The sequence below is a fragment of the Schistocerca gregaria genome, chromosome 6 (assembly GCF_023897955.1).
Source record: "Schistocerca gregaria isolate iqSchGreg1 chromosome 6, iqSchGreg1.2, whole genome shotgun sequence".
Classification (NCBI taxonomy): domain Eukaryota; kingdom Metazoa; phylum Arthropoda; class Insecta; order Orthoptera; family Acrididae; genus Schistocerca; species Schistocerca gregaria.
Genome location: NC_064925.1, coordinates 487,876,111 through 488,452,826, shown reverse-complemented (window position 1 = coordinate 488,452,826; position 576,716 = coordinate 487,876,111). Strand labels below are relative to the sequence as shown.

General features: G+C 42.1%; 1 protein-coding gene across 1 annotated transcript; it reads right to left on the bottom strand.

Moving 5' to 3' along the window:
- Positions 1-303,011: 303,011 nt before the first annotated feature.
- On the bottom strand, positions 303,012-575,326 carry LOC126278585 (dipeptidase 1-like). The gene is made up of 12 exons (XM_049978797.1): positions 575,248-575,326; positions 531,443-531,560; positions 517,844-517,997; positions 482,216-482,348; positions 473,332-473,482; positions 434,673-434,742; positions 431,880-432,056; positions 366,882-366,969; positions 357,555-357,630; positions 332,839-332,989; positions 312,312-312,433; positions 303,012-303,186 (listed from the first exon to the last, which is right to left on the bottom strand). Exons 1-11 carry the CDS (start codon positions 575,249-575,251, stop codon positions 312,338-312,340), a joined length of 1,218 nt encoding a protein of 405 aa, XP_049834754.1. The 5' UTR covers positions 575,252-575,326; the 3' UTR covers positions 303,012-303,186; positions 312,312-312,337.
- Positions 575,327-576,716: the final 1,390 nt, after the last annotated feature.

Genomic DNA, 576,716 nt, shown 5'->3' with positions numbered 1-576,716 from the left:
AAAAAACATGACAGAAAGCTACTGCAGGAGCACAGAAAAAGGCAAGTATAATTTAGACGAACGCAAAATCTCGATGATTGCGAAGTTTTACTGAGGCTAGAAATTTGGTGCGGATTTCAATGCGAGATGCATTTCCACAACAAAAATCTCTCTAGACATGTGGCGGAAAATCCAAAGAGATTCTGGTTCTATGTTACGTAAATCTTTGGAAAGGCTCAGCAAGCGATGGGGAGGAGGAAGAGGAGGAGGAGGGGTAGACAAGGGACCCAACCCCGCAAAGCAGGTAAAATCGTGGGAAATGTCCGGCGTGGCTAATGTCCGCACACCACATCCACCGGGCCGCTGCAAAGCCGTTATGTTACCGGGGTGAATGTCTGGTGTGGGTTATCTTTTAGGGGTTTTATTGGGACCTTCTTTGACGACACAGTTACCAGTGAGGCGTACCTAAAGAAGCTCGAGGCCTCCATTTTGCACGCCATCCGTTTGTTGTATGGGACGAAAGGTTTTACTTAAGATGGCCCATCACCCTGCTATTAGAAACGTGTCAGGGAATAACTCAACGAGAATCTATCTGCACGATGAGGCGCTGCCAACAATGCAGACCTAAGGCTACGGCCACGCTTGGGTTTCTTGAAGCTGGACCCCCAGTGTCACATGAAGTAGTTTTAAAATTGGTCTGTTGCTGGCTACACACTAGTAGCTTCTTTCAGTGCAATGCGTCCTGCCGTCCAAAGACGTGAATGTGGCCATGTCTGGCTCAGTAGCATTTCATACATGTCTGGATGACATGGCAGCATTGAAATATAGAAATGAATGTATTAAGTAAACGATCTGCAACAATTATGTGTGGTGCATTGTTGCTCATTCGACAGAGACGACGTAGTCAAAGAATTGAGAACAGATCAGAGAGAGGAAAATTCAATCCACTACTCAGCAGACTTAAAGAAAACCCTGAAAAGTTTTTTGATTACTATAGGATGTCTGTTAAGTCATACGAAACTCTGCTATGTAGTGTGTAGAGCACTACTAGTGGAAGGAGTACTCGACTGTTGTGATTGTGTAAGGGCTGAAGGAAAGCTGTCAATTACTACTCTGGGACAAGTGAAGTCTTATTACTTACTTTATCATTTGTTTACAATGGAAAAACGGACAACTGAGTCTTCTGATTCTCCCTCAAAGCCCATTGTAAGTGTGCTGCTTGTGGAATGAGATGATCTTCGGTCACATGCAGATGTAATTCTAGACGGCTGTACATGTGTGTCGGACTGAACCATTCGGAAATACTGTATTTCAACTGAAAATCCATCTTGTCAGCTGGGAAAATTCTGAATAAGGAACATTTGCAAAAGTAAGAACGTTTTATCTGGATTGTCTGTTCTAGGTTCCTTTGACTGTTGTTGTTGCAAACTCGTTTGCAGAACGCCTAACAAACTTGTTTTAAACTGGACCCGCTTCCATTTCTTCAGACACGGACTTACTTTCTCCATTTGCTCTTTGCGACCAGGGGGAGAGGTCTTGGATGTAGAATGTCTTATTGCAGGTGTCGGGGTGTTTACTTCTTCTTGTGCAGTGTTGTTGTCAGCGTCTCGCGTACTTTATGTTAGATCAACAGCTGTAGTCCCTGGCGTTCTGTGGTAGAAAGGGAAAACTGTAATAGTCCACAATAGGATTTTATAATTTTTTTACGATATATATATATATATATATATATTTACACACACACACACACACACACACACACACACACACACACACACACACACACACACACACATATATATATATATATATATATATATATATATATATATGTGTGTGTGTGTGTGTGTGTGTGTGTGTAAAGTATATAAGCTTACATATATCCCACACTGTTACCATGGCAGCCATAGGTGCAGCCAGGATCTGATTTGGGGAAGGGGGAAGGGGGGACGGAGGGTTCAACAGATGCACTCTGTATTACAGTAGACCTCTAGTGGAATACAATGACAGTAATGTACCATCCCTGGCATAGTGTATTAGGAAACCACGGGAGTAGACTAGAAGATCGCTTTGCTCCTCCTTTTTTTCTTTAAGATTCGGGGGAGAGCAGGGTACCCACAACCCTCCAACACCCCACCCACCTTGGCTACGTCCATGCAACCGCCACTACGTTCCATGACAACCACTACCAAGACAACTAAAACCGAAGGACATATGCAAAGACGTTATCAAGATCTTGAGATCTTAGCCACTAGGCAAACTATCAACTGGTTTTTTTAGATTCGCTATTTGGTTCAAATGGCTCTGAGCACTATGGGAATCAACATCTGAGGTCATCAGTCTGCTAGAACTGAGAACTACTTAAACCTAACTAACCTAAGGACATCACACACATCCATGCCCGAGGCAGGATTCGAACCTGCGACTGTAACGGTCGTGCGGTTCCAGACTGAAGCGCCTAGAACCACACGGCCAGCAGCGGCCGGCATTCGTTATTTAATAAAGATTCGTGTTGAATTATCTATTTATAACGACGCTATACCTTATTATTTCTGACAATAATTTTCGTTTCAAATTATGCTTTTCATAAAAGCTATGCAATATACTTTTACACGAGAGGCAAAATTTGCTTCATCATTTGACTTCCTCTACAGTCCTCTGTACTGCGTCCCTTTGTTAACCTACTCGAATTTCCACCGTTTTTAATGGCATCCATTATTTCAGGTCTTCATTTTTTATGAGTTCCAACCAAAATGTGTTTTCATTCTTATGTTTCCCATTAGTCATCTTTGCATTCCTATTTTTTGATGTACTTCTTCATTCGTCATTCCGTCAGTCAATTTCAAATTCAGATTTCTCTCCACAATCACATTTCAGATCTATGGGACATTTATACTACTTCTGCATCGATTTTGGCCTTAGTTAATTGGTGTGAATTTTCATATTTTTGCGGCGCAAATACTAATCCATAAAATTTCGGGGGTGCAACTGCATAAATTTGACTTCTTAGACAAATATTCCCCCCATGAACCATGGACCTTGCCGTTGGTGGGGAGGCTTGCGTGCCTCAGCGATACAGATGGCCGTACCGTAGGTGCAACCACAACGGAGGGGTATCTGTTGAGAGGCCAGACAAACGTGTGGTTCCTGAAGAGGGGCAGCAGCCTTGTCAGTAGTTGCAGGGGCAACAGTCTGGATGATTGACTGATCTGGCCTTGCAACATTAACCAAAACGGCCTTGCTGTGCTGGTACTGCGAACGGCTGAAAGCAAGGGGAAACTACAGCCGTAATTTTTCCCGAGGACATGCAGCTTTACTGTATGATTAAATGATGATGGCATCCTCTTGGGTAAAATATTCCGGAAGTAAAATAGTCCCCCATTCGGATCTCCGGGCGGGGACTACTCAGGAGGATGTCGTTATCAGGAGAAAGAAAACTGGCGTTCTACGGATCAGAGCGTGGAATGTCAGATCCCTTAATCGGGCAGGTAGGTTAGAAAATTTAAAAAGGGAAATGGATAGGTTAAAGTTAGATATAGTGGGAATTAGTGAAGTTCGGTGGCAGGAGGAATAAGACTTCTGGTCAGGTGACTACAGGGTTATAAACACAAAATCAAATAGGGGTAATGCAGGAGTAGGTTTAATAATGAATAGGAAAATAGGAATGCAGGTAAGCTACTACAAACAGCATAGTGAACGCATTATTGTGGCGAAGATAGATACGAAGCCCACACCTACTACAGTAGTACAAGTTTATATGCCAACTAGCTCTGCAGATGATGAAGAAATTGAAGAAATGTACGATGAAATAAAAGAAATTATTCAGATAGTGAAGGGAGACGAAAATTTAATAGTAATGGGTGACTGGAATTCGAGTGTAGGAAAAGGGAGAGAAGGAAACATAGTAGGTGAATATGGATTGGGGCTAAGAAATGAAAGAGGAAGCCGCCTAGTAGAATTTTGCACAGAGCACAACTTAATCATAGCTAACACTTGGTTTAAGAATCATGAAAGAAGGTTGTATACGTGGAAGAACCCTGGAGATACTAAAAGGTATCAGATAGATTATATAATGGTAAGACAGAGATTTAGGAACCAGGTTTTAAGTTGTAAGACATTTCCAGGGGCAGATGTGGACTCTGACCACAATCTATTGGTTATGACCTGTAGATTAAAACTGAAGAAACTGCAAAAATGTGGGAAATTAAGGAGATGGGACCTGGATAAACTGAAAGAACCAGAGGTTGTACAGAGTTTCAGGGAGAGCATAAGGGAACAATTGACAGGAATAGGGGAAAAAAAACAGTAGAAGAAGAATGGGTAGCTCTGAGGGATGTAGTAGTGAAGGCAGCAGAGGATAAAGTAGGTACAAAGACGAGGGCTGCTAGAAATCCTTGGGTAACAGAAGAAATATTGAATTTAATTGATGAAAGGAGAAAATATAAAAATGCAGTAAATGAAGCAGGCAAAAAGGAATACAAACGTCTCAAAAATGAGATCGACAGGAAGTGCAAAATGGCTAAACAGGGATGGCTAGAGGACAAATGTAAGGATGTAGAAGCTTATCTCACTAGGGGTAAGATAGATACTGCCTACAGGAAAATTAAAGAGACCTTTGGAGAGAAGAGAACCACGTGTATGAATATCAAGAGCTCAGATGGCAGCCCAGTTCTAAGCAAAGAAGGGAAGGCAGAAAGGTGGAAGGAGTATAAAGAAGGTTTATACAAGGGCGATGTCTTGAGGACAATGTTATGGAAATGGAAGAGGATGTAGATGAAGACGAAATGGGAGATACGATACTGCGTGAAGAGTTTGACAGAGCACTGAAAGACCTGAGTCGAAACAAGGCCCCCGGAGTAGACAATATTCCATTAGAACTACTGACGGTCTTGGGACAACCAGTCCTGACAAAACTCTACCAGCTGGTGAGCAAGATGTATGAGACAGGCGAAATACCCTCAGAGTTCAAGAAGAATATAATAATTCCAATCCCAAAGAAAGCAGGTGCTGACAGATGTGAAAATTACCGAACTATCAGTTTAATAAGCCACGGCTGCAAAATACTAACGCGAATTCTTTACAGACGAATGGAAAAACTGGTAGATGCGGACCTCGGGGAGGATCAGTTTGGATTCCGTCGAAATGTTGGAACACGTGAGGCAATACTGACCTTACGACTTATCTTAGAAGAAAGATTAAGAAAAGGCAAACCTACGTTTCTAGCATTTGTAGACTTAGAGAAAGCTTTTGACAATGTTGACTGGAATAATCTTTTTCAAATTCTAAAGGTGGCAGGGGTAAAATACAGGGAGCGAAAGGCTATTTATAATTTGTACAAAAACCAGATGGCAGTCATAAGAGTCGAGGGGCATGAAAGGGAAGCAGTGGTTGGGAAAGGAGTGAGACAGGGTTGTAGCCTCTCCCTGATGTTATTCAATCTGTATATTGAGCAAGCAGTAAAGGAAACAAAAGAAAAATTTGGAGTAGGTATTAAAATTCATGGAGACGAAGTAAAAACTTTGAGGTTCGCCGATGACATTGTAATTCTGTCAGAGACGGCAAAGGACTTGGAAGAGCAGTTGAACGGAATGGACAGTGTCTTGAAAGGAGGATATAAGATGAACATTAACAAAAGCAAAACGAGGATAATGGAATGTAGTCAAATTAAATCGGGTGATGCTGAGGGAATTAGATTAGGAAATGAGACACTTAAAGTAGTAAAGGAGTTTTGCTATTTAGGAAGTAAAATAACTGATGATGTTCGAAGTAGAGAGGATATAAAATGTAGACTGGCAATGGCAAGGAAAGCGTTTCTGAAGAAGAGAAATTTGTTAACATCGAATATAGATTTATGTATCAGGAAGTCGTTTCTGAAAGTTTTTGTTTGGAGTGTAGCCATGTATGGAAGTGAAACATGGACGATAACTAGTTTGGACAAGAAGAGAATAGAAGCTTTCGAAATGTGGTGCTACAGAAGAATACTGAAGATACGGTGGATAGAGCACGTAACTAATGAGGAGGTATTGAATAGGATTGGGGAGAAGAGAAGTTTGTGTCACAACCTGACTAGAAGAAGGGATCGGTTGGTAGGACATGTTTTGAGGCATCAAGGGGTCACAAATTTAGCATTGGAGGACAGCGTGGAGGGTAAAAATCGTAGAGGGAGACCGAGAGATGAGTACACTAAGCAGATTCAGAAGGATGTAGGTTGCAGTAGGTACTGGGAGATGAAGCAGCTTGCACAGGATAGAGTAGCATGGAGAGCTGTATCAAACCAGTCTCAGGACTGAAGACAACAACAACAACAACAGACAAATATTTCGGCTGAATACCGTCCAGCCATCTTCAGAGTGAGCCGAGGTGACTGACGCTCCAATTTTTTTTCTTTATTGTTATTTTAACACCTTATACAAAGGTAGGCCGGCAGCGGCAAATATTACGCCGCTCTTCGGCCGCAGTTAATACAATGCAGAAACAAGGAAGACACAAAAACAAAACATAATGGATAAAAACAGTAGACACATCAGTGAGAAACACGGAGCCGTTCACAGGCGTAGTAAAATAATAAAAAAAAAAAACGTTCAGCACTTGTACACGAACACTGATGACTGAAATGACGCAAGTGAACGATGGAGGGTGAGCGGCGAAACACTAAAGCACTAACTCGACGGCACACACAAAGAACCGATGGCGATCATCTCCGGCGCGCAAATGTTCACTGTACGTGTCTAAGTCCTTGACGCTCCAACCTATTTTTTTTTTATTTATTGAATTTCGATTCCCCCCATAAGGGGGCGGGCTGGCAGCAGTTTAGTACGCTGCTCTGCAGCCTACAGACTTTTTAAAACGTAAGAAGAAGATAAGAAACAATAAAAGCAGGCGATAAAACGGTGGCACAGGAAGCAGACAGGTAACATAGTAGACAGACAACTAAAAAAAATGGTGACAGTCTGGTTTCAGTTTGCAAGAGATATATAAATCACACCCAGCGACAGTATGATGTCCGTTTGCAACACTTCGGAAAAGACCCACAACACTGAACACTCACCGTAAACACCACACTAAAATGTCAGCACAAATATGACACACCATAGCCAAGGACAGATGGAGGATGGGGGGGACCTGGACAGATGAGGGGGAAAACAAGGAGGGAGGAGAGGAAAAACCAAAGAGGGGGGGAACCGAAGGAGGTAGAGGACTTGTAAGGAGGGGGGAGGGGCAGGGCAGACGTGAGAGGGAATGGGAAAAGGTAGAGGAGGGAAATGCAAAAGGACTCGGGGGAGAGAAGGGTACAGACAGATGGTAGGTGGGGAAGAAAAAGGATGGAAGGGGGTAGTGGGAGCCCAGGAAAAGGATGGAGGAAAGGAGGGGGGTGAGGATCAGAGTTGATAGGAGGGATAAATGAAGGGAGAGAGGGCATCATCCGGGAGGGGGAGTTGATGGAAGCCACCTTGGGAAAGGAGATGAAGTATGTAGACATAGAGGGTAGGGGGGACACAACAGTGAAGACATGGCAGGGGGCGGGGATGGGAGAGGAGAGGAGAAACCAGGGGCCAGGGGGTGAGGGGGATCAAGGCGGCGGGGGGTGTAGAGTATGTGGATATGTTCAAGGGATAGGAGCAGATGGGGGAAGGGAATGAGGTCATAGAGGATCAGCGTGGGGGACGGGAGGCATATACGGAAGGCAAGGTGGAGTGCATGACGCTCTAGGATCTGGAGGGAATTTGGGGGGGGGGGGCGCAGATACCCAGGCGGGACTGGAATAACAGAGGATGGGACGGATTAAGAATTTGTAGGTGTGGAGGATGGTAGGGGGGTGCAACCCCCATGTCCGGCCAGAGAGGAGTTTGAGGAGTCGGAGGCGGTTGTGGGCTTTGGACTGGATGGAGCGGAGATGAGGGATCCATGTGAGGTGACGGTCAGTGGTGAGGTGAAGCTCCAACTCTTGCTCCGTCCTTTTAAACCTGTGGACCGCACCACTGCGCATGTGGCCACAGATACACAAGGCACCAGGGACGTTAATCGGCGGCAAAGACGTACGGCATATACCGCCGATTAACATCGCTCACTCTGAAGATGGCTGGACGGTATTCAGCCGAAATATTAGAAGAAGACGTCAAATTTTTGCGGCTGTACCCCCGCAATTTTATGGATCATAGTTAATTGGTATTCGTAATATAATTAATTAATTTCATCACTTCTGAATATTTGTTCTGTCATGTAATAACTGTCCATTAATGTTTATGATTCTGTAAGTGTCAACTTTTACTTTTATTTGGACAGTGTTTCGACACTCCCCTTGCACGCCCGCAATTTTATGGATCATAGTTAATTGGTATTCGTAATATAATTAATTAATTTCATCACTTCTGAATATTTGTTCTGTCATGTAATAACTGTCCATTAATGTTTATGATTCTGTAAGTGTCAACTTTTACTTTTATTTGGACAGTGTTTCGACACTCCCCTTGCATTAGCAAGACTGGTTACAGAAGCTATTGGTGATAAATCGTCTGAACTGAGCGATGTTGCCGGTGGAGACACGAATGTCCATCATACCTCACTGTAAGTACATGAAATGCCCTGAGATGCGTCTTGCAGGGGACGATGTCAGCACAGGAGAAGCGCTGGTCATGGAGTCGTCGGACTCAGTATCTAGATGAATTATGTGAAGTCTGACAGGAGTTAGTGATGGAATAATCGTGTGCACGTTTCTTGAAGGGATGGCATTTTCAATTTTAGTAAATTCCTTTGTGGTGGTTTACAAAACACGTTTACACAATCATTTATCATCCATCTGCGCCGTATGCAGATTACAATGGTTTTACACTCGCGTCTTACGTCAAAACAATGAAAGTTACATTTAACGAGCTCTAAACAGAATCACAGTTTAGCTGATAAGGCACATTCTACCATGATCAGCGAGATCTACGCCTGACACGCAAACGCTCATTTCCGCCGTCCTTTCTCGACTGACGCTTTGTTTCCTTGACACTGATTAGGAAAGTGCTTCCTTTTGTTTTGTGCCAGTCAGAGACCTCCGTTTTGTTGCATATACATATGTTACCAATGGCCGTCTTCTTACCTCATTGATGTAATTCCACGCTACACAGGACACTTACTGTCTCCCAGTTTATTTACCCTCTCTGTCACACAATCCAGTGGAATCATATAGCCCAACATGGAGTAATTTTATGTATCTTAGCAGATAGGCGGAAAGAATACACTAAATGCCTCTGTGAGGGGGAATGCTTGTCTGAAGACATGGCAGAAGAAGAAACAGGAATCGATATAGAAGAAATAGGGGATACTGTTTTAGAATCAGAATTTCAAAGAGCTATGGAAGACTTAAGATCGAGTAAGGAAGAACAGATGGATAACAATCCATCAGAGTTTCTAAAATCGTTGGGGAAAGTGGTAACAAAACGATTTTCATTGATGTGTTTAGAATGTATGAATATATAGATATAACATCAGACTTTTGGATAAACGTCATCGACACAACTCCGAAGATAGCAGAAGCCGACGAGGGCGAGAATTATCGCACAATCTTCTTAACAGCTCAAGCATCAAAGTTACTGTCAAGAATAATATACAGAAGAATGGAAAAGGAAATTGAGGAGGTTTTAGATGACGATCAGTTTGGCTTTAGGAAAGGTAAAGGCACCAGTGAGGCAGTTCTCCCGCGGTGTAGCCATACGTTCTAAGGCGCCTTGCCACGACCCACGCGGATGTCTCAGTCGGAGATTCGAGTCCTCCCTAGGGCATGGGTGTTGTAAGTAGGCTGTTTAGGTTTTTTTTATTGGTAACGCCGTTGCCACGTAGCGCTCTGTATAAAAATCACTGGCTGTGCCGTGTGCAGTCTGTGGTTGGTTGGCATTGTTGTAATACTCGCCATTGTAGTGTTGGGCAGCGGCAGCTGGATGCTAACAGCGCGTAGCGTTGGCAGTTGGAGGTGAGCCACCAGCAGTGGTGGACCTGGGGAGAGAGATGGCGGAGTTTTGAAATTTCTAAGAATTGGTGTCATGAACTGATATATATACACTCCTGGAAATGGAAAAAAGGACACATTGACACCGGTGTGTCAGACCCACCATACTTGCTCCGGACACTGCGAGAGGGCTGTACAAGCAATGATCACATGCACGGCACAGCGGACACACCAGGAACCGCGGTGTTGGCCGTCGAATGGCGCTAGCTGCGCAGCATTTGTGCACCGCCACCGTCAGTGTCAGCCAGTTTGCAGTGGCATACGGAGCTCCATCGCAGTCTTTGACACTGGTAGCATGCCGCGACAGCGTGGACGTGAACCGTATGTGCAGTTGACGGACTTTGAGCGAGGGCGTATAGTGGGCATGCGGGAGGCCGGGTGGACGTACCGCCGAATTGCTCAACACGTGGGGCGTGAGGTCTCCACAGTACATCGATGTTGTCGCCAGTGGTCGGCGGAAGGTGCACGTGCCCGTCGACCTGGGACAGGACCGCAGCGACGCACGGATGCACGCCAAGACCGTAGGATCCCACGCAGTGCCGTAGGGGACCGCACCGCCACTTCGCAGCAAATTAGGGACACTGTTGCTCCTGGGGTATCGGCGAGGACCATTCGCAACCGTCTCCATGAAGCTGGGCTACGGTCCCGCACACCGTTAGGCCGTCTTCCGCTCACGCCCCAACATCGTGCAGCCCGCCTCCAGTGGTGTAGCGACAGGCGTGAATGGAGGGACGAATGGAGACGTGTCGTCTTCAGCGATGAGAGTCGCTTCTGCCTTGGTGCCAATGATGGTCGTATGCGTGTTTGGCGCCGTGCAGGTGAGCGCCACAATCAGGACTGCATACGACCGAGGCACACAGGGCCAACACCCGGCATCATGGTGTGGGGAGCGATCTCCTACACTGGCCGTACACCTCTGGTGATCGTCGAGGGGACACTGAATAGTGCACGGTACATCCAAACCGTCATCGAACCCATCGTTCTACCACTCCTAGCCCGGCAAGGGAACTTGCTGTTCCAACAGGACGTCCGCATGTATCCCGTGCCACTTAACGTGCTCTAGAAGGTGTAAGTCAACTACCCTGGCCAGCAAGATCTCCGGATCTGTCCCCCATTGAGCATGTTTGGGACTGGATGAAGCGTCGTCTCACGTGGTCTGCACGTCCAGCACGAACGCTGGTCCAACTGAGGCGCCAGGTGGAAATGGCATGGCAAGCCGTTCTACAGGACTACATCCAGCATCTCTACGATCGTCTCCATGGGAGAATAGCAGCCTGCATTGCTGCGAAAGGTGGATATACACTGTACTAGTGCCGACATTGTGCATGCTCTGTTGCCTGTGTCTATGTGCCTGTGGTTCTGTCAGTGTGATCATGTGATGTATCTGACCCCAGGAATGTGTCAATAAAGTTTCCCCTTCCTGGAACAATGAATTCACGGTGTTCTTATTTCAATTTCCAGGAGTGTGTGTCTATATATATATATATATATATATATATATATATATATATATATTTTATGACTATAAAGGTAAATACATTGTTTGTTCTCTATTAAAATCATTCATTTGCTAACTGTGCCTATCAGTAGTTAGTGACTTCTGTAGTTTGAATCTTTTAGATAGCTGGCAGTAGTGGCGCTCGCTGTATTGCAGTAGTTCGAGTAACGAAGATTTTTGTGAGGTAAGTGATTTGTGAAACATATAGGTTAATGTTAGTCAGGGCCATTCTCTTGTAGGGATTATTGAAAGTGAGATTGCGTTGCGCTAAAAACTATTGAGTGTCAGTTTAAGGAAAATCTTGTATAATTTTTCAAAGGGGACGTTTCATATGTCGACCTTTAGCCGAGGATACCTCACTGGAATCTTCTGGGTTTTTTTTCTTGTAGTTTGTGTAATTAGTGTAGCTTTTGTTTATTGATAACGCGTAATTGTAGAGAGAATTTCCTTTGTAGTTGCAGTCTTTCATTGTTGTACAGTAAAACAGTTGTGGCATGCATGTAGATCTCCACCAAGTATTTCGCAGCTTCGCTTGCAATTAACTAGATATTATTTTCAGTGCTATGTTATTGTGTTCTCTTATTTTGCTCTTCAAATTGTGCTTTTATGTGTTATCGTGTGAAATATTGTGACAATAATGGCGTGTGAAAAACGTAACACTAGGCTCCAAAGTAAACTGAGAAATAATAGTGACGACGAGCGACGCTTATCAGCACCACTGTGTAGTGAATTAACAGACATTCGAAGTAGTAATCTGGTAATTGTCCATAGGGAAATGGAGCGGGCGGCAAATAATGGTGTAGACAGCTCGCCGCAGGAATCCGAAATGACAGAACACAATATTGCAAATACTGTAGACTTAGGTTATGGGTCCTCACCGTTTTCTCAAATGAGTCAAGACACATTTTCTGCCTGTCAAAATGTAAATGTTGCCGGTGAAAATGCACTGCCAAAAAGCATAGAAAAACAGATTCCAGACACTAATACATTATTATTGAAATTAATGCAACAAATGAAACAAAATCAGAGACAAACACAGCAAAAGCTTCAAATGTTAGACACAATGGAACAAAATAAGAGACAAACACAGCAAAAGCTTGAAAAGATAGACGCAATGGAACAAAAGCTTCAAAAGTTAGACTCAGTGGAACATACACTTGTACAAACACGTGAAGATTTAACTACTGAATTACATAAAATCGAATCGAAATGTCAAAAAGTCTGTAATGACGTAAAAACACAAATTTGTGAGCATTTCCAACCTATTTCTTCGCGGCATGAAAATGCATTACAGAATCACGAAGCAGCCATAAAAGAACTGCAAACTATTGTTCATGAAAATCATGAGACCTTGCAAGCTAAAATTGACTCAGTTGCATCTACCGATTCGGTTACGCAACTTGCAAAAACTCATGCGACCTTAAAGGACACAGTAGATTCGATTTCAACACAAATGGACACTCTGAAACTTGGTTCAGAAAAACACACTGAGGAAATGTGTTCACTATCGGAGAAAGTAGCCGAACTTTCAGATCAGTTCATTAACTTATCTATAAAGGTAGACGATGATCTGAATGACACAGAAGAGTGCGAACAAATTAGGAAATTCAAACAAAATCAGAATCAAATTAATACACAACACCAAAGAGAAATCCGGGAAGTGCAAGATCAGCTCACACAGATAATACAAGAATTACGTATTTCAGAGGATACTCGCACTCCAATACGGGAAGAGGGACATAGAAATACGGAACTGCCACAAAATAATAACACAGGGCACTTCGGAGATTATGAAAGAAATTGGCAAGGTGCACCGAATTTTGAGATGGAACCGCCGACACGACTTAAGAATGACCGATATGCTACCCACGGACACAATGATTTTTACTATAAGTTGTTCATTACTACACGTAAATTCAAAACATTTAAGAATTCTGGCAACGACGTTCATCCACAAGCGTGGCTCCATCAATTCTCTCATTGTTTTCCTCCCAACTGGTCACTAGAGCACAGATTAGAATTTATGTGTGGCTACTTAAATGAACCAGCTGTAAGAATGCGATCGGTCATTCACGATTGCCATAGTGAAGGAGAATTTTACCATGCCTTCCTCTCAGCATATTGGTCCCAAGCCACACAAGACCGAGTAAAACATGGCATCATGATGATGAAACATTTCGAACAATCTGAATTTTCCAGTCTTGTGAAATATTTTGAAGACATGTTGCACAAGAATCAGTACCTGTCAAACCCATACAGCCCGTCAGAACTCATCCGCATTTGCTTAATCAAATTGCCTGAAAATTTACGGCATATTATTTTGGCAGGCCGTTGCAAAGACGACATTGAAGCTTTTCAGGGACTCTTACAAGAATTAGAAATTGACACTGACAATCGCGGAACGCGAAAACAGGAACACAACAATTACAGGTCACATCCGTCGCAATTCCGCGATGAAAGAAATAATAACTGGACACGACAAGGCTATTCTCACAATACAAATCGTGACCAAAACAGACACCACCCGTATGACAACCGTTGGCAGAGTAGTAATAATTACAGGGAAAGGTCACCTCTCCGCGGTAGTGACTATCACAGAGACAGTCAGAGAAACAGACAATATGGGAACCAAAATAATTACTATCAAGGGAGACAGAATAACTTTAGACGCAACGGTCCAGCGCGCAGTTACGATTCAGAGAGAAATTCTCCACCACGTGACCGACAACAAAGAAACTATGGAATCTACCGACATGACGACAGACGATATGATCGTAACGACAGACCTGAATTCCATCAGAAATGGCGGGATTCAAACAGAGCAGGGCCCTCTCGAGATGCTGAATTTGTAGAAGTTACGTCTCCTAATCCCAATAACGACGCGCGCCAGCAAAGAAACAGACAATGACTCGTACCGCAGGCAGCCACGTGCGCCCGCTGGCTCCGAGAAAAATAACATAAGACGCTAGCCTTGAGAAAAATTTTAGCTTTCCTTACCGACGTATACGACATGATAATTGCTTTTCAGTTGACAGTCTGCGTACTAGGAACAGTAAAAGATTGCACCACATTTCACATGTAAAACCGTTTATTGAACGATAATCTGCTTTTTAACTTTGTCTTTGCCATAAAACATTTCACTTCACATTTCTAGTTTGCTTTGTCACACTGAGAAACTGTTAACGTGCAACAATGTTTTGAAGTTAACTATAAAGTCTAGAACCTAGGGAACATTTTTAAACAGAAATTACGAATGCATTGTTATAGTGAACAGACGACACAGTGTTGTTATTTGTACATTCTTGCTTGTTAGTTGCACGATTACGTAACGACTATAAGGCTTACATACTTAGAACATATACTGTTAATGAGGTTTTAATGCAACATTTTGGTTTAGTTGAAAAGACATTCTTTATTTGAAGTACTTTCTGTGAGATTAAAGATGACTTGGCATTTAGTTTCTTTGATAGCTACACGATTATATCACGACGCTACTAATGTGTGACACAATTTACATTGTGCTTTTGCGGTGTATCTGTTTTATATCTGCACAGTTTTTCTGAATTCTTCTGGAAAGGAAAACATGTTTTAGTAGTAACTTTGTGGTATAGCTACAATTAGACAGCCTTTTCCATAGCACAGCAATACATTACAGCACAGTACTTTCTTCATCACGGCAATAAGCGTAATAACTAAGATATTTATACGCAAAGCAATTCACTTCGTCTATTACGAGGTAAGTACATTGACTTCAGCAGAACTTTGCTTACAGAGGACGATAACTACGACACTTCCACATAATTATCTTACAACAAGACGCACAGTTTATCGCTACAGTACACGTATTTGAGTGATTAATTTTGTACTTAAAACATTTATTTTTAAAAATATTTGAAGTACAATGATACAAAGGTTTTCCGTGATACATTTCATTCCATTGCTGTAATCTGTAACACCTGAGGATATACACTCCTGGAAATTGAAATAAGAACACCGTGAATTCATTGTCCCAGGAAGGGGAAACTTTATTGACACATTCCTGGGGTCAGATACACCACATGATCACACTGACAGAACCACAGGCACATAGACACAGGCAACAGAGCATGCACAATGTCGGCACTAATACAGTGTATATCCACCTTTCGCAGCAATGCAGGCTGCTATTCTCCCATGGAGACGATCGTAGAGATGCTGGATGTAGTCCTGTGGAACGGCTTGCCATGCCATTTCCACCTGGCGCCTCAGTTGGACCAGCGTTCGTGCTGGACGTGCAGACCACGTGAGACGACGCTTCATCCAGTCCCAAACATGCTCAATGGGGGACAGATCCGGAGATCGTGCTGGCCAGGGTAGTTGACTTACACCTTCTAGAGCACGTTGGGTGGCACGGGATACATGCGGACGTGCATTGTCCTGTTGGAACAGCAAGTTCCCTTGCCGGTCTAGGAATGGTAGAACGATGGGTTCGATGACGGTTTGGATGTACCGTGCACTATTCAGTGTCCCCTCGACGATCACCAGAGGTGTACGGCCAGTGTAGGAGATCGCTCCCCACACCATGATGCCGGGTGTTGGCCCTGTGTGCCTCGGTCGTATGCAGTCCTGATTGTGGCGCTCACCTGCACGGCGCCAAACACGCATACGACCATCATTAGCACCAAGCCAGAAGCGACTCTCATCGCTGAAGACGACACGTCTCCATTCGTCCCTCCATTCACGCCTGTCGCGACACCACTGGAGGCGGGCTGCACGATGTTGGGGCGTGAGCGGAAGACAGCCTAACGGTGTGCAGGACCGTAGCCCAGCTTCATGGAGACGGTTGCGAATGGTCCTCGCCGATACCCCAGGAGCAACAGTGTCCCTAATTTGCTGGGAAGTGGCGGTGCGGTCCCCTACGGCACTGCGTAGGATCCTACGGTCTTGGCGTGCATCCGTGCGTCGCTGCGGTCCGGTCCCAAGTCGACGGGCACGTGCACCTTCCGCCGACCACTGGCGACAACATCGATGTACTGTGGAGACCTCACGCCCCACGTGTTGAGCTATTCGGCGGTACGTCCACCCGGCCTCCCGCATGCCCACTATACGCCCTCGCTCAAAGTCCGTCAACTGCACATACGGTTCACGTCCACGCTGCCGCGGCATGCTACCAGTGTTAAAGACTGCAATGGAGCTCCGTATGCCACGGCAAACTGGCTGACACTGACGGCGGCGGTGCACAAATGCTGCGGAGCTACAGCCATTCGACGGCCAACACCGCGGTTCCTGGTGTGTCCGCTGTGCCGTGCGTGTGATCATTGCTTGTACAGTCCTCTCGCAGTGTCCGGAGCAAGTATGGTGGGTCTGACACACCGGTGCCAATGTGTTCTTTTTTCCATTTCCAGGAGTGTAATTACATTAATCCTCAGGGGGTACACGCTTACTTTGTGTATCATGTGTTTGGCAAGCACAAGGAGCCCTAGCTAATATGGTATTTGCTTATACAACTTTACACATCGGTACCATATTTCTCTAACACATAAATTACACAGCTATCTGATCATTTAACTGAGAGATAAACATTTTTTTTACATCATCAGTGACACATGTTTACGCAATTACACAGTTGGATGATTTAACACCTATGAAATTGTATTTTGTCTGTACTTTGAGAACTGTTCATTTTTTTTTTTTTTTTTTGGAACCATTGTGATACTATGAGAGCTTTGAATGATGTGTTTGGTATGGGGTCATGATTTTAAAGTACGTTTGAGGTAGATGACACTTTTGAAGTGAGCAGAGATTTTTTTTTTTTAGGTTTTGAAATTATTGCAGAAAGCTATGACGTTTATGAGAATTTGACAGAGGTGTTATGATGTTATTATTACGACGACGATGTGAATTATGCTGTTGCGGTATGTTTATGATCAATAAGCTGATGCTATATGAGTTATTTGATTATGCTACGTATGTGTTATGATGAAATATTGAAGAAGTGTCGACAAATAAGGTAAGGAATAATGAGTAGCGGTTAGGGACTCTGGTTTGTGAAAAAGGTGGTTGGAAACCAAGAATCGTACTTTAAGAGTTATGAAATGTATGTAAATGCGTGAATGTATTACAATGCCGACGAAAATTTTTTGGACACTGTTATATTTATAGGATTTTATTTTCTACACATTTGTAACGCAAATTCTCAACCTTTGAAAATATTTTTATATGAGACTGTCACTGTAGCGGAAACTGCTGTCGTAAATATTTCGGTAAGAAAGGTAAGTGAGCGTGACGTAATGCGTTGTGAGCGGCCAGGTGTGCAGGCGCCTTGAGAAAAAGTTATTAGTGTGTGCCTTTCAGAGGCACAGGTGGAGAAAAAAGGAGGCTATTAACCTCGCTATTGACATTCCTTTGTAAAAAGCATAGGAAATACGACACGCCCAAACTTGAAAACAAATGATTACACTGTGAAGCTCTTAATTTATGATATTTACTGAAATGAAATGATGAGAAACATTTTATATCTATTGTCTTTCTAGCTGAGAGATTGCTCATTTTGTTTAATATCCAGTTTCTATCTGCACTGCAGCATTGGTTAAAATAAAATTTAATAGATGTACTAATATCACTTTTTTCTGTCTACAGACCCAGTAAAGAATCATTTTATGATGTACTTTCTTGGAAAAGAGAGCACAAATAGACATTTCCCTTCACAGGAATTGCAAAAATAATTTTTTTTGCGATTTGGTAACTTATCTGCTAGCGTATGTTCTCGTGATGCATCACTCTAGTGTTAAGATGTGACATAGGTATTAAACATTTTTACTGTAATATTTTTTCTGCTTCAGCTTTGTCATGTTTAGATATAAGTTATTACATTTATTGCTGCTTGCTTTGCTTACTTGCATTTTTTGTCATTGCTGTTTGTATTTATTGTTTTGTGCTGCTGCATTGCCTCGTCCCTTAGTTTAGCATCTGAGCTCAGTAGGTTTAAGTTAGCGTAAGAGGGGGTAGACTATATAAGAAACTAACTATGATCAATTAGAAGAAAAGCATTGAGAAGCTATAAGAAAATGGTTTGGCCAAAAAAGTAATGTACAGTGGAGAAAAACTATTTTTGAAAGAGGATGAGAACAGAATACAGAAAGCATGCTTGGATAGGATTTTTTTTTTTTTTTTTGGTTGGAGCAAATGTTGAAATAAGAGAGACGATCTATGGAATGAAGTTTTGGGTTGGACTGCAGTACCAAATGTTACACTGAAAACAAACCCTGTCCTTTCCTTTTGTGTTAGCCCACTATGTGTTTGTGTACCCTTGTGTATTTATTTTCTTCCTGTCTCTGTGTACTGTTTCATAGAATTTTTTCTCTTCCAATACTAAGCTACATTCACTATGATGAGGAATACTGTTATCCTCAAATATAATTTGTATTAATAACATGTTATTTACTTCGTAAAGATGTTTACACATTATTTATTCTGTTTTGTTCTAATGCTCATGTGTGAAATTGATGTTTCAAAAGTTATTCTAATCTTTTATGTATGTACTTATGTCGTAATTTTTGTAACACTGATGTATTTATTATTTCGATTCTTCTGTAAAGCCTGTATTACTGCAAATGTTATCTGTATTGTTATGTTCTTTAATGATGTATTTTGTACCTTTGTTATTGTATTCTTATGTTATAAAATTATAATTGACACCAGTTCATCAAATTAAGTAACTTGTAAGTTACATTTCACTGCACACGTTTCTGTTGGTCGTAGTATATGGACAATATGTGAGGAGTAGGGACTGATTGTATTTACACGTGTGTTACTAATTCAGCAAGGGACTGGATAACAGCATTGCTGGTGCTAAGGACAATGCCAAAAACTTTGTGAGTACACAAGTGGTGGTTTATGGACTTGCTATATTCTCCGCAAGACTCTTCGATGGTGATTGTGCACCTGCACAGTTGCAACAGATGGCTGCTGGCTATCTCTACAAGGACTGAAGTGGGTCTACACCTCTGATGACTCACCAATACCATTATTTCTACAAGGACTGCAGTGGGTCTGCACCTCTGGTGGCCCACCAATACAGTAATCTCTACCAGGACTACAATGGGTCTACTCTGTGACGACCTACCTACCAATATTCTTTAAAACTGCGACTGACTCTGCTGTGGGTTTGCTCTGTTGTGGCCCATTACCTGTCTGCATGTCGAGAGTCAGCACTTTCTTTCGTTGAAAGGACAACACTACTTCTTCAAGACTGCATGGAAATCCATTACTTTCGTGTGCATTTTTGTTGATTGCACTTGTACTAGCAGTCAATCAGGCGTAGTTACGCAGTATTAATGGTACTCGAAACAGAAACTTTGTTACCGGCACTAAGAATCAGTCACTTCCGTGGTACGGCACCTACAACGCTATAAATAAATTATTTATTGAGAATGAAATTTTCGCTCTGCAGCGGGGTGTGCGCTGATCTGAAACTTTCTGGCAGATTAAAACAGCATACCGGACCGAGACTCGAAGTCGGGACGCTACCTTCCGTGGCAAGTGCTGAACTGGCTGAGATATCTCAATGCGTGTGTTGGGTAGCTTTCTTGAAGCCGGCACGGTAGCTCAGAATGTTTGGTCAGACGCCTGGTTATTCTGTATAGTAATAATAATAAAAAAAAATAGTGAAAGGATCAACGATGAACTTGAACGGGTGTCGTATGACGTCAGTCCTGAACAAATGCAACGAACAATACTTAACAAAATCGAAAAGAAGGCTCGGTTGAGCCCCTTTCTCATGAAAGACAATGTCACGAGTTCGAGTCTAGGTCTAGCACACGGGTTTAATCTGCCAGGAAATTTCAGATTATTTATTTTCTAATGTGTTTCATTATTTTTTACAAAGATGAGGCGAGGAAAATATTTCTGTGGTACCAGAATTTGTATCAGAATTTATTCTCATTTTTTTGATACACCTAAGTTCTGTGCAAAAATAGATACGATTTTTGACTCGCCTGACTGTGAGATTTGGCGCTTAGAACGTTTGGCAATTCCACTCCTCCATTTTCCTCTTAATGATACCAGAGCGCCTCTCTTGTGTCTGCCATTGGAGTTGCATGAGCATCTCTGTAGCCCTTTCTCACTTGCTACACTAACCTATAAATAAACTTATCATTATTCTTTGAATCTCTCTATTTCCTTAATTGAAGTTGTCTGGTAAATGTTCCACACTGACGAGTAATAATAACTGATCCAACGAGTGTTTTGTAAATCTGTTGTTTCCTACGGCACATTAAAAAGAATATATCATAAGTAGGCTTAATCAATATATGCCACACATCAGTTCCAGTGGAAGAAAAGACGGTATCGGAAGATAAGCTCATAACGCATAATCATTCGTTACAAATTTAGAGCCGGCCGCTGTGGCCGAGCGGTTCTAGGCGCTTCAGTCTGGAATCGCGCTCCTGCTACGGTCGCAGGTTCGAATCCTGCCTCGGGCATGGATGTGTGTGATGTTCTTAGGTTAGTTAGGTTTAAGTAGTTCTAAGTCTAGGGGACTGATGACCTCAGATATAAGTCCCACAGTGCTTAGATGCATTTCAAACACTTTTTTTACATTTAGTCATGCCTCTGAAGCATTAATGTGCGCAATTTGAATTCATTTTATAAATCTTTTCAACATGTCAAGCTCTTTTGCTTATGTAAAACGTATCACAATCCCAGTTTTAGAATTCAGCACGGGTACGTGTAATATCAAACGAAGTGTGATTTTGTGTAACTAACTCTACGAACTGTGTTGAGTGTAAAAGGTACAAAAGTTTGTTTCACAGGGCCAAGAACATTCTGCGTCATCTGCGGCTCACTTCTGGCCATGAAACGAGGTTGAGATTTGGTCGCAACACTTGATGTAATCATGGGGAGCAACTTCACTTCATTTCCTACCGCAAAGTTGGAGTCATGGAGTTTTGCAAGTTTAAATTACGTCTGAGACCAGCCAGGTTAGACTTGCTCACTGGGCCTCAGTTTTCCCTGCAGAAACGGCCGTGACGGTGCGACGTCGCCATTTCCCGGGAACTGAAACAGTACTTTTCACTCCCTCGGAATCAGTCCCTGCATTGTTCTTATCTTCGGAAGCTAAAAACAGGTTAAGGCATGATTTCAAAGAGTCCTGGTGCATAGTACTATAACTAAGGGACAAGAAGAGAATTTCTCTGGCCGAAAAAGAGCAAAGTTTCTTGTAAATGAAATTTTATTTTAATTATAAATGACTTCGTCGTCACGAATTTGTTGTATAAAATAACGTATTGCATTTAATCCGTCTAAGATTGTAAGCTATCAGCGACCGGCGTATAATCAAATTTTTGCATTTGAAGTACCCTGTCAGATGTGCGCCTGGATACGTGATTTTCTGCCTGAAAAGTAAAAGTTTGTAGTAATTGGCGGTAAGTAACTGAGTAAACCAAACGTGATATATGGGGGTCCCCAAGAAAGCGTTACATGTCCTCTGCGGTTTGTAACCTACATAAAAGATATAGGACACAGTCTGAGCAACCATCATAGGCAGACTGCAGATGATACTGTCGTCTACTGCCTAGTAATCATAAGATTACAGTGAATTCCAAAATGATTTAGGCAGTATATAACTTTTGTAGAAAAAAGCGTCGATTGGCCCTAAAGAATCAATGTGTGAGGTCCTCCACATGTGTACTAAAAAAGAGAAAAAAAGAACAAATCCGTTATATTTCTGATACAGGGCATATACATAAATTTTACAGATTATCTAGTCGACATCTCGGGATTATAATCATGAACACCTTAATTTGGAAACAGCGTACAGAAAATTTTGTGGGGTAGGCGAACCAAAGACTGTGTTTTATTTTTCAGAACTGTTATAAGGTGCTACCAATCTACTAAAGAGATTCCCTTCATTACTCTGGTATGTCCTGCGGAGTACTACTGCGTGATCTGAGATCCTTACCAATAAGACAGATATCGAGAAAGTTCAAATAGGGGTGGCTTATTTTGTATAATTGCGAAATAAAGGAGAGATTTCCACGGATATGATAAGGCGAGTTGGGGTGGTAATCACAAAAACAAGCGAATATTGTCACGAAATTTCAACCACTAACTTTATCTTCCGAATGTGAAAATATTTCGTTGACTGTCGAAATAAAAGAAGAGGAATCAGAGCTCGAACGGAACTATTTAGGTGTTCATTTTATCCTCTTGGTATTCGAGAGTAAAATGGCCGACATATGTTCTGAAAGTGGTATGGGGTTTGTCATCATCATCTAAGCGCAAAAAAAACAAAAAAAACTCTCCCAGCGAAAATGTCATATGCACATTACATTTTTCACTCGAGTGTGAATTGAGGAGTAGTTATGTATATGTAGAATATACACTATTATCTTCGCAGCAGACCCACTGACTGTCAATGATATGAGGAATTTTACAAACGTAAATTATTTTTATTTCTTTATATGGACAGATTTGTTCAAGTTAGACAATGAATGAGTGAAACATTTTATAGAAGTGTTTTTGGCCAACCAGGATACATTTTGATTGAAATAATAAGAAAATAGGAGCTGAACGGCAAGTACACCATGGACGTGAAGATTTCGTTTGAACAATTATTCGGTACAACAGCAAGAAAAGGTGACAGGCAACAAAATATTGTTTTTAAGTAACAGTGATGGAAGTGATTAGCACCGTTCTGAAACAATGTTTACTCTAAAATAACATTTGCTCTTGAAATCGTTGCTAGTATAATTCCCATTGGTAACTGCTAGAATATCTTCTCGGCTTTTAAAATTTACGGAAAGTCCTTATTAAAAGCACGGTCGGTCAATGAGAGCAGAATACGAGCACTAGAGGGAAATTATAATTTCAGTCCGCAAAGCTTTTGCAGAAAAAGTCACCTGTTCCTAAGTCATTTTGGGCTTGCAAACAGTATCTGATAATATCAGGTTCTGTAGAGTCGGTGCAGTTACAGTATGACGATGGAGTGATTCCTGTGCGGTGAAGGAGCGACGGGAGACGTCATCCATGGTTATACATAATTACATTTGTTTCCATGGATACTTGAAGGATGATGTTTTTGTGCAGCTTTTACCTTTTGTCTTTAAACTATTTCTTGTTTTGTTGTGGAAATTATCGACGGAAATTGCTTAGAGCTAGCTTTAGGCATGGTACTAACTGTTACCTGGGGCATTTTTCCCATTCAGTAATCGGATTCCAGAATCTTTCTGAAGTAGCTACATGGCTACAGGGTTCTGTTATTAACTGTGGCGTAGTGACGTATATATTCTCGTCTCCCTACTCAGGGCAAGGCTGGAACCCCTTGTTTAGAATGATTCAGTACTGTTGCAAAGTTTAATAAGGGTTTCTGAGTAGGTGTGTAGGGCATTGTTTATTTGTTTTTTATTTTTTGGCTTCCTCTCCTGTGCCAGCCTCTTCGTTCAGGTTCAAATGGCTCTGAGCACTATGGGACTTAACATCTATGGTCATCAGTCCCCTAGAACTTAAAACTACTTAAACCTAACTAACCTAAGGACATCACACAACACCCAGTCGTCACGAGGCAGAGAATCTTCGTTCAGGCTGAGAACTGAGGTGACATGGTACAAACTCAACATCAGGAAATGGTGTTCAGCAGTCGAGATGGAGTTCGCTGGAATGGTGACCCACGACATCTGCTGGTCTGCAGGAACTTTTCAAATACCTTTACTACTGCTGATCTTGCTCAGTTACCCAAACAGCAGTCAAAACTACAGAATACAGAGCTCTTCGCAGAACATGGAGAGAATTATCTTGCTGTTTGTTCGTTCGTTTGTTTTTCATAATCTCCTCATCTGTATTTCAGAAATTCTTGTTGTACATATATAGATCTCTGAAACAGATACTCTGTATGCAAGTAATCTCTGTACGTTATTAAGCGTTATAAATAGTGTGTTAATTTGATGTCCTGGGCACGTAAAATAAGCAAATAAATTCATCTCAGAATAGCAGCTGATCCTAAATCCTCAGTTATTTGCTGGATATATTCCAAGATATGTCTTGCTTAACAGTTTTTGTCCTATACAGTAACCTCGAGTACCATGGATACTATTCTCGTATGTTTTAACACATACTCTATCATACTGTCCCTTCTTCTTGTCAGGGTTTTCCGTATGTTTCTATTTTCCTCGTTTCTCTTACTTGATTTTCCAGAGAATCATCTTATATCACAACATATCAAATTCTTCGGTTCTTCTCTTCTTAACTTCCACATAGCTGTGTGCCCCAGTCACACATACTAAGGAATTTATTCCTGAAAATATGTCAGTTTTCTGACACTAATAGACTTCTTTTGGCCAGAAACGTTTCATTGTGCTTGTGCTTTTCCTAGCATCCTTGCTTCGTCCATCATGCAATGCTTTCGAGGTAGCGGAAGTCCTTTACTTCACCTAATTCATAGTCCACAACTTGGATGTCATTTTCATCACTAATCTTATATTTGAAACTTCCTGGCAGATGAAAACTATGTGCAGACCGAGACTCGAACTCGCAACCTCTGCCTTTCGTGGGCAAGTGCTCTACCATCTGAGCCACCCAAACACAACTAATGACACAACCTCTCAACTGTAATTTCACCAATTCCTAGTCTCTGCAATATCCTTCCTTTTGGGATTGCTAGTCCTGCAAGGTCTACAGGAGACCTTCTGTAAAGTTGGGGAGATTGGAGAAGAGATACAGGTAGAGGCAGCTGAATCACTCTGTGTAGAGCAGGGTGTATCTGTCTATGTCAAGGATCTTTTCCAAAACCCATGGATCGATTTCAGCCAAATTTCGCACGGAAACAATAGGCCTCATAAGTATCAGCACTTCGGGATTTATAACCTCCTAGCTCCAGGAAGAGCAGTGAAATCGGCAAAAACGTGTTTCCGCGAGTCCTGGCGTATAGGCAGCTCTGCACAACAGGCATGTTGTGTGGGAATAGTACTGGCCTGCCAAATCAAACTTCTCTGCAGGGCAGTCTACAACTCTGGGGCAAGAAACGATTTCTCTGGGCCTCATCATGTAGGCTCTCCTGCATGAGCTGTGTGTTGTGTTGGAGTAATTTTGGTCTGTTTTATTGGCCTGCTTTGCATAGAGATCTGTCTGTCAGGGGCCTCTGATGTGTAGCCTAACTTATACGACAAGCATATTGTGGGAGCGGTATCCTTCTGCTTCCTTGAACTGTATTACAGGGGCTACAAATGCCAATTGGAATTGCTAGGGATAGGGCCAGATGGGTGGAGGACAGGATGGACAGAGTGGCAAAAGAAAGGGAGATGGGTTTAACATCCCATTGACATTGAAGTCATTATAGATGGAGCACAAGCTCATATTGTGCCAACGAAAGGGAAGAAATCGGCCATGCTCTTTCAAAGAGAAACTTGTAGCATTTGCCTAGACTGATTTAGAGGAAACACAGAAAAACAAGATCTGGATGGCTGGAAATGGGTTCGAACCAATACTCCCCTGAATGCAAATCCAGTGTTCTAACTGACAGACTGAGAGGGAGGATTAGATGAACAGAGAGGGAAGGGAAGACAGAGGATACATGAGGCAGGAGGAAGGTGTAGAGGGGTAGTGGCAGGTGGAAAAGGAAGAAGGGGGACATGGCATGAGAATCAGGGAGGTGGATGTGTTCAGAGGGAGAGAGGAAGATATGGTCAAAGAGAGTGGTTGGAGCAAATGGACAAAGAGAAGAGGAGATGAAAATATAGAGAATGTGAGCAGGAGAAGATAGAGAGATAAAGGTGGGAGGGTGGGGTGGACAGGTGGAGGGAGGAAGACGTATACACAGAGAAGGGGAGGAGGAGATGTTTCCAATATATGTGTTGAACGCTTTCGTAGGCGAGAAAGTGGGGAAAAGGCCAGTTATACGAGAGATAAAGGAGAAACAAACACTGAAAACATAGTACAAAAAATTAGTATCAACACACGAGAACTTAATTCATAAAGGAGTCGCAAACTGAATTTTACTGAGATAGAAGAGCTCATTTTGCTAAGTGGCAAACGGCTAGGTAGGATATGCATGATTTGCAAACATTACAAGTGAAAAAATATGGCTCATATCCATAATATAAGAGCACTGGACAAAACTTATAGTCTGCCAGTAAATGATCGTTTTGATAAATCAAAATAGCACTTTATTTTTGGATATAATCTCTGAGAATACTCTTCCACCAGATTCTGCTTCAGTTTAGGAGTGTATGTAGGGATTTAGTTTGGAACGGCCACATAAAATGAACATCAGATGAGGTGGATGCGAGATTGAGATACATTGGAAGAATCTTCAGGAGATGTAGTCCTTCAACAAAGGTGGTAGCGTGCAGAACTCGAGTTGGTCCTGTACTTGAATATTGCTCGGTAACCTGGGATGGAGGAAATAGAAAAGATCCAAAGAAGAGCAGGTCGTTTCGTCACAGGTTCGTTTACTAAGCGCGAAAGAGTTACGAAGATGCTCAGCGAACTCCAATGGTAGACGCTGCAAGAGAGGCGTTCTGCATCACGATGTAGTTTTCTATTTAAGTTCTGAGAGAGCAGATTCCTTAAAGAGCCAGTTAAATATATTACTTCTTCCTATAAATACCCCACGGAAAGATCATGATGATAAAATTAGAGAGATCGAGCCAGTCGTTCTTCCCTCAGACCATTCGATATTGGAATAAAAAACGAGGGAAGTGACTGGCGGAAGTGACAGTGGTGTAAAAAAGACCCTACGCCACTCAGGTTGTTCGCAGAGAATAGATGTTGTAAGTAGGCTGTTTAGGTTTTTTTATTGGTAACGCCACATAGCGCTCTGTATGAAAAATCACTGGCTGTGCTGTGTGCAGTCAGTGGCTGGTTGGCATTGTTGTAATACTCGCCATTGTAGTGTTGGGCAGATGGATGTGAACAGCGCGTAGAGTTGCGGCAGTTGGAGGAGGTGAGCCGCCAGAAGTGGTGGATGTGGGAAGAGAGATGGCGGAGTTGTGAAATTTGTAAGACTGGATGTCATGACTATTAAGGTAAATACATTGTTTGTTCTCTATCAAAATCTTTCATTTGCTAACTATGCCTATCAGTAGTTAGTGCCTTCAGTAGTTTGAATCTTTTATTTAGTTGGCAGTACTGGCGCTCTCTGTATTGCAGTGGTTCGAGTAATGAAGATTTTTGGTGAGGTAAGTGATTTGTGAAAGGTATAGATTAATATTAGTCAGGGCCATTCTTTTGTAGGCATTTTTGAAAGTCAGATTACGTTGCGCTATAAAAATAATATGTGTCAGTTTAAGCACAGTTATGTATAATTTTTCTAAGGGGACGTTTCAATGTATACGTCGAAATTAACTAATAGCTCCAAAAAAAATGGCTCTGAGCACTATGGGACTTAACATCGGAGGTCATCAGTCCCCTAGAACTTAGAACTACTTAAACCTAAGGACATCACAAACATCCATGCCCAAGGCAGGATACGAACCTGCGACCGTAGCAGCAGCGCGGTTCCAGACTGTAGCGCCTAGAACCGCTCGGCCACTCCGGCCGGCTACTAGTAGCTCATTTCTCATTAATACCAATCTGTGTGGTTCTCTGAAATCAGTGTATCTTAACGGTAGACAAATTAACATTACTCTACGATCCCTCAGTAAGAATATTTGCTAATGTTAATCAAAATATGACAGACATGTTCTGCATCAAGAGTAGCAGTTCGACCCTATTTGAAGGTTTGAAGAACAATACTGGGATCGTCAAGCAATTTCACAGCAGCAAATAGGCGGAGATAGCAAACAAGTCTATTATCTGCGACGTTGCAATGCCTGTGTTATTCCTAATTACGATTTAATGGTCCTTTGAACATGCATGGGTGTCGGAAGTGCAAGCATCACGGTGGCTACAGCCCTCATGAAAAACATGAAATGTATTCGCAGTTGCGAATATGGACAACCATCAGCTGTAGAATAGAATGAAAACAATGAAAATTTGTGCCGGACCGGGACTCGAACACGAAATTGCCGCTAACCACGAATGTTCGCCTTACCATTTGGCTGTCCAAGCATGACTTACTTGAAAGTAAAATGTCTTCCCTGTGCAACGTCGCGAGTCAATATGCAATAGCATTTATAGCACTACTTCGCATTACGGGTCGTAGTTTTGGAGCCGTTGGCGGTGATACAAACAGCCGCTTATATCTTAACACGACTCTTTCGCACTTGTCGCTAGCCTAACCGTAGGAAGCGGTACCTGTGTCAATTCGAGCGACAGAATATTCAAGCCCTTAAGAATCTAAATAAACTATATTAAATGTTATTGGTTGAAAATGGCTCTGAGCACTATGGGGCTCAACTGCTCTGATCATTAGTCCCCTAGAACTTAGAACTACTTAAACCTAACTAACCTAAGGACATCACACACATCCATGCCCGAGGCAGGATTCGAACCTGCGACCGTAGCAGTCGCACGGTTCCGGACTGCGCCCCTAGAACCGCGAGACCACCGCGGCCGGCTAAATGTTATTCAATATAGTTAAAAGTCAATATACTGCTATTTGTTATTAAAAACAAGATTGTGTTAAAATCTCAACTTTCTAGCTGGCATACTATCAAAGTTAGAGAAAATTATGTAAAACACCCGAAACTGACACTTGTAAGCTTAAAGTCAGTTAGGATTCAGAACAGTTTGTCTGTTAGTATCATTTGGAATCATTACTGAATTCATTTTCGTAATACATTATTCAGAAAAGATCAGTATTTATTTAATGTGTTGTTGTGTGAGTAAATGAGAATGGGTGAGAGTGTGTATGTGGGACATACGAAAAAATTCAACATTATCTCAGGTTAAACATTACGTTACTGTGTCATGAGAAAGCGTTAAGCAAGCAAGTTGCAATGAAAAATGTAATTACTCCACCTTGCTAGTGACGTATGTCTACGGGTACTTGCTTTTGTAAGAAGGCAGCCAGAATAGCAGTTTACAGAATAATAGTTTTCTAAAGTTATTTCAAGATTAGTTTTCTTTTCGATTGGTTTTATTAAACATATTTACATGATGAAGTGACGTACATCATCTGTGAATGTTGATTGGCTTAAGACAGTTTTAGCGCAAGAAAGAACTCGGAGGATTGTTTTGTTTGGCTGGTCATTTTGAACAACCAATCAGCGTTAAGCATTTCCCGCGCATTGCAAATAGTTACAGGTCCTGGAAGCAACGGCAGTGAGTGAGTCGCTGGCTGGCTATGGGACGTGCAGGTCATGTTGGACGTGGCCGTCTAAATTATGAGTAAAATGAAGAAGTTACTGGTTTATCGCGTCCGGATTGTATTGGCGTGAAAGCAGTTGCATTTACGGACAGATTGTGAAAATCTGAGCTTTTTGGAGTGACCTGTTGGAAAGATATACGCTTGTGAACTTTCGGCCTTTGTTGAATTCCGAGTGGCAGATTTCATACCCGTTTATGGAATAATTGGCCAGCAAATTTCTGTTAATAGAAATCCACTGAAAAGGACCGAAAGTGAAACTCATATATTGTAGCAGAATATTGACTGTAGATGGCGCAATTATTCGGACTGGAGTTAAGTACATTCCTGGCTGCCTTGTGTGTGTACTGGGTTACATGAACTGTGAGCTGAGGACAGTGATGTTATTCGTTAATTAAATGCGGGCTGATGGCAAGTGTTTAATTTTGAACCTAAAGAAATAAAGGAACTCGCTGCAGAATTTTGTCATTTTTCTAAAGAAATGAAGCAATCACCTTCCAACAAAAAATTGTGTTATAAGATATTACTGGGTGGCTTGCCGCCACAGTTTGCGCGAACTTTGCAAACGTAAATATTGAAGGTGTTTTTCTTCAACGCTACTTTTAACATCGTCTGGACAGTATCTACGTATGCAGAGAAACTGGCTGGTGATCTGACGCCGTACTTAGGTATGTGGAACTTTTGTAGTGAACAGTACGACGAGAGACAGTGAACAAACACAGATGACGCATTTCTAACCCGCCCCTCCGCACTTGTGCGGGAATTTACATAATGGAAGTACGAGTACAGGTTGTAGACACATGGTTGAAACATATGGAAATTTGCGTCTGGCAGTAAGTCATGCTCGGATAGCCAAATGGTAAGGCAAGAAATTCGGCCTCGAGTTACTGTCCGGCACAAATTTTCATTGAAGTCATTACATTATGCAGCTGACGGTAGTGCATATTCTCAACTACAAATACATTCCGTGTAATCTATTACTTGGACTTGTTATGTAAGCGATTTCATGGAGAGAGGAATCCTGGTAAAAATCACATTCTTTCTCCATGAATTTCTTATGAACAAGCTCCAAAGATATTAATTTCTGGACGCACCCGTATGTTCACTGTTCGCTTTTGAGGACGCTATAGCCCTTTTTCAGGGAACGAGAGCTTTTGTTTGAGGACGACAACTGTATAATCAACCTGGATTTAACACTAAAAAAGAAAGACACAAACACGAATTTAGGATATTTAGGAAAATTCATTTATGGGTAGGGTTGCTAACGACCGCTAGTGGCATCCTCTACTACAGAAGTGGGCATTTTTTAAAGCACATCGTCTATGGGGATGCCACCGTGCCAGCATAAACGTGAAAGAGTGGTGAGTGTTTTTAAGTAAGTGGCCTTGGAGAATGGATTCGGAGCTAAGGACGTGGTGAAAATCTCTAACTAGATAAAGAAAATCAACTGAAACACGTAATTGATGGTCACGTAACAGTTAAGAATAACGACAACAAATAGGTTGGTAGTTTGGGGATGTAGACCAAACAGGGAAGTCATCGGTCTTATCCGATTAGGGAAGGATGGGGAAGGAAGTTGGCCGTGCCCTTTCGAAGGAACCATCGCAGCATTTGCCTGGAGTGATTTAGGGAAAGCAAGGAAAACCTAAATCAGGATGGCCGGACGACAACAAATAATACGTGGCAGTTGACCTACGGCGGAAAGAGTTCAGAGAAAATCGAAAGATGCTTCTGCATAGCAAAGGTAAAAACGGATTTTCGTGCAAGTGGCATGTAATGATGCAGGCTCCGCCATAAAATCTGTAAAGCTGGGAAGAGTTCCAGGATTCAGGTATGTATAGATCAAGTGCAATGCGTGCAATAAACAGCACATGTCGTAACCGGGTCGGAGCTTCGAAAACGCTATTCTGGGAATTTATACTCTCTCAAAACAAAACGTTTGGTTCACATATGGCATTGTATCACGAACAGTGATCATAATTAGGACATTGTGCACAGAGCTCATGAGGGACGATTGCTTAAAGTCTTAGACCAACAAGAAATTTATAGTCAGATTCGAATCAAATTTTAAGTATGAGAGAATTCAATCACAACGTCTGTTTTAACATTTATAAGGATTCATTTTTTCAATTCATTTGAACTGCGTACTGAGTTATTCATAACTGCAATATCTCTAGCCTCGAGAACTTCAAGGGTATCTACTCGTTCCTTAGTATCTCCGTACCCCAGTTATTTGCGCATTGATAAGTCTCTTAAACTACAACCTGCTCATCATGATTACTAAATGGTGACCTGAATACACCTCCGGTCGTATTAAATCAGGGGAGGTAGCATTAAGAGTGCAATGGGAGCTCCACTGTTAAATGCAGAGGAAACAGTGGATAGGTAAAAAGAGTACAGTGAAGGCCTCTAAGAGAGGGATGACTTGTCTGAAGACGTGGTAGGAGAAGAAACAGGAGACGAAAGGGAAGGGATAGGGAATCCAGTATAAGTATCAGAATTTAAAACAGCTTTGGAAGATTCAAGATCTAGTAAATCGGAAGGGATAGATAACATTCGCCCGGAATTTCAAATATAAAATGACAAGAGAACTACTATTCACGTTGGCGTGTAGAATGTATGAGACGGGCGATATGCCATCTGATTTCCGTTAAAGCACCATCCACACAATTTCGAAAACTGCAAGTGCCTACAAATACGATAATTATCGCACAATCAACTTAACAGCTCATTCACAAAAGTTACTACAAGAGTAATATACAAAATTATGGAAAAGAAAATTGAGGATCTCTTAGATGATGATCACCTGGGCTTTAGGAAAGGTAAAGGCACCAGAGAGGCAGTTCTGACATTGCGGTTGATACTGGATGTAAGACTGAAGAAAAGACACGTTTGCAGATTTCGTCGCTCTGGAAAGAGCGTATGACAATATAAAACGGTGCAAGATCTTCGACATTCTGAGGGAAATATGGGTAAGCTACAGGGGAAGATGGGTAATATACAATAAGTACAAGAACCAAGTGGGAACAATAAGAGTGGAAGACCAAGAACGAAGTGCTCGGATTAAAAAGGATGTAACACAGGGATATAGTCTTCCGCTGATTCTCTTCAATCTATACATCGAAGAAGTAATGACGAAAAAAAATGTTTTAGAGAGGAATTGTAATTCAAGGTGAAAGGGTATCAATAGATACCTATCCTCAGTGAAAGAGAGAAAGCATTGAAAGGTATATACACAGTGTACGATTTTTTAAGAAAATGTTATATTGAGCCAGAGATGGTCAAATGTAGTGTCGAATGTGTAGTAGCATCGCTTCTCACCAGTGATCGCTGGTTGAAGGTGTTATGGTAATTTGTTAGAGTAACTTTAGTTAGAGAGAAGCATGGATGACTCTCAAGTGTAAAGACGTTTTAGTTAGAGTAACTTTCTTGTAGAACAAAGTGGCAATTATATCAATACGTTAGAAACAGTCAGAATCTATATGCAGCAGCCCATTACAAACGGTATTGTAAGGTGCTTAAAAATGTTATTAGGAAGGCAAAAAGTATGTGGTATGCAGATAGTATAACTAAGTCTCAGGATAAAATTAAAACCATATGGTCAGTCGTAAAGGAAGTGGCTGGTCTGCAGAGGCAGGTCGAGGATATAGAATCAGTGCGTAGTGGGAATGGCCGTGTTACTGATAAGTCGCATATATGTACAGTATTTAATAATCACTTTCTGAATATAGCAGGTGAACTAAATAGAAACCAAGTCCCAACAGGGAATCATATAGCGCTCTTAGAAAAAAGTGTTCCGAGACTATTATCTGAAATGCTCCTCGATGATACTGATAAGAGGGAGGTTGACTTAATAATGAAATCACTAAAGACCAAGAACTCTCATTGATATGACGGAGTATCTAGCAGAATACTGAAGTATTGTTCTATGTATGTTAGCTCAGTACTTAGCTACATATCTGTATCTTTTCCTTTAGGAGTGGTCGGTTTCCTGACCGGTTAAAGTACTCGGTAGTGAAGCCACTTTATAAAAAGGGAGACAGGGATAATGTTGACAATTATAAACCTATTTCTATGCCATCGGTGTTTGCTAAAGTTATCGAGAAGGTTGTATATACAAGGTTACTGGAGCATTTAAATTCACATAATTTGCTGTCAAATGTTCAGTTTGGTTTTAGAAATGGTTTAACAACTGAAAATACTATATTCTCTTTTCTCTGTGAGGTTTTGGACGGATTAAATAAAAGGTTGCGAACGCTCGGAGTTTTCTTTGATTTAACGAAGGCTTTTGACTGTGTTGACCACAAAATATTACTGCAGAAGTTGGACCATTATGGAGTAAGGGGAGTAGCTTACAATTGGTTCTCCTCTTACTTTAAGAACAGAAAGCAGAATGTAATACTCCGCAATATTGGCAGTGGTAGTGATGTTCAGTCCCAATGGGGCACTGTTAAGTGGGGCGTTCCCCAAAGGTCGGTGCTGGGGCCACTGCTGTTTCTTATTTATATAAATGATATGCCTTCTAGTATTACAGGTGATTCAAAAATATTTCTGTTTGCTGATGACACCAGCTTGGTAGTGAAGGATCTTGTGTGTAATGCTGAAACAGTATCAAATAATGTAGTTCATGAAATAAGTTCATGGCTTGTGGAAAATAATTTGATGTTAAATCACAGTAAGACTCAGTTTTTACAGTTTCTAACACACAATTCAACAAGAACCGATATTTTGATGAGACAGAATGGGCATATTATAAGCGAGATGGAACAGTTCAAGTTCCTAGGCATTCGGATAGATAGAAAGCTGTTGTGGAAAGCCCATGTCCAGGATCTTGTTCAGAAACTAAATTCTGCTTTATTTACCATTAGAACAGTATCTGGAATAAGTGACGCTTCAACACGAAAAGTAGTATACTTCGCATATTTTCATACGCTTATGTCGTATGGTATTATTTTTTGGGGTAATTCTTCTGATTCAAAAAGGGTATTTTTGGCTCAAAAACGGGCTGTTCGAGCTATATGTGGTGTAAATTCAAGAACCTCTTGTCGACCCCTATTCAATAGTCTGGGAATTCTGACATTGCCCTCACAGTATATATTTTCTCTAATGTCGTTTGTTGTTTGCAATATTAGCATATTCCCAAGAGTTTGCAGCTTTCACTCAGTTAATACTAGGCAGAAATCCAATCTGCATGTGGAATGCACTTCCTTGACTCTTGTGTAGAAAGGAGTGCTGTATTCTGCTGCATCCATTTTCAATAAGCTACCACAAGAACTCAAAAATCTTGGCAGTAGCCCAAACTCTTTTAAGTCTAAACTGAAGAGTTTCCTCATGGCTCGCTCCTTCTATTCTGTCGAGGAGCTCCTGGAAGATATAAAAAATTAAGCAAATTCCTGTGTTACATTGTTGATTTTCTTTATTTAAACTTACTTGTCACCTGAATATGTTTTTTTATATTTCATTTTATCTGTTTCAAATATCGTGTTATAATTTCATGTATTGACTTGTTCCATGACCATGGAGACTTCTCCTTAATTTGGTCCCACGGAACAGTAAATAAATAAATAAATAACATGTAGACAGTAAATTTAGACCAGCGCTCTCAAGTGTACAGACGTGTTCGTTAGAGTAAGTAAATATATATTAAGCAGACTGAACAGGATCCCCCTGAACACTTCTGATTACCAAAAAGAGCTAGCTGTTATAAAACAAACAGCATTGGAAAATGGACACAAAGAAACAATGGTAGACAAAATAAACAGAAAAATAAAGAGACAAATAACGGAAAAAGCTAACCAAACCACACCAGCATGCACTGCTACAAAAAAAGCGTACAGTGACCTACCACAACAAATTCACACATGAAATAGGTAACATATTCGAAAAACAAGGCATAAATATTTCTTACAAAAGAAACAAAGCAACAAAAGAAAATCCCAAACCTGAAATTAAAACCAGACAGATGCCAACAGTCTGGTGTCTATCAGCCCAGTTCCAGAGATTGTGAAAAGATGATACATTCGAATGACTAGCAGGACATTAGACACAAGACATAAGGAACACGCCAGAGCATGTAAATACGGTAAAATCCATTCAACATTTACAGATCATCTAAAACAAGAATACCATGGATCAAGTGATACTGAAAAAGATAACTATCTTAAGAATCAGGAAAGACAGTCATCTCCTTCCTTTCCAAGAAAATTTCCACATACACAAAGCATTGACAGAAAATAAACAGTTGCTCAATGACCAAATAAATATTGGAAACCAGACTCTATAACTATATACACTCCTGGAAATTGAAATAAGAACACCGTGAATTCATTGTCCCAGGAAGGGGAAACTTTATTGACACATTCCTGGGGTCAGATACATCACATGATCACACTGGCAGAACCACAGGCACATAGACACAGGCAACAGAGCATGCACAATGTCGGCACTAGTACAGTGTATATCCACCTTTCGCAGCAATGCAGGCTGCTATTCTCCCATGGAGACGATCGTAGAGATGCTGGATGTAGTCCTGTGGAACGGCTTGCGATGCCATTTCCACCTGGCGCCTCAGTTGGACCAGCGTTCGTGCTGGACGTGCAGACCGCGTGAGACGACGCTTCATCCAGGCCCAAACATGCTCAATGGGGGACAGATCCGGAGATCTTGCTGGCCAGGGTAGTTGACTTACACCTTCTAGAGCACGTTGGGTGGCACGGGATACATGCGGACGTGCATTGTCCTGTTGGAACAGCAAGTTCCCTTGCCGGTCTAGGAATGGTAGAACGATGGGTTCAATGACTGTTTGGATGTACCGTGCACTATTCAGTGTCCCCTCGACGATCACCAGAGGTGTACGGCCAGTGTAGGAGATCGCTCCCCACACCATGATGCCGGGTGTTGGCCCTGTGTGCCTCGGTCGTATGCAGTCCTGATTGTGGCGCTCACCTGCACGACGCCAAACACGCATACGACCATCATTGGCACCAAGGCAGAAGCGACTCTCATCGCTGAAGACGACACGTCTCCATTCGTCCCTCTATTCACGCCTGTCGCGACACCACTGGAGCCGGGCTGCACGATGTTGGGGCGTGAGCGGAAGACGGCCTAACGGTGTGCGGGACCGTAGCCCAGCTTGATGGAGACGGTTGCGAATGGTCCTCGCCGATACCCCAGGAGCAACAATGTCCCTAATTTGCTGGGAAGTGGCGGTGCGGTCCCCTACGGCACTGCGTAGGATCCTACTTTCTTGGCGTGCATCCGTGCGTCGCTGCGGTCCAGTCCCAGGTCGACGGGCACGTGCACCTTCCGCCGACCACTGGCGACAACATCGATGTACTGTGGAGACCTCACGCCCCACGTGTTGAGCAATTCGGCGGTACGTCCACCCGGCCTCCCGCATGCCCACTATACGCCCTCGCTCAAAGTCCGTCAAGTGCACATACGGTTCACGTCCACGCTGTCGCGGCATGCTACCAGTGTTAAAGACTGCGATGGAGCTCCGTATGCCCCGGCAAACTGGCTCACACTGACGGCGGCGGTGCACAAATGCTGCGCAGCTAGCGCCATTCGACGGCCAACACCGCGGTTCCTGGTGTGTCCGCTGTGCCATGCGTGTGATCATTGCTTGTATAGCCGTCTCGCAGTGTCCGGAGCAAGTATGGTGGGTCTGACACACCGGTGTCAATGTGTTCTTTTTTCCATTTCCAGGAGTGTATAAAATAATTGATGAAATTACATGGAAAAGAAACGTGCCTTTTCCATCCTTCAACCCCTCCCACTCCCCCACCCAACCCCCCTCCCCCTTCCAATTTCATTTCACTTCTTGCTCCTCATCTTCTCCTCCAACTCACACTACTATAAACTGATGTCCACTCGTCATGGTTTTTCTCTCCCCCGCCCAAAAAACAACTCCATCACTATTCATTCCCTGCTCTTACACAGTATTTAAATACACAGCAACATAATTAAATAGAATTACACCCACACACTAACTAAAAAAAAAGATTGTAGGTCAAAAACAAACTAGTGGCAACGTTATTTGGCAGCACTACAAAACACAAACCACAACATATACTTAGAAGTATAAAACAAACAGCAAACATTGGTGTGCCTAAAAGTGTGATGTGAAAAACATAAGAACCACACAGTGCTGCAGAACAGCTAGAAATTAGACTACAACTATCAGTGTCTAATGGAGAAAAACATCAACGATCTGCTAGCAGACATCTCCCGACGTGCCGGCCCGGGTGGCAGAGCGGTTGTAGGGGCTACAGTCTGGAACCGCGAGACCGCTACGGTCGCAGGTTCGAATCCTGCCTCGGACTTGGATGTGTGTGATGTCCTTAGGTTAGTTAGGTTTAAGTAGTTCTAAGTTCTAGGGGACTGATGACCTCAGGAGTTAAGTCCCATAGTGCTCAGAGCCATTTGAACCATTTCCCGACGTAAGCAAGAAATCAATCGAAAATCACTGTAAATACCAACCAGTATATTGTTAACGAACTATTTTCAGATCTTAACGCAAACTAAAATGTAAGTAACTTATAGACCGCTGATGATACCTTACCTCAATAAAGCGAAACGCGTCTGTCAAAAAAACACGCTTTTTTGTAATTTCGAAGACAGAACAAAAGTACCCTCAAAAATTGTAAAGCAACTACTGATAACATGGCCACATAAGTTATTAATTCAGTGTGAGTATATATTATTTCATTCACATGTGACATATGTACCAGACGCCACCTATTGGTAGTTGCCTTGCGGGCTACATGAATAACGTAGATTTTATCCAACCACTATCTTATCCTGTGACATAGCATGTAAACTTTACAAACAGATTGGACGGGTTACTCTTACGACAGATACAATTAAGTACGTTCTGGTAAATTTTATGATTGATTGTATAGTACAATAACAAGGCAGTATTATGTAAAGTATTTGTTGATTAGTTATTTTGCATTTATTTGCAGATCTGATGATATATCATGTTGAACTGAAACCGGTGATTCAAGGAAATTAAAGCAGTCAGGACAGACAGTAGAAAAATCTGTTTTACAACTGTTAATTGCGGATTTTCTCCGAGTAAATTTTGTCAATTTTTACAAAGTACTGTCAGAAGATGAGTTAGACACCTAAAAACAGGCATATACATACAAATTTCATCTAAACTCTGGTCTGGACAAGGAATACTGTTGGTGTGATCACTGGCCAACAGTGGATGATTTTTCTTGCCAGTAATATAACGTGTCAATAACATTCAGTGTCAGAACTAAAAATGCGTAAAATACAAGTAGTACCTCTGTATTGGAATTGGAAGCGATTGTTTTGTGCTCTTTTCACAAAATGTGTAGTAAGGTAGTACAAAAGTTATAAACTTCTTGTGATAATTACATTTTGTGTCATATGAAGTGTGTAATATTTTTCTAACATCTCTATGACGGAAAAGTAAAATAACAACAAGTTGTTCTTCATTACTGTCCCTCATAATACGCAATATATTGCAGTAAGTCAGAGGACAAACTTGCCCTGCGCACTCGTGCTAGCTCTGCTCCCGTTAAATTTTTTAGTGAAAGAAAATTTTAATTTTTAATGCTTTTGGTTCATTGTTTAATATGCTAAAATATTCAGAAACCTCAACTTGATTTACCATTACCTTGAAAAAAAAAGTGTGTAGAAACGAGTAAGACAGTATCTCCAAATTTCCTATGTCTGCTGTGCCCAGCAAATTTCACGAGGGCTTATTTTCACTTCTAGTACGCTATCTCGGATTATTCATCCTGCTAGTAGAATTATTTGTTAGCACCTCTTATTGCTCTGCAGTTACACCAAATTTTATCTTAGAAATCGTATAGTGCTTTATATTTTTACTCTTGTTTTGTTTTTAGTCTTGTCTTTCTATGTTCAATAATAGTTTGTTGCGGACTCTTGTAAAAAGTATTCCAGAGAAATGGTTGCTTTCCCAGTATTTCTACTAGAATTTGCAGATTCCACTCAGTCTAAATACCTTGTATTCAGGATCGTGCATTCGTCACTATCGCTGACCCTGCGGGAGAAACAAGTGACAGTTTCTTCAGCTGGAATGGCATTTGGGAAGGCTCTCTGCCCTGAGGTCTCACGTTCTGGTGAAATGTTTTCGTTCTTGTGTCTTCCGTTTGCTCTTGTTGAGACAAACCATACTATTTTACATTGTAACAGCCCATGTTGTTTCTCAACGTTTTCTAATGCTACGTGGATTATACAGTCATTGATTAATGTGATTACGTACGGAACAATATAAGATCAGCGAATCTCTTCCCTTCGTATGTTGTCTGGAGCTGGAGCCTCGATTATTCTAGTCTACTAGTTTTTAGGAAGGAAGAATACTTCTTAAAGTAGTAGCTTTTGCCCATACGTTCTCATAATCTGCATATATTTCAAAAAGTACATAGTTTCATTTAATGTGTTTAAGATAAATTTGACTGCGATGTCTTCTCGTTTTAGAAAGTAGTCTGATGAATTAATTACCTCAGTGGCCAATTTAATAGATAATTCATTTCTAGGGAAACGAATGCACATCCTGTGCTAAAGAGTTTATAGAAATCCTTCGCTAATTCTTGCCCGACGGTGAATTCTTTCACTCACAATTGATTTCGACTGTTACGGCCCTGTCGGTAAGATACTGAGTATGTTCATAAGGAAGAGATGTCTTGCAACGAACACTTTGTCGTCAGTCTGAGAGACAGGTGTTGATTTTATGATGTTTTTTATGCTTAGACGCATTCTCTGAAATGCTTCTCCTTACAAACTGTTTCAACAGGTTAAAGAGCGTTTTACGAGTTCGGCCGATGTTACCCCACTTTTCTACCCATAAACAGGCACTTAGGGCAAGCCGGCCGCGGTGGTCTAGCGGTTCTAGGCGCGCAGTCCAGAACCGCGTGACTGCTACGGTCGGAGGTTCGAATCCTGCCTCGGTCATGGATGTGTGTGATGTCCATAGGTTAGTTAGGTTTAAGTAGTTCTAAGTTCTAGGGGACTGATGACCACAGATGTTAAGTCCCATAGTGCTCAGAGCCATTTGAACTTCGGGCAATCTACTTCCAGGTGTTCAAAAATGGTTCATATGGCTCTGAGCACTATTGGGCTTAACATCTGAGGTCATCATTCCCTTAGGACGTAAACCTAACTAACGTAATGACATAACACACATCCATGCCAGAGGCAAGATTCGAACCTGCGACCGTAGGTAGCAGTCGCGCGGTTTCGGACTGAAGCGCCTAGAACCGCTTTGCTCGTGTGGGTGTCACATTGCCGTGCTGGAATGCCCAAGTCCGTCGGAATGCATGGATAGATGCAGGTGATCATCCTGGATACTTACGTTCGCGTCTCGTGTCAGAGTCGTATAAAGATGTGTAAGGGTCCCATATCACTCCAACTGCACACGCCCCGCAGCATTACAGAGCCTCCACCAGCTCGAACAGTCCCCTGTTGACACGCTGGGTCTGTGGATTCATGAAATTGTCTCCGTACCAGTACACGTCCATCCGCTCGATACAATCTGAAACGAGACTCGTCCGACCAGACAACACGTTTCCAGTCATCAACAATCCAATGTCAGTGTTGACGGGCTCAGACGGGGCGTAAAGCTTTGTGTCATGCAGTCATCAAGGGTACACGAGTGGACCTTCAGCTCGGTATATCATTGATGTTTCGTCAAATGGTTGATGTCCCAGCATTGAAATCTGCAGCAATTCTTCGGAAGGATTGCACTTCTGTCACGTTGAACGATTCTCTTCATTCGTTGTTGGTCCCGTTCTTGCAGGATATTTCTCCGCCCGCAGCGATGCCGGATATTTGATGTTATACCGGATTCCTGATATTCACGGTGCACTCGTGAAATGGTCGTACGGGAAACTCCCCAAATATCGCTACATCGGAGGTGCTGTGTCCCTTCGCTGTTGTGACGACTCTAACACCACTTTCAAACTCATATAAATCTTGATAACCTGTCATTGTAGCAGCGGTAACCGATCTAACAACTGCTCCAGACACTTGTCTTATACAGGCGTTGCCGACCGCAGTTCCCGTATAGTGTCTGTTTACATACCTCTGTATTTGAATACGCATGCCTATACCAGTTTCCTTGGCACTTCAGTGTATATGGTACTATCATAGAACACAAAGATAACTGTTATGGTACTGAATGACAGTCAAATATCACTGTCCAATTAACATTATTTTCCATCAGCCTTCTCACTAGTTTGGTACTGCCCGTCACGAATTCATATCCTTGAACCTACTACCTCAGTCATCTGCTGAATGTATTCCAATTTCCGCCTTCCTCTACAGTTTTTACCCTCTACAGCTCCCTCTAGTTTCGTGGAGGTTATTCCCTGATGTCTTAACAGTTGTCCTGTCATCCTGTTCGTTCTTCTGGTCAGAGATTTCCATATATTCCTACGCTCAGCATTCTGTATAGAACCTCATTCCGTATCTTATCTGTCCATCAAATTTTCAACATTCTTCTGTAGCACCACTTCTTAAATGCTTCGATTCTCATCTGTTCCTGTTCTTCCGCTGTCCATGTTTGACTCCACACAATGCTGTGCTAAAAACGTAAATTCTCAGAGTTATCTTCAGTTTTGGCCAATGGTTGACACTAGCAGACTTTTCTTGATCAGGAAAGCCCGCTTTGCCAGTGCTGGTCTACTTTTTTTGTCCTCCTTCCTCCATCCATCATGGCTTATTTTGCTGCCTAGGTATTAAACTTCCTTAACTTCAGCTTCTTCATGATCTGATTATAAGTTTCTTGCTATTATCATTTCTGTTACTTCTCATTACTGTCGTCTGTTTTCGATTTACCCTCAATCCATTTTCTTTACTCATTAGACTGATACTTCTGTTCATAAGATCCTGTAATTGTTCTTCACTTTCACTGAGGACAGTAATGTCATCAGCGAATCTAATTGATATCCTTTCACCTTGTATTATAATTTCACTTTTGAACATTTCTTTTGTTTTCTTCGTTGCTTCTTTGATGTACAGACTGAAGAGAATCGACGAAAGACTACATTCCTGTCTTATATCCTTTTTAATCCGACCACTTCGTTCTTTGTCTTCTAGTCTTATTGTTCCCTATTTATTCTGGGACGTATAGTATATTACCCGTCTTTCCCTATAGCTCATCCCTATTTTGCTCAGCTTCCCGAACATGTTCCACTGATTGACATGGTCGAACGCCTCTTCCAGGTCGACAAATCTATGAGAGTATCTTGATTTTTCTTCGGTCTTGCTTCTATTATCAATCGCAACGTGAGAACTGCACATCTGTTGCCTTTACCTTTTCTAAAGCCAAACACATCCTCAATTTTCTTTTACATGTTTCTGTATATTATTCTTGTCAGCATCTTGGATACATGAGCTGTTAAACTGGTTGTGCGATATTTCTTGCACTTGTCGAGTCTTGCAATCTTAGGAGCTGTGTGGATGATTTTTTCCCTAAAGTCAGATGGTATAGTGCCAGACTCATACAGTCTACAAACCAAGGTGAATAATACTTTAAAGATGAACACAAAGAGTCCTGACCTCAAAAAAAAAAAAAAAAAATATTTTGTTTTTACCACTTTCGGTCAGTTTTGACATTATTCAGACCTTCTTATTGAAATTTGAAATACATCATATATAACAATTATTGAAAGAAGAAATTAGCTGCTGATGGTAGGCGGTTGCGGTGAATGGAGCAACTGCAGGACTGTCAACTGGTGAGTAGAACAATTGAGCTGTTGCTTAAAGACACGATGCTCCGCCCACTGCATACCGAATTAACGTCAGCGATAGCCAATGAGACATACAGGATGTAAAACAGTTATTACAATAAGATGTGTACAGAATGGTTACAAGAAAGCTAACAACAAATGCAGGAATAGGTATGCTACTTTATATAAAGTAACAGCTGCAAACAGCATTTGGTCAATATTTGATGAAAATATATATAAAACAGGTAACCAGTCATAATCTGTTGTGAGAACCCTGATAGTCATTTTTGGTGGTTTATTGCACACCCATGGATTGTATGTCAGGAAAGGTAATGGTTAAGTGAGGCCAATGGTTCCCATGGAGACGGCGTGGTCATCTTGATAAGCGCCACTCGGCAGAAGAAATTTCAGTGGTGCGATAGCGGCTAGATGTTAAATAAGTACTGGCATGCAGGTCCACATGTAAGAATGTGTACTGGTATTGCAGACTGCTCCTGGTCATAAAGCCAGTGAATAGTAGATTTTTTGGTCACTTATGCGACTGATTTTAGAAGTTATGATGGAATGTGATCTATCCCTTCTGCCATATTCGATAATATTTTAGATTATGATTCTAACACTGGATCCCCTGTCAAAGAAAGGGGTGAATAGCACTGCTCCCTGATGTAAGTGACACTTACAGCAGCGGTGGAGTATTGAACCTCTTGAGGTCGTGTCTTCGTCGACGCATCTCTTTCTTAGTTGCATCTGACAGAGGTTGTCTTTAGCTTGTGGTTTGTGGTTCCACAGTGAGTGTCAACTTCACTATGAAAGCTCACTCTTCGGACGATACCACATGGTGATTTTCTTGTCACAGTGTTCCGAAAATGTTGAGTGGCTGCTGATATACTTCCATGTTCTTTTATGCTCCGTCTGTCTTACTGTTCTGTCCAAAGTTCAAAACATCACAGCTGTTACATCACTCCACACAGAATTTTTTAAAGACAAAGGATGACACCGACATATCTGAAAGAAACTGGTATTTGTTAGTTCTAATGTTACAGCTGTGATGCTTCAACTGTGTATTCTTCAGTACACGGGCGGTCGCAATGAAGGCGCAAGGCGGTCGCAATGAAGGCGCAACCCCTCACGTACGTCCCGCGTGGGTTGTGACTATAAAGCGGTAGCGAAACTTGGCAGATACCGTATACTAACGCGTTAGTACGGAACCAATATATGCTGGAAAAAATTAGTTTCAAATTTGACTGCCGCATGGTCTGAGGCGTATTGTCACGGTCTGCGCGGCTCCCCCAGTCGGAGGTTCGAATCCTCCCTCGGGCATGGGTGTGTGTGTTATCCTGAGCGTAAGTTAGTTTAAGTTGGATTAAGTAGTGCGTAAGCTTAAGGACTGATGACCTCCGCAGTTTGGTCCCATAAGAACCTACCACAAATTTCCAAATTTTCCAACTTTGACTACCAGGTGCAAATTTGACATTGTACACCATCTCGTAAATATCTCCGGAGCTCATATTGAACAAATTGTATAAGTGGTAGTGGTTAATGATAATATCAACATTATACCGCCGCGCGGTAGCCGAGCGGCCTCAGGCGTCTTGTCATGGTTCGTGCGGCTCCTCCCGTCGGAGGCTCGAGTCCTCCCTCGGGCATGGGTGTGAATGTAAGTTAGTTTAAGTTAGTTTAATTAGTGTGTAAGCCTAGGGACCGATGACCTCAGCAGTTTGGTCCCGTAGTCCTTACCACAATTTTTTTTCAACATTATACCTTTCTCACTTGTTTGTCCTTTTCTACCCACGTTATTTCCTAATCCATTATACATAGAAATATTTCTTTGTGTCTTTCTTGCATTCGCAGCACCAGATTTGCACATGGTGGCCAAAATTGTTGCTAATTTTTTCCAGCGTAAACCAATTCTGCATTAACGTATTACAATACCTACGAAGTTTTGTTGCCGTGGAATAAATGCAGTCCACTCTGACCTATGTGAGGAGTTGCACTTTTAATTACAAACACGCGAAAATAATACAGTTTGAATCAGCGCCTTATATTTCACTGGCTGTCAGTAATGATTTATTTGAAACTGAGTCTAAAACATTGTGGGAAGCCACAATTCTTTCTCAACTTGATTTTGGTGTATTGTGTTTTGTGTTAAGACTGGAGGCCGAAATGCACGCGTTTTAGCTCACGCAGGCTGGCGTGAGGAAGGAAGAACTATACTGACGTGAGGTCTGGAACATGACAAGGAATGAGAATTCAGAAAGCGGACGTAATTAGTTTGATGCTTAACTTTAATCCATTAATGATGAACGTAGCTCTTGACGGTAGATGATTCACAATATTATATGTTCAGAATACATTCTTGAAGATAGTAATTGTAGTAACTGAATATGATACCTTGCTAGGTCGTAGCAAATGACGTAGTTGAAGGCTATGCTAAACTGTCGTCTCTGCAAATGAGAGCGTATGTAGACAGTGAACCATCGCTAGCAAAGTCGGCTGTACAACTGGGGCGAGTGCTAGGGAGTCTCTCTAGACTAGACCTGCCGTGTGGCGGCGCTCGGTCAGCAATCACTGAAAGTGGCGACACTCGGGTCCGACGTATACTAACGGAGCGCGACTGATTTCAAGGCTACCACCTAGCAAGTGGTGACACCACATTGTGATTCATTCTTTCCGAGAGGGTGCTCGTTCATTTAAGTTTAAATGCGAAACCACAGTTTTTATCTGCACAGGTACTGTGTTAACTGTGACCTTTGTATGTTTCAGGCTAGTTGCTTGCTTAACTTCTGGGCAAGGGCGATGCGCCTGCAGCTATACGAATATCTTTGGCTCGGTGACCTGTCTTGGTGCCAGAGAGTGTGGAACTGCATGTTGCGTTAACTGTGAGCACAAGTTCAAATGAACTATACGTTTGAATTTACGTTGACAAGCAAGTAAGTACTGTTGCAGGAGTTTGTAATGAATGTGCAGTTTAATTAACAGAGTGCGCCACGCCGCCTGGGACTTCAGGTTTTATGACGCTAGTTTATGCGCCGACAGGGCAAGCGGAATACGCGACACCCTTTGCTGCGAAGCACCGAAGTAAATGCAGGAGATCGAAATTTAACTTCTTGTTTAATATGAGAACTAGAAAATGGAGAAGTGTGTTATACAGAATGTCATCTACGTAAAAAGGGCGAGAGCCATTGACCATGCAAAGAGCAGAGTACTTCGTGCCGTTGTTAGGCGAAAAGCGGCTAGCGGTAATGGCAGTCTGTATGCCCCTGTAAATGTACTAATCTCTCTGAGCATACTGGGCGGAATAGTCGGATGTAAAGTTCCTTTCTGGAGCGCCCCAAGGGAGTTTTGTAGTACCGTGCCTCTTTGCGATACACGTAAACGATCCGCTGGGTAAAGTCGGGAGCTGTGTGATGTTTTTCACGGGTGGTGCTCATGTATAATGCAACGCCAGAACACTGTAGCAAAATGCGGGAAGGCCTGAAGAGGATCGTTGGTTAGCGTTGGGTCCTGCAGCTGACAATCAACCTAAATAAATTTGATGTGCTGTGAATAAATAAATGGGAAGATCGATTACTATTAGGTTCTACTTTTTGTGTTAAATCACTGCTCACAGTAACAACCGTAAAATTTCTATAAAAAGCTGACCAAACCGATCTAAAGTGGCATGTTCCTGGCATTCAGTTGGTGAAACAGAGGCCGGTATTGAACCAGATCTAAAGTTGAATGAACAAACAAAACAAGTTTTTTGAAAAACTGAGATTCATTTTAAGAACTCTAAAGAAATTTTAATTACCCACGAAACAAATGGCAGACAAAATATTCGTTCGACCCATTACTGGTCTCGGAGGCAGGACTAAGGGAGGGAATAGCAATAACGCGCTTTTCTTCTCTGCTTCGCTTAGTGAACGCGCGAGCGTTATTGAGATGCTTATAAAACTCTAGTGCCAGAAACTGCATGAGAGACATTATGAGCTACAGACAGGTTCTTTGTTAAAATTTCGGGAGCGTACGTTGCAAGGAAAATCACGTAACATTCAGAAATTTGTAACACAAATACTTTTCAAACTGAGTATGACGGAAGAATGATAGAAACTGAAGCACGTACTGTGACTTACCAAAATTTTTTATTCCAGGTCGCCATTCATAAGTGGAAACGGAAACGGAGTGTTATCACAAGTAACCCGTAAGTTTAGGTTGTAGGCGTAGCTGCATCTTCTTCGCGCGCTTCTCGAAAGAAATGTGTGACGTACAACTTTTACACATTGCACTTTTCTACTTTTAACTTTTTCGTTGTATCTGCACTTCTGTTACATAGTATCAAAGAGCATAGTAAGATCGGGAGAAGTGCAAATATCTCAACCTGTCACTGGAAGGCTACGTTTTAGATAATGAATGCACTTTGAAGCAAAGCAAGCGCTGTATCATGTATAAGATACAGAGGCGAGCGAGTGCACGGGACTTACCCTAGTTCACTGCTAGTAGCGTCACGTCATCGTAACGCGCCTGCATATAGTATTGCACCACATTTAACATAAAAGTAAAAATTAAGATTTGTGTGTAAAACTTTGTTAAAGTATAGTTCTATGTAATAATGTTTCAGGTAACAAATCTTAATGTTATAAAATTAGTAGTTTACGTAAAATTCACGTTTTGAAAGAAAAATAGGAGGCGCTAAATAATGACGATAGGAAGCCAAAATTTGGTGAGAAGGTGCAGTAAGAAGTCATTAATGAGTGGTGCTGGTTTCCAAAACCATAAAACTAAAATTGACTCCAGAATCCGCGTTTTTCGGAAAAATCTGAGGCGCGAAATAATAGAGCTACAATATTGAAAATTGGTAGGATGCTTCAGTTCACCCTAATAATAATAATGGAAATACCACAATCAGTTACCTCTTCTAGTTTTTTAGTAATTTAGTAAAAACTACTTTTGTGAGTAAAATGTACATAAGCATTATAGATTAAGTACTTTAAATTTTAATGATAAAACAAATTCTTAAAGACCAATGTTCAGATAGGACAATTAACAAAGCTACACCAAGTTTTAGTCTTGTAGCATAATTAACAGCTGATACAAGTCTTGATAAAGCTATGGTTCAGAGGTAACAGTCTACCGTTAGTTCCATTGTAAAAATTCTAGAGAGTAAAGTTTTAATTTTAGCGGGCTGAGATTTTCTACGTGCTTCTGTACTGCTCAGATGTATGTATACAAAAATTGAGAAGTTTGTAAAGCTATTATTAAATGTGATATTTAAGATTATGTGCCTGAGATAGCGATCATTTGGAGGCTGCAGGCATCTGCATAGGAACGGAAAGAACAGATGCTCTCTTGGCGGTACGCGCCGGAGCTATATAAAAAGAGCGGCAGAGGCAGTAGTAAGATCACTCCGCATTAGACCAACGCCTAGTCCACGCGAGCTTAACGTCCGATCGCGCCTCGCCTCGGGTGACGTCATAGCGGGCTGTGACATGCGCGTACTTAGCAATGTAAACGGACATTGAAAATCGCGAGGACTGTACACCGTCCTGGATCGTTTAGACTTCGGTAACAAACTGTTATTGTGCCGTCCGTGTGTAGTATAATTCCGCGTGGCAAGTGGTGACTAACTCCACTTTTAAGGCGAGCATTAATCTTTTTTTTTAACATTATTGCGAACTATTAATAGAGCACCGTTAGTTAGAGTAATGAACTATTCGGGAGGAACTTGCTGTAGAAGTCGCCTCTGAACTATTAAACGATTGGCTGAATTAACAATATTTAATGTCTTTAGCATTTTCAGAAGTTTCGAGTAATTTGTGTGAGCCTTTAAGATAATAAAATCTTGTTTGGAACTTTAAATTTTATTGAAGCAGCCCTAATCCCGTGAAGAACTATGGATATTTTTCGTTTAGCTGGGCTGTACAGGAATGTGGCCGTGCAGACTGGGAACTAAGGTCAGTAAGTTTCCCTTCGCTTTCTGACTGGCCACCAAATTAGTTGCCAGGCTCGCGTGATTTAAGGTGCAATGTTCAACTTTCATTCAACATTAAACAACGACTTCTTCGCCGTCCCACATATGTTGCATCGGCAATAGTCTGTTACGTGAAATGAACATTCAAACAACTCTTTCGACAACTTCTTCGCCGCCCCACATATGGTGCTGATCGGCCGGGAAAACTGAATTAAAAGCAAATAAAAGTGCTCGATGTGTGAAAGCGATTGGTATAAATTAACGAACTCGGTAGGCAATAACAGGACACTGAATTGAACTAGTGTGGGAACAGTGTTACCAGTAAAGGCGGGTGTAGTGTATAAACAATAAGTGTCTACCGCTGTACGTTGGTTAGTGACGATGGTGAGGAAGGCGACGATGCTGGATCGCGGCTGCCGACGGCGCTGAGACTAAAGGAAGACGGTGCGTCATCGCGGAGCTGCGCTGATCTGCGAGACAGCTGCCGGCTGCGCCGAGCGGTCAACGGTGCCTTGCTGCCCCCCCCCCCCCCCCCCTGGAGCTATTGCAGTAGGCGATTCCTGTGGCGGTACTCGACGCTACAGCTGCTGCTGCTGCCTTCAATACGTCGCGACGCGTCGCATCACGATTGCTGGTACACCGCGACGACATCATTCGTCGAAATCAAGCATTTAAGTTAAGTCAAAGACTTTTAAAATATTTATTAACTGCTGCTAACAAACTAAAAGATATGGAAAGTAGTGTACATTTCAGAAGGGAACCGGTCTCTGACCAAGAATCCTCAGGATCAGGAATTGAGTTTAATGAGGATGGTTCCATTAATCCCTCAAATATTGAACTAGAACGTAATTTGTCACCAGCAAATTATGACTTTAATTTAAATGAGAGTGCAGGGATGCAATCAATAAGTGAAATAGAAGTCAAAAGGGAGCCAGTAGAGTTGCTAACTTTGTCAGGTAGTGAAACTGAGCTCAATATATCTCCAGCTCAGTCAAGTCAAGAGATACAAAGTATCAAGGTAGAAGCTCCAGATTGGATGCAAATACTGTTTGCCAAACTCGAATCAAACCAAAATAAAATTGAGGCTAAAATTGAAAATAGTAATAAAGAGTTGGAGAATAAAATTGAGGTTAGTAATAAAGGGTTGGAAAATAAAATTGAGGCTAAAATTGAGGATAGTAATAAAGAACTAAAAGAAGAACTGCAATCAAAATGGAATAGTTTGAATTATAAGATAGATGCTATTCATCATGACATTCAAGTAAAAGTAGGGCAACAGTTAACTAAAATGCATAGTACTTTCAAATGTGAAATAGATCAAATTCAAAAAAATTATCAAGAGGCAGATGAACTTTTGGAAGTGAGGTTGTCCGAAAGATTGAGCAACGAGTCCAAACTTTGCTCTGACAAAGTTAAAGAGGTACAAATTAAAGTAGATACTTGTCAGAAAAACATTGAGAAAGTAAAAGAAACCTGTACCGAAATTCGTGGTGCAGTGGAACAAAGATGTTCTGCCAGGATAGAAGCAGTAGAGTCACAAGTAGAGGAATTAAATACTAACATTGCTAACCTAGAAAATAGAGTAACCTCTGTTAATTCTAGTCATTCTACTGTACAGCATGTGACTTCAGTTGACGCCGCTTTTATAGGGTGTCGACAGTTTTTGCGCTTTGATCCTGATAAGTACATTCACCCTCTTGAATTTTGGAATGACTTTGAGGATGTTCTCCCCAACACTTGGTCAGAAAGAGAAAAAATTTCATTTATAAGAAGTCATTTGTCAGGTGATGCTTTGCGATGGTCAGCGGATGTAATGATCAAATGTAAAACTTTATCTGAATTTAAGTCTGCATTTCTCAACGAATACTGGTCACATAACAAACAAAATGATGTGTTAAGGGAATTCTGGAGTGGTAAGAAGTTTTTCCCAGGGCGTGAATCAGTAAAGGATTTCGCTAGGAAGTGGGTTTCAAGACTGTCACATTTGACAGAAAAGATGAAGCCAGATATGATCATTATGGGTTTAGAAGGTAAGCTGCCGTGGTACTGGCAGAAGAGGATCATTTCCGCCCCTAGAGATAATATAGACAAATTTATTGAATATCTGGAAAGAGTGGGAAGAGTAGCTGCTGCTGAGGAGCAGGTGCAGCAGAATAACAAATCTTCTAACAATCACTTACAAAATAATGGAAACGTGAACGTTAGAAATATGGAAGTTAGGCACACCAAAACAAACTATCGAAACCAAAGCCGTGGCAGAGGAAGAGGGGGTAGATACTCACCACGCTTTCGTAACAACTACTATGACGAAAGTGGAGAAGTAAATACTATGCCATTAAGACAAGAAGGGAGTCATGATGCTACTATATCTAGTGGTGTCACAGATGAACACAACAGGCCGCGTGTGGGAAACTAAATCCCGTCTATGAGGTAACTGGCGCTCACCAGGCGGTAACAGTAACACAGCCAGTAACGGAAACACAGACAATCAGCCAACATACACAGACAGACAACATGGATGACGAAATAAATACAGATAATACCAGTGATGTGTTAAGCCACTCTCACAAAATAGTGGATAGTATTTTGGATACACTAGAAACATGGGTCAAGGAAGAACAGGAACTCAAGGTAGATAATGGGGAAGAAATAGATAATGGGTTTGAGTCTGATGGGAATAATGATGAAGTAAAAGCTTACATCTTCGATGAAAATGGCAATCTAAAAGCTGAAGTAGAAGTAGCAGAAGTAGAATCAGTACTGCAAAACTTTAGAGAGGAGGAAATGATGAATGAAGGGGGTAGAAATAGTAACGAGGTGAAAGAATCTAGTAGCTGTGTAAACGTGCCACAAATGGTTGAAGGTGACGACATTCTTATGAACAGCAATATTGCGCAGGGACGCAGTTGCTCAGAGGTAGAGGATAGTTTGGTTGATGTGCAGCAAACAAAAGTAGAAAAAGTCGTCAGATGCTTCGATTTGAAGTTAGTGGACAGATTAGAGAAAGCAGCTAAGATTATAGAGCATGATGAGCCCCAGGATGTAAATGTAAATGTAATTGCAACTGATCAGAATTACTTTAGCTGGAAGAACATAGAACGAGATTTATTAGACGAGGTGTGTGAGCAACCTGTTCAATGTAAAATAACTCACCCTGTTATCAAAGTAAACATATCAGGAGTCACTGTGCGTTGTCTGCTTGACAGTGGCAGTGAAGCAAGTGCTTTATCACAAACATTTTTTGACACCATACCCAATAAAGAGAAGTTAACAGTTATGAAAGTAAGTGGCTTAAAGATTATAGGTGCTACTGGAAAAGTCTCTAGACCAGTTCAACACGAAGCTTTGATACCCATTGGTATAAATGACGTAGTAATAGATCATCCTTGTTTGATTGTGCTAGGCTTAAGTGTTGATATGTTGATTGGTACTGATTTCTTATCAAAGTACCAGGGAAAGGTCAATTTTGATCAGAACAACTTAATTTTAACTTTACCTGACTCTAAAGTGATAAGAGAGTCTTTTATAGGAAGTCATATAGGCGGTAGTAATGAAACTTGGGAACTGCCTATTAGAGTAATAAAGAATAAAGGATACTTGCAGGAAAATTTGGTTTTCAGTGAGAATGAGGAAAGTGCTAAGGTTGAAGAGAGACACATCCTAAAGGAAATAGAGGAAAAGGTACAATCAACAAAGCAAATTGCTGACGAACAAAGATCAGAGTTAAAGAGTGTGTTAACTAAGCATAGTAATGTATTCTCAAACGCACCTGGTGAAGTTAAAGGTTATGAATGCCATTTGAATATCAAGCCTGGGAAGGTATTTTTTAAGAAGCCTTATCCGATACATGTTGCAAGGAAACAAGCAGTGCGAAATGAAATTAAACGTATGTTGGCATGGGGTGTCATAGAGCAAGCAATTAGTGAATACAATAGTCCTCTTGTTGTAGTGCCTAAGCGTGATGGAAGTGTTAGATTAGTATTGGATGCACGCTGGTTAAATGAAATTGTCATCAGAGAAAGTGATCGTCCTCAAAATATGGATGAGTTAATTCAATAGTTCCGAGGGGTTAAGTACTTTACTTCCATGGACATAACATGTGGTTACTGGAATTTGCCGCTGGCTAAGGAATCACGTAAGTATACAGCATTTTTGTATGAAGGAGTATGCTACCAGTATAAAGTAGTTCCGTTCGGATTGAATATTTCAGTGTGTGCCTTTGTAAGAGTTATGGCTCATGTATTAGGACAGGAATTATTAGATCAAGTAACCATTTACGTAGACGATATTCTGTTGGCAACTCCCACATGGGAAGAACATATCAGTCTGTTGGACAGGGTACTAGAAGCTCTTGAAAATGGAGGTATGAAATTAAAGTTAGAAAAGACTGAATGTGTAAAGGACAGAATAAAATTCCTGGGCCATGAAATTAGCAGAGAGGGTATATTACCTGATCCATCCAAATTATCATGTATTGAAAAGTTTGAAGCGCCCCGAAATAAAAAGCAACTCAGGTCAATGTTCGGTTTGTTTGGATTCTACCGACGTTTTGTTAAAGATCATTTATTTAATGATCCATGTTTACTCAACCTGCTAAAAAAGAATACCCCATGGGTTTGGACTCCAGAATGCCAGTCTGCTTTTGAGGGATTAAAAGATTGTTTGATTAATAGTCCGCTCTTGCACCATCCCGATTTTACAAGACCCTTTTGCATGTCAGTGGATGCAAGTGGTTATGGGATTGCTGTAGAATTGTTTCAGCTAGAAACAGAAGGCGACCAGGAGGTTCATAAAACTATTGCTTTTGCAAGTCGTTCATTACAATCTGCTGAGCGAAATTATGCTATCTCAGAATTAGAGGCACTAGCCATAGTATTTGGTATGCAGAAGTTTGAGCACTATTTGTTAGGACAGAAGGTAATTATCTATAGTGATCACAAAGCACTTACATTTTTGAAGACTTGTAAACTAAGGCATCCAAGGTTGACAAGATGGGCCATGTACCTTCAGCAGTTTGATCTTGAAATTAATTATATACAGGGAAAGAGCAATTTGGTAGCAGATGGGCTATCAAGAAGTGCTGAATTATGGAATGAATCAGAACTTCCTTTGGCAGAAAGGAATGAGGTAAGTATGTTGACAGTACATGAGCTCAGAGAGGAGAGTGCCTTAAAGAAAGTATTTAAGAATTTAAGACGAGAACAGAATGAGGATGATCAATTGAAGCTAGTTAAAAGCTATTTAGGGGACCCTAATTATCCAAAGGTAGCACAATATTACTGTCTACACAAAGGAATTTTGTTCCGTAGGAGGAAGGTAACTTTAGCAGAATGGAAAGTGTGTTTTCCTTCACAGCACGTAGATCTGCTAATAGATTATGTACATCTAAGGTATGGTCATTATGGTACAAAAAAGTGCATTGCTAAACTAAATGAGAAAGTCATCTTTGATAACATGCATCGTAGAGTTGCAGAAAGGTTAGCATCCTGTGTTATTTGTCAAAAGGTAAGAGCAGTAAATAAAATAGTGCAAGGGGATATGCATCACGTAGACCCAAGTGAACCCTTAGAGTTATGTGCAGTTGATCTTTTTGGACCTCTCCCGACATCTAAAGGAGGATGTACGCATGTTTTTGTGGTGATTGATGGGTTTAGTAAATATGTTAAACTGTATCCGATTAAGAGAGCCAATGCCAAAACACTTGTAGATAAATTGGAGAAAGATTATTTTGTGAAAATTGGCAAGCCAAAGAACCTATTGTCAGATAATGGTCCTCAATTTGTATCAGAAAAATTTAAGTTGTGTCTTGAAAGGAGCGGAACTCGGCATATAAGGATTTCAGCATACTTTCCGCAAGGAAATATGAGTGAAAGGGTTATGCGAGAACTGAATAGACTATGTAGAACCTACTGTGCTAGGAAGCATTCAACATGGGCTGATCATATTAAGTATTTTGAAGAGATAATTAATAATCTGAAACACGATGCCACAGGTTTTGCTCCATGTGAGCTGATGTTCAATCAGGAACCACATAATATCATTCCGAGTATGATTGACTTTCCAGTTCTAAGTCAGAGTACATTGGATGAGAAGAAAGCACAGGCCAGAGCAAATATACGCAAAAGAGCTTTAGATAGGAAAAAGAGGCATGATGCAAGGGCTTCCCCCACTAGTTTTAAAATTGGTGAGCTAGTGCTGGTCAAAACAAAAGAAAAATCAAAGAAAATTTCTGCAGAAACTAAAAAGTTTATGCATGTATATCATGGACCATTTAGAATAGTAAGTAAACCTCATGCAAATGCCTATCGTTTGGAATATCCAAAGAGTAAGAGAGAACTAGGTCTAAGAAATATTGTGGATCTAAAGGAATTTAAAATTAACAGTAATTAATTACTGTAGGGAGTCTGCCACTCTTTGGCGGATACACGGTTTGGCGTACCGTGCAGTCCCAGCTGGGTGAAACTTTATTTCCTTTTCAAGTTTCATTCCCTTCTTCTGGTCTATCATAACAGGTAAGAATCACATATGTCTTCATGTTGTATATATGCTATTAGGTTTTAAGTATTCTTAGTAAGGATCTACCTAGTGAATGGCAAAACAAAAGTCTGAGTACCAATAAGAGGCAAACATGGCTAAAATAAATAAATTAAAATATTTCATGTAATTGTAAAGGGTTAGAAACTACAACTAAGAGAGACACTTTGCAGTATACGAAGTACGGTATGAATATGAATAATCCATGAGATTATGCAGAAGGTAGTATGTTGCTAGAAATAAGGTTGTCTGAAGGAAAACAGCGTAAGAAGGTAATGCTCATAGAGGCAAGCGATGGCGTTTTAGAATTAAATAAATGGAGATGTGTGGAAGTGGTGTGAGGATCGCACCAAATATATAGAAACAGGACGTCAATAGGCTGACAAAAGGAAAAGGGAGAAAGAAGTGGAGAAATGAAGTATTTTGAATCTGGAAGAAAAGGGAGAAAATGAATAAGGTGAAGAAGTGAAGTAAGTAAATTGAAGTAAATGATGTAGGATTAAAGAATAATTCCCTCACGTCTCGTGAAATGGTGAAAAACGCTAAATCTTGCTTGAGGCAAATAAATAGTTAAACAGACAACAGAAACACACAAATATTGGAAAATGCAGAAATTTGGAATCGGTATACTGAAAATAACTAATTTCTTTAGTAATTCATACAATAAAGCAAAGTGCTGGTCAGCAAATGACTTCTTTGATGAACTAATCCATACGATAATTAAGCCAGAGTACATTAAAACTAAAAGGTTACTCAATTTTCTAAGTTGAAGCAAGATCTTAATATATTAATTTGCTAAAAGAATTTTCACTATTTAGGAACCTAAAAGATTATTTATGAAAGAAGAAAGTAGGAGCTATTGTATCAGATACGACTTAGTGCTAAATGTCTTTCTGACAACTTAACAATTAGTAAAATAGTGCCAGAATATAAACTATAAAATGTACTTTGTCCTACCTTAGATATAAGTTGAAAACAGAAACTTAGACTGTATTGTCTGTTTCTCAGGGACATGCAGGCTGCATGAATGACTGACAACAAGCGGTAGGGAGATTGGAAGTAGAGACGCAAACCACAGTGAATACAATTTCCTCCCATAATTGGGTCAATCAGTGAAATTAAATGAGTGTTACAATAGGACACCCACCACAGTGCCGAGTATTATAGTAAAAGAAAAATGTGAGTGTGTTGCAGTGATAAAATTCGTGTGTATTTTCTTTTTCAGGAAGAGACTGATTTTAAAGAAAAAAAAATAACTATTTTGTAACCATTGAAAAATTTATATTTCCATGTAAATGTATGTAAATAATTTGTGAATGTCTTCTGTACTAGGTTTTCCATGTGTATATGAGTATGGTTATTTTGTGTATGTAGTAATAAGGAATTTCCTAAGAAGAAGCAACTTAAGTTGAAAGAGGTATACTAAAGTAATCCATCGCTTGTTTGTTCTTTTAGAAATTTAATTTTGTTCAAAAATAGATTTTCACGAAAATTAAAAAGGGGGTGATGAAGCAAAGCAAGCGCTGTATCATGTATAAGATACAGAGGCGAGCGAGTGCACGGGACTTACCCTAGTTCACTGCTAGTAGCGTCACGTCATCGTAACGCGCCTGCATATAGTATTGCACCACATTTAACATAAAAGTAAAAATTAAGATTTGTGTGTAAAACTTTGTTAAAGTATAGTTCTATGTAATAATGTTTCAGGTAACAAATCTTAATGTTATAAAATTAGTAGTTTACGTAAAATTCACGTTTTGAAAGAAAAATAGGAGGCGCTAAATAATGACGCTAGGAAGCCAAAATTTGGTGAGAAGGTGCAGTAAGAAGTCATTAATGAGTGGTGCTGGTTTCCAAAACCATAAAACTAAAATTGACTCCAGAATCCGCGTTTTTCGGAAAAATCTGAGGCGCGAAATAATAGAGCTACAATATTGAAAATTGGTAGGATGCTTCAGTTCACCCTAATAATAATAATGGAAATACCACAATCAGTTACCTCTTCTAGTTTTTTAGTAATTTAGTAAAAACTACTTTTGTGAGTAAAATGTACATAAGCATTATAGATTAAGTACTTTAAATTTTAATGATAAAACAAATTCTTAAAGACCAATGTTCAGATAGGACAATTAACAAAGCTACACCAAGTTTTAGTCTTGTAGCATAATTAACAGCTGATACAAGTCTTGATAAAGCTATGGTTCAGAGGTAACAGTCTACCGTTAGTTCCATTGTAAAAATTCTAGAGAGTAAAGTTTTAATTTTAGCGGGCTGAGATTTTCTACGTGCTTCTGTACTGCTCAGATGTATGTATACAAAAATTGAGAAGTTTGTAAAGCTATTATTAAATGTGATATTTAAGATTATGTGCCTGAGATAGCGATCATTTGGAGGCTGCAGGCATCTGCATAGGAACGGAAAGAACAGATGCTCTCTTGGCGGTACGCGCCGGAGCTATATAAAAAGAGCGGCAGAGGCAGTAGTAAGCTCACTCCGCATTAGACCAACGCCTAGTCCACGCGAGCTTAACGTCCGATCGCGCCTCGCCTCGGGTGACGTCATAGCGGGCTGTGACATGCGCGTACTTAGCAATGTAAACGGACATTGAAAATCGCGAGGACTGTACACCGTCCTGGATCGTTTAGACTTCGGTAACAAACTGTTATTGTGCCGTCCGTGTGTAGTATAATTCCGCGTGGCAAGTGGTGACTAACTCCACTTTTAAGGCGAGCATTAATCTTTTTTTTTAACATTATTGCGAACTATTAATAGAGCACCGTTAGTTAGAGTAATGAACTATTCGGGAGGAACTTGCTGTAGAAGTCGCCTCTGAACTATTAAACGATTGGCTGAATTAACAATATTTAATGTCTTTAGCATTTTCAGAAGTTTCGAGTAATTTGTGTGAGCCTTTAAGATAATAAAATCTTGTTTGGAACTTTAAATTTTATTGAAGCAGCCCTAATCCCGTGAAGAACTATGGATATTTTTCGTTTAGCTGGGCTGTACAGGAATGTGGCCGTGCAGACTGGGAACTAAGGTCAGTAAGTTTCCCTTCGCTTTCTGACTGGCCACCAAATTAGTTGCCAGGCTCGCGTGATTTAAGGTGGCAATGTTCAACTTTCATTCAACATTAAACAACGACTTCTTCGCCGTCCCACATATGTTGCATCGGCAATAGTCTGTTACGTGAAATGAACATTCAAACAACTCTTTCGACAACTTCTTCGCCGTCCCACAACTTGTCTTACTTAGTAGGTTCCTTTTAGGAGAAGATGCAGGGTGTCTCAAAAGGTATACTACAATTCATTGTGTTATAGCACCCAAACTGAGTAAGAAATTCACACAATGTTTGGCTTACGGGGCAGGAAAACTCACAAAGATTTGTTTTTGTGTATTCCAGGTTGTCGAGAGTGAGGCATAATGATAACTGTACAGGAAAAGGCTCAGCATGTTGAATGGTTTATTCGCACCAAAGTTGTAATTAACATTAGAACACAGTATGGGAAGCATCCGCCTCCGTGGACGTCGATAAGCCAGTACCAGGAATTTAATGGAAGCAGAAAGAGGTGATGTGAAGCTTCGTACTGGGCACCTGCAGCAAGCCACACTACTGGCCGTTAAAATTGCTACACAAAGAAGAAATGCAGATGATAAACGGGTATTCATTGTACAAATATATTATACTAGAACTGACATGTGATTACATTTCCACGCAATTTGGGTCCATAGATCCTGAGAACAACCACCTCAGGCCGTAATAACGGCCTTGATATCCCTGGGCATTGATTTATACAGAGCTTGGATGGCGTGTACAGGTACAGCTGCCCATGCAGCTTCAACACGATACCACGGTTCATCAACAGTAGTGACTGGCGTATCGTGACGAGCCAGTTGCCCGGCCATCATTCACCAGACGTTTTCAGTTGGCGAGAGATCTGGAGACTGTGCTGGCCAAGGAAGCAGTCGAACATTTTCTGTATCCAGAAATCCCCGTACAGGACCTGCAACATGCAGTCGTGCATTATCCTGCTGAAATGTAGGGTTTCGTAGGGATCGAATGAAGGGTAGAGCCACGGGTCGCAACATATCTGAAATGTAACGTTCACTGTTCAAAGTACCGTCAATGAGAACAAGAGGCGACCGAGACGTGTAACCAATGGCATCCCATACCATCACACCGGGTGATATGCCAGTATGGCGATGACGAACACGCGCTTCCAATGTGCATTCACCGCGATGTCGCGAAACACGGATGCGACCATCATGATGGTGTAAACAGAACCTGGATTCATTCGAAAAAAATGACGTTTTGCGATTCGTGCACCCAGGTTCGTCGTTGAGTACACCATCGCAGGCGCTCCTGTCTGTGATGCAGCGTCAAGGGTAACCGCAGCCATGGTCTCCGAGCTGATAGTCCATGCTGATGCAACCGTCGTCGAACTGTTCGTGCAAATAGTTGTTGTCTTGTAAACTTCCCCATCTGTTGACTCAGGGATCGAGACGTGGCTGCACGATCCGTTACAGACATGTGCATAAGATGAATGTCATCTCGACTGCTAGTAATACGAGGCCATTGGGATCCAGCACGGCGTTCCATATTAACCTCCTGAACCCACCGATTTTATATTCTGCTACGAGTCATTGGATCTAGACCAACGCGAGCAGCAATGTCGCGATGCGGTAAGTCGTAATCGCGATAGGCTACAATCTGCCCATTATCAAAGTCGGAAACGTGATGGTACTCATTTCTCCTCCTTACAAGAGGCATCACAACAACGTTTCACCAGGCAACGCCGGTCAGCTGCTGTTTTTGTATGAGAAATCGGTTGGAAACTTTCCTCATGTCAGCACGTTGTAGTTGTCGCCACCGGTGCCAACCTTGTGTGAATAGTCGGAAAATGTCATCATTTGCATATCACAATATCTTCTTCTTGTCGGTTAAATTTCGCGTCTGTAACACGTCATCTTCATGGTGTACCAATTTTATTGGCCAGTAGCGTATTTTCATGAGTGGCGCATAATACACGAGTGATAGGTAACTAGCTCCACGATGTACACTGACACCCAGAACCTAATTGCCGATGTTTCCACCTTTGGCACGGGTAACAACGGCTACGCGTCGTGACATGGAAGCAATGAGGCCTTGCCAGGTCGCTGGATAGAATTCGCATCAGATCTGCACTTAATTCCACTAAATTCCGGGGAGGGTGCCGATGAGGTTTGACGCCGCATTCACTCACATTCCAGATGTGTTCGATTGGGTTCGGGTCAGGTGGCCTGGGGACAGGGGCAGCACATCACTTGGAATTCGACACTGTGTTCCTGGAACCACTGCATGACACACCTGGCCTTGTGACGTGGGGCATATTTTGATGAAAAGTGCTGTAGCCATCGGGAAACGTGATCGTCACGAAGTGATGGACGTGGTCTGTAACCAGTTTGCGATACTCCTATGCCGTCATGGTGCCTCGCTTAAGCTCGACTGGGCCCTTGGATGCAAACGTGAATGTCCTCCAGAGCATAATGGAGCCGCCGCCATCTTGTCTCCGTCCCCATCGGCATGAAGAAGAAGGTATGGGGATTCATCAGTCCACCCAACGTGCTGGTACTACGCTATCGTCTTGAGCCGATGGTTACATGCCCATTTCACTCGTAGCAGTCGATGCCGTTGTGTTAACATTGGCACTTGTATGGGTCGTCGACTGCAGAAGTACCACAGTGCACTGTGTGTTCAGACGCAACTGTACCCCGCCCAGCATTAAAGTCAAATGTTAGTTCCGCCTGTCCTGCTTTACCAGCTGCCCAGCCTATGGCGTCCGACATCTGTAATGAGGGGTGACCGCCCAACCCCACGTTGGGCGTGGCTTCGCCTCGGTTTCGTCCCGTGTAGAAGACACTCACCACAGCACTCATCGAACACTCTATAAGTCGTGCAGTTTGCATCGCAGCCTGACCTCCGTTGACCTTAGACAGATCGCGCACCTTCCCCATTCTATACATGGACAGTGTGCTGACTGATACTACATGCACCGTGTGTGTATCTGGCTAGCAGTCACTCCTCGCCAGATGACGCTGTTATCGCTTGGATGGCTTTACATCCATAGTAGGTCAGTGGTCATAATGTTCGGGCAATCATACTTCTTTGTAGTTTCTGTCTTTTAAGTGTAATGTGTTAGTTTATTGACGCTGAGCCGTGGCGTCATTTAATTAGTAGACTGTTCTGTCTGGGGCTACTGGCTCAGGTGCAGTATCGACTATCCCTCTTGCGGCCCCACTGCCAATATCTATGATGATGAGTTGGTATCTGAGGGTTGTGTCCTTAGAAGGTCTTTGCTTGCCGATATATACAGGGTGTTACAAAAAGGTACGGCCAAACTTTCAGGAAACATACCTCACACACAAATAAAGAAAATATGTTATGTGGACATGTGTCCGGAAGAGCTTAATTTCATTGTTAGAGCTCATTTTAGTTTCGTCAGTATGTACTGTACTTCCTCGATTCACCGCCAGTTGACCCAATTGAAGGGAGGCAATGTTGACTTCGGTGCTTGTGTTGACATGCGACTCGTTGCTCTACACTGCTAGTATCAAGCACATCAGTATGTAGCATCAACAGGTTAGTGTTCATCCCGAACGTGGTTTTGCAGTCAGTGCAATGTTTACAAATGCGGAGTTGGCAGAAGCCCATTTGATGTATGGATTAGCATGGGGCATTAGCCGTGGCACGGTACGTTTGTATCGAGACAGATTTCCAAAACGAAGGTTTCCCGACAGGATGACGTTTGAAGCTATTGATTGGCGTCTTAGGGAGCACGGAACATTCCAGCCTATGACTCGCGAATGCGGAAGACCTAGAACGACGAGAACACCTGCAATGGACGAGGCAATTCTTCGTGAAGTTGATGATAATCCTAATGTCAGCGTCAGAGAAGTTGCTTCTGTACAAGGTAACGTGGACCACATCACTGTATGGAGAGTGCTACGGGAGAACCAGTTGTTTCCGTACCATGTACAGCGTGTGCAGGCACTATCAGCAGCTGATTGGCCTCCACAGGTACACTTCTGCGAATGGTTCATCCAAAAATGTGTCAATCCTCATTTCAGTGAAAATGTTCTCTTTACGGATGAGGCTCCATTCCAACGTGATCAAATTGTAAATTTTCACAATCAACATGTGTAGGCTGACGATAATCCGCACGCAGTTGTGCAATCACGTCATCAACACAGATTTTCTGTGAACGTTTGGGCAGGCATTGTTGGTGATGTCTTGATTGGGCCCCATGTTCTTCCACCTACGCTCAATGGAGCACGTTATGATTTCATACGGGATACTCTACGTGTGCTGCTAGAACATGTTTCTTTACGACACAACATGTGGTTCATACACGATGGAGCTGCTGCACATTTCAGTCGAAGTGTTCCTACGCTTCTCAACAACAGATTCAGTGACCGATGGATTGGTAGAGGCGGACCAATTTCATGGCCTCCACGCTCTCCTGACCTCAACCCTCTTTCTTGTCTACGCAACCCCGGTACCAAATGAAGAGACTCTTCGTGCTCGTATTGTGGACGGCTGTGATACAATCCGCCATTCTCCAGGGCTGCATCAGCGCATCAGGGATTCCATACGACGGAGGGTGGATGCATGTATCCTCGCTAACGGAGGACATTTTAAACATTTCCTGTAGCAAAGTGTTTGAAGTCACACTGGTACGTTCTCTTGCTGTGTGTTTCCATTCCATGATTAATGTGTTTCGAAGAGCAGTAATAAAATGAGCTCTAACATGGAAAGTAAGCGTTTCCGGAAACATGTCGACATAACATATTTTCTTTCTTTGTGTGTGAGGAATGTTTCCTGAATGTTTGGCCGTACCTTTTTGTAACACCCTGTATTCAGGGTTCGCTGACCCGAGAGGCGTTTGAAATGATGTGATGTCAGTTTCCACCAACAGGAGAGTGGCGGAAAATTGGGACAGCAATGGACTCGGGCAGCTTGTTTGTGTTGTTTTGTGACATTCTGTTAAGCCTTTTACTTTTATAGCTACTATTTTAAACATTTGTCATTGCATTTGATTGTATCATAAGTTTTGGTGCCAAGGTGTGTAAATGATGCCTTTAATTTTACTTGTCGAATACCTCATTGATTAGTAACCCAGAAGTCTCTTACTTAAAGAGTCGCTTAAATCTACATCTACATCTACATGGATACTTTGTAAATCACACTTAAGTGCCTGGCAGAGGGTTCATCGAACTACCTTTACAAAAATTCTCTATTCTGCTCTCGAAAAGCGGGTGGAAAAAACGAACACACATGTCTCTCCGTGAGAGCTCTGATTTCCTTATTTTATTATGATGGTAGTTTCTCCCTATGTAGGTCAGCATCAACAAAATATTTCCGCATTCAGAGGAGAAAGTTGGTGATTGAAATTTCGTGTGAAGGTGCCGCCGCAACGAACAACGCATTCGTTTTAATGACATCCACCCCAAATCCTGTACAATATCCGTGACACTCTCTCTCCCCTATTTTTTGATAATACAAAACGTGCTGCTCTTCTTTGAACTTTCTCGATGTACTCCATTAATACTATCTGGTAGGAAAGGATCCCACACCACGCAGCAGTACACCAAAAAGAGGATGGGAAAGCGTAATGTAGACTGTCTCTTTAATAGATCTCATTCTTCTTCTAAGTGTTCTGCCAATACATCGCAGTCTTCGGTTCGCCTTCCCCACAATATTTTCAATGTGCTGTTTCCCATTTAAGTTGTTTATAATTGTCAGTCCTAGATAATTAGTGGAATTTACGACCCTTAGAGTTGGCTGATTTATCGTGTAGCCCTCGTATGGATGATCTCTCATTTTTCATTATTTAGGGTCAATTGCCAATTTTCGCACCATACAGATCTTTTTGTAAATCGTTTTTCAATATATTTTGATCTTCTGACGAACTTACTCGGCGGTAAAAACAGCATCATCTGCAAACAAGACTGCTGCTCAGATTGTCTCCTTATTCGTTTATATAGATAAGGAACAGCAGATGGCCTGTAACACTACCTTTGGTAACGCCAGAAATCACTTCTGTATTACTCGATGACTTTCCACCAGTTACTACGAACTGTGACCTGTCTGATAGGAAATCACGAATCCAGTCGCATAACTAAGGCGATATTGCATAAGCACGCAAATTGATTACAAGCCCCTTGTGAGGAACAACTTACAGTTTCAAAAGCCTTCTGGAAATTTTGAAATACGGAATCAATTTGAAATCCCTCATCGATAGTACCCGACATTTCGTGTCAGTAAAGAGCAAGTTGTGTTTAACAAGAACAATGTTTTCTAAATCAGTGTTGACTGTGTACCGACGGACCGACCTCTTCAAGGTAATTCACGATGTTCTAACTCAATATATGTTTCAAAATCGTGCTATATATCGACGTTAATGATATGCACCTGTAATTTAGTGGGTTACTCCTATTGCCTTTCTTGAATATTGCTGTGGCCTGGGCAACTTTCCACTCTTTAGGTACGGATCTATCGTCGAGCGAGCGGTTGTATATGACTGTTAAGTATGGAACTATTGCAACAGCATCCTCTGTAAGGAAGCTAATTGATTTGCAGTCTGGACTGGAAGACTTGCATTCATTAAGTGATTTAAGTTGATTCACTACTCCGAGAATATCTACTTCTAAGGTACTCATGTTGGCTGCTGTTGTTGATTAGAATTCTGGAATACTTACTTCGTCTTCTTTGGTGAAGGAATTTCTGAAGGCTGTGTTTAGTAACTCTGCTTTAGAAACTTTTTATCGACAGTATTTCCATTGTCATCTCGCAGAGAGGCACTGATTATCTCTTTATGATTGCATACTTTACATACGACCAGAATCTCCTTACATTTTCTGCCAGGTTTCGAGACAAAGTTTCGCTGTGGCAACAATTAAAAGCATCTCGCATTGAAGCTAGAGCTAAATTTCGAGCTACTGCAAAACATCGCTGATCTTTGGGATTTGGCTTTCGTTTAAATTTGGCATGATGTTTTCGTTGTTGCTGCAATAGTGTTGTGACCTGTTTTGTAAACCAAAGGGGGGGGGGGGGGAGTTAGGGAGGGGGGGCGTCGGCACTAACGTTTGTTAATTTGGTGTAAATCTCTCAAGTGCTGTCGATACTATTTCTTTGAATTCAAGCTACATCTGGACTACACTTACATTGTTAATTTGGAAGTAGTGGAGATTGTCTTTCAGGAACGCATCAAGAGAATTTTTATCTGCTGTTTTGAACAGGTACGTATTTCGTTTATTTATGGAGGATTTGGGAGTTACAGTACTTAGTCTTTCCACGACAACCCTGTGTTTATTACTCCCTGTATCCACTTTGAAGTTATTTACTAGCTCAGAATTATTTGTTACTAATAGGTCAAGTGTGTTTTAAAAACCGTTTACAATTCGAGTGGGGTCATGGTTTCCTACGATTAAAAAAGAAGGGTTTGTCTTAAATTAGTATCTTGAGAATTTGGAAATTTTATTTAATTCCACGTTTTTTTTCTTCCATTTGGATGTAAAAATTCAGAATAGTGCAATAATAAGTGTTTAAAAGTGTTAGCCTGCCTTTTGGCACCCAGTCGTCCCTCCACATACTACTTGGTTCACAGTCAAAAAGTTTGATTACAATATGTACACGTAATAACTGCGATCTAGGTAACATTGTGTAATTATGTAATAGGCGTATTTAAACTGTTTTAGCATGTAATTATCTGAACTGTTTCTTATTTAAATTGTTTTGTTAATTAAATTGCATTGTGTATTATTGAGAAAGAGCGGGAAACCGCGCATAGATACATTTTGAGAAAGAGCGGGAAACAGCGCGCAGTAATACATCTGTAATGGTAGCAGGGATTGTCTGCACCAAAAACCATTGTTGACGGCGAGACCGCACTTTTGTAGCATTGAGCGTTGGAAGCGAGCAGTTGCGAGTAAGATGTGAGACGAGGCAGTCGTAGCTAGCGAGACATGAGAGGAGGTCGCTGTAAGCGAGGTATGAATTAACACTTTGAAAGAAGCGGTGTGCTCGCCAGCCACTCGCTATATGTAGCGCAATGCTAGTTTTTAAGAATTTTTGTAAAGAACTATGCCCCTTGTAATTGTTTGTCAAGATCGTTCTCAGAATATAGTTATGTAATTTTGATGGAAAATTAGGTATGTAGCGCAACGCTACTTTTTAAGAATTTTTGTAAAGAACTATACCCCTTGTAATTGTTTGTCAAGATCGTTCTCAGAATATAGTTAACTTCTACCAGATTAAATGCATTAAGAATTTTCTATCCCAAAATCATTCACGTAAATGCTTTACGGACTTTATTGTTATCTTAAAAGAAAAGTCTAAACTGAGCTTCAGCTTTTATCAAATCTAAATTAACTTCAACTTAAAGAATTCCAGTCACAAAGTATTATGAAACTCCACCAGCAGCTTATAATTATGTTAAAGAGAAGTAAGTATATTCATTCCACAGTTTGCTGTAGCAGTCAGATGGCGATCCAGTATAAATAATTAAAGGTAAGAATCAGTCTTAATAATTTCAGGTAACGACTGAGGGCCACGGCGACACACATTTTATGTTTCGTCGTAATAATCAGCAGGTAGTCTTGACAGAGCAGCAGTTAAAAGATTTTAAGAGACGCAGCGTTCAGTCAGCAAGCAAACGTTCATCCAATATTAGACGGGAAGGTTTCACTTGGCGATATCCATTCAGTACGACATTTTAGTGAATCTACTGTGGATATGAATATACTGACTTTGATAATAGTGTGAATAAGTTACTGTTAAGTGGCGCAACGCATATACTAAAGTGTATAACTTTTATTCACAGGTCATCGGCAATTCTGTTTGCTTTATTGATTCGGCGTTGAAAAGTGTTTGTTCAGTGTTGAATCCGCTTTGAACAGTGATATATTTTGTTGCGTGTGATGATTATAGACAATGTCCCGCAGAATAATTACTCGTTCTCAAACTGATAAAACTTTTTGTTGCGAGTGATGATTATAGACAATGTCCCGCAGAATAATTACTCGTTCTCAAACTGATAAAACTGTACAAAATACTGACGAGAGATTCTTTTCTGGAATAGGCAGTAATAATACGTGTGAAAACCCTGATTCTGAAACGTTAGGTGAACAGACATTTAATAACTGTAACAATATGGAAGCGTTTAACGAACAAGTAACTTCAGAAATGCCCACAGACAATGAAACGGTAGTGCAAAATAATTTGCCATTAAATGCAACAGACGGTACACAGTCACAAATTCCGCATAGTAGACATAACAGTTTCAGTAACGAAACCACTACAATGCAGTCAGACAGAGAGACTCCATTAAGCACTGATTTAGATTCAAACGGTACACAGCTACACAACCTGCGTAGCAGATCCAACAGTTCTCATGACCAAAATTCCGAAATTACGGAAAACGTGACGCAGTCACAATCATCTGAGGATGTTCACATGAACACAGATCTACAGCCTTTAACAACGAATACAAATACACACAGAAGTCAATCCGAAACGGATCCAATAATGGCATTTTTGCTACAAATGAGACAAGACATGAATCAAAACTTTAACAGAGGGTCACAAGAATTAGAAAAAAGGTCACAAGATCTAAAAAACGAAATTAAGGCAGAACACGCACACACAGATCAGAAATTAGACAACATGTACCAAAATCTAAAACACGAAATCAAAGTAGAAATTCAAACAGTCGCTGAAAAATGTTCACAATCAACACAAGAATTACGCGACAAAATTCAAGAAATATCCGATAACCAAGCAACATTTGCAGTTAGTATACGGGAAACAATGACAGAAAACTTTGCTAAACAAAACGCTCAGATTGATGAACGTTTTAACAATCACACAGAAAACTGTTTGATACGTCACCGTAAACTGGTGCGATCGCAGGATAAAGAACGAAAAGAATTACTACAAACAATCACTAAACAGCGTCAGGACGACAAAAAGAAAGTGTTTGCCCAGGGCAAAACATATGTAGACAATCACATACAGTCGATCTCGGAAGAAATCGAAACGGTCAAAGAAACAAATAATCAAATACAAGACAGGCTTACAGAAATCCAAACACAGACAATCGATGTGAAAACTTCTACAGACACTGAAATCCAGAATGTTAAAGATAAATTAACAGAGGACGTTCAGACACTAACTGACAAAATAGAACACATAGAAATTAACCATGACACAGAAAATTTAAAGGCAGATTTTAAGAAAGTCACCAAAAGCAACCGTAAATTACGAAACGAACTGACAGAAAAGATCAATGAACTCACTACAAGAATAGATCTTTTAGATACTAACAATGACGAGAGATCAGACGACACTGCACCAGTCCCAGTGCAACAGAACTCTAATAGTAATAACACGCCATTGACAAATATACAACAAACTATCACAGATCTAAAATCGCGTAATGATTCATTGCATCAGCAAATAAATTCTCTACAGCAAGAGATAGCGGACGCACAAGAAACCGCCGCACATAATCATTTTCAACAGAACACACACCGTTACGAAATGCCTCAGATCCATAATACATATAATGTTGGTAGACTTCAGAGAGTAAGAGATTTTACCCAGGAAGAAAGACACCCGAATCCATATTCAAGACAATACGACAACACTTACACACACAGACATGACAGTTTTGATCACAAACATTTTCTTTCAGTTAGAAAGTTTAAAACATTTAAAAACGTCAGGGCGCAAATACATCCGTTGGATTTTATCCAACAGTTCAGGGGAGCACTTCCACCATCATGGCCAGTACAACATAAGTTAGAATTTATTGTCAGTTTTCTTGAAGGAGAACCAGCACGACGAATGCGACCAATTGCTAGACAATGTTTTTCCGTAGAAGCATTTGTGGAAGCATTTTTATCAGCATATTGGTCTGACACTACACAAAACAGCATCAAAGATCGGCTACTTAGTTTGCCAAACTTTGAAAATTCTACCTTTCCAACAATCACACAATTTTTCGAGTACATGGTGGAACAGAACCAGTACCTCAACGAGCCATACAGTCAATCGGCATTAATACAGCTTTGCATTTCAAAACTGCCCAGAGCTTTGAAAGTGTCATTACTGACAGGGCAACAAAAGGACAATGTATCCGCTTTTAGAGACATCTTACAACTATTAGAAGCACACCAGGCAGACTACGCATTTGTTAACAAAAATTTTTCACGACAGAACGGAAAACAAACAAACTCAGCTACTTTTGAACAAACACGATTTGGTAATAACAATCCGAGTAAACGCTTTCGCAGCGAAAATGACAACGAAAACAGGAGTAATGAAAAACATTATACTGACACGGTAAATTTATATTCAGGACAGCAACAGAATCCGAGACTTAACACGCAACCGAATAGGTCAAATTTCCATATGAATCATCGCTCAGATAATGCGACCGGGGAAGGCCATTACGCGGGTCGACCGCAAAATGAACAAAAACAAACGTTTCTACGGGGTGCAGGTGGGCTGCCGTACAGTCACAGTTATAACGACAGGAGAAAAGAAAAAGGACACAGACCGCCGAGGACGTTCCACAATGACAATTTTAACGGAAACTACAACAGGGCCCAACAGCTGCGTTACCGTATGAATGTACCAGACACCAGATTTCATCCACCAGACACTGCTAATAATCAAAACGGCAGAACTGTACAGTTGATAGAACACATACCAAACTCCCAAGCTGAAAATCACATATCGGAAGAATTATGACTAGAGAAAACCTGCAATGAATCTCTTAATGTTGATACTATGAAATCACACAGAGAAAACATAACGACCGAAAATGCCATTACATTTGACGACGTGAGAGACACATTGTTACAGGAAAAACCAATCCTACAGAAAACAATATATCACCCAATAATAGAGATAAATTTACAGTCGCACAATATTTTAGCGATAATTGATTCAGGTTCACCTATGTGCGTAATTAACGAAGACACATTTAACAGATGCAATAGCAATAATGATTACCCAGTATTTCCTTTAAACAGAACGAAGGTCAAGGGAGCTTTTGCAGGAAAAGGCATTGAAGTTAAAAGACAGACACAATTAACATTTGTTTTTGCAGGGGAAACGTTCCACAATGATTGTTGGATAGTTCCGAATTTAACAACAGACATGATATTAGGAATAAATTTTCTTGTTCAGTACGATGCGAAGATTGACTTCAAATCGTCATACCTCACACTACAAAAGGAAAACAGGGAAGTGATCGTAAGATTTCAAAACACAGTATCCTCCGAAGAACAAAATATGCACAGGATCGAGATTATTACTGATTCTCAAGATAACGATTGTTATATCGCACTATACACGAACACACTTAATAATGACATGGTAGAGGAACAGGAGTACAATATGTTCGAGACAATTACACGCAAGGTAGACAATAGTGTAGCAAAATGCGACGCAGAACGCACAGAACTTGAAAATATTCTGGTACAACACAAAGCAGTTTTTGCCAATGTTCCAGGAACAATGACAGGATTTATGTACGAATTTCAGGTGAAACCACACGAGACTTTCAAAGCAAAGCATTATCCAATCCCACACATACACACAGAAGCAGTTAAGAAAGAATTCCGAGCAATGATCGACCAAGGAATAATAGAACCAGCAGCCAGCCAATATATAAATCCACTACACATTGTTGAAAAGAAGGATGGATCACTACGTTTAGTTTTAGATTCACGTCAAGTTAATAAAATAATCATTACAGAAACCGACCGACCACAGACGTTAGAAGAGTTACTGCAAAAATTTCATGGCACCTCCATTTATACTACACTCGACCTCAAATCAGGGTTTTGGCATATCCAACTACACCCAAATTGCCGAAAATATACGGCATTCCTTTGCTTTGGGGAATGCTATCAATTTTGTAAACTTCCGTTTGGACTAACGATTTCGTCTGCCGCCTTTATACGAGGCATGAATACTATTCTACCACAAGATCTGAAAAACAAAATTACTACATATGTCGATGACATTTTAATTGCAGCAGAAAACTGGGAACAACACAATCATACTCTTCAACAATTACTGAATACATTCGTGCAGAATGGTATAACTATAAACTTGCGTAAATCTGAATTTGGTAAAGCGTCAATAAAATTTCTAGGGCACATTATCTCACAAACAGGTATCGCACCAGACCCTGACAAATTGCAAGCACTGAAAGACATCGACGTGCCAACAAACAAAAAGGAACTTCGGAGCTTTTTAGGTCTTATCAATTATTTTAGAAAATTTATCCACTACAAAGCATTAGACACGGCCTTGCTATACCAGCATACAAGTAAAAACACACTTTGGTCATGGAATGAAGACGTTGAAGCTGAATTCGAGAACTTGAAAGAAGCATTATTAAAAGCACCTTTGTTATCACACCCTGACCCAACACAAAACTTTTCCGTTGCAACAGATAGTTCAACCACAGCACTAGGAGTACATATTTTCCAAGAAATAAAGGAAGAAGATAAGACAGTCGTGAAACACATTGCTTTTGCAAGCAGGATACTTTCTCCAGCAGAGCGCAATTATTCTGTAACAGAATTAGAGACACTATGTGTAATTTACGCTTTTAAGCGATTCCGTCATTTTCTATATGGCCGACATACAACAATATATACCGATCACCGAGCAATCCAGTTTTTATTGTCAGCAAAACTTACGCACGATAGATTAAGCCGCTGGAAATTATACTTACAAGAGTTTGATTTTACCATTATACACATTCCAGGCACGCAGAATACTGTTGCCGACGCATTGTCGAGGTCCATTCATAATAAACGCATGGAGAAAGAAAATACCTTTTGCTACAACAACCATAGTATTATGTATATTAAACAAGTAGCTTTCGAAAACTTTATATCAGCAGCATTACAGGATATAGAGAGAGAACAGCAGAAAGATGAAACACTGAAAGAGATTGTTACGCTTTGGAAAGACAGAAGTAACGCTAAAGTCAGACTTCATTACACTGTACATCAAAATATACTCTTTATTCGATCATACCGAGACGGTAATAATTGGCTTTTATGCATTCCGGAAGGGATCGTAAATAAACTGATATGGTATACACATCTAAGTTATGGACACTACGGAGCGAGGAAATGCTTTCTGATTCTGCGACAAAATTGCCACTTTAATAACATGGAAAAACACATAAGAAAAGTAATAGCATCATGCAAGATATGTCAAAAAGCTAAATCATCAACAGTGTCACACATTCCACCATTGTATCCCATCATACCGGTTAAGTTAAGACACATGGCAGCAGTGGATCTTTTCGGTCCAATCCCCAGAACAAATAATGGTTATAGTTATATTTTTGTAGCTGTAGAACTAACATCCAAATTTGTAACATTTTCTCCACTAAGGAAAGCAACAGCAAGAACAGTATCAAGAGCGTTTGTAAGAGATTTTCTATCAGTAGTAGGACGTGTACAGAAGGTTATTTCGGATAACGGTCCGCAGTTTAGGTCAGACGTATGGAAGAAAATGTTAGAAAGTAAGAACATAACACCTATTTACATATCAAGATATCACAGTTCTTCCAACCTATCAGAAAGAATAATGAAAGAGATCGGGAAGTTATGCAGAATTTATTGTCATAAAAGACATACAACATGGGATAAATATATTTTACAGTTTCAAGAAGTGATAAATGCAATACCCAATGAATCTACGATGCTATCACCAACCGTAATACTGACAAATAAAGACCCACCGAACAAAATTACCGAACTAATTACTTTTCCTAAGACGCGTAGGCTTCGACATTGTGAAATAATAGACACAGCATTAGCAAAGACTAAAAGAGCTGCAGATCGGCGGAAGAAACAACAGAAGCAGGTAAGTCGACTACAGAAGTACGAGATTGGCGACAAAGTACTGATTCGCACTCATTTTCTTTCCAACAAAGGTAAGCACAGATGCCGTAAATTCGAACTTCTGTATGCAGGCCCTTACAGAGTTCGTAATATTCCACACGCTAATGTAGTGCATGTGGAAACGCTACGTAAGAAGAAATCATTAGGGAATCATCATGTATCCAACGTGAAACATTTCTTGACTTAAATTTTTGCATTTCAGCTGACGAAAGGACGGCGTGACACGTAAGTATGCAACAATGGTAGTTTCAGCGCGCTTCAGTAACAAACAAAGCCGCGACACGCAGCGGGCTGCTAATATTTCACCGTACCTTAAAGAACACAGCAGTACTTAATGATGCTACGCCAGCCAAGACAAATAAAAACACGAGAAACATTTCCTAACTTAAAGAGAACATGCAGACAACGACACGACGTATGAATTTGTGCACTGAGAGCTCATAAATGAAAGAAATTTTTTTTATAACGTGACATAATTACTTAAGAAAATGTCGATTTTTGCAATAGCTAAACTGATAATATAGATCGTTCATTAATCAATTATTTTAGTGGTAACATTAACATGTACTCTTTATTCCAGAATGCAGCATTGTTGTCACACGTCATCAAAATGAAACGTAGTTTTAGTTAGAATAAGGATGTGAATCTTTAGGTCACGCAGATAGCTGACGCTAATTGTCATTACAGAAATTTTATAGGTCATGCCGGGAGCTGACGTGATTTTGCAGCAGTTAATATTATGATAAAGTGTTTTATAGGTCATGCCAGGAGCGGACGAGAAGTACCAGAAGATGTTTATTGAAGTCATGCCGTGCACTGACGATAATTAATACTGAATGTTTTATAATAAGTCATGCCGTGCGCTGACGTTAATTAATGCTGAATGTTTATAACAGGTTATGCAGAGAGTTGACACAGATGCAGAAGAAGAATGTGTATGTTATGTTAGTATATAAGAAATGTATAATGTTAAGAAATAATTTTGCTAGCATGTGACACATTGCAACACTATGGATGGGGACCACACATTACAATGTCTAACCAGAATAATGTTTACCTTAATTTTCAGCTGCAAAAGAATACTTTAAATAATTTTATGATAGTAATTTTATTGTATATTATGACCTGACATTTGACGACTCATAACTGACGACTACACCCCTGAATGGAAGATAAAATTTTAGGACAGTAAGTCAAGAAATGCATTGTCAACAAAATTTATAATTAATGATGCAAGAAACTAAGATATGTAAATACAGAATAAGTAATAATGTACTTGTCTATAACAAATCTGTATACTATCAAATACTGAATAAGTAGGAACTTTTATGTCTTTTATATATGGGAATAATTTTCTGGAAGAATTCTTAAATTAAAACTACATATTGTTACAAATTACGACACAACATATTTTGTCATAGGGAAAATTATTTGGTAATCAAATTATGGTACCAACAATGTCCGTGAACCCATTGCCAAAACAATTTTACCCGTACCTTAATTCCTGTGCATCCCTATGGTTATTGAGCACAGAATCAGTGAATTGTGAAACACGTGACTTCAACCAATGATGTTCTCGACGAGGTGTTTGCATACCTAGATGCACACCACAGCCCGATGTATGTCAATTGGTGCCTGCATACCTAGATACACACCACAGTATGATGTATGACAATAGGTGTTTGCATACCAAGATACACACCACCAACCTTAATGGACCATTGGAGATGGAACTTAATCCTGATGTGGCTGCGGCAACTCAGGCTATTCGACGACGTACTTAGTGTTTGGTTACACTAAAACTATGGAGCAAGGCGATGATGGAACCACATGGCGAAACCTGGTGTTGTGCTATGTGAGGGAAAGGAACAGACTTTTGAGTGCATTCACAGACAGTTGCCAGTGCTTTGACCATGCTATCCAATTCCTTTTGTACCTTCCTTAATTGTGGTACTAAGAGATGCCAATTTGAATTAAATGTTTCATAATGTAAACTTTCAATTGCTTCATATGATCTGTATATTGATTTTCACATTTACTCTTATTCTTGTTGTTAAATTTAAGGGAACCAAATTTTACTTGATGTACAATTCCTACTAAAACCCTTTCTATTTACATATTCTCTTTATTAGAGATAGACAAATCATTTCGTATGACAGCATTTGTGTATACACTTTGTTCAAACTATTTTCTATAATCAAATTTTATACTTATGTTGAGTCCATATGACTCAACAACGTAGTAAAATTTTAAGAAAGCCGAGTAGCGGCATATGTAATTATGTAATAGGCGTATTTAAACTGTTTTAGCATGTAATTATCTGAACTGTTTCTTATTTAAATTGTTTTGTTAATTAAATTGCATTGTGTATTATTGAGAAAGAGCGGGAAACCGCGCATAGATACATTTTGAGAAAGAGCGGGAAACAGCGCGCAGTAATACATCTGTAATGGTAGCAGGGATTGTCTGCACCAAAAACCATTGTTGGCGGCGAGACCGCACTTTTGTAGCATTGAGCGTTGGAAGCGAGCAGTTGCGAGTAAGATGTGAGACGAGGCAGTCGTAGCTAGCGAGACATGAGAGGAGGTCGCTGTAAGCGAGGTATGAATTAACACTTTGAAAGAAGCGGTGTGCTCGCCAGCCACTCGCTATATGTAGCGCAATGCTAGTTTTTAAGAATTTTTGTAAAGAACTATGCCCCTTGTAATTGTTTGTCAAGATCGTTCTCAGAATATAGTTATGTAATTTTGATGGAAAATTAGGTATGTAGCGCAACGCTACTTTTTAAGAATTTTTGTAAAGAACTATACCCCTTGTAATTGTTTGTCAAGATCGTTCTCAGAATATAGTTAACTTCTACCAGATTAAATGCATTAAGAATTTTCTATCCCAAAATCATTCACGTAAATGCTTTACGGAATTTATTGTTATCTTAAAAGAAAAGTCTAAACTGAGCTTCAGCTTTTATCAAATCTAAATTAACTTCAACTTAAAGAATTCCAGTCACAAAGTATTATGAAACTCCACCAGCAGCTTATAATTATGTTAAAGAGAAGTAAGTATATTCACTCCACAGTTTGCTGTAGCAGTCAGATGGCGATCCAGTATAAATAATTAAAGGTAAGAATCAGTCTTAATAATTTCAGGTAACGACTGAGGGCCACGGCGACAACACATTTTATGTTTCGTCGTAATAATCAGCAGGTAGTCTTGACAGAGCAGCAGTTAAAAGATTTTAAGAGACGCAGCGTTCAGTCAGCAAGCAAACGTTCATCCAATATTAGACGGGCAATTGTATAGCTGTAGGTTCTTCTGCGGCCTGAGGTATGTACATTGAGAGTAATGTTACTGATAGAAGCAGCCTTGGATGCTGACACACTCTGATAAGTCACTGCAGTAACACGTAGTAATATTTGGCAGTGTCGTGCTACATCGATATAATTTCCTCACTGCGGACTTCTGTACTAATGTTGATAAGTATGTAAGTTCACTGAATCTGGGGGGGGGGGGGGAGAATTTTTGAATGTGGCTGCCTGATAAGACACACCGATCAATCAGTGTCGCAGGCGGGGAGGTCTGTCAATTTCGCGTTCCCTAGTGGCGTGTCTGTGTTGCACCATCCATTAGAGAACTACAAGTGATGGAAAAGCGATTTCGTTCTGATGTTTAAGTAGGTATCTCGTCTCCCGCTTAGCAACCTGAGGTGTGTGGCTCGCCTGGTAAGGTCGATGAAGACGTCGTAGATACCGCAGTGAGAATAGTGACTAGGCTTGAATTTACGAAACAACCTTACACATCGGAAGCACGTCCCGATCTCATGAACGGAACATATCTTATCTTCACACATAACGTAGTATGGATAAATTTAACACAAAATATGATGAAATTAACTTGAAAAATGATGCAGTAATCCGATCCTCGATACTGATAATCTCTCGTAAACTGCATCACTGCCTATAAGTACACTTTCGTGAGGAGTGGTGCGCTGAGTGATGAAAAATCGAGACCTGTCATTTTCACTAACACAACAATATAGACTTGGCCACAGTAAATTAATTTTGAGTTGTCTTACCGACAGACGTACTGTACAGTTATTCAGCATCATGGCTAGCTCTAAGGCAAACAAGATCCTAAAAGCAATATGGTCTTCCAAGAATGGCTCCAGTACAAAGAATGTCTCTTCATTCCAAGCAATACCAGTCGATTCTGCTAGAAGGAGAAGAAAATAATGGCTCACTTCTGTTTCGAACCAGAAGCACGTAGTACACGCTATTGCCAAGTCCTGTGATTGGCTAATTGTGGGACACAACAGAACACCAAACACCAAGTTTCCGATGCTGTGGTCATGCAAAGAGTTCATGAACATAACAGAATCGATACGGAATGAAGGTGAGTAGCTTAATATCTCAGGTACATTTGTGAGATAAAGTAGATGGTGAGAAAATGAAAGCGCCAACAGCAGGTATCAGTATTCTATCATTGGTATGACTGCAATTGCACATACGTCCAGCACCTCCTAAAACAGAGAAAATCTGTCCACACAGTTCGTGACATAACAACATTGCGTCGTACGTAGGCAACAGGCAATTCGTGAGAGTAGTGATTTGCGTGATTTGACATGCATTCTTTTTATTTACTTTGTGTGCATTAGAATCGACGATTTATGTGTGTTCTATCAACCTATGATCTTTTTATTTCCGAAATGCCGTTTCGTTGTTCTGTGCCGATTTATAGAAGAAATTAGGAGGAGGCCAAAAAGTTTCGGTATTCAAATTTCTGGAATGTGCAACAATGTGGAAGAAATGATTTTTAAAATTTCATAGGAAGAACTTCACTCCTTATTTAAGTTCAAGTGTGAGTTTTTGTTTAACTTCTTAAAAGAGGGTAATTTTAATGAAGAATACAGTTTATCACGATTGCAATTGAATATCATGAAAATGCTTCTTCGACGACGTTAGTTTTCTTGCATCCATGTGGCACTACATTTCCTCTTTAGTATTTGTTGCCAGTAATACATATCGGTCAGACTGTAGTATTCAGTTCTGTTTCAAAAATTATTGATAAGCTGCCTGTTGAAAAACGACAAGAATTTCGTATAGTTGTACCCAGTAAACAAGAACTAAATTAAGAGTAGCTACCAACAGGCTAACTACAATGTATTGCTTTAAAAATATCAATACAATTCCAAAAAGGGAAAAATATCTGACTAGTTGAATACAGCAAATGTAAACACAGAAACGTTTTTAATTTCAGGGATTCATAGTCCTTCACCAAATATAGCTATAAAAATGTATGAATATATTTGTAAGAAGTTATAAGCGTATTTTATCAGCTCCTGCAAACTCTCTCACTTCCTGGGTCTGAATTTCGGGTACGTGTAAGTGCCTCTCACGTTCGTCTGTGAGAACAAAATTGTTTAAAAATAGCTGTGTGCATGTATTTCGGCTAATATGCCGTATATAGGTGGCAATGTTTTAGCGTTCTTAATAGTGTCAGTTATGGTATGTGAATTAAGGTAGCGACTATGAAATAATAGTTGAAGCACAGAGATACAGAAAACAGCCTCATGAACAGTCCATGAAAGGCACTAAACTCTTCATTGTTAAGCAGAATGCTCAAACGTTTTGGCAGCTTCATAAATCCACTACTTTTACTGATAACGTTAGCCGTGTGTGTGTGTGTGTGTGTGTGCCAGAAAGTCTCTTTTTCTCTCTCTAGTAAATTTATAGTTATGCAGGTAGCCCCCGATAGATTTGTAAGTTTACTATTACAAAACCATACACATTAGGTTCACCACTGCTATTAATTTCTAATATTTGGACATTTATCAATACCAAAAATCTTCGTTTTACTATGAGACAAGCTACCTTTATTCCTCTTCCAGTTATTTACAGTTGTTCTGTTGAATTTATTGCCATGATACGACAATTTGTAAAATTCTGTTGTTTCATAGAGCAGGTGTTCCTTGTCCATGTTTCATATTTGAGTAGCTTGCCAAAAATGACTGGTTGTGCATTTCCCATTGTTTGTTAATTTTTGTTGACAGGTATGGAGTACCCACCTTCAAAATGATGCTGTTCTTTAGAAAACAAAAATCTGGCATGGAAGGACAGACCAGTTACAAAATGTTGCCCTCCAAAAAAACTTTTGAAGCCAGGTGCAGTTCTATTGGTATTCCCAAATTGTCCTTCCTTATTTCTAAAGAACAGATTTGAAGTGCCAGAGGAGAAAAGCTGCTGCCTGAAAATGAACAGCCATCATGAGCATAACGGTACAGTTTCTCTACTGAACAAGACTATGACGATGCTTTCAGCTTCAGTTCTGGAGCAAAGAAACAATTCTATGTCAAGATATTTCTTGTATGTAATTAGTACAGATTGATAAATAAACCATTAATTTGCAATTTTAATGTTTCCTGCCTGCATATGTTTCAGGGTCTTCATTTTACATTGGTTTTGTGTTACAGTATTTAACAACTTTGAATTATATTTTTAATGTTAAGAAACTCATCACCTTGCAGTTCTGAATAACGTTTTGATAATATAAACGTCTCCTACAAAAAAAAATAATCTTTAGGTTCCTATTTACTAGGAAAAGTTATTTATGCACAAAAAACCAATGCAAATGGGCCTCAAAGATGTTGCTGTATATTTAATATAGTTCTTTTCGTTGAGCTGGCTTTTTTCAGAATCATTAGAAATTTCTTCCCCACATTTCATTTTTACTTCTTTCATGATGTGTCTATTACATGTGTTGTTTGCACTTTCATTTTGATTCTATGTTCAGCAACAGATGCACATCTGTAAAACGTGTGTCGGACAGATCTCAGAAAAATGGCTTTCTGATGTGCATATCAGCCCATGGTCTCGATATTTAGTTTACTTTTTTATTTATTTAGTAAGCATTCATTCAAGAAATACTGTGTACATCAGTACAGTTTTAAATGCATGTTACACAACACTAACATTAATTCAATAACAAATAATTTTAAGCACGTAATGCAGTACAGCCAATCATTAAATATTATACATTAAAATGACAGTGCAATCAGATACACGGTACAATAGATGACAAAATCAATTTTAGATACATAATACAAAAAAGGAACTAATTTAAATTATGTCAAGAGATATTCATTTACAGTGTAATAGCACCTATCTAGCAAATAGATTTACAGAGCTACTTTGAATTTTTGAATTTCTTTTAGTGTCATGAAGTGGTGCGGCATTTTATTTTAAGGTTTTCTGCTAGTTTGCAGTTGTCCATTTTGTCTGACAGTTATGCTTGCATACTCGAAGTGAAGGTCCTGTTTTTCCTGGTTTGTGCATACTAAGCTGTTTTTAGCCTCTGAAAGTTTCTTTGCGTAAGTAATTATCTCAGGAATGTACAGGTGTAGGAGTGGTAGATATGGAGTGCGTCGAAAAGGAGTCTCTGGGTGTGGTGTTTTCAGTTGCCCAGATTTATGAAATTCCTTGAAATCACTAATATTCTTCCGCAAACTGCATTTATAGCCCATTTGTCTCACGAATTTTTAGCAAAAATTGAATGCCTATGTGATTAGCCATTTCCTATAAAAACATATTTAGTTTGTCCATTGTCATTTATTTGGACACCGCACTCTATCAAGAATTGAATAACACTGCCGACAATCACAATTTATATTTAATTTTTGAAAAGGAATGCATTTAAAGACCTGTAAGTTTTGAATTTTTGATCAGTGCATTTCAAATCAAATGCCAAATGTAGATAAGTATTCGCTTTCTTAACCATAATTTCGCTAACCCTTCATTATTGTGCTGAGGTTTCACACAAGCACCAGTCGATGTCTTTCTCAATGTTGTCATGAGATGGCGCACAGTTCGTAAGCGGAATATTCCAGTAGCTTACTTTTACAATTTATAGATGGCAGTATTGTAGTTAATACCAGTCTATTTTCATATGAAGAGGAAGATGGATTCATCGTTTTCTGAATCTACATATCCGTTTCAGGTTTTATAGTTAAAATGTTTTTAAGTTTTGAAGTATGATACGAACACAAATATTAGGCTACTCTGTAGCATTTACATTTGTCGGATTTCAACCTAACATAGACCTCGGTCTACGCCACAACCAAGATTCTTGGGGGTGATATCAGTGCTGCTGCTATTTAAAACACCACACGTAAAATTTTTCTTACAACGGTTTAGCTACTTGGTCATTCTTTCGACCACATGTAGATTATACGTTCACAGAAGCTCTTATAATGAAGTACGAGCGTCGGTCAACAAATGGCACACGGCGTTGAATGTTGAATGCTTAATATTACTTTTAGTTGCTACTCGTGACCTAGTTGTGACTGAAAACGCAGTCACATGCTGTGAAGTTGTTATTTTGAAAACTGCATGTATTTTGTAAGAGATACGTGATCTACTGCCCACCTCTAGTAGGAAAGGTTTCAGTAATGAAGAAGACACTGAATGGACATTGTTTGTTCCAAATATTACGTTTGGGCAAACGATACAAGTAAAATTAGGAAAATATAACTCTACTCATTATTTCTCTCACTTTTGACAATGTGAGAATGAAGAAAAAGAAAACATTCTTTCCTCGTAACTAGTCCAGCTAGAGTACCAAAATTCTTATTAATAACACATAATTATTGTTGATAACATTTGGAGCTATTGACCGAAACGCAGCTTACAGACAAAATCTAATTTCACGAAATTTATAAATTGGGTATGGCACAAACTTATGGAAGTCTTAAACAAGGGCGACATTTCAATGGGAAGGCTGTACAAGCAGTGAAGAACAATCACTTCATCATTAACAATTATTAATCTATTTTCCCTTCTTACGCTTACTGCAGTTTAAAAGAAAATTTTCACCCGATGCGTTAGGCTTGTATTAATAAAAAAACCTTCTGTGTTCAATGGTTTTTTTTACCGTTTATCTCTCTTAAACTCCACTGTTCCTTCGTTATTAGCGTAGCTTGGTGTCGAAAAAAAATACGGTTGCACATGTAACTTTCGCTATTCCCCGGCTTTTACAAACTCGCTTTCTGTTTCCTAGCGATTGTGATTTTTTGCTCTGAACTTCACTTTTGCAGACTACGTAAAAGTTGTTTTCACAGAAATGGAACTCTAGTTTCGCCTGTTCCACACTCAGCAATAGTGCAAACATCGACTCCAACCTCCACTGGTAACGAAAGCTAAACATTGGACTATAAAACGTGTAATGAAGAGGAGAAGACACAAATGACTACAAAAGATGCATCTGATGAAAAGCTTATATTAAATTGCAGTAACCTTAAGGCGAGAAAAAACAATAAGTGTAAATTTACAAATAAAAGCAAAACTAGTGTGCTGAAAATCTTCTCTTTAATTGCAGTAAGCTTGAGAGGGGCAAAACAATAATTTATATATAACATCTGCTGCGAAAGATTGCCACGCAAATAAACATAATTTTGTTTCGAAACCATTGAAATGTACTGTGCAGTATGTTACAAATAACACAATTATGTCACTTCACAGAGGAAGTAGTCCAGTGAAACTGTCAGAAAAAAAGCCTGTACCTTGCAAAAGGTGGGATATAAGATTTTATTTTTTTATCTAGTTCATATTTTTGGAAAGGATAGAAAACCAAGTTTTACCAACAAAATTTCTCTTGGGAAAACTTTCTGCAGTCAAAAAACTTCGAAAATTTCGGACTTTTTTCAGTTTTTTCAAAATATTTCAGTTTCATTTGCTCCTATCGCTTTAACGTCTGTTTTCTTTTTTAAAGAGCACAAAATTCTCTACGAATTTGATTCTTACCATTTTTTTCTACTCCCAGTATATAAAGCGCTACAGAGCGCCAAAAAATACCAAATTTTCAAATTTCGAGCAAAAAATAGTTGGTGACAATTTCCACGATGCAAAGTTCCGTAGAAAAGATAAAGTTGTGACTCTCCTTTCTGCGTTCAATTCTGTAAAACCTGGGAGCACTAAAATTACTCCTGTTGATCCTTTAACTCTTTTGCAAAGGATATGTTTAATGAAACAAAGTGAAGAAGAGTTTAAAGCCTTTCTGAAATATGAACTTGCTCGTTACCCAATGTCCCTATTCTCAGAAAAAGGAAAAAGGAACCAAATCTTCATTCTACAATGCCTTCGTTCCAGTGGAAGATGTGAAGTCAGGTGGCCCGAGTAAATTTTTTGTCATTGATGGAGGGTACCTTATCCACAAAATGACTTGGACTCGAAATGTTTGCTTCAAGTCAATATCCCAAAGCTATGTTTCTTACCTGCAACGTCATTTTGGATCTCAAATTGCTATTGTATTTGATGGTTATCCATGCGAGGGAGACAAATGCAGCACAAAGAGTGCTGAGAGTATTCGTAGGTCCAAACAACATTCTTCGGTTGACGTTGTGGTTGAATCAGAGATGGTGAACCAAGTCCCGCAGGACAAGTTCTTGTACAACGAACGAAACAAGATGTGTTTGATCACACTTCTTAAAATGGAATTTCTGGAGTGTAGCATTGAAGTGCACCAGGCACAAGAAGATGCTGACGTTATAATTGTAACATCTGCCATTTCAAGAACCAAAGATTTTGGAAGTGTTGTCATTGTAGGAGAAGATGTTGACCTGCTTGTGCTCATGACTGGTTCGGGGCAAGGCATTGAAAACTTATTTTTCTTAAAGCCAGAAAGAGGAAATGCACAAGACAAGTGGTTTTCCACTGCATCTTACAAGTTTGACAGTGAATATATTCTGTTCACTCACTCCTTTAGCGAACGTGATACAACATCTACTTCTTTGGTCAAGGAAAAATTAAGTGCTGCAATATTGTTGTGAAAAATGAACACCTAACCTCAGCGCTTTGCACGTTCAATAAACCACATGCTACCCGTGAAGAAATAATAACTGCAGGAGAACAGGTTACTATCGCATCGTATAGTGGAAGTGTCAGCAGTTCCCACACACTAGACCATTTGCGGTACCAGCTATTCGCCAAGTCTGCCACAAAAAGCAAACTGAATCTTGCATGGTTGCCACCTACACAAGATGTTGCACAACATCATTCGTTGCGGACTTAGCAGCAAGTCCAAAGTTGGATAGGAAACTGGGATCCTCCTGAGAAATGGGTCTGGAATCACAGTGACCACGGTCCAATACCCGTTATAATGAGCCAAGATCCAGCACGCGAAGCACTTCTTCACATTATTTCATGCTCATGCAAGCTGAACTGCTGTGCAGCGTGCTCCTGCAGAAAAGCGGGTTTGAAATGTTATTCAATTTGCAAGAAATGTATTGGAGCAACTGTGAAAAGATGTTTTGTAGGATGTTGAGGAAACCGCTGACGAAATCAACGAAATTGCTGAGGCTGACTCGCTGTTTAAAGAAGAGGTCAATCTGGGATCACCTCTACGTGCAGACCCTGAATCCGTAACTCAAGGTAATTCTGGTGACACCGAGGAACCTGGCCCATCAAAACGTTGGAAGTGGTGCTCATATCTGTCTCAGGTGCACTAAAATGAGATATTACAAGTATTACACTCCCAGAACTGTCAACATTTTTTATTAACTGACAATGGATTTTAATTGCAATAAAGCTACTTATTTTTAATGTCAGCTGTGTGGCTTTTATACACAAGAATAATTAACTACCTAACAGCTAATAATAGTTCAGTTTCCCGAGACAATTTATTTTGTGTGCGTGTGCGTGTGCGTGTTTGTGTGTGTGTGTGTGTGTGTGTGTGTGTGTGTGTGTGTGTGTGTTTATGTCTCTTAATGATGTATTTTTATATTTATAGTTTTACAAATACCAGGGCTGAGGTGGCCCATAGTGAACTTCAGGTAGTGATGTAAGAATCACAATAGTTGGGTGTCCCGCAATCCTCATGTTGCATACAGAGAAATTGAATACCTGAAAGTGCGGTGGTAAATTCCAACTTATAACATGATGTATAATGTATTTATACTACACAAACAGAAAATGAAAAAATAGTGTTAAAAAATAAGGTATCTTGCCCCAATGCTCAAAATTTGAAAAATTGCTATTTTTTGAGGCGCTGTAGCGCCTTAGATATTGGGAGTAGAAAAAAATGGCGAGAATCAAATTTATAGAGGATTTTGTGCTCTTTAAAAAAGAAAATAGACGTTAAAGCGATAGGAGTAAAAAACTGAGATATTTTGAAAAAAACTGAGAAAAGTCCGAAATTTTCAAAGTTTTTTGACTGCAGAAAGTTTTCCCAAGCGAAATTTTGTTGGCAAAACTCGGTTTTCTAACCTTTCCACCCATATGAACGAGTTGAAAAAATAAACTCTTCTACCCCACCTTTTGCAAGGTATATCTACTATTTGACTGGACTAAAATGTTGCCGTTCCATAAATCATCAAAGTCTGGCCGTTGTGGCCGAGCGGTTCTAGGCACTTCAGTCCGGAACCTAGCTGCTGCTACGGTCGCAGGTTCGAATCCTGCCTCGGGCATGGATATGTGTGATGTCCTTAGGTTAGTTAGGTTTAGGTAGTTCTAAGTCTAGGGGACTGATGACATCAGATGTTAAGTCCCATAGTGCTTAGAGCCAACTAAATCATCAAAAAGTTCAAATCCAATCTTTCACGAACTTTTTACTCCCGGGTCCGTTAACCGAATGGACGCGCTGCCTTCGGGCTACGCACTTGACATCACAACGTTGGGTTCCAGGTTCGAACACAGCCACTGGTTAAATTTTGAACGTAAATAATCAGCAATGGCGGCTGATGATTGCGGCATAAGAAGTCGCCCTCGTACTGCCACAGGCGTCGTCAAAGAGGACGGACGAGTGGACGGAGGCTCAAGGTACTGTTATACGTATCAGAAATAGATAGTTAATATGTAAATTTATTACTGTCCAAGGAAATATTATTTGTGTGGCTTATTTTAGCTTTTCCGATATTGGGCCGTAATTAGGAAAAAATTTGAAAAATTAACAACAATTACTCTTTTGCCCTTAGGGTGTGAAAATGTACCTAAAATACATAAGAATCAGCAATGCTCAGCTGCATGCTGGTGTAGAGGGCAATGAAAACCACTGTAGCCACAGGATAAGTGACCTATAACTGAAAAAGTGTCACGAGGCTCTCACTACTGCCAAAAGATTCCGGTTTAGTCCTCCATTCAGATTACAGGAAGGGAACCACCAAGGGCGATGTGACCATGACAGAAAGATGGACTAATTAACGACTTGATAACATAAGTCGGCAGTCTGAACTTATAAAATATGAAATATGAAAAGTGTGATGTAAAGGTTCAAACTAGACCTATATCTTTGCCTTCAATGTTTGCTAAAATTATTGAAAATGCTGTGTATGTAAGGATATTTGATCATTTCGTTTGACATAATTTGCTGTCAAATGTACAGTTTGGTTTTAGAAGCGGTTTAACAACTGAATGCTATATTATCTTTTCTCTGTGAGGTAGTGGCTGGGTTAAACAAAAGATTTTTAACCCTAGGCGTCTGTTTTGATTTAACTAAGGCGTTTGACTGTGATGATCACAAAATATTGCTCCAGAAGTTGGACCACTATGAAAAACCGGAAGTAGCTCACAACTAGTTCCTCTATACTTTAAGAACTGACAGCAAAAGGCCATTCTTCACAACACTAAGAATGGGTATGATGTGCGGTCCGAGTGGGGCAGGGGTAAATGGGAGGTGCCCCAGGGATCAGTGCTGGGGCCACACTTGTTCCTTATTTATATAAATGATATGCGTTCTAGTATTATAAGTGATTCTAAAATATTTCTGTTTGCTGATGCCACTAGCTCGGTAGTATAGGAAGTTGTGTGTAATGGTGGCACTGTTTCCAATAGGGCAGTTCAAAACGTAAGTTCATGGCCAGTGGAAAATAAGTCACAGCAAGACTCAATTTTTACAGCTTCCAACACAAAATTAAACAAAACTGACCTTTTAGTTATGCAGAATGAGCGTGTGATTAGTGAGATTGAACAGTTCAAATTTCTAGGTGTTCATGTAGATAGTAAAGTCTTGTGGAAAGTCCATGTTCAGGATTTTGTCCGAAGACTTAATGCTGCCATTTATATTATTAGAACAGTATCCGAAATAAGTGATAGTTCGCTTATGACGTTTTGTATTACATTTTGGGGTAACTCTATCCATTCTCAAAGAGTACTTTTGGCTCAGAAACGGGCGGTTCGGGCAATAAGTGGTGCAAGTTCGCGAACCTCTTGTCAACACCTGTTCATTAGTCTGGGTATTCAGACATCGGTTTCTCAAAATATATATTCTTTACTGTCGTTTCTTGTTGACAATATCAACTTATTTCCAAGATTTAGCAGTTTTTACTCATGAAATACTAGGCATAAATCCAATATGTATGTGCTATTTGGGTCGCACTTCCTTGACTCTTGTCCAGAAAGGAGTGCACTATTCTGCTTAATACATTTTCAATCAGTTACCACAAAAATTCAAAATCCTTAGCAGTAATCCACCCGCTTTCAAATCTAAGCTGAAGAATTTCCTCATGGATCATTACTTCTGTTCTGTCTAGGAGTTCCTTGAAAACTTAAGCTTATTCCTGTGTTATACAGTTGGCAGTGTTTACATAAACTCATAGCTGGACGTCTTTTTAGGATTCATAAACATTTTATTTTATCTCTTACTACTTTTCTGTTATAATTTCATTCACTGACGCGTTCCATGAACATGGAGATTTGCTCCTCAGTTTAGTTCAACGGAATTAGACCTGTAAAATAAATAAATAAAATAAAATGGGTGTCAGTCAGGCCAAATGAAAAGAAGATGAAGACTTCTGGTAACACAATATAAGGTAATGTCAGCAACAATAGAAAATGGTATAAGGAGAGTAGGTTTCGTTTTTCGTTACGAATATAAAACTAGGGCGCAGCTTGAGATACCATGTACAGGTGAGTGGTAAGGTTGCTCTTCTCAGGTTAGACAGTAAATCAACGTCGACAGCAATAGTTCAGGTATACATACCAACGTCACAAGGAGAAGGTGAAGAGGCAGAGAAAGTGTAAAGGGAGATGATAATCTAATAATCAGATGGACTAAAAAGTGATTGTAGGAGAAGGAATAGAAGAAAGGGTTACTAAGGAATATGGGCTTGGCAGTAGGAACGAGAGAGAAGGAAGGCTAATTGGTTCTGCAGTTGATTTCAACTAGTAATAGCGAATACTCTGTTCAAGAATGACCAGAGGGGAAGGTGCACTTGAAAAAGAACCGGGAATACGGGAAGATTTCAGCTGAATTACAACATAGTCAGATTTCGAAATCAGATATTCGAATGTTAGACGTTCACAGGAGCAGATACAGACTCAGATCACAATATAGTAGTGACGAAGAGTAGAGAGAAGCTGAAGAAAATCGTCTGGAACAATTAGTGTAAAAGGAAGTGGGATACTGAATTAGTCAAGAACGATGAGATGCGTCTGAAGTTCGCTAATGACGTGGTTGACGCGCTGAAGAATACCAGGATAGTCAGTTCACTTGAAAAAGGAGGGACACTTCTAAAAAGGGAATTCGCAGAAGTTGGACAGTCAGACATAGGTACAAGGAAAGTAACAACTAAAAAAATAGCTAACAGAAGTTGAATGAAGAAAGAAGGGTGTACGAAACTGTTCAGGGAAAGACAGGATATAGCAGTTTAAATCCATTAAGGATGAAATAAACAGGAAGTGTGGGGTAGCTAAGGCGAAATGGCACTGGGAAGGGTGTGAAGAAATCGAGAAACAAATGACTGTCGGAAGGCCTGACTCAGTATACAGAAAAGCCAAAATAATTTTCAGTTAATTGAAATCAAGGGAGGTAACATTAACAGTGTAATAGGAATACTGTTGTTAAACGCAGAGAAGAGAGCGGATAGGTGGAAAGAGTACAATGAAGGGGAAGGAATTGTCTGATGCAGAAATTGCTGTAGGTATGAACTACACAGGGAATCCAGCATTACAGTCGGAATTTGAAAGAGCTCTGCAAGACTTGATATCAAATAATGCAGAAGGGCTGGGGAGAGGTGGCAACCAAACGACTATTCATTTTGGTGAGCAGAATCTATGAGACTGGCGACGTATCTTTAGACTTGCGGACTCAATTTTAAAGATTGCAAGAGAAGATAAGTACGAGAACTATTCCACAATCAGCTTGACAGCTCATGCAACGCCGGCCGCGGTGGTCTCGCGGTTAAGGCGCGGAGTCCGGAACCGCGTGACTGCTACTGTCGCAGGTTCGAATCCTGCCTGGATGTGTGTGATGTCCTTAGGTTAGTTAGGTTTAAGTAGTTATAAGTTCTAGGGGACTGATGACCACAGATGTTAAGTCCCATAGTGCTCAGAGCCATTTGAACCATTTTTGAGCTCATGCAACAAAGTTACTGACAACAATAATATACAGAAGAAAGGAAAAGATGACGATCAGTTTGGCTATAGGAATGACGAAGACACCAGAAAGGCACTTCTGACGTTGCATTTGATATTGGAAGAAAGACGAGAGAAAACTCAAGATACGTTCATAGGATTCTTTGACCTAGAAAGAGCGTTCAGGTACGTAAAATGGTGCAAGACGTTCGGACTTCTGAGGAAAATAAGATGTAAGCTCTTGGGAGAGATGGTTAGTGTACAACATGTACAAGAACCAAGAGGGAACAATAAGAGTGGCAGACTAAGAACAAAGTGGTCGATTTAAAAAGGCGTAAGATAACCATGTAGTCTTTCACTGCTTCTGTTCAATCGACGTATCGAGAAGGGAATGACGTAAATAAAAGGAAAGTTCAGCAGCGGGATTAAAATTAAAGGTGAAAGGGTATCAGTGACAAGGTTCGCTGGTGACTCTGTCACCCTCAGTGAAAGTGAGGAAGAGTTACAGGATCTGATGAACTGAATGAACAGCCTATTGAGTAGAGAATACGGACTGAGAATAAATCGAAGAAGATGAAACTGATGAGAAGTAGCAGGAAAGAGAATAGCGAGAAGCATAACAACAAAATTGATGAGCATGAAGTGGAGGAAGTTAAAGAATTCTGTTACCTTGGATGCAAAATAAACCGTGACGGACGAAGGAAGGAAGACGTAAGAAGTCTGACAGAGGCAAGGAGAGTATTTTTAGCCAATAGAAGTCTATTGGTGTCAAACGTGGGCCTTAATTTGAGGAAAGACATTCTGAGAACGAACGTTTTGAGCGCAGCACTGTGTGGTAGAGAGCCATGGACGGCGGGAAAACAGGTACAGAGGAGAATAGATGTATTTGAGATGTGGTAGGTACTACAGAAAAATGTCAAAAATTAGGTGTACTGATGAGGTGTAGAATGAGGAGGTTCTCTGCAGAATTGGTGAAGAAAGGAACTAGAAAACACAAGAAGAAGGGTCAGAATGACAGGACATGTGTTGAGACATCAGGGAGTAAATTTCTTGGCTCTAGCGGGAGGAGTAGAGGGTAAAAACGGGGAAGAGAGAGATCTGAATATATCCAGCAAATAGTTGAGGGCGTAGGATGCAAGAGCTTCTGTAATTTATCTTATGCGTTCCTTCAGAAAATGAAGCATAGTCGTAAGCGCTAATCCTGTCTCTCGGACGAGATCGAAAATCGTTGGAGTCCCTCGCTGAAAGCCTTTACCCACTTTGACTTTGTTCTGTAAGGCAATTTAGAATCCACGCTGGCCTTTTGAACATCTTGCTGACGCTATTGTGATGTACGTCGTCTGACACGTTCAATATTACACAAGTGTGCTATTCTTGTTTCGAAAACATCGTGACAGCACTACATTGGACCATTAACAACATGAGGCACAGTTCTTTTCGTAACAGCACACATGGGTGATGTGGAACAGGAGAGGATATCTGCGCTGTAACTAATACATCTTAAAAGCGACATCATTTGATTTCGTTGTGTTGTGTGTCTACGATAGTGTTACCGCTATGACAGTTACAATCCACGTAGAAATTGAAAATCAACGGTGGCAATGAGCGAGTCTGCCTCACACCTTTCCTGATTTTGATCTCTTTTTTTTTTAGATCAATGCGGATTACTCCAGTCCTCATTCCATAAAAGAAAGTATCCTATCTCTTCATACTGAATTAAGAAGCAGGCAGTTTGCTTGCGTGATTCACACTGGAATTTAAAAAACAAGGTGTAAGTGGTAGTTAACGGGAGCGAAAGAGCCTAGTTACACTGTTCGTATTGCCCATATTTTGTTCAATATCGGGTGCGCTACAAAAACTCCCAATTCGGAGGAATAAACACATTCATTTGAAACGCAGTAAATAAAACAAAACGGCGAACACAAACTTTTTATCATACGCAAAAGCGTTCCAATGTTCCAATTTATTTTAATAATTTTTTATACTGACCATATTCTTTTCAAAAAATTAACAAAAATAACTGTTTCGAGACAGCTCATTCCACATTCTGAAGGCCAATAATAATAATAATCAGATGAAAGAAGGAAGTATCTTTTATTAAAACAAAACATAACTGTTTCGAGAGAGATCATTCCACATTCTGAAGGCCAGTAATAATAATAATCAGATGAAAGAAGGAAGTATCTTTTATTAAAACAAAACATGTTTTATGAAATGTTTGCCAATTACTTTAAAAGATAACAGTGCTCATGTGCCATCTGTTTGCTTTTACACGCATGCTGCTTGTGAAGAGCTGGAATTTGATCTGTGTAGCACCGTAAACAAATGAAACATTCAGTTAGTGAGGCAGGTAATCATCATAAGCAGTAATTATGTAGCTGCAGTCTAGCAATCTGGTGTTCTACAAGCGAGTGTGTGATCTGGAAAAGAAATCATATAACGTAGTTCGTACAATAATCTACATAACATATTTCGTGCAGCCATGCAAAAAATGTCCTTGCATTATGTGGCGCTTCTGCTCTGTGCAGTATTGCCTGCCACTTAGTGCGAAACTAACTGTGGTGAACTGTTTACGTGCTTCCGTAACGTTCGTATAGCAACTACTCAACAATTAAACAGCTAATCTTTGCGACAGAAATCCTCTTCTCACGTTGTCCACAAGATGTGTAATCCGGGAGGACGGATCCTGTGGCTGGATGAGCCAGCCTTTTGGTTTCACGGAAGTAAATAATGACCCCAAAATCGGCCATCCTTATAATGGTTTACTTCCTCTAGCTAGCCTTCCGCGGAGAATGTAATCCTTACAGAATCATCTACGTACAGTTATTAAGTCATTATTAAGATACAAGCGTAATTATTGTTACCACAGAAACGTCGAGTGAGTTAGTGGTTGTACTGAAAACGAGGGAATCTGAGCCGTATTCATAAAATACCTATCTATTTGATTTATCACGTTGTTTCTTCCTTTTTGTTTATTAAATTCTGAAACTCATTCATGACAGAAATACGGTATTAAATCTTTCTGAATGAATAGCTTTGAATTTTTTTCCTATTTCAACATCGAAACTGGGATCAATGGTCGTATGGAACTTGGAGCAACAACGGTTACCAAAGTAACTAAAGTAAACAGAAAGATTTATTTATGTGTACAGTAAACTAGATAAAGGGACAGTAGTTTCATATATCAAGGAAGCATTTATATCTGGACAAGAGCACATAGACGACCTGGGCTCAACTTTAGGAGAGTAATTGACGACGCACTGGAGAGATACTTATGTAGCAAAACAATGTAAGTATGCTAAAAGGTTCCCTCCATGACACAATCTTTGTAAAGAAATTTCTAAGGAACCTGCAACTACTGTATAGTAGGTTTAAAACAAAGCATAAGGCTGTAGAGAGAGAGATACTAAATGGAACACATTTCGTCAAGCCTTGAACGACTACTGTAGCAGAATCCTATCGAACGAGCTTTCACCAAACTCAAAGTCTGACCATACATAATTTGTCCAAAAAATGGTGGATAAGCGATGTCTTTCCATGGATTATAGTGACAGCTTGAACTAAATGTACACAACAGATGTTGATTCGACCAGTCAGCTGTGAGGAGACAGTGTTAAGTAGAGGACATGCAGCCGTAGCATGTCTATGTTGACATGTTACAAACCGCTGTGGATCAGCGTTAGGGGAATTCAGGTGCTCAAGACATTCTCCAAAAGAGAAAAGTGTTTGCAAAGTTTGTCCCGCACTCCTTGACTCTCGAACAAAAACAGCGGCAACAGGACGCCTACCGCTATGTAACTAAAATTCAACCGCGGTCAATTCGTTTCTGAAATAAAATCATTGCGGGTGACGTGACTTAGTATTATAATACGAACCTACTACAAAATGACGAAGAGCAGAAATTCACATGAAGAGGCAAAGCTTTGACGACACAAATGACATTCAAGCCAAAGTGATGCGCGAGTTGTCCAACAGCCGAAAGGAGCGTTTTGCTGACGGTTTCATATGGTTGTACAATCGTTAAGTGCATTGTACTTAACTGGGGGAGGGGGGGGGGGACTATGAGACTACGTAGAACGCCTGAAGCATTAGAACCACCATATTAAATTTTCTCTAGTTTCTCACTAATCCAGTCCCAAAACTTTTGGAATGATGGGGTACTTAAATTAGTCGCTTCAAAGTTAGTGTTGAGACACTCATGAATAGCACAGAAAATGGAACTGAGGGTAGCAAAGCTAATGCCGAAATGATGAACTGCGTTTTAATACGTTCTTTTACAAAGCTATACTGTTCGCAGTCGGAGTCTCGCACCACACCAGAAATGACTAATACGTATATTAGTGCTAGTGGCTTTGTAAAACAGCTGAAGTCGTTCAAATTGAACAAGGCTCATATGTCAAATGAAATCTCTGTCAGATTGTATACAGCATTGGCAGCTGTATTAGCCCCCATTTTAACCTAACATAATGAAGGTTCCTCCAACAAAACCTGTGCCCCAATGGTGAAAAAAAAAAAACCACAGGAAGTTTGGCAGAAGAGATCCCCAAAACCACTACACAGTAACAATGGTATTCATTTGTTCTAGAATCTGAGATCTTATGAAGGACTTCTAACAACCATACCACAACAAAGGTAAAAAATTAATTATGAATGTGGTGTTGCTCACGATGCTAAATACTGCATTTTCGGGCAACAACAACGTTATATTATGTGGCAGGTGTGATTAGAGCACAGTTAATAAAGTCATTTCATGAAATAATGGATAAACTAGGCACTGATCTTTTCGTGTTTCCCACACTGGTCTCGTTGTAAAATCATGGCTCAATCGTCGAAAATCTAGGTAGTGATGATTCCAAGCTCGGATGCAAAGAGGCATAGGTGTTATTATGCGATATTCAAAAGTTTTATAGATGTGTTCATAAACCATTCTTGAAGATTAAACTTTCTCAAGTTAAGACAATGGTGATGTAAAAAAATAATCAGCACTCCGAATTTAAGTTACACTTTTTTTTTATTGCTTTTGTTGCAGTATACGTAACACACAAAATCACTTCACAATATAAAACATACTTGAAAATATCTTCCTCACTGTTAAAGTTCACATTTTATAAACTGACTACAAGTTGCGTATTTTCAACATGACGACCAAGACTTGACTCTCTAATAACCGCTTAAGTGCCCAAAAATCGGAGTTACAAGTACGGCAAAGGTCATAGTGACAAAAGAAAGAATTCACATAAGAATAATATCATTGCAACATAAACATATCGATATATCAAAGTACCTCTACATTAATGAAATCAAATGTAAATGTTGTCTCAGAAATATGTTAACTACTTTACAGAAACACAGTAGAATATTGTTGGTATCGAGAGGTTGAGGTGAGGTGCCGTAATGGTTACGTAATCAAGTTCCATTACAGACTGGAACGTAGCGAGACGTCGCAATCAATATAACTTTTTCTTGTCAACCAGTATGGATCGCTTAGACATCGGTCATGCGAAACCGAACATTAAATTTTTTACATAACACACTGAAAGCCATGGCTCAAGGCAATCAAGTGGCCGCAGTTCTGTATAGCACCTTTTACAAAAGAATATGCAATGATATGGAGTATCAAACAAAATTTGTGACTGGGTTTAGGATTTCTTGATAAGGGGGACGCAGAATGTAATCTTGACTGGAGAGCCAGCGACAGGTGACATAATTTCAGCCCTGCTCCAGGGAAGGAGTTGAGACTCTTGCTGCTCATGTTGCGTATTAATGTTCTGACAACAGTGTCGGTGGTAATCTTAACATTTTATAGATGATGCAGTTATCTATAGTAAAGTACTGAAGAAGTCTAATTAAATATTCGAATCTTGAGAAGTTTTTCAATTGGTGCAAAGACTGGTAGGTTCCATTAAATGTGGAATCAGTCAGCTCATGCATATATGTGGGTGAATGAAACAATATGTGGAGATACGAAGTGGTACAGGTACGTAGGCTCGGTTGTAGGTAAAGCAGGTGACAGAAAACTTCATTGGCAAGAAACTATGAAAATGCTGTTAGTATATAAGAAAGACGGCTCAAAAGTTAATTGTGCGTCCCATCTTAGAATATTGCTCACTTGTGTGGGATAAGCTTGATAGGGGTAATTTAAAGTACATAAAGAAGGACAGCACGAATGGTCACAGGTTGGTTTGACTCGCAGAAGAACGTCACAGAAATATTGACAGACCTGCACTGTCAAATGATTCAAAGTAGACGTCAACTATACCACGAGAGTCTACTAACGAAGTCTGAAGAGCCAATATTTATCATGGAACCTAGGCATATACCGAAGTCCCTACGGGTAGCTCCTATAGGGATCGCGAAAACAGCATCACAGTAGTTACAGCACGCACAGATGCATATAAAGAGGCGTTCCGACCACGCCCAAAACACCAATGGAACGAGAGGAAACACTAATGTGTGATACATTAGGAACTACCCTCTGCAGTGCACTTCGCAGTCGTGTGGAGAATATGGATGTAGATGTAGAAGTGTATAATACTAAGTGGGCCTAAGAAAATGTCACAACTAGTAGATGACTTGGAACCGCACGCATGAAACAAAGAAATACTATTTTGATGCCGGCCGTGCTAGCCGAGTGGTTCTAGGCGCTTCAGTCCGGAACCACGCGGCTGCTACGGTCGCAGGTTCGAATCCTGCCTCGGGCATGGATGTGTGTGATGTCCGTAGGTTATTTAGGTTTAGTAGTTCTAAGTTTAGGGGACTGATGACCTCAGATGTTAAGTCCCAAAGTACTTAGAGCCATTTTTTGATTTTCATTTTAATGACATAAGAAAATCAATCAACTATTTAGCACATTACAGAGTCTCTTGCCAGGATGGGATACTTATTGTACGTAACTTATACCATTTGTTACCCGAATGAAGTTGCATCAGTAGATTACAAATGTTCCTCTAGCTTGAAGCCAATGGCCCCGATGGAAAAACCCATCGTAAAACTGAATCAGCTGATCGCCCCGGCACTCTGTACATCATTGCATCGCAACAAGTCAGCAAAACACTCGGCGCATTTCTACCATAAGCCACCCCGAATGAGTCTGTAAACAAGCGGTGAGGAACATTAGTCAGACAATAAGCTAAAGACAACTTCTTGAATGTGCAGCCCATCTCAGTGTCTCGACCTCCCCATTCTTTAGTGTCCCCTGAGACACGAGTTTTGCTCTGATTATACAATAGGTCGGATAGTTCAGTATTCAGATTTGTAGGGCATTCGGATATGACTGTGGCCCAATGTTGTACTGTGTGTAAATGTGAGTTCACGCATAGTCGTCAAGGTTCCCGGTCGATCACGTGCGACCACCACAAGAGAAGAATGTCCTTCAACGCACAAATCACGTCATAACGGTTTCACACCTGCGAATGTCATTCGAGAACAAGTAATGGATTCTGTGCCAAATTCTGTGTCGTCCTGAACCACTGGTTGGAGACAACCAGCAGCCGAACTAGGGAATTACCATCCTATGCTTTGGCTCCCGTTATCACAAAACAGCTACATTTGGAATGGTGATCGGGAAAGCATGGATCGCTGATGAATACCGTCACATTGAGTACAGCCATGAATCGCAGTTCTGTCCTACCACAGTTTGGTGTGGCCGCGAAATGGGGAGGGTCCCATTGCTCTAAAGCTTTGAAGAGGCACAGCGATGTTGCTCCTAGCGTCATCGGTATGACTCCATGTCGTGGCTGGTAGTGACTTGAGGGACTCTGATGGTAGAGCGCTATGTGACGAATATCTTGCATCCTCACGTGTTACCTACCATGCGACAGTATGGCAGTGCCATCCGTCAGCTGGACAATGCTTGTTCAAATATGATACTTGGCTTTGAGATGTTGAGGTACTCCTATATCCAGAGAGATACCCAGATGTGTCCGCGATAGATGGGTGGGACTAACTGAGACTACAATTCTGATCCACTGTCAGTATCCAGGACATCAAGCACCAGTTACTACAGTTGTGGGGCACTTTGACTCAGGAGAGGGTGCAAAGGGATTATGACACCCTTCCCAACCGAATCAGTGCAATGGATCCCGGCCACAGAGAGTGCAACAAGTAACATGACAAGGCTAGAGAGAAAGACTCAGGCTACCGTTGAGAGCTATTTCTTAAAGCTGTAGAGAACCAGGTAAGGTTCCACTGCTGCGGGAATGCCCCGAAGCGTGCACAATAACTGACGTCCATAACAAGTGCTGTGAAAACGCCGGAGCTGTGAAAGGGCATAACAATTTGCTTAATCTCTTCAAGAACGCTAGTTGTTATATGTATATTCTTCAGTCATATATTATATATTGTTTACCATCTTTTGGATTTTGGGAACAGGATCCCTAGAAATTGCCAGATGCAGCTAAAACAGCTCACTGCGCTGGGGAAGTAGAGTTAACTGGTAAAAAGCGCGATTACGGCAAGATGTTTTGACTGAAATGTCTTTGAAGCTCCCAGAAAAGTCAAAAAACTAGTTCCCTACATTTACATCCGTAACTCTGCCCAGGACACATTCGCTTCTTTTTAGACAATCAAAGAACCATTTTTCATTCTGGCTCCCAACTACCATGATTTTGACATTAGACTGGAATCCGATGTAGATTTTTGTTGACACGGGTGACGACTGATCCGGTATAGGATTTTTTTTTATCTTTCGACCCACGTCGCTTTTTTCATGGTAACGAACAGAAAAAGCTTTCACAAAATAACAAGACGACCATTGATTACATGTGTTTGTCTACTTTCTCACAAAAGTTGTACTGATTCGCACAAGTTCGAAACACAGAGCTGGCGTGCGTAAAAAATGTTGGCGAAAACATATTTTAGCACGTAAAATCCGAACGCATCTAACTTTGGAAAGCAAGTTTTCAATTTTGTCATAAGAATGTATTTTTATCTATTTGATTCTCTTTATACTATTCCCGGGCATTCTCGCGAGAATGAATTTTACGTGCAACATTTGCCTCTACTTGAAAGTGTCGTCTCTAGACAAATAGATAAAAATAATTGGTTAAACAATTCGTTTTGACTTTATCCATTTCTTTATCGTCATCCACAGTTTGAACCGATTCGTACTTCAATACTTTAAAAAGAAGCACACTTCGAAAACTTCGCAGAAAAACGTGTTTTTCGTACATAAAATCGAAATGAAGCAATGTATCTTCAAACGATTAAAACATATTTTAGATCAAGATTCGTTCCACTGGTGGACCAAATTTGAAGCATAACGTCCACTAATTTCACCCAGTTAAAATCGTTTGCAATTGGAATAATCCGATTCGCATAATTTGCCTGAATATCAGCTTCAGTTCATAGTTTAAACCTTGCTTAAGACACTGTGACGTAGCTACAGACGAACAGATGTTCAAATGACTATACAAATGGCATCTGGTGCAGGCTAAACTTTTTATCTCATAGTACCAGCTCACTAGAATAAGTCACACAATGCTGTAAGTTTCCCACTACGTGCTTCTGTACGAAATTTAGCGCAAAACGAGTCTCGTTTAAAATGGTATCGAGCGGATAGACGTGTACTGGTATGGAGACAATCTCATGAATCCATGGACCCTGCATATCAACAGGAGACTGGTCAGGCTGGTCGATGATCTGTAATAGTGTGGGGCGTGTACAGTTGGAATGATATGGAGCTCCTGATACGTCTAGAGACGACTCTGTCAGGTGACACGTACGTAAACATCCTATCTGATCACCACCATCCATTCAAGTCCATTGTGCATGCAGACGGACTTGGGCAACTCCAGCAGGACAATGCGAAACACACACGTCGAGGATTGCTGCAGAGTGGCTTCAGGAATATTCTTCTGAGTTTAAGCACTACCGCTGGCCACCAAATTCTCCAGACACGAACACTATTAAGCGTATCTGGGATGCCTCGCAACATGCTGTTCAGAAGACATCTCCACCCCTCGTACTCTTACGGATTTATGGACAGCCCTGCAGAATTCTTGGCGTCAGTTCCCTCCAGCACTACTTCAGACATTAGTTGCGTCGATGCCACGTCGTGTTGTGGCACTTCGTGTTTCTTCGCAGGGGTCCTACATCATATTAGGCAGGTGTTCCGGTTTCTGTGACTCTTCAGTGTATAATGCACGTGCTGCGTTCAACGTATTTAAAATTAAGGTGCTGGGTTTCACTCGTTTGTAGCTAAAACGTTATCCTTCTGTAACAGCTGCGACGTTCTTTGTGTTCTGTTAACTTCTGTGCGGGAAAAGATTGGTTGGAACGTATGGTGTGATAACTGAAGATCTGTCAATAACTTTCCAGTTTCACAGTCGTGATTTATTTATAGGTTTAGGTCCCCTCCTATGGGCGAAATTCTGGGAGTGCAACGGTGATCGATGTTGAGCTTTGCGTAGTGGCTTAACGACTTTGTAAGAGAGGAAGAAGAAATGCCCAACCCGCAACCATCCTTCTTTACTTCCTGCGCTGCTTTTCGTCTAAGCCTGAAAGATCTCTCCCGTCGTCAACCATACATTTCGTCCTACTGCACCTGAGTATCAGTCTGTTTGCCGTACGTTCCGGCTTTTTTCTCATTTCTTGTGAGAGAGCGGGAGTCTATAATATAAATTTGGAATTTTTCACTTTCTCGTTACATTCTTTACAAGAATAAAACTAGAGACAATATCAATTATTACAAAAGAAATGGTATTACGAAGTGTATTAAGAAAAGAGTAAATGATAGTGCCCTACACATCTCTGAAGCTATTTCGATTCAAGAAGGAACATTAAGATTCTGTAGTGGAAACGGTTTAGCAGTGAAACAATTTTTTTTTAAAAAAAACGAAGACTGTAGAGACATCTAACTTCCACAGATTTTCGAAAAGGATTCTGTTGACAGGAGGAACTTATGGCAAGTATTGTGAAAACCAGGTTATACATGAATATCCAACAATTCAGAGACTTTTATACCATTTTTAGAATTACCCTAGACTGTGGAAAGAGATAGAATAAGCTTAGGCTGGGATTCGGTATATCTTCTTCGCTATTTAGCATGTACAGTGGGGACCTTATAAGAACATAGATAGATGTCAGCGTTCCTTTAGCATTCAAATTAGAAAGCTAACAAAATGAAACCTTACCCTTTCCTGATGATAATTTAGTTATTCAAGAAAGTGAAGACAAACTTGAGAGTGTTGACTGTAGATGACATCACTTTAGTTCTGCATATAATTTAAAGTTGTCAAAAACTTAAACATATGCTCTCCTAGGAAATTTATCAGTATGCTCAAAATATATATCAAAGGTAAAACTTTGTAGCAAGTTACGCATTTCCAGTATATCGGCTGTGATATAGCCCATGGACATACAAAGAAACTAACGCGTATCGGAGTGCGAAAACTGCAAGAACTCGCAATAGATTAAGTGAGGAAATACGAAGAAACACTCAGAAGAGGTGGAGGAAACAAAATAAAACTTCATGTGTTGAAGGGAATTACAGAATCTGGTCAAATTTGCAGCTTGGTGGTATGAACCCACTGATCAGTATGACACTACAAATCCTATGGCTTGAATGCATACACTGATTCAGTTGGGTAAAATGTCCACTGATTCGGTTGGGTAAGCTGTCACAAAGCTGTCGTTTCCTCTCCTGAGTCACGCTGACTCCCAGGCTGTTCTCACACAAGATCTATAGACATATCGGGTGCATATCTATTGATACTGATGGCCTCCTGAGTAACTCTGCATTATGCAGACACTTCATAGCCACACGTTCCAAGTCCTGTAGACAATGGCAATGCGTGCAATCTGTCTGCAGGTGACGGAAAATTAGGTAAACATGTTGTGACATAACTGTTCTTCAGGAATAATTATGCAACTATTATTCAACACGAATTTCAATTAAAATTTCGGTCTTTAGTGAACCATTACGGTCGCACGCAAGTGTAATTTAAATGCATGTGCAGCGTAACAACATAGATATATCAGCCAATTTCGACGATGGATAGCCCTGTTAATTCGAACTGATCACTCTCTGATAATCAAATGATAAGCTGAACTCTGAATTAATGCCCTATAACGCTGAAACCTATGTAGCTTTCCCCAAACTATTCAGTAACTGAAACATACATTCACACACATTATTACACAGATTGTAATCAAAGAAAAATGAAAATGGTACTTGCAATAAACAATGTACCAGCAACAACGGAAGTTCCATAATGCACTTTTTACGACACGAGAAGGTAAATGAAATTTTCATTACCAACAATAAACAGTATTCTCACTCAGGCTTCGATCAACACAAGAAGTTGTGATTTGTGCTGGATCTAATGACATATACAGCAATAATGCAGCCACAGTGTTAAAGAATTATCTAAGACTATTACTTCTCCCAATCAGCACAAATGTTATTGTAATTAATTATAGAAAGAGACACGATTTATCTGAGTGGTCGTATGTGAACAAGGAAATTGATAGAATTAATAATAAGCTTCAAAAATTTTGTACAAAGATCTCAAATGTTAAATTAGTTGATATAAGCATGGTTGATAGGCCATGTTTTACAACCTATGGTCTTCACATGAACAAAAAGGGAAGATCCAAATTAGCACACTTAGTAAATGAACAAATTTGTCCTCAGTCTCACACCCTTTCTAAAGAACTAGTATGGAACGACAGGAATAATGTGCTTGTTACTGAAGACAGGGTTTTTCGTGAGAGCCAAGCTGGTCGGAACAATATAGTAGTGTAGCATATTGGAAACAAGCCCTGAAACTAATGCATATAAATATCCAGTACTACAGAAATAAGCTAGACGTTTTACAAGTTTTGTGACAGATCATGGCCTCCACGTCATTGTGATTACTGAACATGGTATTAAAGCTGAGGACTTAAAATTTGTAAGTTAGAGGGTTATATTCTCGCTAACAGCTACTGTAAACAGCTACTTAAAGGTGGTGAAGTGGTGATTTTTATCACAAATCACTAATTACTACTACAATGTCATTCTTGGATAAACACAGTACTGAAAAAAGTCTAGAAATTAATGGAATTACTCTGAAATTGAAGGGAGAGGTTAGTAATTAAACAAAGCACAAAGTAATAGGAATTTATCACCCACCAAATGCAGATGCGTCTCACTTTTTTAATAGTTTCAGATCAGTTGTTAGTATAAGTGGCCCTAGTAACCTTACTATACTTGGGAATTTCAATATTATGCAAACTCTCACGACATGCCTAGCTTGAGGCTGACGGATATACTGAATTCATATAACCTTGGAAACATAATACACAAATAGAAAGAAACCAAAGCTGAAACTACTAAGTAGTTTGATTAAACTGAAGCAGAATGTTCATGACCTCTTCTTTCTTTATAAATCAAAAGAGGACCTCATCCTTAAGGAAATGTATTGTAAAGCCAAGAAAATGTTCAAGGCAGAGCTTTCGAATTTCAGGAAGAAGGTGCACAGTGATATCGTCATTAAATCTGACAATGTGAGTGAAGCATCTTGGAAGCTCATCAATCAGTACTGGAACGCACCATCAAATGTGAATACAAAAGAAATAAGCATATTGCATGAGGGAAAATTATTAGAAGATCCGAGAGCAATCTGTGACATTTTTAGTAAATATTTCATGACTCCATGTAGCATTCCAACTCAACCTGTTGACCAAAACAGCAAGATAAACATTTGCTCACCCCAGTGTACCAACTTTGAATTCAGAACTGTGAGTGAACATGAAATAAGTCGAATAATCTGCACATTAAAGACCAAGCACTAAGCTGGATGGAATGAGATATCTAGTGCCCTAGTTAAAAAGTGCAACAAAGAATTAATTGTTTATTACCCATCTCATTAACTGCTGTGTTAGGAAAACACCTACACAGACTCATAAAAAATGAGTGTAGTAAAACCAGTATATAAGAAAGGATCTAAAAAACAGGTTGAAAAATATAATTTATCCTCATATTTAGCAAAATCTTGTAGTGGAATGAATTTCAGCATTTCTTTGCTATATTGGTAGTTGTTGCGACAGCAGTTACACGATAAAAAGCTGTATCTATTCGAGATTCATTATTTGTGGAGAACTTTGAGGGAGCGTGAGGAATTAGATAAGGTATCACCATCAAACTAGCCATCCCATTTATGTGGGGCACACTGCACAATATCACTTCTTTTCTTCACTAACTTCAGATTCAATGGAAGCGAATAGAGGTAGAGATCCTTCTTGCGCACTATCTTCAGTTCAATCTGCTTCATCCTCAGTCTCCTCCAAAATTTACTGCGCGATAGTATCAGAAGTTTACGTCTTTTGATCATCGTATTCATACTGAAAAGGACACAATCACAACTTACTATTATGACAGATAAAAGAACTATGTTATGGTCGGAGTCCGTATTACTGTTGAACTGCCTATGATAATATAGCAGACGGAAAACGTACCAAAAGTAAGCACTTTGAGACATAGATAACTACTGGATCCAAAGCGGAAAAACAATATATTGGATGAGGCCAGAGCAGAAGGGATATGCGTTTACTCTGTGAGGCTCCAGAAGAGATACGACACAAATGATACGTTATGAAATATAGTGGAATTAGTTCAGTGACTGATGATAAAAGTTTAAAACCTAGAAGTTGGCTATACTGCCTTCTAACCACATACTTTTCTTAGCGAAAACTTTCCATATAAGCATATCTTAAACTGTCACTTCTAGATTCCATATAAGGGATAAAAACTATTAATGGAAACATCGCCACGAGAATAAAAATTTTTAAAGCATCTCGAAAACACTGTCGAATTTCCACCACGCTGGATGTTTTTCTACTCGGGCAACACAAATGGTATGGGAAACGAGTGACAGATTTAATTAAATTATCTTCCATTGCGTTGTAATCAAGTAAACATATGTGTAACGTAATTACATAATCACGTACAAACGAGCAATTGTTAATTACTTTTCTTTATTTCTACATGTTTTTTGCATTGTAGTAATTGACCATAAACGTTAATTTTAATATAAATGACTTTGTCGAATCGAATCACTCATTGGTCGTACAACAACTGGAATTATACTCATGGGTAATGGTGACACAGCCATCTGGTTTGGTTTACTCCATTGTATCTGATATTAACCCTTTAAGTGACAAAAGGTTTTTTCCAAGCCTAACAAAGCAATTAGTGACAATATGTACTCTTTGGGAATAGTAATGAAGAAACCTGTTCAATTTATTATACTTTTTAATTCTATCATGTTGTTGGGAAAGGAATGAAGGAAACAATATTGATATTACGTCAAATTTTGGTGAGAAGATTAGAAGTAAACAGTAAAAAACGTATACAACATTATTGACCTACAAAAGGCATTTCATATGGTTCATTGGAAGTTATTATTCAAGGCAAGTCGTAAAGCATGAGTTGAGTGGAACGACAGGTGACTAATTATGAATATACACTAAAATTAAAGTAGGGATGTAGTATTTAACAGTAACTAGACAGAAGGAAAATCAGAAGGAGAGTGAGACTCCACCTTACCTATTTAATATATTCATTGAGGAGGCAATAAAAACAATGAATGGTAAGATAAAAAGACAACTGTAATCCAAATCGATAATACGACATATTCATTGCATCAGATTTGCTGATGACTTTGCAATAGTGACAGACTCAGAGAAGGAACTAAATAATTATACTTAAGGTCATAAATCAAGAGATACCAAAAGTAAAACTAAAAATAATCACCAAGAAGGCAAAAATCATGATCACAGACAAGAAAGGAGGTAGAGGAAAGACTGACCTCAGAAAAGGCAGTGATCAACAGGAAAAAGTAAGCGAGTTTCACCATCTCGATAGCATTGTGGAGAAAAATATGACTGTCTCAAGGAAATCAAATTAAGAATATCACTGGCCAGGAGCGCTTTCCGAAATAAGAAGCACCTTCTGCCTAACAAGCATATCAGCCTCAACACTGAGAAAATACTTGTGAATACCTTGGTATGGAATGTTGACTTTAGCAAAGCAGGAGAAAGTTGCAGAATTGTAGAAATGTTGTCGTGGAAGGGAATTACGAGAACTAGCTGGACTGTCAGAGAAACGAATGAGATGATTTTTGAAGAAATAGAAGAAAAGAAAGAACTAATGAAAGTTACAGGTCAACGCTAAGTAAAGCTCAGTGGACAACTAGAAACAATATTCTTTTCTAAACATCTTGGAAGCGAAGATCTTAGGGAAAAAATGAGCGAATCACTGAGAAATCTTACTTTAAAAATGTGTTTAGTTAGATGGGATGTTCTTTACGCATGGAGGTGAATAGAACTGGTGAAGAGAGAAAGTAGCTAATGAAGAGACAAGGCCTTGAATTTTGGAAGATAATGATGAGACAACTCATACTAGTCAAGAGGAAAACAGTACATAGTAATTCTAGATGTTCACCAGTGGTATATATGTTTACCAGTCGTATATATACTTACCATTGTCACTTAAAGGGCTGTAGTGAACGTGATTCCAGATCTGGGCGAGGAAGTGGCCGACACACATCTGAAAATCTCCCATCTAGCGAGAAAATAGCGTATGAGAACGTAACACTGTTATTCACTGTTGGGGAAAATGGTGGCAGTCCTGAAATTAGCGCTAGTGAATACATGGGTACATTTTGTGGTTTCTGTTCTAATAAGCACAACTTCATAACTACAGTAAAACTATTGCTAATTAGCACAGATTCTTTATAATAACGAAGAGAACCGACAGGCTGCAATCCACCCACTCTACATTGTAATTTCTCCAACACCTTCCTTCTTCCATCAATTGTTCACATTAAACAACGCCCAGTCAAAGTAATTAATAGGCAAAGTCTTATATGAAGATTTGAGAGGAGCGAAGATTACAATAAACTTTCAAGTTTACTTAGCCTGTCAATTTTGAGATGGCTCTAGTTCTTCTTGTCTTGGGGTCTAATTCTTGAAGCTGAAAATCTAACATCAGGTTTGAATTACATAAACTGGAAGATTGTTGTTGCTGAAATTTTTATGCAAATATATTTTACATTGATTTTCTCACATTTTAATATACCATACAATATTTTGATTTTTCACATTAACATTGCCGAAATTACAGTGTTCGCACCTATTATACCAAAATATGTCTGATCACATTAGAGGCAAGCATACGACTCTCACACACTGCAGAAATAACAATATTACAGAGGGTGCAATTTTTCTTAGCAAATGAATTCCTACTAGTTCGTTATGTTAGTAATTTCGATTATTATTTCATAAAGCAATCCAGAAATAAACATAGTAAACAGTAAAGGACTGCATAATTAATAACCGAAATTTTAAGTGTGTAAATAATTCGTAATTTCTTAACAAATGAATTCCTACTAGTTCAATACATTATTAATTTCGATTATTATTTCATAAATGAATCCAGAAATAAACACTGTAAACAGTAAAAGATTGCGTAATTAATAATAGAAATTTTAAGTGTGCAAAAAATTCGTAATTTCAAATATTTCTAAAAGGATAATTTTAACTGTACATGAGGAACTAGTACTTATCGATTATAACATCGTAACTCCAACATTTTATAAAGTAATTCCTTTTCATAACTTTTAGCTTGAAATTTAACACACTGTCTATAAAATTATATGAAAGTTTGCAGAACAGCAACTGTGATACTATTGAACTGTCCAAAATTCGAAAAACAATACTGGTGTCGACAACTATTGTTGAGTAAAAGTAATGCTAGAGGAGGATGTCCTGTTACAACATGGATAATACTGCTGAGCGTGTGAGTATTGAAACGGACCGCTGTATTTCGCTGATATTAGCGATATAATTATTTTTGTCGAGTGCAAAGTTAACTTTATAATTAATATCTCGTTCTAATTTTCGATTGTGCATTGTTTTAGAAAAAGTGAAGTACACAGAGTCGTCTTCTTTCTTCTGCCTGCAAGAAGCGCCATGCGATATGGTCTTGTGTAAAAAAATGCATGTAATTTAAAGTGAAGTAATAACTGATTTGAGCTTAAAATGTTCTTACTTCATAGTACTGTGTTTAATCGCATTTACTATTAATGTTTAAATCTTTTGTGTATTTTTCAGCCTGTTACATATATTGGAAGTTCTCTGTTTGTTGATACATTGATCGCACACCAAGAGTGCGCTATCGTTTACGCTTTTCAACATTTATAAGTCGCGACTGCAATCTATGTTTTTAAGGAAGTCCGGTTCACCAAGCTCCCTGCTCATCAATGATGACTTCTAGGACTCAACCAATCAATGGCATGGTGGGAAACCAGTCAACGCAATAAAATCGGCCCGACAATAGAGGAGACGTTTCATTTAAAGATACTATTGCTGTTGTCTGTTAATGCTGGCTACCGTGATCAGTATTTTACTCTCATGCTTTAAACACTCTGAAGACACTACAATCACTTGACAAAAGGAAGATGGTATTACGATGGCGGCCTGGTTTCAGGATACTTATTTGATTAATATTCTGTGTGTGTAATATTATTGTAATTGCACGGTTACCAATTTTATTACCGTCCGTTGCTCGTGGTCTCGCGGTAACGTTCTCGCTTCCCGAACACAGGGTCCCAGTTTCGATTCCCGGCGGGTCAAGGATTTTTCCTGCCTCGAGATGACTGGGTGTTGTGTCGTCTTCATCATCATCATAATCATTCATCCCCATTACTGTCGGAGGAAGGCAATTGCAAACTACCTCCGCTAGGACCTTGCCTAGTAAGGCGGTGCGGGTCTCCCGCATCGTTCCTCTACGCTCCATTACGGAGTATGGGACTTCATCATCATCATCATCATTTCAATTACAGTGCAAATGGTGAATAACAGAAGAAAACAAAGTTGAAGCTGGACAATAATTAAACTCGAAGGAATGTTATTAACTAGAAAGTACAACTGGAAAGCATTTGACTAATGTAACATTTTGGAAATAATATAAACGACCTTCATTACAGTGATAAATACAACATTATCTAGTCTCCTTTGCCAGTGCATACTGTGTTAATGGCACATAAAATTAAATCATACATGACCCATTTATTATCTGAAATTTAATTATTTGGATTTTTATAATTACGTGTAATAATCACTGAAAGGGATTGTACAAGATGGCTGACTTTGCATCGTAAGCACGCAGAATGGTACTTTCTTTTCAATAAATTAATGTCTTTCAAGAAAGTTCACGTTCAGTTTTGTTATTTGTGTGCTGGTATCAAATTCAAGTGTGTGATTTTACATACACAAATTCAGCCGTCTTTTATGTTATGGTAGAAATAGCGAATCCCACGAAAGAGGACTCTGAAAATTCTAACGTGGTAGAATTTTCAATGCCAGGGATTACAAGTTCGCTGATGCGACCACAGAAAATTCTGAAGCTTTAGTTGATAAGACTGAATTCTGAGAGCAAGGAAATTAACCCAACCGCCAGTCTCCTACAATATTAATTTACAGCCCAGTATCACAGTTTGGAGATTATGTCAAAAACAAAGGACGAACATTTGTCATTAAAACAACATACAATGTCATCTAAATGAAGTGACATGTGAACAAGCAAAATGATAATTCGCCAAATGCAACGAGGTTTTCAACTAATGTGACAACTTTAACATTACATCAAAGTGCAAGTCATCCAAGTTGACAAAATTGTCATCACAACAGGATGCGTCAACAACTGAAATCATGGAACTGGTAACTGCATGCCAGTCCCTTCCTGATGCGTTACAGCAATTAACTAATGAACAAACCCAACTAAAATGATCTATCAGTAATCTGAATGAAAAGATAGATAATTGTGCATCTGAACAGAAAGTTAAAATGAAGGAAGAAGTTTATGCACAGAGAGAAAGTTTTTCCCAGGATTTTTCGCAGTGGATTTCAAATAAAGACACATAAATAAATGACATGTTAGATTCCGAACTTGGGGTTGTTAATCAACGATCTGCCACTGAAATCTTGTCTTAGAAAAGATCTGCAGAACTGCATTATCTTAATGCGTCTGTTAGGCACGTTAACATGGGGCTGGAGAGGGCGCTGATGGCAGAGGACATGTGTCACATTTCAGTAGTGCCTTTTGGGTTTATCAGTAGATCGGGATTTACTAGGCATGGCTTGCAGCTTGAAGTCATCTGATAGGTATACCTGCTTAAAGGTAGTCCCTCTAACTTAGGGATCACCTTCAGAGGATGTCATGTTTCCAAGCAGAGAAGGAATTAGCTTACTTCATTGAAATGTAAGAGGTATTAGAGGTAAAGTTAGTGAACTGGTAATAGATGTTAACACTGAAATTTTTGGTGTATCGGACCACCACGTAAATAATTTGACAATTCAGAGGCTTCCTTTACCAGGGTACAGATTATCTGGCTGTTTTTCGAGGAGTTCCCTGCAGGGTGGGGGAGTGGCTATGTATGTAAAAAGCAGTATTCCATTTGAGTCCATAGACGTATCACGGCACTGCACTGAACAGATATTTGAACGTTGTTGTTGATAGGTCCCCTAACTCTCGTCTAGGTAGATTAGGTTCTTGATTCACTTTGTAGGAAGTGCCAGAAATTACTTATATGTGGTGACTTCAATATAAATTTTGTATATGATGGTGCAAGAAAAACGATGTTGGTAGATCTCCTAAATTCATATTATTTGATGCAGACTGTAATTTTTCCAACTAGGGTGCAGGGAAATAGTAGCACAGCCATTGACAGTATTTGCATACATTCTTCATTACTAGATAGGCATTCTGTTAGTAAAAGGGTGAATGGCCTTTCAGAATATGATGCACCAATTTTAACACTAAAAGGATTTTGTACTCAAACAAATGTTACATATAATTCCAAACTATGTAGGAAAGTTAATCCAAGAGCAATAGATAATTTTTTAAACCTTGTCAAGGAATAAGAATGTCAGGATGTTAATAGTGTGCATAACATAGATGATAAATATAATGCTTTCCTTAACGCATTTCTTATGCTCTTTGAGAGTTGCTTTCCATTAGAACGTTCTAAACGGGGTAACAGTAATAATAGGCAGCCTGGGTTGCTGACTTGCTGACTAGTGGGATAAGGATATCATCTAGAAAGAAGTGGGAATTACATCAAAATGTTAGAAGTAGTTACAATCAAGAGACAGTAGCCCATTACAAACAGTATTGTAAGGTGCATAAAAATGTTATTAACAAGGCAAAGAGTATGTGGTATGCAAATACAATAGCTGATTCACAGTATAAGATTAAAACCGTATGGTCAGTCGTGAAGGAAGTGTCTGGTCAGCAGCACAAGATCGACGATATCAAGTCAGTTCGTAGTAAATTACTTCTGATAGTAATAAATCATATACATGTACAGTTTTTAACAATCATTTTTTGAGCATTGCTGGTGATGTTAATCTGGGTGTATTATTTTCTTGAGCCTATAAAGCCACCTAGTCTGCAGGAGTCTCAATGTGACACATCACGTACAGGTTTAATTTTTGATACTGCGGCGTTGAGCGGTAAACTGGCGCTTAGCAAACTTATTTTGGTCATTTGCGTCATCACAAGAAACAAACTAAGTGACGAAGTCATGGGGAAGTGTGCTCCTCTAATTATATTGTTCATATCGTCTGTAAAAATCAGAACGCTGGGTCATCTTATGCCGGTTTTGAAATTGATGTCTAATTTTTTTTTCCTAAAGACTTGGTCATCTTGGTGCTTTGGTGTCGTCGCCGTTCGTTTGTCTTTGCCAGAGTGGCGCTTTCACCTAGACTGTGTTTCTTTGGAGTCGATTTCGTGTCTTCGCCATGGACACGTATCTGACTTGAAGTAAGCTGAGGAATTTGGTCCCCGCTAATTCAGCGCAGGGACCCCTTTTTCTGGTTTGAACGATTCACCCGTCCTTCACCTACAGCTCACCCTCATACATTCAGTTCAGCGAGAGTATCTCCAAAAGTCAAGCGAGAAAGTAAAGTTCATGATGTCATGTCATGTGTGATTCCTAGAGCATCAATCACTTGACAATTAGGTTTTTCTTTCCTTTACGAAGTGCAGATGTCATCATATAAGCCCTGTTGGTTTTTTGTGATTGACAATGAGATTTCCCTTCATATGCTATGTTGCTGTATATTTATCCTATAGTATGCTGGTGTTATACAGGATGACTTTTTCCATCTCTAGTGATTGATCGATGAGAGGATACGGAACAAAAAAGGTCTAATAAATTTATGTCTGGAAATGGATGGTTTCCACGCTTGAGACCTTATATTCCCTCATACAATGTTAGAGGGATTGCAGTCTAATACGCACTGTACCGTGCGGCCACAGTTGCGGTGTGGTCTCCATCTGCCTCAAGACATGCATGTACGCGGGATTTTCTCTCACAAATTCACATCGGCCAGGCTGCTTTTTAAACAGTGCCAAAGGTAGCAAGAATACTCTGCTCCAGTATCTTCACATCTGGGAATGGACACTGTATAAAATATAATTTTGAGATGGCCCCATAATCAGAAATCGCACGGACTGAGATTCGGTGAACGACCAGGCCATGCGACTGGACCCCCTCCTCCGATCCATCGACAAGGGAAGACACGACTGAGATGCGTGCGGACGTTAACGGCGAAGAGTTGGACGTTAATGGCGAAGTGGTCTGGACGCCATCATGTAGCAGCCACATGACTCTTCCTATCATCAATGGCACTTCTTCCAGCAGGGGAGGCAAAGTCACCAGCAAGATACGCCGATAGTTCCGGCCTGTTAGGCTACGTGGAAGGAAGACTGATCCCAAAATACGGTCGCCAATTATCCCGGCCCACAGATCGGGCTGCACCGATGCTGATGATTCGCTGTCACCATACCATGGGGATACTGCATACTATCCCAAATATGAAGTTGAACATACTGCTCCGTGTGAAGATGAAATAGGATAGACAACGCAAATCCTAGAATCGTGGTTGCCTGGTGAAGAGACCAGTGAGAAAGCAGCTCCCGATGTGGAAAATCTGTCGCTAGTAACCCCAAAACACGCTGTTAGTGATAAAGATAGTAACAGTTGTCATAAAGAATATTTCACATGGTCGTCTGGCTTAAACTGTACTGGCAAGCCAACTGCCTCGTACTGACATGGCAGTCGCCTTCCACAGTATTAATAACATTTTCCTCCAAGTGTGGCGTCCGAACATTTCTGGTACGCCCTTCATGATATCCTGCCTCCTGAAACGGCGAAACACTGTTGCAGACATCGAATGCTGCGGTTATTTTCTGCAGGTACAGGTCTCCTAATTCAACCTTGCTGCCCGTCGCCTGTTGCCATTTGTCTTTCCATAAGTAAACACTATGTCGCCAAGGTCTCGGTTCATATGCGGAACCACTGTGTACAGCGCTTTATTACATCGACTACGTAGTGAGCAGCAAGAGAAGTGAATCGGCCACAACAGTATCATTGACTATGTCACGAGAGGGCGGTACGTCATGACGTATGAAGAACAATACCATCCTTTAGACGGAAACCATGCATGCTGTAACTGTGGTTGCCTGGTTCAATCCATATTAGACTGCAGTCTTTGTAACAATGTATGATAGAATAAATGGTGTGTAACATGGAAACCATGCATTTGACATAAGTTCATTAGACCATTTTTGTACCGTGCCCTCTCATCGATCAATCGCTAGAGTTTGTACAAGGTGAGAAAAATAACCTTGCTTATGCCTGAGTTATTTGTAATGACATAATTATAAGTATACAACATTCACAGTTGACGTATCGAAATATTTTTGGTGACTCATTTTTGCACGTTGTTAGTCAACGAACTGGCTGTTGATATACTTTTCGGGATGTGAGGTCGTGGTCCAAGTACTTTTCTGCTCCTTACGTTTCGTCCAGGACTGCGCTGGACTTCCTCAGAGGCGCTGCTCCGCTGAGTGTTGCCGACTCCAGCGCAGTCCTGGACGAAACGTAAGGAGCAGAAAAGTTCTTGGACCACGACCTCACATCCCGAAAAGTATATCAACAGCCATGTCACCCGGTCATGAAAGCCTTCATTCTACAGTCAACGAACTGTTATCGAATAAATTTTGGTCCTGTTCAGTGTCATTATAATAAATGCTGCCACTGTTAAAAAATGTTGATGCCTACTGATACTAGATGCTTCGACATCTGTTACAATACTGGTATTTTGACCATGGGTAGTGTACTCGTCGCGCACTGTGCCATATGGCAGAGTATTCCTCAGTGCTATATTTTCAATCTATGTACAATAATGACAGTTAAACTTGTCACTCATATTCCAGCTTACACGCAGTTATTTGTGTGCCCATGCTATTAATTTCTTTGATCCCTTTACAAAATAATATATGTCCTGTGTTACACACTGTGCTTTTTATTTTTCGTTTACGTGGACACATTTCAAAATGGTTCAAATGGCTCTGAGTACTATGGGACTTAACACCTGAGGTCATCAGTCCCCTAGAACTTAGAACTACTTAAACCTAACTAACCTAAGGACATCACACACATCCATGCCCAAGGCAGGATTCGAACCTGCGACCGTAGCAGTCACGCGGTTCCGGACTGAAACGCCTAGAACCGCTCGGCCACCGCTGCCAGCTGACACACTTCAAACTATTTATGGAATTTGTTCCATGTATCAGTGTCACTGTTCAAGGAATTGTAAAATTCTTGGACAGTCAGTCATTTCAAATCCTTACTTATAAGACAGAGAGACCACAGTTTTGATGAGGAACAGAAGTGGTTTAGTATGCTCTCTTATTTATATTAAAACCGTTTTTCACGCTGTCCTCAGTTAGTTGAAATCGGTTTTCTTTATTTTACTGGGAATTTTTTCTTTATTTTTGTAATTGTTCAGTTGTGTTGGCAATGGCTTCAGGGACCATCGGGTCCAATATAACAACGTTAGCAACATAGAACATGGCCTGAAGCCTGATCTCCACCATTAATTAAAGTAACAATACATGCAACTAGCTTTCGGTACCCATAAGAGTATTTCTGTGTTGAGTATTAAGTATATATGCGTTTCCTCTTCTCTGTTGAGTCTGAAAAGGTTAGTTTCACCCTTTTATGCATCTCTAATAATTCATTTATAGTCATTTGTGCTTGTCCAAGCCCCATTAAGATTTTTTAAGTACAACTTTCCAAAGACACTTTTTTTTTTTTTTTTTTTTTTTTTTTTTTTTTTTTTTTTTTTTTTGCACATGGAGGGTCATGAAATGTGTCCAGTCCCTTTCTGGTCACCTCTCTTTCAAGTATCTGATGTCAGTTACGGTTCACACCCAGATTAGGGCACTAGTGCCTCAAAAAGGAGACACAGTGACCTTAGTGACTATGGGACATCCTTGCATCGCAATTCAGAATAAGACAATCTCTGCCATATCGTATTTATCCGCCGACACAGAGCAAGCGACTTTCAAGTAAAATGCGAATACATATCTTGTGATTGGCAAAAGAGGGTCTGCCGGTCTGTTGAAAGGAGGCGGTAGCGGGCTTAAAAATAATACGCTACAGGCGAAAAAGACAGTTTACGGCTCGTCATTGGCGGATCGTGATTTTTGAAGCAACATGAAAGGCCCTTAGCAGAGCAAACTAGAGGATTCGTCTTTTGGGTTTGTGAGGAAAGGACGAGAGTTGTTATTAGACTACGAGAAAGGAGCCATAATCAAACTGTTGGAATTGTAGGTGTTATTTGGCAGCCGCAAGGCCTCCATTATATTCTGGGTTAGGAGGAAGGTATTGTATTGTATGTCAATAGAGGGCCAAGAAACGACGGAGAGGCTCCGTCCACGCCACAGCCGCAGTGCTCCACAACTCCACAACGACTACCGCAGTCCACTTCACCCCTCCGCCGCCCCTCACCGAACTCAGGGTTATTGTGCGGTTCGGCCCCCGGTGGACCCCCCCCCCCCCCCCCCCCCCCCCACCGCCACCCCACAGGGAACGTCTCACACCAGACGAGTGTAGCTCCTATGTTTGCGTGGTAGAGTAATGGTGGTGTACGCGTACGTGGAGAACATGTTTGAGCAGCAATCGTCGACATAGTGTTAACTGAGGCGGAATAAGGGGAACCAGCCCGCATTCGCCGAGGCAGATGGAAAACCGCCTAAAAACCATCCACGGACTGGCCGGTTCACCGGACCTCGACACAAATCCGCCGGGCGGATTCGTGCCGGGGACCAGGCGCACCTTCCCGCCTGGAAAGCCGTGCGTTAGATCGCATGGCCAACCGGGCGGGCCTAGGTGCGAGGTATCTCAGGGAAATTTTTGGTTTGCTGCCAAATCTGAGAGAACTTTCTAACGCTAGGGTCTTGGATGGCGAGGCACTACAGTTTCTTGTTCGGTTTGGAGACGCAGCTGTGGGCCCAGTATCGAGCAGCACAGACCGCGGTACGTAAGTTTAGACAGTGCTGTAGCGCATTGTTCACTGCAGAGCAGAGTAAGAATTATTCTGCTCTGTCTCGATTGGAATACTGGAGGTGAATTGCTCACTGCGTACGGCGTTAGCCCCTCCAGACAGCAGCAGTCAAATGGAGGACGGGCACGTGTGTGGCGCATCAGCATGTAGTTTACAGTTTACAGTCTCTGTCAGTCCTGTGAACAATAGCCATATTGCGTTATGCACATTCCAAGCAGGAACTGTGGTGTAGCACTGCACCATCACCGACTTTATCAGCTGCTCTGCAGCAATTTTCACGTTTTTTCTAATTACGTGTTAGTGTGTTGGCTCATCGTATATCACTCTTGGATCTTCACGACCATGTACCTATGTAAGCATGCTCAAAATCTTTATTTGAGTAGAAATCAGAACCTAGAGACATTCTTCAAACGAATTATTTGGGAGATCGTTGAAGTAGTGGGGAATCTATTACAGTTTGTCTACTTCGGCTTCACTATTAGGGCTGCAATATTAATAAATAAAAGTCTGATCTCGGTTTCACATACACTACTGGCCATTAAAATTGATACACCACGAAGATGACGTGCTACAGACTCGAAATTTAACCGTTAGGAAGAAGATGCTGTGAAATGTAAATGATGAGCTTTTCTGAGCGTTCACACAAAGTTGGCGCCGGTGGCGACACCTATAACGTGCTCACATGAGGAAAGTTTCTAACCGATTTCTCATACACAAACAGCAATTGACCGGCGTTTCCTGGTGAAACATTGTTGTCATGCCTCGTGTAAGGAGGAGAAATGCGTAACATCACGTTTCCGCTTTTGATAAAGGTAGGATTGTAGCCTACAGTGATTGCGCTTTATCGTATCGCGACATTGCTGCTCGCGTTGGTCGATATCCAATGGCTGAATCGGTGGGTTCAGGAGGGTAATACGGAACGCCGTGCTGGATCCCAACGGCCTCATATCACTAGCAGCCGAGGTGACAGGCATGTTATCCGCATGGCTGTAACGGATCGTGCAGCCACGTCTCCATCCCTGAGTCAACAGATGAGGACGTTCGCAAGACAACAACCATCTGTACGAACAGTTCGAAGTTTGCAGCAGCATGGCTATCGGCTCAGGGACTATAACGGTGGTTACCCTTGACGCTGCATCAGAAACAGAAACGCCTGCGATAGTGTACTCAACGACGAAGCTGGGTGCACGAATGGCAAAACGTCATTTTTTCGGATGAACCCAGGTTCTGTTTACAGCATCATGATGGTCGCATCCGTGTTTGGCGACATCGCGGTGAACGCACATTGGAAGCTTGTATTCGTCACCGCCATACTGCCGTATCATTGGCGATGGTATTGGTTATAAGTCTCGGTGACCTTTTGTTCGCACTGACGGCACTTTGAACTGTGGACGTTACATTTCAGATATGTTACGATCCGTGGCTCTACCCTTCATTCGATCCCTCTGAAACCCTACATTTCAGCAGGATAATGCACGACGGCATGTTGCAGATCCTTTCTGGATACACAAATTGTTCGACTGCTGCCCTGGCCAATACATTCTCCAGATATCTCACCAATTGATAACGTATGGTCCATGGTGGCCTAGCAACTGGCTCGTCACTACTCTTGATGAACTGTGGTATCGTGTTGAAGCTGTATGGGCAGCTGTACCTGTACACGCCATCCGATCTCTTTTTGACTCAACGCCCAGGCGTATCAAGGCCGTTATTACGGCCAGAGGTGGTAGTTCTGGGTACTGCTTTCTCAGGATCTATGCACCCAAATTGCGGAAAATGTAATCACATGTCAGTTCTAGTATAATATATTTGTCCAATGGATACCCGTTTATCATCTGTATTTATTCGTGGTGTAGCAATTTTAATGGCCAGTAGTGTAGTTTGGTCTTGCGGTAGCGTTCTCACTTCTCGGCGGTGTCAGGGATTTTCTCTGCCTCGAGATGAGTGGGCGTTGTGTGTCTTTCATCATCATTTCATCCTCATTCACTCGCAAGTCGCCGTAGTGGCGCTAAAGAGCGGTGGCCGAACCGCCCCGCGAGGAGTCTCTCGGCCACCAATGGCATACGCTTATTATTATTATTACTGCGGTGTTGCTGAAGAGTGACTCTCATATAGAGTACTACCTGACATATTGAAATAAGGACTTGTATCCCACATACCAAAATCACCTCACATCACGTATCAAGCTGGTATCTGTACAGAGACCATTAGTGATCTTGCAGCTATCGAAGAATGAAATTACAATGATATCAGACAGGCGCTGATCAATATCCACGGGAACAGCTGAAAATGTGTGCCCCGACATGTCCGAAAGAACAGATACCATCTTTATATAAGTAAGGCTTACCGGCCAATGATCTTCTTCAGTGCAGATGCACTCACATTGCTCAAACTCTTACGGATATCAGCGGATTGACTGCCGCGAATAGTGAGTGTGATGGCAGGTGCACTAAAAATGTAGTGTGTGGACACAAAGTTGGAAAGTGTGGGTCTCAAGGGGAGCGTGACAGAGGTGGGTCTCTGCAGTCGAACTATTGCCTGCGTCCTCGGTGGCTCTGTCGGACAGAGCGTCTGCCATGTAAGCAGGAGGTTCTGGGTTCGAGTCCCGGTCTGCATATACATTTTTCAACTGTTCCCATTGATGTTTATCAACGCCTGTAATTATCTAAAGTCTGGATTTCATTATAGTTTCACATCATGTAAGTTTTCAAAAATCGCCATGAGCATTGAAACAATCGTCCCACTGATGAACCAGTTTGAAAATGCCATTCTGGTAAAATACTGTGTCCTGCTACGTGAAGAAGTCTGTAACAGCCGACTGTGCATCCTCCTCCATTTTCTAAGGGACCGAAGGTGTGATAAACGTATGGAGAGAGAACAGGACTATAGGGCGGGTGCTCGAGTGCCTCCTAGTCAAACTGGCGTGACTTCTGGTTTATGACAGTTGCGACATGAGGAATTGCATTATAATGAAGCAGTAGCATCCCTTGTTGCACACCATTCGACAATGTCGGGTTTCGGCAGACATGCTGCACCATTCACATTCTTCATTATCTGATGGATTTCTACTGGCGTTTGTCCTTCGGCATCCAAGAAAAGAATAACAGCGCGTTGGTCCTGTTTAGATGCATTTGGCAATAAAGTCGCCATATCTCACGTCTCAGCAATTATTGCACCCACTTTAGAAAGACATGAATGCCGCAGTAATTCCTTGCCGACATATTGGTGCTTATAAGCCACTCTGGTTCATGCTCCGTTGCTTATGCACTACAGCAACGTCCTGAAACGGAAACTTTCTGATTACCCCTTATAACATGTCCCAGTATAAATGAAATATACTGTCAGAATACACACTTCATCCCACGGACAGAGAAAATATAGCAAATAATCGAGTGGAGGACTACAGAACCCACAAAAAAGGATTGTACTTACATCATGATCTCAAAAAGTATCTAAAGTGATGATCTCATTGATAACGTAATTTGTCGTCTCTTATATATTGCATAACTCTGATTCTTGGAGAAAGATCGTAGTAATAATGTTTACACATGGAATACAGATAACGTGGAAGATATTTATGTAAATAATGTCATTTATATGTTAACTACTTGTGCTTAGGTTAAGTAACCTCTGCCACACAATATGCGTTTACTAGAGAGACACAATACTGGACATCGATAATAAAATCCACTATAGTTGTAAAAATTACTTAACTCTAAAATAAAAGCATGACCAAATTTCAGGATCTGTGTATCATCTTCACGAGCAATTAATATCATAAATCAATGATAATGCCTTTCCACATTATTAGCATAAATAGCTAAAGAGGACCAAAATAAGTTCTAGAAATAACACCCTTAAGTACATTAAAATACGAGTCCATAAAGCATGCATATGTGAGGTAAAATAGATTACAATATGTTAAAATAGTTCGGGCATGTTTACTGATTTATAATTTTGCAGATGCATCTGAAGAAAAGACACAGCTCTTGACACAGGATTTAGCTTTCTTTCTTTTTTTTCTTTTTTTTAGAAATAAATAATTTTAAAGCTGTAGCGGATTTTATCATTGATGATGAATATCATCAACAGATGTGGATGCCCCATCAAGAGAAAGTCTGAATATTGGGCACTGCTCTGAATGTGTCAAAAAATGGGTACCTGCAATGTATACGTGTATTATGTGTATAGGAATTATTAGAGACACAGGAAAAGAAATCCTTTTAGTGTTAATTGACTTCATCTATAGACTGAGATATACGAAATTGACGGCTACATGTTGTGTTACTCCATAAACTCATGTACTGAAGCGTAAATGAACGAGGAGTTACACTAGCTCTGGTTGTTAACATGATGCTATCCTATTGAGATGGCTATGCCTGTGTTTAAAAGGGTAAGAAAAGATATTTGTATACATAAAGCAAGATGTTTTACTACACAAGCGGACTAGTATATCCTGGTTTATAACACTAACTGTCTAGTTCCACGAAATATCAATTTTAAATGACACTTCCGCTTCAAGTGAAATCGAAGATTGGCATATATAAGAGGTGCAATCGTTACTGATTATTTAAAAACGCTTAACTTGTTGCTATGATATGAATATAAACGTTTGAGTATCTGTTAATAGAACTCGAAAAAATGTGAATAATTGCTTAATATGTACAGGCGGGCTTCGAATGATTATAATTTATTTGGCACTTCGCAAATTCTACTCCAAAAATTCTGCTTAGCTTTGAGCTTGTTTACTGTCTTTTACCGAGTGTTCGTGTATGATCTGACTTACTGCAAATACACACTGGCTAATTTTATCCTATGAATTGAAAAGTGATGTTGTCCTGGTCTTCACAAGTAATGAAATGTTAAAGAATTTTGAGGTTTCAGTAGTCCAGGCCAAAGTCTTAAAAAAATATGTTATTGTATGGAATGCACTGCTGTTACGAAATGGGACTAGACCCGTTCAGATTTATACTTAATTATCATGCAAATATTTTGTTTGTGTTCCTCTAGAAAATACTGAGTTTCGTGGGGATGACACAAACGCAAAAATTGTAAATAATAATATTGGAAGACTTTGGTACAGAGAACTCAATTTAGAAAATGTTATTATGTTAGTACTGACGCGATAAAACTATAAGTTGCTGATGAACAGATATGATGCTAGTGTGTGTATGTACAGAAGGACAACCAAAACTTTATCACCAAGGGAAGTTCTGTGAAATACTTTGCCGCGCGAAGTGAGAGCGTGGTTTGAGGCGCAGAATCACAGATTGCGCGGCCCCTCCTGCCGGTGGTTCAAGTCCTCTCTCGGGCATGGGTATGTGTGTTATTCTTAGCATAAGTTAGTTTAAGTAGTATGTAAGATTAGGATCGCATCCGTGGTTTAGGGGTAGCACCTTTGATTATTAATCAAAATGTCCTAGGTCCCGGGTATGAACCCCGTCGCTGCTTAAATTTTCATTAATAATCAGCATTGGTGGCCGAATACTTCCGGCATAAGAAATCACCCTTGTTCTGCAAACGGCCTTGTCAAAAACGGCGGAGGAGCGGACAGAGGTTCAGGGCACTCTCATGTCCTGGGGGTGGGAAACTGCCCCTAAAGGCGGAAGAATCTGCAATGATCAACGGCATGAGGACGCAGAAGGCAGTGGAAACCACTGCATTAAAGACACGTAACGTGTATCCGCAGGACATGTGGCCTGTAATTGAAAAGTGTCATGATGATCTCTTCATTGGCAAAAGATTCCGGTACAGTCGCCCATTCGGATCTCCGGAAGGGGACTGCCATGGGGGACGTGACAATGAGAAAAAAACTGAACAATCAACGAAAGGAAAACGTTCTACGAAACGTGTGTGTGGAATGTCAGAAGCTTGAACATAGTAGGGAAACTAGAAAATCTGAAAAGGGAAATGAAAAGTCTCAAAAACTAGATATAGTAGTGGTCAATGAAGAAAAATGGAAAGAAGTCAAGGGTTTCTGGTCAGATGAGTATAGGCTAATATGAACAGCAGCAGAAGATGTATGACGGAAGTAGGATCCGTTATGAATAGGAAGGAAGGGCAGAGAGTGCGTTACTGTGAACAGTTCAGTGATAGGGTTGTTCTTATCAGATTCGACAGCAAACCAACACCGACAACGATAGTTCAGGTATATATGCCGACGTCGCAAGCTGAAGATGAAGAGATAGAGAAAGTATGTGAGGATATTGAAAGGGTAATACAGTACGTAAAGGGAGACGAAAATCTAATAGCCACGGGAAACTGGAATGCAGTTGTAGGGGAATGAGTAGAAGAGAAAGTTACAAGAGAATATTAGCTTGGGACAAGCAATGAGAGAGGAGAAAGACTAATTGAATTATGTAACAAGTTTCAGCTTTTAATAGCGAATACTCTGCTCAGGAATCACACGAGGAGCAGGTATACTTTGAAAAGGCGGGCTGATACTGGAAGATTTCAGTTAGACTACATCATGATGAGACAGAGATTCCGAAATCAGAGACTGGTTTGTATCGCGCACCAAGGAACAGATATAGACTCAGATCACAATACAGTGGTGACGATGCGTAGGCTGAAGTTTAAGACATTAGTCAGAAAGACTCAATACGCAAAGAATTGGGGTACAGAAGTATTAAGGAATGACGAGACGATTGAAGTTCTCTATGGCTATAGATACAGAAATAAGGAATAGCTCAGTTGGAGAGGAATGAACATCTCTAAAAAGGTCCATCACTGAAGATGTAAAGAAAAAACATAGGTAGAAAGAAGATAACTACGAAGAAACCATGGGTAACAGAAGAAATACTTCATTTGATCGATAAAAAAAAAGGAAGTACAAAAATGTTCCGGGAAATTCAGGTGTATAGAAATACAGGCCGCTGAGGAAAGAAATAAATGGGAAGTGCAGAGAAACTAAGGTGAAATAGCTGCATGAGAAACGCGAAGAAATTTAAAGAGAAATGATTGTCGAAAGGGCAGAATCGCCATATGGGAAAGTCAAAACAAGCTTCGGTGACATTAAAAGCAAGTGTGGTAACATTAAGAGTGGAACGGGAATTCCACTGCTAAATGTAGAGGAGAGAGCGGGTAGGTGGAAAGAATACATTGAAAGCCTCTATGATGGGGAAGGTTTGTATGATGTGACAGAAGAGGAAACATGAGTCGTTTTAGAAGAGATAGGAGACCCAGTATTAGAATCAGAATTTAAAAGAGCTTTGGAGGACTAAAGATCAGATAAGGTAGAAGTGATGGATAGCATTCCATCAGAATTCCGTAAATCATTGGGGGAATTTCCAACAAGACGACTACTCACGTTGATATGCAGAATGTGTACGTCTGGCGAAATACCATCTTACTATCCGAAAAATATCATCTAGACAATTCCGAAGAGTGCAAGAGCTGACAAGTGCGAGAATTGTAGCACAATCAGCTTAACAGCTCATGCATCCAAGATAATGACAAGAATAACATACAGAAGAATGGAAAAGAAAATTGACGGTGTGTAGATGACGATCAGTTTGGCTTTAGAAAAGGTAAAGACACGAGAGAGGCAATTCTGGCGTTAGGGTTGATAATGGAAGCAAGACTAAAGAAAAATCAAGACACGTTCGTAGGATTTGTCGACCTGGAAAAAGCGTTCGAGAGTGTAAAATGGTGCAATATGATCGAAATTCTGAGAAAAATAGGGGTGAGCTGTAGGGAAAGACGGGTAATATACAATATGTACAAGAACCAAGAGGGAAAATAAGAGTGGACGACCAACAACGAAATGCTTGTGTTAAAACGGGTGTAAGACAGGGATGTAGTCTTTCCTCCCAACTGTTTAATCTGTACATCGAAGAAGCAATGATGGAAATAAAAGAAAGAATCGGGAGTGGAGATAAAATTCAAGGTGGAAGGATATTAATGATACGATTCGCTGATGACATTGCTATCCTGAGTGAAAGTGAAGAAGTATTACATAATCTGCTAAAGTGAATAAACAATCTCATGAGTACAGAATTTGGACTGAGAGTAAATCGAAGAAAGACGAAAGTAATGAGATGCAGGAGAAATGAAAACAGCAAGAAGCTTAACATCGGGGTTCACGGTCACGAAGTAGATGAAGTTAAGGAATTTTGCTACCTAGGCAGTAAAATCACCAATGGCGGACGTAGCAAGTAGGACATGAAAAGCAGACTAGTAATGGCAAAAAGGGCATTTTTGGGCAAGAGAAGTCTACTTGTATCATAGGCCTGAATATAAGGAAGAAATTTCTAAGAACATACGTCTGGAGTACAGCGTCGTATGGTAGTGAAACATGGACTGTAGGAAAACCGCATCAGAAGAGAATCGAAGCATTTGAGATGTGGTGCTACAGACGAATGTTTAAAATTAGGTGGACTGATAAGGTAAGGAATGAGGAGGTACTGTGCGGAATCAGAGAGGAAAGGAATATGTGGAAAACACTGATAAGGAGAAGGGTCAGGATGATAGGACATCTGTTAGGACATGGGGGAATGGCTTCCATGGTACTAGAAGGAACTATAGGGGGCAAAAACTGTAGAGGGAAGCAGAGATTGGAATGCATACAGCATCTAATTGAGGATCTAGGTTGCAAGTGCTACTCTGAGACGAAGAGTTTGGTACAGGAAAATAAAAAGAAAAAAAATCGAGGCACCGATGCCCTCAGCAGTTTGGTCCCTTAGGAATTCATACATATTTGAAGATTTTTATGAAATGCTTTAATGCTTTGCACTTACCTGAGCTGTACCCAGCGATTTACTTATGATGCTAAAGCCAATGTGAAGGCTTTCTTCGATTGGTACGGAACGATTTTCTGTGCACTCACGCTGACCATGTATAGAGACGACCCCTAATGCGCACTAGATTCCGACTTAGCAGGGCCGACAATTCTGTCTGCCTGCCGCAAACCTAACTATCCTTGTGAAGAAATACGTGCGCTGTCATTATTAGTTTAAAACTGCGCGGTAAACATAAATAAAGAAAACTCCCGACAAAGACACTCTCTCTGAGTTTGTTGTTGACATTTACTACACAAGACTGTCTTTAATCTCTGAGATAATTTCAAGTGGAAGTTAATGATTAAAGTCGCATTGTACTGGACAATAAACTGTGCTTTAAAAATGAATCTATATAAAATCTGTCCCCCCCCCCCCCAAAAAAAAGCTAATAAAGGATCTGTTTCACTTACTTAAAACAGGTTATTCTTTATTATTTCCAACTTTGTGAAAAAATAATTATATATTTACAAACATTTTCTTCGAGCACAAGCTGTACAGTAGAGCATCATGTACACTCATGCTCATAAATTATAGATAATTGCAGAATGTGGTGACGCACAACGTGGCACTACACAAAACTGGCGCTAATAGCATAGGAACATAGGGAACACACACGACACAGAGCTGTAAGTCCACGGTATTGGTCAGAAGTTGAGGAAACCTCCTCGAAACATATGTGCTACAAAACACCACTTTTTCTTGCGCATGCACCCCGACATCAATATGCGATATGATCACCATGCACACGTGCACAGGCCACACAACAGGTTGGCATACTCTGGATCAGGTGGTCGAGCAGCTGCTGGGGTATAGCCTCCCATTCTTGCACCAGTGCCTGTCGGAGCTCCTGAAATGTCGTAGGGGTTTGAAGAAGTGCAGCGATACGTCGACCGAGAGCATCCCAGACGTGCTCGATGGGGTTTAGGTCTGGAGAACAGGCAGGCCACTCCATTCACCTGGTATCTTCTGACTGAAGGTACTCCTCCACAATGGCAGCTCGATTGGACCGTGCGTTATCACCCATCAGGAGGAAGGTGTGATCCACTGCAACCCTGAAAAGGCGGACATACTATACATCTGACCTGTTACAGTTCCTCTGTCAAAGACATTCAGGGGTGTAATTATACCAATCATAATCCCACCCCACACCATAAAACCACGACCTCCATACAAGTCCCTTTTTAGGACATAAAGGGATTGGTATCTGGTTCCTGGTTCACGCCAGATGAAAACCTGGCGATAATCACTGTTCAGACTATACCTGGACTCGTCCGTGGACATAACCTGGGACCACTGTTCCAATGACCATGTACTGCGTTCTTAACACCAGGCTTTGCGGGATCTCCTGTGACCAGGGGTCAGTGAAATGCACCTTGTAGGTCTCCAGGCGAATAAATCATGTCTGTTCAGTCGTCTGTAGACTGTATGTCTTGAGACAACTGTTCCGTTTAAATATTAATTTAAATATTCCTGAGCCTAGAGATAATTCCAGACATCACCAATGAGTCATGAAATCTATCCTTTGTTGCAAAACTATAAGCAGTCTGTTATAATTGAATCACTTGCAAGAAGGTAATGACAAGGTTTCGTACCAATTACAAAATAATATAATTCAACTGTAAAATAACAATCGTTTAACAAAGCCACTGCTTATTCAGTTACGTATAAGAATGTGATTACTGACGTCATTACGCTATGACAAACAAAGATGCCCTAAATGATGTAATATTGTGAAATTGGGCAGCTATGGGGGAGCTGTGAGCTATGAGGTGCCGGGAACTAAAATTGACAATTTCAGCAGAAAGGACATTTATTTGAAAACATCAGTTACAATTAATTGCCATAAAAATTAAGATATTCCACTTTGCTTTTTATTACAAAATGCCTGCTTATGGCAGCAGAATGAATGACTCTTGCAGCTCAATAATAAAAAAAAAATTGAAAGTTTGAGAATGCTGATTATTGATTACTAATAACTTAAAAAAACTTCTCTATTGAACAGTAGTGATGCAAATGAGTAATAGTTCAAAAAGATTGAGATATTAATAATATAGTTATGGGATGTACGTGGTTCGCAAGTGCCATTGTGTCTTCAATTACTACTACAGGTCCAGTGCAAGCGCAGGGGAACGTCTCCCATAAAACTGCTCACACGAGCCTGTGTCCGAGGCGCGTTGCACGTTTCGAGCCGCCGTTCACCTCGACTGCGGCGCTTGTGGAGACGACCATCAACCTAGTGTAGCAGAAATGTGATTCACCTGAAGTGCCGACAGTTTTTCATACATCGATGATTGAATGTACATGGTCCCACGCCCACAGCAGTCGTAATTGACGATATCGTTGGGTCAACATGTGAACATGTAGGAGTGGTGCGCTGCGAGGCTCCATGTTCAACAGTGTGCGATGAACTGTGTGCTCCGAAATACTTCTGCGTGTACCAGCATCGTGATCTTTCGGCAAAGGTGCTTCAGATCACCATCTGTCCGACATTGTACAGTAGACAAGCCTCCGCCCCCCCATGTTTTTTGAAGAGTAGTGGACGTCCAACCGTATAGGCATAGGGGTAGTTCCACTACCCTCCTACCTCTTTCCGTAGATGCTCACAACAGTAGCACGTGAACATTCGACCAGCTTCGCCATTTTGCAGATACTCGTACACAGGCTCTGCGGTACAATAATCTGCCCTTTGTCAAAGTCGCTTATCTCAAGGGATTTGCCCATTTGTTGTCCATATCTTCACCAGAGGGATCTCCCATCCGTGTCTGCTCCACTTTCATACTTTTGTTACCGCGTCATGTGTCCGCAACGTCATCAGGCGACATCCACATTCGCAGACGGCAGTGGTAATAATGTTTGGCTTATAAGTGTGAGTAAGATTAAGATGATGGGGCCTTCCCTGTTGCACGAACAAGTGTCCTCAAAATACCAAACTTTAAACAAAGCTCACACTACACATTCAAGAATATCTTTTCAATAATCATACCCTCGAAGTAAATGCTCACATTATACCAACAATCTTTTTAAAGAAAGCGATTTTTGGACAAATAAATTTTTACGCTAAAATGATTTTTTAAATTAAACAATGTATAAATAAATGAACAACAGATTGAAAAAGACTGAAAAAGACTTACGAAATGTCCCCTTAGAAAAATTAATGAAATGACTGTGCTGATAAACCTCTTACACTATTTGCTTTTCAAATAGCTGAGCAAAACTGAACGTACTAAGACATTACTCTCTTTACTTATTCTGATCATCACTAAACTGACACACAATAGTTTTAGCGCAACGCAGTCTGACTTTTAAAAATCCCTACAAAAGAGGGGCCCTGACTAACAATAACCTATACCTTTCATGAATCACTTACCTCAGAAAAATCTTCGTTACTCGAACTACTGCAATACAGCGAGCGCCATTACTGCCAGCTAAATAAAAGATTCTAACTACTGAAGGCACTAACTACTGATAGTCATAGTTAGCAAATGAAAGATTTTGATGAAGAACAAAGTATTTACCTTAATAGTGTTCAAAAGACATAATATACAGGGTGTTTCAAAAATGACCGGTATATTTGAAACGGCAATACAAACTAAACGAGCAGCGATAGAAATACACCGTTCGTTGCAATATGCTTGGGACAACAGTACATTTTCAGGCAGACAAACTTTCGAAATTACAGTAGTTACAATTGTCAACAACAGATGGCGCTGGAGTCTGGGAAACTCTATAGTACGATATTTTCCACATATCCACCATGCGTAGCAATAATATGGCGTAGTCTCCGAATGAAATTACCCGAAACCTTTGACAACGAAGAATGTCCAGATAGCGTGATGCAGTAATCGTTTCGAATCTGAAAAATGGACCAATGATTCCTTTGGAAGAAATGGCGGCCCAGACCAGTACTTTTTGAGGATGCAGGGACGATGGGACTGCAACATGGGGCTTTTCGGTTCCCCATATGCGCCAGTTCTGTTTATTGACGAAGCCGTCCAGGTAAAAATAAGCTTCGTCAGTAAAACAAATGCTGCCCACATGCATATCGCCGTCATCAATCCTGTGCACTATATCTTTAGCGAATGTCTCTCGTGCAGCAATGGTAGCAGCGCTGAGGGGTTGCCGCGTTTGAATTTTGTATGGATAGAGGTGAAAACTTCGTCTTGTTGCAGCAACACTGTCTTCTAGGCGATGGAATTCCAACACCAGAAAAATCCTCTGTTCTAAGGAATAAAACATGTTGTCCACAGCACACTTGCACGTTGTGAACAGCACACGCTTACAGCAGAAAGACGACGTACAGAATGGCGCACCCACAGACTGCGTTGTCTTCTATATCTTTCACATCACTTGCAGCGCCATCTGTTGTTGAAAATTGTAACTACTGTAATTTCGAAAATTTGTCCGCCTGAAAATGTACTGTTGTCCCAAGCATATTGCAACAAACGGTGTATTTCTATCGCTGCTCGTTTAGTTTTTATTGCCGTTTCAAATATACCGGTCATTTTTGAAGTTCATGACATCCAGTATTACAAATTTACTGTCTCTCATGGACACACGTCCGCATCATCCGCTCTCAAAACTCCGCCATCTCTCTTCCCACATCCACCAACTGCACAACGCTACGCGCTGTTCACGTCCAACTGCCCAACGCCACAATAGCGAATATTACAAAAATGCTAACCAGCCACAGACTGCACACAGCACAGCCAGTGATTTTTATACAGAGCGCTACGTGGCGTTACCAATATAAAAACCTAAACAACCTACTTACAGACTTAACTAGCTCATGCTTAAAGCAATTTCATCTGGCCCAGCCCATTTAAATATGGGCAACACTGTCCGTTTCAGTGGACTAAAAAAAGATAACACTAGGAATCGTGGCTTGCCCATGCGCTATACTCATGTGACAGACACTTGTTAAACACACGCAAGTGCAAAGGGCAAGTGCTGCCATTACACATCGGCAAAAGAACCCAAGAACGCCGCTACCGATAAGAGTCGCTCGGAAGTGAGTACACTTAACCAGTGGGCAGAAGCACTCCACAGGACCAAGCAAGACGCCCACCAAGCAAACCCATACAGCCCTACAGAATAACCACTTGTGGCTGCTCAGAAACATGCTCCTACTGCTGGCGGTAAGACGGCCACAGAGCCGATACAGCTCGGTGTTCAGTCACCGCGACCGGACGGGTTGCGAGACGCCAGGAATGAGGTTGCTTAGCGACCGCCGAAGATGTAGCGTCGTGCAATATGGTTCAAATGGCTCTGAGCACTACGGGACTTAACATCTGAGGTCATCAGTCCCCTAGAACGTAGAACTACTTAAACCTAACTAGGCTAACGACATCACACACATCCATGCCCGAGGCAGGATTCGAACCTACGACCGTAGCGGTCGCGCGTTTCCGGACTGAAGCGCCTAGAACCGCTCGACCACAACGGCCTGCTAGGCTCGTGTAATCTTTCAGGAATTATAATGTGTACTGCTCATACTGAAAGGCGTATCAAAAATGTGCTACAGACATTGTCTCCATCATTCAAAGACGCAATGAAAAGAGCTGTTATACTGATCTGTGGTCGGCGGTGTAACTATTTTACGTCTTTTTAATTTTCAGTTGCCTATTGATTTACAAGCAGAGAAAAAAAGAAACAGTAAAATATGTGAAGAGCATAGCATTATCGTCTAATTTCTCATGCAGCTAAAATGGTGCTAAGGGTGTTGAATAGGTGGCTGTATGGCACGCTGGATAGAGGGATTGCAGAGGAGCAGCTCGGATTTAGAAGAGGAAATGTAACAAGAGATGCTGTTGGCATGTTAACAACTATCGGGGAAAGATATATGGAAAAGGGTAGGGAAATCTTTGCTGTTTTTATAGATTTAGAATAGGCTTTTGACAGAGTTCAGTGGAACAAGCGGATGGATGTTTTGAAGAGGAAAGGAGTAGATTGTACATCTACATCTACATGACTACTCTGCAATTCACATTTAAGTGCTTGGCAGAGGGTTCATCGAACCACAATCATACTATCTCTCGACTATTCCACCCCCGAACAGCGAGCGGGAAAAACGAACACCTAAACCTTTCTGTTCGAGCTCTGATTTCTCTTATTTTATTTTGATGATCATTCCTACCTATGTAGGTTGGGCTCAACAAAATATTTTCGCATTCGGAAGAGAAAGTTGGTGACTGAAATTTCGTAAAAAGGTCTCGCCGCGACGAAAAACGTCTATGCTGTAATGACTTCCATTCCAACTCGTGTATCATATCTGCCACACTCTCTCCCCTATAACGCGATAATACAAAACGAGCTGCCCTTCTTTGCACCCTCTCGATGTCCTCCGTCAATCCCACCTGGTAAGGATCCCACACCGCGCAGCAATATTCTAACAGAGGACGAACGAGTGTAGTGTAAGCTGTCTCTTTAGTGAACTTGTTGCATCTTCTAAGTGTCCTGCCAATGAAACGCAACCTTTGGCTCGCCTTCCCGACAATATTATCTATGTGGTCCTTCCAACTGAAGTTTTTCGTAATTTTAACACCCAGGTACTTAGTTGAATTGACAGCCTTGAGAATTGTACTATTTATCGAGTAATCGAATTCCAACGGATTTCTTTTGGAACTCATGTGGATCATCTCACACTTTTCGTTATTTAGCGTCAACTGCCACCTGACACACCATACAGCAATCTTTTCTAAATCGCTTTGCAGCTGATACTGGTCTTCGGATGACCTTACTAGACGGTAAATTACAGCATCATCTGCGAACAGTCTAAGAGAACTGCTCCGATTGCAGAGACGGATGATGCAGAATCATATTTACACCAGAAAATAAGAATAAGGATTCGAAATGAAATGTCAGAAGGAAGCAGCATTGGACAAGGCGTTAGAAAAGGTTGTTGCCTTTCCCCACTGTTGTTTAATGCGTACCTTGCAGAGATTACTGCGAAAGGCTTAGATGGGAAACAGTAGTATGTATTGGTGGAAAGAGAATAGAATGTATAAGATTTGCTGACGACAAGGTATTAGTGGTGGAAAATGAGCGGATAGAGAATAACATGCTGAAGATTAGAATGAAGCTTCTGTGGAATATGAGACGCAAATAAACGCAGCAAAAACAAAGAGTATGGTCATCAGTACAAGACGCAGACTGTCCAATATTAAAATAGGACAACCTACCATTAGCCAAGTAAGTGGCTTTAAAAATCTTGGAAGTACAATAACTGAAGAGATGTCACCATGTGGTGAAAATTCGAAGTGCTTTAGCGAATGAGGCATCGAACAGATAGAGGAGACTGTTATGTGGCAAATTAGATAAAGGTTTAAGGAAAAGGCTTGGTAAATGTTTTGTATGGAGTGTGGCACTACATGGGGCAGACAAGTGTACGGTGAGACAAGTAGATAAAAAGAAATGTTAGAAGCATTTGAGATGTGGATGTGGAGGAGAATGGAGAAGATAAGCTGAATGGAACGAGTGAGTAATGAAAGAGAACTAGAAAGGGTTGGAGAGAGAAGATATCTGGTGAACGTTATAAGAGAAGGGAAAAAGAACTGATCGGGACATTCATTGAGAAGGGAGTGCTTCCTAGCAGGTGCTTTGGAAGCACTGGTTTGTGGGAGAAGACTGAGAGGAAGAAGGAGATACAAGATGGTAGACAACATAAAGGGAAGTGGAAATTATACGGACCTGAAGAGGATGGCAGAAGATCGGACACCCTGTAGAACTACCTTGTGAAAACCTGGAGTCAGTATATTTTTCAGCCTGTTAAATATGTTGAAAGTGGTCGATTCGGTGACGCAACGATTGCGCACCATCGTTTACGCATTTCAACAGTTATAAGTCGATCCTGTTATCTATGTCTGCAATGAAGTCCGATAGCTATCATTATTACCCTCATGCAAATCATGAGGCGAACTCTTCGCTTAGAAACGACGACTCCTAGCATTGAGCTACACTTCGGCATGATGAGCAATCGGTTGCACACAATAAAAATTTGGCACTCATTGGAGGATACATTTCATTAAAAGATACATTATATCTGAATTGTGTATCTATAAGGCATTCGTCATTGTCTGGCTACCTGTGATCAATGCTGACTTCCTTCATTAACAGTTTACTCTCATTCTCTTTAAACCTTAAAAACAATGCGGTCAATTCACAACAGGAGGCCAGCATCAAAGTTTGAGCAAAACAGGTAAAAAAGCAAGTCCTCAGTATCTGAAATATGCAGGATATAAAAGTACGACTTATACAGATTTGTAGAGTTATTAGAGGAGTTCACAAGAAACACTTTTGTTACGTGAAGCAAATGTCACTGGTACCTTTCAAATATTTAACGCTAGACTTCGCTTACGCCAATGATCACTTGTTTCGACGTTCACAATGGGATCTGATTTGCAACACAATTATACGTCACTGCTAGGAAGGACAAGTTTTCATTACTGCTAGCGGTGGCAAAGTCCCTGTATAAACAATTATATTGTTATTGATTGTACTGATGTTTATAGGTTCGTGAAGGCTCGTTGTACTCAATCCTAGTAATCTGACATGCATCCCATTTATAAGGAGACACGATGCCACTGTCGAGCTGCAAGGCGCCTGTATAAGGAACGATTCCGAGGAATATTACCAAATCAGGTCACATTTCTAAGACTTGATGGCCGTCTTCGTGAAACAGCAACCTTTAGACCCCGACTGACTGGAAACTGAAAGACATCAGAGTATGCATACTGTTTGGTTTAACGCAGCTGTTTTAGAAAACTGAGGGCACGTTCCATAGCCAAGAAACTGAATATCTCCAACGCCGATGTGCGGAATGCATCCACGAAAGTACCACAACGTACAAGGCCAATCTGCTGACGCCTTTCCCCAGCGAGTGAAATTCTGCCAATGGTGTCTACACTAAAAAGGAAACATCAATGACTACCAAACGTGTGTTTCGTTTACCGACGAAGCTGCTTTCCCAAGGTAAGGAATATTTGTTAAGCACAATAACCGTACCAGGGAAATGGAAAATGTTAAAGGAACTTGTGTCTTCTGCCATCAAAAGAGATTTACCTTAAAAATGTGGGATGCTATTATTGATGATCATCTGACTGGGCCTATCGTCTGCGTCTGTGTGTGTGTGTGTGTGTGTGTGTGAATTCCAAACGAACCAAACTGCTGAGGTCATCGGCCCCTAGACTTACACACTACTTAAACTAACTTATGCTAAGAACAACACACACACACACACACACCGATGACCGAGGGAGGACTCGAACCTTGGCGGGAGGGGCCGTGTAATCCGTTACCTGGTACCTCAAAAAATTGTACTGTTACGGTATAAACAAGCAGGTCTGCCGTGGGAGATATGTGTTCGTCACCAGGGTCACACGCATAAAACATTCAGAGGCATTATTTTTCAGCGCGCTTCGTAAAGTGGTATGGACATGTAAAATGTCTATTAGAGAAAGCAAACAAAAGGCTGATTTACGATTTTTTAGAGGGTAATTCGGTGCAAAACTGAAGATAATAGCTTATAAGACGCTAGTGTGACCAATTCTATCGTTCTGTCCCACCTTTTCGAATCTCTATAAAATACGTATGGCAGCAGACATGTCAGACATGGAACAACGAATTCAGAACCGCGCTGCTAACATCGTAAAAGGTCAGTACAGCCTTTGTGCTACGGAGATTTCCTGGGAAATTAAACAGAAGTCTTTGGGGGAAATCGACGTTCTTACGACATAGTGTTGGATACATTTAGAGAATTGGTATTCGCACAAAGCTGTGTGCGAATTCTGCTATCACTGTCGAATATCTCATGAGAATGACGCAACGTGGTTTGGGGCGCATAAAGAGGCATTCACGAGACAATTCTGTAGGGCCGAAAATCGTTAATATTTTTACGATGTACTACCAACTACGCGTAGCAAAGCAGCTTGTGGAGTTTATGCTACAAAATTGAAGTATACCTGTTTTCAAAAATGTTCAAATGTGTGTTTGAATTCCTATGGGACCAAACTGCTGAGGTCATCGGTCCCTAGACTTACACACTATTTAAACTGACTTATGCTAAGAACAACACACACACCCATGCCCCATGGAGGGCTCGAACCTCCGGCGCGAGGGGCCTCGCAAATAGTGGCATGGCGCCTCTAACCGCGCGGCCACTGCGTGCAACCCCTTTTTTCAGACCCCTTAATTGTCTCCCAGTGCGACGTATGAGATGAAACTCAAAGGTGCCTACAACCTCCCTCTGTAATGGGGCAAAAGGGTGGCACCCTGTGACGTCACCCTCGGTTTCGACGACGGATCAGACTGCAAGGTGCCAACACACACGAAAACAAATGCCAAAGCTCAAGGTCATGTGAGCTGTAACATGGGTTAATGACGTTACATTGCTACCAAATCACACCAAAATTCTGCCGTACACCACTGTAGAAGTCTAGCACGATGGGAAGATTTGTCACCAACGTTTCACTCCTTTTTTTTTTGACGCCTCTCTGGTGGAGGTCAGAGCCGCGATAATCTGCGTTGAAAACACGCCGTTCAGAATCGAGACAAAATGGCGTCTATGGGTGACATAAAGAGCGTTAATGAAACTAACCCTTTCCTTGGCTCGCTGACTCCAACACATTTCGCGGGGGAAAACGACAGCGTCGAGAAACAGGACAAATTTGGGCACTCTACTGCCACCCGCTGTGCTTTTCAACCGTAGCCTGAGGGTTAGGCAACCCCTTCGACTTCGCTCCTTGGAGCTCAGTGCTAGAGCAGCCGCATGGCTCAATTGGGGTCGCATTTCCTGACAGCTTTATTTTTAACGTGCTCAACAAAAGTGCGTAGGTGGCACCGAGGGTATTGTCGAATCTTATCATTTTATTCACGCATGTGTCGAAACCTCCAGTGATCAAGCCATAGGAGGGAGCGATGAAAAAGCACATAAACACGATTCAGCTTAGGATCACACTGAAATTTGGCCGAATTGCTTTGAACGATCCATTGTGGCTCCATACTGTATGGAACAATACGGTCAAAAGTGGTGTTATCACATCCAGTACGAATACAGCGCCGCAATGTCCATACAGTACGGTGGAAGTATACTCGGTCGGCCGCTGTGACCAAGCGGTTGTAGGCGCTTCAGTCCGGAACCGCGCTGCTGCTACGGTCACAGGTTCTAATCCTGCCTCGGGCATGGATGTGTGTGATGTCCTTAGGTTAGTCAGGTGTAAGTAGTTCTAAGTCTAGGGGACTGATGACATCAGATGTTAAGTCCCACAGTGATTAGAGGCATTTGAACCATTTTTTGAAGTATACTCGTAAAGGAGGTGGCACCAAAAATGTCGTCCTACGTCAAAAATGTCGTCCTGTTGCTCATTGCCCTGTAAACTGTCGTTTCCGACCACAAAATAGTTGAAATCTTCTCGCTAAGGGAGGTACGGTTTCATTGCCGATCTTTTTGCCACCCTCGAGGCCTTTTAGTATCGATTCTGAGCGACGGTGTCAACGAAATGTTTTCCTCTACCACAGCTAAGAAAACCGCGTGGCCTCGCGAGATTAGCCGAGCAGTCTGAGGCGTTGCAGTCATGGACTGTGCGGCTGGTCCCGGCGGAGTTTTGAGTCCTCCCTCGGGCATCCACGAGCTAAATTTTAGCTACAGTGCGACGAGAGGAAATTATGCCTCTAACAGTTATAAACATTATCTATCCGACATATGAAAAAAAAATATTGGACATAACGATGTGTATCATACAAAGACAATGATAATTGTAAATTCCTTTTATGATCTGCGTTTGTCATCCTTTGTTTTTACCTTCTGTTGGTTGGCTTTTGTAGGTTGCGGGCGCAAAACGCATATCAAACTGAGGTCTGTTAAGAAATTGTGACTATTTGTTAATTATTACTTGAGAATAGAGTTCATTATTATAATAAATATGAGTGAATAATTATTTGTAACTTTAATTCCTCTCTCAGTAAGCATTATCTCTGTTAATTATTTCTTTTCGCTGCAAGGAGTGCAGCCATTGATGATAGCTATTTGTATCGCGTTTTTGTCTGTGTTTTCCTTAGAAAAAAATCAAATATTTGCTTGATGAAGTCTAAATAGTGCACAATAGGAAAGTAAAGTTTAATAAGCATTTCAAATACATATCCTATTTGCTTTAACAATAGAAAGTTTCTATCAATCGTCTGCTGCCATCTTAAGATTTATCTCAGCGGCAAATTTAAATTACGTAACTCTGCAGAAATAAATGCCGAAGGTAATAAAAAGGTGTAAAAATAAATGTGCACCGGTAGTCCCGAACTCATTCTAATGAAAGTAATTCGAATCAGACTGGATCTTTAAAAACAGTGCTCATAACGCGATCCATATAACAAACTTTTCTAGCTGATGTTTGGAGCCGAAATTAATTACGATCGAGTTGTGAAGAATATTTTTTCAGGTAACATACATCAGTGTTGTGCGCGGCTTATATTTGGTGGTTTTAACGGTCATTTTGCTGAAGATAACTGTTTCCATCGTAATCAATAGTTGTATAGAATCTGTTGTATAAACTGTGATTTAGTGACACACAACTTACAGACAACACTTAAACTCAACGTCAACTTGGAGTTCTTTAGCAACTTGACCAAATCCTTAGCCAGGAGAAAAATTATTTAGTAATTAATCAATGTAATAAAATAAGATTATCATTTTCATTTACAAATTGTAACATTGTTGCATTAATTTTATGTGAAAGCGGTGCTGATACACAATAAAAGTGGGTTAAAAGCTGTGAGCTGTCTGGGGAAGTTAACCTTGCATTACTGAGCAACTGTTTCACCAGGTATCCAGTCTAGCTAACCAAATTCCCAACCAGACTAACATTAATTGTAATCGTATATAAATCGGTTTATATTTGGAAATTTATTCTAACATTGATCATTGAAATTTCAGCATATTAAACTTGATTCATAACTAAACTGGTGCCTTATTTAGGATTGTGAAAATGTGAGTTTGTAATCTTACAGAACACATCAAATACGGAGCCAAGATTGGGAGACTGCATACAACACTGCATCCATAAAATAACGCATGAAGAACGTTGAAACATATGCAAGAGGAAATTAACCACTACCAACCGATTCAATTTTCACCCAAAGAAGTTACGTTCCTAGCGCAATCCTGTCCGTCATGATATTACCACACACTGGTATACTAAATTCATACTAACTCTCTGTGAAATCTTACGGAAAAGAATAGCTGAGGGCTACTTTGATGCTTACACCACATGCTTCACGTGGTCAACTTGGTTTACACAAAGAGTGTAACTCCACAATAATTTTGATAATTAAAATAAATTACATCGAAACGCAATTTACAAAAGAAGACCACGAACTGGTTACTATCGTCTTACTATTAACCTGATGTGTCAAACAACTGTATAAGCACGTGGTACTGGTCTCACAAAGTACACCGCACGTGGGTTGAACATAAAGAAAAATTGCTGTATTGAAAAATATTGTGAAGATGAGACGTTATAATCTCACGCAGATTCGCATTTAAGATTGATGATCTTAGAGTTACTGATCAACACGTGGTTCCACTTTACTCACAAAGTAGTGACAAAGCAACTACCGGAAGATATTCTGAATTTCACGCTCGAATTACACTGCGTTGCAATTTAAGATAACGTTAGATATTTTAGAGCTAAACCTGAAATAAAGATGATTAAATTTTCAGTTAGGCAGAACTTATGAAATCCATTGTCCTATAGACTTAGCAGACACGCGCTTAGCCGGAGATCTTACCACTTCAGAAGCTCGCCGCGGACAGACTGACCTGCGCTCCTACCAAGGGTGCTTCCGTATACAAAACGGAAGTGACCAGAGGAGCAGCTTCCTATACCAACATGACAAGGGACGGACAGAACCATACTAAGGATAGAAACCTCTTTGCTTTTAGAAAGCATAGCTACCTGTTCCGACGTTGGTCCTACTGTTCTCTAGCAGACAGGCTTGTCTGCTACCATCCAGCATGCAACTAGAAATACATTTGCTCATTCATCCTCTCACACAGAAGGGAAGGGGGATGACAGTATCTTATCATATACAGTATATAAAAGAAAGCGGATGTAGGTTCCGTATGAGACTGTGTGACACGAATTACATATAAACTGTGTTTTAAAGTGTAGTAGTGTGACAGATCGTTCTTGTTTATGTGTGAAAGTAACACGTTTCACTGCTCAGTCTCCTCCCAGATAGTCAGAAACGCCACAGTAAATTTAGAAGAGGAATTTATGCCGTAAATGACAAGAGATTTAAGAAATTAACATGAAATGAATCCAACAGAGACCTTTCATAACCCCAACGCTCCGGGAAAAGACTGTGCAGGGAATTTTCTGGCCATGCTAGGACATTCCCAAGCAGGCTTCTCACACCCAACTTAAACCAAAAATGTAAAGAAAAGGCAATGGGTCACCTGCTACTTGCTAAAACACAATAATTTTAACACATCTTTAGAATCTACCAATTTCAAAGAGAAAAAAAGAATCTGTGATACCTATTTAAAAGATAGTGTAGACCTAATTCGGTCAGCAAGTAAAAACAATGGTTCCTGTGTCGTTAATATGAAAACAATTTCTAGTTGTTACCCTTATGGAGTTTACCAGTATTTTCTCATTGCAAGAGCCAACTGATCACGTAAAAGTTTATGACTGTTTATTAACAAGTAAAATTTATGAAAATAGCAAAGGTGCCACAGCAATTAAAAAAAACCATGAAATTAACATCAGTATTATAAAACAGAACATTACAATGCACAATCCACAAAAGCAAAAAAAATGATAAGAGAAAAAAAAATATGTTTTACAAAGGGGTTATCGCAAAAAAATTCTAGATCTTATGAAACTAATAATTTGTAGGTATTAATTATGTGATTGTTACCCTTAAGGGGTTCCTCACTATAAATATGCCGCATGCAAAGGCTAATCGATCACTGTCCAATGAGCATAAATAGCTGTCTGACTGATAATGCCACAGGAATGAATTTACGAAAGAAAATATCACAAATCTAATGGAACACACAAAAACAAACATTGAGAAATAAAACAGCTCTGGAAGTACGGTAGTCAACGACTAAAAAAACACCAGTGAATAAAACACCTGAAAAATACAAGAGTCAGTGTAATAAAAAAAACCAATAAATCGAACCCCTGCAAAATACACGATCAAAGTTTCTCTGAAAGAACACACGTGTATGCATTGGACTAAGAACCGTATAATCACTGTTCACTGGCACACTCAGTAGTTCCACTGTTCCGAGGCACAATATAAGGGCGGAGGGGGGGGGGGGGTGGGGGGGGGGGTTGTCGCCGCAGCTGTCAGTGGGGTTTTTTGTCCATCTGTTGCGTGCAATCCCGCCGTCTCTGCCTTCTCATGAAGTTTCTCTTGGTGGCCCGTGTCACATACATCTCGATTTGGTTCCATGTTTGTGTTGTCAAATTCGTGCGGTATCCTCGTTTGACACGCCAGGTTGATATTCCTGGGCAAGGATGACACTTATTGGCTCTTCTTTGTGCCACCCTTAGCGACCAGAGAACACCGATCCATGATTAACTGTCGCTTGACAGTGGGCATCCGTCAGGAAATGTTGATAGGCGTCGTTGAAGTCTGCCATTTTCTCTGGACAGTACCTGTCAAAAGGCTCCACGCCCCTTTGTCCCCTGTCTTCTGTCGTTTCACCGCGCCCGTCTCGTCACGGTCGCGTGCGTGTGGTGCGTTGCCAGCAGATGGATTTCCGCGCGGTGGACCGCTCGGCCATCTCAGGTCATCGCCTCCACGAAGGGTCGATCTGGTGCAGCCGGCTATTAGCTCCGGGTGCAAGGGAAAGTGTTTGCCGCCTACCCTTCTTTTGTGGCCCGGTTGACAGTGTGTCCTGCTGGGAAACCCGCCTGTTAACACCTGCTCCCGCTCTCTCGTAAGAGTTTAGCCGGTTCGTTTTCAAGTTCTCAACTGCATTCACAGAAATTGTTAATCATAGTTATGTGATTACAAAATGTCATACATAATACCGCTTAGTATTGTCTTTCATAATTTTTAAGAACAATAGTAAGACTTAATTTTTTTAAATAAAAAAAGTTAGATGAATCGACAATATAAAAATAAAAAGACTTGACAATATAAAAAAATAAAAGTGAAATGACTTGACAGTATAAAAATAAAAATTAAATGAACTGACAATATTATATCTAAATCCACATCACTAATGTGGTTCACTTGCGTTTTAATAAATCAAATGCTACTTATTAATTCACTAAAATGAATAGGACTATGAATTGTGCAAATATAGGTTAGGACAGCATAGGGTTCACATGCTATTTACACACACACATGCACACCTGTTGTCTGTACTACAAACTAACTACCCATAAACATGTATTACTCAAAATTCAACTACAATCCACTACTAGTTAATCCAACAAGCTACTTCAATACTACTTCAACACAGTGTTTATACCACTACAACATTGTTCTAATTCGTCCTCTTCCTGACGCTCGCCACATATGTCTTGTGACATGATAAATATGGAGAAACTTTTCTTAAACATACACAGTAAAAAGATAAATGGTTATTTACACGCCAAACCATTTATACCAGTTGATACACCTTATAAGAGACTCGCAATTATACATTTATCATACTCATATGTTCATACCTAAAACAGTAAGACAATTTCATCTAAAATTACGTTATCACAAGAATTAATCACACAGATGACTCTGAAAAGGGTAAAGATATTTTAATTATACAGGTTATACTACATTTTCTTACCCATTTTGCTCCCATTTCGTTCATTCTTTCAGTTACCTTTCGCTTCCAAATCAGTTATTTCGCCTGTGGTGGTTATTCTGGATTCATTTTTCATGAATGGCAAAATTGTGGTCTCCTCTATTCTGTAGAACAGTTTCATCTTAACATATCGAACTTACAACAGACACAAAAGATCCGAATCCTCCTGTAGTTTAAATGACAAATGTTTTGCTTCATCCTTATTACATTAAACCAAGCTTTCCTTCGGTCCCATAATCAAAATTATTTAATCTTCCTCTATCTTCAAGAGGGAAATTTCATCAGTACAAATCATATAGGCTGCAGTGCATCCAGCACCAGCGAAAACAGTAAGCTGTAATGCTCACAGCATCAGCAAAACACATAAACGTCGCTTTTCTAGGACAAGTATTAACGCAGAATAATTTTACAGGCTGTGGCTCAACATCAATCAAGACTACAGAAAGGATCCATATTTCTGTTCTATTCTCCATTTGCTGAAAAACTGCTCGTATTTGACTACCACAATAATATTACACAAACCACAATTCTTCTTTCACCTTGAAGGGAATCAATATACTGACGAAATCCACAGACAGCACTTTTACATACTCAGCTATAAAGAACAAAGAAGTCATATATCATCAATATTAACATATTAGCGCATATTGGGAAGCCATTGGTTAAGCAATCGTATTATCGCATCCTGTTTTCAAGATTCCAAACTTACTCATTCCTTTCTCAGAGTTCTCCTATCTTAAAATATTCATACAGCACGCATACTATAGTAAGAGATCCTCATTTATACTGACAGATATAGAATAGTAATAGATAGATAGTAGCACTGAAGGCAGAAAATCTGAAACAAGGCTACTAACAGCTGGGGACCTGGGTTTTCCATACCCATAATACCCAAAGATCGGATATTCCCCTGAATTTTGCATTAATTCAACATAGATCTTGCTTCTCTTAGGAGCGACTCTTTTCAATTTAGACAAAAAAACCATAAACAGCATTTAACTCGTTCACAAAGAAACCTTTTATCTTCACATTTGGACCAACCTAAATTCTAATTGCACACAAAAAACCAAAAACATCACTTCAATCAATCACATAGAAACATCTTTATCATTATTTTTGCACAACATATTATTCAAAATGCATTTATCACAAATGTAAACTAATCAATTGTTTCTCCTCACCGTCCTCTCTACTCCTCATTGTCCTTTCTACTCAATGTATGGTTTTAAGTTTGACACATGGTATAGCCCTTTTGATTTCTTCGATCGAAGAGTTTCAACTTCTATGGTATTTTCATGGGGAATCTTCCTTATCCGACACGGGCCGTTAAAGAGATTAAAAAATTTCTTGCAGACACCTGACCGTTTGTTAGACAGCTTGTGTGATCTGATAAGGACTTTTTGTCCTACATGAAACACTGTTTTTCTCACATTTTTCTTATACGCCTTGACTCTGGCTTCTGCTGCACGCTTGATGTTGCGTAAAGCTAAGTCAACAATTGCGTTCCGGCGTAGTCTCGCCTCTAGTGGCCAAGGCACCACCTCTTTGATTTTGCTCGGGGGTTCCTTGTTTTTTAGCACAGTGATTGGCGGAAGCTTTGTTGGCGTATTAGGCAACTCATTAATTATGTTCTGAAATCTTTTTAGGTTTATATCCCACGATCGGTGATCACGACTGCAGTATAACCTACATAGTTTTCCTAATTCACGCATAATACGCTCACTGGGGTTCGAGCTGGGGTGAAATAGAGATATGTTTTAATTCTTCGCCTTCGAAGCATCCGCTGCCAGTATTGCGATCTAAATTGTGGTCCATTATCCGAGATAACCCTTTTCACACGCCCAACTTCATGCAGAAACTGCTTTGCAAATGCAGTTGCCACTGCCCTTCCTGTGGCTCGCCTCAACGGAGTCGGACACCCAAACTTGGAGGTTAGCTCCAACGCTACGAAAACATATGCAAAACCTGCTTTAGATCGTATTAGTGGCCCAAATAGACCCACGGCCGCGAGGTCACAAAGTTTGCTTGGTATTATCGGGTGCAATGGTGCAGCATACGTCACTGTGGCCGCCTTCGCTCGCTGACAAGGTCCGCACACTCCAAGTACACAACGAATACGCCGTAGCATGTTATTAAAATAGCATGTCTCCCTTAGTTTTTCACAACATTTCTGTGCTCCGAAGTGACCATAACTCAAGTGTATGTACCATATAATTTTGTTTACGAGTTCCTAAGGAATCATCAACACCTGTCTGGAGTCGTCCGGGGCTCGTTTCTTGAATAGTATTCTATTGCGAATTATGTAGTACTGGCGTATTCCTACAAATTATTTTCACCGAGTTCCCCTTCTTCTGTGTGAACCAAACCTACAGTAATGCGCGATAAAGCGTCAGCAATTACATTTTTCTGTCCCGGAATGTATTCTACAGTGAAATTATACTCCTGTAGGTACAGTGCCCAGCGTCCTAGTCTCCCATGCGTGATTTTTGTGCTCATAAGAAATTGGAGTGCACGATGGTCAGTGTATACCCTGGTGGTCCTCCCAAATAAGAAATACCTAAATTTTGAGAGTGCCCAAACTATCGCGAGTGCTTCGAGTTCTGTCACTGAATAATTTTTTTCACATCGAGAGAGCACCCTGCTCCCAAACTAGATTGTTTTCCAAGTTGTAATATCATCATTTCCTTCCGTTTGAAACAGTACAGCACCTAATTCTGACAAGGAACTGTCCGTCATTAAACAGAATTCTTGTGTCAGGTCGGGATGCACGAGGATGGGAGCCTCTACCAAAGCCTTTTTCTGTTTATAAATTTCATCCTGTGCCTCTTGATCCAAGACCCACAAAGCGTTCTTCCCTGTTAGTCCACATAGACGGGGTGTACCAAGTACACTAAAATTTATAAATCGCTTATAAAAATAACAGGCCTAAGAATGCTCACAACTGTTTTTTATCTGTCGGCACTGCACACTCCGCTATCGCCACAATTTTCTCTGGGTCAGGTTGTATTCCATTTGCTGAGACAATATGGCCTAAGAATTTCATGTTCTCTTGTCCGACTTGTGACTTATCTAAGTTGACTGTTACACCTGCCTTCTCAAAAACATCCAGTAGTCTGTTCAGAACGTCATTATGATCCTCCCACGACTTTTCCGGAATTAATATGTCATCCACGTAAATTGTCACTCTCTGTTTCAAATCATCAGGCAAAATGCTATTTAATCCCCTTATAAAAGCAGCTGATGAGACGTTTAGTCCGAACGGGAGACGCCGGAATTGTAAACAATTTCCATAACACAGGAACCCTGTATATAATCTGCAAGATGGGTGTAGCACGATTTGCCAAAAACTCGAACGGAGGTCGACAGATGATAGTACCTTTACCCCTTGGAAACGTTGTAAGAGTTCCTCAAGGCTCTCAGGCCTGTCCGTTTCCGACATAATAATTGTGTTTATCTGTCTCGAGTCTAGTACCAAACGAACCGAGTTGTCGCGTTTTGGTACGACAAGCAAGGGTGAGTTGTACGAGCTTACTTCCCGCTCAGTTATTCCTTGTTCTAACATCTTGTTTATTTCCTTCTCCACCTGGGCTTTATACTCCACGGGAATAGGGTATGGTCTAACAGAAAACATCTGATGGTCACGTACTCTGAATTGGTAAGTAAAACCCTTAATCGCCCCCGGAGTCTCAGAAAATACCCGTTCATGATTCCTAAGCAGGCAATACAATTTCTTCTTCTCCCTGTCCGTGGTTCTGACACCCGCGACGCTCTTTCTCAGTGCATCAGCAAAAACAACATCTTTCCCCTGCTCACCAGATGTAGAGCACGACTCACTTACATAGTTCTCGAGTAGCTCCAGTCTCGGTTGCGACTCAGTTTGAGCTTGAAATCTTAGGCAACTAATTTCTGACTCGGCACGTAATATGCATTCATCAAATACTAAATTAATTGGCTGATCCCCAACTTGAACTGTCATTACTCCTACACCTATGTCAATTACTGCATGGTGGGCATTCATGAAGTCATTTCCTAAAATCATTGCCACATTCAGCATTGGGAGCACAAAGAAGTTGTACTCAAACTCTCTTCCCTGGCAGGTAAAATTAAGCCGAGTCTGCCTTCGGATTTCTACACTCTTACCGTAGTTTGCACCCTTCACCTTTATTCCTCGGACTTGAAAAACGGGCCAAGTCCCAGTCCCTTCGCATTTTTGAAATGCTGCCTCGCTCACTATGGAGAAAGGGCTTCCAGTGTCAATGACACACTTAAAACATATTTCGTTTACTGCAACTGTCACGACTGGATTTATGCCCGAAATTTTAACACTCGTAGTTTCTTGCAAGAAATCCTTTCTAATATCTTCCCTTTCTACATACCGTATGCACTCATTTGCCATGTCGCTCATTTGTTCCGATTGGGCGCCTTCTGCGCTGATCGTTTGTCATTGCCGGTTTTGTTCATTTCCATTTCCTGGATTATGTCTAGGGTTAGCCGGCCGAATTTCATCATGGGGTGCTCCGGCTACAGTCCTATTCCCACCGTGTTCACCGTAATATCGATTCTGGTTGCCGTAATTGTTGCGTTCACGATCCTGTCCACGTCCACGATCATTTCCGTTGTTCCACTTGTGTTCGCGACTGTTACCCCAGTTTCTATACGGCCGGTTCCGATTATTGTTCCGTTCGCATCGCGACGACCAGTCACGCCGTTGATTAGTACTACGGCCACGACTGCAATCGCACTGCTGTGCCCAGTAATACACTCCTGGAAATTGAAATAAGAACACCGTGAATTCATTGTCCCAGGAAGGGGAAACTTTATTGACACATTCCTGGGGTCAGATACATCACATGATCACACCGATAGAACCACAGGCACATAGACACAGGCAACAGAGCATGCACAATGTCGGCACTAGTACAGTGTATATCCACCTTTCGCAGCAATGCATGCTGCTATTCTCCCATGGAGACGATCGTAGAGATTCTGGATGTAGTCCTGTGGCACGGCTTGCCATGCCATTTCCACCTGGCGCCTCAGTTGGACCAGCGTTCGTGCTGGACGTGCAGACCGCGTGAGACGACGCTTCATCCAGTCCCAAACATGCTCAATGGGGGACAGATCCGGAGATCTTGCTGGCCAGGGTAGTTGACTTACACCTTCTAGAGCACGTTGGGTGGCACGGGATACATGCGGACGTGCATTGTCCTGTTGGAACAGCAAGTTCCCTTGCCGGTCTAGGAATGGTAGAACGATGGGTTCGATGACGGTTTGGATGTACCGTGCACTATTCAGTGTCCCCTCGACGATCACCAGAGGTGTACGGCCAGTGTAGGAGATCGCTCCCCACAGCATGATGCCGGGTGTTGGCCCTGTGTGCCTCGGTCGTATGCAGTCCTGATTGTGGCGCTCACCTGCACGGCGCCAAACACGCATACGACCATCATTGGCACCAAGGCAGAAGCGACTCTCATCGCTGAAGACGACACGTCTCCATTCGTCCCTCCATTCACGCCTGTCGCGACACCACTGGAGGCGGGCTGCACGATGTTGGGGCGTGAGCTGAAGACGGCCTAACGGTGTGCGGGACCGTAGCCCAGCTTCATGGAGACGGTTGCGAATGGTCGTCGCCGATACCCCAGGAGCAACAGTGTCCCAAATTTGCTGGGAAGTGGCGGTGCGGTCTCCTACGGCACTGCGTAGGATCCTACGGTCTTGGCGTGCATCCGTGTGTCGCTGCGGTCCGGTCCCAGGTCGACGGACACGTGCACCTTCCGCCGACCACTGACGACAACATAGATGTACTGTGGAGACCTCACGCCCCACGTGTTGAGCAATTCGGCGGTACGTCCACCCGGCCTCCCGCATGCCCACTATACGCCCTCGCTCAAAGTCCGTCAACTGCACATACGGTTCACGTCCACGCTGTCGCGGCATGCTACCAGTGTTAAAGACTGCGATGGAGCTCCGTATGCCACGGCAAACTGGCTGACACTGACGGCGGCGGTGCACAAATGCTGCGCAGCTAGCGGCATTCGACGGCCAACACCGCGGTTCCTGGTGTGTCCGCTGTGCCGAGCGTGTGATCATTGCTTGTACAGCCCTCTCGCAGTGTCCGGAGCAAGTATGGTAGGTCTGACACACCGGTGTCAATGTGTTCTTTTTTCCATTCCCAGGAGTGTAGCTTTGTGCCTGATTAGGCGGGCATTCTGCTGTATTATATTCCAACTCTTGGAGAAGTGTCTTAAACGTTTCCACGTCCTCTTTGTATCGTCCCGCAAGAATGACGTGGTGCAAGTGCATCGGCAATTTGGTTATGCATATCCTAATTAGTTCCGCAGGTCCGTATGGATCGTATAGAAATTGATTCGCCAGCCGCATGTGGTCGAATAGGCGTGCTGGGCTGCCGAAACCACACTGGTTCAAATTTGGCAGCATAATTATGCCATGCTTGACCCTATCTTGTGCCGCTTCCGATCAATAGGCGGAGAGAAAGGCTTGTCGAAACTCCCGAGTGGAGTTGCAGTGACGCGCTGCCGACCTCATGCGAATCGCCGGTTCGCCTTCCAAATAGCCACACGTATATTCTATCTTATGTGAACTTGCCCAGTCGGGGGGAAGACAGAACTCCAATTGCTCGAGCCATGCTCGTGGATGTACTCCTTTTTGCGAATTTCGAAATATCTCAAACTTTCTCACCGCAAGGAAATGTTTGAAATCAAATCCCCACATTTCCTCCCGGCGAGGCCCTTGAATGTTTCTATTTTTCTCATGTCTGCCCCTCAAAGTACATTCTTCCCTGTCGTTAAAATCTCCCTCGTGGCCGGAGTCCCTCTCTGCACTGCGTGTACGGCTATTTTTAGTCCTATTGGCGAGTTCGGAATCGCACCCCATGCGGCTTTCCAGATGGGCCACGCGTTCTTGTAATTCGCCTGTTACAGCTTTGTGCCGCCTGTTCACTTCGAACTGTCCGTTCTGAAATCTAAGAAGCGAACGCCCTTCTTCGGTCTCTACGACCGCTACCTGCTCTCCGTCACCTTCAACGTGCCTACGATGTCCGCTAATGCCGCAATCTTATCATGTATGTGTCTGTTGTCCTCCGCCCCAGTCTGCTTCAATTGTTGTACTTGCTGTTCGAGTGCATGAATCGCTTGACTGTTGTCGGCTACTGTGTTGCTAACGGACACGGGGCAATGCGTTTCGCCTCCTGGACCCTCGAGAGTACCTGCTGGTGTTCTCTTTGGCATTGTTCTCTCAGCGCTTGGAAGTTCCTAAGTAGCTGTTCTTCGCTCTCTTTCGATTCCGCATCGGGACTCCGTTTGCCCTATTCTAAGGCTTGCAGACGGTCATCGATTTGTTCAAATGTACGGCCTAATTGTTTCATATCACTTTTTATTTCACTTGCCAGAGTGTTTATTCTTTGTGATATATCATCGGACACTCTCTGCATCGACTTGTCGACTTTATTTGTCTGCTGGATTAGGTTTTCGTCTATTTGTTCGCCTAGCGTCCGGATCGATTTTACAGATTTTTCAAAAAAATCTAATGGTGCAGAGTACAAAGGGACTCAACATCTAAGGTCACCAGTCCCCTAGAACTTAGAACTACTTAAACCTAACTAACCTAAGGACATCGCACACATCCATGCCCGAGGCAGGATTCGAACCTGCGACCGTAGCAGTCCCGCGGTTCCGGACTGCAGCGCTAGAACCGCAGGACCACCGCGGCCGGCTTTCAGACTTTTAAGTCATTTGTTCGCCTAGCTCACGGATCGATTTTTCAGATTTCTCTGTCATTTGTTCGCCTAGCTCTCGAATCGATTTTTCAGATGATTCTTTTTGTTCTCGGAATGATTTTTCAGATTTTTGCGTCATTTGATCGCATAGCTCTCGGATCGATTTTTCAGATTTCTGTGCGTTTTCTTTATTTTGTTGCAATAAGGCTTTCATGAGTTGTGCCAAATCAATTTGGTTAGTTGGAGGGAAATTAATTTCTGACTCTGATGTGAGCCCGTTCGTCCTGTTTTGCATTTCGTCTGAAATATTCCCCATTGCATCTTCGGAACCGTCCGACCCGTTAATATTCGAAATCAGATTATCCCCTTGATCCATGTTGCTTAAGGAGTGCAGCCATTGATGATAGTGATTTGTATCGCGTTTTTGTCTGTGTTTTCCTTAGAAAAAAATCAAATATTTGCTTGATGAAGTCTAAATAGTGCACAATAGGAAAGTAAATTTTAATAAGCATTTCAAATACTTATCCTGTTTGATCTAACAATAGAAAGTTTCTATCAATTGTCTGCTGCCATCTTAAGAATTATCTCAGGGGCAAATGTAAATTACGTAACTCTGCAGACATAAATGCCGAAGGTAATAAAAAGGTGTAAAAATAAATGTGCACCGGTAGTCCCGAACTCATTTTAATGAAAATAATTCGAATCAGATTGGTTCTTTAAAAACAGTGCTCATAACACGATCCAAATAACAAACTTTTCTAGCTGATGTTTGGAGCCGAAATTAATTACGATCGAGTTGCGAAAAATATTTTTTCAGGCAACATACATCAGTGTTGTGCGCGGCTTTATTCGGTGGTTTTAATGGTCATTTTGCTGAAGATAACTGTTTCCATCGTAATCAATAGTTGAATAGAATCTGTTGTATGAACTGTGATTTAGTGACACTTACACAACTTACAGACAACACTTCAGCTCAACGTTAACTTGAAGTTCTTTAGCAACATGACCAAATCTTTAGCCAGGAGAAAAATTATTTAGTAATTACTCAATGTAATAAAATAAGATTATCATTTTCATTTACAAATTGTAACATTGTTGCATTAATTTGATGTGAAAGCGGTGCTGATAGACAATAAAAGTGGTTTAAAAGCTGTGAGCTGTCTGGGGAAGTTAACCTTGCATTACTGAGCAACTGTTTCACCAGGTATCCAGTCTAGCTTACCAAATTCCCAACCAGACTAACATTGATTGTAATGAGAATTTAAATAAAAAGAAATAAATCGGTTTATATTAGGAAATTTATTCTAACACTGATCATTGAAATTTCAGCATATTAGACTTGATTCATAACTAAACTGGTGCCTTATTTACGATTGTGAAAATGTGAGTTTGTAATCTTACAGAACACATCAAATATGGAGCCAAGATTGGGAGACTGCATACAACACTGCATCCATAAAATAACGCATGAAGAACGTTGAAACATATGCAAAAGGAAATTAACCACTACCAACCGATTCAATTTTCACCCAAAGAAGTTACGTTCCTAGCGCAATCTTGTCCGTCATGAAAGTACCACACACTGGTATACTAAATTCATACTAACTCTCTGTGAAATCTTACGGAAAAGAATAGCTGAGGGCTACTTTTATGCTTACACCACATGCTTCACGTGGTCAACTTGGTTTACACAAAGAGTGTAACTCCACAATAATTTTGATAATTAAAATAAATTACATCGAAACGCAATTTACAAAAGCAGACCACGAACTGGTTACTATCGTCTTACTATTAACCTGATGGGTCAAACAATTGTATAAGCATGTGATACTGGTCTCACAAAGTACACCGCACGTGGGTTGAACATAAAGAAAAATTGCTGTATTGAAAAATATTGTCAAGACGAGACGTTATAATCTTACGCACATTCGCATTTAAGATTGATGATCTTAGTTAGAGTTACTGATCAACACGTGGTTCCACTTTAGAAAGTAGTGACAAAGCAACTACCGGAAGATATTCTGAATTTCACACTCGAATTACACTGCGTTGCAATTTAAGATAACATTAGATATTTTAGAGCTAAACCTGAAATAAAGATGATTAAATTTTCAGTTAGGCAGAACTTATGAAATACATTGTCCTATAGACTTAGCAAACACGCGCTTAGCCGGAGATCTTACCACTTCAGACGCTCGCCGCGGACAGACTGACCTGCGCTCCTACCAAGGGTGCTTCCGTATACAAAACGGAAGTGACCAGAGGGGCAGCTTCCTATACCAACATGACCAGGGATCGACAGAACCATACTAAGGATAGAAACCTCTTTGCTTTTAGAAAGCGTAGCTACCTGTTCCGACGTTGGTCCTACTGTTCTCTAGCAGAGAGGCTTGTCTGCTGCCATACAGCATGCAACTAGAAATACATTTGCTCATTCATCCTCTCACACAGAAGGGAAGGGGGATGACAGTATCTTATCATATACAGTATATAAAGGAAAGCGGATGTAGGTTCCGTATGAGACTGTATGACATGAATTACATATAAACTGCTTTTTAAAGTGTAGTAGTGTGACAGATCGTTCTTGGTAAATACCAAACCACCGAATAACACAGCAAACGCCACAGCGTGTTTGTTCTTAGGATAATGTATTTTAAGTAGTGTGTAAGCTTAGGGACTGGTGACCGTAGCAGTTAAGTTCCATAAGATTTCACACACATCTGAATATTTGAAAACCGCGCGATTTCAACGTTGTGTGTCGCGGTTCTGACCTCCAATAGAGAGGTGTCAAAATAAGGAGTGAAATTTGGTTAAGAGGGGGTGTGACAACCTTACCATCATATGACATGTCCACCGTGGCATTGGGTAGAACTGCTGTGAAATTTGGTGCCAGTGTAACATCAGCAACACTCTTTACAGCTCACATGAACTTCTGAGCTCTCGGATTTTTTCGCACGTGTCAACACCTTGCTGTTTGAAGAGTCAATAAACCAGAGGGTTAAGTCGCAGAGCGCCATGTTTTTGTACCATTAGAGAGAAGTTTCTAAATACCTGTGCGTCAAATTTCAAACTTATGCTTCGCATTGGGAGACAATTATGGTTTTTCGAAGAAATGCCCATTCACTTAAAACCTCCGGGCTGATAGGCCGTGATCGATGTGCAACACGCTACCTTGACGTATCGTATGCTCGGAGGATGTCTCCCACAGTCGGAGACGAAACGTCAGTGGAGAGTTTTATACATCGACCGCAGACTGTCAGCTCGGAAGTTTTAAGTGGAAACAATACCAGCTGTGAAAGCCTACATTGTTTGATCAAATTATGTTGCACATTGTAGATTCAGAAGATATTTTATACCTCGACGTCTTTCACTGCAACAACTGATTTCATATAATTTCTCAGTTTCATCTTACAGTTATACATCCAGCTAATTCACAGCTCTCATGGCTGATTTTAGCAGAAGACTTTGTGCCGTGTGACTGCTTTTAATTTTGCGTAATTCCCGCGTATTCGGAATCCCTCTGGCCGCAAGAGCGCATGGAGCGTTAATGCCGCCTGTACAGGGCAGGTCGGAGGAGACGGTATTTAAGGGCTGTGGCGACCTGGAGAAGAGGACTCCCCCTCCCGGATAATGCCCTCTCTCCCTCCATTTATCCCTCCTATCAACTCTGATCCTCACCCCCCTCCTTTCCTACGTCCTTTCCCTGGGCTCCCTCTTCCCCCCCTTCCTTCTTTTTTTCTCCCCACCTAACCTCTCCCTACCTCCTTCTGCCCCCCTCCCCGATTCCTTTTGTGCTCCTCTCCTCTGCCTTCCCCACTCCCTGTCGCGTCTGCCCAGCACCCCGCACCCCTCTTATGGGTTCTCATCCTCCTTTGGCTCCTTCCCCCCCCCTTCGTTTTTCGTCTCCTTCCCCCCCTTTTTTTCCCATCATCTGTCCAGTTTCTCCCCCACCTGCTCTCAGCTGTGGTCTGTCATATTTGCCAACTTTTTAGTGCAGTGTTTCAAGTGAATGCTCCGTGTTGTTCGTCTTTCCAAAGTGTTGCGAACAGAAACCATGCTGTTGCTGGGCGCGAATTTTATGTCTTTTGCGAACAGAAACCAGACTGTCGCCTTGTTTTTAATTGTCTGTCTATTATTTTACCTGTCTGCTTCATATCTATTTTATTAGCATCATCATTCCTTTGGTCTATGTTTTATGTTCCACGTTTTTGTTTTCGCCATGTTACCATTTAAGTCTCCGATTTTATCGCCTGTTTTTATTCTTTGTTATCTTCATCTTTTTAAAACAAATTCTGTAGGATGAAGAGTGGCACACTAAGCTGCTGCCAGCCCGCCCCCCTCCAGGGGGAATCGAAACTCAATAAAGGAAAAAAAAACTGGAGAAGAGAGTCGGCGAAGAGCGCAAGTGAGGCAGCGTGTTTTCGTGGCCAAGTGTCTGACGTGACCCATTGGCAAGAATGGTGCCTTTGCTCACTGCGGGTTTGGTGACGCCGAGTGTTGGTCGCAGCCGTGAACATGGCTCGTTAAAAGCTACTTCGGCAGGATGCACAGTGTTTGGCGCGTTCTCTCCCATTGAAGATGCAAGCAGTTTGTGTCCATTGTGGTGCCGGATTGGAGTCCAGTCTGACCTTTGCCAATACTGGGCACGGTGACGTCTGCTGGTGAGTTTCCGACTATGAATAATCTTCGTTACATCCTTATCTGGGCGCTCTCTAAGCAAGCGTTTGCCAATGGGCGCTGGATTTTACGAGAAATCACGCTGAGCATCCGATTAGTGTGCACAGCACTTGGTGTTGTGTGGTAGTTATTTTGACTCCGTATCACTTTTTTATGTAGATCAATGTGTGACTTATGAAGATTTTTGCCTGGTACTACGTGAGTCCATTTCTGTCAATGTGTGTGTGGGCTTGTGGCTGTCACTACCCCAAAATGATTTTAGAATCTAATAGTATAGAATGCAGATGTAATTCTACTGATTTACGAATTGTACTTTATAGTCAGTGAAAATTGTTGAATCTAGGTACCTTATGTCTGAGGCATGTCTATAGTTACCTGTTAGCTCGGACCTCAAGCTGAAAAAAAAAACCATCAAGAAGAATTTCTGCATTTGTGGTTTGTAAATCTTTACTATAATTAACGAATTATCTCTGTGTTGCAGGATAAGTGATTGTATCTCTTGTTAACTGTTATCTTGTTAAAGATACCTGAGTATAATGACTTAAAAATTTTGTGAAGGCTTCTAGTACTGTGGTAGCACCGATGATTGAGATTTGTAACTTAATCATTTGATCATATGTTTCACTATTTGTAATGTAAATGTATTGATTTTGCTTCAATTCATACTCTTTACCAAAAGGAAGTGATTGTCTATTCTTACCCTTTTGAGGTGTTTGTCATCGGTTGGTTACTGAAATTTAGCCTTTTCAGTTAATGTTATTCTTTGATGTTTGCTTTCAAAAATAAATTCATTAGTGTTTTTAAAAAAGTTAATAAATTTATTATTGTTCAGTACCTTTCCACTCAACACCAGCTTCCTACCGCATTACAGGCTGTTTGGATCCACTGTTAGAAGTTCCGGATGGTACCTGCACGACCATCTCTGTCACCGGCAGCTCTATAGAATGTCAAGTGCCGTGGTGTGCTCCTGTATTGTGTTCGAATTACTGGCTCCATGTGTAACCAGTGTGCTCGTGATGCAACTATTGTCATGATGGTCGCGTCGTTGTACGGTAGCACAACACCTGGCGCTCAGGGGCTAAACAAGGCGTTACGGCGCGCCTTAAAACATAGTTGATGGCTACCAATGGCCTCCCTGCAGCAATATCGTATTATGTCTGACGCTCTGTGTCGCTGCTACCTGCCCTGACTGTGAAAGATCCAGTTGTTGTCTCCATTATTCTGTGTCAGAAACGTAGCGAAATATAATGTAATTAAGTCTGCAGCTGATGTAGGAAAAACAAATTTAGGGTTGCTACTAATCTCTGTGTACCCGTAGAAGGCAATGTCCCGACTGACTGATTCACTCACTCATCATGACCCTGCCCAAACCATTAAGGATAGAAAATTGAAATTTTGCAGATGTGGTTAATCTTATACTGTAGGCGTTGTTTAAAAAGTGAGTTTTCGTAATTCCGCCCGTAAGGGCGTGAAATAGGGGATGAAATGCTTTGTTAAAATATATCGCTGTTAAGGCAATTTTGAAGCTATTCCTACGGAAATTGGTATAAAGAAATACGTGTTTCAGCATTCTGCAAATATAACCCCTTTGCCCGAGAGTAGCTGGTGAAATACAATCCTGGAAATTGAAATAAGAACACCGTGAATTCATTGTCCCAGGAAGGGGAAACTTTATTGACACATTCCTGGGGTTAGATACATCACATGATCACACTGACAGAACCACAGGCACATAGACACAGGCAACAGAGCATGCACAATGTCGGCACTAGTACAGTGTATATCCACCTTTCGCAGCAATGCAGGCTGCTATTCTCTCATGGAGACGATCGTAGAGATTCTGGATGTAGTCCTGTGGAACGGCTTGCCATGCCATTTCCTCCTGGCGCCTCAGTTGGACCAGCGTTCGTGCTGGACGTGCAGACCGTGTGAGACGACGCTTCATACAGTCCCAAACATGCTCAATGGGGGGCAGATCCGGAGATCTTGCTGGCCAGGGTAGTTGACTTACACCTTCTAGAGCACGTTGGGTGGCACGGGATACTTGCGGACGTGCATTGTCCTGTTGGAACAGCAAGTTCCCTTGCCGGTCTAGGAATGGTAGAACGATGGATTCGATGACGGTTTGGATGTACTGTGCACTATTCAGTATCCCCTCGACGATCACCAGAGGTGTACGGCCAGTGTAGGAGATCGCTCCCCACACCATGATGCCGGGTGTTGGACCTGTGTGCCTCGGTCGTATGCAGTCCTGATTGTGGCGCTCACCTGCACGGCGCCAAACACGCATACGACCATCATTGGCACCAAGGCAGAAGCGACTCTCATCGCTGAAGACGACACGTCTCCATTCGTCCCTCCATTCACGCCTGTCGCGACACGACTAGAGGCGGGCTGCACGATGTTGGGGCGTGAGCAGAAGACGGCCTAATGGTGTGCGGGACCGTAGCCCAGCTTCATGGAGACGGTTGCGAATGGTCCTCGCCGATACCCCAGGAGCAACAGTGTCCCTAATTTGCTGGGAAGTGGCGGTGCGGTCCCCTACGGCACTGTGTAGGATCCTACGGTATTGGCGTGCATCCGTGCGTCGCTGCGGTCCGGTCCCAGGTCGACGGGCACGTGCACCTTCCGCCGACCACTGGCGACAACATCGATGTACTGTGGAGACCTGACGCCCCACGTGTTGAGCAATTCGGCGGTACGTCCACCCGGCCTCCCGCATGCCCACTATACGCCCTCGCTCAAAGTCCGTCAACTGCACATACGGTTCACGTCCACGCTGTCGCGGCATGCTACCAGTGTTAAAGTCTGCGATGGAGCTCCGTATGCCACGGCAAACTGCCTGACACTGACGGCGGCGGTGCACAAATGCTGCGCAGCTAGCGCCATTCGACGGCCAACACCGCGGTTCCTGGTGTGTTCGCTGTGCCGAGCGTGTGATCATTGCTTGTACAGCCCTCTCGCAGTGTCCGGAGCAAGTATGGTGGGTCTGACACACCGGTGTCAATGTGTTCTTTTTTCCATTTCCAGGAGTGTATTTACTTAAATAAATTATTATTATAAAGTTTCATTTAAAACCACATCTCTGAACACTAGTATTTGACCCCTCTGTTACCAATAAAAAAATTGTTGTTTCAGAGTTTTTTTCTGAAATTCAACCACTAAGGTGGTCAAATATTGAATGACCTGTTTTGTGAAAATATTTCATTGTGTAAGGATTTTTAAAGCTAGATCTTTGAAAACTTGTATTTGGCTTCTCGGTTATAAATAAAAACATACGTGTTTCACTGTTTTTATGAAAATTCAACCCCTAAGGTGGCAAAATAGGGCCACACAGATTCACTGATTCATCATCGCACGGCCCAGAGCACCAAGGATGAACACTTGAAATTTGGCCAAGGTATGGATCTTATACTGTAGGCATCGTTTAAGAAAGGATTGTTCGAAAATTCACTCCTAAGGGGTGAAACAAAATATAAAAGGATTTTTAACAATACACTACTGGCCATTAAAATAGCTACTGCAAGAAGAAATGCAGATGATAAAAGGGTATTGATTGGACAAATCTATTATACTACAACTGACAGTGATTACATTTGCAAGCAATTTGGGTGTATAGATCCTGAGAAATCAATACCCAGAACAGCCACCTCTAGTCATAATAACGACCTTGATACGCCTGTACATTGAGTCAAATGGACCTTGGATGGAGCAACACGATACCACAGTTCCTCAAGAGTAGTGATTGGCGTATTGTGACGAGTCAGTTGCTCGGCCACCATTGACCAGACGTTGCAATTGGTCAGAGATCTGGAGAATGTGCTGGCTAGGGCAGCAGTCGAACATTTTCTGCATCCAGAAAGTCCCGTACAGGACCTGCAACATGCGGTCGTGCATTATCCTGCTGAAATGTTGGGTCTTCAGAGGGATCGAATGAAAGGTAGAGCCACGGGTCGTAACATATCTGAAATGTAACGTCTACTGTTCTAAGTGCTGTCAATGCGAACAAGAGGTGACCGAGACGTGTAACGAGGGGCACCCCATACCATCACACCGGGTGAAACGCCAGTATGCCGATGACGAATTCACGCTTCCAATGTGCGTCCGCCGCGATGTCGCCAAACACGGATGCGACCATCATTATGCTGTAAACAGAACCTGGATTCATCCGAAAAAATGACGTTTTGCCATTCGTGCACCCAGGTTCGTCGTTGGGTAGTACGCCATGGCAGGCGCCCCTGTCTGTGATGCAGCTTCAAGGGTAACCGCAGCCATGGTCTCCTAGCTGATAGTCCATGCTGCTGCAAACGTCGTCGAACTGTTCGTGCAGATGGTTGTTGTCTTGCAAACGTCCCCATCTGTGGGGCTTCACGATCCGTTACCGCGATGCGGATAAGATACCTATCACCTCGACTGCTAGTGATACGAGGCCGTTGGGATCCAGCACGGCGATCCGTATTACCCTCCTAAACCCACCAAATCCATATTCTGCTAACAGTCATTGGATCTCGACCAACGCGAGCAGCAATGTCGCGATACGATATGTGGCCAATGAATACGCGTTTATCATCTGCACAAGACCTTTATCAAAGTCGGAAACGTGATGGTACGCATTTCTCCACCTTACGCGAGGCATCAAAACAACGTTTCACCAGGCAACACCGGTCAACTACTGTTTGTGTATGAGAAATCTGTTGGAAACCTTCCTCATGTCAGTACGTTGTAGGTGTCGCCACCGGCGCCAACCTTGTGTGAATGCTCTGATAAGCTAATCATTTCCATATCACAGCATCTTCTTCCTGTTGGTTAAATTTCGAGTCTGTAGCACGTCATCTTCGTAGTGTAGCAGTTTTAATGGCCAGTAGTGTATGTGGCTGTTAAGGCAAATTTCAAACTAAAACTACGAAAACTGATATTTGGCTTCTCAGTGAAAAAAAGTAAAAAAAATTTCAGTATTTTTGAAAATTCAGTTAGTAAGGGGGTAAGGAGGTGAAAGTTTTTTTTGTAAGTAAATCAATATTTAAGTGCTGCTAAAGGATTTTTTAAGCTACGTCTAAGAAAACTGGTATTTGACTTCTCGGCTAGAAATAAAAAATACGTGTCTCAGTGTTTTTTTGGAAATTCAAACGGTAAAGGGATGAAATAGGGGATGAAAATTTTTGTATAAAGGAAATGAAGTTTCTGTAGAACTATTACAAAATATGAAAGACAACAATGTCCGACTCGAGCTATCATATTTGCTTTTTCATTAGAGCATTCGGAAAAGACCATGCCTTTTTAGCCTCTATAGTTATATGACGTTGCCTCTATATCCTCTACAGCCTCTATATCTTAGATTATGTTGTTAGATTATGTTGCAATTTGTGAATGACATAAAAATTCGATTAAAGAAAAAAAATCTGTGCACACAATACAGTCTAGCGAGTGAAGCAGCGGACGCTAAGCTAGCTGCTAAATGTAAATGTCGTGTGATTTGGGCCTCCCGGCGGGTAGACCGTTCGTCGGGCGCAAGTCTTTCGATTTGATGCCACTTCGGCGACTTGCGCCTTGATGGGGATGAAATGATGATGATTAACACAGCACAACACCCGGTCCCTGAACGGAGAAAATCTCCAAACCACCCGAGAACAGAACCCGGACCCTTATGAGTGACATTCAGTCGCGCTGACCTCTCTGCTGCCGGGGGTGGACAAGGTAGCTGCTAACACGCTGGGAAATTGGGTTCGGCTACAAAAGACTGCATACATAACCGTCGTGCCTAGCTTGACCATCGTGTCAGCGTCCAACGAATGAATTCAGTGACGTAACGCACTGCTGGTATCGTAACAGGTGAGTACAGTCCATACCAAAGTATAAGGTAGACTATCAACGCGTAAGTGGGAAGTGTGTAAGAAAACGCGAGTTCGATCTTGCGAAAACCTGATGGTTAATCGTTATTCGAAGAAAATTGTGTTATAATTCCGCTGATACTCATAGGGTCCATCAGAATAAAATCAGTGAAATTAATGCGCATTGTGATGAATAGACACTCTCATTTGTCCATCACACCACTTGCGAATTTGGTAAGATAAGAAGTGGCTGATGTCAATTCTTCGCCATCCACTGTAAATTTTCTGTTGAATACCTTACGTGTATTTTTATGCAGAAAACGGCCCTTCTGTTTTAACCCTCGCAATACCAAGAAGGGAGGAGGGGGCTTACACTATACAATGTAGTTAGTTAATTTATATTTTAAAATTTTGAAAATATTGTCTTTAATGAATTGCTCTACCACATTCGATGAATGTTTTCAAAAAGTTTTTAAACTTCACTCTGAAATTCACATCTCTGTACTCAGTAGTAGATGTCACTTACTCGATTGAATATCAATTTCAATGTTTCCAGGTTCAGAACCTTACTTACACCTCAGTGTATCTTTACAAAGTAAGGTGTAAGTAGAAATGAACAACAATTAACTAATTTTTCACTTCTAAATTTTTTACGGTGGGCATAACGCACACACTGATCCCCCCCTCCAGTCGGTAGTACATACATGTTATTGAAAGTGCGTTGATACTGCTAAGGCTGTGATAAAAGATGGACCCTCTTACTCATCATCGAAACGTATGTTGTTAATATAAGTCACCAACAATTAGCAATTTTTTTTAAAATTCGGATTTTGTAAGGTAGACATAAAGTAATCCCTCTCCCTTCTGTATTGGTAATACCCGTTATGAGAAATATGTTGGCACTGCTAGGGTGACTCACTGTATTGCAGCACTCCAGCCTGTCTCTACAATTTTTCTGCGGATATTGTTTCTGACACTGAGCTTCACTTTTTTTCTGTTGAAATAGTACTTTTACGTCAAGCCTCCGTCCAAGGTAACATCGAAGCGTTTGGTAAAAGGACGGTCTTCCAACATTGTTCCTCTCCATCTAACTTTAAAAAGGATGGTAGGAAGATTAGGTTCTCGACGTCCCATTGACAACCCACTCGGAGTACATGCTCGTATTATTTCAATATTACGGAAGTAAAATGGCTAGCCGCTTTCAAACGAACAATCGTGGCACTTTCCTACGCGATTTTTCGAAATCATGGAAATCTTAAATTTGGATGGTCGGCCGCGGATTTGAAACGTCATCCTCCATAATGCGAGCTCAGTGTGCCAATCACTGCGTATCTGACATGGAGCCCGCGAGGCTGCCGCAGACATGAAACGCACGAATCTTGGCTTTTTTAAGGTGAGGCTTGTGTTGGATCCGGACAAAGCCTCTCTAGAGCTTTTGGACGCCCCGCTTCATCGTGTTCAAATGCACTGCCCTGGCCGACTACAGCGTATCTAGAGTTTGTGTCGCCATTTCGTACTGCGAAAAAGTATGTGAGACAGTATAGCGTTTCTTTCTCTCGTAAGTGAGTCTTCCGTCCTGGAATTTCAGAAAGGACCTGCCGGTTTCATCTTTTTGATTGCCATGGCAGTTGCCTAGTATTTTGTTGTGGTCTAGATATTTCGCACTATAAGTCTGGGATTAGCTGTATTGTTGGCGGCAGAGTGATCCGTCTAGGCCGCATGCGTGATTTCTGATTTTAAGAGCCAATGTCAACTAAATATATGAGGTTCAATATTTCCAAAGTGGTATATTTTTCCTTTGCAGAAACTGGTCTGTTGAGCAGTGAGAATAGGTTTCACTGCATTTGGAAGACGGTGCTGTAAAATTCACTCACAGACTTCACAGGTTTAGGACAAGAGTCATATAGAAAGAAGCAGGAGCTTCACTGGTTTTGGGATCAAGTAACTTTCCATTTCCTACAGATGTCAGAGAAGTGGGCGATTATTACGCTAATGCTGAAGAGTTATCTCAGCCATTACATTATTTTACCTCCAAATTTTTAATTTGGTTTACTTGGATATCGTCTATTCTTGCAACCTTATTTATTTTGCTCTTCATTGCGTTCTGTTCTGAGCATCTTCCTTCATACGTATATTTGTATGTTCATCGTGTTCTAATGTCATCCATCATTCCATATCTTTTCCTACCTCTTCCTCTCGTTCCTTCCACTTTTCTCTCTATAATTCTTTGTTACAGACAATATCTACGCAGTACCAGTGTACATCCCAGTCGAGATATTTTCATCTTTCTGCTTTCTTCCTCTGTTTCTTTCATTACTTCTTCATTATTAAGTCTGTCAGTCTACTATATCTTAAGTATTCTTCTCCATAGACATATTTCTAAACTTGCTAAATATCTTTTTTCTCTCTTTTTCACTTTCCATAAGATTCACTTGGGGACAACACTGCACCCCAGACATGAGATTTAGCAACTCTTTTTCTTCAGCTCCATTGGAATTCTTCTACCGTTAATAACTGTTTCAACTTTTCAAATGTTATATTTTCCGTAGATATCCTCCTCCTTATTTCTTGATGTGCTGTGGGACAACTTACCAACTGCCGTATGTATTGCAGAAATTTATTTTATGAACTTCTTATATGCTACCAGTTTCAGCATTACATTGATGCCATCTTCAGGCCCCTTTACAATGAGTAGAACAAATGTACTACTATAAAAATATATAGAACATACATTAAAATTATCAGGTATCTATGTTAACTATGTAAGTGGCTCAAAAGGACAATTGTATATCATTAAAACTGTACATAACATTAGGGAAAATATGCTTCCGCCTATGTCATGCTGTTGTTAATAGTTTTCATTGTTTTACTCGAATGTAGCATTATGACAGAACATATGTATACGCTGTTATTCATAAATCCGTACCACACAGTTGTAACAGGCCATGCATCACAACAATCAAATGTACTGAATACAATCATATGAGCAGTGGAAGATTTTTTTTTAATTTTTTGAAATAACTAACTAACACAAATGAATAATAAAATAAATTAGAATTCATTAAAATTTGACATAATACATAAGTTACGTATGTGTAGCCTAGGTCATGTTATGTGTGGTACGATAAATAGCTGCCGCAATATTCATGACAAGAAGCATAAGAACTTTGTCTTAAAACCCAATTGCATTCACTGATTAAACCATGCAACAGTACTATAAAAATCATCAAACAGCTGGTCACGTAGGCACTACATTAGAACCCCTATGTAAGGCCACCTCCCACTGTGCTGAGAGGATTAATGCAACGACAGTAGGTGCCTCATATAGTAATAGTGACAAAGAAGATTCTCGATCTCTGTATTTCAAAAAATGTCTATCTCCCTACATATAAGTCCTATACAATTATGTAGGATTATACCAAGTGGACTCGAACGAATAAAAAGGAAAACAAGAAAAAGAAAAATACAGGAGGCCGCCTATAATTACGAACGGAAACCCCAAAATGAGGTTCCATTCCAGGCGCTGATACATCCCAGGTACAGAATGAATTTTACTTGTTCTATCTTTTTCCACTTAGGAATATGCTAACTGAAGCCTCCTTCATGCTTATTCTCATCTCTTTTGTCTTTCCTATATTTGTCTTCATTCCATACTGTGTGTGTGTGAAATCTTATGAGACTTAACTGCTAAGGTGATCAGTCCCTAAGCTTACACACTACTTATCCTAAATTATCCTAAGGACAAACACACACACCCATGCCCGAGGGAGGACACGAACCTCCGCCGGGACCAGGCACACCGTCCATGACTGCAGCGCCCTCAGACCGCTCGGCTAATCCCTCGTGGCCATTCCACACTCGTCGCCCCTTCTGCACTATTCTTCGAAGTCTTATGTATGTCTCTTCTGATTCCGCCAGCTTGATTACTCCCATATTTTACAGTATTTATCCTTTCTCCTTCAATTTCAGCGCCCCTTGCATCTCCTATAACCCTACATGGCACTTCCTCTCCATACTTGTCGATCAGCTTCCTTGACAGTAAGCAACATTGCCTTACACACTTTCCAGCGCTCATCTCTTCAATCTTCTCATTCCCTTCCCTGTTACTTTTTACTTCCGGTATGTCCTCTTCCCAGTCTATGCACAAATCTTTGACAGTTCTTAGCAGTATACTCCAGTTTATTTAAGTGAAACACTTCTTCCAGCAGATGAAGCAGATATACACCCTCTTGTTCATTTTTTATCGTTATGTTTTTCACAACCTACAGCATTTCTTGAATGAGATTTTCACTCTGCAGCGGAGTGTGCGCTGATATGAGACTGTGTACCGGACTGAGACTCAAACTCGGGACCTTTGCCTTTCGCGGACAAGTGCTCTACCAACTGAGCTACCCAAACACGACTCTCGCCCCGTCCTCACAGCTTTACTTCTGCCAGTATCTCGTCTCCTACCTTCCAAACTTTACAGAAGTTTTCCTGCGAACCTTGCAGAACTAGCACGCTTGAAAGAAAAGTTTTTGCGGAGACATGGCTTAGCCACAGCCTGGGGGATGTTTCCAGAATGAGGTTTTCATTCTGCAGCGGAATGTGCGGTGATATGAAACATCCTGGCAGATTAAAACTGTGTGCAGGACCGAGACTCGAACTCGGGACCTTTCCTTTTCGCGGACAAGTGCTCTACCAAGTGAGCTACCCAAGCACGACTCACGCCCCATCCTCGCAGCTTTACTTCTGCCAGTACCTCGTCTCCTACCTTCTAAACTTTACAGAAGCTCTCCTGCGAACCTAGCAGAACTAGCACTCCTGAAAGAAAGGATATTGCGGAGACATGGCTTAGCTTTACTTCTGACAGTACCTCGTCTCCTACTTTTCAAACTTTACAGAAGCTCTCCTGCGAACCTTGCAGAACTAGCTAAGCCATGTCTCCGCAATATCCTTTCTTTCAGGAGTGCTAGTTCTGCAAGGTTCGATGGAGAGCTTCTGTAAAATTTGGAAAGTAGGAGACGAGGTACTGGCAGAAGTAAAGCTGTGAGGACGGGCTGTGAGTCGTGCTCGGGTGGCTCAATTATGCACGCGATTCATTTGGCAGACAGTACACTATGTTTAGGCTGCGCAACAGTGTACACTGATGAACATCATTTAGCATTTGAAACGTCCCCTTAGAGAAATTTATACAAGAGTGTGCTTAAACTGATACACAATATTTTTAGCGCAACGCAATCTGACTTTCAAAAATCCCTACAAACGAATGGCCCTGACTAACATTAACCTATACGTTTCACAAATCACTTACCTCACAAAAATCTTCGTTACTCAAGCTACTGCAATACAGCGAGCGCCACTACTGCCAGCTAAATAAAAGATTCAAACTACGGAAGGCACTAACTACTGATAGGTATAGTTAGCAAATGAAAGATTTTAATAGAGAACAAACAATGTATTTACCTTAGTAGTCATAATATATATATCACTTCATGACACCAATTCTCACAAATTTCAAAACTCTGCCATCTCTCTACCCACGTCCACCACTGCTGGAGGCTCACCTGCAACTGCGCAACGCTACGTGCTGTAAGCATCCAGCTGCCGCTGCCCAACACTACAATGGCAGACAACAATGCAAACCAGCCACAGACTGCACACGGCACAGCCAGTGATTTTCATACAGAGCGCTACGTGGCGGCGGCGTTACCAATATAAGAACTTAAACAGCCTACTTACAGTTGCTACAGGAGCATGTTTCTTTTTTATTTGTACTATCCGCAATGTCTTCTTGTCTTTAATTTGGACATATTCAGTTTTATTCATTTCCTTAATTAGTTTATTTTCTAATTAGCCACTATTTGTCAACATACGGACATTATTGTAGACACTATTTATGCGGTAGTACAACAAAATGTATGTCAGCAAAGGTGGTAAGCTTGACATTGGAAATAAAAAAAAGGATGGTAGAGCGCTTGCCCGCGAAAGGCAAAGGTCCCGAGTTCGAGTCTCTGTCCGGCACACAGTTTTAATCTGCCAGGAAGTTTTACAGCATCTCTTGTTGCTTTACCGTTTCTGAACCGAATTTGGTCCTCATTATAGTATTTGCAACATGACTGACAAAGTCCTCTGTTATGTAAATGACCGAGAACGCCACAACTTGCTGCTCCTTCACGTTTGGAGACTCCCCTGCTAGCCATTCACCGGCACCGGCCAGCTATCCACAGGCGACTCGCTGTCCTTGCTTCGCCTCGCTGCCGCGGCAGGTCCGCCTGCCCTCTGCAAGGTCGCAGCGGCGCGGAAGTGACGCAACAGGTGGCTGGCTGTCGGCCGAGGTCGCGCTGAGGGAACAGCGCAGAGGCGTCGCAGCCTGTCACTCCGCGGGGTCAGCGATCCGCGTTACCAATCCCGCAGGGCTGCCAGGCGCTCGCTCGAAGGGGGACAGGTGGGCACAGCGAGGGCCGACCTGAAACACTGTGGACTACAAGCATCAAAAGCCAACTAGGGGCACTCACCTCCAAACCATGCAAAAGATCAACAGCAGACTAAAACTGGGGCAAAACACACGACCATTACAAATACTCACAAGACCATTATCCAACCCTTATTTACCACAACATTTTTCATGCGGTTTTGGTGAAATATCTGAGGAGACAGAAAACTTGTTGCTAGAAATTAGACAATGTTCGCTACTAGCAATTAAAATTACTACAACAAGAAGAAATGCAGATGATAAACAGGTATTCATTAGATAAATATATTATATTAGAACTGACATGTGATTCCATTTTCACGTAATTTGGGTGGATAGATCCTGAGAAATCAGTACCCAGAACAACCACCTCTGGCCGTAATAACGGCCTTGGTACGCCTGGGCATTGAGCCAAACAGAGCTTGGATGGCATGTACAGGTACAGCTGCCCATGCAGCTTCAACACGATACCACAGTTTATCAAGAGTAGTGACTGGCGTATTGTGACGAGCCAGTTGCTCGGCCACCATTGACCAGACTTTTCAGTTGGTGAAAGATTTGGAGAATATGCTGGCCAGGGCAGCAGTCGAATAGCTTCTGTAAAAGGAAAGGCCCGTACAGGACCTGCAACATGCGTTCGCGCATTATCCTGCTGCAATGTAGGGGTCCGCAGGGATAGAATGAAGGGTAGAGCCACGGGTCGTAACACATCTGAAATATAACGTCCACTGTACAAAGTGCCGTCAATGCGAACAAGAGGTGACCGAGACGGGTAATCAGTGGCACCCCATACCATCACGCCGGGTGATACGCCAGTATGGCGATGATGAATACACGCTTCCAATGTGCATTCACCGCGATGTCGCCAAACACGGATGCGACCATCATGATGATGTTAACAGAACGTGGATTCATCCGAAACAATGACGTTTTGTGGTTCGTGCACCCAGGTTAGTCGTTGAGTACATCATCGCAGGCGCCCCTGTCTGTGATGAAGCGTCAAGGGTAACCGCAGGCATGGTCTCCGAGCTGATGGTAAATGCTGCTGCAAACGTTGTCGAACTGTTCGTGCAGATGGTTGTTGTCTTGAAAACGTCCCCATCTGTTGATTCAGGGATTGAGACGTGGCTGCACGATCCGTTACAGCGATGCCTATCATCTCGACTGCTAGTGATACGAGGCCGTTGGGATCCAGCACGGCGTTCCGTATTACCCTCTTCAACCCACCGATTCTATATTCTGCTAACAGTCATTGGATCTCGACCAACGCGAGCAGCAGTGTCGCGCTACGATGAACCGCAATCGCGATAGACTACAATGCGACCTTTCTCAATGTCGGAAACGTGATGGTACGCATTTCTCCTCCTTACACGAGGCATCACAACAACGTTTCCCCAGGCAACACCTGTCAACAGCTGTTTGTGTATGAGAAATCGGTTGGAAACTTTCCTCATGTCAGCTTGTTGAAGGTATCGCCACCGGCGCCTACCTTATGTGAATGCTCTGAAAAGCCAATCATTTGGATATCACAGAATCTTCTTGGTGTCGGTTAAATTTCTCGTCTATAGCACGTCATCTTCGTGGTGTAGCAATTTTAATGTCCAGTAGTGTATGTACGAATGTATATATGAATGTGCAAGTATACAGTTAAGTGTATCTGTATATACACTCCTGGAAATGGAAAAAAGAACACATTGACACCGGTGTGTCAGACCCACCATACTTGCTCCGGACACTGCGAGAGGGCTGTACAAGCAATGATCACACGCACGGCACAGCCGACACACCAGGAACCGCGGTGTTGGCCGTCGAATGGCGCTAGCTGCGCAGCATTTGTGCACCGCCGCCGTCAGTGTCAGCCAGTTTGCCGTGGCATATGGAGCTCCATCGCAGACTTTAACACTGGTAGCATGCCACGACAGCGTGGACGTGAACCTATGTGCAGTTGACGGACTTTGAGCGAGGGCGTATAGTGGTCATGCGGGAGGCCGGGTGGACGTACCGCCGAATTGCTCAACACGTGGGGCGTGAGCTCTCCACAGTACATTAAATGTTGTCGCAAGGGGTCGGTGGAAGGTGCACGTGCCTGTCGACCTGGGACCGGACCACAGCGACGCACGGATGCACGCCAAGACCGTAGGATCCTACGCAGTACCGTAGGGGACCGCACCGCCACTTCCCAGCAAATTAGGGACACTGTTGCTCCTGGGGTATCGGCGAGGACCATTCGCAACCGTCTCTATGAAGCTGGGCTACGGTCCCGCACACCGTTAGGCCGTCTTCCGCTCACGCCCCAACATCGTGCAGCCCGCCTCCAGTGGTGTCGCGACAGGCGTGAATGGAGGGACGAATGGAGACGTGTCGTCTTCAGCGATGAGAGTCGCTTCTGCCTTGGTGCCAATGATGGTCGTATGCGTGTTTGGCGCGGTGCAGGTGAGCGCCACAATCAGGACTGCATACGACCGAGGCACACAGGGCCAACACCCGGCGTCATGGTGTGGGGAGCGATCTCCTCATCTCCTACACTGGCCGTACACCTCTGGTGATCGTCGAGGGGACACTGAATAGTGCATGGTAAATGCAAACCGTCATCGAACCCATCGCTCTACCATTCCTAGACCGGCAAGGGAACTTGCTGTTCCAACAGGACAATGCACATCCGCATGTATCCTGTGCCACTCAACGTGCTCTAGAAGATGTAAGTCAACTACCCTGGCCAGCAAGATCTCCGGATCTGTCCCCCATTGAGAGCATGTTTGGGACTGGATGAAGCGTCGTCTCACGCGGTCTGCACGTTCAGCACGAACGCTGGTCCAACTGAGGCGCCAGGTGGAAATGGCATGGCAAGCCGTTCCACAGGACTACATCCAGCATCTCTACGATCGTCTCCATGGGAGAATAGCAGCCTGCATTGCTGCGAAAGGTGGATATACACTGTACTAGTGCCGACATTGTGCATGCTCTGTTGCCTGTGTCTATGTGCCTGTGGTTCTCTCAGTGTGATCATGTGATGTATCTGACCCCAGGAATGTGTCAATAAGGTTTCCCCTTCTTGGTACAATGAATTCACGGTGTTCTTATTTCAATTTCCAGGAGTGTATGTTTGTTTTATGTGTAAATGTATATGTTTGTTAGCAAGTATTTTTGAAGAGTGCTCAAGATTTATTTTAATATTTGATCTCTGTTTAGAGGAAGTCTGATAATTACGTTGACTTACACAGAGATTAGATACATTACGGAGTCTACGACGGCAGTCCAAGAAAATAGGATGTGAAGAGGTATTGTATTTTGTAAATGGTGGAATGAACAAGAATACAATTTTTTTTTGCACTTGACAGACTTTGCTTTTTGTCTGAGTTGTGGGGTATGGCATCTAACGTTTTCCAGAACACTTTCCCTCTAATGTAGAACAATCAGTTCTCGTGTTGCACCCTCTACAGTCTCACAAAACACAGCTTAGTTAGAGGCCATCCAATCCTGACAGTCGGTCATTTTCGTCTTATCATTGCTAGATTACAATATCAAAATCGTCCTTTCAACTTCCTTCCTAGCAAGATGACCACACTTCAATCGGATATTTGCAATTTTTTTATACATATTGTACCTGAAGTGCAGAACGCAAACATTAATTCAGCGAAGTAGTCTTATCCAACTACCAAAAACTCTCGATGAAATCGGCTTTAAAATTTTACGACCGTCTTCAAAGCTCCAAAGTAAGGTCGCCTGCCATGTAGGGATTCCAAGCCTTTAATGCTGGCTGATACAGATTTTTAAATACGGAGCATGTTCTACTAGCATTTCCGCGAAGCGTTTAAACACATAAAGATGGAGAAAAATCTGTAGCCCTCGAAAATGGTAGTCGATGGTTCGAGTCTTGCTTTTCTCATTACATTTTTCTTTTTCTTTTACGTTTATTTCGAATATCAGCGACATTTAAATACAAAATTCGTGAAACATACGCTAATTAACAGATATCTGTTATCTATATGGAAAAGGCACATCTTCTTTCTTTTAATTACATATCGCACACAAAAAATCCAGTTTTCATTACAAATATAATTTCCTAATAAAATCTTTTATAAAAGACTGTTTAAATGAAAACAAATTAAATTATTTTCATTCTTATGTATTTTACGCATCCGGAAATGTTGATGGGACATCCAGGGCCCACATGGTAGGTGAGCGTTCTACACAGAGTCACACAGACCACGGAAAAAGAATCTTGCTGTAGGGTATTAAGGGCCCTCGCAATACTTCAAAGCCGATATTCTCAACAGTTTTTGAGAAAAGCTTTGAATTGCTTTCGATTATCGATATTGTAGTTCTATACTTCAAGTACCAAGAATGTTAAAAAAGTACAACTGTTGAAGCACTAAGACCCGTTGAGCAGCATATCTTCGATACAGGACTGCCTGGGTGACAAGCCACTGGGCATTTGCTTTACTATCTCACATAATTTATTAAATGTCAGATACTTACGTACATTAGCACTTGAACCACATAACTTCACACAATATCAAGTTTATTATACGAGAAATTTTTATAGCCGTAGGCCTTATGATACACATTATACAATCACAAATCTTTCAGGGAGTTGTATGTAAAATTATTTTAAATTTAAAGAGATGGAGTCTAACATCTTTCAGCACAACTGGCAATACTACAATAGATTTGAAACTCGTGGTAAATGAATTGACTAAAATTTTTAATGCAACAGATAATTGCAATAAAAAGTTTTAAAAGTGTAAAGCAAGTAAATTGACCGAAATCATTAAAGCATAACTGACAATTTAACTATGGCACCCTCGAAAATATTCAGGTACAACTTCAGTGATCTGGCTAGATCGATATACAGAACTTATGTAGACAGTAACAATCATTAAAGGAAACGTAGTCGCTGCAGTTGCTCGTGAAGTCAGTGCACCACGCCGTAGTCAACATTCATAGCTAGCACACAAATAAAACATGCCCGTGAGCCAAACCCTGCGCCGGGAGACCTTATGATACACCATATACAGTTCCACCTCTACAAAAGAAAAAAAGCGCAATAAGCTTACATATTATAATAAAGCAATCGTATACATCGAAGTCTTCCTCTACCCCGCCTCAATAACCAAAATGATTTAGTTTTAAAAGTTGCAAAATGTAATAGTGCACAGATTAATACTGAAGCAAATCATGTACATTAGAACTTCCTCTCACGTATCTCACAAGAAATGACACATAAATAAAAAAAACTGATTTAATAGTAATAATGGACAGTTAAATACTGAAGACACTAAAACGTCCTCTGAAATGCCTCACAACAACCGGCACATAAATAACAAAACGAACTTAGTTTCAGCCAAGACAGAAAAATAATGGTGCGCAGTTTAATACGGAATCAAATTAAGGGCGCAATAACTGGCCGCGCTTGCCCAGGGAAGACCACGTTCGGTGTCCAAGACAGGCGCCACGCACAGGTCCCATACGAGCTCCATCTCATCTGTAGCTATCAGGGTCCCCAGTCCGGGCTAGCGCGCAGATTAAGAAAGGCCTCCATACTGCGGCGCGCGCCCTCTCGCGACAACGGATTGTCCAAAGAAGTTCAGTGAGCCTGACGATCGATAGATCGAACCTGCAATATGACAACAACAATGGGACTGTCGTGTGGGCTACTTGTAGGTCACGATTATCCTTACACTGCTGCTGGTAAACCTTTCGGGATGTGAGGTCATAATCCAAGAAACTCTTCTGTTCCTGACGTTTCGTCCAGGTCCTCGCTGGACATCTTCGGAGACGCTCCTCCACTGAGTGTTGCCGACTCCTGAAGACCCAGCGGAGGAGTGCCTTTGATGATGTCCAGCCCAGTGCTGGACGAAACGTCAGTAACGGAAGAGTTTCTTGGACCACGGCATCACATTTCCGAAAGGTTTACCAGGAGCTATGTCATCCGGTCGTGAAAGCCTTGATTCTATCCTTACACTCCCGCGTGCTTCGGTGGGAGGGAAGAGTCGACTAATAGCAAGCAGCCACAGCGCCACCGTTCTCAGACTCTGATTTGCTGACATCATTGAAGTAATTGCCTTAGTGCTCCTCTTCCTTGTAAACCACGGTTTCCGCAGTTACTTGGTGGCAGAGGAGGTACAATATGACCAACGTTAACATATCTTAATTTTTTTTTCTGCTGTCATTTACATCCAACAAGATCGGCCTTGTCTTATCGAAACTTGTCTTTTTTTTTTCAGCTCGTACTTAACGTCACCAATAGCCATATGCCAAGCCGACATGGACCGGAAGTTACGTAAAAGAAACAGCTACGATGGTCATTTCGCTGCTTGACACTTGCGTCTGAGAGGTGGATGCCGCTGGATCTCGATAACTGCTACTGTGCATACGCTCTGGAAAGCGTGACTGTTTTATCATTGGTGCAGCCTTCCCGGAACAGGAATCTCGCTTCATGGTTTTGTAAATCAAGAGAGGCAAATATTTCTTTCTTTCAATATTTGGTGAGTATTTGAAAACATGACGTTCTGACTCTAGTTCGAGTTTCGAAACATTTTCTGTACAATCAATATCGCCTCGCAGATGATAGGATATCCTGTAAATGTTCTTCTGGTTGCTAGAGAGACGTACAACAGACTCCAACAGAAGCGAACGGAAAAAATGGGTAGTATTTTTCGTGACTCATGCTTCCCTTCCGTTCTCTCGAAGTAAAATCCTTTCTCCTTATAGAATATTCGTCAAGTCCTAAAAGTTTTGATTCGGTAACAGACAAATTTCGATTTGACTCTAACAAAGAAGTAGACATATACTTCAGGTTACACCTTACACGACAAATGTATATCGACCGCAACATTTTTTTCGTCGGTGGAACGAATTTCACAGTACATTAACAGAAGAAATTATTATGATCTCATAATTGCAGGTTGTAGTCTGCCATCGTGCTAACATTCTCAAGTTGCAACCATTAGTAAACTATTAGCTTCCTATGACAAATAACAAAACACTGCACCAGTTACAGTTTTCCGTGCAAACAATAATGTGTATTGAGAATTTATTCTTGTTATCTATTGCAAATGTTTACAAAGAAATTATTTAAGATGTTCGTGTGCGTATTGTCCTGCCTCTCTTGCCTTACAGTCATCTTTTATGATTTACAGCAATGCAAAAATCTTGTAATTTTTTACATGATAATGGTAGAAAGTTTTATTTTTTGTTCATCTCCTTATAGGTACTGTGCCTCGTTCATTGAGTGGAAGCACTAATACACTGTCACCAACATGTGCCACCACGCTCTGTATGGCTCCTTGTGAGATAACAGCAGTCATTATACTTTTGTATCATACAGTTGTTGATTAAGGACTTTAAGCATATTACTTTTTTTAAATTGTTGAGTAAAACTATGTTTCCAGAATGAGATTTTCACTCTGTTTCCAGAAACATCCCCCAGGCTGTGGCTAAGCCATTTCTCCGCAATATCATTTCTTTCAGGAGTGCTAGTTCTGCAAGGTTCACAGAAGAGCTTCTGTAAAGTTTGGAAGGTAGGAGATGAGCTACTGGCAGAAGTAAAGCTGTGAGTACCGGGCGTGAGTCGTGCTTCGGTAGCTCAGATGGTAGAGCACTTGCCCGCGAAAGGCAAAGGTCCCGAGTTCGACTCTCGGTCGGGCACACAGTTTTAATCTGCCAGGAAGTTTTGTTACAGTTTTGTTTCATGTCTATTGCAAACTAGTGACAAATGGGCAAATTGTTGGTATTTTGACTGATGCTTATCTGTAACGGGAAATGCGTGAGACAGTTTGTTTCAGTTTTAGCTGAGATTGTTGTTGTTGTGGTCTTCAGTCCTGAAACTGGTTTGATGCAGCTCTCCATGCTACTCTATCCTGTACAAGCTTCTTGATATCCCAGTACTTACTGCAACCTACATCCTTCTGAATCTGCTTAGTGTATTCATCTCTTGGACTCCCTCTACGATTTCTACCCTCCACGCTGCCCTCCAATGCTAAATTTGTGATCCCTTGATGCCTCAGAACATGTCCTACCAATCGGCCCCTTCTTCTTGTCAAGTTGTACCACAAACACCTCTTCTCCCCCATTCCATTCCATACCTCATCATTAGTCATGTTATCTACCCATCTAATCTTCAGCATTCTTCTGGAGCACCACGTTTCGAAAGCTTCTATTCTCTTCTTGTCCATACTATTTATCGTCCATGTTTCACTTCCATACATGGCTACACTCCATACAAATACTTCCAGAAACGACTTCCTGACACTTAAATCTCTACTCGATGTTAACAAATTTCTGTTCTTCAGAAACGCTTTCTTTGCCATTACCATTTATATCCTCTCTATTTCGACCATCATCAATTATTTTGCTCCCCAAATAGCAAAACTCCTTTACTACTTTAAGAGATTCATTTCCTAATCTAATTCCCTCAGCTTCACCCGACTTATTTCGACTGCATTCCATTATACTTGTTTTGCTTTTTTTGATGTTCATCTTATATCCTCCTCTCAAGACACTGTCCATTCCGTTCAACTGCTGTTCCAAGTCCTTTGCTGGCTCTGACATAATTAAAATGTCATCGGCTAACCTTAAAGTTTTTATTTCTTCTCCATTGATTTTGATACCTACTCCGAATTTTTCTTTTGTTTCCTTTACTGCTTGCTCAATATATAGATTGAATAACGTCGGGGAGAGGCTACAACCCTGTCTCACTCTTTTCCCAACCACTGCTTCCCTTTCATGCCCCTCGACTCTTATAACTGCCACTCGTTTCTGTCCAAATTGTAAATAGCCTTTCGCTCCCTGTATTTTACCCTTGCCATCTTTAGAATTTGAAAGAGAGTATTCCAGTCAATATTGTCAAAAGCTTTCTCTAAGTCTACAAATGCTAGAAACGTAGGTTTGCCTTTCCTTAAGCTATTTCCTAAGATAAGTTGTAGGGTCAGTACTACCTCACGTGTTTCAACATTTCTAGGGGATCCAAACTGATCTTTCCCGAGGTCGGCTTCTACCAGTTTTTCCATTCGTCTGTAAACAATTCGCGTTAGTATTTTGCATCTGTGACTTATTAAACTGATAGCTCGGTAATTTTCACATCTGTCAACAGCTGTCTTTTTGGGATTGGAATTATTATATTCTTCTTGAAGTCTGAGGGTATTTCACCTGTCTCATACATCTTACTCACCATATGGTAGAGTTTTGTCAGGACTGGCTCTCCGACGGCTGTCAGTTGTTCTAATGGAATGTTGTCTACTCCCGGGGCCTTGTTTCGACTCAGGTCTTTCATTGCTCTGTCAAACTCTTCACGAAATATCGTATCTCTCATTTCATATTCATCTACATCCTCTTCCATTTCCATAATGTTGTCCTCAAGTACTTCACCCTTGTATAGATCCTCTGTATACTCCTTCCACTCAGCTGAGGTAGTTGTTACATAAAGTGTGGTAGATCGAAGTATGATCGTCACCAAGTAACCTGTAAGTTAGATCATCAGTACCAATAAGTGAGAAACATATGTTCTCACAAGCAATACAGACAATTTTAAAGTGTGGTACATAAGTTGAATTATTGACATCGACAAGTGCACTTAGATCTGTAGTGTGATGTGTGTTTCTTAATGTTTTAATGTTTTAGAACAAAAATTTTTATGTTATAAGTAATACAATATATGCTTTCTTTAAAATGTGGCACACTGATCGACCTTTGGATATTGCCAAGTGCATCATAACCTCTAAATTAGACCAGCACTGACAATATGCAGTCCATGTGTATTTTTTTCTTTTACAGAACATTAAAGTTACAATAGTAGTGCCACATGATTTCAAATTACATATTTCGCTAAATAATACAGACACTTTTTGAATGCGAAAATCGCTCATAATCGCTCATAATCAAAGGTCTGTATGGAACCTTGCTCATCATTGTCTTTGACTGAGCAGTGATTATAATAAAGCTAATCAGAATGAGATTTTCACTCTGCAGCGGAGTGTGCGCTGATATGAAACTCCCTGGCAGATTAAAACTGTGTGCCCGACCGAGACTCGAACTCGGGACCTTTGCCTTTCGCGGGCAAGTGCTCTACCAACTGAGCTACCGAAGCACGACTCACGTCCGGTACTTACAGCTTAACTTCTGCCAGTATCCGTCTCCTACCTTCCAAACTTTACAGGAGCTCTTCTGCGAACCTTGCAGAACTAGCACTCCTGAAAGAAAGGATACTGCGGAGACATGGCTTAGCCACAGCCTGGGGGATGTTTCCAGCATTCCATTCCATGGGTGACCATTCGGTCTGCCGAGCCCTATTAGCAAGCGGGGTTTACTCATTCCTTGTGAGTCCACAGCTCGTGGTCGTGCCGTAGCGTTCTCGCTTCTCGCGCCCGGGATCCCGTGTTCGACTCCCGGCGGGGTCAGGGATTTTCTCTGCCTCGTCATGACTGGATGTTGTGAGCTGTCCTTATGTTAGTTAGGTTTAAGTAGTTCTAAGTTCTAGGGGACTGATGACCATAGATGTTAAGTCCCATAGTGCTCAGAGCCATTTGAACCATTTTTTCATCCCCTATGAGGCAATCTGATGAGCTACTTGATCGAGAAGTAGCGGCTCTGGTCTCGTAAACTGGCCCACAGCCAGTAGAGCAGTGTGCTGACCACGTGCCCCTCTACATCCACATGCAGTAACGCCTGTGGACTGAGGGTGACACGGCGGGCGGTCGATAAAGTTGGGTCTACATGGCCTGTTTGGGTGGAGTTTAGTTTAGTTTTTAGTAACTATTTTAGCTGATTTGTGTTTCGAACAGTTGTAGAACAATAACACAAGTTACAAGCGGAAATATTTGATTTGGGACTTCGTTACACAGTGCACACCAAGTGAAAAGATCGAAATTTTGTTGTTGTGCAGTGCAGCTTAGTTTCACATATATTTTGATAACTAATAAACACATTTTAGATATTGAAATACTTTAAGTTTCAGCAATATTGTCAACATGTCTATGTATTTTTGACAAATCATACTGACATTTTAGACTTGGAAATAATATTGTGGCACCTGACACAATTTTCAATTGTGTTTGTTGCTGATGAAGATAACATATTTTTGATAAATAATACGTACGTTTTAGACATGGAAATACTGTAAGTCAAACCATTATTTCTTATATCTTTACGTATTTTTGGCAACTGACGTATCATTGTGGGAGTGGTACTGATGAGCTATAAATAATCCGTTTTATTATGGAAATGCTGTTACACCAGCATTGTGAATATCTTTGAGAAATAATAAAGTGATTCAAAATGTTCAGGCGCTGAGCAAGACGGCGGCTCTTGGGCTATTTACTGATTAGCTATTTCATATAAGCAGTTCAGGTCATTTGGATACTTTCGAACATGCCGCCAGGTTATACAGTACAGGTTGTAAGACATGTATATTTCTATTGTCTATTGTCAAACCACAATTTATGAAAGATGTTTATATTTTATTAATATGATTAAGTAGGACATTTTATTAATAGGATTAAGTAGGAATAATTAATATTTGTCATGTTGGAAATAATTGTGGTAGCAGGGAATATCTGCACCAAAGTATTGTTGACAAGAAAGACCGCAAATTGATGTAATTTTAAAAAGGGCGGTATAGACCGCGTACGGACACGTTTTAAAAAAAGAGCGGAAAAGACCGCGCATTGACACATTTTGTAATGGTAGCAGGGATTGTCTGCACCAGAAAGCATTGTTGGCAGGAGAGACCGCACTTTAGTGTTCGTAGGGAGTCAGTAGTAAGTGAGAAGTGAAGCGAGTCGGTAGCAGGTCTGAAGCGAGAGGTTGATAGGAGCTATGTGCCTGCCAGCCACTAGCTATGATTTACAAGAGTTTATAAACGGATGTTCAGAGACATCAACTAACTATTATCATAAGAGGAACTAATATTATTGAAATTTTTTTGAGGAACTCAAGACTACTGAAGCTATGTTTGCGCATTGCTAGTTGAAAGATTATTGTAAAAAAGTAAGTCACATTTGAAAGTTTGTAAAATCATTTCATACAGAATACAATTAACTTTTGCTAGCAATAGTGCATTTCTAATTACAATCCATCCCAAAATCCATCAACGTTAAACTTTACAAAATTTTATTGTTGTCAAGAAAAAGTTTAACTATGAATTTCGTAACTTCAGTCAAATTAATTAAATAATAACGTCAGCTTTGCTATTAAAGAATAACTTTAGCTTTGGTAATAAATACAGCCACTTATTATGAAAGCCCACCATCAGCTAATAGAATTTAGTAAAGCAGAGTAAGTATATTCATGTCGCAGTTCGATGTAGCAGTACGATGGCGATCCAGTAACAGTAAAAAAGGTAAGGAAGAGTTTTGGGTTATTGCAGAAAACGACTGAGGGCCACGACGACGAAGACACGTTGTATGTTTCTTCAAAATAACCAGAAAATCACTTTTAATAAGCAGCAATTAAATTTTTATGCGAAGTTGGAGAAAGAGAATAAATTTCAAAGGGATAATTTCATTTGATATTATTAAGGAAAAGATAGAAATCCTAAGGGAAGATTACATAGGTTATTGTAAAAGGGAAGGTTATCATTAACAAAAGAGGTATTGCTTAATGCAATAATATTAGTTCCTCTTATTCTAATAGCTGATGTCTTTGTACAACCGTTTATAATCTCTTGTAAATCATAACTAGTGGCTGGCAGACACACCGCTCTTCTCAACCTCTCGCTTCAGACCTGTTACCGATTCGCTTCACATCTCGCTTACTATTGACTTCCTACAAACGCTAAAGTGCGGTCTCTCCTGCCAACAATGCTTTCTGGTGCAGAGAATCCCTGCTACCATTACAAAATTATTAATAATTAGAGTTATAGCATCCTGCAAGATATGTCAGAAAGCTAAATCATCTACAGTATCACATATTCCACCACTGTACACATATTCCACCACTGTATCCCATCATACTGGTTAAGTTAAGACATATGGCAGCAGTAGATCTTTTCGGTCAAATCGCCAGAACAAGTAAAGGTTATAGTTATATTCTAGTAGCCGTAGAACTGACATCCAAATTTGTAACATTTTATTCACTAAGGAAAGCAGCAGCTAGATCAGCATCCAGAGCATTTGTAAATATTTTTTTTTCTATTTAAAAAAAATTGCAAAGGGAAGATTTTATTTGTCATTATTAAGCAAGAGATAGAAATCCTAAGGGAAGGTTACATAGGTTATTGTAAAAGGGAAAGTTATCATTAACAAAAGAGGTATAGAGGAGACGGGAAGGTTTCACATGGCGAAACCTGGTGTTGTGCTATGTGAGGGAAAGAAAAGCACTTTTGAGTGCATTCACAGACAGTTGCCAGTGCTATGTCTATGCTATCCAACTCCTTTTTTTCCCTTCCTTGAATATGGTACTAATAGATGCCAATTTTAGCAAAAAAATTATAATGAAACATGAACAGTGTTCTAATTTTTTTGCCCTCAATTACTATTGGAGATATAAATAACTTTTACTACCCGTTGTACACTTCCAACTTACTGACTCACATTATTTGTATATTTAGATGTATACTCTTTTGAATATTCTCTTTGTTAGACTTAGGAAAACAAATTCTTATGCTTTGTTGAAAGAAATTTTTTATCATTAACTTACTTGTTGCTACACATATTTCTATAATCAAATTTTCTCTTTGCGTCAAGTCAAAATGACTTAACGACGTAGGAAAATTTTAAGGAAACCCAGTGGAGGGTTATGTAAGACGTGTATATTTCTATTGTCTATTTTCAAAACACAATTTATGGAAGATGTTTATATTTTATTAATAGGATTAAGTAGGAATAATTAATATTTGTCATGTTGGAAATTATTGTGGTCGCAGGGAATGTCTGCACCAAAGTATTGTTGACAAGAGAGACCGCAAATTGATGTAATTTTAGAAAGGGCGGGAGAGACCGCGTTTGGATACATTTTAAGTAAAGAGCGGGAAAGGCCGCGCATTGACACATTTTGTAATGGTAGCAGGGATTGTCTGCACCAGAAAGCATTGTTGGCAGGAGAGACCGCACTTTAGCGTTCGTAGGAAGTCAGTAGTAAGCGAGAAGTGAAGCGAGTCGGTAGCAGATCTGAAGTGAGGTATAGAGGAGACGGAAAGGCTTGAAGGCGAAGCTTGCAGATTTTTGATAAATGATACTTACATTTTAGACGAGCGAGTACTGTAAGTTACACAAGTATTTTCAGTATCTTCATGTAATTTTGATAAATAATTCAAGTAATTTGGATACTTTTGAACATGGTTCCAGTTGGAACAGTTCAGATCATTCTGATACTTTTCAACACTGCACCAGCATGGACTGTGACGTCAAGCAGGTTGAAAAGCATAACTGGAGTGGTTCCTCCATGCAAAATTTTCGTTTTTAATTGTCTATTAGCGGATTTGGACTAGTTCTGCGATTTTTATTTTTTAATTTTACACTGCCACCATTTAGGATTCCGCCATCTTAGATTGTGATTTAATCGCTCCTAAATGTGATGTCATGCAGTCAAGGTTACTTGTCCACAAGTGTGACGTCACGAGGGTTCATGGTCAGTCAAATTTCGCTGGAGCATATCAAAAACGTTCTACTCAAGCGTAATCTATATGTGTGTACATGGAAAAGATATACCCTGGCAAACTCGAAAACTATAATGGTGCTTTTTAATATTAAGACGTCGCAGTTAAAGAGTTTCTATATTCCTTCAAGTAAAGATATAGTCTTATTAAATGTAGCGAATCTTTTTGAAACATGCTGAACATACTAATATTAGGTACTTCCACGTGTACGAGAACAGCCAACGTGTAGCTCTTGTGTTGAGACCAAGGAAGAAAATGATAAAAATTAAGAAAATTGCTGCTGATAAGCCTGTACCAGTTCGAGCCACACTCAAGAAGAATACTGTGTTCTTTAAATAATAAATATTTGCGATACGATATCAATGTTTCAAGACGAAGGTATTGAGCAGAAGTCAGATGTAGTTGAGGCGACGGTTTCAAAGGTACGTTGTGTTCCTTTCTGAGGGGCACACACAGTTCATGTCCGTGACTCCTAGAAAAGAAAGGTAACCTCAGATGATTCGATATCACGAGGCAAAGATAGATAGCGAGACCCTAAAACGAGTTGTAAATAATTAATCACACCTAATCATTGCAGATGGAGTAACTATGATGACTGAAACAATTCCAAAAAATTTAAAAAAATGTTACATAAATTTTAGAACCTCAAAGAACTCTATTATATCTCCCATCCGTTGAATAATATGAAGATATTATGCTCAAACGGATGATGCCATATGCTTCGTATTGTCTCGCCGCATAAATTTGCTGTTTATTGTGTTTGATTAAAATTAAAAACAAATTTATTTAATCCAGTCGAAACAATGGCAATGATGAATTATAAAATGTTTGAAATGAGTTTTTTTAAAAAGCTTTGAGAAGATAATTACCATAACTTTGTGGAGGCTGTTATAAAGCTCTGTATTTTAACAGGAAAAAGGGGTTCTTGCGTCACATGTACTCCAAAAAAGAACGGCTTAATTCAGTCAGACTTTGTTTTACGTTAGCAGATTTCATTAACTGAGCTTGTGTTTTACTGACCTTAATGAGAAGCATCTTTCAGAATTTTTTTGTGAATAGTACTCAAACAATTCTTTTGTTTTCGTGTTAATGCTCGTTAACTGTTAGTTTAAAGCAGTATGAACTGAAAGAAACCGACAACCTCTCTCGTGTTTAAAAGCATTTACAACTATAATGGTGTGTTTCATTGTGCTGTTTTGTCACTTCGTTTCATTTCCTTATTCAGCTTGACGCATCAAGACTGGCTTTGGATATTCACTCAGCATAATATTCGTAGGTGCTCCTGTGAAAATGTTGATATGTTTCACGAACAACTGCAATGAGCTTCCGTGGGTCATACATGCTGGTGGGCAGTAAGCGTGGTTGATTAGAGTTACATACAGTAAATTTGCTAATGTGCAGTTTTTCAGCATTCTGCATACTTCTGACTACTTATTTCTGCATTTATTTCACCCAGCAAGATAGGGCCATATGGCTCTCTCTTACGTGTTACCAAACATCCTTCGTGAGTTAATGCTACAATTTGCGTAGTACATCAGTTACACATAATAGAACAATAGTGAAAATAATGATAATAGATACACGAATACTTGATATTTCAGTAATGTCAGTCTTATTAACATTGTGCTAAGTAACTACGTTATGCTCCTGTCGAATGTGTGTGACTAGTTATTATTAATGATACACTGCATCAGTAAAGAAGGAATAAAATCTGGAGAACAAGTTGAGCGATAAAGTTACGTCAAATGTTATCAGATGAGACCGAGGGAAAGAAACATAAATAGATCAGAATAGCAAAATGTTGTGAATGTGACAAAAACAAAGGTTTCGCAGATTTTTTCTTTTTTCTTTACCGAAGATGGGCTCAGTGTCAGAATAAGTGTAAACCAATATGCTACAAGCCTCAGATGTTGCAAATTATGGGATGAGGATGAGTATTTGATATGCTTCAAGGGGTGCTGAGGAATCCTGTGACTAAGAAACTAATGAAGAAAACAAAGCTCGTGCAACTCACATTGTCTCTTTAGTCACATACTCCATAATCGTAGGAATGACGGATGTGATAAGACAAGTGAATGGTGTTCACATATCTTCGGCAAGGTTTGGAAGCAAGCTGGCTTGAATCGTTTGAAGTGTTTCAGTATTTGTTACGAGGTGAACCAGCATCGCAGAAGAAAATATTCCGCAGGACTAAGGAATGGGCTAATTTTTGTTTTATTTTAGACGAAAATATATTCTGACGTTTTCTGTGTTGCATGTAGGCACGGAAGGAATTTCCCACATGCTGTGACAGTTTGTTCTTCCCACCTGTGAGGTTCGACCAGGATTATGCCTATATCCTTAGCAGCTTTATGATAGGCTAATTAGATGCCATCAAAGAGTGTAGAAGCTTTACGAAAATGGTTCCTAATTATTTTCCGGCGCTATTTTAGGCTGACATGTGACTTCTTACGGTTATCTAAGGCCCGTTGAATTGCTGTTACATGATTAAATTATATAGTAGATTTAATTATCCAGAGATTAGAATTATCAACAACCTGAACTGAAACGATCGTACAAAAAATGTTTTATGGGAGGCCAACCAAAGACTGCCGTTTCTCACCAGACACTTAAGACATGGAAAAAAATCTACTACTTAAAGCACTTACGCTACATCTGCTAGTCCTTTACGCTACATCTGCTAGTCCCTTTCTAGAGTGCTGCGGTGCAAAATGGAATTCTTAGCAATTAGGGTTGACGACCAACATCTATAAAGCTCAAAAAAGGAAAAGTACTTTAGGATTATCACGAAACATGGAGGGAGTGCTAAACACACATTAAGCTAGTTGAAATGGCATTAATTAAAAGAGAAACATTTTTAATTTCATTCTGTCAACATATTTTCCTCCGGAAGCCAAATTATTTTGTTGCCTCTCTCTTATATTGAAAAATTTTATGTTCCTTTTTTGTCACGTTCTATTCAAGAGGAGAAACGGAGAGACAAAGAGGTTCAAGGTGATGTCTAACACAATCTGTCGAGCGCTTAAGTCGGTTTGTAATCGAGGAGATAAATTTTTGGTTGGACGAGGTTGATGACATACTCCTCTCTTAACAGTTTAGCTTACTTTGCCACTTCCATGTTGGTCGTACGCTGCGTCATTGTGATTACAATGAAATTTTTTAGATTGTTGAAGACTTTATGTACTTTCAGAAAATGCTTGTATTATCCGACAGTAGAGTAAAAGTTGTGTTTTTACGTCTGCAGCTACACTCCATTAGCCGCCTTACGTCACCTATCGGAGGGTACGTTCAGTATCGCTATCATTGAACTCTTTCTTATCGCATTCACAAATGGTGGGTGAAGGAACGACTGCCGGTAATATTTTTCATGATATCTAGTTTCTCAGATCTTTTCGTTCAGTTTGAATTTGAGATTTCACTGCTGTTACTTCCAGGTTGCATCTAGCTATCCGTTCACAGTATACGTAGACATTACTAGCATTAAATGAGACTGATTTTGATATCTTACCACGAATGCTACGACACTGACATTTTCTTTTTGTGGTCTGTAAGAACGAATGTTTTCTTTTGTGGTTAACGCAGTTGATTTGCTGCTTCCTCCGTTTATTGCACACGTGTCAGCATAGGATCCACAGAGGGTTTCTTTGAACTAAAATCTGCCACATTAGTGACCGGTTCCTAGTGTCTGCATGACTGACCTGTGTAGGGGTGAGGTAGAGGGTGGTTAATGGGGGAAGGAGGGGAAGAGGGGCAGGCAGAGGTCAAGAAATCTGCATAGAATATCATTCCAGAATCCTCTAAGGCTCTGCTTTGACCTCCGTCCATAGCTCGGACAATTTCCGCGGCAGACATACCGAACGCACACTGACCTCCCCTTCCCACCTACTTGTGTCCCCGTGGGACTCTTATTACTCACCTAATGTTGGGCTCCCAATGATAAGCTAGCAATCATCCACGTTAGAACTTTGCAGAAGAATAGGCGACACGCCCAACTGACGCGGAATCCAATGTTGGCTCAGAACTGTCACACTAGCACGCACCTGAACGTGAGGTCTCCATACCGTCATTAAAATCATTCACGGAATTAGACTACATAACTCAAATGTGAAGCGCCTTTTCAAACGCGATCTATTTACTCTGATATTTGATTTACTGACGCAGTTTGACTGTGCAATCATTTACGCAGTCTGACTATTCATTCCATTAATAATAATAATAATCAGCTGTCATATCGCATTGATAATATACTATCGGAAAATGCAATTCGGAATTAAATGTGGTTTGCCCCGTATGAGTTGTTATCTATTCATGAAACTACGGTGTATTACCGCTATAATAAATATAATCAGGCCCTTGTTCTAAGATCTAATTACAACCTTCTTAACTCAGATGGTCATCAGTGCGTTCTCCCATTCACAAAGGAAATATAATATTATTGTTGGGTTATGCAGAATTTCTATTGAGCCGTGTTCCGGCTCGCGTTTGTCCCGTTGCCAAGTTGGTGTCGTGTGTTCGGATTGTGGCTTATTGTTTTTTTAGTGCGTTCATTGACGTCACTACGTTTGCTCGCTTTGTCTGCCGTGAGTGGCAGCAGCGGCGTTTATCGATAGCGAGTACTGTGGTACTATCTTTGGAGCGACCTCAAGTATTTCCGGGTCGTCGTGTGTCGAAGTTCAGTTGGGGGCGACGGAGCAGCAGTGAAGTCCACACAGCCAGTACTCCCCCGACGGAAGGATGTAGTCGTGAGAGTGCAAGACCACGTCAAGGGCCGGATTCAGTGACATTAAGTTATATTCCAGTAGTGCAACTTTTACTGGTGTGTGTGTGTGTGTGTTTTGTGTGTTTCTGTCCGTCGAAATGGCTTCATGGCAATAACTTGTCAGTCGACGATTGATTCTGGGACCTTTCGGTGCGCGACTTGAGCGGGAACGACCGCTGGTTGGTCGTTCGGTCGGTCGTCTCAGCGGACGACGTGTATTTGTTTTCTGACCGCTTTTGGTTCCTCTCTGTTTGTGTCGACTTGTAATTCATCCTGTTGCTCCACAGTAACAGGTTTTAATTTTGTTTGAGTTGTTTGTGGAATTGTTTTCGGGGATCTGTGTGTATCTTGTGTGGTTTGAATGAGCTGTCCGCACGCTGGATTAAGCAGTTGGTTAGGACGGCCAGCAGTGAGGTTCGCACACAGCCGGTACTCGGCGCCACCGCCCCTGACACACGTGCACTGCTCGATCGAAGGATGTGCTCTCCATGGAGGACGACCACATCGGGGTCCCGATTCACCTAGATCTAGCTGAATACATCGTTAAATCCGAGTAGCGAAACCTCCACTATTGTGTCCGTCCGTCCCTCGAAGTGACCTCATGCCATCAAGCTGTCAGGTGGCGGTTTTTCCCTTGCCTGACTTGACTGGCAACGACCGATTGTTGGTCTTTCGGTCGGTCGTCTCAGTGGACGACGTGTATCTGGTCTTTCGAACGTTTCTGTGTTCTTAGCGTTCATGTCTAATTGCAGTTCGTCTTGTTGCTGTACAGTGACTATTTTCGCATTGTTTGAGTTGTTTGCCGAATTGTCTTTTGCGGTTCCATGTGAATCTAGTCAGATTTTGAATAGGCAGTTTGGTCTTAACCCTGTCTGCGTACTAGGATTTGGTGGGGCCAACTTATGTAATTAAATGCTTGTCATTTGACGATGCTAACTGTTATTCTATCGTGGTACTGGTTATCGCATCTTAGGTGGATTTTGTGAGTGTGTTGGTCGGCGTTTAAGCTGTCCCTAATTTTAGTTGCCATCCCGTTAAGTGGGCGTAACTCTTGGATGCTTGTCTCACCGCTTACGCAGCTGTAGGGACTTTTCTCTCGTCGATCCTTGGAGCACTGTCTGTGGATCTCTCCCTTTTATTTTGTCTTATTGTGACCTTCAGCCTACAAATAATTTTGAATTCTCTGTTAATAAGGCCTTCAGCCGTCAGTGTAGCTTTGTTACAGTCAATTTTTTTAAAATGATTGTTTAAAAAATTATTTCTTTAAATAAAGTATACCTGTTTATTGTACAACCAGCGGTAACTGATTAGACCCCGTTCACACCTTTTCCTACTTTCCCTAAGTAACACGTCTCATCTAATCACTGTTTCACATTAACGCTTTTATTTGCATGAATCAATTTAAGAACATATTCTCCCTGTCAGTGCAAGTTAACAAGGCTAATGGTTAGTGAATGCAGTTAGCAGATGCACAGGGAAACATACAACAACCACATAGGGTCTTAAACGGCGTATTCCAACTAAGACACAATTAATTGGGGAAACAGTTTAGACAAAGAGTAATTACTTGGCTCACTACAAAGTGGGAACTGGTACCGTTTGTCCATGGGTCATACAGTATCTCAACTCTTCAAACTGTCCCCATAGTGCTAAATTAAATTTAATAAAACAAATCTCTTAGCAGAAAAATACTATAGCAATTGAAATTCGAGGTCCATCTACATCCACATGACTACTCTGCAGTTCACAATTAAGTGCCTGGCAGAGATATGTGCAAAGGAAACCACCAGTTTGTGGAGCAACGCAGCAGTTTTCTCTACATAAACAGCGACCTGCGACGTTAACGTCTGGTTATCTCAGCGGCAGCGGGAAGAGAGAGTTTTCACGCTACCGTTCGGTAAACGAACCCCCATCCGCCACTCTTCCTAACGGGAATCTGCATTGGCCACGAAAACGTATCAGCGGATACCGTACCACGAAAATTTCGGCCACAAGGCTAGCTTGCTGAGGGGAGATAACTAAGGATTGTTTACATCGCCGACACCAGCTCATCAGAGGTGAGGCTGCTACATCTTCGCAAAATATGGCAAACCGCAGTTAGAATTTAGAATTGTCAAAACAAAAGAAATATCAGAAAGAATCCAAGGGAATTTCAACAAAACGTGATGGGACTTCCCCAATGGACGTCTCTCATGTGCATTAACAAGAGCCATTGGGTGATAAGTAATCAAAAATTGTTCAAATGGCTCTGAGCACTATGGGCTTAACATCTATGGTCATCAGTCCCCTAGAACTTAGAACTACTTAAACCTAACTAACCTAAGGACATCACACAACACCCAGTCATCACGAGGCAGAGAAAATCCCTGACCCCGCCGGATATCGAACCCGGGAACCCGGGCGTGGGAAGCGAGAACGCTACCGCACGACCACGAGCTGCGGACCGATAAGTAATACTTTGTATTACAAGTAACGTGCACAACTGTAAAAATGCTGTTGTTAATATATGTGATACTTTTATAGAATTTTTGGGTGGAGTTCATCTCTACTGGTCTTGAACAGCGTATTGGACTCTGGGTCCATAGACGCTTCTCAAGTGTTGGTTCCAGAATTATTTCTTTTAACTTCCTATTTTCTATCTTTATTTGTTGAATTTCTTTTATTTTTCGTGTAATATTTCTTCACTCAGCTGCAAGTCGACGGCGTTATGGAAGATCTTCCGAGACGGCTCGTGGAACCTAGACCCTGTGCGACTGTGCAGGTGCCAGTTGCCTGGAAGTGCGACGTAATGCTTCGACTTTGTTGAGGAATTTCATAGTGGATATCCAAATTTGTTTCCTGAAGAGCGACATGAAATGCTAAGGTGGAGGTCCTGAATGTGGGTCCAACGGGGTGCATGGAGTACGGCCCGAAAGCATCGATTCTGGACCGCGTGGAGCAGGCGTAAGGATAAGGGCAAACAGTGCACGATCTCGAGTAGCCGTAAAGAAGTGCTGGGAGGACTGTTGCGGAATAAAGGCGGAGCTTGGTCCTGGACAGTATACGATGGATCTGGTGGAGACGGTAAAGCAGTTTGACTAGTTTCTATCGTACATGTGAGTTAAAAAGTAATTTCTTGTTAGCTTCTTGTTCAGGATAATACCAAGATATTTAACTCTGTTAGTCCAGCTGAGTGGTAGATTGTGCAGAATGAGACAATCGCGGAGATCGGGACGCCGTCATGTAAACATCACGACCTTCGCCTTTTCTGTCTTGAGTTTAATACAGTGTTGCGCCACCCATTGTCAGTCAAGGTCAGTTGTCGCTGGATGCGGTTGATGCAGGCAGTGATTCGTCGGCTACGCGTCAACAAAGCCGTATCGTCAGCAAATTGGGCAAACACCACTCGCGGCAGGACAGGAGGGTCGTTAACATAGATGACAAAGAGAACTGATAACAAACCCGATAGTTGTGGTATGCCTTCCGAAACGTGTCTGAGACTGGAGCGTTGTCCTATCTCAACTGTTATTTTCCTGTCCCGAAGAAAGCTGATGCTTCACTTGATACAGCAGTCAGGAAGGAAGAAGTCATACAATTTGGTGATCAGTTTGTAACGTCAGACCCGGTCGTACACCTTCTGTATATTCAAAAACTTGGTGGCAGTGTAATTAAACACATTCATATTATAGGAGATATATTCTGAGATATGTAGACGTAGTAATTCCGACGAAAGCCGAGGTTGAAAAGTGAACTGATCCGGCTTTATCACATCCTGGGCGAGGACTATAAGTCGTATCCCGTAGCCTAACAACCGTTCAAGAATTTTGGACGTTGTCGGAAAGAGACTTATTGGTCGATAATTGGAGGGCTTCGGAATAGGCACGACATGAGCAATCTTCCAAGGTTATGGAAAGTACTCAACCGTTGCGTAACTGTTGTAGATGTGTGTGAGCAAAACAAATGGATCCCGGGGTATTTTTATTATTTGTCGGATTTCCACCGGGGGTCGTGAGAAGTGGTTCTGCTTGCTGGTCAGTCTCCCTAATTATTTGTGCTCTCTGCCTGATCACATCTACGTCTCAATTACCCTCTGTGGCGTCAGCATCGTTCTGAGCTTCTTACGTCGAAGTGAAAAATTCTGCTTTGGCGAGTGGGCCGTATGACAGTCCTGTGGGACCCTGGTGTGCTTGGTTCAGTGATTGAGGACTCTGTTGTTTACGGACAAAACTCCACTCGTTCCAGGATTGGAGCAGGAAGGTGGGAATTTTGTTTTTCCACACTCCAGTTCGATACCGTAAGACACGTCGGTGAAACTCGCATGTGAGGCGTTTCATCTCCCTCCGATCTCCTTGGATGCGATAGCGCGACCAGCGACACCTGGGAGTATTCTGGAGAGTTTTCGAATCTTGGATGAGAGGAGAGAGGTACTCCTGGTAAGGCATAAGGTATGTGGTAATGAGTGATGCCTGTTTGTATGCTCTTCGAATTTGCACAGCTAGTTTGCCAGTGGCTTCGTCAGTATGGGCTGCAGATGAAATGTCTATAGTGATGCAGCAACAGCTCACACTGGTTCCAAATAGTGGACGTTTGAGATGGATGCCACACTGTGAGCAAAGCCTCTGTGATCACGCACAAGACAGGTTGGTGATTGGAGGTCAACAAGGATCCGAAAGGAAAAGGAAAATGTTTTTCTGCAGCATGACAATGCCAAATCACACTCTTCACGTGCCACCACAGCAGAGCTTCAGAGACTGAATCTCACCACCGTACGGCATCCCCCATACAATCCAGATTTAGCACCGTCTGACTTACATCTGTTCCGGATAATTAAAGACAGCAGAAGGTGTCACCCCAAAGGAGATTCATCAGAAAGTAATTGCAAGCACAATCGGCATTTCACAAGAACATATGGGTCACATTATTGCTTTGCTTGGCTATCGGAAGATCTGTGCACGACGGGTACCCTAACAAGGTTCCGAAAGCAAAAGGGAAGTGTTTTCCTGCAGCATGACAATGCCGAACCACACACTTCACGTGCCTTGGTCCGCGCTCGGACATGTAATATCCTCGGCCGTGGACACCACCTCCCGGAAACGCATTTTACTTTCCAGGTTCCGTGCAGGGCTGCATTCCAGATTGAGCTGTAGGCCACGATCTTTATTAATTAGACCATCTCGCATCATACTCATGGCCCACTTTTTTACACTCTAGCCCGTAACGGTGATGTGGAGGTCGGTATGGCTGTTATGACCACAGCTCCTCACTTCTACCGTGCGAACGGTTTCCCGATGTATGATTTGCCGCACTGACAGGGCATTTGGTTAACGTCTCGTTTGTGGAGATTGACTTTTAGAGGAGCCAAGGTTTCTGCAGGAGGTTAAAATGCATTTTTTACACTGTGTCACCCTAGGATCCTGCTGAATTTTCTGGAAGTATTTCCGACGACCAACATGGATGCCTACGACCTGTACTATTATTTTTCTTCTTCCTGGTGTAGACTTCGAACAGTCTGTCTGAACGCATGTCTTATCTGCTTAATGATGTACCTATTTCTTCTGAATGTCGTCTCGAGGCGCCTCAGCTCAGCTGGAGGGCGCTGTCTTGATCGAAGATTAATCTTCCCCTGTGAACGAGTGTTAGCTTTCACACATTCACATTGGGAATTGTGGTGGCTACTGGAGGCATCCATATACAGATCAGTTTGGGCTGGCTCCCCGTACACGCTGTTTCCCAGGTTGTCTTCAGGTTTCTGTTTCACTAGGACGTCAAGAGACGGAAAGATGCCATCCCGTTCCACCTCCATCATAAACTGTTGGTGTGTAGCGAGTTGAGAAGTTGGAGATGAGCCGTGGTCGGCTCGTGTTAATGCCGTTTTTCCTTTTGGGCATTTTATCACCATCGAGTGGCGTCTTACTCCTCCCTCAATTACTATCTGAACGAGTGGTTCACTTGCCTCTCCATCAGTGGCAGCAGCAGCGTTTATCGATACTAGTACTGCTGTAACGTCTTTGGTGTGGCAGTTATATTTCCGTGTCATGGTGTGTGTGGTAGTTGGTTGGTTGCAGCGGAGCAGCGAGGAAGTCTCTGCACCGTGTGATCAGGCCGGGACCACTGGCAGCGTGCACGCGCGGTTGGAGTTGTGGCACTAGCTGCAAGAACTGGTAAGTGCGTCACCCACCGCACCTGCACACTGGAGTTGAGTAATCAGTAAATCTGTCACGAAAGCTCAATCATTGTGACAGCTCTTCATAGATTGCTCGTTGTTGCATCCTGAGCTGTCCACACAAGCAGCAATTTGATGGTGTGTTGGAGTTGGCAAAATTTTGCAGCCTTCTCCCTGTATGGTGTTTAACCGCACCAGCGGTATCTTCTGCCTTGTGGCCGTTAACGTTTCGGTTACCTGCCATGGTCGTTAATGTAGTTTTGCGGATTTGTGTTTCCCTCGCTGTGTTGATGCTGTCCGGCACGGCGTATGGTTCGACAGCTTGGTGTTGTTCTCCTTTTCTCTTTGAGTGTTTCTTGTGCCTTGACTATGCTTATACGCCAGTTATTAAGACATAATTCTGCTGCGATCCTCGTCTTCGCTGGTACTTTTGGTTGTCGTGCTGTTGGTCGGGTGGAAGGGAACTGATTAGGCGGTTGGTTGGTTCGTCAGCCACCCGTAGGTCGTGCTGCAACCCGACTGTTTAGTGTTACGCTTGGCTATTCGTCTCACCTAGACTGTGGGTAGTGTTTCGTCCCCAGGCCGACCCTTGGAACACTTCTGAGTACTACTGTTGTCGTTTGTGATTGTCATTTTATTTGGTCGCAGGTACTGTGACAGGCCTCCAGCCGTGTATTAATATTGTCTGTTTTATGTTTAATATATGGCATTCAGCCCAACTTCATAACAACTTCAAGATTAGCCCTTCAGCGGTGTTTCATTTAAAATTATTGTTGCTCTGTATTTGGGCCTTCAGTCGTGTTTGTTTCACAAGCAGTGGCTTTAATATCTACATCCCTGTCTGTAAGGGTTCCCTTTAATTATCCTGAATTCTTGAAACGGCCTTCAGCCGCGTTCTGTAAATGTTTATATTAAGGTTGTCTTTAATTATTCTTGATTAATTGTTTGTGCCTTCAGCCGACAAGATCAAGTTTTCTTAAGGTGTTTTTCTGCTGTATTGTGTAAAATCTTATTTTTAAAGCCTCTCTTTATTATGTAAAGAAATCTTTTTATTGGGCCTTCAATCGAAGAATTAACTTGAATTTTCCTTAATATGGCCTTAAGCCTGAATTTGTAAATACCTGGCTTTTAAAGAATTCCTTAGCTGATCTGAAATATTATTTCGGCCTACACCCGAGAAGATATATAATTTTGCTTAAGTAAGGCCTTTAGGCGTTACTTTAAATCCTGATGTTGTAAAAGCAGTCATTCAAACTTATTCTGGAGAAGTTACTTGGTCCCTCAGTCGTGAATTGATCTTTGTTGTTTTAAAGAGAAAACTGTGCATTGCTTTGAGCAATAAAGTCGTATGTGTTGTTACATAACTAACAGTAATTGACGTTGGCCCCTTTCCACAAACTGATCCGCTCTGTCCTGCGAAACCAGATTTCAGGAGAAATTCGCTTAAGATGTGCTATCTATGTAGGCAAACGTAGCGATAGAAACAGGTCGGTTTTAGATAAGCTTGTTCAAATGGCTCTGAGCACTTTGGGACTTAACTTCTGAGGTCATCAGTCCTCTAGAACTTAGAACTTCTTAAACCTAACTAACCTAAGGTCATCACACACATCCATGCCCGAGGCAGGATTCGAACCTGCGACCGTAGGAGCAGCGCGATTCCGGACTGTAGCGCCTAGAACCTCTCGGCCACACCGGCCGGCCTTACACGAATAATACATTTTCTCAGCACAATACATGGCTACACGATGACCGTCTACAAGAATTGAAATTTGAGCTTCTCTAGGCGTATCGAATGTTTAGATAACTTTTGGGGACACAGCAGGGTAACGTCTTCGACAAACTTATGCATTTCGAAAGGTGGAGACCCCATCATTTTCAGGTCACAAATGAAACATCTAGGTCCCTTTAAGAGGCAGCTAGCACCCTCGCTGGGCGGAAATACGTAAACCATAAAATTAAAGTTGGCGTATGTAGAGATATGGCACTTACTGTAAGTAACTAGCACCACAACACAACCATATACGACCCAAGTTTGACGTTATTGAAGGTGAAATCCACACATATTACAAAAATGGACATATGTTTGTGTATGTTCCACATACCCTCCTAACCCATACGACCGATTTCAACCAAATTTGGTACACATGTACAATGTAGTCAGGCTCCTATCGCTTAGGGGGTGAGAAATAGTTACTTATCAAAGATATGGGTGAAAAAGAAGTGTGGTCTGTGACGCATGAATTCCCAGATTTTATTCATCCAGTATTTAAGAATGATAGCATTTAGTTATTTTCAACAAACTTTACATATTCTTTAAAACCTGACAACACATTCAATATGATGACAGGAAACATGCTTATCGCCTACTACTTTTCTGTTGTTAATGCAGTAAAAGAGCCACTAGAGGCATGACATTATAATCACTTCTTTACCACCAATTTTATTCGCGACACGTTTTACAGAGGGTATGCGCTTATACCACTGAATGCGCGTGCAAAATTATATCATCATATGACTCATAGTTTTGAAGATGTCACGTCATAAACAGTGAGATGTGTTAAAAGCTGCCTTATCATGCTTGGCGTTTAAATTTGTTACTTCGTTGCTACTATAGCTATTCGGAACACATTTTGCAGATAGTATTCACATATGCCTCTGAATGTATCTACAAAATTATATCATTATACGGCACAGAGTTCAGGAAATTCGTCGTCATAAACATTAAGCAAAAGGACACACGCTGCTTGGTTTAGGCATCGAAACACGGCTATAAAGGCACTGATCGACTACAACATTGTGACTACTGACCTACTATCGATATAAACCCGTCCAGTCGACAGCAGCGTCTCCTGGCGAGGAATGGCTGCCAGTCAAACACACACACGGTGGATGTAGTATCAGTAAGCGTGATGTCCGTGTGTAGAATGGGAAAGGCGAGCGACCAGGGACAGATTGTGATGGCCCGGCGGCTCGCCTCAGGCATTTCGGAAACTGCACGGCTTAGGTGCTCCACGACCACTGTGGTGAGTCTCTTCAACACGCGATGAAACGGATGTGAAACCATATTCTAGGGTTGGGTAGCCACCCTCATTGTAGATGTCGAACGTCATAGGCTGGGCAGGGTGATAAAACAGGACAGGTGGCGAACTGCGCCAGAGTTAACATAAAACGTAAATGCGGCACAGAGAACAGATATGTCTGAACATACACTGCACCGAACACACCTAACGATGGACCTCCACAGTCGACGAGCCATGCGTGTACCAATGTTAACACCACGACATCGGCATCTACGACCGATATGGGAAAGTGACCATCGGTGCTGGACGTTGGCGTAGCGGCTGAGCGTTGCACGGTTTGATGAACCTCAATACATTTGTAAGTAGGCTGTTTAGGTTTTTATACTGGTATCGCCACGTAGCGCTCTGTATGAAAATCACTGGCTGTGCTATGTGCAATCTGGCAGTAGTGGCGCTCGCTGTATTGCAGTAGTTCGAGTAACGAAGATTTTTGGTGAGGTAAGTGATTTGTGCAAGGTATAGGTTACTGTTAGTCAGGGCCATTCTTTTGTAGGGATTTCTGAAAGTCAGATTGCGTTGCGCTAAAAATATTGTGTGTCAGTTTAAGCACAGACGTTTCATATGTCGACCCTTAGCCGAGGATACCTCACTGGAATCTTCTGATTTTTTCTTGTAGTTTGTGTAATTAGTGTAGCTATAGTTTATTGCTAGCGCGTAATTGTAGAGAGAATGTCCTTTGTAGTTGCAGTCTTTCATTGTTGTACAGTAAAACAGTTGTGGCATGCATGTAGATTTGCACCAAATATTTCGCAGCTGCGCTTCCAATTAACTAGATATTATTCTCAGTGCTATGTTAATGTGTTCTCTTATTTTTGCTCTTCAAATTGTGCTTTTCTGTGTTATCGTGTAAAATATTGTGACAATAATGGCGTGTGAGAAACGTGACACTAGGCTCCAAAGTAAACTGAGAAATCATAGTGACGACGAGCGTAGCTTATCAGCACCACTGTGTAGTGAATTAACAGACATTCGAAGTAGTAATTTGGTAATTGTGCATAGGGAAATGGAGCGGGCTGCAAATAATGGCGTAGACAGTGAAACAAATAGTGAACAGGGAAGCATTATCGATCGATCGGTCGGCAACAGCTCGCCTCAGGAATCCGAAATGACAGGGCACAATCTTGCAAATACTGCAGATTCAGGTTTTTCGTCCTCACCGTTTTCTCAAATAAGTCAAGACACATTTTCCGCTTTTCAAAATGCGAATATTGCCGATTCAAATGCACTGCCGAATAGCACTGAGGAACATGTTGCATTGTTATTACAATTAATGCAACAAATGGGACAAAGACTACAAAAGTTAGGCACAATTAAACAAAATCTTCAAAAGTTAGACACGATGGAACAAAATCATAGACAAACACATCAAAAGCTTCAAAAGTTAGACGCAATGGAACAAAATCTTCGGAAGTTAGACACCACGCATGAACAAACACATGAAGATTTAACTAATGAGTTACATAACATTGAATCGAAATGTCAGAAAGTCTGTAATGACGTAAAAACACACATTTGTGAGCATTTTCAACATATTTTTTCGCGGCATGAAAATGCATTACAGAATCAGGAAGCAGCCATAAAAGAACTGCAAACTATTGTTCGTGAAAATCACGACACCTTGCAAGCTAAAATGGACTCAGTTGCATCCACCGATTCGGTTACGCAACTTGCAAGAGCTCAGGAAAACTTAAAGGAGACAGTAGATTCGATTTCAACACAAATGGACACTGTGAAAATTGGTTCAGATAAACACACTGAAGAAATGTGTTCACTATCGAAGAAAGTAGCCGAACTTTCGGATCAGTTCACTAACTTAACTACAAAGGTAGATGATGATCTGAATGACACAAGACCCATAGCCTTCACTGACACAGAAGAGTATGAGCAAATTAGAAAATTCAAACAAAATCAGAATCAAATGAATACACAGTACAAAAGAGAAATTAGGGAAGTACAAGATCAGTTGACACAGGAAATACAAAAATTACATATTTCAGAGGACACTCGCGCTCCAACACGAGAAGAGGGACTTAGAAATATGGAAAAGCCACAATATAATAACACAGGGCATTTCGGAAATTATGAAAGAAATTGGCAAGGTGCACCGAATTTTTAGATGGAACCGCCGACACGACGTAACAATGACCGATATGCGACTAGCCGACACAATGATTTTGACTATAAGCTGTTCATTACTACACGTAAATTCAAAACATTTAAGAATTCTGGCAACGACATTCATCCATAAGCGTGGCTTCATCAATTTTCTCATTGTTTTCCTCCCAACTGGTCGTTAGAGCACAGATTAGAATTTACGTGTGGCTATTTAGAGAATGAACCAGCTGTAAGAATGCGAACGGTCATTAACGATTGTCACAGTGAAGGAGAATTTTATCATGCCTTCCTCTCAGCATATTGGTCTCAAGCTGCACAAGACCGAGTAAAACATAGCATCATAATGATGAAACATTTCGAACAATCTGAATTTTCCAGTCTTGTGAAATATTTTGAAGACATGTTGCACAAGAATCAATACCTGTCAAACCCATACAGCCCCTCAGAACTCATCCGCATTTGCTTAATCAAATTACCTGAACATTTACGACATATTATTTTGGCAGGACGTTGCAAAGACTATATTGAAGCTTTTCAGGGACTGTTACAAGAACTGGAAATTGACACTGACAATCGCGGAACGCGAAAACAGAAGGCACCACTACAGGTCACATCTGTCACAATTCCGCGATGACAGAAATAATACGCGACAAGGCTATTCTTACAACGTAAATCGTGACCAAAACAGACACCACACGTATGACAACCGTTGGCAGAGTAGTAATAATTACAGGGAAAGGTCGCCTCTCCGCGGTAATGACTATCACAGAGACAATCAGAGAAACAGACAATATGGAAACCAAAATAATTATTATCAAGGGAGACAGAATAACTTCAGACGCAACGGTCCAGCGTACAGTTACGATTCAGGGAGAAATTCTCCACCACTTGACCGACAAGAAAGAAACTATGGAATCTACCAACATGACGACAGACGATATGATCGTAACGACAGACCTGAATTGCATCAGAACTGGCGGGATTCAAACAGAGCAGGGACCTCTCGACAAGGTGAATTTGTAGAAGTTAGGTCTCCAAATCCCAATAACGATGCGCGCCAACAAAGAGACAATAGGCAATGACTCATACCACTGGCAGCCACAAAACGTACGTATGAAACTGACGACGCAGCTGCCGTACATAGTAATTACGTAAAAATGGAAGACATTAGGGACATCTTACTCCAGGAACACGACGTAAAACATAACAACATTGCATATCCTGTGTTTCACATTACTGTAAATGACGTAAAATTTACGGCAGTACTTGACTCTGGCAGTCCCATTTCAGTAATTAGTGAAACAGCTTTTAGCAAATGCAACAAATCGATCGATTGCCCCACACTTCCGTTACGTAAGATTAAATTACAAGGTGCAATCGTTGGAAAAAGTGTAGATGTATGCCAACAAACCAACTTAAAATTCTTTTGTCAAAGCCACAGCTTCTCTATGAAATTTCTTATTGTTCCATTATTGTCGATGGAAATCATACTGGGAGTAGACTTTTTTAATGAATACAAATTAATCTTAAACTTTCACGATGCTGAAATAAGTTTAGAGAAAGAAGGTAAGTCAATAGCTTTGAAATTTGAAGATTGGCTCTCAAACCATGACGAGGAAATTAATCGGCTTTACCTTCTGTTAGACAACAGTTCGAAATTTTCTACGGAACTAGACACTAACAATCACTCTGCAAGTATTGACAGGGATGATATCGACGGCATATTTGAAACTAATGAGTTAATTCAGAATAAAATTCAAACAATTGAGAATTGGAATGACACTGATAGGCAGGACCTTTTTGAGATTTTACAAGTACATTCCACAGTTTTTACTCACAAAACAGGAACAATCAAGGGATTTCAATACCAATTTCGTGTTCGTGAGCATACTAAATTTTGTGTTAGACCATACGTAATTCCAGCACATTATAGGGACCGTGTTAGAACAGAAATATAATCTATGCTTGACGAGGGCATAATTGAGCCTGCAGTAAGCTCATACAACAATCCGTTACATGTTGTTGAGAAGAAAAATGGATTGATCAGGCTTGTCTTAGATTCGAGACAAATCAATAATATCATCATTCCTGAAACAGACAGGCCGCAAACGTTGGAAGAACTTCTTCAAAATTTTAATGGTGTAAAAGTGTTGTCTTCTATTGATCTCAGATCCAGCTCAGCTCAGATCCACGGATTCTTCTAAAGTCGGTCTTGGTGCCTATTTATTTCAAGAAGCCATAGAAAATGACACTACCGTTCAGAAAACCATTGCTTTTGCTAGCCGAGTGCTAACAAAATCTGAAAAAAATTATTCCGTTACTGAATTAAAAGCTTTAGCTATCGTTTGAGCATTTAACAAATTCCGTTTCTTTCTTTCTGGTAAGCACGTAAAAGTATACAGTGATCATCGTGCATTACAATTTCTTACGTCTTCAAAATTAAATCATGACAGTTTAAAACGTTGGGCATTGTTTCTGCAAGAATTCCACTTCAAATTAGTATACATTCCCGGCAAGGAGAACATTGTTGCGGACGCACTGTCACGCGCACCGGCTGGGCTTGAAAAAGTAACACAGAAAGAAACCTCGAGAAAAATTTCACTATTCTTTACATTCAGAAAGTCGCCTTTGAAAACTTCATCACCACATCTTTAAAGGACATTGCTCATGAACAAGAACTCCGATTTGGAAAGACATCAAAAGCAAATGGCATGAAAAGACACACACACAGATTCGGCATTATTATCTGGTTAGAAACCACATACTGTTCAAACGCTGCACTGTTGATGACAAGCTATGGGTACTTTGCATTCCTGACGATTTTCTTAATAAGCTCATTTGGTACATTCATTTCAACTATGCACATTTCGGTCCACGAAAATGTTATCATATACTTCGGACGACTTGTTATCTTAACAATATGGAAAAGAGAATTCGAAGAGTCTTGTCTATTTGTAAACTTTGTCAAAAGGCGAAACCATCCACTGTCTCACATCGTGCTCCGTTGTTTCCTATCATTCCTTCTAAATTAAAAGAATTTGCTGCTGTTGATCTCTTGGGACCGCTTGTCAGAACATATAATGGATTTTCGTACGTTCTAGTCGCTGTTGAACTTACTTCAAAATTTGTTTCTTTCACTCCGTTACGTAAAGCCATTGGACGGTCTGTATCCAACGCCTTTGTTAAAAATTTCTTACGTGAAGTTGGACACGTTAGTAAAGTCATTTGGTCACGCATGCTTCGTAACCATAAAATCAAATCTGTTTTTATTTCATTGTACTCACCACATTGTAACCCGTCTGAACGTATTATGAAAGAAACCAATAAGCTTTGCAGACTTTATTGTCACAGAAAGCATCAGCATTGGGATAGATATTTACACTTATTTCAGAACTTGCTGAATGAAATGCCTCACGACTCCACTGCTTTACCACCTATTCTTGTACTGAAGAATAAAGAACCACCGAACAGAATCAGAGAGCTTGTACCTTTTCCGAATACACGTAAACTTCGACACAAAGACATAATTGATTTGGCTGTCAAAAATATAAATTCTGCTGCAGACAAAAGGAGAAAATTACATGGTAAAGCAAATGCAATGAAATTATATATTGGTCAGAAAGTTCTCATTAAAGCTCATTCATTGTCACATAAGAAGAAACACTTGAGTCACAAATTCTTTCTAGTTTACAACGGACCTTAGAGAATCTGACGTATACCACATGATTATTGCGTTGAAGTTGAAAGTCTGCGTACTAGGAAGAGTAAAAGTTTACACCACATTTCACATGTAAAACCGTTTATTGAAAGATAATCTGCTTTTTAACTTTGTATTTGCCATATAACTTTTCACTTTACATTACTAGTATGCTTTGTCAGACTTAGAATCTGTTAACATGCAACAATGTTTGGAGTTAAATATCCAATCAAGAACCAAGAGAACTTATTTAAACAGAAATTACGAATGCATTGTTATAGTGAACAGACGACACAGTGTTATTGTGTGTGTATATTCTTGCTTGTTAGTGGCACGATTACGCAACGACCATAAGGCTCACATACTTAGAACATTTACCAGTACTACTAATGAGATTTTAATGCAACATTTTGGTTTACTGGAAAATACATTCTGAGACAGCCTTTTCCGTAGCACAACAATACGTTACATTATAGTACTTTCTTGATCACGATAAGGTACGTAATAACTACTATATCTATATGCATAGCATTTCACTTTCGTTTATCATGAGGTAAGTACATTGACTTCTGCAGAACTTAGCTTTCGGAGGACGATAACTACAATACTTCCACAGAGATTATCTTACAACAATACCCTCAGTTTAGCGCTACAGTACGCCTATTTGAGTGATTAATTTTGAACATAAAACATTTATTTTTAAAGATATTTGAAGTACAATGATACAAAGGTTTTCCGTGATACATTTCATTCCATTCCTGTGATCTGTAACACCTGAGGATATAATTACATTAACCCCCAGGGGGGTACACGCTTACATTGTGTACCATGTGTGTGGAAAGCACAAGGAGCCCTAGCTAATATGGTATTTGCTTATACAACTTTACACATCGGTACCATATTTCTCTAACACAGAATTACACAGCTATCTGATCATTTAACTGAGAGAGACAAATATTTATTTCACTACATCAGTGACAGATGTTTACGTAATTACACAGTTGGATAACTTCTCACTTATGAAATTGTATTTTGTCTGTGCTTTGTGAAATGTTCATATTTTTTTGGAACCATTGTGATACTATGAGAGCTTTGAATGATGTATTCGGTATGGGATCATAATTTTTAAAGTACGTTTGACGCAGATGACACTTTGGACATGAGCAGAGAATTTTTTTAGGTTTTGAAATTATTGGAGGAAGCTACGACGATTTTGAGAATTTGACTGAGGTGTAATGATATTATTACGATGACTATGTGTATTATGCTGTTGCGGTATGTTTATGATCAATAAGCTGATGCTATATGAGTTATTTGATTATGCTACATATCTGTTATGATGAAATATTGAAGAAGTGTCGACAAAAAAGGTGAGGAATAATGAGTAGTGGTTAGGGACTATGGTTTGTGAAAAAAGTGGTTGGAAACCGAGATTCGTACTTTAAGAGTTATGAAATGTATGAAAATACGTGAATGTATTACAATGCCGACGGAACTTTTTTGGGCACTGTTATATCAATAGGATTTTGTTTCTACAGATTTGTAACGCAAATTCTTGACCTATGAAATTTTTTATATGAGACTGTCACTGTAGCGGAAACTGCTGTCGTAAATATTTCGGTAAGAAAGTAAGTGACCACCTTCACGTAATGCGTCGTGGGCACCCAGCTGAACGACAGATGCCTGGAAAAAAGGCATTAGTGTGTGCCTTTCAGAGGAACAGGTGGAGAAGAAAAAAAATGAGGTCATTATCCTCGCTATTGACATTTATTTTGTAGAAAGCATCGTAAATACGACACCCTCAAACTTGAAAACATGATTACACTGTAGAGTTCTTAATTTATGATATTTACTGAAATGAAATGATGAGAAACATTTCATGTCTATTGTCTTGCTGGTTGGAAGATTGTTTACTGCATTATGAAATGCCTTATGGCTATCGAATGACGTTTCACGCCTTGTTTTGCCTATTTTGTTTAATATCTAGTTTCTAGCTGCACTGCAGCACTGTTTAAAATAAAATTTAATACATGTACTAATATAACTATTTTCTGTCTACAGACCCAATAAATAATAATTTTATGATGTACTTTCGTAAAAAAGGAGGAACACAAATAGACATTTCCCCTCACAGGAATTGTGACTTGGTAACTTTTTTGCAGAGTAAGTTTTTTTTTTTTTTGGTGCATCACTCTAGTGTTAAGATGTGACATAGATATTAGACATTGCCATTTTTACTGTAATATTTCTTCTGCTTGAACTTCGTCATGTTTAGGTATAAGTTATTGCATTTGCTGCTACTGTTTGCCAGGCATAGTGCTACTAAATTTCACTTTGTATTACTCTGTTAAGCCAGTTTTACTACTGATTTATTTTTCTTGTTGCTGCAAATTGTCTCATCTTAGTTTTAATATGGCAATTTCTCTGCTAATTTAGATTTACTGCTGCTTTCTTCGCCACTTTTATTTATTTTTTTGTCCTTGCTGTTTGTGTTAATTTGTTATGTGCTGCTGCATTGCCTCGTCCCTTAGTTTATCATATGAGCTCAGTAGATTTAAGTTAGCTTAAGAGGGGGTAGACTATATAAGAGAATGAGTTGCTATGAATTGGAAGAAATGCATTGAGAAGTTATACGAAAAGAATACAGAATACAGGTATAGATAGGACTTTTTGGAAATAATGAAGAACGAAGGGAGATCTCCAAGAAGTAAAGAAAGTTTTGTTTGCAAAATACTGCAGTAAAGCAAACCCTGTCCTTTCCTTGTGTTATCTCACTATGTGTTTGTGTACCCTTGGGTATTTGTGTTCTTCCTGTCTTAATGTGTTTATCTGATGAGAGTTACGTTGTAGAATTTTTCTGATAATATATTATTTACTTTGTAAAGATGTTTAGCCATTATTTATCTGTTCTGTTTTGTTGCTCATGTGTGAAGCTGATGTTTCGATCTGATCTTTTATGTATTTACTTATATCATAATTCTTGCAAGACTGCTGTATATGTATATTTCTATTCTTTTGTCAAGCCTGTATTACTGCAAATGTTGTCTGTACTGTTATGTTCATTAATGATGTATTTTGTACCTTTGTATTAGTATTTTTATGTTGTTAATTTATAATTGTATAGACACCAGTTCTTCAAATTAAGTATCATTTCACTGCACACGTTTCTTTTGGTCATAGTATATGGACAATATGTGAGAAGTAGGGACTGTTAGTGTTTGCATGTGTATTGATAATTCAGCAAGGGACTGGTTAACAGCATTGCTGGGTCTAAGGACAATTCCAAAAACTTTGTGCGTGTACAATTGGTGGTTGATGGACTTGCTATATTCTCCGCAAGACTCTTCGATGGGTGATTGTGCACCTGCACAGTCGCAACAGATGGCTACTGGCCGTCTCTACAAGGACTGAAGTGGGTCTGCACTTTCAATGGCCCACCAATACCATTATTTCTACAATGTCTGCAGTAGGTCTGCAGCTCTGGTGGCCCACCAATACCGTAATCTCTACCAAGACTACAATGGGTCTACTCTGTGATGACCTACCTACCAATATTCTTCAAAACTTCGACTGACTCTGATGTGGGTTTGCTCTGTTGTGGCCCATTACCTGTCTGCATGTCAAGAGTCAGCACTGTCTTTCCGTTGGAAGGACAACACTACTTCTTCAAGACTGCATGGAAATCCACTATGTCTGTGTGTATTTTCTTTTACTGCTCAGACTTTGAGAAAAACACTGCAATTTTACTGTGATGAACGATCAGAACTGTCTTTATTAACTGTGAGAAAATTTTAGCTTTTGACCAACATTGTATTAATAAGTGTGTGCATTTGATACCTTTCTTACTGTAATTATGAAAAAAATTTTCAAATCTCTACTGGCCAGTGCCCAAAACAATTTGTAAAATTTTTTGTGGGGAGCATGGGGGCTATGTAAGTAGGCTGTTTAGGTTTTTATATTGGTAACGCCACGTAGCGCTCTGTAAGAAAATCACTGGCTGTGCTGTTTGCAATCTGTGACTGGTTTGCATTGTTGTCTGCTGTTGTGTTGGGCTGTTGGCTGTTAACAGCTTGTAGCATTGCGCATTTGGAGGTGAGCCGCCAGCAGTGGTGGATGCGGGGAGAGAAATGGCGGAGTTTTGAAATCTGTAAGACTGGATGTCATGAATTGCTATATATATTATGACTTTTGAACACTATTAAGGTAAATACATTGTTTTTTCTCTATCTAAATCTTTCATTTGCTAACTATACCTATCAGTAGTTAGTGCCTTCAGTAGTTTGAATCTTTTATTTAGCTGGCTGTAGTGGCGCTCGCTGTATTGCAGTAGTTCGAGTAACGAAGATTTTTGGTGAGGTAAGTGATTTGTGCAAGGTATAGGTCACTGTTAGTCAGGGCCATTCTTTTGTAGGGATTTTTGAGAGTCAGATTGCGTTGCGCTAAAAATATTGTGTGTCAGTTTAAGCACAGTCATGTATAAATTTTTCTAAAGGGGACGTTTCACCTTCTTCATCATGCAGATGGGAGAGCGCGAACAAGTCGTCTTCCAGGAAAACAGCTCCTTGACACCTGTACGGTGGGACAGAGAGACAAGCTTTCAGCGGCTCCATTACGCTCTGGGGAACATTCAAGGTGTACGCTCACGGGTCGAGTGGAGCTCATGCAAGGCGTCATGATGGCCATGGATTATCGTACACTGGTTGCAGACTACGTAGACCCTTTCATGACGATCATGTTTTCCGACAGCGGTGACATTTTTCAACAAAATGATGCACCATGTCACAAGGCCAGGAGTTGATGGAGTGGTTCAAGGAACACAGTGGCGAGTTCTTGTTGATGTGCTGCCCCCCCCCCCCCTCCCCGCCCCCAACTCGTCAGATCTGAACCCAGTCGGACACATGTTGGGTGTGACTGAGCGTTACGTCAGAGATCATCGCCCTCCTCCCCAGAATTTACGGCAAGTAATTGACTTGTATGTGCGAATGAGGTTCCAACTCCATCCAGCGGCCTACCGAGGCCTCACTGCGTCCATGTCGCGGTGCATCGCCGATATTATTAGTGTCAAAGATGGACATAACGGCTAGTAGGTAGGTGGTCATAACGTTCGACCTAAGCAGGGTACATACCTGGGAAACACCGGGCTTCTCCGCTAATATCAAATGGCGACTGGTAAGACAGCCACACGAACTTTGTCCTTCTGGCTGTTTACCTTTTCTTTTTTGTTTACCTGGCAGAGAGCTGGATCCTAATCACAACATAACCTATGGCTCTATTGATAAGGTCTCTTAAACCAGCAAAAGCTTCATTCGTAACACTACGCTTCAGTCCGGAACCGCGCTGCTGCTACGGCCGCAGGTTCGAATCCTGCCCCGGGCACGGTTGTGTGTGATGTCCTTAGATTAGTTATGTTTAAGTAGTTCTAAGTCTAGGCGACTGAAGACATCAGATGTTAAGTCCCATGGTGGTTAGAGTCATTTCATCCATCTCAACCGTAGCACTATCCCATTAACTAGAAATGTGCGTATAAAAACCTCTGTGCTGCTATATTCCTAGTGATGACCAGAACTAAGGCAATGTTCTGCAGTAACAGATTTTATGGCTCTAGGAAGGATGTGTGACGCTTATGCACCATACGTCAGTGTTACATGGTCCTAAGTGTCTGACCAATGCCGCTATTTCAGTGAATACGGAAACCAAGACCATTATTTACAAACTTTAAAAGAGGTTGAATCTGAGACGGTGGTCGAAGGACGTGCTTCACACAGTGTTTCCTCATAAGAGAACCAATCTTGGTGCACGAACCTGTAACACTGACATATATCAGTCTAATGTGAAACTCGCTAATTTTATCCTGAGAGGACTTAGATTTTTGACCGCGCATGTGTCTAATGGACAAAGATATCGAACTATACTTTTGATTTTGGTGAATTTGACAGAAAAACTAAACAGACTTTAAGCTTGGGAGTTAATGAAAGTGGTAAAATCATAAGTGAATGAAAAAATGAACTGTCGCCAGCCCAATTAGGCACATTAATTTGGAAATATATGTTTAAGAAAATTGATTGTTGATATTTCCCTTTCAAAAGCACACATGTTACAAACTGACACATTGCACTCTGAACTGTGTGTGGCAGCAGTTACCAATAACGCACACACCACTGAATTATAGAAGGCACATTTGCACCCAGCTCATACAAATGACAGCTACACTCAAGATCATTACTTAATCAAATACTGAAATGTTACTGCATGAAGTGCAGAACTAAATTTGGACATGACGGGATTTTATCTCAACTGACATGAAAAATAACAAATAAAGATAAATAATATCATAAATACACTGTTTAAACTCCTGTACATATATCAGTTTTCCTCAGCGACAGTAATACGAGTAGTTCAATTTTCCTTCTGATAGGTGGAGAATATGATGGGGGCCCATAAACTAGTATAGTTTCACTAGTCAATGCTCTCTGATTATTACAGTAGAAAAGTCAAATTCAAAAAGCTAATCATTCTCTTCACTTGGAGTAGTTCACAATTTACTTTGAAAGACAATAAAATACAACACTGGGCTTAGTTAACTTAAAAAAAGGAACCATTCATGACAGAAAGCAAAAACCATACTAATTTTAAAATGAGCTTAACTTGCCTGCCCTTTGATCGCCTGTGAAGCAGGTATTCTAGACAATAATATTTACACAATCTTGGACTGTAATCCTACAAAACTATATTTGTTAATGGACTAAGGATACTTTAGCAAAATCCTGTGCAACTTCTCTTTTGTGGGTTTGACTTTAACTTTTACTACTTCTCTACATTAGACAAAAAATCACTTTTAAACACTTGAATGCAAGAATTGTTCATTTAAATCAGGATACTCGGTTTTAATATCACTTAGGTGAGGACCCTCTATAGGTTCCTGATCAGGATAGAAAATACGATGTGATTAAAACCAGGCACATATACATTACTGGATGTACGAAGTTAGTGAAGCAGTGGCGAAGATTGGTGGCAAGCGACATGGCAGCTAACTCTACTCAGCGCTCTCGATGTTCGATGCTCTATAAAATCTCTTCTTGGCGACAGAGTTTCAACATATTAGAGCCATTCCTTTATGCCGAAAATACCAAATAATAGCCATATCCACATCCAAGGCAAATCCTTTTGTAAAGCAGCTTCCAATTGCCTCTCTTAGCACCGTCGAAGTGCTACGGCTAACCATATACTGCGTACCGTATATACCAAGGAGCCGCTCAGTTCGGCCGCCAAAACCACCTTTTACATCGCGCCATTCCACTTCATTTGCCGGGGGACTTCCCTACAGCTTTTACATGTTACAAACACAAGTGCCCTAAGCATAAACCAGATTTCAATAAACATTTTCTTTTTATGATCATACATATATTATAATAATTTATCATTTTAACATATCCTTTTTCTTTTTTCATATATGCATTATAAAACTCTAATTTTTTGTCACATAACAAGGAGTTTAAATAAACCAGAATACAAACTCCGTAATTGCAGGCATGCAGTCGGTATAAGTGTTACAAACCGTGTGAGGTAATAAAGCTACAGACTGGCGCAATAGGCTATCATCCGACTCAGAGCCCATATTAAAACAGGCGAGTGATTTGTCTCCAACTGTATCCATTGTAGTGAAAACTAATTGAGATTGGTTAAGCTGACAAGCTTTAGTGTCTGAGATGACTTGGGCCCTACGAACTGAGATAATGATGTACCCCCACGCACAGAGCTGGGTGGTTGCTAGCAAAACGGTGTGAGCTGGCTACCTGAAAACGACATTTCACAGCACACCATTATCCTTTCCCCTGGACAAAGTATCAATGACGGAATGGCAGCTACCTTTTCCATATACACATGAAAAAAAATCAAGTGGATTTAATTGAAGTATAATCCGTAAAATTTCTCACTACCAATTGGCAAAATAAAAGTGTCGTCTACAGAGCTAAAAAAAAAAAAAAATCAGATTTCTGCAATACCGCGTCTCTGGGGCACGTTCCAGAAATCTCCCATAAAAAGACTGACTACAATACATGACAAAAAGCCCCCCCCCCCACATAGCAACTCCGTTACCTCATAAAGCGATAATTGAATGAAAAGTAAGTTTAAGCCAACATATGGCAAAACAAGTTAGTTAAACACCAAAGCTAACCCTAACTGTAACAAACCCGGCAGAGGAATGCGAATGGAGTCAGAGGGTGTAAGGTCTCAGGCAAATCCAACACCTTCCATGAAAACCCTGACATGATAAGCAAATCCAGTAGTATGTCACATAGCTCCGAATAAATCGCGACATTAAATTAACCAAAGTAATACGAGTTACGAGTGAGCAAATGGAATACCATAGACTAACACAAGAACGCCTAAATGCATGTCATACCTTCCCACCATGATACAGATGCAGTTCCGAGGGGAGAAACGAGAACAGAAGCCGAGAGCAGAACTGTCTTAAGATAAAAGGCCCTACGATAAGGGACGGACACCCAGGACCAACCCCAACCCATGTTAAAAGCTAGAGCCCTCCAGAAGAACAGTATGGATCTTACGATAACACTAAAAGGGCCACACCAGCCACAAGTTTTAGCGTGAGACTTTTTCGTGTCTCTGTTACGTTGCAAACTTTAAAAACATTACCCCACCACGAAAAGTATAACGTTTCTCATTGGATAGACAATTTTTGTAGGCAGAGCTTAAGGTTAACATTGAGACCCTGATTGGTCAGATGAAAATACAGCCAGACAGTTTTTTTTTTAAACCAACTTTGGTAAACTGTAGTAAGGAGAAGTTAGGAAAGAGTTGTTTCCGAGACGGCGAGCTGCATGGAGCTGCGCCGGCCGCCGCCCCCTGACGAACACCGACAAGGTAATTAACGTACACGATGCCGCATTTTTGTGCGCATAAGGCTTCACTCAGAACTGCAGAAGTCTCATCTGCTACATCCCCTTTTTGTGTAATATTAGTATCGATTGTCAATTGAATCTCATGGTATTCACATTTGCTACGTAAGTTAAAATCTGAAACGTGATGATTTTTCTGTTATATAATTATTGAGAAGCCACATCAGGCACTGTAATTTATGACAAGTTAGATAAGTAATTAAAGATAATTGAGGGTCACTGTAGACCATTTTGATAGTTTTCTCTTTTGTTAAACTTAATTTAAACATAGATTATAGATGTGATATGGCATAGGTCATCCTTCGATCCATTGTAGAACTTGGAAATCCATTCAGGGAATATTCGATAACATTTTTGTTGAACGCAGTTGGTTTTTCTCATCCTGTATTAAAACATTCCCTTTTATCCATAGTGCAATTGATAAACAAGGTTTTGTGAGTAGAATAAAATTTCCAATGGTAAACTTAACTGCTTTTTCGACATTATTTTACGAGCTAACTAAAAATAGGAAAGCCTTGAACCCCTTCTACTAAATTTAGTTAGTATTAAGATTCTTTTACGGGGAGTGCAGTGGAGCTGACGCTGAAATCATTAAGTATTTGGTTATATCATCGCTAGTCTTACTGAACTCTTCTGAACTCTACATGTCATATGTGGTCTAGCGTCTCCTTACCAGCAACAGGTTCAAACTAGTCAATTCCCTAAAAAAAAACAAAAAAAGACACGCTCAGAGCGTCGTTGCGTGAAGTGGTAGGGAGACACGACATAGAACAACAGACACCACGCAGAATGTTAGAGACCATATCAAAACTTGTTTTCGAGGACGTTAACTCGCTGTATTTCCATAAGTTATTTGCACAATGTACATGAATGTCTTCTAAATTAATCTTAATATGTCCTTAATTTTTAAAAAAATTGTTGTGATTTATGCTTAAGGGGGGTAGGATGTCAAACGGGCCGACTTGGAGCAGGAGAGGCACCACAGGACATTTTAATTTCCACTGTCTATACTTTTACAAGTAAATTCATAAAACTTTCTCAGCATGACCAGGAAGGATTCAGGATTCACACTAGTAGCAGCGGAAGTTCAAAAACATAAAAAATAATTTCTTTACATGTGAAATTTCATCATTTTTTCACTTACTATTGGCTGCCTTTGTTGCTTTAGTTACATTTTTCTTCATAAGTATGAATTTTGCACAGCATACAAACCATACAGGTGTCTGAAACTCTAGAATCTATTTCATTTATGAAAAAATGAATGAGCTGTTACGTTTTAAACGTTATGTTTAGAAATAAATAAAATTTTGTAGTTAATTATCTCAATTTTTACCACAGTTTTTAATAGATTTGGAAAATTATAGATGTTCACACACCTGTAGGTATTGTTTGTAAGCTGTGCAAAATTAATCAAAGAATCTCTCTTACTTGTGAAGAAAAATGTACCTATAGCAACAAATGCAGCCAACAGGAAGTGAAAAAATGATGAAATTTCATATGTAAAAAAATTTTAATTTGTTGTATTTTTGCACTTCCACTGATATGAGTGTGAATCCTGAATCCTTCGTGGTCATGCTGACAAAGTGTTATGAATTTATTTGTGAAAGTATAGACAGTAGAAAATAAAATGTCCTGTGGTGCCTCTCCTGCTGCAAGTCTGTCCGTTCGACGTCCTACCCCCCTTAACAGCATCACACCCGGGCAAGAAAAGTTACGCAAATCAAAAACCGATAATTTTTAGTCTTTGTCACTAAAAGATACGTGTCAAGTGCCCCAATGAGCATGTAAAACGTAACGTCTCTATCTCACAATTTGTTCACTTCAAGACAGTTGTGATAGTTTTGTCGCACCCTACTTGATGATCCTACACGGCAAGAAGAGTGTCACTTCAGCGTTGCTGCTTTGAAGTGCGCATGGGTCATTCAAGAAGAGCAGCACATTCTGAGTTGCCCAACGTTTCATTTATAAGGTAAGTTGAATGTAATATTTAATATCATTAGTTGTTACAATTTCAGTATTTATACATTGTTTGTATCTTACATTATAATGTCCTTCACACATACACATCTCTCAGAAGGTACAGACACAGTTTTACTATTACAGCTGTTGTAAATATTACGCAATTTCGTGCGTTACAGCGTACAAGGGAAAAAATAAATTTCTGGTATAAGGAAAGTGCATAACCGCCCGCTCTGGCCGAGCGATTCTAGGCGCTTCAGTCCGGAACCGCGTTGTTGCTACGGTCGCAGGTTTGAATCCTGCCTCGGGCATGGATGTGTGTGATGTCCTTAGGTTAGTTAGGTTTTAATTGTTCTACGTTCTAGGGGACTGATGACCTCAGATGTTAAGTCCCATAGTGCTTAGAGCCATTTGTACAATTTTTTTTGAAAGTACATACTGAATTCCTTTTCTCGGCGGAAAGTATTCCTACCTTATGTAGGCCCATTTATAATTCTACGTTTTTGTAAATTCTGTTCCTTAAATTGTAGCTAAATGATTTTCATATTAATCTGTATTAATTTTCATAAATCACAATTTTTCCTTTTGTATTTTTCTAATACAACAGTTTCAATCTGTTTTTAATTTTTTATTTCAACTTAAGTAATAATTTTGCCTGATGGAGGACTAAATGTCGTTTTACTTTACAGTAAGTACAAAAAGTATCACTTTAGGATGGAAAAGTGGCAGAATTGTTACATGAAAGGTCATAACGAAAACAAAAAATGATTTAGAAAGTCAGGAGGAGTGACACAACTCAAAGTATTAATTAATAATTACCTGATAACACCTCATCTTTGACGAGTACAGAACTGCATGTCTAAATTACTGTTTTATACATTACAATGGAATTTACTGCGAAAATTTCTTACGTAGAATATGAAGGACGCTTATAGAATTTTAATGTAAGGTTTATAGACTTCAAGTATTACACTTTTGAGCTGTGTCAGTGCTCTTGGCGGGTTGCGATACGTGAAAATTCCCTCGCTCTCTCTCTCTCTCTCTCTCTCTCTCTCATACACACACACACACACACACACACACACACACACACACACACACACATTCGTGCATTATACAGTGAGATGGATTTTAACGCATTCTCATAAGTACATCTGATGAACAAGGGTCGCATTTGCGCCCTCCATTTCATTAACAGCACGCCACCAAACAACGGTTACAGTGGCGTGATGCCATGGGTTTGGAGGACACAGGGTAATACTCATTAAGTTTGCACGCTGCTACCGCACAGGACAATTCAGGGACAAAGGAAGCTGTCAACCCGCAGACACATTTATCACAGTCGACGAGGGAACACGGAAACAGTTTTCTAGTCAATGCATTTTGACTGTTAAAATAAAAGTTCGGTTATTAAAAGCTTTTAGCAAAAAGAAATAAAAATGTTTCGCCTCTTCGGCAAAATTTTATTGACCATACGCAGCGAGGGCTGCAAGGGCTGAACTTTTCATCCTTCGACAGGGACAAGGTATTTTACAGTGCACATGCTGGCCTGTGAGCAGCTGCGAAGTGGTCGACCGCGTCCATTACGGTAATTGAAACGAGCCGCAAGAGTACCGACATGTCCGTCAACGAAAATATTGAGGCTTCGAGTTTTTCCTTGTCATTCGCTACTGGCTAATGAAATAATAATCTCTAAGGAAAACGTCGGGCTGTTATACCCATTTATACGAAGTACAGAAACAGTGTAGGCAAGAAAGAACACAAGATACAGACAACTCGATCACTCATACTACGTGCATGTTTCTTTTTCCCAAGCCTTAGTTAGACTTTACTTGTGTTTTGTGCTGTTAGAGAGGGAATGAGGTCAAGGAAATAATTCCACATTGATCAAGAGCATATTTTAATACATTATTAGCCCCACTAACCAGAAAAAATCATCAGTGCGAGCAGAAGTGAAAGTAGGTTACCGTCTGTCTAGAGCAGCACACGGTTGCTCAAAATGCAATCATAGTTTTATCTCGCTAGGTCTTATAAATGTTTCTTTGTTGAAATTGCCCTGTACAAGTTTGTGCGTTGAAACTTTTATTGTCTTGTTCTTCTACAGTACCAATAAAGCCCAGATTCTTTAAAGACCCGAACCCCCGTGCGTAAAACAGTTTCAGAAGTCTGAGTACAAATGAGTTAACTTATTAAATGTTTGACATTAAACACGTTAGCGAAAAAGCTTGGAAAAGGTCTGGAACTATACTCAAAGTTTCCTGGAAGTCGGAAAGTTCTTTCATTACAAAAATCGAATTAATATAGTCTGGGTAATTTTTACTACATTTTAAGTAGAAGCTAATTTTTCATGTATCTCAATGTTTATGGGGTCATATTGCCTGAAATATGTATTGCACAATGATATTTTGCAGGAACATTCAGTGACATATATTCGTATTTTTTTCAAGCTTTGTTGCAAATGGAGTTAACAGTAAAGGAATAATAAATTGAAACGTCATGTCCGATACTGAACTTCAACCGCGTGCCATTTTAAGCAGAAGCTAGTTTTTCGAACATCTAAATGTTTATGACGTCATATCTACAGAGCTATGTGCCGTACAATGATACAAGTTATCACGTACTTTCAGTTGGATATGTCAATACTGTCTACAAACTGAGTTACGAACAGAGTCAATAGCAAAGAAGAAATAAATTAACACGTCATGTCTTACGCTGAAGTCTTATTGCAAGAACAGCCAAGATGTAGTATAAGGGATAAACTTTTGCCCTTTTATCATGTTGTGGGGCTGACGAAGAGAAATAGTTTTGTAAAGGCTTGTAATTGCGTGTAAAGTTTGTTGAAAATCGCTAAGTGATCTTATTCTTAAGTACTGGATGAATAAAGTCCGGGTATTCGCGTGTAATGGCATTACACTACCTCAAGACCAACATTCGGTTTCTAACGTTAATATTTGCCTTATTGTTTTAGACTTTTAATATAAGATTATACCTCTTAATGAATAGATAAACGCAGCATTTTAAGAATTAATTTTTAAATTAGTTGAATAACTACGCGAAATATTGAAAACGAAATTTTTGTTGCCTCTGAAAGCCCTTGGATAGGCAACCAGCAACTAGTATCAGGTTTCGGGTTCGCCAATAGTCATTTAGTAATATAAATATGCTCGAATGTGTCTCTGGTTCCAGAGTCTTAATAAGTCTTACATTCCTGGTGGATGCGACGGGTGTAGACTATATACCGAATGGCCCCAGTTAAGTAATGCGCATTTTGTCTCATATATACATCTACATCTACAATCCACAAGCCACTTTACTGTATCACCATCTTGTCCCCATTAAGCTGCACCATTAGCGAACTGTATGTGTGAAGAACGACTGTCTAGGAACCTCCGTAAGAACTCTGATTTCTACGTTTTTTTCGGTGCGCTCATTTCCCGAGACATTTTGCGATGATAGTAATATTCAAGAAAGGAAGTAGGTGTATTCCACTAAATTATAGGCCCATATCATTAACGTCGATATGCGCCAGGATTTTGGAACATGTATTAACATTATGAATTAACTCGAAGAAAACGGCCTATTGGTACACAGTCAACACGGATTTAGTAAGCATCGTTCTTGTGAAACACAACTACCTTTTTACTCGCATGAACTTTTGAGTGCCATTGACAAAGGAATTAAAACTGATTCCTTATTTCTAGATTTCCAGAAGGCTTTTGGCACTGTACCACACAAGCTGCTTGTAGTGAAATTGCTTGCTTATGGAATATCGTCTCCATGCGACCGGATTCGTGATTTCCTGTCAGAGAGGTCACAGTTCGTTGTAAGTGATGGAAAGTCATCGAGTGAAACAGAAGTGATTTTTGGCGTTCCCCAAAGTAACGTTATCGGCCCTTTGCTTTTCCTTATCTATATAAAGATTTAGGAGACAATGTGAGCAGCCATCGTATATTTTCTGCAGATGACACTGTCGTTTGTCAACTAATGAAGTCATCAGAAGATGAAAACAAACTGCAAAACGGTTTAGAAAACATATCTGTATGTTGCGAAAATTGGGAATTGAGCCTAAATATTGAAAAGTGTGAGGTCATCCACATAACTGCTAAAAGGAATCTGTTAAACTTTGGTTGCACGATGAATCAGTCAAATCTAAAGGCCGTAAATTCAACTAAATACCTAGGAATTACAATTATGAACAACCTAAATTGAAAGGAACCCATAGAAAATGTTTTGGGGAAGGCTAACCAAAGACTACGTTTTATTGGAGGGACACATGGAAAATGTAACAGATTTACTAAGGAGACTGCTAAAACTAAGCTTTTCCGTCCTCTTTCAGAATACTGCTGCGCGGTGTGGGATCCTTGCCAGACAGTACTGACAGAGTACATCGAAAAAGTTCAAAGAAGGGCAGCACGTTTTGTGTTATCGCGAAATATGGGAGAGAGTGTTACTCAATATTTGGGGTGGACATCATTAAAACAAAGGCGTTTTTCGTTGCGGCGGAATCTTCTCATGAAATTCCAATCACCATCTTTCTCTTCTGAATCCGAAAATAATTTGTTGACACCTATCCTTATAGGGAGAAATGATCATCATGATAAAATAAGGGAAGTCAGAGCTCGTACAGAAAAATATAGGTGCTCCTTTCCGCGGGCTATACGGGATTGGAATAATAGATAACTGTGAACGTGATTCGATGAAACCTCTGCCAGGCACTTAAATGTGATTTTCAGAGTATCCATGCAGCTGTAGACGTAGAATATAGCGACCAACAGTCCTTACAACGTCTGCCCTCGGGATGATAACCAAAAGCCTGACCTCGATAAGGTACCACAGGGTGTAGTGGAGACAGGTCTGGGCTATTAAAGAGCAGAAAGACAACTCAAAATGTTTACTAAATTAACCGTGTACAATTTGCTAGCAAAAATATATTAGGAAACAAAACTTGCATGTCATGAAATAGAGCACAACAACTCACACAAATACAGTAACACAACTGGCATTGGTAGGCACTTCTGGAAGGTGCATCCACAGGATACAAAACGTCAGTACTTAATTTCCATACTGGACGCTCAGATACAGTTTCGAAAGAAAATGGCTCTGGTCATCTGGGAATCAAACAACATTAGCATTGGCCAATACAAAAGGTTAAATTCTTACAAAATAAACTTTCACTTTCGGCTGTCAACTTCCTTCCATCCCGTCCCAGGTATTATTACCCAGTTCCAACTCGAAGTTAAATCTACAGACCATTATGCACAGGCAAATAAGCCTCTATACAAACTCAGTCACAATTTAACAATCATATCAATAAAATACAGCCATGTTCAAACGAACCAGAACACCATGAACGACTATAGACAGAACGTTCATATTCACAGGACATGCACATTAGTATGTTCTGCAGGAATGATTAGCATTTCAGTCAACTCGGTTCAGCATGTATTCCGTTGCCTAGTAGGCATAGAGTCCGCCATGGGCCCTGATAACTTGTTGGCATCAACGCTTATAGGGCGCGAATGGCGTTATATGGTGTAGCCACCTATGTTGCATTCACCTGGTTCCAAAGTTCATCTATGGTGGTTGGCACATGGTCATAGTGTTGCACCCGTCGTTTCACCACATCCCACACATTTTCAATTGACGACAAGTCGGGTTATATGGTAGGCCAGGGGAAAGGCTGAGCTCCTGTTTCACCAATGAGGCACATGTTCGTGGAGCAACATGTGGTCGTGCAGTCTTCGTGAAAAATGGCGACCAGGGTGTTGTGCAGAAAGGGTATGGCTATAGGTTACACGATGTCATTCACGTAGGTCAAACTGTTCAGTGTCCTGGACACGCACCAGCTCTGATTTATAGTTGTACCCAACAGCGTCCCACTCCATAAGGCCTTGAGCTGGCGCTGTACGTCTTGTGGGAATGAAGTCACTGTGATGCGCTCCCCCTGTCTGCGGCGAACCAAAATGCAGCCATCGTTTCCGAACAAACAGATCCTGGATTCGTCCGGAAACACTATCTGATGCCAATTCTGTCTCCAGTCATTTCATTTCATACGCCATTTCCATCTAATATGTTTCTACACATTCGCCAAAGGTAGGCGAAGAAGTGGACGACGCGCTCGTAACCCATGACGTAATAAACGGCGACGGGCTGTCACCCCTGACAGTGTACGATGTACTGTTCCACCGTTGCGCCAGAGCCGAGGAGGACGCAGATCTGTCTCGTCCTGCCTGGGTGGGTGATCTGGGTGATGTGATCTGACCCATCTCGTCGTGTTCTACGGCCTTCCGTGTACCATTGTGCACAAACCCGTTGCACTGCCGAAACACTTCGTCCCACACGAACAGCAGTTTCCCGATGGTTCAGATGGCTCTGAGCACTGTGGGACTTAACATCTGAGGTCATCAGTCCCCTAGAACGTAGAACTACTTAAACCTTACTAACCTAAGGACATCACACACAGCCATGCCCGAGGCAGGATTCGAACCTGCGACCGTAGCGGTCACGCGGTTCCAGACTGAAGAGCCTAGAACCGCACGGCCACACCGGCCGGCCCAGTTTCCCGAATGGATGCATCACATTCTCTCATTCCAGCAGTGCCCCCTCTTTCAAACTCACTGATTTGACGGTACAGTTTCCAAGTACGTCTGCGAAGCATCCTGCACGTCTGCTCAAGTCACAGTGATCCATTACCTTCGGTTTATAGCAACAACGAGAGCCGCAGACACATATTACTGGTAGGTGGTGTTGTGCCGCGATGTCGGTTGACCTTGAATCCGCGGGCTGATATGGTTCCAATACTATTAATTTCCGCAGAAACATAAAACGGTACATATCCTGTAAATATGAATGTCTTTTTTTCTGAACATGAGTGTAGTTGAAACTGCACTTCATTAGATTCATATCATGAGAAAACCAACATATACTCTAAAATCCCAAGGCAATTCAGTAGGTATGCAATAACTTATAAGCCAGAATTATGAGTCACTACAAGATAATTCTTAAAATATCATAAACGTTTTGCATCATACAATACTGGCCATTTAAATTGCTACACCAAGAAGAAATGCAGATGATAAACGGATATTCATTGGACAAACATATTTACTAGAACTGACAGTGATTACATTTTCACGCAATTTGGGTGCATAGATCCTGAAAAATCAATACCCAGAACAACCACCTCTGGCAGTAATAACGGCCTTGATACGCCTGGGCATTGAGTCAAGCAGAGCATGGATGGCGTGTACAGGTACAGCTGCCCATGCAGCTTCAACACGATACCACAGCTCATCAAGAGTAGTGACTGGCGTATTGTGACGAGCGAATTGCTCGGCCACCATTGACCGGAGGTTTCCACTAAGTGAGAGATCTGGAGAATATGCTGGCCAGGGCAGCAGTCGAATAGCTTCTGTAAAAGGAAAGGCCCGTACAGGACCTGGAACATGCGGTCGTGCATTATCATGCTCAAATGTAGGGTTTCGGAGGGATGGAATGGAGGGTAGAGCCACGGGTCGTAACACATCTGAAATGTAACGTCCACTGTTCAAAGTGGTATCAATGCGAACAAGAGGTGACCGAGACGTATAACCAATGGCACGCCATACCATCACGCCGGGTGATACGCCAATATGGCGATGACGAAAACATGCTTCCAATGGTTGTTCACCGCGATGTCACCAAACACGGATGCGACCATCAAAAATGGTTCAAATGGCTCTGAGCACTGTGGGACTTAACATCTGAGGTCATCAGTCCCCTAGAACGTAGAACTACTTAAATCTTACTAACCTAAGGACTTCACACACAGCCATGCCCGAGGCAGGATTCGAACCTGCGAAGGTAGCAGTCGCGCGGTTCCGGACTGAGCGCCTGAACCGCTAGACCACCGCGGCCGGCGATGCGACCATCATGATGCTGTAAACAGAACCTGGATTCATCCGAAAAAATGATGTTTTGCCATTCGTGCACCCAGATTCGTCTTTGAGTACACTATCCCAGGCTCTCCTGTACATGATGCAGCGGCAAGGGTAACTGCAGCCATGATCTCCGATCTGATAGTCCATGCTGCTGCAAACGTCGTCGAACTGTTCGTGCAGATGGTTATTGTCTTGCAAACGTCCCAATATGTTGACCCGGGGATCGAGACGTGGCTGCACGAACCGTTACAGCCATGCGGATAAGATGCCTGTCATCTCGACTGCTAGTGATACGAGGCCGTTGGGATCTAGCACGGCGTTCCGTATTACCCTCTTGAACCCACCAATTCCATATTCTGCTAACAATCGTTGGGTCTCGACCAACGCGAGCAGAAATATTGCGATGCGATAATCCGCAATCGCGATAGGCTACGATCCGACCTTTATCAAAGTCGGAAACGTGATGGTTCGCATTTCTCCTCCTTACAAGAGGAATCACAACAACGTTTCACCAGGCGACACCGATCAACTGCTGTTTGTGTATGAGAAATCGGCTGGAAACTTTCCTCATGTCAGCACGTTGTAGGTGTCGCCACCGACGCCAACCTTTTGTGGATGTTCTGAAAAGCCAATCATTTGCATATCACAGCATCTTCTTCCTATCGGTTAAATTTCGCGTCTGTAGCACGTCATCTTTTTGATGTAGCAATTTTAATGACCAGTGGTGCAAATCGAACCAAGCGAGTTTGAAAACTAACCTAAACACAGCCAATATGAAATCTACAATCTTGCAGAGAATATACACTCGAACACAGCTAGATTAAGCAAGCCACGTAACACAAAAAATGTACAAATTGTGTTTCAAATTTCTTGGAATGTCATGTATCCATTCACAAAAGAGTCTCCCTTCCCCTAAGTTTAGCGATGCTCGAAAGGTTTAGTAGATTACTACGATTCATGCAATGCTGGGCACTAATCTGTACGCCAGTGCAGATACCACCTGGCAAAGTACCAGGAGTCAGACCACGGCATACTTCACACTCCCACTTCAGCTGAGTGCAGACAGCTGTTTGTAAGTGCTCCGGTCTCTTCCTCGGTGTATGCTGCCGAGAGAGTACTCGCCCAAGCCGCTCCAGACACTCTTCCCGCTTACAGGTGGCCCCACTGCACGAAGCCAAATGTCCTCATGACAACTAGCATGTGTCGCCAAGTAGCACAATACAGAACGCCTCTTTTGCGCCATGTACCACTGTAGCTTACTGAGCATCTTTGTAACTTTCTTCCGCTAACCTCCACAAACAGCGCCACTCTCTTTTTAATATTTTAGTGCTTTCGTATCTTCTGTTAACCGACTTGGTAAACGTTTTGAACAATAGAATCGATCCACCGTTATGTAAGGCGCTTCTGTCTTACATGAATTAAGTCTGCTTAAGATTCTCCGAATCAGCCTTAGCTTGTCATTTGATTTTCCTACAATTTGTTTTGTGTGGTTATTTCACTTTCGGTCACTCTGGGTGGGCTTAAAATACTATTTCCTCTCATTTGTCACTAATAACGTAATCGAATAATAATGGGTTTTCATCTTCAAGTTTTCGCAACGCAATAACTGATTCATTCTCAATACTGCTAACATTCTTAATGTTACAAATTATGAAAATGCAGTTATTTATGTGATCAGGAATAAATTATAGGAAACATCGAAATTAAAGGATATTGTAAGCATTTGATTAAAATATTTCGAAGTGGTATCATTTCAGTGAAAGTTCAGACCAGACATGAAGAAGTGGTGATAAATCAGAGAGTAAAACGTGGTAGTATTTAATATATACATAAACACGGCCACACAGGAGTGGAAAAGCAGTCTACCGTCTCAAAAAAGCCTCAAGAGGCCAATGTTATTACACTTTTACTTGCATGGGAGCGGATCATTTTTAGTTACCTAAAAGACGACCTGTAATTTGGAACGGATAATTTAGAAAACATAACTAAAGATTTTTTATTCAAAATACCTGTATTAGAAACCGTGGCAATGAGCTGCCAAGTGAAATACAGAAAGAGACAGTGGTGAATAACAAAACTGTAGAACAAGTACACAGTATAAATTATAATGTCTCCTGCTCTAAGGGAACGAAGATTATTAACAAATTAAGCAAATTTGAAAGAATATGCGTTACAGTTAATACTACAGTAAGGGGCCGTACATAAATTAAATGAAACGAATTACTGTGTATTTTGGAGCACCCCCACCCTCCCTCCTCCCTAGTCCTTGCCACAGGTAGTCACTTTTGTGTGACACTCCCACCCCTTCCGTCCACTGGTATAACATCACGTATTATGCAATTTTAAATTTAGAAATTATTAAATTAAAACAGCACTTACACAATGATTTACATATTTCTATGTAAAGCTTTTTGTTTCATAAAATCAACAATGAATCAGGTACTTTAGAAAATTTAGAAAACATAACAAATCAAATGAACGATACGAAATTTGATCATCTTGTGTCCATGAACCTTAGACCCATTCTTTTATATTATTTATGACTGTCTTAGCATTTGGTATAATGTTAGGAATACTCACTGTGTTCACGTATTCATCCAATTATGTAGCATCGTCATAGTTTACCAAACAAAGCACTTCCTTCACTTCCTTGGCAAGTCCACCTTCAATTCTTTGAGGACGAACCTCTATAATTGGCAAAACCACTTGCTGGCTTTTATGTGGTGCCATGTGTTTGTTAGTGACTTTGTACGATAAAACATGTAGTCGAAAGATGGGACACAATCATTTAAATAAGTGTGTCTTGACACTGGGGCAACAGCCATAGTACGTAATTTGCTTCAAATGTGATGACACTCGCACATCCAAAGATAGCTATGGTAATATCGGAGCAAATTTACGTTTGGAGTCATCATTTCCTAAGGATACATAACCGTCTGAAGTCTGTTTAATCCAAACAAATGGTGGTAAAAATACCGTCTCGAAGTAATCGCCTCAGAGTATATAGTCGCAAGCCACAACAAGCGACAGCTTCGCATTTTACAACTTGTAAAAGTATTGTGATTCAAATACATGATTTGCGTATCAAGTAGCATCATTTTTCAGTATCAGAACACGTACGGTACATTTGGCACAGTGTATTCTGCAACCGCAGGTAAATCGTCAACGACCATTTGGCTCGAAATATTAGTCAACTTCCAAAGCTCAGTTTTTCTAACTCCACATCGGTAGTTCGATTACTGGAATCGACGCGTGAACCGAAACTGTTTCTTTTTCATACAATACCAGTAAGTTCGCTATTAAAAGGCTCCGTATGTCACTCCAGTGTTTTAAATACAATTTTTGCTGCTGAATTTGTGGCAATGTAAATAGCGTTTAAGTCAAAATCTTTAAAATATTGTACAACTGAAACTATAACTCACCCGTTTCGTGGATTTTCGTCGAGACAACCATCGCAAGTAAAAATAAAAACAGGTGTTACAAAAACTTCTCGAGTTCTCATTAAATCTTCGAAAGCAAGTTTTTCAGAAAGTCTATGTACGTCTGTGGAATGAGTTTCTGCATTAGAGAAAAAACGTTTTCCACCACGAATCGCTGCGAATATAGGCCCAGAGTGTGTCACAGCCGCAAGTTTTTCCTTATCATCTTTCTTCATTACAACAGCTGCATGAAGAGAGGAAATAAATTCGTACTTTTAAGCGACCACGAAATCATGATCAGTTACTTTTACACGGTAGTCAAGGTGCATTGATATTGGTGATTGAGCATTTGCTGCTCTGATATGTAACGGCACATCGATGAAAAAAATGGAGCAGGACCCAAAAGTGAAGTATAAGATTCAAGCCAATAGAATTCTTCCCGGCATTTGACCGCATTGACAATGTGTAAAGTGCTTCCTACGTTTCGACCACTGTTGCAAATTACTTTTATCGGGGCGGTTTTTATTTTGAACTGCTGAAAGGAAGAAGATTTAGTTTTTATATGCTGGCGAAAGAGTCTGAAGATATGTAGGATATTGAAGATGAGGAGAAGAGGTGGTAGACATCATTTGTTGTTGAGAATATCAGATCCAACACCTTTCAGCTGTCTAATTTCCAAACTGTTATTTTACTGGGCTACCAGTTTCGGCGACGTATTACGCCATCTTCAGACCCTCTGACCGAGGTGTAGGAAGATTCAGAACTCGGTTCCACTCAAAAAAAGAATCATCTGCCTATCATCTGTCTTATAATACTGGCCCTTGTTTTGACCGAAACCCTTCGCCGGCCGTTGTGGGCGAGCGGTTCTGGGTACTTCAATCTGGAACCGCGCTGCTGCTACGGTCGCAGGTTCGATCCCGCCTCGGCCATGGATGTGTGTGATGTCCTTATTTAGGCTTAAGTAGTTCTAAGTCTAGGAGACTGATCACCTCAGATGTTATGTCCTATAGTGCTAAAAGCCATTTCTTTGACCGAAAGCCGTCCGGTGTGGCTGTGCGGTTCTAGGCGCTACAGTCTGGAACCACGCGACTTCTATGGTCGCAGGTTTGAATCCTGCCTCGGGCATGGCTGTGTGTGTTGTCCTTAGGCTAGTTAGGTTTAAGTAGTTCTAATTTCTAGGGGACTGATGACCTCAGAAGTTAAGTCGCATAGTTTTTTTTTTTTTTTTTTTTTTTTTTTTTTTTTTTTTTTTTTTAGCCGAAACCGATTTTTCAATCTTCCTACACGTCGGTCAGAGGGTCTAAAGATGGCGTAATATATTGCGCGAAAATGGTTGCCCAATAAAATAGCAGTTAGGACATTAGACGGCTGTAAGGTGTTTGATATGATCTTCTGTACTGACGAGCCGAGCCGCGCGGGATTAGCCGAGCGGTCAGAGGCGTTGCAGTCATGGACTGTGCGGCTGGTCGAGGCTGAGGTTCGAGTCCTCCCTCGGGCATGGGTGTGTGTGTTTGTCCTTAGGGTAATTTAGGTTAAGTAGTGTGTAAGCTTAGGGACTGATGACCTTAGCTGTTAAGTCCCATAAGATTACACACACATTTGAACGTTTTTGATCAGCCGAGTACCGTAACCAAGATGGACTTACAGGTCCTTTATTGGTGTTGGCTTTATTTCTTTTCATTGGTAGACATAGTCGTTCTTGATTCGTGTTCGCTTAGTCGTTTGCCGCTGGTGAAAATAGGCGAATGGGAAACGGGCGGCCGTTGTGATGTAGCCTTGTTTACTTACTGACTAGTGCCTGATGAGGCGTTCCAGTACTGTGTGTACCTGCGGCCGCTGTGGTCTCCCGCGCCCCTGCCTGTGTGGTTGCTACGCGTGCGCTGCCGTTCCGCAGTGCTGTTACTGCTGCAGCCAGGACGCTGCACGGCAGTACCCGTCATGTTGGCAGGTTCGCTCGGCTACATCCCTTGCCTTCCACCTGAAAGTAAGACGCTGTTTCGACAGTCCGCGGGCTTCTCGAAATTCTACCTGCTTTCCGCACTCGTCCTGGTTTTCTGCCACAGCAGATCTGGTGTGTTACATTAGGTGGACATATCTTTCACTTTCAGCAGCCAGTGTGTTGATCGGAGGCCCCGTCCCGTCTGCACACACCAGTCCACACTCGCATGCCATTTCGTAAGTTTCAGCAGCTTGTAGTTTGTTAACTGCACCTTTCATTGGGCCAAGAACATACGAGGGGCGTTTAAAAAGTCCGTGCAAAGTCCGAGAGATGGCACCACCGGTGCGTATCGAGGTCGTGTTTAGTTAGTAGCATCTTTGGAAAGAACGCACACAAAGTTTCAGCAATATTAGTCTATTTCTTTGTTTTTGGCGTTCGTGTGAATCAAGGAAGTCGAGTGATTGTCAAAAAGAATTTCGTGTGGTGATTAAACATTACTTTATGATTGGAAAAACTCCTCAGGACACCAAAGCGAAGATTGGTAAACATTACGGTGACTCTGCACCTTAGATTAGAACAATTTATAAGTGGTTTCAAAATTTTCGATGTGGCGGTATGGGCACAAGGGATGCTGAACTTTCTGGACGCACTGTGGAGGTTACGACTCCAGAAATCGTTGATGAAATTCATGATATAGTTATGGATGACAGAAGAATTAAGGTGCGTGGGATTACTAGTGCTGTGGGCAGCTCGAATGAACGTTTACAGAATATTTTGCATAAACATTTGGACTTGAGAAAGCTATCTGCAAGATGGGTTCCGCGATTGCTCACCCTTGTCTTGAAAGGATGGTTTGCAGCTGTTCAAGAAGAATCCACAGGACTTTAGGCGTCGTTTCGTCAGTGTTGACGGAACATGGATACATTACTATACTCCTGAGACCAAACAACAGTGTAAACAATAGGTTACCAAGGAAGAATATGCACCAAAAAAGACGAAGACCATTCCTTCGGCCAGAAAGGTTATGGCGACTGTCTTTCTGGATTCGCAAAGGATAATCCTCATCGAATAACTGGAAAAGGGTAAATTACAGGTGCATATTATTCATCGTTATTGGACCGTTTGAAAACCGAGCTGCAAGAAAAACGCCGGCGATTGGACCGCAGAAAAGTCATTTTCCATCGTGGCAATGCATCAGCACACACCTTAGCTGTTGTGGTAGCAAAATTAATGGAAATAGGGGGGGGGGGGGGGGGGGAACCAGTTGAAATCCTGTTTCCCAGACTTGGCTCCCTCGGACTACTATTTGTTCCCCAATTTAATGAAATGGCTATTGAGACAAAGATTTTATTAAAACGAGGGGGTGATTGCAGCAACTAATAGCTATTATGCATACTTGGACAATTTCTATTATTCGGAAGGGATCAACAAATCAGAACAGTGTTGGACGAAATGTCTAAAAGGAGACTATGTCGAAAAATAAAAGGTTACCCCAAACACGTAGTAATTTTTATTTTTGGATGGACTTTTCAATCGCCCCTCGTATTTCATTCTCTTGCTGCCTCAGAAAATCGGCTTGATACCTGCTCGATAGAGAATTTTGGCCACACGTTCCGTGACCTCTTGAACATATCGTAGAAGGGCGATGTTTTGCACTTCTGCTCTTGCATATTACCTTCATCCATTGTCGTTATGGTTTTATCTCTCATTTTCATACCGTAACCTTTGGCTCTAAAAGGGACGACACGTTTTGTAACTCAGCCTTCAGACCTTCTTCATCGCTAATTCTGTGGCCTCTCTTAACTTAAGTGTGCAGGGTGCATTTCTTCTGCATAGAGTGATGGTGGGAGGAGGCATGTAGGTATCTGTCCGTGCTGATGAGCTTTCTCTGGCCAAGTTTACAAAACCTCTGATCCATTTTTTGGAGCCAATGGTTATGGTATGAAGACGAAAGACAGGACAGTGGCAACAAAAGATGAAGACGCACAGAGTACTGGGACGCCACAGACGTCACTAGGCAGCAAGTAAACAACGCTATGCCACAACTGCCGCCCTTTCCTCATTCCCATATTACCACCAATGGAAGACAATGAAGTAAATAGCAATCAAGAACAGACGTTTCCACCAGGTTACAATAACGGTATTTTCCGCCAGTATACACTCCTGGAAATGGAAAAAGAAACACATTGACACCGGTGTGTCAGACCCACCATACTTGCTCCGGACACTGCGAGAGGGCTGTACAAGCAATGATCACACGCACGGCACAGCGGACACACCAGAAACCGCGGTGTTGGCTGTCGAATGGCGCTAGCTGCGCAGCATTTGTGCACCGCCGCCGTCAGTGTCAGCCAGTTTGCCGTGGCATACGGAGCTCCATCGCCGTCTTTAACACTGGTAGCATGCCGCGACAGCGTGGACGTGAACCGTATGTGCAGTTGACAGACTTTGAGCGAGGGCGTATAGTGGGCATGCGGGAGGCCGGGTGGACGTACCGCCGAATTGCTCAACACGTGGGGCGTGAGGTCTCCACAGTACATCGATGTTGTCGCCAGTGGTCGGCGGAAGGTGCACGTGCCCGTCGACCTGGGACCCGACCGCAGCGACGCACGGATGCACGCCAAGACCGTAGGATCCTACGCAGTGCCGTAGGGGACCTCACCGCCACTTCCCAGCAAATTAGGGACACTGTTGCTCCTGGGGTATCGGCGAGGACCATTCGCAACCGTCTCCATGAAGCTGGGCTACGGTCCCGCACACCGTTAGGCCGTCTTCAGCTCACGCCCCAACATCGTGCAGCCCGCCTCCAGTGGTGTCGCGACAGGCGTGAATGGAGGGACGAATGGAGACGTGTCGTCTTCAGCGATGAGAGTCGCTTCTGCCTTGGTGCCAATGATGGTCGTATGCGTGTTTGGCGCCGTGGAGGTGAGCGCCACAATCAGGACTGCATACGACCGAGTCACACAGGGCCAACACCCGGCATCATGGTGTGAGGAGCGATCTCCTACACTGGCCGTACACCTCTGGTGATCGTCGAGGGGACACTGAATAGTGCAAGGTACATCCAAACCGTCATCGAACCCATCGTTCTACCATTCCTAGACCGGCACGGGAACTTGCTGTTCCAACAGGACAATGCTCTAGAAGGTGTAAGTCAACTACCCTGGCCAGCAAGATCTGCGGATCTGTCCCCCATTGATCATGTTTGGGACTGGATGAAGCGTCGTCTCACGCGGTCTGCACGTCCAGCACGAACGCTGGTCCAACTGAGGCGCCAGGTGGAAATGGCATGGCAAGCCGTTCCACAGGACTACATCCAGCATCTCTACGATCGTCTCCATGGGAGAATAGCAGCTTGCATTGCTGCGAAAGGTGGATATACACTGTACTAATGCCGACATTGTGCATGCTCTGTTGCCTGTGTCTATGTGCCTGTGGTTCTGTTAGTGTGATCATGTGATGTATCTGACCCCAGGAATGTGTCAATAAAGTTTCCCCTTCCTGGGACAATGAATTCACGGTGTTCTTATTTCAATTTCCAGGTGTGAATAAGAACTAAAACTTCTCTCATTCAGCAACTATAAAGCCCTCATACGTCTCATCTTAACCTATGCCGTCGTTGCTACGATCACTGCTAGGCCTAAATTCTATAGATCCCTCGAAATCCTGGAAAGACATATACTCCTCCTTGCCTGCCGCGTCCGCTTACATTCTGAAACTCGCATCTTGTACCAACTCATTGACATAAAAGTTTTCTGAGTGTCGTACCGCGTCATAATACTGAAGAGGCAAACGTTTCGGGCTAGGTCGTAGTGGCGTTACTCTGTGTCTACTCAACCCAAAATCGTGGAGATGCGTTCCCCTTGGTGGTAAACATGCTGAAGCCATGTAGATGGGCAGATCTGTTTTGTATCGAGAGACAGATATGCAACCACCTTAATATCGTGAGTGAGACATAACTAAAATGTGTTCGGAATTTTAAGCACCCGTTTCGGAATGTTTCACGCCTAGATCTACTTTGTGCATTCCAAACTCTTAATCAGTTCCAACGGCGTGCTCTGTACTATAGAAAACGCTGATCAGTACAGTCTCCAGTTGAATGCTACTCCAGAAAGATTTTATGGCGGTGGCTGGAAACGGGTGCCACTGTTTGTAGCTGAAATTGTGAACACGAAAACAGGTATTGGTTTACAATAACGAATCTAAGTAAGCACGACTGCTACCGCAAAATACGCTCGGAGGGCTTGAAACGTCACAGGTTTACGCTTCATTTAACTAACTGATGAATTTCTACATCTTTAATAATTGATTTTACTCCGAGAGCGTCCTTTCAATGTTTCGTCTAGCCAATTAACCTCTGGATTCAAGAATGCTTCCGTGTATATTTTTACTTCTGTTGGTGTCACACCTCCTCTCTCATCCTTTGATCCCGTGATGTATGTGGATGGATAAACGTAATTATGTATGGAATATAATAATCTGGGTTAGTCAAAGATGGCAGCAGTAGGGTAGTTTAGCACCAACATAACAACGTGAGCATATTCGGCAGAGAGTTCGTGATTCCAAAGATATTGGGGATTACCAGGGTAGAGTTAGTGAGGTTGGTTCTCACTGAGCTCCTACCCCCACCACCAGTTTTTTGAACGGTTAGCTGTTGGTCCTGGAACGATCCATGTTAGGATACGCTGGGGCCGCAGGGGTGCGGCACTCGTCATGCATGGTGAGAAAAGTTATTCATAATGTAGGTTTTTTGGGGAAACATTGATTATGAAACATGTTTGGGTGTGAATTAATACCGGGAAACGTTCAGCGATATTTTATTTGTAGAAATTAATGTGTTTCAACTAGCGGATTTGGGCGCTAGGTGATTGAGGGCATGAGCCAACTGTTCTTGTTCTTAGGTCAGTAGCGGATAGGTTCATTAATGTTTCATTTGTTACATAGTTTAGTTCTGGATACAAGCAATATAAATTTTTCATGATTCAACGGTTTATTTTACTCCTTTCTTTGTTGTCGAACTTGGTCACGTGCTGCCAGCATTCATAACGGTAATCACTGGATTTGCCTTTAGTTAATCATAGCATGAATAATGTGGAGTCATGAAGCCTGGGCTGGTTTGCTCACGTTGCATTGCTGTTGCATAATACACGGTTTCAACATGAACGTATCTGCATGGTACTGCATGTGTAGTAACCCAAGTAATGATTGAGAGACTGAAAGGTAATATCCTTCCCTACTCCGCGCGTTAAATAAGTGTGACAATAACTAAATGGTGTTAAGAGGCCACCATTCAGTAACATTCATTTTTACCCATTTTAATCATTAGTAGATGTAACTGGCGACGAAGTGTTGTCTATGTTTCCGGTATAACGAGATGCAAGAGATAATGAGTGCTTCATGAAAGTTTTGTCATTGAGAGTGGTCGTTTTCTTAAATATAATAGATTTCATGTATGTTTCGTCACAGAGGGTAATAGTTTTCTTAAATATTATCGAAATTAATCAGAATGATAATTGAAATTCTCTCTTAGCGTTATTCAGTATCCTTCATCGGCACCACTGAGATAATGACTATATCCTATGAATTTTCAATCCAGGCATATCCATTGTATGCATTATGCACTTTATGCCACTAACTGAATTCATAGTATAAAAAAAAGTCTTACCGTCCCCAATGTGCACGTATTGTTCCATGGCCATTCACCGATGTTGCGTTATCCGTTGCTTCATTTTTAAATTATAATACTATCTTTTCCAGCGGGTTTGATTACACATATCTCAATTTATCGGGCCTAATTGAAAGAATTATACACTTAGCGGTAGAAATGGGAACCATGGAGCAGTGCGTCCGCTTATATTACAGGGAGATACTTCTTACATGAAAAATAATCCGCATAACAAACTAGGGGTAGACTTTCAGGCTTCTATGAATCATTTTCTTAGCGAAGGTAGCGTTCGTGGCAATTGATACTTCATTCATTACACACCAAAGTACAACCGTTTTTAAGTTTGTCAGTCAAAAAGGAAAACGGAAATGCGTAGTTTTCTGTAAGGCTGAAAACAAGTTGTCTACTTTACTCAGGTTTATTTCTTGCTTTATACATTATCTGATCAAAATTGTCCGGACATCCCTTGCATAATGTGGAACTGACCACCGGATCTCACCTCACGAGAGATGGACAGCCAGTAGAAAAAGAGTGGGATGCGGTGGGGGGGGGGGGGGGGGGGGGAGGGCAGGGAGGTTTTGTGTTATCAATGAGGAAGCAGTAACAGCAGAATAGATCGATCAGGAGAGCTCAGTCACCATTGTAACAAATACGTCACGGATATTTCTACACTTCTAAACTTGCTCAAGTCGAATGTTGCTAATGCGATTGTGAAGCGGGAATGGGAAGGTACAAACACAGTTAAAGACCATGCAGACCTCATGTAGTGACTGACAGAGCCCATCGAGAATCACAGAGAATGTTTGGGAAAAACTGCATGAAATCAGCGGAAGAAATCACTCGTGATTAACAGTCCAGCCGTGACTTTCTGTAGGGATTTAAAAAGAAAGGGAGCACAATGATCAGGCAGCTCCTCGAAGTCTCACATTTCTGTTGTCAGTACTAAATGACGCTTAAGAAGATGTAAACAGCGACGCAGCTGGAAAGTGGATGATGAGAAACGGTTTGGAGTGATAAATCACGCTAAATACTGTGGCAATCCGACGGAAGTATTTAAGTTTGGCGACTGCCTGGAGGAACCTAACTGCCATCATGAGTAGTGCCAAAAGCGCCGTACGGATGAGGTGTTATCATGATGTGGGTGGTCGTGGGGTGGGGGTGAAGGGTGGGGGTTGAGTAAGGGACAATGTTAGAGTGGTATCCCCTCATTCGAAGAGGATGACTGTATCAGCATGTCAATGCCACTTGTCAGAAAGCAGCATCTATGAGCAAATGGTTCAAATGGCTCTGAGCACATGGGACTTTACTTTTAAGGTCATCAGTCCCCTAGAACGTAGAAGTACTTAAACCTAACGAACCCAAGGACATCACACACATCCATTCCCGAGGCAGGATTCGAAACTGCGACCGCAGCGGTCGCGCGGTTCCAAACTGTAGCGCCTAGATCCACTCGGCCACTCCGGCCGGCTATGAGGCAATGGTCCGTGGGCAATAACATTTCTGTAATGGACTGATTGTACCCAGTCCTAAACTGAATCTTACAGAATACTTCTGAGTTGAGTTATAAAACCGACTTTTCTCCAGAACCCAGCGTCCAACAACCCAGCTCGTTTCGGCTATTCAGCAAAAGTGGGCTGCCATTTCTCCTGAAAGTGTCGCCAGCAGAGTTCAGGCCATCACAAGGGGAAGGATGGTCCCCTCCGCTCCCTCCTAACCCCTTCCCCCCTCACTAGTAATGTCTACTGATAGGTGTCAGGACATTTTCGTTCAGATACTGGACTGTGCTTATCTCATCCTGGTCACTTGTCCCATCATCACTGTGTAAGCTGTTTCGTGAATTTGTGGTCAGTCATTTCCCGATTTCCAAACTCGAACGTCTTGTAATACTAAAGTTGTTGCCTGTGAACATCATCCGCAGACGATGTCAATGTCCTTATGTCCTTCTAGTAGCTGCACCGTAAGTTACTGATTTTATTTACACTACTGGTCATTAAAACTGCTACACCAAGTAGAAATGCAGGTGATAAACGGGACTCATTGGACAAATATATTATACTACAACTGACTTGTGATTACACTTTCAAGCAATTTGGGTGCATAGATCCTGAGAAACCCGTAGCCAGAATAACCATCTCTGGCCGTATAACAGCCTTGATACGCCTGGGCATTGAGTCAAACAGAGCTTGGATGGCATGTACAAGGACAGCGGCCCACACAGCTTCAACAGGATACCACAGTTCATCAAGAGTAGTGACTGGCGTATTGCGACGAGCCAGTTGCTCGGCCACGATTGACCAGACGTTTTCAGTTGATGAGAGATCTGGAGAATGTGCTAGCCAGGGCAGCAGTCGAACATTTTCTGTATCCAGAAAGGCCTGTACAAGACCTGCAACATGCGGTCGTGCATTATCCTGCTGAAATGTAGGGTTTCGCAGGGATCGAATGAAGGGTAGAGCCACATCTGAAATATAACGTCCACTGTTCAAAGTGCCATCAATACGAAAAAGAGGGGACCGAGACGTGTAACCAGTGGCACCCCATACCATCACGCCGAGTGATACGCCAGTATGGCGATGACGCATACACGCTTCCAATGTACGTTCACCGCGATGTCGCCAGACATGGATGCGTCACTCATGATGCTGAAAACAGGACCTGGATTCATCCGAAAAAAGTGACGTTTTGCCATTCGTGTACCCAGGTTCGTCGTTGAGCACACCATGGTAGACCCTCCTGTCTGTGATGCAGCGTCAAGGGTAACAGCAGCCATAGTCTCCGAGCTGATAGTCCATGCTGTTGCAAACGTCGTCGAACTGTTCGTGCAGATGGTTGTTGTCTTGCAGACGTCCCCATCGGTTGACTCAGTTATCGAGACGTGGCTGCACGATCCGTTACAGCCATGCGGATAAGATGCCTGTTAGTGATACGAGGCCGTTGGGATCCAGCACGGCGTTCCGTATTACCCTCCTGAACCCATCGATTCCATATTCTGCTAACAGTCATTGGATCTCAACGAACGCGAGCAGCAATGTCGCTATACGATAAACCGCAATCGTGATAGGCTACAAACGAACCTTTATCAAAGTCGGAAACGTGGTGGTACGCATTTCTGCTCCTTACACGAGGCATCACAACAACGTTGAACTGCTGTTTATGTATGAGTAATCGGTTGGAAACTTGTGTCAGCACGTTGTAGGTGTCGCCACCGGCGCCAGCCTTATGGAAATGATTAGCTTTTCAGAGCATTCACACATCACAGCATCTTATTTCTGTCGGTTAAATTTCCCGTCTATAACACGTGGTGCAGCAATTTTAATGGCCAGTAGTGTAAGTTCTGGTGTAGCGACAAGTGCCGGCACGAAGCTCAAGAATGGTACAGCAGAGAGGGCTGTGAGACGACGTCAGCCAATAGGACGCTGACCAGGACGTCACCACGCCAGGAGCGGCCTCTACACGAAGAGAACAAAAGCGGCGCGCCGCCTAGCCTCTGCCGCACTAGTAGATCCGGACTAGAAGAGAGCATTAGAAGAGTCGTAGTAATATTAACGACAGCAGTCGCTTAGGAACTTGTGTGATTATCTTGCATGGAAATTGTATACATCAAAAGACATACATTATTTGCAATGTAGCCAATTGCATGTAGAAGCAAAACTTAAGTATTGACAGTACTATTACTGTAATAAAATCCATTAAAATGATTTGCTTGTATGTTGTCTAGCTATCCAAGGAAACAGCTTTCTAGGCACCCTGTAGGACAGGAGTTGTCAGGATCCCACAATTTTCGACCGTACATTTCGTGCAACATTCTCTACAATTTATTGCATTTTTCCACCAGTCGGACGTACGCAGCGTTCCTCCACACCCGATCGTGACACTCTGGTGACTTCACTTTTGCAGCCAACTGTCGCTTTGATATATGCTGATGTACTCTGCGAAACATTGATTTTATTACTCCCGTGACGTTACTGCCACAGGAACTTCACAGACTCGATAATAAACTCGCCCTGAAAGTCGGCAGCCGACCGGCCGCTCTGCCGCTTCTGTCAACAGATGCTCCGGCGCACCTGCCTACTATTTGCTCGTCAGCTGGGGCGGACGAGTTTTCCTTCGTTCTCCGGACGCAAGACCCGCTGGACTGTAAAGGCGCCTGCCGGACTGCATACACGATTCGGTCGCCAGTCTTCTGTCGGACTGTTCCGGCCTAACTGACTAGACTTTCGAAGTGTCTGATGGTACCTGCCTTTATGCCTATCGATGAGAATGGACTTACTGTGGTGCTGAGAAGCTGCGGATTTCTCCTGAAGGGTTTGGTGAACTGCAGCTCATAGCAGGCAAGCCGAACATCCTTGCTCGCCATGCGGTATTCATGCGGGTAACGAATTGTAAGAAGAACGAACTGTCATTTTGCTGCTTAGTGTGCGCTGAGTTGAAACTTCCTGGCAGATTAAGACTGTGTGCCGAACCGGAACTCGAACCCACAACCTTTTTCATTCTTCATCTACATCTACATGGACACTCTGCAAATCACACTTAAGTTCTTGGCAGAGGGTTCATCGAACCACCTTGAAACCTCTCCTTAGAAAAATTACTTATTCTGATCATCACTAAACTGACGCACAATATTTTTAGCGCAACTCAATCTGACTTTCAATAAACCCTACAAAAGAATGGCCCTGACTAACAATAACCTACACCCTTCATGAATCAGTTACCTCACAAAAATCTTCGTTACTCCAACTACTGGAAAAAAGCGAGCGCCACTACTGCCAGCTAAATAAAAGATTTTAACTACTGAAGGTACTAACTACTGATAGGCATAGTTAGAAAATGAAAGATTTTGATAGAGAACAAACAATGTATTTACCTTAATAGTGCTCAAAAATCATAAAATATATATATATATATATATATATATATATATATATATATATATATATATATATATATATCAGTTCATGACACCCAGTCTTACAAATTTACTGTCTCTGATGGACACACGTCCAGATCATCCGCTCTCAAAACTCCGCCATCTCTCTCCCCTCATCCACCACTGCTGGAGGCTCACCTCCAACTGCGCAACGCTACGCGCTAACAGCCAACTGCCCAACACTACAATAGCAATTTCCAACAATGCAAACCAGCCACAGACTGCACACAGCACAGTCAGTGATTTTCATATAGAGCGCTATGTAGCGTTACCAATATAAAAACCTAGACAGCCTAATTACAAACTTCACAATAATCCTCTATTATTCCACTCTCTAACAACGTGCGGAGAAAGCGAACGCATATATCTTTACGTGGACGTTCTTATATCCCTTATTTTATTATGATGATGGTTTCTCCCTATTTAGGTCGACTCAACAAAATATTTTCGCATGCGAAGGAGCAAGTTGGTGATTCGAAATGGTTCAAATGGTTCAAATGCCTCTGAGCACTGTTGCACTTAACATCTGAGGTCATCAGTCCCCTAGAACTTTGGACTATTTAAACCAAACTAACCTAAGGACATCACACACATCCATGGCCGTGAAGGAGGTAGGGCGACGTGTGGATAGTGTGGTCGGGTTGGAGGAAAGTTTCATTGAGGAGGAAGGCATCCACACTGCGGGTGGCAAGGGTGTGTAGGAAGAGGTTATTGTTGGTGGGAAGGTAGCGGATGTTGTTGAAAAGGATACGGTGCTGTCACGCCATGACAGGGATTTACACAAGGGTGTGAAGATGGGAGAAGGTGAAATGGGCCTGGTTGTTGGAGTAGGTAGTATACATTTTTAAGTGGAAAATGGAATGGGCGGCGAGGGAGACCTGTTGGAGGCTGTGAGGGTGCTGGAAAGGGTGGACGTTTTGTAGGACACTGGTGAGGAACCTGATGATGTCGTCAGTGGTAGGGGGGGGGCAAAGGGAATTACCAGGAGGGGTGGGGGCGTCTAGAGGATGTCCAGGTATGGTGAGTTCAGGAGTGGTCAGAGGGGTCGGGTTTTACACTCTTGGAAGTAGGTGGGATGGGGGAGATTGCAGGTATTGCAGGAGGGAGGGGATTGAAGGTTGAGGCACTGCCAGAGGAAGTGCGCTTGCCTACAATGGGGGCAGGTGGGGGCCTCGTGGCACTCAGCTGTTTGGTGTGCGTTATAGTGCAGACACCTCTGGCAGTGCAGGGATTGAGGAGGGGAATGGGAGGGTCGACCTTACAGTGCTGGTTGAAGAGGAGGGCACCCTCTTTCAGGAGGTGTCAATGGAGGGGGCGTCCTCGGAGAAAACAAGGCGGGTGGGTCCTGCCAAGTTGAAAATGCGGCAGACTGCCCGCACCTCTAGTGTGGGATGCGCCTTGAGCTCCACCAACATCTCCTCCTCCGTGATCGACGGACCGATCCGAGTGATCACACCGGTGAGGGTCGGTGGGCGACACGGGGTTGGAGATGGAGATGGAGAAGGAGCAGGGGTGAGGCAAGCGTTGGGGCCAAAACGCGTGATGGGGAGCCGGGAGAGGATGTCAGTATTGAGGGTTGGGCTGGGGGAGGAGATGAGAGCGGAATCCCGTCTGGGAGTGAGGAGAGAGATGGGGGCACCAGGGAAGTGTTGGTGGAGGAGGAGGGAGAGATTCCGGGCCTCAAGAAGGGAAGGATTGGGACGGGAGAGGAGCTATTTGTATAAAGACGAGGGGGAGGAGGAGGAATAGCAGGAGGCAGAGGGAGAAGGGGCCAGGTGGGGAGACATCCGTGGCATCCTGTGGGGGAGAAGGAGGATGGGATGGGGCCTTTTTGGGAGCGGAGGAGGTGGTGGTTCATTAGGGCGTTTAACGGCGACAGAAGGGTGGGTGGTGATATGAGGGACGGGAGCTACAGGGAGGTGGCGGGAAGGGGCAGGTCCCGGCGTGGATGCAGCAGTCGGCGCCGGAGATGGTGACAATGACGGTGACGGTGAAGGCGACAGCGACGGCGATGGCGGCAGAGGTGGCGGTGATGGCGAAGGCGATGGGGAGAGTTGGGCATGGGCAGTGGCCGCCGTCCACCACCCTAGCTGGAGCTGCAGTGACAGGTTGGGGGATTGGGGGGAAAGGATCAGAGGGAGAGGAACGGGAGGAAGAAGCTGGAGAGGGGGCGACGAAGAGCGAGGGCGAAGGGAGAGTGAGAAGAGGAGGGACGGAAAGAGGGGTGTGTGACTGGGCACATCGTGTAATGGTGGTGGTGGCGGCAGAGGAGGAAGTATAAACTATGGCTGTGATGGTAATGGTCGTAGTGGTGGTGGGGGCTGACATGGCGACAAGGATAAACGAAAATACACAGGATGAAAAGGAAAGGAAAAAAACTGGGGACAGACGAAGACCGATGAAGACGAAGACAGACGAGGATCAGAGCTCCACGCTGCTGGCGCTGGCGCTGACGCTGACGACGGCTGGCAGGAATGCCGCAGCTGCTGCTGCTGCTGTGGACGGGGCCGGGGCCGCTGTTGCTGCTGCTGCTGCTGCTGCTGCTGCTGGAGGGCTGGCTGGCTGCTGCTGACCGGGACCGCTGCTGCTGCTGCTGCCGCACGGCTGGACTGCTGCTGCACGGCTGGATCGCTGCTGCTCGGCTGGACCGCTGCTGCTCGGCTGGCTGGCACCTGAAAACCTAGCGCTTCGATTAGTGCTGGAATGGCACAATCGAAGGGTGGTAACCTTGCGGAGTACCGCCGGAGACGGATGGAGACGTTCTCCGCTTTGTCTTATATTGTGCGCTGATGGTACTGCCACGCATTCGTTGCAGTCACGGAGACAGAAGGACCACACCGCACAGTGACAGCGCCCTCGCTGGTGGAACTGCGAGACGCAGCTGCCGTCGGTAATGTCGCTGGCCGCAGCCATCGAAGTCTTCTGGCGTCTTCGTCTCGAGCAAATTTCAGAGATAACGGAATTCCACGCGCTATTCAACTAGACCCCATTGTCACGGATCATCAGATTTCCCGCGATGTGTATTTCAACGGATGCTTTGATAATAGAGTCCCAAAAAGTTGTTGCTGTAGCCAAAATAAAAGTTTTGTCGTACTTCATTCAATGTCCCTTGGAAATACAATGTTCCGCAACTGCAGACTTACTGGGTTGCAGTAGGCGAGTGCAACGCTGATTTTCCGTACAACGTTCTTCCACTGTACGCGTTGTCTGTTCTATATACGCCAGAAGACTTGGATAGCGGTTGTACCATCACCGCACTGTATAAGACGGAGCGGAGAACGTCATCGTCAGTCCTCGTTCGGCTCACCTGAAGATGGCTGGCAGTTGTCCAGCCGAAATATCGTGCAGCGAAGTTCACGGCTACCGGCAGCAAGCCCGAAATCTCTTTGAACAAGATAAATTACTTTTAACAGCAACAAACACCTCACTGTCAGCTGTGTTTATCCCTTCTGAACATCGTTAGATCTTCGCAAAAATTTCGGCTGAACATATCTCCGACTGCAGCCGTCTTTCAGTGCTTTCTATTGGCGCTTGGAGCTATGGTACTTCACCAACACACCTATGACAATTTACAACTGCTGTAACGATGGCTCCTGGATCTACGTTCTTCCTGTGTTTTACCTGCACCTTTTGAGACTGTAACTCTTTTCGTGTTTCCCCAAGACCCTCTAACCTAAAAAGCACCCAGTCCACTCCACACATCCCCTGCTACCTGTGTTGCTCCCTCCTGCGTGCAATGGACTCCTGATCTATTTCGCGGAACCCAAAACCCCTCATCCCATGGCGAAAGCTGAGGAACCTGCAGCCGACACTGTCACAGAACCGTTTGAGCCTCTGATTCAGACCCTCCGTTCGGTTTCTGTAGCAGAACTCCGCAATCGGTCCTGTCGACTACGCTGCAAATGATGAGCTCTGCTTTCATCTCGCATGCAAGACTGGCAACCGTTTCCACTCTGATAGCAGCTTGAAAGCAGAGAGAATTCGTTCAGATACAAAGCAACACACATCATTGGTACAGACGTGAGCCGCCAGTTGCATTTGGCTCCACCCTGTGCTCTTGATGGCACGTGGAAGGACCCGTTCCAGGTCTGGAAGGACTCTATCCGGCACGCACACGGAGTGCACATTGACTTTCTCCCCCTTCTTGGCTGCCATGATACTGTGGGGCCCCATAACGCGCCTAGGCCCCATAACGAACCTAGACCCAACAACGCGCATATTCTCATTCCGGAAATTCCCTCACGCGGTGGATAAACCACGTCTCCGTAGTACCCTTTCTTCCAGGAGTACTATTGTTGCAAGTCTGGCAGCAGATGGTTCAAATGGCCCTAAGCACTGTGGGACTTAACATCTAGGTCATCAGTCCGCTACACTACTTAAAACTAACTAACCGTCACACACATCCATGCCCGAGGCAGGATTCTAACCTGCGACCGTAGCAGCAGCGCGGTTCCGGACTGTAGTGCCTAGAATGGCTCGCCCACAGCGGCCGGCTTGGCAGGAGAGAGCACCTGTGAATTTTGGAATGTCGAGACGAGGTGCTGGTTGAGTTAAAGCTGTGAGGAGCAGTCTTGAGTCGTGCTTGGGTAGCTCAGTTGGTAGATCACTTTCCCGCTAACGGAAAAGTTCGTATTTCGGTTCCAAGTATGACACACAGGTTTAATATACCAAGAAGTTTCCTATCAGCGTACACTCCACTGTATAGCGAAACTTTCATTCTGGAAATATAACTCAGGCTGTGGCTAAACCATGACTCCGGAATATCCTGTCTTCCAGGAACGCTGGTGTCGGAAGTTTCGCAGGAGAGCTTCTGTGATGTTTGGAAGGTACGACATGAGGCACTGGCAGAACTAAAGCTGTGCTGTAGAGTCGTGAGTCCTGCTCGGGCTGCTCAGTTGGTAGAGTACTTGCGTGCGAAAGGCGAAGTTCCAGGGGTCGAGTCCCGGTCCAGAACACAGTTTTGATCTACCAAGAAATTTCAAAATGTAGCTGGTACAACCTTGGAATATAGACTGCGTTCACATGTGAGTAAATTGTAAGTATTCGGATGCTCAAGAATACGGGAGACGAACAAAACGGTTTCGAAAGCAGTACAGAAAACGATGACTGTTACGTTCCTAATGATCATGTTCTTGACGGAACGTTAAACTCTATTTCTTCTTCAAGTATACTACTGTACCATTTTTTTTTGTAGATTTTGTAGCCTTCTTAGCACCATACTTCTCGCTATCAGGTGGAGGTTACTCCGATGAGCCCATTTGTTAAGAGGGATATACAGGGTGTTACAAAAAGGTACCGCCAAACTTTCAGGAAGCATTCCTCACACACAAATAAAGAAAAGATGTTATGTGGACATGTGTCCGGATACGCTTAATTTCCATGTTAGAGCTCATTTTAGTCTCATCGGTATGTACTGTACTTCCTCGATTCACCACCCTGATGTCATACGGGATACTCTACCTGTGCTGCTAGAACATGTGCCTTTACAAGTACTACTCAACATGTGGTTCATGCGCGATGAAGCTTCTGCACATTTCAGTCGAAGTGCTCGTACGCTTCTCAACAACAGATTCGGTGACCGATGGATTGGTAGAGGCGGACCAATTCCATGGCCTGCACGCTCTCCTGACCTCAACCCTCTTGACTTTCATTTATGGGGGAATTTGAAACCTCTTGTCTACGTAACCCCGGTACCAAATGTACAGACTCTTCGTGCTCGTACTGTGGACGGCTGTGATACAATATGCCATTCTCCAGGGCTGCATCAGCGCACCAGGTATTCCATGCAACGGAGAGTGAATGCACGTATCCTCGCTAACGGAGGACATTTTGAACATTTCCTGTAACAAAGTGTTCGAAGTCACGCTGGTACGTTCTGTTGCTGTGTGTTTCCATTCCATGATTAATGAGATTTGAAGAGAAGTAATAAAATGAGCTGTAACATGGAAAATAAGCGTTTCCGGACACATGTCCACATAACATATTTTCTTTCTTTGTGTGTGAGGAATGTTTCCTGAAAGTTTGGCCGGGTCTCATTTCCACGGTGAATGAGGGCCCTGCTGCTTTTTGTAGAGCGCTTGTATCGTTACCCTACCGTGTCTTTCGCTGACACTGTCTTTAATAGAAGCAAGATAGTTTTTGAATTTAATTAACATGAAAAGTAATTATAAAATATAATACGGTATTCAATGGTTTATTTACAAAGCTCGCTCGGAGGCACAGCAGTTGGAATTAAAATGTCGCACAAGTGACGGCAGTGAATGTGACGGACATTGCAATGCGGTACAGTGGATGAAAAAATTGGCCCCTACTCTCGAGTTGCAGGGGACGAAATTCCCGCCCAGAAACCCATATTTACGTTTTCTAGAGAAATCTTTTGACAATGTTGATTGGAATACTCACTTTCAAATTCTGAAGGTGACAGGGATAAAATACAGGGAACGAAAGGTTATTTAGAATTTGTACAGAAAGCAGATGGCAGTTATAAGAGTCGCGGTGTATAAAAGGGAAGCAGTGATTGGGAAGGGAGTGAGACCTGGTTGTAGCCTCTGCCCGATGTTATTCAATCAGTATATTGAGCAAGCAACAAAGGAAACAAAAGAAAAGTTCGGAGTAGGTATTAAAATCCTTGGAGAAGAAATGAAAAATTTGAGGTTCACCAATGACATTGTAGTTGGGTTTAAGTAGTTCTAAGTTCTAGGGGACTGATGACCTCAGATGTTAAGTCCCATACTGCTCAGAGCCATTTTTTTTAAAGTTGTTCTATTAAGATTATTTGCCACAAAGGCAAGCAGGGCAATGTCATCGGCTTCGAGAACTACAGGGTACGTTCCGAAAGTAATGCAATTGAATTTCCCGCGCCGCTCCTAGTAGTCTGAGTGGGAGGGGGCCACATGGAGTAGATGGGGGGGACGCTAAGCTTTGCCGCGAAACCGGTTTCAGTGCTCTCCGACCTGTGGAAGCGGCAGGACGTCTGTTATTGTAAACCTCTGCGCGCAGACCGTGTCACGAAAAAAATGGGATCGAGCAACGTTACGCGATTAAGTTTTGTGCTAAACTGAACAAATCTTTTGAGGAGACTAACAAAAGATTCGTGAGGCTTACGGGGACTCTGCTCTGTCCTACTCACAAGTTTCGAGGTGGTTAAAGGCCTTTAAGCCCAAAAAGGCAAGAATGAGCAAATCAAAAGTGAAAACAATGCTCATTGTCTTTTTCGACAGCAAAGGAGTGGTCCATAAGGAGTTTGTTCCTCAAGGACAGACAGTTAACGCTGCCTACTACGTGGATGTGCTGGAAAGACTCTGCAAAAGGGTCGTCAGGACGAGAAAGGACATCTCCGCTACCTGGCAACTCCATCACGACAACGCGCCTTGCCACAACGCGCTACGAGTCCGCGAGTTCCTGGCCAAACACCAGGTGCCAACGCTGCCCCCCCCCCCCCCCCCTATAGTCCTGACCTCGCCCCACCTGACTTCTTTTTGTTTCCTAGGATTAAGTCAGCCCTGAAAGGAACCCGTTTTTCGTCCATAGACGAGATCCAATCCGCCGTGACGAAGACCTTGCGAGAGGTCCCAGAAGACGCCTTCCAGGGCGCGTACCGGTCATGGCAGAGTCGCTGGAAAAAATGTGTAGAGGCCCAAGGACAGTACTTTGAAGAATTTTAAGTGTTTGTGCAAATCTGTTCAATAAATTACTTTAAAAAAATAATTGCATTACTTTCGGAACGCACCCTGTATTAACGAGTGCTCCTTCATTTTTCCAATTTAAGGATCCTTTTGAAATTTAATAGAACCTGTGGTGGTCAACATACATATGCTAAAACAGTTTAGTCAACATTTGAGTATTAAGAGCTGTTGGTACAGACCCCGTTGGAACTGAGCCCATAGCTCTCTCAAAAGCTAAAAACTTCAGATAAAATAGTTCTTGACAGCCTTTGCTCCAATTTACAGATTCCTTCACAACTCGCGAGTAGTGCAGTGTATTACATCAACTTCAAAGGTGAAGCACAGCTGTTCTTTCAGACAGCCTCAATTTCTCAGATTTTATTTACGCTATTTTATGCAATTATTAATCAATCAATACACCCTCTCAGAAACGTAATAACAATGCATTTTTAATAAGTGGTTGACTGTGTTTTCTGTATCTCCATGAGTTAACTTCCTGGCCAGAGTAATTTCTGTCTGCTCTAAGCTGACGCTGCCTGTAAGTTCGCTAATGGGCAGAGGGGACAGGTGACTTCTTGGAGAATTGGTCATGCCGCAGATACGGGCTCCTAATGGCCTTGCCTCACCCCTGCCAGATTGCCTCGGCACTTCACAGGGGCGGCAAACCTGAGAAAGTACGCATTGGTCACGCCGGGAACGGCGGAGGTTATTTTTTGCGTGCCTGTGCAATGCTTTGACCAGGGAGAACAATTTGTGACGCCACAACGACGACACAGGCAGAACACAATAGAGCGGCGCCAAATTATTTTTACATCACCGGCGCCAGTAAGATGCGTTTCCGGCTCTCTTGGACTGGCTGCACGGCCGATGACGTCGGAAGTAATCGTAGAGCTTCCAGGGTTTTACAAGATCCGATGGGCTGACATTGTGCAGCATAGACGACGGAGGGATTGAATATGTTGGTGTAAGATGATTCAACTGGTGCTGAAACAGCACGGAGTCACTCTAATTTGCTGAAAACCTCTTTGACATGGCCCTGACTGAGCCGTACCGCCAGGCAGCGTATTACCGCGGCAGATGGTAAGACGGACAAGGAGCGTCGAATGGGGAAGTCGGATTGTCAGAAGAGCACGATGCTCTGAGCAGGACTGTTTGTTAGAAGAAGGGTGTGAGGTGACGAACGAGAGAGCTTGATTCAAATGGGTGCTGGGACCCATGCATCAAAGTGTGGCAAGTGAGGGTAGCTGCCGGCACTGTGAAGATGGATAAATAACAAGTTTGGTGACAGAACCATTTCTTGCAGACTGCTATGTCTTTTTGTAAAAATGTTTGCAAATTTGCAATTAGGGAAAATTAAGTATTACTTCACTGTCTATGGAGAGCATATTTCCACCAACTTTGGTTGAGTGAACAAGTATTACTAGAGTGTTTTGTCGGTTCACAGTTATAGTCAACTTATCAACTCTATTTACAGTTAGATTACGTTGTGAAAAATTTCTATGCATCAGACGGAAAGGGATTCATTTCCGTTTCTATCGTACCTTTGTCAACAATAAAAAATGGCTCTGAGCACTATGGGACTCAACTTCTGTGGTCATTAGTCCCCTAGAGCTTAGAACTACTTAAACCTAACTAACCTAAGGACATCACACACATCCATGCAGAAGGCAGGATTCGAACCTGCGACCGTAGCAGTCGCACGGTTGCGGACTGCGCGCCTAGAACCGCGAGGCCACCGCGGCCGGCTTTGTCAACAACAGCTTTCGATGCTTGTAATATGCAGAGTTTATTTTTACCCATCATCCTTTCTTTTAATAGTCTGCATCATACTTTATGATCTTCGGGGTAATAAACATTTTTGTTATTCAGTTTCAAGAGTGTAAAACGTTTGATTCATTATTATGGATGGGTTTAATATTTTTCTCATTGATTACAACTACTGGTGGGAGAGGTCTTCTCTAGTTAGCGTTATCCTTGCATGTAGATCTCAGCAGGTTTCTGAACGGTGTTTTCTCTGTGCCAAAGGTAAATGCCAGAAAGAAGTCGTAATAAGTATGCACACGCTGCCAATACAACACTGCACTCTGCACATTAAGGACTGGCATGCACTGGCAAGATCATGCCTTGCAGTGTATATGAAAAAGAAAGGTATCTACCTTAGGCCGCTAGTAGACACATTTTCTCTTCCCGCCCGATTCCAGTAACTAGTAGTGGACACCTGTTTTGAAGGCCTTGGCATTTGAATGATTCAAATACAATGTTCTGTTGTTGGTGATATTTTCAGTGGCTGTATGTTGTGAGCAGAACGATTCCACGTCTACTGTCTCTTATGAATAGGCTGCCTCCATTCTTATGGAGTTAAAATGTTGTAGCACTGTGACACATTTGAAGAACAATGTTATATAGATAAAGCTGTAACTTCATTTTCTATTACCTGTTTTGTCTCTAATCATTTCTACTGAAACATCATGTCTAAACAGCAGTACTTTACTCAGACCATTATATCGAATAGCTACTAATAAAGTCTTTAGTCTAAGCCTGTGTAAGCGAGCTGTTGGCGTGAGTGCATGTAGCGTACAGCATTTTTGTAGTATCTACAATTTTTTATTTATAACAACAACACACAAGAAATAAAACTGCAGTGTCTCAGAGCCCAGAATTACACAGACACCTGTGAACGTTATCAAAAGAATAGTAGTCGTGATAAATTCGATAACTTGCAAAGTTCGTTATACAGGATCACTAGTCTGTAAGCGGAACCTTCACTGAGCCTGGTTGAAACAAGATAAAGCAAGGCTGCACTGGTGGCATTCCACTATGAATAATCGACTGGCGGTGGCGCTGCCAGCGAGAGAAGCAGCAGTGCTAGATACGAATCTAGCTGTCTTGGTGGTTACATACATGAGTTCTCCACCATTTCCTTCCCCTCCTCTGGGAAATCAGTGCTGCAAGTAACAGTGGACGAAGGAAGTGGCCCAACCCTATGAGCCCGCTGGAATGGGCTGACATGGACGAGGGGTTGAGGAGTCCACCTAGGAGACCCAGTGACAGCGACCATTGGAGAAGCATGACAGCGGCTGGTGATTCTTGACTTCCACCTCCATCTAACCGTTTGCTTTGGAAGAGGCATCGCCGTCCTAGATGTGGACCATCAACTATCCCCAGCGTGGCAGGGCATACGGCCAAAAGTGGCCCAAATGAAGACAAGTTGGTTGTGGAAACGATCATGCAGAAGCTGCACTGTCGGCCGAGAGAGAGAGAATAGGGAAGGGGCCATCCGGTGTTCCTGCAGAAGGGCGGCTTCCCGTCAGTCACCATTCTAACATTCTGGGTGGTGTCTGTTTGTTCTATATCGTATCTCCCTACCACTTTCGCGCAACGACGTTCTGAGGTTTTTTTTTTAGGGAATTGACTAGTTTGAACCTGGGACCTGTTGCTGGTAAGGAGACACCAAACCACACATGACATGTAGAATTCAGAAAAGTTCAGTGAGTCTAGCGATGATATAACCAAATACTTAATGATCTCTGCGACAGCTCCACTGCACTCCCTGTGAAAAAAATCTTAATACTAACTAAATTTAGTGGAAGGGGTTCAAGGCTTTCCTATTTTTAGTTAGCTGGTAAAATAACGTCGAAAACGCAGTTAAGTTTACCATTGGAAATTTTATTCTTCTCATAAAACATTGTTTATAAATTGAACTATTGATAAAAGGAAGTGTTTTAATACAGGATGGTAAAAACCAACTACGTTCAACAAAAATGTGAACGAATATTCCGTGAATGGGTTTCCAAGTTCTATAATGGATCGAAGGATGACGTATGCCATATCGCATCTATAATCCAGGTTTAAATTAAGTCTCACAAAAGAGAAAACTATCAAAATGGACTACAGTGACCCTCAATTATCTTTAATTAACTAACTTGTCGTAAATTACAGTGGCTGATGTGGCTTCTCAATACTTATATAACAGAGAAATCATCGCGTTTCAGATTTTTACTGCAAGTGGCAAATGTGAACACCATGAGCTTTAATTTACGATCGACACTAGTATTACGCAAAAAGAGGGTGTAACAGATGAGACTTCTGCAGTTCCGAGTGAAGCTTTATGCGCTGTTATGCGGCATCGCGTGCGATCATTACCTTCTCGTTGGTTAGGCAGCTTCAGGGGGGCAGCGGCCGGCGCACCAGCCATCCAGCTCGCCGTCTCGGAACTAACCAACCCTAACGTCTCCTTACTACCATTTACCGAAGTTGATTTAAAAAAAAAACTATTTGACTGTGTCTTCATCTGACCAATGAGGGTCTCAATGTTAACCTTAAGCTCCACCTACAAAAATTCTGTCTATCCAATGAGAAACGTTATACTTTTCGTGGTGGGGCAAGGTTTTTAAAGTTTGCAACGTAACAGAGACACGAAAAAGTCTCACGCTAAAACTTGCAGCTGGTGTGGTCCTTTTAGCGTTATCGTAAGATCTATACTGTTCCTCTGGAGGGCTCTAGCTTTTAACATGGGCTGGGGGATGGTCCTTGACAAAAAAGCCACGAAAAAGTCTCACGCTAAAACTTGCAGCTGGCGTTGTCCTAGTGGTTAACTGACGATGTGGGTGTCCAGTCCGTCCCTTATTGTAGGGCCTTCTAGCTTAAAACAGTTCTGCTCTCGGCTTCTGTTCTCGTTTCTCCCCTCGGAACTGCGTCTGTCTCATGGTGGGATGGTATGACATGCATTTAGGCATTCTTGTGTTAGTCTGTGGTATTCCATTTGCTCATTCGTTACTCGTATTACTTTGGTTAATTTAATGTCACAATTTATTCGGACCTATGTGACATACTACTGGATTTGCTTATCATGTCAAGGTTTTCATGGAAGGTGTTGGGTTTGCCTAACTCCTTACATATAACCACCCTTCGAACTTAATTTTTGCACTGAATTTAGGCAATGATTGAATCGTTGTCTAAGTCAGTCAAAAATTTTCTAATTTATCAAAATTTTGTTGCCTACTGTTGAGCCACATTATTCTGTTCTGTGCTAGTTTGTATTACTAATTTATATTTTTATATTCTTCCACATTATAATAAAAAATGACAAGAGAAGAATATTTTTATGCTATTATTAATTGTTAATTATTTTCTTTCTTTATTTAAGTGTGAAGTTTTTTTATAGAAGTTTGTTATCGAAAGTGAAGAGTTTTTCACATCGATTTTGTTAGAAATATTGTTTTTATAAATGTAGTAATGAAGTAAAATCTATTCCTAACACATTTGCTAAATATCATGTGCAAGTAAAATGTTTTTGTTTCTAGACTCTCATTTCAACATTGTTACACTAACAAATAAGAATTATTTCCAAGAATTGCTTTAACAAAGAAATATACATACATAAATATTGAGATATTATCCTAACAAATGGTACAAATGTTAAAAAAAGGGAAAACATCCAACAAGATAATTTTTATTCTTTGTATTCATAAGGAGAAAATAAGTAAAATATAGTTATTCTTTTATTTTTATGAGGAGAAAATAAGTGACATATTGTTTTAGTGTTTATTATGCCTTACTTTTGTTCTTTATATACTGTCCATTTCAGAACTAGTGACTAGTTTTTATCGATAGTCTATTTTTACTTAAGTCCGTAGTCAACGACTGTTATTTTGTAGTTTATTAGCTGTCTGGTGTGCTTAACTTATTTAGTTTTTCACACATTTCTTTCGCACAATTCCTACATCACATAATTTGATTTCACACATTCACCCAAACCTATGAATGTTTAAGCATGAGGTTGGCGAATGTTTCTGCCCGAAGCTGATGGACTTGAGCGAGATGGATGTGGGCAAGTATTTGATGTACAACTTCGTTCGTCATACCTTGTTGGCTTTGCAAGTGTGTGTTGGCGTTGTGGAGGTCCCATTATGGAATGGAGCTTTGAGTGCAGAATCTCGTGGTTTACTGGCTTTGTAGCGTGAAAGGCATCGTTATGTTTCGCTGAAAGCGGTCGTTTTCGTTGTAATACTTCGCAGATGACTAGTTTATAATAGGATAGGGATTTAGGAAGGTATGTCGTCTATTCTTCACCCAACTTCTTTCTTGGTCTCAATCTTGTGAATCTTCAACTTCTGTTCTTCCTGCTTTTTCTCTGCGTCTTACTTGCTTCTTGCTTCTTCTCTGGGCAGGATATGGAAATATTTATTGATAACTAGTCGCTTTTAAGTTCTCCTCCTAGTAACAGTTTGATAAATTGTTTGGGTGCATCATTTTTACTTTGTGGGAGTTCTTCTTCAGTTTCGTGCATCAGTGTGCTGTTTAATAGCAGTAGGGTGACTTTTACACACATTTTTTGCCAGCAGTGGCTTTCCCAAGCGGTCTTCTCGTCGGGCTGTTTTTTGCTCGCTCCGTTCATTTGGGGCTCGGTGACTCTTCTTTCATTCGGCGTCCCATCGTGTCTCTGCAGGGCTCTGTTACTGTGTGGCTCCGTGTTCCATCCCAGCAGGGTTCCGCCTAGTGGGCAAATTTATTGCTCACTTTCTATACAAGGCCCTTCTGTTGGTCTCGCTGTTCTTTCCTTTCTCTCGACGCTTCTGCCTTGCAGGTATTGTGTCTTGCTAATTACATCCTTTTCTTTCTTGATACTTCTCGCATTGCAACTTGTGGGTCATTGCATCTCCTCCTTGCTGGAGTTTTTACAATGGTTCTTACAAAAAGTTTTACTTATAATCATCTAACATATGTCTAGTATCTACTTGTTTTATGCCTTCTTAAAAAGCTTTACAAATTTCGGCGCCCTTTCCGTGTTACAATTCTAAGATATTTGGAGTCTTAACATCTACCCAAGAATCCTCAAATACGTTTTTTATCTTTGTGTAGTGTCATGGTGTATAGCATTTTAGTATTTCATGCTGTTAGGCTATCTACACTTTATCCCTTCTTCTTAATCTATGGTACTATTGGTGTTATTATTTGAACTACCTTCTTTTTCCCACCTTCCTCTCTCTTCATTCGTCTTTCTCCTGACGATCTTATCTGCAACATAATCTTGAAATATTGTGCTGATTATTTGCCATTAATAAAATTAATCTTCAAACTTGTACTGAAAGAGTTTAATACTGCCTGTCCTAGGTAAAAATACATCTACTTTATCTCATAAAATACCCTCTAATTCTCTTTTACTGTGTTCCGAAATACCTTGAACTTCTTGCAATTTTTTGTTGATTTCTTTAGGACTTCTAACATGAGTTGAGACGATTCCTTCTTTTGTGCATACCATTCTCATTCTTCATCCTCTTTATATCGCATCATTCTTAATTGTTTGTTTATAACTGGTATTTCTTCTAATTTTAGCTTTTGCTCAAAGAGAAGTGTAACATTCCCGAATGTTACGCTACCTTTCGCCATAACTATTATCGCCTGTCTCTCATTTAAAAAATCTGCACCTATAATCAAATCTACAGTTAGTTTAGGTATAATCACAAAGTTGGCTTCTATCTTTTGACCTTGGCACGAAAGAGTTAACCTTGTTTGTCTCGTCACTTCCGCAACATTGTTTCTAATAGGACCTCTTACTTTAATCTTACGTGTTTTCAGAACTGGATTTGCTTATCATGTCAGGATTTTCATGGAAGGTGTTGGATTTGCCTGACACCTTACACCATCAGACATGTCCGCTCCTGGTATCTGAGTGGTCAGCATGATGGAATGTCATACCTAACGGCCCAGGTTAGATTACTGGCTGGGCTGGAGATTTTCTCCACTCAGGGACTGGGTGTTGTGTTGTCCTTATCATCATCATTTCCGCCCCATCGACACGCAAGTCGCCGAAGTGGAATCAATCACGAAACACAGCAGGCGAACGGTCTACCCAAATGGTGACCCTAGACACACTGAAAAAATCGACATCAGCTGGCAGTTGCATCTCGACATCGCTGTCACCCAAAATCACATGAAACAAATGTGCATCCGTGGTGCCTGACGGTTGGAGTGGGCCGCACTTGGAAGAAGGCTCCCCAGCAGCACTTTCTGTGGCTGGAGAGGTGATGACTAGGTGCCCCACTGACAGAACAGCTGGTTCTATTGGCACCCCATCGGTGTCCACTGTAAATGTTCGCCAACTGCGAGTAACTTGCAGCATTACAGCCCCCCTCTAGGCCCTGACTGAATTTTTGTGCCCAGACAGGGTCTCCCAAGAGACATTATGAAGTGCACAAACACAACTCGGGCCACGATGCACCTCAGAGAAGGTATAATAGCATCCAGACTATCGAACATGGAGGATCGCCATCACGCTGCAGCCATTTGATGAGGTGGTCCTGTAGGCGCTGAGAAAGATACAATGCCATATCTGTGAACAAATCTGCCAAATCCATTTTCAGTTGCACCTTAAGGGTATGGACCATTTGTACTATTTCCCCTTTCAACTGTTAGTGACATGGAGCGTTAGGTGCACTGCCGATTCAAAAATCGAGATAGAGTACCAAAGCAATCTGTGGGTCATTATTAGATACAGTCGTCTGCTCTAACACAGTGTGCCAGCCAAACGCAAGGAAAATCTTTTTATGCAGGTTGTTGAGCGGAGGAATGATATCCACCTTGTTGGGGAGAAATTTCGGATAACAATTGACTTTACCCAGAAACACTCGGAGCACCTTCTGGTTCATTGTTTTACATAGGTTTTTAGAAACCACCAAGTGGTTATCTGTTGGTTTGACGCCCCACATATTCGATTTCCATCTGAAAAAACTTGGACTTCTGCAAATTGCACTTAACGCCCCCCTCTAGTAGTTTAGTGAAAACGATACAAAGCGAGATGTTCCTGCTGAGAGGGACCGGTGACGATGACGTCGTCAAGGTAATTTGTTCACCATGGAACATCTTACGTTAACTGTTCTGAAGATCTCTGGAAAATGGTGGTAGCACTTTCCATGATAAAGTTATTACAGATTATTGCCGAAGCACTGAAAGGGTGCAAGTATAGGCTTTAAAAACACGTCAGCCCAGTGTGTTTTAATAGCAAAGATAAGATCCAGTTATTTTCCAACAGTGGGGTAGACAAAATCACCTGTTGTGATTGTGACAAATTGTACATCGGCCAGTCAAGCAGAGAGATAGTAACTAGGCTGTCTGAACATGAACGCAGCTGGAGGTCGTAGACTCCGCATTAGGTGAGCATGTAATGAGTGAGGGCCACAACTACCAGCCAGTGTCCTGTGTACTTCACTTAGCAAACAAAGGCCATGAACTAAACCTGCTGGAAGCCCTGGAAATAAACAAACATCTTGCTCACAGTCCAGATGTATTCCTAAATGACTAGACAGAGCTCAACACTTCCCCTCTCCTAAACTTCATACTATCATCTTTGTTCCCACACTGTTTGTTCCTACATATTCTCATTTTCCTGTATTCATTAAGTTCTTTTGCTTTATCGAAGTTGTCTGTGTATTCCATACAGACTGTTCTTTCAATAGGTAAGGCTTTCTTTTACCTGGTACCTGTATTACTGTCCATGTTTAGCACCTTTTGTAGTTGCCTCATCAAATATTGTTCATTTTTTACTTTGTTCATTTATTTAATGCAAACTTTTACATAGCCACTGATTTGAATACAATGTTAATGTTAAAATGCAGTATCACCACACTCTCAAAAATGATTGCATTTACTCTATGTTCCCTCAAACGCCTTTATTTTCCTGCTTTTATTTATTTCTGTTTATGTTATTGATATTACTTAAGTTTCTTACGTATTCTGTAGTTACATTGATAATTGTTTCTCCTTTTAATTGGTTTGTTTATCACTCTCCATATTTTATACCTCCTGATGTAGCCTTGTCAAGTAGTAATTTTATTTTATTTTTTAGTTTTGTTTATTAATAGAAACTGTTATGTAGGCAAGCTATTCCTATTCTGTGTTAAAGTTTTTCCTGTCTACTACATTTTTATTTATTTACTGTTCATGTTTTACTTTTTCATTACATTACCACCACACTGTCAAAGATGTTACTTACTGTATGTTTCTACTTCAGTCTAGGCGTGTTACTTCTCTTCCAGTGTTGTTTGCAAACATTGCAACTTCTTTGGTAACAATACTGAGTAAATGTCTGAAGATGGCCTTCTAAGCCGAAAACCGTTTAACACAATAAAACTAATATTGTAGAACAAACGGAAACTGTTGCTTTTCATTTATTATAATGTTGTTCTACCAAGAACTGACGGAAGACTCTGTAAACATGTATATGGACAGTTCACCTGCCCAGAGAGTCAACTATTTTTGCCTGTGGGCGTCACTGATGCTATAGATTTTCATGAGTGAGTTTTCGAGAGTCAAAATACCTAACACAAATGACAGTAACTTTTGACTGAACTGACTTAGAAACTTACATTCATTACACCACCAAGAGACCATAGACTACAGTATGTAAAAGAGTTTCAGGTTCATACGTCCACTCGGTTTTGAGGATGAGGGTCTTAACAGATTGATTGATAGACAGTCGGATAAAAAATTACAAAATTTTTTGTTCGAGTGATAAAGGTAAAAATTTTCGTTATTGCCACTACTTGTACTGTGAAATCCTGCTTCTTGCCATAGTTCATGATTGTAGGCCAACAAGAAGTACCTTATAAGTTTTGATGTGTGAGTTTACGATTATTAAAATATCTCACATACAATGAGGTGACAAAAGTCATAGGCTAGTCATATGCCATACAGATGGTGGTAGTATGGCGTACACAAAATAGAAAAGGGCAGTGCACTGGCAGAGCCGTTATTTGTTCTCAGTTGATCCACGTGAAAAGGCTTACGACGTGATTACGGCCGCGCTACGGGAACTAACATACTTTGAACACGGAATAGTAGTAGGAGCTAGGAGCGTGGGACATTTCCTTTCAGAAATCGTTAGGGAATTCAATATTCCAACATCCCCACTGTCAAGAGTGTGCCGAGAATACCAAATTTCAGGCATCACCCGTCAACGAGGACAACGCAGTGACTAAGGGCCTTCACTTAACGACCGAGAGCAGCGGCCTTTACGTACAGTTGTCAGCGCTAAAAGACAAGCAACACTGAATGATATAAGGTAGAAATTACTGTGGGACATACGATGAACGTATTCGTTAGGACAGTGCAGCGAAATTTCGTGCTAATAGGTTATGGCAGAAGACGATCTACGCCAAGTGCCTTTGCGAACGCCATCGGTTGCAGCACCTCACCTGAGCTCTTGACCACTTCCGTTGGACTCTGAACGATTGGAAACCCATGCCTTGGTCATATTAGTGCCGATAGCAGTTGATGAGAACTAATGATACGGCTCCTTCACTGAAATTAATACGTCTAAAAATTCTAAAAAATCTAAAGCTTTCGTGGGGTTGATGGAATTTCAAACAGAATTATGAGAAGTTGTTCCAGCTCAATAAGTAATGTCCTTAATGATATATGCAACGCATAATGGTACAGGAATTTTTACAGGCAAGTTAAAATATGCAATTACTAAAACGGTGACAAGACAGATTTAAGAACTATCGTCCAGTTTCCCTATGACGTCTTTCTCTAAAATATTTGAAAAAGTAATATATTCGAGAGTAGTTGCACATTCGAGCTGAAAAAGTTTAATTAGCTTATCACAATTAGGATCGGAGAAAGGTTGCTCGACTGACACTGCTGTTTACACATTCACTCATCAAATAGGATCAGCCTTAAATGAGAACATATCACCAATTAGCATTTTTTGTGACCTTTTCAAGGAGTTTGCTTGTATAGATCATGACACACTCTTAGATAACTGAGGTGTTATAGAACTGATGGCTTTACACGCAGCTGGTTCGGATAATTCTTGACAACCAGAGTGTAAAAGTTTGTGCTGAATAATTCAAACAATGTTGGAAAGGTAGAAGATATTAGTGAATGAGGTAAAAATCACAATGAGAATCCCACAGGATTCAATTTGGGTTGACGCCTTTTTTATATATGTTAATGATCTTCTCCTTAACATTCCGGAAGCAAACTTGGTACTTTTTGCAAACGATGCTAGTGTTGTAATAAATCCCGTTGAGCGAAAGCAACAGAAGATTTATTAAATAATATTTTCCGAAGAATTATTAAGCGGTTCTCGAAATGGACTCTCCCTGGTTAAAAAAATAAAAATAAAAAAAAGATACTACATTCAGTTCTGTACAACAAATAGAGTCATACGAAAAATTCATCAGGCACATGAGCAGGAGTCTGTAGGATAGAACGCCTCAGATTTTTGTTGTACATACTGATGAAGACTTGAACTGGTAGTTCAGATACTTTTTCTCTTTCTATAATTGCTAATCTCGGAAATAAACACTCAGTAATGTCGTAAGGAATAATTTTTAGGGGTAACTCATAACTTAGAAAGAAAGCATTGATTGCACGAAAGGTAGCAGTGAGAATGGTATGTGGCGTTCACCCACGGACATCACGTGGATACCTATTCTGGGAGCTAGGCATTTCTGCTGAGGTTTCACAATACATATATCCGCTAATGAAATTTGTCATAAATAGTCCATCACAATTTCATAAGTACAGTTACGTTTGTACTTACAACACCAGAGAGAAAAGTGATCTCTGTTACTCATTGTTATTGCTGTCAGTGACTCAGACAGGCTGTTAATATTCAGCAATGAAAATTTTTGATCGTTTGCCGAACCAAGTTAAGAGGTAGCAAACCAAGTTAAAAAATACTTTTTATTAAGTGTTTTTCCATGTATAGGAATAAAATAATAATGTGTTCATCAGTGTTAACAGTAATCATGTATACATAGCATGTGAAATGACCCATTCCACATAATTTAGATAAAAGAATCATTCATATGATCTCTGGAACATGTAACTAACTAACATAAATCCCATCGAACATTTATGGGACCCAATCGACTGCCAGTTCTTGCACAAAATCCTACACCGGCTGAACTTTCGCGATTATGGAAGTCTATAGAGTGAGAATGACTCGATATATCTGCAAGGGATATCCAGCGACGTGTTGAGTCCATGCCACGTCAAGTTGCTGCACAACCAGTGCAAAAGGTATATCAGGAGATATACCACGACTTTTGTCACCTCAGTGTAAATGACAATATCTTTTGACTGCATTGATTGACTTAGAAGCTTGAATTCTTTACACCGTAAACCTTAGTACGTGACTTAAATTTCAACTTGTTACGTCCACCTTTTCCTCAGAAAAGGTGTTTTTAACAACTCGAACAGACAGACTGACAGACGGACAACAAGATGATCCTACAAGGGTTTGGTTTTTACTGACTGACGTACGGAACGCTGAGAAAGGATGAACTCTGCCTTGAGATAGACACTACTGGCCATTAAAATTGCTACACCACGAAGATGACGTGCTACAGACGCGAAATTTCACCGACAGTAAGAAGATGCTGTGATATGCAAATTATTAGCTTTTCAGACCATTCACACAAAGTTGGCGCCGGTGGTGACACCTACAACGTGCTGACTTGAGGAAAGTTGCCAACTGATTTCTCATACACAAACTGCAGTTGACCGGCATTGCCTGGTGAAACATGGTTGTGATGCCTCGTGCAAAGAGCAAAAATGCGTATCATCACGTTTCCGAGTTTGATAAAGGTCGGATTGTAGCCTATCGCAATCGCGACATTGCTGCTCGCGTTGGTCGAGATCGAATGACTGTTAGCAGAATATGGAATCGGTGGGTTCAGGAGGGTAATACGGAACGCCGTGCTGGATCCCAACGGTCTCGTATCACTAGCAGGCGAAATGATAGGCATCTTATCCACATGGCTGTAACGGATGCTGCAGCCACGTCTCGATCCCTGAGTCAACAGATGGGGGCATTTGCAAGACAATAACCATCTGCACGAAAAGTTCGACGACGTTTGCAGCAGCATGGAGTAGCAGCTCGGAGGCCGTGGCTGCGGTTACCCTTGAGGCTGCATCACAGACAGGAGCGCCTGCGATGGTGTACTCAACGACGATCCTGGGTGCACGAATGGCAAAACGTCATTTTTTCGGATGAATTCAGGTTCTGTTTACAGCATCATCATGGCAGCATCCTTGTTTGGCAACATCACGGTGAACGCACATTGGAAACGTGTATTCGTCATCGCCATACTGGCGTATTACCCGGCGTGATGGTATGGGGTGCCCCTCGTTACACGTCTCGGTCACCTCTTGCTCGCATTCACGGCACTTTGAACAGTGGACGTTACATTTAAGATGTGTTACGACTCATGGGTCTACCCTTCATTCGATCCCTGCGAAACGCTACATTTCAATAGGGTAATGCACGACCGCATGTTGCAGGTCCTGTACGGACCTTTCTGGATACAGAAAAGTTCGACTGCTGCCCTGGCCAGCACATTCTCAAGATCTATCACCAATTGAAAACGTCTGAACGTCTGGTCAATGGTGACCGAACAACTGGCTCGTTACAATACACCACTCACTACCCTTGATGAACTGTGGTATCCCGTTGAAGCTGCATGGGCAGCTGTACCTGTACACGCCATCCACGCTCTGTTTGACTCAATGCTCAGGCGTATCAAGGCCGTTATTACGGCCAGAGGTACTGATTTCTCAGGATCTATGCACTCAAATTGCGTGAATATGTAATCACATGTCAGTTCTAGTATAATATATTTGTCCAATGAATACCCGTTTATCATATGCATTTCTTCTTGGTGTAGCAATTTTAATGGCCAGTAGTGTAACTTTCTTTCCTGATCTAGTCATAATGTTTCACATCACGCCATCCTTCCATTTTTCCTTCCCCTCCTTCTTCCCTTTCAATAACTTCTAGATGCAACCTGCTTATCCACAGGGACCCGTAGTCTTACTCATCAGTCCACCTCCATAATGAACAAAATCGTTTTCATGTACCTCCAGAATCAACGTTACATTACTACAGCGTTATTGTCATCAGTAATTATATTTTAACTGTAATAAAAAATCCCGTCAAAGTCTTAAAAATCATAAAGCTTCCAGAATGAGATTTTCACTCTGCAGCGGAGTGTGCGTTAATATGAAACTTCCTGGCAGATTAAAACTGTGTGCCAGGCCGAGACTGGAACTCGGGACCTTTGCCCATAGCGGGCAAGTGCTCTAACCACTAGAGCACTTGCCCTCGGAAGGCAAAGTTCCCGAGTTCCAGTCTCGGTCCGGCACACAGTTTTAATCAGCCGGGAAGTTTCATCATACAGCTTATCACCAAAATGTTCGTTTAATTAGCAATGTAATTTATTTTTATCTGCTTTATGTGTTTCAGAATTTGTATTAAACAGGTATAACCTTCTGCTGAAGAGCGGTTTCATCCATTGCCAGTCTTCTCCTTCTCTTCCTCGTCCCACTCCTCCCCTAGCGGTATTGGAATAACGCTAAAGGAAAGAAAAGGCTTCGGTATTTTTCAATGGCAATTCCTTGTTGTGTAAGGAATATCTTCTTACACAGGCGACCTGGTAGTGGGCAGAGGGAATTTCAACTGAGAATATTTGGGAGAGGATTCCTGGCATTTTCCTTACAACCAACGGAAACCTTCCCAATCCTTGCTCAGAACCGTGGGGAGGGGGGAGGGAACCATTTTTAATTTAATTCCGAGGCAGTATTTTCTACATAAAATACGAGGGTCGGTCAAAAAGTAATGCCTCCCATTTTTTTCTACTTAAAAAAATTATGTTAAGTGAAAAATTTGAATTTGGCGCCATTCCTCAAACCTTCTTCTGCAATCCACTGCAGTAGTAACTTTCTGTGTCAACCGGTGGCAGCACAGCAGAAGTTTGTAAGATGGCCGACATCGATGTTCGTTTGAGACAGTGTTGTGTGATTGAATTCTTGAATGCAGAAGGTGAAACGCCCATACGCATTCATGAAGACTGAAGAAGGTGTATGGTGTTGTGACAGTGGATGTCAGCACTGTTAGACGATGGGTTCGTCGTTGTAAGGAAGCTGAAGGGCAAACACCGTTGACTGACGAAAAGCGGAGCGGCAGGCCAGTGAGTGCAGTGACTCCACACAACATTCTGCAAGTTGATGACATCATTCGTGGTGACCGTCGGGTGACTGCAGATGAAGTGTGTCGCATTATTTCTCTTGGTAAAGGCAGTGTGATCACGATTATTAAACAATTGGGGTACTCAAAAGTTTGTGCACGGTGGGTTCCAAGAATGTTAACCGATCAGAATAAAGAGGCAAGGAAAACAATAGCCTCCCAACACTTGCAGCGCTTCCGTTTGGAGGGAGATGAGTTTCTGAAAAAAATTGTGACCGGGGACGAAACATGGGTGCATTTTTTTGAACCCGAATCAAAGAGGCAGTCAATGGAGTGGCGTCACACAAGCTCGCCGAGGAAGAAAAAATTCAAAACTGTGCGATCGGCAGGGAAAGTTATGGCAACAGTTTTCTGGGATACAGAGGGTGTGATTCTGGTTGATTTTTTGGAGCAGGGATGCACAATAAATTCTGTTCAATACGTCACAACCCTCAAAAAACTTAAAGCACGTCTTCAGCGAGTTCGCCCAACAAAATCAATGGCAGATGTTCTTCTTTTGCATGACAATGCAAGACCACACACTAGTCGTCACACCTCTGACGAGATTGTCAAAATTGGATGGGAAGTTTTGCCTCATCTCCCATACAGCCCTGACCTGGCACCATCAGACTTCCATCTGTTCGGGCCACTAAAAGAAGCTCATCGTGGGATTCATTTTGAAGATGAGGAGGCCGTCAAAACATCCGTGCGTCAATGGCTTAGGAAGCAGAGCTGTGATTTTTACCGTGCTGGGATACATGCCCTTGTTCAAAGATGGACCAAAACTGTAGAGATGGGCGGAGATTACATTGAAAAATGACAAAATGATCCTCAATGTTGTGGTTTTCAACCTATGTAATTGCATTTAAATTTCCTGACAATTAAACGTAGAAAAAAATAGGAGGCATTACTTTTTGACTGACCCTCGTAGATGAAAACCTAGTTCATATAAAAGTGTATTCGCTTATTTGTAAACAGAATAAAGACGGTGTCTTGCGCAACATGTGACTGACAAAATGAAGTATCCAGAAGGGTAAAAGGAAACGGAATGAAACTTCGAACGTTGAGAAGGTATGTGATCTTAATTTGCTGATTACAAAATCGATTGAAATTTATAAAAAAGTTGAAAGCATAAGCTCACTTATTATTATGTCATTGCAAGTCCTCTAGCCGTGCAATCGAAACCTACTACATGGCATTATAAACTTGCCATCTAAACAAATAAGGGTTATATTGTAACACAGGGAGACGCAGGATGTCTATGATGTACCGTTCCTCAATCACGGCCAACAATGCCCTGATGTCATAACCGACGGCTGTCCATTCCATAGTGCCACGAGTAGCACTCAAACGGCGATTCATCGCTGAACACAATGCAGCGCCACTAATCGGCAGTCCATGCTTCATTGCCACAGCACCACTCTAGGGCAGCCCTTTGTGCTGATGGCAGCCCACGCAGCGGTCAGGCTTTCTCTAGTCCAGCTTCCGCTAAACTCCTACCAATCACGGAAGACGTGCAATCACAGACAAATATGCTAACAACTGTCTGTTACAGGATCCTCGAGTATATGCCAAATTCAAACACTGTAAAACTGTCGGAGGAAAAGGTGGGTTTAGCAGACAACCACCACAGAAGACACATGCTGTCTGAAACGTAACTTGGTACATTCGCACACGAGATCTAGCAAATGATATATGTAGCACAAAAAAGGTAGATTCCGTCTTTTTAGATATCAAGCAGGCATTCCACACTAACTACATCTCCTGCAAATAAGTAGTATAGGATCTAATGGGGCATTTTCATAGATATGTGAGTGGCTCGATCAATGTTTTACTAACAGAAACCAATGTGTTTACTAAATGGTGAGTTTTCAAAAGAAACGAAGTAAAATGTAAAATTAAAACACCTTCCACGGTCCTTTTTTTAAACGAAATTGTTTATGCGATGGACACTTCACTAAGCCATCTTCAGGCACTTCTGTAGAGACAACAATAATAATAACAGTGTAATCTACATAATATAATGTGCAATGTAAAAGTTAAGGAATCAACTATACACATTGGTAATATGTAGTAGCAGTAAAAACCAAACTATGCAGGATGTGGCATCAAATTCAGTAATAAAGTAAGGAATAAAACGAGCGAACAGTTGTACACTGTATGAATATAAACTAAGGAAAGATATACTTGCCATATAATAGTGAATTGAATCTGCTAAATGAAGGTTAAAAATACATGTCATTCCTTGATAGATAACGTGTCACATATTGGTAAACAACCGGTATGTAGTGCTAATGTCAATACCCGTTAATCAACTGAAGCAAAAGATTCACAACTATAAACTGATGACTACAATCTGAAGTTAAGTATTTGTTTATGTGTTCTCATGTAACAGCGGAATGTGAAACCATTTATCGGAGGTCAATCCCTCGTTAACTACCTGTAGCACTAAGTACCATATATTAATAAAACCTAATAAAAAAGAATGATGTGCTACGTCAAAATAATTTGTCAATCACAGATTCGGTTGAATAAGTTTCACCTATTTAATAAAATCGTTTATGATGAAACAAATTGTGAAGATAGTGTAATACATTGTGAGAATTCCCGTTATGTAGAAGGTATTAAAATATCGTATTGAAGAGGCCGTAACTAGAATTTCAAGAAGTGGGACGATTGCTGGTAGGTGTGGCTAAATTCTTGTTTTTATCTGTTTTTGTTAATTTATGTTATATTGCAATACAGACCCCCATGAACCATAGACCTTGCCGTTGGTGGGAAGGCTTGCGTGCCTCATCGATACAGATAGCCGTACCATAGGTGCAACCATAACGGATGGGTATCTGCTGAGAGGCCAGACAAACGTGTGGTTCCTGAACAGGAGCAGCAGCCTTTTCAATAGTTGCAGGGGAACAGTCTGGATGATTGACTGATATGGCCCTGTAACACTAACTAAAACGGCCTTGCTGTACTGGTACTGCGAATGGCTGAAAGCAAGGGGAAATTACGGCCGCAATTTGTCCCGAGGGCATACAGCTTTATTATATGGATAAATGATGTTGGCGTCCTCTTGGGAAAATTATTCCGGAGGTAAAATAGTCCCCCATTCGGATCTCCGGGAGGGGCTACTCAAGAGGACGTCGTTACCAGGAGAAAGAAAACTGGCGTTCTATGGATCTGAGTGTGGAATGTCAGATACCTTAATCGGGAAGGAAGATTATAAAATATAAAAAGGGAAATGGATAGGTTAACGTTAGATATAGTGGGAATTCGCGAAGTTCGGTGGCAGGAGGAACAAGACTTTTGGTCAGAAGAATACAGGTTTATAAATACAAAATCAAGTAGTGGTAATGCAGGAGTAGGTTTAATAATGAATAAAAAATAGGAGTTCGGGTAAGCTACAACAAACAACATAGTGAACGCATTTTTGTGGCCAAGATAGACACGAAACCCACGCCTACGAAAGTAGTACAAGTCTATATGCCAACTAGCTTTGCAGATGATGAAGAAATCGAAGAAATGTATGACGAGATAAAAGAAATTATTCAGATAATGAAGAAAGACAAGAATATAATAGTCATGGGTGACTGTAATTCGATAGTAGGAAAAGGAAGATAAGGAAACATAGTAGGTGAATATGGATTGGGGGGAAGAAATGAAAGAGGAAGCCGCCTGGTAGAAGTTTGCGCAGAGCATAACTTAATCATAGCTAACACTTGGTTCAAGAATCGTAAAAGAAGGTTGTATACGTGAAAAAGACCTGGAGGTTCCGACAGGGTTCAGATAGATTATATAATGGTAAGACAGAGATTTAGGAACCACGTCTTAATTTGTTGGACATTTCCAGGGACAGATGTGGATTCTGACCACAATCTATTGGTTATGAACTGTAGATGAAAACTAAAGAAACTGCAGAAAGGTGGGAATTTAAGGGGATGGGGCCTGGATAAACTGACTAAACCAGAGGTTGTGCAGAGTTTCAGGGAGAGCATAAGGGAACAATTGACAAGAATGGGGGATGATGTAGTGAAGTAGTGATGTAGTGAATGGAGCAGAGGATGAAGTAGGTGAAAAGAAAAGGGCTAGTCGAAATCCTTGGGTGACAGAAGAAATACTGAATATAAATGATGACAGAAGAAAATATAAAAATGCAGTAAATGAAGCACGCAAAAAGGAATACAATCGTCTCAGAAATGAGATCGACAGGAAGTGCAAAATGGCTAGGCAGGCATGGTTAGAGGACAAATGTAAGGATGTAGAGGCTTATCTCATTAGGGGTAAGATAGATACGGCCTGCAGGAAAATTAAAGAGACCTTTGGAGAAAAGAGAGCCACTTGTATGAAGATAAGAGAACTACTTGTATGGACATCAAGAGCTCAGATGGAAACCCAGTTCTAAGCAAAGAAGAGAAAGAAGTAAGGTGAAAGGAGTATATAGAGGAACCATACAAGGGCGATGTACTTGAGGGCAATGTTATAGAGAGGGAAGAGGAAGTAGATGAAGATGAAATGGGAGATTCGATACTGCGTGAAGAGTTTGACAGAGCACTGAAAGAACTGAGTCGAACCAAGGCCCCCGGAGTAGACAACATTCCATTAGAATTACTGACAGCCTTGGGAGAGCCAGTCCTGACAAAACTCTACCATCTGGTGAGCAAAATGTATCAGACAGGCGAAAAATACCCTCAGACTTCAAGAAGAATATAATGATTCCAATCCCAAAGAAAGCAGGCGTTGACAGAACTATCAGTTTAATAAGTCACAGCTGCAAAAAAATAGTAACACGAATTCTTTACAGACGTATGGAAAAACTGGTAGAAACCGACCTTGGGGAAGACCAGGTTGGATTCCGTAGAAATGTGGGAACACGTGAGGCAATACTGACCCTACGACTTATCTTGGAAGCTAGATTAAAAGAAGGCAAACCTACGTTTCTAGCATTTGTAGCCTTGGGGAAAGCTTTTGACAAGGTTGACTGGAAAACTCTCTTTCAAATTCTGAAGGTGGCAGGGGTAAAATACAGGGAGCGAAACGCTATTTACAATTTGTACAGAAACGAGATGGCAGTTATAAGAGTCGAGGGACATGAAAGGGAAGCAGTGGTTAGGAAGGGGGTGAGACAGGGTTTTAGCCTCTCCCCGATGTCATTCAATCTGTATGTTGAGCAAGCAGTAAAGGAAGAGAAAGAAAAATTGGGCGTAGGTATTAAAACCCTTGGGGAAGAAATAAAAACTATGAGGTTCGCCGATGACATAGTAATTCTGTCAGAGACAGCAAAGGACTTGGAAGAGCAGTTGAACGGAATGGACAGTGTCTTGAAGGGAGGATATAAGATGAACATCAACAAAAGCAAAACGAGGATAATGGAATGTAGTCGAATTAAATCGGATGACGCTGAGGGAATTAGATTAGGAAATGAGACACTTAAATTAGTAAATGAGTTTTGCTATTTGGGGAGCAAAATAACTGATGATGATCGAAGTAGAGGGGATATAAAATGTAGACTGGCTGTGGCAAGGAAAACGTTTCTGAAGAAGAGAAGTTTGTTAACATCGAGTATAGATTTGTCAGGAAGTCGTTTCTGAAAGAATTTGTTTGGAGTGTAGCCATGTATGGAAGTGAAACATGGACGATAAACAGTTTGGACAAGAAGAGAATAGAAGCTTTTGAAATGCGGTGCTGCAGAAGAACGCTGAAGATTAGATGGGTAGATCACATAACTAATGAGGAGGTATTGAACAGGATTGGGGAGAAGAGGAATTTGTGGCACAACTTGACTAGAAGAAGAGATCGGTTGGTAGGACACGTTCTGAGGTATCAAGGGATCACCAATTTAGTATTAGAGGGCGCGTGGAGGCTAAAAATCTCAGAGGGAGACCAAGAGATGAATACACTAAGAAGATTGAGAAGGATGTAGACTGCAGTACGTACTGGGTGATGAAGAAGCCTGGTTTATATTCATACAGTGTGCAAGTGTTCGCTCTTTTTATTCCTTGGTTTATCATTGTCGTTTGACGTTTTGGCTGTCACAAAATTTTAGTATATATTACCAATGTATTTAATTGACTTCTTAAACTTTGCGTCGCCCATTTTACTATGTAGTTCACACTGACATTATTGGCATTGTTTTTTTTTTTTTTTTTTTTTTTGGCAAATGTCTAAAGACATAGTAGTGAAACGCCGAAACGCATCGCATAAATAAATTATCTTTAAAATATAGAGATGTGGAGGTGTTTCTAAATTTACTTTTTATGTGGAGAAGCCGGAATCCCTCAATCATCTTATTTGAAGATGGACTTACAGAGAAACAAAGTAACGTCGGATATGCTTCAAAAAGAAGCCTAATAGCGGCCGTAATTTTCCTAGTACGCGTAAACGACTTGTGAAATAGGATCAGCATCTCTGTATGGTTGTTCACTAACGATGCTGTGGTCAACAGACAAGTATCGTCGTTGGGCGACCGTGACGAAATTGCGGGAAGACTCGGACAACACTTCCACTCTGTGTAAAAAACGACAGCCTTTTTAAACGCCGGTGAATATAATATCCATAAAGATGAAAGAACAGAAGTAATGCTAACAGTTAATGTTTATTTTCACAGTGCATTTGGAAGCTTGAAATATCCATCATTAGGTGGATATATTTGAATTAATATGGCAGGTATCTGTTTTGTTACAACTTTAGAGTAACCTGTACCAATGTCTCCAGTGATCACAGGCTCCTCGTGTTTCATCAGCTACTTCATAAACACCAAGGAACAAAGATGGTGCCAAGAATTTAATAAGTCCAAGGAAAATACAGCAAAACAAGACACTACCTTTCAGACAAAATCTAAAAAGTATTGAGGAAGTCCTTGACTGCGTGGATGAACGGAAATGTAAGTGTAAATATCTTCAATGTAAAGCTTACGTAAATTAATATTTTTCATAGGTTTAAGTAATGAGAGAAGCAGTGTTGTATATGTTGTAATTTTCTTATTTAGGATGCACTCAGGGTGATTATTTTAGTGTGCGTGTATTTGGAGAGTTCCAGGGGTGTCTAGCTTTTTACCTTTAAGCTGAGTGTATAGAATTCTGCCCCCCCCCCCTTTCTCCCATGAATCATGGACCTTGCCGTTGGTGGGGAGGCTTGCGTGCCTCATTGATACAGATAGACGTACCGTAGGTGCAACCACAACGGAGGGGTATCTGTTGAGAGGCCAGACAAACGTGTGGTTCCTGAAGAGGGGCAGCAGCCTTTTCAGTAGTTGCAGGGGCAACAGTCTGGATGATTGACTGATCTGTCCTTGTAACAATAACCAAAACGGCCTTGCTGTGCTGGTACTGCGAACGGCTGAAAGCAAGGGGAAACTACGAACGTAATTTTTCCCGAGGGCATGCAGCTTTACTGTATGATTAAATGATGATGGCGTCCACTTGGGTAAAATATTCCGGAGGTAAAATAGCCCCCCATTCGGATCTCCGGGCGGGGACTACTCAAGAGGATGTCGTTATCAGGAGAAAGAAAACTGGCGTTCTACGGATCGGAGCGTCGAATGTCAGATCTCTTAATCGGGCAGGTAGGTTAGAAAATTTAAAAAGGGAAATGGATAGGTTAAAGTTAGATATAGTGGGAATTAGTGAAGTTCGGAGGCAGGAGGAGCAAGACTTTTGGTCAGGTGAATACATGGTTATAAATACAAAATCAAATAGGGGAATTGCAGGAGTAGGTTTAATAATGAATACGAAAATAGGAATGCGGGTAAGCTACTAAAAACAGCATAGTGAACGCATTATTGTGGTCAAGATAGATACGAAGCCCATGCCTAGTACAGCAGTACAAGTTTATATGCCAACTAGCTTTGCAGATGATGAAGAAATCGAAGAAATGTATGACGAGATAAAAGAAATTATTCAGTTAGCGAAGAGAGACGAAAATTTAATAGTCATGGGTGACTGGAATTCGGTAGTAGGAAAGGGGAGAGAAGGAAACGTAGTAGGTGAATATGGACTGGGGCAAAGAAATGAAAGAGGAAGCCGCCTGGTAGAATTTTGCACAGAGCACAACTTAATCATAGCTAACACTTGGCTCAAGAATCATAAAAGAAGGCTGTATACATGGAGGAAGCCTGGAGATTCAGACAGGTTTCAGACAAATTATATAATGGTAAGACAGAGATTTAGGAACCAGGTTATAAATTGTAAGACATTACCAGGGGCAGATGTGGACTCTGACCACATTCTATCGGTTATGACCTGTAGATTAAAACTAAAGAAACTCGAGAAAGGTGGGAATTTAAGGAGAGGGGACCTGGATAAACTAAAAGAACCAGAGGTTGTACATAGTTTCAGGGAGAGCATAAGGGAGCAATTCACAGAAATGGGGGAAAGAAATAGAGTACAAGAAGAATGGGTAGCTTTGAGGGATGAAGTAATGAAGGCAGCAGAGGATCAAGTAGGTAAAAAGACAAGGGCTAGTAGAAATCCTTGGGTAACAGAAGAAATATTGAATTTAATTGATGAAAGGAGAAAATATAAAAGTGCAGTAAATGAAGCAGACAAAAAGGAATACAGACGTCTCAAAAATGAGATCAACAGGATGTGCAAAATGGCTAAGCAGGGATGGATAGAGGACAAGTGTAAGGATGTAGAGGCTTATCTCACTAGGGGTAAGATAGATACTGTCTACAGGAAAGTTAAAGAGACCTTTGGAGATAAGAGAACTACTTGTATGGACATCAAGAGCTCAGATGGAAACCCAGTTCTAAGCAAAGAAGGGAAAGCAGAGAGGTGGAATGAGTATATCGAAGGTCTATACAAGGGCGATGTACTTGAGGACAATATTATGGAAATGGAAGAGGATGTAGATGAAGACGAAATGGGAGATACGATACTGCGTGTAGAGTTTGACAGAGCACTGAAAGGCCTGAGTCGAAACAAGGCCCCCGGAGTACACAACATTCCATTGGAACTACTGACGGCCTTGGGAGAGCCAGTCCTGACAAAACTCTACCATCTGGTGAGCAAGATGTATGAGACAGGCGAAATACCCTCAGACTTCAAGAAGAATATAATAATTGCAATCCCAAAGAAAGGAGATGTGAAAGTTACCGAACTATCAGTTTCATAAGTCACAGCTGCAAACTCGAATTCTTTACAGACGAATGGAAAAACTAGTAGAAGTCGATCTCGGGGAAGATCAGTTTCGATTCCATAGAAATGTTGGAACACGTGAGGCAACACTGACCCCACGACTTATCCTAGAAGCTAGATTAAGGAAGGGCAAACCTACGTTGTAAGCATTTGTAGACTTAGAGAAAGCTTTTGACAATGTTGACTGGAATACTCTCTTTCAAATTCTGAAGGTGGCAGGGGTAAAATACAGGGAGCGAAAGGCTGTTTACAATTTGTACAGAAACCAGATGGCAGTTATAATAGTCGAGGGACATGAAAGGGAAGCAGTGGTTGGGAAGGGAGTGAGACAGGTTTGTAGACTCTCCCCGACGTTATTCAATCTGTAAATTGAGCAAGCAGTAAAGGAAACAAAAGAAAAATTCGGAGTAGGTATTAAAATCCATGGACAAAAAAGAAATACTTTAAAGTTCGCCGATGACATAGTAATTCAGTCAGAGACAGCAAAGGACTTGGAAGAGCAGTTGAATGGAATGGATACTTTCTTGAAAAGAGGATATAAAATGAACATCAACAAAAGAAAAACGACGATAATGGAATGTAGTCGAATTAAATCGGATGACGCCAAGGGAATTAGGTTAGGAAATGAGACGCTTAAATTAGTAAATGAGTTGTGCTATTTGGGGAGCAAAATAACTGATGATGGTCGATGTAGGGAGAATCTAAAGTGTAGACTGGCAATGGGAAGGAATGCATTTCTGAAGATGAGAAATTTGTTAACATCGGGTATAGATTTAAGTGTCAGGAAGTCATTTCTGAAAGTATTTGTATGGAGTGTAGCCATGTATGGAAGTGAAACATGGACGATAAATAGTTTGGACAAGAAGAGAATAGAAGCTTTTGAAATGTGGTGCTACAGAAGAATGCTGAAGATTAGATGGGTAGATCACATAACTAATGGGGAGGTATTGCATAGAATTGGGGAGAAGAGGTGCTTGTGGCACAACTTGACTAGAAGAAGGGATCGGTTGGTAGGATATGTTCTGAGACATCAAGGGATCACCAGTTTAGTATTGGAGGGCAGCGTGGAGGGAAAAAATCGTAACGGGAGACCAAGAGATGAATACACTAAGCAGATTCAGAAGGATGTAGGTTGTAGTAGGTACTGGGAGATGAAGAAGCTTGCACAGGATAGAGTAGCATGGAGAGCTGCATCAAACCAGTCTCAGGACTGAAGACCACAACAACAACAACAACGTAGGATTCTGATAAATTTGATTATGTTTAGATCCATGCAGATAGGTGGCTATTACAGATGTGTGGAAGTTTTCGTTTCTTAGTACTGCCATGTATCCCTGAACCTGATCTCAAAAGATTTAACTTTGTGACCTAAGTAGAAACGGTCACAATGGAGCTTTGTATACATTTGGACGGTGTAGTGATGTTCCTGTGTTGCTGTTATGACGTAATTTTTATCCTGTCTTGTTGTCAGTGATGAAAGATATGTTCGTATTTAAAGACATTGGTTATTGATATGAAATATGACCCACAAATGCTACTGTTCTCTGTGTGTCTTATGCTGTGATAATTTTGTCAATACTGAGTGTTTCAATGGGTGTAATGGGGAGCTACCATGGGAATTTCCAATGCCTATTGTTTTAGTGCTGTCATTTTTCGCTTGTATTTAATTTGAGACGGTATTTTTTGGACTATTGTTTTCACCATATACCAGAATGCTGCCGTTTTGTGAGCTGTTGTGGTGTGTACTGTTAATTATTATAATGTTCAAGCCTAGAAAATTTATGCTGTCTTCCACGTGGTTAACTTCATATTTTCATTGAAATTGTTGAACAATTGACCTAACTCATTGGTAGTGTTTTTTGTGTCATTGGTTAAAATAATGATATCATCTGCATATCTGTAGTAGTAAGTAATTCTTTTGAGCATGTGGTAGTTGAATTCAGAATTTTGACTTCTAAGATATGAAAGTAAGTAAACAGTGACAGGGACAGTAAATGTGTTGTTTCATTCGATATCAATAACAGCAACAGTAAAGTCTAACGTAAAATGTTCGTATATATAGTTAATGGTTAATATCTGGATCACCCAAGTACCGTATTTTAGAGGAATTACTATAATTGATAAAAAAAAGGGAAGTGAACACCTAAAATCAATATTAGGAAAGGTGAATGCAATTCTTATATTTTTGTGAACGGTTTTGAACAAGTGCGGTGCATCTAAAAAGGAAAGAGATGCTGTTCCAGACTTGGGTCCCCATGATTTACTATCCCACAGTTTCTGTTCTTAAACGTGTCCTAAAAATGGTTCTAAGTGCGTAATGTCGCTGTTATGGTGAACGGGAGAATCACTTTAGTGTCTCTGAAAGATGTTATTGTTATGTTTAAGTTCTGTAGAAATATCTGCTTGTGTGGTTACGCTCGTGCTAAGCGCAGTGCGGAGTAGGCCTATTTCGTGGCGATGTTTGAATTCTTCTTGTCCGTGTGTCTACAGGCTCGCATCAGTTCGCCCTCTCTGAAACTTTACTGCAGTTGGAACGACAGCAATATTCACAGTAATAATAATGATAATAATAATAAGTACTCGTTTCTATGATCAAAGACCTCACCATAATAGCTGATGATGGACGTTTATTGGAATTTAGTGATCAAATTGCAGTAGATCAACAATATACGTTCTATTCCAACATATATTCTATCTCCCAGATAATACATTAGAATCTCTCTACGTTAGACAGTAACGGTTGAATGTAGCAAAGCATAATACAATTTACAGTGCGTAAAATGTCATTGCATATAAATATTGTCTCTGGTTATCAGATATTTACTTAATTAAGTATAATGAAATAACAGCTCATTCACTTGGTATACAGGTGATAAACGGTACTGCAGAAGTGTCATATTACATTGCCTCGCAGAGGATGCATATTATCAAGTGATCGTGAGATTAGCTATGCCCATTTGGACTGTGTCTGTAGCTAACTTCCATACCTTTACAAAAAAAGGAGTAAAAATTTGTATGCTTCATGGTTTTGTCATTTCAGCATCTAGATGACTGCGCTGTAGTTGTGTTTATTGTAGTGTTGATGTTACTATACACGACTATGTTCCTCAAAGTTGGAAATTTAACTAATCGTGGAGTCATTAATTTTCATCCCCTTTCAGGAGTAGGTAAATGAAAACCAGGGAAACCTCATCGATGCCTTCAACTTTGAAATATGCAACAGCTATCCGCAAAGTGATTCACGTCAATAATAGATATTTTAGGTGTTACTAATGTTGCAAATGAATAGATTTTCTTCTACAATGCAAATCAGTTCACGAATTTTGTTTTTATGAAGTCTTTAGTATTTCAGCCTGTGTATTCTCCTATAGGTTTTAACTTCTGCAGCTCCTTTTAATGTCATGGATGCTACTTCCTGATGTCTTAACACAAATCCTGTCATCTAGTCCCTACTTCTTGTCAGAATTTTCTATACATTGCTTTCTTTGCTTATTCTGTGGAGGACTTTTCGTTTCTTATCAGTCCCCCTCCCTCTAACATCCTTCTGTCGCACTCTTTGATTCTCTTCTGTTCCAGTTTTCCCACAGTCCCAGCTGTGCTGAAAAATCAGAAAATTCTTCATCACACTAACGCCGATCTTTGATGCCAGTGGACACCTCTTGCCTAGGAATGCCATCCTTGTCTGCTTTTTATCTCCCCATAGCTTCGAAACTCATGTGTGTTATTTTGCTTCTAAGAAACCAGAATTCCTTAACTTCAGCTACTAGGAAGTAAAATTTTTGATGTTAGGTCTGTCGCTAGTCTCATTTCTGCTACTCCTCATTACTTTCATCTTTCTTCGGTCTACCTGCAATCCATATTCTGTACTCATCAGTCTATTAATTCCATTCAAAACGTCCTGTAATTCTCCTTTACTTTCATTGGGAATGGCAACGTCATCAACGAATCTTATCATTAATGTCCTTTCACTCTGAATTTTGATCCCTTTCTTGAACATTTCTTTTGTTTCCATTATCGCTTCTTCGAAGGAGAGATTGAACAATAGGAGCGAAAGATTGCATGCGTGTCTCGACAGTTTTCAATCCGAGCGCTTCGTTCTTGGACTTTCGTTTTCATTGATTCCTCTTGGTTATTGTACATATTGTATGTTATCCGCATTTGCCTGTAGCTGACTATAATTTTTCTTTGAATATCGAGCACCTTGCACTATTTTATATTTTATAACCTTTTTATAAGTCGGAAGATGATGTGGAAAAGTCTTCCTTTTCGTAAGTCTAGCTTCCATTATGAGTCGCCAGGTCAGAACTGCTTTTGTGCCCTAACCTTTCCGAAAGCAAAACTGATCGTCATTTAATATACCCGCAGTTTTCTTCTGCATATTATTCTTGTTAGCAAAACTGATGCATGAGCTGTTATGCTATTGTGTGGATGATGTTTTTTTTTTTCAAAAGTCTAACGGTATGTCTCCCATGGTTGCCAATTCCCACGATGATTTCAGAAATTCAGGAGGAATGTTCTCTTGATCGCTGGCCTTCCAAAGCTCTATTAAGCTCTGACTCTAATACTGATTACCTTATATCTTCATAGCGATCGATACTTCTCTCTCAATCACGTCCACTACTTACAAGGATTCATTGTACTCTTTTCAAATATCCGCTCTCTTCTCTGCGCTTAACTATGGGATTCCCATTACACTTTTAATGTTATACTCCTTGCTTCTAGTTTCACCGAATCTTTGACTTCTATGTACAGAGAGTTATTCCGTCCGACGTTCATTCCTTTTCCGATTTCTTTACAATTTTCTTGCAATTAGTAGGCGAATACATAGTTTTTGTCGTTCAGTAGCTGAATTTCATACAATGGATACTCACTAATTCGTACCGTAAACTTTTAACCACACTGGTACGAAGTATTCTGCACCATACTCCTTAAAATGGAGTGTATTATAGAATTACTGTAGTAATGATTTCACTATTTCCATCAAGCTCTGTACCGTTTTCTTGTAAATTCTGTAGCTTCTCTTTGTGAGTGCCAAAATCCACGCATCATCGCACCCCGTGTACAGCAATTACGCGAGGTCCGCCTGCCGAGTTCATTAGGTCAGCGAGGTGTGAGGGGCAGTATTGTTAAATATAATTAAAACAAAAACAGACGCCATACATGCGCCAATTACCACCTCATTTGGATGTGTTCGTGTTTAATTTTACGCTGAACAAAGAATGCACATTACTGCCCATGTGAATAATTGTCCAGCAGCGATGTGAGTCTCGTATTCCGGTCCGATTACTGTCAATGAAATTGTCAAATGATAAAAATCTGTCGTCTCGTCAGTGTGGAATCGGGAGGTCGAGAATTCATAACCTTCGACGGACTGTATCAAGTGCAGAGTGTCAACATTGTTGATATACATTTGACCACATTTTAAATCCTACAGCAAGGTATATTCTAGATGCAGCGATTTGTGATCGGATTCAACACTTACTTGCAGGTATAATTATGAATGTGCTTAACGAGAGGAAATAGATACAAAAGTATTTTTTGGACTAACTCAAAGACGTGTTTGAGACTGTTCAATAATATGGAAGGATTCCCATAAGTTTGGGCAGAAGCCCTTGCATGAGTGAATGAAAAAGTGTTTTACAGTAGACGGAGTGCGTTTCGATTACTTCATGACAAAAGAAATTCATGTAAATTTTTATGACCACATTATTTTGTGACTTTCTTTCGGTGCTATTTCTGATGTAACCTTGCAATGTGCGTGTCAATCTTAAAAGTTAACTCTTGAATCTCACTTGTTATTTTTTACATCTCAACTCCCTGTTTTAGAAATCCTTTCAGTTTTCCATGAACACCGTTTTTCAACGCTCTGGGAGAAATAAGAAAAGATAACGGTAGTTAAATGGTGAATAATCCTTAGATGCATTGTTGTTTGCCTTCCAGATATGCTGATCGACCCATATGTAGCCAAGTGTAATTCCAGTTTTAGGTTACTCTAGTACTCCGCTTTTGTAAAAAAAAAAAAAAAAAATTCTTCATAAGAAATGGGTTTATTGTCAAAACGGATTAATCCTAAGTTATAAATATTTGTAATTTCCCTGGAACTATTAATCTGGAGAGTAAAACGCCATTGAATTAATCTTTTAGAGCCAAGGTACTAGCAGCAGAAATTACTATAGTTCCCACCATAACCGATATATTCATCGTGAGAGGATTCAGCGTTAGTGTTCACATTTTAAAAAATTACAAATCGTTTATTTTTACCACTGAGTTTCCCATTTTGACAGCATGTCTAATTTCGATCACAGTCGATCATTTTGAGATCTAAGAACAGAGAAAACCTAAATATGCACCTTAATTTACAAAATATAGAAAAGTGTTGCATGTAACTTGTAAGAAAACTACACTACGATTCGTATTAGAAATTGGGTTTTAAATACTGGTTGGCTATCTACAACGCTTTCAATGCTATTTGGTAAACGACCAAACTCTTTTGTGGCAGCATAATTCATCTCTTTCTGTCCCAAAGTCAGATATAACCCAGACTACTGAGAAAAATTGTCCTTTCTTCTGGTGTTCTAGCTATGCACTTTGCTATTATTTTTGAACTGGACTCTGTTATGAACAACAGATTTTATAAGTTAATATATATATTATTAAAGTACTGTGAATGTTCATAGTTGTTGTTGTTGTGGTCTTCAGTCCTGAGACTGGTTTGATACAGCTCTCCATGCTACTCTATCCTGTGTAAGCTTCATCTCCCAATACCTACTGCAACCTACATCCTTCTGAATCTGCTTAGTGTATTCATCTCTTGGTCTCCCTCTACAATTTTTACCCTCCATGCTGCCCTTCAATACTAAATTTGTGATCCCTCGATGTCTCAGAACATGTCCTACCAACCGATCCCTTCTTCTAGTCAAGTTGTGCCACAAACTTCTCTTCTCCCCAAATACGATCTATCCATCTAATCTTCAGCATTCTTCTGTAGCACCACATTTCGAAAGCTTCTATTCTCTTCTTGTCTAAACTATTTATTGTCCACGTTTCACTTCCATACATGGCTACACTCCATACAAATACTTTCAGAAATGTCTTCCTGACACTTAAATCTATACTCGATTTTAACCAATTTCTCTTCTTCAGAAACGCTTTCCTTCCCATTGCCATTCTACATTTTATATCCCCTCCACTTTGACCATCATCAGTTATTTTGTTGCCCAAACAGCAAAACTCCTTTACTACTTTAAGTGTCTCATTTCCTAGTCTAATTCTCTCAGCATCAACCAACTTAATTCGACTACATTCCATTATCCTCGTTTTGCTTTTGTTGATGTTCATCTTAAACCCTCTTTTCAAGAAACCATCCATTCCGTTCAACTGCTCTTCCAAGACCTTTGCTGTCTCTGACAGAATTACAATGTAATCGGCGAACCTCAAAGTTTTTATTTCTTCTTCATGGATTTTAATACCTACTCCGAATTTTTCTTTTGTTTCCTTTACTGCTTGCTCAATAGACAGATTGAATAACACCGGGGATAGGCTACAACCCTGTCTCACTCCCTTCCTAACCACTGCTTCCCTTTCATGTCCCTCGACTGCCATCTGGTTTCTGTGAAAATTGTAAACAGCCTTTCGCTCCCTGTATTTTACCCCTTCCTCCTTCTGAATTTGAAGGAGAATATTCCATTCGACATTGTCAAAAGCTTTCTGTATGTCTACAAATGCTAGAATCGTAGGTTTGTCTTTCCTTAATCTTTCTTCTAAGATAAGTTGTAGGGTCAGTATTCCTTCACGTGTTTCAACATTTCTACGGAATCTAAACTGATCTTCCCCGAGATCGGCTTCTACCAGTCTTCCCCGAGGTTGGTTTTTATCAGTTTTACCATTCGTCTGTAAAGAATTCGTGTTATTATTTTGCAGCTGTGACTTATTAAACTTATAGTTCGGTAATTTTCACATCTGTTAACACCTGCTTTCTTTGGGATTGGAATTATTATATTCTTCTTGAAATCTGAGGGTATTTTGCCCATCTCGTACATCTTGCTCACCAGATGGTAGCGTTTTGTTAGGACTGGCTCTCCCAAGGCCGTCATTAGTGTAAGTAGGCTGTTTAGGTTTTTTTATTGGTAACGCCGCCGCCACGTAGCGCTCTGTATGAAAATCACTGGCTGTGCCGTGTGCAGTCTGTGGCTGGTTTGCATTGTTGTCTGCCATTGTAGTGTTGGGCAGCGGCAGCTGGATGTTAACAGCGCGTAGCGTTGTGCAGTTGGAGGTGAGCCGCCAGCAGCGGTGGACATGGGGAGAGAGATGGCGGAGTTTTGAAATTTGTAAGAATTGGTGTCATGAACTGATATATATATATTATGACTATAAAGGTAAATACATTGTTTGTTCTCTATTAAAATCTTTCATTTGCTAACTGTGCCTATCAGTAGTTAGTGACTTCTGTAGTTTGAAACTTTTAGATAGCTGGCAGTAGTGGCGCTCTCTGTATTGCAGTAGTTCGAGTAATGAAGATTTTTGTGAGGTAAGTGATTTGTGAAACATATAGGTTAATGTTAGTCAGGGCCATTCTCTTGTAGGGATTTTTGAAAGTGAGATTGCGTTGCGCTAAAAACTATTGTGTGTCAGTTTAAGCAAAATCTTGTATAATTTTTCAAAGGGGACGTTTCAGTAGGTCTAATGGAATATTGTCTACTCCTGGGGCCTTGTTTCGACTCAGGTCTTTCAGTGCTCTGTCAAACTCTTCACGCAGTATCGTATCTCCCATTTTATCTTCATCTACATCCTCTTCCAGTTCCATAATATTGTGCTCAAGTACATCGCCCTATCTTACCCCTAGTGAGATAAACCTCTACATCCTTACACTTGTCCTCTATCCATCCCTGCTTAGCCATTTTGCACTTCCTGTCGATCTCATTTTTGAGAAGTTTGTATTCCTTTTTGCCTGCTTCATTTACTGCATTTTTATATTTTCTCCATTCATCAATTAAATTCACTATTTCTTCTGTTACTGAATGGTTTCTATCAGCCCTATAGTTTTTACCTGTTTAATCCTCCGCTGCCTTCACTCTTTCATCCCTGAAAGCTACCCATTCCTCTTGTACTGTATTTCTTTCCCCCATTCTTGTCAATTGTTCCCTTATGCGCTCCCTGAAAGTCTGTACAACCTCTGGTTCTTTCAGTTTATCCAGGTCCCATCTCCTTAAATTCCCGCAAGTAAATATCTGCAAGGTGATCTTGTCTGGGCTGCAGCTAACATTCTGATTGCATGTTTTTGTGCAATGAATACTTTTTCTCGTAAAGATGAATTATCCCGAAGTATGATGCCATATAAAATGAGTGAATGAAAAAGTATATGTTGTAGGCTAATTTACTCGTATGCTGCTCACCAAAATTTGCAATAACCGTAATAGCCTAAGCAGGTGAACTCAAACGTTTCAGGAAACTTACTTGTGTTTCTTCCAATTCAGTCTCTCATTAATGGACACACACAGCAATTTTGAATTTTCTGACTTAGCAAGAGATTTCTGTTCAGTCTATATCATTGGTGGTATGCGATTTGCTGTACAGAACTGTATATAGAGCGCTTTTTCAAAATTTGATGAGAATCTATTTGCAGAGAAACACTTAATAGTTTTCTGAAAGATATTGTAAGGTTCAGCCAGATAATAGGGGAGTCTATCGTTAATTTATTCAGAAAGGTTAGTTGCATTCTCTCCTTACAGTCCAGCATTAGCTGGCAGCTTCGTCTGCCTGTAATTTTCTCATCCCACGGTCTGACAACAGCAAGTCAGCACCGCGGTGGGCCATCTCAATCGCGTGCCTCCCGCGTATGCTGATGAGGTAACGCCACCTAGGCAACGGTGACTAGGCTACGCTTTGGAACTTTCCATGCCACCCCTGTGGGTTTCTCGGCTTCTAATCAATTAGGGCAGAGGAAGCCGTGTGGCTGGGTTGGATGTACTCAGCCGCCCATCGGCGAGACGCTCTCTCTGGCATGTGCCCTGTAGCTGTGAACAGCACCTGCCTCTCCCAGTGCTGTGGCACTGTGTCTGTGTAGCTGCCACAACATTCGGACTTGTCCAAATGGCAGCCACGACTGTTTTCGCCCAGGTTTGATGCGAAATTTGCATATCCTACCATTACACTGTGGCTCACAATGCATCCGCCACTGAATGAGGGTCCAGTAGCTGCCTGCCCACATCTATGACGGCTACCGACGATCCTGCTGGCAGCTGCTCTACTACACTATGGCCGCCGCCAACACGTCGCGCTGACTCAACCTTCAACTAAGTTGCAGCGTGGCTTCAAACTTAAACATCACGAGCTATCTGCCACTCTACTAGGTTATTTTGTGACCACTCTTTTTGTAATGTTTACTTTTGGGTCACTAGCGCCCCTTAAATTCATAAGCATGCTGATGGGAACTCAAGCAACTAAATGGGATACTCCCTAAGAGGCAGCTGCCTGGCAAGACCCGCCCAAAGCTATTAATACTAGAATGCTCCAATTGTTCACCCAAAATCGAGAGTTGTTGTTGTTGTGGTCTTCAGTACTGAGACTGGTTTGATGCAGCTCTCCACGCTACTCTATCCTGTGCAAGCTCCTTCATCTCCCAGTACCTACCGCAGCCTACATCCTTCTGAATCTGCTTAGTATGTTCATCTCTTGGTCTTCCTTACGATTTTTACCCTCCACGCTGCCCTCCAGTACTAAATTGGTTATCCCTTGATGCCTCAGAACATGTCCTATGTAACGCAGTAAATGCATATTCGCCTATTTTCATCTATTGTACTATTTTCTTACCTAAAGATATGACGTTTTGTATATTGTAATGGTTTTACTATTTCTATATACATGCATTTTTGTCGATGTATAATTGGTTTGTTTTGTAAATACTATTTGTATTTTTACGCTGGGTCTTGCCTAGGGAAAACTACGCTATCGAAAGAATACATCGATAGGTCGTGTGGAGAACCAAAGTGTTTAGGATCTTTGGTAGTGTGAACTCGGCCGCGTGGAGCGCGGGCAGAGTGAGTCTGGCTGGAGGAGGGCAGTGGAGCAGAGCCGGTTTCGGCTGGAGACCGTGTCGAGAAGAAGGCACGCCAACATCCAGCTTCTGCAAAAGCGACGGCCGACAATGAGTGACTGTCGCCGCCTCCTCGATCGATGACTTCAAACCTTCAATGAACCAACAAGGAAGAAACAAAGCTCATAATTAATTTCAGTCACTAAATTAACTTTCAGTTTTCCGGTTTTATTAATTCTTTTGCTAAATTAAGTCAGAGTGTAGCGAAATTTATTACTTCCGACAAACTTCCAGTTTTCACACTACACGTGCCAACCTTCAGTTGCCACGCTTCTAGTGCTAATTATATGTGTAATAACCTTCATTTTTCAGTTACTATAGCAATTGTCCATAGGACTGGCGACCGTAATTTCCCCCAAATCTCAAATATCTAATTACCGCTAGTTTACTGTTAACGTAACGGCGGCACATTTACTTTCTTTATTAACTTTACCCCTTTTCAAAATTAGCTTCCACCAGTTTCATTTGAATTTTCCTTTCATTAAGATGTAACCCTTTCCTCCCTCTGTACCGACAGATTAACTTCGGTGACGATTGCTTTTCCCAAATTTCCATTAGGTACACGCGGTTTAATTTTTCACAGTCATTAAGGTCGATAAGTGACGAGGAGGTTACACCTACCAACAGATCCTTTCTTCTACTCAAGTTGTGCCACAAACTCCTCTTCTCCCCAATCCTATTCAATCAATTAAATTCAATATTTCTTCTGTTACCCAAGGATTTCTACTAGCCCTCGTCTTTTTAACTATTTGATCCTCTGCTGACTTCACTACTTCATCCCACAGAGCTACCCATTCTTCTTCTGCTGTATTCTTTCCCCCATTCCTGTCAATTGTTCCCTTAGGCTCTCCCTGAAACTCTGTACATCCTCTGGTTTAGTCAGTTTATCCAGGTCTCATCTCCTTAAATACCCACCTTTTTGGAGTTTCTTCAGTTTCAATCTACAGTTCATAATCAATAGATTGTGGTCAGTGTCCAGATATGCCCCTGGAAATGTCTTTCAGTTTAAAACCTGGTTCCTAAATCTCTGTCTTACCATTATATAATTCATCTGATACCTTTTAGTATCTGCAGGATTCTTCCATGTATAAAACCTTTTATGATTCTTGAACCAAGTGTTAGCTGTGATTAAGTTATGCTCTGTGCAAAATTCTACTACATGACTTCCTCTTTCATTTCTTACCCCCAATCCATATTCACCTACTATGTTTCCTTCTCTCCCTTTTCCTACTCTCGAATTCCTGTCACTCATGGCTATTAAATTTTCGTCTCCCTTCACTACCTGAATAATTTCTTTTATCTCATCAAACATTTCTTCAATTTCTTCGTTATCGTCATCTGCAGAGCTAGTTGGCATATAAACTTGTACTACTGTAGTAGGCGTGGGCTTCGTGTCTATCTTGGCCACAATAATACGTTCACTATGCTGTTTGTAGTAGCTTACTTGCACTCCTATTTTTTTAATCATTATTAAACCTACTCCATAATCGAGCAAAAGCGTGTCTTTAAACAGACGCTGGAAGCCAGTGTTCGAACTTCTGTACCTGTGGCTAGCTCCAAACCTGTAACAAATGTACAACTCTTGACAACTAATACTGATTCTGTCACTAATACAACTACCACAATCTCAGCTAACAAGGGAACCTTAAGTAATTTTCCTGCTGCTTCTTTCATTTCCACCTTTTCTGGAAAGTCCCAAGAAAATGTGGTTATGTTCATATAGAATATTCACGATGTGGGTCACATTTGTGCCTAGCCGGATGATCTATTGGTCAACATAGCCAGATTGAAGTTGACAGAGGAAGGAAAGAAAGTGGTACAACCGGCTAGAGCGCAACCTAGGTATGCTCTAAGTTCAAAACATTCCTATGAGCTACGGCCCAGGGATAGGGTCCAGCTTTCCATGTAATTAACTGGAAAAGTCCTTAGTGAAGTAAGTAAGAGGAGCCCTGCCTAAGTGCTATTTTATTGTTTTCTTAATATGCCGCTGGAGAAACAACAAAGTAAGTTTTCAAGATACTATGTGTTTCTGTATACCAAATGCGCTATGGAATGTTATTTCACGTACACAAATGCACACCCAGCAATCAAACTACATCACTAGCTTCCTTTCAGCTTGGTGTACTAACAATGGCAGTTTTCCGCCAAAGAAGAAATACCAAATTAAAAGCGAAAGTCGTGTGGTTAACGCGAGGCAAGACTGCCATCCACAGTTTGTATACAAATCGCCTCGACCCTCCCTGCTGTCTGGTGATGCGACAACCCTCTCTCCCCTCCCTTCTCCCACAGACCACTCCACCAATTGTGCAGCCATTATATACTCCTGGAAATGGAAAAAAGAACACATTGACACCGGTGTGTCAGACCCACCGTACTTGCTCCGGACACTGCGAGAGGGCTGTACAAGCAATGATCACACGCACGGCACAGCGGACACACCAGGAACCGCGGTCTTGGCCGTCGAATGGCGCTAGCTGCCCAGCATTTGTGCACCGCCGCCACTTCCCAGCAAATTAGGGACACCGTTGCTCCTGGGGTATCGGCGAGGACCATTCGCAACCGTCTCCATGAAGCTGGGCTACGGTCCCGCACACCGTCTTCCACTCACGCGCCAACATCGTGCAGCCTGCCTCCAGTGGTGTCGCGACAGGCGTGAATGGAGGGACAAATGGAGACGTGTCGTCTTCAGCGATGAGAGTCGCTTCTGCCTTGGTGCCAATGATGGTCTTATGCGTGTTTGGCGCCGTGCAGGTGAGCGCCACAATCAGGACTGCACACGACTGAGGCACACAGGACCAACACCCGGCATCATGGTGTGGGGAGTGATCTCCTACACTGGCCGTACACCTCTGGTGATCGTCGAGGGGACACTGAATAGTGCACGGTACATCCAAACCGTCATCGAACCCATCGTTCTACCATTCCTAGACCGGCAAGGGAACTTGCTGTTCCAACAGGACAATGCACGTCCGCATGTATCCCGTGCCACCCAACGTGCTCTAGAAGGTGTAAGTCAACTACGCTCGCCAGCAAGATCTCCGGATCTGTCCCCCATTGAGCATGTTTGGGACTGGATGAAGCGTCGTCTCATGCGGTCTGCACGTCCAGCACAAACGCTGGTCCAACTGAGGCGCCAGGTGGAAATGGCATGTCAAGCCGTTCCACAGGACTACATCCAGCATCTCTACGATCGTCTCCATGGGAGAACAGCAGCCTGCATTGCTGCGAAAGGTGGATATACACTGTGCTAGTGCCGACATTGTGCATGCTCTGTTGCCTGTGTCTATGTGCCTGTGGTTCTGTCAGTGTGATCATGTGATGTATCTGACCCCAGGAATGTGTCAATAAAGTTTGCCCTTCCTGGGACAATGAATTCACGGTGTTCTTATTTCAATTTCCAGGAGTGTAGTCCCACCCCCTCCCCCCCCCCCACCCCATTACCCCGCTACCTTGTGACACGTACCCATCTCCCACCGATGCCGCTGGTGCAAGCAGTGTCTACAACTCTCCCCACCACCCTGTCTAAGCTGCTCGGACCAACATCTCGTCTTCCTCCTGCACAGAGACACTCCAGTCCCCATCACCCTCGCTCCCCCTCTTCCTCCCTGCGGATTACACGTCTCAGACGCACAGATAAGCTGCCACGCTACGCTTTCATATATTCATACTGTTACAGCGTAACCAGCAAATCCAAGAAGATAGTAATGAAAATTAATAGGTAGGAAGGGAATGGTACTAGGCAGTATCTGGAGTACATAGGACGAAATCTTGCAGATTTATAGACGTGCCACTGGAATGGTTCGCCCATCGTATTTCTCCGTCGTTCAGTTTCACAAGAAACCACCATTCTCCTTCAGAAATTTGTCGTGCTTTTGAGTCTAGCTATTTGAAAATATCGAGGCTTTTCTCGTAAATATTTCTGACTTTCTTCTTCCCTTGTCGAAAGGGGAGTGTAGTAGTGTAACATCCTCGTAATGTATGTAGAGAGAGAATATGATGTGGACTAAATTTGCTTCGTTTTCACCACTATAAAAAACTGGGGGTAATGAATCCTCTCAAAATTAGAGAAATAGATGTTGTTTTGCAAAGAGGCTAATGCTGTTTACGCACGTATGCCACACAGGTCTTGCACGCTGAGTCAAACGTGACGGTCGGACCTCTTACGCTCTTATAACGAATTTGATCTACAAAGTAATTTAATGGTAACCTGAGAGAATTGTTCAAATTTTGGCTTTCGCCGTTTCCAATACGTCTCTACACTTAGGTTGCTATTCACAAAGCTAAAAAATTAGGGCTGTATGTAGCGTTCCCACTAATACAAGATGTAGACCTTCGGATGAGCGAATGTGCATTACTTGACTGTGAATACCTGCTGTAGATAATGAACTCTAAGAACAATTATATAACAGTGACATACTGGAAAACTTCACCTTAATGAATTTAGCTAAGGTAAACTTTACAGCAAACCCAATAACTCTGTTGCAACATCACAGGATACAAATGATTTACAGCAAGCAACAGTCCACAATAACGTAAACAAGAAATTTGAGTTTCAGAGTTTACAGTTCGTAACAAGATTAGTGTTCAACTTAGAAGTTAAACAGAGAACAAATGGCCATTGGAAACTAATAATTAAAACCATAATAAAATATATAAATGGTATTCAAGGTGAATCCTTAGGAGGGTGACACACGGAGAAAGTGGCCCAGGGAAACAGCTCGTTTTCAAGGGAACATCTCATGCATCGAACACACGCGATGCTCACCTTTCGCAAACGGCACGCTGAGAAACGATACGTCCAGTGATATGGGTCAACAGTATCCGTAAACGACACCTTCATCTGCGGCCACCATACTGAAGAGTGTGCCATGTCACAGCGCTTCCCAGAATTACCAAGTGCGTTCGACGTACAACAAATAACTGAGCTCTACCAAGGCATTATCGCGTCACGAAACTCACAAGTGATGTCGGGCACGAGGATACAGCGGTTGCCACAACTGAGTGAGAATGAGGTTTGCCCTTGTACCTGGCAAACTCGGACATCACCGTTACTACGGCCGCGCCTCCACTTCTTAAAGACTCTGCGCGCAAATGCACAGATAAACATTGACTGGTGCCGACAAGAAGTCACAGAACTTCACCGTTTCGCTTACTGGGCCCACTTCACGAGAGTGCTTCGGCTCACCGCTAGATGAAGCCTCGCAAGAAACCACGGCGACGCCAGCACAGAGCGGCCGCTGCCAACTTTAGGCGAATGACAGCACACGTAAAATCAAACTGAACTATTGGATTCGAGATTGAGCTGCAGAAAACTGGTTCAGATAAATGTTCAGACGTCCCTAATTACACGGAAAATCCTCGTTTCTGCCTGCTGTTCAGGCATTCCAGAACGATTATTGAACATCTGTGTTTGTTTACAAAATTAGTGCAGTCATAGCGATATGCAGCGACGATGAGATAGCTCTCCACAACAGTTCACCTGCCATTGGGACTTGGTCTACACTCACGTCTGATCAGATGCTCGACCAGAATTTTTCAGTAAGATGAATTCCGGTGTAACTTTTAACAGTAAATTTGTGAAACTCCTGAGGAATCGTTTTGTCTTGCATCCTGACCATGTCTTTGTTGTACATGTACACCCCCCCCCCCCCAGCACAGTTAAAATGATATTCTGCATGGAAGAAGGCATAATTTCGTTGAAATATTTGACGTTCAGATTTAATGTTTTTTTTCTGTAGGATATACGTTCGGCAGCATTAAAACACAGCGCAGCACTAGGACCACAGTACTATGTGGAGAAGTCCATTTTTAAGCAGCTGCTAAGGCTTTAATAGTGACAGGGTTAAAAATTCATATCGCTTCACGTCTCCTAAGGATATCGTCCAGACCGGTCATCCAACTAACCCAAGTGGAAATGAACATTACATTGACCGAATGGAGAGGGGGCGGGGTCTTTCGGTTGACAAACGTTAGCTGTTGGAGGTATGTACTGTTAAGGGTTTAAAAAATGTTGTAAAATGCAAGTTATAATGTTGAACATGCTCTTTTTGTCGCTATTTCTTGATCTGATAAATTTGCTGTTCCTCTGGGATCCTGTACCATGGTAATTAGCTGCTGTGAAAACACGTTTAAGCAGTGAAAATTACGAACAGATTGTCACTTTGCAAGAAATGTCTAAAAGGTAATTGTTGTAGTATGTAAGAGAAAAAAGCTACAGCGAAAAGCTTGATAATATGCCAAAATGTCGCGGCTTTTCGTTTACCCCTCCTCATTAGGACAGGCTCTTGAGGTCGATGTCTCAACGTCAACAATTTTGATTTTTCGCTGCTGCTCATCTACAACATATTAAAAGTTCAGCACTAAACCACGCCAGACGATGTATACAGACGAATCACCGGCAAATCTTCCACTGATATCTCATCTGTTGTATTTTTAACGACAGACGCAAATTTGCCTCGCAGTCCATGGGAAAAAGTTTGACAATACGGTTTAGTGTAACTTAAAGCTATCTTTCGTTAAGAAATGTATTTATTTGTGCGTATCGGGTAGGGTAGTCACAAGTCATTATGAGTAATATGTTTAGGTCACTGATTTGTGTGTAATATTTGTTTACGACTTCGAATAGGATCAACAGTCACAACCCTCCGACAGTAAGTGTTTTACCTTTTAGGACGTAGATACATTTAAAATAGTTTTCCTATCGCTAGAAATTACAGATATAAACGTGGTCAACCCTGTATATAAGGCGTGTAAAGCTGGTCCCAGAAGTAATACGTGCTGACGTAGTAACATAGATCTATCTTACCGCATAAAATGACGGGTAGTGCCATAAGAGCCCAGTCTGGGGTTGTGTGCAGCACAATAGCCGATTCCAGAAGCCTTGTTTTTCAGCTACTAAATTTTTCACTTAACTCTGTCAGAAGTTTGAACCCCAGGCTGCTCTGTTCGGTCGGTGGGACTGGGAAGTACTGGGAAGTACTGTACCATCCACCATACTCCCCGGACTTAAGTCCTTGTGACTTTGATTTGATTCCGAAGATGAAGGAATCACTTCGTGGCATTCGCATCAGAACTGTTCCAGAGATTCGACAGGCAGTAGACCCCTCCATTCGCACTATCAACCGAACAAGCTCTGCTAACTGTATACTACGACTTCCACATCGCTGGCAACGGGTTCTACACAACGCTGGTGACTACTTTGGAGGACAGTAACAGGTGCAGACATGTAACTCTTTTGTATCGGTTGTGAATAAATAGTTGCCAATATTTAAGTTCTAACCCACGTATAAGGAATGTGAATCTTATTTGCTCTCTTAATCTACCAGCCGCACTCCCACACTCCATAACCGCAAGATGGAGTTATGTATACTAAACATTATGTGCGCAGGTTTTGTATTGACATGACATTGAGTTACCAGAGCCAAGTTACCGTAAGCGTGTATGACTGTATGGGATCCGCACTGTTTCGTGGAATTATCTGTTTATTAAATATCTTCAACGAGTGTTGTTATGACCTCATCTTCAGTCTTGAGAAAAACCGTTTGAAGGATTGTTTCTGAATCACAGTTAATGTGAAGTTGTTAACCGTGCTATCATTTCGCGACGATTGGAACATCTCCCGTGAAAGGAAAAACGCAAGGTATCCATAAAGGGTTGTGCCTCTTGCTAATTTTAATATTATCAAATTTAAGCATTGTAAAGTTACAAGGAGTAACTCAGTTTTAGATAAGCACATGCACGAGTACTGCTTTGTTGTTTTCCTGGTTGCAGTGATAAATACGGAAAATGGCGATTCCTTGAGCGTAAAGCGTTGTGTATTCTGCAGTTTGTTAATAGTGAATCTGTATTTTTTGTTCAACTTGCATTTAGTTTAAACTTTAATAGTGGTTCCCCTTGTGGGAGAAACATCCGCCGACGGTACTGTCAGTTCTAAACGATCGGATTTGTGTGTGTAAAGGGAAGAGCGTAGGACGAAAAAAAGTTCCTGTGGAGGATGTTGACCGTGTCAGGCAATCTTGCCTACGTAGTGCTAAGAAGTCTGTTCCGAAAGCAGGTCTTTATCTTCATTTTCTGCAGACGACAGTGTGGAATGTTTTAAGAGAATGTTTACACATGCATCCACACCGACTGCAGGTGGTAGACACTCTAATATCGGATGATTATGGTATAGATTATAACTTTGCTAGTGAATTGTTGCAACAGAAAAAACGACTTCTGTCAGTTTTGATGAGGCAATATTTATGTAAATGGGGACATAAATACCAATAATTTTTGTATCTGGGAGTCAGAACATCCTCATGAACCTGCACAATATGAAAGAAATTCCCCAAAAATTATACTTTTTCTTCGCTCTGTCCCGTCGTCATGCCACCGTAACAGGGATTGCTTGTCTGGATATGTTGCAAGAACGGCCCATTCTACAATTAGGACCTGAATCTGAAAACTTTATTCGGTAGCAACGTGGAGTACCTCCCCATTGGCATCTCTCTGTAATGGAGTAGCTGAACGGCGATTCGTCGTAATTGTCAGACAGAGCTCTTTTTCCTTGGTTTCCGTGTTCACCTTACCTTACACCATACGAATTTTCCCTATGGGGCTTTTGTAAAAGATCGTGTCTACGTTCCGCCACTGCCTAATTACTTGCTAGGGCTGAGACGTAGATCTGAACAAAGTGTTGCTTTCATTACTGCGGACTTGTTAACCAAAGCATCAGAAAATTTGGATATTAATTGGATGTGTGCCGTATAACCAAAGGTGAACATATTGAACACTCGTAAGAAAAACTGGGTTAGTTTACGTTGAATTCGACTATGATTTGTTGTAAATAGTTTAAATTAAAGTTTTTTGGTATACCACTGAAACTGGAGCATTCTTTTATGGACACCCTGTAGTGCTTGCAGTAACAACCGTTTCACTGTGTGAATGATGTAGACATCCCAAAATATCACTGATTGGTCGAATGTTGGAATAAGCAATCTAATTCCTAGTATCTAGTGTGTACAGACAAATGCACTTTTAAGCCGTTTCAGTTCGTTAGGAAGCTTCGTGCTGTTAGATATATCCACGCCACATTAAAAAGTTCTACAAAGCCAAGTGATATAACTAAGGTAAGGTTTTCTTACCCTGATAATACCGACTTGCAGATTTATTTTCTGGAAATATTAAAAGTGCAAGTTAATCTACCACAGTTCATTGGACAGCGGAATGTTTGCTCAGCCCAATTTGAATCAACGGCAAGAATTAATATTAAAAAGTTTATTAAATCTTTGCCTTCTCAGGCGCAGCTGCTGGACGACCAAGTTTCGCTGATGGATAGAGTTTACGAAGGCGAGTGGAGGAAGGAAACTGATTCAATTTTTCGCCCCCGCTATTGGACCTTCTTCCATGCGCGAGGAACCACCGAATCCATTATTTTTCGAGGCAAGCAAACCATCCTTTCTTTCCTCATTAGATTCTGCAGTTTTATTCGAGATCCAGCTTACGTTCCAAAATGCATACTTCAACTATCACTGTTGCAGAAGAATAATACGCGAAATTACTATCGTATCACATCGATTTGTACTATTACGAAAATAACTGTTTTTTGAATCTAACAAACGCTGTCCTCGCACGCAAGGGTACAATATCTGTTGGGAATTAATGTATACATAAGTAGCCACGTTTGGTGTATTGTTTCATATGCGTTTGCGTTGATGATGGTGCTGTGAGGAGATTACAACCTTTAACTTGTTGCCGTCGGTGCAACTAATTTTAGAAGCTGCTTACGTCTGATGAGTGAAACTAATAATAATTGAAGCAATACGCGATTTGTAGCTGTTCATCCATGTAATAATGTTTTAAAACTGTTCTAAACATAGATTAAGTCTACAATTTATACTTCAATCAGCAAGTGAATGTTATCCATAGCTTTATTGGAATTAGTCACCATCTCAGTAGTATGTGTTTGGGGATTCTGGATCACTTTGACACTTGATGTTCGGGTTGCGTAAATCCAGGGGCAGGGCAATGCCCTTGACTCTCGACGTTCAACACATTAAGTAATGATGGCCCTCCCCACCCTATCATCCATTCCCTACCCATCCCTGTCCCATTTCTCTCCCATACTCTTCTCCCTCCCCCTTCCTCACCCCTGTGCCCTTCCTCACTCCATCCACACGAAGTGTAGTATTAAAATGATGCAGACTGCAGACCGATCAGAATGTAGTTTCAGTAAATAAATACATTAGTTAAAAATTGGCATAACTATCCCAGCTGTGCCTTGTATCCATTCTCTCACCTCCTCTGCAGCCAAAGTGTAGTGTTAATATGACACATTGCAATTAGAAAGTTGTACAATAAATAAAGTAAACAGTACTCCTTGCATGTGATATCTTTCTTACAAAGTAATCCAGTTTTTGTCTGTGGAAAACTTATGTACTTTCCACCAGACGCATGCACACACAAACGCACACACACACACACACACACACACACACACACACACACACACACACACACACACCACACACTTGCACACTATATGAAGGGCGGAAGCTGCAGTATCTATTAGTGCTTTACAGGATGTTCAAATGTATCCGAACACTCTAATATTTTTTTCATTACGTTTACCCAAAAATTACATACATAAAGCATCACTTGTACGTGTGCAGAGTTTGAAGTCTCAGATTAATCATTTCCCATATTTAAATTCTTGTCACGTGTCACAAAGTAAGCAGACATAGGCCAGACAACTTGCTGACTATTTGGAAGCCTCACATACAGTTGGAGTAATGTGGTACACACTAACTGGGCATCAGCAAGACAACTCGGTGACCTTAGCGTTCTCCTCGTTCTGACAAAGCTCACGTCGAAATGGCATGATCTGTCATGTATGCCACATTTGCAAAACACATTGGGTACTACATTTTAAACTGCACTTGTTGCTCAGAGTAAACAATGTCAACAATATGTCAGAAACTTATTTGATATCAAAGTCAACCAATCTTTATGGTGATCCAATCAAATTAATTATTTGCCAAATCTGTGTTGCTTGAAGCATCTCAGTGTTCTTTCCACGTGAAAAATATTTGCAAAAAGACATCAACAACACAAAAAATGCAATGTTTACGTAAAATTTGTGTCTAAACCATGATAACGAACTCTGAAGTAACTACTTCAATGCTATTCTCATATTTAAACACACGTGGTCTGCTAAACGTTTTATGGAATTAGGGAACAGGTGCAAAACACATTCTCCAGAGTAGTTACTAATGGAATGTAGTTAACAAGGATGAGTTTTACTGTAATGCTATTCAGCAAAACCTCAAACCCGTGAAAGAAAATCAGCTGATACTTTAAGCTCTTGTTGCCTGTCATCGCCAACAGGAGACAATGTTCACATTTTGATCTTCGTGCCATGGTTGGTTTAAGACACAACAGAATCTTAAGCTAATTATTTGCCTTATCTAGATCCAAACCCAGGCCTAACAGGTGTACAGGAGGGCAGTGAACAGTGAACAGTGAACAGTGAATGGAGAATGGCACCTCACCACTCATGTACTCAGCTGATAATCCATTCACCTGTTCACGCATTTTTCTGCACGCTACTCAGCCTTTGGTTCAGATCTGGAGATCCTGTCTCCATTTTATGGTTGTAGTGACAGTTGAAACTCATTACGGAACATGATAGGCAACCAACATGTCTTTCTTGTACACGATAAATGGTCAATAATTTTATGTAAGAGTTTACTTTAAGAATTTCTACTCTATCTTGTTGCACTAACTGCTTTGAAAATGTTTCATCTCTGTCATTGTCTTTGGTTGTAGAGCGTGTAAACATACGAGAATTTTTGATTGTGTATGATGAACAATATGTTGTTTAAGTGCTAAATCGTAATAAAAAAAGTCAACAGCTCTGGTTTTCCACCAGAAGGAACTCAATCACAGCTCTTTCCTTGGAACGCACCTCCGTTACTGAGGCCAATTTGGAGGCTACATATTGATCTGCAGTGTAGCAGAATTTCACGAAGCTATAGAGGACGATTCTGGAATATTTCATGTTGCCCCACAATGAATTCTGCATTTTTTCAACCGAAATTCGCCGAAAAATAAAATGAGTTGCAATTCGCTTTCGTACTACACACGTAAAAAAAAATTGCATCAACCCGGTTCCCAGAACTCCTCAAGATTGACGTGGACTGTTGGCATTGTATTGGAAAAGGGCACAGGTCATCCCCGTTCTCAAGAAAGGACGTCGAACAGATGTGCAGAACTATAGACCTATATCTCTAACGTCGATCAGTTGTAGAATTTTGGAACACGTATTATGTTCGAGTATAATGTCTTTTCTGGAGACTAGAAATCTACTCTGTAGGAATCAGCATGGGTTTCGAAAAAGACGATCGTGTGAAACCCAGCTCGCGCTATTCGTCCACGAGACTCAGAGGGCCTTAGACACGGGTTCACAGGTAGATGCCGTGTTTCTTGACTTCCGCAAGGCGTTTGACACAGTTCCCCATAGTCGTTTAATGAACAAAGTAAGAGCATACGGACTATCAGATCAATTGTGTGATTGGATTGAGGAGTTCCTAGATAACAGAACGCAGCACGTCATTCTCAATGGAGAGAAATCTTCCGAAGTAAGAGTGATTTCAGGTGTGCCGCAGGGGAGTGTCATAGGACCGTTGCTATTCACAATATACATAAATGACCTGGTGGATGACATCGGAAGTTCACTGAGGCTTTTTGCAGATGATGCTGTGGTGTATCGAGAGGTTGCAACAATGGAAAATTGTACTGAAATGCAGGAGGATCTGCAGCGAATTGACGCATGGTGCACGGAATGGCAATTGAATCTCAATGTAGCGAAGTGTAATGTGATGCGAATACATAGAAAGATAGGTCCCTTATCATTTAGCTACAAAATAGCAGGTCAGCAACTGGAAGCAGTTAATTCCATAAATTATCTGGGAGTACGCATTAGGAGTGATTTAAAATGGAATCATCATATAAAGTTGATCGTCGGTAAAGCAGATGCCAGACTGAGATTCATTGGAAGAATCCTAAGGAAATGCAATCCGACAACAAAGGAAGTAGGTTACAGTACGCTTGTTCGCCCAATGCTTGAATACTGCTCAGCAGTGTGGGATCCGCACCAGGTAGGGTTGATAGAAGAGATAGAGAAGATCCAACGGAGAGCAGCGCGCTTCGTTACAGGATCATTTAGTAATTGCGAAAGCGTTACGGAGATGATAGATAAACTCCAGTGGAAGACTCTGCAGGAGAGACGCTCAGTAGCTCGGTACGGGCTTTTGTTGAAGTTTCGAGAACATACCTTCACCGAAGAGTCAAGCAGTATATTGCTCCCTCCTACGTATATCTCGCGAAGAGACCATGAGGATAAAATCAGAGAGATTAGAGCCTACACAGAAGCATACCGACAATCCTTCTTTCCACGTACAATACGAGACTGGAATAGAAGGGAGAACCGATAGAGGTACTCAGGGTACCCTCCGCCACACACCGTCAGGTGGCTTGCGGAGTACGGATGTAGATGTAGATGTAGATGTATCACAGACACAGTCCCTTTGACTGTTCAGAGATGTCACTAAACCCGCCCAAACATGTAAACAACAACGCACGAGCCGCGCCTATTAGACAGAGGGGGTCCGGCAGCCAATCAGTTCCAGTCATTCCACCGGAAAGGAGGTACTCGGTTCGTGTTGTGTGTAGTTCAACCATAACTACACGTTCAATACTGCTGGTCAATCGCGTCCGTATTCTTACATTGTGCGTCTTGGAGTGAAGCAAAGCGATCTTGTTCGGACGCGGAGGAGATACAGAGAGAGAGAGAGAGAGAGGAACTGTCAATGACATGCCTCGCTTAGGTCGCCCAAGGGCTCCTACTGCAGTGGATGACTTCTACCTGTGGATTATGGCACGGAGGAACCCTGACGCTAACGCCACCATGTTGAATAATGCTTCTCGTGCTGCCACAGGGCGTCGTGTTACGATTCAAACTGTGAGCAGTAGGCTGCATGATGCGCAACTTCACTTCCGACGTCCCAGGAGAGATCCATCTTTGCAACCACGACACCATGCAGCACGGTACAGATAGGCCCAACAACATGCCGAATGGACCGCTCAGGATCGGCATCACGTTCTATTCACCGATGAGTGTTCGCATGTGCCTCCAATCATACAATCGTCGGTGACGTGATTGGAAGCAACCCAGTCAGGCTGAACGCCTTAGACACATTGTCTGGCGAGTGCAGCAAGGTGGAGGTTACCTGCTGCTTTGTGGTGGCATTATGTGGGGCGACGTATGCCGCTGGTCGTCATAGAAGATGCCGTGACGGCTGTACGATATGTGAATGCCATCCTACGACCGATAGTGCAACCATATTGGCAGCATATTGGCGCGGCCATTTGTCAATTCGCGCTCCCATCGTTCACATCTTATGAATGATTTCCGTCAGGATAACAACATCGCTCGACTAGACTGGCCAGCACGTTCTCCAGACATGTACCGTATCGAACATGCCTGGGATAGATTGAAAAGGGCTGTTTATGTCGAAGTGACCCAGCAACGACTCTGAAGGATTTCCTCCGAATCGCCCTTGAGGAGTGGTACGATCTGGACTAACAGTGCCTTGGTGGACTTGTGGATAGTATTCTACGACGAATACAGGCATGCATCAATGCAAGAGGACGTGCTACTGGGTATTAAAGGTACCGGTGTGTACAGCAATCTGGACCACCACCTATTAAGGTCTCGTTGTATGTTGGTACAGCATGCAACGTGTGGTTGAGCAATAAAAAGAGTGGAAATGATGTTTATGTTGATGCCTATTCCAGTTTTCTGTACAGGTTCTGGAACTCTGGGAAGTGAGGTGATGCAAAACTGTTTTTGATGTGTGCGACACCTAAATATTTTGGAGAAATCTTGAATCTGTGGCAACGATATGACAGAGATGACTCTCATTTACACATCTGATATTATTACTTACTGAAATTAATTATATCAGTGTTAGCAATTAGTCAGTGTCCTGCAGAGTGACTACAACTTGGCCTCTCGCTTGCACTGCCAACAGGCCACTCTCTAGAGGAACCTATCATTAGTGTACCTCTTGCTAGAGAAAGTTCCTGAACCTGCAGACGACTAGGCACACCTGTCACTGTCTCGCGTTGGGTCAGCCTATTGCACTATTCCCCATGTACAAAAGGTGGTTACAAAGCGGAACGACGAGGGCTAAGGCTTTGCCGTCATCACCCCTAATGACTGCCACAGTTCTTTCGAAGAATTATATCAACTGTGTAAAATAATTTATGACACCCATAAGATCAGCTCCGACTTCGTTTTATGTTCATTTAAATATTAAATCTACATCTACATGACTACTCTGCAATTCACATTTAACTGCTTGGCAGAGGGTTCATCGAACCACAATCATACTATATCTCTACTATTCCACTCCCGAACAGCGAGCGGGAAAAACGAACACCTAAACCTTTCTGTTCGAGCTCTGATTTCTCTTATTTTATTTTGATGATCATTCCTACCTATGTAGGTTGGGCTCAACAAAATATTTTCGCATTCGGAAGAGAAAGTTGGTGACTGAATTTTCGTAAAAAGGTCTCGCCGCGACGAAAAACGTCTATGCTGTAATGACTTCCATCCTAACTCGTGTATCATATCTGCCACACTCTCTCCCCTATAACGTGATAATATAAAACGAGCTGCCCTTTCTTGCACCCTTTTGATGTCCTCCGTCAATCCCACCTGGTAAGGATCCCACACCGCGCAGCAATATTCTAACAGAAGACGAACGAGTGTAGTGTAAGCTGTCTCTTTAGTGGACTTGTTGCATCTTCTAAGTGTCCTGCCAATGAAACGTAACCTTTGGCTCGCCTTCCCGACAATATTTTCTATGTGGTCCTTCCAACTGAAGTTGTTCCTAATTTTAACACCAAGGTAGTTAGTTGAATTGACAGCCTTGAGAATTGTACTATTTATCGAGTATTCGAATTCCAACGGATTTCGTTGGGAACTCGTGTGGATTATCTCACACTTTTCGTTATTTAGCGTCAACTGCCACCTGACACACCATACAGCAATCTTTTCTAAATCGCTTTGCAACTGATTCTGGTCTTCGGATGACCTTACTAGACGGTAAATTACAGCATCATCTGCGAACAGTCTAAGAGAACTGCTCAGATTGTCACCCAGGTCATTTATATAGATCAGGAACAGTAGAGGTCCCAGAAAGCTTCCCTGGGGAACACCTGATATCACTTCAGTTTTACTCGATGATTTGCCGTCTATTACTAGGAACTGCGACCTTCCTGACAGGAAATCACGAATCCAGTCGCACAACTGAGACGATACCCCATAGCTCCGCAGCTTGATTAGAAGTCGCTTATGAGGAACGGTGTCAAAAGCTTTCCGGAAATCTAGAAATACGGAATCAACTGGAGATCCCCTGTCGATAGCGGCCATTACTTCGTGCGAATAAAGAGCTAGCTGCGTTGCACAAGAGCGATGTTTTCTGAAGCCATGCTGATTACGTGTCAATAGATCGTTCCCTTCGAGGTGATTCATTATGTTTGAATACAGTATATGCTCCAAAACCCTACTGCAAACCGACGTCAATGATATAGGTCTGTAGTTAAATGGATTACTCCTACTACCCTTCTTGAACACTGGTGCGACCTGCGCAATTTTCCAATCTGTAGGTACAGATCTATCGGTGAGCGAGCGGTTGTATGTGAGTGCTAAGTTCATTTATATATTGAAGTGTGAAGCCGAGCGAAGTGGCGCAGTGGTTAGCACACTAGTCTTGACTTTGGGAGGACGACCGATCAAAGCCGTGTCTGGCCATCCAGCTTTAAGTTTTCCGTGATTTCCCTAAATCGCTCCACGCAAATGCCGAGATGGTTCCTTTGAAAAGGCATGAAAGAGCATGGTCGATTTCCTTTCCTTCCTTGACAACATTCCAGCTTTCGATCCGTCTCTAGTGACCTCGATATCGACGGAACCTTGAACCCTGTCTTCCTTCATTCCGCAAGGCTCAAAAATGATTTCATATTTTCAGAGAATGTTTCTTACAACTCTTACGAGTAATGTGAAGTAGCACAGTATTGTTATAACAACAGTAATCGGTATATGAGGAATGGTATAAGGACTATATTCTTCCATCAACAAAAGATAAGAAACTTCTGACCTGCAATGGACGAGACTGGCAGCCTCTATATTATGGGGCTATATGAAGCGACGTACGGTTACGGCTAAGTACACTGCCCAGTCACGTTAATGTGACCACCTGTCAAAAGCCTGAATAACCACCTTTCACAACGCGGACCGCTGCCAGCCGTGCAGGAAAAGAATCAGTGAGGTTCTGGAAGGTATCGATAGTGATGAGAACACATGCCAACTCTTGCGCCGTGGCTGACTGCGCTTGTGTTCTCGATTGAGGATCAATGGCGTTCACAGTACTACAGATTCTGGATTCGGATTAGATTCGGGGAGTTTGGTGGCCAGGGGAGTACGATAAACTCATTCTGGTACTTGTCGTAATACGTACGTACACTGCGAGCTGTGTGACACGTTGCATTGTCCTGCTGGTAGATGCCATCGTGCCGAGGAAAAACAAACTGCAAGGACAGATGCATCTTTGTGTTGATACATCCTACCTTCCAGAATGACGAGATCATCCATGAAATTCTACGAAAATATTTCACAGACCTTAACCCCTCCTCCGACCTGCACCTTTCCGACTATTGTTGCAAGGTGTCTGCTTTCAGATGTTTCACGCCGATAGTGCGTATATCGTGATTAATCTGAAAAGGCTACTTGTTGTCACTCAGTGGACGTCCAATTGCTTTATTGATGTGCAGACTGCAGCCTTCACAGCCGACGAACAGCAGTTAACATGGGTGCATCAACCAGGCATCTGCTGTGGAGGCCCAAATGCAACAACGTTCGCTTCACTCAACTTCGTCGTTGAGGAGACACCGTTCGTAGTCCCTTGGTTCATACGGACGGTCGGTTGCTCAACACCTGCACGTCTGTTACCCTGTTCGCATCTTCGCAGCCACCGTTCACTCCTGTCATCTACGGCCAGTAGTGCATGACAGTTACCTTGGCGCTGGTTCTGGATAGCACCATTTTGCAATTCACGGTATGCTTAAACACGGAAGCACACGAACAGTTTATAAACCTGGCCGTGCCAGGTATGCTTACGTCCTTGAACGGAAAGCCAATGAGCATGCCCTTTCGGATGTAGGGTAAATCACTCCATTTCCTCATTACGCCAACTTCACTCTTTTCAGCGTCCTCTGTTCACACTTTATATACCCTCCACACATTGCGGTGGCACCTGTAGTCTGTGATGTCCAGTATAGGCGGTGGTCACATTAATGTGACTGAACCATGTGGATATTGGAGAAGCTGGAAGGACAATAAACGACCGTATTAAAGAGGACAATCACCACGTTTAGCACAAAATGAAAAATCAGTGGCAGCAGAGCACCCATAATAATGTGACCAGGTTATTGACTATAAAAACACACGCGTGCTACTCAGGACAAGTAATATTTGTAGTACGGAATCCCGTGACGCGATCTAAGTACCGAATGATAAGCTCTATGTCAATGGAGATGACGGTTGCAACCTCCCATCTTCGTAGCTACTCTGCATCACATAAATAAACACCAGGCACGGCGAGCGTGGCACAAAAAAGGCTACAAGGAAACAAGCGAGCCGGCACAACAACAATAATATTTTCGAATCTCCCTCTCTTTCAGTACCTGCTTTAGGTGGCCTAAAAGTAGCCCCATAGTGGCCTGAAGATTTTTACCCAGTTACTTTACTTCACTGAAAAAGCTCGTGTAAATAGGCTTTCGACAGTGTTCAGCCATCTAGGAACACCAGTAAAATCTTGAAGACGATTTCAGCATAGAGATCGAAATGGAAAGAATTAAAAAAAATTCGAAGAGGAGTATGTAGCGTCCTCGTAATCCAGAAGATTTTACGATCTACTTATTGTCATTTAATTTACACATTTATTTTCATGTACCGTGGAGGATCTAAGTTCTGATGAATGGTTGTACACTTTCGTTTCAGATTAGGTTTCATATATAGGAAGCGATCTTCTGATAATTAATTTATTAATCACTCGCCTCATACCGTCAGTAACAGCAGCCAATTGCTACTGAACCGTTAATTCTGTTTCAGCATACATAGCCTAACATCGTGCTATTTCATGATAATACAAATGGCTGATGAAATTAAATCGGGAAATACGACAAAAAAACCAGTGCTGGTGGTAGAGCATGTATCAAATAAGTAGAAGGACTTCAGCTTATAGTGTAATTAGTGATTTTATTTGGAAAGTATTAATTGTGTGTTGTGTGTTCGTTTGGAAATCAGATATGGAAGCTGGAGAGATGGAATAAGAGTCTCTGACAGGTCTTCCCACCAACCTGTCGTCATCTGACGTTATGTCCCCAGCGTAGAAGACAGCTCGTCGATCGTGGGATCTTCGTCGGCGGAGGCTGCTGCGCTGTCTGTTCGAACCTGTGATTGTGCTTTTTGCGGGATGCCACTTGCCCACGTTAGTCTCTCTATTTACACAGGGCAAGATCCGCAGTACTGACATTGATGGTAGGCGACACTTCTCATTAATGTATCCTGTTTGGTTATTACTCAGATACACATTTACACTGGCTTTTACAGCACTCGACATAGCTTTGTTAATTGTATGGTAACTTTTCGGTCCACCATCCCGAAGTATGATACACATGTCTGGCTCTCCAGTACGCACTAGACAGAGTGAGTATTATATATTCACATCTAAGTAACGCACGATACTGAGATACGTGTCCGACCCTTCAGAATGCCCGAAACAGTCTGACTAGCGCAGCCGAAGTACTTCGTCTTACAGGCGCGCCAAAGCGACCCGAAGGTGTCCGAAACACTTCTGCTGCAAATCGTCACTTTTATGTCTCTCAAAACTATTGAAATGTAATAAACAAAAACGATAGATTCGTAGGCAATCATGACGAATTGTCATACCAAAAACTGGATTAAATACAATGAAAATCATATAGCTAATAAATAAGAAAGACAAAGGTAATGAGAAGTAGTAGAAATGAGAACAGCGAGAAACTTAACATCAGGATTGATGGTCACGAAGTCAATGAAGTTAAGGAATTCTGCTACCTAGGCAGTAAAATAACCAATGACGGACGGAGCAAGGAGGACATCAAAAGCAGACTCGCTAGGGCAAAAAAGGCACTTCTGACCAAGAGAAGTCTATTAATATCAAATACCGGCCTTAATTTGAGGAAGAAATTTCTGAGGATGTACGTCTGGAGTACATCATTCTATGGTAGTGAAACATGGACTGTGGGAAAACCGGAACAGAAGAGAATCGAAGAATTTGAGATGTGGTGCTATAGACGAATGTTGAAAATTAGGTGGACTGATAAGGTAAGGAATGAGGAGGTTGTACGCGGAATCGAAGAGGAAAGGAATATGTGGAAAACACTGATAAGGAGAAGGAACAGGATGATAGGACACTGCTAAGACATGAGGGAATGACTTCCATGGTACTAGAGGGAGCTGTAGAGGGCAAAAACTGTAGAGGAAGACAGAGATTGGAATACGTCAAGCAAATAATTGAGGACGGAGGTTGCAAGTGCTACTGTGAGATGAAGAGGTTAGCACAGGAAAGGAATTCGTGGCGGGCCGCATCAAACCAGTCAGTAGACTGATGACCAAAAAATAAATAAATAAGTTAGGTGCTTTGACCCCTAGCACCCGAACGTGCCGACAAATCAGAAACTGGGCGGACTGTCCCATGGGAGTGGTACATACTGTACCATCTGTCGCTTGTACCTCACGCCGCTTTTGTACCATATACTTCTTCATGTGTATCACGCTGCATCAAGGCGAGTTTCTAGAAAAATAAAATACTGGAGGCCACAACCAGGAAAATTACAAATGTTCTGTAAGCTTATTTATTTATTATCGTGTCAGGAGTACAAAGCGTGCAAGGAAAAACAGGAAATCGATTGATGACATCGGCTTATACATTGGTTGACTACAAATTGGCCACTTCGAGTGCATTTGGTGTCGCCCTCATCAAGGCTCTTATAGCGCAGGCGGCAGGAGAAGATTGTTGTTAGTCTGCACAACAAAGCACTTGCATAAAACTGACTCCACAGGAAGACACTCTTCTGCTGGCTGGTTTTGTATCAGGTAGTACTAAAGCGTAGTCTGTTGAAAGATCTCCAAGCTTTCCCAGAATGATCAGGAGGGAGCTCTTCCTTCGGAACAATCCATTCCTCCAAGTGTTGACGTTTGCCCCGCCATTTCAAGATTTTTGCGAGCCTGGTGTTCCAGTAAGAGCTTTAGTAGTTATCAAGAAGCGTTTTCTTGATTTCAGCCGAAGTTATTCTGGCTGATGACAATATAAAGGGTGGGCTTCTGTAGCCAAAGCCCCACTTTCCTCGCACCTAGCACCTATCTTGCGTCTAATTCCAGGAGGGTCTATACCAGGGAGTGTGGTACCTGTCAGTTTCTGCCAGGCTCTTTTCTGTTTCATGATTAAGCAGTGTCTCTTATATGTAAGGATATGTTCAGAGCCTCTCCCAGATATTTCCGAGTAAGTGGTCGCACGTGAATATTTTTGGAGAACCTTCAGCCGGTTTCGTGTCCTGTTCTGATCAACCCTACGCTCGATGTAATATTTACACCTTATAACAACATGAAAATCAAGGACTTTCTACAAAATTCAACAAATAGGATGTTTACAGACTACACCTATTTACTCAGTGGTAACGACAACACTGGAAACAGGATTTGGTATTAAACTCGATAAGGTTTTCTGTTACAGAAAAAATGTTTTAGTCGTTGTTTAAAATATATACAGCATTTAATAACCTACGTGCAAAAAGAATTGGAATGTTTGTAAGGGACAAAAACAAACACTTTTTCTGCGTCACAAGTACACCGTTTCCTCGTTAGGGGCCGTGAAGGTTTTGAATAACGTCAAAACAAATGATGTTCAGAGACAGCAACTGATTTCCGCGTGCTAGAGACTGTCTAACTCGTTCGAAATAACCAGATGTTTCATGAATAGTGGCTGTAGCCTGAACAAACCTGTCAAAAACCTGCGAAACGAAACGCTTCATCTCCCAAAGCAAAAATAAATCCCTAGCACAGAGGCAACACCTTTAAAACACTATTCATTAGGCGGCAGTCTGGACACCGTCTCTTAAGAGCACTAGCGTTAAAACCTTCAAGGACCCTACCTGTGACATTTTTGTCAGACAAAAAGTGTTTCTTTTTATCTTCTTTAAATATTCTAAAAATATGTATGCATAGTTCAGTTATCCTTTGAAAAAGATTGGCTTATAAAGTGCTTTGCTTTTTGTTGTCACTGGTTTTGGCACTTCGTTAACGGCTATGTGTTTCATATCTTTGCAGTGATTGAACTCGTCGTGCACGGAATGACAGTGTATAATAATAATAAACCGTGTTTCTGGTCATAACACTCTAGGTGTTACCAAGTTGAACATTTCAACCTTTTACTTTGTGTTGCGTGGTATGCCATATTAAATCGATTGACATCGAATCTGCAACTCATTCCCAAAATCACTGAACGTTTATAAGTTCTGTGTCTAAAACTGTGAAAGTTTGTCCGTCTTATTTTCTCATCTTGCCTCACCTTACCCGTTTCTAAAAATGGTTCAAATGGCTCTGAGCACTAAGGGACTTAACATCTGTGGCCATCAGTCCCCTAGAACTACTTAAACCTAACTAACCTAAGGACGTCACACACATCCATACCCGAGGCAGGATTCGAACCTGTGACCGTAGCGGTCGCACGGTTCCAAACTGTAGCGCCTAGAACCGCTCGGCCACCCCGTTTCTCCCTATCCCTTGCTCATCCAGTCTTCTTTCTCTCTCTCTCTGTCTGTCCTTCTCTCTTTCTCTTACCATGTGTCCTCAGTAAGTGTGCTGGATCTTGTGCTAAACAATCAGGTAGAGATGCTTTACATACAATTACGAATTTTATTGTTGGTTTAAGTAAAATTGGTCTCATGGAATTTTATTGGTATAATATTGTTAACAGCAGAATACTTGTAATACATACAGTAAATTCTCATACAATAATAAACAACTAACAAAAGTAGTAACTCCTCTTCTTTGTGAGTTTGATGCCTTCTGCTTCTTACAAAATGTTGTTTCTGTATATCATGATGCTGTAAAAGAAAAGTCAGGTTCATATTATTCAACTGTTTTGAAACACTATGACACTAGTTCATTAGTAAAAAGAAATTGTGATAGGGAAGAACATAAAGTTTGTTCAAAATTATATCACTTAACATCATTTCTTCTTACGAACAGTTTTTTAAGGAACAAATGTAAGATACTGAAACGAGATATTTTTAAGGGAGCAATACACCTTAGAAAGCCCTTCTAAAGCGCTTGGAAAGACGGTTGCAATGATGTAACACTTATTGATTTTGGCGTTGCGGCCTTTCAGCCAAGTATCTGGGAAAATGTGGAAAAATTGAGAAGCAGGGTGGAGTTGCTTGTTGCTTGCGACGTCAGAACCTGCCACGAGAGTCCCGCTTGGAGGCAGATACCTTCTACTTTCCCTCAAAACTTTAGCTCAGTTCTCAGATTCTTTAGAGAAACGTGCTGTATATCACTGTAGTCGTTTTGTCTAGAGCTTTCGAAGACTATTAGAAATATAGTATTCACTTTAAAAAACACTACTTGCTTCAATATCCATGCCCCTACTAAAGCTAAGAGTCCTAAACCTTAACAAATCTCCCAAGGAAATGTAATGAACATCCGCTCACCTAAGATCTATCAACGTCTCCAACTCCATGAACGTCAAAAAATCCACCTTGATTTCTGCATCCCTTTACCATTCACCACGTGAATATCATCAAATTACCATTCCTCCTCCAAGTCACACCAATACCCAAAAAATTCATCTGAATTACAGGCCTATATCACTAACGTCGATTTGCAGTAGGGTTTTGGAACATATACTGTATTCGAACCTTATGAAGTACCTGGAAGAGCCCGCAACTCGTGGTCGTGCGTTAGCGTTCTCGCTTCCCACGTCCGGGTTCCCGTGTTCGATTCCCGGCGGTGTCAGGGATTTTCTCTGCCTAGTGATGGCTGGGTGTTGTGTGATATCCTTAGGTTCGTTAGGTTTAAGTAGTTTTAAGTTCTAGGGGACAAATGACCACAGATGTTATGTCCCATAGTGCTTAGAGCCATTTGGACCATTTTTTACCTCGAAGAAAACGATTTATTGACACATAGTCAGCACGGTTTCAGAAAATATCGTTCTGGTGAAACACAACTAGCTCTTTATAATTATGAAGTAATAAGTGCTATCGACAGGGGATGTCAAATTGATTCCATGTTTTTAGATTTCCAGAAGGCCTTAGACACCGTTACGGCCTTTCGGCAGTGGTTACACCAGTTCCCGTGAGATCACCGAAGTTAAGCGCTGTTGGGCATGGCCGGCATATGGATGGGTGACCATCAAGGCCGCCATCCGCAGTTGTCATTTTTCGGGGTTCACTCAGCCTCGTGATGCCAATTGAGGAGCTACTCGACCGAATAGTAACGGCTTCGGTCAAGAATACCATCATAACAACCGGGAGAGCGGTGTGCTGACCCCAGGCCCCTCCTATCCGCATCCTCCACTGAGGATGACACAGCGGTGGGACGGTACCGGTAGGCCACCTGTGGCCTAAAGACGGAGTGCTTAGGCACCGTTCCTTACAAGCGCCTTGTAACCAAACTGCGTGCGTACGGAGTATCGCCTCAGTTGTGTGACTTTGATTCGTGATTTCCTGTCAGAAAGGTCTGAGTTCGTAGTAATAGACGGAAAGTCATCGAGTAAAACAGAAGTAATATTCGGCATTCCGCAAGGAACTGTTATAGGCCCTCTATTGTTCCTGATCTATATTAACGACATAGGACACAATCTGAGTAGCCGTCTTAGATTGTTTGCAGATGATGCTGTCATTTACCGTCTTGTAAAGTCATCAGATGATCAAAACTAATTGCAAAATGATTTAGATAAGATATCTGTATGGTACGAAAAGTGACAATTGACCCTGAGTAAGAAAAAGTGTGAATTTATTCACTTGAGTACTAAAAGAAGTCAGCTAAATTTCGATTACGCGGTAAGTCACACAAATCTGAGGGCTGTAAATTCAGCTAAATACTTATGGATTACAATTTCAAATAACCTTGCGGGTAAAGCAAACCAAAGACTGCGGTTCATTGGCGGAACACATAGAAGATGCAACAGGTCTACTAACGAGAGTACTTATACCACGCTTGTCCGCCCTATTCTGGAGTTTTGCTGTGCGGTGTGGGATCCGCATCAGGTGGGACTGACGGGTGACATCGAAACAGTACAAACAGGGGCAGCTCGTTTTGTATTATCGCGAACTAGGTGAGATAGTGTCACAGACATGATTTGTGAATTGCAGTGGCAATCATTAAAACAAAGGCGTTTTTCGTTGCGACGGGATCTTCTCATGAAGTTTCAATGCCCAGTTTTCTCCTCCTGTTGCGAAAACATTGTGTTTGCACTCACTTACAGGGAGAAATGATCACCATTCTAAAATAGGAGAAATCAGGGCTCGCACAGAAAAATTTAAGTGCTCGTTTTTCTCGCGTGCGTTGGAGAGTGGAACGGTGGAGAGACAACTTCAAGGTGGTTCATTGAACCCTCTGCTAGGCACATTATTGTGAATAGCAGAGTAATCACGTAGATGTAGATACAGATGTAGATCTAACAGTACTCCTCCACCTATGCTACGCTATTCGCAAACTGGATTCCAATAATTCCATTGTTTCTCCTCTGATCATCAATTCTGTTAGGCTGCTGCGCCTTTACCCCTAAATTCTGCAGTCCCTACACCCGCACACACTCCATATTCTATCCTAACTTTAACCGACTCCCTTTGCTAGAAAATGAACTCCGCCCTGTTTGTTATGGTACCAACTATAATCCCCACATCTATTCCACTCCACACCAGAGACGTCCCTCCTTCTTTCCTTTCCATCTCTCACCATCTCTTCTTCTCTTGATAGTATGTCTCTCCTAGCGCATCAGACTCGTCCTCACTCTTCCCACAATCAGCTGGAGAGCTACGTATATCTTCATAGTTCGCACCCAAAGAACCCCTATATATTTTACTCACACCCTTCAACGTTATAGCCTTTTCCCCCTCCCCAAATCCGTTCTCCCAGTGTAGGTACTTTAGTTTTTAAGAGGAATTAAAGTACGGTTTTTTAGAAGGAAGTCACAGTTTCTACATGGTGTTTTAAATATATGTGTATGTTATTGCTTTAGACTTAGAGAAAGCTTTTGACAATGTTGTCTGGTATACTCTCTTTAAAATTCTGAAGGTGGCAGGGGTAAAATACAGGAAGCGAAAGACTATTTACAATTTGTACAGAAACGAGATGGCAGTCATAAGAGTCGAGGAACATGAAAGGGAAACTGTGGTTGGGAAGGGATTGATACAGGGTTGTAGCCTCTCCCCGGTGTTATTCACTCTGTATATTGAGCAAGCAATAAAGGAACCAAAAGAAAAATTCGGAGTAGGTATTAAAATCCATGGAGAAGAAATAACAACTTTAAGGTTCGCCGATGACATTGTGATTCTGTCAGAGGCAGCAAAGGACTTGAAAGAGCAGTTGAACGGAATGGACAGTGGCTTGAAAGGAGGATATAAGATGAACATCAACAAAAGCAAAACAAGTATAATGAAATGTAGTCGAGTTAACTCGGGTGATGCTGAGGGAATTAGATTAGGGAATGAGACACTTAAAGCGGTAAAGGAGTTTTGCTATTTTGGGAACGTAATAATTGATGATGGTCGAACTAGGGAGGATATAAAATGTAGACTGGCAATGGCAAGGAAAGCGTTCCCAAGAAGAGAAATTTGTTAACATCGAGTATAGATTTAAATATCAGGAAGTCGTTTCTGAGAGTATTTGTATGGAGTGTAGCCGTGTATGGAAGTGAAACATGGACGATAAATAGTTCGGACAAGAAGAGAAGAGAAGCTTTCGAAATGTGGTGCTGTAGAAGAATGCTGAAGATTAGATGGGTAGATAGCATAACTAATGAGGAGGTATTGAATAGGATTGAGGAGAAGAGCAGTTTGTGGCACAACTTGACTAGAAGAAGTGATCGGTTGGTAGGACATGTTCTGAGGCATTAAGGGATCACCAATTTTGTACTGGAGGGCAGCGTGGAGGGTAAAAATCGTAGAGGGAGACCAAGAAATGAATACACTAAGCAGATTCAGAAGGATGTAGGCTGCAGTACGTACTGGGAGATGAAGCAGCTTGCACAGGATAGAGTAGAATGGAGAGCTGCATCAAACCAGTCTCAGGACTGAAGACCACCACAACACACAAACGATCTCTTTTTTACTCCTTCGATGTTAATTTAAACAACAGCAGCACCAAAATCAGCAGTCTTGACGTTTTGCGTAAACACTGACCAAATTCATCCTTTTTATAGTTTTAGAGGTGAATATTTCCAGATAGTTTTCAAATCTCATTTTTAAAGCCTTAGGCTGAAGACCAGAATGTTGCACCGCTAGCAGTCCACCGACCGCCCGTCTCTATGGGGCGCTAGAGATGAAATAGCAAAGAAAGGAACTTTAGCAAACTGCTCCAACGTTTTACTGACTGACAAAGTTCACACACCTCCTCAAACTCCTACAACACGTTAGCCTTTCCTACATAGCCCATGAATTTTTCCAACAACCTACAATTTCGCCAATCCTTGAGAACCCTGCCCACTGCCAAGCTCTGTTGATACATTCAACACTCCTGTCGTCTAAGAACTCTCCATGTTCTTTAGGAATGTAATTTCAATCGTCTTCCACTCATAGACCATGAACTCAACTCTAAGACCTAAACTATCTTCCAGCCATAACCATCCGTATCCATTTGAACCTTTCCAAATGAAAGCTCTCTTCCACTCGGTTCTTGCCTCCCAACCATCTAATCCATCCCAGTTACGTATTCCATTCTATTAGTTCCACCCTATATGCTTTACGATGCAACGTCCTGTCCAATACTCCCCACAAGACAGTCCCTGCCTACAGTTACCAGAAGCCCCTCGTCACATTATACGCTTAATGAAAAGACTGTGTAGCGAAAGAAGCGCAGTATAGTTTGTGAGATTCAGAAGCGAGGGAGTGTGTCGGGACTTACCCCAGTTCACTGCTAGTAGCGAAACGTGACCATAAAGCGTCAGGGCATAGCATACAAGTATTGTATCCACAATTAAGAATAAATTTAAAAATTATAATTGCTTTTTCAAACTTTGTCAACAGGTAGTTTAATGTAATACCGTATTAAATGTAAAGTCTTAGAGTGATTAGATCAAAAGTTTTCATAATACATCGTTTTAAGAGAAAAATAAATGGCACTTGGCGCTAAATAATAAAGCTAGAAAGGCAGAAAATGGTTATAATCTGCAAATGTATGTCAAAATTAACTGGTGCAAGTCTCGACATGATTAAATAAATATTGTGGTCAGAATCCACGCTTTTAAGAAAAATTTAAGGCGGTAAATATTAGACTCAGAAATGTAAAAAATTTGTATGTTGCTTCAGTTTAACCTAAACAAATTAATTACTTTACCACATTACAATTCCTTTAATAGTTTCCTAGTAATTTAATGAAAACTGGAATTGGAACTATAACGTCCTTATTTGCAGTTGCTTAAGTATATGTAATTTTAGTGCTAGAAGGTTTTGATTACAGAACATGATAAAACCTATTAAATAATAGAGCTATAACAAATTTTAGGGCCGTACTGTTAATAACAAGGTCTCTTAAATTTATAGTTCAGAGGGAATGAGCTACTGTCAGTTCCATTCTAAAAATTATAGAAGGCAAAGTTTTTATGCAAGGGAGCTGAATCTTTTTCTGTGATTTCAACCAACTTACCTACAAGCATGTAAAAATTAAGAAGATTCTAGATTAATTCATAACTTTGTTATTAAATACAGTGTGTACGAGAAAGCGGACGTTTAGAGACTGCTTCCGCGTGCGTTAAGGCGGATGACAGCAGGTGTTCCCTTCGCTGCGCCACATATATAAATGCAAGCCGAGAGGCAAGAAAAAACTTCACTTCGCACCCAGCAACTGTTGAAATCCGCGTCTGTCAAAGGCCGGAGTGCGCGTTGCCACGGAAGACGCCAGAGACGCGTATTTTCAGTAATAATAAATAGTGAACTCGCGAGGACTGCACAATCGCTTAGATTTCGCAAAAGTAACAGTTAGTGTGCTATGCGTGACACTGTCAAATCCGCGTGGCAAGCATTTTGAGTATCAGTAGTTAGGGCGAAAGACAATTTGGTAGGAACTTACCGTAGAGGTCGACTCTGAACTGCCCATGGTGCTGTTTAAGACATAGAGATTTACTGTCAATATGAACATAATGAATTTCATGTGGTACATGTGAAACTCAACTAAATATATGTATCAGATACAACTCCCAATCTTCATTTATAATCATAGTCCTGATCCCACTAAGCAAATAGAGAATAGTAACATTTATTTTAGTGGGCTGGACAAGAATGTGGACGTGCAGACTGAAAACTATGGTCAGTATGTCCTCCATCGCTTTCTGGCTGACCGCCAAAATAGTTGCCAGGATCGTAAAAAAGACGGCTAGCCCTCCATAAATTTGAAGTCGCCGCCCCACAATTGTACATTATATCACATAACCTTCGTCATGTTTATAGCAAGACGAAGACTTATTATAACCATCGGAATTCACTTTACATTAATTTTTGAAATCATTTAATCAAAGGGTTGGAGAATGGAAATCTGCCGCTTCCCCCCCCCCCCCCCTTTCCCCTGCCCCCGTTATTTTTATGAAAATAGCTCTTATATATATAAATAATGGTAGAAAAATTACGTTCCCATTTTACATTACACTCCCTAACAGTGAAACATCCAGAGAATATGGTCAATGTAACTACATACACGTAGACACCATCGGCAGGTTTGAATGGAGCTGCAATTCTCCGTGACAGGTAGAACAGGCACCAGAGTTCATTAGTCTTGTTCATGTTTAGTATTCTTACAAGGTCTGGTATGAGGGACATGAACAGCGTCTGATGTGTGATCAGTGCGAAGGACATGGAGATGACGCATACTCATGCCAGACAGTGTAATCAGCACCTGGTAAGTTTGAAACAGGCCTCATTCCGGGTCTCAATTTGGCCAACTACTCAAGTCGTGCAATATCGAGATACAGTAGCTCGATGTTGCACTGCGAGGGAAGCTGAAGGAAGGATCACTCGTCGTGAAGGTTCTGGTAGACCACGTTTGAACACCTCAAGGTAGGGTCCCCGAGTTGAGCCCCAAGTACATCGCAGCAGACCCCTTCACATGTGCGTCTGCCATCCGAGAACGAGATTCCCTGCAACATTCTGTGTCATTCACTATCATTGGTCAGAGACTAGCAGCAGCCACATTAGGGAAATACCGTCCCATGCATAGGTTGCTGTTAACACCACAACCATAAAGAGGTAAGTTTAGGGTGGCGTTATCACGGGGAAGCGTGGTCTGTTCATGAATGTCACTCAATGTGTTCAGCGATGAATCAGGTTTCTGCACTATGCCGGGTGACCATGGTCGGCGAGCATATTGGCGTCCTTTTTCCCAGTTTTTTTGGCGAGGCACAGCGGTGTTACTCCTGTCGCCATCAGCTAAGCCTTCATGTCACAAAAGGTAGCCACTGAGGTACTCTGATGGCACAACAGCAGTATTGCCTCTCACGCGACAGTATCGTGGTGCCATTTTTCAGCAGAACAATACTCGCCCACGTACGACACGTGTATCTGTGAACTGTTTGCGAGCTGTTGAGATAGTGCCGTTACCAACAAGTTTCCCAGAATTGTCCTGGATCGAACATGTACGTGGGACCTGCCCGGATGTAAACTCTTTCCCAGTGTCAATATCCAGGATACCAAGACCAATTACAACAGTTTGCCTCAGGAGAGTATATAAAGGTTTATTACACCCTTTCCCTCCAAATCAGTGCACGCATCCAGGCCAAAGGGTCTACAACTTCATAGTGATATGTGGGATGATACTGAAAAGTTATTCGTAAAATTAGTAATGTCTGACATTTTCAGGGAAGGGGAAAGCGATGTTATGTAATCTGCTAAATGTAACAACCCTTTTTTTCATGAATCATTCAACTACGTAGATCGCCTATGTATATGCAACATGAAATATCATGACTAGCTGGTTTTTGTTCGACTTGCACCTCAAACGACCATGGTAAAAAAAAGTCTCAGTTCCGTTGTTGCTGTTACCACTAAATTTATTATTTAATTTGTCTCTTATACACGTGGAAGCTATAGATGATACGATTATTTCTGGTCTATCTAGCTTTTGTTCCACCTACGTCTAATACGAGAATGATCTGAGAATGCGTGCACTGAAGACAAACTAGTCTTGAAATCATATTTTAGTTTTCATGTATGTACGCTATCAAGGCAACTGAAAGATATTTTAACATTTTAGAAAACTTTGCAAATTTCAGTTTTATAATCACTGAATTAAGGTTAACGTCAAATATCCTCAGAGATTTACTGTTTTTATGATGTGGTATTCTAGACTGTTCACGAAATTACGTAATTCTCTAGACATAAAGTATGTGTGTGTGTGTTTACGTTTAACCATATACCTAACAGTAATGTGTAAGACCAGAGAGGACGTACCATTAAAATAATTTTAGATTGTGGCAGTTCTTATGGTGTTGTCTGCTTATGATAAATGGCATCCCTCTTTAGAAGAAAAGTAACAGAATGCGAGCAGCACCTAGTACAAAATTAGAACAGAAAAGATGCATTCAAGAGTCCTTTGAGAAAATGGCAATGAGTACAACACTGTGTACATTGGAGCAAGTGGATAATGGCAGTTACATAAATAAGTAATGCGGTTCTGTCTGGCGACGGAGAGCAATGTCAGAAGACAACGTATAAGTACGGGGCCCAATCAGGTAAGCGTCTAACTGATGAAGTGCGGAACAAGTAGAAGAAGGACTATGTTTCTGTAGTTTGGCTATTATTCACGGAGTACGCTTCCACTTCGTGTTAAGATATGGAGTATTAGTCACTCTTTATGCAGTAGCACATTATAAAGTGATTTCACATCACGCGCCGGAAAAGTAATAGCACATAAACTGATTTCACATCACGCGCCGGAAAAGTAATTTATTTACATGCTTGCTCGAGAACTTCATGGGACAATTAAATGTTATCCAACGATAGGGAACTAACACCCTCTGTACCTGCTTTTGGGATGACTCGGACGCTTCTAGAGGTCGGTCCTGCAAGCTTTAGCGTCGTTCGGTATCTCGTTAGTTGGTATGAGGTCCTCGATCGGCTCATCAGCAGTCAGGGAAAGATGAACCTGAAACCAAGGCAAATGTTCTCTTAGCTACTGAACCTGACAAAATTAACGTTTATATGTGATGAAAGCTTTATTTATTTCTCGTGACAACAGACCTTCTGAATTTAATACTCCAGACAGAAAGTGGAAAAGGAGTGTTCAGAGGAAAGGGAAAAAAAGGATGGTGTTTAGAAATAACAGAACACAAGCAGAAATAAATTAATATCTATTCATCGTGAAGTTAGTGGTGTTTGATATGCTAGGCGTACTTTGGAGAACTAATCTATGGGGTAACAAAAAAATGGCTCTGAGCACTATGGGACTCAACATCTTAGGTCATAAGTCCCCTAGAACTTAGAACTACTTAAACCTAACTAACCTAAGGACATCACACACACCCATGCCCGAGGCAGGATTCGAACCTGCGACCGTAGCAGCCCCGCGGTTCCGGACTGCAGCGCCAGAACCGCACGGCCACCGCGGCCGGCTATGGGGTAACAGATTACTATATAGATTGAGAAGCTAATTTAAATAAAATATAACTATTTTTCTAAAACGATATAGATTGAGAAGCTAATTTAAATAAAATATAACTATTTTTCGAAAACGATAAAAGCCACTCGACGTAAAGACATTGTAACTTTACATAGAGCAAGTTTATGCGATCTGCCCATTCTCCGTTAGTCCAACACCATCATCTTGGCAGTAGCTGTAATCTAGTTTGCTTGAAAAATATTTCAGGTGTTTAGTTACTTCACCAAAAATTGCTGAACACTTATTCTGATATGACAACTTTTATAAATTATCGCCTATAAATTAGTTTCTTCATCGTCTTGATTTCCACAACTGATTCTTGTTCGTATTGATAATAAACCACCACAACTGCATTGATACATATTTATTAGGTCATGAACAGTTCCGTTCAAAAGAACATCACCAGGTCACACTGCAAACAGGTTTCATTACAAGATCTCACAGATTTGTGCGAACGTCATCACTTAAGAAATCTTGCAGTATGACGCTTGAATCTTTAAGTATTTGACTGCATTTTCCTCGTCTGATCTCTGCATGCTCAGTGTAGTTACCTTCCAAGATAGAACCATCACGCACATGTACAAGAACGGCCCATACTCTAAGGGGATCGTCATCTTTGAATTGGAAAAAAGATCGATTTTTTTTTGGTTTAAAATACTTTGTGGAATGTCTAATTCATTGTAGTGTTCATCCCAAGTTTGCCATGAACTCTGATATTATGTTAGATGGTGACTTGTGAAAAAGTGTCTTCGAAAACCATTCACAACAGAAAAAATAGTAGACATGTAATTTCAACGATGGCTTAACAGGCACATTGGAAATTATGAACGTGTTTAAAGTTGAGATAACATCAGTCTGTTACAACTACTGCACGAAAGCGGATGAAAATCGTATCGATCGAGCAGGACAATGGATGACGGAGGTTGCCAAAGAGGTCCACTGGACCACCACGGCCTCAAATAAGATGGAGGAGGACTTCCATTTGGATCTGGAAGGACTGCTATATGGTTCAGGGATAGCTGTCCGGGGGTATGCTTAACTAAACGACAAAAAAATGTAACGCAAAACTTTAAACACAATTTTCCCAAAACCGCATTTTTCAAATTGTGGGATACATAACATGAGAAAGGTACATTGATTTTGATTGGAATTTGATGCAAGCATATTCTTCAGTTACCCTGTGTATGTTGATAGAAAATATATTGAAAATGACGTATACAGAATTATTTTGTTACGAGTCCAATTTGAGGACTTCGAGTGTTCCTGTCGATGACAAGTGATCCAGCTGCAAGGGGTCCTTCCACATGGTGTAGCAGTTACAGGAAGCGCCGATGTGGCACAAAAATCATTTCTTAAAGAGAAAAGTGTAAGAAATAAAACTGTATCATATGAGACGCAACTCGAATTGAAAGCAGATAAAAATTCACTTGACACCTTCCTGAGACACAGTCTCCACTCGTTCCAAATTAACAATGTAAGTGTAGACTAGATTTGCCTTGAATTCAGAGAATTAGTATCGACAGCACTTGAGAGATTTATACCAAACGGTGGAGCTGATCCCTCTTCGTACACAAAACGGGTCAGAATACTATTGCAGAAACAGCGTAAAAGCATGTCAAATCCAAATGAACGCAAAATCTCCAAGATCTGTGATCTTTTACAGAAGCCCGTAATTTGGCTCGGACTTCAATGCGGGATACTTTTAATAGTTTCCACACCGAAACTTTGTCTCGAAATCTCTCAGAAATTCTGGTCGTATGTATAGTATGCTAGCGGCAAGACACAATCAATGCCTTCTCTGCGTGATGGCAATGGAAATATTATCGACGGTAGTGCTGCCATAGTATAGTTACTAAATACAGCCTTCTGAAATTCCTTCACCGAAGTAGACGAAGTAAATATTCCAGAATCGTAATCAAGAACAGCTGCCAACTTAGAGGTAGATATCATCGGGCTAGTGAAGCAACTTAAATAACTTAATAACAGAAAACGTCTGGTCCAATTACGTTCCTTTCAGAGTATGCTGATGCAATAACTCCATAATTAACAATCACATACAACCGTTCGCTCGATGAAAGAGCCGTACCTATAGACTGGAAAGTTGCACAGGACACACCAATATTCAAGATACGTACTAAGAGTAATCCATTAAATTATAAGCACACATCATTAACGTCATTATGAATAAGGATTTTGGAACATATATTATGTTCGAACATTATGAATTACCTCGACGAGAACTGTCTACTGACAGTCAAGACGGATTTAGTAAACGTCGTTCTTGTGAAATACAAGTACCTCTTTACTCACACGCAATGTTGAGTGCTATTGACAAATAAATCGAAACTGATTCCGTATTTATAGATTTCCAGAAGGCTTTTGACGCTATACCTCACAAGAGGATTGTAATCAAATTGTATGCTTTTGAGATTCGTTTCACTTATGCAACTGGATTCGTGATTTCATGTCAGAGAGGTCACAGTTAGTAGTCATTGACGGGAAGTCATCGAGTAAAACAGAAGTGATTTCTGCCTTTCCCCAAGGTAGTGTGACAGGCCCTCTGCTGTTTCTTACCTACAGAAACTATTTAGAAGCCAGTCTCAGCATCAGTCGTACGTTGTTTTCAGGTGATACAGTAGCTTATCGTCTAGTAAAGTCATCAGAAGATCAAAACAAATTACACAATGAGTTATATATAATATCTTTAGGGTGCGAAAATTGGCAGTTAATAATGAAAAGTGTGAGGTCATCCACATGAGTGCTGAGAGCAATCCGTTAAACTTCGGGTACACGATAAATCAGTCAAATATAAAGGCAGTAAATTCAACTAAGTGCCTGCGAATTTCTATTAAGAACAACTTAAATTGGGAAGAACACATAGAAAATACAGTGGGGAAGGCAAACCAAAGGTTGCATTTTATTGGAAAAACATTTAGAAAATGTAGCAGACCTCTTTTGGAGTACTGCTATGCAATCTGGGATCCTTACCAGATAGGATTAAAGGAGTACATCGAGAAAGTTCAAAGAAGAACAACACGTTTTATATTATCGCGAAACAGAGGAGAAAGTGTTACTGAAATGATACAGAATTTGGGGTGGACATTATTAAAACAAAGGCTTTTTTTGTGGCGGCGGAATATTCTCACCGAGTTCCAATCACCAACTTTCTCCTCCGAACGCGAAAATATTTTTATGATGCCGACCTACATAGGGAGAAACGATCATCATAAAAAATGAAGAAAATCAAAGCTCGCTCAGAAATATATCGGCGTTCGTCTATTCCGCGCGCTGTTGGAGGTTGGAATAATAGAGAATTATTGTGAAAGTGGTTCTACACTCCTGGAAATTGAAATACGAACACCGTGAATTCATTGTCCCAGGAAGGGGAAACTTTATTGACACATTCCTGGGGTCAGATACATCACATGATCACACTGACAGAACCACAGGCACATAGACACAGGCAACAGAGCATGCACAATGTCGGCACTAGTACAGTGTATATCCACCTTTCGCAGCAATGCAGGCTGCTATTCTCCCATGGAGACGATCGTAGAGATGCTGGATGTAGTCCTGTGGAGCGGCTTGCCATGCCATTTCCACCTGGCGCCTCAGTTGGACCAGCGTTTGTGCTGGACGTGCAGACCGCGTGAGACGACGCTTCATCCAGTCCCAAACATGCTCAATGGGGGACAGATCCGGAGATCTTGCTGGCCAGGGTAGTTAACTTACACCTTCTACAGCACGTTGGGTGACACGGGATACATGCGGACGTGCATTGTCCTGTTGGAACAGCAAGTTCCCTTACCGGTCTAGGAATGGTAGAACGATGGGTTCGATGACGGTTTGGATGTACCGTGCACTATTCAGTGTCCCCTCGACGATCACCAGAGGTGTACGGCCAGTGTAGGAGATCGCTCCCCACACCATGATGCCGGGTGTTGGCCCTATGTGCCTCGGTCGTATGCAGTCCTGATTGTGGCGCTCACCTGCACGGCGCCAAACACGCATACGACCATCATTGGCACCAAGGCAGAAGCGACTCTCATCGCTGAAGACGACACGTCTCCATTCGTCCCTGCATTCACGCCTGTTGCGGCACCACTGGAGGCGGGCTGCACGATGTTGGGGTGTGAGCGGAAGACGTCATAACGGTGTGCGGGACCGTAGCCCAGCTTCATGGAGACGGTTGCGAATGGTCCTCGCCAATACCCCAGGAGCAACAGTGTCCCTAATTTGCTGGAAAGTGGCGGTGCGGTCCCCTACGGCACTGCTTAGCATCCTACGGTCTTGGCGTGCATCCGCGCGTCGCTGCGGTCCGGTCCCAGGTCGACGGGCACGTGCACCTTCCGCCGACCACTGGCGACAACATCGATGTACTGTGGAGACCTCACGCCCCACGTGTTGAGCAATTCGGCGGTACGTCCACCCGGCCTCCCGCATGCCCACTATACGCCCTCGCTCAAAGTCCGTCAACTGCACATACGGTTCACGTCCACGCTGTCGCTGCATGCTACCAGTGTTAAAGACTGCGATGGAGCCCCGTATGCCACGGCAAACTGGCTGACACTGACGGCGGCGGTGCACAAATGCTGCGCAGCTAGCGCCATTCGACGGCCAACACCGCGGTTCCTGGTGTGTCCGCTGTGCCGTGCGTGTGATCATTGCTTGTACAGCCCTCTCGCAGTGTCCGGAGCAAGTATGGTGGGTCTGACACACCGGTGTCAATGTGTTCTTTTTTCCATTTCCAGGAGTGTATGAATCCTTTGCCAGGCACTTAAGTGTGATTTGCAGAGTATCCATGTAGATGTAGATGCAGATAAAAGGTCGCGTCACACCCCGCAGGTTTTCTCCGTCCACCATTGCGTGACAGAGGTCGTCCACCGACTCGCCATAATCCAGCTACTGAAGAAGCTACTCTAGAAATCATACACCAAGAACCTCAGGGAAGTACAAGTAGCGTAGTAAGGCAGCTGCGTGTCTCGCAACGCTCCGTCATTAACATATTGAAGTGGTGTTCTTAAATGGACTGGTTTGAACGGTTTAGTTCAGTTACTTTGACGTTTCTGTATCGGCAGCCTTTGTCTTTGATTAAATGTACTTGTGTGTTAATAAATCCTCTTCTTAAACTTGTCAGTGTTTCAGGTGGTGTTCACACCCTTTCCAATCGTTCCACTTGCAAGCAACTGGCCGCGGAACCTACCGTAACATCAATAGATTTAGCACAGCTTTTTATTTTTCTTGAAAAAAATCGCGAAAATCACCAGTTTTTCAAGCGTTCAAACAGGGCTAATCCTTAAGATGAATGTGTCAAACAGAACAATGCTCCTGAACAGTTTCATGGAGACTAGGTGTACAATTACTTGAATAGTAGTTGAGAGACACTTCGTTTGTGACATGAGGCAAGCAAACAAATGCCACGGACGACGGAAACCCGCAGCGGGCCTACAATAAAGAGCTGCAACCTAATTGCTACTGATTACATGGGTGACCTTCAAGCCAAGTTCTTGTGTCAGCTGACAGGATGCCGCCTAAGGATGCGGAAACATAGGGCAGGAGCACGACTCCTGCGAATTTGTAGGTAAGTTCTGCGGGCGCCGTATCTTGCAAGCAAGGAATGCTGTCTAAATGATAGTCTTTACTAGGCTCTAAGAAGCATCACTGTTTATTATTCATAAAGTGGAGGTGTCTACTTCACCGGCTCTACTATTCGCACAAACCCCAATTACTTCGCATCACAGACCACATATTTATCACTTCATCATAATCTCACATACTTTAAACTGGAACGTTTTAGGTTACGCTTTACTGTGACTGTTATTGATATCGAATGAAACAGGTCCACTGTTACCAATCACTATTTATTTACAGGTATATCCACAGCTCGTTTCAGCGATTAAAAGCTCTACCATAAGGAGGATTTATATGTTTTAATACTAGATGTGTGAGTTGTGTTATGAGTTTGCGGTAACCTGAGTATTGTCTAGTTGAGAACGAAATACTATTTCGGAACACGGTTTTTTTTTGGGGGGGGGGGAAGGGGGGGTTCACTAAAAACTAATCGTAAATGTAATTGTGAAATTTAAACAACTTAGACAGAATATCTCCAGTGATCACAGGTTCATTTCTCTGTCGTAACACATCATATATAACCTGTTACATTTTGTAAACAGAGATGGTGTTAGGAAACTAGTAGGTGCGAAGAAAATATAGCGAAGACATAAACATTATTTCGAAGTACATAGAACATGCATGTAAAGATGTACAGGCTTACCTCACTAAGGGTAAGATAGATACAGCCTACAGGAAAATTAAAGAGACCTTTGGAGAAAAGAGAGCCACTTCTATGAATATCAAGAGCTCAGATGGAAACCCAGTTATAAGCAAAGAGGGGAAAGCAGGAAGGTGGAAGAAGTATGTAGATGGTCTATACAAGGGCGATGTACTTGAGGACAATATTATGGAAATGGAAGAGGATGTAGAAGAAGATGAAATGTGAGATGCAATACTGCGTGAAGTGTTTGACAGAGCACTGAAAGACCTGAATCGAAACAAGGCCTCGGGAGTAGACAACATTCCATTAGCACTACTGACGGCCTTGGGAGAGCCAGTCCTGACAAAACTCAACCGTTTGGAGAGCAAGATCTACGAGACAGGCGAAATACCCTCAGACTTCAAGAAGAATGCAATAATTGCAATTCCAAATAAGGCAGGTGTTGGCAGATCTGAAAATTACCGAACTATCAGTTTAATAAGTCACAACTGAAAAATACTAACGCGAATTATTTACAGACGAATGGAAAAATTGGCAGAAGCCGACCTCGGGGAAGATCAGTTTGGATTCCGTAGAAATGTTGGAACACGTGAGGCAATACTGACCTTACGACTTATCTTAGAAGAAAGATTAAGGAAAGGCAAACCTACGTTTCTAGCATTCGTAGACTTAGAGAAAGCTTTTGACAATGTTGACTGGAATACTCTCTTTCAAATTCTGATGGTGGCAGGGGTAAAATACAGGGAGCGAAAGGCTATTTACAATTTGTGCAGAAATGAGTGGCAGTTATAAGAGTCGAGGGGCATGAAAGGGAAGCAGTGGTTGGGAAGGAGTGAGACAGGGCTGTAGTTTATCCCCGATGTTATTCAATCTGTATATTGAGCAAGCAGTAAAGGAAATAAAAGAAAAATTTGGATTAGGTATTAAAATCCAGGGAGAAGAAATAAAAACTTTGAGGTTCACCGATGACATTGTAATTCTGTCAGAGACAGCAGAGAAGAGCAGTTGAACGGAATGGAGAGTGTCTTGAAAGGAGAATATAAGATGAACATCAACAAAAGCAAAACGGGGATAATGGAATGTAGTCGAATTGAGTCGGGTGATGCTGAGGGAATTAGATTAGGAAATGAGACACTTAAAGTAGTAAAGGAGTTTTGCTATTTGGGGAGCAAAATAACTGATGATGGTCGAATTAGAGAGGATATAAAATGTAGACTGGCAATGACAAGGAAAGCGTTTCTCAAAAAGATAAATTTGTTAACGTCGAGTATAGATTTAAGTGTCAGGAAGTCGTTTCTGAGAGTATTTGTATGGAGTGTAGCCACTTATGGAAGTGAAACATGGACAATAAACAGTTTGATCAAGAAGAGAATAGAAACTTTCGAAATGTGGTGCTACAGAAGAATGTTGAAGATTAGGCGGGTAGATCACGTAGCTAATGAGGAGGTGTTGAATAGGATTGGGGAGAAGAGAAGTTTGTGGCACATGTTGACTAGAAGAAGGGATCGGTTGCTAGGACATGTTCTGAGGCGTCAAGGGATCACAAATTTAGCATTGGAGGGCAGCGTGGGGGGAGGGAGGGGGTAAAAATCGTAGAGGGAGACCAAGAGATGAATACACTAAGCAGATTCAGAAGGATGTAGGTTGCAGTAGGTACTGGGAGATGAAGGAGCTTGCACAGGATAGATTAGCATGGGGAGCTGCATCAAACCAGTCTCAGGACTGAAGACGAGAACAACAACAACAAGAGAACATATAGCACACAACATTTATTTCAGAGCAAATTTTGAAAGCATTGTGGTGATATTTTGTTAAGTTGATCAATACAAAAGTTAGAGAAAATATTTGAAGTGTCAAGTTTATACAGCTTAACTTTTATACTCGTTAATATAATCAAATGACCTGTTATAATTCTTACCAATAGTGGTGAAACTATACATAAATAATAATTTTTGCTGGGATTCAGAGACGGAAGATGAAAGTACTGAGAGAAAGAGGTCTGCGGTTTAGGTATTCTAGTTCTGTGGCTTTGTTAAACTTACGTCTACTACGTGTTACAACTAAGTAAATGCTAAAGCAATACATTGATATCGAGTCAAATATAGGCAGAAAGATATACACTTATTAATACAAATAGATATGTGTAATGTCTGGCTGGCACCTGGTAGGGATTGCTAATTTTATTTGGGAATATCTACTGAGTTTTGTTGAATAAATTAGCGTTCATTTGGAAAATATCAAAGGCAATATACATATAACTAAATTAATTCACCTAAATGAGGAAGGTGAGACTGGATGAAGAGAGAGTTGGTGTTACAGGGAGAGATTGTAGGAGAACAAAGTTTTTCGGAGCAGGCAGTTTTTAATATTATACACTGATGAGCCAAAACATGACCACCTGCTTGAAAGCATGTTTGTTCACTCGTGGAAACCAGTTCACCAGTGATTCTGCGTGTCACGGATTCGACAAGCTCTTGATAAGTGTTCAGAGATTTGTAGCACCAGATGCCTACGTACAGGTAACACACATCCCGTAATTTACTTTAATTTCCTTGCTGTTGTCTCGTGAGCGCGGAGCTGGCACCCGATAGTGTCCCAGTTGATGGTCGAGACGTTAACGTGAGTTCACTATCACGCTCCTCTAACCACTAGAGCACGATTCTGGCCTTGCGACACAGACGGTTATCCTTCTGAAAGGTGTCATCGCTGTTGAGGAACACATCAAGCATAATGGGTTACATGTGATCCCTAACAATGTTCACGTAGTCCACAACTGCCATGGCGGCTTCTATTACTACCACAGGACCCATGGATGTCCAGGTGAATATCCCCCAGAAGATAATAATGTTCCCACCGGTTAGCGTCCGTGGCGCACTGCATGTTTTAAGCAGCCGTTTTCCTGGGTGATGGCGCATCTAGACACGACCATCGACCTGTATTAACGATAAACGGGATTCATCCAACCAGGCGACACGATTCCATTGATTCACGGTCCAATGTCGATGACCCCATGCCCACTGTATTCATAATAGTCAATGTTGTTGGGTCAACAGGGGAACACGTAGGAGTCCCTTGCTGCGAAACACGACGTTCCACACTGTACGCTGGAAGGTGTGCTCCAAAACACCTGTGGCAGGACCAGCACTGTACAGTGCTGTCAGATTTACCACAGATCGCCGCCTGCCATCTTTAGAGAGAAGGCATGCCTCCGATCTCAATGTTTTCTGATGAGGTATGGACGTCCAACTTCTTGTCGCCTACTTGTGGTTTCAGCACTCTTCAACCACTTTCCACAGACGCTCACGATAGTATCACGGGAACAGACGAACAGCTTCGCTGTTTCCGAGATGCTCGCTTCCAGCACTTGTCGGCAACCAAAACTGAGAAGCGATCACAATAGTGTTGTAGAGTTGCTATGATCGCTTCTCAGTTTTGATTAGTGATGACTTCATATCAGTGTCTGAGTTTAATATTTACACCACAACACTGAAGATGATCACTATGTGATTGAATATCGATTTTGCTATCAATAAAACATCAATATTGCGGCCAACGCTGACCTTCCTTTTATTTTAACATATATGGTCGTTGTGCACAAAGCACTCCATGGAGTCGCCGATAAATAAAATATCTGGTTTTAGTCAAAGCCGCTTGAGTCGGCAGATTCCCGCATTTCTAGCATTTGTGCCACTTATCGTCGTTATAATGATTCCGCATTAGTCTCTCTTCCGCTCATATACTTCTCTTACCGCGTCACATGCCCTCAGAGTCATCAGACAGCATAAAACCTCGCTGTCTGCAGTGCTGATAACGTTTTCGCTCATCTGTGTTTCTGTTACATGTTATAACTAAGCAAGATTGGAATAATACATTGATTGTGCTTTAAAATATGCAGAAATACACTCCTGGAAATTGGAATAAGAACACCGTGAATTCATTGTCCCAGGAAGGGGAAACTTTATTGTCACATTCCTGGGGTCAGATACATCACATGACCACACTGACAGAACCACAGGCACATAGACACAGGCAACAGAGCATGCACAATGTCGGCACTAGTACAGTGTATATCCACCTTTCGCAGCAATGCAGGCTGCTATTCTCCCATGGAGACGATCGTAGAGATGCTGGATGTAGTCCTGTGGAACGGCTTGCCATGCCATTTCCACCGGGCGCCTCAGTTGGACCAGCGTTCGTGCTGGACGTGCAGACCGCGTGAGACGACGCTTCATCCAGTCCCAAACATGCTCAATGGGGGACAGATCCGGAGATCTTGCTGGCCAGGGTAGTTGATTTACACCTTCTACAGCACATTGGGTGGCACGGGATACATGCGGACGTTCATTGTCCTGTTGGAACAGCAAGTTCCCTTGCCGGTCTAGGAATGGTAGAACGATGGGTTCGGTGACGGTTTGGATGTACCGTGCACTATTCAGTGTCCCCTCGACGATCACCAGAGGTGTACGGCCAGTGTAGTATATCGATCCCCACACCATGATGCTGGGTGTTGGCCCTGTGTGCCTCGGTCGTATGCAGTCCTGATTGTGGCGCTCACCTGCACGGCGCCAAACACGCATACGACCATCATTGGCACCAAGGCAGAAGCGACTCTCATCGCTGAAGACGACACGTCTCCATTCGTCCCTCCATTCACGCCTGTCGCGACACCACTGGAGGCGGGCTGCACGATGTTCGGGCGCGAGCGGAAGACGGCCTAACGGTGTGCGGGACCGTAGCCCAGCTTCATGGAGACGGTTGCGAATGGTCCTCGGCGATACCCCAGGAGCAACAGTGTCCCTAATTTGCTGCGAAGTGGCGGTGCGGTCCCCTACGGCACTGCGTAGGATCCTACGGTCTTGGCGTGCATCTGTGCGTCGCTGCGGTCCGGTCCCAGGTCGACGGGCACGTACACCTTCCGCCGACCACTGACGACAACATCGATGTACTGTGGAGACCTCACGCCCCACGTGTAGAGCAATTTGGCGGTACGTCCACCCGGCCTCCCGCATGGCCACTATATGCCCTCGCTCAAAGTCCGTCAACTGCACATACGGCATGCTACCAGTGTTAAAGACTGTGATGGAGCTCCGTATGCCACGACAAACTGGCTGACACTGACGGCGGCGGTGCACAAATGTTGCGCAGCTAGCGCCATTCGACGGCCAACACCGCGGTTCCTGGTGTGTGCGCTGTGCCGTGCGTGTGATCATTGCTTGTACAGCCCTCTCGCAGTGTCCGGAGCAAGTATGGTGGGTCTGACACACCGGTGTCAATGTGTTCTTTTTTCCATTTCCAGGAGTGTACGTCCGTGTAACGGCGCAAGTTACGCACCGTTGTTTGCCCGCACAATGACGTATCCAGACCCTGTCGTCGGCCTGATGTAAAGACGTTATTCATCGAACAAGGCAACACGTTTCCAATGATCAACAGTCAAATCACAACGATCCTGTGACCAATAAAATCTTAATTGACGATGTCGTTAGGTCAACACGGAAACATTGAGAGTTCGTCTGCTGAGGAACACCATGAACGGTGTGATCTGAAACATTACTGCCTGCACCAGCAGTGTGCTCTGTCGTCAGATCTAGCAAGGATCGCCGCCTATCCTGCTTTATAGAGTCGACAAGTCTCTGACCTTCTCCTTTTGTGATGAGTTTTGGAAATCCTACACCTTGTCACCTACTCATGGCTTCAGCATCTTCAAATGGTTCAAATGGCTCTGAGCACTATGGGAATCAACTGCTGTGGTCATTAGTCCCCTAGAACTTAGAACTACTTAAACCTAACTAACCTAAGGACATCACACACATCCATGACCGAGGCAGGATTCGAACCTGCGACTGTACCAGTCGCACGGTTCCGGACTGCGCGCCTAGAACCGCGAGACCACCGCCGCCGGCCTTCAGCATCTCAACCACATTTAGTAGACGTTCAAAAGTAAAGCATGTGAACGTTTGACAAGCTTTTGAATTTGGTAGACGCTCGTTCCCTGCTGCCGTGCCATAGCAGAGTCGTTTACGTCAGTGAATTTCCCAATTTTCCACCAGTAAGGTTGCCAGAATGATTCCCCATTCGTCTCTATTCCGCTTATACACTTTCTTTGCCGAATCACGTGCGTGCAAAGTCTCCAAGCGGAATTCATTCTTGCCGTGGACAGTGGACACGTTTTGGTTCGTCAGTGTGCTTCTGGGTAATGCTAAGAAACGATATTAAACGAGATAAACACGCAAAACTAGTGTTAGGAAAGGCGAATGAATGACTCCAATGTTTTAGAACTTCAGGGAGGAACTGTTTCACCAAAAATATTCTCAGCACTGCAAGATCTTCAAACTGGAAATATGAATGACACATTGAGTATAAGGGAATAAACTTCCATCACGCTATCTTTCATCGCGTTGCTAATACCACTTTAGTCTTCAGCAGATGGAACGTCCGTTGCAGTAAGAATATCAAGAAGTCTTTCGGCTCAAGGCACACATGCGTTACCTTTTTTTTCGATGAATTTGGTCAGGGAGTACGACTTCAGATACAGTCTTTATGTGAAAGAGTGTCACTTTGCTGGAGACCGGGGTGTCGAAAGACCTTTTCCGGATATCTGTAGGGAGGAAACCTTCAGCTGTTTTTGTAGGTTTTCCTTTATTTACAATTGATTTCAGTATTACACCATCCTCAGGCTCCTCCATGATCCCATGTCATCATGTGGATACAAGGTGATCATTTCATGGTTAAAAACATCGATACTCATTGAGCTGATTATGGTTTGAACGGCAGCAGTACATCATTGAGACTGACCCACTCCTCCCACTTTAAAAATATTTGGCAAAGAAATATATCTGAACCACCATAGTTTCACTAACGGCATTGCACTGTGTCCTTGAAAAGCTACAAGCATCAAAAAATATTTTGCATCACCCCGGATCCCAGATCTCCTTAATATAGACGTTGGTGTGCATATTGTATCACAGACACAGTCCCTCTGACAGTTCAGAGATCTCACTAAACCCGCTCAAAAATGTAAACAACCATGCATGAGCAGCGCCTATTACACGGAGGGGTCCGACAGCCGATCAGTTCCAGTCATTCCACCAGAAAAGCGGTATACGGCTCTTGTTGTCTGTAGGTCAACCATGCCTAGACGGTCTATACCACCGTTCGATCGTGTCCGCATTTGTGCCAGGAAGGGCTCTCAACAAGGGAAATGTCCAGGTGTCTCGGACTGAACCATGGCGATGTTGTTCGGACATGGAGCAGATACAGAGAGACAGGAACTGTCAATGACATGCCTCGCTCAGGCCTTCCAAGGGCTACTACTGCAGTGGATAACCACTACCTATGGATTATGGCTCGGAGGAGCCCTGAGAGCAACGCCACATTGTTGAATAATGCCTTTCGAGCAGCCACAGGGCGTCATGCTACCAATCAAACTGTGCGCAATAGGCTGCATGATGCGCTACTTCACTCCCGACGACCATGGCGCGGTCCATCTTTGGAACCATGACACCATGCAGCGCGGTACAGATGGACCCACAGATAGGCCCAACAATATGCCGAATGGACCGCTCAGGATTGGCATCACGTTCTCTTCACCGATAAGTGTAGTATATACCTTCAGATAAACAATCGTCGGAGACGTGTTTGGAGGCAGCGCAGTCAGACTAAACGCCTTAGACAGATTGTCCAGAGAGTGAAGCAAGGTGCAGGTTCACTACCGTTTTGGTGTGACATTATGTGAGGCCGACGTACACCGCTGGTGGTCATGGAAGACGCCCTAATGGCTGTAAGATACGTGAATGCTATCCTCCGACTGATAGTGCAATCATATTGGCAGCATATTGGTGAGGCATTCGTCTTCATGGACGACTAATCGCGCCCTTATCGTGCACATCTTGCGAATGACTTTCTTCAGGATAAAGACATCACTCGTTTAGAGTGGCCAGCATATTCTCCGGAGATAAACCGTGTCGAACATGCCTGGGATAGATTGAAAGGGTCTGTTTATGGAAGACGCGAACAACCAACCACTCTGAGGGTTCTAGGCCGAATCACCGTTGAGGATTGGGACAATCTGCACCAACAGCGCTTTGATGAACTTGTGGATAGAAGGCCACGATGAATGCAGGCATGCATCAATGCATGTGGACGTGCTACTGGGTATTAGAGGTACCGGTGTGTGCAGCAATTTGGACCATCATCTCTGAAGGTCTCACTGTATGGTGTACAAAATGCAATGTGAGGTTTTCATGAGCAATAAAAAGGGCGATAATGATGTTTTTGTTGATCTCTGTTTCAGTTTTCTCTACAGGTTCCGGAATTCTCGGAACCGAAGTGATGCAAAACTTTTTTTATGTGTGTACAAAAGCTGCTTAACACAGTTAAATGATTAGTTTTTTGAAGTGCTGTAAGCGACAGCTGTTATGATACAGGTGTTTGAAATCTGGTTAAAAGATGCTTACTACGCTCCCCTGGAAAGCGTGGCGCCCTGCGGCTTTACCCTCGAGCTCTGCGGCGCCCCAAAAAGCAACGTATCGATTTTGGTGGAAAAAGGACAGAGCTTGGAAGACCATGTAATGTGTAAGCTGGAGTAAAGATGTCGCATTTGCACCAAATTTTGCCACCATTTTCTCAACTCCACCGTGGATGTGTCACATGATTGGAAGGTTGTGACACCCCCTCTTACGTATATCTCACCCAGTATTTTGGCTCCTGTGTGACGGAGGGCAGAATCGAGACGTCTGCGTTAACATCAAGTGATTTTCTTATATATGGCCGGGGAAAACATTTCACAGACACTGCTGCTCGGAATGGACAAAAAAGGGCTCAGAGAGTGGCACCAAACGTGGTCGCACTACGCTCTAAAGACGTCAGATAACGTTCAACATGGTTGTTATTAGAGAAGGACTGAATCGTGTGGGGGTGTCAGAAGAGTGAAAGACTGTTAAGAACGTTGTTAAGTTGCCATGAAAACTGTCGTTTCCGACGACAAAATATAGCTAAATGAAGGCCCCAAGAGAAGGGTTGGTTTCATTGATGCCCTTTACGCCGCCATCAGGAGCCCTTTCATGTCGAATCCGAGACTCGATGTGACTGAAATGTTTTACTCAGCCAGCCATGTCAAAACTGTTTGATTTCAATTCCACCGAGAGAGTTCATGCTGTGATTAGACAGTGGACTCGCATTCGGGAGGAAGACGGTTCAATCTCGCGTCCGGCCGTCCTGATTTCTGTTTTCCGTGATTTCCCTAAATCGCCTCAAACAAATGCCAGGATGGTTCCTTTGAAAGGTCACGGCCGACTTCCTTCCCCATCCTTTCCTAATCCAACGAGACCGATGACCTCGCTGTTTGGTCCCTTCCACCATATCACCACCACTACCACAACTTAAACTGATTTCAGTTCCGTGTGTCGCGATTCTAGCCTCCATCACAGAGGTGTCAAAAGAAGGGATGAAATGTTGGTAAGAGGGGATGAGGGGAGGACGACCACATTCCCATCGCGTGAGACTGCCACAGTGGTACTGGACAGAATTGTGGTGCACTTTGGTGCCAGTATGCTGTCATTAACCCATTTTACATCTCACATGAACTTCTTGAGGTGTGGTATTTTTGCGTCCTTTGACCTGTACCTCTTAGTACTTATCGTACTTTAAACTGACAGTAAACTCAGACGGATTTTAATAACAGGGCAAGTTTGAGAGTAGGTCTAAGAATCAATTATAAGACCATATAACCATCACACCGAGAAGAAAATAGTGTATGAAGTGGTAGTATTATTTGATGAACTTGTACATGACGATTCGGTGTTGATGGACGATGTTACAAGCTTTTAGGGATGATGGAGAAGTGTGTATGTATCGATTTGAGGAAACGGACCTTGGTCTAGAAACGACCGCGTCAAAAGTTGTAATTGAAAATCGTCCTGATACGGCTGACAGTATACATGTACAAACACTCTTGTTGCTAAGATTATAGGACAGGCAAGTTTCAGAGATGGCAGTACGGACCGAATCCAGGAAAAATGTCTGCTGAACGCTGGCTGCAAAAAGAATGCTTCAAGATCCAAGGGCAGCTGTTCAATAGAGAAGATGAGTTTCACAGTAGCGAAGATGAACAAGTGCTCACAGTTCCTAGGGTATGCAGTTTAGAACCCTTGTTAACGGGCTTTTTCCTTTGTTTCGGTCCATTGTATCATATCTGAAAACTACCTAAAAAATAATGTTACTAACAACAGTACCGGTAGGTGTATTCCACTGTAAGAGCAGAACGATTTTCACTTATAACTTTCGACTGTGCCGTATCCGAATAAAAGTATTTTACCTCAAATTTACACTCCTCCAATATTTTTGAAAATTTGAACATCATCACCGAATCACACTGCATGTGTAGAGGAAGTAGGAACTACAAGTTGTGAGACAGGAAAAGAAATAAAGTTAAGGGTACAATTATCATGGAATGGTTTTGTAAACAAATTGAAGTTTTAAAACCAATATTTCAACGTGAATGAAGATAAATGTATGAAACGTTTATTAACAGTTAATCCAATGACGGTGAAATAAGGTGTACAGTGGGGGCCGTTACTGAATGGATGTAATATTATAAAACTTTAATTTTTTATATTTCAATTGATGCTAACCATTGCCTTCTGCCTGGCAGCTAGTTTCAGCTCGTAAGTCACGTTGCATTATATCGGACAGAACCTCGCGTGTTGAACCATCAGCAGCTAGACTCGCGTGTTACTGACGATGTAACGCTACCAAACGGCGCGTCAAGAACTTGGCTGTCAATTAGGGAAGTTTGGTGGTGGTCACGTGGGGGTGGAGCCACGGCCAGCCGCCGGGAGCGGACACGCTGTCCGTTATCTTCTGTTGGCAGCTTCCTACCCGGTTAGACGCTCTCCTCTCCTGTTCTCTTGGGCAGCAGCCCATTCAGTTTCGGCAGCTTCTCTAAGCCTGCCTTCAACCACCTTTTACTGAAGTGAACCACCATGTCTATCATAAAATGTTGAACTTCATCACCTCAACGGGTGCCTACTGCTTTCCCTTCCTCGGCAATCCTGACACATTAACAAAGGTTTCTTAAAGAAAAATATTTAGAAACGAAGGTCTCTCATCGGGAAACGGGGGAGCATATTGGGAATTGCTAGGGGCAACAGGAAAATCAACATATGTGGCAGAGTATTGCGTCCTGAGGAACAGGCATTCCTTCGCATCCAGCCAAGTGTTAAGCGTCTCAGCCACCAATGTAATTCCACAGCTGTGTGCTGCGATAGCGCTGCAGCATGACTCCTCTGTCAGTGGTTGTGTTGCTACAAGGAGTAGCAAACTAATACTTGATGGAGGCTTAATATCTGTTCTAACGCATCTGGTTGGAGGGAGTAAAAATGCTCCCAGCTCAGCAGGTAGCATCATTCCATCAGAGGTGTGTCTTTAACTGGTCTAGTCTTCACGCCAAATACCAATCCAGTGCAAGACTAAGCAGCTTCATCCTCTTTGAGCACCGTTACGAACCAGGTCAGCTAGTCATGATGGTTACGTGTTTCGAATTGGATCAGCTAAGACTTGGCAGCCCATTGGGTGCCACCACCTGATACTCCAGTCAGTCTACTATGGTCCTGGGATTGAAGTGGGGCCAGTCCACTTGTCGCCTACGTCACGAAGCACTGGTGGTATTCGACCGCCGTCTGTCTTAACCTTACGTCACTGAGCAGACAAGCTATCTGCATCGCAAAGGCAACTGCCGGCTGCCAGTCACCACAGTCGTGGCTAAGCGCTGGGTCATCACCTGTTGCGTACTAGTCATGAACGGCACGTGGGCCGTCGAAGTACTGTGAGGAAAGCATCAACTAATAAAGAAAGTTCCTGTTGAGTAAGCGTTCTTCATTCTGCGTTTGCCGTTGTTCTGGAGAATTCACACTGTAACTTTTCACACACGACACTCTCCAATGAGAATTGCCCAGCCTGTAACAAGGAGACAGATAAGTGCGAGGGTTATTCGGAGAGTAAGGAACGATCGGTCTCGAAATGGAAACCACAGTGAAAATCGGATGAAGTTTTGCACAGGTGCGTTGGGCAGTGTCTCTAGCATGCCCGTCGACCGCATTAAGTCGTTCTTTTTAGTTCTGAGCACACAGAGAGCACACAAAGATACCTAGAACAATAGTGTCTCCCGCCACGTACGAGGGCCTGGTGAGAAATTTCGCCTGAAACTATGCAGCCAACATTACATAACTGTCGTGCGTTTTCTTCTCCAAGACAATTGTCATCCGCATTCTGCAGGGGCAATGAAGATGCTCCTACATCGTTTTGAATTGTAAATGTGTGATTACCCACAATACCGCCTGTGATTGTCTCTCTGTGAGTTTCATTTCTGCTCACATGAACCGCTGGCTATGAAGACAACATTTTTGCACAGACAACGAGCTGTAGGCCAGTGTAGAGAATTGGCGGAAAGCCCTGGCTGCTGATTTCTATAACGAGGGTATTGGAAAGTTGGTACAACGCTACGACAAACGTCTAAGTTGGATCGCGACTACAGAGATAAGTCGCTGGAAGCTGTAGCTAACTGTTGCAAATAAAACAGTTTTAATTTTCACTGTAGCTTCCATTTCGCGACCCATCCTTCCTTACTTTTCGAATAACCCTCGTATAATTGTAACGAAAATGAAATGGAGATGACTGGAGTGTGTAATGAGAAGGACTGATGTTAGATAGACAAGGAAAGTGCTTTGTTACGTCGCAAGAATTTTTTTTAGTCATCGGTTTTCTGACATGTTTGATGAGGGCCGCCACGAATTTCTGTCTTGTGCCAATCCGATCACTTGAGAGTAACACATGCAAATTACGTCATCCATATTTGCTGTATATATTCCCATCTCTGTGTTCCTGTTTTTGATTCTGCTGTGAACCACTTCATTTGTTATGTCCACCTTATTTTCAACATCTTTCTGTTACACTACACCTAAAACGCTTCGGTTCTCTATTTTCCGGTTTTCCTACAGTACATAATTCACTAACATACTGTGCTACAAACGTGTATTCTCAGAAATATCTTCCTAAGGCCAATGTCAGATAATAGCAGACGTCTTCACTTGCGTTAATCTGCCTTTTATGTTGTTGCTTCGTTCATCTCGTGTTTCATTTTGCTTTGAGAGTAGCATGATTCCTCGATTTCGTCTACTTCGCTGTACAAGAGATAAGAGGTGACAAAGATAGTGACCTAATACTCTGTGAGAGGATGATGTTAGAAAAGATATAGGCGCAACATTGATACGTAAAGCCGGAAACACCGGTGCGTGGAAAAATGTAGAGAAAGATTTTATCCTGTGGTGAGTGTCACATATTGATAATGATAATCGTGACGATGAGGTTAAAGACTCATAAATGCTACTTCTTGAAACTTTTTAAGTAGTCTTTCTCAGGATATTTGGCGTCTATATATGAATTTTCAGCATTTCTATGACGCTGTGAGAGGGCTAGCATATCATTATGTTAGTCCCTGCACATCTGTTGTATTACAGCTGCAGTGTGAGGAAGCGGCAGTAAGATTGCCATTTTATAAAAGGTGTTATTGTGTATGTAACCATACAAACTCGTCTAATCAATCTGTATCACTGAAAGCGCTTACCTGTTCGACCTTACTGAACACTCTGAGCAAGTTGAGGCCGGCTAGTTTCATCAGGTCATCGGACGACCATTCTGGTTCACCATCCTTGGGCTGTGCGAGTCTGTCAAAGATGGCGGGGTACTTGGAGACGTCATCCACTCCTTCTGGCACCCTGTAGACAGAAAATAACAACAAAATTAGTCGTCTTTTCGCCACCGATAGACTGGTGACACTAGCTGCATGAGAAAACGCTGGCAAAACGTTTATTACTTTACTTTTCTAGGCGTATTAAATATCTACTCTCTAAGATTAAATGTTTATATGTAAGAGAGAGCTTGAATTAACGAACCAGCCAGAATAAACCAAACCCATTAATAAATATATACCTTCACAATATCACAACTTCTTCTGGTCATCAGTGCATTTATAGTCTGTAGCAAAGACATTCCTATATGGATTATTCTGCTCCTTTCATTCTGATATTGCGTGCATGTCTAGATGGCTCACAGTTCGCCTTCCAGCGAAATGCGGAAGAGAAACTCAATAACAACCTCAAATTTTAAATGCAGGACGCTTCTGAACTTGCTGTAAAACCTGAAATGACATACATGGTCGAAGACCGATGAACGATATTACTATGTATATTACACTGAAAAGCCAAAGAAACTGCTACACCTGCTTAATATCGTATAGTGTCCCCGCGAGCATGCAGAAATACTGCAACACGATTTGACATGGACTCGCTAATGTCTGAAGTAGTGCTGGAGGCAATTGACACCATGAATCCTGCAGGGCTGTCCATAAATCCGTAAGAGTTCGAGGGGATCGAAATATCTTCTGAACAGCACATTGCTAGGCATCCCAGATATTCAATAATATTCATATCTGGCGAGTTTGGTGGGCAGCGGAAGTGTTTAAATTCAGAAGAGAGTTCCTGGAGCCACTCTGTAGCAATTCTGGACATATGAGGGGTCGCATTGTCCTGCCGTAATTGCGCAAGTTCTTCGGAATGCACAATGGCCATGGATAGATACCGGTGATCGTACAAGATGCTGTCAGAGTCGTATCTAGACGTATCATGGGTCCCATATCACTCCAACTGCACACGCCCCACACCATTACAGAGCCTCCACCAGCTTGAACAGTCTCCTGCTGACATGCAGGGTCCATGGATTCATGAGGTTGTCTATATACCCCTACACGTCGATGCGCTAGACACAATTTGAAACTAGACTATCCGGCCGAGCCGTTCTATGCACTACAGTCTGGAATCGCGCGACCGCTATGATCGCAGGTTGGAATCCTGCCTCGGGCATGGATGTGTGTGATGTCCTTAGGTTAGTTAGGTTTAAGTAGTTCTAAGTTCTATGGCACTGATGACCTCAGCAGTTAAGTTCCATAGTGATCAGAGCTATTTGAACCATTTTTTTTAAATAGTCTCGTCCGACCATGCTACATGTTTTCAGTCATCAACAGTCCAATATCGGCGTTGACGGGCCCAGACGAATCGCAAGCTTCGTATCGTAGAGTCATCAAGGGTACACCAGTGGGCTTTCGGCTACGAAAGCCCATATCGATGATGTTTTTTTGAAATGTTCGCACGCTAACACTTTTTGATGGCCCAGCAATGAAATCTGTCGCAATTTGCGGAAGGACTGCACTTCTGTAAGTTGAACGATTCTCTTAAGTCGTCGTTGGTCCCGTTCTTGCACGGTCTCTTTCCGACCGAAGCGACTTTGGAGATCTTATGTTTTACATAATTCCTAACATTCAAGGTACACTCTTGAAGTGGTCATACACGAAAATCCCGACTTCATCGCTACCTAGGACATGCTGTGTCACATCGGTCGTGCGCCGACTGTAACATCACGTTCAAACTCACTTAAATCTTGATAACCTGCCATTGTAGCAGCAGTAACCGATCTAATAACTGCGCAAGACATTTGTTGTCTTATAGAGGCGTTGCCGACCGCGGCGCCGTATTCTGCCTGTTTATACATCTCTGTATTTGAATACGCATGCCTATACCAGTTTCGTTGGTGCATCAGTGTGGTAGTATATTCTCTAAGCAAGGTTAAACTAAGTGCTGTGTGAATGCCTGGTGAATGATTTGTGTAGGTGCAGATAATGCTGCTAGTCTCGTCGACAAACGGGCATTCTTCTTGCTTGAATGTTTCGAATTGGTTCAAATGGTTCAAATGGCTCTGAGCTCTATGGGACTCAACTGCTGTGGTCATTAGTCCCCTAGAACTTAGAACTACTTAAACCTAACTAACCTAAGGACATCACACACATCCATGCTCGAGGCAGGATTCGAATCTGCGACCGTAGCAGTCGCACGGTTCCGGACTGCGTGCCTAGAACCGCGAGACCACCGCGGCCGGCTCGGATTGGTGTTTACCGCACCAAACACAGCACACATTCTGCAGTGCATGTCAGGCAGCGAAGCATGATTGATTTAGCTCAGACACCAAACGATATGCACTCCATAAATACAGGAAAACACCCAAAAAACCACAGCAGAGCCAAATTACTATATACAGTATTCAAAACGCTGTATCATACATAAATGTTTAATTACTTTAATGAGGAGTTATACCTCAAGCACATAGATCCTCGGGTTCTGTATTGTGAAACGCACCTTTTCTGACGTGTTGATGTATTTACGGCACCTCAAATGGGCGCTTACATGTTGAAGTAGGGAAACACCCATTAGATGATTCGGCAGAAATCAGCATTTTACATGTCACAAAAAGGAGAAATTCGGGACATATAGACAGACAACCTGTCAACTAGCTCTCAACAAAGATGAAATTAAAAATACCGCAATTGCCTTACGCGAGCAACAGCAGAACACCTGGATAAAACATTCTTAGACCTCTCGCTGCGTTAGTTCTGGGAAATTTGAGTGGCTTATAATTACGAATTGTGTCATCTTATGGAACGGCACGCACTGTCAGCGACCTCTCGGATAAGAAACTAGACCAGTGGTCGGCAAACCCATTAGTCAACAGAGCCAAATAACAACATAGCAACAAGTGTAATTGCTTTTGAGAGGCATTTTTTTACAGACTTATTAACTTAATTAGGATACTCTTAAGTTGACCGTTCTGAAAACTTCCTCAATATGATTGAGGAACGTTCCTGGGGGTCGATCCCTTCCATCTCTGCCATTCACACTCGTCTTGCATACTTGATTCGTCCATTTCCTTTCGCTCATACTCTTCATATGTCCAAACCATCTCAGCATGTCCTTCTTAATAACTGACAATAAACGCTTTTCACATCACAACGGACTCTAAAATTAATTTAATAATATGTACTTATTATTTTAAGTTGTAGTTAAAATGTAGTACATTAAATAAAAGTCGATATTACTCTTAACGATACGATTTAGTGATAAAATTAAATTTACGTCATCTATAAAATTAAATGGTGACAGACCCTGACAAACGTTAATGATAACAACGGCCTGGCATCTCGTAGGAAAATATGGATAAGGCAGATTTGTATGATGCTGTTTTTAATTTTGGTCGCGTTTAAGGTTCTCATGAACAAGAAGAGCACTGAGTTTACTCTTGATGAGTTCATGCTTGAAAATGATTGTTCGTATGAATATGTAGACTTGAATGAGAAAATAACAGCAAACGCCAGTTTTTCAGCTGAGTCAGGAATACTATTCACGGTGTTAAAATTCGTCATGTCCTCCTACGCTTGGTCTTTCAAAGTATAACACTTACGCTGTTAGGTATAATAGCATTTGATTTTCTACAATAAAATAATATTAATACGTGAACATGAAAATAGGAGTACGGGTTCTTAATATTAATTGTACAAGGAAGCCAATGATCCTTACTTAATTCGAAAGGTAGTTTGCCATACATGTACACAAAGGAAAAATAATTTCTGTATGTAGCCGTGAAGAGTGGACAAAGGAAGTAGTAGCTTTCAAGTTAATAACACTGACGTCAAATTCTATGATACGCAAGAAAATCTTAGCCGCGTGGGATTAGCCGAGCGGTCTCAGGCGCTGTAGTCATGGACTGTGCGGCTGTTCAGGCGGAGGTTCGAGTCCTCCCTCAGACATGAGTGTGTGTGTTTGTCCTTAGGATAATTTAGGTTAAGTAGTGTGTAAGCTTAGGGACTGATGACCTTAGCAGTTAAGTCCCATAAGATTTCACACACATTTGAACATTTTTCAAGAAAATTTCAAATACCTGGACATCTAAATCTGAAGAGCTACCAACCCACGCGCAAGCCACCGATCTGGTGCTATAGTAGAAATGATACACGAAAGTAACAACACTTCGTGAAATCGCTTCCATGTTTTTATGGTTCTTTTGCAGTAAAAGGTGCGTACCGGGCAGCTACAATGCTACAATTGGTAGGTCGATGATATGGTCAGCAGTGAAAATCAACATATTGTAGCAACGAAGCCTGTAAATAACGTTCCATATTGGCGTCGTTATTTCGATTACTTTTCTGGAAGTGTAACTGTGTGGTCATTTGCTACCGAACCAGAAATCTGAAGTAAGTTCCTAAATTTAATATTTTGAGTAACTACGAATTCGGGCTTCTCTTATTATGCGGAAACTATATTTGTTTTAGGGTATGCCTAAAAGGAGAATGATAACGGATCAGAGAGAAAGACACACAGCTAGAAAGATAATTTTTGCGAAGAGAAAGAACAGCAATGTGGACATTCATAATGCTAATGTATCTGCTTTTTTTCGCGACCATAATATTAATACACGAGCATGGAAAATTAAAGTACCGATTTTCAAAATTAATTCTATAAGTAGGCCAATGAAACTCATAGAGTTCGAAAGGAGCTTTGCCGTAGATGTGCTCAAAAGAAAAACATCATATGTATACATAACCATTAGGACAGGAGTAGATACACACACATGACAAATCTTTTCCTTTGTTTCTGACATTGCTACCAGTATCTACCAAACGTAACAATCAGGTGCTATGGCAGAAACTACACACGAAAGTAACTATGTTTCGTAAAGTTGCATTCTTGGGAAGTTCATGTTTAAATGTTCCAGGCAGTTCATTTGCAGTAACACACGTATACCGGACAGCTACAGTGCCGCAACTTCTCCGTCGTTAATGTTGTCAACAGTGGAAAACTGAACCTAGTAAATAAGCTGTCGGGGATAGCAAACGTTGTTTATTATCGTCGTTTTTTCACTTACTTTGGTGTAAGAGTAGAGGGAACTAACTCTGTGTTCGTTTGCCGCCGTCACCACAAAATTAAGATTTTTGCTAATTTCCAGTATATTAATTTTAAGTTGCCACAACGTGGCTGGAAAAAGTATTTATTTTTAGCTGCCCCGAAGAAAAAAATATTAAAGGGTTGGACCGAAAGTTGAAGAGCTAGAGAGACACGAATGTTGCGGAGAGAGATGACCGGGTTATTTGGGGAAGGAGAACAGACAGCGAAATTATCGGTGTAGTCGGATTAGGGCAGGAAGGGGAAGGAAGTCAGTCGTACCCTTTCAAAGGAACCATTCAGGCATTCGCATGAAGCGATTTAGGGGAATCATCGAAAACCTACATCAGGATAGCCGGACGTGGGATGGAACCGTCGTCCTCCCGAATGCCAGTCCAGTGGCGTAGAGAGAGTAACAGGAATTATGCAGATATCGATAACGATAATTCTGTTGTGGTTCTGGAAGATAGATGTAAATGTGTGCTGAGCGTAATTTCAAATGATTTTAAGAACTGAAACTGCAGTTTGATAAACTTAACTGTGCAGATTTTGTTACGCAAATCATTTCGAATGTAAAGTGACTTTACGCGATACAACGGTATTCACATTGCATTGTCATAAGGGAAAAATTAATTCGCCACCATTAACACAATTTATTTTTCAATGCGGTGTACCAAACACTACCTTCAAATGATAGAACAATTGAAGAGAAATGAAACAATTATTTGTAGAATACACGTAGCTAAAATGCAGCATTTTCCACGGATCAGTTCTGTGGCTAAAATTTCAGACACTATAAGACACATGAGAACTGCCATCACAGACGAGGTTCACTGACGCAGTTGGCCGAATTTCGACCACAGGTGATACTAGTCTCTATAAAAGCACAAAGACGTTCAGATTTCGATCCCCTCAATCTTTGTTCTTGAAACCCATAAATTCCATTTCAGAGTTGCCAGTGCCAATATTAAAGGGAGAAAAATGTAACTATGCTACAGAGGCACTTTATACTATGCGGAAGAGTCACACTCCAGGGAACAAAGAGCCACACGCAGCTCTCGAGCCGCTATTTGTCGACTACTGGCACGGACGAAGGAACCATTTCGGCCCTCAATGTCGCTCCCCCACCAAGCAGTGAACCTATTGTGGATACTACATTAGCGGAAAGGAACAGGTGGTACGACATCTCTCCCAGAAAGTCGCCGATGAGGTAGGACTCGCGTCTTACCCTCAGTCAGAACTCAGAAGTCAAACATCAGCAGAGAGTGAGTGAGAGAGAGAGGGAGAGAGAGAGAGACTTCATGCATTGACATGAGGTGAAAATCTTGTTGCGCTTCTGGCTGGCAGTAGAAGTACCATACTTGTTCTCATGCTACCGAAGATCACAGCAAAGTTTCACCATCGTAGGAGATCAATACATACAGGCTCAAATGGGACGCTTCACTGTTATACACCAGAAGCTGCTGAAGAATTCTGCTCTCTCAGAAGATGTAAAAAATATCAGCACTCAAGATCCTAGACAACTCAGGGAGTATGGTTTGCTTAAAATTCACAAAGAATATGTGCCATTGGAACCTATCATTGGTGCTGTTGATCCTCCCACCTATAGGCTAACAAGGTATCTAAACAATTTATTGATTCGAACAGTTGGCCGTAGAAAATGTCACATTAAAAGCTTCATTGAGTAAATCGTAACATTGAGGTTTGGTACAAACGAATTTTCAGTCAGCATGGATGTTGTCTTTCAATTTGCTAAAGTTTTTGTGGAAGACACATTAAAACCGATAGCAGAGCAGTCTCCACCTGAAACTTTAAAGTTCTTCCACCACGCCATGACGACTGCCTGTTTCTTGAATAGCGGTAAATTTTGTGAAATTACTTACAGATTGGCTATGGGTTCTACACTGTCTCAGTCAGTGGCCAATTTCTTCATGCATCATTTTGAAGAACGTGGATTAAATTTGGCTCTACTTCACCCCTATTCATTTTACAGAAGGAGACATGAAAGACATTTGCTCCTGACGAAGGTGATGACGGTAATATCCGAAAGCTTGAGGTTTTATTCCGAACTGACGCGGCAAGCAGTATGTCAATGTTTTATTCAAGGGTGTCGTCATGAGAAACGTTCTCAAAGTAAAAACTGTCAAACATTCGCGTGTGTTACGAAATGTTTTCTAGTCTGAAATGGCGAACAAAATTCTAACTTTCCCAGCCAACATGTATAATTGTGTACTTTCATACAGGCCGTGATAAGCAAATTAGAAACATCTCTTTAATGCCGTGTAATGCCGTCTATAATCTTGATAATGACCTCAGTTCAACGATGAAGAGATTCGTCAAGTTTCTTCAGGTTTGCCGTATTGAACTGAAGCCATTAATGATTAGATCCTGAAACAAAGACATCAGTGCAGCGATGGTGACTGCTATTTTTCAGCTTCTGTCTCATATATTATATCTGGGATTAAGATCGTGTGACACAACAGGAGAGGCGGGGTGAGACAGTGTGTCTGAGTGAGGAACATATACATGGAGTTTTGTGACCAAGGATGGATTAAATGCATGCCATACAGAAAAGTAACGTGACATATTTTTTGTCACCATAAATTTTTCTTATTTTAAATGAAGCGATTACTTCCGGCCATACTGTGGTGTTACTGCGAACGGCTGAAAGCAAGGGGAAACTACAGCCGTAATTTATCACGAGGGTACACAGTTTTACTGTATGATTAAATAATGATGGCGTCCTTTTGGGTAAAACATTCCGGAGGTAAAGTAGTCTCCCATTCGGACCTCCGGGTGGGAACTACTCAGGAGGATCTCGTTATCAGGATAAAGAAAACTGGCATTCTACAGATCGCAGCGTGGAATGTCAGATAGGTTACAAAATTTAAGAAGGTAAATGGATAGGTTGAAGTTAAATATAGCGGGAATTAGCGACTTTAGGTGTCAGGAGAAACAAGACTTATTGTCAGGTGAATACAGGGTTATAAATACAAAATCAAATTTAGCTAATGTTGGAGTAGGTTTAATAACGAATAAAAAAATAGGAACGCGGGAAAGCTACTACGAAAAGCATGGTGAAGGCATTATTGTAGCCAAGATAGACACGAAGTCCACGCCTCTCCTAGTAGTACAAGTTCATATGTCAACTTGCTCCGCAGATGGTGAAGAGACTAAAGAAATATATGATGTGATAAAAGAAATTATTCGGATAGTTAAGGGAGACGAAAATTTAATAGTCATGGGTGACTGGAATTCGACAGTAGGAAAAGGAAGAGAAGGAAAAGTAGTAGGTAAATATGGACTGGGAGTAAGGAATGAAAGAGGAAGCCGTCTGGTACAATTTTGCAGCAAATACTTGCCTTAAGAAGGATGAAACAAGGCTGTATGCGTGGGAGAGGCCCGGAGACACTGGAAGGATAAATTATATAACGGTAAGACAGAGATTTAGGAACCAGGTTTTAAATCGTACCAGAGGTTATAGAGAGCTTCGGAGAGAGCATTAGCGAACAACTGAGGAAAACAGTGCAAAGAAATACAGTAGAAGAAGAAAGGGTAGCATTGAGAGGTGAAGTAGAGAAGGCAGCAGAGGATCAAGTGGATAAAAAGATGAGGGATAGTAGAAATCGTTGGGTAACAGAAGAGATATTGAATTCAATTGATGAAAGAAGAAACTATAGAAATGCTTTAAATGAAGCAGTCGAAAAAGTCTCAAAAGTGAAATCGACAAGAAGTGCAAAATGGCTAAGCAGCGATGGGTAGAGGACAAATGTAAGGATGTAGAAGCATATTTCACTTGGGGTAAGATAGATACTGCCTACAGGAAAATTAAAGAGACCTTTGGAAGAACGAGAACCACCTGTATGAATATCAAGCGCTCAGATGGAAAACCAGTCCTAAGCAAAGGAGGGAAAGCAGAAACGTGGAAGGAGTATATAGAGGATCTATATATGGTCTACGTACTTTAGGGCAATATTATGGAAATAGAAGAGGACGTAGATGAAGATGAAATGCGGGACACAATACTTCGTGAAGAATTTGACAGAGCATTGCAAGAACTACGTCGAAACAAGGCTCCGGGAGTAAACAACATTCCGTTAGAGCTACTGATGACGTTGGGAGAGCCAGCGATGACAAAATTCTTCCATCTGGTAAGCAAGATCTATGAGACAGGCGAAATACGCTCAGACTTCAAGAAGAATATAATAATTCCAATCCCAAAGAAAGCAGGTGTTGGCGGGTGTGAGAACTACCTAACTATCAGTTTAATAAGTCGCGTCTGCAAAACACTAACAAGAGTTCTTTAGAGACGAATGGAAAACTGGCAGAAGCCGACCTCGGAGATGATCAGTTTGGACTCCGTAGGAATGTTGAAACACTTTTAGCAATACTGACCCTACGAATTATCTTGGAAAATAGGTTAAGAAAAAGAAAACCTACGTTTCTAGCATTTGTAGACTTCGAGAAAGCTTTTGACAATGTTGACTGGAATACTCTCTTTCAAATTCTGAAGGAGATAGTGGTAAAATACAGAGAGCGAAAGGCTATTAACAATTTGTATAGAAACCAGATGGCAGTTATAAGAGTCGAGGGGCACAAAAGGGAAGCAACGGTTGGGAAGGGAGTGAGACAGGGTTGTAGCCTCTCTCCGATGTTATTCAATCTGTATATTGAGCAATTAGTAAAGCAAACAAAAGAAATATTCTGAGTAGGTATTAAAATCCATAGATAGCAAATAAAAACTTTTAGGTTTGTCGATGACATTGTAATTCTGTCAGAGACAGTAGAGGACCTCGAAGAGTAGTTGGACGGAATGGACAGGTCTTGAAAGGAGGATATAAAATGAAAAATAAAAAAGCAAAACATGGATAATGGAATGCAGTCAAATTAAATCAGGTGATGCTGAGGGAATTAGATTAGAAAATGAGACACTTAAAGTAGTAGATGAGTTTTGCTGTTTGGGGAGCAAAATAGCTGATGATGGTTATAGTAGAGCGGACATAAAATACACAGACTGGCAATGGCAAGGAAAGCGTTTCCGAAGAAGAATAATTTTTTAACATTGAGTATAGATTTTAAAATCAGAAAGTCTTTTCTGAAAGTATTTGTATGGAGTGTAGCATTGTATGGACGATAAATAGTTTAGACAAGAAGAGAATAAAAGCTTTTGAAATATGGTGCTACAGAAGAATGCTGAATGATCATGTACCTAATGAAGAGGTACTGAATATAATTGATGAGAAGAAGAATTTGTGGCACAACTTGACAAGAAGAAGAGATCGATTGGTAGGAAACTTTCTGAGGCATCAAGAGATTAACAGTTTACTATTGGAAGGAAGCGTGGAGGGTAAAAATCGCAGATGGAGACCAAGTGATGAATAGACTAAGCAGATTCAGAATGATGTAGGTTGCAGTAGTTACTCGGAGATGAAGAGGCTTGTACAGGGTACAGCAGTATGGAGAGCGGCATCAAACCAGCCTCTGGACAAAAGACCACTGCAACACAACACGTTCCTCAAACATCTTAATGGCATCGGCCCTCTCCTTAGGCCTATCAGCTGACAATACTCTCTCAATGCAACACTGTAACTGCTGCTGTTCACATACAGGTAAAACAGCTTCACTACCAGCGCTGGTTACCTCGTCTCGTTAGCCGTACAGATCACTCATGTCATGGCTGGTAAAATGATAGCATTATCTTGCAAACAGTGTACAGCACCAGGTTTGTAGAAATTGGAAATAATTTTTTCCAGCTTAAATCGATTCAACTTTACCGCATTAGAATATCTATCAAGTTCCGCTGTTGTACGATAATTACACCCCACTCGGGACCTCCATGCGTAGCAGTACTTGAGACAAAGTACAGGGTATGGTGTCAGGCAGAAATCAGAAAAGGGCCAGCACTCTGTGTGAGGCCAGACTTGTTGACAATCTGGTGAGGAAGCGGCGCTACAGTAATGGGTAGGTGAAGACAACATCCTCAGACACAATGGCGGCTGGCAGTTGCTGGTATATAGCCTGAATGTTCAAGAACCTCCAAGAAATATCATTGGTGTGATCAGAAAAAACACCTCTATGGGAGAAACGTGAACAAAAGACCCTGAAAAATCAGTATACGAATGCCCAGTGGAGGGGACGAGTCAGTGACTACCAGGAAGCAGAAGAAGCTCTACTACGGCCGAACCTCGAAGTCACTGTAGAGCGACACTTTGACTACCAGGAAGTAGAAGAAGCTCTACTACGGCCGAACCTCGAAGTCACTGTAGAGCGACACTTTGACTACCAGGAAGTAGAAGAAGCTCTACTACGGCCGCACCTCGAAGTCACTGTAGAGCGACACTTTGACTACCAGGAAGTAGAAGAAGCTCTACTACGGCCGCACCTCGAAGTCACTGTAGAGCGACACTTTGACTACCAGGAAGTAGAAGAAGCTCTACTACGGCCGCACCTCGAAGTCACTGTAGAGCGACACTTTGACTACCAGGAAGTAGAAGAAGCTCTACTACGGCCGAACCTCGAAGTCACTGTAGAGCGACACTTTGACTACCAGGAAGTAGAAGAAGCTCTACTACGGCCGAACCTCGAAGTCACTGTAGAGCGACACTTTGACTACCAGGAAGTAGAAGAAACTCTACTACGGCCGAACCTCGAAGTCACTGTAGAGCGACACTTTGACTACCAGGAAGTAGAAGAAGCTCTACTACGGCCGCACCTCGAAGTCACTGTAGAGCGACACTTTGACTACCAGGAAGTAGAAGAAGCTCTACTACGGCCGCACCTCGAAGTCACTGTAGAGCGACACTTTGACTACCAGGAAGTAGAAGAAGCTCTACTACGGCCGAACCTCGAAGTCACTGTAGAGCGACACTTTGACTACCAGGAAGTAGAAGAAGCTCTACTACGGCCGAACCTCGAAGTCACTGTAGAGCGACACTTTGACTACCAGGAAGTAGAAGAAGCTCTACTACGGCCGAACCTCGAAGTCACTGTAGAGCGACACTTTGACTACCAGGAAGTAGAAGAAGCTCTACTACGGCCGAACCTCGAAGTCACTGTAGAGCGACACTTTGACTACCAGGAAGTAGAAGAAGCTCTACTACGGCCGAACCTCGAAGTCACTGTAGAGCGACACTTTGACTACCAGGAAGTAGAAGAAGCTCTACTACGGCCGAACCTCGAAGTCACTGTAGAGCGACACTTTGACTACCAGGAAGTAGAAGAAGCTCTACTACGGCCGAACCTCGAAGTCACTGTAGAGCGACACTTTGACTACCAGGAAGTAGAAGAAGCTCTACTACGGCCGCACCTCGAAGTCACTGTAGAGCGACACTTTGACTACCAGGAAGTAGAAGAAGCTCTACTACGGCCGCACCTCGAAGTCACTGTAGAGCGACACTTTGACTACCAGGAAGTAGAAGAAGCTCTACTACGGCCGAACCTCGAAGTCACTGTAGAGCGACACTTTGACTACCAGGAAGTAGAAGAAGCTCTACTACGGCCGAACCTCGAAGTCACTGTAGAGCGACACTTTGACTACCAGGAAGTAGAAGAAGCTCTACTACGGCCGAACCTCGAAGTCACTGTAGAGCGACACTTTGACTACCAGGAAGTAGAAGAAGCTCTACTACGGCCGAACCTCGAAGTCACTGTAGAGCGACACTTTGACTACCAGGAAGTAGAAGAAGCTCTACTACGGCCGAACCTCGAAGTCACTGTAGAGCGACACTTTGAGTACCAGGAAGTAGAAGAAGCTCTACTACGGCCGAACCTCGAAGTCACTGTAGAGCGACACTTTGACTACCAGGAAGTAGAAGAAGCTCTACTACGGCCGAACCTCGAAGTCACTGTAGAGCGACACTTTGACTACCAGGAAGTAGAAGAAGCTCTACTACGGCCGAACCTCGAAGTCACTGTAGAGCGACACTTTGACTACCAGGAAGTAGAAGAAGCTCTACTACGGCCGAACCTCGAAGTCACTATAGAGCGACACTTTGACTACCAGGAAGTAGAAGAAGCTCTACTACGGCCGAACCTCGAAGTCACTGTAGAGCGACACTTTGACTACCAGGAAGTAGAAGAAGCTCTACTACGGCCGAACCTCGAAGTCACTGTAGAGCGACACTTTGACTACCAGGAAGTAGAAGAAGCTCTACTACGGCCGAACCTCGAAGTCACTGTAGAGCGACACTTTGACTACCAGGAAGTAGAAGAAGCTCTACTACGGCCGAACCTCGAAGTCACTGTAGAGCGACACTTTGACTACCAGGAAGTAGAAGAAGCTCTACTACGGCCGAACCTCGAAGTCACTGTAGAGCGACACTTTGACTACCAGGAAGTAGAAGAAGCTCTACTACGGCCGAACCTTGAAGTCACTGTAGAGCGACACTTTGACTACCAGGAAGTAGAAGAAGCTCTACTACGGCCGAACCTCGAAGTCACTGTAGAGCGACACTTTGACTACCAGGAAGTAGAAGAAGCTCTACTACGGCCGAACCTCGAAGTCACTGTAGAGCGACACTTTGACTACCAGGAAGTAGAAGAAGCTCTACTACGGCCGAACCTCGAAGTCACTGTAGAGCGACACTTTGACTACCAGGAAGTAGAAGAAGCTCTACTACGGCCGAACCTCGAACTCACTGTAGAGCGACACTTTGACTACCAGGAAGTAGAAGAAGCTCTACTACGGCCGAACCTCGAACTCACTGTAGAGCGACACTTTGACTACCAGGAAGTAGAAGAAGCTCTACTACGGCCGAACCTCGAACTCACTGTAGAGCGACACTTTGACTACCAGGAAGTAGAAGAAGCTCTACTACGGCCGAACCTCGAACTCACTGTAGAGCGACACTTTGACTACCAGGAAGTAGAAGAAGCTCTACTACGGCCGAACCTCGAACTCACTGTAGAGCGACACTTTGATGCTGCTGCTGTAAAACCTAACGGAAGACTGTACACAGTCGTAGGAGGACAACTGAGTTTCAAATATGTTTCCAGCAACAGTCGTCGTGGTTTTCGACTGTTAAAAAAGAACAAACTTTGTAGACTTTGTCTCCAGTAGTAACGAGTAATAGTTGACATTTTTGTGTATCAGAATATAGAATGGAATCAGCACTTGTCTCCTATTGTGGATAAAGTATTTGGCTGAGTTCATTTCTGAACTCAGAAACCCGAAGTTGTTGGAAGGGATTGACATACAGGGTGACAATTATTGACCTGTATGAAAAAAAGGTAAATTAGTTACAAACTACCACGTGCACACATACAGTCCTGAAAATGGAAAAAAGAACATATTGACACCGGTGTGTCAGACCCACCATACTTGCTCCGGACACTGCGAGAGGGCTGTACAAGCAATGATCACACGCACAGCACAGCGGACACATTAGGAACCGCGGTGTTGGCCGTCGAATGGCGCTAGCTGCGCAGCATTTGTGCACCGCCGCCGTCAGTGTCAGCCAGTTTGCCGTGGCATACGAAGCTCCATCGCAGTCTTTTACACTGGTAGCATACCGCGACAGCGTGGACGTGAACCGTATGTGCAGTTGACGGACTTTGAGCGAGGGCGTATAGTTGGCATGCGGGAGGCCGGGTGGACGTACCGCCGAATTGCTCTACACGTGGGGCGTGAGGTCTCCACAGTACATCGATGTTGTCGCCACTGGTCGGCGGAAGGTGCACGTGCCCGTCGACCTGGGACCGGACAGCACCGACGCACGGATGCACGCCAAGACCGTGGGATCCTACGCAGTGCCGTAGGGGACCGCACCGCCACTTCGCAGCAAATTAGGGACACTGTTGCTCCTGGGGTATCGGCGAGGACCATTCGCAAACGTCTCCATGAAGCTGGGCTACTGTCCCGAACACCGTTAGGCCGTCTTCCGCTCACGCCCCAACATCGTGCAGCCCGCCTCCAGTGGTGTCGCGACAGGCGTGAATGGAGGGACGAATGGAGACGTGTCGTCTTCAGCGATGAGGGTCGCTTCTGCCTTGGTGCCAATGATGGTCGTATGCGTGTTTGGCGCCGTGCAGGTGAGCGCCACAATCAGGACTGCATACGACCGAGGCACACAGGGCCAACACCCGGCATCATGGTGTGGGGAGCGATCTCCTACACTGGCCGTTCACCTCTGGTGATCGTCGAGGGGACACTGAATAGTGCACGGTACATCCAAACCGTCATCGAACCCATCGTTCTACCATTCCTAGACCGGCAAGGGAACTTGCTGTTCCAACAGGACAAAGCACGTCCGCATGTATCCCGTGCCACCCAACGTGCTGTAGAAGGTGTAAGTCAACTACCCTGGCCAGCAAGATCTCCGGATCTGTCCCCCATTGAGCATGTTTGGGAGTGGATGAAGCGTCGTCTCACGCGGTCTGCACGTCCAGCATGAACGCTGGTCCAACTGAGGCGCCAGGTGGAAATGGTATGGCAAGCCGTTCCACAGGACTACATCCAGCATCTCTACGATCGTCTCCATGGGAGAATAGCAGCCTGCATTGCTGCGAAATGTGGATATACACTGTACTAGCGCCGACATTGCGCATGCTCTGTTGCCTGTGTCTATGTGCCTGTGGTTCTGTCAGTGTGATCATGTGATGTATCTGACCCCAGGAATGTGTCAATAAAGTTTCCCCTTCCTGCGACAATGAATTCACGGTGTTCTTATTTCAATTTCCAGGAGTGTATAACGTCACTACTTAGGTTATTGAATGTTCGATGTGCCTGTTATCATTGGCGATGATGTTGCGCAGACAAATAGCGAAATTCTGCATGGACCGCTGAAGTGTCGACACATGGATGCTGTTGATGGCCTTCTGAATGGCTGCTTTTAGTTCAGCAGTGGTTGTTGGTTTATTGCTGCACATCTTGTCTTTAATTCAGTCCCATAAAAAGGAGTCGCATGTGTTCAGATCCGGAGAATATGGCGGCCATTCGAGGCCCTGCCAGTGGCCTCTAGACACGCAAGGGCCAGAATGCGGTCCCCAAAGCGCTCCGCCAGGTAATCACTCTCCTGTTTCGATGGAGTCGAACCCCATCTTGCATGAACCACATCTTGTCGAAATCAAGATCACTTTCGATAATGGGGCTGAAATCATCTTCCAAAACCTTAACGTACCTCTCGGTAGGCCCCCTGCCATCAAGGAATATCGCACCGATTATTCCGCGACTGAACTTTGCACACCGCATAGTCAACCGTTAAGGGTGAAGAGACTTCTCGATCGCGAAATGCGGATTCTCAGTCCCTCAAATGCACCAATTTTGCTTATTGACATACCCATTCAATGAAAGTTCTCTTCGTCGCTAAACCAAACAATCCATGTGCATACTAATTCCCATCCTGCATCGCGGCCAACCGTGCAGTTTGAACGTCCTAACGCAAACCGTTAAAAAGGTATGACGATTTCAATTCCATACAGTTCAAGCCACCATATACGCTGTAGTAGGGTGTACTCATTGATTTACAAAGATTAAAGTTACTATAAGACACCCATCTGATTAAGGTTAACAATTGGCAAAAAAATTGATCTTAAAGTGAATCCTTAAGTGTCTGCACCCTTGTTTACTTCCTTCGAAGGTAACAACTTCTCCTCTCCTTTCCAAAATCAACCTTCAAAGCTTCCTAGGAGGTTTTCTCTCTCTCACTCAATTAAATGCAACTTTTGTAGACCTCAGTCCACATTGTTGTCAACCATCAGATTGCGCCTTTATTCGTCCAAAGCTGGCAATAGATCCTGTGTGACGTGACAACAGATTACACCAATGATACCATTGCAAGTGGTTTTTGACCCCGAGGAATAGAAAAAATCACCTAGACTGACATCCAGCGAATGGAGTCTTGGGAACCAAATAAATATTTGTTACTTAAAGGATTCGCCCTCACAAGACTTTTCACTCTTTCCACGCAGTCATCTGGTCTTGAGCAGGAAGGACTTTCGAATCTTCCACTTCTCCTCTGACCCCTAAAAAGGACATGGCGTCTGAATATTTCTTGGGGAATGTTCCCCAGATGCTTATACGTTTGCTGGTTAATGCTCTTAGAGCACATGGCACTGCCCAATTTCGAGAAAACACACTATCTTCCCTTCTGCGAAATAAACAGAGTCATTCCAAAAACTGATGTAGCAAACCAACAGGACACAGTAACCAGGACACCACGCTCCAAGTTATTTGGTGAACTGGAAGAAGCATATTACCGAGCCGCTCAAACAGTTCAGTTCAGCTGTGTTGCCTCTTCATACAATTACTAGAGTTGGACAGAAACGAATCATTGTAACATCATTTTCCACCCGATAATCTCTTATGGAATAATTTTCTAGGGAAACCCACGCCACAGTAAGAAAGTATAGACAGCACTAAACCAGTCAGTAAGAAAAATATAGGCCGTTCACTCACAGACATTTTGTAGGTATCTCCTCAAGGAGACTTTGACTGCACCTTCATAATATACACTGAGCTGACAAAAGTCGTGGGAAACCTACTAACACGGTGCGGACCCTCTTTTGTCCGGCGTAGTGGAGCAGCTCGACGTGGCTCGGGCTCAACATGTCGTTAGAAGTCCCCTGCAGGAACACTGAGCCATGCTGCCTCTATAGCCGTCTATAACCGCAAAAATGTTGCCGGCGCAGGATTTTGTGCACGAAGTGACCTCCCTGTTGCATCCAACAAATGTTCGTTGGGATGCACTCTGGGCGATCTGGGTGGCTAAATAATTCTCTCGAACTGTCCAGAATGCTCTTCAAACCAATTGCGAACAGTTGTGGCCCGGTGACGAGACATCCTTGTTTAGGTACTTGAAGTCTACGATTGGCTGGAAATGGTCTCCAAGTACACGAACATAAGTATTTCCAGTCAGTGGTCGGTTCAGTTGGACCGGAGGACCCAGTCCATTCCATGTAAACACAGCTCACACCATTATGGAGCCATCAGCAGCTTGCACAGTGCCCTGTTGACAAGTTAGATCCCTGGTTTGGTTGGGTCTGCGTCACACTCGAACCCTGCCATCAGCTCTTACCAACTGAAAATCGGGATTCATCTGACCAGTCTACGGTTTTACAGTCGTCTAGGTTCAACCGATATGGTCGCGAGCCTTGGAGAGTCGCTAAAACCGATGTCGTGGTGTTAACAAAGCCACACGCATCGGTCGTCTGCTGCCATAGTCCAGTAACACGACATTTCGCCACACTGACCTAACGGATGCACCCTTCGTGGTCCCACACTGATTTCTGCAGTTATTTCACGCAGTGTTGCTTGCTTATTAGGATAGACAACTCACGCAAATGCCGCCGCTTTCGGTCGTTAAGTGCAGGCTGTCAGCGACTGCACTGCCCGTGGTGAAACGTAATGCTTAAAATTTTGTATTCTCGTCACACTCTGGACACCGTGGATGTCGGAATATTGAATTCTTAACGTCTTCCGGAATTAAATGTCCCATGCGTCTAACTCCAGCTACTATTCCGCGTTCAAATCCTGTTAATACACGTCGTGCGGCCACATTCACGTCGGGAACCTTTTCACATGAATCAACCGAATACAAATTACAGCACCACCAATTCACTATCCTTTTATACCTAGTGTACACGATAACACCTGCATCTGTATAGTGCACATCGTGATTCCATGACTTTTGTCACCTCAGTGGAATTAAATTTTTTCCCCTTAGAAAACGAGTGGTTGTAGGAAAATGAAACTTTGTGGAAACATTTGTAAGGACATGCGAAAGAGAAATACCGAATAAACCACTGACAGAAACTGATTTTGGTTTCCACATGAGAGGGTAACATTTGTTAATTAGGTACCACGTTTACGTTACAGGTTACAAATGTTGCTTCATATAACGACTATCTAATTCACGACGGACTGGAACCGTGCTCGAGGTATCATTTCACACTTGTTCGCAGCGGTTTTCGAGCGGTAGACCACAGAATCTTTATCTGTCTTCACACACCCTGTGCACTGCTTCAAGATCGGACATTTGCGGAGCAACTGGCAGTAGGCCTCTCCAATGAGCAATTCCCAAATCACCACTTAATTCGAATTTACGAATTAAAAATGGTTCAAATGGCTTTGAGCACTATGGGACTTACCATCTGAGGTCATCAGTCCCCTAGAACCTAGATCTACTTAAACCTAACTAATCTAAGAACATCACACACATCCATGCCAGAGGCAGGATTCGAACCTGCGACCGTAGCAGTCGCGCGGTTCCAGACTGTCGCGCCTAGAGCCGCTAGGTCACAGCGGCAGGCTTGATAAAACAGCTCAAGCTCAGTTCACCTTGTCCAAACCCATGTTGACTGCCTGCAACTTTAATGCACTCGAGAGTTTGTGTTTCAACACTACATAGCCGTACCAGCGCTGGCGTCTAGCGGAAAGTGATGGCATTAACACTACTAGCAACACAAATCTAGCAGCTTACAGTCTGAAACTCTTACTAAGTTGGGTACCCATCCGCCAAACAGTTTTCCTTTTCATAGCGTGTAGGCTTTCACGGCCGGCATCGTCAGTAGTTAAAACTTCCGGGCTGAGAGGCCGTGGTCGAACAGTAGAACTTCTTCTCCCTGACGTTTCGTTGCCAGCTGCGGACAACATCTTCCGAGGCGAGTCTACGACTGGCTACCAAGCCGCGGAGGTCCTGTATATATTTTAAAGTCCGCAGCTCTGGTCGTGCGGTAGCGTTCCCGCGCCCGGGTTCCCGGGTACGATTCCCGGCGAGGTCAGGGATTTTCTCTGCCTCGTGATGACTGGGTGTTGTGTGATGTCCTTAGGCTAGTCAGGTTTAAGTAGTTCTACGTTCTAGGGGACTGATGGCCATAGATGTTAAGTCCCACAGTGCTCAGAGCCTTTTGAACCATTTATATTGTTATTTTAAACTGCTGCCAACCGCAACCAAAATTCCACATTTTGTAAGAAATTCTGTAGAATACTTTTTATTAAAAGTCACGACCGGCTTCGAGCCACTAGAAGACGTTTCCTCAGGTGATATAGCTCCTTTTTAAGAAGTCGTCGCCGAAAGTTAACTGCCTTGTAACCATTCCCCACAGTTCACGTCAAGCTGTAAACAAAAGCGGCAGTCCGTATGTAAAACGGAGGGGATAGCGGAACCAAACCACAAGCATAAAAGTGGCTGAGCGGCAGCAGTCAAGGAAGTACTGCAATTCCCTTCGTTTTAAATATGGATAACGACTTTTAACGTGATGTTTGATTACAACTTGACAAGAACGATGGGGAGCGGATATAAGGCAGTTACCTTCCCGCGAGTCCTTAAAAGGAATCTTTATCACCTGAAGATGCGTCTTCTAGTGGTGTGAAACCAGTCGTGACGTCAAATATTCTAAAACCAGTGCAGATTATTTCCTAAAAATAAGTATTTTTCTGTCTACGCTTGGTCAAGTCTCTGAGTACTATGGGACTTAACTTCTGAGGTCATCAGTCCCCTAGAACGTTGTTGTTGTTGTTGTCTTCAGTCCTGAGACTGGTTTGATGCAGCTCTCCATGCTACTCTATCCTGTGCAAGCTGCTTCATCTCCCAGTACCTACTGCAACCTACATCCTTCTGAATCTGCTTAGTGTACTGATCTCTCGGTCTCCCTCTACGATTTTTACCCTCCACGCTGCCCTCCAATGCTAAATTTGTGATCCCTTGATGCCTCAAAACATGTCCTAACAACTGATCCCTTCTTCTAGTCAAGTTGTGCCACAAACTTCTCTTCTCCCCAATCCTATTCAATACCTCCTCATTAGTTACGTGATCTATCCACCTTATCTTCAGTATTCTTCTGTAGCACCACATTTCAAAAGCTTCTATTCTCTTCTTGTCCAAACTAGTTATCGTCCATGTTTCACTTCCATACATGGCTACACTCCAAACAAATACTTTCAGAAACGACTTCCTGATACATAAATCTATACTCGATGTTAACAAATTTCTCTTCTTCAGAAACGCTTTCCTTGCCATTGCCAGTCTACATTTTATATCCTCTCTACTTCGACCATCATCAGTTATTTTACTTCCTAAATAGCAAAACTCCTTTACTACTTTAAGTGTCTCATTTCCTAATCTAATTCCCTCAGCATCACCCGATTTAATTTGACTACATTCCATTATCCTCGTTTTGCTTTTGTTAATGTTCATCTTATATCCTCCTTTCAAGACACTGTCCATTCCGTTCAACTGCTCTTCCAAGTCCTTTGCCGTCTCTGACAGAATTACAATGTCATCGGCGAACCTCAAAGTTTTTACTTCGTCTCCATGAATTTTAATACCTACTCCAAATTTTTCTTTTGTTTCCTTTACTGCTTGCTCAATATACAGATTGAATAACATTGGGGAGAGGCTACAACCCTGTCTCACTCCTTTCCCAACCACTGCTTCCCTTTCATGCCCCTCGACTCTTATAACTGCCATCTGGTTTCTGTACAAATTATAAATAGCCTTTCGCTCCCTGTATTTTACCCCTGCCACCTTTAGAATTTGAAAAAGAGTATTCCAGTCAACATTGTCAAAAGCTTTCTCTAAGTCTACAAATGCTAGAAACGTAGGTTTGCCTTTTCTTAATCTTTCTTCTAAGATAAGTCGTAAGGTCAGTATTGCCTCACGTGTTCCAACATTTCGACGGAATCCAAACTGATCCTCCCCGAGGTCTGCATCTACCAGTTTTTCCATTCGTCTGTAAAGAATTCGCGTTAGTATTTTGCAGCCGTGGCTTATTAAACTGATAGTTCGGTAATTTTCACATCTGTCAGCACCTGCTTTCTTTGGGATTGGAATTATTATATTCTTCTTGAAGTCTGAGGGTATTTCGCCTGTCTCATACATCTTGCTCACCAGCTGGTAGAGTTTTGTCATGACTGGCTCTCCCAAGGCCGTCAGTAGTTCTAATGGGATGTTGTCTACTCCGGGGGCCTTGTTTCGACTCAGGTCTTTCAGTGCTCTGTCAAACTCTTCACGCAATATTGTATCTCCCATTTCGTCTTCATCTACATCCTCTTCTATTTCCATAATATTGTCCTCAAGTACATCGCCCTTGTATAAACCTTCTATATACTCCTTCCACCTTTCTGCCTTCCCTTCTTTGCTTAGAACTGGGCTGCCATCTGAGCTCTTGATATTCATACACGTGGTTCTCTTCTCTCCAAAGGTCTCTTTAATTTTCCTGTAGGCAGTATCTATCTTACCCCTAGTGAGATAAGCTTCTACATCCTTACATTTGTCCTCTAGCCATCCCTGTTTAGCCATTTTGCACTTCCTGTCGATCTCATTTTTGAGACGTTTGTATTCCTTTTTGCCTGCTTCATTTACTGCATTTTTATATTTTCTCCTTTCATCAATTAAATTCAATATTTCTTCTGTTACCCAAGGATTTCTAGCAGCCCTCGTCTTTGTACCTACTTTATCCTCTGCTGCCTTCACTACTACATCCCTCAGAGCTACCCATTCTTCTTCTACTGTATTTCTTTCCCCTATTCCTGTCAATTGTTCCCTTATGCTCTCTCTGAAACTCTGTACAACCTCTGGTTCTTTCAGTTTATCCAGGTCCCATCTCTTTAATTTCTCACATTTTTGCAGTTTCTTCAGTTTTAATCTACAGGTCATAACCAATAGATTGTGGTCAGAGTCCACATCTGCCCCTGGAAATGTCTTACAACTTAAAACCTGGTTCCTAAATCTCTGTCTTACCATTATATAATCTATCTGATACCTTTTAGTATCTCCAGGGTTCTTCCACGTATACAACCTTCTTTCATGATTCTTAAACCAAGTGTTAGCTATGATTAAGTTGTGCTCTGTGCAAAATTCTACTAGGCGGCTTCCTCTTTCATTTCTTAGCCCCAATCCATATTCACCTACTATGTTTCCTTCTCTCCCTTTTCCTACACTCGAATTCCAGTCACCCATTACTATTAAATTTTCGTCTCCCTTCACTATCTGAATAATTTCTTTTGTTTCATCATACATTTCTTCAATTTCTTCATCATCTGCAGAGCTAGTTGGCATATAAACTTGTACTACTGTAGTAGGTGTGGGCTTCGTATCTATCTTGGCCACAATAATGCGTTCACTTTGCTGTTTGTAGTAGCTTACCCGCATTCCTATTTTCCTATTCATAATTAAACCTACTCCTGCATTACCCCTATTTGATTTTGTGTTTATAACCCTGTAGTCACCTGACCAGAAGTCTTGTTCCTCCTGCCACCGAACTTCACTAATTCCCACTATATCTAACATTAACCTATCCATTTCCCTTTTTAAATTTTCTAACCTACCTGCCCGATTAAGGGATCTGACATTCCACGCTCCGATCCGTAGAACGCCAGTTTTCTTTCTCCTGATAACGACATCCTCCTGAGTAGTCCCCGCCCGGAGATCCGAATGGGGGACTATTTTACCTCCGGAATATTTTACCCAAGAGGATGCCATCATCATTTAATCATACAGTAAAGCTGCATGTCCTCGGGAAAAATTACGGCTGTAGTTTCCCCTTGCTTTCAGCCGTTCGCAGTACCAGCACAGCAAGGCCGTTTTGGTTAATGTTGCAAGGCCAGATCAGTCAATCATCCAGACTGTTGCCCCTGCAACTACTGAAAAGGCTGCTGCCCCTCTTCAGGAACCACACGTTTGTCTGGCCTCTCAACAGATACCCCTCCGTTGTGGTTGCACCTACGGTACGGCCATCTGTATCGCTGAGGCACGCAAGCCTCCCCACCAACGGCAAGGTCCATGGTTCATGGGGGGGCCCCTAGAACGTAGAAGTACTTAAACGTAACTAACCTAAGGACATAACACTCATCAATACCCGAGGCAGGATTCCAACCTGCGACCGTAGCGGTCGCGCAGTTCCAGACTGTAGCGCCTATAACCGCTCGGCCACCCATGCCAGCGTTTGGTCAAGTAGCCGAACTTTAATTATAACCACCCTGTATTCATTCGCCACTGACATCGTCGTAAATAATCACAATTTGAGAAGGATAATGATGTTCTTAACTATAAACCTAGAAGAGAAAATAACTTTTATTAGTCACTATTGAAATTGAAAGTGGCTGAAAAAGGGGGTCAATGAAGATCAACAACAATTTTTGATGATTTGTCCATTAACAGAAAATGGGAGACAGGTAACAAAACAAGTCTGAAACATAACCTAAAATCATTTGGTCTGCACAACTCCTTTTATTCAAGACACGAATTTCTATTTAAAAACTGCTAGTCGGTAAAATTGTTCACTAATGGTAAAACAAGTCATGTTTATATTTCCTGTAGACTAATAAATTCCACTAAGATAGAAAAACCATTAAACTGATCTATGGGACATGTACCTGACGATTTTCAGACCCTCTCAACATTACTGCAGAAATTGCGGCAAGTTCAAACTGGTACTGAGTCTAGGTCATGAGTCAGACAAATTGGAGTGCGAAGGGGGAGAAGACAGTGTTGTCAGTTCATGCACAGTGTTACCAGTCTCATTACTTTTATAATACAACTCATATAATTAGGTTTAACGTTAAATAATATAAGCGACTCACATAGAGACGCCGTCGAAATCGCTGCCAATGCCTACGTGGTCTACTCCGGCGACGTTGCGAATGTAGTTTATGTGAGCTGCAACAAAATTAATAAAGGACGATACAAGACTTATTACCTTGTGGAAAGCTATACATCTTACATCGGTATAATACTTTACAGTTATCAAGGAAAACAAAGTTAACCCAGCTGAAATCAAATTTGTATCTACTTTTTCCATGAGGCTTGTCACTCGTAATAAACATATTTTATATGTATTTAGATAAGCTAAGGCTTTGTGTTATTCTTGGATATTTGTGGGCTTACGAGTCCGCAATAGGGGCAAGAGGCGGCACTTTGTCCGCCCCTGGAAATCGTTCGTATATGTATATTCTCCCGCTGTTTTAGGAATGATTGTCTGCGGTTCTGCTAAATAGATTTTGAATTTAGTGATAGGTATGTTTTCTAATTTGTTATTTTTTATTTTTGCTGCATTCTGACAGCATGTTGTTCTGATTTTTGTTCTTTTTCAGGTTTTTAACTTTCATCAGCTAGGACGGAATATAACAAAATGGGATTTGCAGGCATCTGTCAAAAGACAATATCCTTCATATTATCCGGATGAACTGTACATAGAGAGGAAAAAAAAATCAGCAATTTTTTTCTGTCTAGATTCTATTGTCTAAGAAATGGAAACTCAAATTTAGAGATTAATACAAGAATCTGTAATGGAAGCAAGGTCACCGGCGTGCTCAGTTCAATCCTATGGAGCAGAAACGTAATGAGCAGAATAAAAAGACTCATAATTAAGACGTTATTAGAAAGTACAATCATGTGTGGAACAGACACCTGGGCAATTAGCAGAGCCATATAAATGTGCTGGAAACATCAGAGAAGAAGATCAGCAAGAATCTCAAGAAAAGACCACGTGAGGAACACAGAGACGGTAAGGATAATGAAAGGGGAAGAAAGAATATGTAATGTGATGGGTCGAAGAAAATAACAGGTGTTTGCACGTCTACGAAGAACGATGGAAGAAAGAATACCATAACTAATACCGGGGTGGGAAACTGAGGGAAGATGGAGAAAAGAACGACCGATAACTACCTGGCTTCAAAATTTACAGATGACAATGAGAAGATCTGATACAGAATAAGAGGATACACAAGGCACAACTACTTAGAGGATATCTTGAACAACTTATTCGAGTACCTGTGTAATACTCATTGCAATGAGTTCTGAGTGTATTGTAATGCTGGAGAGAAACATCTGACTTGAGGAAAATCTAATAAGTAAATAAATATTTCGTGACAACCTAAAATTATTGGGGTATAAATATAAATATTCTTGTGATTAACTCGTTGAATACTCTGGAATTAATCATGAAAATGGTGGAATTTAAGAACGTTAAATGAATTCCGTATTTATTATTTGTGTTTCTTTCATGTATACCATATATTCTTAGTTTATACAAATAAAATATGCTTATTAGTTTGCTAGCAGTGTATTGTAGATAAAAAGATGAAACGGATGTATATTAATGTGTCAACTCTACAGGTCAGCAGTAACGCTTCTTATTTCCTGTCTGATGCCGTCACACACAATTTCCTCAGCTGTTATTGTTGTCCTCAGTCCGAAGGCTGATATGAAGCAGCTCTCCCCGCTAGGCTGTCTTATGAAAGATCGCTTCATCTCTGCATAACTATTGCCTCCTATATGCATTTGAACTTGCTTATTGTCTTCACCCCTTATTATACCTCTACAATTTTCTTCTCGTACACTTTCGTTCATTAGGAAACTGACAACCCCTTGATGCCTCAGGATGTGGCCGATCAAAAAATTCTTCCATTTACTAAAGTTGTGCCATAAATTTCCTTTTTTCACACTTCGATTAAGTACCTGTTCATTAGTTACTCGATCTACCTAACTGATCTTCAGCATACTTGTGGATGACTATATTTGAAAAGTTATTCTCTTATAGTCTGAACCGCTTATCGTCCTCGTTTCATTTCCATGCAATGTTACACTCCACACAAATACCTTCAGAAAAGACTTCCTGGCCTCTACAGTTACTTTTGATGCTAATAATTCCTCTTTTCCAGAAACACTTTTCTTGCTGTAGCCAGTCTGCATTTTATACGCTCTCAACTTCAGCCATTTTTATTTTACTGTTCTCTACTACTTCTAGCTTTTCATTGCCTAGTCTAGTTCCCTCAGCATCGTCTGATTTAATCCCACTCCATTCCACTACTCTTGTTTTGTTTTTCAAAATACTCGTACGGTACTGTTAGTACTCTCTTCTGCATTTCAGTGATATTAGAGTGGCACCAAACAGATTGTCCTGGTGCCCTGTGGAATAACAAGAATTTTTCTATTATAGTACTCATGGATACGGCTTTTGGATATGAGAAAAGACCTATCTGTGTTCAATTTTAATGTGTCACACTTCTCATTTACTGTCTATATATGTGTGATTGCATAAAGTTTGAATGTGATGGGCTATAGAAAAGTGAGAAGTTAGCCAAAGCTTTGTCCAAATATAACCTCTGATAAGAACTAAACAACGAGATTGCCTGAAGGTTTCGGAAAAGATCGGCAGAGTCGAGAGCAGAGGGTGTCAGGGGGCTACAGCCAATAGGAGGGTTAACTTTCGAACAGTTTGAACAAGGAGAAGTAGTCTCTGGAAGTCAGCCGAGTTGTTATGTGAAGTGGCTTGTGGTGTCCTGTTGTGAAGCCCTTGTTGATATGGTGAACAAAAGGTATAAAACTGAGTTATCGTGGATAACGTTCGCAATGGGTGTTGAGTCAGTGGTGTGAGGGAAGTGCTGGAAGACGATTTAATCATCTTACCTTTGATGGTATGAAGTAACTGGTAAATTGAGGTCATGACCGGTTTAATGTCCAGTCGACAGCAATGTCGTGAGAGACGGAGCACTGGCTCGGTTTGTGTCAAGGATAGGGAAGGAACTCGGCCTCGGCCTTTCAAAGGTACCACCTCTGCATTTGCCTGGGAGGATTTTGGATATCATGGAAAAATGAAATCTGGATGGCCAGACGTGTGCTTGAACCGTCATCGTTCCGAAAGCGAATCCAATGGGCTAACCACTGCGCCACATCACTGTTGTAGATCCTGCGAAACTCAGCTCGTTCTGTTTCTCCAAGACATCCACAGCACAGTGGACAACGGCGCTCAGGTTGATGCCGTGTTCCTTGATTTCAGGAAGGCGTTTGACAAATTCACGAATTGCCGTTTAGTGAAAAAAAGGAGCTTACGGAGTTTTCGAGCAGACATGCGATTGGATTCAAGTCTTTCTTGCAGACAGAACTCAGCACGTTGCTCTTAACGGAACAAAATCGACAAATGTAATATCCGGAGTACCACAGGGAAGGGTGATAGGACCGTTGCTGTTTACAATATACACACACCAAACAAAGTTTTGCATCACCTCAGTTCCAAGAGTCTCGGAACCTGTTAAGAAAATTAAAATAGAGATCAACATAAACATCATTTCCACTCCTTTTACTGCCATGAAAACCACACATTGCATGTTGTACCACCATACAGCGAGAACTTCAGAGGTGGTGGTCCAGATTGCTGTACACACCTGTACATCTATTATCCAGTAGCACGTCCTCTTGCATGGATGCATGCCTGTAATCGTCGTGGCCTATTATTCACAAGTTCATCAAGGCATTGTTGGTCTGGATTGTCCCACTCCTCAACGGCGATTCCGCGTAGATCCCTCGAGAGTGGTTGGTGGCTCACGTCCATAAACAGCCCTTTTCAATTTATCCCGGGCATTGCCGATAGGGTTCATATCTGGAGGACATGCTGGCCCCTCTAGTCGAGCGATGTCGTTATCCGGAAGGAAGTCATTCGCAAGATGGGCACGATGGGGGAGGAAATCGTCGTCAATGAAGACGAATGCCTCGCTAATATGTTGCCGATATGATAGCACTATCGGTAGGAGGATAGTATTCATGTATCGTACAGCCGTTACGCCGCCTTCCATAACCACCAGCGGCGTACGTCGGCCCCACATAATGCCAACCCAAAACAGCAGGGAACCTTCACCTTGCTGCACTCGCTGGACAGTGTGTCTAAGACGTTCAGCCTGACTCGGTTGCCTCCAAACATGTCTCCGACGATTTTCTGGTTGAAGGCAAATGCGACACTCATCGATAAAGAGAATGTGATGCCAATCCCGAGCGAACCATTGGGCATGTTGTTGGGCCCATCTGTACCGCGCTGCATGGTGTCGTGCTTGCAAAGATGGACCTCACCATGGACGAAATGAGTGAATCTGCGCATCATGCAAAGTATTGCGAACACTTTGAGTTGTAACACAGCGTCCTGTGGCTACATGGAAAGATTTATTCAATGTGGTGGCGTTGCTGTCATGCTTTCTCCGAGCCATAATCTTTAGGTAGCGGTCATTCATCGCAGTAGTTGCCCTTGGGCGACCTGAGCGAGGCATGTCACCGACAGTTCCTATCTCTGCGTATCTGCTCCGTGTCCGAACATCATAGCTTTGGTTCCCTCTGAGACGCCTGGACAGTTCGCTTGTTGACAGCCCTTCCTGGCACAAAGTAACAATGCGGACGCGATCGAACTGCGGTATTGACCGGCCAGGCATGGTTGAACTACGGACAAGACGAGCCCTTCTCGTGGAATGACTGGCACAGATCGGTCTAATAGGCGCTGCTCATGCATGGTTGTTTACATCTTTGGGTGCCGGCCGCGGTGGTCTCGCGGTTCTAGGCGCTCAGTCCGGAACCACGGGACTGCTACGGTCGCAGGTTCGAATCCTGCCTCGGGCATGGATGTGTGTCATGTCCTTAGGTTAGTTAGGTTTAAGTAGTTCTAAGTTCTAGGGGACTGATGACCATAGATGTTAAGTCCCATAGTTCTCAGAGCCATTTGAACCATTTGAACCATCTTTGGGCGGGCTTAGTGACATCTCTTAACAGTCAAAGCGACTATGTCTGTGATACAATGCCCACAGACAACGTCTATCTTCAGGATTTCTGGGAACCGGGGTGATGCAAAACTTTGTTTGATGTGTATATACAGGGTGTTACAAAAAGGTACGGCCAAACTTTCAGGAAACATTCCTCACATACAAAGAAAGTCAATATGTTATGTGGACACGTGTCTGGCAACGCTTACTTTCCGTGTTAGAGCTCATTTTATTAGTTCGCTTCAAAACACATTAATCATGGAATGGAAACACACAGCAACAGAACGTACCAGCGTGACTTTAAACACTTTGTTACAGGAAATGTTCAAAATGTCCTCCGTTAGCGAGGATACATGCATCCACCCTACGTCGCATGGAATCCCTGATGCGCTGATGCAGCCATGGAGAATGGCATATTTTATCACAGCCGTCTACAATATCAGCACAAAGAATCTCTACATTTGGTACCGGGGTTGCGTAGACAAGAGCTTTCAAATACCCTCATAAATGAAAGTGAAGAGGGTTGAGGTCAGGAGAGCGTGGAGGCCATGGAATTGGTCCGCCTCTACCAATCCATCGGTCACCGAATCTCTTGTTGAGAAGCGTACGAACACTTCGATTGAAATGTGCAGGAGCTCCATCGTGCACGAACCACATGTTGTGTCGTACTTGTAAAGGCACATGTTCTAGCAGCAGAGGTATAGTATCCCGTATGAAATCATGATAACGTGCTCCATTGAGCGTAGGTCGAACAAAATGTGGCCCAATCAAGACATCACCAACAATGCCTGCCCAAACGCTGACAGAAAATCTGTGTTGATGACGTTATTGCACAATTGCGTGCGGTTTTTCGTCAGTCCACATATGTTGATTGTGAAAATTTACAATTTGATCACGTTGAAATGAAGCCTCATCCGTAAAGAGAACATTTGCACTGAAATGAGGATTGACGCATTGTTGGATGAACCATTTGCAGAAGTGTAGCCGTGGAGGCCAATCAGCTGCTGATAGTGCCTGCACACACTGTACATGGTACGGAAACAACTGGTTCTCCCGTAGCACTCTCGATACAGTGAAGTGTTCAAAGTTACCTTGCGCAGCAGCAACTTCTCTGACGCTGACATTAGGGTTATCGTCAACTGCACGAAGAATTGCCTCGTCCATTGCCGGTGTCCTCGTCGTTCTAGGTCTTCCCCAATCGCGAGTTATAGGCTGGGGTGTTGCGTGCTCCCTAAGACGCCGATCAATTGCTTCGAACGTCTTCCTGTCGGGACACCTTCGTTCTGGAAATCTGTCTCGATACAAACGTACCGCACCACGGCTATTGCTCCGTCCTAATCAATACATGAAATGGGCATCTGCCAAATCCGCATCTGTAAACATTGCACAAACCTTTTGATACTACGTACTGATGTGCTTGATGCTAGTGCAGTAGAGCAATGAGTCGCATGTCAACACAAGCACCGAAGTCAACATTACCTTCCTTCAATTGGGTCAACTGGCGGTGAATCGAGGAAGTACAGTACATACTGACGGAAGTAAAATGAGCTCTAACATGGAAATTAAGCGTTTCCGGACACATGTCCACATAACATCTTTCCTTTATTTGTGTGTGAGGAATGTTTCCTGAAAGTTTGGCCTTACCTTTTTGTAACACCCTGTATACATTATTTAGTAAAAAGCCTCGAATGCTCTTTCAAGCTATTCGCAGATGATTCAGTTGTATACCCCAAAGAAGCAACGCCAGAAGACAAGAAGGATTTGCAGAACGACCTGCAGAGAGTTGATGACCGGTCTATGCTCTGGCAGTTGACCCAGAACGGAAATAAAAGTAACATATTGCGCATCCACAGGAAAAGAAATCCAGTACTGTACAGCTATACTATTGATGACAAACAGCTGGCGACAGCGTCTTCCGTAAAATATTCAAGCGTAACTATCCAGAGCGACCTTAAGTGGAACGACCTTATAAAACAGTTTAGTGGGAAAAGCGGACACCAGAATGGTAAGGATATGTAACTCATCCACGAAAAAAGTGGCTTATAAGGGAATTGTTTGCCAGATTCTTGAGTGTTGCTCATGTATCTGGGACACCTATCGGGTAGGACTGATAGAGAAGATCCAACGAAGTGCGGCGCGATTAGTCACGAGATCGTTTAGCTGACGAGTGATCGTTACGCAGATGCTAAACAAACTCCAATGGCAGACGTTACAAGAGAGGCGGTGTGTATCACGGAGAGAGCTATTATGGAAATTTCGGGACAGCACTTTTCAGGAGGAGTCGGACAACATATTACTTCCCCCCACATACACCTCGCGTATTGACCATGAGGAGAAAATTCGAGAAATTAGAGCCAATGCAGAGGCTTACCGACAATCATTCTTCCCACACCCTATTCGCTAGTGAAACAGGGTTGGAGAGATCAGATAGTGGTACCGAAAGTACCCTCCGCCACACACCATTAGGTGGCTTGGGGAGTATGCAGTAGATGTAGATGTAGTATGTGTGTTGGACATCAGCTCTGCACTCTTTTTGGTGATGAATGGACAGTAAAATTTATTTATTTCGAGGAAACACGTCGAGCTCTTGCATTATTAGCGAAGTTTCGTGGAATAAGGTAGAATTTTATACAGGTTTCTTTGCAAAGTGGTCATGAGCATATGTCGATACCAAATTTGTGAGTGAAGATTAACAACCAAAAATTCAAAGTCTTTCAGGTTGTTAATCATCTTAAACGTCTGCTAAAGAACCGAGAAGCCGGGACAGAGTATTTTGTAAATTTTGTCGAGTTTGTTTGTGACTTGTACTGGAGCTAATGTGCTTGTCACGTGTGTGCGTGGAATCTGTCCTGAGTCCACGTCAGGTGTCAGAGTATATCGAAGTGTCTTAATGCTTTCAAAAAGTGATTCAAAAAAATTTTATACCCTTTTCGTGAGAATTTTCATACGATTTTAACTTGTTTCCTTGTAAGCAAGGTGAGTGCCAGTAGTTCGCGTGGTACCCAAATCAAGAGGGATTCAGATGATGTTTAATTTATTGCAGAACGATGTAATGATTTTTATGGCCCTCAGCCACGTCGTACGTAATAATGTGGAAATTTTCGGTGGGTTGCCTTGTGTGTATGCTAACGGACTCCATGTGTTCCCAATATTGTGTGCTCGTTGCTCCCTGCCTGCCTACGTCGTTTGTTTCAGTCCCTTGGTGTGGAACACTAGCCCATCAAAACTGAATTCATTCTTTTATTTCAGATTTAAAATTTCGCAGTTAGATTTCACCAATCCACCATGGCCTGTTTTGCTAAAATGATATCAACTATGGTGGCTATCCTGCTATTGTAGAACATAATTTGTGGATTTGCCAATGTACAGTTGTACAAAGCCCCTCATCAGACTCTGTTTTATTTGTTTTCCTACAGTGCAAGCTGATGCAATTAGTCGAATACCAGAGATCCTTGTCTTCTTCTACTAGCCGCTCCTCAGTTTTGTAGTTACATATCTATCCATTCCCATTTCTACTGCTTTGGTCTTCCTTTGGTATACTGCCGCTACTCTGTGAGTCACAGCTAACGTTTAACATGGAGATGGCCGATGACAGTTCCTATCTCGTTACTAAAGTCTCCGTAGTCTGACTGTCGAATCCATCTATCACTTCGCTTTCTGGACATATAACTTGATTTGGAACTTTTTGTGATTGTGTATTGTTAATTTTGCAACTGTGAATCGGTGATGGTTTGAGCTCACACTCGTAATGTTTCTCCGTGTTTTCAGTCATCGACTTAGCGGCTTTCCTGATTTCCACACGTTAAATGGTTAGCAACAGTGGCCTGCTTAGTTGCCATCAGGCTACGAGATGAAGATTTCCGTTTAATCAGTCATGTAATTCTTCGTCACTTTCACAGAGGATAGCAGTGGCATCTGACATTGATATCTTTAGGCTAGAATTGTAATCTCTATCCGTATGTCAAACTGCCTGGGTGTCTCCCACATGTTGCTCACCATTGCTTTGGTCTCTGCTGTGCATGGTCTCACCACGCTTAGTAAGTTTCTTACTGCACCATTTTCTCTCACGATGTTGTGCAAGATTAGATTGTGGACAGAATAAAATTTATTGGAGTAATGCATAAATAATGAAGAAAAACGGAGGATTGTAGCTAGACTGAAAGTAGCGTTTGGAAGAGCTTCCAACAAGTGAGTTGAGTCTAATGTGAGGAAGCGTATCCAAAACTACTGAGGCAACATCTTGTGAAAATGTTTGAGGCTGCTACGTTAGCTCTTTGTGTGTTTGCTGAGTTGATGATCGGTAACAACGGGAGCTATCCTTAATACTAAACAGAGAGACAGAGAAAGAAACGAGGGAAGAGTTTTTAGCCGTGTGCGGTGTTTACTTACCCACAACGTCTTCTATCGTGCCTCTAGCACCGTCATTGCGGAGGTATGCCGAGTAGAAGTTGACCATCACAATGCCTCCGTTTTGGGTCTGAAACAAAATAATTCACACTGATTGAATGATACGGTTTTAAAATAGCCTCACATTCCCTACACTTGGTGTAAGGCAGCGTAAAGGATCTACCACCACAACATGAACCACATCAAATATACTTTCATGTTCAGAAAAGTGTGATTGTAAACATTACGTAGTTCTTATTGTGAACGGAGTTATTTGACGTGTAACTGTAACCACTTAATCACTGCTATAGTGGCACCCCAGCTTCATGTACTTACTTGAAATAGATCTCCTGACAAGATGTCTTACGACAAGGCGGAGTATGAAGTGTTGAAACCTTCGCCGACACCTTTAAAACGTATCTGATCGCATTCTCACCTTGGCACTGAAATAGTGCTACATGTCAGCAGAGAAAAGGCAAATTATCAGCCCGATCAAACTGAAGTCTTTCACATTCAGGGAAAGCCAATACGCTGGACGAAAACTGAAAGGTATTCTGAGCGTCACAATGGATACTTGATAAACGTGGCGGCAACAGGTACAGGAATTATGTGTTAAAAGTGGCGTTGCGTTAGATATTTTTCTTGGGGAGTCACCGGACAGCAGGCTGGTTTTGTGCGGCCCGCCATCACATCATCTATTTACCATCTTAATTTCAGACTACCGCACCTATATTCTCGAATGTTTATTGGAAACATCCAGATCTCTGTCTTCCCGTGTAATTCTTGGTGTCTACGACTCACTCTAGTACTATGGAAGGTACAGACAACAACAAAAAAGTTTTACATCACCTCGGTTCCGAGAGTTCCAGAACCTGTTCAGCAAATTGGAACAGATATAAACATAAACATCATTTCCACCCTTCTTATTTCTCATGAACCCACACATTGCATGTTGTACCACTATACAGCGAGACCTTGAAATGTGGTGGTCCAGATTTCCGTACACACCGGTACCTCTAATACCCAGTAGCACATCCTCTTGCACTGATGCATGCCTGTACTCTCGTGTCATACTATGCTCAAATTCACCAAGGCACTGTTGGTCCAGATTGTCCCACTCCTCAACGGCGATTCGGCGTAGACGCCTCAGAGTGGTTGGTAGGTCACGTCATAAATAAACAGCCCTTCTCAATGTATCCCAGGCATGTTCGATATGCTTCATGTCTGGAGAACATGCTGGCCACTCTAGTCGAGCAATGTCGTTATCCTGATGGAAGTCATTCACAAGATGTGCACTGTGGTGGCGCGAATTGTCGTCCATGAAGGCGAATGCCTCGCCAATATGCTGCCGATATGGTTGCACTATCGGTCGGAGGATGGCATTCGCGTATCGTACAGCCATTACGGCTCCTTCCATGAATACAATCGGTGTATGTCGGCTCCACATAATTCTACAACAAAACAGCAGGGAACCTCCACCTTGCTTCACTTTCTGGATCGTGTGTCTACGCCGTTCAGCTTTACCAGGTTGCCTCCCTACACGTCTCCGACGATTGTCTAGTTGAAGGCATATGCGACACTCATCGACTAAGAGAACGTGATGCCAATCCCGAGCGGTGCATTCGGCATGTTGTTGGGCCCATCTCTACCGCGCTGCATTGTGTCGTGGTTGCAAAGATGGGCCTCACCATGGACGTCTGGAGTGAAGATGTGCAACGTGCAGCCTATTGCGAACAATTCGAGGCGTAACACGACGGCCTGCGGCTGCATGGAAAGCATTATTCAAGATGGTGGCGTTGCTGTCATTGTTCCTCGGAGCCATAATCCGTAGGTAGCGGTCATCGACTGCAGTAATAGACCTTGGGCGGCCTGAGCGAAGCATGTCATCGACAATTCCTTTCTCTCTTTATCTCGTCCATGTCCTAACGACATCGCTTTGGTTCGATCCAAGACGGTTGGACAGTTCCCTTGCTGAGAGCCCTTCCTGGCACAAAGTAACAATGCGGACACGATGGAACCGCGGTACATAGCGTCTAGGCATGGTTGAACTAAAGACAACACGAGCCGTGTATGTGCTTCCTGGTGGAATCACTGGAACTGATCGGCTGTCGGACTCCCTCCGTCTAATAGGCGATGCTCATGAATGGTTGTTTACATATTTGGGCGGGTTTAGTGACATCTCAGAACAGTCAAAGGGACTGTGTCTGTGATACAATACCCACAGTAACGTCTGTCTTCAAGAGTTCTGGGAACCGGGATGATGCAAAACTTTTTTGCATGGGTGTATTTTCCAGTACCTTAATACAGGTCATATCACTTATCCCAGTGTTTCACACGTATTCCTTTTCGCATTGTTTGTGCGGAGAACCTTCTCAGTTCTTATCTTATCTTCCCCGCCTCTGCCCGTTGCTAAATCCAGCATCAACGTTACCGGAGCACCTCATCGTCATCCTGCACAAGTCACTGATATGAACGGTCCTACGTCTCAGTAATTTGTTAGAACGTAATCGATTCAAATGTCCAGCGCATCGGCGAGTGAATCTGGTGTACTGTGATCGGCATACACCCTATCGAGGCACTTGCATTCGATAAGACAGCGGTTCAAATCCGCGTCCGGCCATCCTGATTTAGGTTTTCCATGATTTCTCTGAGTCGTTTCAGACTTATGCCGGGATGGTTCCTTTGAAAGGGCACGGCCGAGTTTCTTCCCTATACTTCTCTAATCCTCTAGGACCAATGATCTCGCTGTTTGGTCCCCTCCCTAAATCAACCAACCCTATCAATTGTCTTCCATAGCGCAATGCTGCAAGTCACAGGCGTCTCCAGTACCAACCAATCTCTTCCTTACACATCGCAGCCCAACCCATAGGGAAGAATTTTCGGAAGACTACACGCTTCTTTTACGATAAACCGAACCAGTCCCACAACTGCCAATAGCAGACGTACTAACGAAATAATCAATACCTAATGAATGAAGCAGATAACAACATCTAATCAAAAGAGCAATATAATCCTCAAGTCACCAGATAAGAAGCTTAAAGGAAGATCACTGTAATAACATCACTTACTCTCTCAGTCGGTTGCCCCCTCACCTTCTGGGTAGTTAACTTTTTTTTTCAGGCCCTGTATATTGCTAAATATTTTCTTAATTTCTGATTTCTACAATACACCTGAAGGTGTGTTTATGACTGAAACTGATCGTGTAATAAATACAGCTGTAGGCAATCATGATGTTTTGACAGTTCTTACAAGCTGGTAAACCACTGCCTCCTTAAAGGAAGGTGAAACTATATATCTATGAATGTCTAAGCTGAATTCTACAGTAATTAATAGCCTACGTTCGACATCAACCTCCATTTTGCTACTAATTGTGGTTAGCTTTTGACGCGGAGACTAGCTGCCTTACCTCGATGTGTTTTAGCTCTGCTGACGAGCAAAGACGGCTCTTTTGTGTATGCTAGTGAGCGTTCGCCGACCGGTCCCACAGAAACGCTAACAGCCTGCCTTCCCGCACGACAGTACCTTCCTGGCCCCGCCGTGAGAACGGCGCCTACTTGGACGAACCTCTCCGCCTTTTGCAATTACAGAGCGCCGAACCGGGTAAAAGGAAACCGCGCTAATCTCGTCCTTAGCGCGTCCTCTTTAATTACCGCCTCCACCAGGTTGACACAGAGTCCCCTCAAGAGTCGCTAATTCCATCGCTCTCTCGTTACCCCTTTTCACCCCCCCCCCCTCCCCACCCCGGTCCTGAGCGATCACCGACTCGTTGGCTCTGGCGACATTTACTGCGGCATGCCTCAAGGAATTTTGAGGTTTCCGGGCACGGATTTCCCGCAGCGCCGTTCACAATTTATGGTAATCGATTTACGGCGGTCGGGGCGTCGCCTCCCTCCGCAGAGGGTCGTGAATTATGAATCAGGCCCCAGCGGGGGCGCTGGCTGTGCTGTCGGCATGGACCACAGCGCGGCGGAGCGGATATGACCCCCACCGTGCCTGTTGCGGCTGTACGGGAAATGTGCATGTGGTGTAGATGACGAAATGAAATACACTCATTCTCATCAACGGGCCGAAAATCAGAATTATCAACTGTTCACAAGTTCTATATCAGCCCCATGTGCTACTGCACGAAAAGATTTACCCATACATTACACAGCAAAATCACTTCAATGGGCCCCGTCAAATGCGGTAGGACTTACAAGGTTGGCTACCTTTCATTTTGGGGGTGTCAGCCCACATTAGCCCAATGTACCCAATATTCCACAGAACTATTTAACATAAATGCTGCCAGGATTTTGTGAAGGTACGTCACATAAATATTGACATTTTCTATGTGTTCCAAACGTTATTAATTATTTTATGAATATAATTAGTGTAAAATATATAGTTAATGTTCTTGAAACAACTTATATGCGGCGATAATTAAAGAGTATCATCTTTATTTAATGTCTATGAAAATAAAAAAGGATCGAAAGAGACGCGATTGTACGGCCGACGAGGAAGGACGTACTTTGTGGTAGACACACTGTTTTGTTTCGCTACGGAAGGCAGCCATTGAGCGGCTACACATATTTTATGTAATTTATTCGTATTTATTACTAAAATAAACTTGTTATTATTATTACAAAATGAATATCTTTCTAATAGTTATCACCTCAAATGCTCGCAGTGGCTAGTTATTTTTAATAAGCATTTTTTCAGTAATTTGCGCTCTGAGAAGCTCGTCTTCCTATACAGCCTCTGGTCGGCCATTACACGCCGAAGTATTAATTTATTTTTCAGTGTTAACAGTAACTGTAACTGCGAGAGAATTCGTTGAAAGAACCTTTTTAAATTGCAACAGATAATTAATTTACGTTAAAATTCATGTTTTTAACTATACAAATATCATGAGTTCGGTAAGTTTTATCTTGGCCGCTCCGCGGCAACAATAGAAATTCTCTCAAGCCTTGCTTTGCAGTCAATAAATAGAAATTAACAAAATTACATTCAATTCAGTTAACGGCAACTATATTTTAGTCATCACGTTCAAAATCTAAAGTTGGTACATGAATAACTGAGGCCCTTCAAGAACCCGTTTCATATTTACTTATGCACGTAAGTAAAAGTGATAAGAAAAGACAATATCCCTGAGAGAAAGAAGCATGCTGATAAATAAAAAATAAAAATATATAAAATATGTATATAATTTCCTTTGTATATGACGTAACGAATGCCAACGACGTACAAGTTTCTTTTAATAATAATAACAATTTTATTTAAGCAGAAATACGAATAAAATATGTGTAGCCGCTCAATGGCTGCCTTCCGTATAGCGAAACAAAACAGTGTCTCCACCACAAAATACGTCCTTCCTCCTCGGCCGTACAATCGCGTCTCTTTTAATCTTTTTTTTATTTTCATAGACATTAAATAAAGATGATACTCTTTAATTATCGCTGCATATAAGTTGTTTCAAGAATATTAACTATATCTTTTGCATTAATTATATTCATAAAATACTTAATTACGGTTTACAACCGATAAAATTGTCAATATTTATGTGACGTCCCGTCACAATTTGCTACGCAGAATTCACTATAACTACTGAAATCGTTTAAGTGTGGCTTGCATCACACGCAAACAGAAAAATAACAGATCAATCAGACGCTGAGAAATTTCTATGTCTGCAAGTAAGAATTGTGAATACTTTACATATGCAAAGTAGCGGCTATTTGGTCGCACATCAGATAAAACTTTCTTCAAACACTGGCTAACACAGCCCGACCGATTCCAACGGCGTCCGAACACAGACTCCTCTCTAAAATGCCACGGTTCACCCAAGGAACCTCGGTCAATCAGCACTGAAGTCAGTTAAACTACTGAACATGAAAATTGCTGAAACTTTAATTTTAACCATTTACACACATATGATGCATCAGATCTCAACGAAATTTTCCGAGAAATATTATGCTGTTATCACTTATCTTTTATCTGACATAGTCTGTTTAAAATCGATAATTTCTATCGTTTTCCTCCGTTTTCACATTTATGAGTGAAAATATTAACAAAAAATTTAAATTATTTATTAAATAATTTCCTATATATCTGTCGTTTTCAGTACTGCTGCTACTTTTACTCTTTCTCTATATATTTAGGAAGAAAAGCTGTTTTTAATTGCGCAAAATTCACTTTGCGGTCTCTCATTTAAATATGTGAACAATTTCAGTAAATCTACTATCACATTCCGATACAGTTCTGCGAGATGTATCCGTAGAGGCCGGCCGTTGTGGCCGAGCGGTCCTAGGTGCTTCAGTCCGAAACCGCGCTGCTGCTACGGTCACAGGTTCGAATCCTACCTCGGGCATGGATATGTGTGTTGTCCTTAGGTTAGTTAGGTTTAAGTAGTTCTAAGTCCAGGAGACTGATGACCTCAGATGTTAAGTCCCATAGTGCTCAGAGCCATTTTTTTATCCGCAGAGACCCCGTTTGTTGGAATCGCATAATGAGTTTCCGAGATATTCAGTTTCACAATTGAGAAGTTATTTATAACATTTAACTTACAATAACTTGTAAAGTAATGCGGATATCGAAGGCGCGTTTTCACACACGTAATCCTCCATCTTTTCCGCTTCAAATAATTCTACTGGCTCCTCAGTCACACATATGGTTCAATATTTATTAATTTCGGCGTAAGCTTTAATTTTGAAGCGGCCTTGAGAAACTAGCAGCCATTGTGCTGAGTCTACCATGTGTGGAGCATAGAGTGGCCATCCACGAGCTCCAGTCAGCCTCATTTCAGTCACCTGTGCGTCTGCGGTCGTGTGTATGTCATTGAATAAAGTGTCTCTCCCCTTTACAGTAGGCTGTCACGCTACACTGAGTCATTAAGATGTACTACCTAATAACACATGTACTGCAATTTCATGTTTATTAGCAAATTCCAGGCCCTAGACTCTCATTGAATATGTCATCCCTTGCCAGCCGCAGTGGCCGAGCGGTTCTAGGCGCTTCAGGCCGGAACCGCGCTGCTGCTATTGTCGCAGAGAACTGTTCCAGAGACTTGACAGATGAACACAATTCAAGTGCAACTCTTTCACCAAGAGGAATATTGGCAATATTGTCTCCACCTTTTCCACAATATATCTAGAACTTCAATGGTAGCCTGTCTTAACAGCAGCCAGGCACCGAACCCTGTACCCTCTTTTTATAGGCTTCATGGACATATATTGTTTTATGCACGGTCTTCCCTTGAAAGGTATCATAGATTCATCAACCGATAATCTGCGTGAATGATTATATGCCTCTAAGAAATTAACATTTAGGTCGTCAGTCAGGGGCGTCACTTTATATAGTTTATCATATCCATGAGCATCCTTCCCCGCTGCCTTCGAATTATCGTTCAGATGAAGGTTTCCTAAAACTTTTTTGAACCGTCTTAGAGTCATCACTTTCGACACTGATTCAAAATGCAGAAAGGCATCTGAACTCCAATAATTTGATAAATGTGACAATTTGTGGATACCCATAATGATAAGCAACCGAATAAATGCTTTTATTTCAGAGTCTATCGGGTCCACCAACTTCTTTGTTCTTACAGGTGTTTCAGGGCGCAGTCGAAAATTTTTTCGCTCGTGGGATGCATACAAGTTTGTTTGCTTGACAGTATTATGAATGATATTTCCACTGAAGTTCTCAAGAAAATACTCCTACGGAAGGTTCGTTTTAGAGAATGCTTTCTTTGGCAATGCTAAGCTTTCTCTAACAGCATCTATGTCCAAACACTAAGGCAGTGTTTCACCCCCATCAGTTTCAGCACACTAATCACTATCACTCAAAGCTGTAATTTTTTTCGACTCTTTTGGGGATTCTGCATAGACGGAACGCACTCCATGGACTAATACATTGTCTCCTATTAAGATACTTGTTGACATCTTGGGTTGTCGAGTGTTCTGTCGGATCTCAGTGTCGTACTTTCACGATATTTCAGTCACGTAGCTCGTAACCTTCATCAGGTGCGACCTGAGACTGCTCCTCGAGTGGACCTGGTCCAGTATTTATGCCTATGGCCTTCCCCCTCCACCAAAGGCTGCAGGCGCTTCCTCTGTGGTCCGCGCCCATTCCCTGCGACCTACTGGGAATGTGTAAGTACGACGCTGATATCCGGCAGAACACCCGACAACCCAAGATGTCATTAGATCGCCGGGAAAGCCTGAAGAGTTACAAGATACTTGTTGTTGAAAAGCACCAGTAGATAATCCATAGATTAGCCTTCACATACGAACTGAAAAACACGACGGGGGCTTTTAATTTATATATGTTATCTACATCTACATGGATATTCTGCAAATCACACTTAAGTGCCTGGCAGAGGATTTCATCGAACCACCTTCACAATTCTCTATTATTCCAATCTCGTATAGCGCGCGGAAAGAATGAACACCTATATCTTTCCGTACGAGCTCTTATTTCCCTTATTTTATTGTGGTGATCGTTTCTCCCTATGTAGGTCGGTGTCTACAAAATATTTTCGCATTCGGAGAAGAAAGTTGCTGATAGGAATTTCGTGAGAAGATTCCATCGCAACGAAAAACGCCTTTCTTTCAATGATTCCCAGCGCAAATCCTGCATCATTACTGTGACACCCTCTTCCATATTTCGCGATAATAAAAAACGTGCTGCCTTTCATTGAACTTTTTCAATGTACTCCGTCAGTCCTATCTGGTAAGGATCCCACATCTTGCAGCAGTATTCTAAAAGAGGATGGACAAGCATAGTGTAGGCAGTCTCCTTAGTAGATCTGTTACATTTTCTAAGTGTCCTGTCAATAAAACGCAAACTTTGGTTAGCCTTTCCCACAACATTTTATATGTGTTCTTTCCCATTTAAGTTGTTGTAATACCTGGGTATTTAGTTGAATTTACGGCTTTTAGATTAGAATGATTTATCATGGAACCGAAGTTTAACGAATTTCTTCTAGCACTCATGTGGATGACCTCACACTTTTCGTTATTTAGGGTCGACTGCCAATTTTCGCACCATTCAGATATTTTTTCTAAATCGTTTTGCAGTTTGTTTTGATCTTCTGATGACGTTATTAGTAGATAAACGACAGCGCCATCTGCAAACTACCGAAGACGGCTGCTCCGATTGTCTCCCAAATCGTTTATATAGATAAGGAGCAGCAAAGGACCTATAACACTACCTCGGGGAACGCCTTAAATCACACCTGTTTTACTCGACGACTTTCCGTCAGTTACTACGAACTGTGACCTCTCTGACAGGAAATCGCAAATCCAGTCACATAACTGAGACGATATTCCATAAGCACGCAATTTTACAACGAGCCTCTTGTGTGGTAAAGTGTCAAACGCCATTAATACGGACTCGATCTGAAATCCCTTGTCAGTAGCACTCAGCACCTCATGTAAATAAAGAGCTAGTTGGGTTTCATAGGAACGATGTTCCAAAACCTATGTTGACTGTGTGTCAATAGACCGTTTCCTTCAAGGTATTTCATTATGTCTGAACAGAATATATCTTCTAAAATAATGCTGCATATCGTCGTTAACGATATGGGTCTGTAATTTAGTGGATTATTCCTACTACCTTTCTTGAATATTGGTGTGACCTGTGCAACTTTCCAGTCTTTGGGTGTGGATCTTTCGTCGAGCGCACGGTTGTATATGGTTGTTAAGTATGGAGCTAATGCATCAGCATACTCCGAAAGGAACCTAATTGGTATACAGTCTGGACCAGAAGAATTGCTTTTATTAAGTGATTTAAGTTGCTTCACTACTCCGAGGATATTTACTTCTACGTTACTCATGTTGGCAACTGTTCTCGATTCGAAAAAATGGTTCAAATGGCTCTGAGCACTCTGAGACTTAACAACTGTGGTCATCAGTCCCCTAGAACTTAGAACTACTTAAACCTAACTAACCTAAGGACATCACACACATCCATGCCAGAGGCAGGATTCGAACCTGCGACCGTAGCGGTCACGCTGTTCCGGACTGAGCGCCTTAACCGCGAGACCACCGCGGCCGGCTCTCGATTCGAAATCAGGAATATTTACTTCGTCTTCTTTTGTGAAGTCATTTCGAAAGGCTGTGTTTAGTAAATCTGGTTTGGCAGCACTGTCTTCGATAGTATCTCCGTTGTTATCACGCAGAAAAGGCATTGATTGTTTCTTGCCTCTAACATGCTTCACATCCTACCAGAATTTCTTTGGATTTTCTGCCAGGTTTCGAGACAAAGTTTCGTTGTGGAACTGTTATAGGCGTCTCGCATTGAACTCCGCGATACGTTTCGAGCTTCTGAAAGGATCGCCAATCTTGGGGATTTTGTGTCTGTTTAAATTTGGCATGTTTGTTTCGTTGTTTCTGCAACAGTATTCTAACCCGTTTTGTGTACCAAGGAGGATCAGCTCCGTCGTTTGTTAGTTTATTTGGTATAAACCTCTCAATTTCTACCGATAATATTTCTTTGAATTTAAGCCACATCTAGTCTACACTTACACTATTAATTTGGAATGAGTGGAGATTGTCTTCCAGGAAGGCGTCAAGAGAATTTTTATCTGCTTGTTTAAATAGGTATATTTCTCGCTTATTTTTCGAGAATTTTTGGATTGCAATATTCAGTCTCGCTGTGACAACCCTGTGCTCACTAATCTCTACATCGGTTTTGATGCTCGTTGTTAGCTCAGGATTATTTGTTGCTAACAGGTCATGTGTGTTTTCACAACCGTTTACTATTCGCGTGGGCTCATGAACTAACTGCTCGAAACAATTTTCAGAGAATGCGTTTAGCACAATTTCGGATGATATTTTATGCGTACCTCCGGAATTAAACATGTTTTTTCGTCAACATATCGAGGGTAAATTAATGTCACCACCAACTATTATCGTGTGAGTCGGATACGTGTTTGAAATGAAACTCAAGTTTTCTTTGAACCTTTGAGCAACTGTATCATCTGAACTGGCCATCTTCAGTTGATAATCAACCGAATTTCGTGGCATCTAGACCGCAGTTGGTAATCAGTAATAATTTTCGATCAGATGCTGTATTTCTCTATATTGCCCGTTTGAACACTGCACCTACGGCAGAAACGACTTTTTTTTTATTTTGGTCATCAGTGTACTGACTGGTTTGATGCGGCCCGCCACGAATTCCTTTCCTGTGCTAACCTCTTCATCTCAGAGTAGCACTTGCAACGTACGTCCTCAATTATTTGCTTGACGTATTCCAATCTCTGTCTTCCTCTACAGTTTTTGCCCTCTACAGCTCCCTCTAGTACCATGGAAGTCATTCCCTCATGTCTTAGCAGATGTCCTATCATCCTGTCCCTTCTCCTTATCAGTGTTTTCCACATATTTCTTTCCTCTCCGATTCTGCGTAGAACCTCCTCATTCTTATCTTATCAGTCCACCTAATTTTCAACATTCTTCTATAGCACCACATCTCAAATGCTTCTATTCTCTTCTGTTCCGGTTTTCCCACAGTCCATGTTTCACTACCATACAATGCTGTACTCCAGACGTACATCCTCAGAAATTTCTTCCTCAAATTAAGGCCGGTATTTGATATTAGTACACTTCTCTTGGCCAGAAATGCCTTTTTTGCCATAGAGAGTCAGCTTTTGATGTCACCCTTGCTCCATCCGTCATTGGTTATTTTACTGCCTAGGTAGCAGAATTCCTTAACTTCATTGACTTCGTGACCATCAATCCTGATGTTAAGTTTCTCGCTGTTCTCATTTCTACTACTTCTCATTACCAACGTCTTTCTCCGATTTACTCTCAAACCATACTGTGTTCTCATTAGACTGTTCATTCCGTTCAGCAGATCATTTAATTCTTCTTCACTTTCACTCAGGATAGCAATGTCATCAGCGAATCGTATCATTGATATCCTTTCACCTTGTATTTTAATTCCACTCCTGAACCTTTCTTTTATTTCCATCATTGCATCCTCGATGTACAGATTGAAGAGTAGGGGCGAAAGGCTACAGCCTTGTCTTACACCCTTCTTAATACGAGCACTACGTTCTTGATCGTCCACTCTTATTATTCCCTCTTGGTTGTTGTACATATTGTGTATGACCCGTCTCTCCCTATAGCTTACCCCTGCATTTTTCAGAATCTTTAACAGCTTGCACCAATTTATATTGTCGAACGCTTTTTCCAGGTCGACAAACCCTATGAACGTGTCTTGATTTTTCTTCAGCCTTGCTTCCATTATCAGCCGTAACGTCAGAATTGCCTCTCTCGTGCCTCTACTTTTCATAGAGCCAAACTGATCGTCACCTAGCGCATTCACAATTTTCTTTTCTATTCTTCTGGATATTATTCTTTTAAGCAACTTCGATGCATGAGCTGTTAAGCTGATTGTGCGATAATTCTCGCACTTGTCAGCTCTTGCCGTCTTCGGAATTGTGTGGATGACGCTTTTCCGAAAGTCAGATGGTATGTCGCCAGACTCATATATTCTACACACCAACGTGAATAGTCGTTTTGTTGCCACTTCCCCCAATGATTTTAGAAATTCTGATGAATGTTATCTATCCCTTCTGCCTTATTTGACCGTAAGTCCTCCAAAGCTCTTTTAAATTCCCATTCTAATACTGGATCCATTACCTCTTCTAAATCGACTCCTGTTTCTTCTTCTATCACAACAGACAAATCTTCACCCTCATAGAGGCTTTCAATGTATTCTTTCCACCTATCTGCTCTCTCCTCTGCATTTAACAGTGGAATCCCCGTTGCACTCTTAATGTTACCACCGTTGCTTTTAATGTCACCAAAGGTAGTTTTGACTTCCCCGTATGCTGAGTCTGTCCTTCCGACAATCATATCTTTTTCGATGTCTTCACATTTTTCCTGCAGCCATTTCGTCTTAGCTTCCGTGCACTTCCTATTTATTTCATTCCTGAGCGACTTGTATTTCTGTATTACTGAATTTCCCGGAACATGTTTGTGCTTCCTCCTTTCATCAATCAACTGAAGTATTTCTTCTGTTACCCATGGTTTCTTCGCAGCTACCTTCTTTGTACCTATGTTTTTCTTCCCAACTTCTGTGATGAACCTTTTTAGAGATGTCTATTCCTCTTCAACTGTGTTGCCTACTGCGCTATTTCTTATTGCTGTATCTATAGCGTTAGAGAACTTCAAACGTATCTCGTCATTCCTTAGTACTTACGTATCCCACTTCTTTGCCTATTGATTCTTCCTGACTAATGTCTTCAGCCTACTCTTCATCACTACTATGTTGTGATCTGAGTCTATATCTGCTCCTGGGTACGCCTTACAATCCAGAATCTGATTTCGGAATCTCTGTCTGACCATGACGTAATCTAATTGAAATCTTCTCGTATCACCCGGCCTTTTCCAAGTATACCTCCTCCTCTTATGATTCTTGAACAAGGTATTCGCTATTATTAGCTGAAACTTGTTACAGAACTCAATTAATCTTTCTCCTCTTTCATTCCTTATCCGAAGCCAATATTCTCCTGTAACCTTTTCTTCTACCCCTTCCCCCACAACTGCATTCCAGTCGCCCATGACTATTAGATTTTCGTCCCCCTTTACCTACTGCATTACCCTTTCAATATCCTCATACACTTTCTCTATCTGTTCATCTTCAGCTTGCGACGTCGGCATGTATACCTGAACTATCGTTGTCGGTGTTGGTCTGCTGTCGATTCTGATTAGAACAACCCCGTCACTGAACTGTTCACAGTAACACACCTTCTGCCCTACCTTCCTATTCATAACGAATACTACACCTGTTATACCATTTTCTGTTGCAGTTGATATTACCCGATACTCATCTGACCAGAAATCCTTGTCTTCCTTCCACTTCACTTCACTGACCCCTACTATATCTAGATTGAGCCTTTGCATTTCCCTTTTCAGATTTTCTAGTTTCCCTACCACGTTCAAGCTTCTGACATTCCATGCCCCGACTCGTAGAACGTTATCCTTTCGTAGATACGACTACGGAATCCAAAAACAGATGACCACGTCTTAAATGGTGAAGAAATGTATTTCCGCCACTTCTGGCAAGACTGGGAGGTGCTGACATCTACCCAAAAGAGCATGAAGATATGTGTGGTCGAAAAAGGCGCATAACAACGAAGCAAATGGAGACTTAAGATTTAAAAAACCTACCCAGTGTAACTAAGATATTCGGGAAGCATTCTGAAACAATTTTACAGCCCGTGTCGTATACAGAGTCCATGCTTACTACCATACAATTCTGTGCTCCAGACATACATTCTCAGAAATTTCTCCCTAGAATTAAGGCCTGTTTTGATACTAATAGATTTCTCTTGGCCAGGAATGCCTTTTTTCCAGTGCTAGTATGCTTGTGATGTCCTCCTTGCTCCGTCCGTCTTGGGCTGTTTTGCAGCCTAGGTAGCAGAACTCCTTAACTGCATGAACTTAGAGATCGAGAACCCTTATATTAAGTTTCTCGTTGTTCTCGTTTCTGCTACTTCTCATTACATTCCTCTTTCCTCGATTTATTGTCAATTCATATCCTTTACTCATTAGACTGTTCATTCCATTCATTTGATTATGTAATTCTTCTCCAATTTTACTGAGAACAGCAGTGTCATCAGTGAATCTTATCATTGATATCCTTTCACCCTGAATTTTAATTCCACTCTTGAACCTTTCTTTTATTTCCGTAATTGCTTCTTAGATTTATAGATTGAACAGTAGGGGCGAAAGACCACATCCTCGTCTTACACCCTTCTTAATATGGGTTCTTCATGCGTGATCTTCCATTCATACTATTCTCTCTTGGCTCTTCTACATGTTGTATTTGACCCGTCTCTCCCTGTAGTTTACCCCTATTTTCTTCAGAATTTCGAAGATCCTGCACCATTTGTCTTTGACGAACGCTTTTTCCAGGTAGACAAATCATATGATCCTGTTTTTATTTTTCTTTAGATTTGTGTCCATTATCAACTTTAACGTCAGAACTGCCTCTCTGGTGCCCTTAGCTTTCCTAAACTCAACTGACTGTCATCTAACGCACCCTGAACGTTCTTTTCTATTCTTCTGTATATTATGGTTAACAGCAACTGGTTGCATGAGCCGTTAAGCCTATTATGTGATTATTCTCGCACTAGTTAGCTCTTGTAGTCTTCAGAATTGCGTGAATGATGTTTTTCCGAATGTCTGATAGTATATCGCGAGTCTCATACAGTACGGTGAATAGTCGTTTTGTTGCCACTTCCCCAATGATTTTAAAAATTCTGATGGATCGTTATCTGTCCCTTCTGCATTATTTGATCTTAAGTCTTCCAAACGTCTTTTAAATTCTAATATTGAATCCCTTATCTCTTCTGTATCTTCTTCTATCATGTTATCTGACAAGTCGTCTCTCTCATTCAAGACTTAAATTTACTCCTTCCACCCAACCCGTGTCTCCCCTGCATTTAACAGGGAAATTCCACTTTCACTTTTAATGTTACCATCCTTGCTTTTAATTTTTCCGAAGTTTGGTTTGACTTTTCTATATGCTGAATCAGTTCTTCCGTTAATCATTTCTTTTTCGATCTCCTCACATTTTTGATGTAGAAATTTTGCCTTAGCTTCTTGCACTTACTGTTTATTTAATTCCTGAACGACTTTTATTACTGTATTCATGAATTTCTCTGAGCACTTTTGTACTTCCTTCTTTCGTCGATCAACTGAAGTATTTCGTCTGTTACCGAAGGTTTCTTCGGAGTTACCTTCTTCGTACCTTCGTTTTTCCTTCCAACTTCTGTGATTGCTCAGTTTAGAGAAGTCCATTTCTCTTCAATTGAAGTGCCTACTGAACAATTCCTTATTGCTATATCGCCTTAGAGATTTATCTCTTCATTCTTTAGTACTTCCGTATCCCATTTGTTCGCGTAGTCTCTTACATTTCAGCCTACTCTTCATCGCTACTAAACTGTGATCTATGTCTATATCTCCTCCCGTGTACGTTTTAGAGTCCAGTAGCTGATTTCGGTATCGCTGATTGATCTTGATGTAATCTAACTGAAATCTTTCTGTATCTTGAGGGCTTTTTCCAAGTATACCTCCTCCTCTTGTGATTCTTGAACAGAATATTCGTTATTACTAGCTGAAATTTGTTACAAAATAATAGTCTTTCTCCTCTCTCATTCCCTGTCCCACGCCCATATTCTACCGTAACCCTTTCTTCTACTCGTTCCCAACAAGCGCATTCTCCCATGACTATTAGATTTTCATCTCTCTTTACGTGCTGAATATACCCGTTCAATGTCCTCATATACGTTTTCTGTCTCTTCACCTTCAATATGCGACGTCGGCATGTATACCTGAATTATAATTGTCGGTGTTGTTTTGCTATCGATTCTGATGATAACAATCGTATCAATGAACTGTTCACATTAAAACGCTCTCTGTCCTACCTTCCCATTCATAACGAATCCTGCTACCGTTGTACCATTTTCTGTTGCTGTTGATATTGCCCTATGCTCATCTGACGAGATACCCTTGTCTTCTTTCCATTTCACTTTACTGGCCCCCATTATATCTAGACTGAGCCTTAGCATTTCGTTTTCAGTTTTTTTAGTTTCCCTGACACCTTAAAACTTATGATATTCCACAGCCCGACTCGCAGAACTTTATCCTTTTGCTGGTTATTCATGTTTTTTCTCATCCCCCCCCCCCCCCCCCTCCTTTGGCACTACCCGGAGATCCGAATGGGGGACTATTCCGCAATCTTTTGTCAATGGAGAGATCATCATGACACTTTTTCAACTTCTGCCTTTAGGAGCAGTTTCCCACCCCAAGGACAAGAGAGTGCCCTATACCTCTATCCGCTCCTCCGCGCTCTTTGACAAGGCCGTTGGCTGTATGACGGTGATTATGCCGCAAGCGTTTGGCCGTCACTGCTGATGATTTTTATACAAAATTTAAGTGATTGCAAGACTCTATCCCCTACCCCCTTTTTCCATAGGTGAACTAATAGTTCGATATGTCTGCCCAAACCATCACGGATCTTGTTTCACTGTTGGGACGTAAACTCAGCCAAATGTTGAAAACAGAGTGTAACATGACTCATGCGACCAAAAGACATTGTTACATTGCTCCACAGTCCAGGTTTTGTGGCTTCGGCACAATGCTTTCCTGTTACGGATATTTGAATTACTGATGTGTAGTTTTGTTTGATTCCAGCTTGTCCTGCAATTACTTATTTATGGACCTCCCATCATATTGTTTTCGTGCTCACAGAGTTTGAGAGTGCGACATTCAATTCTAGAGTGCGTTTTGTATCTGTCAGCCTCTTAGTTTTCGCAGGAATGCCCGTCAGTGCTTTCAATGGCCGTCTGTCACTCTCCCTCAAGGCACACTTTCGTCCACGTTGTGGCTTAGTGGACAATGTTTTCCGCTTTCTCTGTCTGCAGTACAGATATTCGATACGACGCCCCTTGAAACACGAAAAAATTCTGCTAGCTAGGTTACGAAGCACCCATCATACGAGCACTAACAATTTGGCCACGTTCGAATTCCCGAAGCTCTGACGTAATGCGCTCACAACTACACAGAACACTGTTCTGACCATGGAAGTCTTGTACAGGTTGATGACATTGCACAGATGCCATCCATGGTCAAATCTGTCAGCTTAGCTAATATCTACCTTTATGTTCAATCATGAATCTCTCGCGGTGTTCCCGTATTTTTTTCCAGCCCCTTATCTCGTGTAGAGACTGAGAGAATCTGATGCTGGTGGAGACATAGACACGAATGACATAGGGCAGTGCTTGGCTAAAGCAGATAACGAGTTCCCAGCACGTACTCTGTGCAGTGGGTTGTGGATAGGTGGTTGAAGAACATTTTCTAAAGTGTCGGAGCGTGTATGAGTAATCCAAATGATGGAGCGATTTCTGATCAAGGGAAAACCCCGGATTTGAGGTCAGCCGGAGTGGCCGTTCTGTATTAGGTGCTCCAGTCTGGAACTGCGAGACCGCTACTGTCGCAGGTTCGAATCCTGCCTCCTTAGGTTAGTTAGGTTTAAGTAGTTCTAAGTTCTAGGAGACTGATGTCCTCAGCAGTTAATTCCCATAGTGCTCAGAGCCATTTGAACCATCTGAACCAGATTTGAATTTGGGCTCAAAACTGCGTTTTAATGTGTCGAAGTTCCTTCGACTGCTTCACTGTTGCACCTATGTCTGCAGCGTATTTTATTTTAATCTGGGCTGCACTGCTCGTGACAATTCGACATTTTTTTTCTCCCTCAGAAACATTTTTAAAAGAATGATCCTGAAAGGGTCTTCAATAAATTCTGTTAATTAGCTGTTCTTTTACAAGATAAGTACAAGTTTTCATATTAAAAGTCGCAAGCATCTATTTTTGTGGAGTGATGTATGAAAATGGCCATTTCGATATGAAATAATGTTTGCAGCCATTTGTAACCGATCGTTTTCCTTTGGTTGGTTGGTTTGTGGGATTAAAGGGACCAGACTACTATGGTCATCGGTCCCCGTTTTCCTTTAAACTCCTTTGTGTTGTGGAAGACGTCATCTTTTAAGACGGGACGAACCCACCTCTCAGGCCTCTGCACTTCACCTCTTGGTCTTTTCGTGATTTGCCCCTCGGCGGTAGCAATCTTCGGCTTCCGCCTCGGCAATTTCCGGTGGCGACGAGGGCAAAGAACTCCACCTCGCGGCGGGCAGCCTGCTCTTTGCTTTGTACTCGCCGAACCCATTACAGGCGATCGACAGTCTTTTATTGTCATCTTGCTGCCACCGAACAGCGGTCCAATACCCATGTATGTGCTTCTCTTAACACATATACTACTCCAAGCTCAATTAATTGTCATTTACAAAGTATAAGCAAATAATTCACGACTAAACAGGATAAAAAAATAAAGTGGTCACATTTTATGTAAGACCAATCTATACCGATGACAAGAAGCCGATAATAGCTGTAAGAAGGAACGGAATGTTTGGAAAATTGGCGCTGCAGAAAGTGTCGAAGTCACTGATTCTTATGGGACAAAAGAGAATAAAGAAGGAAGGTTATGGTGTAAACGGCTGGCAAGGACGTGGTCATTACAGATGCATTTGTTCCACAGTCTTTCTTTTCGCTTTGACGCGCCTTGAGATGGACCGCAGTGCATACCGAAATCGCTTAGAGAGGCATTCTAATCGCTGACACCTCATCCAATGTACACAAATATGGATCGTTGCTGCTCCCAAGGTGCGCACGTCTCGATGGTGATCAATCAGCGCTCCCTAGGACTGAGGTCAGTTGCACTGGTGTTTGCATATGTCTTCTCACGTCTGTAGGGTGGTTCTCTGTCACGAAGCCGTTTGATGAGACGTTACATTTCTACGTTACATTTCTACGGCAAAAGTCCCCTGAAAATAGTGCTGTGGGTAACAAACGTTTGTACTTCATACGGCAGTAGAGACAGTAGATTCCCACATCTCCCAAAGTGCAGTACAAAATTAAAGATCGCCTCCTTCACTGAATGGTCATGTCAAGTAACCATAAATTTTCCAACATCAAAGCTGTTCAGTAGTTTTATGTAAGTTTCCTCATTTCCATAATGAGGTTGCCAACGCGATATAATGTTTCAGTCAATATACGTACATAAAATGCTTTTTTAAATCATGAAACAGAATAAGCCAAGATTACGTGGCAACTTGATTGACGAAAATCTGCGACGTTGCCGGCTTCTGTCCGTACGCTGACAATTTGTACAAGTTATAATACTTTTTTATGTCTTCATCACACCAGCAATAACAGAATAATACTGAAACTATGTTTTGTGATCTTTGTTGTTGGGGAACATGCTAGATGAAACTAAGCCACATGGTAGCTGTTCATTGTCATGCACGGAATTCCAATTTTCGCTGTACAGAATTGTTGGCCATCCCTGTTATACACCTTCAGGTTTTATACTCTGCAGCTCCCTTAAGTACCGCTAATGCCATTCTTTGATGCCTTACCTTATGTCCTGTCACTCTGTCCTTTCCTCTTGTCAGTGTTTTCTTCATGTTTCTCTCCTAGCGAACCCAGCAGAAAACCTCATCTTTTCCCTTAAGAGTCTGACTCATTCTCAGCATCATTTTGTAGCACCACATCTCAGATGCTTTGATTCTCTTCTTTTCCGATTTTCCGCAGTCCATGACTCACTTCCATACAGTGTCCTTCAGACGTATATTTTCCGAAATTAAGGCCAATGATCTTACCAGTACTTCTGAGTTTGAATGCGCTAGTAAAGTTTTAGTCAGGAAATATCACAAAAAAAATCTCTTTTAACGAAACCAGCCATTGACAGAAATTCAAGATTTGCCCTGCTTTCTTTGGCTGATGTTTTATGGATGTAGTAGTCGCACAACATCAAACTTGCGGCCTATGCGTATCTGGCCACTTTTGCTTGAGTCGACGTCTCGTACTCCGATGTGCCTTTATTATTCGTTTTATGCTCTCTGTATATCTGGAATGTGTATAACTGCGGACCTATTGCTTACATACTAAGGACTGCCCTCTTTCGGTTCGGAATCACTTACACTTGGGAAAACATAAAGTCACGTAAAGAAATGAAGAAGCATTCCTGCGAACGTCACGAATCCTGGAGGAATGCTCACTGCGATCAGTCGCTGTACAAATATGGAAGTAATGCGTCCTGCGGCTGTAATTTGTGGAAGCGATAGGACGCTAGTCACCCTCTGTGGGCGACAAATGCTTTTTTTTGTGGTGCCGTTCCGCGAAACGCATTCGTACCAACCGGGAATCGTCGCGAATGAATCTCCGCCATCACTGCGCAAATTTTAAATCCCCGTCCAGACAAACGACCTACACAGCTAGATTCCGGGTATTGTACTTTATGTTTATAGCTTTACCAGTGCCTACGAAACAAGTGAATGCTTTTAGGCAATTGACATTACACGAAAACATCAAGCTGTCAAAAGCGAGTGACGTAGAGCAAAAAAAGAGGAATTTGTGGTCGTTTTAGACGGTATTGTAGGTCAAACAATACGCGGATAGGAGGCGCGTGAGAGAATTTTCGCTGAACTCATCGACGAGTGTTATTGATAAGAAGTGCTGAGCACAGTTGCCTGAAATACGACAAACGTTTTACAAGTGGGGTTACAGCAAAATATGTAATAAACTGTCACTACAAATAAGGGGAACACAATCAAAACTACACCACTGGCCATTACAATTGCTACACCAAGAAGAAATGCTGATGATAAACGAGTATTTAATGGACAAATATATTATAACAGAAATGACATGTGATTACATTTTCACGCAATTTGGGTGCATAGATCCTGAGAAATCCGTACCGAGAACAACCACCTCTGGCCGTAATAACGGCCTTGATACGCCTGAGCATTGAGTCAAACAGAGCTTGGATGGCGTGTACAGGTACAACTGCCCATGCAGCTTCAATACGATACCACAGTTCATCAAGAGTAGTGACTGGCTTATTGTGATGAACCAGTTGGTCGGCCACCATTGACCACGCGTTTTCAATTGGTGAGTGATCTGGAGAATGTGCTGGCCAGGGCAGCAGTCGAACATTATCTGTATCCAGAAAGGCCCGTACAGGATCTGCAACATGCGGTCGTGTATTATCCTGAAGAAATGTAGGATTTCGCAGGGATCGAATGAAGGGTAGAGACACGAGTCGTAAAACATCTGAAATGTAACGTCCACTGTTCAATTAGCCGTCAAAGCGAACAAGAGATGACCGAGAACCAGTGGCACCCCATACCATCACGCGATGACAAATACACGCTTCCAATGTGAGTTCATCGCGATGTAGCCAAACATGGATGCGACCATCATGATGCTGTAAACAGAACCTGGATTCATCCGAAAAAATGACGTTTTGACATTCGTGCACCCAGGTTCGTCGTTGAGTACACCATCGCAGGCGCTCTGTCTGTGATGCAGCGACAAGGGTAACCGCAGCCATGGTCTCCGAGCTGATAGTCCATGCTACCGCAAACGTCGTCGAACTGTTCGTGCAGATGGTCGTTGTCTTGAAAACGACCCCATCTGCTGACTCTGGGATCGAGACGTGGCTGCACGACCCGTTACAGTCATGCGGATGAGATGCTTGTCATCTCGACTGCTAGTGATACGAAGCCGTTGGGATCCAGCAAGGCGTTCCGTATTACCCTCCTGATCCCACCGATTCCATATTCTGCTATCAGTCACTGGATCTCGACCAACGCGAGGAGCAATGTCACGATACGATAAACTGCAATCGCGATAGGCCACAATCCTACCTTTATCAAAGTCGGAAACGTGATGGTACGCATTTCTTCTCCTTACACGAGGCATCACAACAACGCTTTGCCAGGCAACGCCGGTCAAGTGCTGTTTGCGTATGAGAAATCAGTTGGAAACTTTCCTCACGTCAGCACGTTTTTGGTGTTACCACCGGCGCCAACCTTTTTGGTGTTGCCACCGGCGCCAACCTTGTGTGAATGCTCTGAAAAGCTGATCATTTGCATATCACAGCATCTTCTTCCTGTCGGTTAAATTTCGCGTCTCTAGCACGTCATCTTCGTGGTGTAGCAATTTTAATGGCCAGTAGTGTAGTATCGCGTATCATCTGCGAAGAGAGTTTTCCCGCTCTTATGCTGAAGAAGTTAGGTTATTAGGCAATCACTGAAATGGTTAAAATTCTTCCTGCTCCTATTTGTGGTTCATCGTCACAGTGCAAGGAAGGGGGAATGTCTATTGAAATAATTACCCGGAGAGGTGTCTGCTTGTTTTCTTTTTCTTTTTTTCGTATTGCTTCTGCACCACGGCTACGTATTTACTTCCTTGGCGGCGGGATGTCACGAAACTGGTGACCTGCAGCCGACTTCCCTGTTAAAGTTATATTCGTTCTTGGGAAACTTCGTTACTTCTCGGACTTCATTGGTTTCCTTGGTCAGCACACTTGAGTTGTTAAAAATAATGTACTAGCTGCCATTGTCCTGGTGTTCCGATACCACAGATTTCTCACTTTGCTTTAACAGTGCGTGGTGTTCGTGTTTCTTAATACCCCGTTCATTAACAGTCGTTCACACTTCGTCTGTATATACTCTGCCACAGCCCCAAGCCATTTCAAAGAATCTGGTTGTGTGGAGGTAAGCAGATGTGTCCTTTTTACGTCGGGAAAGGCAAATTTGGTTCTGATTGAAAAATGTGGCCTGTATCCCACTTTACCATAGAATTAGGCTACCCTTAGTTTTTGGAGTTACTGGACGCATCAGCAGAAATCTACAGAAAGAAACATTCGACATTTTTCAGTCACAACAAAATACAAGAACTGATATCGTCCGTAATGCGGGAGTCCATGAAAATGCTTGTGGCCTTAATTGATAATGTACTCGACCCCATCGTCATCATTCTAAGACCAGATGAGTCAGACAGTGGCACGGACTGCAACGTTGTAAATGACGGCGGTCGCAGAGGTTGAAAACAACCAAAAGCGAGGCAAACATACAATACTCACGTTAACTTTTCTTTTTCTACAGCTGCTCTTCTGCAGTTGCAGTTTTACCAGCGATATTGAGATATATTCTGTTTTTTGCAACTGTTTATTTAAATCAGCCACTTTTGCTTGATTTTGAAGCATCTTCAGTGGACAGCATGTTGACTTAGATAATGCCACTTGATTACCTGTCATATTCTGCACTGCTGCGGTTGTAAGATCATATTCAACGTTTGTTTTTACTGATCTATATTTTAGTAAGTAATTGCTGTTTGTGTGTGACAGACACACTGAAATAAGTTCGTTTTTCGTCCCATTGAATTTCATTAACACTCAATAAATTTTAGTCTTTATGTCTTTATGAGTTCACAACTGACTTTGTATACTTCATAAACTTCGCTTTAACAGAGGCTTCGCTTTAACGGAGGTGCTTTGGCAAAAAGCGAAATGCGTCTGGCATGATTAAAAATTTGTCACTATCGCAAAATTCAGAAAATTCTCCAGTATTACATACACCATTTTTGTGGTGTTAAAATTATTTCATTCAGACTGTTTATATAACATGTAAATTGTGGTAGACTGTGTCCATATCGGAAGTAGTTAAGCACTACACATGACAGCAATTTTTTGGAGGTTTATGAAAATAATTATCTGTAAACATTAATTTTGTCATCGGATGCAAGCATTCGTACTTCCCTGTATATAGGGGCGAAGCATCGCAACTTGCTGTTCCAGACGACACTGCATATCTCATTCCTTTTGATCCGACTATCTCACAGTGGTAGTCATGTTGTGGTGGGAGCTTAACTCTCTGATAAATTGGAGGAAACTGAACAAAAAGTCACCGAATAACTTTCTCCGCTACCCATTACCCCTTAAACACAATCTTATAAACTGTTTGGCGTTCACTTCTCTATGCGAGTACCACAGCTGTTGTTTGCAACCGGCAGCGCTGCAATCCCAATCTGTGGCTCTGCAGTGGTCAGACCTGCGCGACACACCATCGTTCATGGATCCAGCTATACTAATTCCAGAAATTTGTCCTTCTCAAAAGCCCACGCACCACTTAGGTGTCATTAGTCCCTGTTTCCATGTACCTAAACGTGTGCTATTCGGCTCTTTTTATGCAGAAGCGTGAAATGTGTGCCGTTGGTTTCCTATCTTTCAGTCGTCTAAACTGTGCGTCATCTGCCTGCAACTTGTAACCATTTTTAGAAAATTTAAACTCAGCTCTGAACATATTAAGAAAAAAGTGAATTTGTGTTTTGTTCTCATTATGCACTTGTTGTAAATGTACTTGCAAACCTGTCATCTGCAATGATTATTGATGTCGTTTTGGAAGAAAGTAGCGAATGAATGTACAAAGTTTGTGTTTCAGTCTTATGGAGACGAAAGCTCGCCCCACACTGACACTGCACCAGTATTAACAATTATTACTCACATCAGGAACAAAGATAAGCATTGTCACTGAAAAACGTAATAACTGCTGGTCCAATAATTATTTCGATGTGAAGTGCCGGCCGGAGTGGCCGTGCGGTCCTAGGCGCTACACTCTGGAACCGAGCGACGGCTACGGTCGCAGGTTCGAATCCTGCCTCGGGCATGGATGTGTATGATGCCCTTACGTTAGTTAGATTTAATTAGTTCTAAGTTCTAGGCGACTGAGAACCTCAGACGTTAAGTGGGATAGTGCTAAGAACCATTTGAACCATTTTTTTGATGTGAAGTATTGGCTTTCTGTTCTTCCAAAGTGCACTAAATAGTGAACGATATTTCATGTAGAAAGACATTATTGGAAACTGGGTACTTTACAAAAGTAATTTCATTTTTCTTGATTTTTGGAAGACGTTCGACTCTCCACCAGTAGTCCACTAATAACCAGGATACTGTGGTATAGATTGTCTACACGGATATACGATTGGCTCTGTTGATCTTTGACTAATAGATCCCAGAACGACATGCTGACCAAAGAATGTTCAGCAATGATGAGAGTAACGTAATGTATGCACCAAGAAATCGTAGAAGGGCCCCTAATGCTGATGACATGCGTAAACGGTTAATCACACAGGATGAGCAACTCCATCTAATTGTTCACTGTAGTCCAAGGGGAAGAATTGTCGATCGTAAAGTAAATACTGAAAGACGCGAAGATTTTGCATTCGACGACATGAACTTCACATGAATGCAAGAAGTGCCCATAACGGAAAGAAATAACGCGACAGTGCTATAGCACATCACTAATAAATTTATGGAGCACTTCACATCTGTATGTACATAGTTGTAATACAGATGATACGACAAGGGACGTGCACGTAAAATCATTAATGAGGAATGCAAACGGAAGACAGTTGTATTGGCAGTGTCTTGGCGAAAGTTCAGTGCATCTGTGAATGAAATCTTCCACAAGACTCTACTACGACTACTTCTAAGGTACAGTTCCAGTGCTTGGAATCCAAGTAGTTATGACATCCGAGGATGAAGAAGAATCATAACACTTTTGTATAGCCCATGTGAAACTTACAGTGATATAAGAAGGCGCATTACGTCTTACAAATGCTGTTTTTTGTCCTAAGTTTTTTACTGCGTTTTACAGATTCCGTACGTTGTGGAAACCTGCGGACCGAGATCTAGATTTAATCAAACACAAGGTACCGCGACCTATAGATTTACCTCTGTGCCTTGTCACGCATGGGATACCCCCAACGCAGCGTTTACTGTCGGCAGGAACCAATAAAAACTCCGAGGCCGCCACTGAGTTCACAAACCACAATCAACAAAACTAAGGCAGAGTAGGAGTTTTTTTACAATAATTGTTACAAATTACTTTTATTTTCTGTGCGACTAGGCCACGAATTGTTCCTGTATAGGGAAAACCAACGCCAATGGATCAAATTAACTGATATGTATCTTTACAAAGCTGTGCAGTACTTAGTCAAACTTATGCGCTAGCACGACACACTATAGCACCCAGACCATCACTTTTAATATAATCCTTGATATGCTGTTTGCAGTTATGATGTCACAATACGTATACCTGAACACGGCCTGTTTAGGACTGAAACTGATGTGTAATAGAATGATTAATACAGCTGTGCCAAACCAGGATTTTTCAACAATTTTTACAAGCTGGAAATCGTCGCCTCCTCAAAATAATATCTTCCTTGTCTCAGCGTTTACATTTTTCGATGTTAGTAGGTGATTGTTTTGATCGGAAGCCCATTTCTCTTGCAATTTCTTCGCTGCTACGTTTTCTTGTAACTTCCTTTTTTATGGGCGTTTCTGGTGATAGTGTGAGGCTAGCTGCGCAACAATTATCACATCTATCCGTTATTCCTATATTCAGAAGTGTTATAAATTATTCATTTCAAAATCTAACGGAAATCTTACAAAAAAATGGTTCAAATCGCTCTGAGCACTATGGGACGCCACTGCTGTGGTCATTAGTCTCCTAGAACTTAGAACTACTTAAACCTAACTAACCTAAGGACATCACACACATCCATGCCCGAGGCAGGATTCGAACCTGCGACCTTAGCTGTCGCACGGTTCCGGACTGCGCGCCTAGAACCGCGAGACCACCGCGGCCCTCACGGAAATCTTACATTTCTATAAATTTCTTTCAGGGGTTTATATAGTTATTGTTATGCTCGTTTTGCCTGATGACCAAAGGTGTTCTCCTTCTGTCATAATTACCTGCATATTACCTTCTTTCTAAGTTCCTGCATGCCTTTTTGGAAGGATTCAGTCTCCCCTATTACGGTCTTGCACCACGTCATCATTTTCAACTGACCTAGATTCTTTTCGACAACTATTTTCTCAAGTTATAGGCTACGTTATTTCATTTTACATCCTGATATTATTCCCCTGTGACCTTCATCGTGTAGAATTGTGCTCCTTATTCTGTGCTGCCTACACTGATTGGTCACTCGCCTCTGTGTAACAACTGCATTATCCCGTTTCACTTTTGGATATATCTCACGACACCTTACACCCTGCTCTTCATCTTTAGCTTCTCATCATGGCCATATAATTTTTTTTTCGAGTAACCCATATTTTTACTTTTAACTTTCAATTGTTTACAAATTCTCGTCATATCTCTATTAATTCCTGCATATTATCTGTTACGAACAGCTGCCTCGATTCAGCCTAGCCGGCCGCGGTGGTCTCGCGGTTAAGGCGCTCAGTCCGGAACCGCGTGACTGCTACGGTCGCAGGTTCGAATCCTGTCTCGGGCATGGATGTGTGTGATGTCCTTAGGTTAGTTAGGTTTAAGTAGTTCTAAGTTCTAGGGGACTGATGACCACAGATGTTAAGTCCCATAGTGCTCAGAGCCATTTGATTCAGCCTATTTGTGACGGTACCTTTTCTGATGCATTTGACACATCTTTTTAGAGGCCATTCAACCTGGTTTGTACACCAGTACCCTTTTGAATTATCATAATTTCTTCAAAATCAGTCTGAATTTTTAATATCTCTAATTTATCTAAGTTGCAACGTTTCTATGACTTGCTCCTTAAACTATGCCAATTTCTACTGGTGTTTGAATTATACTAATTTAAGGTCACTATTAATGCCTCTTCTTATTTGCCTCTTGCAACCATCATCTTGATATCTGAATCTCTGTTTTTCCAGAACACACTCAATTGGTAATCTTGACCCCCCGGCATCTGCCATGTGTAGTTGCTTCTCAATGGCTTCTCTGTATACGCAATGACTAGCTCGTAGCTGGCAGATGATTTTATAAATTAAATCCTTCTGGATGCATATAGCTCTGCAGATTCATGCATGTTATGAACCACAAATTATTTATTGATAAAGCGAGATGTTATATATAATGATCCAATGTTCCAGAACTTGACGAATCCAAAACATTCTTTCATTGTAACTTTCCTCTTTAGTAAATGATCGGTACCGACCAGTTAGATCATTACCAGATTAGAACGTCACCTTCAACTAATAAACAAAAATTTAAAAAGCTTGCAGCAAAGATTGGCTTAGCGGTGCCTTTTTGGCTATGACCTTCATTTGTTTTGTTGCCCCTGCAGTGAGACAGACCAGTATGCTTGTGTTTCTCTCAGGTAATCAGTCAGGTGCAGTCGTTAGCGAAACTCGATAATCATGGAGCTTATACTGCCGCCACCTTCGGGTCATACTTGTAGAACGATCGTCTTTGCTGCATCGCACCTCGTTTATACTCTTGTAACTACCTACCCCTTCCCTCACTACCCAACCCGACGCCGCGTACGGTGGAGTGGTGGGAGTCCGTCTCAGTAAAACTTGGAACCCGGCCCTGAGACAACTGAAGCCAGAACGTCGGCCGAGAGAAACAATTTCCGCGCCCGACGGAAGCGGTAGATGTACTGAGGGAGTAGCGTTCGCACACAGAATCGGCGATCATGTCTTCTCCCCAACAGTCCACCGTTGTAGCGTAAAGCCGGGTAATGAGGAAAAGGGTAGGAAGCGATAAGAGTACACAGGAGCCTCTCATCCTCGAGATGACGGGAAGATACACAGTCGAAGTATTGCGCACCGGAGAGAAATACAAACAGTTGATTTGCCGGGAAAGCTTAAGATCACAGATCAAAATGAAGATGTACTAATGGATCCGAGCCAAAGTAAAGTAAAATATTAAGATCATAGTTTGTTGTGGATTCCACAACAATTTATACGTCCATATATATTATAAAAATGCATGTACGTATGTATGTTCGTTCCTAATATCTTCCCAAATCACTGGACCGATTTACAGCAATCCTGGTACACACCTCCCCTTCTGCCAGACAGTAATCGCTATGGGAGTAAGAACGACCTGCCTATCACATTTCAATACAGGAGATGCGTGGAAAAAAAATCTGCCTCATCATGCATAGCGTTTTAATTTATTACTACTTTGTTACTAAGTCTGTCCGCAAAATATTTCACTGACGATCTAGACACATGGCGCAGAACGTACGTACACAAATATACTGAAGCAACAATGAAATTGGTATAAGCATGCGTGTTCAGTTATATGTAAACAGGCAGAATACGGCGCTGCGATCGGCAACGGCTATATAATACGACGAGTGTCTAACGCAGTTCTTAGATCGGCTACTGCTGCCACAATCGCGAACTATCAATATTTAAGTGAGTCTGAGCGTGGTATTATAGTCGGCGCACGAGCGATGGAACACAGTATCTCCGACGTAGCGATGAAGTGGGGATTTTCCCGTGCAACTTTTGCACGAGTGTACAGTGAAAGTCAGGAATCTAGCAAAACATCGAAGCACCGACATCGCTGCAGCCGGAAAAAGATCCTGCAAAAACGGGACCAAAGACGACTAAAGAGAATCGTTGAACGTGACAGGAGTGCGAACCTTCCGCAAATTGCTGCAAATTTCAGTGCTGGGCCATCAATTAGTGTCAGTGTGTGAACCACTCATCGAAACATAATCGATATGGGCTTTCGTAGCCGAAGACCAACTCGTGTACCCTTGATGACCGTGCGACACAAAGCTTTACGCCTCGCCTGGGCACCTCAACAGCGACATTGGACTGTTGATGATTGGAGATTTGTTGCCTGATCCGACGGGTCTCGTTTCAAAGCGGATGGACCCTGCATGGAAACAGGAGGCTGTTAAAGCTGGAGGATGCTCTGTAGTGGTGTTGGGGGCATGTGCAGTTGGAGTGATATGGGACCAGTGATACGTCTAGATACGACTCTGACAGGTGATACGTACGTAAGCATCTTGTCTGCTCACCTGAATCCATTCATGTCCGTTGCGCATTCCAGCGGACTTCGGCAATTCAATCAGGACAATGCGACACCTCATACGTCCAGAATTGCTACAGAGTGATTCCAGTAACACTCTTCTGAGTTTAAAGACTGCGCTAGCCACCAAACTATCCAGACATGAATATTATTGAGCATATCTGGGATGCTTTGCAACGTACTGTTCAGAGGAGATCTCCACCCCCTCGTATTCTTACGGATTTATGGACAGCCCTGCACGATTCATGGTGTCATTTCCCTCCACCATTACTTCAGAGATTATTCGAGTCCATGCCACGTCGTGCTCGCAGGTGCCCTACACGATATTAGGCAGGTGTACCAGTTTCTTTGGCTCTTCAGTGTATATCATTGCGCGCTGAATGCTCGAGAGGTTTAACGTTATAAACACTGAGATACGTGATAAAATGCGGCATCATTCAAGAGATTTTAACATATTTGTTTTTTACTGCTAAGCCGTAACTACAGTCGAATCAACCTACCAAAACCCCTTACTCCTGGAAACGCTTTTGACAGATTTAAACCGCGAAGCGCAAACGGCTATGAGCGGAAACGATAGCCGCCTATAGCGCTATCCAGAGGCGCTGCCACAGAGACGTTTACAAAATCGCGTTGCAGACCTAGCATGCAGCATGCACAAACCGTCCGGGAACACGTTTCTTAATTAGGATACTGTAATATATATTTGCACGTTATGCATATTTCGCTGTATGACTGTTTCGTAAATTCAAATCTATTTTCACAAATACAATGAAATGAAATTTTTTTGATGCTTCACTACAAACGCTGTTCATTTCTTGTTTAAGGGGGGTAGGACGTCAAACGGGCCCACTTTGAGCAGGAGAAGCACCACAGGACACTTTATTTTCTACTGTCTATACTTTTACAAATAAATTCATAAAACTTTGTCAGCATGACCAGGAAGGATTCAGGATTCACACTCATAGCAGTGGAAGTGTAAAAACATAACAAAATAATTTTTTTTAGATATTAAATTTCATCATTTTTTCACTTACTGTTGGCTGCATTTGTTGCTATAGGTACATTTTTCTTTACAAGTTAGAGAGATTCTTTGATCAATTTTGCACAGCATAGAAACCATACTTACAGGTGTATGAAACTGTTGAATTTTCCAAATATATTAAAAACTGTGGTAAAAATTGAGATAATTAACTACAAAATTTTATTTTTTTCTAAACATAAAGTTTAAAACGTATCAGCTCACTCATTTTTTCATAAATGAAATAGATTCTAGAGTTTCAGACACCTGTAAGTATGGTTTGTATGCTGTGCAAAATTCATCGAACAGTCTCTTTTACGTATGAGGAAAAGTGTACGTATAGCAACAAATGCAGCCAATAGTAAGTGAAAAATGATGAAATTTCACATATTAAAAAATTATTTTATTATGTTTTTGAACTTCCGCTGCTACGAGTGTGAATCCGGAATCGTTCCTGGACATGCTGACAAAGTTTTATGAATTTACTTGTGAAAGTATAGACAGTGGAAATTAAAATGTCCTGTCGTGTCTCTCCTGCTCCAAGTCGGCCCGTTTGATGTCCTAACCCTGTAATCTCCAATAGAAAATATACCCGGGTAATGAGAGGTTTGTCAGATATTTATTTATGAAAAATAAAAACACCTGTGGTAAAATATTCTTTGCTATGGTTCATGAATTCATGACTCCACCCCTTCCGCCCACATTTAGCAGCGTCCGTTCGAATGGTGAATGTGTTACATTTGCAGGTGTGATTACGACGATTACCACTGAAAGAGGTATCATAAGGAAAATGGTAAGTTAGCTCGCGAGGTACTGATGTAGGTACGGAAAGCAGCGTCGTTGGAGGAGGCTAAAGCTGCGTTGTGCAAGACGCGACAGTTGGCTGCGACTGCGACGCTGCCCCCTCCTGTTTTCCCACCCTGGCAGACGGCGACACGGCCGCAACGCGACAGGAGTCTTCGCTGTTTCCCAAGCTCTGGTCGTCGGCGGCGGCGGATTCAAATACAAAAGAAAAATAAGAATTCCCATTTTCTTGCTGTAAAAAATACTCTATGTTAATGGAACAAAGATTCTCCTTTTACTTTAAAAAATTGAAAAGTATCTCTTCCGGTTTTGGGCGTTTTTTTTTTCACTGTATATTACTTCTCTATCGATTGTGCGGAAAGTAAAAGGCACAAAAAATTGATGTTTGCGTATCTTACAGTTTCACGACACAGCTTGATAATGAGGTGTCTATTTTTCCGATATTCGCCACAGTTATTCCGATACTTAATTTACAAGTAACCTACTGCATAAAATTTGAATTGTGTACAGTGGAAAATGTGGTCGCTGGTTACTTTGAGTATGGTTCACGTTAGGTCATACATCGTTGCCGATGAAACGAAGCTAACATATCGAAATTATTTTTAAAGTTGAGATCAGAATGATATCGATCTCCGTTTCCGAGATTTCAACTCATATGTCTCCGGGAGGGCCGCGACCAGCCGCCAGTTCGGTCGACGCGCAACGTGAATCATGTGGTCATCACACGATAGAGAATGCATTTGTTTTGTTTCGCTGAAACATTTGGATCTAACGAAATCATTTTTATGTCATATGTTTCTCCGGTATGAGTTACTAATATTTCTCCATATGCCCTTGAAAATTTCATTTAAAATGCCACGAAATGTAGGTTTCTTAAAAGTAAACGCATACTGGCTTCAATATATTTTCTTCCCATTCTTGGGAAGAGGATAAATTAGTAACCTCTAGTATTTTCTTCTGAACCTGAACGAGGATACCCAAGTAGAAGTAGACGTCCCATCAAAACCAACAAATGTCAAAAATTTACGTTTTTCAACAGAGCGAAATTGATTACAGAAAGCTGTACAACATTCTTCTGGTGGTTTTTCACAACTGGAAGGTATCATCAAGACACCAATCTACTGTTTACTTTAAAAGTGAAGGTATTGAAAAATGTACCTTTCTCGTTGTACTTTAGATTGTTCATTTTATAATGTACTTGCCGTTTTCAATTTTTATCGTCGCAAAAAAGAGTAATGCGAAAATTGACCTCCAAGTTCATTTTCATCACTAATTCTACATCTGCATGGATTATACTGATTTTCAGTCCTGTTAGACTGAAAAATTTGCATTAATGGGAAAATGATATATATTTCCCTCAGTTGCCAGTTACAACTGTGCACCAATTTCTTCCCAAATTCTGTCTCTGAACAAAGTGTCCCTATATTTAGGGTTCTGCAAATCGTAAAGGCAAGGATGTTGTGAGAACAGCTCACAGATCATTACATCCTGTTAGTGCCTCATTTCAGTTTTCCTTGACTGACTCGACATCTTTCTGGCAGCCGCACGCCTTTGTGTCGTCCGACTTCCGTCGCAACACTGCTCAATGGTGCAGTGCTGCGGCAGCTGCCGCAACAGTCGCGCGTCGCACCCCAAACTCTACATCTACATCTACATCTACATCCATACTCCGCAAGCCACCTGACGGTGTGTGGCGGAGGGTACCCTGAGTACCTCTATCGGTTCTCCCTTCTATTCCAGTCTCGTATTGTACGTGGAAAGAAGGATTGTCGGTATGCTTCTGTGTGGCCTCTAATCTCTCTGATTTTATCCTCATGGTCTCCTCGCGAGATATACGTAGGAGGGAGCAATATACTGCTTGACTCTTCGGTGAAGATATGTTCTCGAAACTTTAACAAAAGCCCGTACCGGGCTACTGAGCGTCTCTCCTGCAGAGTCTTCCACTGGAGTTTATCTATCATCTCCGTAACGCTTTCGCGATTACTAAATGATCCTGTAACGAAGCGCGCTGCTCTCCGTTGGATCTTCTCTATCTCTTCTATCAACCCTATCTGGTGCGGATCACACACTGCGGATCAGTATTCAAGCAGTGGGCGAACAAGCGTACTGTAACCTACCTCCTTTGTTGTCGGATTGCATTTTCTTAGTATTCTTCCAATGAATCTCAGTCTGGCATCTGCTTTACCGACGATCAACTTTATATGATCATTCCATTTTAAATCACTCCTAATGCGTACTCCCAGATAATTTATGGAATTAACTGCTTCCAGTTGCTGACCTGCTATTTTGTAGCTAAGTGATAAGGGACCTATCTTTCTATGTATTCGCATCACATTACACTTGTCTACATTGAGATTCAATTGCCATTCCGTGCACCATGCGTCAATTCGCTGCATTTCAGTACAGTTTTCCATTGTTGCAACCTCTCGATACACCACAGCCTCTGCAAAAAGCCTCAGTGAACTTCCGATGTCATCCACCAGGTCATTTATGTATATTGTGAATAGCAACGGTCCTATGACACTCCCCTGCGGCACACCTGAAATCACTCTGACTTCGGAAGACTTCTCTCCATTGAGAATGACATGCTGCGTTCTGTTATCTAGGAACTAATCAATCCAATCACACAATTGATCTGATAGTCCGTATGCCCTTACTTTGTTCATTAAACGACTGTGGGGAACTGTGTCAAACGCATTGCGGAAGTCAAGAAACACGGCATCTACCTGTGAACCCGTGTCTATGGCCCTCTGAGTCTCGTGGACGAATAGCACGACTTGGGTTTCACACGACTTTCTTTTTCGAAACCCATGCTGATTCCTACATAGTAGATTTCTAGTCTCCAGAAAAGACATTATACTCGAACATAATACGTGTTCCAAAATTCTACAACTGATCGACGTTAGAGATATAGGTCTATAGTTCTGCACATCTGTTCGACGTCCCTTCTTGAAAACGGGGATGACCTGTGCCCTTCTCCAATCCTTTGGAACGCTTCGCTCTTCTAGAGACCTACGGTACACCGCTGCATGAAGGGGGGCAAGTTCCTTCGCGTACTCTGTGTAAAATCGAACTGGTATCTCATCAGGACCAGCGGCCTTTCCTCTTTTGAGCGATTTTAATTGTTTCTCTATCCCTCTGTCGTCTATTTCGATATCTACCATTTTGTCAACTGTACGACAATCTAGAGAAGGAAGCACAGTGCAGTCTTCCTATGTGAAACAGCTTTGGAAGAAGACATTTAGTATTGCGGCCTTTAGTCTGTCATCCTCTGTTTCAGTACCATTTTGGTCAGAGAGAGTCTGGACATTTTGTTTTGATCCACCTACCGCTTTGACATAGGACCAAAATTTCTTACGATTTCTTAGGAACTGCGCACGCGCCAGCAGGCAACTTCTGACGTCACGCAGCGACCCGTCGCAGTGGCTAGTGTGCGTCGCGGTCTTGGACAACGTACCTTAAGATTTGGTGGGCAGGTCGCGACTCTCCAGTTGGGCCCCGAGGAAATACGAGATGTGTTTGCGGCCCCGCTGCCGCCCCACCGCTAACTGCATCGAACGGCGGTTATTTTCGACGTCGTCCGCGGCGACTGGTACCCCGGTCGGAGCTCATCAAGCCCCGCTGAGACGACACCGATATTACGTTTCCCATTCCCTGGGGTCAAGGAGGCAATCGCGGGCCTCCCTCGCCCTCCAGCCGAGGCGCGGGTGCCCGCCCCAGGCTTCGATCGCTCCCCTAGGAGGCCGCCTTACGACTCGAGGGCCATCACCCGCCGCCCCTGCTAATATCACCGAGACGAGCGCGTCTGCCTCGCCGCCGTTTTCTGCCTACTCCCGAATTTCGCTGTCGTACCTGCCACTCAGGTTAACATCCCATGTCGTGTTCAAACTTAATAAGGCACGTAATTGGCCACTCTTGGGATAATGCCGAAAGACCAATGTGAGGTCCTTCGGCTGTTATGGATTTTTAGGTGCTGTAGCCGACTACCTTCAGCCGTGGTGCATTTTTTATGCTCTCTGACCGTTTGCTTGAAGCGCGGTCCACAGCCACCACAAACTCTTGAGAATTCTTACACCTAGGGTTTAGCACGAATCTTCGTATCATTTCCGATATTCGTATTAGCTGTCTTCCATGGTCCGTAACAGTCTATGTGTGAAAGATTCACAGGTGAGCCCAGCTTACCAAATAACATAACTTATTACTAGCTACGAGCGGTGAGGCGTAGCGCCGTATACCGATCCTGCCTTGGAGGCGGTTAAGTGGGACATGTGACTCAGAGTTGGAGAGTGACAGATGGTGACGCGAGACTGGTTGCGCACGTAGTTTATGTATCAGCCGATAGAGGTGACTGTGGTTTAGTTCCGATTGTGCCCACTTGTTGTTGTTGTTGTTGTTGTGGTCTTCAGTCCTAAGACTGGTTTGATGCAGCTCTCCACGCTACTCTATCCTGTGCAAGGTTCTTCATCTCCCAGTACCTACTGCAACCTACATCCGTCTGAATCTGCTTAGTGTATTCATCTCTTGGTCTCCCTCTACGACTTTTGCCCTCCGCGCTGCCCTCCAATACTAAACTGGTGATCCCTTGATGCCTCAACATATGTCCTACCAACCGATCCATTCTTCTAGTCAAGTTGTGCCACAATTTTCTCTTCTCCCTAATCCTATTCAATACCTCCTCATTAGTTATATGATCTACCCATCTAATCTTCAGCATTCTTCTGTAGCACCACATTTCGAAAGTTTCTATTCTCTTCTTGTCGCCGGCCGCGGTGGCCGTGCGGTTGTAGGCGCTGCAGTCAGGAACCGCGAGACTGCTACGGTCGCAGGTTCGAATCCTGCCTCCGGCACGGATGTGTGTGATGTACTTAGGTTAGTTAGGTTTAAGTAGTTCTACGTTCTAGGGGACTGATGACCTAAGACGTTAAGTTCCATAGTGCTCAGATCCTTTTGCACCATTTGAAACATCTCTTCTTGTCCCAACTATTTATCGTCCATGTTTCACTTCCATACATGGTTACACTCCATACAAATACTTTCAAAAACGACTTCCTGACACTTAAATCTATGCTCGATGTTAACAAATTTCTCTTCTTCACACACGCATATCTTGCCATTGCCAGTCTACATTTTATATCCTCTCTACTTTGACCATCATCAGTTATTTTGCTCGCCAAATAGCAAAACTCCTTTACTACTTTAACTGTCTCATTTCCTAATATAATACCCTCAACATCACCGAACTTAATTCGACTACATTCCATTATCCTCGTTTTGCTTTTGTTGATGTTTATCTTATATCCTCCTTTCAAGACACTGTCCATTCCGTTAAACTGCTCTTCCAAGTCCTTTGCTGTCTCTGACAGAATTACAATGTCATCGGCGAACCTCAAAGTTTTTATTTCTTCTCCATGGATTTTAATACCTACTCCGAATTTTTCTTTTGTTTCCTTCACAGCTTGCTCAATATACAGATTGAATAACATCATGGAGAGGCTACAACCCTGTCTCACTCCCTTCCCAGCCGCTGCTTCCTTTCCATGCCCCCTCGACTCTTATAGCTGCCATCTGCTTTTTGTACAAACTGTAAATAGCCTTCTCTCCCTGTATTTTACCCCAGCCACCTTTAGAATTTGAGAGATAGTATTCTAGTCAACATTGTCAAAAGCTTTCTCTAGGTCTACAAATGCTAGAAACGTAGGTTTGCCTTTCCTTAATCTATTTTCTAACATAAGTCGTAGAGTCAGTATTGCCTCACGTGTTGCAACATTTTAAAGAATCCAAACTGATCTTCCCCGAGGTCGGCTTCTACCAGTCTCTCCATTGGTCTGTAAAGAATTCGCGGTAGTATTTTGCAGCTGTGACTTATTAAACTGATAGTTCGGTAATTTTCACATCTGTCAACACCTGCTTTCTTCGGCATTTGAATTATTATATTCTTCTTGAAGTCTGAGGGTATTTCGCCTGTCTCATACATCTTGCTCACCAGATGGCAGAGTTTTGTCAGGTCTGGCTCTTGCAAGGCCGTTAGTAGTTCCAATGTAATGTTGTCTACTTCCGGGGCCTTGTTTCGACTTAGGTCTTTCAGTGCTCTGTCAAACTCTTCACGTATCGTATCTCCCATTTCATCTTCATCTACGTCCTCTTCCAAATCCATAATATTGTCCTCAAGTACATCACCCTTGTATAGACCCTCTATATACTCCTTCCATCTTTCTGCTTGCCCTTCTTTGCTTAGAACTGTGTTTCCATCTGAGCTCTTGATATTCATGCAAATGGTTCTCTTTTCTCCAAAGGTCTCTTTAATTTTCCTGTAGGCAGTATCTATCTTACTCCCAGTGAGATAAGCCTCTACATCCTTACATTTGTCCTCTAGCCATCCCTGCTTAGCCATTTTGCACTTCCTGTCGATATCATTTTTGAGACGTTTGTATTCGTTTTTGCCTGCTTCATTTACTGAGTGCAGTAAAGTAATAGTATGTTTTTCGTAAACTGTTCTAGTATTTTCATAAAGTGTTATTATGTCTTTTTGTGTATTTAAAATGTTATAAATGTGTTTTATTAGTATGAATAATGTGTGAGCATAGTTTAAAGTTAATATGAAGATAATTGTTTAACGAGTTACGTAGTGGGATTTAGTGTGGGAACATTTCGAAAAAGTATGGATGTGGACAAAGGGGATATATGTATCATAGATTTGTAAAGTAAGTTTATGGTAAAGGAAAAGTTAATTCAGGTATATATAACAATAGTAAATAATTTTGTGGATAAACAAAACTTCAGCATATTAGATAATTACATCGGTAAAAAGTGCAGTCGTTAGGTTTACTATTTTGCGATTGGCTATTGATAAAAAGCGCGGACTGACTTGGCAGAATGTTGTTTTGCTATTGCCTGTTGAATAAACTGATCAATGGTAAAGCAGTATTCTTCGCGCGCCTTTCTGTGCTGGTAGAGAAGACTTAGAGTATTCTAGAGAGGAGTCGGAGCCTAACATTTAGGACATGTGTATTAGTTCCGATGGAAATGATAAGTTTGCCGGATCTAGCAGTGTTTCATACATCAAAAGTGTTGAAAAGTGACGGCATAATTATTCCTATGGGTGTGTAGAAATTTCGGAATTTTTAAGTGAATTTTGTGACGAGAAAAGACATAAATTCCGTGTGGCGTATTGAGCAGGTCGGTGGCTAAAAACTGTAACTGCATTTGGTACAGACAGGCTTAATATTTGTCGAGCATTATCAATCAAAAATAATCCGTATTTTTGTAGCTATTACGTTTTCGGTAAATGCAACACCATGAACTTACTAATGTGAGTGAAATGGATTGTGAGTGACTGTGTAAAGACCAGCACGGGCTTGGCAGTGATACTTGTCTACCTAAGTTTCAGAATAAATTAATTAAGGACAAAATATCCAAACTTTCATTTCGTGTGTAAACTTTCTCCCGAAACGTAGATTAGTAACTTAAATTGCATCCTGGTTCACGTCGAAGTACAGTAGGTGTCACTCGGCTTTCCTACTGATGATCTGCTGAGACAGTGTTCACAGATAGGTGCAGGTTCGTCGCAAAGGGACGGAAGGAACCGCGCTTGCTGAATGTCTACGGAGACCTGGCAGTGAACAAAAGCACAGTGAGTTATTGGGCGAGGCGTCTCATCAGTGCAACATGCTCGCGCAAACCTCTCCGTGCTTCTGCGTGCCAGCCGCACACAGCAGCGACTCCTACGATGTTGGAACGTGCAGACACTCTCATTCGAGGTGACAGACTTATCAGAGTCTAGCACCTCGCTGCTCAACTGGAAGTCTCTATTGCTAGTGCTCACACACGCGTCCATCAGTTGTGGCCCTCAAAGGCGTGTCCCCGCTGGCTTCCTCGCCGCCTATCTGAGTACCATAAAGAGAATCGACGGACCATCTGTGCGAAATTGCGTGCGTGTTAAGATACTGATGATGGGGATGATGGGAAGGTGCTGATGCAGCAAGACATTACCTCCGACGTCGATCAGTGGATTGGTACCATGCGGGAATACAGGTCCTCCCAGTAAGGTGACGTAAGGCCGTTGCATTGAACGAAGATTAACTTCAAGAGTAGGGTTTTGTATCCGAAAGAGTGGTGAATAATATGGTGTATCAGAATCCTTAAATAAACTAGCCTGCTTCCAGAAAAGGAAGTGTTGCATTACATATTGAATGCCTCTCACATATTAATTTTTTCCGCAGATTCGGATTGGGTCAACATTTGTAAAATTATAATTCCTCTCTCTCAAACTCCACCCTATGTTGAGAGAGGGAGAGTTTTAGTTTCAGAAAATCAAAATATACGAATTAAATAAGTTTTTTTATTTATTTGTAACCACTTTCCACGCAAATCTGAGAACATTTCTTCAATTACAACGACAACTACCAAGAATTAAAACAAATGTTTAAGACAATACGTGCGTAGTTTTTATGTAGAATCTGATTCCGGAAAGAAATGGGGGTTCCCATTTGAAATTTTAAAGGTGCCTCCCGCCCCACCCCCAAGGGTCTGGGGCGGCGGGCTAATTTTTGCACCAGCAGATGTCCCCCTCGAAAATAATCAACTTTGGATTCTACACATTATTCCGCGTTAAGCTTACTTTTCGAGTTATTCTGGTGTGTCAAAATTCACACCCTGTATTCTATTGGTTTTATGCTGTTTTTAATGTTATATGTTATTGTTTGAGTAGTTTGTAGAAATTACCATACTGAAAAATGTCATATGTGCTGTACTTCTAGGTTTAATTACAGCTCTCTAAGCGCTACAGCTACGGCCTTGTAATTACTGACAATTTGTATAATGCCGTTGTAATGGCCGATATTGGTGTTAAAAGCATTACGTGCTATTAGGCCGTAATTCTCCGCCGTTCCCTGAAACTTAATAAGTGTCTCAGCTCCCATCCCTCCACATTTTAAGGTTAATATTTACTACACTATTTGTAATTTTGATGTGTCATATAACAGCTAATTTAATGAACTGCTTGAATATTTTATACTTTGTCACTTTCTGTTTGCGGAAGCTACCATTTTGGAACGTAACAGCTGCAGCCCTCATAGAATATCATTCTTTTGTTAACAAAGAAAAATGAAATGAGTGCATGGCATTGTTGGCCGGGAGGCCCCATGCGGGGGAGTTCAGCCGCCGTATTGCAAGTTCTTTTTAGTTGACGACACTTCGGCGACTTGTGGGTCAGTGATGATGAAAATGGTGATGAAAGACACACAACACCCTATCCCCTGCCGGCAATCGAACCTGGGCTCCCTGCGTGGTAGGCGGAAACGCTACCACTACGCTTTATTAACAATTTTTATGTCAGTCAAGTAGTACATGTTTTAACAAGCGTTGTCGTACCAGTTTGCCTGTTATGGGCAGATTGTCGATGACGTCACCTTCTGGCAAAATTGTGTGCTTTGGCCATTTAGTATTAATTTTGTTCGTTTAGGTATTTCGAAATGTTGTAGGACATAACATGGAACTGCATATCTTTTCTGACAGGTACGTTTGTCGGCTTTACTCCATTGTTGTGCGTCTTAACATGTTTTACGTTATAAGTTTATGTCAGTGATCTAATGATGGATTTGTCCCCGAATGTATAGTGATCAGATGATAAATAGGAAGTATACTTTTAAAAAAATTAAAAAATCCACCACGAAGGAATTATTTGAATGGAAAAGAAAACGGTAGACGTGATGTAAATTTACAAACATACAAATAATTATAATTTCAGAAAAACTGGATAATGTATTAAAGGGAAAAATGTTCCGGGAACTCTCCAGACACCTCGGCCTAGAATCTTATTTACTGGAGTAAAACAGTGTACAGAGATGAGTCCCGCTTCAAACTGAGCACCAATGGCGAGTGAAGACGGTCTGGAGATGATCGAGACAGCAGTGAGATACCAACCTTTCCGTCACCCACTATTCGGTCCGACAACACAGAGTGATGGTCTGGGATGCCATTTCTTTCCCTAACAGAATGCCTTTGGTTGTCATCCTCAGCACACTTGCAGTGCAACGGTCGGTCGATGATGTTTTACGGCAACGGTCGGTCGATGATGTTCTACGCCCTGTTTTGTTGTCCTTCACGGCAAGCAAGCCATCCTGAGCTTACATTTCATCAAGATAATGCCCGCCCGCACACGGTTAGAGTTTCTACTGCTTGCTTCGTGCTTGTCAAACCCTACATGGGCCATTAAGGTCGCCAGATTTCTCCCCAATTGAGAACTTTTGGAGTATTACAGGCAGGACCCTCTAATCACCTCCGGATTTTGATGATCTAACGCGGCAATTGGATAGAATTTGGCACGATATCATCCAGGAGGAGATCCAATAACTCTGTCAACTAATATCAATCACAATCACTGCTTTCATAAGGGCTAGAGGTAGACCAATGCATTAATGACTTGCTCAGTTTATGGAACTCTTTGTTTTGGGAAAATTATCCAATTCTTTAAAACTCTTCATGAAGTGTTCGTCTGTTTATGTTGATGACAACTACCGATTTCCGTCCCATTCGGATGATTCATTCGTGGTGACTTTTTTTATCTTATAGTGTGTATTGATGACAGAGATCAATGTACCTACGTTCAAGATATAGATCCACTAAGGGTTCTACTCGATAAGCTCAGCTTGTTGCACACTCCTAAATCTCTTCTAATTTATCGGTGGTTTGTTCATTTGACCAGCGGCTAAAATCCGTGCAGCCATTACGTAGTAGCATATGCTTAAGCCCTTTTGACAGTTTAAATAGAACTTTCCGCTAATAATGAAAATGTGTTTCTATCCTTGGCGCCAGCCCACTTCTCGTACGGCACACGCATGTCTCTCCTGACGGCAAGTCACACATTGCCTCATACCTTATGGACACACCTGAGCAACCCCTTCCCCTTGTCAGAAGAGCCAACTGATATAACCACCAACTAAAGTCCACATATTTATGAGAAGAACTTCGTTCCCTACCTTAGGCAAGTCTTAGAGTTTCCATTGTCACAAACAGTGTGAATATTCGTCCGCACTGGCTACTATTTGATAAGACAGAAAAATCCTTTTATTTGCTGCTCATTACTGAGAAGTCTCGTTTACGAACGCATTTTAATTGTTTTTAAAATCCTTTCTTCCTATGCAGTGCCCTTTATCTAGGAAGTGCCGGGTTGCGACTCATATGGTACTTGGCCAGTGTCAGAGCTATTCAACCACAGTCATATTGAATGCCGGACATTTGCCACGCTGAACATTTGCCACTCTTGCCTCTTCGCCAGGTAGCTTGAGTAGTGATCCCTCAAGTAAGGGACGCCCTTCCTAGTACTTCTGTCCGCTTTCAAACCGCCGTCTCCACATCTTACTCGATACAATCAGTTCGACATCTTGGCGAAATACTGAGCTTCTTTTCCGAAATCGGAATAACTTTTGGGAAACGAAAGCAATGCCGACGACTATGTCAGTATATAATTAGTTCTGCCAAGTATAAATATAGATCCCTCTGTGTGTAGGGTAGCTTCCTTTCACGTTTACTGATTGCGATAAGAAACAGTCCATCGGCATGGGAGCAACAAGAAAGAAACGATGTAAAGAGAATGCAAATGTACGCTAATCATTTCTTTCTGAGCACTGCATTTGTGCCCACTTTAATTACTACAACTGCATGTCCAAAAGACAATAAGGAAAGAAGAAATGGTAATGTGAATGTTTGAGATGAAGAACGACACACTCCATATTAATTTACTCTCTAAAATCTGATATCCCTTGCAGCGGAACATTAGGTAATAAAGTGTAGCGGGACAATGTTCAAACATGACTGAAAATTGAAAATACGTTCACTAGATAGCGATAAGAACATCTATGATTGACGTGTCATTTAAAGTCTACGTACAATTTTAAAATATTAGAAATAAGGAAATGTAGTAATACAGAATGCTACGTTTGTAACGTACGTTGTTGTTCTACATTGTTTAGCTCTGGTATTTACAGGGTCACAGAGGAAGCATCCTAGATTTAGGAGGGAAAAGCCGTAATTATGACGATATGCACTACAACAGAAACAAGAAGCACACTTAAGGAAAAATAATGTAATGTGTGTTTCAGCTCACAAGCGACACTGAAGCAGATAGTTCCTGTGACTTAGTATGGGCAGATGTTATATTCGACAACCAGAATAAATTAATAACTGGTTCCTTTTACCGACCCCCGGTCTCAGATGAATCAGTTGCTGAACAGTTCAAAGAAAACTAGAGTCTCATCACAAATAGCTGCACTACTCATACAATTAAAGTTGGCAGTGACTTCAATTTACCTTCTGCATGTTGACAAAAATATATTTTCAGACCCTCTTGTAGATAGAAAACAACTTCTGTAATTGTTCTAAATGATTTTTTAAATATTTTTTTGAACAATTAGTTCATTACGCCATTCAAATTGTAAATGGTTACGAAAAAAAAACTTGACCTCTTAGCCACAAATAATCCTGAGCATCAAGACGGATACAGGGATTAATGAACACACAGTCGAGCGAGGCTCAATTCTGTAACAAAGAAATTCACCGAAACTAAACGCGAAATATATCTATTTATAAAAGTGGCTAAAAATTCGGTTGACCTCTTTCTAAGAGACAGTCTCCAATCCTTCCAAACTATGTAAGTGAAGACCATATGTGGCTTAAGTTCAAAGAAACAGTATCAACAGCACTCGATTCATACCAAATAAATTAATAAGAGATGGAACTGATCCCCAATGGTACACAAAACACGACAGAAAGCTGCTGAAGGAGCACCGAAAAAGACACGTATAATTTAGACGAACGGAGAATCTCCAAGATTGGTGAAGTTTTACTGAGGCTCGAAACTTAGTCTGCACTTCAATGCGAGATGCATTTAATAGTTTCCGCAATGAAAGTCTCCCCCTAGAAATGTGGCAGAAAATCCGAAGAGATTCTGATCCTTTGTTAAGTAAACCATCGGAAAGGCTCAGTAAGTACCTTTACTGCGCAACAGCGATGAAGAGGAGGAGGGGGAGACGAGGGACCCAATCCTTCGGAGCAGGTAAAATCGTGGCAAATGTCCAGCGTGGTAAATGTCCGGCGTGGCAACTGCCTGGCGTGGCAACTGTCCGGCGTGGCAAATGTTTGCACACCGTCATATTTAGGCTATTATTAGGAAGAGTCGGTACTCCCTGACGAAGTTAAAGCTACAACTCGTCGTCCTCCCTTCCCCATGGGGAAGAAAACATATACCCTTGTGGCTGCGTCTAATCACATTGTCAAATAGGACAGCTTTTTAAGGTTTCGTTTCTCAGTCAGTAGAAACGGAACACTTACAGGATGACTTTGTTGTCCGGCGATGTGTTTGTCAGTGCGACTGCAAACACCTTTTCCTCAGGGACCGGTAGACGTAACATGCTGAAATGTGTACCACATATTGAAGTCTACGGTACATTGGCGGTATAAAAATTGAAGCTTCAGAATCAACAGAATCAAAAGATACGGTCAATTATGTCACAGATTATGAAACTCGCAAAATCACTCACCAAAGCCTGTACGGTACTTACCATTGGTCTACAATCATGAAATTTTGCGAAAAGCAAGGTTTTACAGTATAAGTAAAGGGATAAAACCGCAAATTGCTACTTTTTAACACACATTTTCTTATTGTCGCTTGTTATCCAACTGTCTGTCCGTCCATCCGTCTGTTAAGACACTTTTTCTCAGTAGAGGCAGACGTATTAAATTCAAATTTATATCACGTACTAAATTACAATATTTCTTGGTAGTGTAATAAATGTAGGCTTGTAAGTCAAGATAATCAAAAGATACGGCCACTTATGTCACATCTCGCAAACTCACTTATCAAAATGTATAGGATATATTTCTTTTGTCCACAGTTATGAAATTAGGTAAGTAGCACTCACAATACAAGTAAGGGACAAGTCCTAAATCTCCTAATTTTTAATTATACAACACGAAAATAATTTTTTGTCATTTGCATTCTGTGTGTCCGTTCTACCACCCTATTTCTCAGGAAAGGGTAGATGTATGAAGTTGAAATTTATGGCACGTACTAAGAACTACGGTGCCACAATGATGTAAAAAAGATAAGCTTTTAAGTCAATGGAATCAGAAGATATTGCCATTTACGCCACGTATTTTGATACTCAGAAACTCAGTCATTAAAACCCTTATGGTACTTCTTGTTGACCTAGAATCATAAAATTTGGCAAGAAGCAAGCTTTCGCAATAAAACTAAATGAAAAATAAAAAAATGTTAATTTGCAATTATTTCATGCAAAAATACGTTTATTTCGTCAATTGTTATAAGACTTCGAACTTAAAGTCAAAACATTCTCGAAAATGTTGGAATTCCTGGACTGATACTTTTTCAGCCTCATTGTCGACATTTAAAAATCGTCGAGATTATATATTCCCAGGATGGATGAACGAGGCCTATTCGGAAAGTATGGTCCTATCGGTCGCCAAATGGAAACCACTGTGTAAATAAAAAAATGTTTTATTTGCAACACTCAGCTACACCTTCCAGCTACGTCTCTACACAGTCGCCTCTCCGATTTAGACGTCTGTCATAGCGTTATACAAACTTTCTAATACCATCGTCATAGAAGGCAGACATCTGTGCTTTCTGCCAGTTCTCTATACTGATCTACAACTTGTTGTCTATGCCAGAATGTTGTCTTCATAGCCAGCAGTTCATGTGATCAGAGATGAATCTCAGGAAGAGTCAATTATGGACTCTATTCTGGATGATCCAACATAACCTGTCGAAAATGCTGCAGGAGCATTTTCATTGCCCCTGCAGAGTTTGGCTGAGAAATATCATGCAGAAAACGCATGGTAGCTATGTTATGTGGGCTGAATGGCATCAGGCGAAATCTCACAGCAGGCCCTCATACTTGCTGGGATTGTAAGCATGTATCAAGTAGCGCTAATATCGATTATGATGACATCGCTATGGTGGCTTCTTTGTTTTTTCGCGCCAGACTGAGCGAAGGAGTCATGTGGAGGTGTTTAACTGTGTGAAGATATTAAGGAATGAGGCTAAGAGAACAAGTCAAATTTTGTGACTATGTGTTCGATGCTGCATAATCATTCGTATACCTCCCGAGACGTAATCTCAGTTTCGCGAAGTCAAAAACTACAAGAACAATCGTGAGAATATGATTAGATGCCTGCGAGCATCTCATCCACGCCGGTAAATGAAACTTGGATTATTGCCACGAACGCCGCATCTGGATTCCAGTGTGGGATGATATATTGTGGTGTAGTGTTACTGTATGTATCAGTGTATAAACATATTTGTTATTTTGTAACTGTGTAACAGTGCAGCCCTGTGTAGTGCAAGTGTTAAAGAATACATCTGTGAAACATACTAAGGGGAAACTTTAATTTCGGTCATTGGCACTACTTCTTAGTTATCATTTATTATAGTAATACTCAAATTGCTGCTCCTAGACTGCAAGGGAAGAAGCGAATGACGATTGGATTTACGAGGTGAGTGGGTATAATTAGCAAACACAGACGGAACAATAACGCCACCATCTCCCATTCACTTACATGACGACTGCGTTTTAGGACTTGTAGACTTCGGATAGGTGTGCCGATCGCAGTAACTGAAAATTAATTTAATATTCAATTAGTAGTAATGTGTGTGACGAAGAAAAACGGGAATGCGCATAAGATAGTATTACGGCAGTGCGGTGGAAAGAACGTGAGTCAGAGAAGTGGCAATGTACTTGCAACAAGTGACAACCGTGGCAGTTGGTAATACTGCATACAGCAGTACCACAGTAAGCTGAGTTGTGAACAATTGAGCTTCGTGAACCGTACTATATCCACACCACCGACTGAAGCTGGATGTTGCAGCAGTTCAGTTATCGGCCGTACTGCGGCGCCACTGAAGAGGCGACGTCAAGACAGCAGAGCAACGTGGGCCGTGTGTAACCCCACCACTCATGCAAATAACCGAAGGTGTGTAATTCAATCGTCGTTCGCGGTGCGGCGCTACGGAAGACTTGACGCAGAGACAACGGAATATCGCAAGTTGCTGCAGCGCCTCATCTCCGCTCAGGGCGGAACTAAGCATCGGAGATCATAGCAGTTCGGTGTAGTCTTGCACTGGGCCGTGGAGATCGAGACAACAGAGCGTTGTGCGCCGCATTGCTTCGCGTTATGCTGTCCGCGCGGAATAGCAACAGCGCTGACAGCACTACAGCAACACGCGGCAGACACACAATATAGCATGCCTAAGTGTCGCGTTGCTTGTGTAACGGAACTAACAACAGTAGCGTACCCAGTAATAAGGATGCGATTGAATTCGACTAAATTGTTGTATGTAAATCGCTTACTTCCCGTAAGGAAAATTATTTATAGCTGTGGTTGCGCCCAAATAGATCTGAATTTGTTTGCTTGTACTGTAATTGCTTAACATATTAGCGTTTGAAGGACTGCTTACGCTGCTACTGTACATTTACTATTTGTTAAGGAATATGGTTTTAAGTTTCAGCATTGCCAACATAGGTGCTATTGAATTGTGTTATTATTGTGTGTTTGAATAGGCTCTGTCAGATAAATTAGTGTTACGAAATGTACCAATTTATTTTATAGAAGTAGCGAGGGAAACAGATGTCAGTATGAACGGTATCTCAAGGATTTTTTAATGAGGAACATCAGAAGGATAACGTAAAAGGGATAAAGCTGAAAGTATATGACAATGACATGTCAAGTGATTCTGATACCATGATGTCACTTAAATCTGAACCTGAGGAAGTAGATGTAGGGAAGGTAAAGATGAAAGTGGTAAATGATGGGGTGTTAAATGACTCTGGTTTACCAGCATCACTGTATAGTGAAAATGAGATATCAAAGAATGAGGCATCACTTGATTGTAGTTTTCTGATGCTAACATGGTAGATGTTGCAGGGAATTCTAGTGCAGATCGTTCTTTTTGAGATTCGAATGAAGCTAAACAAGGATAACAAGTTCAAAATTTAAACTTGTATGGCCTATTGCAAGAGCTTTTGGTGTCTATTAAGAAAATCGAGGCATCTAATAAACAAACTAATGAGCAGATTAAGCAACTTAAGGCATCCAATGAGCAGATTAAGAAAGAGATAGAACAGAGTAATAAAACTCAAAGCTTCCTGGTAGAGGAGATCAAAACGTTCCGAGAAAATTTCAATGCAGAATTAAAAGGATTTGATGATAAACTCCAGAAGCTAGATGAAAAGCTGAATCAATTGACAGATTACTGTAGAGTTGAAATACGTAAAACAGAGGAGGATGCAGAAGTTGGATGGATGCAGAATTGGTAAGTACGAATATACAAAGGGAAGAAACGGAGCAATGGAATAAGAAGATTTCTAATCAGATGACTGGTGTTAAGAAGGAGGCAAACAAGCAGATGAACTATGTGAAAAAGCCGGATGAAAACGTTTCACAGTTGGAGTTGGAACAAAAGCAATGTGTGACGCAATTAAATATTGTGAGTGCTGACATAGGAACCTTGAAGCAAGAGGTAGGGGAACAGTTTGAAGCCGAGGTTAGGGCACTATTATGTGATAATGTTGTAACTAACAACAATTTCGTATGGCTGCAAAATTCTATGGAGACTTTCAAAAAATTCAGTCCTAATGAGAATTGGCATCCACGTGACTTCTTGGATCAGTTTGCTGATGTATTACCAGTACTGTGGGGTGACCACAGAAAAATTAGGTTTGTGGTGTCATATATGGAAGCAGATGCAGGTACATGGGGATTAAGCCTTGGACGAGAATGTGAGACATATGAAAGTCTTAAGAAGGCATTCCTAAATGAATTTTGGACAGCAAGGAAACAGGTTTGAGTTTCGAAATGCACTCTATCAGCATAGAAGGTATAGTTATGAACGTGATAGAGGTTTAAAGAAGTTTTTTCAGAAGCTATATGATAAAAACATGTTCACAGTAAATGAAAACAGCCAAACAGTTGCAGGATAAAGATTTATTGAAATCCTGGATCACGGTTACCGTGTATCTAAATATACCTTCACCAGAAACAAAAATACACTAAAATCACATCCAGAAGTGGCGATACATAAAACAATAGTGCCAAAGGCGTCGTCAGTAGTAAAACATCTCTACTAGACAACTTGGAAGAAAGAAATCATGAGGTAGAACCTGAACAGAGAAAGCCAAGAATTCTTAATGGAGCCAACAGGGTCAAATCAGTAAATGACAGAAGACATGATCAGTGATGGTACAATAATGATCGAGGATCACATGGTCATGGATTCAGAGGAAGACATAGTGACTACAGAGGTGGAGGTGGTGGTGCTGCATTCTACAATGATAGGTATCAGAGAACAGGGTTCAGTGAACAGACTGAGCCAGAAGAAAATCATGAACCATGAGGAGAGGAAAAGTAGGTGTGATTCCTGATGAGGTCCGGTTAGGAATCCCAGAAACAGGACCACAGCCTTCTGGACAGTAATTTAACGTTGTAGATAAAACTTCGGTATACGAAAACTTCACTTGGTGGTTTCCTGGTTGAAGAGCATGTTCCGCTACAGCTGATTTTCCTATTTTTCCAAGTCGACAAAGACTTTTATGCTCTTTCAGTCGCGTATTTACGCTTCTTTTGGTAGTACCAATATAAACTTTCCCACAGGTACATGGAATTTTATACACACCACATGTCGACAGAGGAGGGCGTTTATCCTTTACAGATCGTAGTACTTGACTTATTTTCTTTGTTGGTTTAAAGACCGGTGTTATGTCATGTCACCTGAACCACGCCCCCCTTTCTCACAATATATAAGTCGCTCTGACATCCGGCCAGTCAGTCGGCAAGACTCAGCGGAGCAGCGCCTCTGAGGAAGTCCAGCGCAGTCCTGGACGAAACGTAAGGAGCAGAAAAAGTTCTTGGACCACGACGTCACATCCCGGAAAGTATATCAACAGCCATATTTCTTAGGTAACTATGATACAAAAAAGATACTGTATATGTGAAGCTATGGCCCAATGGCAGAGATGGCCATATGTCCCTAATCGGATCTGGCTAAATACACTCCTGGAAATGGAAAAAAGAACACATTGACACCGGTGTGTCAGAACCACCATACTTGCTCCGGACACTGCGAGAGGGCTGTACAAGCAATGATCACACGCACGGCACAGCCGACACACCAGGAACCGCGGTGTTGGCCGTCGAATGGTGCTAGCTGAGCAGCATTTGATCACCGCCGCCGTCAGTGTCAGCCAGTTTGCCGTGGCATACGGAGCTCCATCGCAGTCTTTAACACTGGTAGCATGCCGCGACAGCGTGGACGTGAACCGTATGTGCAGTTGACGGACTTTGAGCGAGGGTGTATAGTGGGCATGCGGGAGGCCGGGTGGACGTTCCGCCGAATTGCTCAACACGTGGGGCGTGAGGTCTCCACAGTACATCGATGTTGTTGCCAGTGGTCGGCGGAAGGTGCACGTGCCCGTCGACCTGGGACCGGACCGCAGCGACGCACGGATGCACGCCAAGACCGTAGGATCCTACGCAGTGCCGTAGGGGACCGCACCGCCTCTTCCCAGCAAATTAGGGACACTGTTGCTCCTGGGGTATCGGCGAGGACCATTCGCAACCGTTTCCATGAAGCTGGGCTACGGTCCCGCACACCGTTAGGCCGTCTTCCGCTCACGCCCCAACATCGTGCAGCCCGCCTCCAGTGGTGTCGCGACAGGCGTGAATGGAGGGACGAATGGAGACATGTCGTCTTCAGCGATGAGAGTCGCTTCTGCCTTGGTGCCAATGATGGTCGTATGCGTGTTTGGCGCCTTGCAGGTGAGCGCCACAATCAGGACTGCATACGACCGAGGCACACAGGGCCAACACCTGGCATCATGGTGTAGGGAGCGATCTCCTACACTGGCCGTATACCTCTGGCGATCGTCGAGGGGACACTGAATAGTGCACGGGACATCCAAACCGTCATCGAACCCATCGTTCTACCATTCCTAGACCAGCAAGGGAACTTGCTGTTCCAACAGGACAATGCACGCCCGCATGTATCCCGTGCCACCCAACGTGCTCTAGAAGGTTTAAGTCAACTACCCTGGCCAGCAAGATCTCCGGATCTGTCCCCCATTGAGCATGTTTGGTACTGGATGAAGCGTCGTCTCACGCGGTCTGCTCGTCCAGCACGAACGCTGGTCCAACTGAGGCGCCAGGTGGAAATGGCATGGCAAGCCGTTCCACAGGACTACATCCAGAATCTCTACGATCGTCTCCATGGAAGAATAGCAGCCTGCATTGCTGCGAAAGGTGGATATACACTGTACTAGTGCCGACATTGTGCATGCTCTGTTGCCTGTGTCTATGTGCCTGTGGTTCTGTCAGTGTGATCATGTGATGTATCTGATCCCAGGAATGTGTCAATAAAGTTTCCCCTTCCTGGGACAATGAATTCACGGTGTTCTAATTTCAATTTCCAGGAGTGTAAATACGAGGGCTATTCGGAAAGTGAGGAACGATCGGTTGTGAAATGGAAAACACTGTGAAAATCCGATGAGACTTTTCACAGGCGTTTTGGCCAGTGTCTCTAGTAGTCCCGTCGATCACCTCAAGACGCTGTTTTCAGTTGAGAGCGCGCTGTGAGGGAGTAAAGGTGCCTAGAACAACAATGTCTCCAGCGAAGTAGGAGGGCCCGCTGAGAGGCTTCGCCATAATGAATGCAGCCTATCTAACACAACTGCCACGCACTTCCTTCTTCATGGCACTTCTCAGCCACACTCTGCAAAGGCAGTGAAGACGCTCCTGCAGCCTTTTCACCCACAACACAGCCGTATTTGGGCCGTCCTGAGTATTATCTCTGTTCGCGTGAAACGCTGATTACTAAGACAAAACTTGAGTGCAGGCTATGCTCTATAGATCAGCGTAGAGAGTAATCAGAGATGACGATGGTATTGGAAATGTGGTACTACGCCCCCACAAATGTCTACGTCTGAGCGGCGACTATGTAGAGAAGTACCTGGAAGGTGTAGCTGAATGTGGAAAGAAAATAGTTTTGATTTTCACTGTTGTTGCCATTTCGCGACCGATCGTTCCTTACTTTCGAAACAACCCTCGTAAATTAAATGAAAAATGAACAATAGCAATGAATTCAATGAAAAATTCGATCACAGAATAGTATTATAGGCAGCAGAAGATTCGCAGAGTGGCAAACGTGCTCTGACGTAGCCGCTGGCTCCAAGAGCGGCCCTGACGACGCTACAACCAGAAATACAGCACTGCGAAGGTACCATGAGTTAAGTTATTTCACAGGTTACGAAGAGTAATGAAAAACTAGACCCTTCACTCCGCGATAAAAGTTAATCCTGATACAAATCGGACATCAGTTGTAAGCCTAATAAATGGTTATTCAATAAAAGTGTGATGCAACGGTAAGAAGATGATTTCTTTATTTATGTCCTTTTTTTTTTTTTGAGGCGTCCACGATATGTCACGATATCCAGTGACAGACGCCCTGACTAAATTTATTATACTGTACACATGTTCTTAGCTTTCCTTGTAAATCACATAACCGCCCCCTCACGTGTTGTTGTAGTTCATCCATCTAGTTCAGCGATCTACTCGGAAAATTTTAACTTAATGGCTTTAATGACATCCAGCTTGTAAATATGGAGTCTTTCGTTCCCAACACAAAGAAGGGCTTCGCATTATCACTGAAATAAAACTGAACTCATTCGAGGAGCGTAAAATTTGAGGTTCCACAAGGATTGATACCCAGCCCATTCCTGTTGTTCTTCCAACAATTCAGCATACTTTGAAACTGTAATGTTTGTTTACAATTATAGCACACCAATGAAGGAATCTAATTCAATATTACCAAGTAAAATTAGATGATACATAACAGGCCAAAGACTCCTCCAGAACAAACAGTTGACCTCATAATCTCAGAAAGATTCATATTGTGTGATTTATCACATCTAGAAACAACATGCTAGTTGACATTAATAGCCAGAAACTGTGTACAGCACCGACTGAACCGGTTTTCGGTGGTTGAAGTGGATCATGAGTTAAAAATGGAGTAGATAAATGAACCAGGAAACTCAGTTCAGCATTGTTTGTACCTCTATTTGCGTTGGCTTATATTTTACTTATTTTCAGTCTTTCTTGTTATATGGACTTACCTTGTGTGGCAGTGGACCTAAAATAAATAAAGTATTTATTCCGTACGAGCGAGCAGTCAGAAAATTGGCTAAAGCAGATAACTATACATCTTGGAGAGGCTTCCTTGAAATTCTTACGCCAATATTCTGTACATTGTTCTTACAGGTATTTGTAGTTAATAATAAATACTAGTTCTAGTTTTAGCTGAACTGTGATTTAATCGGTTGCAAAACATAATACCAAGATAATTGTCGTAAATACTTGGCCTTCTTGTCTAGGGTTCGAAATGTAGTCACAGAAATAACCAGCAGCTGTTTAATATAAGTCAGGCTGTATCGTTTTCTTCCATGTAGCGACCTACCTGTTAATTTATTACGGGTGGTTTAGATTTAGTAAGTATTATCAGAAATAGCTTTAAACATGTAGTGATGGTTAAACGCACCCTTCACGTATCAGCAAGTCATGGTTCTTTTCGATTGTGGAATAGCTTATGCTGTTCTACATTCTTTCTAGTTCTGCTTGTTCCGTTTTGTTTAATACGAAGAATGAATGAACGAATGGCCGCCTGAATGCTCATCTAGTTTTCCGGACGATATTCGTTATAGTCCTGGAAATCGCTCGGTGTTAAACCAGATGTTGTGTGAGCTCAAAGAACCTGTGTTAGAAACTTGTGTACGTTTTCGTGACAACTTTGTAATTTTTCGCAACCTTTAAGAATGGCTACTGGACAATCCACACCATTGATAGTCGTAGGAAAGTGTGAGCGCATTGTCTAGCGGTTGGAGGTTTATCTACTGACAATCCCCTCGTATGCTTCTGTTTTGGCGTTAATTTCACACGTCTTATCGACGGACAATTAATGATTAATGCAATCGATACACTTTCACTCTGAGTTTCAATACTTAACATGTGCAATACTTAATTATGAAATCTGGGTAGGTGTAGTTTACTTATTGCTGAATTTACGAAGTATGGACGAAATTGTTTAGAAACATTTGTATTTTTGTCATGTGAGGAGAACTTTCACGTAATTTTTCAAGGCATTACTGATGTTTAAAGTATCAATTATAGAGGGCTTTCATTGTGCAATATATCCTTTCAAAGTAAGCGAAGGAGTAGGTAGTAAAAGCTAAGCGGATCGGGTAAGAAATTTGAGGGCGTGTTGGTTATAGATGCGAGTCTCTTGGTGAACTGAAATGAAACGTCAAAGGAAGTGTTCGAGGTCGGAAGACCACAGGCAAATACTTATCGAGAGAGACCAACTTTTGGGTGCTAATGATACCTCTAATTTTCTATTAATGATGAGATGGTTCCTTTGAGAAAGAAATCTTTCTAAATCCAATCTTGTACTTTGTTTATGACTTCATTGCCGCTTGGGCGTTAAGCTCTTCATCTACATCTGCACCCCGCAAGATACGTAACGGCGTGTGGTGAAGGGTACTCTTGATACCAGTATCTCTTTTTCCCCTTATCCTCTTCCATTGACAACTGGTACAAGCTAAGGCCGACAGTCCACGCCTCCTTAAGAGCACTAATACCTCAGATTTTTTCGTCATGACCATTTCACGAGACGTGTATTGGAGAAAGTAATATGTTACCTGACTCCTCTTCCTGGAACATATGCTGTCAGTATTTCAACTATACATCTCTCCGTGATGCACGGCGCCCCCCTTGTTGCATCTGCCACCGTCCATCTGCCACCGTCTACTTAATGTTCTCGTCCTTGCTAAGTGATCCAGTGATGAGATGCACGTAAGCTTCATTGGACCTTATTTATCTCATCTACTGATCCAGTTTAGTGAGGATTTCAGGCTGATGAGCAATAGTCAAGTATAGTTCGAAAAATTATTTTCTTAAGACTCTCCCTACATACCTCAGTCCGGCATCTGCTTTTCCTGCTGTTTATTTTATGTGATATTTACATTTTAGGATGCTGCAGAAGCTATTCTCACATATTTTACGGAAATTTATAGTCAATAGCATGAGCCTATTCCCCTATTTATCTTCAGTTCGTTACATTTATTTACGATTGTGTTTTCCTGCATTTCACCACAATCGTCCGATGTTCCAAACAGCACAAGAATAATACTCGGCGTTCCCCAAGGAAGTGCTATAGGCCCTCTGTTGTTCCTGATCTATATTAACAACATAGGAGACAATCTCAGTAGCCGTCTTAGATTGTTTGCAGATGATTTTGTCATTTACCGTCTTGTAAACACATCAGATGACCAAAACGAATGATTTAGATAAGGTATCTGTATGGTGCGAAAAGTGGCAGTTGACCTTGAATAAAGAAAAGTGTGAAGTTATTCAATGAGTACTAAAAGAAATCCGCTAAATTTCGATAACGCGTTAAGACACACAAATTTGAAGGCTATATATTCAACTAAGTACTGAGGGATTACAATTATAAACACCCTAAATTTGAACGCTCACATACACTACTAGCCATTAAAATTGCTACACCAAGAGGAAATGCATATGATAAACGGGTATTCATTGGACAAATATATTATGCTAGAAATGACATGTGATTACATTTTCACGCAATTTGGGTGCATAGACCGTGAGAAACCTGTACCCAGAACAACCAACTCTGGCCTAATAACGGCCTTCATACACGTGAGCATTGAGTCAAACAGAGCTTGGATGGCGTGTACATGTACAGCTGCCCATGCAGCTTCAACACGATACCACATTTCATTAAGAGTAATGACTGGCGTATTGAGCCAGTTGCTCGGCCGTCATTGACCAGAGGTTTTCAGTTGGTGAGGAATCTGGAGAATGTGCTGACCAGGGCAGCAGTCGAACATTTTCTGTATCAAGAAAGACTCTTACAGGACCTGCAACATGTGGTCGTGCATTATCCTGCTGAAATGTAGGGTTTCGCAGGGATCGAGTGAAGGGTAGAGACACGGGTCGTAAAACATCTGAAATGTAATGTCCACTGTTCAAAGTGCCCTTAATGCGAGTAAGAGGTCACCGAGACGTGTAACCAATGGCACTCCATACCATCACGCCGGATGATACGCCAGTGTGGCGATGACGAATACACGCTTACAATGTGCGTTCACCGCTATGTCGCCAAACACGGATGCGAGCATCATGATGTAAACAGAACCTGGATTAATCCGACAAAATGACGTTTTGCCATTCGTGCACCCAGTTTGTTCGTTGAGTACACCATCGCAGGCACTCCTGTCTGTGATGCAATGTCAAGGGTAACCGCAGCCATAATCTCCGAGCTAATAGTCCATGCTGCTGCAAACGTCGTCGAACTGTTCTTGCAGATGGTTGTTGTCTTGCAAACGTCCCCGTCTGTTGACTCAGGGATCGAGACGTGGCTGCACGATCCGTTACAGCCATGCGGATAAGACGCCTGTCATCTCGACTGGTAGTGATACGAGCTCGTTGGGATCCAGCACGGCGTTCCGTATTACCCGCCTGAACCCACCGATTCCATAATCTGCTAACAGTCATTGGATCTCGACCAACGCGAGCAGCAGTGTTGCGATACGATAAACCGCAATCGCGATAGGCTAGAATCCGACCTTTATCAAAGTCGGAAACGTGATGGTACGGATTTTTACGTGAGGCATCACAACAACGTTTCACCAGGTAACGCCGGTGAACTGATGTTTGTGTATGAGAAATCGGTTGGAAAGTTTCCTCATGTCAGCACGTTGTAGGTGTCGCCACCGGCGCCAACATTGTATGAATGTTCTGAAAAGCTAATCATTTGCATATCACAGCATCTTCTTGCTGTAGGTAAAATTTCGCGTTTGTAGCATGTCATCTTCGTGGTGTAGCAATTTTAAGGGCCAGTAGTGTAGATAATGTTGTGGGTAGGGCCAAGTGAAGAGTACTATTCATTGGCAGAACACTTAGAAGTTGCAACAGGTCTACTAAAGAGACTGCTTACACCACTCTTGCCTGCCCTATTCTGGAGTACTGATGTGCGGTGTGGGATCCTCATCAGATGGTACTGACGGATGACATCGAAAAAGTACAAAGAAGGCAGCTCGTTTTGTATTATGGTAAAGTAGGGGAGATAGTGCAACAGACATGATACGTGAATTGGACTGGAAGTTAAAAAAAAGCCTTTTACTTTGTGACGGGATCTTCTCATGAAATTTCAATCACCAGTTTTCTCCTCCGATTGCGAAAACACTCTCTTGGCACACACCTACATAGGGAGAAACTATGGACACGATAAAATAAGAGAAATCAGGGCTCCCACAGAAACATTTAAGTGCTCGTTTTTCACGCGCGCCGTTCGAGAGTGGAACGATAGAGAGCAGCTTGAAAGCGGTTCATTGAACCCCCTGCGAGGCGCTTAATTGTTAGTAGCAGAGTAACCACGTAGATGTAGACAGCAGATAGCAGCAATGACCAGAAACTGCTTGAAGAATTTCTGACGTTATCCACTAGACGGTTTACAAACTGTAAACAGTAACAGCCCTTCACATCTGTCGATTTCGTCCCATTAGGATGGAATTAAGTGCCACCTGCAAGGAAGCTGCGGCTTCATTCACAGATCACTTACTGTTCTCCAGGGGGAGCAAGAATACGACCCGCGAGCCGTGCTGTGGATCACGTGCCGTAGTGATCAGCCTGGCTGTGCAGTTCCCTCACTGACACCTCATGCTGCCTGAGCGGGTGGAGGAGGAAACTGCTAATGTGTCATTTATAGTTGGTAGTGCACACACAGTGAGTATGACTTGGTTGCGTAGTTTGCATTTCTCATCAACAGAGATCACAAATGAAACAAATTTTCAGTATTACTTAGTTATTTCTGGCGTATTATCTGGTACACACTGTTGGCATACGGACAGATGCAGACAGTTTCACAGATTTTCTTCAGTTTCATAATAGGCAAATGATCTTTCACACAAATATGCTGATCGAAATATTGCAGCACATTTTTAACTTCATTATGGAGATGTCGAAACTCTATGTGAGCAAAACAATGTAGACGTCCTGGATAGGTTTAACGTAACAGGATTAGTCTTTAAAACTGGAATTACAGTGTACAACATTCAGTACCATCTGCACTTGCACAGGGGTGTTTCGACTGAAATGGATAATGGTCTCGAAAACAGCTACAAAACAAATATACGATTGACAGTGCCTCCAGAACGTGTATAAAACTATCCCTGTAATTCTTTCGAGGCCACAATGAATTCTTCAAACCTCACATAGTCTTTTTTCATACTTTTCTTCTCGTTTTGTGAAAAAAAGGGGGTGAGAGCGAAATATGTAACAATGGTGCGATAAAGTGCTCATAAAAGTGTTAGGAAGAGAGATTTACCATAGGTGGACAAGACGGAAAATATAAATACAGTAACATTCATAACCAGTATCCACAAATACAGTATTTTAAAGAAATAAACAGATTTTTTCATGACTCCATTGCAGATAATACGCTGTTAAATGATTAGAAGGGCCACTAAGAGGCCGACCTGTAAAAATCAGTTTCCACTAACAATATAATTTTCAGGTCAGCAATCTAAATAAATCAAACGAAATGCACTTGTTATGGTGTTTAGGCCTAACCGAGATTGGTAGTTTTATTCTATCTTACAGAAAAAGATGGAACCGCAAAAAATTTCACACAGATGTCAAAACATGCTGGGCAAATAAAAAAGAAATAAACTGTTTTTGCATAAGGTGGGGGTTTGAAAAAAAAAAAAAACAATTTTACATAGCTGTGGTGTATTGAAAAACAATTTAAACTACCTCTTTCATTATTATTTTTATTAAATACTGACCTACAGAATTTTCCTTGACAAAGACAACTCAGACTTAACTTATTCATTTATTACCCACAATGTACAAGCCCAACGCAATCTGATTGCTATACACTGACAGCATGACTTCCAATAATTAACCCAAAAAATTGCCCTCAATGCCAACAAATCCCAACAATAACACAAATCCAAGAAATATGAAATTAAAGGAATGTGAAACTACCTCCAGCTGTGTTAATTGCCTAAACTCATTTCAATCACGAATCCCGATAATGGAAACCCCATTCTTTTTCATAAGTTACTTACCTCAGAGAAAATCTTCATAACACGAACTAAAGCAATTACAGCAAGTAGAAACAACAGCCAGCTAAATAACAAGATTATAACTACTATAGAATCCAACTACTAGGAGGCATATGGTTAGCGAAAAAAAGATTTTCTTGAAGAGCAAACAATGTATTTAGGAAATTCTACCTTATTCATGTGACATCCAGTTCCAAAAATTATATAGTTGTGAATAATTCCACTGCCCAAACATTATTAACCATACATCCACCCTTCTAAATTTACTTGAGTATTTTCTTATAAACACGTCATTTCATCTCGCTATACAATGCACGTCCTACCGAAACAGAGTCTCCACTAAGAATATCATGTCCATACACTTCCATATCCACTCGCTAGCTCCTAGTCCGTCCAGCCACAGAGTATCTTCCCGAGGGCGCAGAGGGCTGTCAGCGATATTAACACAGTCTATAGCGCTGCCAATATACAAAAATATACAAACAGGATTCTTACAAAATGTATAAATAACTGGCTAAAGAGCTGGACAATTAGAGGCCAAACACAGTAAAAATGTATAATTCATAGCTGTTAAGACGACGACAACGATAATGCTAAAGTAACATGGCGTGATTTGATATTTATATCTGCTACATCTACATCTACTTGCATACCCCTCAAGCCACCGTACGCGGAGAGTACCTTGTACTAAATATGTTCCACTCGCAGACAGAGCGAGGTTAAAAGACTGTCTTTATGCGTCCGTACGAGCCCTAATTTCTGTTACCTTATCTTCGTGGTCTTTACTCGAAATGTACGTTGGCTGCATTAGAATCGTTGCACAGTCAGCTCCAAATCTCGGCTCTACAAATTTTACGAATAGTGTTTCGCGAAAAGAGCGCGTCTTCCGTGTAGTGACATCCACTAGTGTTCACGAAGCATCTCAGTAATTATCGCTTGTTAATCTAACCTATCGGTAACAAATGTAGCGACTAGACTCTTGAGGCCGCGGTATGCAGCCCTCCAGTGAAGGGAAACAGTCGGCAGAGCGTAGGGCGGGTCGCTGCAGCGCGTCACGTGGGTGGTTAACGTCAATTAGAGTCTGAGCGTTGAATCTGTGGGAGATAACGCTACGGGACTGGCACTGTTTCAATCTGGCCGCTGTAGCCGTCGCACAAACAGGTGTCCGCTGCGTTCTCGCTGCACTAGGTTGCGGTGGGACTTCCGAAATGTAGACAATACCCGGGGATCGGCATAGCTTACAGTGCCATTCGCGCCCAATGAGTGCACCTTCGAAAGGCAGTTCTGGGAAAGTCGTCATTATATTTTTCCAACCTCCCCATTGTAGTAGACTATGACCTCTCCGAGACACACGGCTGGAGTGTGTCTTACTACGCTGAACTTAACTGATATACATCTGGGCAGCTGAGTGGTTACCGTACCTGACAGCCATGTGGAGAAGCCGAGTTAGATTCCATGTACTGCCAGGGATTTTTGCTTGTTTATGGGGGGGGGGGGATGGGGACCTGGAACACTAGGCATCTCCGCACAGTAAACGGTGGGATGTCGCACGCGATAATTGCGAAAATTTTGTTGATGACGGTGCAAATGCAATGACGAAAGTATTTTATAGAGAGTTTCAGAGTAACGTTCGAAGTACAGGCGTATAAAAATTGAAATTTTGGAGTCAATAATGTTTATTCTATTTGCAAAAATCCCGAAACACTGCTTTTCCAGTTTTTTGTGACATGCTACTAACTGTGAAGAAACTATGAAAACACTTCGGGATAAACCACGCCAATTTTCAGACATTACCCATTAGTGGTAATTTTCGTGTGTCAATTTAACTTTCATCAAATATATAAATTTCTATCGTAATTTTTTCTGTTTTCCGTCTTTTCCGTAGTTTCTTTAAATTCTTATACGTATGTACCATCTGTGACAAATGTGAGTGAAAGAACGCCAGAAATCGGCTGGCTCGAGTATGGAAACTAACGAATACATCTCGAGGACCACACAAATGAGTTAACAGCGACGAAAATCGTAACTAACACCGAACGACAAGTTCACATTACGCACTTTGTGCCAGAAAAGTTGGTTTTAACTTAAAAACAAGAGAAAGACACGACAAAATGTAATATAGCAGCATATTATATCTACCAAATAATATGTTTATAGTATGTATAAAAGGAAACATGTATTACAGGACAATGATGATGCTTCCCAAATCAGTAAGCGAAAAGCGTATGGCAGTGAACAATCTGCCTTTAATTAGTTGCATTGACGGTACATATCTCCACGAATATAAATTTCAAGTTTGAACTTGTTATTTCATTGTGATGTTACACTTTGCCTGTGTCCATTTCGTAGTTTATAAAATCCTTACACATTTTATACATTTCCTAGGAAAAGCATCGAATTAGTATTTATTAAACTAAATACACTCCTGGAAATTGAAATAAGAACACTGTGAATTCATTGTCCCAGGAAGGGGAAACTTTATTGACACATTCCTGGGGTCAGATACATCACATGATCACACTGACAGAACCACAGGCACATAGACACAGGCAACAGAGCATGCACAATGTCGGCACTAGTACAGTGTATATCCACCTTTCGCAGCAATGCAGGCTGCTATTCTTCCATGGAGACGATCGTAGAGATGCTGGATGTAGTCCTGTGGAACGGCTTGCCATGCCATTTCCACCTGTCGCCTCAGTTGGACCAGCGTTCGTGCTGGACGTGCAGACCGCGTGAGACGACGCTTCATCCAGTCCCAAACATGCTCAATGGGGGACAGATCCGGAGATCTTGCTGGCCAGGGTTGTTGACTTACACCTTCTAGAGCACGTTGGGTGGCACAGGATACATGCGGACGTGCATTGTCCTGTTGGAACAGCAAGTTCCCTTGCCGGTCTAGGAATGGTAGAACGATGGGTTCGATGACGGTTTGGATGTCCCGTGCACTATTCAGTGTCACCTCGACGATCACCAGAGGTGAACGGCCAGTGTAGGAGATCGCTCCCCACACTATGATGCCGGGTGTTGGCCCTGTGTGCCTCGGTCGTATGCAGTCCTGATTGTGGCGCTCACCTGCACGGCGCCAAACACGCATATGACCATCATTGGCACCAAGGCAGAAGCGACTCTCATCGCTGAAGACGACACGTCTCCATTCGTCCCTCCATTCACGCCTGTCGTGACACCACTGGAGGCGGGCTGCACGATGTTGGGGCGTGAGCGGAAGACGGCCTAACGGTGTGCGGGACCGTAGCCCAGCTTCATGGAGACGGTTGCGAATGGTCCTCGCCGATACCCCAGGAGCAACAGTGTCCCTAATTTGCTGGGAAGAGGCGGTGCGGTCCCCTACGGCACTGTGTAGGATCCTACGGTCTTGGCGTGCATCCGTGCATCGCTGCGGTCCGGTCACAGGTCGACGGGCACGTGCACCTTCCGTCGACCACTGGCGACAACATCGATGTACTGTGGAGACCTCACGCCCCACGTGTTGAGCAATTCGGCGGTTCGTCCACCCGGCCTCCCGCATGCCCACTATACGCCCTCGCTCAAAGTCCGTCAACTGCACATACGGTTCACGTCCACGCTGTCGCGGCATGCTACCAGTGTTAAAGACTGCGATGGAGCTCCGTATGCCACGGCAAACTGGCGGACACTGACGGCGGCGGTGCACAAAGGCTGCGCAGCTAGCGCCATTCGACGGCCAACACCGCGGTTCCTGGTGTGTCCGCTGTGCCGTGCGTGTGATCATTGCTTGTACAGCCCTCTCGCAGTGTCCGGAGCAAGTATGGTGGGTCTGACACACCGGTGTCAATGTGTTCTTTTTTCCATTTCCAGTAGTGTATTTTTCCAAGAATTTGTAAGTATTTTAAATATGTCCTAGGCATTCCATGCAGTGCCTTAAATTCACACTTTCCTAGTAACAAATACACTTTATGTATCCATCTTTAAATAATGTGTAACATCTACCGCTGCCCTATGCACACGCGTTTTTTATTGAAAGGATCAGTGTTACGAGGGAGAGTTTTCTTAGAAACATTTTATGAATTTCTGATTAAAAATATTTACTACACTTTTTTATCCAATACTCTGAAACTAGTTTCATATAGGGCTTTGAGGACTTACCCAGCTGGGAAAGAGTGTCTGACCGGCCTTTAGGTGGAGAAGGGGGGGGGGGGGGAGGGAGAGATACCAAATACGAATCGTGCTTAACCCCAAAGATATTAATTCGGTGTCAGTTTCAAGTTAGGCAGAACATGTAACGCATCTCACTAGCTGCACGTATGCCCAACACCATTTGTCCTGATATCTGAGAACTATTTGTCGTTCACCGCGCAACTAATGCAAGCTGCTTCACTCTCCCCCATCACGGCCACGCTCTTGTTTTTGGCTACAGAACTTCTATTTTTCTATTTTGACTTTTATAACCCTTACAGCATTACACAATCAGATATGAAAAGGCTCGATGAATGAGTAAGAACGTAACCCAAACGGACCGGTCGCTAGTGAACCAAAGCCGGAAGAGTTTGCCCATATCTTGGTGGACGACGGTTGGTGGATTATCAGCATTCTAGGTGATTCCAGGTGAAGCCTACAACACAATGCCTCGTCATCTGTCACCGCAGCGAAAAGGGATACTACATTCCTCTATTAGGTGTGTCAAATACTGTTGCTCGTGAGTGTAAATAGAGGGGTTTGATAAATGAGAATCGTTTTTAAAAGAGAGGGCGGGTAGAAAGTTTGGCTGTTGAGCAGGACAGTCTACTCACCACCATCTTGAGCACGTCGTCACGCACGTTCCTGTGGTGTTGGCAGATCGCATACGCCGACGAGTGGGAGAAGATGACGGGAGCGACGGAAGCGTTGATGGCGTCGATCATCGTCTGGTGCGACACGTGCGCCAGGTCCACCATGATGCCCAGACGGTTCAGTTCCCGCACCACCGTCTAGAAAAATAATGTTGGATTGACATTTCGGTTACAGAGAAGATCGGTAGCTTACACGAGGAAGGACCACTACGTTACTGAACCGTGTTCTTTAGAAAGGATAAAAGTATGACGAAAATTGCGTTATAGTTGTAGGTGGTCAATGAATGAGCTAAACTGACGAGCAAGTCGCAGTTTGCAACTGGTTGTCTCTGTCCAAAATATCACCGGTAATTTCGCTGTAGGTGCCGAACTTTTCGAAGGGCGGTCGGAAGAAACGAAAGGGGCAGCTTTTTTCTTTTCTTTTCTTTTCTTTTCTTTTCTTTTCTTTTCTTTTCTTTTTTTTTACTGTCATTCTGCCTATGGCCTCGTCAAAGAGGGCGGAGGAACGGACAGAGATTCAGAGCACTCTCTTGTCTTCAAGGTGGGACACTGTCCCTAAAGGCGGAAGAATCAGCAAGGATCAACGGGATGAGGATGCAGATGGCAGTGGAAACCACTGCATTAAAGTCACATAACGTGTGCCCACAGCACACGTGGCCCGTAATTGAAAACGTGTGATGATGATGTCTCCATTGGCTAAAGATTCCGGAATAGTCCCCCATTCGGGTCTCCGGGAGGGGACTGCCAAGGGGGAGGTGGCCTTAAGAAATGTTTGAATAAGTAACGGAAGGATAACGTTCTACGAGGCGGGGCGTGAAATGTCAGAAGCATGGTAAGGAAGATAGGAAAACTGAAAAAGAAATACAAAGGTTCCATGTACTCGTAGATATAGTAGGAGCCAATGAAGTAAAATTGAAAGACGACAAGGATTTATTGTCAGATGGGTTTAGGATAGTGACGCCAACAGCACCAGAAAATAGTATAATGGGAGTAGGATTCGCTATGAATAGAAAGGTAGGACAAAGAGTGGGTTAAGTGAACAGTTCTGTGATATGGTTGCTTTTCCCAGAGTAGACAGCAAGCCACCGTCGAAAACGATAGTTCAGATATATATGCTGACGTTGCAAACTGAAGATGAAGTGATTGAGGAAGTATATGATAACATTGAAAGGCTAATAGAGTACGTAAAGGAAGATGAAAATCTAATAGCCATGGGGGACTGGAATGCAGTTGTTGGGGAAGGTGTAGAAGAAAAGGTTACTGGAGAATATGGGCTTGGGACAAGGAATGAGAGAAGAGAAAGACTAATTGAGTTTTGTAATAAATTTCAACAAATACACTGTTCAAGAATCACAAGAGGAGGAAGTAGGAAAACACCGAGTGATACGGGAAGATTTCAGTTAGATCATGGTTAGACAAAGATTTCGAACTCAGATTCTGGATTGTAAGGCATAATCAGGAGCAGATATCGACTCAAATCACAATGTAGTAGTGATAAAAAGTAGATTGCAGTTTAAGAAATTATTCAGGAAGAATCAATATGCAAAGAAGTGAGATACGGATGTACTAAAGAATGATGAGATACGCTTGAAGCACTCTAAGGCAGTAGGTACAACAATGAGGAATAACTCAGTAGGCAGTACAGTCGAAGTGTATTGGCAGTCTCTAAAAAGAGCAGTCAAAGAAGTTGGAAAGAAAAACATTGGTGCAAAGAAGGTAGCTGCGAAGAAACCATGGGTAACAGGAGACATACTTCATTGATCTATGAAAGAAGGAAGTACAAAAATGTTCAGGGAAATTCAGGAATACAGAAATACAAGTTGCTGAGGAATGAGATAAATAGGCAGTAGGGGGAAGCTAAGACGCAATGTCTGCATGAAAAATGTGAAGAAATCGAAAAATAGATGATTGACGGATGGACCGACTCAGCGTATACGAAAGTGTTAACAAACTTCGCTGAAATTAAAAGCAAGGGTGGTAATTTAAGATTGCAACGGGAATTCCACTGTTAATCGCAGAGGAGAGAGCGGTTGTTGGAAGCCTCTATGAGGGGGAAGACTTGTCCGATGTGATAGAAGAAGAAACAGAGGATCCAGTATTAGAATCGGAATTTAAGAGAGCTTTGGAGGACTTAGGATTAAGTAAGATAGAAGGATTAGATAACATTCCATCATAATTTCTAAAGTCATTGGGGGAAGTGCAACAAAACGACTATTCACGTTAGTGTGTAGAAAGTGTGAGTTTGACCACATACCATCTGACTTTCGGAAAAATACCTTCCACACAATTTCGAAGGCTGGAACAGCTGACAGGTGCGGGAATTATCGCACAGTCAGATTAACAGCTCATGCATCCAAGTTTGTGACAAGATTAATATACAGAAGAACGGAAAAGAAAACTGAGGATGTGTTAGGTGACTATCAGTTTGGCTTTAGGAAAAGGCGCCTGAGAGGCAATTCTGACGTTGCAGTTGGTAATGGAAGCAAAATTTAAAAAAAATCAAGACGCATTCATAGGTTTCGTCGACCTGGAAAAAGCGCCTTAACCGCGAGACCACCGCGGCCGGCCTTTAATTTTTGGGATTTCTTTTACGTTTTATTATTTAATTAGGCTGAAAACCCACCAAATTTGTATTTATATTGCACATGTGTAATGTAAAAATAAGAATGTACTTGTTTCATATGATGGATGCAACTGGGCAACAGAGCACAAAATGCGTAACCTCCGTAAACGTTTTAAAAAAAATGTCGTCACCTTTCCAAACTCAGTGAGGCCATTGTGTTCAGGTGTCCCACCTTCACCGTCCACGGGAGAGGCGTCCGCCCTGCAAAAGAAGGAACAAAGGTACACTGTAACTCGACTGCTTGAGTTGTTTACTAAATATGAATACAAAATATTCTCTGAAAGAAATGAAACACCTGTGAAACGCGAACAATGAAGACGTCTAAAGGCGCGAAGAACAAACAGCATGTTGGTGTGGGTGCTGGTAGAGGATTACGATGCCCATAGTTCAAAGCCCAGTGCTGTTGGGAAAACACCGTGCTCACAACTTGGATACGCTGAAATGTCCTGTATTATGAGGAGCCATACTATCTTAATAATCTCAGAGATGTGAGGATGATATCGAAAACGATTAGTGCAATTAACGGTATTTCGGCGTTTTTGGTCTCTCCGAAGAACCGCTCAACATATTGAGAGTTAGGTTTCATTTTGTATTTTTGAAAATACACCATTGGCCATAAAAATTGTTACACCAAGAAGAAATGCATATCATAAACTGGTATTCATTCGACAAATATATTATACCAGAACTGACATGTGATAACGTTTTCACCTAATTTGGGTAAATAGATCCTGAGAAATCAGTATCCCGAAAAAACACCACTGGCCGTAATAACGGCCTTGATACGTCTGGGTATTGAGTCAAACAGAGCTTGGATGGCGTGTACAGGTACAGCTGCCCATGCAGCTCCAACACAATACCACAGTTCATCAAGAGTAGTGACCGGCGTATTGTGACGAGCCAGTTGCTTGGCCACCATTGACCAGACATTTTCAATTGGTGAGAGATCTGGAGAATGTGCTGGCCAGGGCAGCAGTCGAACATTTTCTGAATCAAGAAAGACTCATACAGGACCTTCAACATGCGGTCGTGCATTATCCTGCTGAAATGTAGGGTTTCGCAGGGATCGTATGAAGGGTCGTAACACATCTGAAATGTAACGTCCACTGTTCAAAGTGCCGTCAATGAGAACAAGAGGTGACCGAGACGTGACACCAATGACACCCCATACCATCATGCCGGGTGATACGCCAGTATGGCGATGACGAATACACGCTTCCAATGTGCATTCACCACGATGTCGCCAAACACGGATTCTAACATCATGATGCTGTAAACAGAACCTGGATTCATACGAAAAAATGACATTTTCCCATTCGTACACCCAGGTTCGTCGTTGAGTACACCATCGCAGGCGCTCCTGTCTGTGATGCAGCGTCAAGGGTAACCGCAGCCATGGTCGCCGAACTGATAGTCCATGCTGCTGTAAACGTCGTCGAACTGTTCGTGCAGATTGTTGTTGTCTTGCATATATCCCCATCTGTTGACTCAGGGATCCGTTACATCCTTGCAGATAAGATGACTGTCATCTCGACTGCTAGTGATACGAGGCCGTTGGGATCCAGCACGGCGTTCCGTATTACCCTCCTGAACCCACCGATTCCATGTTCTGCTAACAGTAATTGGATCTCGACGAATGCGAGCAGCAATGTCGCGATACGATAAACCGCAATCGCGATAGGCTACAATGCGCCCTTTATCAAAGTCGGAAACATGATGGTACGCCTTTCTCCTCCTTACATGAGGCATCAGAACAACGTTTCACCAGGCAACGCCGGTCAACTGTACGAGAAATCGGTTGGAAACATTCCTCATGTCGCCACAGGCGCCAACCTTGTGTGAATGTCTGAAAAGCTAATAATTTGCATATCACAGCATCTTCTTCCTGTCGGTTAAATTTCGCGTCTGTAGCACGTCATCTTCGTGGTGTGGCAATTTTAATGGCTAGTAGTGTAGCTAACAGCAATATTAATAGTTTATTTAATATTCCGCAATGAATTAAAACTCAGATCAGATTCTTCTATCTGGGTAATTGAACTCTTTGATCGACAAGGAAACTCAAAATGTCCTTATGTGTCCAGAGATAGGAACACGTAATGCACCGAGGATCGTTGTGGTGGTATCGGTGATGTGGAGTGGGGAGGCATCATGCTGCACCCACGTACTGACCACCAAATAATTGAAGAGGGCACCCTTGGTGGTCAACGTTATCGTGACACTGTACTCTTTCCTATGTGCTTCCTTTTAGGGGTATATTCAGCTCGGACTTCATTTTTGTGGATGACAATGCGCGACCGCATCGAACAGCGGAGGTGGAGGAATTCTGGAAACTAGACGATATTATGTGAATGGATTGGCCTGCCTTTCCCTGGACTTAGATCGCGTCGAGCGCGTGCTTGATGCGGCAGGGAGGCGCCTTGCAGTACGTCCACATACGCCACTGACCATCCACCAGTTGGGGAGTGGAAACACATCCCACAGGAACTCCTTACCAACCTCGTGACCAGAATGGGGGCACGTTGAAGTGGATGCATTGCCGGTAGTGGTGACCACACACACTCCATTAAGTGCCATGTGCCGCCTCTCGTAATATCCAGGGGCCCGTTAAGAATCACGGTGACTACGATGTAATTTTTGTCTTTCAATACAAGTGTCATTTCTTTTCGTCTCAATGCGTATTTCATTCAGTTACCTTCTATACTTCAATGTAGCCTTTCGTTTCTACCTACTGCTCAAGTCTCGTCGATCCATGGGAACTATGTTCTTAACAGCGAAACATTATGCGCAAGTTACTTTGTTACTTTGTAAAAGACTATTTCACCACAGGGAACTATAGAATACAGGGTGTATATTTTAAGTTGACAACTCAGAATAACTAAAAAAATTTGCTACACACGAAAAAATGTGTAGAATCCAAAGTTGATTATTTTCGAGGGTGACATTTTCCGGTTTAGCTCGCCACCCCAGTTCACTGGGGGTTGGGCGGGAGGCAACTTTAAAATTTGAAATGGGAACCCTCATTTCTTTTATTTCAGAATCAGATTCTACATGAAAAGCTACGTATATTTTTTCTAAGACATTTGTTTTGATTCTTGCTTGTTGACGCTGTAATTCAAGAAAATCCATTTTTGTGTGGAAAATGGTTACAGATAAATAAAAAATTCTTATTTACTTCTTAAATTTTGATTCGCTAAAACTAAAACTCTCCCTCTCTCTCCATAGGGTGGATAGGAGAGAGAGGAATTAGAGTTTTACAAATGTTGACCCAAACAGAGTTTTACAAATATTTGAGTCAACATTTGTAAAACTCTAATTCCCAAATCTTTATAAAACTCTAATTCCTCTCTAATTCCCAAATATTTGGATCAACATTTGTAAAACTCTAATTCCTCTCTCTAAAACCACACCCTGTGGGGAGAGAGAGGGAGTTTAGTTTTACCTAATCAAATTTTAAGAAGTAAGTAAGTATTTTTTCTTTATCCGTAACCGTTTTCCACGAAGAAATGAGAACAGTGCATGGAGCGACGTCATCGGGTACAGAAATGGCATCAGATAGTGTTTTTGAAAGAATGCGGGTACTGTTTGTTTCAAATTGCACAAGATACACAGCGCCTACCTAGCGCCTTATGGCGTTGGGTGCTATTGGGTATAGCAGCGAAATACAGTTGGAGCGTGTCCAGTGACCAGTGTGATCTACTTGAATGACATCCTGCGACCCATAGCCATATCCGTACTGCACAACACCCCAAACTCCATTTTTCAGCAAGACAAAGCATGGCCACATGTTGCTGCACGAACACGTGATTTCTCGGTGTCACAGGATGTTAGCCTTCTGCGCTGGCCCACAAGATCACTGAAATTGGTACCAATCGCAAATGTGTGACTATGGTGAAACGACAGGTACAGCGCTGTGACCCAATGCCGGCGCTGTGGCCCAATGCCAGCCACCAAAGATGAACTTAGGCTCCTGGTGAATGCAGAATAAAGCATGAATGACTATACAATAGGACGTCATTCGAACCTTATGCCCGTCAATGCCGTCAAGCATCGAACAAGTTACCAGACGGACCCTGTACCTAGTAGGTAACAGGACACATCCTGCCCCGAGATGACTGAAATGCTAATCATTTCTGAAGAACATAGTAATGTGAACGACCTATCTTGAATCGTTCAATGTATTTCTTTTTTCCTGAGCATATACTAGCAACACACCAGTGCTTCGCAACGGAGCGGTGTTTGCATAACGCTGAACAGCACTTTTCAGGGTTCCTAACTCAATCACTAAAAAGCAGAACCCTTTTAGTATCACTCCGTTAATAAATCCGTTTTTCCTAGGCAAGAAGTCAAATGGAAATTAAACCTGTCGAAGGAAGTAAAGCAGTTTCGCAAAGTTTTTAATACGCAAAGTGAAATCACTTGGTTCGTACACTGTAGACAAGTAAATTCAGTATTAGTTTGTGTTCGTAAAGGTAGGACCGCAGCGCTTAATTCTGCGACTGGCATAAGCTTACGAAAATACTTCTGTCACTGAGATAAACTAACAGCGTCATGTTTTGATTCTTTGGGGTACTACGAAACTAACAGCGCCATCTGTTCCGTCTGTCTCTGTTTGATGGTTCAAAATGTTAATCAAAATTATACTGCATTGTCGCTGGCAGTTTGTTTGCAATTAAGGTTGATTCCAGTCCATTACATTGCATTAGTTGGCGACGTTCATTCTATCAATTTGCGTGTTAAACACTGCATTATTGCAAGCATATAAATGAAGTGTATATGTGCTGACCTGAATGCGTGAAGAAATATATTTTTGTCATTTGATCTGTTTCATATGTTTCTTTCGCTGTGATATTACTGTGTCACAAGCAAATAGGTCTAGTAAACCAGCGTTTCAAAACATATGCTCGCTGAAATACTATTCACGCGGAAATGCTTCAACAGTTTCATCTTTTTACATGTTTTTGGGTTATTTTGGAGGAGACAGTTCACATAGTTTCGTGTGTTGTTGTATGATGCGTAATGATGATAGTACAGGTCACGGGCAAACACAGTAACAGTTAATAGCGGACAATGGTTAGCTTTTTAGAGGGAAACTGAATGAAAAGTTTGCCGCTGCAGTACAATACATTTAGTTTCCAGCAGACAGTTTGTGGCAACAGGTCATGATATTTCCATTTAAGGCAGTTTGGCGACAAATTAACACTGTCACACTATCGTTAAGCAAAGTGCATGTAACAACCATTTCTGGTATGAGCTTCACAATAAAGTTACATGTTTCTTAAGTAAGACGGATCTTGCAGAGATGTTGTTGTTGTTGTTGTTGTGGTCTTCAGTCCTGACACTGGTTTGATGCAGCTCTTCATGCTACTCTATCCTGTGCAAGCTTCTTCATCTCCCAGTACTTACTGCAGCCTACATCCTTCTGAATCTGCTTAGTTTATTCATCTCTTGGTCTCCCTCTACGATTTTTAGCCTCCACGCTGCCCTCCCGTACTAAATTTGTGATCCCTTGATGCCTCAGAACATGTCCTACCAACCCTTCTTCTAGTCAAGTTGTGACACAAACTCCTCTTTTTCCCAATTCTATTCAGTACCTCCTCATTAGTTATGTGATCTACCCATCTAATTTTCAGCATTCTTCTGTAGCACCACATTTCGAAAGCTTCTATTCTCTTCTTGTCCAAACTATTTATCGTCCATGTTTAACTTCCATACATGGATAGACTCCATACAAATACTTTCAGAAACGACTTCCTGACAAATCTATTCTCGATGTTAACAAATTTCTCTTCTTCAGAAACGCTTTCCTTGCCATTGCCAGTCTACATTTTATATCCTCTCTACTTCGACCATCATCAGTTATTTTGTTCCCCAAATAGCCAAACTCCTTTACTACTTTAAGTGCCTCATTTCCTAATCTAATTCCCTCAGCATCATCCGACTTAATTCGACTACATTCCATTGTCCTCGTTTTGTTTTTGTTGATGTTAATCTTATACCCTCCTTTCAAGACACTGTCCATTCCGTTCAACTGCTCTTTCAGGTCCTTTGCTGTCTCTGAGGGATTTACAATGTCATCAGCAAACCTCAAAGTTTTTTTTTTATTTCTTCTCCATGGATTTTAATTTCTACTCTGAATTTTTCTTTTATTTCCTTTACCTTCTGCTCAATGTACAGATTGAATAACATCGCGGATAGGATACAGCCCTGTCTCACTCCCTTGCCAACCACTGCTTCCCTTTCATGCCTCTCGACTCTTATCACTGCCATCTGATTTCTGTACAAATTGTAAATAGCCTTTCGCTCCCTGTATTCTACCCCTGCCACCTTCAGAATTTGAAAAAGAGTATTCCAGTCAACACTGTCAAAAGCTTTCTCTAAGTCTAAAAATGCTAGAAATGTAGGTTTCCTTAATCTTTCTTCTAAGATAAGTCGTAGAGTCAGTATTGCCTCATGTGTTCCAACATTTCTACGGAATCCAAACTGATCTTCCCCGAGGTCGGCTTCTACCAGTTCTTCCATTCGTCTATAAAGAATTCGAGTTAGTATTTTGCAGCTATAACTTATTAAACTGATAGTTGGTATTTTGCATCTGTGACTTATTAAAATAATAATTCGGTAATTTTCACATCTGTCAACACCTGCTTTCTTTGGGATTGGAATTATTATATTCTTCTTGAAGTCTGAGGGAATTTCACCTGTCTCATACATCTTGGTCACCAGATGGTAGAGTTTTGTCAGGCCTGGCTCTCCCAAGGCTATCAGTAGTTTTAATCGAATGTTGCCTGCTCCCGGGGCCTTGTTTCGACTTAGGGCTTTCAGTGCTCTGTCGAACTCTTCACACAGTATCATATCTCCCGTCTTATCTTCATCTACCTCCTCCTCCATTTCCACAATATTGTCCTCAAGAACATCGCCCCTGTATAGACCCTCTATATACTCCTTCCACCTTTCTGCTTTCCCTTCTTTGCTTAGAAGTGGGTTTCCAGAGATGGAGTGGCATATATACCTCAGCGACACAGATAGCCGTAATGCAAGTGCAACAACAACGAAGAGTTATCTGAGGAAAGGCAAGACTAACATGTGGTTCATGAAGAGCAGAAGCAGCCTTTTCAGTAGCTGCAGTAGCAATAGTCTATATGATTAACTGTTTTCGGTTTATAACAATGATCATCATAAACTAACTGTGCTCGTACTGCAAATGGCTGAAAGCAAGGAAAAACTACGTCCGTCATTTATCCTGGGGGAACGTAGATCCACTGAATGGCTTATTGATAGTATCTTCTTGGGTAAAATATTCTGGAGGAAAAATAGACCCCGTTCGGATCTCCGTACGCTGCCTATCTATGAGGGCGTCATAAGAAAACGAAACTGTCATTTCCGGAATGTCTGATACTTAAATCGGGTAGACAAGTTATAGAATTTAAAAAGGGAATTTGACAGGTTATCGTTAGATGTGAAGTTTGATGGAGGCAAGAACAGGATCAGTTGAGAACAAAATCAAATAGGGAGAATACAGGAAAAGATTTACTAATAATAAGATAATCAGAATAAAAGGTAGGTTCTATGAACAGCATAGTGAACGTATTGTCGTATCCAAGATAGACACGAAGGCAACAGTCACCACAATAGTACAAGTTTATATGCCAACTAACTCCGTAGATAATGAAAAGATTGAAAGAGCTGTTGTTGGTGTACATGAAATAGTTCAGGTAAGGGAGAGGAAAATTTAATTTTGACTGGGAAATAGATTTCCATAGTAGACAAACGGGGAGAAGGAGTAATAGTATGAGAATACGAACTTGGGGGAAAAGAATGAAAGAGGAAGTGGGCTGGTAGAATTTAGCACAGGTAATAGTTTAACCATCGCTAATACTCAGTTTAAACGTCTTGAAAGACGGCTATATACTTGGAAGAGCCTGGATTCACAGAAAAGTTTCGGACAAATTACAAAAAAATAAGACAAAGTTTCTGAAACCAGATTTTAAGGTGTATCACATTTCCAGGAGAAGATGTGGACTGTGGCCATAGTTTATTGATTATAACTTGCAGACTAAGAATGAAGAGTGTTTTGAAAATTACGAAGTTAAGAAGACGGGACCTGAATAAACTGAAAGAATCAGGGAATATTAGGCAAATTTGACCTGAAACAGAAGTAAGAAGCACAATAAAAGACCGAATGAGTAGCCTTGAGAGACGGAATCGTGAAGGCAACTGTGGATTAAATTGGAAGAAAGTTAAATCCCAGTTGAAAGCCTTGGATAATGCATGGGATGTCGATGTTGCTGATAGCAGAAAATAGACTGCCTGACAAAAAACGAAGCACCCACAATACAATGTCAGACGTCAGTAAACACCATCTGCGGGTATGTAAATGATTAGAGTTGCAGTTCTCTGTGATAGATGGAACGGCCAACAGCATGCCTTAGTTTTGTTCTTGTCTAGTATTGTTAACAGGCCTGGTAAGATATACAGGTTGTTAGTGGTATAAGAGCAGATATTTTTATTGGTGATTGAGGACAGTGTTTTGAACAACATTACAGCAGTATTTATGTCATTTGCACACTAACAGTTAATTGTGTATGTTACGAGGAGCATGTTTTTAGATTGGTTGGTACCTCCAAGATCATATGGCAAGAGCGAGACATTAATACTTATATTTCCTGGCGAGCAGGACAGGTGTTAAAGCGTGGACCCGTGGACGCAGAATGGGTACTGTATACTGGCAAGTGTAGTCTGCTCAGTGATGCAGTTACGTCTGTGCAGAAAACATCACATAGTAAATTATGCAAAGTGTGGCCTGGTAGACAGAGGCAGAGAATTGACAAGTAACACACTGAAGGAGGTACATATGAAGGTACCAAAGATCGCAGGTATCTGCACTTATACCCCTACCAAGCAGCATAGGGGGTGTGAACAACGTTAGATGTTGAATGACCACTGAGAAAAACACGAAGACGCTGCATACTCGTGTGAAACAGCGATATCAGCACCACAGAGTTTGGTCTCCATTTGGTCAGCTGGTCGAATCGTGCAGTATCCAGCTTCTAGTGCATTCTGGTGTGGCAACGTCTCGACGTTGCACCTCGGGGAAACGTGGGGGCAAGCATATTTATCGTGAACGTTGTGGTCGACCATGTCTGACCACCACAAGGAACGATCACTGTACTGTGCACCATTCACAGCATAGCTCCTTCTCATATGCGCCTTCCATCCTGAAACAGGTACTGGACGCCTTGTAAACATAGTTACCCCACACAATTGTCACTTAACGCCACAACACAGTCGACTGCGCTTGGACTAGTACCCTGGCTGAGAAGCTTGGGTTCCTGATGATTGGCGTCGTACTGTGTTCAGCGATGAATCAACGGTCCTGCAATACCCCGGATGACCATCGGAGGCGAGTATGGCAGCGACTGGGGAGATTTCTTATTCTTACAATGCTTTGGAGAAGAACAGCTGTCTTACCCCTCGCACCATGGTGTGGGGAACCATAATGTGTGACTAAAAAATGAGACTGACAAAAGTGCAAATTTTCAAAGCAAGAATGGGTAGACTTGACTTAAGAAAATGTAGAGGTGTGGGTAATTAAGGGACATATAAATGCCGCCGATAAAAAAATTAAAAAGGCTTTAGAGAGAAGAGAAGCAGCTATACAAATATTAAAACTCACACGTCAGGCCAATAATAAGCAAAGAAGGGAAAACGAAAAGTGGATACAGAAGTGTTGCAAATGTGAAATGAACTTGAAGGTAACATTATAAAAAGGGGAGACTTGATTTGGGAGATATGGTACTATGAGAAGAAAATAAGATGTTTTAGAAACATTGAAGACGAAATGTGGCCATTAGAGTAGACAAACTTCCATCAGAACTTGTTGGGATACTTGAGAAAACCAGCTATGACAACACTTGTCCACCTGATGAGGAAGATACACTGGAGCAACAGAGAAATTGGTATAAGCATGCATATTCTGTTACAGACATACGTAAACAGGCAGAATACGGCTGCGGTCGGAAATTCTTGTATAAGACAAGTGTCTGGCGTAGTCGTTAGATCGGTTACTGCTGCTATATTCTAGGTTATCGAGATTTAAGTGATTTCGGACGTGGTGTTATAGTCGGCGCACGAGGGGTGGGAACAGAGGATTTCCGAGGTAGCGATGAAACTGGCATTTTACCGTACGACCATTTCACGAGTGTACCGTGAATATCAGGAATCCGGCAGCTTTCGATGCTGGGCCATCGACATGTGTCAGCGTGCGAACCATTCAACGAAACATCATCGAAATGGGCTTTCGGAGCCGAAGGCCCATTCGTGTACGCTTGATAAGTGCAAGACACACGGCCTTACGCCTCACCTGGGCCCGTCAACACCGACATTGGACTGTTGAGTGGAAGTATGCTGCCTGGTCGGACGAGTCTCGATTCAGACTGTATCGAGAGGATGGACGCATACGGATATAGAGACAACATCATGAATCCATGCACGCTTCATGTCACCAGGGGACTGTGCAAGCTGATGGAGGCTCTATAATGGTGTTGGGAATGTGCAGTTGGAGTGATATGGGACCTCTAACGCTGATACATTAGTACTAAAGCGAATATACCTATAAGCAAACATAATTTTTAACCTATAAAGTCTGGAGTTTAACATGATGTTAGATGTGTGACTATAAGATGTTTGACTGCAGTATAATTATCTTTAAAAGTGCCAGAAAATCGCCTGTTCACCCACGCTTTCGAAGACGAAAGACATCAGTGTTGAATGTGGTAGGGAGCTTTTCCACTACAAGTAACTTGTTATAAAGCATAAGGAATTTACAACTACGTGCGTCATACACATTTCTCATTAAAGGTCTCCCACAGACATAAATGTTAATATCCGATCGATTTCATGTTAAAAAATACTCATCATGTGAGTCTTTATCGCCAATCTGATTTCGACCCTAAAGACCTGGAAACACCCAGTGCTTTGAAGAAACTGGAACACATGTTGAAAATTCATGTCAAATTACTAGCATTTTTTGTAAGAGATCATTTTATTAAGCAGAGGATGTATATATTTCTCATGGGAAGATGTAATCAAATGGTGAATGTACAGTTTTTCGTTTCAGTGACCGAGGAAGAGATTGCTCCAGGGCAATGCGCTCGTAGCTCAGACGTCGCAGTGAGAGGAAATGATAGAGTTTTACGAGGTGCTTGTAAGTCAGTTTGCCATCGGAGATGCGGGAGAGATAACAAGGGATTTAATGGAAGCTACGAGCAAACACTCGTTTTGCCTTTGCGCAGAAGCACAGACGAAATATATTTCAGCTGTAATGAAAACACATTATTTCATGTTTTACGAATTCAGAATTTCAGTCGAAACTAGAGCCAGTAATTTCATATAAGACTCGTCGTATGCCGTTGTTATCATGTCACAGGAACAGAAAGAGGGGGGAAAAAAAGGTGGACGCAGCATGGCTCGCGTCCAATTTCCAATGGCGTAATGGTGGCACTGCGTGGGAGAGAACGAAAAGGGAAGCAACGATTTTCCGATCTACAATACGCGTAACGTACGTTCCTGCTACATGTAGCATAAAAGAGGATGGCTCCGTATTGAACGAGAATGCATGTCTCAATTGTTTGCACGACGCAGTCAAGCTATTTTGGTTACATTTCTGCGCCCGTCGTAAAGATTGGTTATTGCTGGTGTAGTGTAGTGGTTTACGACAGCCTGTTCTGCAAATGAATGCTAGACAGGTCTGTTGTGACGCGAAATGTAATTGTTTATCATCATTACAAAAGCTTTTAGACACGTAAGTGCTATTCCGAAAGAAAGTGCAGCAGAATATGAATAAAATATTTTGTCATTACCGTAGAATTCAAGCAGCGTAACACAATATCACTTAATTCAAAAAAATAGTTCAAATAGCTCTGAGCACTATGGGTCTTAGCTACTGAGATCATCAGTCCCCTAGAGCTTAGAACTACTTAAACCTAACTAACCTAATGACAACACACACATCCAGGCCCGAGGCAGGATTCGAACCTGCGACCGTAGCGGTCGCTCGGCTCCAGACTGTAGCGCCTAGAACCGCTCGGCCACCCCGGCCGGCATCACTTAATTCCGAAGTTGTTTCTGTCTGAAAGGAATTCAGACATGCCCTTAAGGAAATCAGAGCTTTTGAAATGTTTTCGGTTATTTTGCCGGATGGCGTCGTCCAAATTGTGCGATATTTTGGCAAGCTCATTAGTATGCCCTCATCAGGCGGTGCTCATGCCTGATTTTGTTCTACGAGAAGCATATTTCTCCAGGAGCGTGCCACTTCCCCGGTTTGATATCAGTACAAGCTTTGATTGATCCTTATCGGTGTGATGCTTGTGTTCTGTGCTTCTATACTATACCATCCGGACTGACAGACCTGCGATCGCCATCCGATCGAAGGTATCATCTATAAGTGGACTTTACACTACTGCCCATTAAAATTGCTACACCAAGAACAAATGCAGATGATAAACGGGTATTCATTGAACAAATATATTAAACTATAACTGATACGTGATTACATTTTCACGCAATTTAGGTGTATAGATCCTCAGAAATCAGTGCCCAGAACAACCACCTCTGGCCGTAATAACGGCCTTGATACGCCTGGGCATTGCGTCAAACAGAGCTTGGATGCCTTGTACAGGTACAGCTGCCCATGCAGCTTTAACACGATACCACAGTTCATCGAGAGTAGTGACTGGCGTATTGTAACGAGCCAGTTGTTCGGCCACCATTGAACAGACGTTTTCAATTGGTGAGAGATCTGGAGAATGTGGTGGCCAGGGCAGCAATGAAACATTCAGGAAGGCCCGTACAGGACCTGCAACATGTGGTCGTGCATTATCCTGCTGAAATCTAGGGTTTCGCTGGCATCGAATGAAGGGTACAGCCACGGGTTGTAACACATTTGAAATGTAACGTCCACTGTTCAAAGTACCGTCAATGCGAACAAGAGGTGACCGAGACGTGTAACCAATGGCACTCTATACCATCACGCCGGGTGATACGCCAGTATGGCGATGACGAATACAGGCTTCCAACGTGCATTCACCGCGATGTAGCCAAACACGGATGCGAGCATCATAATGCTGTAAACAGAAGCTGGATTCATCCGAAAAAATGTCGTTTTGCGATTCGTGCACCCAGGTTCGTCGTTGAGTACACCATCGCAGGCGCTCCTGACTGTTATGCAGCGTCAAGAGTAACCGCAGCCTTGATCTCCGAGCTGATCGTCCACACTGCTGCAAAAGTCGTAGAACTGTTCATGCAGATGGTTGTTGTGGTGTCACCGCCAGACACCACACTTGCTAGGTGGTAGCCTTTAAATCGGCCGCGGTGCGGTAGTATACGTCGGACCCGCGTGTCGCCACTGTCAGTGATTGCAGACCGAGCGCCGCCACACGGTAGGTCTAGGAGACTTCCTAGCACTCGCACCAGTTGTACAGCCGACTTTGCTAGCGATGGATCACTGCCTACTTACGTTCTCATTTGCCGAGAAGATAGTTTAGCATATCCCTCAGCTGCGTCATTTGCTACGACCTAGCAAGGCACCATTATCAGTTACTATTGATATTGTGAACTATGTACCGTCAAGAGCGACGTTCTTCATTGATGGATTAAAGTATTCCACCAGCTACGTCCGTTGTTTCTAAATTCTAATTTCCTTGTCCTGTTCCAGACTTCACGCCAGCCTGCGTGAGCTAAATCGCGTACCTGTCGTCCTCCTCTAGTAACACGGTGTTGGCTCGCCTGCCAACCACAAAAGTTATTGTCTTGCAAACGTCCCCATCTGTTAACTCAGGGATCGAGACGCGGCTGCACGATCCGTTAGAGCCATGCGGATAAGATGCCTGTCATCTCGACTGCTAGTGATACGAGGCCGTTGGGATCCAGCACGGCGTTCCGTATTACCCTCCTGAAACCCCAGATTCCATATGCTGCTAACACTTATTGGATATCGACCAACGCGAGCAGCAATGTCGCGATATGATAAACCGCAATCGCGTTAGGCTACAATCCGACCTTGATCAAAGTCGGAAACGTGATGGTACGCATTTGTCCTCGTTACACGAGGCATCACAACAACGTTTCACCAGGCAACGTCGTACAGCTGCTTTTTGTGTATGAGAGATCGGTTGGAAACTTTCCTCATGTGAGCACGTTGTAGGTGTCGCCAGCGGCGCCAACCTTGTGTGAATGCTCTGAAAAGCTAATCATTTGCATATCACAGCATCGTCTTCCTGTCGGTTAAATTTCGGGTCTGTAGCACGTCATCTTCGTGGTGTAGCAATTTTAATGGCCTGTAGTGTAATAAGGGCTGGGTCCACCCTCCGCTGTATGTTTGCTTGAACTCCGCTACAGACACTTTTAGTGAAGTGTGTGAATGTCTTTAGAGGAATGACAGTCCGTTGCTCCTCAAATCAGAAACGGGAGAAGGTAGTGTGGAGTGAAGTCGATCTTCTGTCTCATCCCAAAGGTTTTCCATTGGAACTTCCTGGCAGATTAAAACTGTGTGCCCGACCGAGACTCGAACTCGGGACCTTTGCCTTTCGCAGGCAAGTGCTCTACCAACTGAGCTACCGAAGCACGACTCATTTCCGGTACTCACAACTTTACTTCTGCCAGTATCCGTCTCCTACCTTCCAAACTTTACATAAGCTCTTCTGCGAAACTTGCAGAACTAGCACTCCTGAAAGAAAGGATACCGCGGAGACATGGCTTAGCCACAGCCTGGGGGATGTTTCCAGAATGAGATTTTCACTCTGCAGCGGAGTGTGCGCTGATATGAAACTTCCTGGCAGATTAAAACTGTGTGCCCGACCGAGACTCGAACTCGGAAGGTAGGAGACGGATACTGGCAGAAGAAAAGCTGTGAGTACCGGAAGTGAGTCGTGCTTCGGTAGCTCAGTTGGTAGAGCACTTGCCCGCGAAAGGCAATGGTCCCGAGTTCGAGTCTCGGTCGGGCACACAGTTTTAATCTGCCAGGAAGTTTCATATCAGCTCACACTCCGCTGCAGAGTGAAAATCTCATTCTGGTTTTCCATTGGGTTCAGGTCGGCGCTCTGGGCAGGAAAGTCGATGTCAGGGATGATATTTCCCAGAAACCATTCCCTCATGGGTGTGGTCTATAACATTGAACATTGTCATGCTCATACTAACAACCATCCACTCTGAACTGTTACTCTACTGTAAGCAGACACTGTGCTGTAACATGTGCTTATATTGTTCCAGGTTTTGTGCTCTCCTAAGCGCACTACGGAGGCCACAACCTGACCCCGTTCATATCGTAACACGATCTCCTCTGCACTTTACTGCTGGAACTGCACAGGATGCAGATAACGTTCCCCACTTATCGGATTGCTACAGGGTATAGCATAATTCATCACTCCAAATCACTCTTTTCCAGTCATGGACTATCCAGTGGTGGCGCTCTTTTCAGTAACTCACGCGTCACTTGGCACTTACTGCAAAAATATGTCGCTTATGAGGCTTATCATTGTGCCTCATTCTTCTTAAATTACTACGCACAGTCATTGTTCTAGTTGGACTGATGATGCCATCTTGGAACTCGTGAGTAATCCCTTACGCGGATTTCATGCGATATTTTACGATGTGTGTTTGGTATTGGTTGAACTGTGGTTATTCCTTCGCGTTTCCACTTCACAGTCACATTACAGTAATCTGCCTGGGCATCTTTAGAAGAGTGAAAGGTCCCTAATGTATTTGTTAGGGGAAACTCAATAACTAGTCCACGCTGAAAATCACTGAGCTCTTCTGACCAGCCCATTCAGCACTCTGCAACTATAGCTTTTCTACCTTAAATACAACGCTCCCTGTCTCCTTTTACACAGGTGGAAGGGGGGAAGAGGGGGGGGGGGGGGAGGGGCGCGCCTCTTTTACGTCTAAGGTCAATTCCGTATTATGTAGATGTTTCCGGATACTTTCCATCAGGTAGTGTACATTTCCCCGCACTGCATTAGATGGAGTTGACTCCTAATTTTTGGAATCTAAGTCTTCCTTAACAGAGACCAACAACGCTTTGGTCCCAGGCGGCGGGCGAAATACACACAGTTCGAGTGTATACTGTAAAAACATTATTATTATTTTACAACCACGAGATAAAGACGCAGGCAGTGGTTGGAAAATGAACGTACTCGATTGATACTAATGATCATGAAGCAGTACGCGTACCGTCCGTCCTAATAGCTCATCAGCAGCTCATCGTCTACTGGACAGCGTTGCTGCATCTGGATCACGGGGTCCCGGGTTCGATTCCCGGCCGGGTTGGGAAATTTATCTGCCCGAGGACTGGGTGTTTGTGTTGCTCCCATCATTTCATCATCATCATCATCATTCGTGAGAGTGGCTCGCCTGGACTGTGTAAAAATTGGGACTTTGTACGGGTGCTGATGACCGCGCAGTTGAGAGCCCCACAAACCAAACATTATCATCAACCAAATAGTTCCAAGACTGACTTTGTTTCCTGGCGTACAATCGATGTCAGCGCAGTAACTACGCACTGAGCACTATGGGACTTAACTTCTGAGGTCATCAGTCGCCTAGAACTTAGAACTACTTAAACCTAAATAATCTAAGGATATCACACACATCCATGCCCGAGGCAGGATTCGAACCTGCGACCGTAGCGGTCGCGCGGTTCCAGACTGTGGCGCCTAGAACCGCTCGGCCAATCCGGCCGGCTGCAGTAACAAGGCTGGCACCTTTTACTAACAACCGCAAATAAACAGATTTGCATTCGATCAGTCAGTTGCGACCAATCAGCGGGATGTAGTGCAAAGGTCGCCGTGGTGTGTGAACGTTGTTACGTCAGAAACTACAATGGAGCAACATACCTCAATCAAGTTTTAAAAACATTGTCCACAATTTTATTAACAACAGAAAATGTTTCCAGAATGAGATTTTCATTCTGCAGCGGAGTGTGTGCTGCTATGAAACATCCTGTCAGATTAAAACTGTGTGAAGGACCGAGACGATCTCGGGACCTCTGCCTTTCTCGGGCACGGCTTTACCATCTGACCTACTCAACCACGACTCACAGCTCACAGCTTTACTTCTGCCAGTATCTCGTCTCCTACCTTCTAAACTTTACGGAAGCTCTCCTGCGAACCTTGCAGAACTAGCACTCCCCCACAGCCTGGGGGATGTTTCCAGAATGAGATTTTCACTCTGCAGCGGAGCGTGCGCTGATATGAAAATTGTGTTCAATGCTTATCTCGCTTACCTTTCTTTCAGAAAAAAACAACGACGTGAAATGCAAATCGCAGACAGCTCTTTTCTGGAAAAAAATCATCACAGGTGAGGAGACCGTATTATCTACGAACCTACCACAGAAGGACAGACTACAGAGATTCACATGAAAGGTCAACACTTTGATGACATTTTCGACATTCAAGCCAATGTAATAAGCGACTTCAACAACATCACACAGAAACAAGCACTTTCCTCGAAGTTTCACACGGTTGTATGAACTTTATGTGCGTTGTACTCAAGTGAGGGAGGGGGAGACAATGTAGAACACGTGACTCATTGGAATCACCTACTTAACTTTTCCCTCTGTCTTATTAATCCAGTCTCGAAAATTTTTCACTGACTGAGTATGTAACTGTGACAGAAAACAACACTGCATGATCAAAAGTATCCGAGCACCCGGCTGAAAATGACTTACAAGTTCGTGGCGCCGTCAATCAGTAATGCTGGAATTCAATATGGTGTTGTCCCACCCTTAGCCTTGATGACAGCTTCCGCTCTCGCAAGCATACGTTCAATCAGGTGTTTGAAGGCTTCTTGGAGAATGGCTGACCATTCTTCACGGAGTGCTGCACTGACGGGAGGTATTGGTGTCAGTCGGCGAGGCCTGACACGAAGTCGGCTTTCCAAAACAACCCGCAGGTGTTCTATAGGTTTCAGGTCAGGACTCTGTGCAGGCCAGTCCATTAGAGGGATGTTATTGTGTGTAACCACACCAACACAGGCCGTGCATTGCGAACAGGTGCTCGATCGTGTTGAAAGATGCAACCGCCATCCCCGAATTGCTAATCAACAGTGGGAAGCAGGAAGGTGCTTAAAACATCAGTGTAGACCTGTGCTGTGATGTTGTTGTTGTGGTCTTCAGTTCTGAGAGTGGTTTGATGCAGCTCTCCATATTAATCTATCCTGTGAAAGCTCCTTCATCTCCCAGTACCTACTGCAACCTACAACCTTCTGAATCTGCTTAGTGTATTCATCTCTTGGTCACCCTCTACGATTTGTACCCTCCACGTTGCCCTCCATTGCTAAATTTGTGATCCCTTGATGCCTCAGGACATGTCCTACCAACCGATCCCTTCTTCTAGTCAAGTTGTTGTGCTGTGATAGTGCCACGCAAAACAACAAGGGGTGCAAGCACCCCTCCATGAAAGACACGAGCACACCATAACACCACCAACTCGGAATTTTATTGTTGGAATTACGCAGGCTGGCAGATGACGTCCACCGGGTATTCGCCATACCCACACCCTGCCATCAGATCGCCACATTGTGTACCGTGATTCGTCACTCCACACAACGTTTTTCCACTTAATTCGTCCAATGTTTACGCTCCTTCGAGGCATCGTTTGGCATTTACTGGCGTGGTGTGTGGCTTATGAGCAGCCGCTCTCGGCTAACTGTCGTAGTACTTGCAATGGATTCTGATGCCGTTTGGATTTCCTGTGTGATGGTGTGGATAGATGTCCGTCTATTACACATTACGATCCTCTTCAACTGTCAGCGGTCTCTGTCAGTCAACACATGAGGTCGGCCTGTACGGTTTTGTGCTGTACGTGTCCCTTCACGTTTTCACTTCACTATCACATCGGAAACAGCGTATCTTTAGGAGTGCAGAAATCTCGCGTACAGACATATGACACAAGTGACACTCAATTACCTGACCACGTTCGAAGCCCGTGAGTTCCGCGGAGCGCCCCATTCTGCTCTCTCCCGATGTCTAATGACTACTTAGGTCATTGATATGGAGTACCTGGCAGCAGATGGCATTACAATGCACTTAATATGAAAACCGTATGTTTTTGGGGGTGTCCGGATTCGTTTGATCACATAGTGTAAGTAAATAACTCTCTTTGTATCAGTTCTCGTGAACGCTGTATCCTAGTGTGCCATTCAGTCTACACTTGACTAGCACATCCAAGAACAAAATATGGTTGTTGTCTTAGATCTTCATCATTTACCGGGCGTTTCTGTGCAGCGAGCTCAGATGTTATGTAGGCTTTCGGTGGAGGGGAGGGGGGGAAAGGAAAGGGAAGGAATTATTGATATTAGCTGCATTGGGAATTTATGTGGAATCAGCGGACATCTCAGCATGCATTCCGGGCGACCCACATTCAGACCTAGCGCAGCCTACCTGCAGTCCGCATACATGTCCTACATGCTCGCTACTTCGAGATTCGAATGGGAGTTCGAACGTATTTCTGCATTCGAAATGAAGGTGGTGGATTAATATACAGGGTGTTCGGAAATTCCCGTTACAAACGTCTAGGACTAGTAGAGTGGAACTGCATAGGTAACCAAGTCCGGAAACTTACCATTTACGTTCTACGACGGTTTCAGTTCAGATGTTTAACTCATCTTCTTCTGGTTGATGAATTGAATTAGGCGTGTCGCAGTACAATTGTTGGGTAACAATTCGAAAGGAAACATTACGAAACATCCATCTATCACTTAGGCTCATTTGTTTGTACTAACACTTAAACATGTTTTCAAACGGTTGTGGCACGGAACGGTGCGTTTCCAGACATGTGTTCCTATTCAAAATGTTATGTACTCTCTACGCTCTACAAGTTCTAGAAGTTTGTAACGGGAATTTATGAACACCCTACATAGAATTCAAATGTCTTGTACGGAGTTGTCGTTCACGTAGTCAGTTCACGGACGTATCATTCTTGTATCAGAAAAAGCGTGAGGGTTTGTGGATTGACGAGTCAAGGGCTTCTACGTCAGATGCCTCCATGAAACTTTTGGCTACCACTACTGATAAGAGGAAGGCTGTTCCCATTGCGTGCGTCTGGTAGTAATACGAGTAAATTTCGTCAAATAGGAAGTAGGTACACGGAAGAACAAATTAACAAAATTTTATCAGCTATCGCCGGACTATCTCTCCCATTAAGAGAATCTCTTACAGGTCCCTTTCAGAGGGAAACCACATCGAAGGTCACCATGATGCGTTTCTGGCCTATAAATCTGTTGGCCGAAATGCGCTTAGTTCCATACATGAATATGGCCTTTGCCAACGATGCCATCTGCTTCCCTAGCTCATACGTTGGTGCGGCGATGTTGCTTATGATGGTACGGAGTGGAATTCTCTCTGCATGGACTGTAAGTAGTCTGTAAACGCTCGGAGGTGCCACCGCTTGTGGACCGTCTAAAGATGGCAGCAACTCAATTTGCGGATATGTCGCATCATCGGACGACGCCACGCGGCTAAATACCGGAGAATATTTCAGAAATATAGGCAAATCAAAAAGTTACAAAAACCTTCCGTTCTCAGACTCGCTAGAGAACTATGTAATGCCCCTGTGTTGAGACTTTGTACGTGAAATAAGTTTAAATATTGCACAACAGCTTAATCGTACACATTCTCTTTGGTTCTACCCTCACAACGATTTATTATACTTTCTCGATGATAGCAGCTCGGTTGTAGAAGTATACATCTTTCACTTAGTTGACAAATCTTTTGCCCAAAAGTCAGCGCGAGTATGATAATTTATTTGTGTAGTAGTTTCTATTAACTGAACATTTATCAGTTATTAGAAGTTTAGTAGACGAAAAATAGTCTAAAATATAGAATATTGACCTAAAAAAAATAAAACATTTTCCTAAAGTAGCGACCTATGAATTTCGATTTTTCAGCATGGCAGTACTGCAGAGTGGTATCTCAAATCATTGTCACTTGGAAAACTATTGTGCGCTTGAATTCAAGATTGGTTACCTTCTCTGGTATCTGGACCTTCTAAGGAATAATAAATATCGACTGCCGAAGAGACCGCACATATGAAATTGTTTAAAACACTTATCTGATGCGACACACCATAAAATTCTCTCCAATGCCAATCTCATAGACCCAGAGTAGAACTAACTACGAACGTCCTCAAGTATCTGTCGAATGGCCTTCAGTCCTGATCCTTCTTGTAGTTATTTCAGTCCAGAGAGACTGAAATACACCGTTGTAAAACCCCTATTTAAGAAGGGTGATAGAAGAGATGTGAGTAACTACTGACCTGTTTCACTGGTGACATTATTTGACAAAGTGTTTGAGACCAGCAATAGCATCCTCAGCAAATCAAAACTTTGATTTCAGAAGAATTATTGTACTGGGAATGGCGTTTACACTTTCACTCACAGATCTTACAACCACTGAATAATAAGATAGCACCGACTGGTATTTTCTGCGACCTATGTAAGGGATTTGACTGTGTGGATCACAGTATTCTCCTAGATAAACTGTAGTTTTATGGGACTGATGACATAGTCAACCAGCAGATAACGTCGTACCTAAACAAAATAATGCAGAAAGTAATCAGGAGACATCATTCTGATTGGTAAGGAATCATGGATGGGGTTCCCCAAGGCTTAGTCTTTGGTCTACTTTTGTTCCTCATACCAGTAAACGAATTTCGGTCTAAAATACAACAAACAGAATTAGTTCTCTTTCCAGACGACCCGAGTGTTGTAATCGATCCAAACATACACACAAAAACACTAGACATGGTAAAGAAAGTTTTAAAACTATACTTGACTGGTTATCTGTTAATGTTCTAATCATCAGTTTTAAAAAGATTAAGTATATTCAGTTCCGCACATCTAAGGATACTGTACTGATGATAGGTGTAACACATGGTGAAGAAATAATAAATAGAGTGGAAGGCTCAAAATTCTTAGATAACCCTATTGATGAGAATTTAAACGCAAAGACACACATTTTTGAACTCCTAAAATAACTTAGTTCAACCGCATTATCACATATAACCCCTGCAAATCTTGTGCAGAGACAAATAAGTAAGCCGACCTATTTTGCATATTTTATTCAATAATGTCATATGGAATAATGTTCTGGAGTAAATCATCTGTAAGAAAGAAAGCTTTCATTGTTTAAAAAACCATGCTTTACTTATAATATGTGGTTATCACCTACGACCAATGTAGGTGGGCAATCTAACTAATGTTTCTAGCATATCTATTCCTTCGTGATGGTCGTTGTAAATAATCCATTGCAGTTTGAAAGGAAGAAGGGTGTACACAATTACATTACCAGAAGGAAAAGTGACATTAATCGCCCCACATTAAGGTTGTCTTTAGGTCTTTAGCACAAAAGAAATGCATAACGCTCAACTAAAAGTTTTGATCACTTATGTAGTAATATACAGTATCTGATGAACAGCAAACTAAAATTTGAAACCAAACTGGCAACGTTTCTCGTTGACAACTCCTTCTATTCCAGAGAAGAATTTCTATTATTGGAATGTGTAAATGGTGGTAGGTAGGAATTACTAACTCATATCTGTTTATACACACATTTAAAAAAAAAAAGGAACCTCATAAACATTCCCCATGTTGCTATATTTACAGATTAATTTGTGGTGTGAATGTCAATCGAACTATCCAACATCATAAAAATTATCGTGAAAAATGATCAATGGAGCATGAAACTAACAGTTTCCATCGTTTCCACAAAGCACGACAATTATTTTTGTCTTATGCCCCAGTTTGCTTTCAATATCTTGAGACACTACATTTCAAACTCTTCTAATCTCTTATTCCAACAGTCATGAATCGCTTCCATAAAATGTAATGTTACATTCTAACAAATTTCGTACACAATAGAAAGCTTACAGTTGATACACGTAGACTTCCTTTGGTAAGGAATACTGTCTTTGCCTGTGCTCGTCTCCTTCTTCTGTCTTCCTTGATTCATGTGTTGTTTTGCTTCCAAGCCAGAAAAATTCCATACTTCGTCACATTAAGGGCCCCAATTTTATTGCAAAGTGTATAGCTAACGTCATTCTTTCCTCCAAATTTTTCGGCTTTTTTGACTTTCTGTCACTCCATATTCTGTGTTCAGTAGACAATTTCCACCATTCAGCAGGCTTTGTAATTCCTGCTCTGTTTTACACGGATAGAAATGTCATGACTGGATCTCATCATTCATATCCTTTCCCTGTGAATTTTAGTCCTGATATTGACCATTTCTTTAATTTACTATCATATCTTCTTCGATCTATTAGTTGAACAGCAGAGGAGAAGAGTACATCGCTTCAATACGCGATTTTTATTCAGAGCACTTCTCACAAGACCTTTAGTTAGTAACACTATAGTGATGTACAAGATATGATCGTCTTGAAGGTGATTTGCCCTTTGCTCCCTCCAATCTCGTAAATGACTTACCCTGCCATTTATATAGGAACCTGCAGTTTAACGGGCAACCAAATCACAAAGTTGGTTGTCACATTAATAAACCATTGTCGAATTGAAAGCAAAAGTGAAAGAAAAAGGCCTTCTATAGATCGATCCCCGGGTTCTTGTATTAGTTATATGCCTTCTATTCACTAAGTCACAGTTTTTCTTTTTGATTAGCTAAGCTTTTTTTTATTTTTTTAAGAGGCCTCCTTCCTCCCGACTTTACGCTCTCCTTAATTGCTTTCATCGGCTACAGCTCTTTGGCCTACACATCTGGCCCTCAAAGGCTGTTTCCGCGGAAATGAACAGAAAAAGAGAGATGCTTTGAAGCGGAATAGATTCTTTCCTCCCGATGGCTAATTGCTGCGAAACGTTGTCGAAACCTGAAAACCTCTTGATAAATGAAACTCAAATTTCTTTCAAAACTGAAATGTTTGACTCTTCTTGGAGTAATTTTTCTTAATGACAAAACTTTAGAAAAGAGGATCCATCTTTAATACTAAAATCTGATCGAACAGTGAAACTCCCTTAAAGTTAGGAGGCCTTAACCTCAAGACCACTCTTAAAAACGAATCTTCCTATCACACACAACCTTCATTGCATCTTTATTCGGTTGCTTTCTTGTCTGTCTGTCCGGTACAAATTTATAAATTGATTTTGAACTAACCTGTCGATGAGTTAGAGACTTCAAATTGTGAACATAGCTTAGAACTGTATGACGGTGCGATGTTAGGCCGCTTAGTTGTCGGTCTGTCCTGTAGAGGTAGCGGTAGGGGAGGGGGGAGGGGAAGGGGGGAGGGGGGGATTTTGGTAATTGCTGACATCTCAGCTCTCCTGCAGGAGCGGCGTACTGTGTAGGTAGTATTGGAATGTGATCCAGGCAGTATGCGAGCGCAGGGAGATGGATATTGCTTTCTTGTCTGTCTATCTGTACGCTGCAAATTTTGCAGTTGATTTTATACCAATTCCCCAGTGAATTAGAGTCTTGTGACTTCAAGAATAACTCATAACTGGATCAAAAGACAGTGTTAACTCGCTTTCTTGTGTGTTGTGTGGACAGGCTGCTTTGTGCAGCGCTGCCATTTCCTTCTTTTACTGATCCGGTCGTGAACGGTTCGCGAGAAGAACTGTTGCTGGGAGCCTTCTGTGTGCAATCGAATGTCTCTACTTTTTATCTTCATGAACTTTTTGCAAGATATACAGAGCAAGACACAATATATTATGAGACTCAGCTGAACAGAAACCGAAACAAACCTGAAATTTACCACACCTCTCTTGTAATCTCATAAGCATGTTACAAGTCGTTTGAAGATTTTCTCACACACAAGACAGACTGAAAATAATTATTTAAATAAAAATGAACTAGTAGCTTACCACGCTTTTATATGAGACTAAAAAGTGTAAAATAATATATCCCAGCCACATTCTGATTCCGAACAACATAAAAATTGACGTAAGAGTTTTGACACGAATTTCTAATAGCTATGAAAATACTTGAAAAATTTAAAACGAAAAATGTGGGCAATAACTACCGATTGATGAATTGTTCATTTCCTAACTACTACACTAATCACTAATTAATGCATGAATAGGCAACCTCTTTATCATTATCTCATTTTATGTTTTAAATCTTACAAGTATTTTCATAAATATTACACATTCACAGTCACAAATTTTCAGGACTGCCTGTATGGAGTTAGGAATCAGTGTGCACCTTGGAGAAACTTTTTCATACTTTATTGTGCAATTTTGAAACATGATTTCTTAAAAATTCATTTTTAAATAACTAGCCTTTTCCACACGACTTCACCTGCGTATGTGTTAAACGTTTGCTCCTCCCCCACTATTGGTCCATCTTCTCCCCACCTAGATTGCCCATCACGTCTCCCCTCTCTCTGTCCATTTCCTCCTCCTCCTCTCTCTACATCCATCTCCTCTCTATATATACTTCTCCCTCTATCTTCCTCTGTCCATCTCTACCTCCCCCTTTCCTCTCAGTCCATACTGCCCTCCAACCTCTCGCTATCCATCTCATCTCCCCCCTGAGCCCATCTGCTCCTGCCCTCTCTCCCGCTGTCCATCTTCTCCTCTCCCAAACTCCATCTCCTGCTGCTCCCTCTTCCTGTCCACCTCCTCTTGTCTCCTTTTGTACTCTCAATCTACTTCCCCTCCCTATCCATTTCTATCCTCCCTTAGCCATACCCACCTGCACATACACCCCTTGAAAATAGGTTGGTAAAGCACACTTACACTCCTGCCACAACATATCTTCTGTGCTGTGCAGCCACACATCAAGGACTTGAAAACGCCTGTTTGGTCTTGATGTGCAGGTTGCCCTGTAAAGCAGTTCGGTAAAACATATCTGCACTACTCCAACACAATTCGTCCGTCGTGCAGAGCACCCTATGTGTCTGAATCTGAAAACACATATGTGCCCATAGCTCCAATCCTACTAGAACTGCGTGGTTACAAGGTTACAAGATCCCAGAATGCAGATACTGATGAAATTTACTTCCTGTTTGTTCCAAATCGATTCAGGAGATTGGGACTAGATCCTTCTTGGCACACATGCATCCAGTCATATATATATATATATATATATATATATATATATATATATATATATATATATATATAAGGATATGAAGAGATAGAGAGAATCAGGACGAGATAAATAGAGTTTGGAGGATGAGTTGGACAGACAGAAGGGGGAAGAGATGGGCACAGGGAGAGAGAGAGAGAGAGAGAGAGAGAGAGAGAGAGAGAGAGGAAGTGTGTTCAAAACACATCTTGAACACATATAAGTGAAGCCATGGGGGAAAGGCTTCTCCCTGTGCCCATCTCTTCCCCCTTCTGTCTGTCCAACTCATCCCCCGAACTCTATTTTATCTCGTCCTGATTCTCTCTATCTCTTCATATCTTCCTGCCCTGGTCTTTATATATTTCCTAAACACCTTGTCTCTGATCATAAATTACTCCTCCTCCCTCTGACCATACCCACCTCCTCATCTCTCTTTCCACCTCCACCTCCCCTTCTTCCTTTTCCACCTCCACGTCCCCTTCTTCCTTTTCCACCTGCCCACTAACCCTCTACTGCCTCATACATCTCCCCCTCCATCCTTCTCTCTGTCTTTTCCCTCCTCCCACTTGCTCTGTGCATCAGCTCATCTATCCATGTCAAGCTGTCCCCAGCTGTGCTCTTCAGCACATGTAGCCCCTGCAGTGGAGTTTAATGAAGCAGGCAAAAACTACACCCACAACACACCTGTCTTCAGAGAAGACTCACACGAGGGGCTTGAAAATCGTTTATTTGCCCCTGGCATTCGAGCCACCATTCAAAGCAAGTTTATAATAAAATGTAAATGTCGTGTTACTGGGGCCTCCTGCTGGGTAAACCGCTTGCCAGGTGCAGGTCTTTCGATTTGACGCCACTTCGGCGACTTGATGGGGCTGAAATGATGGTGATTAGGACAACAGAACATCCAACCCCTGAGCGAAGAAAGTCTCCAACCCAGCGGGGAATCGAAGCCAGGTCTAGTGCGCTGACCACTCAGCTAACGGGGACAAACAGGCTGATACTACTTCAACACAAAACATCTGTCATTCAAGGTAGTCTATATGTTGGGACCCAGAAAACCATTTTTTGCCCATAACATGTTGCCTGATCTGCAATGCAGATTGATTTGGCTGTCCTACACTGCTCCCACAGAACATGCACAACATGGAAGAAAACATACTGTTGCTTGTATCTCCATTCTCCATTCCTAATGGCGGTAGGAGGTTACAAACTGCTTGTGGGCTTATTGTTTCTGTGCCAAATTTGTTTGAAATTGATCCACTGATTTGGGAAAAGATCCTGGGCGTCCACACTTATATATATATATCCAATGAAGGATCAGCATTTACTGAAATTATCTTAAGGGAAAGAGACTGCCGAAAACAATTTTTTTTTTAAGCTGGAGCACCTTCTCCAAACTAACATTTTGTATACAAGTATTCTCCATATTTTGTCAGAATCTTGTGACAGTAATATCGTTGCAAATATCACCAACTGAAATACTCATTATTTCCAATTTTGTTTCATGCTGTCAGGAGTTTAACGGCTCCCGGTGATAATCTGATCTTTCAGAAGTCATGTTGTATCTTGGGCATCTAACAGTAATTGCCTTAGGTCTTTTGAATGGTTTATTCCTGTCTTATGTCTGAACTCCACTTATTCTAATGCAGTAGTGGCAAGCTAAGGACCTTTTGATCTACCATACAGTCATTCCTTGCCATTTAGAAACTCTTCATTGCTTCTGGCTTCTGACGTAATTGAGTTCTTTTCCTAAATTTCCAGGTATTGTCTTTTTGGTACGGGATACGATTGCCCTAGTGTGCAGATCACTGCATTGTTTATTGCCATAGGGGACTATGTCCTATATTACATTAAGGTGTCTTCAGCTTGTACGTAATTTATGATAGTGAATGCCAATATTTAACTCATCCAGTTCCAAACCAGAAACTGATTCCACCAAGTAAGTAAATGTGCCGATATGTGCGAACAGCTGACATTTGTCTCAAACGGGGGAATCTGATAAACTTATTTTATCAATTTCTTCCTTTGTCACGAGTGATTTCGTTAGAACATCGTAGCTGTGACTACATTGATTTGTAGGAAGCTAGGTGTTACATATTTTTTAACGTAACTGTTGCCTCTTATGCGTTAGGAATTTCAAGATACTTGTGTGCTCTAGCAAATCCACTGTGCGATCTTTATAAAATGGATATTACGAAAATTGGATATTACGAAATTCTCTAAATGGTATTGATGGACGTAATTATGTCAATGCCCACCAGTGATTCTAAACTGCGGCTTTCTGACATTTTTAAAGTAACTGCTTGCTAATGGTGTATTCTTCATCCGTTTCAATTTTGTACAGTCTGACGTTACAGACTATTTTGCAGTCTACTTTGGAACTGCGTGAACTAAATCCAATTGGTAAAGAGCTCACGCCGTTATCTCGAACATCGAAAACATCTTCTTTTGAAACTGTTAAGTTTTCAGAATATCCATGCTGCCGATGCTACAATGGTTCCGTATATTACTTTCGATGATGGTTAATATGGATGCGATATGTTATAACATAGCTAGGGCGTAAGTCTTGACGAAGATAGCCATCTGAATCCTGTCGTTACGTTTTCGTAAAGCCATCCTAAGTGATCTACCTTCCTTTATCTTAATTTGCTAGTTTATGAGAGAACTTTCCTCCTTCTGGCCTACCCATTGGGAGACCGTGCGGCGAACCCGAAAAAATTGTGTTCCCATGTAAATTTTCTAAGCTCGTTAAAGGTTCATATCCAGTCACTCTCTGACCAGTCTGATGTGGCAATAGAAGATAGTGAAGGGGAAGCTTTAAATTTTGCATTTTAAAGCAATTCATGGAGGTGGATTGTACAAAAATACCGTCGTTGACATTCGCACACACACCTGCATGGAGGACGTAGCAGTAGGGGTCCCTGGCGTAGAGGAGAAAGTGTCTAAATTGAAGACCAGTTCGGTTTTACAGATACTACTCTACAGAAATGGCCACTTACTTCGCTTTAATAAAACGTGTTCTGGTTTCCAACCGCTTCAAGTAATTAAAATTATTCGAGCATTCGGACAAGCACTCCTTGGTCATTCTCAAGTGTTATGACTACCAGTGGGCTGCTGGTATGCCCCATACATACACTAACTGTCGGCTGTGACGTCACTGGTGCCCGCGGCTTTGCCCTACACGTGCTTATCTTGACTCAACGTTCGATGCGCCTGCTTCAACGGCGCTGTCGCTGAGTCCACGGTGAGCTGCAGGCCACCATCTCTAATTATGGCGTTATCAGTGACTTTTATTTCAATGGTATCTTTAATTAAACAATCCCAGAATCCGCGTGTGCGAGTCATGACGGATGTTTCATCAAATTTTATCCTGTCCGTTATCTAAAGCACGCTCAGCTTTTTCAGGATTAGCTCCATCTGTTGCAGACCCCTTCATGGATAATTTTGAGATTATTATCTTAGAGACCGTGCCATTAAAGGCTAGTTGTTTCTTTAGATACGTTGAAGACACTTTCGTCCTTTGGCCCTACGCAACTGAAAAACTTGACGAGTTCTTCGAACACCTCATTGGCATTAACAGTAACAGCCAGTTTATCATGGAGGGAAAAAGTAAAAAAAAAGTAAAAAAGAAAGTAGTGTCCTTCCTCCAATTCTTCGTCAGCTGTAAACCAAATAAATACCTTGGCCACAGTGTCTATGAAAAACCCACCCACACCTTTCTGAACTTCCACGCCATCAGCCATCATCACACTGCACAGAAACGCACTGTTCTACAAACATTGGTAGGTCGTGTGAGAAAGATATCAGACACTAATAATCCGCCCCAAGGGCTGAGGAACCTATGCTAGGTCTTCAGGAACAGCGGCTATAGCGCCGATAAATAAATACAGTGAATTCAAGCAAGATTCACATAAACAACACTGACGAGGAGCAGGATAAGCAACTTGCTTTCTTGCCGTTCTGTGGATCCGTGCCGGACAAGGTAAACTTCTTGCTGAAATGACACAAGACCAAATCGATCTTCAGGCCTCGGGCAAAAATGTGTCAATTACTGAGGCCCGTTAAAGACGCAGCAGGTCTCAGAACACAGGGGGTCTTCAAGACACTTTGCGACTGCGGCCAGTCGTACGTCGGACAAACAGTACGCGCTGTGGAACAACGCAGGAAGGAACATGAGAGGTTTTATCGCCTACAATATCTCCATAAATCTGCTTCAGATCTGCATGCTTTATAAAACGGACACCGGATAAAATTTGACGAAGCATCTGTGGTGCCTCGCACTCACGGCTTCTGGGATTGTGTACTTAAAAGATTCATTGAAGTTAAAATCACAGAGACACCCTAAACGGAGATAGTGACCTACAGTTCAGAAAGGCGTGGGATCCGGCGATCGCTCGGTCAAGCGGGTGCATCGATCGCCGAGTCAACATCAGTCCGTATATGGCGATGCCGCGGGCACCAGTGACGTCACAGCAAGCTGGTAGTTTATATAAGGGGAGTGCTTGAAAATGACCAAGGAGTGCTTGACCGAAAGCTCGTATACTTTTAATTACATGATGCGGTTGGAAATCCGATAATTTTTTATTCGGGGTTACCGCCGCGAGACTCTGCATTATTACACTTCCTTAGTTTGGTTTTATTAAAATCTCTCGTCTAGCACAACGTCACAAGAGACTGTAAAGAAGCGCCAGTGACTCCTGTATGGAAAAAGATTAAAAGAATAGACCCGCAAAATTACGGACCAATATCCTTAAAATTCATGAACATATTCTCAGTTTGAGACGGAAAGGTTTCTCTCCACAAATCAGCACGCATCCCGAAAGGATCGCTCGTGCGAAACTCATACACCCCTTTTCTCGGAGGAGATCCTGCGAATCATGGATGAGGTCAATAGGCAGATGCCATATTCATAGACTTTTGGAAAGCGTTTGGTTGGTTGACTGGCTGATTTTGGGGGAGGGGAGCAAACAGCGAGGTCATCGGTCCCATCGGTGTAGGAAAGAGTACGAAAAGTACTCGGTCGTGCTCTTTAAATTGAATCATCCCGGAATTTGTCTGAAGCGATTTAGGGGAATCACGGAAGACCTAAATCAGGATGGCCGGACTCTCGTTTGAACCGTCGTCCACCCGAATCCGAGTTCAGTTTGCTAACCACTGCGCCACCTAGCTCGGTGAAAGTGTTTGACACGATGCCCCACTGCAGACTGGTAACGAAGATCGGAGATTACTGATTCTGTTCCTAGGTATGTGAATGGCTATAAGACTTCTTAATTAATAGAATCCAGTTAGTTGTTTTCGGCGGCGAGAGTTCACAAGTGACAAGGATATCGTCAGGAGTTCTTCTGGGTTGTGTGATAGGATCGTTGTTATTTTCAATATGCAACTACTTAAACTTAACTAACCTAAGGACATCACACACATCCACGTCCGAGGCAGGATTCGAACCAGCGACCGTAGCGGTCGCGCGGTTCCTGACTGAAGCACGTAGAACCGGTCGGCTACATCGGTCTGCAATATACATAAACGATCTGGCGGATAGTGTGAGAAGCAATCTACGGCTCTTTGCTCATGGTGCTGTGGTGCACGGTAAGGTGTGTCATTTCTTTAAAAAAATTATTAATGGTTTTTGGCTATTATCCGTACAGCTAGCCTCATACAATAAAAACAACATTTATCTTTGACATCCATTTAAACTGAACTGAAGTAAACGATCTAAATAACACATCGTAAAAAACTCTATTCTCTTATTTGACCCTCTGTCATTTAATCATACAGTAGATTATAGATTTTTGTCTTGTCTTGGTAAAAGGGTTTTAATGTTTGCAGACTATTCATTTCCAGAAGTCACCAGATGCTGTTATAGTTTCGTGGTTTCTTGAAAGTTTCTGTGGCAGTCGAAGAAAATGTGATTAATGTCTCCCTCACTGTCGCATCCAAAATATAACGCTGTAGAGTGACTATTATGTGTGCAGGATGACTTAGGGAAAATTTCTAGGTAGCGTGATAGTGGCAGCTTGCCTTAAATGTAGAAAAATGTAAGTTAATGTTGACGAGTAGGAAAAACAATTGTGTAATTTTCGAATCCAGCGCTAGTAGTGTGCTGTTTGAGACAGTCACATCTATAAAATATGTAGGCGTAATATTGCAAAGTGATATGAAGTGGAACGATGACGTAAGGACTGTGGTGAGGAGGCCGAATGGACAACCTTGGTTTGTTTGGAGAATTTTAGGAAATGTGTACCTCACTTGTGGAGGAAACCGCTTATAGAACAATAGTGTGACCCATTCTTGAATACTGTTCGAAGCTTTGGAATCCCCACCAGGTAATATTGAAGAAAGACATCGAAGCAATTCAGACGGTTGCTTCTAGATTTATTACCGGGATTTTCCACCAGCGCGCGAATATTACGGAGATGCTTCGTGAACTCAAACGGGAATCCCTAGAGGGAAGTCGACGTTCCTTTCGCGAAAGACTATTGAGAAAATTTAGAGGACCGGCATTTGAGGGTGACTGTACAACAGCACAACTCTGTGGATGGTCATACATTTTCCACGTGTTTTTCGAAGCTTGTTACATTATTTGTGCTGAATATCATTCTTGTAAAGCTACAAATGCTATTTGTTATTTAACGAAGAGAATATGCATAGAATTTTAACGTTTGTAAGTAGACACGCAGGCCTTTTCAGGGCAAATACATTGTCAAAGAGTGTAATAGCTGTAAACGCATTATCACTGGGCGTGCGAGGGCGTCAAACAGTTAGTAGTTTCGAGTCGCGAGGGGACGATTGGTGTCTATGGTTGCGTGTATTCACCGGTGTGGCTATCACAAGGGCAAAGATAAAAAGTCTGTTTCCGAAATGCGGGGCAGTGGAAACTGAAATGGTTGGTTTGGCGTATGTTTAATATGGGAAAGCTATGGTATTTATTGGTCACAGTACAAACGTAGCAAGGGTAATACACATAACATCATGAGTACTGTGGGCATTTGTTATTGGCTATGGTATGGCAGGAAGATCAACCTGTGCCCTATTTTACCGCTAAATGAAGCCACTCGACAAACCAACGACATAATAAATTGAAGTAATATCTAGAAATTTTATAACTAGAAGTGTAATAGGCTGACCAACTTAGTTGGAATTATACTGCTTAAATAACATTTTTTCGTGCATTTTGTCACATAAATAATTTTCCTAAGTCATCATCCAAGTAGTATCTATCCTATCCCTATGTACAAATCGAGATAATCAGAGAATGAAGTGAACATTAATTTATTAGATTAACGAAACATAATTTTTACAAATTTTGGACAAATACGTAATAATGGAATCTTTGGCTGTAGAATGAATAATTTCACAAATAGAATGTTGTAAAAGCCAGTATTAATTCATTTGCTAAAAAACAGAGTAACTTTCATAATAAAGAATTGCTAGTAAAACTTTAAGTAACTTGGACATTGAATTTAATTTTCAAAGCACAGTTGTAATTTATACGAGGGCTATCCACAAAGTACATTACGTTTTGGAATTAAAAATAAATAAAGTATTGGAAATTTTATTTAATTATATACAGATGAAAGCCACACTTCAATACTACTTTTCTACATAGCTGCTATTGAAATTAAGGCACTTATCGTAGCGATAGACGAGCTTGCAAATTCCTTCGTCGTAAAATTCGGCCGCCTGCGCCTTCAACCACGTGGTTACCTCTTCTTGAAGCTGTGCGTCGTCATCAAAACGCTGCATACCCAACCACTTATTCATTGCTGGGAATAAGTGAAAGTCGCTCGGTGCCAGGTCGGGACTGTAGGGCGGATGAGGAAACAACTCCCACTTAAAAGATTCGAGAACTTCACGAGTGGCATTTCCCGTGTGGGCCCGTGCGTTGTCGTGAATCAGCAAGATCTTTGAGCCCAACTTTCCCCTGCGCTTGTTTTGTATTGCTCTCCTGAGGTTGTGCAGAGTTTGGCAATACCTTTGAGAGTTTATTTTTAGTGCCTCTTTCCAGGAAATCCACAAAAATCGTATTTCTACCGGAAGTTTATTGTAGTGCCTCTTTCCAGGAAATCCACAAAAATCGTATTTCTACCGGGTTACTGATTAACCACGTGGTTGAAGGCGCAGGCGGCCGAATTTTACGACGAATGAATTTCCAAGCTGGTCCATCGCTACCATAAGTGCCTTAATTTAAGTGGCAAATATGTAGAAAAGTAGTATTTGAGTGTAGCTTTCATCAGTATATAATAAAAAAATTCCAATAGTTTATTTATTTTTAATTCCAAAACGTAATGTACTTTGTGCATAGCCCTCGTAGCTTGTGGCATAATTTATAACTTATATTACAAAGAAATATGAGAGTAACTGATAGGTAAATGACAGTCCTTACCAATGAGTAAACTCGATCTTTCTGCTTGCTACGATTACGATAGTATTACGGTGAGTAGCGTAACAAATAGTTTCTGTCCACAGCCAGTAAAAAATCTTACTTTTACTGATCTTTGAAAATCAATATTATATGTTGTATGTGTTTACTGTTGAATTATTTTTTGACTACTGTGACATGTGTGATATGAAGTACATGAATGTGTGCGTTTCGTACTGTTCCTACGTTATGACGCCAATAACTATTCTTACGTAAAACTGCTTACGAGTGTAAAGTTCAGTTTCGATTTAATTATTCTTCTTCCGTCATTAATGATATATTTTGAAAACCTTTTTTCTAAACATTGCACTAACTACTGTTAGTTAAAAATTAGTTTACGTGATAAAAATATATAAAGTTAACCGAACTTGGTTTCTAATCGTCCTTTTTAAAATACTGAGCAGTGGGGATTCGGTTATAACTTAATCTACTTCTCTCGGTGTTGCATTACTCTTCGGAGTAGATGCCTTGCCCCATAGATTAGGGACTTGAGGTACACGGTCATATAGAAGAGCCTAATTAGCCTGAGAGGTAGGAGGGTTATAAATGCAGAACTATGGTACTGCCACTAATGTACATTTCGCGTATGTACAGTGATACACTGTAAATTAGGGCTGTCTAGGGGGTATGTAGACAGTCGTTTTTCTTTCTCTCTATTTACGAATGGAACGGGAAAGGAAACGCCTTGTACCTGACGGCTTGCACCCCACGGTAGCTTGCGGGGTATCCAGGTAGATGCTGAAGTTTTGTACTGGGTTTGTCGTGTTACTCAGCTTGGGTTTTTATAAGGTCAACCTAACCCCACTGTCCTATTCGTGAGCAACTGTGGTCTTCTCTGTCATATCCATCCCTTACTGGCTGTTTCTTAATGCACATATATCATTCAGAGAAGAGCGGTTCACTGTCTTCAGTCCTCTAAGAAGGAAGCCCGGTATCGCAGTGTGTATCTTTCTAAGAAACGGTTGCTAGCACGTAAAACGGCGAGGGGGCATGATAGGCTATCCTGTCTCAGCATAAATTTATTTAGGGTGTAAAGATTGATCAAATACCACACAGGTTTAGGTATGTTCACTAAGCCACTAACAAACCTCAGTAAGAGGTTCTGATGTTCAGCTGTATCACAGAGCCCTTCATAGTCTACATTTGTTGTCCCTATCTCTGAATCTTGATTTAAATGAATATATCCCTTTAAGTTGCAAGAGTGCTCACATCGACCTGCCGGATATCAGCGTGCTTTAATACAGAGCGATAACATGGGAGTGCTTTTAGCCTGCTGATGAGGGGTTTTGAACAAATTTTCAATTTTATATTAACTTAAATTTACGAGACGGTTCGATTGCTGGACGTGAGCGGCATGGAAGGTGTGATTTCTCAGGGTTGATTTAAAGTCGAACATTTAAAGAAAAAGTAAACTTTTACTCCAGATTTGGGTCACAACGCAACCCTCTAGGATGGATATTCTTACACCATAGGCAATAATACTCGTATTTTCCAAAGAATTATTAAGTGACTCTTTGAAAATAGACTTTCCTTCAATTTTGAAAAACACACCCTACATTCAATTCTGTTCAACAAATAGTCATTCCAACAAACGATGTGGAACATGAGCAGGAGTCAGTAAGGAGGGTAGAGTGTAAACACATTGATAAAAACTTGAACTGGAAGAAGCATATTACTGAGCTCAAACAATTAAGTGCAGCCGCTTTCGCTCTCCGTATAATTGCTAATCTCCTCGTATATTTTGCGTATTTCCACTCAATAAAGGATTTCTATCGCAACTCGTCAGATAGAAAGGAGGTATTGATTGTACAATTGCGAACAATAAGATCAATATTTGGTGTAGGTACCTCTCAAAGGAACTAGGCATTTTAACTACACCATCACAATACACACATTCCTTAAAGGAATTCGTCGTAAATAATCCACCACAATTTGAGAGGAACAGTGATGTAAGCACTCACAGCACTCCAGGGAAAACTGACCTCCATTACCCATTATGAAAGGTGTCAGTAACCCAGAAAGTACACTCCTGGAAATTGAAATAAGAACACCGTGAATTCATTGTCCCAGGAAGGGGAAACTTTATTCACACATTCCTGGGGTCAGATACATCACATGATCACACTGACAGAACCACAGGCACATAGACACAGGCAACAGAGCATGCACAATGTCGGCACTAGTACAGTGTATATCCACCTTTCGCAGCAATGCAGGCTGCTATTCTCCCATGGAGACGATCGTAGAGATGCTGGATGTAGTCCTGTGGAACGGCTTGCCATGCCATTTCCACCTGGCGCCTCAGTTGGAGCAGCGTTCATGCTGGACGTGCAGACCGCGTGAGACGACGCTTCATCCAGTCCCAAACATGCTCAATGGGGAACAGATCCGGAGATCTTGCTGGACAGGGTAGTTGACTTACACCTTCTAGAGCGCGTTGGGTGGCACAGGATACATGCGGACGTGCATTGTCCTGTTGGAACAGCAAGTTCCCTTGCCGGTCTAGGAATGGTAGAACGATGGGTTCGATGACGGTTTGGATGTACCGTGCACTATTCAGTGTCCCCTCGACGATCACCAGAGGTGTAAGGCCAGTGTAGGAGATCGCTCCCCACACCATGATGACGGGTGTTGGCCCTGTGTGTCTCGGTCGTATGCAGTACTGATTGTGGCGCTCATCTGCACGGCGCCAAACACGCATACGACCATCATTGGCACTAAGGCAGAAGCGACTCTCATCGCTGAAGACGACACGTCTCCATTCGTCCCTCCATTCACGCCTGTCGCGACACCACTGGAGGCGGGCTGCACGATGTTGGGGCGTGAGCGGAAGACGGCCTAACGGTGTGCGGGACCGTAGCCCAGCTTCATGGAGACGGTTGCGAATGGTCCTCGCCGATACCCCAGGAGCAACAGTGTCCCTAATTTGCTGGGAAGTGGCGGTGCGGTCCCCTACGGCACTGCGTAGGATCCTACGGTCTTGGCGTGCATCCGTGCGTCGCTGCGGTCCGGTCCCAGGTCGACGGGCACGTGCACCTTCCGCCGACCACTGGCGACAACATCGATGTACTGTGGAGACCTCACGCCCCACGTGTTGAGCAATTCGGCGGTACGTCCACCCGGCCTCCCGCATGCCCACTATACGCCCTCGCTCAAAGTCCGTCAGCTGCACATACGGTTCACGTCCACGCTGTCGCGGCATACTACCAGTGTTAAAGACTGCGATGGAGCTCCGTATGCCACGGCAAACTGGCTGACACTGATGGTGGCGGTGCACAAATGCTGCGCAGCTAGCGCCATTCGACGGCCAACACCGCGGTTCCTGGTGTGTCCGCTGTGCCGTGCGTGTGATCATTGCTTGTACAGCCCTCTCGCAGTGTCCGGAGCAAGTATGGTGGGTCTGACACACCGGTATCAATGTGTTCTTTTTTCCATTTCCAGGAGTGTAGTTTGAGCAAAATGCAGCAAAGAAAATTTTTGATTTGGCCAATAACATAAAATGTCTGACAGGAAGCAAAGCAGTTTTTAAATTTAAGTTACAATCATTTTTCCTGAACAGCTACTTTCATTCCATTGAATAATCTCTACTTATAAACTGCTAGCCAGTAAAAAAATGTGAAGTTGAATGTGTTCATTAATGTTAACACATATGCTGTAAACTGACTCTTTCCACATTGTTTGATAAAAGAATCGTTCAAGCGATGTATCGAACATGTAACTGACTAACAAACAAGGTAGGCGGCCGAAAGTTAATAGATGTCAAAAAGTGACGGCGGTGTTGCAGAAACGAAAACTGAATATTAGATACAAGGGCAGACTCATGTTACAAGAGTTTACAGAAATACAAGAGAGCAGCGGGAGGTGGTTTGAACCATCTGCCCTGTAGGAGATCTAAAACGCAAAAGAATGTATTTCAGAAGTGTGTCTTTGCAGGCAGGTATGAGAGGCAGTCACATGGTCTCCCTCTCATGCCTCCTAACCGATTTTAACAGATTGCGGGGCTAGGCTGCTTCTTAGTGCAGACTCTGCACTGCCCTTGGACTTTGGTCCTTTTATCCAGCACGCATATAGCGACACGTATTTTTAGGTGCCAACATCAGGGTCCCATGCTGAATCTGATACGAAATCTGCATTTCCTCTCTGGGAATATCGACGTTGGTTTGCATGACTTATCTGATACCCCATCGCCGTTTATGCCATTAAGTTCAGTTCAAAGAGGATCAAGCTAGTTTCCTCGCTCTCGCACCGAAGAGAATCGATCTTCTGAAACTATACAAGGACGAGTCGTCAGCGAGTTCTTTGTTGATGTACTCACCATGGTGTGTTGCAAGTGTGCGTCAGCGTCAGGTAGCGGACTCCCAGCTCTTGGTAGACACGCAGAATGCCCAGGCTGGAGTCGATCGAGTGACCTCCCTCTACCGCTATCAGGCTACCGATCTTGCCTGCCGCGAAAGCCTCTCCAATGCCTGCAACATTCATGTAACGTTAGCTGCACGTCATGGAGCAGTTGCTCTTCACATCAACCAAGAGCATTTATTGCTCCAAGCTACCAGCTCTTGCAGTCAACAAGGGTATCTATTTCCAGAATGAGATTCTCACTCTGCAGCGGAGTGTGCGCTGATATGAAACTTCCTGGCAGATTAAAACTGTGTGCCAGACCGAGACTCGAACTCGGGATCTTTTCCTTCACGGGAAAGTGCTTGGGCAGCTCAGTTGGTGCCGGCACGGTAACTCAGCGTGTTCGGTCAGAAGGTTAGTTGCCCTCTGTAATAAAAAAACTGAGATAATGGATCAACTACGAACTGAAACGGGTGTCTTGCGACGTCCGCACTGAGCAGATACAACGAACGAAAACGAACAAAATGAGACTACCAAAAAATAAAAAAATAAAAAGTTGGTAGAGCACTTGCCCGCGAAGGCAAAGGTCCCACGTTCGAGTCTCGGTCCGGCACACAGTTTTAATCTGCCAGAAAGTTTCAAGGGTATCAATTCTTTTACTTGTATTGCAGCTACATGTAATTTTCTACTTTTGTGTTTACCTTAATGCGAGGTAGTAGCTTTCATGTTACACATTTTACAGAGGATGTAACGGTCTGAGGAGGATCAGACAACGATGTAAACAAGTCACCGTATTCAAAATAAAATATTTTTGCTGTCTTGACAGTTTCTTTAAATATTTTTAATAGTATTTTAGAACTGCTAATATTTACTGAAACTACGTTTCAAAAATTAAAAATACGTACTTAATCGTTAGCAAAATCTCTGAAATGAAAACGGTCACATGTTTTGTGAAATTATTTGTCTAACATTAAAAAAATCATACACATCAAACAAATGTTCACGCGCCTTCAACTGAGATGGTCATATGTTAGTGATGTTATGTGACCACTGACAACAAACCCCTTGAGTGCGAGGTCGTAAGTTCAATTTTAGTAAGGCAAATTTGAAAGTGTTGTGTTAACATTTATGACAGGAAGAAAGTTATCTGGTAATGAGTCACCATGTCCATTAGGAGGGTGACAGGATACTAGCGTCCGGAAGGTGCAGAGATCAAACTTCTATTGGATATACACTCCTGGAAATGGAAAAAAGTACACATTGACACCGGTGTGTCAGACCCACCATACTTGCTCCGGACACTGCGAGAGGGCTGTACAAGCAATGATCACACGCACGGCACAGCGGACACACCAGGAACCGCGGTGATGGCCGTCAAATGGCGCTAGCTGCGCAGAATTTGTGCACCGCCGCCGTCAGTGTCAGCCAGTTTGCCGTGGCATACGGAGCTCCATCGCAGTCTTTAACACTGGTAGCATGCCGCGACAGCGTGGACGTGAACCGTATGTGCAGTTGATGGACTTTGAGCGAGGGCGTATAGTGGGCATGCGGGAGGCCGGGTGGACGTACCGCCGAATTGCTCAACACGTGGGGTGTGAGGTCTCCACAGTACATCGATGTTGTCGCCAGTGGTCGGCGGAAGGTGCACGTGCCCGTCGACCTGGGACCGGACCGCAGCGACGCACGGATGCACGCCAAGACCGTAGGATCCTACGCAATGCCGTAGGGGACCGCACCGCCACTTCCCAGCAAATTAGGGACACTGTTGCTCCTGGGGTATCGGCGAGGACCATTCGCAACCGTCTCCATGAAGCTGGGCTACGGTCCCGCACACCGTTAGGCCGTCTTCCGCTCACGCCCCAACATCGTGCAGCCCGCCTCCAGTGGTGTCGCGACAGGCGTGAATGGAGGGACGAATGGAGACGTGTCGTCTTCAGCGATGAGAGTCGCTTCTGCCTCGGTGCCAATGATGGTCGTATGCGTGTTTGGCGCCGTGCAGGTGAGCGCCACAATCAGGACTGCATACGACCGAGGCACACAGGGCCAACACCCGGCATCATGGTGTGGGGAGCGATCTCTTACACTGGCCGTACACCTCTGGTGATCGTCGAGCGGACACTGAATAGTGCACGGTACATCCAAACCGTCATCGAACCCATCGTTCTACCATTCCTAGACCGGCAAGGGAACTTGCTGTTCCAACAGGACAATGCACGTCCGCATGTATCCCGTGCCACCCAACGTGCTCTAGAAGGTGTAAGTCAACTACCCTGGCCAGCAAGATCTCCCGATCTCCCGATCTGTCCCCCATTGAGCATGTTTGGGACTGGATGAAGCGTCGTCTCACGCGGTCTGCACGTCCAGCACGAACGCTGGTCCAACTGAGGCGCCAGGTGGAAATAGCATGGCAAGCCGTTCCACAGGACTACATCCAGTATCTCTACGATCGTCTCCATTGGGGGAATAGCAGCCTGCATTGCTGCGAAAGGTGGATATACACTGTACTAGTGCCGACATTGTGCATGCTCTGTTGCCTGTGTCTATGTGCCTGTGGTTCTGTCAGTGTGATCATGTGATGTACCTAACCCCAGGAATGTGTGAATAAAGTTTCCCCTTCCTGGGACAATGAATTCACGGTGTTCTTATTTCAATTTCCAGGAGTGTACATACAGGGTGACAATTGTTGAAGTACATAACATAAAATCGACATACCTTCTGAACCATTTGCGATAGGGCGTTCAAACTTCACGGTTCGTCACAAAGTTTGATCAGAATTAGTATGCAAGGTTGGTCACTATGTATGATCAGAATTTGTTGTTGTCGTCGGCCGTTGGCACATGAAAATGTCACGGTACAGCGTGGCTGAACGTATAGCGCTTGTGAAGGCTTACTATGAGAAAAGTAACAGCACAAGTGCTGGTCAAAAGAAATTTGCGATCGAGTTCAAGCTGAAGACATCCGTTTCAAGTCTGCTAGCAATCAAGAATTTCATTGACAAGTTTGATAGATAGGATATTGTTCGTGATGACAGTGCTGGAAATGATGGTCGTCTAAAACGGGTGAAAACGTCTGAAACGTCGAGAAGACACGCTCTGTGTCTCATACCAGACCCAGGATATCGATCAGACGAGCTCCAGAACAGGTGAGGGTCACTGTTGCAAATTATTGTAGAAGACCTGTAACTCTTCTCATAAAAAATTCAAACCCACCAGCCATTAAGCCCCAGGGCCATGGAACAGCGATTGTGTTTCGCCAACACTATTGTCCACAGCGACGAAGTCCTCTTCCGTACCGAGCGACGTGGCGCAGTTGTTAGCACACTGGACTCGCATTCGGGAGGACGACGGTTCAATCCCGTCTCCAGCCACCCTGATTTAGGTTTTCCGTGATTTCGCTAAATCGTTTCAAGCAAATGCCGGGTTGGTTCCTTTGAAAGGGCACAGCCGATTTCCTTCCCAATCCCTCCCTAACCCGAGCTTGCGCTCCGTCTCTAATGGCCTCGTTGTCGACGGGACGTTAAACACTAACCACTACCACTCCTCTTCCGTTTGGATGGGTTCGTTGATAAGCAAAATTGGCGCATTTGGGAGACTGGGAAACCGCATTTCGTGACTGAGAAGTCTCTTCATCATCAACGGGTGACTGTTTGGTGTGCAATGTTCAGTCACGGAATAATCGGTGCGTTATTACTTGATGGCACGGTGACTACTGAACGGTTCGTGAAAGTTTTGGAAGATGATTTCATCCTCATTATCCAAAGACACCCTGATTTCGGCAACATGTGGTTCACGCAAGACGTACCTCGACCCCATCGAAGCAGGAGAGTCTTTGATGTCCAGGAGGAGGATTTTGCGATCTGCATTCCACTGGCATGGTCCTCGTTTGCTCGCCATATTCTCTGGATCTGATCACATGCGACTCATTTTTATGGGGATGAATTAAAGACAAGGTGTACAACAAAAACCTCAAAACTTTTGCTGAACTGAAAACAGCCATTCAGGAGATCATCGACAGCATCGATATTCCGACACTTCAGCAGGTCATGCAGAATTTCCCATTCGTCTGCGCCATGTCATCGCCAATGATGGCAGGCATATCGAACATGTGAGAACCTAAATCCGAATATCTTTAGTGACATTTACTTGTTGAATAAAGTGTGCACGCCGTATTTTGTAATTAATTTTCCTTTTTTCATATGGTTCAATATTTGTCACCCTGTACTATACTTCAGGAAATGGACATAATCGACATTCAAGAAATGTTCAAAGAAATTCATCAACTTGCATCTTGGGCACCGAATGGAAACTTGCGCGCCACAGTGACAACAAAAGTTGGCACCATCAAGGTCGAAGGCGAGCTCCTTGGAAGTTAGAAACTGTCCAGGACGTTCAGCTAGGAACACACTTTTAAAGAATGCATATAGGATCGTATTGGTGTAACGGGGTGATAAGAACTGATGGTTTGTGAAGGCATGCAACCGAATGTTAAACAGCGTGTCGGGGAGCTTATCGTGAAACTGGTTATTCTTTATGGCGCAGTTGCAGATAGAGCGATAATGTGTTTTATAGGAATAGAAAAGACAAATATCCAGCGACTAATTTTGTCCAGTGTTTCCAGGTAGTGTGAATTGCAGCGCCACAGTCTTTTCAGGAGGGAAAGTTCGTTCGAAAGCAATATGAGTTTTGTACCCAGACCAGGAATCAAGCAAAAGCAAGTTATTTGTAACAGCTGTTGGCCAAAAGCAGCGCTCATATCATGGTTGTAATTCTCTGACGCCCATTTTCCTACTCTTGATTGCTGTGACGTAGATACTACCTACTGCCCTTGCAAGATCGTGCACACTAGAATGAATCATACTGGACAGAGCACCTCCAACTTTTCTCATAGCAATAAATAACTTTCCAAGCAACTTACAACCTAGATTAATTGTATGTGAATACCTTAAGGTGTTGATGTTATTTGCTCTTTATACAACTCTCTTGGTTTGTCTAATTTCGGGGCATCTTTTGATGTACATTTCCTCTTGAAATCCCGATTGCTCGGAGTTGAAATTCCTTATTGTAGGGTAGGATACGTTTGTTTGTCTCGTCTGCGAATTTTCGGGTCGATACCACAATTTTCTGTACATCGTTACAATGAGGCTTTGTTTGCTATTTTGATATCTTACGTCTTCCATTTCGGTAATATTTTGTGAAGTTATGCAACCATCCACTGCTTCCCATGAAATCACTGTAATCTAAGCTGCGCGCTGTTTTATGTACGTAACGTAGTTGATAATTATTATGCACGTCCTGCAAATTGTATCGTGCATCTTTGAAACGCGCAAACAACAGTTTTTATAATAAGTGTGCCTCTCCTCCCCTGAACATCCACAGTTTCTCTTACGCACTACACGGTCAAATTTCTGCGGATTTATTCGGAATGAGTTCATAGCTATTTTCATTTTATTTATTTTTTGCTATGTTGCGAATGACTTTCCATTTACATAACTATGTTTAATACCCGCTCATTGGAATACGGTTGCTTTTACTACGTATCACTGGAGGCAGGATTTGTGACTCCCTGTCCACCAAGAATGATGAACTTCATGGCTTGACACCTCTTTCAATAACATTTTCACTTGCTATGTATGTATGGTCATTGTTGTATTCCTTATACATATTGTCCTCAAAGTCGAGTGTATACGACACCACTCATTCCAGTGACTCACGTTGCAGAAACGTTAATATTTAATCTTCCACGTCTTTCTCACGCTGTGAAATTCCTTGGATTCCTTTCTCACGAACTGTCAACCCCGGCAACTGTTGTAGATATAATGCAGAAACACTGTTGTGAGTTACTCGTCGATTATGTAGTTCAACTGCGCTCTGTGGCCCCATGTTGTGCTCACCATTGGATACCTCCAGTCTCGCCTCCTGTTGCCATTAGCAGCCAATGCTGTGGTTGCGTGATAGACAATATGTGGGGCGTCTAACGCCGTAAACACTATTGGTCTTTTGCGACCTCGCACTCAAGCTGTTCCTTGTGAGTGAAATTCCACCAGAAAAATATCCACCAATACTTCTTAATGTTTCAAGGTTCTGTGTTAAATAATAAACATGAAATTCTCAATCGGAATCTCATGATTTCGAGGATAATTTGAAAGCACAAGTTTTTCACTACTTCATTTTCTAGTTTCAGGATAATTACGCCATACAAAATTTAACAGATTTTATTTCCTTTATTATCATGTTTCTTTTTTTTGCGGAATGCATGGAATATATTTAAATATCCATTGGTGTTCTAATATTATAAAGAGCGTATATTGTACCTCAAAAAGATCGCAGAAAAGTTTCGCTGTACAGGTATGCTGTGACTGAACTTTTTTGACATTTATTTTATATAGCTCGCAACAGCTGTTTGCGAAAAGTTCAAGTTTTTACTCAAATCACTAACTTCCTCTCGGTTACTCTGATTACATTCAAATAATTAATTTTTTGCAAAACTAGGCTTTCACTAGTAAAATTGATACCCCATTTGTTCATTTGCCATTCTTCCCTTGGCTCTGAAAATTGGACAAAAATCCATTGCGTAATTTCTAGGGAGTCTTCTTTTGACTCCATTCAAACATTTGATCAAGTGATTCCTGTTGTCGTGGGTGGAATTAGTTAGTTGCTGTTCCTAAGCAGCTGTAAATCACCCTGACTGTTGTTAAGCTACTACGAATGGGCGTGTTGAATGCTGTGGAATCTACCGACAGATACGTACTTAACAGAAATAAAAGTACTATCCTCGTCTGTCTTCTCTTTAGGAGATGCAGAAACTATAACGTCTCATCGACTATACTTTGAGTAGCATATAGTGATAGGTTCCTTTACAGAGGAGGAAGGAACCAGGGAGAAATACCTTTCCCCTAAATAACAAGACTGAGCTGCTGTCTTCCAGTGAAATTGAAACTGAGATATTGTATTACAGTTCACCTGTTGGGAAGCTTCCCATGTCAAATGGAAGAAAATTCAAGGCGGCAGGAGTGTATAAATCATCACGGTTTGGCTGTGGCGAATTTCACTATAGCCCACACATTTTCTATTGGCGACATCTCTGGTGATCTGGTGGGACAGGGCAAAAGGCTGACATCCTTTGACACCAAGAAGGTACGTGTTCATGCTGCAACATACGGTCGTGCATTCTCTTGCTGGCGTCTGGAGTGTTGCGCAGAAAGGGTACGGTCACAGGTCGCAGGATATCATTTACGTAGATCACACTGTTCGCAGTGCTCTGGACTCAGACCAGCCGTGATTTATGGTTGTACCAAATACGGCGCCACACCATAAGGCGTTGAGTTGGTGCGTTACGTCTTGTACGAATACAGTCACTGTGATGTCGCTTCCCCAGTCTGTGGTGAACCAAAATACGGCAATCATTTTCAAACAAACAGAACCTGGATTCGTCCGAAAACACTATCTGATGCCACCCCAGTGACGTCGTTAAATACACCATTGCGTCTAACATGTTTCTGCAATTGAAGATGGGCGGAGAAGTGGACGACGTGAACGTATCCCATGCCGTAATAAACACCGATGGACTTTCACCCCTGATAGTGTACGATGTGTTGCAGTGTTGCACCAGAGTCGAGGAGGACGCAAATCGCTCCTGAAATGTCATTCGGAAGAGGTGCCAGTCTCCTCGGGGGCGGCCTGGGTTGTGCGTCCTGATCCAAGTCGTCGTGTTCTACGGCCTTCCATGAACTATTCTGCAGACACCCGTTGCACTGCCGAAGCACTTCGTCCCTGTTTCAAACTCTCATCTGACGGTACGTATCGCGCATACGCCTGCGAGGCATCCTGCACATCAGCTCAAGTCACACTCATTCATTACCTTCGGCTTATAGCGACAACGAGGGCCGCGGGCACATTTTTCCGGTAGGTTGTGTTGCACCGCGATGTCGATGTTGATCTTGGGAACCTTAGGGCCAACATAGTCCAAATGCTAAACATTTCTGCAGAACGTACTAATGTACGTGTCCAGTGAATATGAACGTCCTATCCCTAGTTGTTCAAAATGTTATTTTTTTTCTTCTGAACATGAGTGTACAACCAGTCTACACAGCAGATCACTCACAAAACTTTGGTGGGGCGCATTATAGAATAGCCGCACGGTTATTAGCCGAGTGGTCTTAGGCGCCGCAGTCATGGACTGTGCAGCTGGTCCCGGCGGAGGTTCGAGTCCTCCCTCGGGCATGGGTGTGTGTGTGTTTGTCCTTAAGATAATTTAGGTTAAGTAGTGTGTGAGCTTAGGGACTGATGATGGTGGTGGTGGTTAGTGTTTAACGTCCCGTCAACAACGAGGTCATTAAAGACGGAGTGCAAGATCGGGTTAGGGAAGGATTGGGAAGGAAATCGGCCGTGCCCTTTCAAAGGAACCATCCCGGCATTTGCCTAGGGACTGATGACCTTAGCAGTTAAGTCCCATCAGATTTCACACAGAGTACAGTACGCATTACAGAATATCATCCATTTCAGATTCAACTAATAGAGAATACTGAATGTGTACAAAGAAGAGCAACTTAGCTCGATCCACGGAAGATTCTCACTGATACCGTGGGAAATCTGAAGGAGCAGACGTTTGAAGATAGACACCAACGGGAAGAGTAACGCCTTAGTCCGTGGTACACTCTGCCAAACACTTTGCAACTGTTTACGGAGAAACGTAGGATACAAAAATGTGGAATAAACAAAATTTAGACGTTGTATAAAGGATTACTAAATTTCTAATCAGAAAAGACGTGTCTGCTACAATGTCACTGTGTGATCCTGTTTCAAGAGTCCTGTGACCGCTGTGCGCAGATAACTTCACAGAGATAAGATGAACCGTAAACTTACCATCGGCAGAGTACACCAGCTGCATGTCTTTCGGGTACATATCGACGAAGCGTTTGATGACGTCCACTTGCTGCATAGTCATCTCCACGGCGTCCTTGTACTGGGAGGAGCACGGCACATACGCAACCCAGAACTGCAAATATCAAAATCGTAGCTATTTCGGCAGGCATTGTCTAATTAATCCTGCGATGATACGTCTGCGAGATGGCGACAAGCTTAAGTGAAACAACTTGAACATATGATTTTGTGTTTTATTCTTATTTCTCGAGTCAGAATATTGTATACAAAACAAAGACAATGAAAAAAATACATATAGCTATAATAATAGTCAATAAACAAATAAAAACTGGAAAAAAGTATTACTTCATATCAAATTTTTCGTGAGGAATAGTCGATCACTGGTCCCTTGTGCTACTTTAGTTTCGAAATGTTGATTTCAGCTTGTATAATTTCAGTTATAACTGCTTTTCTTAGGTTTTCAAATCTTCTCTGTTACATTTTTCTGCTATATATTGAAGATTATCTGCACAAGAGGCATGTGTCAGTGGGAAAGTGAAATTTTGTCCAATATTTCTTTTTTGCTTTACTTGTTTATGAACATGACAAATACCCAAAGGTTTGTTGAGAAGACTTTTGATGATATGGAATATCGTTGCCTAAATTCTTCCTTCAGTCCTGAATTTCTTACCATGTAGATGATATCTAATGAAAACTATACCATTAATTGATGGATCCTTCCATATACCAACGTACATTCAATCAATACTTTGTTCCTCTTGGTCAGTTAATATATTTTTTGCTGAGGCTGAATAAAGAGCACTCCAAAATTTATGACTCCCTGTTAAATGGTAACTGGTACTCGTTTATTTCATTCTAAAACTTCTTGCAGAACTTGCTTGTGACTTGTTGTACTATATAAATTTATAAATCCAATTTGATCCTTTGCTTGATGAAAACTTAATGTTTTGTACAGTTGGCAATGCCTCTAGTGAATATCATGTATCTATGGACTGAAATCAGATAGGTTTATAGTTTTTGTTTTATATGCCTCCTTTCTTGGGAAGGAGAGTAATTACAGAATTATTCAGTTTCTTCCAGAACAGTTTGTAAAAAATTTTGCAAGCTTCTTGTGCGCTGCATTTCCCCCAGTTTTAATTATTGATATTGGGAGCCCATTACGTCCTTGTACTTGTAAAAACTTTCAAAAGCAAGAAAGCTTAAACATTTCTTTATTTACAAACAACCGATTTCGACAGACTTTGCAGCATTTTCAGATCTTCAATATCTTTTGTTATAAAATGTGTACATCTAGAGATGGCACAACACGCCAAGAAGTGGCGTGCACGTACATCTCAGAATGAACACATTTTATAACAAAAAGTCTTGAAGATCTGAAAATGGCACCACAGTCCTTGGAAACCGGTTTTTGCAAATAAAGAAAAATATAAGTTATCTTTGCTTTAGAAAGTTTTTACCAAATAAAACAGACAGCTCCTTCTGATCTCTCAACATGAGAAAATTCAATGAAATATCCTTATGCTCAACTTTTCTTTACGACATTAATTAATGTGTATTACTTATTTGATATAGCTTCCATTATTTCCTCATTTTCATTACTCTCTATCTGAATTTCCGTAAAAACGTCTAGAAACACTCGTCTAATTTTCTCTCCCTTATTAATTAATGTGTCATACACTGCTTTAACTGATGAAATATGGTCTCTACTATTTTGTTCGGTTTTTCGCATCGTTACTATTTCTATTTGTTTTTCTTATCAATTTGTCATTGTTACATATTCATAAAAATGTTTAGAAAAGTTTTGGTTAGTCCAGCACCGTCTCAGTTCTCTTTCATGGAGTACTTTTGCAGTTGATATTTTCTTTGCTTAGGTTCTCTTAACGCTTGTGTTATCTGTTGCATTTGCTTGCATATCTTTATGTATTAATTGCCCCTTTTGTGTATGTGAGTATAGACTTCATTTTATAACATGCTGAACTTTTAGTTGAACTCGATGTATTATATGTATTGATGTAATTAGTGTGATCTGCTAGTTAATCCCATACATTAAATTTGTTATATTTGTATACAAAGTGGTTGTTGGCTAGAGAAGGAGTATATGTTGTTATTTATGTAGTTGGAATATATTATCTTTACTTTTTAGTTCTCTGACAAGTTGTCAATTTGTTATAGTCGAGGAGTAGTCTTAGACGTTTAACTATCAGAATGAAGAAATTAAAATTAAATAATTAATTTTTGTTTGTTTGCTGGCATGCTTCTGTAGAAATTTAGTTATTTATTTTCGTTTTTGTAAATGTCTGCAGTCCTAGTAAACACTGAAATCCCTGTGTCATACTACCACTGCTAAAGGAATTAAGACAACATAGAACAGCCCATCTCTGTTTCGTCAATAGGCCTCGTCATTTTGTTCTGGATCCTCTTGCAGCATACTATAGTACTGTGGCACAGGGATTTTATTGTGTAGCAGGACTGGGAATATGTACTTAGAAAAATATGACTGACTGACTACTTTTTATAGGTGTTAGTTAGAACTTTATGATTAATCCTTGTATGAAAGTTAAAAACAAAAGCAGTACTTTTTGCCATAAGCTCTCATTCTTAAGAACATTAATTCAAACACATAAATTACAATTACATATTTTGTTTTAAGTCGGTAGAAATTACAAATTGTATATGTGGATAAGAAGGTATCAGGCAACGTTGACAACATGCACTCGCAAAGCACATATAAATATGTTTGTAATGTGCTGACAGACCATTATCAGGACATATACTTCTTTATTAATATATCGAAATGGGGCATTGCTAGGGAACCAGATAGTTTTGTTATAATGTGGATTTTTATTTGGCTATGTAAAGCCATGATTCTTGCGAAAATATAATTCTATTAAATATGTACTGCAGTAAATTTTATTAATTTGGTATTTGTTGCATTTTATTAACATTACGCGGTTTTCAGTAAAAATGGTTGGAATACTGCCTGAGACAAGAACACTAGTCAAACTAATTTTTACAAACTTGAATACTGTGTGTTCTTAGCTTTTAAAGCCTACTAGTCAATGTAGATGAATTAAAAATTAAATACTTGCTACCTTTAAAAGCATCGTTATGTTAATTAGGTGTGGTATTGTGTAAAAGCCTAATTTAAATGTATACTGTGTAGACATGATTATTTAAGCACACACTTCATACAGTAGCGAGATAGTCAAGTTATGAGTCAGCTGTATGTGAGAACACCAATACATGTATATGTACATAAATGTTAGGTACATATTTGAATTTTTTGTTATGGAATTGATGTGGGATACTGAAGATGATGCTAATATGTGCCATAAACTGAAATGGATAAAATTACATATTACCTAGTGCAGTTATCTGCAGTCAAATATGTATTGAGCAACCTTATAATGTACTATATAAGCTTTGCATCAGTTAACGAAGGAATAAAATACTGATTCAAAACTGTACCAACATCTAACATCTTCAAGCATCACCAAAATAAATATCATAATTTTTGTATATAGCAATGCAGAGATAAATCGTATAAAATGAGCTTTTATAATAAATTCCATACCTGTGGCAGATATATAGACTACGATTAAGTCATGTTGATGATATGCACTGTAACTATGGAAAGAGATAGTTCATCTCCATACATCATCTCCCATCTTCTATCATCACACACCTAGGATATTAATATTCTTCTTCTCTGATCTTTGATCAGACAGATAATATATATACTAAAATATTTGACGTACGGAACCGTTCTGTGATAAGGTAATCTACGGTTCTGTGATCTAAACGGAACTACTGACTATTGGGTTTTTCTGTTCGTGTATTGGCGTATGCGGTTCGTTGAACTGGCAAATACCAGACAGAAAAGTAATATATCTTCTTTGTTTCATGGTTTCCAGTGATCATCTAAAGTTGATTCAGAAGAATTTTCTAAAATTTATTCAATTTAAAGAACAGGCATTGTATATTGTTTTATTGGTGAACGACTGGGCCACATTCTGTCAGAGAGCGAGAGCTCACGGGCGCACACGCTTTCTAGGGCCTAAAGTCTCTTCTTGTGAAATATCTACATCAGGCCCTTCACTACAGTTTTGTAAAATGTTTGTGTTTCTCACCATTGACTGATCAGGTCTATAGGTGAAGCTTAACCCAGCACCTGCTTTATGAGACGATTATTGTGTCAGTTTCATATTAAAGTTTCCATGATAATAACCACGAAATGTTACACGTTTATTTGTTTGATTTAGTCCTACTCACGTGTTCTGGTAATGCATCACTCTCTATTCTTCTACCTGGGAATGTAGTAAATGTCTTAGTCAGTCATTGGGTAGTAATCACCGATTTAATAAACTTACAGTACCTGCAGCTAACTGCGACATGAATTTTCTGGCCGCAAATTAGCTTTGCGTTGTCCATGTGAAATAATGCACTGACAGCATGTGTTAAGTTACGTGTTAAATTACATCTGCCTTGTTCTTACTGCGAATTCTCATAACAAACATTCTAATTTCCTATTTAACGAGTTTTTCCCAAAATGTGATCAGTCTCACTGTGGCTCTTACTACTCTACGATCACATGAATTTCGGAAATTGTTTAATATCGTCACATCTTGTATAAATTTCTTGTTGTTCCTTAATACAGAGACAAGTTCATTTTTCCTTCCATTTCCTTTTTGTAAGTCCATTTTCTCCTTTCTTAAGAAGAATGAACATGATTTTCCTCTCACGAAACACGATTTTCTGCGAATAATGGCTGAGCTGATTGTTTAACTGTTGTAAGGAGAGATAATAAGAAATTAAGAACAGTTAATGAAAGGTGGATAGTAGACATTACTGAAGAGAGGGGACGTAGATTTGTCTAAAGTGAAAGACGTATTAGAGTGAGACAGAGTAGTATAGCCATGCATCCAGCTGTGGGACAGAATACGGAGAGTAAAATATCGATTCATCTGTTCTTATCCTAATGAAGTTGTTTATGTAAATGAATCACAGGTACATACATCTCTGTAGTTAACTTCTCAGTAAAATTTTATTTTTAGTGTAAATATTTAAATACCATATTTTTGGGATTGAAATATCTTCTCCGCTATGCTGTCTTTCTCATTCATTTATGAAGAAACTATTAGACAGAAAATCCGATACACGTCTTATAGCCTCACATTATATCTTGATAATGAAATGGCTCTATTTTCTTTACTGATCGTAAGTATTATGGTACAACGAAATTTCGAAAAGTTTACGGTTAAAAATATAGTCACTAACCAGTTTATGTTTGCTGCATTTTAAGTCATATATTACTCCTTAAAAATGTAGCTAACATATAAAACGGACAGAGAGTCATACAACTTATGAGAGTCAAGTTAATAGGTGATCTATTTTGACAAATCGCTTCTCTGAGGGTAAGGCTGCACACTATGCTCAGCTGTGCCTAATATTTCTCTTTGCTATGTGTCTTATGAAACCACAGTCACATTGTAAGTTAACGTTGCATGAAGCGTTATCTTAATTTTAAAACTAGAGATAGAAATTCGCTGATGCAGTTACTTCCTACTGTATGCAGTCTAACGTAAAGTGATGGATTCTGAAAGCCACACTCATATTGGACGCTAAGATGATTCGAAAAATGGTTCAAATGGCTCTGAGCACTATGGGACTTAGCATCTGGGGTCATCAGTCCCCTAGAACTTAGAACTACTTAAACCTAAGTAACTTAAGTACATCACACACATCCATGCCCGAGGCAGGATTAGAACCTGCGACCTTTGCGGTTTCGCGGTTCCAGACTGTAGCGCCTAGAACCGCTCGGCCTTACCGGTCGGCTAACATGATCTGAAAAGCAACACAGTTCTTCTCTGTAACGCGTATTGGCCATTTCACCTTCTGACACTTCTGAAGGCAAGATTCGAAAGTTCTAGCTTGTATGATGGCTTATCAGCAATCGTTCTTGCAGTCCACCACTCACGACTGTAATCGGAAAGGGCGAAAACGACAGCAGTACACATGGTACTAGACATCACACTTCATAAGGTGGTGTGGACTTAGATGTAGATGGAACATCGCCGGCCGGTGTGGTCGAGCGGTTCTAGGCGCTTCGGTCTGTAACCGCGCGACCGCTACGGTCGCAGTTTCGAATCCTGCCTCGGGGATGAATGTGTGTGATGACCTTCGATTAGTTAGATTTAAGTAGTTCTCAGTTCTAGGGGCTGATGACCTTTAGATATTAAGTCCCATAGTGCTCAGAGAAATTTCAACCTTTTTTAAATTTTTTATAATTATTTTTTTTAGATGGAACATCACGGAGGAAAATACTGAATTAGGATCCAAAACAAGTGTAGATGTCATATGACCAAAGCTAACTCGGACAGACGGATCTAACACTTGACTGACCTTTACTTGTTGCTCGTTAGAAGAAACTCTCGCTTCGGACAAAGTGAAAAAGGAAAAGCCGGGGATTTTTCGCACTCACAGAGCGGAGACGGCTCAGTGGTCCCTCGCGCTGAGCTGGGGCGTGCGGACGATTCCTGGCCTCGGCGGATGTTTTATGTATCTGCCGGCACTCTGCCGGCAGGCATTACCGGGATCCCGGCCGCAGCCATGACTTATTTATCAAAGACGCATTTGCTCCCCCTTATCTTTGCCCGAATTGCGCACGTCGCCTTGTTAGCGCGGCCGGCGGAGGAAGAGGAAAATGAATGCGCAACTCGAGTCTTTTTTCGCGGATCTGCGGAGCGTGCCTGATGGTGGCTGCAGGGTGGCGGGGCGAAACGTCTCGTCCGGAGCGCCTCGCGCTGTCGGCTGTCTTGGCCGCCCCGGCCAGCACGAGCCTCGCCCACTTTGCATCTCATATTCACGCGCCGCAGGCTCGCTTTCTGGAATAAAACGCCGCAGAGTACATCTCCCTCTTCGTCGGCAGTTCAGTGAAGCAATTTCTTGCATTCAGATCTACGCTTTGCGTTTTAGAGGCTTATTTTGTAATTCGCTATTGAGTTTACTGTACCAATGCAAATGCAGTGTTGTGTATGAACTCGCTGGACAAAATAATAGTCAGTTCCTTATGAGCAAACACCGGTAGCTTTGAAGCGTGTTGGTGATAGACAACTGGTGCCAAGTGGCCATTTGGTCCTCCACCACTGATCTTCGCCGTGGCAGTGAAATGGTGTTGTGGCACCTGTATTCTTAAATTTAAGTGACATTAGGTAGTTTTTATGATTTCTTAGTTAATTATAAAATAGTTTGTTCAAGTACAGTGGCTAAGATTATGTTAGAGCAAGAAGAAACTACGTTACGAGAGCCAGCCGCTGTGGCCGAGCGGTTACAGGCGCTTCAGTCCACAACCGCGCTACTGCTGTGGTCGCAGGTTCGAACCCTGCCTCGGGCATGGATGTGTGTGATTCTATGTGTGACCTGTAGACGGTCTTTATCGGGCACCGGGCAGTCTAAGGTAAAGTGATGGATTCTGAGAGCCACACACGTATTGGACGTCCTAGGGGACTGATGACCTCAGCTGTTAAGTCCCATAGTGCGTAGAACCATTTGAACCATTTGAAAGTCACGAGAATGTTTTTCACAATTGATATATAAGTGACGAAAGAATGTAGACTCTTTCATTAGCATTCGCGTTCTCATTCGTATCGGATTCGTTTGTGATTTGATTCTGACTACTGTTCATTACTGAATTAGTTTAGTCGTATCTTGAAAATATAATTTGAAAGCAAAGTGTTATTAAAAGTCGTGTGAATTATTTATGCAGACCCGGTCACGGCTCAATATCAGAAATGTGTTGAGACAGATGAGCTATGTTAAAGACGAGGTTTTTATGGGATAGATTTCAGTAAACTTCACCGGCACTTAGTCGTACTGTATACTTGAAGAAACACCTGCAATTTTCGACATTACGTTCAAGAAGGTAAACGATTTTCCTGATAGGTGGCTCGGTCATTTAATTTTAGTGGTCTTATTAAAATGTCACAAGCCGGAGTCACAGAGATCTTTGGCGTGGTGTGGACATAGTTTATGGAAGACACAGCAATGTTTTATCTCATTAGCATTTCATATGAAAGAAAATTTTCTTGATAACAATTTATGAACCGGATATAGCACGATACCATTCCAGCTCGCTGTAGGGTTTCATTGTTATAGCTAAGTAAACGAATTATGATCTCCCACAACGTACAACTTTCAAGCGTGAGAAGTACAATTTTAAAAAATTAAGAATAAGTTTTACATTTTTTATTTAGAGTATTAATGTGCCATTCAGCTTAATGGAATCTGCGGGTGGGTTATCGTGGAGGCGTGGCAGAATGGCAGAAAACAACTATCTTTTTTAGTGGGTCAAGACAACATGGTCAATAATGCTGTCTGACTCGATGTTGTATGGATGCAGACCGACCAATGTGCCTACAAGGAATGTAATCCTGCGTAAGAACAGTGGTTGTGAAAAAATACTATCCTACAGGGACGTGAGACGAGTTTAAAACCCTACAATACTGCTGCTCTTTGTGAATTTAGAGACCGATCACACAGTTTATGAGCAAATATTGTAGTGATAACAAGCAACTATTCTGTCTACTTTAGAATGATACAAGACGTCGAGGGCACCGATAGTACTTTTTCCTTTCGTTTCGATTCATCAGCCATATGACTGGTTTGATGCGCGCGCCACGAATTACTTTTTTTGCATCAACCTCCTCATTTCTGAACGGTACTCACACGCATCTTCCTCAATAATTTGTTGGATTCTCACCAACCTCTGTCTTTTCCCTACAGGCTTTACACTCTACCGCTCCCTCTAGCACCAAAGATGTTATAGTTAATGATTTCCATATGTTCCATATCATGCCGTTCTGTGAAGTTCCTCCTCATTCCGTCTCAGTTCACCAAATGTTCAACAGCCGTCTATAAGAAGACATCTCAAACGCTTCGATTCTCTTCTTTTTCGCTTTTCCCATAGTCTGTGATTCGCTTCCATATAATGCTGTGCTTCGAATGTACCGGGTGATGAAAAACTCAGTATAAATTTGAAAACTGAATAAATCACGAATAATGTAGATAGGGAGGTACAAATTGACACATGCTTGGAATGACATGGGATTTTATTAAAACCAAATACAAAAGTTCAAACAATGTCCGACAGATGGCGCTTCATCTGATCATATTGGCAATAACGAGCATAACAAAGTAAGACAAAGCAAAGGTGATGTTCTTTACAGGCAATTCTTAATATGTCCACCATCATTCCTCAATAATAGCTGTAGTCTATGAAAATGTTCTGAACAGCACTGTAAAGCATGTCCGGAGTTATGGTGAGGCATTGGCGTCGGATGTTGTCTTTCAGCATCTCTAGAAATGTCGGTCGATCACGATACATTGGCGACTTCAGGTAATCCCAAAGCCAATAATCTCACGGACTGAGGTCTGGGAACCTGGGAGGCCAAGCATGACGAAAGTGGCAGCTAAGCGCACGCGCACGATCATCACCAAACGACGCGCGCAGGAGATCTTTCACGCGTCTAGCAATATGGGGTGGAGCGCCATCCTGCATAAACATCGTACTTTCCAGCAGGTGTTTATCAGCCAGGCTGGGGATGATACGATTCTGTAACATATCGGCGTACCTCTCACCCCTCACGGTAGCAGTTAAAAAAACAGAATCACGCATTTCCTCGAAGAAAAAAGGCCCGACAACGGTAAATGTGGTAAATCCAACCCATACCGTGACTTTCTCGTCGTGAAATGGAGTTTCTACGACAGTTACAAGATTTTCGGTAGCCCAAAGTCTGCAGTTGTGGGCGTTGACAGACTCTCGGAGCGTGAAATGAGCTTCGTCGGTCCACAACACGTTACTCAACCAATCGCCATCTTCCGCCATCTTTTGAAACGCCCACACCGTACATGCCCTCCGATTCACTAAATCGCCATCTAACAGTTCATGATGCCGATGGATTTTGTACGGATAACACCGAAGGGTACGCCTCAGTGTAAACCAAACAGTGGTGTAAGGAATGCCGGTGCAACGTGCGACTGCACGAGCGCTGACTTCGCCGAGCGTAGACGAACCCGCTACAGTCTCCATTTCTTCCTGAACTGTCTCAACAGCATTACGCCTTGTGCGCGGTCGGCCACTACGGGGTCTATCGTCTTAACAACCCGTGGCTTCGAACTTCGAAATCATTCTCGCCACACCTGCATTCGACAACGGAATTTGACCCGTTCGAATCCCCTTCCTCTGGCGATAGGATCGTAACGCTGAACTAGCACATTCCCCATTCCGATAATACAGCTTCACTAAAAGCGACTTTTCAGGTAACGTCAACGTGCTGCGACTGCTGGCGCATCTGATTCTCTCCTTTTTCCCTTTATTGTGATTTTAACACCTGTACATCAGGCGGGCTGGCAGCAGCATCCTACGCAGCTCTTCAGCCTCAGAATTGACAACGAGAAAACTATAAAGAAGACACATAAAGACTGAACAAAGTGGCGGGCAAAACAACAGTAGACACAGAATACAAAAAACGCGAAGCCGTTCACACTCGACGAAAAACGCTCTAAAAACTGTTGGTACGGCGCACAAACAGTGACGACTTCGACGGCACAGGTGAACGTAAGAGTGTGACGGCGAACACTAAACACAAACACGATGGCACACACACGAGAAACTGATGGCTGATGCTCTCTCTCATTACGACTCCTATTATACACGATTGTCATGCGCAGCCACTAACGTTTTGCTGTCCATCGCCATCTGTTGGTCATTTTGTGAACATTTTTTTTGTTCTAATAAAACCCCATGTCATTCCAAGCATGTGTGTCAATTTTTACCTCCCTATCTACATTATTTCGTGGTTTATTAAGTTCTCAAACTTATACTGACTCTTTGGTCACCCGGTACATTCTCTGATGTTGGAAACTAGGAGACCTCACAATGCTGGTGTATAAATAGGACTGACTTCCTCTCGCACTAATGATGTCATTGCTTGTATTTTGCATTTACGTGTAGCTGATGTGAGGAGCATCCTTTTGCATTTTAAAGTCGGCAGCGAAATAGGCACACCCAAAAAAAAAGGTCACAGTTCCTTCTCTTTTCAACTGCATTGTGTTCCGTAGCTAACTGAGAACATGTAAATCTACTGTCCCAATTTTTTTTCCGCTAGTTGTAGCACTAGACAGGCTACCTATGTCACAGTGGACAAACTGTAGACAATCCGAGCGGAACCGTTCATGTCCTTGGTCGCGAACATAATCCCGATCATCCTATGGAGTACACCAATGAAATGACCCAAGAATTAAATTTTAATTATTAGTGCCATGCTACAAGAGAGTCTGCGAAAAATAAACTAGCGCGTGCCCAATGTTTTATTTGAATTATTCGTGATTTCTGGCAAAATCCCCTGCAGAACAACAGTGGAATAGAGACTGAATCGCTTCTTAGGGAAGGGAGGCGAACTAAACGCCACTTCGCTTACCATCTTGCTTCCCTGAGCAGATCACAGAACGTTATACAATTCCGCTTCATTAAACTTAGTGTAGGACAGCCGACATAAAATTTTGATACCTAAGAAATGCTTAAATTAAAATAAATACTTTTATTAGTCAATTTATGAACAAGGTTTATAGAGTCACTTTTAAATGAAACACACAAAATCCAAATTTAGCGAGGATTTACATTTTATCTTAGGATCGCATTCCTCAGTAGAGTTTAGTTGTGTTGTTAATAACTATCTGAGTAACTACGCTGCAGTTCTACTAGTCCTTCCCCTCCATCCCCTCTCACTGTCCATCTCCTCGCCCTCCTCTCTGGCCACCTCCTTCTCCCGTCCATCGTCTTTGTCTTCCACCCCAGCTCTCTGTCCATCTCCCTTTGTCCATATCTTCGTCCATTGCTCCTCCTTTTCTCTTTGTTCATCTGCTCTTTCCCCATCTGTCATCTCCTTCTCCTTCCTCTAAGTCCATCTCCTCCTGTTGTCTCTATCTCCTCCTCACTCCCTCGCCCCTTCTCTGTCCATCTCCTCCTCCTCATCTGTCTGTCCATATCTCCTCTGTCACACTTTCCTTTTTCTGTCCACATCTTCTTCCCCATCTCTTTCTGTCCATCTCCCTTTACTTTTCTCTGTCAATTTACTCCTCTTCATCTCTTTCTCCACCTCCTCTTCTTCCATTTTCCTGTTCATTTCCTTCTTCCTCTCTCTCTGTCCATCGCCTCCTCCCACATATCTGTGTACATCTCCCCCATCTCTGTCCATCTCTATCTCCGCCTTTCCTTCTCCACGTTATCACTCCCACCCCAATGGGAGATTGCTGATTCTTACCTTCACAGTACTTCTTTACAGACTGTAAGTAGGTATGAAGTTTGGTTGCTATCGATCTACAGCTTTGACCACGTAGGTAGAGGTAACATACAAAAACACGTATTTAATAAATATTTCAGACTTGTACATATACTGTATTTCACCTCTATCGTTAGCGAATTCCATCCTGTTTCGTTTTCACGTAGCTTGTTGTTTATGGTTTCATATCTCCTGAACTGTATATGGCACAACGATATAATGTTACGGAATACATTCAGTGGCTATGTGCACACTGTCAGGAAATTGCGTTGTGAGTAGAGTTATTAGTAAAGAAGGTCATATCTATGCTGAAGGAGGTGTGAGCGAGAAGAAGTATATTATAGGTTCGAAATTACGTGTAACGTTTGTTGCAAGTCACCAGATGCTTTCATTCTCAAGTAATGGATGAACCTAGTCCGATTACTTGCACGTCGTACGCTTCGTACGCTTAGATTTCTTTTTACTCCCACCCCTTTTAGAGGTAGCTGGTTCTTACCAACACACTGCTTCTTTCAAGACAGTAAGTGAAGTGTGTACCGAGTTTGGTTGAAATTGGTCCAGTGTTTTAAAAGGAGATGTGGAACAAACATACACACATATATACACTTTCTCAACATGCATGGATTCTCAAGTATGGCCGAGCGGTTCTAGGTGCTACAGTCTGGAACCGCACGACTGCTACGGTTGCAGGGTCCAATCCTGCCTCGGGCATGGATGTGTGTGATGTCCTTAGGTTTAAGTAGTCCTAAGTTCGAGGGGACTGATGACCTCAGAAGTTAAGTCCCATAGTGCTCAGAGCCATTTGAACCATTCTCAAGTAGTCAGAGCTCCTCTGTTTTTCGACTGAAAATCTAAATTTATATATTTGCCTTTATAGGTGGCCTTCATCCTTCAATTTCTGATAAAGATTGTTGTGCCATGATTGACATGGAACCGATCAACATGGATTTGCCGCTGGCGCTGCCGAACAACGCAACTAGGTTATAAAGAGGATGCTGTTGTCCTTCCTTAGCGCAGGTGGCCAGATACGCGGTACACTTGCGCAGTCTTCCATTGGAGGCACGCAGAACAACAGCCAGCCGGTCGGCTTGGACCACAGGGCGTGATTGTGTCAAGCTCTCCTCAAACAGAGTAAAATACACCGCTTGCTTTCTAGGCGATGCGCTTGACTGTTGTTTAGCAGAGAGTAGGACAGCCTAGCTAGCATACCAGAACCCTCACACAATGTAATTTTCGGCGTAGCATGTGGCAGACTCGCTAGATCGTGACAGTTGTAATGCACGCAAGCCGGCTGCTCTGTAAATGTTCGAAAATAGTATCAAAGAAACTATTCGCTTAAAGCAATTATTATCTCGCCTCTCATTGCCTCATTCGTCGCTTTCATGATAAGTCGGATATCCTTTTCTTAATGGTCTTAGCTACTGTGATATTTCTAAATATCCCATTAGCCCATTGCATTAAATTCGACTGATTTGCAATCGTTTACCTTTGGTGCACATTGGGTCATACACTGCTTACACAGCAGTAGTGTATGTAGTTGATATGATCTGAGTCTGCCCATCGGTTTAATCACAATAGCCTTCCTGTCTCAAGGAGTGTGTTATATCCCACTCTTTTCTGTTCAACACTTTAGTTTCCAGTTCTTATTCCTTACTTTTCCGCCCTACCCCTGCACAAAATTCTCTCCCTAGAAAACCCTAAACATTAATTTACCCAGTCCAGATCATTAAAAATCCTGCTTCTATAGTTTAATGAAATATGAATAAAACCTTCCCACTTTACGAACATTGTGCGATTTAACACTTTTTAATATTGTAAAATCAATTTAATACAAATAATAAAGACCATATGGAAGGAGTAAAGCTGTGTGGACATGTCTTGAATCATGCCAGGATAGCTCAGACTGCAGAGCACTTGTCCTCAAGTGCGAGTTCCCAGGTTCGAGTCACAGGCCGGCACACAGTTTTAATCTGTCAGGAAGTTTGCAATCAGTTCACACTTTGCTGTGGAGTGAAAATTCCTTCGAGGCACTTTCATGTATTTTTTTTAAACCAATCTGTCTGAAGGGTAGATATGTAACAGACCTCCAACAATAAAACCCATCCCTGTAATAAAGTGCAGTGAGAATAACGAACAATACCATACCTTGTACCACTTGAGTGATCTCGAAGCAAACAGCGAGCATTTGCTCACAGAAATCAAGCTGACTTACGTTATTTGATAGCACTTGCTGAATTGGTTCATTCCACCTATATGTTTAGTTACTGAATTCACAACGGGAAGAGCGATCGTATTACGTTCTTCTCTGGAAGTGAATTATATGCGTATAAAACACTATAAAGAATATAATCGGGACTGGGGTTTGATTAAACTGTTGGCGTCATTGCCTGTCGCTGTGAAACGAATTGCAACTAAATGAGGTTAATAAACCTTGCCCCACTAAATATCAAAATGCCAAATAACCGACAAATTTAATTTGTTCTACATTGTAACGTTATTTGGGTTGTGCAGCACTACTTCAGAGAGATCATGTAAGTGTGCTTCTGAAGAAATCTAAAGTGGGTAGATATGAAAATTATGCATCCCAACATTTTAGTGTAACATTGGTACGTTTCCTATAAATAGAATGAATAACTGAAAGCAGATTAGAAGAGGATTGGTTTTATTCTAGGACAATCAAGCGCATATGAAAAGCACTTTTTAACATTGCAGTTAATAATATAGTACAGATTTAGGAAAGAAAGGCAGCATAGTGTAAAAATTCGCAACCGGACGCTCTGAGGAACAGAGTTCCATTTGAGCTGTACCTCACAATCATGAGATTTTCCCGAAAGCCACAGAAAAAGGATGGATAGAGTTTACAGGTTTATGAAAACTGAACGTACTTTTCAAAGAGAGTGTTCCACAATCCTTGCTTATTCAAAACAGGCTCATTTACCGCCTGCCGATCGCTGTTTTTTTTTTTTTTTTTTTTTTATTTCATGAAAGGTTTCGGATAATATCGCCCATCTTCAGATCATTACTCGTAGTTAAAGAGCAAACAGTCTTAGCACAATCATACGTTTCACTATAATTATGGAATGAAACTTATAGTTCCATGAAGACTGGTTACCCTGTAATTACGAGAAATGATCTGAAGATTGGCGATATAGCATGCAACCGGTCGTGAAATAATAAAATGCACAGCGATCTGTAGCAGAAAATAAGGCTATTTTGTACTATTTACAGGTGTTGCAATTCGCTTTGAAAGGGATGTCCTGTTTAAAAACCGACTGACACCTGAGGAAAAGCGGCAAGCTCCTGAGGACCTGAGATACAGAGGGGACTTCCAGGCCTTTATTTAGAAACAAACTGGCTTGCTGTTAAGCTGCAGCCTTCATGGCACTTCAGGAATGCATGACCTGAACACGTGCAACTCCTAGGGAGCTTCCCACAGGCAATACACACTCGAGACTGCGATGGGAATGCGGTGTGAGATGGCATGCTGCACGTGGGCTGTCGTGCAAGTATTATTCGACATGAAACTTAAGAGTTGGCACACTAGCAAGACTGTCAGCGTGAAGTTACCAAGTGTCCGTTGATCATCGGTTAACACTGAAAATTCAGCTGCCCACCAACGACGAGACGATACGATTGGAAGAGAGAGTGAGATCGAAGAACAAATCTCCTGAGTAGGAGCATTCTAGAGAAGAATCACGATGGGTTTAATTAAAACTGACGGGATTCCGGGCGTCATTCTGGAGGTTCTTCTGGTTCATTGGAGATTCACGTGCTGTTTAACACTGGGCATTCTGACGTTGCATTCTAGGGAATATCAGTCTGTTTTGTACATAATTTTCACAGTTCTAGTTTATTCCCGTATTCACCCAAACTTCTACTGACATTTTCGATACCGACAGTTTTCTTTCCACGTCGGATGATGTTCCTTTCCGTTTAGTCGTGGGATCTACGGACATTCAACTGCTAACTGATCCCTAACTTCAAAGTGTAACCGCTGCGGACAAAAAGCGTCACATGAGCATCCGGAGGCAGAAACAGCAGTTTTGACCGGGATAACAGCGTTACGCTGACTGTCACGTGACAGTGAAAGCGATCAACGAAGCAGCTTTAGACGGAAATCTGGCTGAGCTACTCTGAGCTTCGCTTGTATAGCCTTGAGTACACAGAGGTGATGAGATAGATTTTCGTCTATGTTTACGCAATGAATTATCCTTTCATTATTCTCATATACATTCTCTATCTTTTCCTCTGCTTGTGACATCGGCATGTATGCCTGAACTATCGCTGTCGGTGTTGATTTTGCTGTCGATTCTGATGAAAATAACCCTATCATTGAACTGCTCACTGTAGCCCACTCTCAGCCCTACCTTCCCAGTATACCACCTTCTGCTGCTGTTGATGTTGCCCTATACTCATCTGACCAGAAACCTATGTCTTTTCCATTTCACTTCACGGACCTCACAGTATCTAAATTGAGCCTTAGCATTTCAGTTTTCAGACTTTCTAGCTTGTCTGCCATCATCAAACTTCTGACATTTCTCCCCACCTACCGACTTGTAGAACGTTACCCTTTCATTGATTCTCCAGTCTTCTTCTCATGGTCATCTTCCTCTTGGCAGTCCTCTAACGGAGATCTGGATGGGTGCCTTTGCCGAAATCTTTTGTCAATGGAGAGATCGTCATGACACATTTCTCAGATACATGACACATGTCCTGTGGATACATGTTATGTGTCTTTAATGCAGTGGCTTCCATTGTCTGCTGCATCCTCAGGCAGTTGATCATTGCTGATTCTTTCGCCTTTAGGAGTAGTTTCCCACCCCAAGAGCAAGAGAGTGCCCTGAACCTCTGTCCGCCCTCTTTGGCAGAATAACAGTGACATGTTATGCCAAAAATCATCGCCCAGTATTACTGAAGATTTTTTCATAATTTAAGCAGTGGCGGGGCTCAAACCTGGGACTGAGGTCGTTTTTATTACCAATCAAAGACGCTACACCTAGGCCACATGTCTAGCCGTCCATTATTGTGGAAGTGTTGCCGTTGCAGGATTTTGTGCACGAACTGACCTCCCGATTATATCTAATAAATGTGCTGTGGAGTTCACATCGGTCGATATGGGTGGCCAAACCAGTCCAGAATGTCCTTCAAACAATCGCGAACAATTGAGGCCCGGTGACAAGGCTCACTGTTATCCACAAAAATTCATTATTTTGGAACATGAAGTCTATGAATGGCAGAAAACGGGTTTCCAAGTAGTCTAACACAACAATTTCCAGTCAGTGATAGATTTAGATGGACCAGAGGACCATTTCACCTAAGCGCAGTCCAGACTATTATGGAGCTACCATCATCTTGTAAAGCGTACAATGCGTTAATGACAGTTCGATCCTTGGCTTCGTGGGATCTGCGCCATGCTCGAACCGTACCGTCATTTCTTAATAACTTAGACCGAGAGTCATATGACCATTCGACGGTTTTCCAGTCCTCTCGGATCCAGCCGATATGGTCACAATCCCAAGAGAAGTGCTGCAGACGATGTCTTGCTCTTACCAAAGGAACTCGCGTCGGTTTTCTGTTACCATAGCCCACCAACGCCAAATTTTCCGCTCTGTGCTAACGAATAATTTGGAAGTGCGCCCCAAATTGGTTTCTGTTGTTATTTCATCCAGTGTTGCTTTTCCATTAGCACTGACTACGCATATGCAGCTGCTCTCGGCCATTAAGTGAAAGCCGTGAGCCACTTCGTTGTCAAAGGTATGAGGTAATACCCGTAATTTGCTACTTTCCGCACCCTCTTGACACTGCGTATCTCCGAATATTGAAATCCCTAACGACTTCCGATTTGGACTGTTCCATGCGTCTAGCTCAAACTACCATTGTGCGTTAAACGTTTGTTAATTTCCGTCGCGCAGCCATAATTACGTCGGAAACCTTTTCACGTGAATCGCCTGAGTACAAATGACAGTTCCGCCAATACACTGCATTTTTATACCATGTGTACGCGATATTAGCACCAGCTGTATGTGTTCATATCGCTGTATAATGATTTTTGCAAAGAGACAATGTGGTAAATAAAAGATTATGTCGAAATGAGAGTTGTTTGTCTTGAACTGTAAAAATCAAAGTTAAATGGTTTATTGATGATATGGCAATGGTCGCCGAAAGTGAACAAGAACTGCATGTAGTCGAATACTTATTGAGATGGATTAAATGCTGCGTGATGAATTTAATATGTAAATTAACTACATGAAAACGGAAGTAATGGTGTGCACAGACGTGGGAAATGCTGCACTGCTAAATGTTAGACTTGTATAAGAGCTTCTTGAAGAGATGGATGCGTATTGGTATCTAAGGAGTGTCATAGCTGTGGAAGAGACATCATGAAAGACATGGTAGCAATGATCGAACACTTTCCAGAAAAGGAAACAGCTTATAAATCTTGAAACCAACAATAGATTTACATAGAGTACTGCTGGAGCTTAGCGATATACTAGCGCGATAGGTGAACAGTGGGATAAACACTAAAGGAACAATAAGTAGTCTTTGGAATGTTATGTTACAAGAGAAGAATTGTTCATATAGACTTGCAAAGAATCAATAAGATAATACGAAAAGTGGGAGCAGTTGATCACACATTACGACATGTGTCACAGAAAAATTGCACTTATTGAAAGGATGGTGTAAGAAAAGAAAATAGTGGCAGGTCTAACGTAGACATTAGAATATTGCTAGTCTAGATACCAGCAGTTTTGTTGAAAAGGAGATGAAAGTTGGTTAGGGACAGGAATCGAGAACCCCACTGAATTAACCTTAACATTAGTGGTCGAAATATAAACATATTAACCTCGGCCAAATTATTCTTTGTAGTTGTCGAGGTAATGCACGTACAGTACAGACGGTATTAACTAAGATTACTACTGTTGACATAACATGGAAAGATTCTTCTATTAATGTGAATATTTGTAGCCAGGGAAATATGTTTGCAAACACATTATACGTTCTCTTTGGTTTGGAACATCGAAGACGTTCTGCAAAGCAGAATTTTGTCAAGATCGGTCCTAGTAAAGGTGATGAATACGTGATGATAGACATATATACCCTAATGAAACAGATAAAATGTTGAATGAAATATGTTTATAAATACTAAGCTAGAAGAAAATGATGAGCTTATTACTCAATAGCACAGCTGACAGCAGAAAAGAGGATTTAAGTATGCAACCCTAAAAGAGATGTATTACTTGTCGAATAAGATAAATTGTCTGACTGGTAGCAAAGCAGTTTTCAATTCTAGCCTAAAATTGTTTCTTCTTGACTATTCATCTACTCCAAGGACGAAATTTTAGTAAAAACTAGTAGTATTTGTAGCTTAAAAAATAAAAGGACCAAGCTACATGAATAGTATCGAAAAGTAATAAGTTGATAGTAGCTAAATACTGGACAGTCTGCTACTTTGTAATCCATAACTCACAGCATGCAGCTATGCTCACCTACCAGTCATTTGTATTTTGCTTGTAAACTGACTCGTTTTACATCATTTCGATAAAAATCATGCAAGTAATATACGGAATACGTTAGTAACTGACGTGTCTGAAAACACCTTCCTATAAGCAAATGAGTCCCGGGGATGTGCAGGACTGTTTTGCTGTTAGGTAACGAGATGATCATCAACGAAGTAACTTTTCCGAACTTATGGTCTGCAGAAGGAGAGGTGGTGGTAAGAGCCGAGCAAGAGCTTGATTAAAGGTCTCTCTCCAATCACCTGGACTGATTTACGGAAACGACCCTCTTGAAAGCGCGCTTTCTGCATTAACTCTGATCCTCGGCTCGGGATCTTTCATTTAGAGTCCACCACATTTTTTTTTCTCTGTCTGGTGTCGAACGATTTTCGATTCACTGGGAAATGCCGAGTCATTGAACCGTTAAGAACTTTTAATCTGCTACTGCCTATTTTGAAATATAGTTTACATAAGGACTACCTCGTACTTAAACACATTTGAATAGTCAGTTTCATTAGGAGCCACCAGTTTCCGACACTGAATTTTAAGTATCTTGTACTGCAATACGTATTACTTGAAAGGAAGCAGCCTGTTTTAAAAAGTTCTCCCCCTAAATGAGGGGGTTGAAGCCAATGCGGTGTAAGTCATGTTTCATGCATTCTGAGACACAGAAGGTTTTGTGAGAAGCACTACAATAAATTTCACAAGAAATCAATACCACTTTTTTGTGTTTTACATCACAGGAAGGTGTCATTGTTTCAATGTGTTCACAATTGAAAACGGTTTAATACAAAATTATGTGTCTTTCGAAGGGGCCAAATGACTTACACCATATTGCCTTTAACCAATCTTGTATTTGCAATAAATTTAAATAAAACCAGAAGGTATTTTTAATTGCAAATGATATATTTCAGAAACAACTAAGAGCAGTACAACGAAATATCCTTTCTTAGCCATGACAATGTTCAGTCACGTTCAGTATCAACAACATCCAGAGGGCCTGAATCATCTACTGTTGCTTCAGCTGTTGTAAGTTCCTGAAAGTGCGCATGGTTGATGGATGGAATGTGTGGTAGAAGATCTAGCATGTCCCTTTTCTTCTCCTTGGTTATAGGTCTTGGTCCGTGGTATAGGTTTTCCATAGCAATATGTCCATGTGAAACTGTCCTTCTTGGTTTGGCTGGCTTTAGACATAGAGCGGAGAATGGAAAATCCTCATTAAGAGTTTCCTTGTAATAGAGCATAAAAGGTTCGTTCTTCAGTTCGTTCTTCAGTAAACGATTCCACTGCATATTAAGCCACGACACTGGTTTTTTAGCGACGTTTTGTTTTCTCCTCGTAATAGCTTGTTCAAGATTCTTAGTAGACTTGGAGTCTTTACGTGATATTTGCGTAACAATAAAATCTTTCTTTCTTCTTGATTTTGCGATTATGGAGCACCAATAAGCAGGAACATAAACTGTTTTACCTCTTGCATAGGATTCTATAGATCCAAAATCTGAATCAGTAGGGAGATAGGAGTGGCCACTAATCATAAATTTATGGTCCATAATATCCATGTTAACACTGGTGTGAAGCAATTTCATGAGACACAATGCAATTTCAAATTACTATTTTGCCCCGTACAAGTTTCACTATACATGACAACATGTTTTGAAGCTGAAGCTCTTGTAGTATTATGTTTTGTAACACAAGAACCTATTTCTTGTGACCCACGTGAGGCCATTGTCGCATTCCATGTGTAGATAAAGCCAATATCAGTTGACAGATCATGACAGCCAAGATTGTATAAGTACATGGGTCTCTTATAATAGGCGACAGAAGTGGTCAGTTTGGGGAATGGTAGAGCTTTCTGCAAGTCAAAATTGAAGGCATAATACAATTTATCTTTCTGTGACTTTTATTTATCTAATTTCATGAATGTTCTAGCAGCCTCCGCCTTTCGAAGATGAAGTTCATGTTGTACTTCCACGTTCTTTCTTTCTATTGCATCTTCCAAAGTGGACATCTGTATTTTGTACTTTTCACACTTCACACAGGTATCTTTACGTGGAGCATGAAGGTGCAAGTTCAAGTCATGACTGAAACATCTGCTATAAATGGGCTCTTTAAAAGGTAAGATTTTTTTTTCTCTTTGTGGTATTCTCTGTATAAGTTATACATAAGACGTACATTAAGGTCAGGGCATAAATGTTTTCTGTTTGGATTTTGGGCTCTTGTATGATATGAGTGGAATGATGAAATATGCTTCCAGACAATATTCATTATTTCATCAGAGATTTGGTTCACGGGAATCCCACTTCCTCATTTGTGCGATCCTGGTTGTTCACCCATTTTCAACTTTAGTACAGCTCTGGTCATCCGCCCATCTGATATTTGGAATGTTTGAAGGAAACATTTTTTGCATACTTTAACACAAATTCCATCAACTCGAATATAAAATTTATTGCTGGTTGACTTTGGCAATCTTGACCCAGCTCTAGGACGCCTGTGTTGAGGACTTGTTTGCTTAATTAACCCACATAGAAAAGCATTCTGACAGGAAAAAGAACCTAAATTCCAAAATGTTTCGAATGAACTTCTGCGTGCCACTTCTGAAATCTTATCTATACATTTTAATCTGCAGTTACAATTTATGTTTGAGAACGTCTTTTCAGGAACCTTTCTCCCATCCTTAGTTTCATATGCCTGACCCAAAATTCTTTCTTTCTTTCTTTCCTGCTTCGTACTTCCCCTTTTTTGCATCTTTCTACTTTGATTTGGTAATTCATGTTGTGTTTTTCCCACTTCTTCCTCTGCAACCAAACAAACAGGCATAATTATTTTCCGAATGTTATGCTACAACATTTTGAGGTTGTGTATCAAGACTGTTATTATTTTCACGAATTGTTTTGCAGAAATTATGCTACATCGTTTAGCTCGCGCACCACGTTCGCTATTATTTTCAGTGAAATTACGTTTATAGGCCAGTCATTGTTAAACTTCAATACATGATACTGTGTTACTAACGTAATTGGCCAAATGATAGACTACGTGAGTTAAACTTACCTGAAGAACCAAACATTTCATTCTCTCAAGAATCATTATCATCACTAGATCCTGCATTTTGCAGTATACTGGGTTCACTTCTTGTGTCTTCATCAAATTGAGGATCCATCTTCACCAAAACACGTAAACTACACAGTACGAAAGCACACCTTAGAAGCACTTAGAGGAATAATGGCGTAAGTCAGACTTGCACCGCAAAGCCTGTAAACAAAGCGGCTGTTTCATTCATAAGTGAAACTGCTAACGCCATCTATGGGGGTAAGAAGAAAACTGTGAGTTACACCATTCTTCCATTTAAGAGATCTATATTTCAAAATTGTGTTGCAGCTTTTCAGCTACATCTACATGACTACTCTGCAATTCACATTTAAGTGCTCGGCAGAGGGTTCATCGAACCACAATCATACTTTCTCTCTACTATTCCACTCCCGAACAGCGAGCGGGAAAAACGAACACCTAAACCTTTCTGTTCGAGCTCTGATTTCTCTTATTTTATTTTGATGATCATTCCTACCTATGTAGGTTGGGCTCAACAAAATATTTTCGCATTCGGAAGGGAAAGTTGGTGACTGAAATTTCGTAAAAAGGTCTCGCCGCGACGAAAAACGTCTATGCTGTAATGACTTCCATCCCAACTCGTGTATCATATCTGCCACACTCTCTCCCCTATAACGCGATAATACAAAACGAGCTGCCCTTTTTTGCACCCTTTCGATGTCCTCCGTCAATCCCACCTGGTAAGGATCCCACACCGCGCAGCAATATTCTAACAGAGGACGAACGAGTGTAGTGTAAGCTGTCTCTTTAGTGGACTTGTTGCATCTGCTAAGTGTCCTGCCAATGAAACGCAACCTTTGGCTCGCCTTTCCGACAATATTATCTATGTGGTCTTTCCAACTAAAGTTGTTCGTAATTTTAACACCCAGGTACTTAGTTGAATTGACAGCCTTCAGAATTGTACTATTTATCGAGTAATCGAATTCCAACGGATTTCTTTTGGAACTCATGTGGGTCATCTCACACTTTTCGTTATTTAGCGTCAACTGCCACCTGACACACCATACAGCAATCTTTTCTAAATCGCTTTGCAGCTGATACTGGTCTTCGGATGACCTTACTAGACGGTAAATTACAGCATCATTTGCGAACAGTCTAAGAGAACTGCTCAGATTGTCACCCAGGTCATTTATATAGATCAGGAACAGTAGAGGTCCCAGGACGCTTCCCTGGGGAACACCTGATATCACTTCAGTTTTACTCGATGATTTGCCGTCTATTACTACGAACTGCGACCTTCCTGACAGGAAATCACGAATCCAGTCGCACAACTGAGACGATACCCCATAGCTCCGCAGCTTGATTAGAAGTCGCTTGTGAGGAACGGTGTCAAAAGCTTTCCGGAAATCTAGAAATACGGAATCAACTTGAGATCCCCTGTCGATAGCTGCCATTACTTCGTGCGAATAAAGAGCTAGCTGCGTTGCACAAGAGCAATGTTTTCTGAAGCCATGCTGATTACGTGTCAATAGATCGTTCCCTTCGAGGTGGTTCATAATGTTTGAATACAGTATATGCTCCAAAACCCTACTGCAAACCGACGTCAATGATATAGGTCTGTAGTTAAATGGATTACTCTTACTACCCTTCTTGAACACTGGTGCGACCTGCGCAATTTTCCAATCTGTAGGTACAGATCTATCGGTGAGCGAGCGGTTGTATATGAGTGCTAAGTAGGGAGCTATAGTATCAGCGTAATCTGAAAGGAACCTAATCGGTATACAATCTGGACCTGAAGACTTGCCCGTATCAAGCGATTTGAGTTGCTTCGCAACCCCTAAGGTATCTACTTCTAAGAAACTCATGCTAGCAGATGTTCGTGTTTCAAATTCTGGAATATTCCATTCGTCTTCCCTGGTGAAGGAATTTCGGAAAACTGCGTTCAATAACTCCGCTTCAGCGGCACAGTCGTCGATAACAGTACCATCGGCACTGCGCAGCGAAGGTATTGACTGCGTCTTGCCGCTTGTGTACTTTACATACGACCAGAATTTCTTCGGATTTTCTACCAAATTTCGAGACAATGTTTCGTTGTGGAACCTATTAAAGGCATCTCGCATCGAAGTACGTGCCAAATTTCGCGCGTCTGTAAATTTTAGCCCATCTTCGGGATTTCGCGTTCTTCTGAAGTCAATAATTTTAAAAACGTTACTTACACCACTTCGGATTTAACCCCGTCAAATGTAACGTGGAGCACGTGCTGTCTTAAACTAAAACTGCTTTAATGTAAACATTTAAATCGGATCAACACATACGCTTCGTAGAAGTTACATTACTGTTACGGAACTAATTGGGAAACTTCCTTACAGATTAAACCTCGCAATCAAGTTAAAGTTTACGAATATCAGTTGTGAATAACATTGCTACCGAAGGTTTTTGTCTCTAATCCACGCCAGGGAAAAAATTTTAATAACTCAGAAAGTGTCGTTAACAATGTATGCCCCGCCGATGAGTAAAAGGTGCGTTTTGAAAATATTGATGTCTTTATTTGTAACTTATTTCATTTCCGTTTTTCTGCGTTTGTACTCTGCGTGATACACACTTTCTTTTGGAACAATCACGCTTTTCGCAAATAGGAGTACTACTTCTAAAGAGGTGCTGATTTTATGGACTGCTAACCTTTCATACTATTTCCTTCAAGTATTTTCAATTTAAATAAACGTTTCTTGCATTTCTGGCTCTTTCAGCTTTATTATATGCATAAACTGTAGTGGGAAGTACACGATACAGCGAAGTGCTCATCTCAAGGAATAAAAACTGTACCTCACGATTAGTCATGATGTTCCATAATATGTGCTGTAGATGGTGTTTCCAAATGGCTTGCAATGTAATCTTTTCTTAATCTGGGTACTAATTTTGGTGGTCATTGTGTCAGAAGTAACTGTGTGTGAAATCCTAAGCGTCCTGTAGTGGTCTCGGTGACGATATGTGATAACCACAGGCTTTTGCTTTTGGCTTTCGCTACTATGGCGGTGCGTGTGAAAGCGACATTTCTTTGGGATTAGCTATACCTGTGTACACGTTAACTCGTGACACACTATCTAAACACGTTCAGATCTTTGTAGAGGATGATAGGATCGAATGTCACGGAAGCCAGAATTGGGTGCACTGTTAAGTTTCATACGCTGCTACATATCCTGTTCAGTAACCAAAACGAATGACATGTACTTTCCGACTGTGTTGGCTGTAACTGAGACGCCATCGTATGAAAATGGCTCACACTTTATTTTGATTTCTATACTTGATCCTAACGGAATTATATCTCAGGATTGCTCAGTTACTTCTCTCAATCCTTCCAAGGCTCATGGTTTTGAGTGTGCGCTGAGGTGTCCGCCGTGTTCGTTACAGTTCCCCCAAGGTGTCTAGGGGAAGGGGAAGAGTGGGGGAGGTCAGGTGGTTAAATTCGGAGATGGAAATAGGTACTCTATAGCACTTCCTCTTCGTTACATGCATTTCACAATGACGTATCATCTAGAAATAATTTCAGTTCAATCTGAAAGAAAGGAGCTGATCCATCGTTTTAAAAATTGTCATCGTTAAGAAGGTCTTTAACACAAAACGTGATAAAGCGCAATACCTGAGTCTGTATCTGGGGCAAAGGACCCCGAAATGCAAGTGTAAGTAGGAAGACTCTGGTCGAAGCTACCATCTTTTACGTATTGTCTAACGGTGTAATCAACTAAATTTAGTGTGCGAATGAGTTTTTATTTAAAAACAAAAAGATGAAAATAAATCCTGAAGAAGAATTAGTACCGTTTGGCAGCGGTCTGGCATATACGCCAGGAACTGTTTAAAGGAGAAGGTAGCTTAAACACAGAGACCATTGTCAATTCATCAGTGTATATCTGGACGCTGCACATGCCAGCTGCTATGTGAACTACAGATCTCATTATACAGCGCAAGTGACATTCCACTATCTGAGCAACTACTGCGGCCATTTCTTGATCATGAACATATAAAAAAAGAAAAGGATGAAAGGGTGACAGATTAGGGTGGACAGGAACGAAATACAGGGAATTTTGTTTTACTGCCATCTAATATGGAGAAATATAAATCATTTGCACCAACTAACTAAGGTAATTGGTAAAAACGAGGTGTACACTGGATAACAAAACTTGGTAACAGATGTTTGAAATTTGCTGTGCGGAAAGTGGAGCATATAAAGAAGGACAATACAAGTACAAAATAGCAGCAGGAGTTGCTCAAAGCATACGGGGTTTGAAATAAAAAACCAGTTGTTAACATGTACGGCCCGTGTGTGCACGACTAGTATCGATAGTATCGATGACTCTCACCTGTTGCTGGGAGACCAGAGGGCGCTTCGCTGCAAGATAGCACGTGCAAACGGCCACGGACGGCTAGCTACGGATTACTGGCCCGCAACAATGATACCTAGAGGTCCGTGTTGGCTGAGGACGGGTGAGTGCTTGGCATTCGCCGAACATTGTCGGAAGGCGGTGCCCTCGCCTGGAGAGTGTTACAGACGTCATCGCGCCGATTGGAAACGTGACTGACATCCACCCAACCGTTAATGGAAGCGTGCGTGCTTGGGGCACTCTTGCCTGCCCATATATGGACTACGGTGAGACTCTTTCGTAACAGGTGTTTATTTTGGGCTTAACACCGTATGCTCGTTCCTTCCGTGCCTTCTTGATGCTGCTGTCATTACTCCGGTCTGGTGTTATGGGCTAAAGGCGCTGTGGCGAACGTGCACTGAGAGCCATTACCTATTCACCACATAAATGCGCAAAATGGCTGTGTATTGGTGTGCCTAAGATGTGCTTTCTGTTATATGATTTTGCAGAACACTTCTCCTGTTCTTTATCTCACGTTTTCCATTGTTTTTACGATGTTGTTACTTTGCTACACACCTACTGTTTAGCTCACCTATAATTTGCCTGAATCACAAATTGTATATTGCATTTTATGAAATTAATGTTTATTCAATGTACGCTGGTCAGCCAGAACATTATGACCACCTATCTAACAGGTGTCATGTCTATCTTTGGCACGGATAACAGCGCCCAAGCAATGAGGCCTTGGTAGGTTGCTGGAGGAAATTGGGACCACATCTGCATACACAAATCACCTAGTCACCTCACGTCACGTGCAATCATATCCCAGATGTGTTCGAATGGTTTCAGATCTGGCGAGTTGGGAGGACAGCACATCAATTGTTATTCGACACTGTCTCCTGGTCTTGAGACATCGCACGTTATTTTGACGAAAAATGGCATTGCTGTTGGGAAACACGATCGTCAAGAAGGTGTGTACGTCATGCACAAACAGTTTATGATGCTTCTTCTCCTTCATGGTGCCTTGAAAGACTTCTGCAGGACCCGAGGGTATCCACGTGAACGTTCCCCAGAGCATAACAGAGCCGCTGCCAGCTTGTATCAGTCCCACAGTACACAGTACACACAGAAAACACGAATTCGCGCCCTCAGATCAGCACAATGAAGAAAGTCTTGAATTCGTCATACCATGCAACGCTCTCCCCCTGCGCCAGCCTCCAGTACCGGTGTCGACGTGCCCACTTCTGTCGCAGTCGCCGATGACGTGGTGTCGACATCTGCACAAGCATGGCTCATTGGCTGCGGAGGCCCACCGTTAGGAGCGTTCGGTGCACTGTTTGTTGAGACACACTTTGCCGAGCATTAAAGTCTGAAGTTAGTTCCCCCACAGTTCGCTGCCTGCCCTCTTTTACCAGTCTGTCCAGCCTACGACGTCCGTCACTTGTAATAATGGGTGGCCGCCCAATCCCACGACGTCTGGACATGTTTCATCTTGGTTTCGCCACGCGGTGAAGACACTCACCACAGCACTCCTCGAATACCCGACAGGTTATGCAGGTCTCGTGCCGAGTCTCCGGTTCAAATGGTTCAAATGGCTCTGAGCACTATGGGACTCAACTGCTGTGGTTATTAGTCCCCTAGAACTTTACTTAAACCTAACTAACCTAAGGACATCACACACATCCAGGACTCGAACCTGCGACAGTAGCGGTCGCGCTGTTCCAGACTGAAGCGCCTAGAACCGCGAGACCACCGCGGCCGGCCCGAGTCTCCGGGCCATCACAGTCTGCCCTCGGTCAAACTTAGATAGATCGCCCGCCTTCTCCATTCTATACGCGGACCATAAGCTCACTGATACGACAGCCACAGTGCGTATGTCTGACTTACAGTCATTCCTCAGCAGCTGAATGATCCTATGGCGGGGAGGGGTGTATATCGACAGTAGGTCAGTGGTCATAATGTTCTGGCTGACCAGTGCATATTTTTAGTTTTTTCAGTGATTGTTAAACTTATATTACTTTTTCCTTTAAGTGTACTGGTATTTAATTCAGTCTAAATGTTTTCTTAATGCAAAGTTTGTAATACTTCCATCAAAATAGATATGTTTTGGTAAGACAGCTGCTTAGCTCATTGAATCAAATCAACATTATTTCTCATTTGCTGTTGTTTGAACTATCGTCTGTTTGTTTATATTTGCCAGTTGTTTATTTTGTCATGTTGCTCTCTGGGTTTCACGCTTTGCGATGTCCTGGTTGGTTAGCATCCTCTGTTTAGAACGGTCATGGCTCGCGAGAGGAGACTCAGTCGGGGCAATGACAGAGATTCGGTTGGTGGCAGTAACAGGGGGAAGACAGCGCACGGAGCATCGCAAGTAGTCAGTCGGCGCTTGGTGTACCGCGAGGACGCACCGTGTTGACATTCCAGCGCCTGGGTCTGTTGGCGTGCGGAACTGGGGTGCGGAAGCAGACACCGGTCAACATGGGATCTGTTTAAGAGTCGTCTCTGTCTCGAACTATAAGGAGAGTGCGGTACTTTACCCTGGCGTTCGTTTATAGGCGAGCTACTGTACTAACTTTAAATGATGAGCCATTTTGTGGTGGAACTTTTGGATATTATTGCACCGTGTGGACACTTTGATTTTCGCTAGTCATTCCTTAAGCCACTTGGACTTGGGTCCTGGTTGCTTGGTATTGCAAGTCCATGTAACTGCGCTGCGCCCTGGTTCCGTTGCAATACAAGTGTGGCTGATAGTCGGCGATTTCTTTTTTTATTATTATTGTACATCTGTCAAGTGGTCAATTCTGTGAACCGAAATTTATTCTCTGAATGAATCTTCAGCCTCAACTTTAAGTTGGAATTGCCAACTTCTTTTTGTTTGCAACTATAATTGTGACAATTTTGCACCGTCGAACAGTGCTTTGGTATTTAATGTTGTGTGCGGATTTTCTGGTCTTTATCACCTTGAGTTAGTTGCGGTTTATAAATTTATCTAGTGAAATTGCACGTCATTAGAGATTGTTTAATGACCTATTGCTTTATTAGTAACTGCGGGTGTCGCACTATAACTTTAACATCTCTTCCTGCATTTGGTGCTACCCAGTGCTTGGCTGTTGGTTTTACTATTTTAGTGAACTGTGTACTAATATATGGTACGTGTGTTCTAGAAGCTTCTGCTTGTTGTTGTCACTTGAGCTCTCGAGCACGGAATTCAGAAGCGTGGCCGATGTGAACGCCAAACGTCGAATATGCTTACTGTTTTGTAGATCTTTCAGGTAATCATAACATCATATTGCCGAATGTTTTCCATAATAGTTAATTCACATATTTAAGAGATCTTGCTATTTGAGTGTTTTCTTTTGAAACCTAATAGCTTCAACAAGTTGTTATTTTCCATAGTTACAATCCCTGATAATTGATTAGTGAGCTCAGGTCGGTAGTTATATTACAGTTATACTTGTGAAAAGTAATTTTTCATAATTTAAAGTTGGGGCTATAAGGCTGTTCTTCCTTTTAAATTTTTTTCGATTATTGTCATTGCCTTTATACAACCGAATAATCGGTGTAGATCTCCGCAATTTGCGAATAATAATTAATCATTGTGTTGTTACCAGTGCTCTGTCTTAATTAGAGCGGTGAAAATAAATTTTTGTATCCTCATATGCGTTCATCATTCTACTCCAGCAGCCCATGTGCCCTAGTTAGCAGTCCCTGACGTTGCCATTTTGAAAGGTGTCTTTCAATCTTTATTCAAATCTAAGGAAGGCAGTCTAAATGCGTCTTTTAATATACGTTCAGGTTACTGTTTGCTCGGCCACTGCACCACAAGCACCTGTTGTTACTTATGGACTCCTGGTACTGTCACCAAATTTAAGGTAAATCCTAAAGCACCTCCACCTATTCTAAAGCTTGTTATATGTCAGCCAGCCATTAATTTAGTAAATGCTTTCTTTAAAAAGAAACAAGTAAAAGAGAAAAGTAAAAGATGTTCAAGTTCCTCGTGAGAAAGAGGGTGAAATTCGATTATGACTATAATTTAAACTCTAGTATTTATGCTCTTAATCTCTAATAGTTTATTGTATTTTCATTGCAATTGATTACCTCACTGCATATATGCTTTTTTTATTGGGCTGTAAGTTTTTATCTCAGTTGCTCAGAATCATTTTGGTAGCTGCTTGTACTTCGCTTATGAGCACCTTTAAGGCAGTTGACTTACTGGTAAAAGGTGCCTTTGGGCCTTAAACTAACCTTCCACGGACTGTGCGGCTGATCCCGGCGGAGGTTCGAGACCTCCCTTGGGCATGGGTGTGTCTGTTAGTCCTTAGGATAATTTGGGTTAAGTAGCGTGTAAGCTTAGGGACTGATGACCTTAGCAGTTAAGTCCCATAAGATTTCACACACATTATAACCTTCCACTTGCTACATTTTGTTAGCTTTGTACTGCGCCTACTTGTAACATTCAGTTATCCTCACTTGCTGATGAAATATGCCTTTTATTTGGCCTTGAGCAAACTTTGCATTGCTAGGTTTGTCATCTGATTTCTTACAATTTCTACCTATGATGGAAGCTGTAAATTTAACTGTTTCTGTCTGCAACAATTCAAGATCGTACTTTGTTATGGAAGACACTTGTACCTTGGCTTTAAGCTGTTTTATTTGGTTGTTTCACCTTATTTACTACCTGTGCAGCAGTTTGTTATTTACCTCAAGCTTTTTCACCACTGTCATATATTTGATGTATTTTTATTATTGTAAGGTTTTTGATTTTTATTTATTTTTAATAAACTGTCTATATACACATTATTGATGGTCCTAGTACGGTTTCTCTGCCAAACGAGCTTCCGGCCACTTCACCCTAGTTGTACACGCAGTTTCTAACTTAAATTCTTCTTTTATTTTGTTAAACCTTTAACATACAATTATAGCTCTTAATGAGTTGAACTTTGCCCTCGAGAAGATCGTACGCGAGATTTCCAAGATAACGAATGGATTGAAATTGAAGGAAAGAGACTGGCATACTTAGCCTATGTAGACGACATCTGTTTACTCTCTAGGTCGGAAGAGGAGTTGGAGCAAATGACCAAAGCACAATATCAGGCTGCCAACAAATTTGGGCTAAACATAAACGAAGCCAAGACAGAGTACCTCGTTATGACGCGTGTCAGAATGCTAATCGTCTGCAATCACTGCAGGTTGGGGACCAGTCATACAAGAGAGTGCAAGAATTCAAATACCTAGGGGCACTTTTAACTGAGAAACTTCATGTGAAGCAGAGATAAATGCCAGAATACAAGTAGGAAACCGAACTTACCACAGCCTAGCACAGCTGCTTCTGTCCAGATATCTCTCCAGACATTTCAAAATTAAACTGTACAAAACCCTGATCCATCGTGTTGTTATGTATGGCTGTGAGACATGGAGTATCCGGAAACAGGACTTCCATAAGCTCCTCGTTTTTGAGAGAAAAGTGCTTCGGAAGATCTTCGGTCCGGTTCTGGATCAGATACATGGGAATGGAGGATCAGATACAACCGAGAGCTTGAGGAACTATACCAGCAGCCCAACATAGCAGGAACTGTCACAGCAAAACGAATGCAGTGGGCCGGCCATGTGGCCCGGATGGAGGATCACACATGGCCTCGGAAGCTCCTAGATTTCACATATTCAGGAAAGAGACCGCTAGGGAGATCCAAGAAGCGTTGGAGGGATGTATTTAAACGAAGTGTCAATAGATGTGAACGGATGGCGGATAGCAGCAATGGACAGAATACAGTGGAGGAGATGCGTGCGGTCCACTGGGCCTGATCACGTAGAAGTAGTAGTAGTAGTAGTAATGAGTGTATTATGATAGCATTTTAAATCTTTAAATTCTGTGAATAACTGTGTGAAATATTCAAAATTTAACTTTTTCTTAGCTCTGGAAAAAGGCAACCTGCAACGTTGATCGTATAATTGGATAACAGACTAAAGGCTGAAATACTAAATGTCTTTTCCAAAGCTGTTTCATAGAGGAAGACTGCACTGTATTCTCTAGATTGTCGCACAGATGACAAAATGGTAGATATCGAAATAGACGAAAGAGGGATAGAGAAACAATTAAAATCGCTCAAAAGAGGGAAGGCCGCAGGACCTGATAGGGTACCAGTTAGATTTTACACAGAGTACGCGAAGGAACTAGCCCCCCTTCTTGCAGTGGTGTACCGTAGGTCTCTAGAAGAGGGTAGCGTTCCAAAGGATTGGAAACGGGCACAGGTCATCCCCGTTTTCAAGAAGGGACGTCGAACAGATGTGCAGAACTATAGACCTATATCTCTAACGTCGATCAGTTGTAGAATTTTGGAACACGTATTACGTTTGAGTATAATGACTTTTCTGCAGACTAGAAATCTACTCTGTAGGAATCAGCATGGGTTTCGAAAAAGACGGGCGTGTGAAACCCAGCTCGCGCTATTCGTCCACGAGGCTCAGAGGGCCATAAACACGAGTTCCCAGGTAGATGCAATGTTTCTTGACTTCCGCAAGGCGTTCGATACAGTTCTCCACAGTCGTTTAATGAACAAAGTAATTGCATATGGACTATCAGACCAATTGTGTGATTGGATTGAAGAGTTCCTAGATAACAGAACGCAGCATGTCATTCTCAATGGAGAGAAGTCTTCCGAAGTAAGAGTGATTTCAGGTGTGCCGCAGGGGGGGGGGGGGGGGGGGGGGCATAGGACCGTTGCTATTCACAATATACATAAATGACCTGGTGGATGACATCGGAAGTTCACTGAGGCTTTTTGCAGATGATGCTGTTGTGTATCGAGAGGTTGTAACAATGGAAAATTGTACTGAAATGCAAGAGGATCTGCAGCGAATTGACGCATGGTGCAGGGACTAGCAATTGAATCTGAATGTGGAGTAGTGTAATGTGCTGCGAATACAGAGAAAGATGGATCCCTTATCATTTAGCTACAGTATAGCAGGTCAGCAAGTGGAAGCAGATAATTCCATAAATTATCTGGGAGTACGCAATTAGGAGTGATTTAAAATGGAATGATCATATAAAGTTGATCGTCGGTAAAGCAGATGCCAGACTGAGATTCATTGGAAGCATCCTAAGGAAATGCAATCCGAAAACAAAGGAAGTAGGTTACAGTACGCTTTTTCGCCGACTCCTTGAATACTGCTCAGCAGTGTGGGATACGTACCAGATAAGGTTGACAGAAGAGATAGAGAAGATCCAACGGAGAGCAGCGCGCTTCGGTACAGGATCATTTAGTAATCGCGAAAGCGTTACGGAGATGATAGATAAACTCCAGTGGAAGACTCTGCAGGAGAGACGCTCAGTAGCTCGGTACGGGCTTTTGTTGAAGTGTCGACAACATACCTTCACCGAGAAGTCATGCAGTATATTGCTCCCTCCTACGTACATCTTGCGAAGAGACCATGAGGATAAAATCAGAGAGATTAGAGCCCACATAGAGGCATACCGACAATCCTTCTTTCCACGAACAATACGAGACTGAAATAGAAGGGAGTACTGATAGAGGTACTGAAGGAATCCTCCGCCACACACCGTCAATGGGCTTGCGGAGTATGGATTTAGACGTAGATGTAGATACGTTTGGGCACTTTTAACTGAGAAGTCGTCATGTGAAGCAGAGATCAATGCCAGAATACAAGCAGGAAACCGAACTTACCACAGCCTAGCACAACTGCTTCGGTACAGATATATCTCGAGACAGTTCTAGATTCGACTGTACAAAAACCTGATCCAGCCTGTTGTTCTATATGGTTGTGCGACATGTAGTATCCGGAAACCGGACTTCCATAAACTCCTTGTTTTGAGAGAAAAGTGTTTCGGAAGATCTTCGGTGCGGTTCTGGATGCAGATACAAGGGAATGGATGATCAGATACAACCGAGAGCGTGAGGAACTGTACCAGCAGCCCAATATAGCAGGAACTGTCAAAGCCAAACGAATGCAGTGGGCCGGCCATGTGGCCCGGGTGGAGGATCACAGATGGCCTCGGAAGCTCCTGGATTTCACACCTACAGGTAAGAGATCGCCAGGGAGACCCAAGAAGCGTTGGAGCGATGGAACAGTCAATAGATGTGAACGGATGGCGGATAGCAGCAATGGACAGAATACAGTGGAGGAGATGCGTGCGGTCCACTGGACCTGATCACGTGGTAGTAGTAGTAATGAGTGTATTATGATAGCATTTTAAATCTTTAAATTGTATGAATAACTGTGCGAAATATTTTAGTTAGCTCTGGAAAAAGGCAACCTGCCACGTTGATTGTACAACGTGCGCGGGTCGGATGTTTAATTGTACAGATAATTGCGAGGCAGGAACTGCGTTGCGTTGACCGGCGGACGGCGCGCGCTCACCTGGGCGCCGACCTTGCCCTCCCGCAGCCGCGGCAGGTCGGTGAAGCAGGAGGTGCAGTTCCAGCGCGGGTCCTGCGTGAGGTCGCGGTTGAAGTCGAAGTCGTTGATCTGGTTTTTCTCCAGCGAGCGTAAGTTCCACGGCAGGTCGTTGTGGCTGCGGAGAGAAAGAAAAAGAGTGAACGCAGGAAGAAGAAGAAGTTGTGGGAGGGAAATGGCGCGGGGCCTGGTGGGATATTGGGCCGGAATTGGCTGCCGGCCAAGCGCGGCGCCGTCTGCGGAACGGCCCCGTCTGCGCTGCCTGCTGGCTGCTTTATGGTAAGCGCCGGCGTTACTGGCGACCGGCGCGGTCCGGCACCGCGTCACTACCCACTGTGTGACCCCTGGCCTCTTAAGCAATTTGCGGGCGCGGAGGTGAGAGGGGTGTCACGATTCCGTATATTCGATTCTTTTCTTGTAACATTTGTCATTTACACTGAGTGGCCAAAAATCATGGGAAGTCAGTAGCTGCGATGTCCGATGTGTGGTGCTTCGTCTCCCTACAGAGGTAAATTCCTGGCGGGGATCCGGCTCGCAGCAGACCGTAGATCACCGAGTATGGCTCTACCAGAGCGACGTGTCATCCGTTCGTGAAATACTTGTGCTCGATCGGTGCGACTTTTTTGTATCAGTGTTCTCAATGGTATTACGCAGCCCACCACGAATAACCTCCCGCCACTCCCCCATGCCCCCCCCCCCCTCGTCTCACAGCACCACTAGCAAAAATGGTTCAAAATGGCTCTGAGCACTATGGGACTTAACTTCTGAGGCCATCAGTCCCCTAGAACTTAGAACTACTTAAACCTAACTAACCTAAGGACATCACACACATCCATGCCCGAGGCAGGATTCGAACCTGCGACCGTAGCGGTCGCGTGGTTCCAGACTGTAGCGCCTAGAACAGCTCGGGCACCACTAGCAACGAATATCCTCAATTATTTGTCGGGTATCCTATCATATTCCTCGTTCTTGTTTAAGGTTCTGCACGTCTTCCTACCCTCCCTGATTCTACGGAGATCCTCCTCATTCCACCAGATTTTGAACACCCTTCTGCAGCACCACTTCTCAAACGCTTCGACTCTCTTTCTCCAACTGAGGCCGATGTTTGATAGCTGTAGACCTTTTTCCGCCTCTTTCCATGCTTTTTATGTCCTCCTTACTCCGTCTCTCATATGTACACTGCTGGCTATTACAATTGCTACACCACGAAGATGACGTGCTACAGACGCGAAATTTAACCGATAGGAAGAATATGCTGTGATATGCAAATGATTAGCTTTTCAGAGCATTCACACAATGTTGGCGCCGCTGGCGACACCTACAACGTGCTGACATCAGGAATGTTTCCAACCGATTTCTTATAAACAAACAGCAGTTGACCGGCGTTGCCTGGTGAAACGTTGTTGCCTTGTGTAAGGAGGAGAAACTCGTACCAGCACGTTTCCGACTTTGCTAAAGTCGGATTGTAGCCTACTGCGATTTCGGTTTATCGTATCTCGACATTGCTGCTCTCGTTGGTCGAGATCCGATGACTGTTAGCAGAATATGGAATCGGTGGGTGCAGGAGACTAATATGAAACGCCGTGATGGATCCCAGCGGCCTCGTATCACTAGCAGTCCGGATGACAGGCATCTTATCCGCATGGCTGTAACGGATCGTGCAGCCACGTCTCGATCCCTGAATCAGCAGATGGGGACGTTTGCAATACAACAACCATCTGCATGAACATTTCGACAGCTCGGAGGCCATGGCTGCTATTACCCTTGACGCTGCATCACAGACAGGAGCGATTGCGATGGTGTACTCAACGACGAACCTGGGTGCATGAATGGCAAAATGTCATTTTTTCGGATGAATCCAGGTTCTGTGTACAGCATCATGATGGTCGCATCCGTGTTTGGCGACATCGCGGTGAACGCACACTGGAAGCGTGTATTCGTCATCTCCATACTGGCGTATCACCCGACGTGATGGTATGGGGTGCCATTGGTTAAATGTCTCAGTCACCTCTTGTTCGCATTGACGGCACTTTGAACAGTGGACGTTACATTTCAGATGTGTTACGACCCGTGGCTCTACCTGTCATTGGATCCCTGCGGAACCCTACATTTCAGCAGGATAATGCACGACTGCATGTTACAGGCCTTTCTGGTTACAGAAAATGTTCGACTGCTGCTCTGGCCAGCACATTCTCTAGATCTCTCACCAATTGATAACGTCTGATTAATGGTGGCTCGTCACAATACGCTAGTCACTACTCTTGATGAACTGTGGTTTCGTCTTGAAACGCCACCCAAGATCTGTTTGACTAAATGCCCAGGCGTATCAAGACCGTTATTACGGCCAGAGGTGGTTGTTCTGGGTACTGATTTCTCAGGATCTTTGCACCGAAACTGCGTGAAAATTAATCAGATGTCAGTTCATTGTCCAATGAATCCCGTTTATCATCTGCGTTTCTTCTTGATGCAGCAATTTTAATGGCCAGTAGTGTAATTTTTCTTCCAAGGGAGCAAATTCCTTTGTTTCGACTAATATGTGGTAGCGAATTTTGATTTCCAATTGATAGATAGTCTCATTTGTGCCGTTTCCTTCATGCAAGGTACCACAGCCGTCAATGTTCTGAAGGATAGTGTCATGGTTCCACCTTAGGTGTTCCTTCATTAACAACTATGAACTTTGTATGAATGTGTGGGGTCTGTTCTTTCGGGCACGTCCGAAAGAACAGACACCACACATTCATATAATTGATTCGCCTCGACGGGCGAAAAATCCACAACCTACAGTGCTGATTTACGTTCGACCTCCAGCAGGAATCTAAAATTAGCGAGTATCGGGGACATGGACAACGAGTGCGTATAAGTGGCGGTAGGTGGATGTATGACTCAGCCAGAGTGTGCCGAGATTGTCCATGTGTTTGCAATAAACACTGTGTCTGGGTGGCGCAGACGTTCAGTGCCTAATAAGCAGGAGATTCTGGTCTTCTCTTCCCTTTCCTTTTGCCCTACCCACCTTCAGTTTGGATCAGTAATTAGTTTATTACGTCTCGCACGACTGACCAACTTCTAGTTACCTATACTAGTTGGAATGCCCAGTGAAGCCAATCGTGAAGATCGTAACGAAGGAAATACTTGTTAATTAAGCAGCAGCTAAGGTGGTAACATAACACCGCCCTTTAATCTCATTTCTGCTACTCCTCTTTACTCTTCTTTTGGTTCACTCTCAATCCAGAATGTGTTGTTGTTTGAGAGTTCATTCCATTTAAGAGATTCCTCAGTTCTTCCTCACTTTCGCTGACGGTAGGAATGTAATTAGCAGATCTTATCGTTGATACGTTTTCACCATGAATTTTAATTACACTCCAGAATATTCCACTTATTCCGTCACTGCTACTTCCATGAATAGATCAGTAGTGGCAGAAGACTACACTTATGCACTTCCTCATATGAGCGGCGCTACTGTACCTTCTGACCTCGAACGCCGATATGATGAGGCCCGTTACGTGTCGGTTAACTCAATCATCCTCGCTACACACCCGTCTTCACTCGCGTATCTGGGAGCATCATTAGGTAGTCATATATGCCAAATCATTAAATGAGGCATCACTTTCTGTGCATTTTGGCGAATCAGTTTACATTTCTCGTAATAGGCATATGCTGTCATACTACCGCTTTCAAACATTGATTTAGAATGGTTCATCATCATTGTCTTCAAGATTTAGGCATGTGAATTGTCCAGTCATATGATCAATGGGTTTCGTAGATTTTTTCGTGCTATTGGCTTATATTACTACATCTTTGGAATTCTCTTATTGTGTATTGTTTCAGCACATTCTTTTCATTTCACATTACTGTTTGTGAAAACTGCTACGCCTGTGTGGGATATCCTCAGTCAATTCACAATAGAAGTGTGTATAAGAATGGAACCAAAGCGAGCAATTAAGACTGCAAAGAGGTGGTAAGCATGTAGACAGAGCAGCTCCATCTTTTGTGTGACCGGGCGTATCGGCGTTACGCCGCGCTCAGTCGGTGCAGAGTCCATAAAGCGGAAGCTTGCAAGCGAGTGGCGGTAAGCCCTGTCGATATCATAGGGCGGAGTGTCAGCATGCGAGTGAGTTCGAACGGGCCAGAGTAATTGGATTCAGAGAAATAGATTTGTCGAACTGTGACATTACGGCTCGTAAGGGGCTGTGGCGCTTGTGTGGAACCAGTGGGTGGGAGACGGTTGTACACAGCGACAAGAGAGTACTGGCTTCATAATGTGAGCAAAGCGTGGAATGACCGCCATTTTCAAGTAAATAGCAGTACACCTAGAGCCAGAAGTTTTGAACTCTTAATTACGGTACTGGTTTCAGTCTTATGCTACATCGTCATCAGGCTGCTGTATAAACAACAATATAATTAAGTATAACAATCAACAAGAAAAAAGAGGACAATTACCTCATGAACAGATTACCTGATGAACAGACAATAGTTTGAGACAAGTAGATCTTCCCATGGGTCATATAACAGGAATATAAAGATGAATTAACATACTTGGGAGTTTAACAGAAAATCATTGCCAAAATTTAATTTAAGTAAGGTGTTTCACCAGTGTGTAACAATTAGTAATACTAAAGTGGCATCCAAGTACAATAATTAAAAGTAATAGCAAACAATTATACACTGCACACAAGACATATAAGACGTACAGAATAAAAAGTACCACTACATATCAGTTGTCAGTTAAAAGACGGCAAATGACAATATCACATAATGCATGGTAATAATAAAATAATCAGTAAATATCTGTCAGAGTTAAATTTAAAGAACTTCCACAACGTAAAAATAACTAACAACGATGTAAAACGTCAAATAACAGGCAGAATCATGAATAAAATCATAACTAGGTAAATAGCATTCTCATTAAGTGGTTAAACCATTAGTGGACGGATAAGTACCAAATCAAGCTATAATTTCTTCTACGTGAAGCTACTAATTCACGTGTAGCGATTAACATTATATAACATAACGTAGGAGGGCGAAGGAAAAGAATAAAGAAGTAAACTAAGAAGAAGAAAGCGAATTCGTCCTGTTCTCATTAAGTGGTTAAACCATGAGTGGACGGATAAGTACCAAATCAAGTTATAATTTCTTCTACGTGAAGCTACTAATTCACGTGTAGCGATTAACATTACATAATATAACGTAGGAGGGCGAAGGAAAAGAATAAAACAGTAAACTAAGAAGAAGAAAGCGAATTCGTCCTGTAAATTAAAGAGGTAACCTATGTCGAAAACAAGACAACCATGAAGTAGGATAAGTATCTACTATTGATAATGTCCTATGTAGAAAGTAATAACGTCTTCTATGTAGATTCATGGGCAAATAATTACAGATATCGATAGTACCACCTATCATGAGAAGGAATGTGAGACAATCCTTGAACGACTCGTGAAACAGGCAAGTAATCGTACATCGAAACTAATCTGTGAAAATCATGCTCCGAGCATCACAAAGAATCAATATAAAAAATGTTAGACAGAAACATATGAATATGCCCTTTTTGCCTGTGCTAGTCTGCTTTTGACATCCTCCTTACTCCGTCCGTCATGGGGTGTTTTGCTGCCTAGGTAGCAGAATATCTTAACTTAATCTACTTCGTGATCACCAATCCTGGAGTTAAATTTCTCGTTATCATTGCTGCTAATTCTCATTACTTTCGTCTTTCTCTGATTAACACTCAACCCATATTATGTACTGATTAGGCAGCAGATGTTTTTATTCTTCTTACCTTTTACTGAGGATAGAAATTTCATCAGTGAATGTTCTCATTGGTATCCTTTTACCTTGAGTTTTAATTCCACTCTTGAACCTTCCTTTTCTTTCTGTCACTGCTTTTTCAATGTATAGATTGAACAGTAGGGGTGAAAGACTACCTCCCTACCTTTATTAATCGGAGCGCATTGTTCACGATCTGTTCCCGCTTGGCTCTTGTATCTATTGTACATTATCAATATTTTCATATAGCTCACCCCTATTTTTATTCAGAATTTCGAACATAGTGCACCATTTGCTTTTGGCGACCACTTTTTGCGTAGTCTACAAACCCTATGCACGTGTCTTTTATTTATATTTACATTCATTCCCAACCGAAACGTCAGAACTACTTCTCTGGTGCCCTTACCTTCTCTAAGGCCTAACTAATCGTCATACAACAGATCCTCAATTTTCTTTTCCATTCTTCTGTATATTAATTTTTGTCAGCAACTTGTATGCATGAGGTGTTAAGTTGATTGTGCGGTAGCTCGCACACTTGTCAGTTCTTGCAATGTTCAGAGTTCTGTGGATGATATTGTTTTTCCAAAAGTCAGGTGGTATATCGCCAGATATTCTACACGCCAGCGTGTGTAGTCGTTTTATTGCCAATTCCTTCAACGATCTTTGAACTTCTAATGGAATGTTATCTATTCCTTCAGCGTTATTCGACCTTAAATCGTCCAAAGCTCTTTTAAATTCTGTCACTAATACTGGATCCCCTATTTCGTCTATGTCGACTCTGTTTCCTATTCTATCACGTCATCAGACAATCCTTCCCCCGCCCCACCTACCAGCTCTCTCCTCTGTATTCAAAAGTGGAATTCCCATGGCACTGTTAATGTTACAACACTGCTTTTAATTTGACCTAATGTTGTTTTGACATTTCTGTATTCTGAGTCAGTCCTTCTGACAAACACTTATTTTTCGATATCTTCACATTTTCATGCAGTTATTTCGACTTAACTTCCCTAAACTTCCTATTTTTTTAATTCCTCAGCGACTTGTATTTATGTGTTCCTAAATTGCACGGAACATTTTTTGCATCTTTCTTTCATCGATCAACTGAAGTATTTCTTGTGTTGCCCTTTGTTTGTTCGCAGTTACTCTTCTTTGCACCTATGTTTTACTTTTCAACTTCAGTTTTTAAGAAAATACATTCCTCTTCAATTGAACTGTCTACTGAGCTGTTCCTTATCGCACTATCCATAGTCCTGGAGAACCTGCCGGCCGCGGTGGTCTCGCGCTTCTAGGCGCGCAGTCCGGAACCGTGCGATTGCTACGGTCGCAGGTTTGAATCCTGCCTCGGGCATGGATGTGTGTGATGTCCTTAGGTTAGTTAGGTTTAAGTAGTTCTAAGTTCTAGGGGATTGATTACCCCAGCAGTTGAGTCCCATAGTCCTCAGAGCCATTTGAACCATTTTTGAACTTGGAGAACTTCAGGCCTATTTCCTCTTTCCTTAGTACTTTCGTGTCCCAATTCATTGGTCATAGATTTTTCCTAATTGGTCTCTTAAACTTCAGCCTATTCTTTATCACTACTACGTCGTTGTCAGAGTCCATATCTGCTCTGGGGAACACCTTACAATACAAGATCTGATTTCCGAATCTGTGACTGTCCATGATCCAATCTAAGTGAAATATTCCTGTGTCTCCCGGCTTTTTCCAAGTATATTTCTTCCTCCTGTGGTTCGTGAACAGAGTATTCGCTCATACTAACTGAAATTTATTACAGAACTCAATTAGTCTTTTTCCTCTCTTATTCTCGTACCAAGCCGATATTCTATTACAACCTTTTCTTCTATTTCTTCTCTTACAACCGCATCCAGTCACCCATTACTATCAGATCGTCATCTCCTTCTGCGTACTGTATCAATATCCTAATATATTTTCTCTGTCGGTGTGTATATCTGAATTGTCGGTTTCAGTGTTGGTGTGCTGTCGATTCTGATAAGTATAGCCCTATCCTTGAGCTATTCACATTAACTTACTCTTATATGTTTAACAAAACCCTATATTAAACAGTGGAGAAGAAAATGGGTAATCTGTTGGCTGACGTTCAGTTTGGTGTTAGGAAAGATAAAGGTATTGCAGATGAATTTCGAACGTTGCGAATTACAATTGAAGCAAACGGTAGTTCACTTCCATAGGATTTGGTGACTCTGAAAAAGCCTTCGACAATATGATCAGATGAATGGTTCTTTAAATGCATAAAAAATTGTATATATCAACTGAAAGAAAGGTAACTTACAGTACATGCAAGAAACAGGAGGGAATACACTATTGCCCATTAAAGCTGCTGCAGCACGAAGATGATGTGCTACAGACGCGAAATTCAACCAACAGGAAGAAGCTGCTGTGATATGCAAATGATTAGCTATTCAGAGCATTCACACAAGGTTGACGCCGGTGGCGACACCTACAACGTGCTGACATGAGGAAAGTTTCCAGCCGATTTCTCATACACAAAAAGGAGTTGACCGGCGTTGCCTGGTGAAACGTTGTTGTGCTGCCTCGTGTAAGGAGGAGAAATGCGTACCATCACGTTTCCGACTTTGATAAAGGTTGGATTGTAACCTATCACGATTGCGGTTTATCATATCTCGACATTGCTGATCGCGTTGGTCGAGATCCAATGACTGTTAGCAGAATATGGAATCGGAGGGCTCAGGAGAGTAATATGGAACGCCATGCTGGATCCCAATGGACTCGTATCACTATCAGTCAATATGACAGGCATCTCATCCGCATGGCTGTAACCGATCGAGCAGTCACGCCTCGATTCCTGCGTCAGCAGAAGGGAACGTTTGCAAGACAACAACAATCTGCACGAACAGTTCGACGACGTTTGCAGCAGCTCAGAGACCACGGCTGCGGTTACCCATGACGCTGCATCACAGACAGGAGCGCCTTCGATGGTGTACTCAACCACGAACCTGGGTGCTCGAAAGGCAAAACATTTCTTTCGGATGAATGCAGGTACTGTTTACAGCATCATGATGGTCGCATCCGTGTTTGGCGACATCGCGGTGAACGCACATTGGAAGGGTGTATTCGTCATCGCCATACTGGCGTATCACCCGGCGTGATGGTATCGGGTGCCATTGGTTACACGTCTCGGTCACCACTTGTTCGCATTGACGGGACATTGAACAGTGGACGTTACATTTCAGATGTGTTGCGTCGCGTGGCTCTACCCTTTATTCGATCCCTGCGAAATCCTACATTTCAGCAAGATAATGCACGACCGCATGTTGCAGGCCCTGTACTGGTCTTTCTGGGTACAGAAAATGTTCGACTGTTGCCCTGGCCAGCACATTCTCCAGATCTCACACCAACTGAAAACGTTTAGTCAATGGTGATCGAGCAACTAGCTCGTCATTATACGCCAGTCACTACTCTTGATGAACTGTGGATTTGTGCTGAAGCTGCACGGGCAGCTGTACCTGTTTGACTCAATACCCCGGTGTATCAAAGGCGTTATTACGGCCAGAGGTGGTTGTTCTGGGTACTAATTTCTCAGAATATATACACCCAAATTGCGTGAAAATGTAATCACATGTCAATTGTAGTATAATATATTTGTTCAATGAATACTTTTTAATCATCTGCATTTGTTCTTGGTGTAGCAATTTTAATGTCCAGTAATGTATGAAGAGTGATAAATAAAACTATAAGTATTCGGATTAAAACGGAAGGGTAAGACGGGATGAAATCTCACGTCAGCCGGATTACCTAAAAAGTATTTACGAAATTAAGACAGAGATTCACGAGTGGTATTAAGATTTAGTGAGAAAGAACGTCATCGTTAAGTTTAGGAGAGGACGTTGCTGTTCTCGCGAAAGTAAGGAAGATTTAGAGAACTTCTTAAATGAAATGGTCTACTGAGCACAGAACATGAGCTAAGAGGAAACAAAGGAATGAAGAAGACACTGAGGAACAACAGAAATGAAATTAACGAGGCACTAAACATCAGAATTAGGTTTCACTTCGTAAACGAAGCAAAAAACCAAGAGATGATAAGTAGAAGACTAGAGCATACAAAAAGGACATTCCTCGTTGTTACTTAGTATAAACCATAGGCATTCACTTTTGAATGACATTTCTGACAACGTGAGTCTGGAGCACAGCATACTACGGAAATGAATAATAGACTGTGGTAATACTTGCAAAGAAGACATCCAATAATGCCTGACGTTTTCGCGTAATGAGATGTAGTTTCCCACAAAAACGCCGAAAATGAATTTGATCAATAAGTTTTAGCAGATGTGCAATGAGAGGAAGATGCGGAAAACACGAACTGGAAGAAGGGAGATGATGTTTGGACCTATTAAGACATCAGTTAATACACTTAAGACGCAAAGAAAGTGTTACACCTTCCTAGTATCGTGTACGGCCCCGATAAGCATGCCTAAATGCCTCAACACGAAATGGCATGGATTCGACTGATGTCAGAACCAATGCTGGAGGGAACTGACACAATGAATTCTGTAGGGCTGGCTCTCTTCGACTTTTTACTGCTAGCAAAACTGAAGAGACCTATCAAAGTACGAGGATATTCAGCGATTTATGAAATAAAAATTGCACCGCTGAAAGTACTCAAGGCTGTACCAAAAAGTGCTTATGAGAAGTGCTTCGAGGATTGGAAGACGCCTTGGCACAAGTGTATCTGAGTGGGATTACTTTGGAGAATGTTGAAGAAAAAAAATGTTTTCATAAAAATAAAAAATCACTTTTTGCACACACGTCGTAAGTGTATGCTAACGTTCTGGCCAATAGAATCAGTGACTGAAGTAATAAATTGAAATCTTACGTATGACACGGAGCATTTAACAAACCAACATCAGAAAGGTAGTTAGCGAGAAACTTTTTGCCTTTACCTCTGCTGTGCGAGGTGGAAGCGAGAAAAAATTCCAGAGAGGTCTGAAATTATTTTTAGAGTTTGTTGCAAGTAGTTGGATGCTATAGTTTCTCCTAGACGAGAGCAATGTTGTGTTGGTTCACTGACGCGACGCGGGTTCTAGCGCGACGCGAGGAACATTTTGCTAGGCGGAACAGTGGTAGCGGAGATAGCGAAGACCAAACATGCGGCGCAGTGCTCGATCTAAAAGCTGTTAATTTAGGCACTCCGAAAGCACAAGAAAGTTGTGGAAGAGGATGAAGACTGTGTATTGTTGGAAAGAGTACTGGAGAAGCCCTACGGCATCAGAGAAATGTTCTTTCATATCGAAGAAGAAGAAGAAGACGAAGCGTATAACAGTTTAGCAACAAACATTTGCACGACGATGTGGAGGCATAGCAGTTCCCACAGCCTTATAACGCAGAACATTAGAAGTTAATGAACTGCTTAAGGACAACGTGAGGCCCTTCGTGGGTGTCGGCGGTTAAACCAAAGCCTCTCCGATGCCGCTAATGCGCTCGACACAACTACTGCAGCTGCGGCTAATACACTACTGACCATTAAAATTGCTACACCAAGAAGAAATGCAGACGATACACAGGTATTCATTGGATAAATGTACTATACTAGAAATGACACGTGATACAATTTTCACACAATTTGGGGCCGTAACAACGGCTTTGATACGCCTGGGCATTGAGTCAAACAGAGCTTGGATGGCGTGTACAGGTACAGCTGCCCATGCAGCTTCAACACGTTACCACACTTCATCAAGGGTAGTGACTGGAGTATTGTGACGAGCCAGTTGCTCAGCCACCAATGGCCACACGTCTTCAATTGGTGAGAGATCTGAAGAATGTGCTGGCCAGGGCAGCAGTCGAACATTTTCTGTATCCAGAAAGGCCCGTACAGGACCTGCAACATGCTTTCGTGCTTTATCCTGCTGAAATGTAGGGTTTCGCAGGGATCGAATGATGGGTAGAGCGCCGGCCGGAGTGGCCGAGCGGTTCTAGGCGCTACAGTCTGGAACAGTGCGACTGCTACGGTCGCAGGTTCGAACCCTGCCTCGGGCATAGATGTGTGTGATGTCCTTAGGTTAGTTAGGTTTAAGTAGTTCTAAGTTCTAGGGGACTGATGACCACAGCAGTTAAGTCACATAGTGCTCAGAGCCATTTGAACAATTTTTTTGAAGGGTAGAGCAACGGGTCGTAACACATCTAAAATGTAACATCCACTGTTCAAAGTGCCGTCAATGCGAACAAGAGGTGACCGAGACTTCTAACCAATGGCCCACCGTATCATCACACCGCGTGATGCGCCAGTACGGCGATGACGAATACGCGCTTCCAATGTGCGTTCACCGCAATGTCGCCAAACACGGAAGCGACCATCATGATGCTGTAAACAGAACCTGGATTCATGCGAAAAAATTATGTTTTGCCATTCGTGCACCCAGGTTCGTAGTTGAGTATACCGACACAGGGGCTCCTGTGTGTGATGCAGCGTCAAGGGTAACTGCAGCCATGGTCTCCGAGCTGATAGTCCATGCTGCTGCAAACGTTGTCGAACTGTTCGTGCAGATGGTTGTTGTCTTGCAAACGTCCCCATCTGTTGACTCAGGGATCTAGACGCGGCTGCACGATTCGTTACAGGCGTACGTATAAGATGCCTTTCATGTCGATTGCTAGTGATACGAGCCCGTTGGGCTCCAGCACGGCGTTCAATATTACCCTCCTGAACCCACTGATTCCATATTCGGCTAACAGTCATTGGATCTAGGCCAACGCGAGCAGCAATGTCGCGATTCGGTAAACTGCAATCGCGATAGGCTACAATCCGACCTTTATCGGAGTCGGAAACATGATGGTACGCATTTCTCCTCCTTACAACAGGCACCACAACAACTTTTCACCAGGCAAATCCGGTCAACTGCTGTTTGTGTATGAGTAATCGGCTGGAAACGTTCCTCATATCAGCACATTGTAGGTGATGCCACCGGCGCCTACCTTGTGTGAATGATGTGATAAGCTAATTATTTGCGTATCGCAGCATCTTCTTGCTGTCGGTAAAGGTTCGCTCTGTAGTACGTCATCATCGTCGTGCAGCAATTTTAATGGCCAGTAGTGTAGTTTACTGCTGCTCCGTTCGACTTCCCCCACTTCTCCAACCAAGCAAATCGCTGGGACGGGTGTGACAGACTCCTCCTGAAGGAAGCAGGCGTTTCGTGCAGGTAGAGCCCGCAGAGGCGTTACGTTGTCCGCACCTTCCCACTCGATCAGTGCAAACATACCAGACCGTTTCCAGAATGAGATTTTCATTCTGCAGCGGAGTGTGCGCAGCTATGAAACTTCCTGGCGGATTAAAACTGTGTGCCGGACCGAGACTCGAACTCGGGACCTTTGCCTTTCGCGGACAAGTGTTCTACCAACTGAGGTATCCCAGCACGACTCACGATCCGTCCTCACAGCTTTACTTCCACCAGGTTCGCAGGAGAGCTTCTGTAAAGTTTGGAAGGTAGGAGACGAGGTAGTTGCGGAAGTAAAGCTGTGAGGACGGGGCGTGCGTCGTGCTTGGGTAGCTCAGTTGGTAGATCACTTGCCCGCGAAAGGCAAAGGTCCCGAGATCGAGTCTCGGTCCGGCACACAGTTTTAATCCGCCAGGAAGTTTCATATCAGCGCACACTCCGCTGCAGAGTGAATATCTCATTCTGGAAACGGTGCGGTATGTTTGCACTGATCGAGTGGGGAGCGCGGTCTTGTTTGCGTAGCACGATGCAGGAAATTGCCGCAGCTAGAAGAACGTAGCTTAAGGTACTCTGTGACTGCAGATATTGAACACAGAGGCAGCGAGAAGATACAGCAGGCACTCACCCATCTATAAGCGGCACAAGATCCAACACGCTGGAGCCGGGGTTCGCCTGCCGCGGCAGTCTGGCCGCCAGGTTAGACTCCACCAGCACTGCCACCAGCGTGAATACAGCCAGCATTCCTGCAACACAACACAGAAGTTGCCGTTCAAAGAAGTCGCTGCGGACGTCTTGATGCGGCGCGCCTTTATGCCCCTCTTGCTGCTCGCCAGTTTCAATCGTCGACCAAATGAAACGGCAGCCGTGTCCACTGTGTGTGACCGCGTGCGTCAGTTAGGCCTTTATTGGCCGCCCAGGCGGCGCAGCTATGCCACCGGTGGGGCAGCCATCACTCGTCGTTCAGGCTCGGTAATACCGCAGTTCTCGCTCCGTATGATGCAATGCTCCGCCACTACTCTGCGCCACCAGTGGCTGCCGATGTGGTGGCGGGTCGCGACGGCCAATCAGCAGCCGGTTTGTGGCGGCTCCACCGGCTGCCTTAGCCTAATAGACTCCTTAGCAAATCAATTCTCAATAACGAGTAGCGCCACAGGTGGCGTGGATAACTGCGGTGCCTGACGCCTTAGTGTAATAAAGACCTCGGCACATCTGTATTTAATGGAAAGTGCTATTGTAATGCGTTCACCACCGTGCTAGAGCAAATGTAATCTCGATGTATTGCTCACTTGTTAGAACGACAATCCACGGGCGCTGCCTGAGAAATAAAATGTCTTTGCCCTCTTTAAAAGAGAGCTGCAACAGAGTTGCGGGTCAGAGCAGTCTCTGCCGCAGTTGCAGTCGCTCGCTGCTACAGTGTAATTCTAGTCGCTGGTACAGCGCAGTTTGCGGTTAGTAGTTGTTAAAGTTACAGTGCAGAACAAATTGTAAAATTTTATTATATGGAACTGACTAATAACTGTGATCATCACTCCGTCTTCAGGCCACGAGCGATCTACCGGGACCATCCGACCGCCGTGTCATCCTCGATGGAGGATGCGGATTGGAGGGGCGTGGGGTCAGCACACCGCTCTCCCGGTCGTAAGATGGTATTCTTCACCGAAGCCGCTGTTATTCGGCCGAGTAGCTCCTCAATTGGTATCACGAGGCTGAGTGCACCCCGAAAAATGGCAACAGCGCATGACGGCCTGGAAGGTCACCCATCCAAGCGCTGACCACGCCCGACAGCGCTTAACTTCGGTGATCTCACGGAACCGATGTATCCACTGCGGCAAGGCAACATAGATAAATGATGCCATGGAATGAGATGATGATGAACAAATGAATATTTGTTAATATAATTAAAAATCAACAGTGTAATTAAGTAAACCATCTATTGCAAGGTAAATTTTATTATTTTTAATGGCATGCGCGTAGTTATGTCACTTGTCTGAGATGTTAATATGAATTTGTTTCACTCTTTGCTTTTGTGATTCGTGAGCACCAGTTTTGTAATATATTCAATTTTCCCTTGCAATGGATTGCAGATCTTTATCAATAATGTAAAAAATGTCCAGAATACAATTGTTTTTACCAGTCAACTATAAAAGTATAATTTCCCCTTAAGTCATTGCCAGTCCTGATCCAGTAATTTATCTAAATTAAAATATTCCAGAATTTTTGTCACATCAGAGTCATGTGTTCTTTAGTAATCAGACGACCTGCTGTGCAGCTGTGTCACCAAGTGAAGCCAGTTTCTCTCGTAATTCATATCTCAGACAAATTTTATCCAGTTTTAGTTGATAGGCCAGCATTGCACTAAGCTGTGACAATTACGAGCAGATATATAGACAGCGTTATCCGGCGACACCATAACGAGGTAAGAATTTTTCAGTTTTTTTTTTCCTCACGGACAGATTCAGATTGATTTCACAGGACCATGGCGTTGCGCTGCTTACGTTAAAATTTATCAGTCTTTCATGAGTTAAGATTTATCAGTGTTCATAGATCAGAACTTAATTATCAAAATTTCATTATTTTGTATTTTTTTATTTATTCGGGAAGGTTACACTATATTGCTGTTTCTGTAAAGAAAAAGTCACCGAACTCGTCTGTAGGAGAGGTGCATTTCCCGACAGAAAAGCAACGAACGCCGCAAGCTCATTCCTCGGTTCTTCGAACAGCTGCACTCTGAATAAAACCTGCTCGTGCTTGCAGCCGCGCCTGGTTGTACACCCACGAAATCTCTGCTGACGGCTTCTCGGCCATTTCAAAATGGTAACTAACTGCTACAGTTGCCGGCTTCTGCTATATACACTGAGGTGAGAAAAGCTATAGGGTAGCGATGTGCACGTCTACAGATGGCGGTACTATCGCGTGCACAGACGATATATAAAAAAATTTCTAATGTGTGTGAAATCTTATGGGGATTAACTGCTAAGGTCATCAGTCCCTAAGCTTACACACTACTTAACCTAAATTATCCTAAGGACAAACACATTCACTCATGCCCGGTGGAGGACTCGAACCTCCGCCGGGACAAGCCGCACAGTCCATTACTGCACAGCGCGGCGACGATTATGGGGCGAAGTCTTGGAGGAGCTGTCACCTGTACTCGTGTGATTCATGTGAAAAGGTTTCCAATGTGATTGACGCTGCACGACGGGAATTGACAGGCTTTGAACGCGGAATGGTTGTTGGAGGTAGACACGTGAGATACACTACTGGCCATTAAAATTGCTATAAAACGAAGATGACGTGCTACAGACGCGGAATTTAAGCGACAGGAAGAAGATGCTGTGATATGCAAATGATTAGCTTTTTAGAGCATTCACACAAGGTTGGCGCCGGTGGCGACACCTAAAACGTGCTGACATGAGGCAAGTTTCCAAGCGATTTCTCATACACAAACAAGAGTTGGCCGGCGTTGTTGTGATGCCTCGTGTAAGGAGGAGAAATCCATACCATCACGTTTCCGACTTTGATAATGGTCGGATTGTAACCTATCGCGTTTGCGGTTTATTGTATCGCGACATTGCTGCTCGCGTTGGTCGAGATCCAATGACTGTTAACAGAATAAAGAATCGGTTGGTTCAGGAGGGTAAAACAGAAGGCCGTGGTGGATCCAAACGGCTTCAATTAACTAGCGGTCGAGATGACAGGCAACTTATCCGCATGGCTGTAACGGATCGTGCAGCCACGTCTCGATCCCTCAGCCAACAGACGGGGACGTTTGCAATACAACAACCATCTACACGAACAGTTGGACGACGTTTGCAGCAGCATGGACTATCAGCTCGGAGACCATGGTTGCGGTTACCCTTGACGCTGCATCACAGACAGGAGCGCCGCGATGGTGTACTCAACGACGAACCTGGGTGCACGAATGGCAAAACATCATATTTCGGATGAATCCAGGTTCTGTTTACAGCATCATGATGGTCGCATCCGTTTTTGGCGACATCGCGGTGAACGCACATTGGAAGCGTGTGTTTGTCATCGCCTTACTGCCGTATCACCCGACGTAATGGTATGTGGTGCCATTGGTTACACGTGTCGGTCACTTCTTGTTCGCGTTGACGGCTCCTTGTACAGTGAACATTACATTTCAGATGTGTTACGACCCGTGGCTCTACCCTTCATTCGATCCCTGCGAAACCCTACATTTCAGGCGGATAATTCACGACTGCATGTTGCAGGTCCTGTACGTACCTTTCTGCATTCAAAAAATGTTCGACTGCTGCCTTGGCCAGCACATTCTTCAGATCTCTCACCAACTGAAAACGTCTGGTCAATGGTGGCCGAGCAACTGGCTCGTCAGAATACGCCAGTCACTACTCTTGACGAACTGTGGAATCGTGTTGAAGCTGCATTGGGAGCTGTACCTGTGTACGCCATCCAAGCTCTGTTTGACTCAATACTCAGGCGTATCAAGGCCGTTATTACGGCCAGAGGTGGTTGTTCTGGATACTGATTTCTCAAGATCTATGTGCCCAAATTGCGTGAAAATGTAATCACATGCCAGTTCTAGTATAATATGTTTGTCCAATGAATACCCGTTTATCACCTGCATTTCTTCTTTGTGAAGCAATTTTAATAGACGGTAGTGTATTACGTTTCAGAAATCATTGTTGTTGTTGTTGTCTTCAGTCCTGAGACTGGTTTGATGCAGCTCTCCATGCTACTCTATCGTGTGCAAGCTGCTTCATATCCCAGTACCTACTGCAACCTACATCCTACTGAATCTGCTTAGTGTACTCATCTCTCGGTCTCCCTCTACGATTTTTACTCTCCACGCTGCCCTCCAATGCTAAATTTGTGATCCCTTGATGCCTCAAAACATGTCCTACCAACCGATCCCTTCTTCTAGTCAAGTTGTGCCACAAACTTCTCTTCTCCCCAATCCTATTCAATACCTCCTCATTAGTTACGTGATCTATCCACCTTATCTTCAGTATTCTTCTGTAGCACCACATTTCGAAAGCTTCTAATCTCTTCTTGTCCAAACTAGTTATCGTCCATGTTTCACTTCCATACATGGCTACACTCCAAACAAATACTTTCAGAAACGACTTCCTGATACATAAATCTATATTCGATGTTAACAAATTTCTCTTCTTCAGAAACGCTTTCCTTGCCATTGCCAGTCTACATTTTATATCCTCTCTACTTCGACCATCATCAGTTATTTTACTTCCTAAATAGCAAAACTCCTTTACTACTTTAAGTGTCTCATTTCCTAATCTAATTCCCTCAGCATCACCCGATTTAATTTGACTACATTCCATTATCCTCGTTTTGCTTTTGTTGATGTTCATCTTATATCCTCCTTTCAAGACACTGTCCATTCCGTTCAACTGCTCTTCCAAGTCCTTTGCCGTCTCTGACAGAATTACAATGTCATCGGCGAACCTCAATGTTTTTACTTCTTCTCCATGAATTTTAATACCTACTCCAAATTTTTCTTTTGTTTCCTTTACAGCTTGCTCAATATACAGATTGAATAACATCGGGGAGAGGCTACAACCCTGTCTCACTCCTTTCCCAACCACTGCTTCCCTTTCATGCCCCTCGACTCTTATGACTGCCATCTGGTTTCTGTACAAATTGTAAATAGTCTTTCGCTCCCTGTATTTTACCCCTGCCACCTTTAGAATCTGAAAAAGAGTAATCCAGTCAACATTGTCAAAAGCTTTCTCTGAGTCTACAGATGCTAGAAACGTAGTTTGCCTTTTCTTAATCTTTCTTCTAAGATAAGTCGTAGGGTAAGTATTGCCTCACGTGTTCCAATATTTCTACGAAATCCAAACTGATCCTCCCCAAGGTCCACATCTACCAGTTTTTCCATTCGTCTGTTAGGAATTCGCGTTAGTATTTTGGAGCTGTGACTTATTAAACTGATAGTTCGGTAATTTTCACATCTGTCAGCACCTGCTTTCTTTGGGATTGGAATTATTATATTCTTCTTGAAATCTGAGGTTATTTCGCGTGTCTCATACATCTTGCTCACCAGCGGGTAGAGTTTTGGCATGACTGGCTCTCCCAAGGCCGTCAGTAGTTCTAATGCAGTGTTGTCTACTCCGGGGGCCTTGTTTCGACTCAGGTCTTTCAGTGCTCTGTCAAACTCTTCACGCAGTATCGTATCTCCCATTTCGTCTTCATCTACATCCTCTTCCATTTCCATAATATTGTCCTCAAGTACATCGCCCTTGTATAAACCTTCTATATACTCCTTCCACCTTTCTGCCTTCCCTTCTTTGCTTAGAACTGGGTTGCCATCTGAGCTCTTGATATTCATACACGTGGTATCTATCTTACCCCTAGTGAGATAAGCTTCTACATCCTTACATTTGTCCTCTATCCAACCCTGTTTAGCCATTTTGCACTTCCTGTCGATCTCATTTTTGAGACGTTTGTATTCCTTTTTGCCTGCTTCATTTACTGCATTTTTATATTTTCTCCTTTCATCAATTAAATTCAATATTTCTTCTGTTACCCAAGGATTTCTAGCAGCCCTCGTCTTTTTACCTACTTTATCCTCTGCTGCCTTCACTACTTCATCCCTCAGAGCTACCCATTCTTCTTCTACAGTATTTCTTTCCCCCATTCCTGTCAATTGTTCCCTTACGCTCTCCCTGAAACTCTGTACAACCTCTGGTTCTTTCAGTTTATCCAGGTCCCATCTCCTTAATTTCCCACATTTTTGCAGTTTCTTCAGTTTTAATCTACAGGTCATAACCAATAGATTGTGGTCAGAGTCCACATCTGCTCCTGGAAATGTCTTACAACTTAAAACCTGGTTCCTAAATCTCTGTCTTACCATTATATAATCTATCTGATACCTTTTAGTATCTCCAGGGTTCTTCCATGTATACAACCTTTCATGATTCTTAAACCAAGTGTTAGCTATGATTAAGTTGTGCTCTGTGCAGAATTCTACTAGGCGGCTTCCTCTTTCATTTCTTATCCCCAATCCATATTCACCTACTATGTTTCCTTCTCTCCCTTTTCCTACACTCGAATTCCAGTCACCCATTACTATTAAATTTTCGTCTCCCTTCACTATCTGAATAATTTCTTTTATTTCATCGTACATTTCTTCAATTTCTTCGTCATCTGCAGAGCTAGTTGGCATATAAACTTGTACTACTGTAGTAGGTGTGGGCTTCGTATCTATCGTGGCCACAGTAATGCGTTCACTATGCTGTTTGTAGTAGCTTACCCGCATTCCTATTTTCCTATTCATTATTAAACCTACTCCTGCATTACCCCTATTTGATTGTGTGTTTATAACCCTGTAGTCACCTGACCAGAAGTCTTGTTCCTCCTGCCACCGAACTTCACTAATTCCCACTATATCTAACTTTAACCTATCCATTTCCCTTTTAAAATTTTCTAACCTACCTGCCCGATTAAGGGATCTGACATTCCACGCTCCGATCCGTAGAACGCCAGTTTTTTTCTCCTGATAATGACATCCTCTTGAGTAGTCCCCGCCCGCAGATCCGAATGGGGGACTATTTTACCTCCGGAATATTTTACCCAAGAGGACGCCATCATCATTTAATCATACAGTAAAGCTTCATGTCCTCGGGAAAAATTACGGCTGTAGTTTCCCCTTGCTTTCAGCCATTCGCAGTACCAGCACAGCAAGGCCGTTTTGGTTAATGTTGCAAAGGCCAGATCAGTCAATCATCCAGACTGTTGCCCCTGCAACTACTGAAAAGGCTGCTGCCCCTCTTCAGGAACCACATGTTTGTCTGGCCTCTCACCAGATACCTCTCCGTTGTGGTTGCACATACGGTACGGCCATCTGTATCGCTGAGGCACGCAAGCCTCCCCACCAACAGCAAGGTCCATGGTTTATGGGGGGGCTTAAGCAATTCAATATTCCGAAATCTACAACCTCAAGCGTGTGCCAAGAAAACACAATTCAGGCAGTGCCCTTCGCCATGCACAACTCAGTTCGTGAGCACCGGCGCTGGGGTAGTGTTGACATTGCTAACAGGCAACCTATATTGCTCCAACAACCGCAGAAATCGATGTCGGGTGTACGGCGAACGTATCCTTTAGGACAGTAGTGCGAAATCTGGTGAGAAGGGGCTATGTTAGAAGAGGACCGAGGGTAGTGATTTTGCTAAGAGCACGAATCGCCTGCAGTGTCTCTCCTGGGCACCTGATTGGAAAACCGAGGCCTGGTCAAATGTGTCCTAATTGCAGTTGGTAAGAGATGATGGTAGGGTCCGAGAGTGGTGTAGATTACACGAAGCCACTAACGCAAGTTGTCGACAACGCACTGTGCAAGCTAATGATGGCCCCATGACGGTGTGGACTGTGGTTATATGGAATGGACTGGGTCCTCAGTTATATTCAGCTACTTGGAGACCATTTGCAGCCATTCTAGGACTTGAATTTTTATGGATGGCAATGCGCCATGCGTCACAATTGTTCGCGATTGGTTTGTAGAACACTCTGGACAATTCGAGTGAATGATATTGCCACCCAGATCGCCCTAAGTGAATCCCGTCCAACATTTGCAGGACGTAATCTAGAGTTCAGTTCGTGCACACAGTCCTGCAGTGGCAACACTTTGGCAGCTATAGACGGTACCAGAGGCAGCATGGCTCAAATTTCTGCAGAGGACTTCCAACAACTTGCTACGTCAGGTTGCTGCACTAACCTGGACATGATATTAAGAGGTACTCCATGGCATGTGATACTTGCTGTGACATCACCTGGTGCTTGGTCTGTCACCAAGCGAGTCAATATTTTTGTACCTATTATCCATAGGGCTAACTGTTTCTGGTATGGCGAAGGTTAAAATATGTACATTGCTAGTTAGTAAAATTGCAGCATCATGAAGATGCCACCCAAGGTACATCAAACTGGCGTGAATCGAAACATGAAGTTTTGAGTACAAATGAGTAGCGCTTCACCGAAACAGCACAAAGAAGGTAAGAGTAATGCCCTCTCCATTCTGGTTGTAAGGACCGATCCTTATACAAGGTGGAGTGACCAATATTCAGGTACATGACAGCACAACTGATGTAACGCAAAATACTTGATATGGACATGTCCTATTACAAATTGTTACCGATGTAGAACACACCGAATATACATTGTTATTTACGGAAGTAATTGCTTTACACTCAACTCCTTTGATTTATAGTTACCAACGTAAAAATTGTGCCGAATAATTAAAAAAAACATTGGAAACGTAGAAATGTTTAATGACGGGAGATGAATTACAAAGAGAGACCCACAGAGTTCACGTATGAATCCACTCTTAGTCGTATGGCAGAAAGACATCCGGAGCAAAGAAATTGAAAGTAAGGAGATAGGGTGGTCTAAAACAAAACGTCAAAGACGTTGAATGGGTAAGGAATATAGCTGTGCGCCAGTAGCTAAACATAAACTTTCATTAAATGTATTCTGTCTCGGCAATCCTTCGGAATAGGATATACGTCCGTATGAAGCTTTTGTTTCTAAAGAGATTTCCTGTCGTATCCCTGGATATTAATCATTTGTCCTGGGACACCCTGTATACGGGATGGAGATGGCGTTACTCGTACCTGTTTACGCAGCGGGTATATCACACAGAAATCGCACTTTAAACGTGTTTGTGAGAAGGTCGTGTAATACACGGAAATGTCTAAAAGCACATGTCAGAAGCAGATAATGTCAGGATCTTGCCCTTCAGAGACTGCTTTTCTTCTTCTCGCGTTGTGCGGTATCTCATGACTACCATGTAAATAAATAAATGAACACTATCAAAACTACACTACTGGTCATTAAAATTGCTACACCAAGAAGAAATGCAGATGATAAACGGGTATTCATTGGACAAATATATTATACTAGAACTGACATGTGATTACATTTTCATGCAATTTAGGTGCACAGATCCTGAGAAATCAGTACCCAGAACAACCACCTCTGGCCGTAATAACGTCCTTAATAAGCCCGGGCATTGCATCAAACAGAGTTTGGATTGCGTGTACATGTACAGCTGCCAATGCAGCTTCAACACGATACCACAGTTCATCAGGAGTAGTGACTGGCGTATTCTGACGAGCCAGTTACTCGGCCACCATTGACCAGACGTTTTCAGTTGGTGAGAGATCTGCAGAATGTGATGGCCAGGGCATCCATCGAACATTGGCTGTCTCCAGAAAGGCCCGTACAGAACCTGCAACATGCGGTCGTGCGTTATCGTGCTGAAATGTAGGGTTTCGCAGGTATCGAATGAAGGGTAGAGCCACGGGTCGTAACACACCTGAAATATAACGTCCTCTGTACAAAGTGCCGTCAATGCGAACAAGAGGTGACCGAGACGGGTAATCAGTGGCACCCCATACCATCACGCCGGGTGGTACGCGAGTATGGCGATGACCAATAAACGCTTCCAATGTGCGTTCACCGCGATGTCGCCAAAAACGGATGCGACCATCATGATGCTGTAAACAGAACCTGGATTCATCCGAAAAATGACGTTTTGCCATTCGTGCACCCAGGTTCGTCGTTGAGTACACCATCGCAATCGCTCGTGTCTGTTATGCAGCGTCAAGGGTAACCGCAGCCATGTTCTCCGAGCTGATAGTCCATGCTGCTGCAAACGTCGTCGAACTGTTCGTGCAGATGGTAGTTGTCTTGTAAACGTTCCCATCTGTTGACTCAAGGATCTAAACGTGGCTGCACGATCCGTTACAGCCATGCGCATAAGGTGCCTGTCATCTTGACTGCTAGTGATACGATGCCGTTGGGATCCAGCACGGCGTTCGATGTTACCCTCCTGAACGAACCGATTCCATATTCTGTTAACAGTCATTGGATCTCAACCAACGCGAGCAGCAATGCCGCGATACGATAAACCACAATCGCGATAGGCTACAATCCGACCTTTATCTAAGTCGAACCGTGATGGTACGCATTTCTCCTTCTTACACGAAGCGTCACAACAACTTTTCACCAGGCAATGCCGGTCAAGTGCTGTTTGTGTATGAGAAATCGGTTGGAAACTTTCCTCATGTCAGCACGTTGCAGGTGTCGGCACCGTCGCCAACCTTGTGTGAATGCTGTGCTAATCATTAGCATATCACAGCATCTTCTTCCTATAGGTTAAATTTCGCGTGTGTAGCACCTCATCTTCGTGGTACTGCAATTTTAATTGCCAGTAGCGTATGAAATACATGGGTTTTAGTGAACCATTCTTAAAGCCATAAAGATCCTAACCATCCCACGCGTCTCGCTTCCGAGAGGAAGGACATGTGTTCGTTTGACCGAACAGAATTGTACAACCAGGTCACGTACCTTCAGCAGGAAAAGGCCTGCCTGCAGCAATGAAAGGTTTGACAAGGACAACTGACGCATTCTGTAGCACCACAGGCTATCAGCACGGCGACAACTGTTTCGGCTTCACTTATCGTAGCAGCATGTACAGGAAGATTCTGTGATGATGTTATAAACTTTCAGGGATTGTGGGGAAGGGTAAATGTATCAATGTCAGATAAGGAATCCTCGTTCGGAAACAACCAGGTCGAAAGTTGGAAGCGAAAATAGTTCTAATACGTCTGACAGTGGAACCCATGTAGCATCGCTACGTTTGGAGGATATGCAAGTTTCATAGGTAGTAGTAAGGACGAAAAAGCAAAGAAGTGTCTAGTAAACATCTCTCCTACTACTATCTCTTTGGTTTCTATATTTCTGAGCACTTGCTGTGGACCAGGACAAGAAAAAAAAAGTGTGGTAAATTTGGGCTCTAAAATGCGCATCTGAAGAGGTAAGGGCACTTGTTCAGTAGAAGTGTTTCACAGTACGGAATGTGAACAAGTGGTCATAGATCTTAACGTGTGCAGTTTAGGCCATATGTTTTCTTGTTTTGCTCCTTCTACTGTTACACCGGAACCAAGGTAGCCCCTGAGGGCCGCAACCCATATAACATCACAGAGGACGAGATTGTTTATGCCCAAAGGCGTACCCAAAAGCACCATGGTAAACACCGGCTATTTACACACAAGATAATGGAAACCAACATTCAGAGCACTACTTCCTGCAGGGTGGAACTCGAGCCACGGCCTGCAGGGAGTATCACTACGCCGATATCTGATTGCCTGGAGACAGCTATTTAGGGGCTAGAACAAGGTCCGAAGTTCAGTTCACTCTGGATGCCGATCTCGTGTACTGCAACCGTCGAAGATTACCTCTTCGTCTCGGAATTGGTCTGTTACTAGTGTGTGAATGTGTTACCACGAACCTTTGTGGATAATAAGAAGTGATCATTTGTTTGTTTCAATTGGGAGACATTTTTCGTTATTGATACCTTTCGTTTGTATGTTCAGTCATCAACCTTGTGAACTTACATGAGTAAAAGTTGTGTTGTGAAAAATTGCGACTTGTCAGTCACAACATATACCATATACGAAAACTGCCTACCCTGCAAGCTTAGCAACAAAAGTATGATGACATGTATTCCACTGCCAGAGGTATCAGAACGATATTCCTATATAGCATTCGAGTCGGTGGTTTCACAACCAGGGTCACTCACCTCAGATTGATATTTTATCCTTCTGCATCATTCGTGAACGGCTGCAACTTCACCACAGAAGTAACCTGTATGTATGCACTGACAGTTACGCACTCGACAACTTTTGACACAGGAGAGCTACCAGGCCGTTTTCTCAAACGTCTCATTGGTCTGTTAACAGCGTGACGAGGGACGTTTTTCCTGAGTGCGGACTCCGGAGGAAACGAACTTTGGCCAAGCACATTCGTCACCGAAAAACGAGCCCATCATCTCTTGGACTCAAAACATAGTCACTCCTGGTTCATATAGCCGGTAATGTGGACATTAGCTGTTAAATTTCTTACGTTCTGAGGTGTTAACTCTACGAGTACTTGTTGTTTTTACCTGGAACTACCACTTCATTAATTTTGTTTGAAGTGGCAGTGTCTTTCGCATGAAACCATCAATGCTATTGCAAGACGGAGATGTATGGTAGGACAATGACGTGCTTCTACGAATGTAGTGCGTTGTATCAGTCAGTTACAGCTTTCGAAGCAACAGTCAGCGCCAAGAGTGTGCTACGTGATTTTTGGAGATCCTGACACGTAGTTTTTTTTCACAACGATCATTCTGAGGAGTGACTCATAGTGGAAGTAAGTACGAGGTCTGTTTAAAAAATTCCAGAACTTTGCCCACAAAATTTTTCTATGCTTATCTTTTACTAATTCTGCATGATATTCTTAGAAATATTCTCCTCCACAGTTGATACACCGTTCCAAATGCAGTTTCCACTTCTGGAAGCACTCTTTGTACGCATCTTGCTGGATTTCGTGAAGCCCCGTCTGCGAATTTTCTTTTACCTCATCTATCGTTGCAAATCTTCGTCCTTTCAACGGTGTTTTCAACCCAGGAAAAAGAAAAGTCCGCAGGGGCCTGGTTTGCAGAGTATGGAGGATAAGGCAGCTCAGTGATTTCCTTTTTTGTGCAATAGTCACTCACCAATAGGGTTGAATGTGTGGGTGCATTACCGTGATGCAAGAGTCACGAATTGTCTCACCACATTTCTTGCTGTTTCCTTCTCACATTTTCTTGCAGGCATCGCAACATTTTCGTATAATACCATCGATTATCAATTCGTCGCTGTGGTACGAGTTCATGATGAACCAGTCCTTCAAAGTCAAAGAAAGCCATCAACATGACTTTCACGGTTGACCTGTCTTGACGAGCTTTGTTTGGCCTCGGAGAACCTTTCCCGACCCATTGTGAAGAGTAAACCTCGGCCTCAGCGTAACCATAGACCAATGTCTCATCACCAGTTATGATTCAGTTAGGGAACATATCGTTCTAATTTGAAGGACCAAAAATCTCTTCACAGATTGCGAGGTGAAGGTCTTTGTGGTCTTGAACTGTGGAACGAACTGGGGGGGGGGGGGGCTACATTGAATGACGCTGTGTCTGGATTTCACGACACGATCTATCTTAAATGTTATATTCTTCTGCAATCTCTTGGACAGTCAGTTTTCAATTGCCATGCACTATTTCATTGAAGTTTCTGACATGAGCGTCGTCGGTAGACGTCGAAGGGCTTCCTGAAATATGATCCCATTTTTAAACCGTGTGAACCATTTGTAACATAGAGTACGGATTAATCACTCATCACAGTAAGCTTCCTGCATCATTTGATGAGTCTCTGTAAAAGTTTTCCTGAGTTTCACGCAAAATTTAATGCAGATGCGTTACTGCTCTAGCTGTGTCAGCTCGAAGTTCGCCACTGTGCGACACAACATTCTATTCAAGACAGCACTGAACAAAAACTAACTCACATGTCACAATGAAACTTCCGGCAGGTACGCTTTAAATAAAGGCAGGGATGCCAATCGCACTTCGCTTCATCACAGCATTGGGCCAAAATTACAAATTTTTTGAACAGACCTCGTGTACCTAACGTTTTTATAACGTAAATCTGAATTTGTACTACTGCTATTATGAGTAGTTTCGACAGGAAACCATTGAAGCATAGTGCAATTTTGACATAAATTTATTAATTTTGAGGCCCATTGTTTCGTTTTAGGCATCATGATTTCATGGAAGTTTCGAGATGTGAGAGAGCGTCCAGGAAAAATGCGAAATTGCTTTCAAGTATATCTCATTAAATGATGGATGTTTGAAAACTGTTTATCCCAATGGCTCCAAAGTGAAATCACTACTTTAATATAGTAAATTGTTTACATTTTTCAGTTTTTTCTTGTATTCTTTGCTTACTATGGTCATGAAAGTCAATTTCGTGAAAAAATTTAAAATTAAGTTTTCTTTTACAGTGAGGTGTCAAGTCATGGAACAACGAGAAGCATATATATAAATGGCAGTAGATTCGCGTACACAATTACGGAGCTGTCATTTGTACTCAGGTGATTCATATGAAAATTTTGGCTGCGTGATTGTGGCCACACGACGGGGATTAACGGACACTGAACGCGGAATGGTGGTTGGGGCTAACACATCCGACATTTCATTTCGGAAACCGTTCGGGAATGCAGTATTCCGAGATCCAGAGTGCGCCAAGAATACCAAATATCAGCATTTAACTCTCGCACGGTCAGCTCAGTTCCTGACGACCTTTAATTAAAGACCGAGAGGAACGGCGTTTGCGTAGAGTTGTCCGTGCTAACAGGCAACCTACATTGCGAACATATCCGTGAGCAAAGTGCTGTGAAATTTTAGGATAATGGGCTGTGGCAGCAGCCGAGCGGTGCGAGTGCCTTTGCTAACAGCACGACGTCGCTGCATTGCCTTTCCTGGGCTCGTGATCATATCGGTTCGACCCTAGACTACTGTAAAACGGTGGCCTGGTCAGACGAGACCAGATTTCAATTGGTAAGTTCTGATGGTAGGGTTCGAGTGTGGCACAAGGCCCACGGAGCCATTTACCCAAGTTGCCAACAAGGCACTATGTAAGCTTGTGTTGGCTCTATAATAATGTGGGCAGTGTTTACATTGCGTTCGGCTACTTGGAAACCATTTGCACCCAGTCATAGATTTCATGTTTCCAAACAGTGAGGGAAATTTTATGAATGACATGCGCCGTGTCACCAGGCCACAATTCTTCGCGATTGATTTGAAGAACATCCTGGACAATTCAAGCGAATGATTTGGCCACCCAGATCACCCGACATGAATCTCATCGAAAATTTCTGGGACATAATCACAAGTTCAAATCGTGCACAAAATTATTCACTGGAAACACTTTAGGAGTTACGCACCGCTATAGAGGCACTTCCAACTACAGGGTGGCGCACGAAATGTGTTACCATTTTGTTTTTGAATATAAACTTTATTATAAATACAATCTGAAAGGAACATATACTACAATGAAGAGGCGTCCATGGAGATTTGTTCTAACTCAGCACATGCTCAATATGTCCACCATTTCGTTTCTTAACTTCCTTCAAACGAACACTGAAGTTAGTGATTACCCCATGGCACATGTATTCCGTAATTTCACTGCAAGATTGAAGAATAAGTCTTCTGAGCTCCACTAAATCACGTGGACGTTTCGGGAATTTTTTTTCTTTAGGTACCCCAAAAGAAAAAAGTCACAAGGATTGAGGTCTGGACTATTGGGGGGGGGGGGGCGCCATTTTTGTCCGTCATTGAAGCGACCTGGAAACAGGAGTGAATGATCCACATGTCGAAATGCTCGTGTAAAAACTCCAACAAAGTGTTTGCAGTATGTGGCCTTGCTCCATCTTCTATGAACCACTGCATGTTGAAGGGCAAGCTGTGGAATGAAGCTATTGCGAAGCACGCTCAAATAACGCTCGCTGTTCACAGATCCTTCAAATAAAAAGGGTCCAACAAGCCCGTGACTGGAAATTGCTGCCCACGCTGTAATCCTCGGAGCATGATGTTGTCGTTCATGGAGCACTTGTGGGTTTTCAGTGGCCCAAAAGCGTACATTTCGTTTGTTAACCATACCGTCAAAATGAAAATACGCCTCATCTGAAAACCAAACGTTGTTGAGAGTTTGTTCCCTATCCTCCGCCCACTGAGCAAACACTAGTCTCGGCTGCTTGTGTTCTTCAGTGAGCTTCTGTGGACAGGTCATCTTGTATGGGTACATATGGAGGTTACTTTTAAGAATGTGTTGAACGGAGCGTCTGAATATTCCCAGTTGCACTGCTTACCTCTCTACACGTTTTCCCGGGCCTTTTCTGTACAGCAACTCGTTCCGCTTAAATATTCTCCGGCGAAGAAACAGGCTTAGGCCGACGTCACTTCGCTCCCAGTACTGCTCCTTCCTATACAAATTTATCGCACAACCTGTGGATGGTCTTCTTGCAAGGGCCACATCGTGTGTTAAACTGTTGTCGAAAACGCCTTTGAGTCACAACAAGGCTTTTCGTTTCCTGAAAAAGTAACACAACTGCCGATCGTTGCTGTGTCTTAAGTCTTCCACTGTCAGCAATTGCCGCTTACTAGTCTTCTAGCGGCAGTATCGTGAATTACACGTCATTTCGTAAATCATTTTCCAAGCTCTGCTGGCACTGCGGTAGAGATCCCAGCGGGATATCTAATGTGCATCGTAAATTGTGAGTGAAACAATTAGTAACACATTTCGTGCGCCACCCTGTACCTGTTGAGTCCATGCTACGTCGAGCTATTGCACTACGTTTAGAAAAAGCAGCTTCGAAATGTTATCAGGTAGTACCTATTGACTTTTGTCTCCTCGGTATTTACGGTTGGGGCTTAAAGGTTTAAGACAGATAGACCGCAGTGTCTAGGTATCAGTTAAATTACTTTCAAACGAGATAACACAAGACGTTGTGTTAACTGAACAGTGCTAACCTGCCTCCTTACACAGTGTGCTCCACCGTTGCCTTGGTCAGCACGTTCTCCAGACCTCTCACCCGATGAATACATCTACCAATGGGTTGCCGACAAACTGGCACGCCACTATTCGTGGAACACCGCGATCGACGAATTCTGTCACAGAGCTGAAGAATAATGTAGTGATAATCTGGTCTAAGATCAGTTCGATTCGAATTCCAGCCGGATTAGAGCCATTGTTGTTGAATGAGTTGGCAAGTCGCACGCAGTACACTCCCGTACCACGTACAAATCTAATTATGCGATCTTCCTGCTTTAGGGGAGGGTGTTGTGCCTTGGAACATTTTGCTGACGTCGGTCTCTACCCAGCTCTTTAACAGAAGTTTAATGTATTTGCTTATTCCGTTTTGAAATTATAGCTTTCACTTTAGGTGTGCTACAGTCTTTTACTGAAACAACAAAAATTCCTCTGTGGATATAAGGTTTTCCAAATGAGAAAGAAATTGTTCCAAAATACAACCTGGACATGTACCTAGGAACATATCTTCTGTCCAAATTAAATGTGTTGCAAGTGAGAAAATATTCTCAGTAATGTACGTATTGCATTATTAGTTTAAAGTGTGCCAACGACCAGCGAGCCTATTCAAATTAAGAAGAAGTAATACCAAAAAAAAGGTCACCATTTAAATACATGTTGAAACAGAAAACTATTGCCAACTAATACAAATTTTTATTTTAGAGACAGGGATTAAGATAAGTACATTTGCAGATGTCAGTGATCCATGGTAAAAAGACCCTCTTCAAGGAACGAGATGGTGCACGACTAGCGAAGTATGTTTTAACCGTCCACACATACCACTGAGGTGACAGACGTCATGGGATACCTCCTACACTACTGAACATTAAAATAGCTACACCAAGAACAAATACAGATGATAAACCGGTATTCATTCCACAAATATATTATACTAGAACTGACAGGAGATTACGTAATGACGGCCTTGATACCCCTGGGCATTGAGTCAAACAATGGTGGTGGTGGTGGTTAGTGTTCAACGTCCCGTCGACAACGAGGTCATTAGAGACGGAGCGCAAGCTCGGGTTAGGGAAGGATTGGGAAGGAGATCGGCCGTGCCCTTTAAAAGGAACCATCCCGGCATTTGTCTGAAACGATTTAGAGAAATCACGGAAAACCTAAATCAGGATGGCCGGAGACGGGATTGAACCGTCGTTCTCTCGAATACGAGTCCAGTGTGCTAACCACTGCGCCACCTTGATCGGTGTCAAAAAGTGTTTGGTTGACATGTACAGGTACAGCTGCCTATGCAGTTTCAACACGATACCACAGTTCATCAAGAGTAGTGACTGACGCATTGTGACGAGCTTGCACCACAATCGAACCCTACGATCAGCTCTTACCATTGCGACTCATCTGACCAGGCCAGATTTTCCACTTATCTGGAGTTCAACCAATACGATCACGAGCCCAGGGAAGGTGCTGCAGACGATGTTGTGGTATTAGCGCAGATAGTGTGCTGCCATGGCCCATTAATGCCAAATTTCGCCGCAGTGCCCTAGCAGATACGTTCGTTGTACATCCCACATTGATATCTAGCAGTGTTGCTTGTCTGCTATTACTGACACCTCTACACAAATATCACTGCTCTCGGTCGATCAGTGGAGGCTGTCGGCCATTGCTTTATCCGTAATGAGAGGTAATCCCCGAAATGTGGTATTCTTGGCACACTCTTGACACCATGAATGACGAAATATTGAACTCCATAACCATTTTCGAAACTGTATGTCCCATGCGTCTAGCTCCAACTACCGCTCCTCATTCAAAGTCTATTAATTCCTTCCTGTGACTACAATCACGTCTGACATTTTTTCACATGAATCACCTGAGAACCATCGACAACTTCACCAATGCGCGGCCCTTTTATCCCTTTATACCTTGCATATGCGATACTACCTTCATCTGTTTAAGGGCACATCCCTAAACAAAGGCTTTTCTCACCTCAGCCTATGTAACTAATTCTTAAATTATATGGAATTGTACTTTCTTGATACTATGCAACTGAAGAAATAACGAAATTTATATTTGTGGTCTTCTCTCCAGATTACCTGATCGGTTGTTTGATGTATGGCAGACCTCCGCTGTGTGTACAGTGCCGTCTACCTGTTACAGATGACCACCGTCTGTAGCGGACTTGTGGAGGTTGGGGAGGCTGGTATTGGCTGTCATTTGCACATACTAAGATGCATGAAGCGAAATAGATCAAGGGATTGACCATTTAGAATCTTTACCTGGAGGGTGACAAGGTCTTCCTCGATTTTTGGACCTTCATATTTGAATGTTCTGTCATCTCCGGTGCCGTGCGCACTACCAATAAAACTTTGCCAATGATAGAGGCAGTGTCTTCTTGGACCCCACCCGCAATTGGGGTGTGTCAGGTATGAGAAGTTAACCTTAGATGCATGTCAAATTTACGGTCCGGAGCAAGTGACGGAATCACACGGACTGTTTCCTCGTGAAAACTTTCCCGGCCTCAGTGGGGAGTTAGATGGATCCGAGGGCATGTTTTCGCTGGTAGTAATTTTCTTTTTTTGTTCAGAAACCTACTATACCTCGATAAGGGCACAATTGTACGAATAAAGATGTTTTGCTTGACCGGTTTTTTTGTCACCCCCTCCTGTTTCCTCTCCCACCAAATAATTGGCCGTTAGGTCAACCGTTCTAGAGAAGCGAGTCCCTATCCGACATAAATTGTTCCATGCTGGCGTTGCATTTAATACAGGGCCAAATTCAGATGATGAAATCTGAATATATCTCTTTCGAATTAACAATATCTTCAGAACAGGTTTGAAATATTACCGTGTATCACTTAAACATTTGGGACTCGTAATACTTATAAACACTGTAAAGAACATAACCTCATGTTTCATAGCAGCAAAAACAATAGAAAATGCAGAAAACTGTTATGGTGGTCTCTAGAGCGCGTTGCTTCATACGATTATATAATAGGTCCGTAAAGTGAAACACTGACCAGAAAACCTCAGTGCGTTTTACTGTGCTTGCAATTAAAACTGCAGTGCCACTAATATGGCAGACAACGAACTATTACTTGTATTGAATACTAAGGGAAGTGCACCTCAGAAGTTAAGTCCCATAGTGCTCAGAACCATTTCAACCATCTACCCGTCATTCTATCTCTGCGAAACCCTACATTTCACCAGGATAATGCACGACCGCATGTTGCAGGTCTTGTATGGGTCTTTTTGTATACAGAAAATGTTCGACTGCTCCGCTGGCTAGCACATTCTCCAGATATCTCACCAATTGAAAACATTTGGTCAATGGCGTCCGAGCAACTGGCTCGTCACAATACGCCAGTCACTACTCTTGGTGAACTGTTGTATCGTGTTCAAGCTGCATGGGCAGCTGTACATGTACACGCCATCCAAGCTCTGTCTGACTCAATGCCCAGGCGTATCAAGGCCGTTATTACGGCCAGAGGTGGTTCCTCTGGGTACTAATTTCTGAGGATCTATACACCCAAGTTACGTGAAACTGTAAACACATATCAGTTGTAGTATAATATATTTGTCCAATGAATACCCGTTTATCATCAGCATTTCTTCTTGGTGTAGCAATTTTAATGACCAGTAGTGTATATAGCGAAAATTAAGTCCTATAACACTACTTTGGTGCATTGTACTTTAATGTCTCAAAATGTTTTGCTGTTAAGAACGCCATGCTGCCTTCTTTTTGCCTGTAACTGTTCATCACACTGACACAGGTGGTCTGATATTGCCTATGTTCGTACTTCGTTCATTAGGCGGCCTTGTAGAACTGTACCGAACGCCTCCCAGAAGTCAGAGAAACCGAATCTACTTGGTCGCCGGTATCTATTTTCTTCTGGGTCTCGAGAACGAACATAGCAAGCTGTCTCACCATCTTTGTTGACAGAATCCTTGTTTAATCCTAAGGAGGAGATCTTTTTGTTTCCAAAAATTCCATAATAGTGTGCACAAACCATGTTCCAACGACAAAGACTTATTTTTGTCAAATGTTTGAGAGGGGGGGAAAAAAAGACTCCGTAGAAGCTACACAATGAATTTTTGTCCGAATTTTCACAGCCAAACGAAGAGTGGGAAACGGACACCTAGGGACTTGACTGGATTTGATGAACGTGAGGTCTAGTTTTGCAATGAGGAATTTAGATGCTTGGAAGTAATGAGGGTAATTAAGAAAAGGGTAATTAGTGATTGGAGAGAAATTTTCGTCCGAATTTTCACAACCAAGCGATTATGAAACTCTTAAATAGTGATTTGTTGAAAACTTGAAATATTTTCCGAACACCTGTTGCTGACTGCGTAAACGAAATGCTAAGATATTCAACTCTCCAATACCTGCCTACGTCGTGCATAAAAAGTTACACTGATGTAGTATTCAAGTTTCAAAAAACTTCGGAAAAAAGCCTGAAGAAAGATTAAACGTTTTTTGATATTCTGTCTAAGAGCAAGAATTAAAATACATCAGCAAAACTTTAAACGACCCTTTGAATAATGCTGTAAATCATGTACAGCTAATGTGATGATTGAGACTTCAAAGTTATATTTTAACTTAGAATCTTACAATTTCGAAGAGTACTAGGAGCTATTTGTCTCGCAGATCGTGTAGACAGTGCAGTTTCACTGGCTATGGATGATTTCGAGCATTATTCAAAAGGTGTCATTTATTTCTTGTTTTTTTTTATCTCATATTTTTCAACAAATCATACTTAAAACATTTGACCGTTTTTTTGTTTTTATTTATTCTATAATATATAGCATTATCAGTAGCAAGGCGTGTATAATGTCTATTAGAGGTTCATACGTGTTTAGATGAATAAAAGTGACTAATTTCAGTGTATGGCCAGTTTTCTCAGCTGGGAGCATGAGAAGGTTGTAGTCATGTCTCCGAGAGACCGTCTGTTCATAAAGTACAATCTATTTAATACTAGTTGTTCGCTGACGTTTGTGCCACGACAGCGTTGCCTCAGTTAAGAGTCGGGCAGTAGGAAGTGATGCCTGTAACAAGGGCAAACAGCTCTTTTGCAAACTGCGGCCTGCGACTGTTAAATTTACTGCCGGCAATAAGCGATAACGGATTACGCGTGTACACTGCGCGAGTACAGTCCCCACTCGAAGGCAGCAAACGTGCTGACGCCTCGCTGAGCCCCAGTGACAACGGCGGACGTTTCGTGCGGTTCTTTAAGAGCTCTGCTTATGGGAACACAGTTCCATGCGTTCCAGTGTCAGACTACAAGTTGTTTCCATCAGTTCAGACACGAATTTTACGAATAATAGTACATGAGAACAAAGAGTAAAAGGCCCAGTTACCATTTGTGCGATTGTAGAACCTTCGTTTATTCTCGAAAACAGACAAATACCATTGTCATTTAAAATTTAAAGCTCTTTACGTACATTTCTTTAATTTCCATATGTAATACTCCATGGGCTAAAGCTTAAGGAAAATAATTTGAGGAAAATACACTCCTGGAAATGGAAAAAAGAACACATTGACACCGGTGTGTCAGACCCACCATACTTGCTCCGGACACTGCGAGAGGGCTGTACAAGCAATGATCACACGCACGGCACAGCGGACACACCAGGAACCGCGGTGTTGGCCGTCGAATGGCGCTAGCTGCGCAGCATTTGATCACCGCCGCCGTCAGTGTCAGCCAGTTTGCCGTGGCATACGGAGCTCCATCGCAGTCTTTAACACTGGTAGCATGCCGCGACAGCGTGGACGTGAACCGTATGTGCAGTTGACGGACTTTGAGCGAGGGCGTATAGTGGCCATGCGGGAGGCCGGGTGGACGTTCCGCCGAATTGCTCAACACGTGGGGCGTGAGGTCTCCACAGTACATCGATGTTGTCGCCAGTGGTTGGCGGAAGGTGCACGTGCCCGTCGACCTGGGACCGGACCGCAGCGACGCACGGGTGCACGCCAAGACCGTAGAATCCTACGCAGTGCCGTAGAAGACCGCACCGCCTCTTCCCAGCAAATTAGGGACACTGTTGCTCCTGGGGTATCGGCGAGGACCATTCGCAACCGTCTCCATGAAGCTAGGCTACGGTCCCGCACACCGTTAGGCCGTCTTCCGCTCACGCCCCAACATCGTGCAGCCCGCCTCCAGTGGTGTCGCGACAGGCGTGAATGGAGGGACGAATGGAGACGTGTCGTCTTCAGCGATGAGAGTCGCTTCTGCCTTGGTGCCAATGATGGTCGTATGCGTGTTTGGCGCCGTGCAGGTGAGCGCCACAATCAGGACTGCATACGACCGAGGCACACAGGGCCAACACCCGGCATCATGGAGTGGGGAGCGATCTCCTACACTGGCCGTACACCTCTGGTGATCGTCGAGGAGACACTGAATAGTGCATGGTACATCCAAACCGTCATCGAACCCATTGTTCTACCATTCCTAGACCGGCAAGGGAACTTGCTGTTCCAACAGGACAATGCACGCCCGCATGTATCCCGTGCCACCCAACGTGCTCTAGAAGGTGTAAGTCAACTACCCTGGCCAGCAAGATCTCCGGATCTGTCCCCCATTGAGCATGTTTGGTACTGGATGAAGCGTCTTTTCACGCGGTCTGCACGTCCAGCACGAACGCTGGTCCAACTGAGGCGCCAGGTGGAAATGGCATCGCAAGCCGTTCCTCAGGACTACATCCAGAATCTCCACGATCGTCTCCATGGAAGAATAGCAGCCTGCATTGCTGCGAAAGGTGGATATACACTGTACTAGTGCCGACATTGTGCATGCTCTGTTGCCTGTATCTATGTGCCTGTGGTTCTGTCAGTGTGATCATGTGATGTATCTGATCCCAGGAATGTGTCAATAAAGTTTCCCCTTCCTGGGACAATGAATTCACGGTGTTCTTATTTCAATTTCCAGGAGTGTAAATGGAGTCGTTAGTCTTATGACGGGTTTGACACGGCCCGTCACAAATTCCTCTCCTGGGTCAACCTCTTCATCTCGGAGTAGTGCTTGCAACCTACGTCTTCAGTTATTTGACGTATGTTTCTGTCTTCCTCTACAATTTCCACCCCCTACAGATCCTTTTAGTCCGTGGAAGCTGTTCCCTGGTATCTTGACAGATGTCCCTCCGTACTGTCCCTTCTTCCTGTCAATGTTTTCCATAAATTCATTTCCTCGACGATTTCGTGCATAGCCTCCTCATTCCTTACCTTATCAGTGTACCTAATTTTCAACATTCGCCTGTAACACCACATCTCAAATGCTGCGATGATATTCTTTTCCTGTTTTCCCACAGTCCATGTTTCATTACCGTACAATGCTCTGCTCAAACCGTGCATTCTCAAAAATTTCTTCCTCAAATTAAGGCCAATGGTTGATAGTAGTATACTTGGCTGGAATGCCCTTTTTGCCAGTGATAAGCTACTTCTGATATCCTTCTTCCTCCGACGGTCAAGATTCAAATTGTTCAAATGGCTCTCAGTACTATGGGACTTAACTTCTGTGGTAATCAGTCCCATAGAACTTAGAATTACTTAAATCTAACTAACCTAAGGACATCCATGCCCGAGGCAGGATTCGAACCTGCTACCCTTAGCGGTCGCGCGGTTCCAGACTGAAGCGCCTAGAACCGCTCGGCCACTCCGGCCTGCGACCGTCAAAGGTTATTCTACTGTTTAGGTAGGAGAATTCCTTCATTTACTTCGTGAGCACAAATTCTAATATTAAGTTTGTCGCTGTTCTAATTTTTGCAATTTCTCATTAATTTCGTCTTTCAGAGATCTACTTTTAATCCGTATTCTGTACCCATTAAGTTGTTCATTCCACTCAGCAGATCCTGTAATTCTTCTTCGCTTTCACTATGGATAGCTATGTCGTCAGCAGATCTTACCACTGATATCCTTTCGCCTTGAGTTTTAATTTCATTCTTGAAACTTTCTTTTATTTCCTTAATTAATTCTTGGGTGTATATACTGAACAGGAGGTGCTAAAAACTACAACCCTACCGTACACCCTTATTAATGCGAGCACTTCGTTCTTGGTCTTCCATTCTTATTTTTCCCTCGTATCTCTTGTATATATTGAACATTACCCATCTTTCCCTGCAGTTTGCCCCCATTTTTCTCAGAATTTCGAACGACGTTCGACATTCTTCAACTTTAATTCGAAGTCAAAAAATTCTATGAACGTATGTTGAGTGTTCTTTCGTCTTGCTTGTATTACTAACCGCCAGGTCAGAATTACCTCTCTGGTGCCTTTACCTTTGCTAAAGTCAAAGTGATCGTCATCTTTCTTGTCAGAAACTTGGATGCATGAGCTGTTAAGCTGATTTTGCGAGAATTCTCTTATTCGTCGGCTCTTGCATTCCTCAGAACTGCGTGGATGCTATTCTCCCGAATGTCAGCTGGTATATCGCAGGCATCATACGTTCCACGCACTAAAGTGAACCGTCGGATTGTTTCCTCTTCCTCGCAGTGAGTAAGAAATTTTAATGGCATCTTATTTATCCCTTCGGCCTTATTCGATATTAAGTCTTCGAAAACTTTTTCAAATTATGATTATTAATTCTGAGCTCCCTATTTCTTATATATCGATTCCTGTTTGTTCCTTTATCACGTCATCAGACAAATTTTCTCTCTCATAGAGGCCTTCAGTGTACTCTTTCTACCTGTCCACTCTATTCTCTGCCTTTAACAGTGAAATTCACTCTTAAAGTTACCATCTTTGCTTTTAGTTTCACCAGGGTTTGTTTTGGGTTCCCTATACGCTGAGTCTGTCCTTCCGACAACCACTTTTCGAATTCTTCATATTTTTCATGCAGCCATTTCGCCTTAGCTTTCCTGTGCTTAATAGCTGTGTCATTCCTAAGTGACCTGTATTAATGTATTCCCGAATTTCCTTGAACTTTTTTCTACTTCCTTCTTTCATCAATCAGGTGACGTATTTCTTGTTTTACGCATGGTTTCTTCGTACCTATGTTTTTTCTTTCCATCTTTTGTGAGTGCCTTTTATTGGGATGTCCATTTCTCTTCAACAGAACAGCTTACTGAATTATTCCTTATCACAGTACCTATAGCCTTAGACAACGCCAAGTGTATCTCTTCATTCCTTATTATTTCCTATCCGACTTCGTACATTGATTTCTCCTGTCTACTAACTAAACTCCAGCATATCGTTCATCTTTAATAAACTGTGATCTGAGTCTATATCTGCTCCGGGGTATGCCGTATACGCCTTACAATACATTACGTGATTTCGGAATCTCTATCTGAACACGATGTAACCATGTTTCAAGTATACTTCTTCCTCTTATGATTCTTGTCAGAGTATTCGCTATTGCTAACCAAGTTTATTGCAGAACTCGATTAGTCTTTCCCTCTTTCATTTCTAGTAGCAAGCCCAGATTTTTCTGTAAAATTTTCTTCTACTTTTTCCCTTACAACCACATTCCAGTCCCCCAGATTTTCGTTTCCCTTTACGTAGTGAATTACCAGTTCAATATCCTGACATCCTCTCTCTGTCTCGAATTCTGCTTGCGACGTTGGAATGTACACCTGAATTATCGTGGTCGATGCGTGTTTGCTGTCGATTCTGATGAGAACCACCATATCACTAAACTGTGCATAGTAACTGATTCTCTGCCCTACCTTCCTGTTCATAACGCATATAGCACTAATGGCTTTTGTTTACATGGGGCCATAGCCACTACGAATTTCTTGAAGAAACCCATTTTCCTAGTTAGGCTGTTTATAATTTTAAATACTTCATGATTTAGCTATTGGCAAATTTCGTCCCTTCTGACATTTTCAAGCTTTCTTTGTAATTTATATTGTAGCAAAAACTACAAGTACGTAACATTTAAAATTCCACATATCTCTATGGAAGTAGCAACATCTGATGGCGTCCTTAATGATTTGTTACAACCGTGGCAGTTGCGGGCACTTCTTAGATGTGAAGCCCGTACGTACAAAGAGAAAATTTGCGACCCATTTGCGGATTTTGCAACATACACCACATTAAAATACATTAGTTTCCCATTTCAAACACAACTTCGCATGTCGCGGTCAACGTGTGGTAATCTGATTTTAGGCCGTTGACCGCGCGATGTGTTATTTCATTTCAAATGTAACATAAATGTATTTTATTGTGGTGTACGCTGAAACAGTGACAAAACCCACATGAGTAGCAAATTTTCTCTTTATACATACCGACTTCACATCTACAATTGTTGTGTCGTTAAGTACACTGATATGCAAAACGTAAGGGTGGTAGTAATTTCTGTATGATGTGACACTGCTACGCAACATAGATCGATGAAACTGGGACCATACATAGAACGATCTGCCACAGTACAGTTCAGAAGCTAACTGAAAAACATATACAATAAGACCAACAGAAATGGCACTTTTATTCAGAGACAATAATTACACTGAGCTCGCGATTACGATGGTATCCTGGACATTGAAAAAAGCGAGACTTTTTTAATAAGGCATGTGACGACTAAGGACGGCAATGCATGCTGTACAAAGTGCTCCCGTAGTGGCCACAACGGTGGATGTTCTACGGAATGTCTTCCCAACACACTTCACACGTGTTCGGAAAGACGTAAGTCAAGGGAACGGGCAGGGCAATTCATGCGGTGAATGTACCCGCGTTCCAGGAGCACCTCCACTGTGCAGTTCGATATGGTCGCTCATTGTCATCCTTAAAAATTAAGTGAGGGCCGAAAGAACTCACGGATAGAAGAACACAGAGAAGGACCACAGAGACACCACAGCGCTGACCGGTGAGGGTACTGTGATGAAATACACAAATGAAGAAAAGTTGTGCATCGCCTCGGTTCCGAGAGTTCAGGAACCTGTACAGAAAATAGGAGTAGAGATCAACATAAACATCATTTCCGCCTTTTATGTTGCTCTTGAAAACCTCACATTGCACGCTGTACCACCATACAGCGAGACCTTCAGAGGTGGTGGTCCAGATTGCTGTACACACTGGTACCTCTAATACCCAGTAGCACCTCCTCTTGCATTGATAGCCGGCCGGAGTGGCCGAGCAGTGCTAGGCGCTACAGTCTCGAAACGCGCGACCGCTACAGTCACAGGTTCGAATCCTGTATCAGGCATGAATGTATCTGTTCTCCTTAGGTTAGTTAGGTTTAAGTAGTTCTAAGTTCTAGCGGACTGATGAGCTCAGAAATTAAGTTCCATAGTGCTCAGACGTTGTATACGTGGAAGAACCCTGGAGATACTAAAAGGTATCAGATAGATTATATAATGGTAAGACAGAGATTTAGGAACCAGGTTTTAAGTTGTAAGACATTTCCAGGGGCAGATGTGGACTCTGACCACAATCTATTGGTTATGACCTGTAGATTAAAACTGAAGAAACTGCAAAAATGTGGGAAGTTAAGGAGATGGGACCTGGATAAACTGAAAGAACCAGAGGTTGTACAGAGTTTCAGAGAGAGCATAAGGGAACAATTGACAGGAATAGGGGAAAGAAATACAGTAGAAGAAGAATGGGTAGCTCTGAGGGATGTAGTAGTGAAGACAGCAGAGGATAAAGTAGGTACAAAGACGAGGGCTGCTAGAAATCCTTGGGTAATAGAAGGAATATTGAATTTAATTGATGAAAGGAGAAAGTATAAAAATGCAGTAAATAAAGCAGGCAAAAAGGAATACAAACGTCTCAAAAATGAGATCGACAGGAAGTGCAAAATGGCTAAACAGGGATGGCTAGAGGACAAATGTAAGGATGTAGAAGCTTATCTCACTAGGGGTAAGATAGATACTGCCTACAGGAAAATTAAAGAGACCTTTGGAGAGAAGAGAACCACGTGTATGAATATCAAGAGCTCAGATGGCAGCCCAGTTCTAAGCAAAGAAGGGAAGGCAGAAAGGTGGAAGGAGTATATAGAAGGTTTATACAAGGGCGATGTACTTGAGGACAATATTATGGAAATAGAAGAGGATGTAGATGAAGACGAAATGGGAGATACGATACTGCGTGAAGAGTTTGACAGAGCACTGAAAGACCTGAGTCGAAACAAGGCCCCCGGAGTAGACAACATTCAATTAGAACTACTGACGGCCTTGGGACAACCAGTCCTGACAAAACTCTACCAGCTGGTGAGCAAGATGTATGAGACAGGCGAAATACCCTCAGACTTCAAGAAGAATATAATAATTCCAATCCCAAAGAAAGCAGGTGCTGACAGATGTGAAAATTACCGAACTATCAGTTTAATAAGCCACGGCTGCAAAATACTAACGCGAATTCTTTACAGACGAATGGAAAAACTGGTAGATGCAGACCTCGGGGAGGATCAGTTTGGATTCCGTCGAAATGTTGGAACACGTGAGGCAATACTTACCCTACGACTTATCTTAGAAGAAAGATTAAGAAAAGGCAAACTACGTTTCTAGCATCTGTAGACTCAGAGAAAGCTTTTGACAATGTTGACTGGAATACTCTCTTTCAAATTCTGAAGGTGGCAGGGGTAAAATACAGGGAGCGAAAGGCTATTTACAATTTGTACGGAAACCAGATGGCAGTCATAAGAGTCGAGGGGCATGAAAGGGAAGCAGTGGTTGGGAAGGGAGTGAGACAGGGTTGTAGCCTCTCCCCGATGTTATTCAATCTGTATATTGAGCAAGCAGTAAAGGGAACAAAAGAGAAATTTGGAGTAGGTATTAAAATTCATGGAGAAGAAATAAAAATTTGGGGGGTTCGCCGATGACATTGTAATTCTGTCAGAGACGGCAAAGGACTTGGAAGAGCAGTTGAACGGAATGGACAGTGTCTTGAAAAGAGGATATAAGATGAACATCAACAAAGCAAAACGAGGATAATGGAATGTAGTCAAAATAAATCGGGTGATGCTGAGGGAATTAGATTAGGAAATGAGACACTTAAAGTAGTAAAGGAGTTTTGCTATTTAGGAAGTAAAATAACTGATGATGGTCGAAGTAGAGAGGATATAAAATGTAGACTGGCAATGGCAAGGAAAGCGTTTCTGAAGAAGAGAAATTTGTTAACATCGAATATAGATTTATGTATCAGGAAGTCGTTTATGAAAGTATTGGTTTGGAGTGTAGCGATGTATGGAAGTGAAACATGGACGATAACTAGTTTGGACACGAAGAGAATAGAAGCTTTCGAAATGTGGTGCTACAGAAGAATGCTGAAGATTAGATGGGTAGATCACGTAACTAATGAGGAGGTATTGAATAGGATTGGGGAGAAGAGAAGTTTGTGTCACAACTTGACTAGAAGAAGGGATCGGTTGGTAGGACATGTTTTGAGGCATCAAGGGATCACAAATTTAGCATTGGAGGGCAGCGTGGAGGGTAAAAATCGTAGAGGGAGACCAAGAGATGAATACACTAAGCAGATTCAGAAGGATGTAGTTTGCGGTAGGTACTGGGCGATGAAGAAGCTTGCACGGGATAGAGTAGCGTGGAGAGCTGCATCAAACCAGTCTCAGGACTGAAGACAACAACAACAACAACAACAGTGCTCAGACCCATTTGAACCATTATTTTTTGAATTGATACATGCCTGTATTCGTCGTGGCATACTATTCACAAGTTTATCAAGGCACTAATCGTCCAGATTGTTCCACTTCTCAACGGCGATTCGGCGTAGATCTCACAGAGTGGTTGGTAGGGCACGTCGTACATAAATGGCCCTTTTCAATCTATCCCAAGCATGTTCGGTAGGGTTTATGTTTGGAGAACATGCTGGCCACTCTGGTCGTGTAATGTCGTTATTCTGAAGGAAGTCATTCACAAGGTGTGTACGATGGGAGCGCGCATTGTCGTCCATGAAGACAAATGCCTCGCCAATATGCTGCCGATATGGTTGCACTAACGATCTGGGGATGGCATTCACGTACCGTACAGCCGTTACGGCTCATTCCATGACTACCAGCACGCGTACTTCGGCCTCACATAATGCCACCCCAAAACAGCAGGTAACCTCCACCTTTTTGCATTCGCTGGACAGTGTGTGTAAGGCGTTCTGCGTGACCGGGTTGACTCCAAACACGTTTCTGACGATTGTCTGGTTGAAGGCATGTGAGAAACTCATCGGTGAAGGGAACGTGATGCCAATCCTCAGTGGTCCATTCGGCATGTTGTTGGGCCCGTGTGCACCGCGCTGCGTGGTGTCGTGGCTTGCAAAGATGGACCCCGCCATGGACGTCGGGAGTGAAGTTGGGCATCATGCAGCCTGTTGCTCACAGTTTGAATCGTAACACGACGTCCTGTGGCTGCACGAAAACCATTGGTGGAGTTGCTGTCAGGGTTCCTCCGAACCATAATCTGCAGGTAGCGGTCATCCACTGCAGTAGTAGCCCTAGGGCGGCCTGAGCGAGGCATGTCATCGACAGTTCTTGTCTCTCTGTATCTCCACAACATCGCTTTGGTTCACTCCGAGACACCTGGATACTTCCCTTGTTGAGAGCCCTTCATGGCACAAAGTAACAATGCGGAAGCGATCGAACCGCGGCATTGACCGTCTAGGCATGGTTGAACTACAGATAACAAGAACCGTGTAATTCCTTGCTGGTGGAATGAGTGGAACTGATCGGCTGTCGGACCCTCTCCGTCTAATAGGCGCTTCTCATTGCTCATGTATGGTTGTTTACATCTTTTCTTTGGGGGGGGGGGGGGGGGTTGGTACCATCTCTGAACAGTCGAAGGATCTGTGTCTGTGATACAATACCCACAGTCAACGTCTATCTTCAGGAGTTCTGGGAACGGGCGTATACTAAACTTTTTTGGATGTGTGTATTTGAGGTCAGTACACCCATTCAAAATTATGTCTCTCTACACCATAATACTCGACCATAAAATCCATAATTGTCGGCAATGTTTCTGAGTGCACTATGTGTTACCAACTCTTGTGGTAGGAGGGTACTCCCAGCGTTGTCCACTTCATCATTTTGGGGGTGCAAGTGTTATAATGTAGGAAGGCACCATGTTGCACTTGAGTACTGACTACCAAGTGACACTGTACTCCTCCCCATCTGTGGCTTTTTAGGGGCGCATTCGTCCCTGACTTCGTTTGTACGGGAGACGTTCTTGGAATAAGAGGATATTTGACGAATGGACCGACCTGCTCGTTCCCCTGACAAATCCCAGCATGTGCGGGATTCGTTGGGGAACGTACTCCAGGACGTCACACGAACCAAGAACCGTCCAGGAGTTGTTACAGCGTTGGTGGTAGAACGGAACGTACAACCACAAGAACTCCTTATCAACCTTCCGGCCAGCATGGGAACACACATCCGCGGTAATCACACACTCTACTGTAATGTCCAGGCGACCAACCTGAACCGCGACAGATTCAGTGGTGTTAATGTCTTTGATTAAAAGTGCAGTTTCTGTTCGTCCCACTACGTATTTCTGACACTTACCTTCTGAACTATACTGTTGCAGTTCTTCCTATGTGCGGTGCAAGTTTCAGTGAGCTACGTTGCTTGGCATTGATAAATCACATGAAAGATCTTTTCGTCCTTAAGTTTTGCACACCAGAGTACGATGGTTGTATAAAACCGTTGTCAAGATAATAATTGGCAACCAGCGCTGTACAATCGCAATAAAATCACGAGGTGTTAAATTGACTCTTTTATTAGAACATATTACGCGTTTCGGAATTACACCCATCTTCAGACATCTGTTACAAAAATGTACAAAATATTAGTGAACAGCACACTCAACACGTCTCAGGGTTACAGAAAATTGGATCTGTTCATATGAGTTACATACCACAAACTTCAACTCCTTTCTAGCCAATCAGGCGTACAGCCTTGACAACTCAAAGAAAGTGTCGAACATATGAGTGCGGTACAAGCAGTCTTGAAGCAGAGCGCATACTGACGCTAAACAAGTCAACTAGCAGCGAAGCGCCCTAGGTAGGTGGCACTGCATGGTCATGTGCTCCATGCGTTCACCTGTTATTTAATAATAATATACTCAGAATTTAACATCAGACCGGATGTAATTACGACTAGCAATCGGAATAGTACTTCCGTACACGTTAACACTAAAAGATTAAAAAAAAAAACTCCAAAATTTGTTACATTGCCGTACTGTGCCAGTAGCCAGTAGTGGCACGAAGTACAACTCAAACCATATGTCAAAATAAAATAAATAATAGGGGGTGGGAAGGGAGGGAGTTCCATCATGTATAAACCTTTCATGCTCTCAAATCTCAATAAGAATACCACCAAATTAAATATGACCAACATTATCCGTCATAAACTAAAACCCTGTGATCAGCTCGCGTACACAAACGTCTTAGGCGCTATCTGTTAAACCCAACGGCAACCACATCGGCGGCAGCCATCCAACTATCGAATTACAGTCAACTGATACTCATGCATCATGATTGCCCAAAGAGAAGCCTTCAAAAATGGTTCAAATGGCACTGAGCACTTTGCGACTTAACTTCTGGGATCATCAGTCGCCTGGAACTTAGAACTAATTAAACCTAACTAACCTAAGGACATCACACACATCCATGCCCGAGGCAGGATTCGAGCCTGCGACCGTAGCGGTCGCTCGGTTCCAGACTACAGCGCCTAGAACCGCACGGCCACTCTGGCCGTCTAGTAGCCTTCAAACAACAACGTACAACCCTCCACCACCTGCAAAAGTTTAAGGGTGAGAGAAAGATCATTTTCATAGCATCCCAAAAGAAACGTGGGTTATATTCATACATTCTTTATATAAACTAATGGTGGTTGGTGACACAACGGTTTATTTTATTGATTTTAGATTTTCAAGTTTTAACACTTTCAATATTTTTTTTTAATGTAGAGAGCTCTCCAGTATCCGGGTAGCATAGGTAGGACTCGGGCAATTGTCGTTCCACTAGTTTATATAAGGAATGTACGACGTAAAACCGATGTCAAGGATGCCAGCAGATGTTGCTTCCTCTACACAGATGGAATTTAAGATGCCATATGCTTGCAGTTTTTTACTGTGATGTAAGTAATAGAGGTAACTTGAAAATACCCAAGGAGACGTAATTAAGTAAAGTGATTATCTTTCAATGAAAACTACCTACGCAGGAGAACGACTTGCTCCAACCAAACCATAGCGAGTGATTCACAAATAGCAATGTTTCACTTAAACAACGATGAGTTTTTATTTATGCGACCTAATCACATATTAAAGAACCAGTATCAGTACTATTTCTCAGTTTCGAGCTGAGCCTAAAAAAAAAAAGTAGTTCTGCTTTCGCATGTGCAACCTGAAACCTGTATAAAAACCTATCTTCAGAAATTAGTGTAACGTGCAATTATTTTATAAAAAAATGTTATTACAACAATAACCTTCTCGGAAACCATCTATTACCCGAAGGAAAGGCGATAAATAATTATTAACGATCTTAGAGTTCAACGCTGTCACTTTACATAACCAAAAGAAAAGCAATTCTTAGACTCGATCCGCTCTTTGTATTAACAAGAAACGTTCGCAACATTGCGGAAATGAGAGTATTGCCATTTGAACAGCAAAATAGTTAGGGTGAATTTCTCATTCTGGAAACATCCCCCAGGCTGTAGCTCTCCAATAGCCTTTCTCTCAGGTGTGCTAGTTTTGCAAGGTTCTCAGGACAGCTACTGTAAAGTTTGGAAGGTAGAAAACGAGGTACTGGCAGAAGACAAGCTGTGAGAAGGGTGCGTGAGTCGTGCTTGGGTAGCTCAGATCGTAGAGTACTTTCCCGCGAAAGGCAAAGGTCCCGAGGTCTAGTTTCGGTCTGGCACACACTTTTAATCTGCCAGGAAGTTTCAGGGTGAATATTACTCTACACTCTGTAAAGGAACAGTCACAGAGTTCAGCTGCATGTATTATGGAGAAAATTCAGCGAAATAAGTGATGATGAGTCGACAGCTCGTGGTCGTGCGGTAGCGTTCTCGCTTCCCACGCCCCGGTTCCCGGGTTCGATTCCCGGCGGGGTTCAGGGATTTTCTCTGCCTCGTAATGACTGGGTGCTGTGTGCTGTCCTTAGGTTAGTTAGGTTTAAGTAGTTCTAAGTGCTAGGGGACTGATGACCATAGATGTTAAGTCCCATAGTGCTCAGAGCCATTTGAACCAACTGATGATGGCTGAAATAGAGAGAATAAAGAATGTTGTTTGCTGACTGCAAGATAAAAGTTCCTGGAAAAGAGAGCAATGTTATAGAATATATTTTCTGTGTTAGAAAACCTTTTGGAAACTTTTGTTTGAAGTGAACCTTATGTTCAAGTGAAACATGGGCAATAAACAGTAGAGGCAAGAAAATAACCTAAGATTTGGAGAAGTTGTACTAGAAGAATCCAGAACATTAGGGGGATAGACTGAATAGTAGATACTGAGAAAAGGAATTGAATTTGGAGAAAATATCTCTATATCACATCACTACACACAATGTTTACTATTACTTTTCGTGGCAGGTTATCTCCAGGTCCAAACTCTGTTTTCCCTTTATCTCTTTTCCCGTTATCAAGTAGAAAATCACATTTGATTCTGTAATGCGTTATTTAACTCCGTCGGAACAGGCCTCGGAAGGCTAAACGGTACCGACCAACCGCTGTGTCATCCTCAGTTGATAGGCGTAACTGCATATGGATGTGGAGGCAAATGTGATCAGCACACTTGTCTGCCGGCCGGTGTCAGCTTTCGTGATCGGAGCTGCTACTTCTTAGTCAAGTAGGTCCTCAATCGGCCCCACAAGGGCTGAGTGCACTCTGCTAGCCAGGTCTGGCAGTGACCCATCTAACCGCTAGCCAAGCCCGAAAGCGCTTAATGTCAATATTCTGATGGGACCCTGTTCTAAACTCGTACTGAACTTCAAAAGTTTTTCCTGCACTTCTTCAAATAACCCGTTGACAAAACTTTTTTGTATGTGATGGACTTTCATCACACGAATCTGTCTGTGTATTAATTTACTTTCACGTGACAAAAGCGTTACAAAGCTTTTGTAATGTGTTTCGTCCAAAATTTAGCTTCATTATTTAAAGTAGTCATTCTGACATCAATTATGGACAGTTTAATCTTCCTGTTCGACAGCTCCGTTACATTCTGAGCCCTGCAGTACCTCCACGGCGATGCGAAACCCACGCTGATTCTCAACAATCGTGATAGATTGTTGTCTGCCTACAAAGACACAGAGTCACAGGATGATTTCGGATAATTACTTTAAGAAATACTGTAACCAACGAAGTGGGTGATGCTGTATTTCTATGCGTGCGCGCTGGAATGTAATGTCTCCAGTTTTTGTATAAAAACTATTAAAGCCTTCTAAATAAAACAATCTCTATCCCTTTCTACATTTTTAGTCTTCATTTTTCATTTATTATTTACATTTGATGAAAACTAATAAATACGAAAACCCACTGATGATGCACAGTGGTGCCAGAACATGTTGGGTACTGAGAAAAATCGGTGTTTTGCATAACTGGCGCACCTCACATCCAACAATTTAACTGCATACACGGCCAATACAAGAAGCTGCAAAACAAACTGATGAAAAGACACCAGTTTGTAGATACCGTTACTGTAGAAAGTTTTGATTTTGTTCACTAAGCCACAACAGCATCTGTGCTTGCACCGCTTCATCACTAATGAAGTCCTAGGACGTGCTCTTTAAGCTTTCGAAACACTGCGAGCTTTGTCACTCACGCTGAACTTAGTATAAACCCGGCCGTTGTGGCCGAGCAGTTCCAGGCGCTTCAGTCTGGAACCGCGTAATCCTGTGCCATGAGGCACAACCAAAGTTATCGTGTATAAATTATTTATTTAGGTAGATTATATAGCGGTAAGACAGAGCTTAAAACCATATTTTAAATTTCTGAATACACTCCTGGAAATGGAAAAAAGAACACATTGACACCGGTGTGTCAGACCCACCATACTTGCTCCGGACACTGCGAGAGGGCTGTACAAGCAATGATCACACGCACGGCACAGCGGAAGCACCAGGAACCGCGGTGTTGGCCGTCGAATGGCGCTAGCTGCGCAGCATTTGTGCACCGCTGCCGTCAGTGTCAGACAGTTTGCCGTGGCACACGGAGCTCCATCGCAGTCTTTAACACTGGTAGCATGCCGCGACACCGTGGACGTGAACCATATGTGCAGTTGACGGACTTTGAGCGAGGGCGTATAGTGGCCATGCGGGAGGCCGGGTGGACGTACCGCCGAATTGCTCAACACGTGGGGCGTGAGGTCTCCACAGTACATCGATGTTGTCGCCAGTGGTCGGTGGAAGGTGCACGTGCCCGTCGACCTGGGACCGGACCGCAGCGACGCACGGATGCACGCCAAGACCGTAGGATCCTACGCAGTGCCGTAGGGGACCGCACCGCCACTTCCCAGCAAATTAGGGACACTGTTGCTCCTGGGGTATCAGCGAGGACCATTCGCAACCGTCTCCATGAAGCTGGGCTACGGTCCCTCACACCGTTAGGCCGTCTTCCGCTCACGCCCCAACATCGTGCAGTCCGCCTCCAGTAGTGTCGCGACAGGCGCGAATGGAGGGACGAATGGAGACGTGTCGTCTTCAGCGATGAGAGTCGCTTCTGCCTTGGTGCCAATGATGGTCGTATGCGTGTTTGGCGCCGTGCAGGTGAGCGCCACAATCAGGACTGCATACGACCAAGGCACACAGGGCCAACACCCGGCATCATGGTGTGGGGAGCGATCTCCTACACTGGCCGTACACCTCTGGTGATCGTCGAGGGGACACTGAATAGTGCACGGTACATCCAAACCGTCATCGAACCCATCGTTCTACCATTCCTAGACCGGCAAGGGAACTTGCTGTTCCAACAGGACAATGCACGTCCGCATGTATCCCGTGCCACCCAACGTGCTCTAGAAGGTGTAAGTCAAGTACCCTGGCCAGCAAGATCTCCGGATCTGTCCGCCATTGAGCATGTTTGGGACTGGATGAAGCGTCGTCTCACGCGGTCTGTACGTCCAGCACGAACGCCGATCCAACTGAGGCGCCAGGTGGAAATGGCATGGCAAGCCGTTCCTCAGGACTACATCCAGCATCTCTACGATCGTCTCCATGGGAGAATAGCAGCCTGTATTGCTGCGAAAGGTGGATATACACTGTACTAGTGCCGACATTGTGAATGCTCTTATGCCTGTGTCTATGTGCCTGTGGTTCTGTCAGTGTGATCATGTGATGTATCTGACCCCAGGAATGTGTCAAAAAAGTTTCCCCTTCTTGGGACAATGAATTCACGGTGTTCTTATTTCAATTTCCAGGACTGTAGTTAAAGGACTAGACGTGGAATCTGGCTGTAATAATTTGCTATGTGAAGAAATTTACAGAACAGAGATAATCAAGGGCGTGAGGGATGGATTACTTGAAAGAACAAATTGTTGTTGAATGTTTCAGAGGACCGTTAGATAACGATTGACAGAAGAAGGGAATGGAATGCAATAGAATAAGACTAGGTAGCACTGACGGATAGAACAGCGAAGGAAGTTGACAATCAAAAGGGCAAACAGAAATCCTTGGATAACACACTAGATATTGAATCTTATTGATGTAAGAAAACACAGAATTACTTAAAATGAAACTGGAAAACGGGTGTGGTCATAAAATGTACAATGGAAAGATAGAATTTCAAAGCAGTTGAAGTCTGTAGGACTATTCCGAAGATAGATGCCGTAGTTTAAAGTCACCTCTTAAGAAATGAGTAACAACTGTATGAATTCCAAGAGCTCTGATAACAAGCCAGTACTAAATAAAAACTAAAGCTGAAGGATAGAAGTAATATAAAAAACGTTTGTAAAAGAGTAAGAAACTTGGAGCGTGTTACAGAAAGAGATGGAAAGGAAAGAGGAAGTAGTTGAGATGAGAGATACAACACAATGAGAACAATCTGACAGAGCAGTGAAAGACATAAGTCAAAACAAGTCAGCTCGAGTAGACGACATTTACTGGATGTTATTGAAACCCTTGCGAAAATGAAATATGGCAAAACTGTTCCACCTGGTCCGAGGTACTCACATACTTTTAAGAAGAATGTAATTTTTCCAGTTCCACAGAAGGCAGGTACTGTTAAGTATTTATATTACAGAACCACCACTTTAATCAGTTACCGTTGTACAATATCGAAATAAATTATTTACAGGGGAAAGAAGAGACTGGTAGAAGCCGATCTTCGGGAAGATCATTTTGCCTTCCGGAGATCTGTGCAAACACGAGAGACAGTAATGACCCTACAACTAATTTTGGAAGATATAATGAAGAAGAACGAACCTACTTTTATAAAATTTGTAAGTGTAGAGAAAGCTATTAACAGTGTGAATGGAATAGACATTCTGAAATTATGAATGTAGAAGGGATAAAAATACAGGAGACAGAGTTTTAGGTTATCACTAATGTTAACTAATCTGTACAGTGAGCAAGCTTAAAGGAAACAAAAAAAATATTAAGAGAATTATAAGGGAGGGAGGAGAAACAGAACAATGAAGTTTGCCGATGACATTGTAATTCTGTTAGAGATGGCGGAGGAGTTGGAACATTTGTTAAAAGGATAAGTAGTGCCTTCAAAACAGGTTATAAGCTAAACATAAATAAAAGTGAAACAGTGGTAATGGACTGCAGTAGATTTAGATGAGGCCATGCTCAGGGAATTAAATTAGGAAATGACACAAAGTAGTGCGAGAGATATGCTATTTGGGCAACAAAACAAATGATGATGGCTGGAGTAGAGAGTGTTAAAAACCTAGACTGCTAACAGCAAGAAAGTCGTCTCCGAGAAGAAATGTATATTACTAACATAAATGTATAAAATTAAATGTTGGAAAATCTATTCTGAAAGGTTTTGTCGGATGTGTAGCCTTGTACGAAAGTTAAACGTCTACTATAGACAGTCCGCATATGAAAAGAGTAGCAACTTTTACAGTGGTACTATAAAAGAATGTAGAGAATTATATAGGTCAGTTGACTAAAGACAAGGTACTGGATCGTCTGTGGAGAAAAGAGTGTATGGCACAACTTGACTAAAAAAAAGCGATTACTCGATAGGAAGCATCTGCATGAAACTAGGAATTCTCAGTATAGTAAAGGTGTGATGTGCAGGAGGGAGAAAATTGTAGAATGGCACCAACGTAGACGTCAGAAGAACGTAGGTCACAATATTCATGCAAAGATGAAGAACTCGCTAAAGGACAGACTAGCTTGGAGACTGTACCAAACCCGTCTTCGCGATGACACCACAACAACAACAACAACAACAACAACATAATTCACGACAAAAAGACGGTTAGCATCGGTCGAAATATCTTGTATCCTTTTAATGCAGATCTAGATTTCAGCTGACAATGCAGTTGTTATCTGAGCGTTATAGGTAGTCATGTAGACTCAACGTAATTATAACAACATATAAGTTAATATAACTTAGGCATATACAAGTATTATTCACGTTAATTTGCGTTTGGGATGCTCTATCACGCCTCGCGCTTATCTTTATTCTTTGCAGAGCCATTGTCTGTAAATTATCTTGTTCCACACTATTTTAACAGAAAATGTGTAAATGAACTATGATAAAAATAATTAACTAAAAAGTGCCACAACACTCTATTTTACATGTACACTTGCTTCCATTTGCACACTAGTGTCAGCTGGCTACCAAATTTGATTGACTTGCTGCTACGGCTGTCTCATGAATTATTCATGCTCCCACGAGCTCGACTAACTCTAAAACAAAATTACTCACATCTCTTTATTATATTGCAATCCTTCTGTAAGACTGATCGAGAGGGTAAAAAAAAATCAGTTTTGTACTTTGCATGCTTCAGTGTTTTCCAGTCGTTTCTCGTTGGTGAAATTAAAATCCGGAGACGTGTACTGGTTCGTCACAGATTTTAAAGTGTACCGGTCTATCGAATATTTAAATTTCATTGCATGTTAATTACATGGCAGTTTCAACTTATATGGGCAGTTTGCACCTGTATCATTTCGTACCGTTGCATCTCCGTTGATATTATCCCCATCTACTCATTCATTTCATTCCATTGTGGATAATTCATTGCGTAATAATTAAAATGGTTCCTCATAAAAGTTCTCTGGATCGCAGTATGTTTATTATTCCTTCTTATGTGTTACGGAATATTAAACACATTGCGATCTACACACGTTCTTCGTGAAAATACTAAGAATAATCACCAGCCTCGTAAAGGTCTGTCTTACGTAAGTGCAAAGCTGATTTTAGCATTTCCGCAAAAAATTTACAGGCATGATTTGAAACTTCCTGGCAGATTAAAACTGTGTGCCCGATCGAGTCTCGAACTCGGGACCTTTGCCTTTCGCGGGCAAGTGCTCTACCAACTGAGCTACCGAAACACGATTCACGCCAGCTACTCACAGCTTTACTTCTGCCAGTATCCGTCTCCTACCTTCCAAACTAGAGCACTTGCCCGCGAAAGGCAAAGGTCCTGAGTTCGAGTCTCGGTCGGGCACACAGTTTTAATCTGCCAGGAAGTTTCATATCAGCGCACACTCCGCTGCAGAGTGAAAATCTCATTCTGGAGGCATGATTTGTTCCGTGAATTTCACGGTAGCCAGATTGGCAATTGTTGGCCGCGGCAGTGATATAAATGGACAGTATAACAGTAAAATCTGACTGTTGTCTTTTCGATAACGTTTTTCTACGTCAGTGTGTATTGCCAAGTCACAGCTTCATTATCGGGGGTTCAATCTTTATACAAAGAGTGGAAGAGGGAAACGTTCTAACTGCCATTTGTTTTGCAGCGCACGTTTTCAGTGCTACTGTGTATTCGGTACTCTGGTGCGTGTCTCCAGGCGTGTTGGGAGTGCCAAATCACGGAGAAAATAGGTCAGTCATTCAGTGCTAGATGGGGCATGATCTTTGTGCAAACAGTGCTTCCCAGTGGAGTACCAAGTGCCGTGCGTCGGGGTACCCTTCATTTAGCCTGGTGTGGTTTGAAGAGATAGCTTACAAGTTTTTGGCGAGTAAGCGCAGCTTTTTGAGCTGAGTCAGAGATTTTGCAATTGGAAAGTAACGAAGAAGGGTGAGCAAAGCCTGTGTTCCGTAAGATTTACCCAAACCTGTTGAGTAAGCTGAAGCTATGAGCCACTCCATTGTAATTCTAAAGCATACAACTAACTTCTTTGATTTTAAGAATGCTGCTGAAACATTGTTGTTAATTCAGGAGTATAATCTATCCAAATGTAGTATGATTAAAGAGTCCCACACTGATCCATCTCAAATAACTATATGAAAATTCTTACTGTGCCACTGAAAAATGGAATCTTCTCAAAGAGGATAAACCGTGGCAGATCTATACCATGAAGTACTTCATCTGAAAGACCAGCCATATTTATCAGCGGCACAACAGAAAGACCCTTTGGCGATCCCCCCATTTCTTCATCAACAGACAGTTTAACGGGAATGGTGTAAAAAACAGAAGTCAATGCTGAGAGAATTTTGTTCTTGAATTTGATAATGTTATTTTCTCGTATAAAATTTAAAAGAATGAGAAATGGTTTTTGTTGACGACAATTCTACTAATTAAAATTCTGCTACATTTCTGTCCTTGTAGAATCGCAAGTAAAAACCTGTCGGTTAAATAAAAAATTTGGCACAGTCAGTTCCCTGGTATGAAAGTTAGAACGTCGTCTAATTTTTCTCAGTATTTTTTTCAGTGATAAGGTGGGCAGCGTAATTGCGTAGTGTTAGAATACCTTCTCAGTTTTTTCGATAGAAATGAGTTATGTATAAAAAGAGCTACATTAATGTTTGATTCTCCTGACAAATTTTGGATTTGGCATGTAGAAACTTTGCTATTTCCGCTCCGCATATCAGAAAAATTAGGAGCAATATTACAAGTTTTTACTAAATTCTTCATATCTTCTTGTGCAACTCTGTATGTATATCACTCTAATTCCACGAATTATAATTACTAATTCACTACAGTTCCTACAGATTCGCATTTGTGGCACGATGACATAGCAATAAAGTTCTTCAGATACCGACTGATGATTAAACTGCAAATTTGAAATGTATTTTGACGTAGTGAAAACGTTATGGGAAGACAGCAGAGAGATGTTAACACCAAGTGTTCTATTTGTTTCGTGGAAAACAAAATAAGTTTTTACCATCCCTTCGACGACAACGTAATGACACCTAAACCCAGTTTGGAGAGGATCAGGAAGAATGTCGGCCTCCGATTATCAAAGGAATTTACCAATATGACGAAATCATGAAGCTTGATGACTTGGCGGATATCTGAACCACTCTGCTCCCAATAGCATGTCCAGCGTCTTAATTGCTATGCCATTTCACGCAATCATTTCGTGATTAGATTCACTTTTTTTTTCCTGTAGACCCGTAGTGAAGAGATATCCAAGAATGTGGAACACATCATGAAACAAAAATATCTGTTGCATATTTACAAAGAAAAAAGTGATATATTAATGTTCCTTCCTCAGATTTTAAATGAAATAGCCCTTACAGTTGGAAATTAGAGAAAGCTGAAACATATTTTCAGTTAATAAGCATTAATAAACTCGCAGAAACATGTATATACATAATATACTGAGGTAAGTGAGGTAATTAACTGGGTACTATAGCCAAGCATCATCAAACAGAAAAATCGTTAAAACACTTATTTATGTTGTTCAAATTGCTATTGATATTTATTGCAACGATTGTATCATCTGCAAACAAAACGATCTTGGCATCTGACAGTTTTTCCGATGAACGGTTATTAATATCAGCAACAAGAATTAAGGGTCCTAAGATGGAACCTTGTGGGACACTAAGCAAATTAGTTCCCAGCGGCATCACACCTGATATCTTAATGCAGGACTACTATCAGCTGTTGTGAATACAGCTTTTCCTTCTTGTTTCTCAGAAAACGATGAGTAATAGTTAATAAGGCAGCCACTTTAGGAGTAGAATGCCTAAGGTTTAAGACAGCGTTGCCCCTATAAGTTGTGGATAGCGACTTATGAGCAGGTACAGGTGCGAATAGCGACGGAGTTACTCACCCATCGCGAGTGGTGTTTCGCCAACAACTGATGCCGTGAGGCTATGTGGCGCCGCTTATACGGCGCGGAGGATTCAGGCACCTGATAAGAATTGCACTGAGTGTTAAAACAGCCAGCATGCCTTATCTGTGTTATTCGCTGCTCACGCAGTCAAGACGAGTCGCCGCTGTCGTGAATGAACATCTCTGTAATCAAGCTGCGTAGAAAGGGCGTTCTCCTTGTAAAGTGTTGTCCTGAAGTGTTACGAAGCAGCAAAGACAGTTAGACGCTTAGATTCCTCATAGTCCAATAGAATTTTTAGTTTGCGCCTTTTTGTATTTTTTGAGATTTCTGTAAAAGGCGGAAATTTTTAAGGGACAGACAAAATAAATAATGCATATCTTTTGTTTCTTAATGCGTAATTTTTCAGTGTGTTCGTTTTCATTCCTGATTTTAGCTTGGGCCCCGTAGTTTCACATTGATAATCGAGGCCTTTCGCTATAATAGCTATGCTGTCATGTGACTTTTTTTTGTATGAGAAATATGTAAATTTGATTTGTTCTAAATAGTGATACGTATCCTTATGTGCCACCTAGGGAGATGGAGCCATGCATTGAATTTGTTACTATTTGTTTAGTTTATGCGCTACCGCAGAATACTGGGGCTATTCTTAATTTAACTTTCGGCTGACTATTAAAAAAAGAAATAATAGATAAAAATTTTATATACCGCCTTGACTTACATATTGATATTATCTCTCTACCCAGCTCCTTTTCTACTTCTTTAGTGCATCTCCATTCTGATAGGTGTCCTGCTCGAAGAAATTTTCTTCATCTGTATGTAATTTGTAAGTTTTCTGGTTTAAACTGTCCTGCTTGTGTGAAGGTGTAAGTGTAACTTTTCAGCTTGTGCTTTTATACTCGTGCTATCATTTCAAAGAAGAATTTTTTTAAATTTAGCTTGTAAGACAGATCTGCAGACTTTAATCTGACTGTTTGCGTAATGTAACTTTACGCTCACTAGTGGCTAAACGCGTACTGCTTATCGAGCTTCTGTGTTTAAAGAACTTACCTAAATTATTGCGCAAATGAAATTCAATCATCAATCCAATGCATCTAACATACCACAGGTGAATACACTCAATATTTAGACCACTAATGCAAAACACCTACATATCCATAGAATGAAATGACATCTGAATCTATACCAAATCACTTATTCTTTCACTGAACGATAATTGAACAGACAAACACTTTTCCTAAGTACACAAAACAATATTCAATTGTGACCGTAATAATCGGCTTACCTGTGTGACATAGGACAGCTGAACTAGACTTTGCAACAGCATGCCACTACTCGGAGCTGAGATACATCACTCTGCTTTGTCACTGCTGACATAAATCTTGTCGCACCCAGGGCCAGAGCGTTACGCTCCAGCATAACACACAGTTAACAGTTGCATGTCGCGAACTGCAATATGAGTCCGAATT

Coding starts and splice junctions, on each gene's coding strand:
- LOC126278585 (XM_049978797.1), bottom strand. Junction 482,349..517,843: donor AGGGCAAGGTCGGCGCCCAG/GTGAGCGCGCGC, acceptor TGATATTTGCAG/TTCTGGGTTGCGTATGTGCC. Junction 434,743..473,331: donor CACACTTGCAACACACCATG/GTGAGTACATCA, acceptor CTTCTTTTGCAG/GGCGGACGCCTCTCCCGTGG.